At 32.9% G+C, this 576716-nt stretch overlaps 1 protein-coding gene and 2 long non-coding RNA genes across 5 annotated transcripts; 1 reads left to right on the top strand and 2 right to left on the bottom strand.

The window, feature by feature from the left end:
* Positions 1-21812: 21812 nt before the first annotated feature.
* On the bottom strand, positions 21813-33009 carry LOC142324862 (uncharacterized). Its single transcript, XR_012756414.1, has 3 exons — positions 32909-33009; positions 23984-24077; positions 21813-21941 (listed from the first exon to the last, which is right to left on the bottom strand). It is a non-coding gene; the product is annotated as an uncharacterized LOC142324862 (long non-coding RNA).
* Positions 33010-182163: 149154 nt separating this feature from the next.
* On the bottom strand, positions 182164-425895 carry LOC142324595 (uncharacterized). The gene is made up of 3 exons (XR_012756336.1): positions 425737-425895; positions 414598-414812; positions 182164-182278 (listed from the first exon to the last, which is right to left on the bottom strand). It is a non-coding gene; the product is annotated as an uncharacterized LOC142324595 (long non-coding RNA).
* A 42074-nt stretch (positions 425896-467969) lies between these two features.
* LOC142325612 (uncharacterized) lies at positions 467970-536714 on the top strand. Of its 3 annotated transcripts, XM_075367579.1 has the most exons (6): positions 467970-468245; positions 515290-515586; positions 523380-523574; positions 526444-526890; positions 532871-532995; positions 536513-536714. In XM_075367579.1, exons 4-6 carry the CDS (start codon positions 526724-526726, stop codon positions 536599-536601), a joined length of 381 nt encoding a protein of 126 aa, XP_075223694.1. In that variant the 5' UTR covers positions 467970-468245; positions 515290-515586; positions 523380-523574; positions 526444-526723; the 3' UTR covers positions 536602-536714. The 3 variants fall into 3 exon arrangements, with proteins under 3 accessions (XP_075223694.1, XP_075223693.1, XP_075223695.1); XM_075367578.1 differs by lacking the exon at positions 515290-515586 and having other exon boundaries at positions 467978-468245; XM_075367580.1 differs by lacking the exons at positions 467970-468245; positions 515290-515586 and adding an exon at positions 517623-517738.
* Positions 536715-576716: the final 40002 nt, after the last annotated feature.

Here is a 576716-nt window from a genome sequence, read left to right as displayed (position 1 = left end):
ATTGTTGAGATATACGATGAGAATAAATATCATATACCCCACATTAATAAATACCTGCAGAATGTTCGGAATCGGGAGAACAAATGTGAGTGACGAGCTGGTTGATAGGCGTAAATAAATTTTTTTTTTTAATGATGGCCTCCTCTCACCCCTTATAGCCATTCCCAACCTCCATGAATATGTTTAGCATCCACAAGGAGAGTGTTCTTCGTGTTTTAGGATAACACTATCACCTTGAAGTGCTATGAATAAAGTCTTTGCCCACCCTTTCTTGCTTCTATCTAAGGAGCTTATCCGTCCGGATCACTCCCGCTACATTGAAACACGCCGACCTACTTTTCCACAATACCGGCGTGTTAATCTGTTGAAGCTTTAACCTTCCCGGGGACAGCCTATCTGATCCAGACTCGCTTAGCACATGTCCATCCCGCACTCCTCACAGGTTCATCATATGTCGAGGGTCACCATTGATACCATCAGTAAGCCTGAATTCCCCACTGATGCGTGTGGGTGGAGAGATCAAAATAGCCATAGTGTGAACCCCCCACTACTTACGCGGTGCCAACTTTCATCCCAAGCTCACTTTTTTTGGGATCACTTAACTGAAAACACGATGGGTTAATCGGAAACCGTGAATGAAATGATAATGAGTAACCGGCGCCGAAAAATTGTAGAAATTGCCAGTGAAGATAACGTCTGTGAAAGTATTGTGTATGCGATTTAATTCACGATCAGCTTGGTTACCCCAACATGTGTGCTCAAATTGTGCCACATCTGTTGACCGACAACCACAAACATCAACTTTTTGCATCAGCTCTTTTATTTTCATCAACATTATTCCATGGCGGGTGCACATCTTTTGAAAGAAATCCACATAGGGGATGAGAGCTGGGTGCTACATTACACTATTTAAACTGAATGAGCAACACACAAATGGAAACAAAAAAATAAACGCAGTCAAATAACATATATACGTATGTAGGTTTGTCTTATAAATATATAATTGTTTCATAGATCGGGTTCAACTTACTTTATGATCGTCCATCGTATTTTACTCACTGTCAAGCAGTCTTGAAAATATCCGTTTTTTCAAAAGAAGTAGTTAAATGAGTGTTAAATGTTAACAAATACATCTGAAACAAAAAAATAATAATTTTAAAAGTATTTTAATTGTCTTAAACAAAGATTTATGATTGTATTATTAATATCTGTGGCTATTATCTAATAAAATCTAATAATCGTATAATAAGTAAAAACTGTTAGTTAATATGACGCAGCTAACAAAACTGTACATTACCGCTATTTAAATTATATTGAACATGATATATTAATCAGCTAGGAAGTCCTGAAAGTTGCATAATTTTAAAATAAGTACAGTACTTAAATGACAACTCATGCATCTGAAACACAAAAAAAAATATTTTATAAATCTCAAACAATAATCAATTAGAATATTAATTAACTAAATGGATGTTTTCCAATAAAATCTTATAATTGTAAATCAACATGTATAAACCAACAAAAAATATAGAACTAACTTACTGAGAAAAATGGTTACTACCGTTATGGAATTAACACGTAACGTCACTTTTTAGTCACACCGTACAGCCCTTTGAAATAGGATGAATATAATTCTCAGCAAACATTTTTTTATGTAACAGATGTACCTGAAAACAAAAAAAAAAGATTATTTGTCAGAAAAATGATCTTGTTGATATTATTGAAACAGTAGTTATATTATTTAATAATTATCATAAAAAAATTATTACCTTTTAGAAAATATGATGATGATGGTGAATAATTATCACAAACATTTTCTTGAATTTTAGGACCTGCAGTAGAATCAGGCTGTACATTTGAAGACTGATCGTATATTTGTATCCTAGCAACATTCTTTTTAACAACGTACACTTTACTAGGCCCTTCAACTAACCACACACACAATAGAACAAAAGAATTATGTTAAAAAAATATTTGTTGTAATTTTTTTAACCGTTTAATAAAAACAACACATCTGCAGCACCATTCAAAACATAATGGTATAATTAATCACTACAAATTATAAACATGATAAAAAATACAAAACCCTATTTATTAATCAAATAAAAACAAAATTACTATTTGTCAAATATAAATATTTCATATCTATTAAATATAAAAGCAACAATTACACAGTATTGTTTAAAATCTACAAATGCAGAATTCAATTAAAAATATACTATCTAATAGAACTGCAGATTTAAATCATGCACTGATAAAATGAGCTACTTATGAAAGTACTTATACCCCCATAAGAGTAGTATTTACTATTGGTTTTTTTTTGTTATTTAATTGGTTTCCCGCCATTCTACATTCCTTTGTGTGTTTTTACATTTTTTCAAATTAATTTAACATAGGGCTATTATCTAATAAAATCTACCTAGCAATCGTACAACTATAAACTGTTAGAATGTTAGAATACCAGACGATGCTAGAAACCTGTACGTTACGACTATGTAATTAATAATATACATGATACATTACCGGGAGTCCAGACGTTTTGAAAGTGAGATAACTATACAAAAGTAGATGGTATAAATGATAACTCATCCATCTGAAAAAAAATTTTTTAATTGACTAAAACAAAAATTAATAAATTACATTAATTAAATTATATGGGTATCATCCAATAAAATGTAATAATCATATAATAAGTATAATGTGATAGAATATATGATGATGCTGAAAAAACTGTACGTTACCTCATTGTAATCCCTATTGTAAATGATTCAACACGTCCGTCAAAAATTGAGTTACTCCTTACAGTCTTTTATACTGAAAGGAATAAATTAATGTGTTCTGATGCAGCACTAGCTTTGTTGTTGTTTTCACCGTCACCCAGCAGCAGTTCTGTACATCATTCAGTATATATGCATTATCGTGTTTAACACGCCGTGTCCTCTAGAGGTTTTGTCGATTACAGAACTGCGTTCGGTAGTCCGATTTTTGTAAGCAAATAATTACACTTGTGAAATTCCTCAGCAAATTGTTGAGATATACGATGAGAATAAATATCATATACCCCACATTAATAAATACCTGCAGAATGTTCGGAATCGGGAGAACAAATGTGAGTGACGAGCTGGTTGATAGGCGTAAATAAATTTTTTTTTTTAATGATGGCCTCCTCTCACCCCTTATAGCCATTCCCAACCTCCATGAATATGTTTAGCATCCACAAGGAGAGTGTTCTTCGTGTTTTAGGATAACACTATCACCTTGAAGTGCTATGAATAAAGTCTTTGCCCACCCTTTCTTGCTTCTATCTAAGGAGCTTATCCGTCCGGATCACTCCCGCTACATTGAAACACGCCGACCTACTTTTCCACAATACCGGCGTGTTAATCTGTTGAAGCTTTAACCTTCCCGGGGACAGCCTATCTGATCCAGACTCGCTTAGCACATGTCCATCCCGCACTCCTCACAGGTTCATCATATGTCGAGGGTCACCATTGATACCATCAGTAAGCCTGAATTCCCCACTGATGCGTGTGGGTGGAGAGATCAAAATAGCCATAGTGTGAACCCCCCACTACTTACGCGGTGCCAACTTTCATCCCAAGCTCACTTTTTTTGGGATCACTTAACTGAAAACACGATGGGTTAATCGGAAACCGTGAATGAAATGATAATGAGTAACCGGCGCCGAAAAATTGTAGAAATTGCCAGTGAAGATAACGTCTGTGAAAGTATTGTGTATGCGATTTAATTCACGATCAGCTTGGTTACCCCAACATGTGTGCTCAAATTGTGCCACATCTGTTGACCGACAACCACAAACATCAACTTTTTGCATCAGCTCTTTTATTTTCATCAACATTATTCCATGGCGGGTGCACATCTTTTGAAAGAAATCCACATAGGGGATGAGAGCTGGGTGCTACATTACACTATTTAAACTGAATGAGCAACACACAAATGGAAACAAAAAAATAAACGCAGTCAAATAACATATATACGTATGTAGGTTTGTCTTATAAATATATAATTGTTTCATAGATCGGGTTCAACTTACTTTATGATCGTCCATCGTATTTTACTCACTGTCAAGCAGTCTTGAAAATATCCGTTTTTTCAAAAGAAGTAGTTAAATGAGTGTTAAATGTTAACAAATACATCTGAAACAAAAAATAATAATTTTAAAAGTATTTTAATTGTCTTAAACAAAGATTTATGATTGTATTATTAATATCTGTGGCTATTATCTAATAAAATCTAATAATCGTATAATAAGTAAAAACTGTTAGTTAATATGACGCAGCTAACAAAACTGTACATTACCGCTATTTAAATTATATTGAACATGATATATTAATCAGCTAGGAAGTCCTGAAAGTTGCATAATTTTAAAATAAGTACAGTACTTAAATGACAACTCATGCATCTGAAACACAAAAAAAAATATTTTATAAATCTCAAACAATAATCAATTAGAATATTAATTAACTAAATGGATGTTTTCCAATAAAATCTTATAATTGTAAATCAACATGTATAAACCAACAAAAAATATAGAACTAACTTACTGAGAAAAATGGTTACTACCGTTATGGAATTAACACGTAACGTCACTTTTTAGTCACACCGTACAGCCCTTTGAAATAGGATGAATATAATTCTCAGCAAACATTTTTATATGTAACAGATGTACCTGAAAACAAAAAAAAGATTATTTGTCAGAAAAATGATCTTGTTGATATTATTGAAACAGTAGTTATATTATTTAATAATTATCATAAAAAAATTATTACCTTTTAGAAAATATGATGATGATGGTGAATAATTATCACAAACATTTTCTTGAATTTTAGGACCTGCAGTAGAATCAGGCTGTACATTTGAAGACTGATCGTATATTTGTATCCTAGCAACATTCTTTTTAACAACGTACACTTTACTAGGCCCTTCAACTAACCACACACACAATAGAACAAAAGAATTATGTTAAAAAAATATTTGTTGTAATTTTTTTAATCGTTTAATAAAAACAACACATCTGCAGCACCATTCAAAACATAATGGTATAATTAATCACTACAAATTATAAACATGATAAAAAATACAAAACCCTATTTATTAATCAAATAAAAACAAAATTACTATTTGTCAAATATAAATATTTCATATCTATTAAATATAAAAGCAACAATTACACAGTATTGTTTAAAATCTACAAATGCAGAATTCAATTAAAAATATACTATCTAATAGAACTGCAGATTTAAATCATGCACTGATAAAATGAGCTACTTATGAAAGTACTTATACCCCCATAAGAGTAGTATTTACTATTGGTTTTTTTTTGTTATTTAATTGGTTTCCCGCCATTCTACATTCCTTTGTGTGTTTTTACATTTTTTCAAATTAATTTAACATAGGGCTATTATCTAATAAAATCTACCTAGCAATCGTACAACTATAAACTGTTAGAATGTTAGAATACCAGACGATGCTAGAAACCTGTACGTTACGACTATGTAATTAATAATATACATGATACATTACCGGGAGTCCAGACGTTTTGAAAGTGAGATAACTATACAAAAGTAGATGGTATAAATGATAACTCATCCATCTGAAAAAAAATTTTTTAATTGACTAAAACAAAAATTAATAAATTACATTAATTAAATTATATGGGTATCATCCAATAAAATGTAATAATCATATAATAAGTATAATGTGATAGAATATATGATGATGCTGAAAAAACTGTACGTTACCTCATTGTAATCCCTATTGTAAATGATTCCACACGTCCGTCAAAAATTGAGTTACACCTTACAGTCTTTTATACTGAAAGGAATAAATTAATGTGTTCTGATGCAGCACTAGCTTTGTTCTTGTTTTCACCGTCACCCAGCAGCAGTTCTGTACATCATTCAGTATATATGCATTATCGTGTTTAACACGCCGTGTCCTCTAGAGGTTTTGTCGATTACAGAACTGCGTTCGGTAGTCCGATTTTTGTAAGCAAATAATTACACTTGTGAAATTCCTCAGCAAATTGTTGAGATATACGATGAGAATAAATATCATATACCCCACATTAATAAATACCTGCAGAATGTTCGGAATCGGGAGAACAAATGTGAGTGACGAGCTGGTTGATAGGCGTAAATAAATTTTTTTTTTAATGATGGCCTCCTCTCACCCCTTACAGCCATTCCCAACCACCATGAATATGTTTAGCATCCACAAGGAGAGTGTTCTTCGTGTTTTAGGATAACACTATCACCTTGAAGTGCTATGAATAAAGTCTTTGCCCACCCTTTCTTGCTTCTATCTAAGGAGCTTATCCGTCCGGATCACTCCCGCTACATTGAAACACGCCGACCTACTTTTCCACAATACCGGCGTGTTAATCTGTTGAAGCTTTAACCTTCCCGGGGACAGCCTATCTGATCCAGACTCGCTTAGCACATGTCCATCCCGCACTCCTCACAGGTTCATCATATGTCGAGGGTCACCATTGATACCATCAGTATGCCTGAATTCCCCACTGATGCGTGTGGGTGGAGAGATCAAAATAGCCATAGTGTGAACCCCCCACGACTAACGTGGTGCCAACTTACATCCCAAGCTCACTTTTTTTGGGATCTCTTAACTGAAAACACGATGGGTTAATCGGAAACCGTGAACGAAATGATAATGAGTAACCGGCGCAGTAAAATGGGAGAAATTGCCAGTGAAGATAACGTCTGTGAAAGTATTGTGTATGCGATTTCATTCACGATCAGCTTGGTTACCCCAACATGTGTGCTCAAATTGTGCCACATCTGTTGACCGACAACCACAAACGTCAACTTTTTGCATCAGCTCTTTTATTTTCATCAACATTATTCCATGGCGGGTGCACATGTTTTGAAAGAAATCCGCATAGGGGATGAGAGCTGGGTGCTACATTACACTATTTAAACTGAATGAGCAACACATAAATGGAGACACAAAAATAAACGCAGTCAAATAACATATATACGTATGTAGGTTTGTCTTATAAATATATAATTGTTTCATAGATCGGGTGCAACTTACTTTATGATCGTCCCTCGTATTTTACTCACTGTCAAGCAGTCTTTAAAGCATCCATTTTTTCAAAAGAAGTAGTTAAATGAGTGGTTAAATGAGTGTTAAATGTTAACAATTACATCTGAAACAAAAAAAAAAATAATTTTAAAAGTATTTTAATTGTCTTAAACAAAGATTTATGATTGTATTATTAATATCTGTGGCTATTATCTAATAAAATCTAATAATCGTATAATAAGTAAAAACTGTTAGTTAATATGACGCAGCTAACAAAACTGTACATTACCGCTATTTAAATTATATTGAACATGATATATTAATCAGCTAGGAAGCCCTGAAAGTTGCATAATTTTAAAATAAGTACAGTACTTAAATGACAACTCATGCATCTGAAACACAAAAAAACATATTTTATAAATCTCAAACAATAATCAATTAGAATATTAATTAGCTAAATGGATGTTTTCCAATAAAATCTTATAATTGTAAATCAACATGTATAAACCAACAAAAAATATAGAACTAACTTACTGAGAAAAATGGTTACTACCGTTATGGAATTAACACGTAACGTCATTTTTTAGTCACACCGAACAGCTCTTTGAAATAGGATGAATTTAATTCTAAGCAAACATTTTTATATGTAACAGATGTACCTGAAAACAAAAAAAAAGATTATTTGTCAGAAAAATGATCTTGTTGATATTATTTAATAATTATCATAAATAAATTATTACGTTTTAGAAAATATGGTGATGATGGTGAATAATTATCACAAACATTTTCTTGAATTTTAGGACTTGCAGTAGAATCAGACTGTACATTTGAAGGGCTGATCGTATATTTTTATCCTACATTCTATTATTATATCTTATTTGTAACATTCTTTTAAACACCGCACACTTTTCTAGGCACATCAACAGACACAGAACATGCGCAATACACATGAAAAAACCAAACAACTATCTGTTCTAAAGCTAAACGAACAACAAAAAACCAAAGCAATACAGTAAGATTAACATTATATAATGAACAGAGTTCTACAAACAGTTAAAAATAGCAAACATGATATTACAAAAATATCAGAATTAAAGAAAATCCCCTTAAAAATTATTAATTAATTCGAGAAGTAAATTGTATGATTCGGAATTGGAATTTTTCAAATACATGCAAGAAAAATTTTTTTTTCCACTTCTTTTCAAGATGGAGTAATGTTTTACAAACGTTTTGTACAACTAATTCTACAATATAAAAACCAATAAAAAAATTAAAATCCAGTTTCTAATAACTTTTACCAAAGTATACTCGTTGGTATACAAAACGACATAAAACTAAAACATAACCGAAAGAATTAAATGCATATAAAACCTGATAAAACACACATGTATAAAAATATATAAATAAAATATAAACACAACTGACAGAGGGACTTACCTGGGCGAACACCATATTTTCCTTAAATTACCATGCATATATTTATTATCTGAATATTCACATATTTACAAAATAAATATAAACAAGTTTGTTGATGAAACAGTAAAACAATAAGTTTAACATACTGGAAAAAAGAGCACCTGCTATAAAATAAATATTCCTCCTTCCAGTCGTTTGTATTACATTAACAGAGATAAATATTTAAGTAAAGTTAACGCTGTTAAAATAATCCACAGTCTTTAACCTATGAAGTAAATTACTTGTATCGGACCTGTAACAATAGAACAAAAGAATTATGTTAAAAAAATATTTGTTGTAATTTTTTTAATCGTTTAATAAAAACAACACATCTGCAGCACCATTGAAAACATAATGGTATAATTAATCACTACAAATTATAAACATGATAAAAAATACAAAACCCTATTTATTAATCAAATAAAAAGAAAATTACTATTTGTCAAAAATAAATATTTCATATCTATTAAATATAAAAGCAACAATTACACAGTATTGTTCAAAATCTACAAATGCAGAATTCAATTAAAAATATACTATCTAATAGAACTGCAGATTTAAATCATGCACTGATAAAATGAGCTACTTATGACAGTACTTATACCCCCATAAGAGTAGTATTTATTATTGGTTTTTTTTGTTATTTAATTGGTTTTCCGCTATTCTACATTCCTTTGTGCGTTTTTAAATTTTATCAATGTATCAACGTATTGAGTCTGTACGTACAGACTCAAAAACATATACGTACACAACTGAAAAACAATCAGCCATAGAATGTTAAAATTTTCGATTTAGGACTGTTGTAACATCTAGTTGTGAACCAAAAGTGTCCAAAAAAGCCCAAAATCCGAAAAATCTTGATTTCAATTTTTTCTTAACTGTAGTATTAATTTCTCATCGAGAGCTTTTCAACGATATATCATAAGTGTTATTTATTTTTATTGGTTCTGGAGTTATAGCCATATTAAATTTTAATTAATAAAATATTTCAATCTTACAAGGGGAAGGCACATCGGTTCAAATCCGTCTTAATCTCCTTTTTTAACTTTCTTTTTTTTCATTTAAATATATTGATATATTAATAAATTATTAATCTCTTACTGAAATCAAAATTACAATAAATAATAATTCAATAAAAACAATAAAAAAAACATGAAAAATTATGACAAGTTATTAATGAAACAAAATTTGATGTACTTTTCATTTAAAAAACCGTGTGTATGCTATTTAATAGGCTTACAAGGAAGTCACGCAGTGTTCACATCAGATGTTTTATTTGAATTGCAAAACTTTGATAATAAACGCAAAAAAAATCGATTTATTAATCGATCTGTATAGTTTATCGTTACATAACATAACATTTAATTGACACAATCCACCTCGATAAATTTTTCAAGTCGTTCCGTAGAATAACGCCGGCGAGAGTTTGTCCACACCGAAAGACTTATTTACTCTGACAAACTCGCAAATCGACATTTCAAAATGTTTAAAATTGTTTAAAATATAAAAAAAAATAATTTTTATGAAATAAAGCTACATATAAACGCAGAAATAGATGTTCTAATATATATTAGAACGACATTAATATATATTCTCAATATGAGCCAAAACGGACCATAAATACAATTTTTCGAAATAACACGATCCCAGCGCCACCTACCGGATCCATTTTTAAAAAAAAATATTTCGTTTAACTTAACTAATATATATTCTGAATATGAGCTAAAACGGGCCATAAATACAATTTTTCGAAATAACACGATCCCAGCGCCACCTACCGGATCCATTTTTAAAAAAAAATATTTCGTTTAACTTAACTAATATATATTCTGAATATGAGCCAAAACGGGCCATAAATACAATTTTTCGAAATAACACGATCCCAGCGCCACCTACCGGATCCATTTTTTAAAAAAAATATTTCGTTTAACTTAACTAATATATATTCTGAATATGAGCCAAAACGGGCCATAAATAATTTTTTTCGAAATAACACGATCCCAGCGCCACCTACCGGATCCATTTTATAAAAAAATATTTCGTTTAACTTAACTAATATATATTCAGCATATGAGCCAAAACGGGCCATAAATACAATTTTTCGAAATAACACGATCCCAGCGCCACCTACCGGATCCATTTTATAAAAAAATATTTCGTTTAACTTAACTAATATATATTCTGAATATGAGCCAAAACGGGCCATAAATACAATTTTTCGAAATAACACGATCCCAGCGCCACCTACCGGATCCATTTTTTAAAAAAAAATATTTCGTTTAACTTAACTAATATATATTCTGAATATGAGCCAAAACGGGCCATAAATACAATTTTTCGAAATAACACGATCCCAGCGCCACCTACCGGATCCATTTTTTACAAAAATATTTCGTTTAACTTAACTAATATATATTCTGAATATGTGCCAAAACGGGCCATAAATAAAATTTTTCGAAATAACACGATCCCAGCGCCACCTACCGGATCCATTTTTTACAATAATATTTCGCTTAACGTAACTAATATATATTCTGAATATGAGCCAAAACGGGCCATAAATACAATTTTTTCGAAATAACACGATCCCAGCGCCACCTATCGGATCCATTTTTTTGATAACGTAAACTAGAATAAAATGTTCAACATTTTAAATAAATTACGATTCAAATACAGAGATAGAAGAACAATTGCTAACATGTACAGGAACCAAACAGCAACAGTAATAATTGAAGAACACAAGAAAGAAGCCGTAATAAGAAAGTGAGTCCGACAAGGATGTTGCCTATGCCCGTTACATTATAATCTTTACAAGCATTTAATGATATTAAAGAACAATTTAGATCCGGAGTAACAGTACAAGGTGAAAAGATAAAGATGCTACGATTTGCTGATGATATAGTAATTCTAGCCGAGAGTAAAAAGGATTTAGAAGAAACAATGAACGGCATGGATGAAGTCCTACGCAAGAACTATCGCGTGAAAATAAACAAGAACAAAACAAAAGTAATGAAATGTAGTAGAAATAACAAAGATGGACCACTGAATGTGAAGATAGGAGGAGAAAAGATTATGGAAGTAGAAGAATTTTGTTATTTGGCAAGTAGAATTACTAAAGATGTACGAAGCAGGAGCGATATAAAATGCCGAATAGCACAAGCTAAACGAGCCTTCAGTAAGAAATATAATTTGTTTACATCAAAAATTAATTTAAATGTCAGGAAAAGATTTTTGAAAGTATATGTTTGGAGCGTCGTTTTATATGGAAGTGAAACTTGGACGATCGGAGTATCTGAGAAGAAAAGATTAGAAGCTTTTGAAATGCGGTGCTATAAGAGAATGTTAAAAATCAGACGGGTGGATAAAGTGACAAATGAAGAAGTATTGCGGCAAATAGATGAAGAAAGAAGCATTTGGAAAAATATAGTTAAAAGAAGAGACAGATTATAGGCCACATATTAAGACATCCTGGAATAGTCGCTTTAATATTGGAGGGACAGGTAGAAGGAAAAAATTATCAGGCAGGCCACGTTTGGAATATGTAAAACAAATTGTTAGGGATGTAGGATGTCGGGGGTATACCGAAATGAAAAGACTAGCACTAGATAGAGAATCTTGGAGAGCTGCATCAAACCAGTCAAATGGCTGAAGACAAAAAAAAAGTTACGAATATGTTATATTTAAGTATATAATTTCTATAAGTTTTCGAAAAAGTACAAATAGATTAATGAACGATTTGTTTTTATTTAAAATGAAGAAACGGTTACATCTTTTCATTTTTATCTTTGTCTAAAATTACATCTGTCTGTTTAATATAGAATTTTATTAACTCTTACATTATATTTGATAAAATCTTTTATAATGATGATCTGTTCTGAAATTTACATAGTAATCAGGTTTCCATTAATTAAAAGTTATAGAAATTTTGAAAAAAAAAATTAGATAAACGATAGAAAACTTGTAAATAACATTATTATTGCGGTTATAAAGTGCTTTTTTTTAATTATTAAAAAAATACTCATGAAATAAAATTAATAATTACTCATATTAAACAGAAGAAATAACAGAAAACAATGGTTTATGTTATGCCCAAATAAAAAATACTGAAATAACAATAAAAAATATTAATCTATTTTGTTTATTTAAGAATGACAAGTGATCATGTAATCTCAAATAAAGAGATTCAAATTATTGCTTTAAAACAGCATAAATTCTACCAGTCTTCTCAATAATTGGTAAAATAAGTCTCTGATATAAGTAGTAATTTCATACTGCTGTTAAAAGTTTAACAATTCAAACTGTAAATTTAACAAAATGAAACATTCAGTTTCATATCAAATAAGATTGTAGAGAAAATTTCAACTGCCTACAATGAATAATCTTGGATTATTTAAGGTAACACCCAATTTCATTCTGTTGCAACAACTTTAACAATTCTACTGTAAATATGATATGAAACATTCAGTTTCGCATCAAATAAAATTACAGGAAAAATTTCAACAGCTTACAATGAATAATCTTACATTATGTAAGGTCATTAAGGTCATTATGTAAGCCATTTAATTTCATCATCCTTTTTTTAAAATTCAATCAAAATATAGAAAAAAAATGTTATAGAAATAAATAGTAAATATAGCGAAAAAACTGAAAATGTTGATACATAAAAATGTTTAATTACATTACTGTAATAGAAAAAAGAAAGAATGTTTCATCATGAAAGCACATTCTAGAACATTCTAGAAAAAACTATTTTTTATCAAACATATCATATTAATTTAAAATATAATACAAAATATATAATCATATAATTCAATCGATGCATATTTATATTAAAAATAGATAAAATATTAAATGAATTATTATACTTCATTGCATTTTATAATTTTGAACAAAGGCACGTCCACGTTGTTGTTTAATAAAACGCAGTAAACATTTACGTTAGTTTTAATTAAATAATTCAATTTAAAATACTTAAAACTAGCATTTAATACTTATTCCTAGCATTAATATGTTGTATTCAATAAGCTTACCCTAATTTTAACTTAAACTCCTGGTCAGTTTACCATTTTATTTTAAAGTAACGACGGATTTGAAGTTAACTGCTCCGTAACTGCGACAACGAAGAGATACGTTAACCGACTAACGTAGAAAACAAGATCGTTTTTATCTTCCCTTAATTTATTTATTTTTCTTCACTGAATATATAACCTTTAATTTTAATGAGTGAATAATTTTTATTTATTTATGAATTTTTATTATAATTATAAGTGAATTGAATTTTTATTTATAATACTATTTTATTATAATTTATAAAAATAATGTAATCTTTATTTTTATAAAAACAATAAAAATAGTCATCAATAAAAACAACTGATGCAATGCAGCCGTAGTATACGGATGTGATCAATGCAGCCGTAGTATATATGTATCATATTTCGTTTGATCATATGTTCGGTCAAAGATAGGTTAGGAGAAATTAAATCAGTCGTAGTGAGTAAAAAAATTGAGAGAACGTTTAAAAAAACAATGGTTGTAGCAATATTTTAAGAAAATCTTGTTTAATGGTTTTTTGGTTACTAATAATTAAATACTTCTATTATAATTTAACCAAATTTTAAGATTGAAAGGTAAGCCTATGTTCACGTTAGTTTTTAACAGTTTTATTTTCAGTTTTACTGTGTGTTGTTTTAATAGAAAAAGATAATAAAAAAACAGTAATGAATGTAAGTAGTAAATTGTACTAAATGTTAACAAAATATATATATTAGAATTTCTACCCGGCTTCGCACGGGCTCTATTCATTAACTTTGTTATCTTTCTTTTACAGGAAAAATATTATTCTGTTGATGAGTTTTTGGTAATACTAATCAAAAATATGAGTTTTCTGCATCCCGTTCAACGTGTACGTAAATATGTGCTCAAAACAATTTCCAATGTACATATATATATATAATTTATTTTTATATTTGTTACTTATACTAACGTGATCTACATAATATAATGTACTATATTTCAATCAAAATAACGTTTTATTTTTCGTTTACATACACAAGTCTTTATTTATTGTTAAATTTTACTAAATATTCATAAAAAAGAATTTTTACTCGGCTTCTCACGGTTAGTTAATAAATAGAATTAGATACCTTCTTTTAATAGACAAATTTTTTTTTTAATCGTCAGCATTGTATTATTGACTATGTTGAAGTTGATTTATTTAAAATTTTCTTTAAAACCTAGCCGGGAATCAAACCAGAGACTTTCCGGTTTTATAGCCGAGCATGCTTCTATCGAGTCTGTCTTTTAACATTTGTGTTTTTATAAAACAAATTATATGAAATCGATTAATTATAAAATTTTAAATCTTTACTCATTTAAGAAATTAAAAAATCGCTGCAGCAGTAGTCACATTCGTATAAAAGTATATTTTCCATAAAATATACTGTTAATTCTATGGGAACTATTATACATAATCTTAACAAAATACGGCAATCCTGAAATAACTTTTCAACAGTTAAATATAGAAAAGCTAAATTCAGCAATAGGATTATGACACATAATTGTAAAGGGGATTGAAAAACAAAAATGTTTGCTTTACATAAAGCAATCAGGCAACGTGAAGTCTAATAAAAATGGCGGTCATTTAATGCCTTTTTTTAGAGATAATTAAAGAAATAATCTTCAGTACCTCTTACATAACTGTTCAACAATCAAAACTAAAAAATAAATATATGAGTATAAAATAAAATTTAGTAAATGCTCCAATCTCAAAACGATTTAAATTTCGGTATTAGATTACCAAACACCCATGCCCTAAAAAGAAACAAGAATTTTGGGGTAAAAATTTCGGACTACAACCCTGTCAAAATGGTGGCCATTAAATATTTTCACAATTAGTTATAATACATCTACAGTAAATCACTAATAGCGTTCTCAAAAAATATTTAAAAAAAATTAAAAATACGCTTTTGTTTAAAGATGCATGAAAAAAATAAAAATAATTTTACTTTCATATTAAGTCAAGAATAAATCTTTATAATAAACTCTTTGAATAAATTCAAATAACGTTTTTTATTGATAATGATGATCTTTACATCTGTTTTCTACTGACGGTAGTGATTTTACTTTTATGTGAACATTTATTTATAATAATACATATTGAAGGAATTTATTAACAAAATTTCGGGTCTCATGAGTTATACGACCCCCACTATAAATATCCAATAAATAAATATCTGTCCATAAATATTTGTCCAATTACGGTTATAAGATAACCAAATAATATATATATATATATATATATATATATATATATATATAAAACCCACAAAACTTAACCTACCCTTGCTTCTCTCGCTAACCATGACTATCGAGCGAAGCGAGCGTAGGTAAGTTAGGTTAGATTGTATTTATACTTTTAGATTTATTTATTATATATATATATATAGGTCGTATAACCTATGAGATCCAAAATTTCTTTTCCATTTATATCACGAATAATAAAAGGGCGCATGGGGCTCCCTTTATTGTATTAATTATATTTTATAATCATTTCATTCATAATTTTCTATGTAATACAATGAAGGGCGCTCCATGCTTTTAATATTCGTGATAAAAACGTAATTTCTGAGAAAAATTTAAATAAAAATTCAAATTTAAATTTAAAAAAAAATCTGGTTGGTGGGTTATGTAGTTGTGATCTTGAATTTTAGTTAAATTGGTTGCAAAAGAAGTGGTTGAGATGAAAATTACAATGAAAAGCATAATAATACTGGAAAAGAATTACTATCGTTCTAAAAGTGACCCGTTTAGACACATTTATTTTTCTGACTCAACAGAATATCTATTCCGGGAAAATCGTTTACATAAGGCTGTATGTTGGAATTTATTACGCTTAATGGGTGAAGTGAATAAAAAAAATATATTTACTTTTTCTCGTCGGTTTTTTAGTAAAAAAATTCGCTTCTTGTGAAAAAAAATTAAAATTTTTTGGTGTTTACGACGTTCGGAGTACTTATCGGCCTGATGAGAATTTTCTGTAAAATATACATAAATATTCTTTAGTATCTGTAAATATTTAAATGAAGTGAATAAAAAGCTTCTTTTTTCATCTAATAATTACTACAGAAATTTTAATGCTACCTCAGATCAACCTGAAAAGTAAAATCATGTGCGGGGCGTTGTAAAATCGCTGAGTTAATGAATATGCGTAATCACAAAAATTATGTAGGTCTATCAGCGCTACGTATAAAAAACTTAATTTTTTCAACAAATAATCGGTTTCTGCCTGATGTAAATAAAGAAAAGGGTGAAGGATTAAATTCTTATCAGAAGATTAAAATATTTCTTTGACCCGGGGTTTCAAAGCTGCATCAGCGAAGATTGTAGCAGTAGTATAATATGTCCACATGCGGCATCAATTCGACCTTGACCCCGTCATCAGAAAGCTGGAAAATTAAAGGGAGACCACCCCTCCACAATTACTTCCTGTTTTTCGTTAAATTTTCAAGCTGAAAGAGTGCATTCACTGTAAAATACGTATTAAAACACGGGTTTCAAATTTTAGTTCCCCAAAAATTAAGGGGGTCAAAGGTCAAAATGATGTATGTGGACGTATTTTTTTCAGGGATTTTCGATATATTAAATAATAACTTCTCATCAAAAAAATCAGTGGTGTTTTACTATTATATTTTCATTGAATCCACTCTTTCATCGTGAAATTTAACTGCAAACGCAAAAAAATGTGTTAAAATTATCTAACAGCTACTCAGGTTACAGCCTGTGACTCTTCGTTTGTCTCGTATTTTACTACTTTTTCACTGTTAATGGTGAGTAAGAAACTATATTTTCATAAATTAATAAACAATACGCTATTGTATTATGTGTAAAGTTCTCTTTCCGTTTCGGTTTTAATTTTCAAATCGATAACGCCTATTTTAACCGATTCATCTTGTCTCGAACAATCGATCGCGTACAACGGATATTTGTTTTTACAATCTGAAAACGTGTACGGCGAATCGATCTTTTTATAATATGATTTTTGAAAGTCTATAAACATCTTAAACATCATCGTTCGATTCCCTTCTAAATCCTCGTACGGATAACGATTTGAATTTATGAATACTTCAATATTTTTCACATTACACGAATCAAATTCTGACGCGTCCCTTGTAGCTTTATTTATCCTATCGGTTTGAAAACCCACAATAACGTATCGCGGTTTGTCTAATTGTGATGATGTTTTCACGTTCCACGCCACAGATTTTGTTTGAGGAACTGTTGGATTTTCGAGAAAGTTCCCAAATTCTAAACGGCATACGGAACTCTTAGTTTTTCTTTATCGAGCAATTGCAATAGATATTGAGACCCCGCTTTTAAATACGGTATAACCCGTGCGATTTCTGTTATTTCAGTGTAGATTTACGATATGAAACTCTAGCCGGTATCGGTTTCACATCATCTCGACTACGTTTCAAGAATAAAACTCCTGCCTATTGTTTACGATTATTTTTTTACAGGCTTCAGCGAAACCTATCGACATCGATAACGGTATACAAAAACTAAAATTAGTATCGTAGTTCGTATCAATTTTATTTGTATCCTTAACCCATCCGCCTAATTCAGGTAATGGAATTAAAGAATTTGTCATTGAAATTGCGTTTTTCATTTTAGAGGTCACACCTGCATTTCCCGTTCTGGCCACTTCTTTCCCGTTTATTATATTTTGTATCTCGTCAAATAGAAAGGCGCCCGCGAAATTAACCGATTCTGATGTTGTTAAGTTTTTACCGTTTTCGCCTACAAGCTTCCCACAAATACGTAAAAAACTATCACCCGGTTGATTTATTCTTATTCTAACCTTATCAACCGCTTTGTGAAATCGATTATATGTTAACAATTCATCTGAACGCGTGACTTTTTTCAAATCGTCTCCACATTTCTTTCGTATTTTTTCCGCCTAATTAAATCAGCAATTCCCAGATAAATTGATCGATCGAGACGGTACACAACCCTCGCCACACAGATCACCAGATCTTACGCCAATGGATTTTTGAGTATGGGGTTGGATGAAGTGTAATGTTTATAAATTGAAAGTAAATACCCGATAGAAGTTACTTGACCGTATTACTGATGCTTTTGTGACGTTGAAGAACAGCCCCGATGAACTAAAGCAACACGAGCAATCCACAATAATAACATTTTATAACATTTTATCAACTTTTTACGTTAAAAATCATTTTTCCGTTAAATTTAGCTTTGTATTGCTCTAAATAAAAGTTCATTTTATTTAATTGTTACTCGCTTTCGGTTTGCTTTATTTATACTATTCTCTTTAGAATTAAATTTCGTACAAGTTTTATCTGTTTATTGGCAATTTAAAAAAGATGTTAAAAGACTAAGAATGTCCGTTCTTCGACTACCGTTTTTTGCGTTTTTCTAAAAAGAACTACAGAAGTTACGGTTCTCGGACTCATTTTTTTTCAATTTTTCAGATTGAATTTCAAATGAAACCATCAAATAGCTTACATTTTTGCGTCCCAAGAATTAATGTATGGCTTCATTTCACTGGAGGAGATGAAATATGAGCGAAATTTTTCGCTAGCCGTTAACTCGTTAACGCAGCGTTTCCGGACGTATGTTTACATGTACTTTTATTTTCCTGCCTAGCGCTGCAGTAGACATATACTGTAGAGGGAAAGTACCGCAATCTGTCCGATTTGGGCATATGCGGTTTTCTCCGGATTTTTACGTTTTGACACCTAAGGAACCCGAAAAACCGGATAGAAATTTTCCGAATCTTCGAATGTACTTGTACGTGTTTGGTTTACTTCTATATACGGGGCACTGATGCCGTTAAATTTTCAACTTAAAATGTCAAGGGGGTAAGCTTGCAACTAGGTCACACTCAGTATCTCGAGATTTCGCCTGATGAAGGTCTTATTTTTCTTAGGTCCATTTGCTACTTAAAAAATAATATTTCCAAAAAAGTTATCCAAAATCGCACCCCGCTCTAAAATATATTCTAAATAAACTAGCGACTAAGCGGGTTAGTGTGTCATTAGTATCCCTTCTCACCACAAGAACCGCTAGTGTACCGCTGATGTACAACTACTGTAGTCGTACTGAAGTCTTTTTCTGTTTAGCTCTGTCACTAACTATGTTGTAACGTCACAGGTGAGCGATAGAATTAATGATATTTTAAGTGGCTGCTAGTACCGCCACACCCGCGCGAATGAAATCAGGTATGCGCGCGCGTTTTAGTTAGAATCATTTAATTAAATAAAAAATACTATATTTAAATAAATTGATTAATATTTTTAATTAAGTTGTGTATGTTTGTGTAAAGCCGTGTATCAGAAAAAAACCGCGTGACGGGAAAGTCCTACAACCATGTTGTCAGCTTTTATTTTTATTTTTACATGTAATGAATGAGCTGCTAAAATATCTACTTAACGTGATATATCATCCATATTATATGGTTTACGGTTATAATATTATTACACGGTCTATATGGTTTATAAACCGCCAAAATATAGTAGACAAGTTGTACGTACCATATTAATTCCAATAATCAATTATCGTGGGATCCAGCATCTTCAGATTGTATTTAATTTATAATAATATTAAAATATGAAGATGCAGGATCGATTACTGCGAAAGAGAGAAAATCGATTATTGGAATATTTTAAGTGCAACTTTGGTTTTGGCGGTTTATATTTCATAAAATGTTAAGTTTTATAAACACAATTGTCAATATATTAATAAATTATTAGAATTTCCGATAAAAAATATACGTATATTAAATGAAAACCTAACACCCAAAACTCAGTAACAGATAAGCAAAAGCTTAAAAAACTTAACACCAAAATCGATCGCGGGATCCCGCATTATCGATTGGAATAAAATGTTACAATTACATTAATCAAATATTAAAAACCTAAAAATTTAGAAAAAACTTACATTACCAGTATTATAACACTAAAATTTGTTACGATGAAAACATAACTCCAGAACTATTACTGGAACGAGTAATAATTTGAGTATAAATCTAGATTTTTTAAAATTTGTTTACGCAATTATATAATTGTATACCAGTTGATGATGCGGGATCCCGTAAAATCGATTTTGGTTAAGTTTTACTGTGTTTTAGTGATTAGGTTATCAGTTAATATTGAATTTAATTAGCACACTAATCATTAGGTAATTATGTTAATCGATTATTTAAATTTTCAAAAAAAATAGTTATGTATATATATTATAGGGTGTCCAAGGAGGATTTGGTCAAACTTAAGGGACTGTTTCGGGATATGAAACTAAACAAAAACATTCACATGAACAAGTACCTTGATTCACTTCATTTTGTAATTTTTCAATAAAAAATAATCATATACTTTAAGAACAAATTTAGATATTTTAATGAAATTTGATACACATATCCCCAACACAATTTCTATAAAATATTTAAGAGAGGAGTATACCTGAAAAAAAATGTTTTTCCTGTAAATCATATAAAGCTGATATTTTATAATGCGATTCCTGTAGGTAAATGAAATATTTTCATTATACATAATTAGCATTCAACCTCAACCGTTCCTTAAAAAATGTGTTTAAGTGAAAATGCAGGATGGAGATGGTCATAAATTAGAGTTCTCTTGCCCCATTATTAAATTTAGCGTTAAATAAGAGATAAAACCTCATTCTTTGATTCATAAGAGGTTTTTTGTGTTAATATTTTTTTTGTCAAATTATAATTTTTTGGATAAAATTAAACATTTACTGAAACAGTAATTACACCGTTATTTTGAGCAGACTTTAGGCTTTCAGAAAAACAGGAAAAAGTTTGGCGGTTTTTGTAAAATTTCCTTAGATTAATGGGGATACTCCACCCTTAAGTTTTACCTTTGAAAATTCCAAATCGGTGGCCATTTACATTTTTTAATCATTAATAGGTCTGCAAAGAGCTTTATCGAATAAAAGTAATTTATTGTACGTGTTTTATTGAATTAAAATAATCATTATACAAATAGCGTTAGTTTTATCGAATTATGTTTTATTAGATAAAATTTTAAGCATTTTATTATGAACAAAATGATTCCCCATTCGTTTAAATACATCGATAAAAAAGTTTGAGATATGGTTGAAATTGTTAAAGCGAACACAAAATTTATGCAGCCAAACATTTTGCGCCTATTTTTACCCCGAAAAGTGTTGGTGGCAAATATCTCCTTCAACACTCTTATTATATGTTTAATATTTAAACTAGTTTTTATACTACCTGCTAGAATTACGTTTATTATAAAAATATTTTCGATTTTTTCAAATTCAGCTTCAAAATTAATATAACAAAAGAAAAGTGCAGTTGTATATTCAATAGCGGTTGAAGAAAGAACAAAAATAAATGGTAAAACATAATGAAATCCACCCTATAAAAGAATAAAAGAACATCATCATTAATTTATAAAACATAAAATAACAAACATTAAAATTTTTTTTAAATTACAGGCGTGAATGTATGAAGGAATGGAAGTATTTACGGTTAATAAATTACAAATATAAAATGAAAAGTTTTACAAAAGGTTTCAGCGATGGCTATGAGTTCCTAACATGATTGTTAAGTTTTCTAAATACATATCTATCTTGTTTTTATTTTACAGCTGCATGTCAAAGTTAGTATTTCTTTTATTATAGATCTATCTAAAACATTAAATATCTAACACTTAATTCACCGATTAACACAATGAAACATGATAAACTAAAATATTAAAAATTATTACTCGCTTTCAAATTACATCAAAACCGTTCTTCTAAACCATTTTTTAGAGATACTTATATAAATAATTTACTGTAGAAGCTATCAAAGATTATTTTGTCTTGTCTAAATATTATATATAAATATTTATATATATTTTAATGAGAAAATAATATATTTTTTCATTTAGTATCTTTTTTTTTTGTCATGAAACCAGTCATTTGAACTGGTTTGATGCAGCTCTCCAAGATTCCCTATCTAGTGCTAGTCGTTTCATTTCAGAATACCCTCTACATCCTACATCCCTAACAATTTGTTTTACATATTCCAAACGTGGTCTGCCTACACAATTTTTCCCTTCTACCTGTCTTTCCAATATTAAAGCTACTATTCCAGGATGCCTTAGTATGTGGCCTATAAGTCTGTCTCTTCTTTTAACTATATTTTTCCAAATGCTTCTTTCTTCATCTATTTGCCGCAATACTTAATCATATAATATAATAATATTAATATAACAATACATAATCATATCTTTTCTTTATAAATTTCATATTATTTTCATGTGTTTTTCATACTGTATATCTATAATACAATATGAATTGTATTTCATGATTTTATATAATTTGTTTTTAGTTGTAAAATTAGTACAGTAACTGATTTTCCTTAAAATACTGGTAATTTTGCATGCCTGCTGGTTAATTTATGTTATCAAAGTATATTTTAATTTAAACTATTTAATTCAAATCGCTAGTTAAATACAAGAAACTCAGAATTTATAAATACCTTACTTATTTAATGCCAACAACATAACCGTATTTGCGATAAGATCAAGAATCAATAAATTTAAAACCGCACTTTTTAAAACTGATAAAAAGATATGATATAAAAGAAAGTAGTAAACTTAACAAACATTTAAATTAGTAATAAATAAACTGATAGATAATTGTAATAGCTTATCGATTAGATGCCCACATGCAGCTAGTACTTAGTACCTTTTTTCTTTTTCCTGTTTAGCCTCCGGTAACTACCGTTTAGATAATTCTTCAGAGGATGAATGAGGATGATATGTATGAGTGTAAATGAAGTGTAGTCTTGTACGTTCTCAGTTCGACCGTTCCTGAGATGTGTGTAACTAAGTTAATCAAACATTGATAAACACCGGCTTTAAATTTATCGGGTTACATTTTTATGGAAATGTTTCACTAAAAATAATATGAAAATAGATAAATCACATCTAAGAAATGACATCATTACACACTGTAATATTACATTGTGTTATTTTGCATGTAAAAAACCAAATTAAAATTTCAAGTTGTTAAGTAGATAACAGCGGAAGGTTTTTATAAATTCTATTTGTAATTAAACTGTACTGCAGTCAACTAAAAATCTGTTCTACAAATATACTGACTAGTCTTAAAAGATCGATTTAAAATTTCAAAGGTTTATTTTTTTAATTCCCAAGCAGCTAACATATGAAAAATCAGGTACAGTTAAGCAGCTACTGACAGCTGCCTGTTGACATTAGCAATAGTTTTGAGAATACTCATGCGGGTTAACCGTAAAAATTTGATTGTGAAACTATAATAAAAAGTGATCATATACACATCTGGGAGATTTTAAACTAACCCTTGAAACATTTTTACTTATATAAATAACTAGGCGGAATAAAAAAAAAATTAATTTTAACCGCTGAAATCAGAACAAAATAATAATTACATAGTTTTAAATGAATTCCCTGTTTGTGAAAATTATAACAAGTGTAGTCATGACCATCTTTAATCTCAAAAATTAATCTGTACGCAGTAATCATCTGTAACATGAAAAAAAAACAAAATTGTTCATTAAAAACGAACTTAAATATGTTAGATTCTTCATTTTATTTAATCTAATACAAGGCATATGCTAATGGCTTAACACCTACTGCGTAAAATTAAACAAAAAACAAATTGAAACAAAAAACTACTTATAAAAAATACAAAATAGGTAGTTTTAATTATTTTTTTTTGTCTTCAGTCATTTGACTGGTTTGATGCAGCTCTCCAAGATTCCCTATCTAGTGCAAGTCGTTTCATTTCAGTATATTTAATTATTACTTCATTAAAACTAAAATCTCTGAATTACAATGTTAGAGACAAAGACAGCATCTATTTGAAAGTTTTTTTAAGTTTACAAAGAATAATTGGATATAACTTCAGTATTCAACAAAAAATATACAAATATAACTAACTATACTATGAGCAGAATATTTTAAACAGCATAAAGAAAATAAACAAAGTAACAGTGATTACATGGAAGACCATGTTATACAGCAGAATATTTTATAATCCAAAATAACAAAAAAAATTTATTTTTTAATAGAACGAACTGGATGATGACCTTAATGTAAAAATTAACCAATATAATGTATAAAAATGTTAATACACTTTTCTTCTCCTTAATCCCTAATTTAGGTATCAGGTTTTTAAATTTATTATTTGTTTATTATTGTGGTTTTTTATTATTATTACTGTTGTCATTATTATTGTTATTGATTTGTCTTATTTTATTTATGTTCTTAAATTAATAACTTATAATTATAGAATCATTTAAAATTTTTAATCTCTCAATATCTTGATCGCCGAGAACACGCAACAATATGTTTATTACCCCGACGGGCTGGTCTAATGGTTAAATCATTGTCACAGATCAGTTGTTTAATAGTTGATTTTTGAAGTCGAAGGTTCTGAGGTTCTAATCCTTATAATAGTTAATCTCTTTTATATTGATTTGAATGCTAGACAGTGAATATGGTATACTTTCGTGATTGGGGTTCAATTAACCACACGAGTCAGGAAAGGTCAGCCAGATTCTGTACAAGACTACATCTTATTTACATGATGTCATACATATCACCGTTATTTTAATTGGCCATGAGGGGGGGGGGGTTGTTTGTTGAAATCCCATAAATTAGAAGTAAAGACCCTGTTTTTTTATGTGGAATATACAATAACTTTATTAAATGGGTAATAAACATAGAAAACTTTTAAACAAAGCGTGTAGAGAATTTAATTCTATATGAAATAGTGTAAGATAAGTTGAATAAAACAAAAAAAGTTAGAACAATTTGAATTTTATTTAGAAACAGTACACTAGATCAAGTTTACTAGTGCATTATACATACCGATTTGTAATAAATGTTCAAAAATGAGCCCACCATTTTCAACACATTTTTTTGCATGCTTCTTTCTATACTGTATTTGTTGCTCTTTTTGTTCTTCAGTTGTCCTTAAGCGACTCAGCTGCATCCATAATGTGGACAATTTATCCCTCACGAGAATGTATTTTTGTTTCATACAAAATCTTTTTTAATCATCCTCAGACGCAAAATTCTAACTGTATTAGATCTTGGTCACCAGGAATGTGGATCTCCACAACCAATCCATTTTTCAGAGAAATGATGATTTAAGTGAGTTGAAACAGCATTAGAAAAGTGGGGAGGTGCACCATCGTGCTGGAAGTACAATTTGTGTCTCATTGGCAGAGTAACATCTTAGGTACACCTGAGGATGTAAATAGATCTCAGCATTAAGCGGCCAGGTTATATGAACAGTCAAAACAGCTGGTTATGAAAATGGTTGTACCATACACTGATGCTAATTCTGTGTTGAACATTGTTTTTCACCGTTCCATGAAGATTTACTTTTGCCCCTGTAAGCTCATTTCATAAGTTGTTGACACCATCTCAAGTGAAATTTGCTTCGTCAGCAAATAAAACATACTTGTAGAGTTGTCAATTTGTATTCCATCAGTTGTAGAACTGTATGTGAATCAGACCATCTCCTGGCTGTAGATGTTGAAGTGGTTGTTTATTATAAGGATAAAACTTGTTTTTTAAATGTCCTCCAAACCATCAAATGTGAAGCTCCGATCCACTTAGAAAGGTGCCGTACATGATGCCTGGACTGCAATGAATTGCTTCAATAATAATTTTATCAATAACAGCATCGTGTTGGTTAGATCATTTGTAGCTGATACGAATAATAGGTAGTGAACCAGTTTCCTGAAGATTGCGAAAATTCACGTAAATTGTTTTGATACTGCAATCCTGCGATTCAGAAAACGTATTTCATATTCTACAACAGCAGCTGCAGCATTACCATTACATTCACCCCATATCAGCGTATTTCTCTATTGTAAATAAGTATGGCATTACTTCAATGACAGACCGATTACATTCAAAGTGAAATTCACAGAAAGACTTCGATAACGATAGCGCAGTTTGCTGTACCCGATATACTTAATGTATCTCAAGAATGATTTAAAATCCAGTGTTGCATAATGTTGAACAGTTATTTTATTGGCAACTTTGAAATAATCTTTTAAATTTATTTTATTTCTGTCGTTAATAGTTGTGTAATTTTCACTTTTTTTTAAATTTTTTAACAGCAAATTTTATTTTTACAAATTTTTCACATGCCCAAAAAATAATTTTTCTTTTTTGTTTATATTATGTAAAAACTTTTCTAAGAAATATAGTAATTCTATTACTTAGTAATAGTAGTAAGTAATAGTACCTAGTAATAGTAGTAATTCTATTACTTATAAATACCTTCCAAGCAAATGAATGTTCATAAATCCAGGACAATGCTAATATTGAATCTGAATACAAATGTATTTCATGAATATGTTTATTCAGAGCATTTATTACCTTCTCTAATAAATGTGAGAGTAGTAAAGAACCAGATAATTCAAACCTTGGTAGTGTTATTTGCTTTAAAGAAGTAAGTCTTGATTTGGAACAAAGTAAATTACACAAAATTGTTTGATTAGAAAATAAGAGTTTGAATGTACGACCGTAATCCTTTATGGAGGCATCTGAAAATCCATGTATTTAGATTGAATTAACCTCAGCACCATTGATGAATTTAATTGGATGAATCATCTTAATTAAATCAATTAAGTGCAACTGATTGTATAATTTACATCGTTGAGGTAACATCATTGTGAGTAATCTATCATCCCAATTAATTTTAAGTTGCATTAAAGATAGCATAAAACATTTATGATAGAAAACAATAGGACCAATTAGACCTAATGGGTCAAATATTCCTGCAATAATAGTGAGAATAATTCTTTTAGTATCAGTAGATTGAGTAAATGTGTCTGTAGAATTGTTCCATAAAATGCCTAAGATATGTAACTCATGTTCATGGGCTAAAGGAATAGAACAGTTGTGCTCAGGAGTAGCAATATTATGATTTACACTAGATATTATGATTACACTGATAGGCAAAAAAAAAATTTTTTAATGTTTCTCCAAGTGTGATACCATTTCTTGAATTTCATTTTTGCATACATTACAGATCTGTAAATAGAATTTTTCTATCGTCCTTAGTTTTAAGTAAATTACGCTTCAAAAAAAAATGAAGGGAAAATATAGTTAAAATCTGTAAAATTTATCATTTTGCATGGCCATACCTATGTTAGAATGATTTCACTGATGTTTTTCTGTTATAAATAGCCTCAAGCACATCCCAAATTAATATCCAACAGTAATCGACTAGCATGTTAGTATTCCATTTCCCTTTATAGACAGCTTTCCATCACCAAAATGTCTCTAGAAACATTCACTGTGTTCATCACTATCTCCAAGGTTGTTTGGGAAAAATTCCAAACATAGTGGAGGAAATGTATTTTCAGACATATTATATACCATAGCTCTTATGAAGTAAAAGTTGATTAACAATATCATGGTAATTGTTGGATTTTTGTTTGCCGAGAAAAATTTTGCAAACGTCTTTAAATGAAGCCCAAGCTACACGTTCTACATTATTTAACATTGTGTTAAATACATCATCTTTGACCTCTCTCTTATTTGAGGACCAACAAATATTCCTTCTTTAATTTTTCCTTCACTTGCATTCAGAAATTTCTGAATGCAACTATCCTTCTTCATTGCTTTTACAAAATTTTTCATTAGTCCTAGCTTGATTGGGTAGGAGGTACAAATATTTTTTGGGGTTCAACTAAGGGCTCATGAATAATATTTTTCCCTTTTGGAGTTAAGTTGTCTCATTTCTTCTACTCTTTGGTAACTAAATGTTTATCCCTAGCTTGGCTGTCCCAATCGCAAAGAAAACACATGTACTTGGTATAGTCTAACAAAATAGCTATAACTTTCAAATCACCACATATGTTCCAGCTATGTTTTTTATAATTTATTTGTTCAAGGACGTCTTCATCACATCGTATATCTCTTTCAAATTAATATCATAAGTGATTGGTATTGAAGGATATTTGTTACCGTTGTGTAGTAGAACCGCTTTTAAACTATACTTGTTTGACAAATCTATCAAAAGGTGCCAGTCCTCAGGTTTATGAGCTTGTCCTAAGTGCAACATAAGCTCATATATTTTTGCAATAAATCAAATTATTTTCATCAATAAGTACTGAAAATTTCTTTTTGCCGGCTTCAAAAGCCTGAAATTTTGTATTTTTTTGAAGTAAATTCCAACCTTGCAGTCTTAATCCTAACGGTTCAGCTTTTTTTTTTTTTTGATGAATTTAATTCCCTAACTAAGTCATTTAATTACCTATTAATTAAAGGTTTAGTCACCTTGTGATATAAGAGTGGCTTATTTGAAGATAATTCAAAATCAAAATCATTGTTGCCCTTCAGTACTGCCTGGTTCTTCATCGCTGCTTTCAAAACATACATCCACAGGTGGCTCAGGAACTGGAATAATTTCACTGTGAGGTACAGGTCTGATTGCAGATGGCAATGAAGGATATTTTACATATGTTTAGGTTTTTTAGAAATTCCAGACACATTTGTTAAAAAAAGTAACAATCGGTTGCATGATCCTTTGGTTCATGCCAAACCGTAGGTATACAAAATGGCAAAGCCTTCTGTGTACGTTTCAGCCGTCCTCTTAAATATGCAGAACAGTTAATGCATATCATATGAGGAGTCATAATTACTAAATTTATCATTACTTAATTTAGAATCATTAATGTTATCAGTATGAACTAGTGTGTTGTATTTTTGTTGACATAAATCATATAAGTTATTTGAGTAACATTGATTGTTACTATGACCTTTGTGAAAACATATGAGACAACTATTATTATCCTCAAAAGTCTCTTCGTTCATCATTGGATAAATTTAAAGATTCTTTGCATTTTTTTTTTGATTGATGATTGCCATTACAAAATAAACAATGTTTAAAGTTAGATCTAGAATAATAACTAACATTGTTGTTTATGAATCTTGTTAACATTTAAAGTAGGATGTTTGCAATGAGATTTAAATGTATTGTAATATTGTCCTTCAACATTTCCAATACTGAATTGTGAATTTATAGTACTCAAACTAAGATTTTCCAGGTTGTATCATCTGGTTTCAAGAAATTCTAAGAACTCTTGAAAGTTTGGACCACCCTTATTTGATAATCTTTCCTTCCGTAATCCAGCCGTGTTGTTAGAAATTGAATTGCAACGAATTTGAATATGTTAACTGGATGTTGTATTGCTTCAAGTGAGTTTAAAAATGAAGAAATATCATTAATGAATTTAGGCTGAAGAGCTAATGATTCTCTTTTTAAAAAATGTATTTTTAAAATGCAATCTGTATTAAAATATAGTCATAAATTTTTTATCAAATGTTTTATTAATAAATTTAATGTGATTTTATCATTTTCATTGGTTAATGGAAGCATTTTAATAATGTCTAATGCTTCATTTTAGCGGTGAATGTAATTTTAACGGTGAATAATAATTAGCAGTGAATAATGCAATTTTTGAACATTTGTTAAATCTTTTCAAGTGTGGATTGAATCATTAAATGTATTAAAAACTTGAGACTATTCAAGAATGTCACCATTAAACAACGGTAAATTGAAAAGGTGTAATTGTAATTGTTTAGTAGCTGTGTCTACAGAATGTTCTTGATTATTTACTCTATGCTGACTATTTAAAAAATGTTGCAGCTTACATTCTATGTTGCATAATTTTTTCTTGATTTGTTCTTGAGTTAAAGACAAACTATCATTATCAACATCCATTTCTAATTGTATCTGAATGGAATCATATTTGCGGTGCAAATTTTTGTAATTTGAGTACAGTATAGCTCTCATCTGGTGATGCGTCAAATTTATCCGCGAATGTTGCAATTCTTGTAACGAAAGCCTTAATTGATTTTCAATGTCTTAAAAATTGTTCTTTATCCATAATGATTACAATAACTAATATGGCCAAAAAAACTAAATAAAACTAAATTACACTAATAATATTATATAGATATTGGTGTTAACGTAAATTATGAACCTAGATCCAATGTAGTGAACAAAACTCCAAAATAATATTTTCATTCGTTCATAATTTAATTATTATTATTGAATATCACCAATGAAGATTGAATTTGCCAAATTGCAATGTATTTATATGTATTTCGCAATATGAGAACTTCACAAGTAGCTGATATTTCACATAATTATTTAATTATCCAGTCATATCCATATTTCTTAATTATCCGGCCCAGAGGAAAAAAAATAATGTACAACAATTTCAGCCATGGAGCAATTCGTTGGATCTAAACTGTATGTAATAAGTAATGCCAGATAACCAATTATTTATAATCACTTCCTTTATTTGCTTTCAAAATTTACACTTCATTTATTAAACATTGCAATGAGTTATAATAATTTATGTTTTTAGTTAAGTTTTTAGTTTTTTTATATGTCTAGCTAGAACAATAAAAATTTAGTAATGTTGCTTATACATGTTAAAATTAATCAATTTAGCAATTAATCGGGCGTACAGATACTTACATGTTAGGAGCATTCAATAAAAAAGCTTCTTATTACATTTCCAAAAAGGAAAAAAATTACAGAGAAATATTAATGCTACAAGAAAGTGAAATACTAGTGGGTTTAAATTCCCTTACATAACTGGTGTAGTAGATAGCATCTACATTGAAATTAAAACTCAAAATTTTAATAAATTATAATAATAGGCAAGATTACTTGAATGTTAACATCCATGCAGCATCTACTGCTGAAGGATGAGATAATAAATTGCCAGGATGAAGAATTTAGATTTGGACCCAAAATAGTATCAAGCAAGTTATGGTTAAATTTACTGAAGCTTGTTTGCTTGCTGGTATTCAGAAAGGTAGAAATAGCACCATGATTACTAACATTATTTGAAACTCCTAACTCTAGGGAAAAAATATTATATAACAAGCAAACAAAAACACAACATTTAAGAGAAGTTTCAGATAAATGAAAAAATGTTTTCACATATTTATGCGAGTAAAACTAGACAAAGTTTCTACAATTACAATTTCATTAAGTCTATAGTTTCATTAACATTAAGTCTATGCGCAGTATTTATTAAGAAAAAAAATAATACTTCATAATGTGCACAAATACATAAAGGACAACTTCAACACAACAGTTTTCATTTTCTAGTATTAGTAAACGTTTAAAAGTTATTACTTTCACTGAAATATAATTATATTACTCAGTTGTTGTTCCTGCCTACATCAGTTTTAAACCCTGTGTTGGTAGGATATCTTAAGAAGAACCCCTCAATTCTTTCTTCTGATATGTTAAAGCAGCTCTAGTAAGAAACTAAGTGCTCATTGGAAGCTTTTTCAGAGTGAAGTAACAAATCATTAGGGTGGGTATTCCATTTTGATCGATTTACATTTGCAAATGTTTATAAAGAACTGCGTAAAAAAATTATTTGTTTTAACATTTTTAAGCTAATCTAGAGCAGCTTGATTTCCTCTATATTTGCTTTAAAGTAATAGTAACCTTTTATTTAACTTATTTTAGGCGTTACTGATGATACAAGTATTTGATTAGTTTCCGGTAATTACACAATCTAGAAATTGTACAATCTAGAAAATTATATGGCAGTCGGTAAAAAGTAAATTCATATCATTTTTTTGTACATAATTTCTCAGTCTTCTTAAAAATATCTCAGTAAAAATGACTTCATCTCATTTAACGATTAAATAATACATATACTACTCAACCTGTACTCGCTGAGTTGGTCTAGTGTTGAACTTATCATCGCAAATTAGCTGATTTTGATATCGAGAGTTCTAAGGTTCAAATCTTAGTAAAGGCAGAAGGCCTTTACTAAGATTTGAACCTTAGTTACTTTTATATGGATTTGAATATTATATTGTGAGACCAGTGTTCTTGGTGGTTGGGTTTCAATTAATTGCACATCTCAGGAACGGTCATCCTGAGACAGTGCAAGACTACACTTCATTTACACTCGTACAAATCGTCTGAAGTAATGCTGTAACAGTGGTTCCGGAGGCTAAAAACAGAAAAAAAAAAGAAAAACTACGCCTGTAATTCTAATTTTCCAGCCTTATATTGCACCCTCAATGAGATATTTTTAAAAATCTGTTCTTTGCAGTTCGCCTAAGTATGAAAGGAACATTTCGTTTTCAAGTATTTATGTTGACATCACCGATGAATTGGATTTCATTTTTAATTACGATAACAATTATAATTTCATGATCGTACTGCAGAAGATATAATAATTTGAGTATTTGTGATCAGAGCTGTTCTACCAAGATTAACTTAAAGAATATAAGCTGATAAAATTGAAAGCCATACTTACTTCATCATATATACTTACTTATGCTTGGTCGTACTACAACTACTGGTAACCCTTTACTACATCTTCTAACAATGTCTTCTGCTACTGCTTTAGTATATACATATGTATTAGCAATATCATCCAGCAGTCTGAAATAAAATAATTTTCATATTAAGTTCTACATATATATAAACCATAAAGATGTTAATCATATATAAAATCATGCCTCTCATTGTAGAGATGTTATCTTGAGTTAAATGATATAATATTGTATTACCACTTTTTTTTTAAATGTTAGCACTTGAGATGAAACTAGTATGCAGTCTTTCTGCACACTTTTGTATATCTTCATTCGGTTATAAAAGGTTGTAATAATACAGCAAACAGAAATATTAAGAAAAGTTTTAATTACCGTTTGGTAAAACGGGTTTCTAAGAAATTTATCGGAACTAGTTTTGCTAAACTGATTTTTATAAAATGAATAAATAAATCTTTAAGATGGGGGATTGTCTTAAAGACTCTTTATTAACTGATTGTTTCAATTAATTATTTTGCTAGTATGCATTGTACAAAATACCATTTTATAAATTATACTTAAGAGAACATTTTAAGAATCTTCAGCTTTATTAGATATTAATATACTTTAAACGATTCAAGTCTCTATCTTCATTAAAAAATAAAACATGTTGTTCTTTACTTTCAAAACATAGAACTAAAATGATTAAAGCCTATGAAAGTGTTATAGGCTTTAATTTATATATCTGCACCAAGAAAGTTCAGTTTCCCCCCATAATTATATGATATTTTTACAGTGTACTGATCTTGTATGTTCCAGCACATAACAGATTTTAAAATAAGAATGAAAAAATGAGGTTTGAAATGACCTGATGTTTCTTAAAGGGACGATCGACGGTGTCTGAATAAAATATTGAACTTATAAGGGAGTTATTCCTACGTAGTCCTAAAAAACGTCTGTTTGGAAGGCCGGCCGTCGGTGATAATATTGTATAATGTTTCACGCCGTTTGCAGCTGTTACAGGCTCTGAGGCCTATCTATTACGCGTGTCGACTTCGCGTTCGAAATGTTGTAGCATAAAACGATGACTTTCTTGATCGTTACGTGTTTAATAATGCGTCATTTCATCTTAGTGGAAACGTTAACGCTCATAATGTACGTAGGTGTAGGTCAGAAATTCCCCGTCAAGTGTTACAATGCCAAAGGGATTCTCCAAATTAAATGTTTTCCGTGGCATATCCCGATGGCAAGTTCGCCCGGACCGTTCTTTTTCGCTGAGAGAACAGGAGTTGTGTATCTAGATATGCTCCGTACTTACCTTTTTCCTCGACCGCAATATGGACCGAAGAATTTAATTTGGCAACAAGATAGTCGTGATCGGTCGAATGATATTTTCTCCGACCGCTGCATCAGTATACATAGACCCGATGACAAAGACCTCTAAGTTACCCGATCTGACCCCGTGAAATCTATGAAATAATCTCTAATTTATGAAATAGTTGATAATAGTTGTAATTAATCGGCAGAAAATATGTTTTTAAATATTACACTACCTAATTATTTTGTTTTCTATTACAATAACGTACTTAGTCATCGAACTTTATTAATTAATTTCGCATTTTATCGGATAAATTTGGATTTAAAGTAATACGTGTAGTTTATGCTATAGATAAAGTACCTTATTTTAAGATCGTATTTTGATTTTAATATCAACTAAATATATTAATTAACGAATTCATAATAATTATTTCTAAATTACGTATTAACGAGGTGTATTATGAAATAGTTTAATTTTGACGAATGTTAGTTCTGCAGTTTACATTAGCCGTACTACAGGTGTCAGCCAAGCACGATATTTTCGGTTAGGTTGGTAACGACATGGCTGCAGATATTTTGCCTCAATACTATATCACCCACCGGGTTGGTCTAGCGGCATCGCAAATCAGCCGATTTCCAAGTCGAGAGTTCCAACGTTCAAATCCTAGTAAAGGTAGTTACATAATTTTATATGGATTTGAATACTACTAGATCGTGGATACCGGTGTTCTTTGACGGTCGGGTTTCAATTAACCACACATCTCAGGAACGGTTGACCTGAGAGCGTACACGACTACGTTTCATTTATTTTAACACATATACCTTACGGTGGCTCCGGAGACAGAAAAAATCTGATGTGGGAACCGCATGACTTCCTTGTACGCCTATTAAATTTCATATACACATTTTTTTTTTATGAAAATGTACATAAAATTTTATTTTATAAATAACTTGTGATATTTTTTCATCCTTTTTTTTTGTTATTGTTATTATTAAATTATATTTATCGTATCGATTATTTTTTACAATCAGAGGTTAGTAATTATTAATGAATCGATATATTTAAATTAAAAAAAAGAAGAAAAAGTCTGATTTAAACCGCCTTCCCCGTGTAAGATCCAAATATTTCATTAATTAACATTTTACTTGTCTATAACTTTGAACCGATGAAAATAAGTACCGCTTATGATATATCGCTGAAAAGCTCTCTCTCAATGAGGGCTTATTACTGCGGTTAAGAAAAAGTCCAAAATCCAGTTTTTTTTGTAGTTTGAGCTTTTTTGGACACTTTTGGTCCAGTCGATTGCAATCAAAAGAGAGGTGCACAAATAGATGTTACAACAGTCCTAAATCAAACATTTCAATACCCTACGGCTAATCGTTTTTGAGTTATGCGAGATACATACGTACATACATACATACATACATACATACATACGTACTTACATACGTGCGTACAGACATCACGCCGAACTAGTCAAAATGGATTCAGGGATGGTCAAAGTGTATATTTCCGTTGAAATTTGAAAAACGAAATTTTTCGTCATCGCAATACTCCTTTACGTTCCAACGCGATGCAGTCCAAGTGGAAAATTGACTTATTCATTATTTACGGAGATAAAATGGTTATATAAACCGAAAAACGATTCGTAAACTGTTAAAGATGCGACGTGAAGTTTAAGAGGTGATAAATTAATTGTACGGGCTTGTATAAAACTTTGAGCGAGATTCGTAAGAGTAGTTTTTTACGACAAGCGATTGAAATCAAGCTACGCGACAGAAGACTAAAAAACCGGTGCCCTTTTCCATTATGACAGCAAAAATATACATTTAAAAATGAATTTTAAAGTACGTTTAACATCATCAAACGCAGAATGAAATTATGTTAATTTTGATTCGGCTTGTTTTCGAAAATCGGACGGGGAGTTTTGTGTTTTTATAAGGTTTGAAATTCGAATAGTCGAGCGTAGAATGTACTTTCTGATTCCGTCGAATAAAATATTTCCTTTTTGTAAGAGGGTTAAGGTACAACAGTCTACATAGATCACAGGTCTGTGAAGTAATTCTATTTACCAAAAAACCATCAAACCGATATAAAATGTTTTTGGTATTTCATTACTTTTACCCTAGTTACAATTTTAGAGAAATTTAATTTTATAAATAAAAAATGCAAAACGCAAATTAAAATTTCGTTTTTTACGGCTTTAAATTCTGTATGCCTTCACCAACCCGGTAGGGGGAAGACATCCACCTTGTGACGTTACCGGTCGCCGCACCACCCCCTCCGTTTCTAGCCCTGAGATCCTCTAACCGATTACTTCTCTCAGTCATCAGCCAGGCCTCGGTCGGGATCCCACCGATGTAAATGCCTCGGCAGACATTTGCATCGGTAAAATACAAATCAAATTTTGCCTTCACGTAGGCCTCAAACGGGCATCTTCACATCCGACCTAGCATGATTTCCTCAGACTAACTAACCGAAACCGCGAATCCCGCGCCTAGTCTAACTTTGACAACACCGTTCGTGACTGTGCATGCCTCAGAAAACAAACGAGTTGTAAGATAAATCAGTGTTACACTCGTACCGATCAAAACGCCTTCACCAACCGGTTCAAGTTACCTCTTTTACGTCGCATTTATGAATTATAATTTTAAAAAAATTTATATTATCGGTAGATTGAATTGTTCCTATCCTATCAAAAAATGTTTTTATAATGCGATTCGTTTAGATAAATTTGTTGTTGGCGTTCATATACCGCAAATAATTTATTTTTTTTCACAAAAATAACTTAATTTAAAAACTATATCTAATTACCTGACACATCATTCAACGTTTTTCCTTTAGCCAAATACTCTTTTTTATATAAATTTTTTATCGAAGTAAGAATTAAAAGCAAAAATCATATATCTAATAAAATTGTTTCCGAATGCCGATCGGCTGGTCGGTTGGTGACGATAATTTTTTTAAATCTATATTTAAAAATGTACTGTCATTTAGAATTATTTACATAATTATACTGAAACATGGCGAATGATGATTACTTACAAATTAGTGTTGGATTTAAAAATCCTGATTTTGGCATATTTCTTTTAATAAAAAAATTTACCCGTTTCTGCATATTTTTAAGAACTAATTGGTACTACGGCCAACGTATTTATGCGGTACATTAATAAACTGAAATGATAGTTAAGCAAATAACCGATAAGTCACGTACTACACATTACGATTGTTATTTAAATGCCTCTTAAATATTTTTAAACATTACTAATTATTAAACTGAAAACTTTAAATAAAAATGTTATTTTTTTTTACTAAAGTTAAGTTTACTTAAAGCCTTTTACTTTTTTAATACAGGTATACGAGTACGAAACAGTTTTTCCCTTATTCACAGCCTGGGTGGTTAGTACTGATAAGATAGATCTGAATCTCTTAACCGGCTTCGCCAACCGCTCTTCACATTTTCATTATCAGTGGCGGCTCGTAGCTAAAATTACCGGGGATCAGTCCTTTTCAAGGCAACGGTTGAAGTCATGCCGAAACTAGTCAAAATGGATTTAGGGATGGTAAAATGAATATTTCCGTTGAAATCTGAAAATTCGATCACAATACTTCCTATACTTTGAACAAGTAAGTAAAAACCTACTTTTATTGCAAATTATAAAATAATTTTTTTAAATATATGTACTGTATTAATAAAATAAATCATTTTTATTTGTTTTTAACTTGCAAAATCTCACAATATATAATAATTTAGGTGACAAAAATCAGCGATCAAAATTTGCATTATTATATTACATTATTATCTTTACAAAATTAAAAATACATAAATTGGTTTTCCAAGTTTATATTTTTTTATAAATGCGCTCGTTTTGAAACTCTTTCTTTCCGCCATATCACTGAAAAGAGAAAAATATAAATTATAAACCTTTGCTCGCTTCAACCGGTAGACTTGTCTAAAAATCACATAAAAGTATTACATCCCACTATGTAGGTTTGAAAATACAGTTTTAAGATGTTGCGATAGCAGAAGCAATAAATGCGCTGCTATTACAAGTCAATAAATGTTTTATTCTCTTTGTATTTCTATATTTGAGCCGACAGTGCCCGACGATTAACATATTACTAATTAAGGTATGCTTTTTTTCGATAGTTTTATTAAATAAAAAGAAATAATTTTCTTTTACATTTGTTTTACTTATGTAAACAGACAAAAAATTGTTTGTTTTATGATTCGCATAAAATATCTATACGGTTTTTAACTTCCAAATTAAAAAATATCGTTTATTACTACATTGCTTGTTAAAAAATCAAGACCCGTATTGGTAGTAACTATTTACGGGATAGAATTATCATAAACATCGCAAGAAGGTCGACACTGTTCTGAAAAAAATTATAAAGCTACAGGGGTTAACTTGTAATAACAAAAATATCTTTTCTTCTTTTTCTTTGATCCCTAGCTGGCGATTGGAGGGAGAGACTGGCCGCGCAACCGGTATACGATGCTGTGAGTGCCGCACTTTTCCGAACTTTGTTCACAACACTTTTCCGTGCTTTACCGTCTATAGCGATGATCCTGGCCTGGTCGAGATCAACTCGTCGATTCCTCAGGTCATCTGCAATTTGTTTTATCCAGATTTTCTTTGGTGCAGCTCTTTGAATTGTAGCAAGTCGCCTACAGAGGAGTCTGTGCGGCAAGCGATCTGGATCCATCCGGTACGCGGTTGACCAAGCCATCTCAGCCTCCGCAATTGGATCTGCTCTTCGACTGTCGGTTCCTGCCCGCATCTGGTGATCTGATGACTTCATTTCGGATGCGGTCGTAAAGCTAGACCCGTATGATCAGATGCAGGCACCGCATTTGGAAACCCTGTAGCCGGTTCAAGTCTGTTTGGAAGAGGGTCTAAATTTCTGATCCGTAGAGCAGAATTAGGATGATAAGCGTGCAGAAGAGGCGGATTTTTGTCTGCATGGTAATCTTTGCTCGCTTTCGTAGGCACCATTTTAGCGAGACGAAAGCTGTAGCTGCCTGCCCGATCCTGGCGTGGATTTCAGCTGTAGATGCCGCTTTCTTTTACTGGACCGGCGATCCGAGATATGTGAATTATTGTATCTGTTCGATCTCAGCTCCTCCGAGGTAAACGATGGACTGTGAGCCGTCAGTTTTTAGAACCTTCGTTTCGTCAACATTGATCCTCGGTCCAAAGGACTCTGCTACACTGGAGATCTCATACGAAATATCTCGGCATCACTGTCAGCAAATATGGCGCTGCCGACTGCAAACATCAGGTCGGTTAGGTAGTTATCCTTATCGTACTGTACTCCACACCTCTCTGCAAATGCTTTTCTCATTATAGCGTCGATTAAAATGTTTAATAGTAGTGGAGAGATGACATCCCCCTGGCAAACTCCTGTTTGAATGGAAAACGAATTAGATAATTCGTTTCGGATTCGCACACAGCCGGTTGATCCGTTGCATGATGCTTGGAAAAAGCGAACGGTTTCCTGGGGTACGTGTTCGGCTTTCAGTGCATTCCACAGTGCAGACCGGTCGAATGCTGACTTCAAGTCGATGAACGCAACAACTGTTCGTATTCCGCACTTGATTTTTTTCTTCCATCAGCTGGCGGATGGCGAAGAACTCATCACATCAGCCACGATGCGGCCGAAATCCAGTTTCCTCTTCACGGCTCGTCTGTTCACGATTTTTCTGCAGTCGCACTTGAATGACTTTCATAAAGACTTTGCCGATGATTGAAAGGAGACTGATGTCACGGTAGTTTTTGCAATCTTGACTGTCCCGCTTTTTACGGATCGGTATGATGAAGGCTTTCTTCCATGTGGAAGGTACATACTCTATGAGCCGGATCGACTGAAATAGCGTGTGGAGTCGGTAAAACAGAATGTCTCCTCCAGCTTTGATCGCCTCCGCTGTGACGTCATCCACTCCCGGTACTTTTCCATTCTTCAATGTCCTTATTGCTGCTTTAACTTCTTCAATCGTTGGTTGATCACGACCAGTTCAGTCTGGCTATGGGTAGTGACTTGCGCATGGCGCGATGAAGGCGAACATGTATTTTGGGTCGAATTAGGTAGTGTTCAGATCCACAGTCTAGTCCTCGCATGGCACGCATATCCTGAAGCGATTACCGGAATCGAGAACTTTTCAGAACATAGCCCGACGCTGCAGAGTCAATGCCAGATTGATTTTGCCAAGTGATTTGGTGCTTGAGTGGATGTTGGAAGATCCTGTTTCCTACAACCAGATTATTTTATGCTGCGAAGGGCAATAAGCGAAGGCCATTGTTGTCGATAACTTCATGCCTGAAGTTGCCCTTTGTTAGCTTCCATCCAAGCCTATTCGTACCGACGCGGGCATTGAAATCGCCGGCCAGAATGATCATCTCAATTGTTTGGATTAAATCCAGCGTGTGTTGGGGCTGAGTATAGAATTCATCCTTGGCTGGATCGGAGCTTGTTTCAGCAGGGGCACGGATGTGGGTCCTGATAGTGCCATCAATGCTGAGGACTGCTAGCCGACATGATATTGGTTGGAAGGTGACTACGTTTTAGCCGCTCCTAAAATATATTTTTAAAAATATTAAATCAAACATTAAAAAAGTACATTCATCAGGAAATACACGCAATATTTATTTTAATAGTAGTCTAAAGCACGATAATTGCGGCAGTTCAGTTGTGGCACAACGTTGTTTTTTGCCAGCAAGCATATGAAGTCAGTAAATGAACGATTGCCTTATACGTAAATCTGTTGAGGAGGACGGCAGCAAGCGAAGTACTGAGTACGGCCGTGGCGAACGCTCAAGTCTGTCGTCTGTTGAAGCTGACAGTCAGGTATCTGGTGTCTTGTTGCGCCATGGCGATTTTCCTGCCATTCTGCTGTTTCAGTGAAAGTTCTTTTATGTAAAACGTTTACATTAATTTTTTAAAAATGTAACTTGCTTTAGTTAAAATCCTAGGATATTCTAGTGCATTTATTTTGTAAGTACTTAGTTCAGTTAGTATACTTTTGGTCTAAAGTTAAGTTTGGTTATGTTATTTTAACCAAAAAAAAATGGATGGACGCAAAAGGCTTAGCGGTGCAAAATACCGAAAAGTAGCGGACCAGAAGATAATTAATTTTAATGAAATAGTAAGTAAAACCGTAAAATTAGATAATTAGAAAAAATATTAATCCAGGGGAGACTTCTTCCCTACCTGATTCGATTAAAGAGTATCTACGATCATCGATGGAACGCAGCGATGCTATATTGAACGCACCGTTGAACGCAGAGATGCTATATTGAACGCACCGTCGAACGCAGCGATGCTATATTGAACGCACCGTTGAACGCAGCGATGCTATATTGAACGCAGAGATGCTATATTGAACGCACCGTCGAACGCAGCGTTGAACGCAGCGATGCTATATTGAACGCGAATAGATTATTTGTTTCAGTTTTTAATTTTTTTATATATAGAACAATGTATAAGCAGGAGAAACAAATGATGGAAATTGATAGATTGAATAAAGATTTTAAACGTAAACGTGCGGCTTTCATGTTGGGTTTAGCCGAAGAGGAAGCTTTATTCGCTAAACGTTTCAAACCGATAATCGAACCGATCCAAGAAATTAGAGAAAAAATAGATAAACCAAAACCGTCTCCTCTACCTCTGACCGATGGAGAAGGACGCGAATTGGGCGATAGACTGATGAGTAATTTAGACAGACATGAAGAGAGATGTGAACAGAGTTTATTGGAACAAGATTTAGAACTTTCAGATGATGAAGAAGATGTAGCTTCTTCTACAATGTTATCTCAACAAACAACTCTACCATGTGAACAAACTCAAACTGCGTATGAAGGTGACGAAGAGCTTGTTAAATATATACATATTTTGCCAGACACTCCATCTACACAAATTTCTGAGACGCAAGAAACAATTACAGGTGAAGATTATTCAGAAGCTATAAAACCGTACATACAAATGTTGAAGACCGGTCCAAAAGTATCTCTAGATCATGTAAACGGTGTGAAATACGATAAAAATACAGATACGGCTACATTGGGCGATATTAAAATTGAATTTGTCGGTGATAAAATGCATTTGGGAGAGATGATATATTCGGCCACACCGGGCGTTCTCGAGCTGTTGTTGTTTAAAAATCCAGATCTGACAAAAGTTCACACGGCAGATATGCAAACTTACGGTGAAATGTTGAAGCGTACCGGTGCTCACTTGACGGACGCCGGCGCAGTAAAAACGAATAAATCTTTCAAATACAACGAAGTCATCAGAAAACTGTTCCCTTCAAAAAGACCCGTCAAATCAATTTCACCATATAAGACACCATCGTCATCGTTCAGCGGCACCGGGCTGTTGCACGCGCAACTCAATTATAATCCGGTCTATTTATATCGGCACGATCCAAACGATCTGGTAGCTAGATCGCATACTCTTGTAGGCGAATATGACGCTGGAAACAAGGGCGTTTCTAACGAACTGATATCCATAATTAAAGAATTGAAACAAGTTGAATTTGAAGAATAGATTATTTGTTTTTAATTTTAATTTTTGCAAATATAGAAATGTCACGATTAAGATTAGGTCGTAATGGACGTCGAACAGCGAGAAAACGAGGGCCTCCTGGGGAAGGTTTTTCGTCGACTAGTGATGGAAATTATGATATAAATCACCATAGATTGTGCAACGTGTCCGATCCTATCGGTGATTCGGATGCGGTGAATTTGAAACATGCCAAACAAATTTCGTCGGGTTTCCCCATCACAACCGATGGAAATTACGATATAAAAAATCATAGGTTGTGTAACGTGTCCGATCCTGTCGATGATGCGGACGCGTTGAATCTGCGTCGAAGCAAAACTATGTTTGATGAATACACAATCCATCTGTATGAAAAGTTTATAGGTTTAGAAAGATTAAAGGCATACGATGAGGTTATTAGAAAATACATAGAAGATGAAATGGAAAGGCTTGATAACGATACTTTACGATTTATAAATGATGAAAACATCAAGCTTAAAACAAAAGTTGATAGATATATAGATGAAGCGATAGAGACGGCCATTAAGGAAATTTCGGAAGCGATTAACAAAAACAATAATGATGGCATAAAAATAAATTTGGTTCGTCATGATGAATAATTTATTTGAATGAAAAAATAATTTTTTTTTATATAGAGAGATATGAAGGTGAAGAAGAAAAATATTTCCAAGAAAAAAGGCGGACGCGGTATAATCGGGTCAGTAATCAATAAGGCTGTAGATTTATTACCGTTTGAAGCTCATATACCAGGTTACAATTATTGCGGTCCGGGCACGAATTTGGATAAGAGGTTGAAGCGTGGTGATAGAGGCGTAAATAAATTAGATGAGGCGTGTAAACTGCACGATATAGCATATTCGAAATATTCAGATAATAAAACAAGATCACAAGCCGATAAAGCGCTTGCCGAACGGGCTTGGAAACGTGTGGTCGCACCCTACGCAGTAACTAACGCGATGAAACTTAAATCCAAATTTGGCGGTCGATTGAGATTGAAGAAAGGCGGCGGTACGGCTAAGAAAAAAAAAAAAAAATAATCGATTCAATACCAAATCGCGCTTTGTACGATCACGAAATGATTGAATACGTGAAACAATTGAAAATTCCACACTTCCGCGGTGTTTTTATGTTGGACGCTTTACCGAAAAAGATTTGGAAAAATGAATGCTCGATAGTGAATTTAGACACCTCAAAGGGCCGCGGTACGCATTGGGTTTGTTTCCGAAAAAACCGATAAAAATGTAGATTATTTTGATAGCATAGGCGATGCGCATCCGCCTCCAGAACTGATGAATTATTTCAGAAACTCCAACGTAACGTACAATTACAATAGATATCAAACCGACGATGATGTGATTTGCGATCGATTATGTTTAGAATTTTTATCCGAATAAATTATACGTTTTTTTGTTTTTTATTTTTTCTAAATAGATATGTCGTGTCTATTATCGATTGATGGTAACAGTTCGATGATTAAAAAATCATTTTTTCCACCGATCGACCTTTCAAAAGGCCCATACGAATCGGGTCTCAAATGGTAGATGACCGCCAACACACGTCGAGGAAAACAAAAATAATAAATTTTGTTTCGCTTTGGAAAAGGATGTCATAAAAGATGAAAATAATAATTATGTGTTGACAAAAAAGCAATACATAACAATACCAACAGGTAGTTATGAAATTGAAGATATCAGTAACTATATACAGAATAAAATTAATAAAACCATGATATTGCAAGCAAAGCCAAATACGTTACGGTGTGAAATTAAAAGCACCGTATGGATAGACTTTTCGGATACAGATTGCAGTATCGGCAGGCTGTTGGGCTATGGGTCGAGAGTTCTCAAAGCGAATGCGACGCATCTTTCGGATGAAATAATAAATATCGCTCCCGTGAATGTAGTACGTGAGAAATGTAACATTATTTCGGGCAGTTATAGAAATGAAAATCAAGACCGCATTTTATATGAGTTTCCGCTGAGTGTAGATCCGGGCGATATGATTGAAGAATATCCTCCTTATATTGAATTTCTGCCGGTAGATGTGAGAGCAATTTACGATTTAGTTATATCGTTGACCGATGAAAATGATAATTTATTAAATTTGCGCGGCGAACGAGTAAACACGATGTTAGTTTTGAAAGAATCAAGGACCCATCGGAGTTTCTGAATAGAATATTGTAATTTGGATTTTTATTTTGTTGTTTTAGATAGACATGCCGCTAGTTAAAAGTTATTTATAACTTTTGTATGTATTCGGGAATGTTTATCGATGTTCAAACCTCACCAATCTCATTACAGTATTAATAATAAGTTAAAACGATTTCTTCGTTAGTTTTGCGGAAGAAATCGACGTTTTGTTAATTTAATAAGTAAATTTCATATTTTTAATCGTTATTCCACTTGTAATCATAGGAAAGGGAACAACCGCTTGTAGGATTAGGGAATAATGGGTCACGACTTTTGGGTTGAATTAAAAGACTGTAAGCAGATTCTTTGCTAAGAACGTGTGATTTTTTAAAATTAAATTTAAGGAACAAGATAAAATTTCAGTGTGTCATTTTGATAACTAATCGCAAAAGTTGTTAGTTGTAACAAGTGTTTAATTGTAGCGCCTTCTTTGTGGTAAGACAAACGCGGTTTTTTTAAATTATTTGATCATAATGGTTTGGGTTTTAACAATGTGAATGTATTTTTTACATCGTTGTGTTTTCTAGATCATTTTATCGAACTATAAATTTCTACAAGAAGTGTAATCTGACACATTGAAAGTACAAATTATTACATTTTGGATAAGAAATTATTCCTCCCGAAGAAACGAAACCGAACTGGATAATGGTATTCGATGATGTTTGTTAAATTCAAAACAATATTACGAATTATTTCGCTATGGAACGTTCTATACGCGTCAGTCGTAGATCAAAATCCCAAAACAGCTAGTAAAAGATGGTCATGACGGTTAATGCGATCGTGCGTGGAATCACAACAAAAGTAGTTTCTTAGACATCGTTAAGAAAAGGGCAAAGACAAAGGGGTTGCTTACCGCTTTAACTTTGACGTCTACGTTAGACAACTTTTTACGGAGTGAAGGAGCGCAAACGCTGGGCTGTACGCTTTTGGAAAAGCCTGCGCCCTGGCGAACCCGCTTGCCGGTATGATTCCGTTAGCCGATTCGCTTACGGGATCTGCTTACGAATCTGCGCCAGCGGTTACGTTAACGGGTTCGAGGTTCGGGTTCGTACCGGTACGATAAATTTTGACGGTGAAGTTTTCCAAAACGCGTCAACAAATGATAAAGAATGAATCTAAAAAAAGGTAATCGACATACAAATACAAACATGTAAATCATCGTGTTCTTAATTATCTTAATAACAGCAACGAAGGAGGTTAAATATGGAATAATATGTCAGCCAAATTACCACCATGGGTTCGTCGGTTTTTAATAGAATTTTCAAGCACGTATTCATATATCTGTATCATTTTTTTTTTAATTCAGTGGCGCATTTTATTCTTCATCTCTAGGAGCGTCTGTAGGTTACTAGCATACGCGTCACCGTCCGGTAAAAACCATATATCCCCTAACTAAGATTAAAAAAAAAAATTATCGAACATCGCACGATAATAAACAGCATTCACATCAAGAGTAATACCAGCGTCATTCTATAAGTAATAGAATCCGATTACTCCCTCAGCACAAATTGAGCACCGTACCAAAGCGTGTGAACTAGCTTTGTATTTTCACTGGAAAAAATTATTCGACAATTTTGATTATTCACGAAGCCGTTAAATTGGAAATGAGCCTCATCACTTATGATTATTTTCCGTTTAAATTCATCATCCACTTCCTTAATAGGCAGGAGTCCCTTCATAAGCTGTCATAGGGCAAGACTCCTGAAGATTTCCTGATGGCGACTCCAGAATCAGTAACTTACATTAATTTTTAAATCTTTGTTTGCAATTTTTGAGTGTAATTGGTGTTGCGTTTTGGTGCCATACGCTAGTTTTCACAAACAAATTAGATATTTATTTAGAACCTTTAAGTTATAACACCCGAGATCAATTTGCATCTAAAAAATCTGAAGTGGACGCAACGTAACTTGAATAACGGTTAGTTTGTATGGTTTCAAATGCAGTCGTTTACGTAATACGCACCAAATAGTCGTTTGTGGAATGTCAGTCTCACGTCGCACACGCCGAGTTGAATTTTTTCGGGCTACGCGCAAACCTTTCTCTGAGTTGTTCCACAGCAGCTTCAGGGACGCGTGGGTGTCCTGGTGATTTTGTATGTTTAGCAGAACAACCTATCTCGCGTTGAAGCCAATAGTGAAATTGTATGCCTGCTAGGGGCTCCCTACCGTACTCTACGAAATTTGTTGAACAGCAGTTACTAACTGTAAATCGTGAAACCAAAACACAAAGGAACATGATAAGGCATACAGTATATATTAATATATAGGAGCCAGTAATATATAGGAGCCAGCACTGGTGGCCAAATTCGGTACTAATAAACTGCATGAATTAAAACTTACTGTTTTTCTATGAAATGAGACCTTAACTGAATCTGTAAGTTACCTCAATAAATTTTTACATGCTTTTTTAATGACCCGGTAGTTTTCTGTAGAATATATATCAATCTTTTATTTATATCCAATATGTACTTCTATAAATCTAGTATACTGCCCCGTAAGATGTCGTACGAGGTATCATGAAGAAAAATTTTCTGTGCCTTCTCTATATTTGGGAAAAGCATGAATTCCACATTCTCATCTGGTGATGTTTTAATGTGTGTCTTCGATAACCGTGATTGTAAGTCAGATTTTAGTTGATAGTCTAAACTACATTTAATATATATATATATATTTATAAATCAAGAGATAACTGTGAGTTTGTTACTCTTTCACGCAAAAACTACACAACCGATTGAGCTGATTTGCATGAAGTTTTTAAATCTGAAAAGAACATATAACTATGACCGTTATGAAATGTTTCATCTTTTCATGGTAGCCGTTTTAATGGCTTACGGTAACAACCAAATGCTCTTTTTCGGTTTAGCCTCCGGAACTACCGTAAGGTATTACTTCAGAGGAAGATATGTATGAATGTAAATGAAGTGTAGTCTTGTTCAGTCTCAGGCCGACAGTTTCTGAGATCTGTTGTTAATTGAAACCCGACCACCTAAGAACACCGGTATCCACGATCTAGTATTCAAATCCGTATAAAAGTATAACTGCCTTTTTTCGGATTTGAATCTTAGTACTCTCGACTTCAAAATCAGCTGATTTGCGATGACGAGTTAGCCACTAGACCAAACCGGTGGGGTTTACGGTAACAACCGGATTATGTTCCTTATATCGGTAAGGAACAATATCAACATTTCTATGGCCAACCGTTGGTGAAATCAAATTCAGAAAATACTTGTAATATTTAGAAAATTAGCTTTAAAGGTGCGACAGGGTACGGCGTATATTCCTTTAGACTTTCCCCATCACTTTCAAGCGCCTATATTTGGCTGGTCCTCACGCAGAGTCAATGCTTCACGCATAGGCAACTGTATGTTGCTTGCTCCAGAGTTTCCTGTGGGAACAATTTATATATATACATACACATATCCCGAGAGAGAAGCTGTGAATATCGTATACAATTCCATTCTTTAAATTATCTTGTTCACAAATAGAAAAAAAAGTTAAAAACTTAACGTAAAATAAAAAGTAACAAATGAAAAACGAATTATTCGTTTTTTATTTATTTCATTTGTTTCTCATTTTTATTAGCCGATCAGCAAGTTTCGAGTTCTGTGTTAATCCAATTGTTGCGCTTTAGATATTATATACTGTACACTGATAATATACGGTAAATCGATCAAGTGTTATTTATCAGTATTATTCTCAAAAAATGAGGATAAATGAACACTTTGGATACAAGACTGTGCGCTTGAAGTGGGAGCTAAACGGGAAAAGCGAGGGAAGCGATCCCTGACCGGCTAGTTGTAATAGCAGTATTCTACAACTACATTATTATATACTAGATTTCTACTAGTATAAACAATCGGCATTGTTTTGGATGATGATATGGTCGTAATCGGAAACATTTTCAATCAAATTTACTCTGTATAAAACTTAAAACAACTGACCCGCTTACCGTCACATACATATCTACTCACACTTAGCAAAAATTTATTGTTCTATAATATACATTGCATCGTTTAATAGTTAAACTCGTAACGAACTGACAACTGCCCTGAAAAACGTAACACTAGCACTTTCTAATTGCGATACATCTATAATCATAAGCAAAATGTTAAATATAATACCTCTAACAAAAACATAGTTTGGGAAAAAAGTAAATAACGTTAAACAACACAACCTAAAATTATCAAAAAAATCGTTAATCGCGTCGGTTTCAAAATCATAAACAAAAGGAAAAGGTTTATTCAGCAAAATAAATACTCAATTTCAATAATGTAGGCGTAAAGTTATATTGTGGTGATCTAAGTGTTACATAGGGCCGATCAATTGTGTATTCGCACTGATAAAAGACAAATACATTCTAGCTTTATTAAAACAAAAATCAAAATAACTACTACAAGTAATCTCACGAAGCTAAAAAATGCATGAACATATGACTTATTAACATGAGTATTTTTCAGTTGGTACTTAAGAACCCAAAAGACAGCTTGATTTCACCTAAGAGACCAGTGGCGGCTCGCGTATAGGCACTGTGGAACACACAGCAACCTCTATTTCCTCTTATCGGTAACATTTAATAAAATAAGTCCTTTTTTCTTTAATTCTTTCTTTATACTTGTATAATACATAATCCTTAAGCTTAATGTAAGTAGCCATCCCCAGTTTACGAAAAAGACACAAAAATCTTTGAATGAAACAGTGCGCTTTAGAGTTCCAGCAGTGTGGTGTTTGGCTGTTGTGCTCATGCGCACATAGGAAGCTGCACGCGAGACTGCGAGGGAGAACACTGTTCTGTGTTGGTGGAAATTAGTTTTTTTTTTAGTCTCCGAGTGTTTAGAACGTTCCTTGTTCGTTCCCTTAAGTTGTTTTAACAGTAGTGATCAGAAGATGGCGGAAAGCAAGGGTTCTTTGATTGCCAAATCAAGGGCGAAAGGGAAGGTATTTAGTAAAAACTAATTATATATAATAATTTTTTTACATATTAATTATATGTATGAATTGAAGGAGTACAAAAGAATCTCTTCATGACACTGAAAGAGCGCTTTCAATAATTAAAAGTAATCTGACTATAAAAATAAAAAGACAATCTTCGTTTTGTGTGGGACTTAGTAACTTATTATTTATTAAATAATAACTCAAAATAAAAAATTTCACATGTTATTATTATTTGTCCCGGAAGTGTTTACGCGTTACTAGTTCCATAATATTTAATAATATAATAATTTAATATTTAAGTTAAATAACTGTCTGATGAAGTCGATATTAACATAGACGGCGATCGATATAGACAGTAACAATCGATGTATACAACGACATTAAACTTAGTAAAAGAAATTTTAGGTTGTTGATTTATTCGTTCTTTTTTTTACTTCCTTACACGAAGTAAAAGTATTGTGATCGCGAAAAATTCAAACGGAAATGTTTCAACGGAAATGTTCATTTTGACCATCCCTGAATCCAGTGCTGGTTCGTAGCTAAAATTAGTGGTGGTGCTGTTCGGGGACATAAAAAGCCCAGACTTCAATCTGGGCCTTTTCAAGGCCATGATTGAAGTCTTCAGTAAAATAAAAGGACCGAAAAAATGAATCGAATAGAACAGATGGAACCAGGAAAATAATGTAATTCAACAATTTGTATCGCATTCAAGAATTTGGTACACGATTTTTAATCCGGCTCCATGTCCTTGTTTTGATTTAAATAATAACACATCAGATTTTTTCTAGCGATTATTCCTTCCTTTCTACTGCACGTGCTTTGTAAAAAGTCAAGCCGAAGGATGATAATTGTCGACGACAGGAAGCATTATATTAAATTGTACCTTGGAAGATATCGTGAAGTTGTCTTCTGCTACCGACATTTAGAACACGCGTGGATTCCTCACCTTCTAATGATGTTCTAATATGTCTCGTGGATAATTTCCCCGTGACAATTCGTTACATTTTATTTGGTAGTGTAAGTTATGTTGTAATCGTAATAAATTTAAACTAGTACAGTCTTGTTTTGGGTGATCGTATGGGCGAAGTTGGGCGAAAAATTAAAAAAAAAATTTTAATGTCACAAAAAAGAGGTGGCCCCTAATAAAAAGAAAAAAAAATTAACATGCGTACAGTTAAAATTAAAAAATCTGATGTGGACACCGCATGACTTCATTGTACGCCTGTTAAATTATTTATACACTTTTTTTTTTAAATGAAAAGTACATAAAATATTATTTCATTATTAACTTCTGTATTATTATTATTATTATTATTATTATTATTATTATTGAATTATTTATCATAAAATGTTTTACAATCAGCGGTTAATAAATTATTAATAAATTAATATATTTAAGTTTTAAAAAAGTCTGATTCGAACCGATGTGCCTTCTTGTAAGATTCAAATATTTCATTAGTTAAACTTTTATTTGGATATAACTCTGAAACCGATGAAAATAAGTACCACTTATGGTATATTGTTGAAATGCTCTCGATGAAGACATTAATGTAGTTAAGTAAAAGTCCAAAATTCAATTTTTTTTTTGTTTTTGGAACTTTTTGCAGCTGCACAGTAGACCTAAATCCAAAATTTCAAAATCCTACGGCTAATTGTTTTTTAGTTTTGCTCGAGATATGTACATACGTACGTACATACGTCACGCCGAAACTAGTCAAAATGGATATTTCCGTTGAAATCTGAAAACCGAAATTTTTCGCGATCACAATACTTTCCCTACTTTGTAAAAGGAAGTAAAAATTGGTTGAGCGCAAAGGTTTCTTTGATATTACATTAGCTCGTTTATCGTTTGCAATTCTTAACCGATTAAACCATTGATGGAGCTGTGTAATACGAGTTACTGAATAAAGTTTTTACGAAGCATATTTATATGCTTATATGCTTATTATATGCTTTATATGCTTATTTATATCGTAACAAAAACGTTACAATAATTATTATTACTGTTATTTATTTTATTCTTTTTCAGGATGCATTTAAATACTTCTAGGCTATGAAAGTTGATTTACTCAGTGAAAATTCACCGCTGAACAGTTTTTTCATACAGGTAAGTAAAATTACTTTTAATATTTAGCATTGAATAGAACACCCTCCCCCCAAATATTAAAACACCCTAATCTTATTTATATAATACATTAAAATAATATAAAATTATTTATAAAAATTCCGACGACCCGTTTGAATACATATCGTGATAGAGCTCAGTGAGAAATATTTTTATAATTACGATTATCAAACGTACAGATGATGAAAAAAAAAAATATATATATATATATATAGATAAATCAGTGGTGACTCGTAGATAAAATTAGAGGGGGATGATGCTATTCTATTTATCCTGCTTTTATTATCCTGCTTCCAGCTATTCTATTTGATTCATTTTTTTCGGTTCTTTTAGTTTACAAAAAATCTTAACTTTTCTGGAGCATCATCCCCCTCTAATTTTATCTACGAGTCACCACTGATTTATCTATATATATATATTTTTCATCATCTGTACGTTTGATAAATGAATCGAATAGAATAGCTGGAAACAGGATAATAATCTAATTCTACACTTAATCACATTCAAGAATACGGTACACGGTTTTAAGCACAACACAGGCGGACTAAATAAAACTACCTTCCACCAGCAAGTCAGGATCGAAAATGCGGGACTGACAGTGCTCTCTCTCCCACGCAGTCTCGCATGCAGCTTCCTATGTGCACATGCGCACTGCAGCCACTGTAAAGCATACAGTTCCATACAAAGGTTTTTGTATCTTTTTCATAAACAGGAGGATGGCTACTGAATTGTAAAGAATTTAAAAAAAGTACTCGTTATATTAGGGGGTGCTGCAGTTCCACAGATAGATAGAAATATACATAAATATTTATCTGAACTCTATTTGCAAGCCAAATCTATTGAATATCTCATTTAGAACAGTCGAAAATGGGGAAAATTTACGATCATTGTTCAAATATTTTTTACTTTTCAAGGTCGAATTTCAAAGAATCTAGAAATTAGTTTTTAGATATTCAGCGAAGATTACACACACCAAAAATCAAGTTGATGTTTTATCGAGAAATTAAAAAATATTAAATTTCATTTTTACTCCATTTTAACCCCTTTATACTCGTAGTTTCAAACTGTGTTAATGATAAATAGAAATTAAAGCCTGTCCAATTTATACAAAATATCAGTGTATTGTACTTTCTTCAAAGCAACACTTTGGTTGGTACATGATCCGAAACTGAGCGATTTAAGAACGTGTGTTTCTTATACAGTCGGCTTCATCTAGAAGTAATGGCAAAAATGTATTTTTCCCGGTTCTTAGCGTTACCCGATAAACACCATTAGCAAGTGATCGTACGTCGTTTCTCTTATTTTTTTTTTTTTTTAATTACTTTTATGTTTTTTAGTCAAGTAACCGGAAGCAGATGCAGCCAATCGCGTCGTACATACAATAACAGCGGCTGCGTTGGTTGAACCGCTGCGCCGTTGACCGTCGCATCCCTTAAAAAAAAATCAAAAAGATTGTTTTAAGATATTTATCTGAAGAGTAAGTCCCGATCTAGAGAATATCTCGTTTAGTATTGTCGGAAATGAGAGGAAAATTTGCAAGTTTTGTTCAAATTTTTTACCTCTCTTTACCAAATTTAAGGTTGAATTTAAAAAAATATGCAAATCGGTTTTTTAGATATTTACATGGAAATTACACACACCAAACCTAAGCGTATATCTTCATTTTTTACCGAAAAATTAAAAAAATAGAGAGTTTAAAAAAAATTCAAAATTTATTTTAAAACTTTAAACTTGTAATTTCAAAATCAAAAATCTTTTTTACATCGAAAGAAGAACATGTATACAAATTTTCCAGTAAAGACAAATCGCTTTTAAATGTACAGATATATAATATATCCGCATAATGTAGGCTGTATAAGTATGGCAGGCTGTGATATGGGCTGTACTGTTTTTTCTAAATAAACCTATTTGCGAATGCGCATTTAGAATGCCGCGTATCGGGTGTGATCAGAATATACTATTCTACTATTCGTAATGGTAACAGTATAGATGTAGTGTCTAGTTCGAGTTTATTCGTAATTACAGAGTACGTATAGTAGATAAAACATTTCAATCGCCTTTGTACGCCGCTGGCATATAATATTTCTGGTTATATCCAAAATATTGGTATTTAAAATCTATCTTCATATCCATATTCGATTTTAACAATTAAATTTATGTAATTTTAATTAATTTTATTATTAATCATGGCCCGTCGGTATTGATATGAATTTAAATATTAATAATTTCCACTTACCGATTATTTTTATTATGTTCGAGCGCTTTCCGATGTTAATCCATTATCAGGAACATTTATATGTTATGGATTATAATTATTTCCTTCACAAATTAATATATTAGATGAAAAATGTAAAAATAATAATTTTGACGATCAGTTGTTGTATTTATAATATTTGTTTTTAAAAAATTCAAAATTCATCTAATATATTAATTTTTGAAGGAAATAATTATAATCCATAACACATAATTGTTCCTGATGATGGATTAATATCCGAAAGCGCTCGGACATAATAATAAAAATAGTATTCAAAATATAATTGTAACCGAAAATTACAATCGATAACATTTTAAAAGTTTTCTGTAAATTATTGTGTTTTAATCTAATTTGAAGGTAAATCTTTGTTTCATTAAAAAAGAGGTTTTTTTACTTTTAAAATGAAATTATATAAATTCTACTTTTATTGATCCAGAGATTATTTAAATTTCTAACATATCCTTTATTAATTGTAAAAACAGAATGTTCTAGAATATATTATTTCACATTTTGTCATAGTTTGTCTATATACTCGTATGTAGATTTTATTTGAGTTTTATATAATTTTATCTAGGAATTATTTTAAATGAAATCATGCCTAATCTTGATTTAGATTATGTGATGATTAAATTGAAAATTACCATTATTTTCTTGATAATTATTAATTTATTGTTTTGTCATTAAACCGCTAAAGAAAAATAATTCAAAATTTGAAAGTTATATTCATTTCTCTTACTTTTGAAAGTTATATTCATTTCTCTTACTAAATTCGACCGTGGTTTTGAACTGTCAAATAAATGTTGTCTGTATAAAAAACAAAACTTACAACTTTAAGTTGTAATTTTTTATAATTTTATGCTGTTTAAAATTATAAGATGACCATCAAAACCGACCTAAAGCAAGGAGATAGACTTTCTCCACTACTTTTTAACTGTGTTCTTGAAAAGATAGAGAATGGAACAAAGATTTTGACAAAGATAGTGGAATAAGACTGGGCACTAAAGGACCAAATTAATTGTTCAGCTTTCGCAGATGATATGGCGTTATTAGCTAAAAACTGAAAAGAAGCTGAACAACAAATTAATGAATTAGAAAAACAAGCTGCTAAATTGGAATAAAAAATCGCGTTTGAGAAAAGTTAGAGTTAATAAAATGGAATCAGCTTTTCCACCTAACGAAAAATACTCGCGGAACTCAAAATTTCGACACTATAAAACTGTGATAAAGCCGGAAGCACTTTATGCGGCAGAAACTTTAAGAGTGTGTGACAAAAGTCTGCTAGAAATCTAGAAAAAACAAAGGAAAATAAAATGCTCCAAGGAAAATTAGAGGAAAACTTTAGGATTAATTCCAAATAACAAAGTTTATTTTAAAATTGAAAAATTGTCAAGACACGATAGGGAAACGACGAATTGCATTTTACTCCCGTTTATTTAGAATAATAGTAGATAGACTAAACAAATTTCTGATTCCGTCCAAAGTAAAAATAACTAAAGGCAAACGGTCACACTAGTCAAGAAGACCTTTCTTTCTTTTTCCTGTTTACCCTCCGGTAATTACCTTTCAGATAATACTTCAGAGGATGATATTTATGACTGTAAATGAAATATAGTCTTGTACAGTCTCAGTTCGATCATTCCTGAGATGTGTGGTTAATTGAAACCCAACCACCAAAGAACACCGGTATCTACCATCTAGTATTCAAATCCGTTTAATAATAACTGACTTTACTAGGACTTGAACGCTAGAACTCTCGACTTCCAAATCAGTTGATTTAGGAAGAAACGTTAACCACTAGACCAACCCGGAGGAAAAAAACTGATCATAACTGAAGGAATTGTAAGAGAAATAAAAATGTTAAAGATGAAAATAAAATGTTCCAAGAAGCGCCAAAACGCAAGAAAAACAGAGCTGAACTTTCTGAAAAACGAATGAAGAGGTTCTGAGCACATAGAAAAACAGAAAAATAAAGAAACAACCGCAGGTTAATAAATGATCTAACTTGTTCCAAGATGAATTATTCTAGGAATTACATAATTGGGATTTTTATTAATTAAATTGACTACAATTTTAGTGAAACATGCGCTCTATACTTACATCACATTAAAATGTAATAATTATATAATAAGGAAGGAGTTGCAACTCTAACTACTGGGTAATAATCACACATGATTTATCCAGTTTTTGTTCCCATAAAAAAAATGGTATTTAAACAATCGGATACTTTTAACGAGGTTATTCCTGAACTGTTCTCAAGTGGCTCTTGAATTTCTTAAGGAAACAATAGGAAATATTAGTCGTTGATTAGTAGCGCGTGCTGGTGTTGTGGGCTGTATGCATATTTCGCCTTGAAGACTTATATTTCATTCGATTATAAGGGTTTATGTAGAGATTGTACTTTAGTTTTCCCTGCATATTTTACTCATAAACATTTATTACAGTAGATTCGATAAATTTTAAGTAATTAATATCTAAATCCAGAAATCTGATTTTTTAGCAAATGTAGATAATTTCGTCTTTATAATGTAACAAAAAATAATAAAACGCTCCCTAGTTATGCAGAAGGAGAAGTGGTTTCTAATAAAAAAAAGAAAAGTAGTTTTACTGAAACATTGTAAAGTAATTCAATAACTCTCAGTAAAAGATAATTTTACGAAGGAAGCAATTTAGAGATTTTTGAATTAACTAATTATGTTGATTGTTTTATTATCGCATTACTGGTAATGTTATCTTTTAATATTATTTAACGTTATTAAATAATATATACAGTGTTCGTACGTAGCAAACAAAATCCAACAATATTTATTTTGTTTGTAGACGGTAGGGTAGGGTATTTGGTCGGATTCAAACAGATTCAAACGGTCGTATACGATTGGATAGCGTTAATAAAGCTCCGCCTTCATCCAATAGGAATACGTTTCGTTTTACCGGCCCCGTTCGGTCGTTTCCGTACGAACAATAGCCGAGACGAGCCCCAGAACGGCTTACTGGAAATCAGCTGGCTTAGTCCTCCTAAAACCCTAGTCGGTGATACCTCTTGTTCTGTGCGGAAGTGAAACCTCTTATTCTTCAATACTCTTGTGCGTACCTTTTCACATCGGACTGTCATTTTTTTTTAAATTTTTACACGTTTTAATATTTTTTTCTTTTTTATTAAAGTAATTATATTCATCAAAATTGATAACCTTCGGATAAAGAAAATAAACCAGTCGATCTACAGTACGTATTATCTTACAATTCTCTATTATAAAAGAAAAGAACTGTTCTTCTTAATGTATAAAATTGGGTTCTGTAGATTTTTGAAGGATCATTATCTATGATAAAGGTATCTTGCTTTACAGACTTCAACGCAATAGGTATGAAGGTAAGAAGATTTTTTATAATTAAATTTATACACGCGTAATTTTATTTTAATTTAGTTTTACATTAGAATACGTTTGTTTTTTTAAACGGTGTTAAATATCGGTTTAAAAAATTGAAAACAATATATTCCATAAATTAATCAAGTTACTTGATTTTATTTTTGACTTTAGGCTTACATTGGTCGTTAATTCCTTACCAAGATATCATTTTAAGGAAATTTAACATTTTGTATAGAGTCTGATGGAACGTTATACATTGAAGTTTTTATTATTAATTGAATATAATATTTTAAGATATGCTTGAAAACATTCAGAGATGTAAAGTTGTGTTAGTAAGTTATAAAATCCTATATTGTTTTTGTAGATTTATATAAAACAAAAACATTAAGATTAATATCATAGATTGTTTTGTAGGCTAATAGAATTTTAGGCCACTTTTACAAACTGAGATGATAAAATTTATTACGTTTGTTTTAAAAAGTTTAATTAATTATTAATTAACATAATAAATACACAAAATCCCGCGAAAAATAAACCAATAATGATCTAATTATTAACTAAAATCGATAAATTAATATGTATACATTTATCATTAATTTACTACACGGTTTGGCGACATATTTTATTAATAATGTAACGCGTAATATTAGGATACATCCTTTTTTCAGATTCTTTTACAGTTTATTAGACCTACCGAATAATTTTACTCACCCGCGAAATGACAAGAAGGGCTGGGAAATTTTATAGAATTGATATAATCGTTTTTGTCTTTTTAATACTCAAACAGCTCGACATATTTTATCGAGACCATTTAATTCTACTTTTTTCTTTAATAAATAATATATATTTACTCTTTGGAGATCTAAATTATGTAAAATGTATTTAGGATTAACTGTAATTCGGGTTGTGTTAAATGGTAGATGTTTTTATGACATATTTAGGGATGAAATCATAATTGGCTGCTGGTATTTTTTTATTTGTAGAACTAGTTTTCCTTCTTTTATCTTTATCTTTAGCTGGGGCACCGGTTTTAAGAATTAAAAAACCAAATCACTTCTATATCATTCTGAAAATTTATTATTATTAACTTGTTTTTAATTAATCTTTAGTCTATAGTAGCATATAACAGAAGTATAAAAATAAGTGTGCTTAGATATCTTACGATATAAATTTATTTATAATTATTTCTTCTCGTTTAGTATCGAATAAAAAAAAATAAAAGTTCATTATTTCCATTGCAGTAATTAAATCGGTTTGTCTAGATTCAGAATAAGCATTTACCGAGAACTCCAACGACCGGTGTTGGTGACAGTGATATTAAACATTTCTTTTTTACAAAAAATTTACGTTACTCTTCCATCCTGGTAAAAATTGACTTGAAGTTGTTGAAATTTTTATTTCCAATACATATTTTAATTTTGAGGTATAAATTAAAGAATTTTAATATGTTACGCTGTAAATAGCATGTAATCCGAATGTAATTGAAAGATAATTTCACCCGCTTTTAATTTGTTGCCCGCATTAAGATCTTCATAAAATCAACATATATCAAATATTTTCTTGATTATTCTGCACTAGCTTATTTACAACAAGAGAAGTAGGTTTTATAGAAGGTTTTTACTTTTCTAAAATTGGATGCATTTTAAATAAGAAATTCCTTAAATTTTCTAGATTTCTTTTCACAATTATAATAAATCCATTTTTTTTGTTAAATTTTGGTTATAATTGTTACATTCTATACATACATTATTGCTTGTAATTATGTTTTTTCTTTTGTATTAGCCGGTGCTTGCAAAATTCTATTTGCGAATCGTTATGTCTCAATTCATGATCAATTTTTGTGTTTTGATAAATTTTGTTAGTATTCTTTACGTATAAAAAAATTCAGAAATGGTGATTGCAATTTTCCTATTTATTTGGTTATACTATTGAAAACGAAATTAGAATCTAAGCTAAAATTATGTATAGGTTTTTTTTTAATTGTTTCCTCTGTAAAGGTAAATTGTGAACAAATTTTTTTTTAATGCCCTATATAATTAGAAACTTTTATCAAGATTCATAAGTGAAATAATTAAGGGTAAAACAATGTCTTAATCGCTTTTTGTTAGACAAATTGAGAATATTCGGGTGTAATATTCTCATTTAGGTACCGTGCTTATCATCAGCACGCATGACTGCAGTTCATAGGTGTAATTTGTGTAGAATCGTCTGTAGTAATAACCGGATCGTTTTCAAAAAAAAAAAAAATTAATGATATTACATATTAGTATAATGTTGTAGAGACTTACAAATTCAAGTACTAGTAATTTGTTAAAGTAAAAAAATAATATTTCAACTAGTTATAAAAAAGTAAACTAGTTATATAAAATTTGTTATCCCAGTAATAAATAAAAATCTATGTAATAACATTTTTAAAATTGTTAATATTGTACCACAAAATTGTTAATATTGTGTAACCACATAACTATTTAGGTTGCTTTGATTTTAGAATATAAACACATAAACGGATTATGAAGGAGGTGTATTTATTATAACAACAAAAGCATTCCTAAATGACTAGCCAAATTTAACATCAACACATCATCCCCGAAACATAATCTTGTCTTTTTAAAGCACTGCGTAAATAATTTATTGATCAACTGACAGGTAGTGAGATATGATGTTTTACGAATTTTTTTTTTTATATTTTTTATTTTTCGTCAGATTTATATACATTTTTTAAGGTATTTAATGTAGAAGACTCGAAAGCGAAAATCAAAAGACTAATGAGAAGCTTGCTTTTGCCGGGTGTTTATTGTTTATGAGCTCTGTTTTTCTCAGAATTTTTCAATTTTTTTAATAAAAAAAAATTGACGTATAAGGTTAAAAAAATAATTGATTCTGTTGCGTTGATAAAAGCGTAATAGAACTTTGTAAAAAGATTGTTACAAGAGAAAACTTTTTGTGCTGAGATATTTCGGTGTGTTTTTCTCATTAATTACTTGTATTAGCCGATCCATGCAGAATTTTTGGTAAAAAATTTGTTTACTTTTTCAGTAAATATCTAGTTATTGAAATAACTTCAATTTCCCATATTTTTATCCTAAATTACTTTCATCAAATTTACTCGATTAAAAGTATAAAACAAGATTACAACTAAGAAACAAATTTACAGAAAAATTAATTTATAAAATCTATTAAATTATTTTTTTCAACGTATTTTTGTGTACAAGTCTAAAAAAAGATTAATTCTTGATTACTCGTTCTATTTAATTATTAATAAAAATCCTTTTAAACTTTCTTAATTAATAATCGTTCTTAATAAACATTAATAATAATTTTTTACAGAGTTCTATTGCGCTTTTAAAATCAACACTTTTTTACTGCTTTGTTTTACGCCAATTTAAAATAGAATTCAGTCTTTAAAACGGTACTTTAAATTTGATTTCATTCATAATTTTATAAAAAAATTCTCAAATTTAATTCATAATTAAATACGAATATTTTGAAAAAAAGTAACCGGAGTTCAATCCTTTATTAATTAAACAAAATGAAAATAGTTTAGGTAGAGACGTATTTTTTTATTTCACAAAATTTATTTATAGATCTAGAAATTAAGTTTTCAACTTATTGTTTATATCGTGAGAAAAACATAGTGTAACTCAAGTCTACAATGTGTATTAATATAAAATTTTCTCTTAGTTGTTATGTTTACATATATGTATGAATAGTTTAATTTTTACGTATTTCCTTAGTTAAATTGTACAAAAATAATGAAACATCTCGGCTGTTAATTTTATATTAGCCGTAAGACAAGCAAAACAGTAGCAAAACAGCCGTAATAAAAAACAGAGATTTTCAGATAAAATTTTTAACGATTCTTTCAGTACAAGTAATATTAACAAAATATCTTTCAATATTAACTTTTAACTTAAGATATTGAAGTATATTTTTTTCATTTTTCATGATAAACTAATTTTATCGGTAAGCCTTATAAATATTAATTCTTACTGAGGGACTCTGATACTTAAGATTTTGTTCCTTTTAAAATATTCTTTTTTTTATTTTACTAAATGACTTTTGTAAAAACAAAAAACTGCATCCGTAAAACATATAAATATTTAAAATATGTATACGAGTTATTGAAGAAAAGAAAATAAACACAGTAAATCTTATATACTTACTAAAACGAGATGTGTAATAATATATTTATATAAGTTATATTTATGAAAGCGATTCGTTTAGATAATTATATATTTGTATATAGGTTAACCTACAAAACATTAAAAAATCAAGGACATGTAGTTTCACCCCGCTACGGTGATCGGTGGACTGATAACGCCTTAAGTAAGTCATTCATTCGGAAGGTCTCAGGTTTGAATGCCGATTAGGCATGGCATTTTTCATACGCTATAAAATTTACTTCCATTCTATATTCCCTCGTACAAGATTCATCAAACTTACACGACTAAGTTATAAAACAAATTTAAAACGATTTATAAGTCTTCTATCGCCAAAATAAATAAATCTAGAAATAAGTTCATAATGTTTTAGTACAATTCGATGTATATAAGTTAGTCCCTTTTTTTTAACTGTATGTTTTAATACTATAATTTGTTTGGGTGTGAAGATATGTTCGAAATTGTATAATTCTTGAAAATAATTACGAATGTGAAACCATCGAGGGATCTCTCGCTAACGACCCCTGTGGCAAGTATTACAATTTGATAGAGAGGCGGTGACGCTACCTCTAATTTTTCGACACCTTCCGTACCTTTAAATTCATTTTATTAAATAAATAAGAATGATTTTGAATATATGAATTGCGTTTAAGAATCCTGAATGAAACTAATCTTTGCGCAAAACAGTTTTTCTTGGTTTTTTTCATTGGACAAATACGGTCAGTCCCGTAAGTAACGATGCGGGTTACTTGGTCGATTCAGTTTTTTCTATAGAGATCCCATTTTTATACGAAACATAATGTTTTCATCGTACAACGAACATACGAAACACTATTAAAAATACTATTTAAAGATAACTTGTGGTAAATTTTGTTCATCGCATCTCTTTCGTTGAAATCTAGTATATGGTTTGCAAAAAACATTAGCTGTACGTAATTGTGTTTAGGCATAGAGTTGTACGTAGAAAAAAATCTTCTATTGATATATAAAAGGAAAATGATCAATGAAAGCTTGACAGAATGCGTTTTAGTTTCATTTTTCGTACACAGTTTAATCCACACAGTAGTGCGGACCGTAAAGTCCTACTTACTCCTAAATAATCTTTTTTTCATATAAATTTCAGTATTGTAAAAGCGTGTTAATATATATATTAAATATTTTATTCTCTATTTTTACTACAAAGATTCCTTTTCAGTTGTAAAATCTACTTATTTTTTTCAAATCAAACAAAAATGTATTTCAGATATTTTGCGGCTAATCTAGATAAATTGTATTATAGTGAATTATCAGGAAACTAATGTCAACTAATAATCAAAATTAAGTAATTTGATTTTAATATGTATGGGAAATTTTTATGTTTTTTTTTTTGAGTTGATATTGATCTTAAGTATTTTTTAAGTGAAAGTTTTCTTCGTAACCCATCAAAAAAAAAAGGAAAATGTTCATTTAAATGAGTTCATATATATTTTTTTATCTGGACCCACAAATCTCGGCTTCTTCAAAACGGTTTATTATAAGAAATTAAGTTTTTAAATTATATAAATTAAATTTAATATCTTTTCGGTCACTAAAATAGAATGAATTGTTTTAGTACTATTACCATTGTTTTTCTTTGCAAAAGTATTCAATGAAAATATTAATATTTTGTGCCGCTAGGATTTATTTAACTTGTAAAAGAATCTATCAAATTTAAAAAAAGTATATTTAGGTTTTACTATTTACCGATACACCTTACATCATTTTTCTTTTTTTTTATTATGAATCATCCTTCCTTTAATGTAAAATTTCTTATGGAACATTTTATAAATAAAAATTTATGTAATCTGAATAGATTGTTTATTTATCCAAAATATTGTTCAGTACTGATTTGCTGTAATGTTAATGTAATATATTAGGTGATCTAATTGTGATATTCAACATATTTTCAAGTAAAATTTCAAGAAAATTAGTTGAAATTTTCTAAATGCAAAATGTAAATTTAAAAGAGAGTTTTTTTTTGTACAAACGTTTAAGGTTAAAAACGTTATAGAAAGGCTGATCTCGCGCAACATGTATTTATTTATGTAGTTTCTCTAATTCTATCCTCATTTTTATCAATCCCCAAATTTCTCGTTCATTCAGGCAGCGTTTTTGAACTAGTATATAAGAAAGTTAAAAATCATGTAATTTAAACTAAAAAATAATAATACTGCGATTAAAAAATCGCTAAAAATTTAAAACAAAAACTTATTCTGTTCTTTCAAGTTCTTTGAAATCAGCGATAAATTATTAGGAAAAAAAATTCGAAATTTTAAGGCTTATATTTTAAATAATATATGTTACCGTGAAAGACCGATGTCGGGTGAAACTCGATATTCTCCGGTGTATGTCGATACATACCAAATACGTCAGTGAAAGATCGAAATATTTGAGTATTTGGACCTTCGCCGGACAAACACAAAAAAGCTGTGGTCGGTGTCGAAATTATAACTAGAAATTAAAAAAAATACCCGATACCAATCTCTAAGGTAGAGAGATTACGAGAAACGCTCGTAAAAAAAGGAAGTTTGAATCTAAGGCAAACATAACCTCCAGTCGCTAACCTCGTCCGATTAACTTTATAAAAAAATTTTGTAAATTGAAAAATCAGATTTACAGAATATGATAACTGCATGGATGAACGATAACGATACAAATAAACGGTCGCATAATTTGCCCTTTGTTCAATTTTTTTATAAAAATATTGTTCAACTTTCATCATCAGTGCATGCTGAATGCGGTGAATGTGATTATTCGCCTCCAGAGATTTATATAATCCTTACGTTTACGAGAATTACTTGTAATCTACTTACCTTAAGTTATCGTTTCGACCTCCCAAAACTTATCTGTGTGTATCGACATATACCGGGGAAGGTCCGAATAAGCAAATATGTTGGTCTTTCACCCGCGTATTTGGTATGTGTCGACATTCACCGCAGAATATCGACAATCTCTAATTTCAGTCTTTCTCGGTAACATACGCTTTTATTAATATTATTTATTTTATTTATACAACATATCATCTTATCTACCGAGTCCTCAATTACTTTAAAAGAAGAAAAAAGGTAAAATTTTAGCGTAATTCAATTTGAAGTAAATGATACAGAAACATTAGTTTATTTAAAATATTTTTAAAACTGTAAATCAAAACCAATAATACTCGTACAAATCATTCGCAATGTCGTGTTTGAAGAATCCTTTCAATTCCTCCCCGATTTAAGTTATCTTCATGTCAAAGAAAAGTCATTTAAATAAAATCTTTAATCTAACAAAACAAAATGTCGTAATAAAACTTATCTTTAAATCTTTGATCGTATGAGTATTTTAAACCGACAATTTCTGTTTTTGGCCAGGAAAACAAAATTTTGCCATTTTGAACATCAATAGAAATGATAAAACCACGTGGTTTTTTAATCTTAAAAACTACTCACCAGGTAATTATTTTGTATCGTATTGCTACTATAATTTATAACGTTTTAAATTTGCTACTCTACGATGAGAAATCCTACACTACAAAAAAATAAAAAATACTATTCTTAATTGAAAATTAAGTAAACCTTTCTTACAGTGTCAAGACGCACAAATAATTATTACAAATCATTTACACGTGAAACACAAACGGTTAGGTGTGAAGTTAAAATATCAAAGCCACATTATTTATATAAAAACATTCCCGATGTTAAAAAAAGTTTTGATATTCAGTATTACTTTCCTCCTTGTTTTTATTACCTATTTCAATTTAGATTTAATCGTTTCGACGAACTTAATTTCTACCTACTATTTATAACTAATTAAAGAAATAATCCAAAAATTAATTTTAATTAGTAGCCGTTAAATAAACGGTAGAATATGTTTTAAATTTTAAAACATAATGTAACGAATTGATATTGTTATTATTAATGTATGCGTGCTGTTAATTACTGTTTTCAGTCTTATTTTTTTGATTAAATCTTTAATTAAATATAATAATTTAAATTGCATTTCTCCTGATAAAATTGCCAAATTTTAAAGCCCACCGGCCTTGGGTTAACTCGTCGTCACATATAAGTTAACAGTTGATTTCGAAGTCGAAGGTTCTGCGATTCAAATCCTAGTAAAATATAGCTACTTAGATAAAAGAGACAGTGTACACCGGTGTACTTCGATGGTCGGGGTTCAATTAACCACACGTCTTAGGAGTAGTCCACCTGAGCCTGTACAAGACTACACCTTATTTACATGTCGTACATATTATCCTCATCTAATTTGGTCGTGGAGACTGCAACGTGCACATTAGAAATAATAATAAATTTCAAAGAACATAGCCTTCTCATTGAGCAATACCTTTTTATTTCACATATCCTTTATCTTTGACATCTTTGGAAAGGTTATACGAATATTGGTGTTTTCTAGGTTTTGTAATGGAAAGAAAAGGAAAATTTAATTCACTGCATTCTTTCTAACTCGGATAGCAAAATTTTATCGGTGAAAATAATTATCAATATCTTTCTCAATATATGATTAAATAGGTTATTAGTTAGCAAAATTATAAAAAATATCAGTACAATTATAATCAACCAGGCTCTAAGGTTCAAATCCTAGTAAAGGCAGTTACTTTTATACGGATTTGAATACTAGATTGCGGATACCGGTGTTCTTTGGTGGTTGGGTTTCAATTAACCATACATCTCAGAAACTGTCGACTTGAGACTGTGCAAGGCTACACTTCATTCGTATTCATACATATCAAAGAAAGAAAGAAGGTAGGCATACCTACATATTTAGAAAGATATTGATAATTATTTTCACCAATAAAATTTTGCTCTCCGAGTTAGAAAGAATGCAGTGAATTAAATTTTCCTTTTCTTTCCATTACAAAACCTTTCCAAAGATAGAAAGATTCGGAATAATTGGAACGTTAAAGATAAAGGATATGTGAAATAAAAAGGTATTGCTCAATGAGAAGGCTTTAAATTTCTTTGAAATTTATTATTATTTCTAATGTGCACGTTGCAGTCTCCACGACCAAATTAGATGAGGATGATATGTACGACATGTAAATATGGTGTAGTCTTGTACAGACTCAGGTGGACTACTCCTAAGACGTGTGGTTAATTGAACCCCAACTTTTGCTAACTAATAACCTATTTAATCATACCAGGTATTATGTAGCTTGTTGTATATTGTTGAAAACAATATACAAACACCATAAGTAAGCTAATCGTGTAATTAAATTGGTCGATTAAAGATTAAATAAAATAAAAACAACTTATTTTACTAAATTAAAAAAATCTCATGTGGACACTACATGACTTCCTTGTACGCCTATTAATCTTTTTTTTTCATATTCTTTTTTTATTATTGAATTATTATCTATTGTAAAAACATTTTTTTACAATTACAGGTTTAAATAAAAAAAAAAGTTTAAAAGGAAATGAAGTAGAATTCAAAACAATGTGCCTTCCCCTTGTAAGATCAAAATATTTCATTAATTAAAATTTTATTTGAAACTCTTGAACCGATGAAAATAAGTACCACTTATGGTATATCGTTTATTACTGTAGTTAATTACGGTTTTATTTACAGCTATTGCACTCGCGATTTTTCTTTACAATCTAATCTGAGTAGTTTTCCGAAAATATTTTAAAAAATTAAAATATAATATAATATAATATAAATATTATAATAATATTTATTAAAAATATTTTTTAAATATTAATATATTAATATATTAATATTTATATATTAATATTTATTAATATTTATTAAAAATATTATTATAATATTTATATTATATTATATTATATTATAATATTTTATTATATTATATTTTATTAGTATTATTTTTTTAATAAAAAATACAATAATATTTTCCTTTAATTCACATTTTACTAGTGTAAATTAAAGTTGTGCGTCATGTTACGTTCAACCATTTATTACCTATTTTTTTTAACTTCTTGTTACTACCTTGTACGAAGTAAAGGAAGTATTGTGATCGCGAAAAATTTGGTTTTCAGATTTCAATAGAAATATCCATTTTGACCGTTCCTGAATCCATTTTGACTAGCCTAGGCGTGACGTCTGTACGAATGTATATGGGTATCTATCTCGCATAACTCAAAACGATTAGCCGTAGGATTTTGAAATTTTGGATTTATCAGTGTTCAAATATCTAGTTGTGCACCTCCCTTTTTGATTGCAATCGACTTGACCAAAAAATCTGGATTTTGTACTTTTTCTTAATTAAATTATATAATATTTTTAAAAGAAAATGTTCTAATATTTGTAAACGTTAAGATTTAATTTTTTTTTAATATTTTCGGAAAACTACCCAGATTAGATTGTAAAGAAAAATCGCGAGAGCAATAGCTGTAAATAAAACCGTAATAAACATTATTAAAATTTATTACTAATTTATTATATTTAAGCAGAAACATTTAAATAATGCGAATTAAAATTATATACGTATCGGCGTTTATTCATAAACCATTATAAAAATCTAATTTGCTATAATATTAATTTTTTGTATAAATTAATGAATCTGTTTTTCCCTCCACTCCTCAAAGAATCCGAGTCTATTTTTCGTAAATCTGTTGTATATATCGTTTTAAAAAATATTAAAAGGACGTTCAAATTTAACAAAAAGTGAACGAATCATTTAAAAAAACATTTATGTTAAAATACACATTCATCATCTTTTTTTCCGAAAATTTCATTTTGAGAAATACATTTCTGTTTTAGAAACCGATTAGAAAATTTGTTTTCGTATTTTTTTATCGAGATATTTAAACGATAATTGTTACTATTATTGTAATGGAATGTTAAAAATCAACGAAAAATCCACATTATACTGGAATTTAACTAAATTTTGCCATTACATCAACGATTAAATAAAATAATTATAATTTACGAAAAAAGGGAAAAGTGGAAAATATTATGATTGTAGAGGTTTCAAGAATATTGGACAATATTTAAAAGGTTTTTCATTTTTCTTTTATTTCAAATGTTCCAGTATAAATTGTAAACTCATAGGAAAAGATTTTGATACCTTATTTATGAAAATCGAAAGCTTTCAAATGATATATATTTATTTTCAAATCGTACACGTAAAATTGAAATATATATATATTCTTTTAAATTTATTTTCAGTTTATTGACGAAGGCGATAATTTGATTAATTTTTATTTTTTTAAGGAAGTTCTCTGGTAAGTTTTTCACAAAAAATGTTTTTGAACGAATAATGATTAGTATTTCGTATAGTGATTATATAATGATTATATTCTGTATAGTATTTCGAATTGGATCAGTATAGCGTAAAGTAAAAATTACCTGGAAAACATTAGGTGTGTATACGATATAACTTAAAAACTGAAAATATTACACATTATATAATATTTCAGAGAAAAAAATATATTTCAGGGTTCACAAAACATATCAAATTTGGATCCAACTTCAAAAAGTAGTTATTCATAGTAGTTATTTCAGATAGTACTTATTTCAAAGTTATTAAAAATAAGAAACAATCATATATATATAATCAGTTATATTAGTTTCGCTTTACTTTTCTTTATCTTCATCGAAACGATGGGATTATTACTTATTGGGTTTGCAAACTTCTAAATTTTAACTAACGATTCATTTAAAAAACATATTTGCTTGCATTATGTTATTAGTTTAATTTTCGGCGAGAATTAGATAAGATCTATTAACAGCAGTTTGTGTTATATCATCATTAATCCGTGGCATTTAGTTGATCGGCACAAATTGATTTTAAGCCTCATACGCATCGAATAACTTCGGTCACTATGAAAAATTTTACATCGGTTAGCGGTAGATAGAATTTTATCTTACATGTACAGCTGAAAATCTGCTAAATAATTTTTGATAACTTTTCGATAGGTTTTGTACTTCTATTGAAAGTAGTTTATAAATATTTTATGAACATATTAGACGGTAAACGATTATTGTTATCCTTATAAATTACTTTTAGAAAACAATTTTTTTTTTATTGTAAAAACCGATTTATTCTTAAAATCAACGTAACCATTTTTAGTGGAAAAATAAGGATTATTATTTTATCCATTATGTTTGTATTTTATGTATGTCTTAGGCGAATTGAAAAATGAGACATATTGTAAAGAGCCTACGATATTTTGCAGTACACCCGGCAAATTGGAAAATTATCTAGCGATTTCTAATTTGCCCATTTTTTTCCAAATCAGTGGATATTTGAAGAGAAATTATTTTTATAATTTATATTTACAATTATAAACAATAATGTTTATATGGAAATTATCTAGCGATTTCTAATTTGCATATTTTTCCAAATCGGTGGGTATTTGCAGAGAAATTATATTTATAATTTATATTTACAATTATAAACAATAATGCTTATATTGAACTTCTATTTCTCCTTAATGAGCAAATAATTGCACATTTTTCCTTAAAGTTGTAAAGGTTCATTACAATAAGCCTGAAAAATAAAGTCTGCATTTTCAGTCGCTTACGACGTAAAACCTAGATTAACCTGCAATTTATTTACGATATTAATGGAAATACCTTTGTTACCTTTGTTAAAATGAACACACTCTGTTTTTACGAGAAGGAAATCCGAGAAAGCGATAAAATTATTAAGTATATATTACATAGTTCAAACTTTCAACGAAAAATAAAAATAATGTTACTAATTTATACGCTTCATTTTTTCTCAGAATTTTATTTTCGCAGAGTACTCGATTAAATACGTAACTCGAAGTTGAACACAAAATTAACATTTACGCTTGTATTCTATTGCGTAGTAGCATGCGACTGACTGGAAGTTTCCGTTAGAGATGAATTCAAAAACTCACTGAAATTCTTTTCTTTATATAGGTTTTTCCCATCTTGTTAAAAAATAGTTTCACTATGTACATACCATTCTTTCTTTGGACGAATCTTTTTTAAATCGTTTTGTTCAATTAGGATCATCGTACATCTTATTCCTTTAGCAAATATTTATATTTTTAGCTCTAACTTTTCCTTACATATAGAAATAAATTATAAAATATTTAATCATTGGTATTTATGTCAATAACTGATTACGCATGCGCGCACACATGTACCCAACACACGCGCGCGCGCATACACAAATTTATTATTTATTTTTTTTTTAAAAGTAGCTCTTTGGTCCAGTCGGTTTCAAAAGCATGCTAAATGTTATGTTGCTAACTCTAATCGTAAAGTAATTTTTCAGAGTTATTAAAAGAATACTTATAAATTGATCAGATGCTCATTAAAAAATGAGATGATAGATTTAAAAAGAAAATTAAAATATCCGATATTATTCAGATATTTCGAGGTCATTACCTTAACTGTAATTTTTAAATCGATCTAAAATTTGCTGTTTAAAGTATTTAATACGTAAAAAAAAGTATTTTAATCCCGTGAAGTATACTACTTTACGATACGCCTATGTTACTTTCGTAAATTATGGACAATGAAACACAAATATCGTCTCATATTAAAAGTTATCTTAGTAAAGATATTTAAGTTTTAAAAATCGAATCAAAATAAATTGAAAAAAGGAAGTTGATAAATATGATAACAGGTTTTTTAATCTTTTTTTTTTTTGTAAAAAAAGAAATCATCGAATTTGAGGATGGTAAGCAACTAAACTGAGTGAACGAAAAGGGAGGCTGTGGGTAATTTTTCAAAATGAAATGCACATACGAATTTTCTTCTTGTTTGCAACAGTTAGTGTGTAAAATATCATTACGATCGATCGGTAATATAGATAAAACTCTAGATCTGTATTAAATGCAAATGGACACATTATATTACATTTCCTTTCAAAAAGATTTAATAGGTAGAAACAAAATAATTGAAATATTTCTTTCTTTTTTACTATTCGATAAAAAACTGTTAGTATACTTAGCCTAAATTTGTAATTTATTTTTACGCATTGCTTTGAAAAGTCTGTTATCAATTTTCAATTTATTTTTTTTCAATTTTTACAACTTTCGAATATCTTTTTATAACTTTTTTATAAATAAAAAATAAGCGTGATCTCAGATATTCAAAAGTTGTAAAAATTGAAACAAAATAAATTGAATCGTGCTTATTTTTTATTTCACTGTTCATAATTTATGCGATAAATGATACACGCGTATCGTAAACTAGTAAACTTAAAGAAATTAAAAGATTTGTTTTTTTACGAATGAACTACTTTTATATCGTAATAGAACTTGTTCTTTTCTGTGTTATTATTGTTGAATTTGTAATTTTAATTTTTTATTTATCAATTTTTTGAAAAGAACCTATAGGAATTAACGGAATAAAAATATCACATTTCTCTCTCAATTCATCCGAAAATGCAATTTTAACATCCCGTTACTTTATTTTATAGATTATATTTGCATTAAAATTACCAGCAATACAAACCTCCGTTAACAAAAAGTATACATCTGTACTTTGTTAGTATACCGGTGTCACTGTGTAACGACAGTTCACTGAAATTCTTTTCTTTATATAGGTTTTTCCCATCTTGTTAAAAAATAGTTTTACTATGTACATACCATAATAAAAGTGTTAGTAGTAGTAGTAATGTAATAGTAGAAGCGTTAGATTCAAAACATTAATATAGGGAAAACATTTTCCTGTAGATCAGACAAAGTGGAAAAGGTCTCTAAGCATGCTTCAGTTAACAAACTAAAAGTGAAGAGCCTCACTGCCATTCCGACATTTTTTTATAAACAAATTAAAATTTAACAAACATGTCTTTTTCCACTATTTTGGATTTAGAGCGAAATGTTTTACACAAAAAAGTCTATAGACACGTTCCGATCGAATAAAAAATAAACGAGCTAGCGTATAAACAGTAACACTCTATATATACTGCCTTTGCGGAGAGATATGACGTAGCCGGCGGTACCGTTTCGACCGAGCACGATAAACAAATTTTATTTTGCTCGATAACAAACATAATTACAATCGGCTCTCCTGCGGAGCCATAAGTAAGTTTCCTGACAAAAGCACGTGATAAGAAGGTCCTTAAGGAACCCCAAAAATAAATAATACGCGATAAACAGTTCTAAGCAAACTTAGAGTCAAATATGAAATTTCAAGCTCAGTCGTAAATCACAAACCGATAATTTTAGCACCATATAATCCTCAAAACAAACATTAATAACAAATAAAAAGAAAAAGAAAGAGAAGTAACAAGAAATTAGATACGACACCGCTAAACTTGACGGTGTTAGATTCCAAATTGTAACGCAGAACCTAAGTCGAGTACACGGGTTCGTTTCAATCGTTCGACGTCCCTGTTGTTATCGAGTAGATTAATTGCAAAGTGGTTTACATGATTCTCAAGCCTCTGCAGGTATTTGACATTGCGCTGTCGTGCAATCTCACGAACCGATGGAGCTCCAGATAATCCTGAATCTCATCGTTCCGCGTGAACCACGGAGCTTCGGCAATTACCCTCGCTACTTTGTTCTGAAATCGTTGTATAATTTCCACACTACTAGTACTAGCCTTTCCTGACGATTCCACACCGTACGTCCAGAGTGGGCGCAGGATAATCTTGTAAATTAAAATTTTGTTTGAAAACGTGAGGCCTGAGTTCCTCCGTAGCAGCCAATCGTTAACAAATTATTATATTTTTTGATTTACGATAGATAATGCAAAAAATTAAAATTCGATCGATAAACGATACCTAAAGGAATAACTTTTGGTAAATTTAAAAAAATAGGAGCAACATTTTATAGTATAATGTTGTAAGGTCAAAGTATTTTCAAATCTGTTTATCAAAGGCCTGTAAATAAAAATCAAATTAAAAAAATCGAATAACAAGTATGCGAATATATTCTTAAAGTGATTATTTATCAATATAATAAGGTTTTGTAGCAATATTTATTGTTTTTTAAATATTAGTAATTTTAAAAAGATTACATTTAAAAATCTATTTTGGAATATTTCGCAGCAAACTGTGAAAATACGAGTAGCAAAGTAAATAATTTTTTGTAAAAAATTAACAATGTTAGTAATTAAGATAACTTAGTAAAGTTATCTAGAAGTATGAACTTTATTTGAGTAAATAAACCTTCGATTTCATTATTTTTAGAAACTTTTAAAAAAAAGCTTTCCGTTCTACAATTTTGTTTGAAACATTTTTCGATAAAATGGGACTACGATACGTTTACATCGATATAAAATGAGCCATTTTACTAGATCCACCCGGATATCTCAAAAGTTTTTGAAGTAGTAACTCTTAACTTTATGTTGTATATTAATTGAAGGATACTTAGGAAGCTTATCCGCCTGGTATGATCGATAGGAAATCTTTTCCCCTATATTCATTATGTGCTCCTACTCTAAAAAACGCAGCACTTATGCTGAGAGTACGAAATAATAATAATAATAATAATACTAAAGTACGACTTATTGAAACGATATTTGGAAAATCATTAGTAAATGTAAATAGATGAACTTTTTTATGACAAAACCTTTCTGTAATCTTTTAAAATTTGTTAACATATTGATTGCCCAACCGGGGAAAAACTACCCGAAAAATAAGGTACTTTATATGTATTTATTGTAGTTCTAATAGGTTTTTACTGAACCAATAACTCACGACAGTAATGTAGTAAACCACAATTAGGTAGATTGTTGGTTTCATCAGAAAGTTAGTTATTGTAATTGGTACCATGATTCGTCTTCCGAAAAATTTCGGCATATCTTCGCGTTTCACATCCCCCAGACCCCAAAACCACTGTCAGTTCATAAAAGTTTATATATATATATATATATTTCATTTTCTTGTTGACAAGATAACTGCCGTAATTTTGCACCAATCACTTTCAAATTGATACATAAAATATAACGATTCAAAATCTCGGTGGAGTTCATTAATGGATAAAATCGGACCATGGGAGTGGAAATGGGGGGGGGGGGTTCGAAAAAAAATATTGCTATAACTTCCATATTAAGTAAAATATCGAATTCGTTTAAAGTTCCTACTATTCTTTGGATAAGGGCCTTTGGATAATATCAAAAAACTTTAAAGTTTTTTGATATTACCAACCACTGGCCAAGGGGGTAGAAAAAATGGGGTTTTGAAGACAAAAATAATCATACTTGTATCGAATCGGATTAAAATGGTCGTTAGTCCTCTGAACATTACTTAAAACTTTTGTCTGAAAAAATGTTTGATATGACCAACGCCTCCTAGGCAGTTACTTTTATACGTTTGAATACTAGACCGTGGTTGCCGGTGTTCTTTGGTGGTTGGGTTTCAATTAACCACACGTCTCAGGAATGATTGACCTGAGACTGTACAAGACTACACTACATTTACAATTCACCCATATCATGCTCATTCATCCGCGCGTCTTTCTTCAAAAAACAACATGGCGAATTTTTCATAAATTCTTGTTCGTCTGCACCCATATAAAATTCAACTAAGTTAAGAATTAAAGGCCGCGGGACCATTTTTTGCGTCGACTGTTTACCGATTCGACTTTAGAACAAACGAAAGTCGATCAAAATTTTCATCAAAAATCATATTTTCAGATGAGGATCAATTTTAGCTCGATGGTATTGCAAACAAGAATATTTGAGATGATCCCGATCCAGAAATAATTCAACAGCAACCGTAAATCTGAAAAAAACACTGGTGTTGAAACGGGCTAGTGGCGTTATTGGATAATGTTTTTATTCGAAAATGAGCAAGGAGATGCTGTTACAGTAAATGGTAAACGTTATCGAGCTGTGATTCGTGATTTTTTGTTTCCAAATTTGAAAAATTGATTTGAATGATTTGTAAGTTTGAATAGGATGGTAACACATACAACACAACTGCTCAATTCGGTTATTTCGTTAAACGTTTGTCGATTTGATAATTTTACGAAATGGTAATATCAATTGGCCACCAAGATTGTATCGTTATGAATCCCTTAGGCTTTTTTCTCTTTACCCACCGGGTCGGTCTAGCGGTGAACGCGTCTTCCCAAATCAGCTGCTTTGGAAGTCGAGAGTTCCAGCGTTTAAGTCCTAGTAAAGCCAGTTACTTTTATACGGATTTGAATTCTAGATCGTGGATAACGGTGGGTTTCAATTAACCACGCATCGTAGGAACGGTTGAACTGAGACTGTACAAGACTACACTTCATTTAAACTCGTACATATCATCCTCGATCATCCTCTGAAATATTATCTGAAAGGTAATTACCAGAGGCGAAACAGGAAAAAGAAAAAAATACTTTTTCTTTGGGTTTATGTTACGTTACAAGTCTGTAAAAAAAGTCGGTTGATGTTACAGATCATTTCAACTTTACTTTTTGTGCTGAAATGAAAGATCTTATATACAATCATGTACGTGTAGTTTTTTTTTTTTTTTTTTTTTTTTTTGTCTTCAGTCATTCGACTGGTTTGATGCAGCTCTCCAAGATTCCCTATCTAGTGCTAGTCGTTTCATTTCAGTATACCCTCTACATCCTACATCCCCAACAATTTGTTTTACATACTCCAAACGTGGCCTGCCTACACAATTTTTCCCTTCTACCTGTCCTTCCAATATTAAAGCGACTATTCCAGGATGCCTTAGTATGTGGCCTATAAGTCTGTTTCTTCTTTTAACTATATTTTTCCAAATGCTACTTTCTTCATCTATTTGCCGCAATACCTCTTCATTTGTCACTTTATCCACCCATCTGATTTTTAACATTCTCCTATAGCACCACATTTCAAAAGCTTCTAATCTTTTCTTCTCAGATACTCCGATTGTCCAAGTTTCACTTCCATATAAAGCGACACTCCAAACATACACTTTCAAAAATCTTTTCCTGACATTTAAATTCATTTTTGATGTAAACAAATTATATTTCTTACTGAAGGCTCGTTTAGCTTGTGCTATTCGGCATTTTATATCGCTCCTGCTTCGTCCATCTTTAGTAATTTTACTTCCCAAATAACAAAATTCTTCTACCTCCATAATCTTTTCTCCTCCTATTTTCACATTCAGTGGTCCATCATTGTTATTTCTACTACATTTCATTACTTTTGTTTTGTTCTTGTTTATTTTCATGCAATAGTTTTTGCGTAGGACTTCATCTATGCCGTTCATTGTTTCTTCTAAATCCTTTTTACTCTCGGCTAGAATTACTATATCATCAGCAAATCGTAGCATCTTTATCTTTTCACCTTGTACTGTTACTCCGAATGTACGTGTAGTAATTCAAATTAATTACTATAATTATTAAAATAAATTTTACTCGCGTGATACGGTTGTCTTATATTCATGACATTAAAGTTCTTAAATATTAAGCGACTCGAATACGTTTTTTGTTCATTTAATATTGTTTTATAATTAGTTTTTGCCGTATAAATAAGTCCACTAAGTTAGAGCCAAAAGCTCCATCCCGAATAAATTATTTTGATAAAATCAATCGTTCGCATTATAATAATAAAAATTGATAAATAGCTTTAAATAATATGGTTTTCCTTTATTAAAAAAAACAAATTCGGTGAATTCTTTCTTTTAAAAATTAGTTACTATTCACTTTTTAAGGTTAATATATATATATTTTAAAGTTTCGCAGTAAAATTAAATATTTAATTATAATATTACTAATTTTAAAATGTTGACCGTTTCAAACGCGATGTAAGTTTCACTAAATTAAAAATAATCAAATCTTAAAATTCCATAGTTTCTACGGTTTCGTAATTTCTTTTGTAATATTTTTATATCGTTTGATTTTTTTAGGTAAAATATGATACGTTGATGTGAAATGCGGTGAGAAAATTCAGTAGTGTAATATATTATCGATCTAACATGAAAGTTTTACTAATTATAAATTATTATCTACCCCTTTCCTCTTTTTTAATCCTCTCTAAGGTTCTCTGAAATATAATTTGGTGTGCCTACGTATTGCATCGAGCGGTGGTTATTGTTAAAAGGGTTTTTAAGTCTATACCTATATGGTGAAGGGTTTGGTGAGATAAGAGGTTTGAATGTCTTTGTAAAGCGTTTCGTTCTTAACGTATCGAGGAGGTCAGCTATAGTCCACACGCATTTTGATTGAAAACATTTTTAATCTTTATAGCTATAGATATCTTAAATGCAAATTTAGTTTTTATTAATAAATTAGTTCTTAATATTTTAAATTAGTTTTCTACTTCAATATAATCTGAAACGACATTTATTTAACATTTTTATGATTATTTATTTTCATCTTAGATAAATTATAATAACTTGTATAAAATTTTAAAAATTTCATTACGGGTCTTTTGTTTGATGAAAATTATTTCTTGATGCTATTAAATAAGCAGAGTGGAAGGATTATCGATAAAATAATATACTTTCCAACATAAATGCCTATTTTGTCTACTTATTAAATAAATACATTGCAAAAACGTCTTCAACAATTAAATAAGCAAGATATTTGGAAATAAAAACTCGAAATTTCGTCTCGTTCAAAATTAATTTCTTATTAAATCTATGAAAAAATTATAAGATTATAGCTTCTATATCTAAGGATCTGAAAAAATTAAAAGTTCTTTTATACGGTTAATTAAAAAGAAGTATTCTGAAATAATACAGAATATACGTTTATGTACACCGATAATTATACATATAATTTCGATTATCTTTTGATTTTTTTTAACGGGTCCTTCCAGTAAGGATGAAATCCAGGAATTCTGTATCGGTATAAAATCTCTTCCATCTTTTAAATTAAAAAAAATAAAAACAATTTTAATAATTTTCTAAAAATTAAGAGAGAAAAATCGCAGATATATTTTATTCTATATAATAATAAAAATACTGTATATCAAAATCTATAGAAAACTTTAGAAAAAAATATACTACGTAAAATATCGTTAGATAAAAACCCGCTTTTTCGATTCAATTAGGAAGGATTTTTGGGAATCTCTAGTTTCCAGCTCTCTAGTAATATATTTTTATATTTTCTTTTTAAATTTAAGAAATGTAAACCGTGTGGAATGCGTAATGACATTTTTCTTTAGTCAGAATATTTTTGTTACAATTACGTCCATAGGAAAAATAATTATTAAAAAAACAAAAAATACGTTTCAAATAGAAAAATATATAAATAGAATATATATAAATAAATAAAATTTTTATAAATAAAATATAAACAGAGAAATAGAAAAATGCTCTAAAAAGTAAGAAATAATTTCGTTCAAACACTTAATTTTCTAGACATTTTTTTGAATCGGCGACTACAACAAAATTAATTGCTTGATATAATATAAATCGGTTACCTATCCAAAAAAAAAAAATTATAGTGAAATTGTAAACCGTACTGTAACAATTTTACAGATAACATTTCTTCCGCTCAAAAAACAAAAATGTCTGTAATAAAACAATACGATACTGATATCAAAAAAGATAAAACATTACATTTCTATTATCAAAATCTGTTATTAATTTAGAATTTTCTTTAAAAAAAAATACATTTTAATTATATGTAATAGACAATAGATATACAATATATAATAAACAATGTTTAAGCGTTCCATATAATAAGTAAAAATTAGAAAAAATTGTTGCAAAACTGTTACCCGGTCGGATTTCATTTATATGTAATACATATCACATTTACAGAAATAATACAATTCGTATGATTATTCGTCGTTTAATAAATGAAATCGGGCCGGTAAGAGTTTTGTAACAAGTTTTTCTATTTTTGCTTATATGGAACGGCTAAACATTGTTTATTATCTATTATTGTATATCTATTGTCTATTACATATATTTAACATTTATTTTTACCGTACGGTTTACATTTTCATTGTAATTTTTTTTGGATATCACTGCGTTTTTTTAGATTATTCTTTAATTTTCTATGATTAACTGATTGCTATCTTACGGATTTATTATAAGATTTATTACCTTTCTAAAACAAACAAATAGACATTTTTTGAGATCCTCGGCCCGTTTTGTGTTGTTGATAGTCATATCATTCACTTCATACTGTATTTTTCGTTTTCGTTTTTTAATAAAACTAGTATAATAACCCTCACTAATCGAAGATCCGTAAAGTAATATTGCTCTTATTACTTTGTAAGTGTAACCCTCGATTTTTATCGTATCCGTGAACACAATTTTTATATTTCGATTAAATGAATTTTTTTTTGTTTCTCCATCAATTAGTCCAAATAGTAAAAATTTTATCAATAGAATTTAATTCTGTTTTAAGGAACAATTTTTTGTTGCCAAATTTCCAACACTTTCCTATTGCACGTGTTTTATGTGTGTTTATTAGCAATTATAATCTCTTTTAAACAAGTGATGGGAATTAAAAAAAAAATTGTTTCATCTTCAGTACTTTCATTTGCATAACAGCATTTACTATTAAAACAAGCTGTAGTATATTTTCTTTTAAATTGTATTATTTCAAGTACATTATCAAGTTTTTTTACGCTACGTAGTACTATCAAAGCGGCAAGAGATTCGTTAACCCATCTTTTTGAGGAAAAGTTACATATTCCAGTCCCGCGTTTCATTAAATGAAAGAAAATATCGTTTAACAAAATTTGAGATATTTTTTAAAAGTATTCTTTATTACTAATCTAATTAAACATAAATATAATGTTTTCCCATTTTCATTTCACTTTTAGGTTAGGTCATGTGTAGAACTGTAAACATAGTTGGTTGACTTCGCCCGTGCCGTCCAGTTATGCGGACTCTTACCGGCCAATTCATAATAACCAGTACCGATATTACATCAGTGGATTTCTTATTTATGTGTTTTGATCGCTTTTCCATTTGCGATTATTATGTATTTTTATAGACGCCATCTACAGGTCCATTCAAGTAGCACATAAGTGTGATGATGTATTTTGGCGTCGATTCAAATAAGCGTCTAAGGAATTAAGTATTTGAATGAAATTATAGCTTACGTTTTAGCGCATTTCGATGTCGATTACATGTTTTTTTGTTTTTTAAATAATTATTTCATAATTTTCTCTGCGTCTGATTAATAATGATAAATTATTCGGCCGAGTTCTCCTTTACGGTGATATAATGCAGCCGCCTCCAGTCAGACCGTCGGTATTTTCTTTAACCTCCTTGGTGTGGAGCAGAAATAAATTTGTGGCATCGGTTTTCATTTTATCGAGCTAACGATAAACTTGAGAAAAGGAAATGACAAGGAGTTCATCGATTTATTAAATAACTTGCGTTTAGGTGAAGTTAAAACCGGCCGATTGGAAACGCTTCGCAAAAGAAGGAAGGTACCTTTAACAGACGAATTTGCGTGTGAAAATGCTTAAGAATATTTCTAACTACTAAATTAGTTTATGAATATAATCGTAGTATACCGATACGATATAAAAAATAAATAGAGTTTATGTTATTAACGCTATCGATGAATCGCTAGACGCTGCGACATGTTGAATACCTCCCCCCGGAGATGTTATTCCGGTGGCCTGTTGCGTAATGTACAATCGGCAGAGGGTTCAAGAGTTATGTTAAGGCGTAATATATCGACTTCTGATAGTTTATTTAACGCCGCTACGGGAACCGTAAAGAAATTCAAATCGCCTTCCCTAAGAAGGGACCGACCGAAAAGCGGTAACTTACCGAAAGTTGTGTAAATAAAATTCGATAACAAAACAGTAGGTCCAAAAATGATTACTTATTACACCAGTAAGTACGAAGTTTCAAGCTAATAAAGGATATTGAGATGTAAAAAAACGCGCGCTATCTTTAATTTTAAGTTTGGCTGTAACAGGATACAAATTAAGAACGTTACGACAAAAGTATTTGTAAAAGGACAAGTTTACGTCGCTCTAAGTAGAGTCAGAAGCTTAGATGGTTTAGCTTCGACCTTGCGAGAGACCGCAAAATACTATGTAATGTGATGTATGCGTATAGAATTATAAAATTCCCGCTGACCGATGCCGGATATTTTATATAATGTGTATCGGGTCTGAAAGGATTAAGATGAGAATTCTCGATTTTTCATGATTTCATTAACGGTGCTACATTCCTTGTGCAGAAACTCACATTACCTACCCTACAGAAAACGATCTAGCATCGTCTAACGTGACACTTATATATACGATATCAGGAATCTTTACCTACCCTCCGGACGGCGAAAAAATATTTCTGTCGATTTTCAGACCGATTTTTTGTGTGTAAAAATTTGTTTTAACATTACGGTACCGCAGAGAAAAGCAGTTGCGTCGACTACAATAAGATTTATTGCGATCGGATTAATAGGGAAAAAGTTATGCGCGAACAAACATAAAAAGCCGGACGGTGAAAAGTTTTTTGTTTTTGTCAATTTTCAGACCGATTTTTTTTTCAATATCATGGTACCATCGCAGAAAGCAGCTGCGTTGATTACAATATTTATTTTAATCGGATTAATAGGAAAAACGTTATGCGCAAACAAACAAAAATGTGGAAGGCGAAAATCTTTTTTTTTTGTTTTTGTCAATTTTCAAGCTGTTTTTGTGCGTCTAAAAACTTTTATCGACATTATGATACCGTTACGAAAGCAGTTGAGTCGATTGCAGCAAGATTTATTTCGATTAGTTTAATAGAAAAAAAGTTATGCACAGACAAACATAAAAAAAAAAATATACGCGTCGAATACATGACGTCCTTTTTTGAAGTCGGTTAAAAAATCAGTAAAACTGTTAAAATTGTGTTTAGTTTTATAGAGTTCAAGAAGTTTTTAGTTCTAATTTACATTTTTTAGTTAAATCTTTTTTTGTTTTTAGAAAATAATCTTATTTTAGTATTGAACACATTTTTTCTATATAATTCACTAATTTTGGTGCGATATCTATGTATATAAAAATGAATGTTTGTCTGTCTGTATGTCTCTTATGCCTTTCTAAACCGTTCATCCGATAGCGATGAAACTTTGAGGAATGGTTGGACACATGCCAGGGAAGGTTTCTGGATTACTTTGGCGTCGAGATATTTCGAAAAATTTTATTTACGGTCCGATTTGCCTCATATTCAGAATACATGTTACTTACATGGAAAGAATTATCTATCTAAAAAATGAACCCGCTAGATGGCGCTGGGGCTGAGATATTCAAGCCACCGGGTTGGTCTAGTGGTGAACGCGTCTTTCCAAATCAGTTGATTTGGAAGTCGAGAGTTCCAGCGTTCAAGTCCTAGTAAAGTCAGTTATTTTTACACGGATTTGAATACTAGATCGCGGATACCGGTCTTCTTTGGCGGTTGGGTTTCAATTAACCGCACATCTGAGGAACGGTCGAACTGTATAAAACTACACTTCATTTACACTCATATATATATCATTCTCTGAAGTATTATATGAAAGGTAATTACCGGAGCTAAACAGGAGAAAAGAAAAAAAAATTTTTTTTTTACTTAGTAAGTTGTTATGTAAATGAAAAGCTCTGCATATGCTCTCGCTCGCTCTAGCTAATACATCAAAAAATAAATCAATCACTTAAAAACCGCTAATGAATCATCTAACAAAGAGAATGACGCTTCTCTTGCAAAATGACGATTTTAAAAACGTCGGGATATTTCATACGATAAACAAAATAAAAATAAAAAAATAAATACCGATTTTTTTTTATTATTATTATCAGTATAAAAAAGGTTATACGTCATGTAGACAAATAATAAAAAAATAAATCCATTTTCTCAACAAAAAAAAAAATAAATAAAAAAATGATAAAAGTAGAAAGGAGTACAGCCAGATAAAGAAACAAAGAAGAATGAAAAAAGTAAACTGAGAGTTCGTCCTCGTGCGAGTATGTATGTATATATAAACTGAACTTAAGTTGCCAGTCGGCGTTACTGATCTCATATGATAGTAATTAATCCTTCCCCATCTAAACCATTACCACCACTTCCTATATAGTATTTGTTATGTTGGCACCGATGAATTTCTACATAGCAGTTGTCACTAACTCGTTGTATCCCGATGAAATTCGATCCGGACAATATGCGTTGTTTGTTCTAGCAACCGTTATGTATATAACAAAAGAAAAGAAAATACCATATTATGGCGCAAATATTTACAAAAATAAATACCACAGAAGACAGAACAAAATTAAAAATATTTAGCTAATTATAATTTTATTTAAGGAATGTAAAATCTTTCCCTATGTTATAATTTTAAAACCGTGTTTTACTATTTAAGTTCTAAAAACAACTTAAAAATTGTTTTAAATTCGTCGAATAAGGTAATGGGTTTTTTCACAGTAAAATCTAATAAAAATTTGATTCCGTGGCGGAGTGGTAGCGGCTCGGCCTTTCATTCGAATCCCGGTCAGTCACGGCGTTTCTCATTCGCTATAAAGTGCATTTACATACCCGCCGCACAAGCTTCCGGCTTTTGTGGTGGTACTACCAAGCCAAAAAAACATTATCTGGATAATAATGGAACATTTGACTTTATCAAAAAACAATGAAATTTCGTATTTATAATATTAACGCGATAAAACAATAAACTTTAAATTTTTGTGAACGGGTTTAAATACCAAACGTATTTCTTTTCTATTATTCCAATAAATATTCGATCTGATATCAAAAAGTCAAATTACGGGCCGTAACCGATTTTGATGTTTAATTTTTTATTCGCTCTGATCTTATAATCTCTTAAATATTTTACAGAAATTTATCCCCGGCAAATCGTAACGATAAATAACAAATCGCTTGTTTAAAAAAATCACTAAATAAAAGTTTACTAAAAAAAATTAATTAACTTAATTTTTATCTTTGGAAAATTTTGAATTAAAATCCACATCGTGCGAGTAAATAAAAAAATTAAAACAAAAAAATACCGGTTTTATCTAGGAGGCGTGATACAAACTTTAAATGTATTTCCTACATGAAGAAACATATCCTCTCAAGAGATTTAATTGTCAGATTTGACAATTTTTTTCACACTAAACATATCAGTCATACGTATTAAAGAAATCGTATAATTCAATTTCAAGTAATCCACGAATAGGGTTACATAAAGAAAAAAATCACTTTAAAAAGAAATAAACAAGGTAAAAAATTACTTTTCCATTTAATAATTAAATACGTAAAAGAATGAAATTATAAGAATTACAAGGCTGATACGCAAAAGATTTTTAAATAAAAAAAAGCCGGCTGATTGGAAACGCAACACGTTTTATCTAACACCAGAATAAAACAATAAAAACAATAAAGTAGAAAGAGAAAGGAAAAAATCTACTCGTAAATGGATTATGAAATTATGAAAAATTCTTTCGAATGAGTACTTCAAGGCCTACTACGTGAATCGAGGGAACCTTTGTTTTACTCGCAATCCCTCGGGATACTGGAATATCTTTATCCAGGACGAACAAGTTCAATTAGAAAAAATAAAAAATAAATGCGACATTTAACGTATGACGTAACATTTAACAATTTAAAATCGGAAGATTCTCCGCCTGAGTCTAACAACAAGAATAATAATTCAAAGAAAAAAATCAGAGTACTTGGAAATGAAGCGCCACGGCGGGGAAGGGGGTGGTTTGGCTGGCGGACGTTATTGTCGGAGGGGAAGGTGTTTAGGTATAAACATCATAACAACCACAATCCTGTCCTGTCATCGGAAGAAGAAGAAGATGAAGAAGAAGGAAGACCCTCTACTCGTCCCAACATCACGGACTGGAGTCCGGAACAGAGCCCAGCAGAGATGCGTCCCGAAAGGCAGCCGTAACAGAAGTGGATGAAGAGCTTCTACACAACCCTTCCTTTAAAACTTACATAAAAATTAACACAAATCAGCAATTGCGACTCCTCCGGAAAAGGGGGCGCATTGCTCCCTCCATATAGTTAGTGCCCCGTTGTGGCGTATTCCTGCTAGCCTATAAAGCGTTAGCACCGAAAGGACTTCAGTGTACGGTCTGAAGGGGAATTACGTCGGGAGGGCAGGTTGCATAAGCCTAGCCTTCCGCGGTCGGCCCGTAAAATGGGTTCGATAACGCCGGTTTAACAACTGATTGAAATGCAATTAAATCCGTCCTTAAAATACTGAATATTAAATAAAACAAAACTTGAAAAATTAGACCCGTCACTTAAAATAAACCTTTTAAAAACACGCCCGATTAGAATCGTCCAGCAGCAAGGGACTCCGTCCAGGTTCTGCGATCCGTAGGGAGAAATAAACTCCCGGCGACTTTGCATCCCATTCCGTTCCAATCCTGTCCCTAGCGTGGTAGCACGCGACCTCGTAACAACAACCGATCAGAAATTAGACAACATAAATGACGTCATCAACACTACTAGCTTGCACTCTTGTTAAAATAAAAAGGAAAAAATAACGTACACGTTTATAAATTTAAACTAGGTTTCTTACATCGTAACAGGTAAATATAAAATTTGCCACGCTATTGAATAATTCCTGGGCACGAGTCAAAATAAATAGATGTCCCGGACCTTCCGGTTACAACTTGCTCTATCGACAAAACAGTGTTAAGTAAATTGAATAAATAGCAAAATGCGATTAACCGACGGTTCTCAAACCGTTATTATTAATTTTTATTAAATTAAAATTAACGTAATAACGCTGTTATACCATGATGTGTAAACAAAAAAATAAATAAATAAATAATAAAAATCTTTTTTTTATGAGACTGTGGGAATCGACTGCTATGCTCATTTAGCCCGAACGGAAATCGGTAGCGTATTTTAATACAACGTAAAAAAATACAACGTTAAATATTAAACTTAAAAAAAATTACATAAACTATTTTTTTTTTTATTGACTTGTGTGGATTTTATATTTCATCTTATTTAAAAATGAAGGTTTTATTTCATTTTTTTAAATTTATTAAACGGGATATCCACTCACAGACTTTGCCCCTGTAGTTATTATTTACTATTCGATGTATTTTATAAATATTTATGTACCGAAATTAAATGCTTTTTTTTGTTTTTTTAAAACTTAAATATATTCATATTAGCGCGCGCGCGCGCACAGAGAGAGCGAGAGAGACTTCTAGGAATTTAAAACAACAAACAAAAAATATTAACACAAAATAGATGGATCAAAGGAAATTAACTGAAATAAATAATAAAAAATATTATGGAAATGGAGAATAGATTATGTTGTTGTTTGCGCAAAATGTCCTTGAAAAGCCGGCCGGCTTCAACAGCTGACTGGACGGATCGCACGCACGCTCACCAACAATATACATGCAACAAACATAACCCACTAAACAGTACACAGTATACCGAGGCGTTGGTTTTATATTTAACTGTGGAAAAAAAAAAAACAAAACAAAATTTAGTATAATATTTTTTTAATATTTCCATACCGATGGGAAGCGTTAAAATTATCTGTATGAAATACGAAAAAAAACTCAATTTTTTTGTATAATTACTAATAATACAACGATAATGAACAAAAAAAATATTTAAAAAATACGAAATCAAAGTTCATTTATCAAACCGAAGGGATCTAGTTAAGGTTAATTAGTTTTATTTTTAGAAAAAAATGATTTGGCCAAATTAAATTAAAAAAAAAAAATAATTCATAATTCGTCTATGAAACTAGTAGGAAACAATATTTAATTAATTTACGATTTTGATGAAATATTTTATAAATTTTGTACAAATTTTTATTTTATAGATCTAAATTATAAATTACCTCCACGCAAAAAAAAAAAAAAAAATTGGTATTTAGGATATAGGATAAACGCTGGTCGATTCAACTAGAACAAACTTATTATTTCCTTTGTTTCGGTCTGATGAATTAATTCCACAAATAAGCTTAAAGCCTGTCTGTAGGAAAGTGGAAATTGAATTTTTTTGCGTATTAAAACGCGTTGCCTAACCGGGATTCGAACCAGGGACCTCCGGATAAAAGGAAGACGAGACCACTCCACCGCGGAGGTTTCATTTAAATAACATAACTCTTAAATATCGCCGGCCTTCGTGGCAGCATCTCGGCCTTTCATCCGGAGGTCTCAGGTTCAAATCTCAGTCAAGCACGGCATTTTCACACGCTACAAAAATTGTCATTCATCTCATCCTCTGCAGTAATATCTAACGCGGTTCCGGAGGTTACTTAAATATCGAGGGACGTCGCTAGCGCTCTCTCTGGCAAGTATAACAATTTGACAGTGAGGCGGCGACACTGCCTCTATAATCTTATATATGAATAAAAATTTAAAATGTAATCTTACGCGCAAAACGGTTTTTCGATTAGCATTCTTGTTTTTTTATTGGAGCGCATAAAAATCCCAAAGCAACTACTCTAAAAATATTCACACTTTAGAAATGGTCCGAGTGAGATCAGCTGATCATGATCGGTCAGAAACAACTCAACCAATTTTAACATGCATACCTATATTTTAATGAAACTGATGTAGTAGTTAGGAAATTTTTGGACCTATATATATATATATATATATATATATATATATAAAACACATCCCGTAGAGTATTTTTCACGATTTAATATTTATATTGAACACTGTTCACGCTTTTTCAGAACAGATATTTGTCTCCGAATTCATTTATAAAATTAGTGATCATTCTTTTAATATTATTAAAAGTTTAAATAAATAATAAACTTTTAGTAATAATATTAAAATAAAATCTCATAATTTACCCCCACCCAAAAAAGAAATTTTTTAGTAACGTTTTATTGGTTGTATATTTTTTAACGGTATTTTGTTTTAGTTTCTTACATTTAACATAGTAAACGTTGAAAAATCAAAAATATTCTTAGAAAGTGATTTTGGGGCAGAAAAAACTTAATACAGATTTTTTTCAGTTAATGGTTTTGTGTTTGTTTAAATTATAATTATATATTTTTATAATCGTAACTTAACCCCACCACAAAAAATAAATTTTAGATATATTTTTTCATAAATAATTATTTTTCCTCTAAATAACAACGAATAACCAATGCCAGGAAAAAATTCCGACTTTGTTGTCAGCTTTTATTTTCTTCAATTCCGGTATCGTGGTTTTTTATGCGTACAAAGTTTATACACAACAAAAATTACACTACATTTTTACGTTATTACTGTTTACTGAATCAAATCCTTCTATTTTCACTTAAAAAAAAAAACCAGGAGAGATATTTTCCATTGTTCAGATCTACGGCACAGATAATAGAAGAGCCTCATAGACCCTTAAAGAAAACTACTTGCATCTAACCGAAGGTCAAATATTCCCCCCCCCCCCCTACAAAGCCCTGTTATTAAAAACCCTTTCTTTACTGTTTAGCCTCCGGTAACTACCGTTTAGATAATTCTTCAGAGGATGATATGTATGAGTGTAAATGAAGTGTAGTCTTGTATATTCTCAGTTCGATCGTTCCTGAGATGTGTGGTTAATTGAAACCCGACCGCCAAAGAACATCGGTATCCACGATCTAGTATTCAAATCAGTGTAAAAATAACTGGCTTCCAAATCAGCTGATTTGGGAAGACGCGTTAACCACTAGACCAACCCGGCGGGTAATTTTTCATATCGCCTACGTATTAGGGCACCTTTAAGTAAACAAAGGTTTAAATGGCCAGACCCGTTCAAGTTACGCGGGTTTTGAATACTTTTGTTTACTGTTATTCGTTAAAATGTACCTACTATTATTACATTTTTTATTTTTTATTTTATTATCGGTAAGGATGACAAAAAATTTACTCGCTTTCATTTCTTGGTTTTCTTACAGTTTAGTTCCTTATTTGATAAAATTTTCAGATTTACTGGCATTTAGGTCTTTCTAAACTACTAATGAAGAATTATTTTTTCTTAGGGCCTCGAACGTATAGAATTCACAAAATACATGGAATCCTTTATTTCAGAAAGCCAAGCCAAGCCAAATTTTGTTTTTGTGAAGTCTTACTATCCCTCAACGATCTGTAGACTTGATACTGTAGCTTGACAGCTGCTCTTACTCGGTCTTGGACTGATAGTTTTTTAACATTTTCAGTGCTGGGAACCAACTACTAACTCTTTTGATATTCAGAACCGATTAAAAGTAGTTGTTGCACCCGAGTCCTGCGGCATCATAGAACAGGGTTAACAGCTTAAAGGTTATTATTAAACTAGTCTGTTAGATAAGCTAGTCGGTTTGATGACCGTATAGTTAGATTTAGATGTAAACAGGAACCCGATTAGCTCTGTGCCCCTCGCTTTGAAAAGAATGAAACGACGTAAACAAGCATCTCCTTTTCAGATATTAATATAGGTAGATCGGTGGGATTCGCGATGTTCAAAAATTTTAAATTCCTCAATTATACCGAGAACAGATGCAAAGTTCTTCTATCTACACAGATCGAATCTTATAGTCTGAAAAGTCATGCGCAAAAGATCGGCACAAGTTAAACTTTACTGCGTAGAACAAAATAAAAAGAATAAGTTTTGTTGATCTCACCGTCTCAAAAAGTAACTTGAAAAAGACACTTTCAAAATATGAGAAATGATGGTAGGTACCATCATTAACAACTGTAACACTGTGATATATATAAACACAGAGAAACTATGTAAAATTTACAGACATAATTCAAATGCGACATACTTTTCAACCGCATTCTACATTTTTCTGCCTAATTAAAAAAAAAAAAAACAAACTGTTTACAATAACGCTAGCTGACACCGGAGATGAAAAGTTGCAAAGGCAATTGAAAATGTTTTGAAGTAATTCGTACCTGGGGCAGAAATAAAAGACGTGGCGCACATCTTCAGTGGCCCTAACGCTCTGGACAAAGCCTTAATTAAGCAAACCAAATCCGGCTAACCTATCTCAAAAAAAAGCACCACGTCTCAACTATCCGCATACTTCTCGCATCGGTAAAAATTACACGCGTGTAAAGGCCATCGAGCGATTCAGTCCACCCGACCTGCCGTAAATGGAAACCCTGGTCGTCTATTTCTTTCATGTGCCCACAGGCAAGTGCCTGCTTTCTTAGCATCATACCGTAATTGACGCTCAATCGCAAGGATATCGATGGGCTTAATTCTAGAAATAATAAGGACCACCTCTGGAGAGACATTCCTACAGGCGTTAATCACAGATAACAATAGGAGATGCCGGGTTCTCGTCAAAATATTCCTATAACATTTGGACCTCATTCGATGAGCCCAGACAGGTGCAGCATATATCATTATAGCTTCTTATACAACAGCATTATATAGAACGCACACGGTTCTGAATTTAAGCACCCGATAGGGGTTGGTAAACTAATTAACGGCACTTGGTTAAATGATGGTAGCGATTTTAATATTTAATAACATTTAAACTTTAATAAAATGATTTTTATGTTATAAGTGTAAAATACACACATATCTAATCAAAATTTGGATATTTAGAGTTTGTTTCTTTAAGATGATTTGCAAAATTTTACTCTTTGTTATATCGTATGTGTCATACCTGTGAGTAAATAAGCGTCCGATTCTGTCATATTTAGTAGAATCATTTCAGTTGAATCTGTAGACTCGTAGATTATTATGTCAGCGTACGTTTACTTGACAAATAAATATTTTTTACGATCGGTACATAGTAATATATAATATAATTCACGTTAAGAATAGATAGGTACGCTATTCCACGGATAAACGAATTAACTACTGTAGCGCTTACCTAAACGAATTAATTACAATAAAAAAAGAAAACCACTTAAAAGCGTTAAAGATTAGATAAATAATAAATATACGAAATAAAAAAAATACTAAATAAATCATATAATTAGAAAAAAGGTAAACAATAATGAATTTATTAATTATATAATATTTAAGGTTGATTAGACGAAGTTAGCGAACAAAGCGTGCGTTAGATTATCGTACAAAGTTCAGTACACGAAATCAATAGTTACCTAATCTAACCGTAATCTTGACCTAAACCTAACTAAATTCAACTGAATTTTACTTAAACCAAGCTGTTTATTCCGTAAATATTAATATTTTCCAATGTTGAATTATAACATTTTTGGTGAGGGTACTATGTAACTTACAAGGGACGTAACTCGGGTGAAAAATTTCAATCGTAACGAATAACTTGGAATATACGTTGTTTAGGACCTAACTGTAAACAATTACCAAAATTTTAAAATAAATATAAGGTATAGTTATTTATTAGTTTTTTTGTTTATTTATTTTTTGTTATAGCCTACAACATTTACAACTATCATATTTTTATCACAAGATATTGTTACAAAAAAAATTTGTTTTTATTTTTTTTATTAAAAAAAATCTATTTACGCATTAATTTTAATTCGATAACGTAGACTGGAATAAAATGTTCAGAACTTTAAAAAAATTAGGGTTCAAATACAGAGATAGAAGAACAATTGCTAACACGTACAGGAACAAAACAGCAACAGTAACAATTGAAGAACATGAGAAAGAAGCCGTAATAAGAAAGGGAGTCCGACAAGGATGTTCCCTATCGCCGTTACTTTTTAATCTTTACATGGAACTAGCCGTTAATAATGTTAAAGAACAATTTAGATTCGGAGTAACAGTACAAGGTGAAAAGATAAAGATGCTACGATTTGCTGATGATTTAGTAATTCTAGCCGAGAGTTAAAAGGATTTAGAAGAAACAATGAACGGCATAGATGAAGTCCTACGCAAGAACTATCGCGTGAAAACAAACGAGAACAAAACACAAGTAATGAAATGTAGTATAAATAACAAAGATGGACCGCTGAATGTGAAAATAAAAGGAGAAAAGATTATGGAGGTAGAAGAATTTTGTTATTTGGGAAGTAGAATTACTAAAGATGGACGAAGCAAAAGCGATATAAAATGCCGAATAGCACAAGCTAAACGAGCCTTCAGTAAGAAATATAATTTGTTTACATCAAAAATTAATTTAAATGTCAGGAAAAGATTCTTGAAAGTGTATGTTTGGAGTGTCGCTTTATATGGAAGTGAAACTTGGACGATCGGAGTATCTGAGAAGAAAAGATTAGAAGCTTTTGAAATGCGGTGCTATAGGAGAATGTTAAAAATCAGACGGGTGGATTAAGTGGCAAATGAAGAGGTATTGCGGCTAATAGATGAAGAAAGAAGCATTTGGAAAAATATAGTTAATAGAAGAGACAGACTTATAGGCCACATACTAAGTCAACCTGGAATACTCGCTTTAATATTGGAAGGACAGGTAGAAGGGAAAAATTGTGAGGCAGGCCACGTTTGGAATATGTATGAAACAAATTGTTAGGGATGTAGGATGTAGAGGGTATACTGAAATGAAACGACTAGCACTAGATAGGGAATCTTGGAGAGCTGCATCAAACCAGTCAAATGACTGAAGACAAAAAAAAAATGATTTTAATGAATAAAAACAAATTGAAATCCCTTTAATTGTATTTCTGAATCTTGATTATACAAGTATATTCAAATTGATAATTTCTTTACCGGTTACGAAATAGTAAAAATATAGATGATATCAGACAAATGGAACGGTGATTATCTCAACTGATTTGCCCAAAACCAAATTCGAATAATCAAAATTCTGGATAATTGTAAAATTTAAAAAAAGTTTTATCGTAACTGGATAATCGTTGTAATGTTTGATAAGAATTATACTTACTAAAAACACGAAAGAAAAGTAAATGAAATTATAAAGCTAATCGAAAAATACGTACTATATAATAAAAAACACATGCAGTAATAAGTTACAAAAAAAATTCAATCGGTAATAATTTCCTAATAAAAGGATAAGGATTTACAAAAATTATCTAAAAAGGATTGAAGTTTACTGCTTTAATACTTTATTAAAAAAAGTATCGTTTGAAAATCTTACCTTTTCCCATCACAATGATCCGCGGTTGATTAGCGCTCCGCGAAAATATGTTGGTATCTGATTACCTCCCTTCATAGTCTTATGCTACCCTCTTGTGAAAAAAATTTCAAAAAATTACAGTATATTAAAGAGATTTAACAGATTTTGACCAAAAAAAAACCCGTTACGATTGGATATTTTTTATGCCTGTAACAACAAAAAATTGAAACGGTACAACAATTACGATAATTTAATTGCAGAATTTTTTTGCGCATTTCTACCGCATTTTTTATTAGCAAAATTTATTTTCTTTGTGTTTATGAAACATAGTCTGCCGATTTTAAAAATAATACTTTCGAGCAAATCGGTTGAAAATTGGGCAAAATATGATGAAAAACCCGTGTCATAAATCACAGATTAGTAACATACGTTAGTATAAGTAAAAGTAGATTCAGAAAACTACGTTTTATAAAAATTCCCACCACTCAAAAGGCTATTCACATTGACAAAAAACCATTTTTACTGTATACTGTTATTCATTACGAATTGATATGCGTTTCATGTTTACCGAAATCATTTGTCAGAAAAGATATTTATAGATATCGAGTAAAAGTGAGTGACGTTTTATGACCACAAATACCTTCTTTTTTTTTGTATGCCGTATATCATAATTTATTATGTCTTTCATTACATCGATATGTTGCTAGTAAGATAAGCTATTTTTGTCAATAATAAAGAAATTCGTAACCCTCACAGCAATTATAATACACAAGTCTCACACACACCACAAGCACATTTCTGAGAAAAAAAATGGTCATATTCTTTCTAGTCTAAATAAAACATTTTACATCGTTCAAATTGTATAATAAAACTGATTCCTTTGTAAATATAAAAAAAATACCCGACTTAGATCCCATATAAAATGATTTTGTATGATCTGTTATAAAAAAATACAGTTTCTTAAAAAAGTTGAAAAAAATTAAAGTCCGTTTAATATAATAAAAGTTGGTGATAATCAATATTTCTACGCCGTATTCAATTATTAACGATTTTTCCGTTTGTATATTTCTTTAAGATAGATTCAATTTCTCTACTTTTTCGTTGAAAAAACACTCGTTTTTGTGAGACATGACGTTAATGAACTAAGAATGTATAATGGAGGAACGGTTTAGCATACATGCTGCGCGTACGATGCACAAATACACATGCGTACGCGCATAAAGTTGTCTCGTCATTGTCACTTCTTGATCGGTTGTTATATTAACCTGTAAACAAATCTATTAATGTCGATCGAGAAAAATCTTTTAGATAAAACATCGATTTACATTATTAGTTTAAAACGAACGGTTTTTTTATAAACATGATATCTTTTCTACGACCGATTACCCTTTTCAATGCAATCGACTAGACCAAAGTGTCCAAAAAAAGCCCAAATTGGATTTTTTAATTTTTCTTAACTGCAGTAATATACCCTTATTGAGAGATATTCAACGATATATCATATCTATTTTTACTGGTTCCAGAGTTATAGCGAAATAAAATTTTAATTAATGAAATATTTGGATCTTATGAGGGGAAGGCACATCGGCAAATATCAGACTTCGTTTCCTTTTTTTTTAATTCAAATAAATTGATTTAATAATAATTAAACCTGTGATTGTTTTAAAAGTTTTACAATAAATGATAATTCAATGAAAAAAAATGTAATAAAATATATATATATACATATATATAATTTAATATGCTACAAGGAAGTCATGTGGTGTCCACACCACTTTTTTCCGTTCAGCCTCCGGAAACACCGTAAGGTATTACTTCAGAGGATGTTATGTATGAATGTAAATGTAGTATAGTCTTGTATAGTCTCAGGTCGACCATTCCTGAGGTGTGCGGTTAATTTAAATCCAACAACCAAAGAACACCGGTATCCGCGAACAGATTTTTTTTTTTTAATAACTTTTTAGAATCGCTCAATTCACTACCGCATTCTGTATGAGAAAATTAAACGAGATAAGGCGTTTATCCACATGAGGTTTTATATTTATTTTAATGTTCTAAATTAAGGTTTATGTACAACTTCCGGGACACTGGATATGTTTTCCCAGACACTGGGATATCATAAACAGATTGTACAATTAACACTAGTAAACCGACCTTGAAGTTGTTTCAAAAATTGATATTAAAATATTACAAGAAATAAATGCTTTTTATAATACATTTAAAAATGAATTCAATGTGCGAATTGAAAATAATTTATTACATTTTTTTTTACTAATTCATTATTATTGTTATAAAAATTATAATATGAAAAATAGAGGTTGAAGGAAAAAAATAAAATATTTTTGAACAATAAACTATTCGAACAAATAAAACAGGGTAAACCTTTTAAATATATATATATATATATATATATATATATATATATATATATGTGTACACAAAAATATGTATATATCATACCTAACTCCAATTGCAAATGACTCTTCATAGAATTACAAATATTAAACAAAAAAAAAACGATTTGGCTAGGATTTTATAAATACTTCATTCAGCATGGCATAAATCCAACAAATTGAGATAAAACAGAGTCAAAATTTTTGGATGAACCCAAATAATTATTATAAAAACTTTTCTTTATATAAATAATTATATATTTCCTTATTTTTATTTTAAATTTGTATATATATATATTTTTTAATTCCTATACAGAAAAAACATAAATATTAAAAAATAATGATTTAGAATCGTTATTTTAATAATCTGACTAGTTTCAGAGGTGTGCCGTAGACATGTCAACTGCAGCTAGGCCTTCCGGGCGAGTTACCCTGGAGGAAGGCGTCTCGGAATGGGATTATTAGGTGTCCAAAATTGATTCCCTCCAGTGTAGAAATATTTTTTTTTGAATGATGAAAAGTGATACTACGAAAGTTAAATTAGAAATTTATACTAACGAATCGGAATTTTCCGCTAGTGACCGGTACATTCCGGCGCCTAATTTTTGGTTATAGTTCATTATTTGATGAAGTAAAACAATCACATAAATAAATAAAAAATTGACGTGGACACCACGTGACTTTCCTGTACGCCTATTGAATTACATATGCACATTTTTTTTTTTTTAAATGAAAAATACATAAAATATTTTTTTCATTAATAACTTCTAATATTTAAAATTTGCTTTTTTATTGTTATTATTGTATTATTATTTATCATAAAACCATTTTTATAATCGGAGGTTAATAATTCTTAATAACACGATTTATTTAAATTAAAAAAAGTTAATAAAAGGAGGTGAAGTCCGATTTGAACAGATGTGTCTTCTCCTTGTAAGATCAATATATTTCATTAATTAAAATTTTATTTGACCGTTGAAAATAAGTACCGCTTACGATATAAAGTTTAAAAAGCTCTCGATGAGGACTTATTACTTCGGTAAGAAAAAATCGGAAATTCAAATTTTTTGGATTTCGAGATTTTTTGGACACTTTTCGTCCAATCGATTGCAATTAAAAGGGGAGGTGCACAATCAGGTGTTACAACAGTCCTAAATCCAAAATTTCAACATCCTACGGCTAATCGTTTTTTAGTTATGCGAGATACATACATACGTACAAAAATCACCCCGAAAGTAGTCAAAATGGATTCAGAGATGATTAAAATGGATATTTCCATTGAAATCTGAAACCCGAGATTTTTGCGATCTAACTACTTCCCTTACTTAGTACAAGGAATTAATATTATATATTTCGCATGTATAAGCGATACATCGATATATAATTATAGTATAACAAGTATACATCTGACTACCACGAGGTATGTACTAACGAATTGGGATTTTTTGCAACGTATCGGTACACTCCGATGCTAAGCTAAGGGGGAAGAAAACACACACACACACACACACACACACACACACACACACACACACAAATGCCCTTTAGTAGGGTAAGGATGTATATAAATTTAGTGGTCTCATTGAATCTGGTACGCTTTTACGCAAAAACTACTGAATCGATTGTACTGTGAATGTGCACATATATATTTTTTATATCAGGAAAGAACGTAGAATTATTGCCGTTACGAATTATATTTCACCACCGTTTCAAGACGGTGGCAATTTTAATCGTTTGCGATTACAACCGATGTTCAACTTTATTATGGGGAAACCGTTGGTTAAATCGAATTTCGAGTTCACTTGTAGTAATCGAAAGTAAATTTCCTATAAAAAAAAGGTTGGTTTGCCTTTTTCGATACCTCATTTGGTTATCGATAAAAGTAGCTTTAAATATCAACGGTGTACGGCTCAGTAACTTAACCGACACAGGATATACCATTTACGGTATGTGCGACGCGACTGGCTGCACCTGATTTTGGTTTTTTGACTAAAAAATATAATATATATCAAAAGTAAAAAAAATGAGAAATGATATACGGTCACATTTTCGTGATATGTTTCGGGTAACACTTATAATCTTGAAAAATATTGTTTTATCCGCACATCATATAGGTAATTTGCCATAACTACAATTTTTAAAATGGACACCGGATGTTTTGAAACCCAAGTACTTCAGAAAGTTCCAAGTCCGGGCTACCCCTGGATCGCTTTGCCCTTTTAAATAAAAATCCCCATTACAATTCGTCAATCAACTGGTATTTCATTTTAGAAATTTATTTATTAGATGTGGATTTTATGAGAAAATTTATCATTTAAATTTTAAATATACAGATCTAACAGGAGTTATACCAATATCATCGCTTTTAGATAGATTTCATGAGTAATGCGTACCGTGATTCGACTTGCAGAAAATTACGACATATCTTCGCTTTTCACATCCCGTAGACCCCCAAAACCACTGTCAGTTCAAAAGTTTATGTATATACTTTATTTTGGACACGATAACTGCTATAATTTAGCACCGATCACTTTCAAATTTGTACATAAGATATAACGACCCAAAATCTCGATCGTGTTCGTTATCGGGCAAAATCAAACTATAGGGGTGGAAACGGGGGAATTTTTCGAAAAAAAAATCGCTACTTTCCTATTAAGTAAAATATCGAATTCGTTTATAGTTCCTACTATTCTTTGGATAAGGCCCTAAAACTTATATAAGTAAATTTTTTTGATATCACCAACCGTTGGCCCAAGGGTTGGAAAAATGGGGTTTCGAAAACAAAAGAAATCATGCCTCCCTTAATGGGCACAGTATCGAATCGGGTAATTATTTAGTTGAGGTGCCTCATCCCGAAATCACAAAAAAACAATATCAAATTCATTCAGAATTAATATTTATTCATTTAATGATGTATTTTGGATGTCTGAAAATAGAAAATTATTAAAAATTTACATAGCGATACAAATAACACATAACACAATGAGAATCGAAAAAAATACTTGTATCGTAGTGAAACATTCTATTTAAAGATATAAACACGAAAATAAATAATATAATCTAACCAAACAACAACCACCTATGCTCACTTCGCTCGCTAATCTTGAATAATCGACAGTAATGTTTTGATTATTTAAGTAATTAGGTTGGGTTCAGCTATTGAAGATTGTATTGCGTTTTTCTTGCTCCGAATATTCACGGTTATTATTGCGGTTTTCGTTAATAGTTGTGTTACTTTTTCGTTTTTAGTTGTTTAGGGATGTTTTTATTGTTCTGCGTTTTTGTTGGGTTTTCGTTTTTTTTTTATTTGTATCGCTATGTAAATTTTTACTAATTTTCTATTTTCCGACACCCAAATTACATCATTAAATGAATAAATATTAATTTTTAATGAATTTGATAGGTTTTTTAGGAGGCACCTTAGTCCTGTAAACACATTACCTAAAATTTTTGTCTACAACAATGTTTGATATGACCAACCGTTACGGGAAGGGATGACCAAAATGTTGCTGGAATGGTAAGAAGATGGGCCTTGTCGTATATTAAACATATGAAAATTTTTTTCGCATGCACCTATTCGTAAATTTGACGGTTTTCTTAACTTTAAGGTGGAAATCTTTTTTATCTCCTACTTAGCAGCGGTTAAATATATACTTCGCCTTCTGGCGTGCCGAAATGGACTTGTTTTTTTTTTGTTTGCCAAATCTTTATACGAATCTTATTATACAGGTTATCATAAAAGAACGGTGCGGTTTCAGTAATTCATGTTATATTAGTATCCCTGAAAGCCTCCGACCCAAAAGTTTGTTTATCAGCAGTTGTAACCGCAACGTCAGTTCTTGTATTGTTGTTGCGGGGAGTTTAGCGAGTTACTATGTTCTCGGATAAAGACAAAGCAAACTGTGTTTTATTGATGGCCGAATTAAAATCCGTAATTTTAGTTCAACGTGCGTTTCGACGTGAATTCGGAAGAGATCCGCCGCACAAAAATATCATAACACGTTCGATCAAACCATTCGAAGAAACCGGATCGGTTAAGAAATAGAAATCAACCGGCAGACCAAGTGTACCGGACGAAACGGTTAACTAATTAGACGATCGGCAATTAGAAGTCCTGGGAAGTCCATACCCCGTCGAAGCGTCGAATTAGGTATTCCAAAATCAACGGTTCACAAAGTTTTACGTAAAAAACTGAAATTACACGCTTATAAAATCCAGATACTGCAGGAATTGAAACCCGATGATGGTGTAAAACGTTACAATTTCGCTGTTGAAATGTCGGACAGAATAAGTGAAAACGAATCGTTTTTAGACGATATAATTTTTACAGACGAAGCTACATTCCATGTGAACAGACACAATTCACGAATACGGGGCTCTGAAAACCCACACGCAATTATCGAGAAACAACGCGATTCGCCTAAAGTTAATGTTTAGTGTGGTGCGATGACGAATCCTGTAATAGGACGTTTCTTCTTTGCTGAAAAAACAATTAATGGAGTCGCGTATCTTGACATGTTAACAGATTATCGCTTTCCTCAGCCGGATGAACTCGAAAACATTCATCGACTTCATTTCCAACAAGATAGTGCTCCCCCGCACTTCGATGCGTCGGTCGCGGACGCTTTGAACGAAAAATTTGGAGATCGATGGATAGGCCGGCAAGGACCCGTACTTTGGCCTCCAAGAAGTCCTGACACCTTACGATTTTTTCTTGTGGGTGTACATCAGAAGCGTTGTTTATACGCAAAACATTCGCGACCTAAACCGCTTAAAAAACAGGATTAATGAAGCGATGACAACCGTTAACGAAGAAATGTTAACTAATGTTTGGAGAGAAGTCGAGTATCGTTTGGACATTTGTCGAGCGACTAAGGGCGCACATATTGAAATTTATTAATTATGAAAAAAAAATGCTTGAGACGATAAATTTGAAAAATAAAAAACATAAACTGTAAGTAATTCTGTTTTAATTTAAACCGTGTTGAAAACCGCACCATTCTTTTATGATAACCCTGTATTATAAGTCCCCTCCTAATAACCGGTTCAGCAATTAAACATTCGCAATCATGATAGGGTGCCACGAGGACAGGGACCATATATTGTCGTCGTGCTCGACAATATGTGGTCCCTGTCCTCGCATCACAAATGCTGCTGCTACCGTTGACCGACATATATTTGCACGTGTTTGGGAAGAATTCGACTACCGTGTTGATATCTGTCCTGTTACAAACAGTGCTTATTGAAAACAAGCTATCGAAGTGTAAATTTCATTTGTAATCGCTCTGTATATTTAGAATTCCAAATCGTCATATTTCATACAGTCAAATCACTTTATACCGCTGCAGTTTCTACTTTTTTCTATCTTTCGAAGAAACGCGTATTAATGAAATAGCTTCCCGGCGTACTAGGATTTGAACCTTAGAACCGGACTTGGAAATCAGCCGATTTTCGATGACGAGTTCACCACTAGACCGACCCGGTGGGTTACGCCAGGCTTACCGGAAAAAGAGATACATTTTTTGCGAGTTAAATATACTATTCTGCATCAAAATACTAAGCCTAACCCGTTACAGGTTGATAATTTTAATCTATTTATCAAAGGAACTTGTGAACATCGTTCGGCAAAGTAAATCTGACTAGCGTCTCTTGTATCTTAAGTATTTTACACGCGTCACTGACATAAGAAAGATTAAGACAACAGGTGGAATATATTAATAAATTAATTAATCGTTAATAATAAAGCCGTATAAAAGTAACTTCCTTTACTAGGATTTGAATCTTAAAACGCTCGACTTCGAAATCAGATAATTAGTGATGACGAGTTTAACCACTAGACCGATCCGTCGGGTTAGGAGCGGTCGACCTGAGGCTGTGGAAGACTATACTTAGTTTATATTCATACATAATACAAAATGAATCGCAGGTAATATTCAGCCCTAAATATCTTCATTCGTTTCATTACAGAGATCGGTCGTATAATTAACATCGTTACTCTCAGAAAAAAGCAACTCTGCTGCTTTATATGCGTTGTAGTAACAAGAATGATTGCGTAAAAGCACACCGGAAGATAGCGGCAGAAGATCGGGTAGAACTTCATCGGTCGCCGGAAACCTGTATTCTCCGATGCGATTCTCTGTACAGAACTTTTAAGGTCGTGTATAATTTCAACCGACTTACAGTAAACGGCAGGTTAAAGAAAAGTTTAAGAAGAACGTCTCCCGAAAATGGGAGTTAATGAATTCAGTCGGTCAGAATAAGATGAAAAGTAGAAAACCCGGTTTCCTATTCTTTTCCTCCTTAACATACTTAAAAGTGAGTCAACCGCTTCAAAGTTTATACGCAACACTCTCTTCTTAAAGCGAATGAATTATCCTCTCCGTCAAACGAGGACCTCGACTAGTACATCCCTTCTGCCCGAAAGATACTGAAACCGAAAGGCCTCTAGAGGACGGACCTAAGAGGAATTTTGACGGGAGAGAGATGCAATATCTTTTTTCATTTCTCCCGAGGATAATCCCGCTAAAAATTTTCAAAATTAATTACGCCGGCTTTAAAAAAAAAAAATTATTGTAATATAGTTCGATCATTAAAAATAACCTACCCGCTAAGTAATAAGAGAGATCCAGCAGCAAGGGACAAATGTCCAGGCTTTGTAATTATAGGACGGGGATATTTCTTCCCACCCGTGATATATTTTCGTTCTTTTCCGTTCCTTACGATATTAATTTTATATGTACCAAACTTTTCGTCGTGTAAAACATGCGTAGAATATTTGTTGTTCGACGATTGACTTCTACTAAATATATATATAGTGTGTATAATAATAGTTTATCATCTTTTACAAAGTATATTCTTTTACAAAATTACGTTGTAACTTAGTAACAATTCCTGCAAATTTTTATTTCTTTTCTATTTCTTATTTTTCCATATGTGTACGTTGCAATCTGTTTAGTGATGAACAATAAGCAACTAACGCTCCCCCCCCCCCCCCAAAGATCAATGGTATGAGGATGACACATATGATATGTAAATGAGGTGTATTCTCGTACAGACTCAGGTCGATCATTCCTTAGACGTTTGGTTAATTGAATTCTAACCGCCATAATACACCGGAACCAACCGTTTAGTATCTAAATCCGTATAAAACAATTAACTTCAGAATCTTCGACTTCGAAAATCAGCGGTAAATAAACTGATTTATGACAAGACATTTATTAGTTTTTTTTTTTTAAACAGCTGACAACAAAGTTGTAGGATTTTCCCGTCACGCGGTTTTTTTCTGGTGCACAACTTAATTTAAAATATTTATGATTTTATTTAAATACAATTTTTCTTTTATTTAATTCAATTATTTTCACTAAATCGCGCGCTCATCCCGTATTTCATTCGCGCAGATATGGCGGTACTAACGGCCAATTTAAATAAACGGCCTTTGAAATAAAGTATATTATTACTTTATAATATACTTTATTCAATAACTTTTTTGTTTTGAAAAGTTCAAACCAAATCAGTAAAGTTTTTCCTTATTCATTTCATTTCTGATTTTAAAAACCGAACAGTTATTTTAGTTTAAATTAACATTTTTTATATATGCCTGGTAAATATATATATATATATACCATATAGAAAAGGATTAATGTTAAAACTTTATTTCGTTTGTAAAATATTTCAAAACAAAATAATAAGTTTAATTTTAATGTATAATATAAAATTGTTCGTTATATATAAGTTTTTATTTTCCGGGTATCATAGCTATAGATCTATCCTGCTCGAAGGAAAGTATGGTAATCAATCAAAAAATGAGTTATCGTTTTTTTTTTTTATTTCTTTACGATTCATGATCCAGGAATCACGCAAATAAAAAAAAAATGGGGGGGGGGAATAATATTTGTATATATGGACGTACGTTTATTGGCGGAATACCTATTTGACTGAATAAACCGATTTTAATGAAATTTTGTACAGAGACTCATATATATGGGGCAATTTGTTAGTTAAAAATTAGGAGTCAATATTTCCAGAATACGACGGATTTTCTGCCAATTTTTCAAAACTTTACCGATATAACTTCGCTTTATATTAAGCTCGGTATATCCATGCAAGCTTATCTTAACATTTTTAAAAATATTTTGCCCCGAAAGACAGCGTTTTTTAATTCTACGAGAAAGGGGAATCTTACTCAAAAACTGAAAAAAAGCTATGTTTTTGCTTCCTTTTACAAAGTAAAGGAATTATTGTGATAATAACGGTGGACCTCCAGGACCACCGTTAGGTATTGCTATAGAGGATGAACTATTTGTAGCGCGTGTGGAAATGCCATGCCTGATCGGGATTCGAACCCGGGACCTCCGGATGAAAAATTTCGGTTTTCAGATTTCAACGGAAATATCCATTTTTACTATTTTCGGCGTGACTTCTATACGTACTTACGTACGTACGTATGTATTTCGCATAACTCAAAAACGATTAGCCGTAAAATGTTGAAATTTTTTATTTAGGACTGTTATAACATGTAGCTGTGCACCTCCCCTTTTGATTACAATCGACTGTACCAAAAATTTCCAAAAAACCCAAAATCCCCCAAAAATTGGATTTTGAACTTTTTCTTAACTGCAGTAATAAGCCCTCATTGAGCGCTTTTCAACGATATAACACAAGCGGTAATTATTTTCATTAAGTTACAACCAAATAAAATTTTAATTAACGAAATATTTGGATCTTACAGGGGAAGGCACATCGGTTCGAATCAGACTTGATCTCCTTTTTTTTTATTTAAATATATTGATTTATTAATAATTATTAACCTCTGATTGTAAAAAAAATGTATGATAAATAATAATTCAATAATAACAATAAAAAAATATGTATATATAAAAATATCAGAAGTTATTAATGAAATAAAATTATATGTACTTCATTTAAAAAAAAAAAAACATAGGAAGTCATGTGGTGTCCACATCAGATATTTTTCAATTTTAATAGACTTACCCAAAAACTGGAAAAAACTATCTTAATTTTATTACATATTTTTAAACCGAATTTTTTAACACGACTGCCCAAAAATGATCGTAATGTATTTAGTATGTATATATGTATATACATATATACATATATATATATATATGTATATATGTATATATGCTTGTTCCACCGTAGCACCTGAACGGCTGAACCGATTTAGATGTATAATCCCGCGTTTGAATCTTTACTTTACCGGGAGTGTCATAGACTATATATATGTTTGTGTGTGTGTGTGTGTGTGTGCGCGCACATGAATGTGACTGTATGCGTGCGCGCGCGCGTGTATCTTTGTCCTTATCCTTAAACTATCAACTGTAGAGTCACATAAAGCTCAGCAAAATGGTTCCTTTTAGAGTTTAATCAAATAATGTTATTCAAAACGTTCATCTTGTGATGCGTAATATTCGAGGACGAAACGTATGTTTTGGAACTGAAAGGAAAGATTTATTATAATTTTCAGAACGTGCTCTTTTCAAAATACACGTCCGCCAGTCGGTCATAAAAATAAATTGTTTTTCTCAAAGACGGACTAAGTGCATATAAAAAAAGATATTTGCGAAATTGCACTTGAAAGCGTCAATATTTGCCGACAAAGACACATGTATAAGGCCTCCTAAACATTTATTAACCATTTCGGAAATTGTATTGAAGATCTTAGAACTAACCGCTAACACATTGAAGGGTCATATAACTTTCTACCTGCCTGTACTATGTTGAAATTGTACGACGCGTTCGTTTAGTAACAAAATATATTTTTTTCATTTTTGAAAAACCTTCTTTAATCTAAATCTATCCTGAATGTTACCCGTTGAATTTAAAATTTAACTTTTGATAGCACTTTTTAGTATTCCTTTAAAAAAATACCCAAAAATGTTCACCCTTTTTCTAGAAAATAACAATTTTTTTTTTATTTAGAATTACGAATATATCTTTATATTTTTTATTTATTTTTTACATTTACTTTTAACATTTAAAGCTCATTCTATTAAAATTTTATTTTATCCGAATGCTTCCTCTTGAGTACGGGAATCTCCAAAATATAAAAAAATTCTCAATTTTAAATATTTAATTCTCAAAACGTATTTTGTTAAACAATAAAGTAACAAAAAAAATTAAATAAAAAAAAAAACAAAAAACGTTTTTTAGATTTATTTAAAATTAATCTTAGTGAATATTTTAATCGATAGAAAGAAACCTCTGATGAATAAGCCAATATTATAAAGAAGACGAAAACATATATTTCGATATAGAGAGAGCCAATTACATTTAGCTCTATCATTCGTAAAATTATTATTTTTATTGGTGTATAAAAACTATGAAATATAACACATAATTCTAATGAAACAAATGAGTGTTTAAGAAAATGATAAACTCGTATTTGACTCAGAATATAAAAGACAATTGATTTTTCATGAGTATTTAAATATCAAAGAGGCTACTTTGTACAGTTCTTAACATACTCGTAAATACACTCTCATATGATCACACTCTCTCTCTCAATCTCTCTCTCTCTTTCATCGTTCTATGTATTTATTATTTCTCTCTCTAAGTTGGTATGTCTTATGTCATTTTTTATGATCATATGTATATGAAGAATTTTATTTGTTCTATATTAAATTCTTTTATGAGAGATTTTGTTAAATATTTTATTAGAATTATTTTAATAAAGATATTTTTATATATGACTAAGATATTTAAAAGAATACCAAAAGAAATTTTGCTCCGTTGATGATTAATATGATAAATAAAGGGTCAAAAACGCATGTTTTTGACTGTCGAATCATTTCGGTTGTTTTATATATATTAAAAAAAAATTTACATTAAATAATGATATTTTTATTGAGATCAATAGGTTTGAAAAAGAATATCAATAAGATGCTGTTCTTCTTTTCGGACGTAAATTCGTAGCCTCTCCTCAAAGCACTGCACGGCTTACTTTAACATTTCATTTGACACAGTTTCAATTTCTTGAGGAATGGAAATTATCAGATCTTTGATTGTATGTGGCTTGTTCACGTACACTCTTATCGCAATTTTGTAGAGGGGGATTTTAGCTCATGTTCTGCCACGCCCGATTCCATAATAACTTTTGTCTCCATGTAGCACGCTAGTGTGTAAAATTTATCAGCCGAACGTCATATTTTAGTATTTGCAGAATGCCCAACGAAAGCCAAACGACCGTTTGGCTTGGCTATGGGTGAACCGTTGTCTGCAATTTTGGTAGAGATATATTTGCAGTTTTTAGAAGATTCTTATATCAATAAAATTTTGACTCAACATAATATACTATTGCATAAACGTTATGTAGATGACACTATATATATATATATATATATATATAATGAAAAAGTTCAAAATGAATGAAGTATATATTAAATGAATTAAATACATAACATTTACAATGGAAATAGAAAATAATAATCGTTTAAACTTTACGGATATAAAAATACATAATAAAATAGATAACCAAATAAAATTAGAAATATATAGTAGACATATTAAATAACACAATTAATTACCGTTAATTTCATCCATGCTCCCAAAACACGGGTGTTTTTAATTAATTGTTATATAGAGTCGTAAAATACCTCAAACACGATAAAACTTCTTCAAATAAAGAAATAGAAATAATTAAAAACGTTACTGTCGCTAACTGTTATAATGAACAAATTATATATTAAAATAAATAACTAAATTAATATAAATAGCGATACAGAAATTATTTCAAATCTTTCTAGATACGACTTGCTAAATTTAAAATTAATTCTTCCCTTAAATAAGTACCAGAAATCGCCAAATCTAACGGTTTGTACCCTTTGAATCTACTTTATAAAAGATATTTTGGCGGTCGCAATTCCGACTACCAAATGTTTCCACAGTCGGCATTCCGGCAACATATAATAGAATACATCCGATCGTAATAATTTCATGAAAATCTTAGATATTTATAATATTTCTAATTTGGAAAAATATCATATATATTGTAATAATAAAAATTTAATCGACGAACAAATATTTTTTAAAGCCCATATATTATTTAAAAACATAAATATAAAGAAGTAAGTATCTAATCTAATAATTATTTATTTGTTAACACGGTTCCGTTTGATGAAAAAAAAATGAATAATAAAATTTTGTTTATAATAAATAATCTTTATATATTAGATTTCAAACAATTATATTCATATCTCCGCATTTGTATAAAGAAATTTACAGTTCTAACCGGATAATACCTATCGCAGAAGATTTACATAAAGAATTTCTAAACAACAATACAATAAAACCATGACGTATCTAAAAGACAGTTACGAATTTCATCGGGAAGTGTGGGAGGCTCCGACGTCCTATCATCAATGATCGAGCGGAACACCCTTGCAGCACATTTGGGGGGAATGAAAAACCGTAGTCCCGGTGGGGGATCCCTTTAAGGATTACTGATTTGAGGCGAGGCGTCAAGACTGTAGTTCCAGTTGGGAATCCCTTTGAGGGTCCCTCATTAGAGACGATACATAAAGACCGGAGTCCCGGTGGGGGGAGCTCACTGGTGTCCCCTCGTTAGAGGCATGGCATGACAATAAATGACCGAGTCCCGGCTGCCTGGGTAGCGGTTTGTTCCCGCAAAGGTAGTTTGAGGCGATGGCGCCCCTCCGAGCTGAGTTTATGCTTAATTTCGGGTTCGGCTGAGGTGTTGGGCGGGGAAAATAAATATGTAAAAAAAAAGGAAGGCGTGGTGCATTTATTTTTTATTACGTATATATATTTTTACTTTCCCTTCTAGAGCTGTAGCTCTAGAAAGTATTGTAATCGGTCCGATATGAGCATATGCAGTTTTCAGTGGATCTTGAGTTTTGAAATCTAAAGAACCCAAAAAAATCAGTGGAAATTTTCCCGGATGATAAAGTTCGTACATACTTGTGTTCGGTATCGGTCTCTATATCTCTTTATATCTCCAGAATTACTAGACCGATTTTGACCAAACATAGTCGCATTACTTCTATATGCGAGGCATTGATGCCGACTAAATTTTCAACTTAAAAAGTCACGTTGGTGAGGCTGTAGACCAAGGTCACCCTCAGTATCTCGAGATTTCACCTAATTGAGGTGATATTTTTCTTAGGCGAATTTTTTAATTAAAAAATCTGATGCGGACACCACATTATTTCCTTTTACGCCTATTAAATTGATAATGTAAATAAACAAAAAAAAAATACATATATATACTTTCGGGGAATATTGGGATTGCGGGAGCCGATCTAAAGTTTAAAACTATCGATTGTTTGAATTGAATCGAATTTTATTGGAAAATGCCGACAACGATGCCATTACGGTGCACTTTTCTTTTTTGTTTTCTAATTTACTCGTTAGGTTTTGATATCGCTAAATAACAATCCAGACCTAGAAAAGGCTTTCGATAACGTAGACTGGAATAAAATGTTCAGCATTTTAAAAAAATTAGGGATTGCTAACATGTACAGGAACCAAACAGCAACAGTAACAATTGAAGAACATAAGAAAGAAGCCCTAATAAGAAAGGGAGTCCGACAAGGATGTTCCCTATCTCCGTTACTTTTTAATCTTTACATGGAACTAGCAGTTAATGATGTTAAAGAACAATTTAGATTCGGAGTAACAGTACAAGGTGAAAAGATAAAGATGCTACGATTTGCTGATGATATAGTAATTCTAGCCGAGAGTAAAAAGGATTTAGAAGAAACAATGAACGGCATAGATGAAGTCCTACGCAATAACTATCGCATGAAAATAAACAAATACAAAACAAAAGTAATGAAATGTATTAGAAATAACAAAGATGGACCAATGAATGTGAAAATAGGAGGAGAAAAGATTATGGAGGTAGAAGAATTTTGTTATTTGGGAAGTAATATTACTAAAGATGGACGAAGCAGGAGCGATATAAAATGCCGAATAGCACAAGCTAAACGAGCCTTCAGTAAGAAATATAATTTGTTTACATCAAAAATTAATTTAAATGTCAGGAAAAGATTTTTGAAAGTGTATGTTTGGAGTGTCGCTTTACATGGAAGTGAAACTTGGACGATCGGAGTATTTGAGAAGAAAAGATTAGAAGCTTTTGAAATATGGTGCTATAGGAGAATGTTAAAAATCAGATGGGTGGATAAAGTGACAAATGAAGAGGTATTGCGGCAAATAGATTTTTTTACATATCATCCTCATTCATCCTCTGAAGAATTATCTAAACGGTAGTTACCGGAGGCTAAACAGGAAAAAAGAAAAAGAAGGGTAGTGACCAGGGTTTATGGAGAGAACGAGTTAGTTTTAAGCACATTTTACTTCTATTTTCTTTAAATAATAAACAAATTATTTTATTTAAAAAAATGTATTTCTTTTATTTATAATTTCTTTTGTAAATAAAAAAGAAAAGAGAAGGATTGTTATTTAGCTATATCAAAACCTAACGAGTAAATTAGAATACAAAAAAAGAAAAGTGCACCATAATGGCATCGTTGTTGTCAGCTTTTTCCAATAAAATTCGATTCAATTCAATCGATAGTTTTAAACTTTAGATCGGCTCCCGCAATCCCAATATTCCCCAAAAGTATATATATATATATATATATATATATATATATATATATATATATGTATTGTTTTTTTGTCTATTTACATTACTTACTACAGGAAGACTTAAAAAAATTCCGTTAAAAAATGCAATAAATAAAAAAATTGTTTTTTCGATTTTTGAGAAAAGAAAAAAATTAGGAGGCAAAATTTTTTTAAAGAATATAAGCTTGTAAGCATGTATTGAGGTTAATATAATGGAGTTAAGTTAGCAAAATTTTCAGAAAGACGTTTACTAACAAATCGCCCCAAACACACGAGCCTCTGAGTCAAATTTCATCAAAATCAGTTTATCCAGTCAAAAAGTTACTGTTAAGCTTCAAACACGCCAATACACGTACGTATACAAACATTACAACCTCATTTTTTGTTGTTTGGGGTCCCTGGCTCATGAAAATTTGAGAAATATAGGAAAAAAACACATAAGTCATTTTTTGACCGATTACCAACTGTATTTTCCGTTTTCAGCACGGCTATGATGCTAGGAAATTAAAATGACGCTATAATATAATATAATAGTGAGAATATACATGGTTGTTACCGCCATGCTTAATATGAATGCAGAATGACATAAACAGCTGTGATCCTAATCACATGGTAAATGCAATTTTTCCATACGTTATTTTCCCTGGTCCCACGTTATGTCAAACTTTCAACAGAATATTTTAATAATAAAATAGATATTACATGAATGGCGTAAATGTTAAATTAAAAAATCCCTACGTTGAAGGAAAGGAGTTAAGATTTAGTTACTAAAATAAAAAATAATACGCTAGTCACCAGTAATAAATGGATTTTAATGTCTGTATTAGTGATCGGTTCTTAAATAAAAAGAATGTACTTTGTAGATGTTATATTTATGATTCCGTAGATTTTAAATGGAGACTTTAAATCTAACGATCCGAGTGTATACTTATTCGCTTCGTTTCAAAGTCGGTCACGTTCAGAGCTCGTATTTCAGTATTCTTGAAATCTGAATAACTAGGCCAGCTCGTTATGTTTTCTGGTGAAATACGATTTCGGAAAATCAATAAACATTGTATTCATTTTATTTGTATTCCCTTTTACACTCTCATCGTTGTACTCATATTTAATTAGAAAGAAACGATTTCCGATTATGTCATTAGTAGGCGAACTGTTTATACCGATTTTGAGTCTACTATTATATTGTACGGTTTAGATTTAATTTACTAAGCGTTTGGCACCGTTACTATTAATACGATTGTATAAAATAATGTTTCACCGACCGATCATTTTAAAAGTATATATCGGAGTACTTTCGGAGCCGTTACACCGTCATCAGGAATTATCTATTAAATGGACATAATAGTCGCAAACATCTCACGAATGACGTTACGTTCTTATTGACGTACAATTTAATTTTATTTCTTGCCGACCGACTATTGTGAACGTAACAATTTTACTTTAAACAGAGTTATACATTTGAATTTGAACTAACATCTTTTGGGAAATTCCTGATGATGGAGGAACGGCTCCGAAAGTACTCAGATATATACTTTCATAATTGTTGGTAAGTGGAACTTTATCTTATACAGTTGTACAGTTTGTCATCCATAGGTATCGTTTTACCCTGACCTAACATATTCGATGGCCTACAACAAAAAGAAGATAGTTAATCAGCCTACTCGATTCTTGATGAATAGTTTATATATATATATATGTGTGTGTGTGTGTGTGTGTGTGTGTGTGTGTGTGTGTGTGTGTGTGCGCGCGCGTGTGTGGACATATATGTATATATATATATACTTTTTTTATGTCTTCAATCATTTGACTGGTTTGATGCAGCTCTCCAAGATTCCCTAGTGCGAGTCGTTTCATTTCGGTCAACCCCCTACATCCTACATCCCTAAAAATTTGTTTTACATATTCCAAACGTTGCCTGCCTGCACAATTTTTTCCTTCTACCTGACCCTCTAATATTAAAGCGCCTATTCCTATTCCAGAATACCTTAATATGTGGCCTATATGTCTGTCCCTTCTTATATATATATATATATATATATATATATATATATATATATATACTCGTACATACAAATATGCACGAGCATACATTTGTTTAATTTTGTAAATTTCAATTTACTTTTACTGTAGATATCAATTTTGTTTTGAAAATATTCTGATGAACGTTCGGCGTAGTCACAGATCAGTAAAAAAAACATACGGAAAAATTGGAACTTTCACATGACCTACGTATGATGGAAAAAGGTGGATAAAATTGCTGTATGAGGTTAAAAATTTCTGTACTGACAGAGCAGTATGGGATGGAATTATCGTGATGCAGAATCCAATTATCAGCAATGTTGCCACGGACACGAAGAACTCGTTTACGAAGTCTTTCTAAAATTTCTTTGTAGAAATATCGGTTAACTGTTTGTCCAGGAGGCACCCGCTCTTTATGAACAATTCCCTTGGAATCGAAGAAGCACACAAGCATGCGTTTCACTTTTGACTTTGACATGCGAACTTTTTTTGATCTGGATGATCCCTTTGAGCACCATCGCGAACTTTGGCGTTTTGTCTCTGGATCGTATTGAAAAAACCAACCTTCGTCACCAGTGATAACACGGCTCAACAAATGTGGATCGATTTCCGTTTGCTCTAACAGATCGGCTGCCACATTTTTCCGTGTTTCTCGCTGTTGTGTGAGATTTTTGGGGGCCATTTTTGCACTAATCTTTCTCATACCAAGATCTTCAGTTAATATTGGACGAACCGTTTCTCGATAGATGTTGAGTTCTTCTGCGATCATTTTCACGGATAATCTTCGATCGGATCGTACGATTTCACGCACCCCGGTCAAGTTGACATCTGTCCGTGAGGTTGACGGTCGTCCACTGCGGTCTTCATCCTCGACATTCGTTCTGCCTTCACTAAAAATTTTATGCCGCCGAAAAACTTGAGCTCTTGACGTAACCTCCTCTCCAAAAGCCTTCTGAAGCTTACCGTAAGTTGTCGTCGCGTTTTCACCCGATTTAACGCAAAAAGAAATGGCATACCGTCGCGCAATATTTTGCGGTTTCATTTCTGTGCCGAGAGACACAAACACGTGTTCACTTATTACAGCACAACTCACGACCGAGCAGTTGCATCAATGTGCCGCTTGGACTAGAAGTAGCTTATAGACCAAGGTCAAAGATGGTGTGCCTACCCAAGCTGCAGGGTTGCCACATCTTGCAAAATAAATCAGTCTCATTACTTTATTATTGCACCTCGTATATATATTTTTATATAAATTTAAAAAATTTGAAAAAATTATCAGACAAACAGGTTGTTTTTGAATAACTCGCATCTCAACGCTTCGTTCTGAATGATTCGCAAACCTCGTATCTCATACGTATTAAATTGTCTTACTAGTGTTTTTACACGACTGTCCAAAAAGGACTGTAATGTATTTAGGATGTATATACTCCTATGTTTGTATGTATATTTGTTCCACCGAAACAGCTCAATGGCTGAACCGATTTAGATGTGTGACTCTCGTGTCGGAATCCTTACGTTACCAGAAATCTTATAGGCTATATATATATGTATGTTTACGAAAATTTAAAAAAATTTAAAACAAAATTATACTATATACAAAACTGCCCTTTAATTATTCTATATGAACAAACATGTTCGTATAGATATTTTTTTTTGTTTTATTCACTTATCTTACACTAATTTGTTCAGAATTAAATTTTCTACAAGTTTTTTTAAAGGTTTTATGCGTTTATTACCCATTTAACAAAATTATTGTACGTCGAACATAAGAAAAGGCGTTTTTACTCCAATTTACTGAATTTCACGCCAGATGTTTCAGAAACTACTGCATATAAGATTCTGGAACCTATTTTATTCAATTTCTCTGGTAAAAAGCCATAAAAATTCACTAATTTTGTCCCTTAATTAACATACTAAAAATTTCAGTACGATCTCATTTCAACGGGTTAGCTGAAATCCGGGAGAAAACTTTCACTTCAGGTGGGATGTATGTCGCACCACAAATGGAAGCCGCATCAAACCAAAGTGAACGTCGGATGACAAACTTGATGTATTTTTCTATGAAATGAGACTTAAACCGAATCTGTAAGTGTTATCTACATAAATTTCTATACGCTTTTAAAGTTGTGAAGTTCATTTTGAATCATCCTTATACCCTCAATAGGTACAACAGGAGAAGAGATGTAGCTCCTGAACGGTTGTGATTAAGGGAAAATGTAAAAAAATAAAAACATGTTATAATATTATATGTCGTATCTAAAAGTACGATAAAAATTGGGAAAGGATTCCATTAAAAAAAATTAAGTTGTTGGCCGCCTTATTGACAAAATGGTGGAAATTTCAAATATGCCAAGAGGGTATTTTTAACGGAACTCAAAAATCGAAAAAAATTCTCCATTTAAAATTCTTCACAGCTTTTCTTGTGTACGAGATCCCGACAACGGTAGCAAAGGTAAATTTTAAGCTAGGTTTTGTCAGTAACGTTATCAATATTATACGATTTTGCTACAAAAACAATAGTAAGTTAATGATGATGACAAGAAAATGAAAAAAAAATTCTTCAGTTTTTTAATTAATATGGCAAGATTACGGCAGATGTCACAGTAGCAACGTTTGCTGACGATGAAAATTCTTACTTTCTAAGAAAATCCGACTACTGCGTCTCGTTTTATTCAAGATTATATCCTGGCTTACGCGGTGGAAAAAAAAAATAAACGAAACAAAATCAAAGCGCGTCAAGTTCCTCAGTAAGGAACAGTGTGCTACTGTTTCTATCTTCATTATTCCGATTCCGAGATCTCAGGACTGCAAATATTTGGGCGAAACATCAGTTGGATCTCAAGTACTGGCGGATAGGAAATAGAGAAAGTAAATTATCGATTTATAAATGAGTTTTCAAGCCTATTTGGACTTACGGGCTTGAATTGTGGGGTTCAGCGTGTGTAACTCCACTATTGACATACTTGAACGCTACTAGACAAAAACATTGCGAAAAACGCTAAACATACCTCAGTACATAAGAAACAGCCTCATATATTATAATGATCTTAAATTTCGAACCGTTCGGCAGGAAATCTCTCTGATCAGCCTACGGTATCAAAATCGTTTGATCGTCACCCGAATAATTTGGCGGTCAATTTATTGGTTAACACGATCGATGATTTTTCAAGATCGCTAAGGAACAATATTCTTGATCTGCATTATCGTTTCAATTAGGTGACTTTACGGTCTGGCCGTACAGAGTGCTCTTCTATTTCATTATTAAACAAGCCGCTGGGTTTGTGGCTGCTTAATGTTAGTTCAAATAGATCTTATTTACTTATTGTTCAATTATCTTACTAAACAGATTGTAAAGTTGCTATGTCGTTATAATAAAAAAAAATTAAAACACTGTAGGTTCTTATTTTTTTTTTTAAATTATATTTTACGTGAATATGACAACCGCATCTTAACGCTGAATGATCAAAGCTACTTCGTCGATAATATAAAAGCATTTGATGAAGAGTAATGCTTTAACGGATACACACAAAAAATAAATGGACTGAACTTATAGTCTCTTTCTTTCATTGAAGTCTGTTAAAACTTTTATTCCAAAATTATTTCCTGGATAAGATAATACAACAACTATTATGTAGTTTTACCAGATTTGTACAACAATAACTGAAAAATTATAGGTTGTTTCTGATGCACGGCTTATATACGCATACACACAAGTTAATTTAAAATACTTATCGTTATATATAAATATAATATTTTTTCGTTTATTTTAATTCAATTTGATAGATTTTAGAGCGAGTATGGACTGTATTTGATGAGTTTTCATTATCATACCGGACGATTCTTTGCGATGGGAAGTCCTGAGTATCGATGCGAATTTGTCTATACATTTTGGGAATATCTCCTGATAGCACGTAGCTAGGAGTTCTAAAACGAATTACGATTGAAAATAAATCTTGTTGTATTACTGGACCGTAGCGAGAATTGAATCGAGCGATTAGCCGTTCAAAGTTTTCACCCCACCATCAAATACTATTCTAGGTTTAGTAGCGGTGGAAGATTCACGAAATACTCCGTGGTGAAGCAAATAAAAGGTTTCAGATGGAACCTTAGACTGAAATGAATCTACAGGTCGCATGCGATCTAATTCTTGATATTCCTTCGTGAAACGGAAGTAATCTTCTTTAAGTTTAGCGTGTTTCTGAAATCTACGATGTAACAAATTGAAACGACGTCTCGCATTTTCATAAGAATCTCCTAAGTGCAGTTTTCCTTACGAGGAAGAGATACAACAAATCTGTCTTGTTGATCACGAAAGATATTTTGAAGGAAATGTTTTTCCCAAAAGGATTCCTCCACAGTCGGTAAACGATCTTCGATCTCTTCAGATCTCCAAAATGTCTCTAAGAGGAAAGTTGTTCGTTACTAACAAGAAGCGATATTGAATCTGAATTATTTTTCCGTTTACTAGGCTTAGTAGAAAGTTGACCAGAGACTATGAAACCAAGACGAGTTTCTTGAAGTACGGTACGATCGGAATTACGAGTCGATCGAACAGATTTAATATTTAAATCGACACTTAACTTAGATTTAGTAACCTAAATCTAAGCCTGTTTTATGCCGGTGATCAGCATTAAAACAGGTTTGGTTTGAAGATCAAGTTTAGCAGCAAAACGTATGTTAGATCCTTTGCGATGCGGAGGACCGTAAAACCTTTTCGGTTGGTTTTAGAGCGAGTATGGACTGTAGATGATGAAATAAAACAACTCCTTGTCGCCTTTGAATCGTTACGTTTAATATGTCGTTACACTCTTGAAATAATAACTAACACGACAAACTAAATTGAAAATAATAAATGCTAATATAACTAGACTTGAACGTTATCAAAAATACTACTAGTAACAGTAATCGTCCATCCGGACGAAATCGAAAATACGACTGCTCTTTGCAGGATTCGGGCCCCGAATGAATAGAAGTCGCTGCATCGTAATGACCACTCCTTGCGGTATTATGTCGTAGGACATCGTATGAACATAGCTTGTCGGAGAGCTCTAGCACCCGACGGCAAAAGCGGAACGTAACATAATAATTCTAACTAAAGCACGCGCACATACCGTATTTAATTCGCGCGGATGTGGCGGTTCTAGCGGCGATGATCGGCACTAACTAAACAAATTTCGCTTGTACGGTTGTACGGTAGCCGCGAGGCTTAACGCACCAAGAAGCGAGTAAACCGAGCGATCCGGTTCGTCAAGACCCAGCTAGGCCGAGTTATTTTTTTACAATTTAAAAAGTATTCGTTTACTTAATTCTGTGATGTTCATTCATCTGTGACGTTAAAACATAGCAGACGACTACAGTAGTATTTTTTGATCCGGGGTGCGATCTAGCGGAAGGTGATTTATAGACCGACACCGAACACACACACCAAATACGAACATTAACATCCAAAAAACTTCCATCCTTTTTTTTTTGTTTTATGGGTTCCTTACGTGTCAAAACGCCATGCCCAAACCGGACCGATTACAATACTTTCCCTTCTACAGCTATAGATCTGCTGTAACGCCCTCTAGATGGAAAAGTAAAAGGTAAATTAAATGAAAATAAATTAGACTTTTTACGATCGGTACGTTATAATTACAGGTATACAAAAACAAGCAAAGGAAAACTTAAGGAATAAACGAATGAACTTTTCATGTTAATAATACTGAATAATAATAATTTAGTATTTGCCGCTTGGTTTCAAAAAATAACATAAACGTTAATTTCTGTAAAGGAAACCGCACAAAACCATTAACTTTTGGTGAATTCTCGGTCCTTCTGTACAATCTCGTGCAGATTCTCTAGTCCCCATATGCAAACACTTTGAGATTAACTTTACCCTTAAATGAAAAGATCATTCATCACTAAGAATTTACCGCGACAAGAACCTAACTTCTTCCATATCAACTACGAGTATGTCACAGAAATCTTTAACTTTTCGTAATTTCTTCAATATTAAGTCACACTTACGCGCAGAGTGTGTATCATTCGTAATCAGTATGGCCTGAAATATAAAAGTCGGCTTATTACTCGCCAAACAACTCCATGAGGGATAGCGTGACGTTTTAAGTCCCTCGCTGAAAAGCCTCTTAAAATTTGTTGTATATTTTCCTGTGAAGTTCACGGTCGTCCTGGACTCTTCCCCTTACATAAACAACTCTATTCTTCAAATGTTTTTAACAGGATACATATTCCTAGCCGATAGTGTATCGATCCTAAAACGCATCCTGAACCGTTCATCTTGCTAAATTATAAAACACAAACCGCCTTCTGTTGCATGATGCCATGTTTTTTTACGACTGAGGTTAGCATACGTTTGAGCGCTAGTACTGTAATCCGGCGGCTGATAGTTGTAGCTCAAATGCTGCAAACTGTTCAAACGTTCGCAAATGTGCAAACACATGTGGTTGCACGTGGTTTTGAAATCAAATCATCCTTTTTGATACGCACTGTATTTAAAAGAGTTAATGTAATAAACTTACATATACACCGCACCTGGATTTAAAATATTTTAGCTAGCGATCTAAGCCTCATTATGAGGAATGTATTTTAGAAATTTAGCTTGTTCAAAATATCTAATAAAATTATTAATTAAAAAAATAAGTACCGAGCTATTTGAACAAATTTGTTTTTCAAACGCATCACTCTTCACCTCAGTATTTTTTATCGATTCCATTCTGAATTTCAGTAACATGTAAATAATAATCCATAAAACCCAAGTTACATTTATCTAATTATTTGCGGGCCCAAATATCGAAGGTTTTTTTTTAATATTGCAACTTTTGAATACGCATTATTATTTGTCACACTATTTAATAAATTCAGGGCTACAAATTGTAGCAACTGCTGTGTTCGTCATGATTCCATAATAATACTTTACCGTCTAGAGCGCTACAGCAGACCTGTAGTCGGTCTAATTTGGGCGTATGCGGTTTTCACCGGATCGTGAAGTTTTGACACCTAAGGAACACAAATATCCGGATGAAATTTTCCGGATGTTTAGAAAATTCGAAAAAATTCGGGAATTCGGAAACTTTTCAAACGTTCGGTGTTGGCCTCTAAATCACCTTATATGTCAGGAACTACCGCATCGAATTTGACCAACCTCTGTCATATTATTTCTATATATATGGGGCATTGATGCTAATAAATTTTGAACTTAAAAGGTCACGGGGGCGAGGCTGTAGAGCAAGGTCGCACTTAGTATCTTGAGATTTCGCCTAATTACGGTCATATTTTTCTTAGATACGTTTATTAACGGTTAAAAAATACTCTAAACTACTACTATGTTGTGAGGTCACAGGTGAGCGGTAGAATTAAATAAATGAATACTATTCCAGGATGCCTTTATATGTGGCCTATAAGTCTGTCTCTTCTTTTAACTATATTTTTCCAAATGCTTCTTTCTTCATCTATTTGCCGCAATACCTCTTCATTTGTCACTTTATCCACCTATCTGATTTTTAACATTCTCCTATAGCACCGCATTTCAAAAGCTTCTAATCTTTTCTTCTCAGATACTGCGATCGTCCAAGTTTTACTTCCATATAAAGCGACACTCCAAACATACACTTTCAAAAATCTTTTCCTGACATTTAAATTAATTTTTGATGTAAACAAATTATATTTCTCTCCATACTTAAACCACTAGTAACCCACGTTCGTTACCATTAGGCCGCGGTTTCGAATAAAATGGATAGGTGGGAGTATCGTTTGATTACCTAACAGAGAGGTGTTGTTTAAATCCATTTAATACTGTAAAAAAAGTATTGTTTCACAATGCCTTTAAACTTTTAATTTCAAGACAATAATAAATCTACTTGAAAAGAAAAATAACGAAAACGGACATCGAAATACAAGTATAAATATCACTAGCTATTATTAAAAATTGAGCACCTATTTCTGAGAATATAAAGTAGTATCCCATGACAGGTTTACTAGAGAGAGTGAGGAATCAAGCGATTTCTCTTTTTCATCTTTACTGAGCTTATTAAAATTTTTATTAGAAAACTATCAAAAATTACTTCAATTTTTAACGGGTAAAAACAGATGGAAAAAATTATTTGCTAATTTTCGATTAAAATTGAAAACGAAACTACAATGAATCAAAGGTAAACAATATAATTAAAATTACAAAATAAGCGTTTTTTAGGTAGATTTCATAAGGAAGCTATGTATTATAATATGTATCATGATTCGACTTCTGGAAACTTTCGAGATATCTTCGCGTTTCACATCTACCTGACGACAAAACCAACGTCAGTTCAAAAGTTTATTATATATATATATATATATATATATATATATATATATATATATATATATATATATTGTTATTTCACTTTCTTATGGACATGATAACTGTCAGAAGTTTGCGCCAATCCCTTTCAAATTTATACATAAAATATAACGACCCAAAATCTCGTTCGAGTTCGTTAATGGGCAAAATCGGACCATGTTGGCGGAAATGGGGGGGAGCTTTATCGAAAAAACAAAATATATCGCTATTACTTTCTTATTAAGTAAAATATCGAATTCGTTTAAAGTTCCTACTATTTTTTTGTTTAAGGTCCTAAAACTTTTCTAAGTAAAGTTTTTTGATATCACCAACCATTAACCCAGAGAATGGGAAATATGGGGTTTTGAAGACAAAAAAATCATACCTCCCTTAATAGGTACAGTATCGAAGCGGTTTAAAGTGATCGTTAGTCCTCTAAACACTACCTAAAATATTTGATCTGAATCAATTTTTGATATGACCAACCCTTAGGGATGATCAAAATGACCGTAAGGGATGATCAAAATGCATGTGAAACTTCTTTTCATACGGTACCGTTGTTGCATTGAGTAAATTTGAAGTCTTTCTTAACTTTAAGGTGGAAATCGTTTTATCCCCTACTTAGCACCGGTGAAATCTACCTCCGCTTTCCAGCGTGCCGAAAGGGATTTTTTTATATTTTTACTAGCGATATAGCAGAGTTATGTAGCTATAGAATGGGAAGTATAGTAATCGGTCTAATTTGGGAATATCCAGTTTTTACCGGATCTCACCTATGGAACCCATAATACTGAAAAACCGGATGGAATTTTCCGGATGTAAGTATATACGCGCGCGCGCGTGTGTGTGTTTTCGGTGTTTTTGTCGCATCCCAAATCATCTTAAATTTCCAGAACTATTCGACCGATTTTGATTAAACTTGGTCAGATTACATTTATATATGGGGCATTGATGCCATTATATTTTTATTTTTTTGACGCCGCCACAAATGAAATACGGTATATATTGGTTACGTACCGTATGTACAGAATGAAATACAGTTAGTTGGAATCGTTGAATTAAATTAACAAAAAATATTATTTTTAAATAAAATGATAAATATTTTAAATTTAGTCACGCGTGTATGCTGCGGATGAGAAAAAAACCGTGTGGCGGAAAAGTCCTACAACTGTGTTGTCAGCTTTTTTTATTTAACTTTATACTTTCTACGCAAAATAATGAGAGCCTAGATTTCTAGAAGAAATGGAAAAATGCAGCAAACGAATTAAACAACTGATAAAAAAAGTGTAATAAAAAACAAACATTGTACAATTTTAAATTTATTCATACCGACCGTGTACGGGGAATATAAAAATTATGACTTCAAATGTAAATTTTAAAACCGTTTTTACATCTCCCTAAAACCCTATTTACATCTTATTAATGCTTCGCTTGTGAACGTTTTTTAGGTGCTTAGTAAAATACATTCTTTAGTCGACTGTTAATCTGTTGCTATTAATGATGAAAAAAATGAGTTTTTAATGTTTAAAAATTAAGAAACTAAAATTATATCTCTCGACTCACGAATAAAACAGGCTGAAAAAACAGGATTAAAACGTTGAAATCATAAATTTAACATCGGTTGTTCCAGTCTGGTATAATGTGTAACTTGAAAAAGTTAATTTTTAAGTAGATAATATCTTTGTAGCACATATTCAATAACATAGTCGAATCTGACTCGACTTACTGTTGAAAGTTTTTCTTTTTCTTTTTTTCCATAAATGTTACTCAAAACTTTTGAAAGAAAATCAAAATATCGAGGTATACACATGTAAAAAGTTGTACGTTTTTCATTTTTCTCAGTTTGACACAAAATGACGAATGCGTTTTGTACCGCTTGAACCAAATGTAAAAATTAAGTTACACACTTTTTTTTAAATTACGTATTGTTTTTCAACAAAAAAAAAGGGGTACTTAAATCGTTATAAAATTGTTTATATGATCGTTTAGCCCGAGTGGAAATTTGTACCGTATGAAAATACCATGCCTGACCGTGATTCAACCCTGAACCTCCGGGTTCAGGGTTTGAACCCGGATATTATAGCGACCTAAAATCGGAACTCTGGTACTTTTTTTAAACCTGTTGTATGTTACAGGTATTGTTAATACATCAGCTTTGTAGTCTTTCCACAGAATATATGAGTCGTTCTTTTCATATGATAAGCGATTAATGTAAATGTACAGTACATTAGTTCACTGACTTCTCTCAAAATTACTTTTTTTCATACGTCTTAGGCGATAATATTTTCAAAAAAATGTTTATATTCGATGTATAAATATTAAATTATTAAAATACGAGGGATATCTCTAAAGTAAAGACCGCTGGGAAATTTCTCTCATTAAAGTTGGCGAACCTGTGTCGTTCATGGCCACGCTAGTAATGTACACACTCCATTGTTGTCTGTAAGTTGTCGTGTTGTAGAATATTTGATTACGTTATAAAACGAATAGGAAAATCGATGTTGCCGCCGACTGTGAAATACGTGAAGTCATACGTTTTTTAAACCATCAAATCATTAAGCCGGCTGAAATTCATAAACAGTCGGTTGCTGTGTACGGTGATAATATAATGAATGAAAGAAACGTCTGAAAACGGTGTGAAAGGTTTAGAAATAACAGAATCAACGTGCACGATAAAGAACGTTCGGGGATGCCTCGATAATCACCGTGGATTTGTTGAAACGCGTCGATGATGAAATCAGAAAAGATCGTCGCTCAACGTTTTCCGACCTGGTCCTTCTTTTTCCCGATGTTTCAAGAGCTTTTATCGATCGCATTGCTCATGACCGTTTAGGTTTCAGAAACGTTTATGCACGTCGGATGTCGCACGTCTTAACGGAATGTCACAAAGAAATCCGAACGGGATCTGCTTTGAAATTTTTGTGCGCTTCAAAGAAAGAGGTGATAAATTCCTTAATTCGATTGTTACCGGCGATGAAACACGGATTTCGTATTACACACCAGAAAGAAAACGGCAGTCAAGTGAATTGCGTTATCCTTAATCACCGATCAGACCAACAACGGTAAATCCACAGCCATCTGGACGCAAACTGATGGCCACAATCTTTTGGGATCGGTTTCGACATACTGCTGATTGATTTCATTCACCGTAGAACAACTATAAATGACGAAGCCTTCTGAAACAACTCTACGTAAGTTACAGCATGCCATTCGAAATCGGCAACGTGGGCGGCTGACCGACGGCGTCGTCCTGCTTCACGATAATGCACGTCTACTTGTTGCGGGTCCGGTACTTGATTTACAGAGAGCATTTGGATGGGAGATTTACTATCACCCACCATATAGTCCGGACTTAGTTCCTGCTTATTGCCATTTGTTTGCGAAATTGAAAGAATTTTTGAACGGTAAGCAATTCACGGGTGACGAGGAACTTAAAAATGCTGTTAATGGGTGGCTAAATAGACTAGCGGCTGAAGAATACGACGAGGGTATATTGAAACTGGTGTATCGCTACCATAAATGTCTTAATTCCTGTCGCAAATATATAAAGACGTAGTTTAAGAAAAATAGAAAATATTTATAAAGTTTTCAGAATAATATTTTTGCAATGAAACGGTCTTTAGAGACAACCTCTCGTAAGTTATATATTCCCTGTATAGCTTATTTATTTTTATTTTAGGTTTTCTGATAATACCATCAAATCTGTATAACGATAAAATTAAGGATTTACTCGTAAAACTTTTAAAAATATAATAATAATTTCTGTTTTTCAGAATGTCAGCTTTATTAAAAAAAAAAAACTAAAATCTACAAATCTTTGCCCAGATGATGCAAAAGTTTCTATCTACCGTATTTTAAATTAAATAACAATCTAAATATTTTATTTGTCTACAAGTAAAACTAAACAGAATGTCACGGGAAGTTTTACCAGACTTAAGAGATGGATTCAGAACATCAAAATATTCAAAAATATTCATATGGATAAATGCTCTTATTTTACACTACTTTCCTTCTGTCTGCAATTTTTTTCCAATAAAAATAAAATTGATTGATTATGGATAAACATTAGAAAAAAATATTACAGGGAGGAAATCTTAATAAAAATTTCGAAATTTTTTAAATTCTTCATGAATCCTCTAAACTCCTTTCGGTAAAGCATTGTTTTTTGTTTTTTTTTTAATTTTAACAGAAATTCACTCTTCTGATAAGAAAAATTTTTTTTGTAATTTACTCGCATTGGATATATTTTAACAAAAGATTTCATAATAATTTTCATATCCTGTCAAAGTAAAGCAAACTGTTACTTATTTTATTTCACTGTCCAAGAAATATAGACGTAATATGGTTAAATTTTTTTTAAATGGAAAATTGAAATCAAAATAAATTTTATTTCTTGAGGCTTCCTCAAAAAATCAGAATTATAAAGAAACAAATATGGGCTGTTGGATCATTAATTGGGGCCCGTAAATGTATAATTGAAGATTTATATTTAGAAAATTAAAAATATTAATTTATTCTTATGTTTATATTTATAAATGTGCAGTCTATCAAAAAAATAGAAATTTATTCTTAACAAATAACGTACTCATTAGTGCTAAACCAGATAAAGATTCTATTTTTATGCCAATCAAATCAATAATTCTACCTAGTAAAAGGGTCTTATACTGCTTTTAATAAATTTTGGAACCGACTGAAAAAACTTCCACTAATTTATTTAAAATTTAATAAAAAAGGGTTTCTTTTACAAAACCAATATAATCGAAGAATTTTTAAATAATACTAAATAAAGATATCTTTATTAAAAAACCAGAATTTTCTGTATCCTTTTTAAGTTGTATATAAATATGTTCTCAAATAATTTTCATTACTGCCATTTGACGTGTGAATTGTTTTTTTAATGTTTAAAAAAATTTTAATATAATTCCATCTATTTATATGTAAATAATTAATATGGCATCTAATCACATTTATTTATGTTAAATAAATTAAATGTGTTAAATTATAAATTAATATGTTAAATTGTATATTTCGTGCTCTGATCAAAGTTTGACCACGGTTTTCTTTGATTTATCCAGCAAACTGCTGAAGCTATTGTTTATTCGTGGAATAGCATAATATATACCCGTTCCGAACGTAACCTATGAAATAAATTTTTATGAACTTACCACAAAAAAAAAATTATTTATATTTACTACTACTTAAATCTAGTTCAAAAATTGTGACTTTATGAGATAAGACCCTTTATAACGAAAATGAAAAAAAAATTAATCGCCTACTACATACCGATACTCTACATAAGCCACAATTTCATTTACAAATAAACAAGTAAAATAAATAAATATACATTTGATTTTCAAAAAATTATTTAAATATACACAACTGCTGTTTCGGTACACAGTACCTTCCTCAGGTGTTACAAACAAAATACTACAACGAAAGGTAAAAAGAAAACCTAAAAGAGGTAAAAAGCACAAATATAAAGAGTAACAACAAGGAGTGTACATACGTATGGTTTCTGTATTTACTTTTTTCATTGTAATTTTCTTTTTTACCCACGACGGAACGGAGACGTTATATACGTTTGGGGTAAGAGATTGTGTGTGTATGACTGTTACCATTTTCCTCAAAAACCACAGGATCGATTTCGATGCGGTTTCATACATTACATAGGTATCACTTCGGAATAGGTTTTTAGAAATGTTTTACGGTTACAGGCCACCAGTGGAGCCGCAGTAGATGTGTTTGTCTAAAACGGTCGGACCGATTTTGATGCGATTTTATGCATTACACAGGTACTACCTTAGAGCGGTTTAGATTAGTTTACGTTTATAAGGTGCCAGGAGGCACTGCATTAGGTATGATTCTTCACAACGGCTTTTGAATGCTTGCAAGTCTTTCTAACTCTAGCAAGGTTACATTATTGTACGGGTTATTAAATAATTTTCGCCTGTCAAGTATACTAAACTTTCATCATCATCGTCATCAGCCTATAAAAGCCCCACTGTTGGGCACACGCCTACTAATCTTTGAAAAGTAATGAATAAAAAATACAATTAAAAATGTTAAAAACCCACGATGAAAAAACCTTACAAAAGGTGGAATAATTAAATAACAGTATTTTTACATTATAATCCTCTGTGACACTGATAATGTTTTAAAAGACAATAAAATTTAAGATTTTGTTTGATCGTGGAGGTGATCCGTAGACTACACAGATAAGTTTTTTAACCCTGCCTCCCGAAACCGGTCCGCAATTAAGCATTAACATGGTTCCGGGAAGTGCCTTCGCCACCGGTAGCCAGATAAGGGAAACGCCAGGCCCGGCTATGCCGTTCCCGGGCACCATCATCAACCGAGACTCGGTCCTTTGTGTTTCCCCTCTGACGGGGACACCCTTGAAGGGGCGGCCCCGCCGGACTAAGTCTTTTAGCTCAGGGGCTCGAGAGTTCTCGCACTTCATCAACCACCGCCCACCTGTGCAAGCACGGGCGAACGGCAGCTCCGTACGTAGCTGTCTCTCACCCCCTCGCTTCCCGATCGTTTATTTGAAGTATTTTCAACACAAAATCCGCCACAGTGTCCAAGTCGCACCGGACTGCGTAACATCCTTACAACGATAGATAAGCTTAGATAAGCTTTAGTTATCATCATAGTCACACACAACGGTTAATTTTTAGTCTTATATTTTATTGTCTTAAAAAAAATATCAAAATGTCACAGAGGATTGTAAGGTTAAAATGGAATTACTTAATTATTTCACGTTTTTAAGGTTTTTCTCGTGGGTTTTTTTTTAATTTTTAATTTTATTTCATCGATAATTTAACAGATACTCTTTAATAAAATCTTAAAGTTCGATAACCATATTCTTCTCCAAACATACTGTTCAACCGTGTTAGTAACCAATTTTAAAAGAAATTTCCATTAAGAGAAAGGTACATTAAGTATAATAATTTGATCAAACATGGACCTTTGTTATGATTATGTAATTAATAATTAAAAAACCCACTTACCAACAATTCTTTTACGTATACGTTCAAGCGCTTTCAGAATAAAATTACATCATCAGGCGCTTAAAAAATGTATGATATAATCTTAATAAAACAAACTTCTTCGTCGTGTAAATTTGCTTACGAAACGTAATATAATATAACGGTTTCTGGACCGTTATCGATAACAGTGGAGAAATTCATATTGACAGGACGTTAAGTCAACATAATTTTAAACATTTGACGACCGCATATTATATTACGTTTCATAAAAAAATTTACATGACGAAGAAGTTTTAGTTTTATTAAGATTATCTCGTACATTTTTAAGTTCCTGATGATGGAATTTTTTTCTGAAAGAGCTTGAACGTATATATAAAAGAATTGTTGGTATGTGGGATTTTTAATTATTAATTACATTAAGTATGTTAAACACCAGAATGAAACGGATCTCTTTATAAAGGAAAAATATGTAGTAGCTGAACAGTTCTCTTAATAATTTAAATTACTTTTAAACGTGTGATAAATTAAAATTATGAATACGGTCTCAACGGATTTCAGTAATTTAAAATAAATATTTTAATATAATCTAGCAAAAATCGATTTTTATTTTAGTTCAGAATACCGCTTTTCATTTAAACATAATAAAATACAAGAGCCATTTAATCTAGATCTGGCGGTCAGTACCCGTATTTAAATATGTACTATATTCTTCTTATATGATAAAGGTTATAATAAAAAACTGGAAAGAGTTGTATTACTTTCCTGAGTTCACCTATGACAGATTTTTATTTCAAATATGCCATGGAGTTTTTTGACTTGTTTCATCAAATGGCTTTTTACCTTAAATATTTTGTAGTATTAAAAGTATAACTGAAACAAAATTTCCTATTTGAACCCCGATCACGACACTGACTCGTTTAAGATTTTTTAATAACATCTACAACATAAAAAAAGATAAATTATGAGAAAATATAAAAAAAAAGAAAAAGTTTTCGTGACATACGTTAATACAACTGGATTCTCAATCTTGAAAATTAAAGTTTAAAAAATTGAAATTTTAAGTAAGGGTCCTTTGTTGTATGAGTCTGAAAAGTTTATTTATTTATGTAATTATTTACTTCAATAAGTTGGCGCAATTTGATGGAATGCTATTCAACAAGGCTAAAAAAATTATAGTTAAAAAAAATAAATTATGAGCACTCTCTTATCCAATCGGGTAAAAAAAATTAGACCGAAGCTGGGATATATTAAAATAGCTAAACGTTTGTGCTGAATTTAAATCGCTTTGGTCAATCACTTTTCGAGATGAGAGGCCAAAACTGTTCAGAAATAATGTTGAATAGTCTTCCGCATCTAAATCCGATTGACTTTGGAACTTTGGAATTTTTAATAACTTAAGTACTTCCATAACATAAAACTCAAATTTTTATGTCCGCTATACAAAAAGTCAAAAATTAAAAATGACAAAAACTATCTACGTCTTTCTATTAATTTTGCCCAAATTTAGTGTCATCGATACCCCACTATGGACATTTTTTGAACAATTTTTAAAGAAATTATGATGAACCGATTCGACAACATTAATCAAAATGACAGGCAAACACGCGTACGGAAGATGTATCTGCATACATCTCCGGAAAAATTTTGTATCTCTTTCTGTGATTTTTGGACTAAGGGATGTTTCAAAACGTTTACATTAGCATAAATCCCAATTCTCAAAATGTTGGCCGATCACTATAAATTTCTTATATACGAGTATTATATATATATTGCTGCCTTGCTGCCATATACTATGCAAATTATAGGCGAGGGCTACGTTAGCCGATATATCTCGGGGGAACTCAGTTCACCCACACACGCGTTTCTTCCACCAATCCAGTTGACCGCGCAACTCTCCCGCCATAGCGGGGGGATCATTTAAATTCATTGAACACCTTCCTTAGTCTTCTATGGCCCTAATAATATTAAAATAAAGAAAGGTGGTTGTTAAAGTCATATTATCCTATAATAACCCGTGCGTAAGTTTTTATTTGGTTGATCCCAGATCGTTAATGATAACTGGTTAATTAATCTTAACTCGAAGTTGTCTATTCAATAATAAATTTTACCTTGTTTGAGCTAAAATCCAACTGTATTTAGCAAGTTAAAATACCGTCGTTTCTCTTATTTTACTTGGTAATTTTATAAACATTAACATAAACATCCCAACCTTTTATTCTATCTTTGTCTTTATCTAAAATATAAAGTAAATAAAACCGTAGAATATGAATGGAAAATTAATAATCTTGTTGTAAAACAAAATATATAGTGTAATTTAATGAATAATGTAGGCTAAATTTAAGACATTATTTTTAGACCTCTTTACAGTATACAGATGATGTATACCATTATTATAAAATGAAATATTTTAAAGAAAAAGTACATCAAAAGAAAAGGCCGGATTACTTTAAACCCTTATAAATAAAAGATTAATTTCTAACAAAACTTTGAAACATAAGTTATTCATCATTTTCATAATGAAAAACTTTTCAATTTATTTAGCTAATAATAAGTATAGTAAATCAATGCTTACACTATTTCGTCAAGTGTGTGTGTGTGTGTGTGTGTGCACGCGCGGGCAATAATTATATATATAAATAATAAAAACTTCATATTTAGGATTTGAAACACTTCGATTTTGAGTTATGAATAAAAATATTTCACCCGGATATCTCTCTAAAGAATAAATAAAGCTACGAGGGTCATCAAATAATTAAAGAGACAAATGGCCACATCGCAAAAACTACTTAATAAGGGTGTTCACCTTAAAAAAAGTCCCTATCACTTAGTTTAGTCTATAAATAATAGTTTATTGGTAAAACCCTTTATATTAATTTACAGTGTTTAAAATGACGTTCACCGACTTGTCAACACGTTTGATCATGTTCCTGGCAACTCTTCTTAGTTATACCCTATCTATTTCCTGGATTCCTTTGGTAATGTTTATCTTCAATTCCTACAGAGTGTGTGGATTGAAAATAGAAAGAATTTCTTTTAAGTAACCCCCAGAAAGATGTCTAGACTAGTCAGATCAGGGGATCTTGGTGGCTACAATCCTTTAAAAATGATTTTTCCACCGAAAAAATCCTGTAGTATCTCAATTATACAGCGAGCTGTATAGCAAGTGAGCTTTCCTGTTGCAACCAACAGTCATGCTCATCCTCTTGCTGTAAGGCTATGAATTATTGGATAATTTCTTGGTAGACGGCAACATCCACAGTTTTTTCATAAAACAAGGGTACCGTTATTCGTCGCCTTGACATACCATAAGCCTATTTTTTGTGGGTGTAGGGGAAATTCAAAGAAAATGTGTGTGTTTTCAGTACCTAGGACCGCTAGTTCTGACTATTAATATATCCACCAAGGTGAAAGCACGCTTCGTCTGGGAAAAAACACTTGAAATACCATTGTTGCCTCTAATGAAATTCTTGAACCGTTGACAGTAGTGATACCTTTAAGCATAATCAACATTAGTTAGCTCATGGAAAACCTGCATTCGATACGGATAACATTTCAACATTCTCCTCACTGCAGTCTGCGCTGAACTTAGTGTAATGTTCTTTACCCGCCTTAATCTCCACAAAGATTTATGAGGAAGTCATCTAACTGCCGCTTTAATGTCCTGTACGACTGACGTCGTTAAAACTGACCTGTGTGGGGCACGTTTCTGGTCTTATACCGAACCTGTTTCATGAAATTCTTTAATTTCTAAGTATACTTTTCACTGATGCTTCCTTTTCAAATTTCTCTATGAACTTTCTCCGACACACAACATGAGATTTCATCTGTAAATAAGTTTCAATCATAAATACACGTTCTTCACCAGTTAACTGCATCTATCAAACAACAACACATCATTATGCGACCTTGTTCAAAAGCCAATGATTGACACAAATTTACCCAAATGTGCAGGCCAATTTAGGTGTGTATCCAAATACATTTGGGTACAGAAATGTAAATATGGATTTTGGCCTTTTTTGGACACATTTGGTTAAATCGATTGCAGTCAACCACAGCTGCACAACTAGATGTTACAACAGTCCTAAATCCATAATTTCAAAATCCTACGGCTAATCCTACGGCTGAGTTATACGAGATACGTACGAGGTACGTACGTACAAAGGTCTCGCCGAAACTAGTCAAAGTGGATCCAGGGATGGTAAAAATTGATATTTCTGTTGAAACCTGAAAATCGAACTTTTTCGCGATCGCAATACTTCCTTTACTACTTTCAAGGAAGTAAAAACTGCACCGAATTCGGTCCAGTAGTTTTTAAAGAAAATGGTAACAAACATACACACAAACACACACTCCGAACACTATTGCGAAAAGAGAGTGCTAATATGTTCCGATTCATTAAGTGCACTCGTCGCAATTCGGAACAAGAACATTAAGGATGTCCTAATTGCAAACATCCTGTCCATTTTATACGTACTAAAACAACGAGGACAGCGATGCGTATTTGTATGGACTCCGGGGCATGCTGGTATTACAGGTAATGAAATCGCAGACGAAGCTGCCAGAAAGGCAACAGTCTGCGATGTTTTGGATGCATTTCCTGTAAGAGTGGCAGATGTTAAAAACCGTCTAACAAACATAGTAAAAAACAAGTGGAATGGTGAATGGAGGAGATTAAATACAAAATTAAACACAGTAAAATCTTCTCCTTATAAATGGAAAAGCGACTATAAGTTGACTCGCCGTGAACAAGTAGCGGTGACCAGACTTAGAATCGGTCATACGCGATTAACAAATTTATATTTGTTAACCGGCGAAGTGAGACCAATATGCGGTGTTTGTAATAAAACACTGACAATCAAGCATCTTATAGAAGAGTGTACCATATATGAGGACCTCAGAAAGAGGTTCCGTTTTAGAAATAATATTACTGCTGATCTGGATAATGGAAATGAAGAAAATATAGTTGCATTTTTACACGCCAGTGGACTTCTTAAAAGTCTATAAAAATGAAAGTTTAAAGCTGTGACAAAAGAAACTCTAAGCGGTAGCTTATATATATAAAGAAAAAATGGTATTGATAACTTTAATTTTAATTTTAAATGTATGCATATATACATAAGGGAGTCTCGAAACGTGGCACGTATAGTGACGGGAGGTAGCCCTCTTGCCTAGGCCATTTTGGCTCACCTGCATTCAAGAGCAGTGAGTCGGGGTGTGTCCGATGATGGCATGGGGAACCCTCAAGGGTGGATTGAGGGCCCGAGGCTGTGGGTGTACGCTGTGAATGCCTATAGCCTGTTTATAAGAAGGGTTCAACTGCCACGGCACCCTGGCGCGACTGATATACTGCTCAACGGCGGTTCTGGTCGCCCCGAGGGTGCTTAAACAACTATAAATGAGACTCGTAGAAGAAAGAAAGAAAGAAAGATATGGTAGGATAAGTTTTAATTTTAATTTAATGGTCTTTTGGGAACCTATCTCAAATTTTAATATCGGGGCCCTTTACACCCCATAAGTGTTTGTGATTGTCGTTGTCTTTATGTCTTAAATGTTTTGTGTAGTTTTGTGATTTTAAATAAAATGTAAGGGCCCTTTACACCCTTACATATGACGATCCAGATGGTGATAGTAGTTTCTTTTAAAGATTATGACGAGGCTAATGACCTTAGCAGTCGATGCCCATAAAAATTCAGAAAAAAAACACACTCCGTTCTGTTGTGGGTAAAAACAGATTAAAATATTTTAATGTAATTTATTGTACTTATATCCAAAAAATTTACAAAAAAGTAAACATTATAAGTAACTACTGAAGTTTTTTATTTTAGTTAAAGATGGAGTCTAAATAAATAATATATTCACAGTTTGAAAATGGTAATGGCGTATATAAAAATTTTATATTCCTAGTTATTTTTACTTTTATTTATTTATTTATAAAGTGATTTATTAAATATACTCTGTAATTTAAATAGAAAATTTGCTGTAAAAACATACATTGAAAAAAATGTAAAATACTCGTATTATCATATTCCATAAGGTAGTTTTATTAATTAATGTTGTATATACGAGGACTTTATTTTCCCAAGAGTAACAATTTGAGGCTGATCTTGCATATCAAGTAGAAATTACTCCCGCTAAACATCTAAACTGTAATTATTTGGTAGTTAGCAGAAAACATATTCCACACGAAAGTACAAGTATATGTGTTAAATTTCTAGATTATAAATTATCACTACGTTTTGCTTAATTATAAGAAAAAAATAGTGAACACATTTATGCTAGTTTATTGTATTAATGTTCATTAATAATACGACTAATAACACCTAATAGATATTTTTATAAAATACTAGAATTTTTATTTATCAAAGAAGCCGACAAACCATTTCCCAGCAAAGAGATATGAAACGATAAAGTCAACTCATAGAAAGTTAATTTTTACAAAGACCAAAAACTAACGTTAATTCTGGAGGCCAGTATGTCACAATATATCATAAAGTATTCTATTGAATAAAACCTCTTCCCTCGAATTATTGTGGAGTCGGCGACTCCATATTAACAAGTAAAGGTACGAGACAAGTCACCGTCCAATGCGAGTCGTACTGCAATTTATATCGGTTTTTTGCCAATTACCACTTGCTTTCTATCTTTTTGTGTACCCATTTTTAGAAAAGAGGTCAATCATTTTTTTAGGGGAGTCAATAATATTTTAGTTAAATTTCACTGTTTTATGTTCGTAACCTATATTTTTCAATCGATTGTAGTCCTTCCGTTAGTTCGAAATTATACTTGTACCAAGTAGATAAAAATTACCAAACAATAGGTAAGAGTTGTTCAGCAGACCTATTATCAACAGTTACCAAAAACTTATTTCTAGTTTCTCTACAAAAGCCAAAAAGTCCACTATTCAGGAAGTTGATGACCTAATATATTTTTTTCTACGGGAAAATTGTCCCATCAAATTTCTACTTTATATTGAAGAATTATACGGAGGAAATGAATTAGAAATTGGTGTTAGGGAGGAAGAAGAGGAAGTCGAAGAGGATGAAAGGGAAGAAACGATACTGAGATGTGAATTTAAGACAGCATTAAAAGATTTGAATGGAAGAAAGGCTTCTGGAGTAGACGGAATACTTGTATAATTACTGCGCAGTGCAGGTGAGAAAGCGATTGATAGATTACAAACTGGTGTGTTATATTTATGAAAAAGGGGAAGTTCCGTCAAACTTCAAAAAAAGAGTGTTATAGTCATGATACCAAAGAAAGCAAGAGCGGATAAACGTGAAGAATACAGAACAATTAGCTTAACTAGCCGTGCAACAAAAATCTTAACTAAAATTCTGTACAGAAGAATTGAGACGAGAGTGGAATAAGTGTTAGGTGAAGACCAATTTGGTTTCAGGAAAAGTATAGGGACAAGGGAAGCAAGTTTAACGCTCAGATTAATAGTAGAAGAAAGATTAAAGAAAAAAAAACAATGTACTTGGCATGTATAGACTTAGAAAAGGCATTCGATAACGTAGACTGGAATAAAATGTTCAGTATTTAAAAAAAAATTAGGGTTCAAATACAGAGATAGAAGAACGATTGCTAACATTTACAGGAACTAAACAGCAACAGTAATAATTGAAGAACATAAGAAAAAAGCCGTAATAAGAAAGGGAGTCCGACAAGGATGTTCCCTATCCCCGTTACTTTTTAATCTTTACATTGATCTAGCAGTTAATGATATTAAAACACAATTTAGATCCGGAGTAACAGTACAAGGTGAAAAGATAAAGATGGTACGATTTGCTGATGATATAATAATTCTAGCTGAAAGCAAAAAGGATTTAGAAGGAACAATGAACGACATGGATGAAGTCCTACGCAAGAATTACCGCATGAAAATAAACAAGAGCAAAACGAAAGTAATGAAATGTAGTAGAAATAATGATGATGGAGCAGTGAATGTAAAAATAGGAGAAGAGATTATGGAGGTAGAAGAATTTTGTTGTTTTGTAAGTAGAGTTACTATCTGTTACTATCTAAGTAGAGTTAATATGATCTACCGTGCCGGACGTACAGCCGGTGGCTGGGGAGGCCCCCTTAGAGTCACAAGGACACATCCCTGGGCCGTGTATACTTGAGTGGATGTCCGGGCCAGGGATATAGGGGGAAAAAAAAGTAGAGTTACTAAAGATGGGCGAAGCAGGAGCGATGTAAAATGCCGAATAGCACAGGCCAAACGACCTTTCAGTCAGAAATATAATCTGCTTACATCAATGATTAATTTAAACGCCCGGAAAAGATTTTTGAAAGTATATGTTTGGAACGTAGCTTTATATGGAACTGAAACTTGGACGATCAGAGTACCTGAAAAGAAAAGATTAGAAGCTTTTGAAATGCGGTGCTATAGGAGAATGTTAAAAATCAGATGGGTGGATTAAGTGACAAATGAAGAGGTATTGCGGCAAATAGATGAAGAAAGAAGCATTTGGAAAAATATAGTTAAAAGAAAAGACAGACTTATAGGCCACATACTAAGGCATCCTGGAATAGTCGCTTTAATATTGGAAGGACAGGTAGAAGGAAAAATTTGTGTAGGCACGCCACGTTTGGAATATGTAAAACAAATTGTTAGGGATGTAGGATGTAGGGTGTATACCGAAATGAAACGACTGGCACTAGATAGGGAATCTTGGAGAGCTGCATCAAACCAGTCAAATGACTGAACACAAAAAAAAAACAAAAAAATTTATTGAAAATAAGATCTATTTTATAAATGGTAATTTTACTTTCTCTTTTAGCGCTACAGCATAACGATAGCTATGGAAGGGAAAGTATTTTAACTAGTCCAGTTTGAGCATATGCGGTTTTCACCGGATCGCGATGTTTTGACACATAAGGAACACAAAAACCCAAAAACCGGATGGAAGTGTTTGCATGAACGTGTGTGTGTGAGTGTGTCTGTTTTGTGTGTATTCGGTTTTAACCCCTTACACCTCCAGAACTATTCGACCGATTTTGACCAAACTTGGTAAGATTACTTCTATATATGGGCATTAATGCCATTAAATTTTCAATTTAAAAGGTCAAACGGGGTGAGGTTATAGAACATTCACCTTCAGTATCTCGAGATTTTGCCTAATAAACATCTTATTTTACTTAGGCGCATTTGTTAACAATTAAAAAATAATATATAAAAAAAATATTGTGCAGTATTGCACCCCCACACCAAAAAATAGTCTTAATAAACTACTGGCTGAGTGGGGATAGTGTGTCATTAGTACCTCCTCTCATCACAAGGAGCGCTAGTGTAGCCATGGCGTACAGCCCCTGTAGTCGTCTGCTATGTTGTAAAGTCAAAGGTGAGGTTAGAATTAAATAAATGAATAATACTTAAAGTGTAAAAATGTATTTAAAGTAGCCGCTATTACCGCCACACTCGTGCGAATGAAATACGGTATGCGCGCGCGCTTTAATTAGAATCATTGAATTAAATAAACAAAAACTTGTTTATATTTAATAAAATGACAAATATTAAATATTAAGTTGTGTGTTTGTATGTGAAAGCCGTGTAATAGAAAAAATCTGCGTGGCGGAGAAGTCCTAAAACTATATTGTCAGCATTTTTATAATGTAAGTTTGTCTAAAGTACGATTATAAAACGACCAAAATTCATCACTACTTTTACTTCCTTGTACGTAGTAAAGTATTGTGATGAAATTTCGGTTTTCAGATTTCAACGAAAATATTCATTTTGACCGTCCCTGAATCCACTTTGACTAGTTTCGGCGTGAAGTTTGTACGTACTATACATCTCGCGTAACTTAAAAACGATTGAAAGTTGAAATTTTGGATTTAGGACTGTTGTAACATCTGGTTGTGCCCTCCCCTTTTGACTGCAATTGATCGGAACAAAATTGTCCAACAAAGTCGAAAATCAAAAAAGATTTGAATTTTTTACTTTTTCCTAACTGCAGTAATAAGCCCTCATCGAGAGTTTTTAACGATATATCATAAGTAGTTTATATTTTCATCGGTTCCAAAGTTACAGCCAAATAAAATTTTAATTAATGAAATATTTGGCTCTTAGGGGAAGGCACATCGGTTCGAATCAGACTTCATATTCTTTTTTTTAACTTCTATTATTTTTATTTAAATATATTGATTTATTAATAATTATTAGCCTCTGATTATATTAAAAAAATGTACGATGAATAATAATTCAATAATAACAAAAAAAAAAAAATTAAAAAATATCATAAATATTAATGATATAAAATTTTACGCACTTTTAGTAAAAAAAAAAGAAAAATGTACATGTAATTTAATAGCCGTACAAGGAAGTCATGCGGTGTTCAAATCAGATTTTTTATTTTTTCACCTATTCTTTTCAAAGTACCAGAAATCTCGGGAATGAACCCAGCATTTTATCAAAATGAATATTTATTAATATACATTATTTTTATTATTATTTTATATATATATATATATATATATATATATATAAAATTCTAGTATTTATACTATTATATTTATACTTATAAATATTTTATTTGTCTTTAAAATTCTTTTAATTAAAATTTGTTTAATAATTTTTTTATCTGAACAAAGAGGTTTTAATATTATACAATAAATGTTTTAAAAAATACTCAAAATAAGATATCTCTTTAAACATTAATTCATATAATAAAATCGCAGGTTAATACAGAAAACACAGTATAATTTCAATTAAATAACAAAAAACAATCTTCCTCATTATTTACCATTGAAAAAAAAAAATATATATATATATATGAATAAATATAAAACAAACTGTACTGGCTAAATGAGTAACTGAGTCATCAAAGCATCGCACAAACGGCTTAACCAAAATAGGTGAATTTTAGCAGGTAAATTATGTTTAATAACGTTGGCATTCACTAACGAAGGATTTGGAAAACTCTGTTTATAAGCAGAAAAAAGGGGGCAAATTTTTACTAAAATCTCTCTCAGGATACGAAGCTGTTACAGTCATGAAAATTTATATTAAGATATTTCTTTAAAAGCAAACAACTCCTTTCGGCATGCCAGAAGGAGGAGGTAGAAAAAGATTTGCTCCTTAAAGTTACTGAACACGACAATGGTTACATACGAAAAAGTTTTCACATGTTTAGCTTCATCTTCTTACAATTTCAGCAACATTTTGGTCATCACTTGCCGTAAGGGTTGCTGGTCATATCAAAAATTGTTTCAGAAAAACGTTTGAGGTAATTTTTAGAAGACTAACGATCACTTTAAACCGATTAGATATTGTGCCTTTTAAGGGGGGTATATTTTTTGTCTTCTAAATCCCATTTTTTTCACCCCCTGGGCCGATGGTTGGTGATACCAAAAAACTTTACTTGTATAGGTTTTAGGCCTTTATCCACAGAATAGTAGGAATTTCAAACATATTCGATATTTTACTTAATATGAAAGTTATACCGATATTTTGTTTTTTTGAAAAAAATTCCCCTTTTTCCACTCCTAAGGTCCGATTTTGCCCAATAACGAACTCGACCGAGATTTTGGGTCGTTACATTTTATGTACAAATTTGAAAGTGATTGGCGCAAAATTATGGCAGTTATCTTGTCTACAAGTAAGTGAAATATATATATATTTTACTTGGTGGGTGATGAAACACTTCCCGACGAAAACGCTGCAGGAGCTTCTTTGTTACAGCTGGAGTGTGCGGCCGACGATTGTCATGGAGAAAGACAATGCCTGATGAAAACATTCCTCACCGCTTATTCTTATTCACCCATCATACAGCTCGGAATTGGTTCAAACCGATTTTCACCTCTTTGCACACATGAAACGCTGGTTAGGAGGACAACATTTAAGCACAGACATCGACCTGCAGACCAGCGTACAAACATGATTAAAAACACAGGCCGCTCCGTTCTATGATGAGGGTATTGGAAAGTTGGTACCACACTTCGACCAACGTCCAAATAGGAGTGGCGACCATGTAGAGGAATAGCGTAACTATGTAAGTACTTGCTACAAATAAAATTTTTTTTTTTCATTAGTTATAATTACGTGACCGATGGGACCGTGAAAAAACCCTCGTACTCTCACCTTATGATTGGTTAAAAAACAAAGAATACGATCGGTTAGAATTTTGTGCCCGATAATGATAAGAATTACTCTCACCTTATGATTGGTTAAAAAACAAAGAATACGATTGGTTGGAATTTTGTGCCCGATAATGATAAGAATTACTCTCACTTTATGATTGGTTAAAAAACAAAGAATACGATTGGTTGGAATTTTGTGCCCGATAATGATAAGAATTACTCTCACCTTATGATTGGTTAAAAAACAAAGAATACTATTGGTTGGAATTTTGTGCCCGATAATGATAAGAATTACTCTCACCTTATGATTGGTTAAAAAACAAACAATACGATTGGTTGGAATTTTGTGCCCGATAATGAAAAGAATTATGTAACTCGTATTAGACACCAGGAATATCAAGCGTGAACCCAATTGATATATATATACTTTCTTCTTTTTTTACAATCTCCGGGTTCGCAGTTAAGCATTACTGCACAGGATGAGACGAATGATTTGTAGCGTGTGTGAAAAATGCATGCCCTACCGGGATTCGAACAGGGGATCTCCGGGTGAAAGGCCAAAACGCTACCACTCGCGCCACGGAGGCCGGCAATTTATATATATACTGAATGACTGTAACGACATTACCAAAAACCCAGTAGAATTATTATTATTATTAAAATAATTGTTTCTTCGTAATATTTAAGTCAGAACGTAACAAATTAATCCAAGAAATTATTTTTTTTTTAATCGTAAAATAAATATATTTTATTGTAATTACTAATTTTATAATTACTTAGTTTATTAGTATTCGTTATTACGTATACTAAAAAAACAAATTTATGAATTCATTAAACAGGTTGAGCAATTTAAGTCAGCTTACCTCAGCAATATAACTTCAGAAACTTCGTAACATGAATTTTAATTGTTAATATCATAAATTTCTGTTTCTATAATTTTCTATTTATGAAGGAAACAAAAAGAGCAAGGAAATATCCAAGTAAATATTCAAGTAATATCAACACCGATATTCATCTTTACAGTAAAAGCAAAAACCCTGAAAACAAAAGAAAAAAAGAAATAATAAACAGTTCAACATATAAAGTTTACCAAAACAAATTTTGTAACTAGAAAATATCTCTTATTTTCTAAGTTTTCAAAATAAAATTTTGACGACTTACAAAAGACTTAGACTTAGGAAAGACTTTTTGAGTTATATCGATCGATTTCTCAAGTTTTCGAATTCAATTTAAAACATTTTTTTTTTACGTTATATTATTCAGGATAATAAAAAATATGGTAAAATTTAATTACACTCAAAAAAATTCAGGAATACAAAGATTAGCTAACAAATTTTCCTTATTTCGAATAATAATAAGCGTGCAGCAAAAGTCAACGGAAAAGATAAGATCGATGAAAAACTATGGTCGGTGATAAAGTAACATCTACCGACGAAGGAACAGTGAAACGAGTAAAACAACTACATAATCTTGGATTTCTCTGAGAAAAAAACACTGGCCTCACAGAATTCCTCTAGAAATTGAGGTATCTTTACTCAAGATGGAAGCAAGATATTACTGATCGACCATTTTTGGGAGACCGGCTTTCAAATATCTTGCAACCAACCGAATCTACTTTTAATCAGATATTAAAACAACAGCTAAGGAAAGCTTTAGGCTTTCTAAAGGAATACTCTCAGGATTCCTCAGAAATTTGTGCAATTATCTGACTGAACGACATCGGTCGCGGTTTCGGTATTGAAGGGCACGGTTAAACACAACTAGGACTTGGATTCAGTAAAAATGATCGTAATGTATCCTAATAATTATATATCGACATACCATCTTAATATGTCTGATATGATAGAAATTAGTTAAAAATTTAGTATTACAACACATTTTTTTTTTATACAATTTAAAACAATTTTCATAATTTTAGATATACTAAAATTATTTTTTTTCTTGAGTTTACACAACACACCGAAATACAATGTTTTAAAATAATTACAATAACAGTCAAAATCATCAATCAATATATAGCTGTGCTATCTTTTCATTTTATGAACGTTATTTGATCATTTACAAATGTAGCAAAGATTAATATTTGTCAGTGCGATTACGTTTACATTTAATAAACGAACGTTTGTGAGATAACATTAATTACAGCTAACGTTGTAACCTTTATTAATTCAATGTAATGAACTATTAGATCGATTCGTTTCGTTAGGCTTCATTTCTGCCGATGAAAACTATCAGCAGTGCATTTTATATTTTGATGAGATAACATTCCACGTTCGTGGAGTCGTGAATCGGCATAATTGTCGAGCATGAGGTTCAGAAAATCTACACAAATTGATAGAATTCCTCCCCAACAATCCGAAAGTGAATTTTTATCGGGTATCATACAAAATCGAATTTTTTGGTCTTTATTTTCGACGAACCAACTATATCGGGCATAGTTTAAAAGACAACTTTGTGTTTCCGCAGGTTAAAAATATGGAAGGCCTAATTTTGTAACATATAAAATAACACCTCATCACGAAGAAGTCGTCCGGAGTTCGCTTGTCATCCGGTTCTCAGAATGCTGGAAACGCAGAAAAGTTTCAATCGCTTGGCCACTGCGAACTCCCGATTTGACGCGGATGAATTTTTTCTTCCGCTTGAAAAAGACGTCATAATCAAGAAAAAATCCAGTCATTTTACCGCATGCGTCGATGGATAAGTGAAGTAGTGGAAGCGATTCTTGTAAATATACTCGCCGGTTTGGTGAGTATAGGTGGATTATCGGTTCGACCTCAGCAGGACATTTAACGGTGCTCATGTTGAGTCCCATTGAGTTATTAAAAACTTTAAACTATTTCCTTTCACATATGAAATGTGTGTGCGCGTGCGTGTATGTGGAAAACAAACGTTTGTAACTATAAATGAAATAAAATAGATTTAACTTAAAACCGCGTTTTTTTTCGGACAACCGATTTAAATATATATATATATATATACAAAGTTTTTCTAAAATGATTGATTGGCTATGCTTTTTCGGATTCTACTTATAAAACTAAATAAAAAATATCCTTTTGAAAAATGTCAATTTCTCCTTAGTTCTTTCCGTGTCCGCCATTTTGTTATTTTTATATAAAAATATATCTCACGTTCGAATAGACGAATCGCATTAATATTTGGTAAAGCGTCTTGGTAATAAAGTTTTACAATCATAAAAAAATCAGGAATTAAATAACTTCGCAAATTACAAAATGGCTACAATGTTTATTTGTTTCAATCCGTTATATCTCCTTTAATTATAGCTTTCTCAAAATTTATGTTTTGTTAAAATATTAAGCCTTTTATTTTAGACAAAATTAAACGTTTTATTTTTGAAAATTGGTTAACAAATAGCTGAGTTATGGCAGAAAATTGATGTATTAATTAAGTGTCTGTTTTCACGTCCTCCACTTTACGTTCATTTAGATGAAATATTTTTTTTTTTTTATTTATTGTTAATTATAGTATTGTAAATTAGTATCAAATTAAGTAATAATTTTCTCACAATAATAGACTTAAAAATTATGACACAAAATTACATCTGTTTTCTCCCATAACTCGACTATTTGTTAACGGATATAAAAAATAAAAATTTATTTTGTAAAAATAAAAGGCTTAATATTTTAGCATATAATATAAATTTTGATAAAACTAATGTTTATGATTTACGGAGATATAACGGATTGTAAAATAAGTACGGTCACCGTTTTGTAATTTGCGAAGGTATTTAATTCCTGATGTTTTGCTAATTTTAAAACTTTATTTCCAAGACGCTAACCAAATATTTATGCGATTCGTCTATCCCATCTTGAAATATAAATTTTTATATAAAAATTACAAAATGGTGGACAGGAGAGAACTAAGGAGAAATTGCCATTTTTCAAAAGGATATTTTTTATTTGGTTTATAAGTAGAATCCGAAAAAGTATAGCCAGCACACCATTTTAAAAACAACCTTTATAAATATATATAACCGGGAGTCCTAGACCACCCGTCCACCCATTCTAAAATTAAAGGAAGTATTTTTTCTGGAAAATGCAATAAAATTTGATCACCAAGTCGAGGACGCTCTACCTTCTGATCATATTGCCAACTTCCGGTTTCGACCAAAAGTGGACTAACTAGACCGGTAATTCATTTTTAAATGGGACACATAATTTCCCCGCGAATTTAGATTCTAGAGAGAAAGATACGTAAGTCTTATCCGAAACATTCTTCCATCTTTAAGTACCATATTTAACCTCTAAATGACCTTCGAATTTTAACTAATCCTGGATTCCTTTTAAAAACTGTTTTGACCACCGTAAACTTGATTTTTACTAAACAAACAAAAATTTACAATAGTATAGCTTCCGGTTTTGTTTTAATAAGTAGTACGTTCTATGGAAAAAAAAATAGAGATCCAGTCAAAATAATCTAGTTCTGGTCGAGACTGGAAATTCATGAGCTCAGCGTTCGATAGGATGGACTTGTTTTACAATAAAACTGTTTTCTTTTCTTTTTATCATTACCGAGGAATTGAAAAAATTGTGAAAGAGTTTAGGATCAGTTGGAGCTTAAAGGTCATTTTAAGTATATAGAAGGCACTCTTGTACTCTAATGCAAATTCAAAGCAATAGGTCCCGTTTAGAAAAATGAAGATCCGGTCTCGTTAACCCCACTTCCGGTCAGAAATGGAAACTGATTATATCACTATAAAAAATACACGTACGCTGTTTATTACTTAATTTTTTTTGTTGTTGTAAAAATCATGTTTTTGGTGCTTAAAAGGCATTCAGGACTAGGTAAAGTTCGAAGATCATTTAGAGGTTAATGATGGCACTTTATTGAAAAATGGGATGGACATGATTTACGTATCTTTGTCCCTAGGATCCAAATTCGCGATGAAAATATGTGTCGCATTTAAAAAAATGAACCTCCGGTTAAGTCGGTCCACTTCCGGATGAAACCGGAAGTTGGAAAAAACCAAAAAAAGATAAAAAGGAAAAGAGACTAAGGACTAAGAGACATAAAAATTAATGGGAGTAAAGGAAAGAGAGCGACATGAATAAAAATGTTAAACGTGGAAATCAGCTGTTCGAACGAAAAAAATAGCCTACGTTTCAAAATAGAATATTATTTATAATTATTGTTAAATAAAATTACACGCGCTATAAAAATGATTATTTATATACACTTTTCTTTCAAGTAAATATTATCTTCAACTCCCATTGTGATAGTATTGGACATCGGATATTTATTTTGTGAACCTTCATTAATCAACAATTACAGAAAGAAGAAAACAAAGATAACAACAAGACAGAATGAGAAATGGTTTCCTTAAATCCTAGCCGACATACTCAATAACAGTGGGATAATGTTAAGTTAAAAAAAAAGGTAGAAAAAAGATTGCGGTTACCGAGTATTGTTTTTTTGTTTTTTTAAATAATATACCCTATTTTCTTTAAAGGTGTATTATTTTCCAGTAAAAATAGTAATAAATTATGGTTTTTTTTTGCGTCAGATCTTGTTGTGATCGTATCTGCATCTGGATTAATTTTTCTGGACTCTATTATAGTCGAGAAACGGACGAGTATCCCACTATTCAAACATTAGGTCTCCGAGATAAGTCGTCCTTAGTTTGTACATTATAATCGATCGTCGTACGTAGTGGTGCGGTGAGGTTGAAGATGCAGGTTGCCAGGCAGGTGGCGGTTAGTGGCAGTCATTGGTGTGTGTCGGTAAAGCCGCGGAGTTGGTGGAGAGCGTTCGGTAGTAGTCGTGGGTAGAGGTAGAATCGAACGGTGGTGTGAGGAAGAAATATAAGTACAAGAGGGGTAGTAGGGGTCACGTGGTGTTCTGTTAGTTGAATGGTGGGGATGATAGATAGGATGTGATGCTGGGGTGCTTCTGGTAAGACGCGGTAGTGGGGATCGCAACGAACAACCCGGCTGCCTAATCACCTCTCACGTTCGCCGTTCAGTCCCGGCCTGGGGTATTCCGTGTCAGTGCGAATAATAGTTGTTGATGTAATATATTATTAAAATAATAAATAAATAAAAAAATTATATTCGTAATAATAAACTTTTCGATTAATATAACGTTATATTATACATATAAATTTATTTAAAAAATATTTGTAGAAAATTTTTTTTTAATTGTAACTGTGCACCGTATTGTAAACTATACTGGATTACAATCGTACAATTATTGTAAATACAATTCAACCAAAATATTACTACCTCTCGGTAAGTAATATGTCTTTTGTATTATTTTATTTGGACCTACCTCGATAATAATTAATCGTATCTGTTCGGTTTTTACGAATGTAAATTGTAAATATAAAATGAATTAACTACTAATATCACCGTGCAATACCCATATGCTCTTTTTTGTAATACTAAAATCATTTAATTTAACAGTATATAAAATTTTGTTTATATACTCTTTTTTTGTTATCCAAAATCCACTTATCCGGTCACCTTGATTAACCAATTTATTTCTCCTTTTTTTCTTCAACGCATATATTTTAAATATCTTCCAAAAAATTTTTTATATAATATTGAAAGTATTTTTTTCTATTAATTTTATTTTTCTAACAACTTCTCATTTTTTTACATTTTCTTCTTCAGTTTAACTGTTAATTATTGTTAGTTTACGGATATAAAATTTAAAGAATTAGTTTAGTTATAATAATCTGTTCCCTTTATTTTAAACAAAACATAATTTTTTTTCTATTTTTATCTTCTATTCAATCTGAATAAAATAAAATAAAATTTAAATAAAAAATTACAAATTATAATTGTATTTATTATACGCGTAAAACTTATTGTAATTTTTCTTTTTTTTAAATTTATATAATTATTTAATTATAATCGTTTAAATAATAAACATAAATCTAATTAGGAAGAAAAAATAATTTCAAATAAAAACAGTAAAAAATAATTGTTTTAAATTTTTAAAACAAGAATAAAACTGTACAAATATTTCAATTTAGTAATTATATTATCTTTTCCAAAAATATATATATTTTTTTAAATAAATTTTTATAAAATATAATTTTGAATACGATATATTTTCTTCAATCATCGAAAACAATTTTTTTAAATTTAATAAAACACAGTCTTAAAATTTTTAAAGAAGAAATTAATCATTTTAAAATTGAGAAAACTGAAGTAAATTAAAATTAATAAAAAAAAAAATTAATATGTACTGTGATAGGCTCCATGATTCTTTAAGAATGAAAAGTAACTAAGAGGGATCACAGATATTTTTTCATTTAGAGACATATCGCTAAAGATTAAATAAATAGAAACAGTATATATATATATATATATATGATTTAATGTAATTTTTATAAAAATGATTAAAAATTAAAATGAGATAAAGTATTTTTTTAGCAATAATATAATACTTTTTTAATAAATTTTTATATTATTTATATTAATCAAATCGCTATTAAAAGGTTACGATATTTTTAAAAATTAAAAAAAAACAAGGGTAAAAATGTATTATAAATTATTATTTTTATGTTTAATATTAAACATAATTTAAACGATTCGAATTTGTTTATAAATAAGTATTATTTATTATTTTACAATTCAATTTAAATTACATTAGGAAAAGTAAGGTTTATTTTTATAAACATAATAAAACGAAATTCCTTTAGCATTTGCATTAAAAGATGAAAGAAAACTTTGATTTAATCCAGCTTATGAAATACAAAATTTATAATTACGTAAATATATTAATATAAATAACAGTTTTCATCTACTTTACATATGAATATATTAAAATAATCTTACATAAAATAATAGTGATTCATTTATGTAAAATTATTACTTATAAAAGGAATTAAGAACGAATCAAAATAGAATGAAGAAAAATCAAATTTATTTAATTAATATTACTTACAACTTAACAGAGCTATATTGTTTTTACTTTTTTTTATTATAACGACACAGCAACGTTACAATCTGTTCACAGAGCAATGAGTAAATAAGATGTATTTGAATTAACATTAAGTTGCCACAGACCCGGCGGCCGGTGACTTAACGATAACAACGAAAAGAAATAGAAGAGCACTCCGTACAGCCAAACCGTAAAGTCACCTAACTGAAACGATAAGGCAAACCAAGAATATTGTTCCTTAGAGATCTTGAAAAATCACTGATCGTGTTATCCAATAAATTGACCGCCAAATAATTCGGGTGCCGATCAAACGATTTTGATAATGTACGCTGACCAAAGAAATTTTCTACAGAACGATTCGCAACTTAAGATCATTATATATGAGGCTGTTGCTTATGTATCAGTGTACGTTTAGCATTTTTCGCAATGTTTTTGTTTGGTAGCGTTCAAGTATGTCAATCCTGGAGTTGCACACTGTTCCCCGCAATTCAAGCCCGTAAGTCTAAATAGGCTTCAAAACTAATTTATAAATCGATAATTTACTATTAAAAAAATGTTTTTACTGAAATAAAAATCTTTTTAATTTTTTTTAAAAAATAAATTATTCTGAAGATATTTCTTTTAAGCCTAAGTAACATGAAAAAAAATTACGTCGTAGGATTTAATAAAATTGAATATTATTTTTATTAAAAAAATGAGTACATTTTTTTAAAAAGAAAAATAGCGTGTATATTAACTTAAATGAATGGAGAGTCGAATTTTAAAGCGTTAGTAAAATGTATTATTCATATTTCCTTACAAATGAGTTAATTAAAAATAAACAGAAAATAATAATTTATGTACAACCGATTCTTGTTTTTTCTTTCACAATTTGTTTATTTACAATCGATTCCAATTAAAGAACCATAAGTAAATCGTATTACAAAAAACATATGATGAGGGGGTTTCCAATGACCAATTTCAATAAAAGGTTTTCTTTTTTATATATTAAAATATAACTAAGTACACACATACGTATACAAAGATCATATACGTAAACACACTCGTACTGAATACGACCATATAAGTATAAGAATTCACAAACGTCTAAAGAAAAACAAAAAAAAAATTATAACATCAATAAGCGATAGACAAAACAAAAAGTAATATAGCAAGCTCATAGAGATAAATAGGCTGATCATCAAGGTATAGAAAAATGGTCATCAAATATGTGATATTGAACCGGTTTAAGAATCACACAGATTCCCCAAGTCCAGCAATTTAGTCGTTTCAGTCGCCGGACATTCTTGCTGTTATCTAGGAGATTAACTTACAGAAAGTTTGCACGATTATCTAACCACTTCTAGTGAATTTTTTTTGTTTCGTGCAAGCCAAGGTGCTCTGCAGTGGATCTAGACTACTTATTCTGATACAGTTAAACAATCTCAACTCTTGCCGGCCTCCATGGCGCCAGTGGTAGCGTCTCGGCCTTTCATCCGGAGGTCCCGTGTTCGAATCCCGGTCAGGCATGGCATTTTCACACACGCTACAAATCATTCATCTCATCCTCTGAAGCATGCCTAACGGTGGTGGACCGGACGTTAAAAACAAAAAAAAAAACCCAAAAAATCAGTTACTCTTGCTCGTCGTACCCTATATCTCTATGCCATACGACCAAATTGGTTTTAGAATCGCCTTGTATATTAAAAGTTTGTTGAAGAATTTACGCTTAAAAAAAGATGTAGGGAAAAAAATAAATTCGTATCGGTTCGTAATTTATATAAATAAAATTAATTAAATATAGATTTTTAATTATGTATTTGATTCGTACAATTATATATCGACTTTTATCTGAACGATCTATCCAATGTGTAATCTTAAAATTAAAAAAATAAAATATATATATATTTTTTGTCACTTAGACATACACGGATTAAATATATCCGCGCTTGATTAAAAATGCCATGCTTGACCGGGATTCGAACCCAGGACCTCCGGGACTCATTGGATTGTACTGTAACTATCCGACTTTAAATATAGATATAATTGTTACAATATCCTTCTTAGGTACTTGCGTAACATTGTTAATCGGATGGATAGAATTCCCGTTAATGAAACGATAGTATTTTTTTTTTATCTATAAAGAAAGGTTTTTGACTTTTTTTTAGATAACAAATTTTCCTGAGATGAACAAATTGATTTAGTTTAAAATAAAATCAAGCCGTGTTGTTTTGTTATACTGCGCCTAAATAAAACTCTTCAGTTCATCATTATTAAACATCTATTACGCATAAATATTATATATGTATTAAATTTTTATATATAAGTCATTTTTTGGGGCTGCCTCAAAAAGTTAGAAGAGTTTTAAAGATACAAAAATGGGATGTCACATCATTATCTAGCGCCTGTAAATGTGAATTATTTAAATCTATATTTAGAAAATTAAATATTTTAACTTATCTTTGCGTTTATATTTATGAATGTACAATCTTTCCTGAAAAAAATGATCATTTATTCTCACGAAATAACATTATCCACCTCTACGGCATTAGATAACGAACTGTTTTTGTATAACTCAACACAGCATTTCAGCATATAAAAAAGAGCCTTATAATACTTCGGTTACATTTAAATAAATTACCAAACCGTTTGAAAATATTTCCCTTCATTTTATTTAAAATACAATTTCCTTTTACGGAAACAATATTACTCTCCTAACCGATGTCGATGAGTAGTTACGTCTCGGCATTTCGTGCTCAGGTTCCGGGTTCGAATCCCGGTCAGGCATCGTATTTTTTCATACGCTACTAATTTCCACAGAGTTAATGACTATACCTGTTGATGTCCGCTCTTTCATAACGAAAAATAAATTACTCTATCGATGAATTTTTAATAGTTGCGATTAAAAAAAAGAAAAGCTTCCGTATTTGCTCAAAATAATTGTCAATAGCAACAACTGAATTGAAGATTATAAATTGCGTTAAAAATTAGTAATTTTTTTACTTTAGTATTGTTTTATATGTTTGTATTCGAATAATAAATACCTAGTTTAAACGCATCTGTATTTTATTTCGTAATTTATTTTTATATTTATAATTTTATATTGATTTCAACGGTAGACTGTGGATACTGAGGGTTCTTTGGTGGTCGGGTTTCAATTAACCATACATCTCAGGAGCGGTCGACCTGAGTTTGTTCAAGACAATACATTTATCGGTATGTGAATTTATACATGCACTTACACTGCAGCTAGGTCAGTCCCGGAAAGCCGGTAGGAGTAATTACAGTTGCCTATCGACATACACCAAGATCCGGCAGTAGCTGAAATTTCTGAGAAATATAATATATATATATATATATATTAAAATATTTTATCTAATTTTTACGTAATCTATCTAATGTATTTTTATGCGCCCCATCAGATTGAAATTTTATATATTTATCTACAATGTCGATTTTTGGACGGTAATCTTAACTCATGTTGATTTTCTTACCGTTTGTAATAATTTATATTTTGAGAAATTTAAATTAAGACCGATCTTTCTGCCTGTCATTTCTAAAATCAATATCAAGTGGTCAGCTGAGGTAGCTGTTAAAACTTTATCATTTTTCTTTTCCTGTTTACTCTCCCCGGAACCACCGGTAAGTCGGTTCAGGATATTACTTCAGAGGATGATGTGTGTAAATGAAAATGAAATGTAGTCTTGTACAGTCTCAGGCCCACCGTTCTTGAAATGTGTGATAAATTAAACCCCGACCATCAAAGATCACCGGGTTGGTCTATCGGTGAACGCGTCTTCACAAATCAGCTGATTTTAAAATCGAGAGTTTTAAGGTTCAAATCCTAGTAAAGGCAGTTATTTTTATACGAATTTGGATACTAGATCGTGGATACCGGTGTTCTTTTGTAGTCGGGTTTCAATTAACCACACATCTCAGAAGCGGTCGATATGAGACCGTACAAGACTACACTTCATTTACACTCTTACACATCATCCTCATTCATCCTCTGAAGTAATCTTGACGGTGGTTCCGGAGCATAAACAGAAAAAAACCACTAAAGAACACCGGTATCCACGATGTAGTATTCAAATCTATGTAAAAGTTCCTTTACAAGGATTATAAAATTGGAAATCTCGACTTCGAAATCAGTTGATTTGCGATGACGCGTTAACTACTAGACCAGTCAGGCGGGTTACGTTATCATCTGCAAACTTCAAATTATTTGCATATTTTCCATTTATCTTAACTGTTATATCATCACTGTTTTAAAAACAATTTCCAAAACCAGAATAAAAGGTGTTGTGGAAATCGGGTCTCATCGGCTTCTGTTCTTTGTGTTGGGAAATTGATTATTTATAACATTCAATAAAAACTGAGTTTTCATTTTAATTTATATAAAAATAAAATATTTAATCGCCCAAGTCCTACCATATCTCCGTAAGAAAATTGTTAGTAATAAATAGTTTTTCAATAGTTCCAAAAAAAAATTGTTAAAAATTTATTTAAATAATGTTAAAACAAAACCGTATAATCTAATTAAAAAAAGTAGAGACATATGATTTAACAAATAACTGTTACATTAACGGTTAATATTTTAGTAAATAATTGATCAATTTAAAAAAAAGAAGTTATTAAGATGCATTTTTGGAAAGATTTATTCTATTTTAAATATCATAAAATTGCATAATTATTTATACAGAAATATAGAAGCAATAAACTACCGTGAAGATAATTTAACTCCCTTAACAAAGAATAAATATCAATTAGAACTAGAAAATTAAAGCGTTTATGAAAAATAAACATCGGGTATTTTGTACCGGAAAGAATTATCGATTAATTAAATAATTTTCATAAATAAAGTAAAATTTATATTCATTTCCCATTTTATAAAAACTTTTTACTCGAAACGTTTTGTATTTAAAACCATCCGTTATTAGAAGAAGATTAAATTAAACAAAACCGGCACAGATTGGCTACCCACGATTTTGCCCTCGGCAAACTACTGTTTACGAAGAAAATTACTATTAATAAATTCTATTAACTTAGTGGATTCGCTTTCGACTAATTATTTTATTACGTATTCTTGCTTACGGGTTAGTAATCTCTTTTTATATGCTAATTTATATATCTCATTAAAGAAATTAAATATAAAATTATTTGACGGTTAAAATACAGGTACACAAATAAATGACCTTTATTTTTCTTTTTCTGTTTAGCCTCCGGTAATTAGCATTCAGATAATACTTCCGAGGATGAGTGAGAATGATATGTATGAATATAAAAGATGTGTAGCCTTGTACAGTCTCAGGTAAACCGTTCGTGAGATGTGAAACCCGACCGCTAAAGAACACCGGTATCTACGATCTAGTATTCAAATCCGTATAAAAGTACCTTTACTAGGATTTGAAACTTACACAAATAGACCTTTTTTTCTTGTTTAACCTCCGGGACCGCTGTTTGCTTCAGCGGATGAGATCAATGATTTTAAGCGTGTGTGAAAAATGCCATGCCTAACCGAGATTCGAACCCGGGACACCAGATGAAAGGCTGAAACGCTACCACGTGTCACGGAGACTGACACACAAATAGACCTTTTTTTAACCTCCGGATCTACCATTAGTCATTCATCAGAGGATGAAGATGAATGATTTGTAGCGTGTGTGAAAATGCCATGCCTGACCGGGATTCGAACCCGGGACCAATTTTAATTCTCCTCTGAAGAATTATCTAAACGGTAGTTACCGGAGGCTAAACAGGAAAAAAAGAAGACTAAAAAAACATTACGATTATTACATTCCTTACACCTAATTCGGTGTGAAGAATTTTAAAATTGTATGGCAAACGTTAGTGATACATTTAATTATTCTTTTATATAGACTGCTATAAGTCAATTTAACCGATTGAGTACAATATGAAACCATTTATTTTTATTTTTTCATACATATGACCTAGATTAGCTGGAAAGCTTATTTGTTAGCTTTTCGTGTGTCGGAAAGATGTCCTATAGAAAAAGAAAAGATTTTTGTTTTAATTTTTTACTAAATAAATGTATATAAGCTTTCTACGAGAAATTGAAATAAATAAAAATTAATTCCATTCTTAGAGTAAAAACTTTAGATACGGTACTCATAATGAAAGTATTCCCTTGAGAAATTGTAACCGATAAGAATAAATATCATCTGCGACTCATATTTAGAAGGCACGGTACAATATTGTATAAAAATTGGAGAATCCACTATATAGATGTCAAAGAAAACTGTTAAAAAAAACTGATGTGGACGCTACATGACTTCCTTGTACGCCTATTAAATTACATATTCACATTTCTTGCTGCACTTATTTAAACTTATTTCATTTGAAAGTGAGATACGATCCTCCAATTATTTAGCAAAGTAGACAGTTACACAGAAAAATGGCCCTAAAAATTTCCTTAGCATTTTATATTAGTTTATATATTAATGTTGTTAAAAGATGTATGTGGTGTAGGTGAGAACGTGTCACAACCGTAATTTTGTGCACATCGGTTCGAATCCGACTTTATATAAACATTTTTTTTTTTAATTTAAATATATTGATTTTTTAATATTATTAATCTGCGATTGTAAAAATTGTCGAATTAAAATGAAAAGTACATAAAATTTTATATCACTGATAACTTCTGATTTTTTTTTTTTTGTATTGCTATTAATGAATAATTATTTATTGTTAAAGACTTTTTTACAATCGGAGGTTAATAATTATTAATAAGTCGATATATTTAAATGAAAAAAACAAGTTAAAAGAATAATACATGTATACGAAATCGGCATCGAACAGATGTGTCTTCCCCATGTAAGAGTCGATTTAATTACTTAAAATTTTATTCGGCTATAACTCTGGAACCGATGAAAATAATTACCGCTTTTGATATATCATTAAAAAGCTCTCGATGAGGGTTTATTACTGCAGTTAAGAAGAAGTCCAAAATCCAAACGTTTCAAAATTCAAACTGCACTTTATTTAGAGGTATGACTGTATACATTTTTGGCCCGGTCGATTAAAATCAAAAGGGGAGGTGCACAAATAGATGTTACAACAGTCCTAAAAAATTAATTTCAAAATTTTACGGCTAATCGTTTTTGAGTTAAACGAGATACATACGTACGCACGTACAGACGTCACGCCGAAACTAGTCAAAATGGATTCAGGGATGGTCAAAATGGATATTTCCGTTAAAATTTGAAAACCGTAATTTTTTGCGATTACAATACTTCCTTTACTTCTTACAAGGAAGTAATTAAATGAAATTTTGTCTCCGTGGCAACAGAAATAACTTGTTAAGTTTTCCTCGTCAAAGGTGTGAAAAAGCAAATAAAAAATGAAACACATTTAGGCTTATTATTGTTCCTAACTTCTGTATTAAGTCGCCCGATACATAAGGAAATTGACATGTTCATATAATAAAATCATTTAATTAGTGCAATAATATGAACTTTTGAATCCAAAAACTGCAAAAAATAAAAAATGTCATTAGGCTCACTATTATCCCGCATTCCTGAATTAAATTGCCTTAATACATAACTAAAGTGATATACGAGCATAAAGATATCATTTAATTAATGCGCTAACATGAAATCTTCATTTTGTTAGTTTTATATAAAAAATTATATCTCAAGTTCGGATAGACGAATCACATTAATATTTGGAAAGCGTCTTGGTAATAAAGTTTTAAAATTATTGAAAAATCAGGACTTAAATATCTTTGCAAATTACAAAATGACGGCCGAACATTTTTAAACTGTTAAGCCTTTTATGTTGAACAAAATGCCATTTTATTTTTTTTAAATCGGTTAATAAATAATCGAGCTATGGCAGAAAATTGATTAATTTTGTGTCTGTTTTCATGTCCACTACTTTACGTTTAATTCGATTAAATACTAATTATTTTTTTTTTATTGTTAATTCTAGCATTGTAAATAAGTATCAAATTAAGTAATAATTTTTTCACAATAAGATTTAATATTAAATAATAATAAAGCGATTGATATTAATTTTTCATTTTTGAATAATTTTACACAGCAATTATTACTGTTGAACATACTAACGATGTAAAAATGAAGCTTCTTTCAACAGGAGTTGTTCAAAACTATCACAACCAGCGTATCTGGAGCGACAAGAATCCTCATAGTACCTTTCAAAGTAGCCATCAACGAAGATTTTCCCTGAACAATGGGCAGGTAATTTTAACGACTATATTTTGGTTCCTGTCATTCTACCAGATCATTTAAATTGAGAAAATTATCTTGCTCATTTAACCGAAAATCTTCCACATTTTTTGGAAAACCTACCTCTACAATCAAGAGGAAATATGTGGTTTCACCACTATGGAGCCAGCACATATCTGTCAGTCGGTATCAGATTTCCTGGATGAAACTTTCGATGAAAAATGGTAGGCCGCGGAGGGCCAGTGCCCTCGCCTGCCCGATCAGCTGACTTAAACCCTCTTGACTTCTACCTGTCACATTTGAACATCTTCAAACATCGTCAATTTGAAACATATTGTTTATTCAACTAAACGTTGATCATCATCAACGAAAGATGCAAAATGAATTTCAAGAAATTACGAATACTCCCGGAATTTTTGAACAATTAAAACAATCTCTCAGAAAAAGACTCGATACTTGTGTAATTTCTAACGGTGGACACTTTGAACATCTGATAACTTTTAACAATTGTTAAGTGTTTAAGTACACCTAACGTTCTACAATAATTAACGCAAGATTATCACAGGTAGTTACTTCAGTTTTTTTTTATTATTAGGTCTATTATTGTGAAAAAATTATTACTTAATTTGATACTAATTTACATTACTAGAATTAACTATATATAAAAACAATTAATATTTCATCAAGTTGAACGTAAAGTGGAGGACATGAAAACAGACACAAAATGACAACAACAATTTTCTGCCATTACTCGGTAATTTGCTAACCGATTTTCAAAAATAAAATGTCATTTTGTTCACCATAAAAGGCTTCATATTTTAGCACGAACATAAATTTTGATAAAAATAATATTTACGGAGGTATAAAGAATTGAAAAAAAAAAATAATGGCCGCCATTTTGTGTTACCAAGTCGCTTACCAATTATTAACGTGAATCGTCAATTCGGTCTTGAGATATAAATTTCTATATAAAAATAACAAAATGGCTGACAGGATAGAATGAAGGATAAATCCCCATTCTTCCTAAGGATACTTTTTTTAATTTTACAAAAAAAATTTTTTTTAAAAGTAGAATACGAAAAAGTACAGCCATCCCACCATTTTAGAAACACTCTGTATATACGCCAGAAGATCCTCGCCCACTGGACCCCCGCAGAGCTTGATTTATTTGCTATTCCGCAGGGCTCGCTTCACTTGCTATTCCCATCTAGCCAGGAGATTCCCCTTTTGGTTCCTCGCAAAGATCGCTTCGCTCATCATTTCCGCCTAGTCAGGACTTGCGCAGTGTTCATTATCCTCAAAATTGTGAGAATAATAGTAATAATTAACATTTAAGGTATTCAAGATTATTCAAGATAGAAAACTGAAAAGGACACTTAATTACAAAAGACAGAATAGTAGTAAATACGGTAATTAAAGTGCACACACCTTTGACGAGGAAAATTTAACAAGTTATTTCTGTTGCCACGGAGACAAAATTTAATTTAATTACTTCCTTGTAAGAAGTAAAGGAAGTATTGTGATGGCGAAAAATTTCGGTTTTTTTTCAACTGAAATATCCATTTTGACCATCCCTGAATTCATTTTGACTAGTTTCGGGATTCGGGATGACGTACGTACGGACGTATATATGTACGTATCTCGCAAAACTCAAAAACGATTAGCCGTAGGATGTTGAAATTTTGGATTTAGGACTGTTGTAACATCTAGTTGTACACCTCCCTTTTTGATTGCGATCGACTGAACTAAAAGTGTCTAAAAAAGCCCTTTCATAAGTGCAGTAATAAGCCCTCATTGAGAGCTTTTCAACGATATATCAAAGCGGTAGTTATTTTCATCGGTTCAAAAGTTATAGCCAAATAAAGTTTTAATTAATGAATTATTTGGATCTTACAAGGGTACATCGGTTCACATCCGACTTCATTTACATATATATTTTTTTAATCTTAATATATTTATTTATTAATAATTATTAACCTTTGATTGTAAATAAATCTTTAACAATAATAATTCAATAATAACAATTAAAAAATCAGAAGTTATTAGTGAAATAACATTTTATATAGTTTTAATTTTAATTCAAACATTTTTACAAGGTTGATAATTAATTATTAAAAAATTAATATAATTAAATTTAAAAAAAAAGTCGAATTCGAACCGATGTATGCATGGTTACGGATCCGACACGTTCTCACTTACACCATATTATTTGAGCGACGTAGAACAGAATTAATAGATAAAGTAATATATATATATATATAAATGCTGTAAGGGCTGTTAGATCAGAAACTACTTATAATCCTTACAGTTTACTTTTGAATTAAAAAGACATTTCTTGCCTTTGAATTATTCCAACCGCAAGACTTTAATTCGTCTGCCAATATAGAATGAAATAAGATAAAAAAACCATTTTTGTCGACTGATCGGTCATATTTACGTTTCCATAACAAACAAAGAAAACCGGGTTACTTTTTGCCAAGTTTTCTGTTTGGCTATACCATGTCGATTTAATATATTCATAAATCTGTAAAATACAGATTAGAAATTAACTACTATCTATCTAAGAATAAAATTTAATATTTTATATCTTGCTTCCATTTAGAAGAATGTCGTTACTTAAATAACACATCCAGCCGGCCTCCATGGTAGCGTCTCGGCCTTTCATCCGGAGGTCCCAGGTTCGAATCCCTCGGTCAGGCATGGCATGTCTCGGAGATTGAAAAAAAAACACATCCAAGCATTTTGTAGCGAACGGGTAAACTCCATGGATAACAAGTTTCAATCGGATAAAATGACGATTAAAGTTGTGTCGTGTACTTAAACTATGTATTTAGATAATAAATTGTATTCTATTTCTTAATTAATGCGCACGCTTGTATTTGAATATATGTTTTTTAATATTAAAACGAAATTGATTTTTGGTAAAAAATGGATTAGAATTTTTTTTTGAATTTATATTGAATCGATCCGAAGATATTAATAAAAAAGAATAAATGAAAATTATTATGTAAAATCTGACAGCTTTAATTAACTAAAATTGTTTATTTTGTCAATTTTCTGATAATTTCATGTAAAATTCTAACTTTTTATAGATAATTTAATAAAAATAGTTTACCGGCTTTGTTTTTAATATGGATTTTATAAAAACTATTTCTACTTCATAGATGTACAAAAAAAGTCCAAGAAAAAATTTTTTATAAATAATTTTTTTTTTCAAATTAGTATCTACCTCTAAAAAGTACTATAAAATACAGCTTTAAAATATACCAAAAATTTACATACGAAAATAATATTATTAAGTGAAAAAGATACTACAATTCAAAAAATCAATAGGACACAGATGTCAAGCTGGGAAAAACTTTACCAAACTTTTTGATGGTAACGAGTTATATGTAATGCCTTATGTCAGTTTGGATGAACTTTAAAAGTAATATTACGGATACCCATTTGTTGAAGAGAGTGGCAGTTAAAAGTGGGAAGTAGCATTACTAGTTATTGCAATACTCGAATTATTTATTAAAATGTTAAAGAATAAGTTTATATTTATTATTCGTGAAAAATGTTTATATTTGGTTACTTAACTTATAACGATAGAAAATTTATTAAATTATTAAGCATACAGCAAAATATACAAACATTTATAAATTTTCCTGTAAAGATTTAAAATATTAATTCCCGAGTTATTAATTCTATTTGTCATAAGTATCGATCAATTTATTTTTAAATGACCCTTTCCGAAGTCTACATAAATATTGTTTGTTCACAGAAGGCGAATGAGTAATGAAAGCAATAAAAACTGAAAATTAAAACGACACCTTCCATATATCAATCGATTAACAAAACATTTTAATTTTGTTTGCCTTAAAATCTGATATCCCTTTAATTTATAAATAAATATATATATATATATATATATATATATATATATATATATATTCGATTACATGTACATATACATCATATTTGTATATATATATATATCGTATAAATCATGTATTACACGTTTTTATTTGATTATGTAGTTGATTTTATGTTTACTTCCTTGTACGAGTAAAGGAAGTATTGTAATCGCGAAAAATTTCGGTTTCCAAATTTCAATATCCATTTTCACCATCCCTGAATCCATTTTGACTAGTTTCGGCGTGACGTCTCTACGACCTACATCTCGCATAACTAAAAAACGATTAGCATAGAATGTTAACATTTTTGATTTAGGACTATTGTAACATCTAGTTGTCCACCTCCCCTTTTGATTGCAATCGAGTGGGCCGAAAATGGGTATACAGTCAGACCTCTTAAATAAATTTGGATATTGGATTTTTTCTTAACTGCAGTAATAAGCGTTCGTTAAGAGGTTTTCAACGATATAAGTGGTATTTTTTTGTCGGTTCCAAAGTTATAGCCAAATAAAATTTTAATTAATGAAATATTTAGCTCTTACAAGGGGAAGGCACGTCGGTACGAATCCGACTTCATATACAATTATTTTTTTTTAACTTTTTTTATAATTTAAGTACATCGAGTTATTAATAATTATTAACCTCCGATTGTAAAAAAAAGTTAACGATAAATAATAATTCCATAATAACAATACAAAAATATATGAAAAAATCATAAGTCACGAATTAAATAATATTTTATGTACTTTTCGTTTTAATTGTAAAATTTTTACAATTGGAGGTTAATAATACTAATAAATCAATATATTTAAATTTAAAAAAAACTTTATAAAAATATATATATGTATATGAAGTCGGATTCGAACCGATGTGTGCGTGGTTATAGATCCGACATATTTCTCACTTATACCACGTATTTACTTGAGCACCGTGAAACAAAACTAACGTATAAACATAAACCTAAATAAAATGCTAACGGGCCATTTTTCTTGAGTATAACTGAATATTGCACGTTAGTATTTTGTGATGAATACGTAAACAGTGTCCTATTTACACACACAATACGGTTGATACCGGTATCCCGAAGCCCAGGAAGGTCGGGCTTGTTAGCTGCAGTAATATGGATCCAAGGTACCGTATACCGATTTAAATTTTGTGTAACTCTCCACTTTATTAAATAATTAGAGGATCGTATCTCACTTTCCAATGAAATATGTTTAAATGAAGCGCAGCAAAAAATGTATATGTAATTTAATAGACGTATAAGGAAGTTGTAAGATGTCCACACGGTATTTTTATTTAGTATTTGTGAGTAGAATGTTCCGACCGAATTAGGGTAATCCTAATGATAATACTGATATCTTACTACACAATTATATTTCGTAGTTTACACTGCTAGGCTTTTCCTCCCTCTCTGATAGTAGAAATTTCAAACAAATATTGATAGTAAAAATAGATTCTTACAAGTAATTAATTAATTACGAGCACATTGATATTTTAGTAAAAATTTTGTTACGAAATATAATTTAAGAAACTTAAACTTCCTTGTACGAGTAAAGAGAGTATTGTGATCGCGAAAAATTCCGGTTTTCATATTTCGACGGAAATATCCATTTTCACCATCCCTGAATCCATTTTGACTAGTTTCGGCGTGACGTCCCTACGAATTACATCTCGCATAGCTAAAAAACGATTAGCATAGAATATTGACATTTTTGATTTAGGACTGTTGTAACATCTAATTGTGCACCTCCCTTTTTGAGTGCTATCGATTGAACCAAAAGCGCCAAAAAACACAAAATCCAAAAACATTTGGATTTTTTACTTTTTTTTAGTTGTAGTAATAAGCCATCATGGAGAGCTATTCAACGATACGTGATAAGTGGTATTTATTTTCACTGGTTCCACAGTTAAAGCCAAATTAAATTTTAATTAATGAAATATTTGGATCTTACAAGGGGAACATCGGTTCGAATCAGATTGCATTACCTTTTTTTAATTTTTTTTAAATTTAAATTTATTGATTTCTTCATAATTAGTAACCTCTGATTGTAAAAAAGAAAGTTTTACGATTAATAATTCAATAATAATAATAATAATTATTATTATATATATATATATATATATATATATATATATATATATATATATATATATATATGTCGGAGGGGCGAGGAGATTTGTCAGGGATTCAACGTTTTGTGCTTCACTCATCTTTACTATTACAAGTGGAGAATATATAAGATTATAATAAAGTTCAATTAATAAAAATGAGCAGACAACTCGCACAATGAAACAATTACAAATGATAACCATCACTCATCAATAACTCAGTAGTACACGAACCATAATATTAAGACTAATTCAATTTAGAATTCAAATAATATTAAAACAACTTGCGATAGACCGAGGCTCAGGGAAATAACGAATTCGCGATCACCAGGACGTCTGTTCGATCTGGGTTCCAAAGCAAGACTACCCTTTCTCCATATTCCCAAATAATATACCTACTGCATATTTCCTTTTCCTTATTAATTTTATGATACCCCTATCGTCCTGGGATCCCGACTACGTTGACAACCATGTGCCTACCTAGGCCTAAGCCTACCGCAATAAAACAATTTAAACCTTATTTTACAAAATATTACAAGTAATAGTACATTTCTTAAAACTACTAAAAATACCGATATTCTAAAGAATATTCTCATCGTTTTGTCGGAAGATACTCCACTGTACTTTATTCTCCGACACGGCCATTCTGACAATCACACGCCCTCGGGTGTATCTAAAACATTGAGTTACAGTGGTATTTTAATTTTTGTTTTCAACTGACCTCGGTCATTATAAAGCATTTTACAATAGTTAAAGTACAAAAGATAGATTCAGAAGTCCTCTCGAGTAACAGAAATCCATTAATTATTCATTATCCTAAATAGTCATCGTACAGTACTCAAGAGATCGAAAAGCCATCGATCATTATTCCTTATCATTTAACTGTCAAATAAGATTTTATTTCCTCCACCGATAGACCTCTGCACTATCTCTAGGCTACCCTGTATGCCACATACAGTATCATACATATTCTGTAGTTGCCACAACTACCTGCCCGACACATCATCAGGTGCCCATCGCGCCCTGATCAAACTAACATTAGCCACTAATTTAGTTTGCAGTTACGACTACACACTGATGCATGTGCGAAAAATAAAAATGCCAGGTCCACGACCTGCTGCCAGCCATTAGTGCATTGCGTCATTGGTGGTCTCTTTTTAAACCATAGTCCCTGTTTCAGGACCAACATCAACAGTCTCCTCGGCACAACTTTCATTGTCCGAGGAAACATCCAACTCATTAGGAATATAATTCTCAGGCATTTCTCTCAACTTATCATGACTATACTTATAACTTCTACTACTACTTAAAGATTTTAGTGTGTACCTGTCGGTATCAAGTAATTCTGTTACTACGAATGGACCTCTAAATTTCCTATCGAGTTTCGTTTGATTACGTTCTTCGTTCTTAATCAAAACGTGATCTATTTTAAACTTATTAACCTTCGCTTTATTTTTATCAAATCTAATCTTCTCATAATTAGCATTTTCCTCTATACTTTCAATCGCTCGTTGTCTTACATTAGAGATATCAATTTCATTTTCGTTGTCATCAACTAACAACCCGTAGTAAGGTCTTGCCTTCTTACCAATTAATAATTCTAACGCACTAGATTTGGTAATACGATTCGCGGTTGAGTTTAAAGCTAGCTGAACTTCACCAATGGCGTCTTGCCATGGACGATTATTAGACTCAACAGCAGTGAACATATTTTTTAACGTACTCATTACACGCTCTACTTGACCATTTGCCCTACTAGTACCTGTAGCTATTAAATGTAAATTAATATTTAAAGATTTACAAAAGTCTTTAAAATCTTTCCCAGTAAAACATCTACCTTGATCGGCAATCACACGAGCGGGAACTCCCAATATAAATATTGAAGCCTTTAAAGCTTTAATAACACTATTACAGTCAATTTTTCTGGTGTGATGTAAATAAACATATTTGGTAAAACCATCTATAATAACAATAATGTATTCTTAGTATTATTTTTACCGCTCAATTTACCTGTAATATCTATATGCACAGTATGCCCAGGTATGCGGGTCTTAGGGATGGGATGTAATTCAGCTTGAATTTTACCTGACTGAGCTTTAGAGAGTTTACAAGTAATACAATTGTCAACAAATTTACGTACGTATTTAGACATACCTTCAAACCAGTAATACTCATAAACCTTATCGAGTTCGTGAGAATGATACCTGGACTCGGCTGGGCTTGTCCTTTTCTAAAGTATTCAATAACTTTATTTTTACCGTCTACTTTATGCATGAGTATTGCTCCGTACCCATCGGAGCTAGCATCGGTATGCAGTTCTATAGGATAATCCGGGTCAAAGATAATTAAGACGGGTTCGTTGGTCAAAGTATGAATTACTTTTTGTCGGGCGTTTTCATGTGTCTCAGTCCACTCAATATATTTTTTACCTGAGGTAAGAGCATATAATGGTTTCATGACTTGTGAAAACTTAGGGACAAACCGTCGGAAATAAGATGCAAGGCCAATAAACTGTCTAAGCTGAGTAACGGTCCTTGGAGCGGGTAACATTGTTAAATAGTTTATTTTACGAGGGTTTGGACGAACTTGTCCTTCTTGAATCCCATACCCAAGGTATGAAACAGATGTTTGAGAAAAGAACATTTTGAAAAATTAAATGAGAATCCCGCATCTATAAGAATTTTTAATACCACTCGAAGTCTTTCAAACGCTTCTTCTATCGTATCTGCAATTATCAAAATTTATAATTTCGAATTTACTACATTCATTTACTACTTTAGATTTACAGATTTTAAAATTATTTTGAGAAATATTTACTTCAAAACCCAAGCTCAAAATTTCCTTTAAAGCTTTAAAGCCTTTAGTAGGCCTTTAGTAGAAGCCTTTAAAGCTTTAATAACACTATTACAGTCAATTTTTCTGGTGTGATGTAAATAAACATATTTAGTAAAACCATCTATAATAACAATAATGTATTCTTTAGTATTATTTTTACCGCTCAATTTACCTGTAATATCTATATATAACTCTATAGATAAAATATATAAATATTTTAAATAGTATCAAAATATACAAAACTTAGATAACTGTAATTAAAACAACATATTGATTAATCGACCGTCGATAATGGGATCGAAATATTCTAGGCTAAAATAAACTGTACTATAGAGAACTATAAACTGTACTAATTACACAAAACAATGTTGTTATTGAAATAAGTAAAATTTACAACCGTAAGTAAAATACGCTAAAGGTTAAATAAAAGATTAAACAAAAATATTTATTCTAAATTAAAAAAAAATTTTAACGTTGTCACGTTGTCGTTAAAGTTTCTATTACTTTATAGCTTAAAAATAATTCTTTCCCGGTAAGAGTTATTAAAATAACTTGTAGGGCTAACCCTAAAGAAAATGATACAAAGAAGAAATCTCGCAGCCGTTCAGCATTCAGGCAGACGTAAGACAAGGAGATGGTCTATTTCCGTTTCTTGTCGATGTGATCTTGAAAAAGGTCATTAGGGAATGGGAAAAATCTGTGAAAAAAAGAAAATTAGGAAAGTTAGATTAGGATACACTAAAGAAAATCTGAATATAGATTGTATCGCTTTTGTAAAAAACCTTGCGATCCTAACAGCGGACATAAAATCGGCGGAGGAACTATTTAGCATCTTGATGAAAACGGCTCAAAAAACAGGTCTAAGAATATCAATCGATAAAACTAAGAACATGACCGACATTAGGTATTCACCAAATTATTTGATAACAAACTTTGGAAGAATTAGAAAGAAGGGAAAATTAAAATATCTTGGCGATATAATACAATCAAATGAGTTAGACAGAGAGGCAAATAAGGCTAGAATAAATAAACTACAAAAGGCAAACGCCTTATAATAAAAAGAAGATACCAAGGACGGGAAAGATTCGACACTACGCCTTAGTAGTTAGGTCTGCAATGTTGTAAACTACAAAGTGTGTAACTCTAAACCAAAGAAAAATTGATTTAAAAATTTGCAGTTGGATGAAAGGAAAATTCTAAGAAAGATAGTCGGACCACGGAAAACCGATGAGAGTTGGAGGTTACGGAAAAACAAAGATCTCTATCTCCGTATAGGCAGATTCACAAATGCCATTCGAAAGAGATTAGCCTTCAACGCGCGATTGGCTACAATGGAGAGAAACAGATTGACGGAGAGGATTTTCGAGAAGAGCGAAGCAATCAAAACAAACATTAATCGATTCGTTCAGGTGGAAAAAGATCTGGCGACTGCAGGATAAATCCGACAGATATAACGGACAGATATAAACTTAGGAAGATGATTGAAGTTTGTGTCGGTCTTCAGAAAGAAACCAGGGAGTGTAACAGTAAAAAAATGATTCAGGAAATGAAGAAACAATATATTTTTAAAACGAAGGAGAGTTGGAGAAAAGGAAAGGGATTTAACTATTAAATGTGGTCCTATAGTGACCGATAACGAGAGAAAAAATCTTTCTTGGTGAAAAAATTAAAAATAACTAATATTTCTCACGAAAATTTCTACAAATATCTAGAACAAGGTACTAATAATTTTCGGGTAAAAAATAAATTACGATTTTTATCATCTGATAAAAATTAATTATATAAAATATAGCCCGTTTTAATTTATTAAATAAATACAACATGTATTAAAATACTAAGGAATAAATTACTGAAATGTTTTACAATTTTATCTATTCACATACACTATATTATTATATGCAGAATGATTCAGGAGGAAAGGAAAATAATTTGGACAAACATTCTAGAGTTTAACACGAGAAAAAAATTTCATACAAAGTATTTCCAAAAATGCCTTGTTATCGAGTTACGGTTAGCAAAACATTTCACTCGGATTTCAGTTACCCCGGTGAAATGAGGTCATACTGAAATTTCTAATATGTTTTATAAGGGGTAAACTTGATTTCCTATGTTTTTTGACTGAAAATCGAATGAAACAGGTTCAAGAACTGTATCCGCCGCAGTTTTCACGATGTAAAACGTAAAGCAGAAAAATTCGTTGAAGAATAACATTTTGCTTTTAGATTTGTGGTCCAATAACATCTTTAAAAAACGATTAATAATACGAAAATTTTATTATCAAAACATTTAGAGAATTTAATTTTGGTTTAACTAAAGTAGTACAGAAATGTTACTGAATTAATAGCCAATCCCGTTACAGGATTTTGATCAAATGACGTCAGTCATCCTGGACCGAGAAATTTTAAATTCCCAGTGTTGCCAACCTAGATATTGTTTATAAATGAAATATAATTATTTATTTTATTTAATACTTCAAAGGTCGGTGCTACTGACGTACAGCTGTTGTATTCGTCTGCTAGATTAAGACTTCACACATCAACGAAAGAATTAAATAGATGATATTTATTATTGTAAAAAAACTAACTGCATGTTTCGAACTTGGTCATCTGGTCATGGCGTTACGGTCATTGGCTTGTGCAGCCACATCAAACACCTTGATTACAATTGTGAAATTTCTTCTATATAAGTCGCAATATTACATTAATTTAGTTAATACCATCCCCCACCACTAGAGAGTGCCACATGCATATAGGTTAATTAAATTATTATATATTAAAACAAATTAAGCGTTAATTTAAATATTTAAAAAATGAAATAAACCTTAAAAATTATATTTTTTAAATTATAATTAAAATAAATAAATATATATATTGTGTGTGTGTGTGTTCGAAAATAATATTAAAAAATAACAACCTAAAATACAAGAAAATAATAAAAAATAAAGAATATGTAAAATAAATACTAACAGAATGTTTGTACACTTATGTACCTCATTCACTCTTAAGTTGCTAACACACCTCAAAAATGAAGAAAATTATAAACACTTGAAGGTCAAATTATTCGTTGAAAAAGCTCTGATATAAATTTTAGATAAATAGAAAAACGTTTTATTCATTAAATTAAAATTTATATTTATTTTTAATATTTTTATTATAAATTACAACAGAAAGTTGCAGATAATATTATTACATACAACTAAACAGTTCACAAGATTTTTGTAGGAGTTAAAGTTTTCAAGATAAACGAAAAACTCATTAAACCCTTATTTTCGAGACTGCGGCCGAATGGGAGTGCCTCTCATCCCGAAAACTCAAATTTAAATTTACCCTTTTACATGATAGAAAAAAACGCATCTACTCAAAATGCACGGTTGGCTTTTTTTTAACGCCGGATTTACTGTATTAATAGAGCTGATCAGGTATTTATGTGTTATTAATAGGAATAACAGTATCGATGACGTATTAAAAGTAAAATCGTGTATTACTTTTATTTATGCGCGTTTATTAAATTATGATGAATTGCTTCACATATAACTGAGTTTAGCATGACCGGTTAATACTTTTTTATAGATTGTAAATTATTTAATATAATGATTTATGTAGATTATGATGAAGTATAATGAAATTTACTCTATCATTAGTGGGTAAATTGATAACGTAGAAAAACAGCACCGATCTAAGAATATCAACATGAAAAAGAAAAATTGGCGGATAACGTATGCTGCTGGTAAATAAATAAATAAAATGTTCGAATGCACGCGCACGCGCTAACATAGACACAGATATATATACGAATATATATATATACACACACACTTTCATATACAATAAATCTTCAACAAGTAAATCAGTGTTAAGGCTTCGTAAACCATCGATAAAGATGACTGTTACCAGTCATAGTTATAGTTTGTTTATAGTTTTTCATAGTTATAGTCAAGTAATAGTTTTTTCGGAAACGTAGGAAGGACTCTTCTTGATTTATGGATAGATAAATAAGTTCATTACATTATGAATAAGTTTTCTACTTAAACGAACAACAATCTCTATAACAGTACAGATATTTCGTCTTTTTTTGTCTAAATATATCTATGGTTGAAGGGACAGTTATAGTTTTATAATAGCTCTATAAATTTTTAACGAATGTACAGGTATACACATTAAAAAAATCTTAATAAGTGGAGTTTCTCTTGTTACTTTGGTATAATAAGATGGACAAATGCGGATTTCGAAGAGCTAAATCGTATCATGAACGTGATGTTTACGAAGTTCCAGGTTCACCATCCGGAAGTTACTTTTATCCGGAATATAAGCAATTACTTTTATGCGGATTTGAATGCTAGATCGTGGATACCGGTGTTCTTGATGGTTGGGTTTCAATTAACACACATCTCAAGAACGGTCCACCAGAGACTGAACAAGTCTACATTTCATTTACATTCATACATTTCATTCTCTGAAGAAATACCTTACGGTGGTTCCAGAGGCTAAACACAAAAAGAAACAAAGGGTTCACCATCCAAGGAACTTGGTTGAACGATTCCGTTTATCGAGGAAAAAGTAAAAGGTTATGTTGATTTCTTGAGCCACATGCAAAACCTCAGGGATTTCTTTAGAATCAGAAGTATTATTAATTTACTTAACAAAGAGGTAATATTCGTTACTATCTCAGCTAAATAAGGACAATTTCCAACACTTTGTTGTGGTCCCACACGATTGGTAAGAGATCAATGTATGGAGAGGAAAAGAGCGCCCCGTTGCAGATTGAAGACTACGATACAATGGAGGAGGTCTGTGATTTTAGCCTGTACTTGCTAAACAAATTAGAGTCGTCGGTATCCATAGTTACAGGAAATATGTAGTGAAATGTCTGATGGTTGCTTCACATCTCTGTCTTCTGTGTATCAAAACCAATGATCCACTGAAACACTTAATTAACAGTTTTCAGATTTCGCTCCTGAGAAACTATACAAATATTTACAACAACGTGTTCAAAATACTGCATCAGGGTATAGCTATGAATCTGAAAATACCAGAAGATTCCGTCCGTACTTCCGGTATACTAATCTATCTTTGTTTGATAGATAATAAACGCTAGGTATTTATTATTACCACGTGATTCTCACGTATAAATCAGTGGAGTACAACCGATCAAACATTATAGTGCATGAGAAGTAGGAAAAGATTATCTAGTTTATAGATGTTGCTATTCCACTGACAAACAACTTGAGAAGGATAATATTGTGAAACAGTGGCGAAGTATAGAAATTTGGCCGATAAAGTGTGAGAAATCTGAGACTTGAAAGAGGTACGGCTTGTTCCTGTTCTGGTGGGTGCAAGCGGTGAGATTCCGCACCTGCATAAAACATTCAAATCCCTGGCTATTCCACCTAGTTTATTTCTGCCGATTTTTAAAACAATCTCCTCTTGGACAACTGTAGATTAGTAAGGACGTATAACATCTGATTCTTGCATTTCAGCAGTTGATGACGCGATACAGTATACACAAAGCCGAATAATTTTTAACTCTCATCATAATACCACACCACTATAGATACAATAGAATCATATCTATCTCGGTAAGCCTTGCCTCGATGGCCGGCCGAAGTGCTAAAATCTGGATGTAAACCATTAGATAATAATAATAATAATAATAATAATTATGCAAAAATTTGGTAAATTAAGATAATAAAGTAATTTGAAACGGCAAGTATAGAAAGAATTTTACTAACTCCACGAATCCTCTTTTTAAATATCGAATAGAAAGGTTAACTTTTCTCGTTTTTACTTACGTCATACCGGTAAATTTCCTTGAAATAATTCTTTATTTTATTAAAAACATGAGATTTAATTTTAGTCAACTAAAACAATTATTGAATAAAAGAAAAAAAATCCAGAAAAATTTAATGTTTTTTTTTTTTTTTTTAATAAAAAACATATTAACAATGTGAACAATACTACAAAAATGTATTATTAAATAAAGCAGAAATTGTTAACTGTGTTTTATTCCGTTATTAAATCACTGAAATAATAAAAACGAGAGAATAAAAGTGCTTGGATAACATTTTTTTGTAAAAAAAAAAACAAAACAAAATTGTTACGCTTGCACTAACCTAAATTTCCTAAAAAAAAAAAAAAAAAAAAAAAAAAAAAAAAACGGTAAAGTTTTAGACGGAAAGGAACATTTTTTTCCTCACCTCCAAATTACGCAACTTTATAAAAAAAATTTAATAATTCGTTCATTTAAAACAGTCAAATATAAAAGAAAAACATATACAAGAGGGTGTCAATGCTCACGTATCGGTGTGTACATACACAGAGTCCTTGTTTATAATATATTTAATAATATTAAAATTGGCAGTATATTAAAATATGTTACTTAGATTTATCATTTGTGGCTATTTTTTAGCAAAGAAACATTAATACAGAGAAAACTGTGATAACACAATCTCAAAAATCGTTCCATCGTATATCGTAGTAGGATAAAATTATAAAACCAAATCGTTTTAAAATTGAAATCATATAACTCTTAAGATACATTAAAAAATAATTATCTAAAACTATATGCGTATTTCAACTGTCAATAATCATCATCAGTAAATAAAGGAGAGATAATAAAAATAAAATCAAATAAAAAAAGGATATTTAATTTTAAAAGAAATATTAATAGTATAAACAAAATAAACAACAAATACGAAAAACCATAAAAAGAGAATTTCAACCTGTGCTTATAAAATAATAATAAAAACTATCATTTTTTAAATATGACACAATTTTTTTCTGGGCAGTCTAAGTCGAAAGTGAAAACTAAACTAAGTACAATCTAAACCGCATAACAGAAGGTAAAAAAAAAACCGCTTAAACAATTTGCTAGTGCTACCAAAGTAAATTCACGGTTAGATTCTTCTTCATCGATTGCAAAATACTATAATATTTAGTAATCCATTACCATCGTTAAATGTAACATCTGATAAGATGTCATGACCAACCGCCTTGTATGAATATGGATACACAATATTAAATGTAATGAATAATACAAAAATATTATAAATACTTGTAAATAAATAGCATTAATAACATTTTTATACGTTATATTCAAAAATATAATTATGTACGTATATCTATGAATGAACAGATAAATTGTGAATAGGATGAACTATTTAAATTATTTTACCTACCTTAATAGCTAGTTTAAATTTAACCGATATTAAAATCACTTAGTTATTAAAAACTCTGAAATTTTACACGTAATGATAGAAGTGCGTTACCTGATGTTATAATATGTTTCTGCCATAACTCGACTATTTATTAACCGATTTTATGCCATTTCGTTCAAAATAAAGGCTTAATATTGTAGCAAATAACATAAATTTTAATAAGAGTAACATTTACGGAAATATAACGTTCATTGAAAAATAAAAATGGCCGCCATTTTGTAATTTTCGAAGGTATTTAATAGCTGATTTGTTGCTAATTTTAAAACTTTATTACCAAGACGCTGACCAAATATTATTGTGATTTGTTTATCCCAACTTGAGATATAAATAATTATATAAAAATAACAAAATGGTGAACAGGTGGAGAACGAAGGAGAAATCGCCATTTTTCCTAAGGATATTTTTTGCTTAGTTTTATATGTAGATTCCGAAAAAGTATAGCCAGCCCACCATTTTAGAAACACTCTGTATATGCAATATATATATATATATATATATATATATATATAGAGAGAGAGAGAGAGAGCGAGATAGTTAGTTGTTAACAGAAACCCTAAAATTACTTTTCTACAGTTACACTTAAAAAATTAAATTTACAAAATGCTTCTATTTAAGACAGTATAATTTATTTTTACGTTATGGGACGCCGAGCTCCAAAGGGGACCCTCCATGGAGGCCAATAAGAGCAACTGAAATTTTAAATCGAAAAGGAAACTTTGTGACACTTAATTGAGGTGGTAAGCAAAATTATAAAGGGAATTGCAAAATAAAAATATTAACTAAATGAATATAAAATATTTAATAAAATAAATAAAAAAAAAAATTTAATTAAATATTGTCAATCGTAAATGAAATGGGGGAATTTATTTTTTTTACAGTTAGTTTTAAATTTCATTTACAATACATGATTGCTGCTCAATCGATAAACACTAAAAAGTTAGAAGTTAGATGATCTATACTGCTTAGTATAAGATACTTGGGATGTATTGAAGTCACTTTTTAAAATAAATGTTAAGAAATGATAGCCATTTTGCTCAGAATTATCATTTCAGGAAATACGGTTACGTCAAACTTTTTGTTTTTGAGTGTTTTTTTAAGTCGTAGATGAGATTAGAATTTACATTTTAAAATATTTGTATCCATGCGCTGGGTACATAAAACTTGGTGATCGGATAGTTAGATGCGTTTGCTTAGTTTTAAATTTTTGTATGATTAATCGTTGAAAAATTATTTAAGGATTGTTAACAACCTGTATGTTTAAAGAGAAAGATAGAATCGCAGTGTTTCATAACTACGATTCATTTTTTCCAGACTGGTTGTCTGAGAATCACGGGAAGCAGCACTTTGGTGCAAATTTTCGCAACATTTTATATATTTCCGCTATGATTATCATAACCGATTTGGGTTTTATTTTCTGCCCTTCCTAGTAACGTTAGAGTGACGAGTGACAATGCTTGGAAGGGCAGAAAATAACATTCAAATCACAATTTTTGTTCAATCATCTTCTTTTGGCCGTTTTCATTTGCGGTCTTTTAATAGTTTATTCTTTCGCTTTGTTTTGCCTTCTAACCAGAAGATGTTTTCTTTTTGTCCTTCTCTTGGAAACCCTTAATATATTTTATCAGTTTGAATCTTACACTATTTCTTCAGATATTTTCATTTCTTTCTTTAATGAAGCATTGAAGAGGTCCGTTGATTTCCCTTCTATTTTTTTGTAAAAAAATCTTTTTGCTGCAGTTCATTGTTTTTAATGAAATCTCTGAAAGAATTATGTATACGTATTATATATTTATACGATAAACTTAAATAAGTACATACGGAAATAAGTCCAAAAAACAATGATAAATTTCAGAACGTAAAAAGCAAAGAAAATACGAAAAAAAAATGTCTTATCAATTTCACAAAAAATAAATGATCAAACAAAGAAATAGTGAAACAAATCAAAAGAACCAACAAAAATAAGTCGAAAAACGAAATGAAAAATTTTGATAATACACAATACCATAGGGTATCTGATTCACCTCAAATCACGTAGAACTTACAAATCTAACACAAATGCAGTCGCTTTAGGCGCTTAACGTCCTCACTGTTACCCAGGAGGTTAACCGCGAGCTAGTTCATATGTCTCATTTTGTATCTTGTACCGAATCGCCGAATTGGTACTGAGTTATACTACCTATTTGGGGGGGGGGGGGTACTGGTTTGAACTGTTAATTAAAAAAAAATAAGAAAATTTTTTCTGAGTTCAAATACCTGGCAGGCTTAATATTTTTTTTTTTTAAATACTATAAATTTTATTTATTATAATAAAAAAATTAGGGTAGAAAAGTAAATAAATAAATTCTAAATAGCAGAACTTCAACAATAAAAGTAGGAAATATATTTTTTCGTTTTTTTCTAATGTCTGTCATAAAACTGTGGTAATAAAATAAGATGTGGTAATTTTTTTTTGATTATTTATGCAACAAATAAGTGACAAATATCCTTTAAGAAAGTTTTCTCTAAAATACCACTGAATAAAATTGAAACTGGCTTTTTCACAATATTCCCCTTATCCCCTTAACTAATATTGAAAAAAAATTAATATGATCCATGTCCCAAATATAGATTTGAGCTAAATTTGAAGAAAATCGGTTTGGTCAAAAGCAGTAAGACACACATACATACATGCATAATATGATTTTTGTCTATTTTTTAGTCTAAATGAACTAGTTAGAACACAATGCGTAGAGATTTTTAAAAAACCTATAACCATTTTTAACATAATCAAAACTATCCCCTTTAATATTAGTCATAATCGCCAGGAACGTAAAAATATTTTCAAAATTACGATTATTGGTAATGGTGTTATCATAATTTTAAATTATTTCTTACCGTGAAATAATTACCAAAATGACCTGAAATTTTCTAAGGTAAAAAAAATTCTCTTCTTTGATACAAGTTAATTACATATTCTAAAATACACTTTTTTCGATTTTATAGAGCTTGAAATCTACGCGTAAATTAATAAGGATACACTTAATAATATAAATTACTGTCTTTAATATAAACTCGTATGACGATTTGAGGTACACAATTCAAGAATCAATTTTGATTCAATTCAAAACCGTATTCATTAATAGTTGATAATTTTGTGTAGTATTTAAATTTATCGGTTATAAATTAACCCATATGCTGTTTACTTCAGGATAAGATTCTTGCATTTATCATCTCTTGATGATATATTTTGTTAAAATATAAAATATTAAAGCAATTAATACTTAAAATGAGCAATACTAAACAAATAGTATTAGAAAAAGTAAATAATACGTAATAAAAAGAAAGAAAAAATCTAAATATTAATTCTAAAAAACAACTATAGTAAATCGTACGTATATTTCAGGCTCATTTATATTATTAAGCTACCATTTTATTAGTCTTCTTGTTTAAATACGTGTGGTTCTGTAGAAAAATTAAATTTATTATGAAAGTAGAGGAAAAAGAAACGTATTTGTGATATCTAGATTCACCATGCCGGCAATTAGTTTTGGGTTTCACAATGATTTTTTAATATTTTAAAGCATTTGTAGATCTGTTTTTATTCGGTCATATCTTTTCCCCGAAAATTGTTTGTGTTTAACGTAAGATACAGATTAAAAGTTTGATACCTTATTCGTGAAAATTATTTAAATTTTATAAAAGGCTAATTTATTCAGTTAATTTTTAATATGCGAAAAAATTTTTATATCGTTTTTTAAAATTATTTCTTTAAAGAATTTTCTACGGTTTAATTTAAGTTTATTTTATATTACCTATTTAATTTGTATATACTCGGTATATATGGATTAAATATTCTAAGTTATCCCTTTGTATTTCTAAAAATTTAAATAACTTTTTAAGGAATTCTTATAATAGTGTATAATATTCTTTGATATATATTATGATTAGATTTAACTGATGTTAAAAAATTTCAATAGCCCAAAAACTTTGGTATAATCTTTCTTTATTCAGAATGAAGTTCATTCATTATTAATTAAATTATTATTAACAAATAGTCTAGAAATTACAGCCCAGCAGCAGAATATAATATTTTATAAAAACAAATTCTTACTGACTCGATGTTTATTATTATTTTTTTCCTCTGCTTTAAAAAAGTTCTTAGAAATTTATTTTTTGTCAGAACACACTTTTATATAAATTTTTAATTAAAAAACATAGGTATAAATAAAAATATAGAAAGGTGTGTTTAAAATCTCAATCGCTGAAATAAAATTAGTTATTCTGTTGCTGCTGGCCTTCGTGGCGCGAGTGGTAGCGTCTCCACCTTTCACCCGGAAGTCCCGGGTTCGAATCCCGGTCAGGCATGGCGTTTTACACACGTGCTACAAATCATTCATCTCATCCTCTCCAGTAATGCTTAACTGCGGACCCGGAGGTTAAAGAAAAAAAAGAAGTTATTCTGTTGCTACTATGTAGTTACAACCTACGGCAGATAATAGGATTAATGTCTATCGACATTCTAATTTAAATATATTTTAAATATAAATCTGAATAATTTAAATAAACTGTGCTATTTCCCTAGTCCGGTTAACATGTTCAACTACTAGCTCATCGCTTATAATGTAAAGACATATACAGCGTGAATATATAGGTCCCAGATGTTACAGGCGGGTTTTATTTAGGTTTATAAGATTTTTAAAAAAATCATATTTTACTTGTATATAATTTTATACGAGACATTACAACACTATTATCAGGCCAGAAGGATTATACGTCGTAGAATTTTTATCCGTGAGCAGAAAAGGGGATATCAAGGAGATCGAAAAACCAGACCGAAAAATACTACAGAAAATTTTACGACCCCGGAAAAATAAAGGAGAGTGGTGATTACGAAGCGACGAGGAACTCTACAAGAAAATGGAAACTTTCACAACAACGGTAAAATAAACGAAAAACTAAATTTGATAGATACCTAAAGAGAACGGACAGAAACAGACTGAAAAAATTGATTTTCGATCATCTTACAAAACTCAGAAACACAACAAATCGGGTTAAGGAAATCAGAAGTAATCTGGTGGAAATGGGCATCCTGGATGAAGAGATAGCTGACAAGAACATTTTTCAGGAAATAGATAGATAATTGGAAGCAATTTAAGGAACAAAAACAGGTACGCGGGACGGATTTAAAGTGGACTGACGAACAGAAGAAGGCTAGTTGTGAGCGAATGAAGAAAATCTGGGAAGCAAGAAAAATGAAACTCATCAAGACAATGTTCATCTCGGTCCAAAGAAGACCTTACGGCTTCAAAATATATTTTATAATTTTATTTACTTATTTAAGAATTAAAATATTTAAAAATATTCACAGATAATCGTTCTTGATTTCACGGAAAGGATACGTGTCGCTGCCTCGTAGCAAAAACAGAAGTGATGTTTATTTCAATCTAGAAGCAATGAATGTTCAAGGTGGAGGGTTTTGATTAGTTCATAGAAACAAAATCGTATGCGATGCTAAAGTAAGTTTAGAACGCGATAAAACAGATCATCATTGTCACACTGTAATATTTGTGCTAGGCACACTAAGGTATGTTCAGTTCACGATAAGTGTTGAACACAAGAAAAGATGCAGTCGGCCAAGAGTATCTTAACGAAAATAACGAACAAGTTCAATAGGTATTCATTCGCAGTTCACTGAAGTCAACACTAAAATTAACACTTGAATTGGGTCGTTCATAATATTTAGCTATTTAAAATTTTGTCCTCACAAAATTTAATTACTACTATATAAGATTATTCCTAATAATTTTGCGGTTACCATGTTTAATCTTTCTGAAAATGATTAAAATGATCCGATTATCGTAATAAGATTTCTACTTCCAATTAGGATAGTTTCCATTTATCAGAAAAGGTAAATAAACTAAACGTCAATATCTGAAGAAGAAAAAACGAAATTTATTATCAATTTCGTTTCAGATAATCCGAAATATAATATTTAGTGTTGTGTAAAAAGCGAAAGAGACCCGATTCTCTTTCATGAATAAACAGTTATCGGCAGCGGTAACAAATTTACCTTGATTTGTTGGAAAATATTGTCTAGCTTTATCTACAACTGAACGTAATCTTCCATTAGATGGTATCCCACCAGGATGGATTATTTCCGTTCATTCATTTCTAAATAATAAGATTCTTTATCGATGAATTAGTCGCAATAGTTCAAAAGCCTAGCCACTGAGTTCAACAGTCTTAACTCCTTGCGATTTCTTCACATGAGGTTTCATGAAAAACGGTCTCTATAACTCTTGGATTGCTGACATATAAGGCACGAATCATCACTGGATTCAGTAATAGGATAATGCTGATATGCTTCATCTTACGTAATAGTGGGATTACTCCCTACAAATTGTAGATATTGTTGGCGCTACCAATAAAGTGCATATAATATGCTTGTAAATGTTATACAAGAACAATCCTTAAAGTACGATATATCTAACTGTGAAAGAGTAATAGTTCCAGGTGGTAAAATAACCTTTTTATTGTGAGGATATTTTATGGATACTTTATAAATATGACGAAACAGACTCCGCTTAATCATAAAAAAATGTTAAATGTTTTTAAATTAAATAAACTTAAAATTTCATTCAGTTACTTTTTTAAATATTTTCATAATAATTTTGAATTAAAAATTAGTTTTCTTGGATAATATTAAAGATAGTAATCTAATTTATATTTATTAATATATCAAGAATTTGATTGGATAACCCAAATGATTGCATGACTTATAAGGAGTGAAACCAACATAATAAAAACCAACATCAATTACGTTGGTTTCTTGTTTTTAAAAAACAAATAACGTTTGCCACCCGCTATAAATAAATCTTATAAAATAAATAATAAAAATAAAATATAATAAAATATTTTTTACTGTACGTCAAATTTTAAAAAGTTCACTTGATCGCATAGATTGGGGACTGGTTTTTTCTACTCATGAAGACCGTTTTATTTACAATTAATGATAAAAATTAAAATTTCTCTCCAAAAAATTATTCGATTGATCTATAATGGAAATATTATCGTCATAAAAATATGAACATTTTTTCATAAAATTTTAAATACTATCAATTTTTGATAATACAGGACGGTGTGGATTTTATTAAAATTTGCACGAAATTATTAACAGACCGGAATAAAACATGTATTATAGAAAAATCCTGACAATAAAATCGTTATACTTTCCTAGCATCGGTTATTTATTTTTAAATAATAGAAAACTAATGACACATAATAAATGTTACCTGTAGTTTCTTTTTTGCAACGGGGGTAATTTATGTTGAATTTGTATTGTAAAATTATTATTATTATATGTTTAAATAAACCAAAAAGAGTTTTAAAAATCAAAAAGTATAAATTTTGCTGCTTCCCTATTTCCAGAATCGCTTATCGAGAAACGTGTTTTTGATTATTCTAGTTTAGTATCTTAAATGGAAGAAACTGAAAAAAAAAAATTCCACTGAAAAATGTGCAACTAATAAAAAGTTATCTATGATTTCTTTTTTGAGGATAGGGATGAATTACGATGAAATTTATTTTAATATTATAATTAAAAGTTTATTTAAACTTTTAATAACGTTAAAAATTTAAATAAATTAAAATAATTATTTTTAAAGCCTTACAAAGTGTGCAAATGATAAGACGTCTAGTTCATTAAATTCCCATAATTCCTGATAATAAGATTCTTGTAATTAATCACATTATTTAATCGTGTACTATTTTTCTTATTACAAAATATTATTATTGAAAGAACTTACCTTGTTTACATCTAAATTATTTTCTATATAGTTGTTTAGATTATTCATATATAATATTACAAAATTTTTAAAGACTTGCTTTATACTTTTTAGTTACACTTTAAAGTTAATAAAAAACATTGCTTGAGTTTAATTAATAGGTTAATTTGGATTTCAAAAGATAACATCATATATTGAAATTTATAAAATATCAAACAAATTTTCAATCAAACATTTACTGTACAAAGTAATGAAATAGTGAAGTTTTTGATTATTGAAATACAACTGTAAATTAACAAAACGTTTTTTGTCGCTTATATACATTTGACAAATTTACCCCCGTATAGGGGGGATGTTTGTAAAAGTAATAGTGGAATATTTTATTGTCACCCGACCATAGTAACTGTAAAATTTAATCAACAGGCAATGTCAGGAAGCGAGTTAAATTATTACACCCGCACCCTTAATTTCCAACCTTCACTTACTCCCGTACGGAGGATGTTTGCAAAGATAATGGTGGAATATTGTATTGTCACCCGACTTTAGTAACAGTGCTAAATTTCATCGATAGGAAATGTCAGGAAGTATGTTAATTTAAAGATGCAAAATTTGAGGACAAACATGAAAAAAAATACTTTGAGTTAAAAAAAGGCAAGAAAAAATTTTTTTTTAATTAAAAAAATCGATATTTTTAAACTTGATCGGCTGTTTCTACCTCCAATATTGCCTAGAAATTGTATTTTTGGAGTCACTTCCACTATTACTATGCCTGTTTTTTTTTTCAACCTGCGGGACCACTGTTAGGTATTCTATCAGAGGATGAGTTGAATAATTTTTAGCGTATGTGAAAGTGCCATACTTGACCGGAATTCAAACCCGAGACCTCCGGATGAAAGGCCGAGACGTTACCACTTCCGCCACGGAGGCCGGCAATATTACTACGCCTAGGGAGACAAAAAAATTCTGTTAAAAAATATGCGATAAATAAAAAGATAGCTTTTTCGAGTTTTGGGAAACGGGGTAAAATTTTTGGGAAAAGTTTTTTAAAAATACGGTAATATAAGCATGAAAGTATGTAATGAGCTTAATATAAAGTGGGGTTATATTTGCAAAATTTTGAGAAAATTTATCCTAAAAACTACCTATCACCTGGTAGGTATTGACCCTAAAATTTTAATAACAAATTGGCTTATATACACACACACAAACCTCTCAACAGTTTCATCAAAATCTGTTTTACCAGTCAAGTATTATTAAGCTTCAAACACGCTAATACACGTACATACGTACGTACAAATATTATCCCCTCACTTTTTTTAGGGTCCCTAGGTAATGAAACGTCAAGAAATAAAAAAAAATATTGTTTGACTGATAACCGTACTTTTTCCTTCTTGCAGCATACCTTTAGAACTGTGTTGCCACGAAAGTAAAACGATCATATTTTGTTAAAATTTAAAAATTTCTTTAAAAAACACAGAAATATATTAATTTTTATTCATTCAAATTAAATAAAGGATTATTAAATTAATTAAGCCGACTAAATTTTATTTTGGTAAATCCTTTTTTGTTTTTTTTCTTTGTTTACAAAATGTTTGAACCGTGTTCAAAATGTTTAATTCAGAGAGAATATATTTTACTTACATGATAGAATTAATTTGATCATACTTGTTAACATTAAAGAGACAAATTGTGCTAAATAAAACTGAATTAATATTCATATAGCGATGAATAAGTATCACATTATTTTCAACGGTTCAGTTTAAATAACATACCTCTTTCATAACCCCCTCTCCGAGTAGGTTCTCAGGAGACTACATGATAAGAATACTGTTAGTTCACGTAAAATAAAATTGCGCTCACGTTTCTATAAACCTTATAGTTCTCCAGTTAATTATTCTGAGAAGGGTAGTGGCCGCTAAATCTTAAAATAATAATATTAATATGTCATAATTTTCATTTTATTTTATTATCCTATGTTCCTACAGGTAATTTGCATAATCACATATCGGATTGAAAACATGAAAACATATGCTTTCAAGTATTGCACTAAAATTCTTGGACAAATTTCAGATAATATTTTCCGATATAAATTGCTTCAATGTTTATCAAGAAGTTCTTTCAAACTTTGCCGGTAAGAACCCGCAGAAAACTGGAGGGCACGGCGAAGTCAACAAACTATGTTCACAGTTCTAAACATGACCTAACCTAAAATTGAAATGAAAATGGAAAAAAAATTAAAGAATAAACATGGAAACTTTAGATTTCACTTCAGTTAGTTTTGTAATAAAGAATAGTTTTTAAAAATACCTGGAATTTTGTTAGACAATGTTTTTTTTTCTTCCATTTGATGAACCGTGGGACTCGAATATCTCACTTTTTCCTCAAAAAGGTCGGTTTCCGAATCGCGCCGCTAAATAGCAGTACTTGATAGTACTAGATAGGGTACAATAAAACTTGATTGATAATGTACCTGAAATAATAAAATTCAAAATAAAATATACTACATCTTATTTTAATAGTATATGCTCTTATGTAAATGAAACTACTGAAGATGAAACAATTTTTTTAATTCCCATATTTCATTAAAAAATAAAGTAAAAGGTTAGTTTACAACAGATTATAGCTGGTAATAAAACACTAAAATCACGAACGGTAGGAACGTGTGACAAATGTGGCAACAAAAATTTGTTACATAAAATAGAAATAAATTCCATCGGTTAAATTTTTATTCTACAATTAGAACTATTTGAATTAATCGATTTAGAAATAAAACAAAGTTCATTTAATAATAATATAAAAAGTGTGTCCACGGATACGATAAAAATCGAGCGTTAATAAGTGCAATATTACATCACGAATATTAGATTCGTAAAGGTCATTATATTAGTTTTATTAAAAAAGGAAAAATATGGTATGAAGTAAATGATATGACTATCAACAAAAAAAGGCCGAAAAATTCAAAAAAATGTATATTTAGTTGTTCTAGAAAGGCAATAATTTTTAATAATAAATCCATAAGGTAACAATCAGTAATTTAAAAAAAAATAAAATAAAAGAATAATCTAACAAAATTCAGTAATATTCAAAAAAATTATAATGAAATTGTAAACTGTACGATAAGTCTCGCAGTAATTATATAATTAGCAGGGGTAGTAAAGTCATTACCACAATTTCGGTTAAATTTGACAATTGTAAATTTGCAATCACCATTTTATCATCTATTATCGTATTTGTTGTTTAATAAATGAAATGTGGCCGGTAACAGTATTGTAATAATTTTTTTCTATTTTTTGCTTATTATATGAAACACTTAAACGTGTTTTATTATTTCTTATAGTTTATCTATTGTCTATTAAGTATATTTACCGTGTATTTTTTTTAAACAAAATACTAAATCAAAAACAAATTTGACAATAGAAATGTAGTTTCTTAACCTTTTTTGATATCAGTAAAATTTTGTTAAATTTTTGGGGGGAAGAAATGATATCTGCGAGACTCTTACCGTACGGTTTACAATTTCATTATAAGTTTTTTTAGATTTAATTAATGTCGCTCTAAAATATTTCAGTGAAATTTATTACAAACAAATCATGAAAAACCGTTTTTTACCTGAAGGTTATCAAATTGAAATCGCATTTCAATTTGATATTGAAATCGCATTTCAATTTGATATTGAAATCGCAAAATAATTGTTTGATGGAAATTGTAAAAAAAAAAAAAATTAACTTTATTTTTATCCTAGTATCAAGAGGAAGACAATGAATTTAAGTCAAACGTGTTAAGTCTAATTGGTATTATTAAAAGTATTAAATATTAAGCACACCCCAAAAACTATCTATCCTTGTTAGATATTGACCCAAAATTTCACCAACAAATTGCCTTATATACAGAAGCTGTAGGAGGCTTCATAAGAAAAAAAAAAAAAATTTAATGAAAAAACAATTTTTATATTTGGTAAATATTATAATTATTATTAAAATATTTTAATGAAATGGCTCATTTTTAAAAGGGCAGCATTTCCTCTCATATTTTTCTTATCTCATATTTTAAATAGAAATAAAGTGAAAAATATTCTAAACATTTTAAAAAATACAATAAAATCTACTTAAACTAACATTTCCGCTTTTTGAGGAAAATTAAGTTATGAAATTTTGTTAATGAAAAAAAATTTCGTTTTGTTTAAATCTTTCTACTTGACCAGTTTTACAAAGCACACATATTTATACTGTACTGTATAGTAATTATCGGTTTCATGCGATCACCAGATACGTTAGAAATTAAAATAACAAAAATTTTTTTTTTTTTTTTTTTGTATGGAAAATAACAAAATGGTTACTTTTACAAAAGAATCAGAGGACGTAGTCATGAATGAGAAATCCTATATGGGATAAATTATACTTGCATGTATAAAGTGGATCTGCACACACGCACATATATATATACATTGATAGAAAGAGAAAGCATATTGTTTTTAGGTTGGAGAGGTTGGCAGCCCTGTTAGTTGGTTACATAGTATTAATCCTTTATGTTTTTGTAAGGCTACCCTATATAGTGAGGAGAGAATGGTAGTCAGCCATCATTGTTATGCCCTTAATGACCTCTGGGCAAGTATAAAAAAAAAAGTAAAACCTCTGGCAGAGACCAGATTACAGATCAATCAATTATGATTCTATCATATCGGCCTGCCCGTTCAGTTTGATTGTAAACTAACCTCCGTGGCTAAAATAACATTGTAGAATACAAAACAATAGGCTTAATCTTTTACATTGACCACGATCTTTTTCTTTATGATTTTTTTTCTAAACGATATTAAACGAATTAGCTACGTTAAAATATCCTTTCTCCGATTTTAGTTCCAATCGAATTTCTGTATTACTATTTTGTTAACGTGGAGTTTTTTTTAACCTTATAATTCACAAAATTAATTGATGATTGATTAAAATATAACCATATATTGTTTATAATTAACTAAATTTAAGAAACAGAATTAATATATAAAAGACTTTAAAGAAACCGCATAAAAATGATGTATTTTAAGAAGTTTTATCATAGAATATTTTATTTACTATTTTAGTTATTATAACTACAAAAAAAAAGCTGGTAAAGTACTCCATGTTCCCGGCTACGTTAGTCGCCCCCCCCCCCCCGACAGAACTTCGGGGCTCCAATTTAAAGAGACTATTTTAATGACTCTTATGCACTTTAAAATTAGCATTAAATAAATTAAAATCGAAATCCTCAAAAAATATTTTGTTTATTTTTAACAATCAAAAGCCCGGCTTTAAAAGATTCTTATTTTATCACTGATTTTGTTTTAAAAATAAATCTTTGCATTTAATGTTTTAAAAATAATTCGGAATCGCAAAAAAAATTACTTTGGGAATTATTACTCCAATGGAGTAACCGAGTAAAATTAATATTAAAAAAATAGCCCCTAAGTAGCAATAATAATGGTTTTTAAAAATCGCTTCAAAAATATTGAAAAAATTAAAAGAATCAGCCACAATTTTAAATTAAATTCAAATTAGATGTTTTAGAAAGGAGTTGAAAATGTTATGCATATTTATTTTTTATTTTTTGTAAATAAACGAGGCTTTGAGGATATTGAAATATCAGTCTTTCACACTTTAAACATAATGTTTATTATATAATGAGCCATTAAATATTTCAAAAATTCCAAAAAACGAGTTTTTGTTGTCCCAGATTATAGAGCTGTAATGAGGGAAAGATTATTATAATCATTTAATGGTCCATTGATGTAGAAAATATTCTTGTAAAAATTTTCCATTAACTACTTTCTTGCAACAAGAAATGGCTAAAACCGAAAAAAAATCAATTACAAGTCAAATTTGAAGGTGGGAATGAATATTAAACAAGATTTGGGCAATTTGTTATCCTGATAAAAAGGGTTTCAACCTTTATAAGAAAAACGTTTCGATAGAATGCTCCAGTAAAAAATCTAAATTTTATTTTTGCCAAAACACCCCTACCACATTATATATAATAATTCAGTTATCTTATCTGTATTAAAAAAAAACTAATTAATTAAGACAAAAAAAAAATTAAGATGTTTTATAATCACCTTTTTTTATACAATAAAACAACAATTCTGATCGAATTTTAAACCGCGATTAAAAACCCCGTTTTTATTACACATTATACAAAATGATTCACGAAGTACGAACAAATTTTCGGGACATGTTCTTCTTCAGCCCGGCGATCTAGTCTAATGGTTAACTCGTCATCACGATTCGGTTGATTTCGAAGTTGAGAGTTCTACTAAGATTCAAATCCTAGTAAAGGCAGTTATTTTTATACGGATTTGAATACTAAAATGTGGATACGGTCTTATTTAGCGGTCGGGTTTCAATTAACCACACATTTCAGGAACGGTCGATCTAAAACCGTACAAGACTACACTTTATTTATATTCATACATATCATCCTCATTCGTGCTCTGAAATAATACCTTACGGTAGTTCCGGAGGCTAAGCGGAAAAATTAAGGACATGCTCTGATAAAAATGAAGAAAAATATTCATATAAACTTAGGTTCGGAAATTCTTTGTTAACATGTGTCGGCCGGTTAAAAATTTCTCTCTTGATTTATGCGCATTAGGTAAAATTAAGCCAGACAAATTCTTGGGACACAAATTACGGAAAAAATGTAGTTCGTTTTATATAAAATACGATCGGAAAAAAAGGATAAAGTAATTCCCAGAATTGGATTTTTAGTAATTTTTAAGAAATCTGAAGTAAAACACAAAAGATTGATGTCGAAAAACACACTCTTTTACGTTTGGCATAAAATAACTTTGTTAAATAGGTGATAACACAAAAGATTTAAACAAAACTTGTAGAGAATTTGATTATGAATAAAACGGCACGAAAAAGTCACGAGAAACGAAATATAAATATAAGAATTTCGAATTTTTTTTTAAAACGAAACATATCAAAATAAGACAGATGTTAATTTGATATTAAACGAAACAAAATTTTCATTATTACAAAAGAATTAAATATATTATAGAATTAACAAATACAAGCACAAACAATAAAATAAACTGTTGAAAATGACCTTCTCCACAGTGAATACGTCTGCCCGACGAACAATGTTTTTGGTAACTTTCCTTCATTATTTCAATAAAGTTGTTTTTTGCAGTAGTTGTACAACCACTGAAAAATTTCATTATTAATTCTTCTCATGTATTTCACTTTTGTTCTTATACTAATAATTTCAAGTGTTCCCACAGACTTTAATTTAAAGGTATTAAATCAGGTAACCTTGAAGGTCGGTTAATATGTCCACCACGTCATTTGCCTTCACTTTTATTTTTTATTATTATTTTTTTTTTTAACCTCCGGGACCACCGTGAAGTATTGCTTTAGAGGATGAGATGAATGATTTGTAGCGTGTGTGAAAATGCCATGCCTAACCGGGATTTGAACCCGGGACCTCTGGATGAGAGGGCGAGACGCTACCACTCGCGCCACGGAGGCCGGCTAATACGTACTATTAGTACGTACAGACGTCGCGCCGAAACTAGTCGAAGTGGATTCAGAGAAGGTCGAAATGGTTATTGAAATCTGAAAACCGAATTTTTTTTTTACTTCGTACAAAGAAGTAATAAACACCACTATGCGTAGATATTTAAATATATTTATTTAAAACAAAATATTTTATTTTATTTTTAATAAGAAATACTAGTAAATTTTGAAACATAAAAGCGATAACACAAATCTAAAATTTATTTTTTTAAAAGGGCGAAATATAAATTTTTTCTTTTAAATACCCGTACAACGGCTTCATTTTAACGTAATGATTAGAAAAATAATGACTATATAAACGTTATGTAACTTCATTCAACATTATTTATTAGACGTGTATGTACTAGTGTACAAATTTATGTATATAAAGAACGTGAACGATTATAACCATATAGCGATATATATACAAATACATATACACACGCTTTAAAATAGCACAATGTTTGTATAGTTAGCTAAGTTTAAGTTTGTTTAGCTTAAGCTGAAGTTAAATTATCAATGGGACTAATTCTCTCTCACTCTCTCTCTCTCTCTCTCTCTCTCTGGTGTGTGCGACCGGGACCGGATTAAAAGGAAAATGTAAATGCTAACTTATCCTATAGCAATATCTGCAAAATACCCTTACCCTTAAGTTATCCTATTGTAGCAGAGACAGAATAATTAGAGAACGATTAAATTTAATTTATTGTAAAATAAAACTGTTATTATTTTAATTTAAATCTATTTCGTTGTCGATTAAAAAAAAACAATTAATAGGATCATCTTTTTTGTAATACTATATTTTACCGATCTTTATATTCATCAAATTAATATATCTGTTAAACAAAACATAAATAAATAATAATATAATTAAGCCACCGGGTTGGTCTAGTGCTAAATTCGTCATTGTAAATCAGATGATTTCAAAGTCCAAGTTCTCAGGTTCAAATCCTAATAAAGGTAGTTAATTTTAATCGGATTTGAATATTAGATGGTGGATACCGGTGTTATTTGGTGGTCGGGTTTCAATTAACCACACGTCTCACGAGTAGTCTACTTGAGTTTGTTCAAGACTGAAAATTTACCGGTACAGTTACATTACACTGATAAGTCGCTAATTACATTAATTGTTTATGCGACTATAAATAAAAGCGTTAAAAAAAATAATAATATTTTTATTATTATTAAAAACACAATGAAGTTAAAAAATGGATATTATTAATATTATTTGAATTTTTAATTTACTTTTAATCACGTTCTTAGGAACTAGCAAATATGGAAGTTTTCTTTTATAAATATGAAACTCCATAACCTAATATTACTAGGTTTGTAGGTCTCAAAAAATGCAAACTAATTATTTATTTATTTTCCCGGCTATTGAACTAAGATATTTAATAAAAGGAAAGTAAGTACTGCTTTCGTCCAAAATATAAGTTTTTGTATCGTTTTCTATTGTGATCATCACTGTACTAATATTAAATTCAAATTTTAAAATTTACGCACACGCGCGACATTAGTACAAAAAAATTAAAGGGACACTGCATTTTATGATAAAAACTAGTTTACCATTGCAGCCAAGAAGCTTAGAAAGACGAATAAAAAAATATAAAGCTTGAATACTCTTTTTACTGACAGTATACATCAGATTTGAAAAATCATCAAATTTAAATAAAAAAAATTAGCGAGAAATTGTTCTCATTTAAAATGTAAGTTTCAACTCAGAAACAGGATTTGCCTGAAAAATAATAACTGCAATTGCTTTTTTTAACAGCGAATTTTAAAAACGGCAATTGCAATTATTATTTTTAACAGATGGTAAGTTTAAATATTTTGGGAGCGATAGAAAATTATTGATTCTCGATGTGGGCGGTGGACGAAAAAGTTTGAGAATCAATGCAATAGATGATCGAGTACATGGATTGGCGTTAACCAAGCTAAATCTAACCGTGTGATATTCACAATAAAGAAAGGTGACCTGCCCGTGGGTGCATCTTTATGATGTCGTAATTCTGCAATGTGTGAGGTACTTAAGTATAAACCTCGACCATCGACTAACGTAGAAATTTCATATAAAAATGAAGAGACTTAAGATAAAGTTCAAGGAAATGTTCTGGGGTTGTTGAGCGACGTTCTCGTTTGGCCTTGTCTAATAAGCTGCTGGTATAATCAACAATTCTAAAACCTATCTGGACCTGTGGTGTCAACTACGAGGCACCGCGAGCAGAAGTAATGCTGATATCTTACAGTGGCTTCAGAATAAGCTAGCGAGGTGTAAAACAGAGGTACCTTGGTTTATAAGGAACAATGAAATCCAGGATTATTTAGAAGTACGGTCCATGCGGAAGAAGATACAACGTTTCAGTTCAAAGTACGAACAACAATTAACTACCTGACAGATCACTTGTCTGTGAAACTACTAAACAATGGGGATACACGTTCTCGACCTAAGAGTCTTATATGTCTATAGTAACCTCGGATCTGAGTAGTGTGCATTATCTATTCGATTCTTAATTTGAAATTTGTTGCGTGTAATTCCTTTTTTTCTTTACATTGGTTCATCGTTTTTTTTACTTCCAATCGTATTTTGCTTTCTATTTTTCAAGCGGTATTGAGCGTCATTCACAATTGCTAATTGTATGAGCTTCGTGGTATTTTGGTGCCCGCAGTGGGATGAATACCACCTAGCTTGCTCGGTGATTACCTGATCGCTCAGGGCGGAGAACATCATCGACACCATGTTGCGGGCTCCAAGAATTTTGATACTATCGCAGGATTCGTACCGAGGGTTCTTCAGAAGCAGGATCGGGGAACTCGGGGATGAGGAACAGCCCTTTGTGGAGTTGCCGTTCGCTCGTGCTTGCATAATTGGGCGGTAGCAATGAGGCACGGAGATTCTCGAACCCCCAAGCGAAAACGACCGAGTCCCGGCGGGGATGTCCCACTCGGGGTGTCTTCGTTAGCAGCGTTGGCTTAAAGACCGAGTCCCGGCTCCTGAAATGGGAACCCTGGGACGGCATAGCCGAGCCTGATGGATCCTACTCTGGATGGTTGAGGCGGGCGCAAAGTAAGATCCGGTCGACGGGTCAAGACGCGGAGGCCCGTTAGAGTTAGGACACTCCCCTGGGCTGTGTTATACTTAACTGCAGGATCCGGCTCAGGAGAGCAAGTGAAAAAAAACGAAAAAAATGGTATGTGCTTGGCACAAATGTTTTTACTGTACTAATGTGTAGTTTTGAAAAATTTCGCTGAGAACTTATCGTGTGATTTGGGATGCGATCCGATTTACTAAAGGTTGTAAATAATAAAAACAAACAGAATTTATGTTTTCGATTTTCCAGATTAATTAATTAATAATAATCTGGAATTCTTTAACTTAATAATAAATGCTTATTAATGTCACTCGGTCGGTTCAAGAGAAGTATTTAAAACCAATTTTATTAAAATTGATAAGATATAAAAATGAATTATCCCTTCTATGATTTGTTAACTATACTCTCTTTAGATTACTTTACGTAACCCGCCAGCTTGGTCTAGCCGTGAACGCGTCTTCCCAAATCAGCTGATTTGGAAGACGAAAGTTCCAGCTTTCACGTCCTACTAAAGGCAGTTAGTTACTTTTATACATATTTGAATACTAGATTGAGGATACCAGTGTTCTTTGCCGGTCGGGTTTCAATTAACCACACATCTCAGGAGCGGTCGAACTGAGACTGTACAAGACTACACTTAATTTACAATCATACATATCATCCTCATTCATCCTCTGAAGTAATACCTGAACGGTAATTCCGAAGGCTAAACAGGAAAAAGAAAAGATTAACTTTACGTATGAATCGAATATCCAGTTTTAACAAATTTGCCAGAAAAATAATCATATTATTGTCTCTTTAACTTCCAACTCAATTTCATCAGAAAAAAATTACAAATTTTGTTCCTTATTTATGAATAAGACAATTTAAAACAATTAATTGAATTAAATAGAATTAAGAAATTATTAAATTTTTAAGCGAATAATCAATTTATCGGTGAAAACCTAATGAGTGATTGAAATTATAAATATTCCGATAAATTATTTACACAGAAATCGCTCTTTGAAATTATCAAGTGATTCGTAGAAAACTATAAGAAATTGTTTCATTTGTTAAAAATATTGTACATATTTTATTTCAATATGAATAAAACTATAATTTTATTTTAGTGTCAAAAATCGGTTTTTAATTACTGCTTTTGTTTCAAAATATTTTCCAACACAAAAATGATTCGTATTTTAGATAAAATTATAACACAACATTAATTTGTCAAGTTTCTACCTGTTTTTGTTAATAAAGGTTTAATTTTTTAATAATTTCTTCGTTTTCCGTTAATATTGTATACTTATATTCTTAGATATAAAATTTCTAAAACAAACTTTTAAAAAAGTTAACAAAGTTATTGAACAACAGATCTAAAAATAATGTACGTTTTGTAATACCAGTTATTTTGTGTTTTATAACTTTCTCAAAACTTATCAGACGTACAGTTCTAGTACGTCTTTTAATTACTTTTTATGAAAGTAACTGTATCAGACTATGTAGTTTATCCTTTAAGTTCAATACGGATTTTTTTAACATTTGATCAGAAATCAGGGCGAAATTTTTCGCATGCTATAAACTGATAACAAGGCGTTTCTGATCCTATATTTATAAAAATTATTTTCTTTATTTTCACTTCTAAAATACTTCCTAAAACGGTTTTTGTTTCTTTATGAGATACCTGTATAAGTTTATATTACGTGTAGGGCGTAAATTTTTAGTACCGACTCTGCTTTCCATTTATTATATAAATCAGTTTAAAATATTGTTATAAATTAGTTTTGTCCGTGGGTAGCGTTATAAACAACATCGTTTAAACCTTTTTGTATTACAGAACGTTTACTTTTGTACTGTTGCACAAAATGTCTACCGATAACATCTTCTAAAGAAATGATTTAAGGGAAAGAAATCGGCTTAATAAATCAATGACATATTCATTCGTTTACTCTGTCTAATGTATATAGTTTATATGTGTCGCTTGTAAGGATAGGTAGTTTCTCAACGGTTAGTAAAAATCACGACGAGACAAACTGTATTATTTTAATTTTAAGTAGGCTATATTATTTTAACTATATCGATTAATAATTGATATTTATTAATTCCCTTTCTTACGATTTTCAAGCATTTTAATAGAATATTTACTGTAGCGAAGTGGCATCACTCTGTATTTATTTGTATTTATCTGTATTTTTAAATCGTATAAACAATTTGCAAGCCTGGTCAAACTTTATATTTTTTGTATAACATTTGTCTTATATAAATAATTACATTGAGTCTATTAGCAATCAGTTTATAAATATCAATGAGAGGTAAAAAATAATTTATCGAGTTCATTTTTTTAACTTTTACAATACAAAAAAAATCTATATACACTTTTTTTTTGAAAAGAAAACAATAATATTTTAATTGTTATTATTTAAAATACAAAGTTTTGACGACGGATTTTTTTTTAAAGCATCTTTATTTTCCCCGCCAACTGGAGCCGGACTTGCATAAAACATACACTAAGTTCTGAGGGGTGCCACCGCCTCAAACTACCTCGGCGGGAACAACGCCCAACCCAGGGAGCCTCAAATGAGGGGTCACCCACCGGGACTCGAGTTTTTATGCCTCCGCCTCTAATGAGGAAACACCGAAGGGATCCCCCAGCGGGACTACGGTCTTACATTCCCCCCCCCCCGGCCAAAGGTGCTGCTAAGAGAGTCCCCGGCCGATCATTGATGGTGGGACGCCGGAGTCTCCCACCCCTCTCGGACGAGGCTGTACCCTACCGACACAACGCCAGGACAGGCACTGCCGTCTCATGACACGGCTGAAGCCTTACAACAACCTCAACTCCCGGGTGTATGCCCAGGCAACTTGCAAGAGGGACAGCGAGCTTCCCGCTTGCAGTCCTTCCGCAAGTGGCCGGCCTCTCCACAGATAAATCAGTGGCTACTCCTGTCCGGGCCGCAACAAAACTGAGCCCTACGGCCTGGACTTTAGCACGGAAACATAGGACTAAGGTGCACCGTGAATCTACGCCCATCGACCGTAGGTTAAATTTGGTTAAATTATATTTATAAAATAAATAAATATAAATAACCATTTAGTAAAATTAATAAAGAGACTGTTTTGAATCTATGATAAACTCTATATCGGCCCATTTTCCACCGAAATCCGATCGACTACTTTGTTTCTAAATAAAGCTGTAGCTGCGGTGGCGTTAATACGTAAGTACCAAAATTAATTAAACGAACACCAATAATGCCTTAATCGAGAAACTCATGAGATAGAAGTCAAAAGGTAAGTACTGCCACCTAATCAAAAAGATTCGACGGTTGCTTTGCTAACTAAATAAACCTTAGTTACTGCAGACCAAACACAAAAGGTAAATATACTCGTATAACACTATATTTAATTTAGATAAAATGAAAAAACAAAAATTAAACACTGTAAACGTTAATTAATGTAATATTAAAAAAAACTAGACGCGATTAAAAATCACGGAAAAAAATTACGTACAACCAAATAAAGGTTAATGTAAACAAAACAAAGTGTAACGAAACACAAAAACTCAACAAAAATAAACGGATCAAAACAACTAAAAAGAAACCCAAAACAACGAATAACAAAACGAAAATTTCAAAATTATACAGAAAAAATGCAATAATAACAGCAAATACACTGATCAAGAAAAACCAGACCGTGTCCATCAAAAACTCAACAGCTGACCTGACAATGGGTTTAAAGTTTGTTGGACACATATTTAAAAGGCTTCCATTAGTTTTCGTTCCTTTATCCAGTGGATAATAAATGAAAAATTAACTATATTCATTCTTATTCTTAAAAGAAAAAGAAAAAATTCTCATTATACTACTTATGTTTACGAATTTTTATTCAACAGGGAAAAAAGGATTATTATTTATTTATCAAAGTAAAATTTTATGAAATTTTTTCACAAGATTTCCATTTAATAGACTAGTAAAAGTAGACTTTCTGTCGTCAGTTTATCTTCATCATATATATATATATATATATATATATATATATATGTGTGTGTGTGTGTGTGTGTGTGTGTGTGTGTGTGTGGGTGTATATACTTTATAGGAATTCCTAATTTATATGCATAAAAGGCTGGAACGATGAGATATTATATGTATATGTATATATATATAAATAATACGAAAAGTTATCAACGGCCTTCCATTTGATGTTGGAGTTTTTATTTAATCTCTTTCTCATCTTTTTGATGCGTTTGAAAATAAGTACTACTTCCTCTCTCTCTCACACACCATCTATCCATCTATCTTTGTAGGTTATATAGGCTTACTCGTATAATAAATACTTCACTAACTCAGCCTTAAATATCTTTATCCTAATAAAGTCGTCTTATAGAATATTGAAAAAGAATGATTTTGTTCCATTTAAGGGATTTGAAAAGATTGTGAATTTCATTTCAAATAATAATTTTTGTTCAAATTCAACAATAATTATATTGTCTTGTAATGAAACATTACACTTTGCAAAATAACTCTTTATAAAATACATTGAATAAAAATTGTATAAACGTTATTGAAAAACCAAATGAATGTGTATTAACTATAAAAAAAAGAAGATTATCATACCGAAAACGTTTGATTCTGTATTGTGTGTGTGTGTGTGTGTGTGTGTGTGTGTGTGTGTGTGTGTGTGTGTGTGTGTGTGTGTGTGTGTGTGTGTGTGTGTGTGTGTGTGTGTGTGTGTGTGTGTGTGTGTGTGTGTGTGTGTGTGTGTGTGTGTGTGTGTGTGTGTGTGTGTGTGTGTGTGTGTGTGTGTGTGCGCATGTGTGTGTTTTAAATCGTAACAACGGAAAAGTTGGTCTCTTCCCTAAGATAAAGTCTCTTTCAATTTATCACAGGATTGACTGAACAAATTACGTAGCAAATTGAATGAAAAAAAAATCAACTCAAACATTCTTAACCTATTTACGAACACCTTTTTTTAATGATACTAAAAGATATCAGTATAACAATACAAAAAGTAAATGATATAATCACATGGTTTAACTTCATTTTCACCAATAGAAAATCAATCGGCTTTTAAATAAATAAATTTATTACAGAACCGTATATCGCTAACTTTAGTGAAACTAAAATGCTATTGTCTATTGAAAGGCGATAACATTTTAAATGCTCCGATGTAAAACTCCCACAATGTAGACAAATTGAAATGTATCTGACATATGAAACAATTTTTTATTTCGCTTCTTGTCTAACCTTAAAATGATATGTTATTTTACAGTTATTATCTCGCAATATTTGATATTTATAGAAAATAGACTAATTAAAAATAATTTATAAAGAGATATTTGTTATATACTAAAATAAGATAAAAAAGCTTCCATTTATTAGAAGAATAAAGTTAGCAATCTACCTATAAATTTCACGTAACACTCTCATTGACTAATACAGCAGTTTTCACAATAGCGTCAACTGATTGTACGGATGACAGTTCTTTTTTTAGATTAGGCGGGCACATATTACCAATGTGTGAATGCGAATGAGTGATCGAGCGAGAAGGTGAGTGAGTGTGTGTATGCACGCGCGCGGGCTTGTGATTTTTGATTATGCCTGTAAATCATTACTATAGCTCATTTAATATATCATTGTTGTACGTTTATATACTGATAATGTTTAATCGTGAATCAGGTTAAGGCACGGAGCATTTCTGCACATAAGTTAAAATCAATGTGGATTTGTGTCTATGAAGAGGTTAGCAAACCTACTCGTAAATTGTTTAGCGAATTATTCTAAAGAAAAATTTTGAGTTATGAAATGAAACTGTACAAAAGACTAGAAAATAAAAGCGAAATAAAAGAAATAAATAAAACTAGATTTTATCGTCATTAATATTTTTCTTATTATTATAACTATATTGCTTATCACCAGATTTTTATCGTTTTAGCTGGCCTTCGTGACAGAGTTTAAATGATTCTATCGATCGCTAATGATAATGTATTATGAAGACATGAGTCGATAACTATGTGTGTGCGAAAAGAGTTTTTGTATTAGTTTTAGAATGTATGTTTCCAATTTTGTATCGTCTACGAGTGAGCTGCCAATATTAAATGTTATATACTTCCTTCATACACTTGCCCAAAAGGACAACTGCATCGGCAGGAATAAACAAACTGGAACCTAAGAGTCTTAATGGTTTTTGCAACCGGTAAAGAATCTCACACCCCAGTAGAACAGAAACAACTTAAACCTCTTTCTAATCTCAAATCTCCCTCACTTGATCCGTCAAATCTCTGTTCCTCACCATTTTTTTTATAATGTTGCTTCTTCAAAATGTTTATCAATGGAATCAGGTTTATCATCTACACGTCAGGTGATCTTTTCCTGTTCATCTGTTACAACGATATCAGGTCAGTTATGTTCCACCGGCTTACTTGTGAGAAACATACGGTCGAAATAAACAGGATTCCTAAGAATTTTAAGCACAAACAGAAGAGTATACCGGTAATACGGGCAAGAATCTTCAAGTATCTTTCGATCCTGAGTTATGAGTTATTTAAGTAGCTTCTCAGGTTTAAAACTTGTTAACCACTAATTACGTGTTCAATAGATTCTTGATTTTGCCACACACACGGCACAGATCTGAGGTAACTATAAGATCTTTCAGTGAATACTTCCTGTAATTTAGAGTGTTGATAATCTTACCTCGTATCGGTATTATTATTATTATTATTAAATGTGAATTGCGTTATTATACTAAGCTTTAAACGCATCAGCAAATATCCACAGTTATTAGTACATATAAATAAAATTGTTTTTTTTTTTTCTATAATACATTAAGATAATGTATCAAAATTAATTTTAGCGTTGACGCATCACTAGATAATTTCTATAGTGTTTTTTTTATACATTTATGTATCAAAAACATGTACTGAATAACAAACGTGTAGTTGTATTATATAAATATATGTATATACGTATTATTTGAGTGCTTTGCCGCTCTATGCATTAGCAGAAAAAGCCTATGTAGCAGTAATAGCGTGTAATTATTAATATTTTTTTTTTTTTTTTTATGTTAATTCACTTCATAAAAACAAATTACAGCTCGTAGCATTTTGTAGCACAAAATGTTATATGACAACTAAAATTTTTGTCATTTGTCAGCTCATGTTCTTTTGATATGTTTATAAGAAATGTTTCGTTTTGATGTATAAATACAAAATTAATTAAAGAATACATCTAGTAATAAATATTTTAGTAAAAAAACAAATTCGAAAAAAAAAAAATTTCAGAAGTAATTTTCATTAGTGTCTTAAGTTTAAATGAATTTTTAATTTTATTTGTACGGTATATTAAATTTTAAATTATTACAACATATTCACGTGATGATTTTCCTGTAACAGACAGTAAATATTTTAAATACGTAAAGTTGATTTTGGAATAGTAATGATTTACGTCCTTTTATGCAGAAGTAAAAATATTTAATTCCCAGGTAAACTTATTTATTTTAAATGTATATATATATCCTTATATAGCATTAGTTTAAAAGTACAGGAAAACCACAAACTGTAATATTTAAATACAATAAATTTTATTCTCTTGTTTGTTTGCTCGATAGTGGAAACCCCACAACGGAAACCGAACTGATGGTCAGGAATTACATGGCCATGCTCAAAAATACGTTACATTCTCCGAAGGAACAACCTTTTGAATACCTTCAACAGAATAGATAACAACAGGCTTATTAGCTTGTATGAGTGAAGCCTCATCGTGTAGGTATATACCTGATTTCGGGATCGTGACTATTTGCAAAGCTTTCCGGTTATTGGGAAATATGTTTTCCGGAGAATAGTATTAAACAGTTGTATTATATACACGATGGGTTTAGAAAATAACATAAAGAGAATTTTGTTTTTTAGTTGAAATAAAAGCCATAAAACCTTCTTGAACAAATAAATAACTTCAGCTACAGAGAAAGGATAATAGGAGGAAGCCTATATAGGAATCGGTCTATCTAAGAAATCAAAACATTTCTTCCTCACGAGAACTTCGTACTTCATGCGGTTAAAGTATATCGCTCAAGTAAGTGGTAAATAAATTTTCTCCTTCTCCTAAATTTAAATTTAAATTGAAAATCTCCATTTAAAAAAAATATTCAGTTAAGTAGGAAGTTAAATAAAGGTGTTAGAAAAGAGGATTTTGAATATGTAAATTATAGAGTTCTATTATTAAACATTAATCGTTATAAAATACAAATTTGCGTATAAATAGTTTATACCATTTAATTGAAAAATTTTGAAAATATTAACATCGTAAATAGATAACACTCAAAAACTATTTAAAAAATCAATCGTTGTTAATTTCAGAAAAATGTTAAACTATAAAAGAATTTCGTTTGTGAATCTGAAGCGCTATTTTAAATTGAAGATTCAGTAACATAGTCGATAAGTCCGTATAAGAACATTTATAAATTTAAAAAAAACTTAAAATATTAGTAATATAAAAGAAATGTAAAGAAACTTGAACCCCAGATTGAAAAAAAATTAGGCCAAAACCAAGGAGCATTCAGGAAGGGCAGATCGATCATCCCCTCAGGATCAGGAAGGGCAGATCGAGCAAATCCTGTACCTGGAATACATTAAAAACAGGAACAGAATACTATTTGTTATATTTGTGGACTTCAGCAAAGCATTCTACTCCGTAAACTGAGAAACATTGCTGCAAACGGTGAAAGAATATTTTTTTCTTTTTTCTCTTTTGGACGAAAAAAACTTTCGTGTTATCATCGCCTGGAATTTACAGAGCTACCCCTCACAAACACAATATCAAATTTTAATTCAGAAGACATCTAAGTAAGTGCTCCTTTCCAAATTAAATTAAAAGCGGATTAAGATAGCGGACTATCTCCCTTGTTTTCGACCTCATCCTGGACAAAATATTAAAGGCTTTCTGGGAAAAGAATGGGAAAGGGATAGGAGCAAAAAATAGCGTTACCCGAGTCAGATTCTGGCCTTTGCGTATGATCTGGGCTTGCTAACAGAAACCAAGGAAAAAGCGATTCAGCAGGTAAAGGATCTAAAAGATGATGATTTTACAAATATCCTTTAACAAATAAGAAATAACGATCGGCATCAAAAATCACCCCAAAAAGTAAATCAGTAAAGAATCTGAAAATCTTAAACCGGTTCTAGTTTCAAATATCTAAGGGAAAGAATAAAATACAACAGTACGGATAGAGCGGTAATAAAGAAAGAAAAAACAATTTGGATAAATTACGTTTCCTGACGAAAGACATTTTCAGTAAAAAGAGCCTTTAAAAAGGATCAAACTCCGACATTACGCCAAAGCGATAAGATCATTGTTCCCACCGATGGTCTTCCAGTGGACCAACTGGACTTCCAAGACGGAAGTGAATCGTTAAATTCTACCGGCCTAGAACCGTTAAATAAAATAGAGAGAAGAACACCGAGAACAATCCTAGACCCCAAGAAAACAACAAAAGGATAAAATCCAACTAAGAACTGTGTGAAGAAATAGAGGATATCTAAAAAGTAATAAGAGGACTGACACTGAGATTCCTGGGCCAAGTTTACAAAATTCATGAACAGAGATTAAATTAACAAATGTTCTTTAAACTCCGGATACAAAAGAGGAACCGCAGTTTACTTCAACAAGTGAAGAAAGAATTGCAGAACCTATAGAAATAAGAACAGGAAATGAAGGATAAAAAGCACTTAAGACAAAAAATACACAAAGACAAAAATCGGTCGACTAAATCGTCCGATGGTCGACACACACACGGTATTTTTCCTGATGTGAAAAGTATGCAGGTCGTTAGGTGGATTTCCCCCGATCGGCATTTTACACAGTTTCTTTCTAGACATAGTGTTTTTAAGATAGGTCGGCCAGTTTTGGTTTTAATTATTCAGGCTTGTGTTTGGAGTGTAGGGTTATGAAGATGAGCTACATATCTTATATGTCTTCCCCAAGTACGAAGCTGAACGTAACAAAATAGTTAATAGAGCTTGCGAGGGTCAATTCTGGTTTTAAACTACAAGTTAATTAGAAAACAGAAAGGTAAAGGAACATAAGTGCCGGCTTTCTGAGGTTGTTATTCCTGCAGGGGACGGGTGAGAGAGTCTGTTGTGTTAAAATTCTAATTCTTCCAGTTTTCGTAATATTATTCCAGAGATATTACGGTTAATCGAACCAAAATTATCAATCGACTAAAACGCTTAGATATAAATATAAGCATTTTATTAAAAAAAGTATTAAAAATAAATATTTCTTTAAACGGACTTGAACCAAAATCCTGAAACATTTTAGAACAATTTTAATAACAGACGATCAGTTATCGAATAGAGGAATAGCAACCCGGGTGGCCGGTGACCCGCCTGGGTGTTTACTTCGCCACGGTAGGCGTTTTAGCATCTAGCCCAGGTTAGCTGAGATATTCGCTGTTAGGATGAAAACGGATGTCTGTAGAACTCTCTCTGCGATGGAGATGCGGTGCGGGAGAAGATAGGCATTAACTTCGCTCCCGAAAGCGGACTAGAACAGAGATAAATAGGGAATGTTTCCACGGGTATGTTTTCATTAGAGGCTTATTAAATTTACGAATTTGTTTCTTGATTTTTGAATAAATCAAGTGGACTTAGCGTAAGTCGAATCGTAAGACAAAATTGTCGTCTGTCAGAGGCCAAACTAACGACCGTGTTGTATTATCAAGTTTAGAGAAGAACTCCGGTAAAGCCCATCAGGGCTAGAAACGGATAGGACGGTGTGGCGACCGGGATCGTCACAAGGCAGGTAGGTGTCTTCCTCCTTTGGCGTCAGGATGATTCTATTAACTACTTCTAATAAATAATGAATCAGTGAGGGTCGTAAAAATTATGTGAAATCGCTCTCCGTAGAGCTAAAAAGATACTTGGGAAAATGCGCATAAAAATATACGGTAATAATAATAATAATGACACGATAAAAAATACGAATTAGAGTATAAAAAAGCCCTCAACGTATTATAAAATTTTATTATTCTCCTCTTATAGAATAATAAAATAAAATGAAACTGAAATAATCGTAAAAAGCGACAGTATTAATATATTTAAAAGTAAAATTATTTATTTTTTATAGTAGTATTTCAAGATATCTTACAAATTTACAGGAAATATAACTATTCTAAAGCACTCGAGTAGTAAATCTGAAAAAAACAATTAACGGGTGTCGTTTACAACATAATTTACGCTACATCATTCTGTCGAAATAGTTTAGAATACTGATATTATGCAGGGATTAAAACAAAAATATTTCATTATGACATTTTTTGATCCTGTAAAAGAGCGACCTTAAAATTTTCATGTCTTATCTCTGTTCTCTTTTAAATAAAACGCTATTTTATACTACAATAAAATGTATACGTAATAAAATTTTAAATCCTACGAAATGAACCGATTTTTTATTTTTCCTTAGAAAATTGTATAATTTTCTAGAATGAATATATATTTAGATTACGTGACTTAATGTGGAAAACTTGTTATTATTAATAAAGACAGAGAAGTATTTTTTACAATTTTTTTTTTGTGAATTATAAATGTTATTGAAACTTTGGTCAAACAATATAAACAGATCGATTAAGTAAACATCTTACTTAGAAAATCAACAGATGTAACAAGTGTTTTCTTAGAAAACGAGGTCGGATCACGTTCTGGTGTTACACTACAATTTAGCTCTTCATTTTTTTTTTAATTCCCCATCTTTCAATCTTTCACCTCTCATAAATTTGAATGTCCATTGTCCATATCTATCGATTATTCATCCTGTATTAAAGTTCAGCTGACAAAATAATACAATTACATGTAACATAATCGGTTTAGTTAAATTTTTAAATTTATGAAAAAAGAATCTAGAATCGGTGATCAAAAATGTTTGCACATCTAATTTCCTAATAAATAGTGTATTTACTTTTTTTTATTTATATGTTGTCATAATCATAATGTTTTTTTGTACCGGTTTCTTGTATGTTGTCTGAAATTTTAAATTCAGTTTAGTTACTAGTCGTTCAGTATTTTACAAAAATTAAATATTTTTCATATTTATTTTTAACTAAACCGACTGAAGTGAGAAAATGGTAGAAACCGTTTCTTTCATTTAAAGTCAAATAATCTTGTCGAGTTATACAGTAACAGAGAAACCGGTGTAGGTAAAGTTTCTGAAAAAAATAAAAAATATGTATATGGAGCAACCTGTGAAAGTATGACATACTGTTGTATGATATTCGATAAAATACATCCGCAAACAATCGAAAGCGTAGGGTTTAGAAAATGCGATAAAAGTTGTTCAAAAGGAAGAGTAGTTGTGTTACAATTCATCCTTCCTATTTTCCTGTTCAGGCATTTTATGTTTCAGAAAAAATTCCTAACGTATACATTACCGCACTACACGCATCATAAGTCTCTAAAAAAAAATTCAAAAAGATATGATAAATTTACCAAGAACCAGTTAAAATGGATTATATTAAAATATATAATGAATTATTCTGAAAATAGTCTTACAAATATTTTAACCCGCAAAATAACTAAAAATTATGTTAGGTTTAGACCCATTTTTCCCCCTAAAATTGGATAAATTAATTAATTTATTTATCGGGTGAAACGGTAAGTATAATAACTGATCATCTGTTATTAAAATTGTTCTACGATGTTGCAGGATTTTGGTTCAAGTCCATTTAAAGAAATATTTATTTTTAATACTTTTTTTAATAAAATGCTTATATTTATATCTAAGCATTTTAGTTAACTGATAATTTTGGTTCCATTAACCGTAATATCTCAGGACTAATATTACGAAAACTGGACGAATCAGAATTTTAACACTATTAAAGATTACAGCCTAAATATAAAAATAAAATAAAATAATTATTTTAGTTAAATTATTTAAATTTTCTTAGGAGACGAATGAAGGAGATAATTTGCCTTATTTGCTTTAATTTTGCACGAAGTAGATAGTTAACGAAAATATTTATGATGAGCTATACAAAGATAAATCGTATTTTCAAAAAATAAGTTTTTGTTTATATTCGTCTAAAAAGGAAAAAATTTATCTTGGAAGACATATATTTTACAAACCATTTGGTAGAAAAACATTGAGTTTTATACCGTATTAAACTTTCTGTGCTATCTTTGCGAATTTCTATTTATTTAAAGAAGAGTTAAAGGAGTTTCGGAAATTTACTCGTAAAAACTATTCCGATTTTTCCTTATTCTTCTTTTTTATTTTAACGTTTCGTTAAATAATTTTATTAAACAGAAATTGTCTGTACTAAAAAATTACATGATTTTTTATTTAAGAGGAAATTTTAACTTTTAAAAATTTTCGGAGGTGGGTTTTAGTAACGAGGCGATTAAAAATTAAAAATTACTACTTCGGTTCTCAGTTAAATAAGAGTTAACTACATTTCAAAATTATAATTATATTTTTGCATAATTTCAATAAATGGAATTTCTTATTTTGCCTTCCAAATCGTTTATTCATTTTTTAATTAATAGTATGAATCTTTTCCTATTGCATAGAGTAAAGGAAAATAAATTGTACACGATACGCAGATGTTATGAGTTTTAATTTTAGAAGAAAAAGAATCATCGTATAATTAATAAATGATTTCAAAAGAAGATTATATTACGATAAAAAATGGAATGAATAAGAAAGATTGTATGAGGTAATAAGTATAGGACTTACTAATTTCATAAAATTCTTCATAAGAAGGAAGGAGGGATTGAAAAATTAAAACAATGTAACTATTTAGTTGGATTTATCAAAAAATTGTAAACGTGAAATGCATTGAAAATTAAAATATCAACGATTAAGAAAGATTTTAAAAGAAAGAAGCAGTTATTACATAGAAAGATGGAGTTACACTTTAAAAAACGTATGAAATGTTACGATGAAAATGTTTAAGGATGTGAATTGATTAAAACTATACTAGAAGAAACGATCGGTAGAAGATTTAAAAGATAAACCAGATATTATACGTAATCTAAAACGAGATGTATGTTATTAAGAACTTGAAAATCTATAATAAAATGAAAACGGACATGATGTATGAGACCTAAATCCCTAGGAAGAAGACACCCACCTTGTGAAGATTCCGATCACTAGACTATCGCTCATCTAACATCTAGGGATGTTACTGGATAAACACCTCTAATACTTCAGTCATGTGGCCATGATCTGCGACAGAGTGAAAACAATAATCCGTGCCTTGCGAGGTCTCTTTGCGGGACAAGGAATTCCACGTGCGTCGAGCAGGCGACTTATCACCTCGGTGATAACGTCGTCTCTGTTGTACTCCGCCCCGGTATGGGCCGATGAGGTTAATGTCCAGCGCAACAGAAGAAAATTAACTAGCACTCATAGGAAGTCCCTTCTGGGCATAGTTTTGGGGTACCGAACCTTATCGTATGATGCACTGTGCGTGCTTTCTTCGGTGCCCCCGATAGAATTGCAGATTAAAGGACGAAAACTAAGGGCATCCGGTGTAGCCAAAGATGAGGCCAGTTCTATTATACGAGAACAATGGAAGGTCACTAGACCTGGGTGGGTTCAGCAGTGGCCGCATGGACAAGAAGAATTATCCCGGACCTGGATGCTTGGCTAGATCGCACTCATGGCGAATTAGATTACCACACAACGCAACTCATGTCGGGACATGGTGCATTTGAACAATACCTGCATAGGTTTGGTAGGAGAGAGTCGCCGATCTGTTGTTACTGCGATGCGGTAGACGATGCCGAACACACTATTTTTGTGTGCAGACGATGGGAGGAACATCGTATAAATGCGGGACTGATGCATACCCAGCCAGAGCAGCTCTCGGAGTGGCTCTTGGCTATATCCGGAAACTGGCATAATTTTGCAATATTTGCAAGAGCAGTTCTCAGAATAAAAGAAGATGAGGCAAGACGACTGGAATACTGAGGGTTGTAGTTTATAGCAGGGCTGGGCGGATAGCCCCGTTCCTGAAGGCTCACATGCCTTGGTGTGTGGGTTCCCGTGATGGAGCGGGGACTCCTGGGGTCCGTTAGGTGTGAATGAATGAAAAGACTGAGACCCGGCTGGTGGTGTGGGTTCCAGGATACGCTTTGGCGGCTTCGGCTCCTGCGCCGTCGGTTTGAGGCTGGCAAAAGGAAAGACCGAGACCCGGTCTCCGGCGGGGGGGGGGGGGGGCTTGGAACGGCATAGCCGGGCCTGGTTCTTCCGTTGGAGATTAGAGGCAGGCAATTAAAAAATCCGGAAAGGACACGTCCCCGAGTCGTGTATACTTAATTGGATTTCCGGCTCGGGAATGTAGGAAAAAAACAAGACTACCGCTCACGCTCCCGCTCCTAACCCTGATGGCATTTACCGGAGGTTCTCTTATTGATCCTCAGACAGTAATTACATATCAGAGTCATCAGCTAGGCCTCTGTCAGGATGCCACCGATGAACATGCCCCGGTAGATATTTCCATCAGTGATTTTAGCTCGGCTTTTGTCTTTGCTTTACGCTACTTCGGAAATCTTCTCTCTTCTATCCTACTTCGTAACCTTCACAACTATTTCACCGAGATCGCCGTAGCGCGATACCCGCACCTCACTCCGAAAAAGACTAATCACAATTAAACAAATTTTAATTAGGTAGACTGTGATAAACAACCTATAATTAATTTGAGTCTATAATATCAAAGGATTTAAAGGAAACATTTGATCACAACAACGATCGTTTTGACCTGCAACCCCCAGAAGCGTTTTAAGCAAACACAGAAATAAATAAAGAGGAGAATCCTTTCCACGGTATCTATCTCCGGGTAGATGTGATGATGAACCTAAAGAGGGGTCATGGTGATAAGGGTATGAGGAACGCCTACCATAGGAAATTACTTCAGCCGTCCCAAACCACCCTTACCGTATCTAACTTACCGGCCATTACGTTAAACGTTGTTCTTCCGGAAAACATACTTTTTCCTTGAAATGTTAATAGGTAGACGACCTCTCTACTTCTAAACAGATAAACATCTTAAATTAATTATCATAAAGTAGGAAGAACAGGTTCGGATCCAGTAAGGACTGTAGCGGTCCTTATGTAATAATCTAGACTTTTACACAAAATTTAATTAAATTACGGAACATTAAAATTACATTACCTGCAAAACAAATGAAAACTTCTGACGGGGACACCGCATGACTTACTTGTGCACCTATTTCTTTCTTTTTCCTGTTTAGCCTCCGGTAATTACCTTTCAGATAATACTTCAGAGGATGAATGAGGATGATATGTATGAGTGCAAATGAAGTGTAGTTCTTTTACGGTCTCAGTTCGGCCATTCCTGAGATGTGTGGTTATTTGAAATCCAACTACCAAAGAACACCGGTATCCACGATCTAGTAATCAAATCCGTGTAAAAATAAGTGACTTTACTAGGACTTGAACGCTGAAACTCTCGACTTTCAAATCAGCTGATTTGGGAAGACGCGTTCACCACCTGACCAACCCGGTGGGTTACTTGTACACCTATTAAATTACATATAGACATTTTTTAAAAATGAAAAGTACGTAAAATTTTATTTCATTTATACCTTCTACTATTTTTTTATATTTTTTTTTTTATTATTGTTATTATTAAATTATTTATTGTAATTTTTTGTTACGATCCGAGGATAATAATTATTAATAAATCGATAAATTTAAATTAAAAAAAGTCAAAAATAAGAAGTCGAATTTGAACTGAAGCGCCTTTCCCTTTGTAAGATCCAAATATTTCATTAATTTAACTTTTCCTATAGTTTGTACAAGAAAGTAAAAAGGATTATTTTTCATAATTTCTTTAAACAAATTCATTTTTCTAAAATTTATAATGTTCACCATCTTAAAATATAATAATGTTTTTAATAGCGTGCAGAAAAATCCGTCTCTTTACAGGGAGCCAAAATGGCAATTATATTTTTAAATGATCGCATTATTAAAAAATTTTTATTTTTATAATATTTAAACGCCAAATAAAATGCTATACTTAAATATGTAAGACTAACTAATATTACACGTAATCTAGTTACAAAATTATTAAACATTAAATGAGAAACAAATTTTAAGGGTACTTTTCATGTATAATTTTACATAACTTCTCTGAATATGATCAATTTTTTAAAAATATATTACAACCTCGCATCAAAAACTGAAAAAATTATAACTTTTATTATAATATAATATCGATAAGTTTTTTTATAGCAATGGATAGTAAGATAAAAATATTCAAAGAAAATTTTTTTCATTTATGAAGAATACTCTAATTTTATAGCCTAAAAATATATAGTATATATAAAATAAATTGAAGTTATATAACAGTACGGTTAATATACAATAAATAAAAAAAGCGAGCTGTTAAATAAATATTATTAAATCATATACATATATATATAATATAAATAATATAAAATGTTATGCATCTTTCAACGCATGCAGAAAAATTACTTTTGCATGAACTTCGGCATAACGGTGTCATTTATCTTCATTTTTGAAGACGGAAAAATACTACACATTTATACTAGAAATCCAAGCCCATCCTATTTTACTGCTATACTTTTCAAGAGAGTTTCTATAGATCTTTACTGCGAAGATATTAGTGAAAAAAATATTAGGTAGAGTATTCAGTAGCTCTGCTAAAGATATATTAGATTTAATATTAAATAGTATTAACACCAAAATCTCCAAAATCTTTGTACATCTAAAATCTATACCTGTATGAAAATTAAAAAAATTAAATATTTACTTCCTTGTACGAAGTAAAGGAAGTATTTGATCGCGAAAAATTTCGGTTTTCAGATTTCAACGCAAATATCCATTTTGACCATTCCTAAATCCATTTTGACTAGTTTCAGCGTACGTACGTAGGTACGTATGTTCGTTTGTATCTCGCGTAACTCAAAAACGATTAACCGTAGAACTTTAAAATTTTGGATTTAGGACTGTTGTAACATCTAAAACGATTGGATTTTGGAATCGTTCTTAACTGCACTAATAAGCACTCATCGAGAACTTTTCAACAACATACCGTAAGTGTATTATTAATTTTCATCGGTTCCAGAGTTATAGCCAAATAAAATTTTAATTAATGAAGTACTAGGATCTTACAACGGGAAGACACATCGATTCGAATCAGACTTCAACTCCCTTTTTTTAACTTTTTTTTTTTTTTAATATATTTATTTATTAATAATCCCTTAAATATTAACCTTTGATTGTAAAATATTTTACAATAAATAATAATTCAACAATAACCACGATAAAAAAATATATGAAAAAATATCAGAATTTATTAATGAAATAAAATTTTATATACTTATCATTTTCAAAAAATGTGTATATATATAGTTTAATAGGCGTACTAGGAAATCATGTGGTATCCACATCAGCTTTTTTTTAATTTCAATATTATAAATGGTTTTCTTTTTAATTGTTTACTATTTTTAATTGTAAACGTATGTACATATTTTTTATATTTGATCGCTTGCACGTAAAGTAAGATTGTAAATTAGTTTGTACTTTCAAAACAAAAACGGTAATTAAAAATTAAAAAAAATAAATGACAAACAAATTTGTGATGAACTAGGAATTTTTATGGTTTATCTTTAATTAACACTTTTTTAAAATTTAAATACCTTGTGACTTCTTTATTATGCTAGTTTGTATTCCCATTTAAAGTATAATACAATATCGGAAGTTATAATTTAAAAAAACTGGCAAAGTATTATATGAAATTTCCGGATTTTGATAATAATTAAAAGTATTTTAGCTAAAAATAAGAAAAGAATATGTACTTTTTAGATACGAGGAATAAATTTTAGGAATTTTTTTCTAAAAATATTTATGTGTGTAGGTTAAGCTTAATAGAGTTCCTTCCAAGTTTAACTTGGTCTTCAATAAAGATAAGATATTATGATGAATAAAATGTTATTTTAGGTTTGTATATATATTCGTACAGCTATACATAAAATATGTAATTTATTGATTAAATGGTGACATAAGTAAATAGTTTTGAATTTTTTTTCCTTTTAATATAAAAGTTGGTACAGAATTTGTTAAAACAATGAAGAGAAAGAATTGTTAAAGTACCCTTGTTTCATAATATGAGTGTAGAAAATTTACGCTTATTTTATAGTGGTAACTATGGTTACTTATTGTAAATTTTCATTAGAAATGAAAAATATAGGGGTTTTAATTATTTATCTTCTTAGAAGGAGAATGAATAAAAAATCCAAGAGCGTATAAACCACACCTTGTTCCATCATCTCCAACTCATATTATCGCACATTTATTATTTATTTGACCGTAACTATAAAATTATCTTCTTTTAAAAGATGTGAAGAGATCTGTTTATATATTCCCTAGATGGCAAGTTTATTATTATAATAATGATTTATCGTAGATTGATAAATTGTTGAATTTCATTTTAGCCTATTATTTTCTTTGTAGAAAACGTGTTACATTTTTAAGATTAATGGTCCCCTTCGACACATAGTCACAAATTTTGTATATTATAGATTCCTTTATTTAATTTTTCAAAAATGAATTTAGCTAATAAAATTTTTTATTCGATTTAATGTATAAAGATTGCCCCGTATAAATTTGTCATTGCTTTTTATCTGTATATACTATGTACTGGATTCAATACGTGCCAATTCTTCAAATCAGTACATAAAATTTAAAAAGCTTTTCTATAAGTATAAGAATACGTTTAGCATTTTATACGACTTTTCTAATACAGTATAAATTATTATTTTTGTTTATTAGTTTATAAATAGATTACTTCATAAAATCCCACACTGGGATTTGAATCCAGGGCCTCTAGATGAAAGCTTGAGACGCTACCACTCCGCCACAGAGATCGGCAGAGTGTATATGTATTAAAAAAATATTTATTTTATATTCTTGTTATCGCGCGCGCGCCCCCACACACACAAATATAAAAGAAGGATTAAAGGTATTTTAAGGAAGTTTTACATACGTAAATAATTTTTTTGAAAAATGTAATTTTAAAATGTTTTCTAAAAAAATTCAGATAAGACTAAATATTTCACTACAAAAAAGGAAAATTATAACTTCTTGTGAGCTTAAGGTTTATTAATTTAATTAATTTTAAATGTCTTAATGTCTTAATAATAGGTAGTAGTAGACGATCGTCATTTTGTACGAATTAAACTTCTTCAAATTTTTAATCAGCTAATGTATAATACAATATTTTTAAAATTGTTTCTAAATACTTGTTTATCCAGTAGAAAATTATCGAAAAACATTAAAGTGCATATATATATATATATATATATCACTTCCGTATATAAGCATTCAAATTCCGAAATCATGAATTAAGCATTATTCTGAGGTACACCGGCTACTAATGGGAAATGCTTTCTCTGAAAGTAATGATTCAGTATTGTAGAACAAGTCCAAGATCAGATTGAATTTATAAATGCAAATGGTTTGTGAAGTCATAATAAGTTTTTCAATTACTGATTTTAATCGGCAAATCAAAACTACAGCAGTTATATTTTAACTTTCCGTTACTTCATTTCTATAATAAATCACCTCTTTATATATCTCAAGAAAAATGCGCATAACTTAAAAAGGATACAATATTTTTGGTGAATATCAGCTTTTATGTTATTTTATAAACGTATAAAGAAACATATTAAAACCAGCCAAAAAATTGTTTCTTTTACATTTTTTTTTGGTTTAACTCCTTTTCATTTTTCGAAAATGAAAAATCCAAGACAATTTTTATCGGTTCTACGTTTTACAGCGAACGTTTTTTTTAGTTTTTTCATTTAACAATAGTTTAGTGTATTTTATTTTTTATTTTTTTTATGTAGACTAATCAGTAAGTTTTCTTGGGAGGTGATTTTGAAAAAAGGGTTGCAAAAAAGTAAAGAATATTGATTTTTTAATTTTTTTATATTTTTTTCACGTATAAGATAAATAAGCAATGCCAGGAAAGTATAAGAACACAATTGTCGGACTTCTGTTATAACAATTTATTATGCTCCTGATTTATTTGAAATGGAGTTGGTGTGGTTTATTTTAGCATGTTGTGCTCTCTTTCTTTCATTATGAAATTAGGTTTTACAGCGATATAGCATTCCCTAAATACAGAAAAATCCTATTCATCTGTTAACGGAAAAACGTAGATATTTTAAAGAAAAACTTGAAATAGTAAACTCGGTCAACGAAAAATATTTTAGATAAAAATTCAAATATGTTTAAGTTCAATTTTTATTAAAAACAGAAATTATGTTTTAAAATGGCGGCGCCAACACTTGCATGCTGCATGTCAAATCAGCGGACAACCTTACATTTCCTCTACAGACGAGGTTGTTCATTACGCCTTCATTATAGTGTGTGTGTGTGTGTGTGCGTGTATATATATATATATATATATATATATATATATATATATATATATATATATATATATATATATATATATATATATATATGTGTGTGTGTGTGTGTGTGTGTGTGTGTGTGTGTGTGTGTGTGTGTGTGTATGTGTGTGTGTGTGTGTGTGTATGTGTGTATATATGTGTGTGTGTGTGTGTATGTGTGTGTGTGTGTGTGTGTGTGTGTGTGTGTGTGTGTGTGTGTGTGTGTGTGTGTGTGTGTGTGTGATGCTTTCAGCACAGCCTGAGGGCAAACAGGCATGACGGCTGTTAGATCGAAGCTGCTACCTCACTCCCCTTACTTAATCTTGGACACCACATTAGCCCTTTGCATCTGGCAGTCTTGCTCAGCAATCAGCCTTTCTTGATTTGCAGTGGCCGTGAGGGAATAGCAACCCGGATCATTTTTCTAACCTTGGATGAAGTCATGCGTTATTACATAGATTATAAGCTGATGACTTCTAATAATCTGTTGCCAGAGTAATGGCAATATAACATTTTCCCAGTTACCTAGAGAACGTTAGAAGTCTATTGGCGTAATTTGCCCTCAATAATGGTTCTGGATTCTAGGAATTAGCCCTCTTAGGATGTCTGTTAGTGGAGATCCTCAGAAACTTAACTTTGAGTTCGAATCAAAACTACAGGAACAAAGTGGGAGAAGACCGTTTAAATAATTATGGTAAAGTAGATTTAAATAAATTATTATGCATCTTGACAACCTTCCATAAATTTGAATCGGCACACAAAAAAATTTAATTATTTTCATGAAAACGTTAAATCAATTTAGGCAAAATTTTATCTTCCTACGCTATCAAGTTTTATGATATAGAATAGTTTGACATGCTCAATTCATAAACCACCACTGTACAATGCAATGATGAAATATTATGTAGGTGAATATCACGTTGTAAACTGTTGCTTATGTTTAATATTACTTTTGATATCAACAGTTGGTAGTGTTATTATTTTTTATTTGAAAAGTCAAAATTATAGTGAAATTTGTTGATTTTAAACCATTTTTTATTTAATTAATTATTTAATGTTAAAATATTTATAAAATAAAAAAACTATTTTAAAATTTACAAAAATACGAAAAATTTATTAAGCGTATTTTTATGACTTTGTATACATTAATCGTTATAACAGTTTTAATATAATATCGTACAAGGAATTACAGAAATAATAGTCGCTTGTAATCAACATTAACTGTTACATTTTGAATGATAGTTTACTTTATAAATATTTACGTCACAAAAGTGATAGTTCAACCGTTATTTTCTTCGTAACATAAAAGCATTTAATTCAACGCCTTTCGTCCCGGCCTCGTAATAGGTAGCAATTAATACACTTTTACACCGTATTAATAATTTATAAAAACAAGATGAATCAATTTTTTTCCAAATTAGATGGATAAAAATTCCTTTCTTCTTTCTTCTTATAATAAATATTACATATAGTCAATAAATATGTCATATTATAAATTAAAACATGCCATATATCGGTCAACTTTATAAAGTCTGAATTATAACCGAAGCGATTCGTTTTATCCTTCATCCTAATATCTTCAAAACTAACAAAAAATTGAGATGGGGGCCCACCACCCCACCTCACTTAATCCCACCCCTCCATTATTGTTATGGTTCAACCATGTTTACTCTTATTATTTTTTTAAGTTATCTAACTTTTATATAAATACCTTTTATTATTATTCCTTATTCTATTTCTTTGTTGTTATCTTTAATGATTCTAGTTTTTCTTGAGTTTATTTAATTTCGATTATGATTTTTTTTTGTTGATGGTATTCCTTTATACTTGAAATTGCAGTGTTTTTATTGGTGTTATTTCAATTCTTTCTTTATCTGTGTTTTTTTCTTCTATATATTTCTTTTGATGTAGCTTTAATATGATCTCAAGCGAGCAGCAGAGATTCAATACGTCTAATTCTATCAGAAATTCTAATAGAACTGAATTAAAAAATAAATAACAGTTGCTTAGAAACTGTCTAAACAATGCATAAATATAAATTATCTATATAAATAAAAATGTAAATGTTCGTTTGTTCACACACACACACACACACACACACACACACACACACACACATATATATATATATATATATATATATATATATATATAAATACACACACATACATACACACAAAAGAAGCGTTGAAAATCTTTTAAGGAAATTTTAGATACGCATACAGTTTTTGCGAAATGGAGAATGAGTAGTTTTCGAAACTTAATTGTTTCTCAAAACATTAAGACAAGGCTAAATATTTTACTGCAGAAAAGGAAAATTACAATTTCTTGTGAGCTTAATAATTCATTAATTTGGTTAGTTTTAAAAGTGAATACACACATGGGCACTGAAATTATTAATTTACAGTCTTAATAATAAGGTAGAAGTAGTAGTAGTAGTAGTAGTAGAAGACAGTTGTCATTTCGTATGTACTAAACTTTTTCAAATCTTTAATCATCTAATGAATGTATTTTACAATATTTTTTTAATTGTTTCTAAATACTTGTTTATCCAGTAGAAAATTATCGAAAAACTTTAAAGAATATATATATAAATATATATTTGAATATATAAGCATTCAAATTCCGTATGTAGGAATTAATCATTCATTCTGAGGTACTTGGGATACTAATGAGAATGGCTTTTTCTGAAAGTAATGATTCATTATTTTATAAAAAGTACCCGTAATGATCACATTGAATTTATAGATGTAAATGATTTGTGAAATACTAATAAGTTCTTCAACTGCTGATTTTAATCGGCAGTTAATCAACTTCACTTCATTTCTATAAGGATTCAGTTCTTTACACGTCTCATAAAAAAAGCATATAATTTAAAAACGATAAAATGTTTGTGGTGAATATCAGCTTTCATGTCTTTGTAAACTTATGTGAAGTTTTAAATACAACCAAAAGACTTTTATTTCTTTTTTTTGGTTTAAATAATCTTATTCATTTTTTTGAAAATGAAAAATCTTACACAAGTTTTTATTGGATTTCTTACAGTAAAATTTAAAAAAATGATTTTTCCAACAAACAAATTTAACATAGACAAACCAACAACTTTTATTGGGAGTAATTTAAAAGGTGGGGGAGGAAATATATACAAATTTAGATCCCTTGAATTTTTTACATTTTTTTCATGTATCATTACTTTTACACTATATAAGAATAAATAAGCAGTGCAATGAAAGTATAATAACTCTTTCCTAAAATTTTTTCTAAACAGTTTAATGTGACTTCTTTGCAATGGTGGTGATGTGTGTGCGCGCGCATAATTGTTCTGTGGTTTATTGGTTTATTTTAAAATTATTAATACACACTTCTATTTATTTTTTTTTAATATTTTAAATCTCTGTTATGAATTTAGGTCTTAGGGTGCTATAACATTCATGAAATACAAAATTTTAAATCGTGTTTATCTGTAACGGAAAAACGTAGGTATTTTTACGGAAAAATTGAAATAATAAAGCGATCGACGAAAAATACTTTATAAAATAAATTCAAATATGTTTGTTCAACTTTTATTAAAAAGTGAAAATGTAAAATAAAATAGCGGCGCCAATTCTTCCATACTGCATGCTCAAATCAAAGGATTATCTTCCATTTCCTCTACTATTCCGTTAGAAGACAGACCTGGTTGTTCATTACGACTTCACAAAAATGCTTTCACCAGAACCCGAGTGCAAACAGGCATGACGGAGTCAACATCGAAGCTGCTATCTCATTCTCCTTAAGCTTGGACACCGCATTAGTATCTGGCGGTCGTACTCAGCAATCAGCCTTTCTTGATCTGCAATGGCCATGAGGGATAGCAATCCGGTTTATAAACCGATGATGAATACATGTGCTATTTCATGGATTATAAGCTGATGATTTCTACGGTAGCCTCGGGTCAGACGTTCCAGTTAGAGGTCTTTTCCCAGTTTCGTGGAGAAAGTTAGCGGCCGATCGTCATAACTAGCTCACAATAAAGGCTTCTAGGAATTAGCCCTGTTGTGAGAGTCAGAGAGTTGACTTTGAATTCGAATCAAAACTACAGAAAGAAAGTGTGAGAATAAAGTTTGATACGTAGAAGACTAGAATCAAATTATGGTAAAATAGATTTAAATAAATTTTTAATGCACCTTGGATAACCTTAAAACAATAAATTTGGATCAGCACCCAAATGTCAACAAAAAAATGCTATGAAATTTTATGATTTTAAAGAATAGTTTGACATGCTCAGTTTTTGAACCATCATTCTCTACAGTAGAATGATCAAATATTATGTAGGCGAATATCACGTTGCAGACTGTTGTAATTTTTTTTTATATTTAATTATATATATTATATACTTTATATATAATATAAAAAAAAGGTTAATCTAAAAAAAAAAAAGGTTAATATTAATCTAGGTTAATCTAAAAAATCTAAAAGGTTAATATTATTATTATATTAGATTAATATAATATATTTATAATCTATTAGATTATAATATATTATATATAAAATATAATATATAATATATATATATATATATATATATATATATATATATATATATATATATATATATATATATATATATATTATATATTTAATTATATTTAATTTATTATATTATTTTATATCAGCACTTGGCTACGTTTTTTTTTTTTTAATTTGATGGCAACTCTGAAGTCAAAATTATGGTGAAATTTGATTGTTGATTTTAAATATAACTGTATTAAATTTGACATTTAATATTAAAAAATTAATAAAATAACTATTTTAAAACTTGCAAAAATAAAAATTTATTAGGTTATATTTTAATAATGATTTTGTAAACACTAATATCATTATAGTTTTAATATAATTTCGTACAAAAAATTACAGAAAATTATAAAATTTGTTTATAATCAACATTATCTGTTTTTTTTTTATGTTAATACCCTTTGAATGATAGTTTATAAATATTTATATCAAAAAAGTGATAGTCCAACCATGATTTTCTTCGTAACATAAAAACATTTAATTCAACGAATTTCGTCCCGGCCTCTTAATAGGTAGCATGAATATCTTTTTACATCGTATTCATAATTTATGAAAAGGAGATGAATCAATTTTTTTTTCCAAAATAGATAGGTAAGAATTCCTGTCTTCTTTCTTCTTATAATATATATTATGTATATATAAATATGCCATATGTCATTCAACTTCCTAATTCAGACTTCATGCAATTGACCGCTACATGGCATGTTCTTCAAAACTAACAAAAAATTGAGATGGGGGCCCACCACCCCACCTCACTTAATCCCACCCCACCATTATTGTTATGGTTCAACCATGTTTACTCTTATTATTTTTTTGAAGTTATCTAACTTTTATATAAATACCTTCGAAAACCACACATAACTTATCAATAACTCATCAACTGACAAATTTTAATAATTATCAACTGGTCTCTAAGATAATCTAACTTAACACCCCTCTGGACTACTCTGGATTGTGGGCCACTTGAATTCATCAATGTATCAGCTTTTGAAGTGTTAGATTCAAAATGCGGTGTAACTAACAAAAAACAAACCGAAATACGGAAAGCTACAAAAAATATTGTTCGTCGGATAGAGTGCAAAAAAAGCAAAAAAAAAAACAATTCACATTCACATAAACAAGTCAGAGAACGGTTGGTTAGCGAGTTTCGACTCACGAAACATTTAGCTCCCTCTGTGAACTTAAACTGTATTAAAATTCTAGGGGTATAAATCGAGGGGTAAGTTGAGTGCTCGCTTAGGGGTTTTTTTTTTTAAAAATGAACGCAAGTGGTCCCAGACCTCTATTTCACTTTGGTTTTAAGAAAAACGGAATAAACAAAGAAAACTTTTTCTCGGAAAATATACTTTTAAGGTTTGAAATAAATTTGTTAATTTCCAAATAAACAAGAATTTTTAATTAACTAATAGAGAATTTAAATTTGAGATAATTTAAATAGATTTTCACTTTTGAAATGTGGTGCTATAGGAGAATGTTAAAAATCAGATGGATGGATAAAGTGACAAATGAAGAGGTATTGCGGCAAATAGATGAAGAAAGAAGCATTTGGAAAAAATATAGTTAAAAGAAGAGACAGACTTATAGGCCACATATTAAGGCATCCTGGAATAGTCGCTTTAATATTGGAAGGACAGGTAGAAGGAAAAAATTGTGTAGGCAGGCCTACACAATATATATATATATATATATATATATATATATATATTATAACTAATTATATACCGGGATAGAATAAACATCCCGGTTATTATTTTAACTAATATATAAAGAGTTATTCACGAAAAATGTAACAAATATTTTACGACGTGTTATAAAACGTTTATATCATATAAACATAGGTTTGGGAATTCTTTTGTTAACGAGTGTCGGCTGGCGAATGATTTCTTCGGGAATTCTGCGTATTGGGTAAAATTAATCCAGTTTCATTCCCATTATTTTTTTTTATTTTGTTCACAATAATTTTTCTTTTTATAAACAGAGATAGATTAGATATAAATAGCAAGGATATTTTTCAAATAAAGTACAAATTTAGTATTTTTTTTTTTTGTAGAATTTTAGTTTTTAAATAATTAATCAAGGGTGTAGCACATTTTGGATCGCAGTACCACAATCTACATAGGTTACTGTGTAACTAAATTTTTTTCATAATTTTATCGTGTATATTGTTATTTCTGTGGCATTTCTACCAAACATCTACTTTTTCTGAAAAACGTGCTTCTAGTATTTACGAAATAGGCTTGAAGCCGTCAGGGTTAAGTATAACTTTGTATTTAATTAGTTACTTAATATTAAAATATTTATACAATAACTATTTTAAAATTTGCAAAAATAAAAACTGATTAGGTATATTTTAATGATTTTGAAAACTCTAATATCATCATCATAGTTTTAATATAATTTTGTACAAGAAATTACAGAAATAGTTAGTAGTCTGTTTTTATTTAATACACTGTTTTTTTTATTTTAATACACTTTGAATGATAGTTTATAAATATATCAAAAAAGTGATAGTCCAACCATGATTTTCTTCGTAACCTCTTAATAGGAACAATGAATATCTTTTTACATGGTATTCACAATTTATAAAAACGAGATGAATGAATCTTTTTCCAAAATAGATGGGTACATTTCCTTTCTTCTTTCTTCTTATAATGTATATTATATATAGTTTATTTTTTTTCAGACTATGAAATTGGCCGATATCAGTTAATAATAACCGAAGCAGCTACGTTTTATCCTTCATCATAATATCTTCAAAACTAACAAAAAATTGAGATGGGGGCCCACCACCCCACCTCACTTAATCCCACCCCTCCATTATTGTTATGGTTCAACCATGTTTACTGTTATTATTTTTTTAAGTTATCTAACTTTTATATAAATACCTTTTATTATTATTCCTTATTCTATTTCTTTGTTGTTATCTTTAATGATTCTTTTTTTCTTGAGTTTATTTAATTTCGATTAGGATTTCTTTTTGTTGATTGTATTCCCCTTTAGTTCAAATTGCAGTGGATGTTTTGGTGTTATTTCAGTTCTCTCTTTATCTGTGAACTTTTTCTTCTGGAATTCTTTTTTTTCTTCTATATATTTCTTTTGATGTAGTTTTTAATAGATTTGAATCGGGTAGCAGAGATCAGGAGATCAGGTGTAATTCTATCAATAACTCTAATAGAACTGAATTAAAAATTAAATAACAGTTGCTTAGAAACTGACTGAACAATGCTTAAATATATTATTATTATTAATATAATTTGGAAAATAAAATTACTCTAACCACATGGAAGAGCGGATGGTAAAATTATCTCTTGATATTTTTTGTGCTTGACTGAAAGGATAATACTTGAAGATATTTTACAGATAGTTTTATGTTCCTCTATCCAGATGAGTAATTATTGGTTTGATGATTAGTACTGTCCACGTATGTTTGTATTTTTTGGCCATGTGAATGATATTTATTTTTCAGGATTAACATAGCTATTGGTTATCTGATGCAGTTAAAAAAATTACCTTCTAAAATCGTTTATAAATATTTAACTTAAATTCTAAAATAAATGCTCGTTTTCATTAATGAACAACATTAATCTTCAGTAAACACCCAGCAAAACATATGTAAAAATAAATATACAGATGAAAAAAGAAATAATGATAAATATTAGTTGATCTATAAACAGTAAAATAATTATAAGTACTATCACGGGTGTTTTTAGAAAAAAAAATATATATATACACAAATAACTGTTTTTCTAAGTAATCCAATAGAAATTGAAGTAAATTTAGCTTAAAAACATCTAAAACACTGACCATTTTCAACTGAAATTACTCACCACAACCTAACGGACGACACTTATTTAGGTTTGATAAAATAAAAATCTAAATATTAAGAGACAAAGATAAGATAAACCTTAACCAGTTAAATAGATATCACCACCCACGAATAGAATTTAAATGTAGAGGAAAACAGTATCATTTTACTTTAGTTTGTGCTAATTATGTTAAATTGAGGTAATCTTTACAAATCGTTTATAAAACCCCGTTCTTCCGACGGATTTAGCTTTATTTTTATTGTTTTTACGGATAGAAGTAAATTTTCTAGACTTTGCTGCATTAAAAGTATTATGTATATGTAAATAGTTATATTTTTATGTTTTACTATTACGTTCATGTTAAAAAAAAAATGGAATATACGACGACTAAAATGAAGGAAGAAAAAATACTAAATTAGACTGTTGCCAGGACCTGAAGAAGACTAGATGATCTTTACACATCCATCTCCTCCATTGCGATTGGCTGTACAGCGAGTAGCATTATTTTCAGAGAGACCAACTTTTAACTAGTACCACTTGTATTTAAAGTGTTACTAACATAAAGTATACAAAATTTAATTAACGGTATTCTTTAATTAAAAACAGTGTATCAAGTACAATGTTTCTACTTATTAGGGGACTCATTTTTAATCGGGTTTCTCTTTTTCTTCTTCTTTTTTTAATTATTTTTGATTTCCGTAGTAAGAAAGTTATTTACAAATATGAATATTTATTATTAGAACATATTTATACGAAATCGGAAGGTCTGTTAAGTTCTTTTATTCGCACTACTTGAAAATATTTTCACGTTAGTTGATATCTGATATTTAATGCGTTCATAAAATCATGCGACGAATTGTAATTCAGCTCTTTCCATTTTATCCAAAATTAGGTACAATCAAACTTGCACTTTTTAGGTGGAGCGACGTGGCAGTTAGAGTTTCGAGCGGCAATAAGTTTACTGCTAAACAAGCGCACGAAAAAACACTTGTCGCTCCACCAGCGACAAGTTTTTTTAACATTTTCAATGACATATTGAAAATATATCATTGAAAGTGATATATTATCATACGCACCATGTGACGTAAACATTGTTACGTTTAGTTAATATTAAAGTCAACCCACCGGGTAGGTCAAGTGGTGAACGCGTCTTCCCAAATCAACTGATGGTGGCTGAGTTTCAATTAACCACACATCTCAGAAATGTTCGAACTGAAACCGCACAAGACTACACTTCATATACCACCATACATATCATCCTCATTCATCCTCTGAAGTAATACCTGAACGGTAATTCCCGGAGGCTAAACAGAGAGAAAATTAATATTAAAGCCAATGTTCACACTGCTGTTTTGATAGGAAATCATCTTTGTTCCTGCGCTTTGTCTTTCATCCGCCTGATACTGAGTTTTTACTCGAAAACTGAGGATGTACTCTCTAAGTCTAACGTACCTCAGACAATATTCCATATCTTAAAGGTTGAACAAAATACTGCCGTCAACTTGGGGTTGGTAGTTGAAATACTGCACTACTTCATCTGTAAAGACAAGGAATGCTCGTCTGTTTCCTCAAGTATCCTCGTTTTCAGTTTTTCTGATCTTATACTTATTAAGGCGAATATGTTCGCAGAAATGGTTTTGTATGAAAATTTATCCTCATAAGTTTAGCCAAATAGATTCACACATAAACGCGCGCGCACACACACACACACGCGCACGCATACATATATACGAATATATGCACACATTGTGCGAGCGCACTCACACACTCACTATCTCCGGGACCTCCGATACATTTAGCCTGTACGGCTCGGTCATTCGGACTGAAGCTGGATCTTTCCTCGGAACAAGTGACCGGTTCGTTATAGCGGTGAGGGTAATGGTAGAGAAAGCGGTGATCAAGACGGGAACGTGTAAAGTCGGAGACAGGAATAAATGTAACACTCCGTATATGTTGCATCTTTATTCTGCTCTCTTAACTCCTCTCCGGCTGTTCAAACGTCATCGACTCGGTATAAATAAACGTTCGTCGGCGCGAGGCGTGTACACTGCAGATAATATCGCTTATGAAACAGTTATATACCGCCGTACGTGCTAGCAGTTAAAAATTATTTTAACTGAAACCGCAATATATAAAATAAGAATCGGGGAAGATATATTCAACAAGCGTTCGGAAAATCAGAAGAAATCGACCGCATCTAAAAGAAAAAGGGTTACGTTCAACGAATCCGGCGAACGCGACCAGGTCGACTATCTGACCGACCTGGGCGAACGAGAAAACATAATCTCCGAACAGAACGACGAAGAGGCTACCCAGGTGCCGTGCTCCCGACCGTTATAATACTACAAGATACGACAAGATCTGAGCGACTCCAATCCGGACCGATTGACGGAGATAGCCTGACTGAAGGCCCTGCAACCGCCGATGGAGCCCGTCGGCAAGAAGGGAAAAAGGTTCGACGACGACGAAAGCGAAGACCTCTTCCAAATCTTCCAAGCGATCCACGGCCGCTCATCACACGACAGCCGCCGAAGCCAAACGAAGGAAGACCGAACCGGTTTCGGTCGTCCAGCTGTTGGATCTGGTGAGTATTATAACCTTACTGCTCCAAATTGCGTTCGATTAATCGAGAACAATCAAGAACACATACGCGGTTCGAATGAAAAACGTGTCGTTCGATACCAGTCAGATAATTTACAAAATGTCATGTCAGTCGCTCAGACCGGTACCCCTTGGTACAACGTTATTGAGCGACTTACTCGTGGATCATCCAAGCCATTTTTGTTGTATTGTCGTTCAGCGATATGAAGCGATGGTGAATGTACGCGGATTCTTTCGGGAATTCGAACCAGCTCACCCTTGTCAGAAAGTACAGGCCAGGCGACGACATATTTGTGCTCGTCAGCAATCCAGACTGGGACCACCTCCATGTGTTGCACACCTGCAGCTACCAGAGATCAAGCTGCAGATGTAGCATACGAAAACATTACGAACAGGCGATTAGACATAGACACACTGTTCGGTGCAGCCAGCTCCAAACACGAAACTGGATCCGTTTCGTCCAGTATCTATCTTCAGAGAGCCGGTCAATCGGACTCCTGGTACTCGGAGACGATCACTGGCTCTCACCTCCTAAAATTCGATTTGTATCCGATGGACTAGATACAACCGACTTTGCTACCGCAAAGGGAAAGATATTCCTGACGGAGGACAGTCCGATGAAATCATTCTTTCTGAACGCGGTGATGTCAGCAATAGAAATGTTAAAAAACAAAAACGCCAAAAGTTAAATCCAGAGAAGCCGGTTAATTTCTTTGTAAACGATAGTATCTCCCCGCCGGAACGTCTGCTGACCGCTTCTTATCGGTTGGATTCGACCGTTACAGAGGAGCTGGACGATTCCGATAAAATTGTCAAATTGGCGTTAAGAAAAGTAAAAAAATCATACAAGTCGTTTTCTATTCTAGATTTTATGTATTTGTATAAAGAAAATCAACTGCTGTTCAACGCTCGATCGAATCAGAATTCGAAAACGTATATTACGATGCGGTGGACAGCGTGTACGCCCTTGTCGGCCTGTTAATGTTCCAATTCGACAGTAATGTAATGAAATTGAAATTATTTTTAAACACCTTGGATAAGATAAGCGACAAGCAGTATAATAAGTGCAATACATTGTACGTACACGCCCCCCCCCCCTGCAAATTCTGGCAGAAATTATTTCTTTCATTCGCACGCTTCGTTTTTCCTAAACCTTGCTTTATTATCAGTCCCAGTCGAAACGAACGTTTTCCGTTTACGGGCGATCTGGCCCGTCGTATAAATATTTGGAACGAGGCCCGGCTCGATCCGTATTATACGGAAGACATAAATCAAATTATGGCCGGAGACCGATCAGAAGTGCAGGTTAAAAACCATCCTCCTAGAATATTGGAAAAAACACCGCTTATTGTACTAAGCGACCGGGAGGTGTTCCCCGAAAAGCGAGCGTTTAAAATCCACTACAAGAAATACGCCTGGCGTCCGTGTCAGTTTTTTGCCCGTTGTCGCCGTAAACCTAATCCGGTCAGAGTAGGAATATTAATGTGTTGAGACAGTAAGGTTAAAGGCTTGAAAAACGGCGTACCGTTGAAATATAATTTTATTAATAATTGAATCGATCTCTTTTTGAAGCATCCTGAAAAAATTAATGTAAAATGAATTTGGTATAATAAATAAAAAAACACAATTATATATTTACTTGTGCACCATCGATAAATACGATTGAAAATTATTTTTTATATCGTCTATATTATCGGTGGACTTTAATACTGTTTTAAAATTATTTTTGTCTTTGTTAAACAAGTCTTATATTTGTGATTTCACCTTTACCGATAGAGCGAACTTATGTTCGATAAATAATTTAGTCTATATTTTGCGTTGTCTTTATCAGTAAAGTCGGACAATGTAACAGACTGTGTAACAATATTTGACCCGCATCATGTTGTCAGCTAGATAATTTAAATAAATCATCTGTAATTAAATTATCTCCGTCATACTTAGCCCGATAACCAAACGCGTTTGTAATATCACAAGAGGTTTTAATAAAGGATTTATTACCAAGGCATTGTTCTGAGGTGTACCGTAAGTACGAGTATTATTGTTGTAAAGTAAATCGAAACTGTATTCGATTTCGACTTCAGCATCGATTTTAAAAATACAGGTACGATTGAACGTGACTGTCGTTCATTTCGTTTATGTATGAATTAATTGGCACGATGCCAACATGTATTGTAGGCAGCAAAAGACCGCCGTTGTACGTGCGACATAAAGCCGCCCTGTTCTACGTACGATTTGTACGAAACGTCTATGTGGCCGGCGTTTCTTGGATACACCTCTAATAATTTAATACGAGTTTTTTTACGCCGGCATCAATAGTCGATTCTGCAATACAAATATTTTTAATACCGTACCCCAACCTGGTGTTGTAGGACTTAAGCGGGAGGTACAGTTTCAACAGTTTCAGAACACATACTTGCGGCCGGTACTCGTACAGCGTAGGCGAGGCCGGCTGGCTGTTAATTATCGTAAACATTTGTATATCTTTCTAATTATATAGCTTTTTACTGGTCTGGGTTCCCACTTGGCGCCCATCAGTCTAATAATAGCGTTGACGATCCGGTCCGCTTTACTGTATACTTCACCGAGGTGTCGGTTGTGTAACCCGCTTTGATCAAACCGTACTCCAAGATATTTCGCAAAGAACATTTTTCTAGTCTAACCCCATCGACTGTAACTCGAATTCTTCTAATCTTACGTCGGGCTGCCACAACTACGAGCTACCTTTTTTTGTGGAGCTAGTCGTACTCCCCTTGTCGCCAACCACATGCTTATCTGTCTTATGGCCCTAATCGCCTTTTCCTCCGCTTCATCTTCTGTGAAGCCATCGACGAGCATCGCCAAATCGTCGGCGTACGTTACCCCAACCTCAAGACTGCGTCAATAACTAGGTTCCACAAGAGGTGGCTTAGCACAAATCCTTGGAGGACCTCGCATACATTCAGAAACTTATTTCTCCTCCTTCTACTGCTGTTAGTAGCTCTCTACTCTGTAGGTAATTACTTATCGAGGCTCTCAGGTATGAACTTCTACTCCTCCTACGCATTTCTTCCAGGACGTGTCTCCACGAAAAGCTATTGAAAGTATTGCGGTCATCCAGGAGGACCATCTATTGTATTTTTCTGGTCCTCCGGGTGCCGCTTGCTCTACTTGTCTCTATTTACCTCACTACCTTGGTGAGAGCATCCATCGTGGATTTACAACTCAAATTTTTTTCAACTTAACTTACAAGAATAACGAAAGAATAACGAAAAAATAATACGGTTTAATATGACTGAAACTTCAATGTTTTCCCATCTAGTGATTCATGAAAATATATTCTTTAAAGATAAATATTTTTTTCATGACGCGTAATAAACACATTATTAAAAAATAATGTATTGCAGTCGTGTACGGTTATATATTTTTCAGTTAATAATGGGTAGTTATTACAGATTATTAAAAAAAACAGTTCACTCCAACATAATAAAATACCTTTTTACTTCCGTTTAGCCTCCGGAACTACCGTAAGGTATTACTTCAGAGGATGATATGTATGAATGCAAATGAAGTGCGGCCTTGTACAATCTCAGGACGACCATTCCTGAGATATGCGGTTAATTGAAACCCAACCACCAAAGAATACCAGTATTCCCGATCTATTATTCAAATCCGTATTAAAGTAACAGCCTTTACTAGGATTTGAACCTTCGAATTCTCAACTTCGAAATCAGCTGATTTGCGACGACGAGTTCAGCACTAGACCAGCCCAGTGGGTTATAGTAAACTATCTGGTTAAAAATTATGTACATGTATGTGTGGACACTAATATAGTATACAAATGTACTACGTTACTACAAATGTAACATAAGAAAGGGTTATTAATTCTTAGCAGGTCATCATATCAGTATTGGAAAAAATAAATAAAAAATGACGTACATATTATAGAAATAGCCTACCGGGCGTCTAGTGGTTAACCCGTCCCAAATCAGTTGTTTAACAGCTGCTGATTTTCAAAGTCGAAGGTTATAAGGTTCAAATCCTAGTAAAACTTAGTTGCTTTTATACGAATTTGAAAACTAAACTGTGGATACCGGTGTACTTTGGTGGCCGGAGTTCAATTAACCACACGTCTCAGGAATGTCGGCTTGAGTCTCTACAAGACTACAGTTTATTTAAATCGATACATATCATCTTCATCTCATTAGGACACGGGGAGGTTGCTTATTGTTCATTAGTCGAACAGATTACAACGTACACGTTAGGAAAATGAAATAGAATAAAAATATTATAAAAATAAATTAAGTTTAATTATTAGAATAAAAAAATAAAATCAATTAAAACAACCTATTTATGATTTTGTTAAAAATTTTCATAAATTATTCTCTAGTAAAAAAAAAATTAATTATGGTTTTAGCGGATGAAAAAATTAATTAAATAAATTATTTTTCTTGCGGTTCTTACGTAATCCATCTACGAAAAATACCTAGAAAAAAGTAGAATAAATTAAAAATAGATGAATCTTTCTTTTTTTTTATTACTATAAATTAGCTTGCCAGTCTTCGATTATATTCATTAAAATAAATTTTTTCAATTATTTATTTATGAATATAGTAACAGTTTTAAAAATAAATAGGCTAAATACGAGTTTATTATAAATTGTACGTTCGGAATAATCGTTTAAATACAGATTAAATTAAAGTACATGGTTATGCAATTGTCGCTAACAAATGAAATTGATACAATTTAATTAATTGTCGGAACGGTTTATATGTGTATGAGATATCTAAACCGTGTAATGCAATTTGATTAATACGATTTATTAACGTAATTATGTTTGTTTTATCGATATAAAAATGTTTATTATTATTAAATGTAATATCGATATATTAAAAAAAAAATTATACGATCTAACAAACATATTTCAATTAATGATTAATTTTTAAATTGAAACAAGGCATGAAAATTGCGTTTTAATCTTCGACCAGTAGTTAACATCTCATTTGTAAATCTTTTAGATACGAAATAGTCGTGATATCGCCAAACGGGAACTGTTGCAAGGAAGCTACATTTAAAGAGTACGTGACTGAATGGCCTATTTTGACTTCTTTTATCCTATTTTAGCGTTCATATTAAAGATTTCGGCAATTCAACTTAATTCAAAAGAAAGCTGTAAGAATTATCAGTGGTGCCTGCATTAATCCATTTATAAACCTTGGTTTAAGTTTAATAGAATTATGAGCCTTTATTTTCTCTCTCTCTCTATACATACATATATATATATATATATACATATATATATATATATATGTCGGAGAATAAAGTACAGTGGAGTATCTTCCGACAAAACGATGAGAATATTCTTTAGAATGTCTGTATTTTTAGTAGTTTTAAGAAATGTATTATTACTAGTAATATTTTGTAAAATAAGGTTTAAATTGTTTTATTGCGGTAGGCTTAGGCTAGGTAGGCACATGGTTGTCAACGTAGTCGGGATCCCAGGACGATAGGGGTATCATAAAATTAATAAGGAAAAGGAAATATGCAGTAGGTATATTATTTGAGAATATGGAGAAAGGGTAGTCATGCTTTGGAACCCAGATCGAACAGACGTCCTGGTGATCGCGAATTCGTTATTTCCCTGAGCCTCGGTCTATCGCAAGTTGTTTTAATATTATTTGAATTCTAAATTGAATTAATCTTATATTGTAATTCGTGTGCTACTGAGTTATTGATAAGTGATAATTATCATTTGTAATTATTTCATTGTACGAGTTATCTACTCATTTTTATTAATTGAACTTTATTGTAATCTGATATATTCTCCACTTGTAATGGTGGGAATGAGTGAAGCACAAAACGTTGAATCCCTGACAAATCTCCTCGCCTCTCCGACATATATATATATAAAATATATATATATATTTTCATAAATTATGGCTGTAAATGATAATTTAAGTTAAATATAATATAGAAAGTCTAAAATGTAATTCGGATGTTCATGGCCACACCTAACATAAATTAAATCTTTTAACGCCCTATTCTAGATTAAAAATGTACACGTATAATAGGGTGTAAATATTTTAATAAACTATTTGAAGGAAACGAGATCAATTCAAACAATTTATATCCCGGGAATCAATATCTAAATCGTGATATGCCCTTACCTGATTAAAATGATTCAAACATGTGGCGCAACCAGTCCTTATGTTGGTGCCACGGTAGGGTCAGCTACACTCCGAGAATCATTCCACTATCCTTTTATCGTAACATTTACTTCGTTATCTAACACCGAATGGCTCTTCTTAAGATATATTGGGGTGTCATACTGGATCGCAGAACACAATTTTTTTGAGATTTTATCACCTCAATGTATAGTTATATTTGAAACATTATTACACTTTTAAATTTAATTTGATTTAATTATTTATTTATATATAAATTATGTCAAATTTAAATGTTTTACTAAACTAAGGAATTTTCGGCTAATTTTTCTAACCGCTTTTTTTTTCATTCTTTGAACTTGGAAGAGCGAGTAGCGACACTCAACTGCTGTTGTTTATTCACATTTTTTAATGCGAATAGGTGTTAAAACTTCAAGATTCATCGCGGCATTCTGCAACTGTACTATTCAGTAACTGTCTGAACATAGTAATGTAATAAGTTCAAATAATACTTATATATAATTTGCTTGTAGTCACTATATAGCCTGTTATGTACGTGTATAGCCCGTAGATACTATGTATCTGTTTTTTTAAAACATTTTATACTTTCTTAGCGCAAGCGATTTCTGAGAGAGTAACATAACAAAACCTGAAGAGTATAAGGTAACTCATCCCGAGGGAAAAACGAAATTGATGTCAAACTGTCGATAAACTTCTTACAAATTTCAATTATTATTGTAGTAATCCTAAAAAAAAAGAGTTTCCGTATGACCTCTTTATTTAAAAACTTCCACTAATACTTATGAGATTATAATATACACGTATATAAAAGGAATATTATTTTATATATCTACAAATATGAAGTCCAGCTTACAGGTCTACTGTTTAATAAGATGCTTCAACTTATCACAAATTTTTAGAATCGGTGAGTGTGTTTATTTCCCGAAACTGTTCTTGAATTGCTCTTTGATTTTCGGAGAATGAAAACATTCAGGCAGGACAAAGAAAAAAAGAAGAACACAGAAGAAAAAGAAGAAGAAAGAGAACGAAGAACCAGAACGCGACCCGTCGCCACGGATTGGAGTTGGGCAGACCGAGGCCCAGCAGAGCAGCAGCACGAAGGGCAGCCAAGAAGAAGTTCCCTAGTTTCTCCTTACCAACTACCTTTCCTAACTTACAATTTTATTTCAGCCAACATATGCTACTCCCTCCGGAGAAGGAAGCGCATTGCTTCCTCTAAAAACTAGAGCCCCTGTAGGCGTATTCCTGTTAGCCAGAAAGGGGTGCTAGCACTTTCGGTGCTAGCCGAAAGTGCAGTCCGTCCAGCGGACGGACTGAAGGGAAATTACGCCGGGAGTACAAGGCTCATATACGCCTAGTCTTCCACGATCAGGACCGAAACAGTAAAAACCAAATCCGTTTATAAATGAAACATGAGAATCTATAACCGCCATTAATAACCCGACCGATAAAAAGAAAGACACAGAAGCAAGGGACTTTGTCCAGGTTCTGCGATTAGTTGGGAAGTAATAAACTCACTCTTCCTTTGCGTTCCGTACAATAAACGGTGTATGATAATCAAAAAAAGTTCAACAATGTGCGCGGTTTGCGCACTAACTAAAGATATCACGATATTTTACATCATGTGGGTGAAATGGAGACATTCTTCTTTAAGAGGACTTTAATGTGCCTGTTTCTTTGGATCTGCTTATCTTTCTTATCTCATCTCACAATCAACATTCATTAGATTATCATTTCTTTATAATATTTTTTTCTTATCCTTATTCTTTCTTCGCATTACTTATTAATCGTACATCATATAATGTGTTTTGTCAAGACACACATCGAACCCGTACTGTATAATTAACGGCAGAAAATCGATAATTATGATTTACGTAAAATTAATTTTTTTTCTAAATAAATTATAACGATTTAAAAGTACGCAAGTTTTCCTTTAATATATATAAAATCATTTATTCCTATAAAAAAAAACTTTTTCAAGGTAGATAACAAAACTACTTTTGAATTATAGAATGTTGTGTACTTTAACGAGAATAAACCTCATGTTTCTATTGTTTTTTTTTTTTTTAATAAATTATTTTAAACCTATCTACGGACCAGTTTATTAAAACGTTTCACTTTTTTAATTAATACTTTTCTCTTGAATAGTTTATAAACAATTTTAAAATAATAGATATACCTGAATATTTAACGTAATACTTCGATATACCCTTCAAAGTTTTTTTTAAATATTTTTTTTTTATTTATTTCTTTTTTTTTAATATCTTTAAATATTTTCGTCAATATTAATTCATAAAATTATTACTCATATGTATTAATATGGATTATAACCACTACTCTGTTTTAATCAATAATTTTGTACTCGGCAAATGCTGCATTCACAAATTGTTTTCCTTGATCATTCCACGCAAAGATAAAACAGTTCCTTTTTAGTTATTCATGTAACAATACATCTAAAAATCTGAGTGATTTATACAACCTAAATTATTTTTTGATCTGAATAAAAAACTTATCTAATTATAAATGTACGTAAAATTTGGATATACAATCCTTATTGTTTGTATGATTAAAACAGGAGTGACATTGGTTAAGAAAAAAATATGGAGACTATTTTCTATTTGGTAAATATAAAGAAAAGTAATCCACGAAGGATAACGTCCTGTTTTCCTCAACATTAACTAATTATTATCTGTGCCATATTAATTACGAGTCGATTCAGAATTTCATTATTTAAAATATACGATTCTACTAATTCTGAGAGTATTCCTTGTACTCTGAACCAAAAAGAAAACTTTCATACATTCGTACAAGGAAGTACTGTAATCGTGAAAAATTTCGGTTCTCAGATTTTAATGAAAATATCCATTTTGACCATCCCTGAATCTATTTTGTCTAGTTTCGGCGTGAAGTCTGTACGTACGTATGTATCTCGCATAACAAAAAATATTAGCCGTAGAATGTTGAAATTTTGGATTTAGAACTGTTGTAACATCTAATTATGAACCTCCTCTTTCGATTTTGCCTGGACCAAAAGTGTTCAGAAAAGCCCAAAATTCAAAAAAATTGGATTTTGGATTATTTTAACTGCAGTAATAAGCCCTCATCGAGAGCTTTTCAACGATATAACATAAGCGGTACTTATTTACATCGGTTCTAGAGTTATAGCCAAATAAAATTTTAATTAATGAAATATTTGAATCTTACAACGGGAAGGTACATCGGTTCGAATTTGACTTCATTTCCTTTTTATTAACTTTTTTTTAATTTTAAATATATTGATTAATTAATAATTATTAACTTCTTATTGTAAAACAAAAAAAAAAAACATTTTTACCATAAATTCACAATAAAAAAAAAAAATATGAAAAATTATCAGAAGTTATTAAGAAAATAAAATTTTAAGTACTTATCATTAAAAAAAAAAAAAAATATTGTATATATAATTTAATAGGCGTCAAGTAAGTCATCTAGTGCCCAAATCAAATTTGTTTTTTTGAAAATAAATATTTATAATTTTGAAATATTAAACGTTTTTTAAATTAAACAGATTCCAGGAGGAAAGAAGGATACAGCTATATTACTATTGAGTTTAATGCTGGACTCCAAACGTAGAACACTCTTTGTAATCTAACGGTTTAATCATAATAGGAATAATACTGAAATTTTTTGCTTTGTTAATGGAGTGAATCCCGGAGGAGATTATAGAGACCCGTACTATCAGACTAAGTACTAATACTCTTTAGATATGAAAATTAGTTCTGGAGTTTAGTTAACCAGTAATAAAGGGTTTTCTTGTAAACTTTGTGGTCACATGAACTGACAAATGTAATTTAGGATAATTTTTATGGATACGCGTAAAATTATAATGCTACTTTATCTCTATTATAATTAATTTAGTTAAATTACTTTATTAATTAATATAAGTAAAAGTTTTTTACTTAAAAAAGTTAATTAAATTTAAATGTTTATAAAAATATAAATTTCCTATTTATTTCAAAATAGATTTTAGAAATTTATTTTTATTCCACTACACTCTCTTTTTCTCTCCCTCATTCTCACATACGCTCGCGAATGCGCGCCTACACGCACTATAAATTTATGAAATATTACTGAAACTTAAACAAAGATTAATAGGTAGCATTTTTTTTTGTCTTCAGTCATTTGACTGGTTTGATGCAGCTCTCCAAGATTGCCTATCTAGTGCCAGTCGTTTCATTTCGGTATACTTCCTACATCCTACGTCCCTAAAAATTTGTTTTACATATTCCAAACGCTGCCAGCCTGGACAATTTTTCCCTTTTACCTGTCCCTCCAATATCAAAGCGACTATTCCAGGATGCCTTAATATGTGACCGTTAGTCTGTCTCTTCTTTTAACTATATTTTTCCAAACGCTTCTTTCTTCATCAATTTTTCGCAACACCTCTTAATTTGTCACTTTATCTACCTATCTGATTTTTAACATTCTCCTATAGCGCCGCATTTCAAAAGCTTCTAATCTTTTCTTCTCAGGTACTCTGACCGTCCAAGTTTCACTTCCATACAAAGCTACTTCCAAAAATGTTTTCCTAACGTTTAAATTAATTTTTTATGTAAACAAATTACATTCCTAACTGAAGATCGTTTCGCCTGTGCTTCTCGGCATTTTATATCGTCTGCTTCGTCCATCTTTAGTAATTCTACTTCTCAAATAACAAAATTCTACTACCTCCGTAATCTTTTCTCTTCCTATTTTTATATTCAATGGTCCATCTACATTATTTCTACAATATTTCATTACTTTGGTTTTGTTCTTGTTTATTTTCACGTGGTAGTTCTTGTATAGGAGTTCATCCATGCCGTTCATTGTTTCTTCTAAGTCTTTTTTACTCTCGGCTAGAATTACTACATCATCAGCAAATCGTGTCATCTTTATATTTTCATCTTGCACTGTTAATGCGGATCTAAATGGTTCTAACATTATTAACCGCTAGTTCTATGTAAAGATTAAAACGTTACGGGGATAGGGAACATCCTTGTCGGACTCCCTTTTTTATTACGGCTTCTTTCTTATGTTCGATTATTACTGTTGCAGTTTGGTTCCTGTAAATGTTAGCGATTGTTCTTCTATCTCTATTCTTGAGCCTTAATTTTTTTTAAAATGCTGAACCTTTTACTCCAGTCAACGATATCAAATGCCTTTTCTAAGCCTATAAATGCCAAATATGTCGGTTTGTTTTTCTTTAGCCTTCTACTATTAATCTGAGCGCTAAAATTGCTTCCCTTGTTCCAATACTTTTCCTAAAACCGAATCGGTCTTCTCCTAACACTTGTTCTACTCTCCTCTCAATTCTTCTGTACAGAGATCTAATTAAGATTTTTTATGCGTGGGTAGTTAAGCTAATTGTTCTGTATTCTTCACATTTATCTGGTCCTGCTTTCTTAAATTAAATTTTTCATAAATATTACACACCAGTTTGTATAATTTATCTATCGCTTCCTCGCCTGCACTGTCCCAGTCTATTAAATTCAGAACTCAGTATAGGTAGAATAAGCTACCAATCCGAGAGCTGTAAATATATGGACAAGCAAATTTAGGTTTTAATCTATACTTTGACAGATTTTCAAGTAGTTTGTTTATTAAACATTATTTTTTATTCCTGGCAGCACGTGAGCTATTTTTCTAGATATTCTATTTCAACCTACCAGGATAGTAAAACGTAAGCGAGCGGCATATAAGCATGCCGATCACTTATATTTATCTGTTACTTTCTGCTATTCTGTTGGATTTTCAACTAACCTAAAATACAACCTTTGGATATTCAATTTTCTCAATCCAGCATAAACATTAAAATTCTCTACTTAAATTTATAATTATAGAAGAAAATGAGTATTAGAGAAAGTAAATTTGCTTATAACCCGCTAGCTACCTCTAGTTTTCTACTAATTATAATCAACCGCCTTAAAAATCTAACCTCTGATTAACCAAAATTTCTAAGGAGAGGTAAAAACTGTCGAAATACCTACTCGAGATCTAGAACAAAATGTACGATAATAAAATAAAAACGTTTTAATTTTTTTAGGTTAATAAGATTATATGAATAGTTTTGAGAGATTGGTCGTGCATTTTATAGGCAAATCCTTTATTTTTAATTTTCTGGATATTTAGCGATTTATAATTCTATAGAAAGAATACATATTTTGGAATTAAATGTACCAATACGTTCAAAGCCGGTAACTATAATTTAAATTTTCTTAAACTATATTAAATCCTAATAAAAAAAAGAAAATAATAAATAAAATACAGTTTTTAAAGAAAAAAAGTAACAAAAAATTTACTGAAAATATTAATTTATTCCCATAGAAATAAGTCTATTGTAGAATAACAAAATTAAGTATTGTTAGATACGAAAGTAAAATGAACACAATATTTCCATTTAAAAAATGCGTGTTATTTACCTCAAAGCGGTTTTTTCTCTCTTTTTTTATTATTATAAAAACTATTGTTTTAAAAACAAAACAAGGGAAATTATTCTTCAAAGAAAACTTCTCTCTTAGCATTTTATATTCAAACATAAAAATGTAGAATGATAGCACAGTGTGTCACAAAAAAGAATTCTAGTAAAATCATTAAAAAAGAAAACAAATCTTTTAAATTTTAAGAATAGAAATCTTTTTATAAATAAAATAAATATATACAGCGTAAAAGAATATTAGATAGAAATTCCTCAATTTAAAAATGTATAAATTTGTTAAAATTAAAGTTCCAGTTTCATATGCGCATATGATATTGGAATTTAATTTGTATGTAATTTAATTAAAATAAATACCTGTTAATATATATTATAGTAGTGACTTTTCCCGGTTGAAAAATCAAAAGATAAAAGCCGCAATTAAAAAAAAAAATAAGCGGTTTAAATTGTTATGAGTTCCTAACAGTACAGAAAAAAAAGTGAAAACAGAAAGGAACTCAAACAAAGCTTTTTGCCGAGTCAAACAAAAACAAGTCTTTACATTTAACATTTTTATTTTTAATAAAAAGTAAACCGTTTTTTACAATTAAATCCAAATAATGCTAGTAATATATTTTTTTAAATGCAATAAAACAGTATTTTATTCAGAATATTTAAATTAAAAAGAAAAACAGCAAAAAATAGCAGTAAAATAAAAAAGTGGTATAAAAACGAAAGTTTTGTTTATTTAATAAGAGCTAATTTATTTTTAAACATTTTTTTGCCTCGTACATACATTTCCTAATATGTTGCAATTTGTTCAATTACTGAACAATAAGTAACTCCTTCCCACCCAAACGAGATGAGGATGATATGTATATTAAGTTTAGTTTTGTTCAGACTCAGGCATACCACTTCTGAAATGTCCCGGTATCACCACAGTCTAGTAGTCAAATCTACATAAAAAGCAACCGACTTTTACTAGGAATTGAACCTAGTAAAACCTAGTAAATCTTCGATTTGGTTTGCACAATCTTTCTTCTCCTTCTGGATTCCTTTGAATTCTAAGATTTTTCTAAATAATCTTCTGTCTTTTAAAACCGTCACGTTTATGTTTGCTACCCTTAGATTCCCTTTAACTAGTATGAACCGTTTAACGTTTGTCTTATCACCGTTACATTTCTCAAGGATTCTGTTCGTAAGATTGTTTGAATTCATTCTTGTCAGATGTCCGTAGCATGCCAGTCTTTGCTTACGTATTACTTCCTCAATTCTTTCTAATTCCCGGTAAATTACCGAAAATTAGCTGTTAAATAAATGATTTGTGACGTTGAATTTACCACTAGACCGACCCGGTGGGCTAATATAAATACCTCATTTCCTACAATTCTAGTATGTTTTTAATAAAATAGGATGCTTTATAAGTCAGACAAAATCTGCTTAAAATGTTGTAATAAAACGGAATTTAAAATGGCAAAAAATCTATTTTTTTCAGGTCTCTAAATTTCGATTCTTCAAGTCAGTCCAAAATTAATAATTAGCATATTTAAATAATACTTAATTTTTAATTTAGCACAGATTTTAAAAAACAAAAATTAAAAGAACTAAAATAACGTTTACTTGTTATTGCGTTTTTCTCTTTAAAAGTATTTGTACCTTTTACTTTTAGTATGATTGTTGAAATCGATTTTGTTTTTTATTCGTTCCAATTTAAGTTATTTTTTTTACTTTTACTTGTATTTAAGAAATCCATACGCTTACAAAAACCGTAAATCCAAAAGTTCCATTTGCAAGAAACATATAAGTGAAAGAGCTGTAACAGCGGTGTAAATACTAAAAAGAAATTACTAAATGACAGCGAAAAACGTAGGTTTTTTAACTAATTCTTGAAATTTAACATGGAAATACTGTAAATGTCACAATGTCATCCGACTTTATATATACAGAGTGTTAATAAAATACTGTAACCCTTGAATAAGTTTTCAACCGTTAAACGATAAACAAATGAAAGATTATACCACGAATATTAAGAACGCGCCAAAATTGTTGCGGACAGAGATCAGAAGAATTAAGAAGACGAGCCAATTTAGGCACTCGGATGAAATTATTCAACAAGATGGAATGCACAAGGAAACAAACACGATCGATAAGATTATTCCTAAGGTCCTATGGCCTTAGGAAAGATGTGCAGAATAAGAAACTGATTTCAAGGATGAGTAACATCGGGCACTATTGTAACTCGACCAGGATACGCGGTAGAATGCGAGTGTCTTTCCGCGTTAGAAAATCTAACAACGGTTGGAAATTAAGAAAGAATGAGGAATTACCGGGGTATAGGAAGAACCGAGCAAGTAATATGTAAGCAAAGGCTGACATGCTACGGATGTCTGACAAGAATCGATTCAAACAATCTTATGAATAGAATCCTTGAGAAATGTAATGGTTATAAGATAAACATTAAGTCGTTCAAACTATTTAACGGTGATCTAAGGGTAGCAAACATAAATGTGACAGACTTAAAAGACAGAAGAGCTTAGGAAGATCTTAGAATTCAAAGAAGTTCAGAAGGAGAAGAAAGAATATGCTAACCTAAAGCGGTCGGAAGAAAGAAGGAAGCAGTACAATGAAAGAATGAAAAAGTAATGAAGGACTAAAAGACTACCCAGAATTTAAATATTTTCTGTGCTCCTACAATGGCCGGTGTCGAAAAAAAGTTAAGATTTACAAAACACTAATAACTTGAAAAGTTATACTTTTCGGTATGATACAGCCTCACTCCCTAGTGTGAAGGGAAGTAACTAAAATATATTAAATGGAAGAAGTACGGCTGTGATAGGTTACTTCAAAGGACAGTGAAAAACATAATTTTTAACAAAGAAACTTTGGGCTACAACAATCCAAATCAAAATTGCGGTCATTTAACATTTTTCATAGCTACTTTCAAAAGTGACCTATAATACACCCCAAGTAGTGATCACAAACCGCTAAACTTAGCCTTTAGAGGTAAGAGAAGAGGTTTCACTATTAAACAGAAGTTTATAGGTGTGTGGCTGTAGACCGTTATTGAAACTAGCTTTGAAAGACATTAAATGGCGGTCATATTGGTTCGGGTGGTAATCCAAAAATTCTTATGACAATTCTTTTTTATTATCAACGCACTTTAAAATTATACAGAGTGTCCTTTAAAGGTGAGGCCAAAGTTAGGAAATTATTCTACTTAACATACTGAAGAAAAATTCCAGTGAACATCGGTATGTGAAAACGCATATTTTTCTGTCTGTCCGCCGTTTCGTGTTTTTTAAGAAAATAATTATTTTTTAAGAACGATTGGAGATAAAGCAATAAGATGTAATTTATTTTAAACTCTAATTTTTTAATAGGAAAAAAACTATACTCTTTGTGGACAAATTTCAAAATGGCGGTGGTTTTAATTTTTCAATTTTAAATATCGTACAAATTATTTGATTTATCAAATTATATTATATTATAAAAATTATGAATAATCTTTTTGTGAACAAAATGACACCTTAGTCGTAAAAATCCGACGACAAACAACTGATTTATTGCAAAAAGTAGGCCTAAACCGATATGGCGGCCATCTTGTTTTTTTTATTAGCATGGTCTCTGATTAAAATTGTTAATTTAAGCGATTTTAATCAGAAAATTTGATTATCAAATGAGTCACCGACTTATCTTATATTTAAGATTGAAAAATTGAAACGACCGCCGTACTGAAATTTTTCAATGAAGAGTACCGTTATTTTTTCCCCTATTAAAAAATGTTAGTTTAAAAAAAGTAAAAAATTTTATTCCGTTACCTCTAACCGTTTTTGAAATTTTTTTCATAAAAAACAAAATGGCAAATAGACAGAAAAATATGCGTTTTCGGACCTATGTTTACTGGACATTTTTTCTTTAGTACGTTAAGTAAAATCACTTTCTAGAGTTTGGCCTCACCTTTAAAGAACATTCTGCATATCATATTTTTCCTTTTCCATTTAAATTTTCCCCCGATGGCGAATATCTGTGTGCTTGAAAAGTAGCGGTCTCATATAAAAAATATTTTTACGAGTATTATTACTGGAAGTAATAAAAAGGCGGTTCAAAAAACGATGAGTTCTAACGATAAGTTCCGAAATGATTCGAAGCAGGGTCATTTTTTTAATTTTAGGGTTAAAACGTTACGTAAAAGTTGCCGTACTATTTGAACACCCGGCATACTCAACTCGATGTATTTCGCCATAAAAATGTAATTCGATTACTAACCGATCAGGATGATAGATAAATATAATCAATATTTTTAATCGGTGTATGTAAAAATTTAATTTTCTTTTTAAAATATATTTTACTTTAGTTATCTGAAATAAATATTTACAGAAAAATTAGAAGAATTCTATCGATAAAAAATAATAATTACAACTAAAAAAAAAGATTCATGTCGGTCGAATCGGTGTCTCCCTCATTTTTCTTTTTGAACTGTATTAAAAATATATTCCTCCAGTAGAATCGTATTCTTTTTAAACACGAAATAAACTAAATTTATAGTATGTAGAATGTTTAAAAAATTTTTTTATTTAGAAAAATCTATATTATTTTTTGCTGTTGCACTCATACGGATCGAAAAGGACATGTTCGTAGAATTAAAATTTTTATTACATCGGGAAGAACTCCATTTAATAAATGGATTATAATCGGACGATTAACTTTTAATGTAGGTAAACATTCACCGGTATAATAAAAAGCTAGAAGAGTAGATAAGTTAGATTAAAGCCTAATTTCTCTTCGTGAATTACAATTCGCTATTCTGGTAGTTCAAACAGAAAATATTAAAGCCGTAAATAGAGTCTCCTCAGAAAAAAAATAATTTTTTGTTATACTACTCAAAAAAAATCTAGTAATACAGAAAGTAAGGTGAATATAATAACATATTGCAATAAGGTAGCAGAAATAGAAAAATAAAAATACGGAAGTAGATGATAATGTCATTCGTTTATGTCTTGTTTCATGTAATTTGAATACAAGTAATCAGTTCAGACAAAATAGATCATGATAAAAACACGAATAAAAACATTTTAATCATGAAATCTACCAGGATTATAATTTAATTTGTTTACACTTCTTATTGTCTACTTTTTTCCTGTTTAGCCTCCGGTAATTACCGTTCAGATAATACTTCAGTGGATGAATGGGGATGATATGTATGAGTGTAAATGAAGAATTGTCTTGTACAATCTCAGTTAAACCATTCCTGAGATTTGTGGTTAAATGAAACCCAACCATCAAAGAACACCGGCATCCACGATCTAGTATCCAAATCCGTATAAAAGTAACTGCCTTTAGTAGGACTTGAACGCTAGAACTCTCGACTTCTAAATCAGCTGATTTAGGAAGACGCGTTCACCACTAGACCAACCCGGTGGGTTTCTTACTGTTTACTTAACAATTAAAATATTCATGGTGGTTGAGAAATCGCACATTATCCACCACTTTGTATGTTATTTCAGCATCAATAACAAAGGTTTTTGAAATATATGTATATATACAAAGTTATTCCAAATTGCACGGCAATCTCTCTCCTGTGAAATTGTCGTGAGAAATTTGCCAAAAATAAGAATAATAAGAATATCTCTTCATGAGAGATTTGCCAAAAATAAGGAAAAAAAGGTGATATAAACATAGATCAGAAAACGGTCGTTAGCGAGATTCGGCACGCAAAACATTTAGGGCAAAACTTTCGGCTCCCTCTGTGTAATTAAACCGTCCTAAAATTCTAAGAGTAAATTTGGTGCTTCCTTATGGATTTCGATCTAAAAACTTAAATAAAAGTAGTCCCAGACGTGTATGTCATTTAGGTTTTAAGAAAAACGGGGTAAAACACGAAAAGGTTTTGTCAAAAAATACACTTTTTTATATTTGAATAAAATAACTTAGTTAAAATATCAGTCTTACATATATACACAAAAATGAATGTTTGTTTTCGTTTGTTTGTTTGATTGTCCCGTATGCGTTCCTATACTTTCATCTGATTGCTATAAAACTTTGGTGAACTGTTGTGCGCACGCCCGAGAAGGTTTCTGAATTAGTTTGGATCCGCTAGATGGCGCTGAGGTCAAGATATTTAGAAAAATTGTATTTATGGACCGATTTGGCTCGTTATGTATTAGTTACGTGAAAAGAAACATTTTTGCAAAAACTATACCCGCTAGGTGGCGCCGGTGTCAAGATATTTACGAAACAAATAAATGAATTTACAAATTCAGACTTTTTTCTTATATATAAGGCAATGTTCGTATGTGTGTCCGCTACAGACTAAAAAACTAGTAGACCGATCGGCGCGAGGGTAAAAGAGAGAAAGGGAACAAATAAAAAAGTAAAAATAGGGGAAAAAGAGAAAATGGAAAAAAGAAAAAGGGAAACAGGGAAAAATTGAAATAAAAATGGAATTAGGGAAACAGGGATAAGGGGAAAATTGGAAAAAAGAGGAAAGGAAAAAAAGGTAAAAAATTGAAAAGGGGAACAAGATAGAATGAAATCGGAGGGGGAAAGTGAAATGGGAAAACGTGGGGAAATGGAAATGGAGGAAAGAGGAAACGAGTGAAAAGGCATAAAGTGAAAGGTTAAATTTTGTGAATCGCGTAATGTTCAGTTTTTTAATGTTTTATATATATACTCAAATCTAGCGATAGCGAAGTATTGCCGGGTCGGCTAATAAACAAACATTTCTAATTAACTTACTCAGAAAACTGATGTAAGTAACTTCTAATAAAAATAAACACAAAGTTCAACTTTAATTAGATACAAAAGACATAAACTGAATTCGAAAAGCGATACGATTTTAAATAAAATAATTTATGCGTACAAATGCTAAAAATTATAAAAATAAATCCAAAAAAACATCCTTCTATAACAAATTAAAAAATTTTATTTTTTCTTAGGTCGGCAATAACTGCAGATCAACAATTACGTTTATGTCTTATCATTTGAATAGGTACTTGCGCTGTTATTGTTTGGTCGGTCATTTCAAACGGGTAATAATCCAATTTCTGCCGTCAGTTAGATTTTCCACTAATTAAAAATATAATTTTTGGATATCCAATGGGGGCAATGAATATAATATAGCATCGAAGTCTTCTATATAAATCTACAAGAATAGTCGAATTAGTAAATTACGTTACAATTAATTACTTGTTCTTCCTAGTTTTCTACTACGGGCAACGTTAAAATTTACGTTTTGATCGACGACATTCTCTAGAAAGCGGCAACACCATTTGCAGATTCAAATTATTCTGGATACATAATAAAAAGCGGAATAGTCGAATTAGGAGATTTACGTGTTATCTACTTTCAAATTTGTTATACCCGTGTAGATTTGTGATCATCTCAAAATCATGGATTTCATTAATCATTTTTCTAGGGGTAGAGGCGACACAATATTCAGATTTAAATTTATTTTTCTCAAATTTACAAGGATAATAGAACGTGCGGTAATAGAGTTAAAGAATTCGATTTTATAACTTATTCTTCCGGCTTTTATATCTAGGTTGATTTTTTACTACTTTAAAACAGATATTTTATAGCAGAGATATGATTTGTCGGTATCATCATACAATTTGTTAAGTTAGTCGACGAAAGTTTCAGAAGGAAATATTTACCTCGATCGAATGAATTTTATTCGATGTAATAACTATACTTTAAGAAAGCTATACTATATTTATATATAAAGCGCATTACTTAGGATGTAGATTATAGAAAATATATTAAGATAAGAATTACGATATAATTTATACTTATCAATAAATAACAAGAAAAATAAAATCATAAAATAGTTTGCTTATAAAGGTACTGATTTTCATGTAGTGCATCTCTATAAATTTACAATATAATACAAAGATAATTTATTTATTAAAACACGGGGAGAATGAATAACGTTCTAAAATTTTACAAGTGAGGATTTTCGGTATAAATTTTATACTTCACTTAACAGAAGTTAATTTACATAAAAGTACCGATAAAACCGCTTGTAGTAATCACTATATATATGTCACTTGCTTGGCGCTTTATAAAAATTTTTAGATATTGTGGAATATTCAATGCAAAGTGGATTTCACCGCTCGGTAAAGATTTGAGACACAACGTAATAAGATTCCATTGCGTACACCTTCCAGCAACATTCTTTCAAATCTTTCTCTACGGGCACATCGAGTACTATACGACATGTTATATAGCAATTTCTTTCATCGTCTCTTTCTTTCTCTTGATTCTTTTAATAAAATCTTAGTTATTGTTGCTTTTGGCCAAGTTAAAAATGATGCGAAAAAGATTTCCATTCAATTTTTCCTGAGGTCACAAAATTTCAACTTTATTCCTACGCGACATTAATGTACGTTCTAACTAAATTCGTTTTTAAAAAACGCTTATTACCAATTATTTAAATTTTCCCGATGTACATTCCTTTATATTTAACTAAGTTAAACCGTTAAACTTTTAATGTAATAGACAAAGCCGTCAATAGTGCTAGTGAACTTTCTTGACATTTAGCTTAAAATTTACGCTTAAGACTATGCTAAAAGTTAAATATTAATTGCGACCTTATGATCTTATTTATTAAAAGTGATTTTGTTTCGTTTTTTTACTGTTCAAAAAAAAAATTCAGCAGAATAAAATTTATCGATCGATTTATTACTTCGTTTAAAATTATAATTATTTATGATATAATTTTTTAAAAATACAAAAATATATTTGATTACATATTTATTTTTTAAAAAACCTTTTATGTATCTAATATTAATATTAACATTAATAAAAAAAAAGAAACAAATTAGAAAACCCCTCTAAAAAGTAAAAAAATAAATTATATAAATATCTAATAAATAACCGATACATAAATGTAATAATTGTTACATTTTTAATTTTAAAGTAATGAAAATACTTAGTTAAATAAAAGCGTAAACAAAATTTAGAGAGACTGGTTCTGTTAATAACAAGGCATACAAAAGATCCGCGTCAGTGTTGAATACAGCTACAGTCACTAAAATCAAAGGCCGATTACTCGCCTCGCCTAATAAATCGATCAAACGTTTGTCTGCTGAAATTAATTTGTGTAAATCGACTGTTCATCGGGCGACCAAACGATTACAATTACGACCTTATCGCATTCAAACGGTTCATCGACTTCTTGAGCCCGACAAAGAAAAACGACTACAATATTACAATATTGTCAACGGTTCCGTCGATTTTTGCGTGAGGGAATTAACGTTATGGATTCGTTATTTTTTTCACAGATGAAGCACGGTTTCATTTGGACGGCTACGTAAACAGCCAAAACAGTAGAATTTGGAGCGCTGAAAATCCCCGCGTTTATCACGAAAAACAATTACACCCGCAGAAGTCGGGCGTGTGGTGCGCGATTTCGCGGAAGAAAATAATCGGTCCTATTTTTTTCGAGTACACCGTTAATGCAGAACGACATCAAGATATTTTATTTCAGTTCATCGCACTCTTGGAAGAGGAAGACAGACACTGCTGCCTACAACATGACGGTGCGACATCGCACTACGCAGGTTCAACTTCTGATTTCGTCGAGGAATTCTTTGGTAATCGTGTTATCGGTCGAGGCTTGTGGCCACCAAGATCTCCAGATTTGACTGGGGCGGATTTTTTTCTACGGGGTTACCTCAAAGAAAAAGCCTACAGCGACAAACCACGAACACTTGAACGATTGAAAGTCAATATTGAACAAGCCGTATTAAATATTCAGCCGTAAACTTTGAAAAAAGTTGCAAGAAATGCTGTAAAAATAATTGAAGCTTGTATTCAAGAAGATAGCGGCCGCTTCCAACATTTACTCTAAATGTAAGGTAATGGATAGTAATAATAAAAATTACATTTACATTTACACATGCCTTTTTATTATTTCAATACCTTCCGATATAAGGTTGGGTTGCGTTTTATATGGGACACCTGTATTTTGCTAAACTGCGAAAAAGAGCTTGAAAAAGATATAACTAAAAAAACTGATGTATCAAACAGTGGACGCACTGGGCTATTTAAGTAAGGAATGGACAGAACATAGTCACACCCAAATAAAAATTTAGAGTTATCTTTCTACTCCAGTACGATAAACAGAACTCTTTTAACAGAAATTGGCCATATTAGTTATTGTAGAGAACTTATACTAAATAATAGACTAAATACAACATCCGATATTTTCTGCGGCAATATTCTTTTCTGCAAAGTTTTCCCATTAACTATGTGCCAGAGCAAAACTCTTAATAAAATTACTGTAAATAATTAAATCTATGCAAGCTTTAATTTTTGTACAAGCGGTTACTTGGCAAAATTAAAAAAAATAAATTTTTAAATTTGCTTTTCACAACTGCGTAATTTTGGATAACTATTGGAAATCCTTACTCGATTACTTATCCTAAGCGCTTTCATATGCAGTGACTGTATCATCAAAAAAGCAGTTTATTGAACCGTTAAAGAAAGACGAATACACGTTTACACTACATTGAAAACAAAAGCGGATCCAGAACCGTACCTTGGGGGACACCATAATGTATTTCTTTAAGTTCACTTCTGACATCATTTATCGTAACAAACTGTTCTACAGCTCTTTTATACTCGCTGTCATCAATAGTTTTTTTTTATTTTTATTAAACACTCATGAGTAAACCGTGAGTTTAATCAAACTCAAAAGTTTAACGTTAAATTTAATACCAAAAAAAATGTATAATGAAATAATTTCATAAGAAAAATAAATAAATGTAACGTGACTATTTGTTGACCTATTTTCAAAAATAAAATATCATTTTGTTCAAAATAAAGGCTTAATATTTTAGTAAATAACATAAATTTTGATAAAACTAATATTTATGGAGATACAACGGATTGAAAAATAAACATGGCCGCAATTTTGTAATTTGCGAAGATATTTAATTCCTGATTTTTTGTTAATTTTAAAACTTTTTACCAAGTCGCTTACCAAATATTAATGTAACTACTCTTTTTCGAACTCGAGATATACATTTTTATACAAAAATAAAAAACGGCAGACGGGGGAAGAACAAAGGTGAAATATAACTTAGGAAAATGGTTTTTCCTAAGGAAAAGTAATTTTTCCTAAATTTTACAAGTAGAATCCGAAAAAGTATAACCAGCTCACCATTTTAGAAACGCTCTGTATAGGTATTTGCAACCGATAATAAATTTTTAATTTTTTCAGCTGTTCTTATTTTTTAACCGATGGTCCTTACTTTTGAACCGCATCTCATTCGTATGATGATAAAAATATTAAAAACTTTATTTCAATTTTATCAATAAAATTTGTTTTTCTCGTAGTTTAATACATTTAAAACAGTTGTAACATTAATAAATTATAATATTGAAATTTAATCATTATTAAAATAGGTTAAAATAAGCGTCTTGAAAATAAATAGTAAAAAAAAAAACTAAATTTTAATCTTCTGCCATTGCTTTATTATAACTTTTTTTTTCTTTATGAAAGGTTGTTGAATTGCGTTAGATCATTAATTATACTTAGTAATTAATAATGGGAAAGTTATGCAAGATAAGAAATGAATGAAGTTACGTCGCTACTTTTACCACCTCCATTTACTTTGTAGGCGACGATGATGATGATTGCGGTGGTGTTGTAGGAGATAAGGGAGAGTAGAAAAGAGGGAAGGTAGTGATTAGCGCCCTTCTATGCAGGTAGAGGACAATCATTTATTAGCGCTTGAGTCTGTCTCATCGTGAGCCATCCTTGTTTTTAAGTAGAGACAGGAGAGACAATACAGCTAAACGAAATGATGGATAACTTTGTCTTTTCATGCGTTCTCCGTTTACAAAGGGATGGACCGACTCACTTCTCGACTATAATCCCCCTCAGGGTAATAAGCTCAAGTCCCACAGAAGTTTCTTTGTCGTTTACCTCTCTCATTCCCGTAGTAAAATATTTAGATTACTCAGATTACTCCCCGAGTCGTTGGCGCTGGAATTATAACATAACCCGTCTATATCCGTTTATTAATTTTTAATCCGGTATTACAGTTGCAAAATGATTCTCTATATTTGACATTCATTACACTACCGCCTAACTGCGGATAGAATAATTAAGTACGTATAATTTTAATACATTTCTTTTTGTAAAGAAGCCTACGTAAAGTCAAACTACGTACACAAAGATTAATATTTTTTACTCTCCCAGCTGTAGCGATATATTTTGCTGTAGCTATAACTGTAAAGTACATAGATCGTTTAAAAAAAAATTAGTCTTTTAAATGGTATGCCTTAAGCAGCCATTTAATAACAAAAAAATCTGATGCGGGGTCCAAATGACTTTCTTGTACCCCGATTAAATTACGATGAACATTATTTTTAAAATGAAAAGTACATTAAATTTTATTTCACGAGTAACTTCTGATAATTTTTTCATTTATTTTTTTATTGTTATTATTGAATTGTTATTTATCGTATTTTTTTTTTTACGATCGGAAAAATCAATATATTTAAATAAAAAAAAAAAAAAGGAGATGAAGTTTGATTCAAACCGACGTGCCTTTGCCCTTCTAAGATCCAAATATTTCATTAATTAAAATTTTATTTGGCTATAACTCTGAGACCGATGAAAATAAGTACCGTTTACGACGTATTGTTGAATAGCACTCGATGAGAACTTATTACTTATTAATCCAATTTTTTTTTTGATTTGGGGCTTTTTTGAGCCCTTTCGGTTCAGTTGATTGCAATAAAAAGGGGAGATGCATAACTAGAAGAACAACAACCCTAAATCCAAAATGTCAAGATCCTACGGCTAATCGTTTTTGAGTTATGCGAAATACATACGTACGTACAGACATCACGCCGAAACTAGTCAAAATGGATATTTCCGTTGAAATCTGAAAACCATAATTTTCCCTATCACGATACTTACTTTACTTTGTACAAGGAAGTAAAAATAGATTTAAATAAATTTTAAATAATTTGAGAAAAATGTTCATTCCAATGTTGCCAAGTCCAAATAATCTATTTTTGTCAGACGGGCGTTTGTGCGATGTACAAACGTCTGTTGTGAACATATAGATCGGAACGGAAGAATGGCGGATTTTCAATATTTCTCCGTACAGATCGCAGAGCCTGGACGATGTCCCTTGCTGCTGTATCTTTCTATTTTCGGGCGGGTTTCATGGATTATTTAATGGCGGTTAAATTTTAAGTTTTATTTACGAACGGATCTGGTAATTTGGGTTCCTATCCGTATGGAACATCGTGAAATTTATTTACCGGTCTGACCGTGGGAGATTAAGCTTTTGAGCCTAGTACTCCCGGCGTGATTTCCCTTCAGTCCATCCGCTGAAGTCCTTTCGGTACTAGCACTTTATGGGTTAGCAGGAATACGCCTACCGGGGCCCTAGTAATTTGAAGGGAGCAATGCGCCCACTACTCCGGAGGGAGTCGCATATTCCGACTGAATTAAATTGCGGTCTCTTTGTGGGACGGTGTGGGGGTGTTGTTTACGTTTTTATAGTTTTAACAAAATTTAATTGTGAAAACGGTCACTTTCGCGGCCGGAATTTTCGCGCGGTTTCCATTTATAGGTAACGCTATATAGAAGCTCCTAAAAGCCTGGTTTGTCATTTTATGACTCTCGTACAAACTCTTCACGGTGTTTCGTCTAATGCGGCACGAGGATGTGTTTTTTTATACCCTATGGAGTAGGGTCCTCCCGGCAGATGTCCCGAAGATGGCCGTCTTCGAACACGGCCGCTCTTCCAAACAGTCTGCAATCTTGCGCCATTACCACCTCAGATACAGTCCCGCATCGTGGCGAAGAGTGGAGTGGAGTTTCTAACGAACCACGGTGCTCAAAATATCGTCCGCAACGCTATGTTTTGGATGGTTTCTAATTTCTTTTGAAGTGTGGAGTTCGACAAATCTCCCCAAGCCGGGTAAGCATATGTTAGAATCGGCGGGAGGTATAGTCGAAAATTGATCAGTTTGGTCGCCAGTGGATATGTGCTGGCACTGTTCAGTTCTAGGTACAGTGAGGCCCTGACGGCCTTTGCTCTTTGGGTCACATATTTAACATTTTCTCCTAAGGTAAGCCGATTATTCAGACCTACACCCAGGTACTTGACTATTTTCCCAAAGGGGATTTTGTCTCTTGAGATTTCCAGCTGCCTGGCTGGAGCACGTGTCTTGTATGTGAACATCACTGCCACCGATTTTTCACCGTCGACCTTGATTCTCCACACATCGAGCCACGGCTCTACTAGATCCAGTAGCCTTTGGAGTCTCTCGATCGCGTAATCTACACTTCTGGATTCATAATAATGCGTGTAAGCATTAAAGTCTGCGTGTAAAGCTGTTTTGACAGCTTTATATATCGTTGACAGCGACAGACCTTTGACGTAGGCCGTGTACAAGAACGGCGAAAGCACTGGTCCTTGGGAGACTTCAGCGGCTATGTCTCTGGTGGAGGAGATTGTTCCCCCTACGCGTACAACAAATTGTCGGTCTACTAAGTAAGACCGTAACGTATTTGACATAGCGATTCAATTTACCACTAACCACGGCTCTTATTTTAAGCGCCGTGGTTCGCGAGGAATACTGTGATCCATGACTACATAGGAATTCCATACGTTTGAGCAGAAGTTGAAGGCCTAGTTTCGAGGTATGTGTCCAGGTTAGAAAAGTATGTTATCATCTAGCTTTGAATTTAACTGACAACAGTGAGAACGTTAGGAGGCTGAAAAGACTACATGTCCTTGATCCGGTTGATGGATCGATACTTTTTATAATTATTTTAGGTTATTCAAATTTATGGATGCTTACGTTTTTTATTTATCTCTGGTTATCTTCAAGTTAGCGCTTTCTGTTCTATTTACATACCCGACTTTATTAACGGTGTAAGTTATTTAACTATATTCTCAGAATTTATCAAGTATTATTAAGTTATTTCATAGTTACTATTTATCTTGTATTTATTCATATTAAATGTTTTTATACTCGTTGAGAATTACGATTGGATAATCCTATTTCAAGTGATAGTTTGTCATACGTCTTAGACTTTCATTACAGAAGCTGACGAATTCAGAAAAAAAAGAATTAATTTAAATCCATCTTGCAAATTACCCGTTTTATTTTAAACGTGAAAATTTAATTTTTTGAAAGCCCTTTTCTTTAAAATCTTTTGAAAAAAAAATTAGCCAAAAATATCCCCCGTTCCTAAAAAATTACAATTTTGTTTATTTGGAATTACGGTTGTATCTTTCTATTTTATTTTTAATAAATTTTAAAAACTTCTTTTTTTTAATTCATCGCCACCACTTTGGGGTTATTTTCTTAGAAATTAATTTTATCTCGATGATTCCCCTTGACTATGGGAGCCCCCAAAATGAAAAAAATCTATTTTCCAATTTCAAATTTTAATGTTCAAAGCATATGTTTTTTTAACTTCCGAACCGTCGTTAGGTATCGCTTCAGAGAATGAGATGAATGATTTGTAACGTGGGAAATGCCATGCTTGACCGGGATTCGAACCCAGGACCGCCGGATGAATGTCCGGGACGCTACCACTCGCACCACGGAAGCCGGCTTAAAGCATATATTATTAAAAAATAAAATAACTAAATACACCTTCCCTGATGGGAGAGCCCCAAATTTATTTTAAAAAAATTATTTCAACTTAATTTACATAAAATCTATGTTAGTGTATATTTTAATAATTAAAAAGGCCTTCTGATGAATAAGCCCCCAAATTTTCAAGAAGTAGAAGCGATATTTTTGATACTAATATAATAATATTAAAAATGTTGGTTATCGATTTATTTTTTGGAGCATCTTCACTTCAAAAATTAAAATTAAAAGATAAAAATATAATCAAAATGTATTTATATGTAAATTCAATACATTGAATTGAAAAAATGCCGAATCTTTAATAAATTGTTTATACTTTAAATAAACATCTATCATTCAAAAAAAATGGATTCAAATCGGCGGGAGGATTATTTAATAGTTTTATTATTTTTCAAAGAATAAAAAAAATTGTATCAGATTATATTACCTTTATCTCATGCGAAGTATAAAAGTATCTTTACAAGTTTTTCCTTTTTACTTTTGGGACTAGAACTTAAAATAAAAGTTATGAGAACTGAAGCTGGTACTGCCAAATTCAAATTTTAGTGAAAAAAAAAGAAACAACAATTTATCCCTGTGAATTCTACGCATCTCTAAGTACCCAAGAGAATAAGACAATCTAAAAGAAACAGAAGACGTAAAAAATATAAACAATTACATCGGTTTTATAACATAAAAGAAATTTGTATTACTTGTTGTTAAACATACTAAAAATACTTACAAATTATTTCAAAATTTATTTTTACGTTTAAAATTATTTTATAATTCTTTTATATTTAATCATATTAAAGCCTATTTTTATAATACTTAAAACTATTAATAACATCATTTAATACTGTGTAATATTTCTTTACGAAAAAATTTAAATTATCATGCGAAATAAAGTGAAATAAGTATAAATAAATTTTATTAAACGGAATGAAATGAAATTATCTAATTTTACAGCAAAAAATCCGCAAAGCAGTGGTATAGCGAAGCGTACAAAAAATTGCATATTTAATATTATTCAATATACAAACATTAGTATAAACTAAAACCGGTGAGAAATTTTTCATTACGTTAAAAAATACATAGTTGTTCTAAAACGGAAATGAACCTGTAACATTATAATTAAAATGTAAGCGTTATTTATCAACTGTAGTTTCTTCCTTAAAATAAATTATTTAAAGAAATTTTAAGTTATAAAATATTTTTATTAAAAATTTTTTTTATATATTTCACATATTAGAAAGAAAATTAAGTTTTATAAGTTACTCGTATGCGTCATAATTACTGTGATGTCAGAGGATCATAGATAAGTGATGATTGGAAATAGCATAGTATTGCTTAAAGATAACAAATATTAAAAAGCTGACAACCAAGGTTCTGTGCTTTTCTGGCATCGATTATCTATTTTAGTAGAAAAATTTCATTTATAAAAAATTTATATATGTTGACTTAAAAGAAAAGCAAAAGAAAACCGGAGAGTGTCTGCGAGTAAGAATTCAGAAGGATTTATGAAGGAGCAGCTTGGTTTTAGAAAAAACAAAGTAAGAAAGAAGAAAAAGATTTGCAACGGCATCAATCGCTGTATGTCTGTACATACAGCGATTGATTACACCGATTCCTTCTGTTTACCTCTCTTTTGTTCTGTTTGTGACCACGAATGTTCCGGTCTAAAGTAATAAAAAATATTATTACATTTGTTATTTAAAAATTAAAGAGATAAAACATTTCATTTAATAAAACGTAATAATATTAAAAATACCTACCTTATAAAAAAAAAATACGAATAATACACGTGTAATGACATGCTTACAATAAATTATAATATGAAAACAAATTTAAATTTAATATTATATTATTATACAATACCAACGGGATAGAGCAGCTTACACTTTAATATCAACGCATCACTTTATGTTTAAATGACTTGAAAATAATAACGTGATATTTAATAATTAAAGGTCCGATGTTTACTCTAATATAAACAGGGGTTATGGTTTTAAATGGACTTATAAGCAAAATCAGTAAAAGATCTTTAATAATTAAAAATAAATTATCGTTTTTATTTTTAAGTAAATTGTCTATTTTTCAATCCGAATGAATTATCCAAATTTAAGGGTTTGTAAATCGGTAAAACCCTCCAAATTAGAAAATAATTATATTTATGGGCCATTATATTTTTGGATAACCTAATGTTTTAGATAGCTTTCATAAGAAAGCTACCTATTATAATAGTACCATGATTCGACATCAGGAAAATTTTGACATATCTTCGCGTTTCACATCCCCTCGACCCAAAAACCACCGTCAGCTCAAAAGTTTATATATATATAAATATATATATATATATATATATATATATATATATATATATATATATACACACACATTCACTTTCATGTGAACAGGATAACTGCCGTAATTTTACGCCATTCACATTCAAATTGTTCCTTAAAAATAACTCCTCCGAAAATCTTGGTCGAGTTCGTTAACGTCCAAAGTCGGATTATGAGAATGGAAATGGGGGGCTTTATCGAAAAAAAATATCGCTATAACTTTCTTATTAAGGGAAATATCAAATTCGTTTAAAGTTCCTACTATTTTTGTGGGATAAGGGCCTAAAACGTATCTAAGTAAAGTTTTTTAATATCACCAACCGTGGGGGTGATATTGGCCCAGGGGGGGAAAAAATGGGGTTTCGATGACAAAAAATCATACCTCCCTTCATAGGCACAGTATCTAATCGGTTTAAAGCGGTCGTTAGTTCTCTAAACATTACCTGAAACTTTTGTCAGAAAACGTTTGATATGACTAACCCTAACGCCAAGGGATGACCAAAAGTTTACTGTAATTGTAAGAAGAGCTTGTCGTATGCTAAACATATGAAAATTTTCTTCAAATGCAACCGTTGTCGTATTGAATAGAATTAAATTTTTTCTTAATTTTACGGTGGAAATATTTTTTATCCCCTTCTTAGCACCGGTGAAATCTACCTCCGCCTTCCGGCGTGTCGAAACGGACGTTTAGTTATTTACATTCTTGTGTTTTTTTTTTTTTTGTTTTCGTTACTTTGTTGTTAGTAACTTTTCTTCACGGTTTAATTAGTGATCTGTATCGTTTGGTTGGTCTGTTGTTTCATATTGACCCTCGGTTTGGAGTTATTTGCCGTTTCGTGATTTAATTATGTGTTTTTTTTTTAAACCTCCAGGTCTACCGTAAGGTATTGCTTCAGAGGATGAGGTGAATAACTAAGGCTTGTCGATTAGTTACGTCAGCTGGTTATATTTTTTTTTCGATTTGTTTACAATCGAATTGGAAGTTACCTTACTCGAAATAATTAATTATTCTATCGGCTGTTCCATGTAGGGAAATTCCCTTATTACAGTGTTGTTTTATTGATGTTTTAAACTTCAGATTTTCTTTATACTTATAGACTTCTTCTTTTGTGTTTTCCGGATATTCTTTTTAATCGGACACTTGGTTGACCGAATTAACTTGTAACATTGACCGATTTAAATTAATTAACTGATTTCGTTTATTTATATATATATTTTTTTTGGACTATAGCTGAACAAGATCAGCCCGGGGATGTCCCCCCTTCTCTAGGTGAAGTTTACACTCCGGTTGGGGGAGGAGATCCGGTAGGGAAAGGTCCTCTCGGGTTATCGTCCATGAGGATTATTCAGAGAGTTGTGAAAGTGACAGTCTTGTGGAAACGGCGGTTGAGGAGATCAGGCATGCGGAGCCGCTACTGAGTAAACCTCGAGGAATGAAGAAGGGAGAGGCATCGATCTGGCGGCAGCAGTGAGTTGCGGGAGTTCCGGTTTTAATGTTGGTGCACAAGCCGCTTGAGGGGGATGTTCAGCCTCCTGGAGAGGGCTGTCGTGCTGCGGTAGGTGTTGAACCGAAATTTTTGAAGCCGACCGGGAAACGACGACTGGAGCAGGCATTAGGAGTTCCTTCTCCTCACGGGGGGAGGCCTCGGATCTGGATCGGAAGTATACCTCCCCGATGGAAGAAGGAGAGCTCAAGGAGGAGCGGATGACGAGTAATGTGAGTTCTGATCCTGGCAGGTGGAGATGGTGTCTAGCTAATAATACGGCTATTCTTCTCCGTTATGTTAGGCAGCTTAGTTATGTAGTTAGCCGACGTAGATACGAATGCAGAGATTAGGAAGTGTTCCCGTAAAATGGATGGTATTGCTTGGACGGTGGAACTGTTCCGAGACGTAATGGAGAATACTTCTGAGGAGCCAAAGAAGGTACGGTCGACTCAGACCTAGTGGATGAAGCTACGTAAACCTATTTTATTGTTTCTAATGCGGCCACTCAAACGGATGGAGGTACTCCTGGGATAGATATGCAGAAGGCACTAGAAAGTGGGGTAGTTGACATCGAATTGCCGCAGCTGATCCTTCAGAGGAGGCCCAAGGAAGTATTTACGTTCGCTATGGTACTGGAGAATGTCAGTGGAGCTGATGGTCTTGCGTCGGTGGTCGACCTGGCACGGGAGACAGACTATTAGGTCACCTCTGCGTTGTTGGAAGAGATGCCCTGTGCGGGCCCGCTGCTTTGATCGGGCTACTGCGGACCGGTCAGGTTGTTGCTGGCAATACCTGTGCGATGAATTTGGCCGGTGGGTCAGTGGACTTAGGCGGACTGAATTATTTTAATTATTATACTTATACCACAGAGGGTAGGGTCTCGGTGAAGCAACCAGCAGGGCCCCAACTGCGACTGTGTTGGTGAAGGCGGTAGACCGCTCATATGCGGATCTCCTTCGCACAGTAAAATACTCCGTGTCGCCGGGTGAAGCAGGCATACTGTCGGCGCATCGAGGTCAGGGAGAGAATCTTCACTTCAGAGTTACGGACACTGGAGATGTTTCTGAGCAGCTACACCGGAAAATTTTGTAGAAGGTAGAGGGCACGACAGTTACGGCCGGTAGGGGCATTCATATGCTCATAAAGGACGTAGATGCTCTTACCTCTGAGGTGGATTTAGTGCGTGATGTCCGCAAGACGGCTGGAGACTCAATGACGATAGATGTCCTCTCCATGTGGCCCTTATCTTAGGATATAAAAGTAACGACGGTGGCGGTTCCGCCTCTGCTCGCTGATAAATTGCTGAAGGACGGCCGCATCTATATTGGATAGGTGTCTAGCCGGGTTTCAACGACGTCAGCTGAGGAGTGTAGATTTTGGGGGATTGGGTACGGAGCTAGGTCCTGCGAGGGTCCCGATAAGCGAAGATTGTGGGATTGCGGGACATCTACGTAAGGCTTGCCCAACGGAGACCAAATGTATCCTTTATAATTCTCGGGGGATGCGGCTGCAGGACCAAGACCAAATAATGAGGTGCTTTTTCTGTGTTTTGGGGAAGACTTGGGTCGGGACAACCCTGTCCATGAGAGGTGTGCCGCTTAGGTGTCCCGCTGCCGGTTATTGGACAGGGACTCCCTTAGTGTTCCGATCAAACTTCGATGAGGGGGGCAAAGTAAGACTGTTGTCCCGTTGGGGATCCCTTTGGGGTTCCTCACTTGAAACGTGGTGTCAAGACCGGAGTCCCGGTGGGGGATCTGTACGAAGTCCTCCTCATTTGAGGCGTGGCGATTAATTAAAGACCGAGTCCCGGCAGTGTAGGAGAACAACAGTTCTCGACTAGGCAGTTTGAGGCGAGAGCACCCCCTGGAGCTGTGTTCATGCTTGGTTTCGTGCTCCGATTGGGGGGGGGGGATAAAAACTGATCTCAAAAAAAAACGTGTATTTATTGTGCTTTAATTAAAGAGTTTAACTGTTAATATTAAACACCTTATATATTCATTAGTAACTGTGGAATATAAATTGAAATTTAATGAAATCGATGTAATAAGAGAGGACAAAATTATTATCATTATTTTTATTTTTACTCTGTTCAAGAGGAGTAAAATACTTTTTTAAAAATTAAGTGGTATTATATTGCAGTTATTAAGCGAAATTTTCCAGATTCATATTACGAGTTAATTAAAAATAATTACAACATCCAACATAACACACTCTTTGTTAAATTTCCAGTAAACTGCCATTTAGCATTATAATTGAAAAATCAGAGATATTTGCTGTAATAGTAGTTCTCAGTCGTTTAACGATAATGATAGTAGATCGTACAGTAGCCAATACTAATAATGCTGAAAATGCATTGTTTTTAATGACAAAGCGGAATAGTCACCCTCTCTTCACCAGTTGCTTTCTTTCTCACCTTTTCTCTCTCTCTCTTTCTCTCACACCAACCCATTTCATTAGTAAAGGTGCCAATTATGGTACAAACAAAAATGATGTGTAATGTAGCCTGTACACTGATTTTAAATAACGCTGTGAATGAGTTGGAAAAACAAAGATAATGTCGGAAACAGTAAAGAAAAAAGGCAAGGAATGGTAAAAGAAAAGATGTGAAGCTACAGGAATACAACAACAGAAAAAAAAATAATACACACGCACATAAACACATACAAAGCAATGTACACAGAAACGTAGTGGTATGAGCTTGCATTACCAAATTGTTCAATTCATCTTTGTTTTTTTCTTTCCCTTTTTTACTCAACACATCTTCCTTTTTTTCATACTTGTCAATAAGTTTTTTATTAAATTAAATTCGATTTTTTTCAATTAAAACTGTTTACGCATGAGTAATGAGAAAATAATAAATAAAACATTTTGACATTTTATTTTTATATATGACAATAAATTGTAATACGAGTCCATTTAACTTTTAAATGAAATTCTGATTTTTTTTTTCTACGGCTGTATTATAATGTTTGAGTTTACGTACTTGAAACCTCTATCATAAAAAGGGTCATTATGAAACAAATTTTCATTACGAGACAGGTTTTCAACTAATAAAAATCCTACTCTTTTACCGCTGATAATATCCGGATATTTTTTAATATATCAGCAGTTTTGTTTAATTTTATTTTAATCTGATTTAATAGTTAGCAAGCAGAAATTAAACTGAAAGTTCACCGATTAGTAACTCTGTTTCTTTATTACATTGTTTATCCTTTTGCTAATTATGTCAGATTAAGAAGCAATGTCTTACACCAATAAATATTAAAGAAAAGGCAGAACTTATGACTAATAAACCTAGTGCCGCAGAACTGTATTGTATAATGAAGTTTTTGAAAAATGAAAAAATTATATATTCTGTAAATAACGTATTCTAACATATTCTAAATTTATTTAAATCAATAATGCCTATATTTTCTCAGCCATAGAAAAAATGAGGTGTATAACTTTCTATAATGTTTACTAACGCACTCTTGTGAAGTGTATCTTTGCAGAAAAAACTATGTCAGAAACCCGACATTCGCCGAGGCTCGTGTCTTAACTTACTTTCTGCTAGAGAATTAATGGCTATCATTATATGCTCGTTGCATAATGTTCCATTACATTAATGTACCGTGTGTGAATAATTAACCATTCCGAAATTTTGCAATGAAAAATCCTTGAATTTTTTTTTTGCTGAATTTCTTTACTTACAATCAGCTTCAACAATAAAGTTATAAGTAATCACTATCGCCTGAAAAAGGACCACCCGATGATAATCCTAAAGCGATACAAAAAGATAATTTTTGTTTAGTATAACGTAAGAAAAAAGAATACTATAACATAAATCGTGTAACATTTGATAGTGATTTCGAATGTCCGATCGACATTAACCTTAAAATAACAATATTCAATAGATGAGTAAATGAAACGGTAATTTTGAAACGGCCAAGAAACAATAAACGTGAGCACCAAGTCATCAAATTGGATTATAACGGGCCACGAACAAGATCAAGCACGTGGATCCTTTTTAGCTGTTGTCAAGGAGATTCAAAGGGAAATAATTAATATGTTTATCCAACCTGGACACATACCACGAATTAGACGTCTAACTTTCTCTCGAACGTATGGAATGCCTACATAATCGTGGATTTCAGCATTTCTCGCTAAACACAGCACGTGAGTTACATTCCTTAAAAGTTTGTTCTGAAACTGTTAAATGACCTCCACGTTGCTGTTACTGGCCGTTCCCCAGAGTTCAATCCCATACGTCCATATCGGTTTTTATAAATCCTTGTAGAACAGAACCTTGTTGGACAAAGAAAGTAAGACAAATCTATCGATTACATTTTTTTTTTTTTTTAATAATTGTTAACATATTTTAACATTTTAACCAGCCTTTTTTAACGACATTTTTGAGTGATAAGAGAACATTATTCTTGGTTGTCATTTTTCAAAATGATGACCAAAATAGCTTGCACCTCAACCGGTTTTTGTATATTTCATAACATTAATTATAAATTACATGCTGTAATTATAATAACTTACAATATGATGTATAATATTTTGATTCAACAGAACGCATTTTAATAATAAGTAAATTTATTTTTAATTGTATAAAAACAAAATGGACTACGAAATCCAGATATTTAAGATAAACGAAAATATAAAAACGGGGACAAAATCTAAAGTTTAAAATGTAAACGTTTTAGCATTTGTTCACGATCTGATATAAATAAATTATAAAGGTGAAATTCAAAATTAACCTATAGGCTAAATAACCCGTGGAATCCCTTTCTACGCCTAAAACAGGTTGAAGATGGCAGTGAGGTTGAAATCGTTGTCCTGGTGGAACATCCAAGTGTTTAAAATGTCCAGTCTGACACGAAGCACTCTTTTCCTGAGCTTTTCAAGGACTTCTTTATAAAAAACTTTGTTGAGAGTTTGTCCTTACGGCAAAAATTCTGTGTGAAAAATCCCTACTGCCAAAAAAAAAACAAATCAGGATGGACTTGATTTTTGATTTCCTCATTCGAGCTTTCTCTGATCGAGGAAAAGTATCAGCGCGCCACTCTTGACTTTGACTTTTGTTTCTGGATCGTACTCAAAAATCCACGATTCATCACCGGTGATCACAAGACTGATGAAACCCGGGTCATTTTTAATTGTGTCGAGAAGGTCAAAGCACGCATTCTTTTGATCGTCTTTCTGATCGATGGAAAACTTTTTTGACACTAGCTTGGCACACACGTTTCTCATGCCCGTATCTTGATTGAAAACATGATGAAAAGTAAAATGAATAAAATTTAACACGCTGTTCATCAGTCTCGATGTTAATCGACGGTCTGACCTCACAATAGCGCTCATTCTTTTCACGTTTTTCTCGCTTTTCGATGTTAATGGTCTCCCTAAGCAAGGTTCATCTTTCACTGCCTCCCGGCCCTTCAAAAATGCTTTGTGCCTCCAAAAACTGTGCTCTTGATAATAAATATTCTTCGAAGCCTTGTTGCAACTTTTCGTAGATCAACTCGCGGATTTCGTGCGGTCTCAGCATTTCGTGTGGAAGTCTCGGTTTTGACTCCCGTTCAGGCAGGTATCTTTTCAAACGCTATCGATTTCCAACGGGCTAATGACCACATCTGTTGATGCCCGCTGTTTCATAGCATAGGAATGTTTAACAAAACATTTGATGGCACACCGTCCAAATTTCACCGTTCCATTTTCGTAACGCACTACCAAAACACAACTTCACTTATTACGGGCTCTCTAGGCGTAGTTGCCGCACGAGGTTGAAACTTTTTCGTTTAACGCCTGGAAATGGCTGACGCACAACTTATGTGAAGGGGAATTCTGCATCGTTGGCAGGCTACTCCCAGTATTACAAGTCTCAATATTTCTGTCGTATCTTGTATTTGCAATAAAAAAATGTAGCTAAAAACATGAAATTATCATTCTATAAAACCGTAATTTTACTAGAAACATTATATAATAAGAAAGGTGTACACAAAGGTATACGTTGGAATAAACCTAGTAAAAATTAAAAAAAGACTTTTAAGAAAAATCCACCCACAAACATTCCACGATAATATTTATTAATTAACAAAATCGGAAGAAATTTACCAAAATTTAGACCGTAAAATGAGAGAATAAGATTCAAATTTTGAGGTCAGTTATGAAAAATGGATGAAAGTATTTACAAAACAAATGTTTACTTTTTTGAAAAAGGAAAACCAAACTAAGCTGGTTCAGGGATTAAAAAGTCTGAAATTGTTAAATATTTCCAGGGTAGTCAATCTCTCAGAAAACTAATGGATAAAATCTATAACTCCAGAGAAATAGAAAAGGAAACACAGTTGATCGACCCAAGAAAGGAGGGAAAAGTTAATGGTAACAACAAAATAACTTTGTAAAAGAAAGAAGTCAGAACTATGAATGAGTAATCCTTAGGATGTCCAATAGTTAAAGAAAAAAAAAATTCATATTTAATATTAAATTATTTATTTTTATTTATTCTTTAATTAAATGTTGTAAGGAAAAAACTGAAATTGTTACTCTATTAAATAAGTTGGTTGTTAGCCAACATAGGTTTAAATAATATATTGCCGGCAATTATTCACTTACACACATTAATACGCTACATAAAGCAAATTTAGTCCCTCAAGAAAACAACTCTGTAATTTTGTTATAAATGAACAAACACACGAGGAAAATTGCCTTCTAAAGTAATATATTACTAATTTAAGTTTCTTTAAAAATTAAAAATTTTTAATAAATTACATTTAATTCATCACTTTAGGATGGATTCATCACCATTATTAATATAAGTTAAGATATATTTAAATTAGTTGAAAAAACACTAACAATCAAGTTTTTTATTCAGTCCTATGATCTAAAAAGAAATTCTAAGTCAAAATTTTTTAAATACTTTCGTGTATTGATTTAACTTTTCTTATCTGAAACTGTAATCGATAGGAAAATATATCCTCAGACAAATAAATAAGAAAACCCTTTTCCAAGAAAATGAGGACGGACAACTGACGATTAAAATTTAATAAAAAAACCGTTCATCCTTGAAAAAATTATTTAAAATTCTACAAACTTAGTTTAACTTTATCTCTAGACATTTTTTATTAAAATTCACTTGGCCAATTAACCAAAAAATAATCGTTCTGCTAGAAGGAAATTTGTGCTTAACGAAATTTGAGTTTAAATTAAAAAAAAAAATCCCTTTCGGCACGCCGGAAGGCGGAGGTAGATTTCATCGATGCTAAGTAGGGATAAAAATATATCCACTTTAAAGTTAAGAAAAACTTCAAATTTAGTCGATACGACAACGGTTACATGGGAAAAGTTCACTTGTTCAGCATACAACAAGCCTCATCTTCTTACAATTCCAGCAATATTTTGGTGATCCCTTGCCTTAAGGGTTGGTCATATTAAACATTATTTCAGATAAAGGTAATGTTTACAGGACTAACGACCACTTTAAACCGATTCGATAGTCTTGTCTATAAGGGAGGTATGATTTTTTTGTCTTCAAAACCCCATTTTTTCCACCCCCTGAGGCAATGGTTGGAAATATCAAAAAACTTTACTGATATAAGTTTTAGGCCCCTATCCAAAAAAAAATAGTACGAAAATTAAACGAATTCGATATTTCACTTAATAAGAAAGTTATAGCGATATTTTATTTTTTCGATAAAGCCCCCTTTTCCACCCACATGGATCGATTTCCGCCGTTAACGAACTCGACCGAGATTTTGGAACGAGTTGTTTTTAAGGAACAATTTAAAAGTGATTGGCGCAAAATTACGGCAGTTATCGTGTCCCCGAGAAGTGAAATTGGAGTTTGGGAGATATGAAACACGAAGATACGTTGAAATTTTCCGGAAGTCAAATCATGGTACCCATTATAGTAGATAGCTTTCTTATGAAATATACCTAAAACATAAGAAGGAAAACTATATATATATATATATATATATTGCATAAATTTTAGGAAGTCAATTTTTGTGTGTACTTTTTTGAACAGTTAAAAATCTGTAATTATTATTAATAATTACTTTTATTATTATTTTTTTATAAAAAAGAATATATATATTTTTTAAGTTAGAATATAGTATTTAGTAAATGTTGCCATTATTACTGGACTGTATTCCTGGTAATGCTGTATAATTCTAAGAAATGTTATTATGTTGAAGCCTTTGTCTTTTGTATAATAATTTAGTCCTGTACTTGTATTGTTTGAACACCTAATGTAAGTCTTGCACTTACTTCGTTGGAATGAACATTCGACAATGTTTTAGTTTCGATCTCGAACTCACTCTGTTAGCATGTACGCCTAACATTGTATTCATAAAAAATCTCATATTTGGAATGTATATGCGATATAATATTATAGAAAGAATATCTTTATGTGTAAATTTTATAAGTATAATAAAATAACGTTTTTTTTGTAATATTCATCGTTAAGAAATAATTTACATATATATATATATTTTTTTTTTTAATGAAGAGATACAGTAGCCATGGTGATCGTATTTTCCCAACCCCTCCATCAGTTGCAACCAAAATTAAATCACATCAAATAAAATTTCATAAAAATCAGCTAATACAGTTTGAAGAAACTAAGAAAGACTGTAGCTGATAAAAAAAAAGCTTATTACCCGCCGCCCCAGAATTAAATTGGCCAAATGAAAGTGGAAGTGCTACATGAGAGAATGAAGAAAACAATAAAACATGAGGAAGTTTATTGGTTTTGTTAGGCAGGAAATCACACTTTAAGTCGCTCACCAACAAAAATTTAATATACAAAGTGATTCCAAAGCCGATTTCAACTTATGGCGTAGAGCTTTTTTTTCTTTCTTTTTTTTCTTTGGGGGCGAAAAACGCCTGTGCGTTATCAAGACAAGATTAACATTGAGATTATACAAAGTTTCCAGAATAGGCTGGCAAGATCCATTGTAGAAGCAACGTAGTTCGTATGGAACGAAGAATACACGACCATCTTGAATCACCTAATGTTCGTGAAGAGGTCAAACGGTTCGGTTTCCATTATAAACTGCGGTTGGATAATCATGTGAACTTTCTAGCAGTTAATTTCCTAGACAACAGCGAGGATGTCCGGCGACTGAAACACCTACATATTCTGAACTTGAGTGAATCTGAGTGACTCTAAGCTGGTTTAATATCACATATGTGGTAAGCATCTTATTATACCTTAATGAGGAGCGTATCCTATTTCCATTTATCACCATGAGTTTATTATGATACTATTTGTTTGTCTTTGTTCATAGTTTAATGATTTTTTTTTTTTTCTTTGGCATTCGAACTTTGTGAACTTTTGTACTATGTGATCTTATTCAGTACGATTGTATTTTTATATATGAATTTATGTACTGTTATATTTTTTTGCATAAATGTGGTTTTTGAGGATGTTTGTTGGAAACCGCTCATCATTTGCTTTTTGTAATACGATTTACTAGTGGTTCCTTACATGGAACCGATTGTAAATAAAGAAATTGTGAGGCAAAAAAATTCAAATGACATATAGTGCAATGGAATAATGTACAAGACATTTAGTCCAATCGGGAAACAAGAAAAAAAAGGTTACACACCACCAGCAAAGTATTTATTTTTTTTAATTAATAATAACTTGGTATTTTTAATTAATATTAAAAATAGTAATTAAATTATTATTTTTTTTACCTACCTAGTCAAAATGTTTAATTCAAGACGGGACATAAGGTCCCGTCTTCTGTCACCTAGACCGACGGTGAACAATAATGAATGGTTTTATACCTTCTTTTTACCTTTTAACCCCCGGAACCACCGTTAGGTATCGCTTCAGAGGATGGGATTAATAATTTGTAGTGTGTGCGAAAATGCCATGCCTGACCGGGATTCGAACCCGGGACTTCCGGATGAATGGCCGAGACGTTACCACTCGCGCCACGGAGACCGGCGGTTTCAATACCTTATATGCAAAAATCACTGTGGAAAAATTCATCCGTCAGAATTTTCTGAATTTTTCAGTGATAAAATTACACTAGGACCACGATAATTCGTCACATTTGTGACTGAGAGGGTGATGAATTAATGAAAATGACGAATTACCGAATAGTGTAACAAAAGTCGGGTTACATTAAAAAATAACATTGTATTGGGCTAGCCGTTATCACCTTCATTCCGTTACTAAACGCGTCAATAAAAGACTGTAAACTGATGAAATTTAACTACAGTACTCTATTGAACATTTATTATTTTCTTATACAGCAACATGTAAGTATACTTACATAAGTAAACCATTAGCTAACACTTTTTTTAATAAAACTTATGTATATACTGTACTTAAAAAAAATCACTATAATATGTAAGTCAAAGGCTAACACACAATTAACATTGTTGGCCTATGTTTTGTTATTTAAGCACTTCTAAAATAATATAATAATATAAAATCGATAACTAAAAGGTACTGTATTTAAATTTTTGTTTACATATTTACACTTCATCTTACTTTCTAAAGAAGTCTGTAATTTTTCTTTGCTCTTTAACTCCTTTCTTTCTCTAATACGAATTGACGAACTTGTCGCATAGCAATTAACTTCGCCACCTGTGCTTCTTTTTGATTGGAATATCATTTGATGCATTTCGTCAGCTTCTCCGCGACTTTTTTACAGCTTATTTTACTCACTGAATTATCATCAAATTCTTCATCTTCAGCACCTTCCTTTAAATTTTCTTTATTTTTAATATGATTAACAATTTCTTCATTATTTAATATTTCGTAGCCTAAATTTGTATCGTCTAATTTTACCTATCGTTCTATCTCCTCATCTGTTACATCATTTAAACCAGGAATGTCAAAAATTTCTTTCAATTTCAAATTTTTGTCTGCATTTTCTTCTTCTGTTTCTGGTTCTGGTAGTTGGTCAGGCCACAGTTTATTCCAGCTCAACTTCAATGTCTTTTCTGAGATGTCTTTCCAAGCGTTAGTAATATTATATTACATTCTTTATGGTGTATTGTTTCCAAAAATCTTCCAACTGTAATTCATTTTCGCAGAAAATTAAATTTTGCATTAATAATTTTCTATAACGTCGCTTCATACTTATGACTCCCATGGTCCATAGGCTGGAATAAACAGCTTGTGTTTTCTGGAAGAAATATGGTGATTATATTGCCATCTAGTGCTTTCAGTTTGTCGACCGTATGACAAGGAGCGTTATCCATCACAATTAATGCCTTTTCTGGTAAATTATTTTCGTTAAGATGTCGCTAGACTTCAGGGCACAAAACGGTCGTAAAACCACAGGCTAAAAATTTCTTGCGTCATCAAAGCACTCCGTTGCGAAAAGTATTTCATCGGTAATACGTCACGATTTATCTGCTTAAAAACTCTCAGTTTTTTGACTTGCTAATAACAGCTAGAGGAAGTCGATTGTCATCGACTTCCTTTAACTGTTATTGGCAAGTCAAAAAACTGAGTCTTTAAGCATATAAATCGCTTGCGTTAGAACATACAAGAATAGAAATGCGTTCTTTCCTTACTTTATATCCATTCGCAGAGCTCTCGGAAGACGATTGATTCTAAGGTGTTCTTAGGAAACGCCTTTCAGGACAATCCCGTTTCGTCGCAGTTATACACCTGCGCACGACAAATATTAAGGCTTTTAATTTTTTAACTACATTTATCACACGAGTCAAATGCAACCTGACTGTCAGCGCTTAATTTTTCGCCCTGAATTACAAGCTGACGAATTCCATGCTTTGCTTTATATCTATTTAGCCAACCCTGGCTGGTTTTAAATCTGAATTGCCATTTAATCGTTCATTCCTTTAAAGAACTGTCTCCATAATTAATGAGTCACTTAAAGGTAGGCCTTGACTACGACGCTGTGCGAACCAAATGTACACTGCCTCGTCAAGTTCAGCATTTTCTACTGTTTCCATTCTCTTCCTGGTCGTTACATTAACGTCAGTAACCTCCACTTTACTCATAAATACCTCTATTTTATCAGCATTCTTTTTAATATCTTTTACTGACGTATGAGGGATTCCGAACCCCTGTAATAGTTTAACGGCATTTTCATTCTTACGCAGGCGTTGAAGAATCTCAGATGTTTTTGTCGATTCTAAACTTTTGTAACTTCCACGTGTGCTATATATTTTTGCTCCGTAAGTACAGTATATAGTAATAGGTAAGACACTAGTACAAACAACTCACACGACGCAAAGTTCACTGCTGTAATGAATTTCAGAAACGGAAAGGAAATGACGTACACAGTATTTTTTATAAAGTACGTACTATATTGTGTAAGAAATATGTAAACTCCGATTAGATATAGTGGCCAAATGTAAATGTTTATATGAATTAAAACTATGTAAATAATTTTATCAGTTCTTTTCTCACGCGATTACTGTAATTTATACATAACATACAGCAGGCGCATATAAAAACATCGGTCGCAATTAAGTGAATTTTTATTCTGTAGGCCTAAACAGATAGAGTACTTTTTATTAGTAATTAAAAATTTAATTTACTTTCGTGTATCAGTGTTGTACCTCTAAAATAAAAATCACAAATTTTCCAGAGGGGGTGACAAATTATCGGGGTCCTACTGTATGGGTTTTTTTTTGGCGAGAGACGCCAAATGTTATTTTTTTGACATGACGCCATTACTATCAGAAGACGGCATCCCAACTCACTAACGCCTAGAAGTCCGAGATTTTCTAGATACTTGATTCCTAGGTCGGTGAATCAGTAGTGAAGGCCCAATTGTAGGGCCACTTCGCTCACACATTTGACCCCCACTACAGTTTTACCTGTGGGGCTTCATTAAAGATGGAATTTTTATACCTTTATCTATATACACCTTTATCTACTGATCTTGTTAAGCTAAGACTTCGAGGTAACATATGACTTGCCGGCTACAGTCTGGAATGAAATCGACTTGAGGTGGGATGTATGTCGTATTATAAATGAAAACCATACCGAACCAAAGTGAATGTCGGGTGACAAAAGCGATGTGTTTTTCTATGAAATGAGATCTCAACCGAATCTGTAAGGTATCTCAATATATTTTTATATGGTTTTAAAGTTGCGAAGTCCTTTTTGATCACCCTTTACATTAGTATACTGTATAAATGTACAGTACAACTACGAATAAAGCTGGGAAAGTAAAAAAAATAGCTGAAAAATAAACATAAATTATCTTAACGTAAATTATAATAATTTTAAAAAATTAACTTTATGTAATTTTTTTTAAAAATTAGTCAAATCATCTAAATAAAAATGAAATATAGGAGTTAAAATATTCTTTTTGTAATAAATGCTGCAAGGCAAACAATGCTTTTATACGAACATGAAAAGAGAAAAAATTAAATATTGAATGTGTACTTATTCATTTTGAAAAAAATATATACTTTAATGAATGAAAAATAATTAACATTTAATCAAAAATTATTATTTCCTTTGTAATGTTATATAAATATATTTTATAAAAAAAAATTGATTTAAGACAAAGTACGTTATATTAAAAAATATTTCGAATTATTATATATATAGATTCAATCTACCTATTCGTTGTTAATATTTTTTACAGGAATAGATTTTAAATCATCAAAAAATAGTTTATAGAGCAATGAAATAATATACCCGTACAATTTTATCAAGATTAAACGAATAATATATCAGTTTAATAATAAATTTAATTTTTATTTTATTTTTTATAATTGTAAACGATCAAATTTGTCAAATTTAAGTTAAACAGAACGTTCGGAAAGTCGGTATGCAGTATGCTTTCGAATAATGTGGTACATTGTGTTCTTTCGGCGTTAGGTTGGTTGCCCTATGGGTTCACTGGGCGTTACTCAATAATAATCCAAGGTGAAAGTTGTTTTGTGCTTCGTTTCGTGTTGTTTCATCTATCGTAATCATTTTTTTTTGTTTTGTGTTTAACCTCCCGTCCACCGTTAGGTATTGCTTCAGAGGATGAGGTGAATGATTTGTAGCGCGTGTGAAATTGCCATGTGTAACCGGAATTCGAAACCGGGACCTCCGGATGAAAGGCCGAGACGCTACCGTTCGCGCCACGGAGGCCGGCATCGATCGTAATCATTAATTACAAGAAACGTAACGGTTCTTCCGGTAGAGAAACGCAATTTCTCGATGACCATGTCTTTTGTGAAGGTGATATGTATACCGATTTAATGAAGGACAAGTTATCTTAAAATTCTCCAAATATTCCTGTTCCTCATCGCTTGTAGGTCAAACTCTTATCGGAAGATTTCGGGCGACAGGCTCTGTTGAAGACGCTGATATAAGTGGAAGGCCACCTAAACCAAACGAACAGTAGAATCTGCTTGATATTTCGGGTACTAAGACCGAAAATCCATCCGTAAGTTAATGCGTAAGTTAGCGCAGCAGCAAGATATTGGACTTCCTAACGCACATAAAGCTAGAAAAAAGAACTGAACTTCCCCTACAAAGTGATTACTTTTCTCCTACAAAGTAATCTATATTCAAGAACTGAAACCTACAGATCATACGAAAAGACTAATTGTCATTGGTTTAAACGTTTTATTGGCCGAAATTCTCTAGGTATTCTCAACATTACGCTTTTTACAGATAAAGCGTGGTTTCAGCTGGGAGGATATATTAATTCACTAAATACACAACTAACCTCCATGAATTACACGAAAAAGTTTTACACGAAGCGAAAATTGGAGTATGGGCCGGTGTGAGTAGAACGCGCATTGTAGATCCATCTTTTTTGAAAATACAGTTAGTTAATAGTGATCGTTAATGTGCTGTTTTAACAAACTTATTTAGTAGTGTTAACAGAAGTGGAAATCAATCACGATTGATCCACGGTTCCAAAAATATGGCGCCACAGCTTACAGGTCAATGACTTTTTTAAGAAATGTTTTTAGTGATCGAATCATATCGAGGGGTTTGTTGCTTGCACGATCTGACTCCTCTAGATTACTTACTATGTAGAGCAGGAAAAAAGTCAGTGTACAGCAACAGACCACGCACGATTGACCAACTAATAACCGCAATAACGGCATACGTACGAGATATTGTAATACATCAGCTGCTTAAAGTGTTTGAAAACAAATTGAAACGAGTGCAGCGTATTGATGTTGAAGAAGATCATTTTCAACACATTTTATAAATTATTTTAGATATTTTAATATCCTTTTTTTATATAATAATAAGAAATAAAAATACAAAGTAATAATTAAGAAAGTTTTGTCATTATTCTTCCACAATTCCCGTGCACTACAACTTTCTGAACGCACTGTTCGGTTTAATTTATTAAGTTTAACTATATTAAACTGGGAAAAACAAATAAATTAACTCTATTATATAACATCTAGAATGTGCTAAGGTTAAAAGAAATAAAAATAAATCACACAAAGGAAAAAAATTGTTAATTTTTATAATTAAACATACAGGTGATATTAAAATACAAAAACGGTTACATATATCAAAACTGAGGGATGCTAGGAAGTAGAAACAAGTGCGGATCTAGATAGCTATAAAATATACATACGTAGTTACAAAATTTATGATTTTAATGTAAGTTTTACGAGAAAAACGATGGTGAAACCGTTTCACGATGAATGCAGTCATTTTTTAGTTGAAAACAATCAAAATTACAAAAACGAAAATCGCGGTAGTAATAAAACCGAGGTAAAACGCTCCATAGTAACTTTTTATTTCGTATCACCTTCAGAGTTACATCCAATAACATAATTTAAACAGTTAATGTTGGAATTAATGGCCCAAAAACTACGAATAACAACCTTCACAATAATAAATAACAGTAATACAATAATACACCATCTTATATATATATATATATATATATATATATATATATATATTTGTTAGTCCCGTTTGTGTTCCTATACCATTCATCCGATTGCGATGAAACTGGTGAATTGTTGTGCGCACGCCCGCTACGTAGCGCTGAGGTTGAAATATTTAGAAAAATTGTATTTATTGGACCGATTTGGTTCATATTCAGAATATATATTAATTACGTGAAAAGAAAAACTTTGCAAAAAGTATACCCGCTAGGTGGCGCCAGTGTCGAGATATTTACGAAACAAACAAATATACAAACAGATTTTCTTCTATGTATATATATTGTGTGCAATATTCATATGTGTGTCCGCTATAGACTAAAAAAATACTGGACAGATTTACGTGCGGAAAAAAAGGAAAAAAGAAAAAAGGGAAATAGGAAAAAAGGGGAAATTGGGAAAAGGGGAAAAGGAAACTGGGGAAAGGGGAAAATAAGATAAAAGGGAAATCGGGAAATGAAGAAAAGGTTGTAAAAGAAAAAAGGGATAAAGTAAAAGGTTAAATATTGTGAATTCCGTAATGTTCAGTTTTTTAATGTTTTATCTAACTTCCGATTGTGTTCATTTAATCTATATACGACGGCGGTCCAGAAAGTAACTTACATTTGTGCCTAGCGTGTAGATGGGAGGGAATAGAGCCGCCATCTTGGCGTCAAAACGTTTCTACACTCAGTATGGATCAAGCTGTCGTAACATGTGGACTGTGATTTTTTTCTACTTTGTTCGTTGTGAATTATTGAAATGTGTGCTTCAATAAAAAATCCCGCGAGTTGTGAGGCGGGTTCAACGATTAGATTTTTACCGGCAAAAAACCTCAAACGAATTTAAATTCATCGGCAACTTTGTGACGTGTACGGAGATGGAATAATGAGTGATGGTGGAGCGAGGCAGTGGTGCATTCAGTTTAAAAATAGCCGCACCAATGTTCACGATGAGGACCGCAGTGGTGGACCTAGTCTTGTGACTGATTAACTGACGATGAAAACAACGATAAAATTCCTGAAAATCCCCGCATTACGATTACGGAACTCTCGCTTCACGTCACGAAGTTTACTGCTTGAAACTGTATCGGGGGAGCTTGGTATCGCAAGATACCAAAACTCTAAGGCGGCAGATTTCTACAGAGAAGGAATTGAAAAGCTTACGATAAGCGCCTCAATTTAAATGGCAAATATGTAGAAAAATAGTTTACGATTGTCCGTTTCAAATGTATACAATAAAATGTATTTTTTTTTTTTTTGGTTTTGGTCATGAGGTCTTCTATCGTGGCTATTATTAACCGCAACACAATACAACATAAATCATATGTTGTAAGTGGTTGGCGGTATAAAGAGTGCATTAAAATGGACCTAATATAGTCCCTTGAGGAACACCATAGTTCATACTAAAAGTAATTAATTTTATTTTGTTCTTTTAAATTAATTTATTTGTTTTAAAATATTTCCAAGATTGCAAAAGTAATACCGATTCAATGCGGGGATAAAAAGTGTACCCGATGACTGAATAAAGAAAATAATATTGAAGATAATTTACACAACAGAAAAGAAAGAAGTCTAAGGATAACGATAGAAGAAGAAAGAATGAAAGGACTTATTTACGGGTGGCTTTATTCATAGGCAGAAACTACGCGCTATAATATAATATAAGCTAATACAATCGATACCAAGAAAGGAAGCTCAGAAAAATATAAAGGGATTCAAGGTGTGAAGGGAAAACTGAAATACATGTAAGGTGCTGGAAGGCTTAAATAATAAATTTATATATCCTACAAGGGTGTAAAAATAACCTGAATGTAGGATAAACATAAACTTTCCTCACTCATATCTACTGATACGACGAAAACATAAACAATAATACCAAAAATAAGCTACAGCAATTACCGAAATATATTTTCGGTGATATTATTCCTGTTTTATAAAAAAAAAATTGTAGATTTAAACCAAAATCGAATAAATACTATCTTTAACTTACCTTAATGAGCCATTTATTTAGTTTCCTAATATTTTCGCTGCAAATTGTTCAATTAGTGAACAATAAGCAACTTCCCAACGGCCCAATGAGATGAGGATGATACACAATATATATGACATGTAAAAGGAGGTGTAGTCTTGTGCATTTCTGAGACGTGAGGTTAATTTAACAGTAACCACCGAAGTTAAAAGGTGAAAACTTTTACTTGGATTTGAGCTGTTAAATAACTGATTTGCGAAGACGAGTTAACCACTAGACCAGCCTGGTGGACCAAATATTAATTGAAATAAAAAAAGACTCATTAGATGATTGTTTTTTTAATAATCATTGCTTGAAAACTTATCTTCACGTATGGACAAAATTAAAAAAAATGTATAACTTTATACAGGGATGTTAAGGGGAAATCCCAATTTACAATATTTTATAAACTAATAGTTTTATTTTACACGTAAAATATGATTATGAAAGTAATATTATCTTTTTGTTTATACCCTAATGCGGTATAAAGAGAACAAAAACAAATACGATTCATCAGTATTAATCTAAATCGGTCGTACAGATTTTACTTTCCCTATATAACAAAGGAAAAAATTTGTTACCGTCAAAAAATTAAATGTTCTGAAGAATTTCATGATTTATCAATACTTCTTGGTCCCGTAAATACGAAACGATTAAAATAATTTTTAAGAAATTTTGTACGAATGCACGTACACTACTATGAATTTGTCTTTCTCTTTGCCTTTCTATTGCTGGAAAAGTTCAATACACAATCGTGAATTACCGTTTGATTATTAAGGAGATTAGTTCTAGTAAATCATAAAGACAAATGTCGGGGAGATACTGAAGCGATTCCATACCTTAAAAGAAATTAAAATTTGTGAAAATTTTACTGTTACGTAACTTGTAGTTTAACAAAAAATAATTATAAGAAGTAAATTTGGAAGTAACAGATTTAGTTTTATTTTTAAATTATAATCAATTTTATAAAATCCCATACCGTTAAAAAAATTTTATCATTTTACCTGCATCACCGGAAGGTGGCAGTATGTATTCTGTATAGAAGCCCTGAAAACCGCCGTTTAAGTTATCAGCAATAGTAGTCGAATATTCGCCTTAAAAGATTAATTCTGAACAACACATCTGTAAACTACAAAGTTGATAATACTGACAGTCGGGCCAACCTCGGAGTAGTTTTAAAAAGAACAGTTTCGCCTCGCCTTCTGGTAAGCGGCAAGATCGGCTCAGGTTAAAAAATCGATGGCAAAACTAACACCCCTAGATCTCTTCGTGTGGGAAAGGTAGATGTACAGGGTAGTAGGTAAGGCGAAGGATGAGGCATCGCTTGTCCGCATATGACAGAGGAGATGAGATCAGTCGTCGAAGGGAAGATCAACCCGCAAACTGATCCCGGACCTCCAGAGATGGCTGGCTCACAAACACGGGAAACAGGCACGAGATGACCCAGTTCCTTACCGGTCACCGGTATTTTAAGACATTGTCCGCGGATACTGAGACCCTTCTCGGATTCTAATTGTTGAAGGGAGGCGTATACCGTAGAATACACTACACGGTGTTCTTTTGCGATATGTTCCCGCAGCAAAGGAGAGATTCCCGCAGCGTGCCGTAGAGATTTTAGAGTGCGTAACTTAGAGAATACAACGGAACTATGCTCCGAAATCGACTGATCGTTGTCCACGGTATTGGTTAGGAATATCCATTCAAAGTAATTGAAGAAGTGGAAAAGTGAGGAATTCAAGATGTGAACCAGTGTAAGAGAAGTAAATTGTTGAAAGCCTTTCTCTCTCTTCAAGGCAATTATTAGTCATTAAACACTTCTATTCATTGTTCTAAGAAAATATATTATAAGATTATTTAATTTTTTTTTCAAACAATTATTTAGATAATAATTTTTATCAAACAATTTTTATTATTGTTACCTCTTAATTAATTTTTCTGTTTTTATATCTTTTAAAACCGCAGTTTACCATAAGTAAATTTCTAATAAAATTCAGTTTTAACTTTTTTTTTTTTTTGTCTTCAGTCATTTGACTTGTTTGATGCAGCTCTCCAAGAAAACCTATCTAGTGCTAGTCGTTTCATTTCAGTATATCCCCTACATCCTACATCCCTAACGATTTGAGTTTTTGTTTTAACTTAAAAATCACAAAATTTGTATATTTTACTTTCTCGGCTTTTGTGATACGTGCTGTGATTTGTGATTTTATGATTTGTGCCAAGGAAACTTAAAAAAAAAAAATAGATCTAAATAATTATAATAATTTCCAAAAAACGTTTTTATTCCAAAACTCCCATTTTTAAAAAAATAATTTTTGTCAGACGGACGTTTGTACGACTGTACCTTTGTACATTGGCTTGTATTCGGTCTTATTACTTTGAACCCCTCCCGATTTTATTCAAACTTGCTAGACAGGTACTACTTTCGGGAGGAAAGAATGTATTAATTTCTTCCAAAAATTGAAAAAGGAGGGAACGTCTTTTGAGCGAAATAAAATGTTGAATCTTTACTGCGGTACTTTGGAAAAAAGATCTTCTTAAAAAAGTCGAAACGTTTTTTATCAAGATCACAAACTGCCAACATGTTTTGTTTAATATTATCCCTTCCCCAAGAAATGGCTTTACATATTTTATTTTTATACCGACATCTTGCTTCAGAAAAGGAGTAATGAGCACCTACATTTCTACATCGATAGGCCTTCAAACCGCTACAAACATTTTTACCCGTCTTACGCCAATAGTCTATAATAATAAATGTTTTTTTTTAAATTAAAAAATAATAATTAGTTTATTTTAAATATAAATCCAATTCGCAAGTTAGCTGTTGCATTTAAAATGTAAAAATCTTAATTTTTTTACAGTCCTTACTCCTGAACGATTCTTGAAAAAAAATAATTAGCCAAAAATGTTTATCCCCTTCCAGGAAAATTACAACTTTGATTATTTAGATTTACGGCTCGTCCCGGATTCGAATCCCGGTCAGGCATGGCATTTTCACTCGCTACTTGTCATTCATCTCAACCTCTGAAGCAATACCTAACTATGGTCACGGAGGTTAAAAAAAAGAACAAGAAGAAGGTTTATGACTTTATATTTGTATTTTTTAAATAATTTTATGAAGTTTTCTTTTATTATTACCCTTCAATTTTACCCGAATGTTTCTCCTTGAGGCCCCAAAATGGAAAAAAATTTACTCATTTCAAATCTGTAATACTTAAACATATTTTGTTAAACAATAAAGTTCTAAAATAACTTAATACACCTCTGAGGGGGAGTTCCGAAATTAAAAAAAAGGGGTATAGAAAAAACTTTTTTAAGTTCATTTTGATTTATTTAAAATCATTTTTAGTAATTGATTTTTTAAAAAAACTCAAAGCATGAGCCCCAAATTTTCAAAAACTTGAAACAAATTTTTCAAAATGTGATCTTAATATGCTAATATAAAACATTTTCGTTATTTTTTTATTTTGTTTAGCATCTTAAAAATTCAAATTAAAAGACTTTTTAGCAATCTGTTATTTTCGTGAATCTTGTTACTATTTTTTTTCTTTCTGGTGTGGGGAGGTATGCCATTATTACATACTGAGTATCGGACTCGCTAACATGTTCCGCTAGATGTAGTGAAAGTGCATATATATATATATACCTGTGCCCTACCGACTAAACCTTCACCTTACCAACTACCGAGGCCGGACCCGTAGTTAAGCATTACACAGCCCCGGGAGATGCTTTCGAGTGCGGGGAACCAGGGTCCCCGAGCTTCATCACCATCGCCCATCCACGCAACGCAGACGAACGACTGCCCGCCACCATCTCCCTCTCCGGTCCGTTTTCTTCACCTCAGACATTGGAGTTCTTCCTTTTCGATCTAACTTCATATGAGTCTTCTTGTCTGCCTGCCGTTCCTTGTATTCCTCCTGCTTTACCTTCAGAATGTCCGATGCCAATTTGGATACTGCCTCCCATTCTTTCATGTATACTCTATACTCCTGAGCGTATAATCTACTGTGTTCTCGGAGTGAGCCGATCTAGGCTCCGATTTCTTCTTGTTACAACCCATCTGCGGCAGACATAAAATGTGTGTTCAGGCGTATCAACCGACCTACTGAACATTCACCGAGGTGATTCTCTTTGTTTGAATCGGTATAAGTACTCCGAGAATTCCTCATGACCAGATAGGAGCCGGGTGAGATGGAAATTCACCTCACCATGCCCCCTCCAAATCCGTGGATCTAAATTAGGGATCGGCCTCCTTATCCACGGCCTCTTTGTTTAGTCATCCCGTGACACCTGCCATTCTTGGAACAGCTGCTGTTGGCCGCATCTTTCGGCATTCCATCATAAATTCTTGACGGTTGTTTCACCTTGAAAATTATGGCGGGGATACTAGCGATAATCTCGTTTTGAGACGTTTTGACGTCTATTTAAATGAATAATATTTAAGTGGCCGCTAGTAATGTCACACCCGCGCGAATGAAATACGATATGCGCGCGCGCGCTTTAGTTAAAATCATTGAATTAAATAAACAAAAAATATTATATTTAAATAAAATGATAAATATTTTAAATTAAGTTGTGTGTATGAGTGTGTAAGCCGTGCATCAGAAAAAAACCGCGTGGCGGAAAATTCCTAACTAAGTTGTCAGCTTTTTATTTTTTAAAGTTAACCGACTTTTTTCAAAGAAAATTCAATTTTTCGTTGATAATACTAATATAAAGTAAATAAACTAAATTTATTTAAATTTTTAACCCTTGATTTATTGTTAATTTCCACTTACATACGGGTATAAAAAGTTGACGTAAATATTAAAGACTATTTTCTCCAAAAGGTACAGAATGGTGATTACCTTCTTATTGTATATCTAGGTCAAATTAGTATCAAATCGGGAATAATATCAGCCCTAATATGGTGCGGCAGTCCATAAAAAACCACCGGGATGAATGTATTTTGATTGAAAGTCGCTACTTTTAACAGGTAATGTAGTTTCTTTTATTTGTTTGATATCTGATACGATAATTACAAATTCACATAGTCGATATTACATATTATAAAATATTTTCATATTTCAGTGATATTTTATAGTATTATAACATCTCCAATATTATGAAATTATTATAATTTATTACACAATAACATTAATTTTTATACACAAACAAAAATATGTTAAAAAACTTCTCTACAGCCTTCCTGACAATAACACACACACACACACACACACACACACACACACACACACACACACACACACACACACACACACACACACACACACACACACACACACACACACACACACACACACACACACACACACACACACACACACACACCACACACACAGAGAGAGAGAGAGAGAGAGAGAGAGAGAGAGAGAGAGAGAGAGAGAGAGAGAGAGAGAGAGAGAGAGAGAGAGAGAGAGAGAGAGAGAGAGAGAGAGTGAGAGAGAAGATAAAAAATAAATAAATTTTTAGTTTATTTTTATTTTTTGACAAGAAATTTCGGTTGTATTTTTTACTGATGATATAAATTACCAGGGTAATTTCCATAATTTAAGGAGTTACTCAAAAGCCATCAGTTATTGTTATTTTAGAATACAAGGAAACTGCAAACCAAATTTCACAAATTTCAGTTATTTATAGAAATCGTTTTGTTTAAGAATTATGAAGTAGATTGTTGAATATGAAGATTCTTGAACGATTTTTCTTCAAATTGTACATTTTATCTGCAGTGTTTGTAGATTAAATGATGAATTCTTCAAAAATGTAGATTATATATATATCCGGTCCGGAGGACCAAAAAATATATCGACATAATATCCGTCTTGGTGTAGTAATTACTCGGTGTTAGTAATCGGTGTAGTAATTTGGTTAGGGTAATTACTCTATGTATTCACCACCGGTTCAAATAATAAATAAATATAGACATTTATAACTTCGTAATTAGATATTATCCTTTAATATTTTAATGTATAATACAAGATTATATTTAAGCGTATACGATTGCTTTTAACGATTCAATAAATTACACGTTATTAAAGAATGTACGTCGAGTCTATGAAGATTGATAGAAGAAGGCTGGAAGAAGACTGCCTGAAAGTAGTGCGGAGCCGGCTTATATAATGTGTACAGAGCCGATGAATCGTCAGGAGCCGAGTGCATCCAAAAGGAGCTGTGTGAACTGTACGAAGCCGAGTGTAGCGGACAGGAGCCGAGTGTGAACCGATAGGAAGACCTTTAAATTTTAAACTCCTTCTTAAATAAATTTTTAATAACGTGTAATAAATCTGAATGGTTTTCACTACTTTGGTTTCGTTTCCCAGGTATAGCTCGTGGAAACATTTTAGTCACCTGATGTCATCGCTGTTATCCAATAGATTTACTGCCAGATAATTTAAATGTTTTTCTAACTTCTGCTGGTACCGCGAGCTACATTTTTGGAGATACAATTCTTGGTGAACAGAAGGTAATCCTAGATAGTCGTGAATTTATCCTAAAAAAGCACGGCATCTATATTATGATCCTCATCGACTTATTTTAGAATATTTGAATTATTTCAATATTGCTGTTATTTGTCGTCCAGGGGCTGGATTGCAACGTCCAGATAGGTTTAAGGATAACTCTATAGATCGACAGTTAATTAGTTAACGACTATCAACTTCTGCCCGGCAACCACCTTAGTCCCTTATACTTGCTATTAAACTGTTTTCTCTTTTCTACCGCGTGGCGCTTGCAAGTCAGGCGACGAAGTGTAGGTCAAGATACCGTACCCGATCCCTGTGAGAGATGTAAACGCTATTCTAGTGGATCCACGGACAATCAACTTAATTACCGGCGGAAGGGTTCATTTTTAAATATGAAAAATTTGTTACTTCGTTTTCCGATTTTTTCTTATTTTTAAGAAAAACATATTTCATTCTTGTAAATCAAAGAATAACATTTAGATGGAAAGATTAATTTATGAAAAAATTTAAATAACTAGTTTCCCAGAAATAATTCAAAACATCAGTTATTTTAACCTGAACGTTTACATAATAAACTATAATGTACCTAAATAAATTAAATCTTACATACGCTGATAATTTTAATGTTTTTTTATATTTTATTATAATATTGTATTTAATTTGTTTCAGGCTGTGTCGTCCTCGGTTTAAAGAATGTACGACTCAATGTACCAGTAGCTGTACCGCGAGGAGATAATGCACGGCTATTTTGTTATTTCGATCTAGAAGGGGATGCATTATATTCTGTGAAATGGTATTTTGGCGCTCGTGAATTCTATAGATATACACCAAGAGAATCGCCAGCTATTAAAATATTTCAATTAAATGTGCAAAAGGATCCTTTATTGAACGTTGACGTAAGTAAATTTAATTCATTTATCTAATCATTTTTTAGACTAGTTAAAAGGCACATCTTAATTAACAATAAGTGATTTTCATTTTAATTTTTCTTTCTTTTACTTTTATAAATTAAATAACAATTTAAGCTAGTTATTTACAACACTGTTAAAGTTTATCGATTTTTTAATGCGACTATTAACGGAGGTATGATTTTTATTGTCTTCGAAACCCCATTTTTTCCACCCCCCTGGGCCGATGATTGGTGATATCAAAAATTTTACTTTAGATGAGTTTTAGGCCCTTATCTAAGAAATAGAAGAAACTTTGAACGAATTCAATATTTTACTTAATAGAAAAGTTATAGCAATATTTTAAAGCTCTTCTATTTTCACCCCCATAGACCAATTTTTCTCAATAACGAAATCGACCGAGATTTTGGAACGTGTTATTTTTATAAAATAACGGCAGTTATCGTGTCCACAAGAAAGTTAAAAAAATAAAATATATATATTTTAATGTATATATAAATTTTTGAACCGACAGTGGTTTTGGAGTCTGGGGGATGTGAAACGTGCAGATATGTCGAGATTTTTCGCAAGTCGAATCACGGTTCCCATTACAATAGTAGGTATCTTACTTATGAAATCTACACGGTATAAGAACTATATAAAATGTGTAAGTAAATAAAATAATATACAGACTGATTCATGAAGAATGTAACTAACTTTTAAGACATGTTTTAACGGTTAAAAAAAAGAGAAAGTTCATATAAACCTGGATACGAAAACGCTTCTTTAGTGAGCGTCGGCTGGCTAAAGATTTCACCCTCATTTCTGCGACTTTGATAAGAATAAGGAAGATATAATTCTTGGGACTCAAATTAAGGGGTAAATATATTGGTTTTGTATGAAAACACCTGTTAAACCTTAAAAAATAACTTCCACAGCTGTATTTTGAGTAGTTTTTGAGAAATCCAGCGTAAGAGACAAAAGACTGGTTCGAAAAAACACGCTAATTTATGTTTAGAGTAAAATAGCTTAGTTAAATGGAAAATACACGCGTAAAAGTTTTTAAAAACACTGTAGAGAATTTTATTTTGAGTAGTACACAAAAACTAAATATTAACGTAAGATTTTCGTTGTTTATTAAAAATAAAAGGATAATACAAGAGAAGAGTTTGTTATTAGAATTCTCAATGCGTTACAACTTTCCTAACATCGTAATTTTTTTATATAATAATGGTACATGAGAACCGTGCTGTAAAAATGACGTGAAACCAACCTTAATAATTTCTCTCGTTGATTTATTCACAGCGAATAAAGAAAAAGCTTATTCAGATTGAATTAGATTGCATTTTCATCGATTTTAAAAAGCTATCCTCTGAAATTCAAGTCATTGACATGTTTTATAAAAATTCAGTAAAAAAACTCTGTTGGAATAAGGAAAAGCATCAAAAACATTGTTCGAAGGACATAATGCTGTATCTACTGTGTTAGAGAACATTTTAAATAGTTACTTTAATATTTGTAAGTGAATTTTATTGTTATCGACTATATATGTTAGTTATCTTAAATATTTATTGAAAATTTTGTTTCGTTTAACATCTATGAGTAGTTAAAATCTGCTACACTTTAATGTTTTACGACCCAATTTTTTTTAATCTTTTACCCAAATTTCTCAAAAACTACTAATAACATAGTTCTTAGACCTGATTCTCGTAATTAACAGGTTTTATATTTCATATAAACCTGTGAAGTTAAGTTTACCGCTTAATTTTGGTCCCGACAGTCTGTCTTATTTTTACCGTAGGTGCAAAAATCAGGACGAAATCTTTCACCGCTCGATACTCGCTAATGAAGTGTTTCCGAACCTGTGATTATATGATCTTTCTTGTTTATTTTTACCGGTTGAATATGTCTTGAAAGTTTTCTACGTTCTTCGTGAATCACTCTGTACGTAAAACTTAGAACGAGAATGAAGAATGTAGTTATATTTAATTTATTTTTATTACTAAGCCCGCTGAAATGTTTTAAATGTATTTTAACGAGGAATGTGACGTAAATTAAACAAACAGGTTAAAAAATTTAAATCTAACCCCGAGAGCAGTTGTTCTAAAAGTTATTAACTAACACCGATCGAGCGACAACTGTTTTATATAAACATTATAAAAGAAGAACGATAAATTTAAAACTAGTTTTTAATTAAAATTAATAACAAGAACATTTTTAATTTTGTTTTCTACTCGGGGCTCTAGTTTTTATATTTATCCAGCTTACCGTCATCGTCAGTGCACCGACCAGCTCCTGTACATTTTTTCTAAAGCTTATTATTATATTTACTTAAAAAGCGAACAAATGGAAATTAAAACAGATTCTAATTATTAGTACAAATAAAAAATAAATAATTTTAATTTATAAAATGATTCTTCTTTTATTTTTAAGTAAACATAAATAAATATATATAGCTAAGCTAATAAATAATTAATATAAAGTAATATAACTAATAAATAATATAAAGCTAAGCTAATGAAAAGCTAATTAAAATAGTAAAATTCCTGAAAGTATTAATAAATTCTAAAATACGAATCGCTTACATGTTATAAAATTACAATTCTAAATGCATGTTACTTAGATAAAAAATAATACGATGGACGATTGAGACTTGATGTTTCTCCGAATTATTAAATAATTAAATTCACTGAACCACTGTAATTGTTACATTATATAATAAATAATTTATTTCTGCCACTCTTAACGAATTCATAATTTATTTATTTTTTAATAAGTAATTAAATTAAATTTTTAATATTTTACAAACATTGTGTGATTCAATTAAAAAGTAACTGTTGAAAATAGAAATGGTTTTATTGAATGCATTTTGATAAACAATAAACCTAAACGTAAAACTTCCGTTACATATAAAATAAAACTTTCTGTAATCTCTGAAATATTTTCATCGTAATTTTTTTTTATATAATAATGGTACATGAGAGCCATCCTGTAAAAATGACGTGAAACCAACCTTAATAATTTCTCTCGTTGATTTATTCACAGCGAATAAAGAAAAAGCTTACTCAGGCTGAATTACACTGCATTTTCGTCGATTTTAAAAAAGCTATCCTCTGATATTTAAGCATTGACATGTTTTATAAAAATTCAGTAAAAAAAAATTATATGAGTGAGAAAAAAGGTTGCGCAATAGTTGGTTAAATCATTTTAAATAAAAATGTACGGTAGGGTTTTAATTAATTTTATTATGTTCATAACAATTGAGACCATCATACTAGCACGACCGATTACGTTTACATTATTTTACCTTTTGACGATCAATTGTTATAGTTATAATTTTTACTTTTAAAATTCAAGTTAATATAATTAATGATATATGAAGTAAATAATTATTACACATCAATGTTTCTGAGGATGGATTACTAACCCGAAAGCGCTCGAACATACTACTAAAGATTACTTGTAAGTGGAAACTATTATATAAATAAATTAGGGTTTTAATTGTCATCTCTGTTATTAAAACTCTTTTTAAACTTGAGTACAATGAACCTAACAGAAAATTCTGTAGTATGAATATGCAGTAAAAATACAAATGGGGGTCAGATATTAATACTAACAAAATTTAACTTAGAAAACGGACGTGGTTTTATCCCTTATCGATTAAAAGGGATCACAACATATCTTTAATGAAATCGGAAAGGAAGTGCCGTAAAGCGGATGTTCTTTAAACAAGAAAACAACTTTAAAGATGAAATTTGATTGTTTGATACATACGTTCGTTGAGAGTAGTACCAAGTACAGCAAAGAATTCTGTATTTTCTCATCTAAAATTACTAAAAGAATTTGCGTAATGAATTACAGCTAGTAAACCGTTGCAGCAAGTAATCCATTACGAGGATTATTAGCAAGTGCTGATAACCCATGTAAGAGAAAAGAAAAAGCAAATGAGTATAAAACTGAGGAAATGTACTGGTTGCTGAGCCGCTATCTGCTGATTTCACTATCTAACAAGTTGTTGCACACGAAAATGTTAAAATCAATTATGACGGATGGGATCCAGATACGGGTACTATAAGCAGAAGCGACTTTTAGATTAAACAACAATTCCAAAACAAATTACTGAGGACCATAAAAAAGGCGCCTTGCATCGTAAGAAACTGTGAGGTTCACGTGTTTAGGGTATTACGAGCCCCATCTTCTTGCAATTTCAGCAACATTTTGGTCATCCCTTGCCGTAAGGGTTGGTCATATCAAACGTTGTTTCAGATAAAGGTTTTATGTAATGTTTAAAGGACTAACGACCACTTTAAACAGATTCGATACAGTGCCTATTAAGGGAGGTATGATTTTTTTATCTTCAAAATTCCATTTTTTCTACCCCCCTGGGCCAATGGTTGATGATATCAAAAACCTTTACATATGAGTTTTAGGCCCTTATACAAAAGAATAGTAGGAACATTCAATATTTTACGTAATAAGAAGGTTATAGCGATATTTTGTTTTTTTTTTTCGATAAAGCCCCCCTCCATTTACACCCCACGGTCCGATTTTGGCCGTTAACAAACTCGAACGAGATTTTGGGACGAGTGATTGGTGCAAAATTATGGCAGTCATCGTGTCCAAAAGAAAGTGAAATATATATATAATCTTTTGAGCTGTTTTGGGGTGTGCGGGATGTGAAACGCGAAGCTATGTCGAAATTTTCCGGAATTCGAATCACGGCACCCATTATAATTTCATAATAATGGCACCCATTTTTTAGGTAACTTTCTTATGAAATCTACCTCAAAAACTATAAATTGTAATATTGTTGTTCCAATATAAATAATGCGTATTGAAAATCTAATTTCTTAAATAATTTTAAAACCGCAAATTTAGAATAAAAGGCTTAAATTGCACTCCAGCAGATTTGTTGTCGATCAATTTTGGTAAGAAATAGCCAAAAATATGAGTGTTGAAGATAAGTAATAAAAAAAAACTCAATCATTTTTAAATACGACAGTAGCTGCAGTAATATTTCTGCAATCCTAAGTGTAATTATTTGTTAAGTAATAAAAGAGTATCAATTACTGTCGAATAAATTGCTGTCTTGGTTTAATACTGCGGTTGGATTTAAATTATTCTAAGTATTATTTTATTCGTAGGTTCATTGAAATAAATAAACGTGTTTGTTTTGATTATATCCCAAATTATTTTTATTATAATATTCAAGCTAATGCTTCATATATGTAACACTTTGTTATAGATTAATAGCACATGACTGTTAAATATATGTTGAGTCTCTGATGGCTGATACTACGTTCACCAACAAGAGCGTTAGACCGTAGTTAAAAATTCATTTAAAAGGGAGTAACAAAAAAGTGAGAAACCTTCGTTTAAAAATTAAATAACTCAAATAACCTCAATTAATAACTCGATTAAATACCTGAGTTTTAACAGTTACTTACAGTAAATATTATATTAATAGCCGTTCAGTATTACTTTAAAAAATACAGTATCTTCTGTTCGTTTTTAGTAATCGTATAAGGGAAATGACATCAGTGACAAGGGAAATTTTTCCATGTAACAACTAAAAATGTTTCTTATACCTTTGACCTCGGTTGAAAGTCTTCCACGTCTCTCTCAAGTTACTGATTCACCATGAACAGTAACCTAAGGTTTCCTTAACTTTATAACCGTTTGTAAATTTTATTTCGAGACAAAAAAATTTACGGAGAGGGATTTTGGAGGAGAGTATGTCGACTATCATAACGGTTCGTGTACGAAATGATGATATTCGAAATAGAATTGGTATCACGAAATCATTATTAAATCTAATTTAAAAACGACAGTTATTCTTGTATTGTCATTTACAAAGAATATCTATGAAATAATTCCTAATTTATATTAGATATGTATCGTAATTCGGCGTTGCCTGTGAAATCCTTCTTTATCTGTAATGGTAATATGTAAAACACAAACGCATTTGACAATTTTTTTAGCTAAATCGATTTTTGTTTCGATGGCTTTGGAGAGAATACGTCATTTTCAATTCGAAATTCCAAAAGCAAACTCTACAGATTTCTTGTCCTAGACAAGCGTTTGTTAAAGTTGGCCTTTTTTTGTCAAATATTTGCTTTTATATGGTTTCGTAAAGTAAGGAAGCAAATATTAAGCCTGATCTGCTAAGATAACGTAGGAAGCTTTCGCATTACTGTGACAGAGAAAGTCAGGTTCTGAAAAAGTTATTTGTTTTCCATTGTTAAATTAAAGTTATTTGTTTTCCATCGTTAAAATTAAAATAAGTTTGAAACCAAAAACTTACACCCGTCGCTTTTTTTCCATATCACCATCCCAACCCCGTAGGGGGAAGATACCCACCTTGTGACGATACCGGTCGTCACACCACCCCCTCCATTCCAACCCCTGAATTTATTCCATAATCACCAACGTCAATAGCGATAAACTTGTTTTTGCACCCGCAAGCCCTTGAAGAATCAGAGAAAAAAATGTTTAATTATTGAACATAGAACCGGTATTATCTGGACAAATAACAAGGAGTGTTTCCAATATAAACAACCAACAACGTGAGGGAAATTCCAAACTTCTTCAAATTCTGCTGCATTGTTTTTAAGCGATTCCGCAGTTAGTACCGGCACGTGTAGAACGTGTAATTTTATCGCGATGACGATCTTGTAAATTTGACTTTTACTATGTACACCCGCATCGAACCCCGCACGCTGACTGTCGGCGCCGGTAATCTGAATATCTGACTACCCTAAGGTTTTCTTAACTTTATAACCGATTGTAAATCTTATTTTGAGACAAGAAAAAGCTATGGCGATGGGATTTTGGAGGAGAGTATGTCGACTATAATAACGGTTCGTGTACGAAATGATAATATTCGAAATAGAATTGATATCACGAAATCATTATTAAATCGAATTTAAGAACGACGGTTATTCTAGTATTGTCATTTGCAAAGAATATTTATGAAATAATCCCTAACCTATGTTAGATATGTATCCTAATTCGGCGTAGAAAGCGTGAAAAACCTAGAAAGAAATGGGTGGAAAGTATAAATTTAGCGGGAAATGGAAATTAGAGTTACTTAAATAATAGCGCTATAATAATAATAATATACTTCTAAACAAGAAGCATATGTGTTCTAGGAAACAAGAATATTTACGGTAATGCTAGGCTTATTAGAAAAAGAGCCAAGTAATTTTTTGTTACCTTCAGATTTAAAGTAATATTATTGAACAAATCATCATATTTCAGTACACTGTTGTACAGATCATCCGCACTCTGCACAACGCAAGACTGACTGCATAATAAAAATCATGACACGCAAAGTAACAGTTCTAAATGATACTTCTTGTACTTCAGATACTTTACATTCATTTTCTTTATAAGAAAGATTGGGAAAAATAGCATAAACGAAAAAATTAATGATTTTTTTTTTATGTTAAAAAATGAATTCCATATATATATATAAATTAGAATATAGTATTTAGTACATGTAAGCATTATTACTTGAATGTATTTCTGGAAATGTAGTGATTCTAATAAATGTTATTATGTTGAAGCCATTGTCTTGCATCGTTAGAATGAACCTCTAATGTAAATCTTGCCCTCACTTTGTTACAATGAAGATTAATATAAAGTCGTTCTTTAAAACTCACACTGAAAGCATGTACGCATAACATTGTTAATTAAATTTGTATTTTGAAGGTACATCCAAGATAATGTGCAAATTTTATACGTAAATGAGATGAAAGTTTGCTTTTTAAAAAACAAAATTCGTTAAGAAAAAACTTAACTTATTCGTATTTGTATAAGTTATATAGACAGAGAGAGTGATTTTACTTCACAGACATCGTACCGACTTTTTATCTGTAACATTTTTCTTGTTTAAAGAGAACGTTAAAATTACGTATCACACAAAAGGTGTTACCATTTAATATATTTGAGTTACAACCCCTGGGCCACCCGCTCAAGAAGGGGTTGAAATTTTTTTTCTCGTCAAAAAGTAAAGTAGTTGACCGATACCTTATTATGAAAGTTAAAATATTCTACCTGGAACAATTTTAAAATTCTTGAGGAGTTTCCCGACTCTTTTTGACTCACCCTGTACATATAGTACAACATGAAAACACGAGAGGGTGGAGCCATTAAATGCAGTTATGAACATATGAAGAGTAAAATATCTAGTTTAGGTTATTATTAGATTATTTAGAATTTAATAAATTTAATGAATTTATATTAAGAATGTGCATAAAATATGGTAATCCATAAATAACTTTACAACAAATTAAAATAGATAAATTGAATTTATCCAATCCTCCAATTTAAAAGCAATCTGTTTTTCGAAATATGATAACTATTTGGGGTGTACTGCAGCCCATTTTTAAAATTAGCTGTTAAATATATTAAATAACCGCCATTTTGGTAAGGTAGTAGTACTCTTTTGTTCTTTACTAAAATTTTTCTTTAATATCCATTAAAATTATTTGTGACGACCGTATTCTATTTATAATTTTTTTAGTTACCCTATATGGGGACTTATACTTATGAGATGAGATGGCCTTATACTGTAAAAATAGTTCATTTCAAGATAAAAACAGTCGCTGAATTTCATTTTTCAATGTTTAATGATTAAAAAGTTATTTAAGAATTACAATACTTCATGAATACCCGGTATAAATAAAGGTTAATAAATAGATATCTGTTTATTATGAAGCACACCAGAGAATATAATCTCTTTAGGAGGAAAAATAACAGTTTGTTCGCTCAATAGACTACAACTTAGTAGTACTTCATATTAAAAACCTGTAATTTTATTTATATATTTTTTTTATTATTCTTTAGTAAATAATGTCATATCATATGCAGAAGTCGTAACGCTATACAAATGTTTGTTGATATTTATATTTTTTATAAAACAAAAATTGTCACATCTTTCAGTGTATTTGACAGTTATTCAATATATTTAAATTAAAATTTCTATCGATTAATTAAAATATTGTAAACGCATTCAAATTTTACAATTTTTTTTTGTGTTTGTGTCTGGATTAAAATCCGAAAATCTATGTTATGAATTCCCATATTTATGAATCAATATTTTTTATTAGAATGCTAAATAATTGTCACAGTTTTTATCAGTATAATACATTTCAATCTACTACTTTTACCCCATGTTCAGTCAGAATTAAGATATATAAGCATAGTTAAAGAAATTTAAAAAAAATAAAAATTAGTAACTTTCAGGCAACATACATAAAAACATATTTTATTTGAAAGTTAGAATTATAAATAGTTTTACGTAAACCGAAATGGGTTTCGATAAACTTAAGATCATTAGTACATAATGTTAGATTGTTGAATAAAGAACGCTACAATAGAGAGCATAATATAAAGCCTCAAAAATATCAAACGTGCTATGATTACACCATCGTAGGAGAAATGTGGAAATATGCCAATCAGAATACAATCGGCTCGCTGCTCAGAGTGCTTACAGAGATTTGGGAAAAATAACAACTCCCAGAGATTAAATTAAATTTTGCAAAAAAATTGCAAAAAAATTAATCGCATTGCAAAAGCACTAATTCATCCGCTTCACAAAAAATAGGAAAAAAAAGAGGTCAACAATTATCGAGGAATATCTCTTCTGCTAATTACGTATAAAATTCTTTCTAAAATTTTCTTTGACAAATTAGAAGATGAAATTGATCCAAAAATTGGAGAGTATCAAGATGGATTCAAGAAAGGGATATCTAGCGCAGAACAGATTTTTAACCTGAAAAGAGACATCAGGAAATATAACTTGCACACAAGAGAATAGTGATCACCTTTGTAGATTTTAGAAAGGCCTATAATATAGTTGAAAACATTTTTTAACGTTCTTAAAGAATCTGGAATAGACCCAAAACTAATAAACCTCATCAAGCCGACTCTCAACAGAACAAAATCTACAAAATCCAACATTAAATTTAAAGGGGAAATATTTCATCCTTTTGGAATCAAGACAAGAGTCAGGCAGGGGGATGGACTTTTTCCTCTTCTCTTTAATGTAGTCTTGGAAAAGATCATAAGAAAATGGAGGAAAACTTACCAAGATAAAGGCCGAAACAAGTCAAACTGGAATATGCGAGGAAGAATCTGAACATTGATTCTCTAGCTTTTGCAGATGTCTCACCGTCTTGACAGAAGATATAGATACGACAGAACAATGACTAAATATTCTACGTAGAATGGCCAAAAGGCAGGTTTACAAATTTCCATAGAAAAAACAGAGTATACGACAAATATTAAGAACGCACCAAAATTGTTGCGGACAGAACTCGGAAGAATTTAGAAGACGAACAAATTTAGCTAATTGGGTGAAGTTATCCGACCAAATGAAATACACAAGGAAGTTAATATCAGGATTAATAAGATTTTAAAATCGTACAGTCTAACAAAGGACGTACACAATAAGATACAGATCTCAAGGATTAGCAAGATAGGCGCTATACAACAACGGTAATCCGACTAGGAGTTTTATATACATCAGAATGCGTAGCTTTGTAGCAAGGGGAATTAGATAATATGGAACATGTTGAAAGACGAATACTAGGGCCATGAAAAACTAACAATTATTAGAAATTAAGGAAGAACGAGGAAATTTACTGGGAGTTAGATAGAATCAAGGAAGCAATATGTAAGCGAAGACTGGCATTCTACGGACATCTGATAAGAATGGATTCAAACAGGCTTATGAAAAAAAGTCTTCACGAATGACGAAAATTCACAAATTCTCAAGACGAATGTCTTGTTCCCGTTAAAGGGAACCTAAAGTAGCAAACATAAACGTGACGGATTAAAAAGACAAAAGGCTGCTTATGAAAAAACACAGAATTGAAAGGGATCCAGAAGGAGAAGAAAGAATGTGCTAACCTAAAGCGATAGGGAGAAAGGAGGATGAGGAATCGGCAGTGACAGAATGAAGGAGTGTTTGAGAGCTAAACAATTAGCCAGAAGTTAACTGTGCTTTATGGCCAGCCTCCGTGGCACTAGTCTCGGCCTTTCATCCGGGGGTCCCGGGTTTGAATCCCGGTCAGGCATGGCATTTTCACACACGCTACAAATCACCCATCTCATCCTCTGAAGCAATACATAACGGTAGTCCCGAAGGTTAAAAAAAAAAATTCTTTAAATAACGATGCTTTATGGCCCTATAGTCAGTCACCAGTGTCAAAAAACAATGATGTATAGTATTCATAATATGTATCGCCAAGATTTTCATTAATTTGTAAGTAAAAGTAATAAAAATGGAAAATTGTTACCGAAATAAATATAGTTTTACTAAACAAAAACTATCATTTTTAGCACAATACTGATATTGTAAATTTTTCAACAAATAAGACAAATATTACTATTCTATCGTCATTTAAACGCATAAAATGGTTCTGTTATTTGAAAAAAGACATTAAGATATATAATATGTAAATTTTTTCAAAGTTCAGTAGACCTTTTCGGAAATTTTACATTTAAAATAAAAATTATGAGGAATGTTATTTTCTGATCCTTAATTTAAAAAAGTTGAAAAATTAACAACACGGGAGTAGTTTGCCGAAAGAAAAGGAATTCACTATCGGCAACTTCCTAACGGTAGTAAGATAAGGAAAATTTTCATTTAACTCTACACTACAAAAACACGCCGTACGAACCGGTGTTTAAACGGTAAATTACAACTAAACCGTTTAGTTTTTGTCGATGAAATTTACTGGAAACAGTTTACATAAATTAATTATTTTATCTTCATTTGAAAAAGTAAACAAAAAAGCAGGTAACGACTTTGTTCACATCCCAAAATAAGTATTTTATTCTAATCTGTATATAACAATACATTATACAGGTTATGTCAGAAGAGAGTAGATGTGCTACGCTACAGATGAAAAAAGGGAACTTTCGTAACATTTAATCAGATAGATTAAAAGAAATCATGGTAAAATCATGATCAGTAAATTCCTAACGGTGTTGTTAAAATATATATATAAAATAATACTTGTAAATACAAATTATACGGTAATAAAGCAATTATATAGCGATGCATAATGTCATAATGAGATTTAGTCGAGCCCATTTTTATAAAAAATAAATTTCTTACCTATTTAGTTAATATTATTTGAAAATCCCTGACAGAATAATACAGTTTCTGTAAAAAAAACAACTTAAAATCCCTCCTCAACAGTCCACTCATGTTCCTACGCAAATCACAAAGACACAAGTAAGGTTTATATTTGATTCATTTTTTATTTAAAATGTATTAATTTTATAAATATTCCAAATTACTCTTTTTTTAGATACGTTTTATCGCTGGCTTATTTTAAGACAGTATATTTTTTCACAGATTGAATTTGTACTAATTAAACTTAATAATTTACCAGAAATTTTTGATTAATTTTTTTTATTTAATAAAAAAATAAATAAGGTAAGTTTGGGTATTTATAATTTTCAACGTTGGTTTTTGTTCAGCCAAACTGAAGTCTGCTTTTTAAATATTTTGTAGTAGATTAATATTACAAATTGTCGAGTCTAAGTTTGTACAGGTCTATAACACTAGGTTTATATTTAACTAATATACAATTTAAGATATTTACGGAGAAATTAATACTATATAAAACTATATTTTTTCGTCTCAGAAAATCAGAGGTTAGTATAGTTGTGGTTCCAGGTTCAATTATTTACTTCTTTTGTATCAGTAGTCTAATTTATTATCATTTATCCACTATCAAAAGCTTATGATATGGTAGCAATCAGAGAATATAATAGTATAAGTATATGAAATTTTCTTATATCTTATATAAAAAGCCGAAAGTTTGTTTGTTTGTGTGTTCTCGCATCGCACAAGAACCAACCGACCGACTGCTATCAAATTTGCAGGGCACATTCGTGTTATCTCAGGGAAGGTTTTAAACCATAGTCCGAGGCTCTAGCCTCGGACTATGGCTAATTCATTAAAGAAGAAAAGAATTAATAATTAAACATTAAATTAATCTCTGTCACCATGACAGCAGAAATTAGTTGCGAAGTTTTCCTCATCAAAAGTCTGTATTCCATCTTCAGTGTTCCTATTCCGAGATCTCAGGACTGTAAATATTTGGGTTTTCATTTTGAGCCGCGAATTACTTGGACGAAAAATATCAAATCTAAGCGGAAACAGTTGGATCTCAAGTTTAAAAAAATGTATCGGCTGATAGGACATAGATCTCGGCTTTCAGTAGAAAATAAATTATTGTTTATAAATCAGTTTTGAAGCTTGTTTGGACTTACAAGCTTGAATTGTGGGGAACAGCATGCAATTCCAGTATTGACTTACTTGAACACTACCAGATAAAAACACTGCGAAAAATGCTAAACAAACCCCGGTACATAAGCGATAGACTTATGTATAATGATGTTAAGTTGCGAACCGTTCGGCAGGAAATTTCTGTAGTCAGCCTAGGGTATCAAAATCGTTTGGATCGGCACCTGAATTATTTGGCGGTCAATTTATTGGATAACGCGATCAGTGATTTTTCAAGATTGCTGAGAAACAATATTCTTGGTTTGCCTGATTGTTTAAATTAGGTGACTTGATGGTTTGGCTCTTCTATTTCATCTCTTACATTTCATTGTTATCGTTAAGTCACCTGCCGCTGGGTCTGTGACTACTTAATATTAGTTCAAATAGATCTTATTTACTTATTGTTCGATTATCTTTCTGAACAGATTGTAAAGTTACTGTGTCGTTACAATAAAAAAAAGTCTCTGTACTTTAGTTACCGCTGTTACTACTTACTATTCTGTCTTGTAATTTAGTTTTTTTTCAGGTTTCTATAAAGCCTGAACACTTCGCTATTTAACAGTATTATTCTCACAACCATGAAGGTAACAAACATTGCGAGGGTCCTGGCTGGGTTCTGACCGGTTGGGTGAGCGAAGCGAGCCCCGATCAGCTAGTTCTTTATATTTTACAATTTATTAGCTTTTACTTGTATGAAATAAATTATTTTTTTTTAAATTTCGTATATGCTTTGTTTTAATACACACCCTACTATATATATATATTTATTATATATATATATATATATATATATATATATATATATATATAATAAATACGGAGCAATTCAAACAGAATTTCACAACTTTACATGAATATAAAAATCTATTGAGATAACTTACAGATTCGGTTGAGGTCTCATTTTATAGAAGAACACATCACATCATAGAAGAACACAGGAATGGTTGCCCTGCAACTGGACTTTCACGACCGATCCACCGACCTGGGAATCGAATATCAAGAAGGTCTCGACTTCAAGGCGGTATGCCCCATGATGCTGACAGTAACAGCGTCCATCTTGGTCATCATCGTCCATCTGAGGAATAAGAGAATTTTGAAGCACGTCCAGATAGACGATAGCATTTACGGTTGTATCCTGGAAGAAGAACAAGCTATTTCAACGAAGGTTTGGTGCCAAGAGTAAATCGTATGCCTATTAAAAGGCACGCTACCATACTTGCTACGAAAATCACGTTGAACTGCAATTGCCGACTGCAAATCGTGAAACCAAAACGCACAGCGAACAGTTCGGCACCAGTAAACGTATCCATTTTTAACAACACTGATGACAGCAATGGTGGCCAAATACGGTACTAATCAACTCCGTGAGTCAAAACATTTTAATATGAAACGATAACCAAATCTGTAAGTTAATAAATATTACACGCTTTTAAAGTTGTAAATCTCTTTTTGAATCGCCCGGTATTTTAACCTACTACAAAGGGTAGACTAATTTATCAGCGTATTATACAGTAGGCTTTCTTTTGTTAAACTATTCTCTCCAAAATCTCAGTCGCAATAAATTCTATGAAAAGGGTTTCTTAACTTATCCACTGGTTTTTTAATAAAGTACAACAAGTACTTTCTCGAATAAAGTACAGCTATCTTCTCGAACGTAAATAGGAAAACAAATATTAAAAATATAATTTGTTTTTGTTATTTTTATTTCTGTAAAATTATTTTTTTTCTCTAGATACAATACAAAATCGTCTCCCGTAAAGAAAAATAGTTGTCTATTGTTGATTTTCTTAAACGACGAGGAAATTGCGCATTAAAATTGGTTACAAGTATATCGGTTTTGATGTATTACTGACGTCAACATGAAATCGGTTAAACAAGTTAGATGCCATTTTTCAACAAAAATAAAAATGCTCCTTCTTTGATAGATTCACTACAAAAAAAATCCTTATCAGAATAATGTCTGTACCACAGTTGTCATAGTAAAAGTCTTCCGATCTTATCTTTACTTTATTTTCGAACTTTAAAAATTGTAATGAACGATCTCGCCTGAAGACCGTTAACACGTTGTGGTATATTTTAGAGCGAGGTTGGACTGAATTTCATAGGTGATCGACTGAAACAACGCCTTGTTGCTTATTAAATTGTTCTTTAATTTCTTGTCGTTTTGACATTTCGATAATGTTTAATCGACTATTTATTTAACATATAACGTAACACATATAATTAAAATTAATAACATATAAGTATAGTAATAAACTAAGCGTTCATCCGAACATGTCCACCCGGACGGAATGTGGATCACGACCGCTCATAATGAAAGTCGCTACCTCATAATGTCCACTCCCTGCAGCATTATGAGGTAGGACGTGGCGAGATCAGATCGCCTGACCAAGCTTGCCGTGGGACCCCTAGCCCCCGCTAGATAGCAGCTCCTACGGCACAAGTGGAACAGAACAAAAATATAATTTGACAATCAAATACTAATACATTAGGTTGCCATTTAAAACAATACAGATGGCCACGATATTTGATTTTACAATTGTTAGCCCGTAGCCCCGTAAAGGTTTTAAAAAATACCCAAGAATAAAAAAGTCTTAAGATATTACTTTCTACCCAAAATTACAATAAAAACATGAGGTGTCCGTTTGAAATAATGAAGTTCATCACCATATTGGATAAAAGAGCGAAGATTTAAAAACGGTTAATACTGTATTTTTAATGTAGGGAAAATCTAGGAAAGGTTCCCTATTTAAAGTTTCTCATAAAACTTATAGTTGGTGAGATGTCATTCATGGCCGTCTTGAGTTGATCGCTCTGTATAACCGGGTAAGTAAAACTGTAGTTAAAAGTATACTTAGTTAAATGTTTTAAGGGTGATCTATTCTCAATTAATTAATCGTTTACCACTTTTGATGAAAACTGAAAATTTTCATCGTACGGATATATAAATTAAACCCTGCTAAATCGTCACTACCACAAAAAAAAACATAAAGAAAACAAGATGAACCTTACCTTAAAAAGAGTTTATACGTTTCGCAAGTATATATATTCATCGATAATAATTATTTTATTTTTAAACGGAACCGATATCGAGACTATGTAGTGCGATCAGATATATATAAATAAGATTCCCACTGTCCCTACTGATGATTTATATCGTATATAACCTATGTTGGGTCTGAAAAGTTTAAGACGAGATATCTCGATTTTTTATGATTTTATTAACGATGCTACATATCTTGTGCAGAAACTCATATTATCTGTCCTACAGAAGACCATATAACATCATCTAACTTTAAGGATATAAAAAGAATATCAGGATTCCCACCGTCCCTTCTTCCTTTTTTAAAGTCGGTTAAAAATAATTAACACTCAATAACAATGAAGCAGTAAATAATTAAAATCGGTTTCAGGAATCTTATATTTCGTATATATTTCTTATATACTTCGTAAATTTCTTTTTTTCGGAAACAAACTTCCTTGTTCGGCCACTAAATAAAATAAAATTATATATATACACGTTTTTTTCTGTACTTCATTTAAATCTGTTTCGTTTGAAAATGAGATACGATCCTCAAATTCTTTAGCGGAAAGTTAAACGATTGCTGAAACCGGACAAAGTGTACGCAAACTGAGAACAGAAGAATTATATAAAACCAAACAGCGATTAAATGATCGGCAACAAAAAACAATAAACGAAATGATGATCGACTCCGACTTAGGGAGTATATTGTCCAACAATATCAGAGGAATAATGAACTACAAAATAAGAATTATTTGCAATTTATTAAAGATCGGGCATGTACGCCTCAGTGTATATGTTGTTCTTGTGAGGGTGTATTTATCAGTCACTCTGTAGTTAATATTAATGTAGATAAAATTAAAGGGAAATTCCAGAATAATTAAATAAAATTAAACCGGAATTAAACTAGAAAATCCAAAAATAGTACGATTCGAAATTATAATTTTCAATTAATATTAAATAATTAGATGTTTTACTAAATCACACACATATGTAATAATGCCTATTAAATTTCATGTAAACATTTTTAAAAGTATATAAAATTTTATATCGCTAATAACTTCTGATTTTTTCACATTTTTTATTGTTTTTATTGAATCATTAGTTATTATAATTTTTTTTTTTACAAACATAATAATTATAAATAAATCGATATATTTAAATTTAAAAAATAAGTTTAATAAAGGAGGTTCGTATCAAGTGCCTTCTCTTGTAAGATCCAAAAATTGCATTAATTAAAATTTTATTTGGCTATAACTCTGGAACCAGTGACAATAAGTACCGCTTATGATATACGGTTGAAAAGCTCTCCACGGGGGCTTATTGCATTTAAAAAAGTCGAAAATCAATTTTTTGGGGGATTTTTAGCTTTTTTGAACTTTTGTCTTTCTTCAAAAGGGGAGGTACACAATTAGATGTTACAACATTCCTAAATCCAAACTTTTTACATCCTACGGCTAATCGTTTTTGAGTTATGCGAGATACATACATACGTACCTACAGACGTTACCCTGAAACTCGTCAAAATGAATTCAGGGATGGTCAAAATGGATATTTCTGTTGAAATTTGAAAACCGAGATTTTTGCGATTACAATACTTCCTTTACTTCGTACAAGGAAGTAAAAAGTTAATATTAATATAAATTTGAAACAAAGTCCATTTATTACTTTCAATTATTATTTTTTTAATCTACCTACAGAATTTTATCGAAAGGATTTGAAAAAATTTGACCGAATTATTTGTTTCTGTCTTATACAGTTATTTACTGTATTTTTCAACATAAATCCATCAATTCAACTCAATACATTTACAAATTTTCCATTAAAATTCAAGGGGAAATTAAAGAATTTGCAACACAAAGGTAAGTAGAATAAAAGTGTATAGATAGCTAATTAAATATGAATTATTGTAAACATACGCGTGCATACTGGATAAACTCAAAATAATGGCCACTGAAATCTCTAAAACTACAATAACAAAAATTTACTCGGAGATTTCCACTATTTTTATGAAATTTAAAAATATGCCAAAAACATAGGGAAAATTAAATTAAATTTTACACACATCAGCCAACTTAATTATTTTCAACCATAACCTTTCGTAATACTCTTCGAATGAAAAAATAGACTTATTTGGCCGTAGAAATTTTTTTCTTCACTTAATTATTTGTTTTTTTTTGGGGGGGGGATTTGTCATTTACTAAATAATTATTGAAAATTTTTTTATATTTTAATTTGTTTTAAATGACATTATTTTTTATTAATTATGGAATATATAAATCATTAAAAGCACACAGTGTAAGAACTTAAATTTATTTTACTTTTTTTAAGGCTTACCTTAATAAAACTGCGTTGAACTGCATCAAGTAGCTTTAATACCCGAAAAATTACCGCACACAAAAACTCCCAAAAGAAAGCGACTAAAAATATTTAAATGGAAAGAGTAGAATAGCGCAATATCGCTTGGCAATATATTTGAAATATCACTAGGGCATTGAAAAAGAAAACGGCGACTATTTTACATTTTTTTATAGCTGGTTTCAAACGTTTCCTTTTGGTAATCTCATAAAATATATTGTTTTTTGGTAGGATTGTTTTGATTGTTTTTTAATCTAATAATTTCACTATTGTGCAGTTCCTCCGTGGCGCTAATGGTATCGTCTCAGCCTTTTACTCGGAAATCCTGGGTTCGAATCCCAGTCGGGCACGGCATACACTACAAATTTCCATTCGGGTTAAATGACCACAACAGTCGATGCCCAAACATCTCGTTAAAAAAAAACTACAAAAAAAGATAGTGTAAACCACTTTTCAAACTAGCTTTGAAAAAAATTAAACGGTCATCAATTTGGTTGCGATTTTCATAGTCCGAAGTTGTTTACGTCATTTTATCAGTGTTCTTTAAAATGGTCTGTCACAATCTTATTTTCCACTCGTGATTTCTTTTGTTGCCTCTTCTGTAAGCTCCCTGGGAATGTGGGGTTTGTTGGTCTCATACCAAAAAGTAGACCGTTTTGACGTAGGAGCTACTGTAAAATTTAATTATTCTATATAGAGCTGTTGAAAATTAAATACTGTCCTAAATTTTCTAAGAAATATGTATTCAAACATATAGCAATGACAATTTAAATATGTTTTCGATTAATTTTAGTATGCTGGTGCATATCGTGATGAAAATATAAAACCCAAAATAACTCAAATTTTATTTTGATTTTTGTGAGTAATAATATTTTTATTATTATTAGAATTGTTATTTTTATTAGAGCGACTGATTATAGCTAAATTTGTTGAAATGTACAAACTTATGTTTCAAATAAACAACAAAATAATAAAAAATCTATACCGATGAAAAATTTCATTGCGATAAATTATGACAGTACTAAATAAACTGGATGTGCTCTTACTTAAAATTTTTCACTCACAATATTATCGGATACATTTAACACATCACCCGTAATTAAACGTCATAGCCTAAGTAGAATGTGTACGGTTTAGTAACGGGTCAGAAGAAATGGTCATAAGGTCAGAAACATAACTTTTGTTAATTAGTACAGAGTGATTCTAAAGTACGGAAACTACTTAACAACTTTAAAACCGTTCCAGATGGAATACTGTAACTTTCAGGTTAAGATACTGTCAACTACTTTACCTTTTGACGATAGATAAAATTTCAACCTCTTCTTGGGAAGTGGCTAAGAGGTTGTAACTCAAATATTTTAAATAAATTTATAAATATTTGATTAAATTGATACCGTCATATAAATTTATGGAAAAAAACAAATTATTAAGCATAACGTTTGCTTATTTGATTTTAATAAATTTTCAAAATGTCCTCATTCTATTTTGACAGCGTGCCAGTTGTAAAAGGATAATATTGCACTATTCAATGGTTCCCTAATGATATTTTTTGCTGATTATACTTTGTAAATCATCGATATCTTGGGGCTTATACTTTTTAAATGGTCCCATAAAAAGTAATACGATGTTGACATATATAGTTTACTTACAAATTACGCCGCCTTATATATATATATATATATATTTGCCAGCCAAATATTAAATTTAAGAACTTAATAAAATTACAAAAGTTAATATGGCTATTTAACCTCACTTATAACCAACATACTACTTAAGAAAGTACAAAATCAGAAAAAAAATTTAATCGCAGATAAACCAATTATCATACAAAACTGCAAACATCTTCAGGAAAAATATTTTCTTTGTCGCTTTCAAACCGCAACCAAAAATCACAAAATCATCATGACAAACTAGCAAAATAATACCGTTGATGTACCCAGAAATATATAAATTAAATTTCATTATTTGTTTTAAATTAATACTACAAGGATAGACTGAACTATATTCACTTACAGATATAAAGATTTATAAAGTTTTTCCAATAATTGCCTAATAACAGAATGTAATACATTCCTTTAATGAGGATGTTTTGACGAACAATTTTTATGTTATTTGAAAAAACCATTTAAAAATATTTTTTGATTTTTATCATCGGCTTATTAAACAAAAAATATTGTTATGAACTAATATTGCTATTGTTCACGAACTAAGTTCTTTCATAATTTGTGAATCATCTAGATCATGTATCATTAAATCATACAAAGACATTAAATACAAAGAGAAAAACTGTTTTTTTAAGCTTCATACTTCCCAAAGAAGCGTTGAGGCCCTTATCAAAATTAAAAAATAAAAATTATTCCCACGAAAGGTTGTATAAAAAAGATTTCTAGTGACCAATATTTTCCAATTATAGTCCAGTCAATGCAAATTTTTTTCTCTAAAACATTAGTAGAGTTTAGCAAATTACATGGGATTGCAGATTAGGGTAAGTATAACTTTTTTATATGCGACTGGACAAAATTTTCACTAACTGGAGAAAATAGCGGTCACTCAAAGGTGGGGAAAATCGGTTTTTCAATTTTGTAGGCCAAGGTAAACTTCCTATGAGAAAAGGTTGTGAGCATTTGGTTTTTTTGTCGGTTTGTTTTGTTGTAATTGCGTGTTGAACTCGTTCTTTTCCCTTCAGGTAGATACTAGATTTCAGTTCTTTCCCATATTTTGTTTACTCAGTCTTGTTTGAAACTAACGTGAGATATGTTTTGTTTTTCGAACAAATTATTATCGTAATTTTTTTTTCAATTTTTTTACTTCCTTGTACGAAGCAAAGGAAGTATTGTAACCGCGAAAAATTTCGGTATTTAGATTTCAACGAAAATATCCATTTTGACCATCCCCGAATCCATTTTCACAAGTTTCAGAGTGACGTCCGTACGTACGTATGTGCCTCGCATAACTCAAAAAAGATGACGCATAGAATTTTGAATTTTTTTATTTAGGACTGTTGAAACATTTAGTTATACCCCTTTTGATTTCAATCGACTGGATCAAAAGCGTCCAGAAAAGCCCAAAATCAAAAAAAAATTTGATTTTGGACTTTTTCTTAACTGCAGTAACAAGCTTTCATCGAGGGCTTTTCAACTTATCATAAGCGGTACTTATTTTCATCGGTTATAACCAAATAAAATTTTAATTAATGAGATATTTGGATCTTATAAGGGAAAGGGAACATCGGTTTGAATCCGACTTCATTTTTTTTAACTTTTTTCTTTAATTTAAATATTTTGATCGATTTGATTAACCTCCGAGTGAAAAAAAATATGAAAAATTCAGAATTTAGTAAAATAAAATTTTATGTACTGTAATTTTATGTCATTTTAATTCAAAAATTTTTACAGAGTTTAATAATTATTAATAAATCAATATATTTAAATTTATAAAAATTTTAGAAAAAATATATGTATATGAAGTCGTATTCGAATCAACGTGTGCACGGTTACGAATACGACACGTTCTCGCTTACATCGCATAACTACTTTAGCGTGAAACAAAATTAATATACAAACTAATATAGAATGCTGAAATGGACACCGCAAAAAAATGTGATGCAATGTGGTGTCTACCGCAGTGCGATTGTGTAAATGTCGACTTTATTAAAGAATTGGAGGATCGTATCTCACTGTCATATGAAATAAGTTTAATATAAGTGCAGAAAAAAATATGTATATGTAATTTAATAGGCGTACAAGGAATTCATCTGATGTCCACATCAGATTTTTTCTTTAATAAAAATAGTCCGCATGACATTTTGAATAACATTCTCAAAATTTAAAGATAAAAACTGTTTGTACAATCGTCTAAAATAGTTTAATAATAAATATAGTTTACAAGCTAATAAATTCATCTCTTAATTAACATCGGCAATTACGAGGTAATTAAATATACCTATTATCTATTAAATATATCTGTTATATATATCTATATATGTATATATCTATTATATATATCTATTAAATATAGAGGTATTAAATAGGTAATTAAGAGAAATAAATAAAATTATTTGATAATAGTTGTTTTAGAAAACTCAAAAGTGTTTAAAACATACTCTGTAAATACGATTAAATAAATCGTTTACAGGCGCACAACCAAGTAAAAAGTAATAACAATAAAAAAGAAAAATCAGTCGAATTGATTTTCGCTCTTTACTTTGTTGAATTGGGAAATACAACAGCTGATTAAAGCTGTTAGCTTTAGCTGGTTAGATTAAAGCTGGTTAGCTGATAAAAATCACAGTACAGTTACGTCATCATCAAAGTGACTACAGTTGTGTTTTTTTTTTTTTTTTTTTACCAGACCGGAAAGGGATGTTGCCTTCGAGGTACATTCTCCCAGGTGACACAACTATTGTCATTGTCTACTGCCTAGGGGAATTCGGTCAGAACCGCCATCGACAGTACAATTAAGCCCTTTCAACGCAGTGAAATTTCTGACAGAGAAAGTTACTACAATTTTTATAAAGAAAATAAAAAAGACATCCCGTTTACTCACCTGTAAATGTTAGAAAAATTAAAGAAAGAAAGTTTGTTTCTTTTTTAAACACAATGAATTGTAATAGTAATTTAATAATAAATTATTTAATTTTAATTTTAAATTTTTATAAAAGTAATTTCCATTGGGATATGAAATTTCAGGACAAAAGTGAATTTAAAAAATTACGAGTAAATAAAATTCTGTAACAATAGGAAGGTAAATGTATGCAAGATAAATGTATATAGAAATAAGTTGTAACTACTTCATTTATAAGAAATAGCTCTTATATATTAACACAAATATTATTTAATTACTTTTAAACATATAAATTTAGAGCTTTGCTGAAATAAAACAAAATTATGAAAATTATAATTATTGATAAACATAATTACGATCCAAACTCCTTACCTAGTGGTTCTGTTAAAGGAATTTTTATGAGTTTAAAGAATATTTTAATATCTTTAATTTATAAACGACCACTTTATGCAGTGAAATATTGTATGATTATTAAGTATTATGTATACAAATACTATATGACAAATTGTTGTAAATTTTAATTAATAATTAAAGAGTTGACAATTGTTATTTTTAATTTGGCGTCAACTCTTAAAAGTCAAAATTTTAGATTTTTTTACTACATAATGGGATGTGGAATTTCTTCAATGGTTTTTTTAAGATTTAACCTTATATATATACCATAATAAAAACATAAGAAAACTATTATAAAATAAATTTTCTTTAATCTAATTCTGAAAACATACTTTTCTTAATATTTATATATATATATAATAATAATAACAAAGACAAACAATTTGTATTAAAAAATAAAACTAATTTTGTTTTCAAGAAAATTATTTTTTTTAATTTACTTTCTAGAAAATTAACTTTAAAAAAAAATTTCTATTTATTCAGAGATTAAAAAGAAAATTATGGAGCGCACTCTCACATACAACCACTTCATAATTTGAGCGCACCCCACGCTTTCATTTTAGTCACGTACAAATAGAAATTTTTTTTAAAAGCAAGTTTCTTGAAAACAAAATTATTTTTATTTTTTAGTACGAATTGTTTGGTTGTTTTTTTTTAAAGAAAAGCATGTTTTTTTTAAATTTTTAAATACTTTTTTCTACATTTTAATCATAATTAAATGAAATTGTTATCAAACTTTACATTAGTTTGATATATATATATATATATATATATATATATATATATATATATATATATATATATATACTATTATACACAGAGGAAGAGGTTTTGGTTTGTTCGGGATTGGTGAGATATCCTACCAACTCTTGGGAGGCTGCCGGCCTCCTTGGTGCGAGTGGTAACGTCTCAGCCTTTCATCCGGAGGTCCCGGGTTCGAATCCTGGTCAGAATTTTCACGCACGCTACAAGTCATTCATCTCATCCTCTGAAGCAATACATAACGGTGGTCCCAGAAATTAAACAAAAAAAAAATCTCGTGGGAGGCTAGACGTAATATCCATATATAAAGTTCGTCTATCTGTTACCGCATCACGCGAAAACCAACCGACCGATCGCTTGCAAATTTGCAGGATACATTTGTGCTACCCCTGAGAAGGTTTTAAGCCGTTGACAGAAGCCCTTTCCCCTGAAGATTAAGATATTAAAGATATTCATTATTTCTTTACCCCCGAGAAGGTGAAATTGTGAATTAATGTTTTTTATTAAGGAAAGAATAGATTAATTCTTTCATTCATTATTATATTTCTGCCTCCATTGCAAAGAAATATTCTTAAGTTATGAATTTTTCATCGTCAAAAAGGTGTGTACTTCAATTACCATAATTATTATTACCCAAACCCACCGGGTTGGTTTAGTGGTGAACGCGTCTTTCAAATCAGCTGATTTGGTATTAGAGAGTTCCAGCGTTCAAGTCCTAGTAAAGGCAGTTTAAATGCGTTTATAAGCATTTGAATACTAGATCATGGATACCGGTGTTTTTTGGTGGTTGGGCTTCGATTAACCACACATCTCAGAAATGATCGACCTAAGACTATAATAGAATACACTTCATTTACACTCATATATATCATCCTCATTCATTCTCTGAAGTAATACCTGAACGGTAATTCCCAGAGGGTAAACAGGAAAAACAAAAACTTATTATTACCCGATCTTTTGCAATGTAGTTTATTTTTTAGGTTTCTATAAAGCCTGAATACCATAACTGTTATTTATCAGTATTATTTTCACAACCCTGAGGGTAAAACACAGTGCAGGGGTCAACGAGGTGGAGCTCTCTCTGGATAGACGAGAATGGTGACTGAAGCGAGTTCTACGAGTGTCCAGGGCGTCAGTCCCCCTGGCAACACGGAAATGGTGAACGAAGCGAGCTCTGTGGCCCTAGCGTAGACCCCGGGCCTCGGGAGGCCCAGAGGATCCAGTGAGTTGGTTGCGGGGTTTGCCTGGGCCGACCTGGGTTCTGAGGGTCCACGTACTAGCTAGACAAGCCGGCTATAAAATTTCTTCGAATAGTTCATCTTAACGCTATTTTTTTTTTTTAATTGTATTTCTATTTAAACAAAACTTAAAGTAAGGTTTTACTCGTTGTTGTAAGGTTTTAGTTTAAGCTAAGTTTAGCTTTAAAAAAGCTAGTTTAGCTTTAATTCTTTAGCAAACGAAAAAAAATTTTAATGCAATTCTATTCTATATTATAACCTGGAGAATTAGTTTTCATTATTATAATTATACCGGTTAAACGATATAATTAAATAAAATGAATATCGTATATAAATTTTCGAAGGTAAATTTGAACTATTTATGTTAAAATCCGCTTCAACAATCACCTTATTTATACTCAATCGAAAGTCAAAATCAATTGGATCATGAGCTACAACGTACACATTAAGAAAGAAAAATATAATATTTTTTATAATTACGTATTATTATTAGGAATTATGATCAGAATAATAAGACGAACAACAATATAGTTCGTATTTGGTTAAAATTAAAAAAAAAAAACAAAAAACAGATTATTTTGTAATATTTCTACTACTTACATTTTTCTAATATTACTACATCTACATCATAATTTATTAATTTAATGTTTCATAAAAACATTTTTAAATTTGTTTTATTAATATATATAAATATATATATTAATAAAACAAATTTAAAATTATTATTATTATTATTATTATGAAGTTATATTTTTTTAATTAAATACATATATAAATTTATTTAATTAAAAAAATATAACTTCATATTTATACTGGTAACTACAAAGAAAACTTAATAGTTTCATAATTCTGTACCATGGAACGGAAAACAGATTTATCTTATAAAAATTGGAAACTGAAGAGCAAGACAAGTAAAAGTACAGAAGACAAAGATTCTAGTACAACTATTCTAGTTGTACTAGAATAATAAGACAAGGTAGTGAAATCTGTATTATGTACCGTAAATTGTATTATTTCAAACGTCTTATGTTAGCAAATAATTACTTTTATTCAACAATGTGATTTGGTAGATAGAAATAACAGTCGTTTCGTTCACATATAAAACTATATTTACCACCCTATAGCTTTTTCTTTTCCTTGATCCTTCCTTTCTCAGTTTGGGTTCGGTAGGTGTAATACAGGCTACCCGGTAGGTGCACACTGAGAATGTAGAGACTATATCATTCGTGCTATCAGGCAGGGAATGGTTAACGGTGGAACAGTCTCCTGTAAACTATTTTCTTGTCCAGCTGTTAATCGTTAAAGACATATAAGGTAAAACCAGAGTTCCTAATTCCTTTAAAAAGCTAATAAAATAGTATGTAATAGATTTTCAGAGGTTTGAAAAATCCTAGATATATTTAAAATCCTCCATTATCCTGGTCGGATGGTGGATCAAGACGGCTATCTTTTTCTGTCTGTTGTTCACAATGCTACCGTAAATTTGTTTACTTTCACATCCCTAATCCAAACTACAATTTATCTAGCCGCTTTTTTTTTTTATTATTCTTGCTACTGACCGTTTTTCACTTACCTCCCGATTCAACATTTCCAAGATTGTAATTTTTTCCCTAATTCTCTTCTGAAATCCAAACCGTTTTAGTCTTACAAGAGATTATTCTGTATAACAGACACTGTATTTGTGAGATCGGTTACATCTACATTTCTTACATCATCATACCTTGTTTTACCGATTTGCATCTAAGAATTTTTTTTAATATCTTGCAATTTTCTTTGTTCCTATATTTTTTTTAACTAAAAACGATTACGTTATTAAGTCAAATTTGGTGAAAAGTGCATCTTGTTCAACTCTTCCTCACATCTTCTTAATCCACTTCTCTCCTTTAAATTATTATAAAAATTTCTTGAACACCGTTCTCTTTTATTTATTATTATTTTAGGCTATGTTCTAATAGATTTTCCTCATAACTCATTCTCTTTGAAGTTAGAAGAAAAAAATATACCGTATCATATCTCTTTATATATTTTAATTTAAAAAATGAAGAAACGAATGAAAAAAGTATTTCGTACAGAAAAGAAAATATCAGTTTACTTTAAAGAGATACCAGTATTCAATAGGATAAAACTTGACCGCATGTTAAAAATATCTGCGTTTTTCTTTTCATAGAAAAATGTATTATTCATAAACCGAGGGGAAAATATGTTTTTGCTTTGAGGAATGTTTTAGGAAAATTATTTCTTTATATATATATATATATATCCTACCTCCTGCAGTGTAACTACTGTGATAAATTTTTATTAAATAATTATTTTATTTAATAATTAAAAAATATTAAACTCTAATTTATTTAAAAAGTTCTATTCAAATAAATTAGCAAAACACTGAATTCGTTAGCATTTATATTATATACATATTAATATAATAGAGTAGCTCACAAACAAATGGAAAATATTTCAGAGCAATTCTACAGATGAAAATTAATAAAAGGTTTATGTAAACTTGTATCCAGAAACTCTTCGTTTTACAAGTTACAGCTTGTGAAAAATTTCACTGTTTTCTGCTTCAAGAGTAAAATTAAGTATTACTGAAATTCTTGGAATTAAAATTATAGGGTAAATTTAATGAATTCATATGGCTTTTGACCGGAAAAAATTGAATATAAATTAAATTTTTAAAACCTATAAACACATTCCTAAAATTCTTGATTTGCGAGTTACAGCTAGTGAAAGATTTTGCTAGTAAAAGATTTCAGATAGTTCGATAAAATCAGATTGTACTGAAATTTTTAGGAACACAATTAGTGATTTCTTATGGTGATTGATTTGAAAAATTGAAAAAATTTGGTTCCAGAACGTATCTGCCGTAGTTTTTGAGAAATATGAGGTGAAATCCAATAAATTGGTGTAAAAACTCCTGTTTTTTATGTTTGACGTACAATAACTTTGTTAAACGGGTGATAAACATATTTTAAACAAAATTTGTAGAAAATTTAATTCTGAACAAAATCCTGTAAGATAAGTTGAATAAAATAAAGAAAAGTTAGAAAAATTCATATTTTATTTAGAAACAGTATTTTTTTTTGTTATCTTAAAATTTAAATAGATCTGCTTCCTTTATTTCAATACCTCGTTTTTTAATTTATCGTAAATATTGTATCTAAATATATCGTTCAAATTAATGCGGCTGAGGTCGCATCGTGGCTTATGCCGATGATGGATTCTTCCCGGTCGAAGGAAGGTTGAGCTCCGAGCCACTCAGTCTTGCAGGATACTTGAGCTGTGTTATCAACATAAAATAATGTTCAACCCTTCGGAGAAGACCACAATGATGCTCCTCAAAGGCAGTTTGGCAGTGAGTCAGCGAGTCCGTTTCGAGACAGGCTAAAGTACGTTTAGGTTCAAAAGTATCTCGGGGTGTTTTTTGATGAGAAATTACAATTTAAGAAGCACCTTCAATACGTCGCGGGGAAGGCCTGTAATGCCTTCTTTGGTACTCGACGTGTGATCAATTCTGATAGGGGGTCTTAATTTCAAGGCTATGAGTATCCTATACGAGGTCGTGTGCGAGGCTATTATGCTATATGTGGCGCCTGTTTGGGCGGAGAGTCTAAAATTTAAAAGTTATCGGGATATTTTATCGAGGGCTCAACTCCTTATATCGTTAACGGTAACGGGCGGTTACTGTACAATTTCACGGAAGGCGATCTTGGTGATTGCAGGCGTGAAACCGATAGATTTGATTCCTTCAGAGAAGCAAAAGCGTTATGTTGCAAAAAAGTCCGGTGAGCTGACTTCAGAGAAAGTTCAAGAAATTGAATAACATGGCGATGCCGTGCGGCAAGCCAGATGCGATGAGGCAGATGAGCGTTATATGCATGATCTCTTCCCAAATGTTGTTAGTTTGCGGGACGCCTCTTGGGTACACCCTAATAAATACGTAATGCAATCTCTTTCTGGACATGGCGCTTTTCGGGACAGACTGCTGAAATTCGGCCTAGTAGACTCCGGAATGTGTCCGCAATGTGGACAATTAGATGACGCTTACCATATGTTATATCAATGTGTGAAATGCAAGCTGATGCGCTGCTGATATTATCGGGTCGGCGCTAGATCCCCGCGCTAATCGGGGGAACCGGGCCGAATCGGTTTTTGTGGAGAATTTCATAACTTATCTTGCAAAGGAAAGAATTGCTGAGGGGATTTAGGGTTCTGCTTGGGTTTTCCCGCTTTAAGTTTTGTTGTATTATAATATTTATGTTTTGCTCATATTTTTGTTCTGTATTTAGTGTTAGTTTTGTTACTGTTATTGCGATTTAGTGTTCTTGTTTTACGCTTTATGTTTTACGTTTCGTGTTTTTGCCTATTTCCAGTAGGTAGATCAGTTCCTTCATTACCGTGTAGTCCATTCAGTCTTATTTAAGACTTGTCATGATGTATTTTTCTTTATGAAATTATGTTAGTAGTACACCGACGGGAATGTCAGTTGTGGCAAACGCATCGGTACCGAGGTAATGAAGATGACCACCGGAAAAGCCCATAAGGGTACGGTGGGAGTGGCGTGGCGACCGAAACCGTCATATGGAGTCAGGATGCTCACAATTATCACCTGTAGGGAAAACTGTAAGATTTATTATTTCATTTTATTTGTAATTCATTACTGTAAGTCAAATGTAAGAGTAATAAAATAGCCTTAAAATCCCGATATTCATTTTTTACACTCTGTATTTGTCTTAACAATAGATTCAAACTTTACATTAAAAGATGCGTTATTGGATACACCTTCTTTTATATAAGCAGTTTTATACTATAACTACTAAATTTTTATTACTGTATGAAATAATAAAAATGAAGTTTTAAAAGGCTGTGTTCATTTCAAATTATTATTTTAAATTTAATTAAAGAATAAGTATTTTATTAAATAACGTAGCCAACATGACGTTATTAACCTTTCATCGATCAAGTAAACGAAAAACCCTTCTTGTTAATCTATCTATGAATTCATTAATTTTTATTTTTTTAAATTTGTCTAATTAATATTATTATTTACATATAAAATTTCCATTTTTAAAAAAATATATAATTTATGATTTTTTTTTTTTTTATGAGTTGCTAAGATATTTTAAAAGGTTTTATATATACGACTTATATATTTTTATTTCATTTTCTTCTAAAAGTCTTTTATTAAATGACGTATTGGTTTTACTTATGTAAATGTATTCACATTGGTTCCACTTAATATCATAAACTGGGGTCAAATATTTTAATAATAATAACAGCTTTATTGTCATCCACTTTATGGAGAAATAGTGACAGAAATGTTGTCAAAAACTTCGCTAAAACTATTGAATTTTATATACAAATGTAACAAAAATTTATAAAATTTATTCGAATAAAAATCATATCTAACTTTATTACGGGTTAAAAATGTTCATAAACTGTTTCATTCCATTTATCACTTCACAAAGTCTTTCACATAAGTTTAGACGATACCACTTCAACCAAAAGCCTGTTTTATTACTCTCTTGCGCATCATTCTATCTCTAGAGACCAAGCACCACCACTCGTCCTCATCATTTTCACCATTTCATCCCGTCATCTAGTCACCGGTCTTCCCATCCTCCGTTTCATATCTCTTGAGATGCATTCTATCAACAACTTAGCCTATCTGTCATCATCTAAACTTTCAAGACTACCCGCCCGTTTCCATTTATTTACATGAGCTTCTTTTTACTGACTTCGCACTCTTTATATCTACGTTTCCCTTATATCGGTTTTTCTAATCCCTAAGTACTAAACAGCTAAATTTTGATAACTAAAGAACTGTAATTTATTTTCTTTGCGGTTGTCCACATCTGCGACTCGTACAATATTCCTGAATAATACACACTGTTAAAACGTTAGCCTTCAACGTTAAATTCATCAGATCTTTAAATATTTTCTTAAATTTTTTTCCTTATTATTTTCTAAATTTCTTCTACCCTATGCTAATCCTTCCTTGTAACTTTCAATTTCAAACGATTTTTGAAAATAAACTATTATATCTAAATTTTAATTACTTTTTTATTATTTACATAAAATGGCCCCTTGTTTTTATAAATTTTTTTTTACATATTTCCTATCGATAAAATTGAAAAATTCTACGTTTTTATAATATTTTATTTGTTTTTACATATTAAAAATAACACTAAATTTAAATTTATTTCATTACGGTTGTTTATATATGTATATTATTATTATATATATATTTGTGCTCTATAAAATATTTTGTGAAACATTTCTGCTTTTTATGACCGTAGAGTGCACCTTTATATTACAAATCAAAAAGTAAGATTACACTAAAAAAAACACGGTTAAAATAAAGTTACTTTATTATTAAAACACATAGAAACATTTTTATAAACAGTTTTTAATGCGATTCTGTTTTCTCATTTATTTTGATGATTGATTTAGTTCTTTAATCGTACGTAATGTTGTTATTGTTTGGTTGATTACCTGTAATTTAACATCAATATTAACTTTGTTTCATTATTATTTTCCAGTTAACTGGTAATATTTATTTTGGCGACAAACATTTTTAATTTTTATAACATAAATTGTTCGTTTTGTACAAAGTATTTGGAAAATATTTAAACACTATTTATATGTCTAACCTCTAATACTACGCATTCTTTTAATGCAATAAATTATTATTATTTTTTTTTTTCATGTATATAATATACATTATGAATGAAATCAGTCAACATATGGTTAACATCTCAGGTTTGTATACTATTTATTGCTAAAATAAAAATAATTTTCATTAAATAACTTAATCTATAAAGAATACTAAATAATGTACCTTATAATTAATTAATTACTTTTATAAAACCCTACAATTTTATTTAATAAAATATTACAAGCACATGTTTATATGTTACAGGTGAATATTTTTACGCACTTAAAGAAACGGTTTTTCACTGAAAGTGTCATTTTAAATTAATAATAAGATTTTCTTTTTTTTTAAATTGTCAATAACTTTATTTCAATACAAAGTACGAAATGTTTACAATTAAATGTGGAACACACATTTATATATCATAAACTACCGGCTCAAGTTCTGCTAAAAATGATAATCCTGTGAAGTAAGTTCTGTATAACTTTTTCATATAATTGTGGTAATATTTATCGAATAATAATAATAATAGTTTGACATTCTATTTAAGCGGTTTAGCTATTTATGGATTAATGGCGTAGAAATTGCTCTCCACAAAACCCCAAAACAAAAAGTAAAGAACTGTTAGATTGAAGGATCTTCTGATGTCCCCGATTCGTAAGAACACCCTTTCTGGGAATTTCTAACGTAATAATGCAATCATTTGACGGCTCGTGTTGCTCGAAGCGCTATCTTGTTGGAAATAAGAGCAACCACGTCCAGTTCTTCCAATTTAAGACACATGAAGTCAGTTAGCTTAGTGCAAACGTAACTGCAACCGCAGCAACTTCATCTTTTCGATAAAATACGGCCCGATCATACTTCCGGCTCAAAAGTAGCACTAATAAATCATATCTGTGTATAGAAACAATCGGTAAGAATAATTCTAGGGCTTTCGAGGCCCCACACACGGTAGTTTTGTTTATTCTTATCTACCTTCTTTTCCGTTACCCGATCGACGAAAGCCAAGTCATTGAGTAAAATTTCACGGTTGTAATTGTTGCATCAAACGCCCTTAGTAAGTACGTACTCCAGAATCTTTATACAGAATGTGATGTATTTAGCCATATCTTTGAAACGGCTAATTGTTGTGAAATGATTTGAATTGATTAACTTGGGTTTTTACCGACACTTTTAGCTACGACCAGTAATGTTTTCTGATAACCTGGGATTATAATGACAGATTTGGGTTTTCGTATCAGTAACTTGGTCAGTTTTCTCAAATCTAGAAATTATTTTTTCAATAAGATGTGCTTGATTACGACTAAAATCATCAAGAACTCTCCGTGAAATGTTCATAACTTTTTTACTAAATTTTCATAATTTCTTTGTACTGTTGGAGAGTATATCAATGCATTTACAATTTGTATTGTTTTTGATAGCTGTTAATAAATAATATCTACGTGTGATTTTTAAACATAACGTCTTAAATTCAAAATGACATCTTTTAATGAATAACCCGTTATGGAAAACTTAATTTTTCGATGTTGCCTGAACATTAGCTGTGAAAAAGAACATTAGCTGTTCCCCAAACTGAAGAGTATCGAAGGGTATTTTATTCCCTTATTCATCGCAGAGCCTGGATATAAGTTCCTTGCTGCTGAATCTTTCTAATTATCTGACGGTTATTTATTTATTTTTAGTTTAAGATGGAAGGAGTTTGGGATTCCGGTTCTTTGTAGATCGGGTTTCCAAGTATTTTACTCGAGTTATTCATTGGGATATTAACAGAATGTTTCGGTCCTTCTCTCTACGCAATCCCCCGACAATCCGTCCACTTTCCGTACTAGCGCCTTTCCGTCTTGTAGGAATGTAACCGATTTGGCCCTAGTTTTTGGGGAGACCAATGCACTCCCTTCGCGGAGGAAATTGCATGTGGTATCTGTAGAACCCATTACATGCTATTCTTAAAGTATGTAAAAAAAAAATCTGATCTGGACACCACATGACTTCCTTGTACACCTATTAAATTACATATATACATTTTTGCTGCACTTCATTTAAACTTATACCGGTTAAACTTTATTTAACCGGTATACAGGAAGTTAACTAAATATAATTGTTTAATTATCATTAACTATCATTTATACGACACACCAGAGATCTGACTCTTATTAATCAGCAACTCACGAAGATAGGACTAGTGCTGATCTAGAATAGTGTATATATTATGTACCAAGAGTTGTAAGAAGAATATTACTCACAATCGATAAAGTTACGTATTTTCACGAGTGCGTAATATGTATTACAAATCGAGTTATGTACTATACTTTTTCTACGACCAGAATCACAAAAAACCCATAACAAAAAAATGTCATTGAAATATACATTTTAATTAAATAGAAATAGAAATTTGAAAGATAGAATAAGTATTTTGAAATTAATAATTTATAAATCATTCTTACTATAAATTAAGATAATTTTTCTAGTAAGTAAATACAAATATTAAAAAAAAAAAAAAATATTATTTGAATTCAAATATTAAGGGTAATTAATAAAGTAATTTTCAACAATCATTTTAAATTGAATACAATTGAAAAGCGTACAGTTAATACTAGCATAACATTGTATTTTATTGTTCTGTCAAATAATTAAATAAAATGATTTTTTAAATAAATATACAATTTTTAGAAGATTTTTCTAAGAAAATCCAAAAGTAATACGATTCTAAATTATAATTTTCAATTAATAATAAATAATCAGATTTAATATACACGGTTATTACCAACAAAAAGACTCGATTATTCTAAATGTCGATTGAAATCAAAAAGGGAGGTGTACAACCAGATGTTACAACAGTCCTAAATACAAAATTTCAAATTTTTCACTTGAGAATGTGTATAAGGTAATACATGACAGGCTTTGGAAATAAAATTATTCTAATATACTAAGATAATGTTAAATGTTTAAAAAAAAATTGTTTTACGTAAGAAAATTATTTCTAATTCTGAAAGAAAATAACTACAGTGACCTTTTTCTTAAAAAGTTAAATCAGTAAAAATCACCTAAGATCAATATTACTGTAGCGCTATGAAGGGGAAGGCACGGGCTTCGGGACACCGATTTGAAACATATTGCGTGCGTGAATAGTTGTCTTCACTTGTTTACGTGTCTTCATCACAAAATACTAACACGCAGTATTCAATTTCACTCAAGAAAAATGACCCTAAAAATTTCGTTAGCAATTTATATTAATTTATATATTAATTTTGTTTCACGTCAATAAGTAATTATGTGGTGTAACTGAGAACATGTCGGATCCGTAACCATGCACACATCGGCACGAATCTGACTTTTCATATACATATATTTTTTAACGTTTTTTTTTTTTTTTTTTAATTTAAATGTATTGATTTATTAATAATTATTAATTTATGATTGTAACATTTTTGAATTAAAATGAAAAGTACATAAAATTTTATTTCACTAATAACTTCTGACTTTTTTTAGATTTTTTTAGTGTTATTATTGAATTATTTATTATTAAATTTGTTTTTACAATCAGAGGTTAATAATTATTAATAAATCAATATACGAGTATTTAAATTTTAAAAAAATACACATATATATATATATATATAAAATAAACGTATATGAAGTCGAATTCGAACCGATGTGCCTCCTGTAAGATCCAAATATTTCATTAATTGAATTTTATTTGGTTATAACTCTGTATATCGTTGAAAATCTCTCAACGAAGGCTTATTACTGCAGTTATAAGAAAAAGTAAAAAATCCTAATGTTTTGGATTTTGGTCATTTTTGGCCCATTCGATTGCAATCAAAAGGGGAGGTGCACAACTAGATGTTACAACACCACTAAATACAAAATTTAAACATTCTACGGCTAATTGTTTTTGAGTTAAGCGAGATATAAACATATGTACATAATTACGTCACGCCAAAACTAGTCAAAATGGATTCAGGGATGATCAAAATGTATATTTTCGTTGAAATCTGAACTCTGAAATTTTTCGCCATTACAATACTTCCGTCACTTCATACAAATAGCTATATTTTGATCCGGTTAAATTTATCTTCTAAAATGTTTTATTGATAAATATTGCTGTTTTTTTCCTGTTTAACCTCCGAAATCACCGTTAGGTATTGCTTCAGAGGATGAGATGAACGATTTTGTAGCGTATGTGAAAATGCCATGCCTGACCGGGATTCGAACCTGATTAGTAGCAAATATTGCTGCTAACCGTCAAGAAAAATAACGTAATCGCTGAAATTTTTTATTGTAGATATAACTTCCACGATTACAAAAAATCAAAATTTTACATTTTCTTTTATATCTAAACTGTTTGATCTAAAATAAAAACATTAATTTTTGTCCAGATTCCCTAAATATTTTATTGTATTAGAGATTTTTAGCTGTTAATTTAAATAGTGCTACACATTGAAGAAAGTTGAATAATGGAAATCTTTAACGTATCGATTTTAACTTAATAAAAAATACTGTTGAAAAAAATGTTCTTTTTTTTTAAATAAATCCTCGTTCATAAACATTTGGTTATAATAAGCATTTCTATAACCGTTTCATTCTATCAACTTGAAATTTATCTTTCTTTTTTTTTAATGATAGGTTATCAAAGTCGCTAAAAACGACGTTGTAAAAAAAATACGATATTTTTATATTTAAATATTGTTATTTCTGTTACTTTTAATGATACATTTTTATACCCTAGGGAAAGTTATTTTCTGACTCGTTAAAATTTGTGCGTGAATTTTTATAACTTTTTACCGATTTAATAATCTAAAACTTTCTTTTTTAATAATTATTTTTCATTAAATAAAACATCGTAAGAATAAAAATAAGTTCAACTCTGTGATAAAAATTAAAGGGTGGAATAAATTTAGAACTCTATGCAAATAATGGAAAATTTCAGTAGCACTGATGAAAGTTTTTTTTTTAATCGGTAATTAAATTTATCGATTTTATAAGCTTACACAAAATAATGAAAAGACGTATAATGTTATTTTGTAAAACAACAAACATAAATACAAAGAAAAACAGAAAATTCACAATTTTCTATTAATCAAACCTTAAATTTATATAGAAAACAAAATTAACAAAATTTATACTAATCTCGTTACATCTTTGTCGATAAATTTAATAACTTAATTCATAATAAAATTAAAAATTTGAAAACGATTTTGTTTTTATTCAAAAACTATTCGTTATAAATACTCAATTCTATTTTACTTTCTAAACATTTCTTTAAAAAACTGAAATAAACGTTAGGCCGATTACTATATTTTGTCAACTCATTTAAATAGCTTGTTTTTATGCCCTTGTGGAACGGTCAAAACCAGGGCAGCTCGCATACAGACATTGTGGAAATGGAACATTTCCTATTTCCACTTGATTTTATCGATAATATTTAATATAATGAGTCCTTTTTTCATTAAATCTTTCTTTTATACCGGTTACATTATATAATCCTTAAGCTTAATATCAGTAGCCATCCCCCAGTTTATGAAAAATATACAAAAATTTTGCATGGAACTGTGCGCTTCACAGGTCCAGCGGCGTGGTGTTTGGCTGTTGTGCGCATGCACCCGTAGAAAGTTGCACGCGAGGCTGTGAGGGAGAGAGAGCACTGTCGCTCTCGCAGTACCGACTATGGCGTGCTGGTGGAAGGTAGTGTTTTTGTACTCCGCAGGTGTATGAAACGTTCCGTATTCGTTACCTTTTCTATTTCAGTCGGTGGAAGAAATATGAAAGTGGTTTAGTTATTTTTTCAGTAGTGACCAGAAGATGACGGAAAGCAAGGGCTCTTTGATTGCCAAATCTGTCCAAAAGCACTCTAGAAGGGCGAAAGAGAAGGTAATCAGTGAAACCTAATTATGAATTTGTTTCTGTGTACATAGAAATTTACTGTGTTCAATATAATATAATTTTCTGTGTTCAGAAATGAGAAAAATTTTTTGTACAATAATTAATAGTGCATAATTTCAAACACTATTTGAAATTTATATTTCAAGTACATAACAACAAAGTGTTTTTAAAAGTTTTATATTCATACAGGTAAATATGCATTCAATAAAATTAATTTGCAAAAATCCAATGTAGATGACCGGTGATAATAATAATAATAATAATATTATATATATTATTAAATAGATTGATAAGCATACAAACTCTTTTACATACTATTTGCTCAAATGATAAAATTTATAAGGTAATAGGTTACATATTTCGTTCGTTGTCGGGTAAATCCGTAATACATGACTAATTTCCGGTTAAAACCAACGTTCAGTACATTTACTATAACTTATGTAACATTTACCATGTCAGAACATTTTATCGTTTAAAATCGTTTAGTATTGCACTTTTGAAACGAAATATATTTTCTCTACTAATATTTTTGCTATTTATACTATTTTTTACTAGCAAATTTATTACTATAATACACCGTTGACATAATATATATATATATATATATATATATATATATATATATATATATATATATATATATATATATATATATATATCAAATAATGTATACAAACATATTATTTTAAATTTCGTACCTTATAAAAATGTTTGAAAAATTTTGTTTTATTAGCTGATCCGGCAATGCTTCGCTATTGCTAGATTTGATTATACGAGTAAATAAAGATTAAATGAACATAAATGAAAGTTTGATAAAACATTTAAAAACTGAACATTACGGAACATCACAAAATTTACCTTTCCCTCTTCACTACTTTCCCCCTCTTTCCCTTTTTCCCTTCTTCCTTTTTTCGAAAATATATATCTTTTCACGTTACTAATGTATGTTCTGAATATGAGCCAAATCAGACCATAAAAATAATTTTTCGAAATATCTCGACTCCAGCGCCATCTATCGGGTCCAAAGTAATTCACAAACTTTCGCGAGCATAAGGGAACGCATAAGGGACAAACAAACATTTATTGTTGTTTATATACTTGCAGATCCGGCAGTGCAACGCTATTGTTAGATTTGAGTATATCAATAGATATAATATAGTATTAAAAACACAACTGAAAGTTTCACAAAACTGAAAATTACGGAATTCACAAAATTTAACCTTTCAGTTTATCCCTTTTTCTCTTTTCACCCTTTTCCCTTTCACGTTCACCATCATTTCCCTATTTCCCTTTCCCGTTCCCGTATTCCCTGTCCCTTTCCCCTAATACCTAAGTCCTTTCTCCTTTTTTTCTGTTTTTTCCATTTTTCCTTACTTCCATTTTTTCTTTTTTCTCTTTCTTGTTTTAGTTGTTTAGTCTTTTGCGGAAACACATACGAATATTGCCTTTTATGTATATAGAAGACAAAAATAGTTAATTTAAAACTTTTTTTACAATCACTGGTTTATAATTATTAATAAATGAATATATTTAAATAAAAAAACAATAAAAAAAAAGAATGAGATGAAATCTGATTCGAACCGATTGTGCCTTCCCTTGCAAGATTCAAATATTTCATTAATTAAAATTTTATTTGACTATAACTCTGGAACCAATGAAAATAAGTACCACTTATGATATAGCGTTGAAAAGCTCTCGATGAGGACTTATTAGCGCAATTAAGAAAAAGTCCAAACTCCAAGCCTTTTTTTGGATTTTCGGATTTTTTAGATACTTTTGGTTCAGTCGATTACAATCAAAAGCGGAGGTGCAAAACTAGATGTTACAGCAGTCCTAAATCCAAAATATCAACATACTACGGCTAATCATTTTTGAGTTATGCGAGATACATACGTACGTACAACCGTTACGCCGGAAGTAGTCAAAATGGATTCAGGGATGGTCAAAATGGATATTTCGTTGAAATTTGAAAACCGACATTTTTCGCAATCACAATACTTCCTTTACTTCGTACAAGGAAATAACAAACAAAGAAATAAACCCACGCACCATCCTTTTTTTATTGGAAAGACAATAAGGAATATTAATTAGCAGATAAAATAAATAGAATTTTTATACAGATCTAGAATAAATTTCTACTGTGTTTAAATATTGAAAATTAAACAACCGCTGAATTTAAAGCTAACTTTACCTTTTAGACCAGAATTTTCTAAAACAATTGTTCTTACTTTGATGCCCAACATTTTTTATATTTTTTACTCTTATTCTGTAAACGCATATAAAAATGTTTATAAATATTTTTTTTAACATGAATTCTCAGTAACTGATGTCGGTGATTGTTTAACAATCGAAATGGCCATCTTTTTTTAGACTTTTTATCTTTTTATTGTGAAGATCTTTTGATGTTTTAATTTCTTCAATGAAAATGAAAAACAATGAACCAGTATTTGGCGAAAAGGAATAATTTTAATACAATAAAATATATAAATCCTTCCATTTACTCAGTAAATTCTGAACGGTATATGTAATAAGGAGTAACCTATTGATTTTAATCTGGGCTTAATGTCTAGCGGTTATTCCAGTGGACTCCAATCAGATATAAACCGTAAGCTATTAAACTTGATCTGAATTCAACAAGAGGCAATTAATTTTTCAACGGGTATAGAATTACTACCGGTGAATATCTTCCATTCGAATCTAATTGACATATCCTACATATTGAGAAATTTATTAGCGAAATTTAACCGTATGATTTCTTAGCGATCTAATACCTGCAATTAGTGTACAATTGTATCTAACTATTTATAAAAATCTGATGTGGACACCTTATGACTTCCTTGTACGCCTATTAAATTACATATACACATTTTTAAAAGTATATAAAATTTTATTTCGTTAAAAACTTCTGATGTTTTTCGTATTTTCTTCTTTTTTTATTGTTATTATTGAATTATTATTATTTAATGTAAACATATTTTTTGTTGCAATCAAGAGTTAATAATTATTAATAAATTAATATATTTAAATTAAAAAAAGTTAAAAAAAAGAAAGGAAATGAAATATTTCATTAATTAAAATTTTATTCGGCTATAACTCTGGAACCGATGAAAATAAGTACCACTTATGATATATCGTTGAAAAGCTCGCAATGAGGGCTTATTACTATAGTTAAGAAAAGGTCCAAAATGTTTGGACACTTTTGGTTCAGTCGATTGCAATCAAAGGGGAGGTGCAAAATTAGATATTACAACAAAATATATTAATTATTACATCTAAAATTAGATATTAATTGGAAATTAAATCCAAAATTTCAACATCCTACGGCAAATCGTTTTTGAATTATGCGCGATATATACGTACGTACAGACCGTCACCCGAAACTAGTCAAAATGGATTCAGGGATGGTCAAAATGGATATTTTCGTTGAAATCTAAACACCGAAAGTTTTCGCGATTACAATACTTCCTTTACTTCCTACAAGGAAGTAAAAAGTTGTAAGTACGTGTACTGGCGTGTTTGAAGCTTAATATATTTTGAAAGGAGAAACCGATTTTGATGTAATTTTGTACAGACTCGTGTGTATGGAGCAAAGGTTTGGGTTCAACATCCCCAGGGGGTGGGGGACCGTTTTTGGGGTTCATTTTCTAGAAATTTCCAAACCTAACCCCACTTTATATTAAGTTCAGTACATGCGTGCATGTTTACCTTACCATTTTTAATATGATACTCTCGGTATTGCTACACCGTGTAATAATTATAATTATAATTATAATTATAATAATAAATGTGATACAGGTTGAGTAATGTTGTTGAAAATATTAACTTATATTATTACGTTTACGTTCAGCTTTCTTTAATAAAATACCGCACTAATTTTGCGATATTAAAACAAAAACGAACAATAGAAATAAGCAACCGACTTATGAAAAGTTGCTAACCATGATGCAAAATTAATATACAGAAAAAATTACATTATATATTAGCGATAAGTCAGAAACCTATGAAAATACATCGTAATAAATACTTTAAAATTAAAACCCTTTTGATCGGTATAATTGGTACCGACACACCTAAACAATGCTGTTCGGTGAGAAGAGTTACCGGACCAGGTTAGGAATTTCATGGGAATATGTGAGGGCGGACTATCATTTTCACGCTTCGAGTTGGGTCCGGTCCGGCATGTAAAGAGGGTAGGAGTATAAATACTCCGAGGAAGACCATTTGACATCAGTCTAAGCGAGATGTTATGATGTCAGTGGAATAGGTTATTAAAGTCTAGGGAGAATACTCTATATATAGTGCATATATATATATATATATATATATATAGTTTTAAAATAAGGAATAAAGCGGAAATGGAGAAGTATAAATACTATTTGTTTAGTTTCCTACGGGATACAAATAGTTTTATTTACGGCTAATTTCTAGAGCAAAATGTGGTATGTGAACACAGTTTAAAATTTTAATGAGCGAAAGAGGATTTAAAGTATTATCTTTATTTACTATTCTAATTACGATTTGTCATTCGTAGATATACCATGCGCAACCCAATGAGATTCTTAATTTTCCTAATACGTTGTTATAAACTCATTCTCATAATATATTACAAAATTAAAATTTTCGGTACTTACGTATTAACGCCACCGCAGTTACAGCTTTATTTTTAAAAAAGTAGACAATCGGATTTCGGTGGAAAATGAACAGTCTCTTTATTCATTTTAATAAACTGTTATTTATATTTATTTATTTTATAAATATAATTTAACCAAACTTAACCTACGCTCGCTTCGCTCGCTAACCTTGGTGACTAATTAACACCGTAATTTTTTTAGTATTTATTTAATAAATTCAATAATTATTACTATTATTTATTTAAATATGATTATTTAAATAATCAAAACACTCCTGTTAATGAGTCAAGTTTAGCGATCGAAGCAAGCGTAGGTTAAGTTTGGTTCAATTATATTTATAAAATAAATAAATATAAATAACCGTTTATTAAAATTAATAAACAGACTGTTTTGAATTTATATTAAACTCTATATCGGCCCATTTTCCACCGAAATCCGATCGACTACTTTGTTTTTAAATAAAGCTGTAGCTGCGGTGGCGTTAATACGTAAGCACCAAATTTTCTAAACGATCCGATAAAATACAATATAATTTCAGTTTTTAAAAAGTACGGTAAAATTTACTTCTAGCAGCAGAATGTAATTATTTTCTTAAAACGATTAATACGTCGTACTTTCTGCTTATTGTTTAATCTTTTTCCCCGTCAATCGCTTTCTCAGATAAATCTGTTTCATAGGTACATATAAAAATATATATAGATATGTTATATAGTATACAAGTACGTTTAATTCGATTAATGTACTTTAGAGTGGTTGAACATTAATAAATTCTCTTAATTTGATACTATTAATAATGCCTTAATTTTAATCCTATGAAAAAGATCTCAAGAACATAGATTTTAAAATAATATTTCTTCATCTAAACGAACCACCGTGGTTACCGAATCGTTTTGGTTATTGCGGACAATTACCATATTCTGTTGGTAAAAGTTGACAATTTTGTAACGAAATCACTTCTAAATAGATAAGACCGTGAATTTAAAAATGCTCTTCTCAATTTCGGGATTTCAGTTCAAAAATTGAATTAAAATTAATCATTTTCAAACGTGAGAATAATCAATTAATAGTTAACTCTTAAATACATAGTCTGGGTCTAACACCCGAATTGTTATTTAACCCAATTTATTTTCAATTTTTGTTGCGGGAAAAAATTTTTGAATCCCAACTGAACGTTTTTCATTAAATACAGTCATTTTGTTCGTTCAAACCATTCTAAATTCATACTTTTGAGCGATTTCATTACAGAATTGTCAACTTTAACCAACAGCCTATGGTAAAAGTAAATCCGAATTAAATGTGTTTTCAAGATTTTTTCGGACTTTTACCAAGTGACTTGGTAAATGTTACAATTTACCGGTAAAACTTAAGATTTACCGGTATTCGGGGTTTTACCGTAACATATATATGTATGTTTGTTCCATCGTAACAGATCATCGGTGAACCGATTTAGATCGATGACCCCGCGTTGGAATTCTTACGTTACCGAGAATGTTAGGCTATATAAATATTTATATATGTATATGTTATCAGTAGTGCAGATTTGCCGGTTGGAGCACAAACTTTATGAATTGAATTAATTAACTGTGAGTCTCTATCGCTGTAAGAGCTGGGTTTGAACTGAATGATCCAAATCAAACTGATGAATAATATTACAAAAATAATAGAATTAAATTTACATTAAATAAAATAATATTAAATAAATTTGAAAATTAATAAAAATTTCTGTTTAATAATTAAGAACTTCCCGTGTAGACTGCGTGTGAGGCTAGAGCGGTGAGGTGATGCGAACACGAGGCTAGATTAATCATCACCATCGCCATAAAAAATTACTTTTTTTATTACAAGATAAAAACAATAACATTAAAATAAAAAAATCATATTTTCTGAATTTTTATGTGATTTTCAAAGAAATTTCTCCTGTAATATTATTTTCTTTTTGACTTAATATTCATATTTATACTTATCCGTAGAAATATAATTAAATAAAAAAAATTTGTAATGATCTATTCGATTAAGGAAAATTATAAAAATTAACTAAAATTTAATCCTGAATTAACGGGTACTGTTCGTTAAACGATAGAAAAACGTACTTAAAAATACCTTTATTTCGTGTTATTTATTTTTTGTAAAATTTTTAATTATTTTATAAAAAATAAAAATAATAATTTATTTTTTACCGGTGTAGAGAAAGGATGTAAGAAAATAAAAAAATAACAGAAAAAAAGTTTGAGAGTGCTTAAGATCGAACGGCCAAAATGAAATGCTTCTATGTCGATCGTAATCATTTTGAAGTAATAGATATACAATATATATTATATTAATGATCTTAATATTACGAATGGTATTACTTGGACGAAATAGAGAGCAAGACATGAATTAATATTAATAAAAAATATATTACATAACAATATATAAGTAAATATAGTGTATAGTGTACCTGCAAGGAACCGACGATTTTAGCTTTTAAATAATATTTAATATTTTAATAATATTTTAATAGTGGTACTAATATATTAATATATTTATATTGTTAATAGTGTATATTATATATTATTAATAGTATATTTATATTATTAATATATTATATTATTAATAATATATTAATATATTAATAGTGGTACATAATAATATTTTAGCTTAGTGGTACTACTTTAATACCCATCTAAACGGGTATTGTAGTACAGTAATAACCATTAAAAATAATAATAATAATTTATTTCCGCAACAAAATATTATTAAAAAACACGCAAAAATAACACAAATATGGTAGAGTAAAAAAAATTGAGAAAAATTGTAAAAATTACTTTTTGTGCAAAAGGTTGGTTATTTTGTTGTTTCGAACATTTCGTGTTGTAATATAATTTTTGAAGGTCCTTTCTAAATCAAAACAACACTCTTTGTTTCTTCATTGACAAGTTCTGTAAAACTGAGAAACTGGCAAACGGTTTTCATTGCAGCTCTGAAGACGCATTGTCATTATTACATTCGTCATTGTCGTTATTTTCGTAGCCGCTAGAAAATGTGCGCTTTTTCCTCTATCGTGAATGTTTTTTGCAGTCATAATAAAATTTCTATTGAATGAATTACGATAAGTAAAATGAAATACTGTACCCGTACGATATGACACGCTCACAGTTGAAAGATTAATAACAATTGAATATGGCTGGTTCAGTTTACAAGAATCTAGTACGGGAAGAAGATAAGAAAAATAAGAACTATAGCACAGATGCAGGAATAAAGGAAAAAAGTGACTCATTTTAACCGTCAAAATATTTCTGAAGCTACACTATAAAATGTTGCATTACAGTAGAAAAAATAAGTCATAATAACTGATATATCATTATAAACAATGTGCATACTGTATTTATGTATTAACAGCATACCAAACTAACCATGAGATAAGTTTGTGGTCACTATATCCGATGTCACTATAAACGATATTACTGTATATATATATATATATATATATATATAGTTTATTTTCATTCGTATAATCATTAGATCTACAGTATGTGTCGTTTTTTTTAAATAATAGTTAATGTAGGAATGGAAGTTAGTTTTGTGTGTATAATAATACGTAATATATAAATTGAATAAAAGAAATATATAAATTTACTTACATACACAATGACTGAATGACTCTTCAATAATAATTTTCAGTATTAGAACGATGATGCATTAAACGTATACGCTGAAAGATAGTTATACTAGTTACACTTACACCGAATAACATATACAAATGTATTAAATGTAAAACGAAGAACAGAAACCGCACACAACTACTTCTCTCTCGCTCGGACAATCTCGGCTTCCCCGATAATAACCGAATGATCGTTTTACCTCAGAGCCTGGACAGACCAGACTTATTCACTACGCAGCAGACTCTCTTGCGGTCGGGTCTTTTCGGTTCACCCGAGTCTAAACGAATTTGCGTTTCTCTTTAAATCAGACTTTTTCAATGCCATCCAAAAGAGCGGGGTGCGCGTAAAGAAATTTTTACTTTAAAAATTCTGGTGTATTAATTGGATTAGTAAAATTAATTGTTATTATGGAACTAGGGTTTTTAAATGTGGAGGTATAAATTACTTCCTAATCGTATTACAGAGTATATATATGTATAAAAAAATCATATATCTTACTTATGATTATATATAATTATGTGATATATAATAATAATAATTATGATTATTATATATATATATATATATATATATATATATATATATATGGTATGTACATATATCTTTGTTACAAAAAAAGTTTTTAAATTGAAAGTATATAAATTTAAAAAAAATACTTATTAATATAATTTATAATTTTCAGGAGGTTGGCAATTTGAATTAAATATTTTCAACGTGTTATTATGAATGATTATACTATTATAAATTAAAATAACCCGTCTAGTGGTTAAAATCATCATCTCAAAATCAGCTGATTTTCGAAGTCGAGAGTTCTAAAACTCCTTGTAAAACCAATTTCTTTAATATGGATTTGAATACTAAACAGTGGACACTGGTGTTCTTTGGTAGTTCTTTCTTTTTCTGTTTAGCCTCCGAAACCACCGTAAGGTATTACTTCAGAGGATGAATGAGGATGACTCTATGAATGTAAATGAAGTATAGTTTTGTACAATCTCGGATCGACCGTCCCTGAGATGTGTGGTTAATTGAATCCCAACCACCAATGAACACCGGTATCCACCATCTAGTACTCAAATCCGCGTAAAAGTAACCATTACTAGGATTTGAACCTTAGAACTTTCGACTTCGAAATCAACTGATTTGTGATAACGAGTTAACCACTAGACCAGCCCAGTGAGCTATTTGGTAGTTCGGTTTTACCCAATTAACCGTACGATTCAGGAGTGGTCGACCAGAGTCTGTTCAGGACTACACTTTTAACGGTACATTTACACTTACATTTGCAGCTACAGGTCTGGCAAGCCGGTAGCAGTAGTTGCATTTGCTTTTACACACACACACACACACACACACACACACACTCACCCGAATTTGGCAGCAAGCTGGAAATACTGGTTGAAATATATATATATATAAAATTTAAAATACATTCAAAATAAAGTTTTTTTTTTTTAAGTTGAAATCCTCTTGTTAACGTTTTTAATTTTCCGTACTTTTGTTCCATTGTTTCTGCAATATAAAGGAAAAATATAGTGATCGGCCAACATTTTGGGTTTCGGGGTTTTTACAAATGTCGACGTTTCAAGACCCATTATCTCCAGAAATCTCAAAAAAAGTTATAGAAATTTCCGGTAGCCGTACATAGTTGGCCTGTTTTGTTGTTTTATTGGTTTTTTTTTATCAATAAGTCCAGACTGGCTCAACATAAGTTCTTCAAAAATAGCTCAAAAAGAATTCTTTAAATGTGCATTGATGGGAATAAAATATTTAACAAAATTAAAAATAGAGAACGGGTAGTTTTCACCATTTTAAATTTTTGACTATACCTCGTACATAACTGAGCTTTAGCGCGATGAAAGTGCTTATTAAGTTGTTTAAAATTCCTAACTTTTATGTAATCAGAATTTGGGTTGGAGGATATTTAACAATATCTCTAAATAGTTTATACCTTGTTTATCTTGAAACCCGTCAACCAAAATAATTAAAATTTGACAGAAAGTTACGACACCATGCCAAGGTGGCATCAAGTAACATTTTTTTTTTTTTTAGCCTTGTTGAATAACACTGGTCCGAATCGAGGCAGGTTTATTTAAACAAGTAATTACTCCAATAAATAGATTTTAAACCCAAAAAACAAGGGGGCTGATTTTTTTCAGTTTTATTGAATTTTCATAATTTCTAATACTTTATTCCTTTTTTGGAAGTTGTGGCTGTTGTTAATTTTTTTTTTTGTAGCAATTATACGATAAATATATGATAATTTTGATGAGCAAGAACTGGGCCCCAACAATTTTTAATAAGAATTTTGTTCATTTTTGCAATCAGTGTTACATGTACTATCTCATATAACATTAATTAATAAACGTAAGTTCGTATTAATATATACTTCTATGTTCATATAAGATAGAAATTTGTTGAGCCATTTTCGGAGATATTAATAAAAATACAAGCCAGCATATGTACGAAAATGCATCTTCCAAAATTTTTATAACATTTTTTGTACATTTTTGACAAAAAACATTCCGAGACGCCGACATTTGCATAAACAAAGACACATAAAATTTTGGCCAACCGCTACACTGTCTCTGCTGTCTTCTGGAGGGAAAGTATAGCTCCTTTCCTAGCTGCTACTGCTGTAGAAAATAGAGGTTTTGGCAGGAATGTAAAAATAATAATAAAATTTCGCTAAAAGCAGTCCAAGTAGAAAGCAAAGAGGTACCTAACAGTATATGCTTATTTTAAGTTATCTTTTTTGTTAATCTCCGAGACCACCGTTAGATATTACTTCAGGCGAAGAGATGAGTGACAATTTTAGTAGCGTGTGAAAATGCCACGCCTGATCGGGATTCGAAACCTGGATCTCCGGATAATTTTAAGTTATCTTTTTTTCTTTTCTTTTCCCTCCCCTGAGTCGGTCCCACAGCTAAGTATAGCTCAGCCCAGGGAAGTGTCCTTTAATTCTAACAGGCCTTCCCGTCCACCAGCTGTACGTCCGGCAAGGCAGGTCGGCCCGCCGGTTGGATCTTTTTTATTGTGCCAGCCTCTAACCCTTAGCAAGGACACTCCGGATCCTGCTAAGCTGCAACCTTTATGACCACGCCGAAGGTCGGGTATCGTCTTGTCTGTGCCTTATGCCTCAAACGAGTAGTTCCCAAGACGATCCCCCACCGGAACTCTGGGCTGAAACCCCTTTGATATGATGTCAGATCTTTTTTATCGTTCCTGCCTCTAACCCTCAGCAAGAAGACTCCGAATCCAGCTAAGCTGCAACCTTTATCTCCACACCGAAGGCCAGGTCACTAATCTCGTCTGTACCTTATGCCTCAAATGAGGGGTCTCAAGAGGATTCCCTACCGGGACTCGGGGTTGACTTTTCTCAGTTGAGGTTTTACACGACCGCCCAAAAAGAAGTTAATGTATTTAGGCACTAAATACATGTATGTACGTGTCACTAAATGGTATGAATGTAAGTGGCACTAAATGCACGTATGTATGTTTGTTCTACCGTAGCGGCTCAACGGCCGAACCGATTTAGACGTATGACACCGCGTTAGAATCCTTACGTTACCGGGAGGCGTTGTAGGCTATATATATGTTAAAATAAATTTATAAAACGATAAAAAACTATATGCTATATATAACTAATGCGACAAAATCAATACGTTAAACGAAATTAATAATTTTATTTCCAAGATATAGGCAACAGAAAGTTTATAGTTCTTGGGCACTTTAACCGAGTTAAATATTTTAAACAAATCATATTGACAAAAACCTTTACGGATCTTATGTCAATGGTTCTTAAATTTAGGGACTCCGCACTGGCTGGATATCCTTTTTTTTTTTGCAATCGTGTTTTTAACTGATTTAAAATGTCTCCCTAAGGCACAAAACAAAAGAATTGATGTTTTTTTTGATGATCTATATACTTTTCCCTTATAACTATAGCTGGTCTAACAGCATGTACAGTTTAACCGGGAAAGTAAAAACTGATTTATTTAGTATGCGGACCAATATCAAGTAGAATTTTTAATATTAAATTTTTTTTAATAGTAATTCATAAAATTTAATTAAATTTAGCCCAGCTGGATTTTGAAATGTTATATTTTATCCTTAAATTTTACAAAAAAAAAAAAAAATATTATATTATAATAAATAAATGGACTGGAAAAAATTATTCCAATAATCCATTATCATATTCTAAATATAGCTTGTATAATAAAATGTAATATATTAAGCGATAATCAGATTGAATAAACAGAATTAATATCGATAAAATAATTTGAGCATTAGATGAATATAATCGAACAAAGATTAACAAATAGTATTAAAACAAAAAGTAAGAACCTATTAAAGAAACACCTCTTTCTATTTTATTATCGTAATAATTTAATGACAACAGACTTGTATAAGGCGTACATCATAAAAGGTATTAATTTTCCATGAAAAGCACGACAACTGTTCTAATTTACCCTAACTTAGTATTTTATGGTTACAGTAAATTTAAAAAAAAAAAACGCTAACTAAACTTTTCCATTATCAATAAAAAAATATTTTCTTAGGTGTGATTTTTGTTTTACGTTATATATCTCACTCTTACTTATCGCTGTAATGCATCTAAAATACCTTAGTTACAATTTGCACATATAAGAGTGTCTTCTATGAAAGTAATGATGTTATTAATAATAATAAATATACGGTATATTATAAACCCGTTCCCTGTGATGGATAGAATAAAGGATTCACTTACGTCTGTATATCATTCACATCTTGAAAGGCTTGGCACGTAATAAAATATTCAGCCTGATAAAGATATTTGGAAAAGCTTCACTTCTTATTTTCTCAAACAAGTTTAACAGGATACATTGTTAATTATTTTACGAATGGCTATTCCATTTTCATTACTGATTTAAATCGATCGTCATGTTACCTAAAAGAGTTACATCGTACATATTATCGATTGAAAATAATTATTAATTATAATGTATCGGTACGACTGAATAGATTATTGTTTGCAACCGTGCATACATACATTACAAACGTCCCGGTAAAGATGTTCCTGTAGAAAACCAGACCTATTCTCACGGATAATCCTTTGAATTCTAAAGGAAAATCAATATTTTTTACTGTATCATATGTTTGATTTTTTCAATACAAAATTGTGTATTAATAATGTTTGCTACCTTCCTGGAAAAAAGTTACAAGCTATGGAAGGGGTTTGGTAGATTAGGCGATCTAAAACCTGGAGGGGACTTTAAGGTACCCTTTGAGTGAAGTTTTTTATCTCATGTTGCGGTTGATAGATCGTTTTTACTCCATTCATGTTCCTTTTTTATCATTTTAGCTTCTCCCTGGATGTTATTTAAATCCCATAGGATACTTTTGAAAAAACCGGGATTTATATAACCGGTGTATTCTTTATTATGTTTATTTGAAGAATCTTGTTCTGTCCAGATATTAAACCGTAATCCTGAAATAACTATGGAATAAAGCCAAATCCTTCTTAAATTACAATATTATTACTATTCAAAATAACTTGCGAGTGTTAAAAGAATATGATTTTCAAAACAAATGTTGATTTTAAAAAGATTTGTGTTTAAAATTACGATTTTAAAAGCTGATTTCAAAACTTCAATTTTTGGTAAACAGTTAAAATGATTCTTTTATTACTCAGTTATTTAATTCAATATATATTTTTAACAATTCTCGTGTTACAGTTGCTCTTTAACTTTATTTCAAAACTACTGAAAACATATATATATATATAATTTATATAATTATATATATAATTATATAAATTATATATAATTTTATATATATATAAAATTAGTGTAAAAGGTGTTTTTAAAGTTCTAGGCCAAATATTAATAAATTGTTCACCCATTTACAAGATATTTCACTAAATTATGCAAAATAAAATTACACAATTTTCTTTTAAATAAGCAAAATGATTATTAGTGAGTTTTTAGATAATAGTGATAAAATACTATTTTTTCATGGTATTCATTTAATATAACCAGCGTACTCGGATAATTTTCATTGACAAATTGTAAGTTCAATTTATTTCGTAATTAATTTTATTTAGTTAATATCTTTAATATTTATTTACCGTTATCAGATCTATTTTTTATTGATATGGACAATTTCTGTAACTTTTTTTTATACGCTTTAATGCTGCTTTGATCAAAGTTTTATTACGGTTTCCTCTGATTCTTCCAAGCAAATAATAGGACGGTTAAATTGATTTATTCCTGAACTAGTACACCCCTCTTTTTACTTCCTTGTTCGAAGTAAAAGAAGTATTGTGATCGTAAAAAATTTCGGTTTTCAGAATTCAATGGAAATATCCATTTTGACCATCCCTGAATCTATTTTGACCGGTTTTGGCGTAATGTCTGTACGCACGTAAGACAACGTTACTCGCGTAACTCAAAAACGATTAGCCGTAGGATGTTGAAATTTTGGATTTAGGTCTGTTGGAACATTTAGTTGTGCACTTCCTCTTTTAGTGGAACATGCGATAAAGTATCTTACAGTAAAAAACAGAACTAATGAAATTTATTTTTTAAGTAAATAATTGTTTCTTTCCTAAATCGATATTAACTTTGTATTAATTTTTATTCTATTTACTTCCTTGTACGAAGTAAAGGAAGTATTGTGATCGCATAAAATTTCTCTTTTCATATTTTAACGGAAATATCCATTTTCATTATCCCTAAATCATTTTGACTAGTTTTGGCGTGACATCTGTACGTACGTACGTATCTTGCATAACTCAAAAACGATTAGCCCTAGAATGTTGAAATTTTGGATTTAGGATAACATCTAGTTGTGCACCTCCCCTTTTGATTGCAATTGACAGAACCAAAAGTGTCCAAATTTTAATTAATGAAATATTTGGATCTTAAAGGGGAAGGCACATCGGTTTGAATCAGACTTCATCTCCTTTTTTTTAACTTTTTTTTTTAAATTTAAATATATTGATTTATTAATAATTATTAACCTGTGAACGTAAAAAAATCGTTATGATAAATAATAATTCAATAATAATAATAATAAAAGGAAATATGAAAATATATCAAATGTTATATCAGAATTTTATGTACTTTTCATTTTTTTTAAAATGTGTATATGTAATTTAATAGGCGCCCAAGGAAATCAAGTGGTGTCTACATCAGATTTTTTCATTTAATTTACTACCCCTTAGGTAGCTCTTTCATGATGTTTGCTATTATCCATAAAATCCAGAAACCTTATCCGTCACTATTTTATTAAACTACAAACCTCTATAAAACGATCAGATCAAAAAAAAAAATACTTTTTTCGTAGTTTGTGGAATCAGTCATTTACTAATTAGATGATTCCATTATATTACAATTTCACATCGATTAATATCTATTTGAGTAACTTCATTAAGAGTTTAAGAGTTAATAAGTCTATTATTTTTTGTCAGTCATAGTTTTTCTGGATTAATCGATTTTTTAAGAAAGTTTTTAGGATGACTTCTGCAAGCGGGTCATGGATGCTATTTATTTTTGGTCATGCGGGGATATAGTTTTCAAGGGTTCCGCATCTCAAAACTTTACTCAGAATCGAATAACTTTTCTATATACGTTTTAGTATCTCTTAGGAAGCTTTACAATTTTAATTCGTATTGTATCCATTAAACTCTAAATTACAAAGATAAGGATTAGATAACATTTTTTTTTTTCATATATCGTAAATATGTTTTGTAATTTTCGGTTAAAATATGTCACATATTTAAAAAATGGGACTAGGAAAATTTATTTTTTATCTAAGGAATAGCACATCTAATCGTTCCTGACGCGATCTTAGATTTGAATGATAATATTAAATATTAAATATTTGTTTTGATAGTAATATGAAATATAGGACACATATAAAATCATTGAATAGAATTATACGAGTCGCTTTATTTAAATGAAAAAGAATACGTTCTTATTTTCCAGTGTATTTAAAAAGAATGATATATTTCCCACTAATTCAGATCTGTTTTACGATGAGATTTCTTTGTACTTTTTGGCTCCAGATTATATAATAAGGTTTTTAGAAAATACTGTAGATAGGATATTTAAAGTTTTATTTAATTCCATACCGAAAAATATTTTAGGCATAATTACTTTGAAATCTTTAGCAAAATTTATTGATTTATGATGAAATTATTTTAAGCGTGAATTAAAATCTATACAGAATATAAATTATAATCTAAGAAATATACATACACTTCATTGTACAAAGACACTCAAATTATTATGGCAAGTTAGTCAGTGAAAATAAAATCCCTGAGTTATTAAATTCACTACGGGAAAGTTGCAATCGCTCCAAAATAAGAATCAAGTTAGAAAAAGGAATTTTTATACGGGTATCGACTTATCTAAACTCTGTATATTTGGAAACATAAGAAATGTACTTGTTATAATTGCTTTGAGAACACTTAGACACTCAGACACACACAGCTTTAGAAAGGAAAGTATTGTAATCGGTCCAGTTTGGGCATATACTGTTTTCACCGAATCTTGACACCTAAGCAACCCAAAAAACCGTATGGAAATTTTCTGGTAGTTAATTTTTTTTAGGCGATATTTGTTAATTTAAAAATAGTATTTCCAAAAAAAGTATGAAAAATCGCAACCCCATTACAAAGATGCTCTTAATAAACTAGTTACTAAGTAGGTATAATGCGTCAATAGTACCCTCTCAAACCATAAGGAGCACTAGTGTAGCATTGACGTACAGTTGCTTTAGTCGTCTGCTATTTTGTGACGTCAGAGGTGAGTGACCGAATTAAATAAATGAATAATATTTAAAGTGTTATAAAAGTATTTAGAGTACCTGCTAGTACCTACCACCACACCCGTCCGAATGAAATACGGTATGCGTGCGCAATTTAGTAAATATCATCGAATTAAATAAACAAAAAATATATATATTTATATAAATAAAATGATAAATGATCGTGTATATGTTAGAACCCGAGTATCAGAAAAATAACGCGCGACGGTTAAGTCCTACAACTGTGTTTTCAGCTTTGTTTTTACTGAAACCGGCAAATGGAAAATGCAGAACGGTTATGAAATGAATTATTTGGTGTGGTATATAGATTCTTTACAGATATTGTTTATGAATATTCTAATATACTATAGAAGAGATAATGCCGATCAGTCGAAAGCCATTACAATACTGTACTATAGTCGATGTTTTACGACCCATCTATTTAGATAAGTTTCGAATTTGTATTCTTTTAATTTTTTTTTCATATCGGGTATAATTTTAATAATAATATTAATATGATTTGATACTTTAAAATTTGATTTTAATATTACTTTTCATAGCAGATTTTTGTTTGTCGAACGAAATTATTTTATAACATCGATTTAAACATTTTATAAAAATACGATAAGGTTAAAGGAAAAAGGAAAGAAAACGTATCGTTTCTCATACTAAATATGATTTATTTTATCTGTTTATTATATAAGATTATTAGATTATCATTGTGAAAATGAAAAGTAAGGATAAATTCAAAATTTATTCATCCGGAAGTCCTTGGTTCGAATCCCTAGTCAGGTATGGCATTTTCACGCCGCTTGTCATTCATCTCATCCTCTAAAACAATACCTAACGGTGGTTTGGGAGGTTAAAAAAAAAATTCCGAATTTATCGGAATATAATGATTATAGCAGTAAAAAGAATTAAATATACTGTATAGATTATTTTAATTTTTGATATTATTAAACATATGTCAGCTAATTTGTTTTTTTTCTCAAATAGCTTTTAAGCTAGAGAGATAAGAATATAGTAATGCAAAAAAATCAATTAATTAAAAAAAAGATTGTTATTTATTATTATTAAAAATTTCTTTCACAAATATATCAGAATGACTACAATGATTTTTTCCCAAGAATTTTGATGTGCAGTTAAGCATATAGGTTAATGTAGCAACTTGTTTGTTTACTTTGTATAATTTACCAAACTCCGTCAACCAATCCTAATGAATTCTCTTTAACTACTTCACTCTTAAAACAACTAAAACAAAAATGTATTTTTCTTTCAATGCTCTTTTTATGTATCTTTGTTTTCCAGGTATTTTTATTAAATATGTTACGCTATGTTTTTTCAAGATTTATAACAAAATCCTTTGCAACTTTGTATGTCTGCATGTGTACACACTTCCCCCTTTAACTTTGTTTTTTTTTTATAGGATTTTGTTGTAAGGTAAAAAAAGGCAAATGATGAAAGTCGCTGCACTATAAACGAAAAGAAGATTTTTAGTAAAGCTTGCAAGGATATTTGCTGGGTTTTTAAGTTATTTATTTCCGTTGTGTTTGTTTTTTTATTATTATTTTGCTCATATATAGTTTTTCTTATATGAACTAAAAAAAAGCTGTACAATTAAGTGTAAAAAAAATTAAACGAACAAAATGTAGAAGGAAATTACACTTCGCTCGTACTTCGAATGTTTCCATTTCGTTGGTGGTTAGTAAAGAGCACTAAAATTACATTTCATATTTAAATGAACCGATGAGCTTCTGATTATGCGAAAAATTTCTAAAAAACTTTAAAGGTTGGCTTTTAAGTTTAAGGTTGACTTGAAAAAACTATAAGGTTGGCTGATTAATTTTCCCTTCCTTTACCGCATTTGATATTTGGTATTGTTATACATCTCGTATTAGTTTATAAAAATAATATAAAAACTTATTATAAATAAATAAATTTCAGCGATAAATTTATTGCTGATATTTGTTATTATAAAAAATCTGATGTGGACACCACAGGACGTTACACCTATTAAATTACATATATTTACAATATATATATTACAATATATCATTTTTAATGAAAAGAACATGAAATTTTATTTCATTAATAACTGCTGATATTTTTTTATTTATTTATTATTTTTTTTATTGAATTTATTATTTATGATCAAAGTTTTCTTTACAATCAGAGGTAAATAATTATTAATAAATCAACATATTTAAATTAAAAAAAAAAGGTAAAAAAAAGAAAGAAGATGATGTCTGATTCGAACCGATGTTCCCTCTCCCTTCAAAGATCCAAATATTTCTTAATTAATCATATATTTGGCTATAACTCTAGATCCGATGAAAATAAGTACCGCTTATGAATTTGTCGTTGAAAAGCCCTCGATGAGAGCTCATTACAGCAGTTAAGAAAAAGTCCAAAATCCAATTTGTTTTGGATTTTGGGCTTTTTTAGGCACTTTTGGTCCAGTCGACTGCAATCAAAAGGAGAGGTGCACAACTAAAAATCACAATAGTCCTTAATCCAAAATTTCAACATCCTATTGTTAATCGTTTTTGAGTTATGGGAAATACATACGTACATACAGACGTCACGCCGAAACTAGTCAAAATGGATTGAGGGATGGTCAAAATGGATATTTCCGTTGAAATCTGAAAACCGGAATTTTTTGAGATTACAAAACTTCCTTTTACTTAATAACACTGTATTTATAATCTATTTTTTGAACTCTGAAATTCTGAAAGTATAAATTATTTAATATTATATAGGATAAATAAAATAAGTCTATTAAACAATCATTTTCAAATAAGACGTCATGTAACGAAATTTGTAACAGACTTAGTTTGACGTTAGAGTTGGATATGTTGGGAAGTACATGATTACAAATAAGGTAGCTGAAGTGTTAAATCAGAATAATATAAGCAACATCTCTCCAGAAATATATATATATATATTAACTATACGATTTATATTATGTATAACATATAAATTAATTAGCAAATGAATAATTATGTGATATTAAATTAATGCAGATTTAATATTAATTGTCTGTCTATATGTACAGAACGAGAGAGAATATTTAAATATTACAATTTAATAAACACTAATGGAGGAAGCTTTAAATATACTCTATGTTAATTAATACTTTTCAATATTTATAAAGATATTACGAAAATCAAATTATTATATTTGTAACTTAGTTCATATAAATTGTTTCCTATTTTATAAAAAATATAAACTATTTGCAATTTATATTTTTTGTTAATTTTTTTTTCTTATCGTTCTCAGGACTGATCTCACAGACTTCATTTTTTAAACTTCCTACTTTTTCACTACTAATTTATAATTTGTAAAAATCTAAATCCTGATGTAATTTTTGAATGTTAAGCAATCATTATTAATAAGTATAAGTGCAAAGTAAAAATAAACACAAAAAACTTAATATAAAATAAGTATATAAGGATACTACTAGTAACTGAAACGTTATACCATATCGATGTAAAACTGTTAAAGAAAATAAAAGAATACTGAGAATACTCCTAGGCCCCCAAGAAAACAAAAGTAGCAACAGACTGCAATACAACCAAGAACTGTATGAAGAAATAGAGGGTAACGAAAAAGTAATAAGAAGAAGGCTACTGAGAATCCTGGACAATGTGTACAGAATTGATGAAAAGAGATTCAATAAATAAATATTTATTAAAATCTGGTAAAAAAATAACAGCCATGGGTACCTACAACAAATGAAGAAAAAATTAAAGAATGTAGGAATCTAAGAAACATAAAATGAAAAATAACAAGTTATTCAGACAAAAATGCACGAAATTAAGTTTAAAATGGTGAGAAGAGAAAAGAAAAGAATCACACCAAAGTAAAAGGGTCGGAAGAGGGAAACATCAAACACGCGGAAGAAATGAAAGAATATTGAGAAAAAAGAAAACGAAACCAAAAAAAAAGGTGTTTGCGTGATACACAGTCAGCCTAACCAAAAAAAAAATACTCATTAATACAGTAACAACAATAAAAGTAATAATTTTTTTTTTTAAATGCTTAATATTCTGTGTATGTACGAGTATTATATACGTACACAGAAACTGCGGTAATTGTAACAGTTATATAGATATCTGATATCATGGATTTCTCCTCAAAATTATGGATGTTATAGAATGAGAAAACTACTGTTCTTCGCATATATTTTACATAATTCGTTACATAATTTCAAATTTATATTAACTAAACGTCTCCATCATTCAGTCGAATCCGTCTCGTACGGTCGATTCCATTGATAAAAAAATTATCACAATACCCCCTTCAGATTCTAGAAGGCAATTCTTTTGCAAAAAAAAAACAAAAAAAAAACAACGTTATAGTTGTTTAAAAACAGTATAATCCAATCGATATTGTGTAGATTAGGGTTAAATGAATAAAATGCTAGAATGTAAAATTGTTATCGACGTCATTTTTATTTTCTTGTACGAAGTAAAGGAAGTATTGTGATCACGAAAAATTTCGGTTTTCAGATTTCACTGGAAATATCCATTTTGACCATTCCTGAATCCATTTTGACTAGTTTCGGCGTGACGTCTGTATGTACGTATGTATTTCCCATAACTCAAAAACGATTACCTTGAAGGATGTAGAAATTTTGGATTTAGAACTATTGAAACATCTAGTTGTGCACCTCCCTTTTTGATTGCAATCAAGCCAAAAGTGTCAAAAAAAGCCCAAAATCAAAACAAATACTGGATTTTGGTACTTTTAAGCCCTTATTGAGAGCTTTTCAAAGATATATCATAAGTGGTACTTATTTTCATTGGTTCCAGAGTTACAGACAAATGAAATTTTAATTATTGAAATATTTGGATCTTAGAAGGGTAAGGCACATCGGTTCTTCTCCTTTGTTTTTTAATATAAATATATTGATTTATTAATGATTAACCTCTGATTGTAAAAAGAAATTTACGATAAATAATAATTCATTAATTAATAATAATAAAAAAAAATATGAAAAAATATCAGAAGTTATTAGTGAAAAAAATTTTACGTACTTTTCAATTAAAAAATTTTTTTTTTTTTTGGTCTTCAGTCATTTGACTGGTTTGATGCAGCTCTCCAAGATTCCCTATCTAGTGCTAGTCGTTTCATTTCAGTATACCCTCTACATCCTACATCCCCAACAATTTATTTTACATACTCCAAACGTGGCCTGCCTACACAATTTTTCCCTTCTACCTGTCCTTCCAATATTAAAGCGACTATTCCAGGATGCCTTAGTATGTGGCCTATAAGTCTGTCTCTTCTTTTAACTATATTTTTCCAAATGCTTCTTTCTTCATCTATTTGCCGCAATACCTCTTCATTTGTCACTTTATCCACCCATCTGATTTTTAACATTCTCCTATAGCACCACATTTCAAAAGCTTCTAATCTTTTCTTCTCAGATACTCCGATCGTCCAAGTTTCACTTCCATATAAAGCGACACTCCAAACATACACTTTCAAAAATCTTTTCCTGACATTTAAATTAATTTTTGATGTAAACAAATTATATTTCTTACTGAAGGCTCGTTTAGCTTGTGCTATTCGGCATTTTATATCGCTCCTGCTTCGTCCATCTTTAGTAATTTTACTTCCCAAATAACAAAATTCTTCTACCTCCATAATCTTTTCTCCTCCTATTTTCACATTCAGCGGTCCATCTTTGTTATTTCTACTACATTTCATTACTTTTGTTTTGTTCTTGTTTATTTTCATGCGATAGTTCTTGCGTAGCACTTCATCTATGCCATTCATTGTTTCTTCTAAATCCTTTTTACTCTCGGCTAGAATTACTATATCATCAGCAAATCGTAGCATCTTTATCTTTTCACCTTGTACTGTTACTCCGAATCGAAATTGTTCTTTAACATCATTAACTGCTAGTTCCATGTAAAGATTAAAAAGTAACGGAGATAGGGAACATCCTTGTCGGACTCCCTTTCTTATTAGGGCTTCTTTCTTATGTTCTTCAATTGTTATTGTTGCTGTTTGGTTCCTGTACATGTTAGCAATTGTTCTTCTATCTCTGTATTTGAACCCTAATTTTTTTTAAATGCTGAACATTTTATTCCAGTCTACGTTATCGAAAGCCTTTTCTAGGTCTATAAACGCCAAGTATGTTGGTTTTTTTTTCTTTAATCTTCCTTCTACTATTAATCTGAGGCCTAAAATTGCTTCCCTTGTCCCTATACTTTTCCTGAAACCAAATTGGTCTTCTCCTAACACTTCTTCCACTCTCCTCTCAATTCTTCTGTATAAAATTCTAGTTAAGATTTTTGATGCATGACTAGTTAAACTAATTGTTCTGTATTCTTCACATTTATCTGCCCCTGCTTTCTTTGGTATCATAACTATAACACTTTTTTTGAAGTCTGATGGAAATTCCCCATTTTCATAAATAATTCACACCAGTTTGTATAATCTATCAATCGCTTCCTCACCTGCACTGCGCAGTAATTCTACAGGTATTCCGTCTATTCCAGGAGCCTTTCTGCAATTTAAATCTTTTAATGCTCTCTTAAATTCAGATCTCAGTATTGTTTCTCCCATTTCATCCTCCTCAACTTCCTCTTCTTCCTCTATAACACCATTTTCTAATTCATTTCCTCCGTATAACTCTTCAATATATTCCACCCATCTATCGACTTTACCTTTCGTATTATATATTGGTGTACCATCTTTGTTTAACACATTATTAGATTTTAATTTATGTACCCCAAAATTTTCCTTAACTTTCCTGTATGCTCCGTCTATTTTACCAATGTTCATTTCTCTTTCCACTTCTGAACACTTTTCTTTAATCCACTCTTCTTTCACCAGTTTGCACTTCCTGTTTATAGCATTTCTTAATTTCCGATAGTTCCTTTTACTTTCTTCATCACTAGCATTCTTATATTTTCTACGTTCATCCATCAGCTGCAATATATCGTCTGAAACCCAAGGTTTTCTACCGGTTCTCTTTATTCCGCCTAAGTTTGCTTCTGCTGATTTAAGAATTTCCTTTTTAACATTCTCCCATTCTTCTTCTACATTTTCTACCTTATCTTTTTTACTCAGACCTCTTGCGATGTCCTCCTCAAAAATCTTTTTTACCTCCTCTTCCTCAAGCTTCTCTAAATTCCACCGATTCATCTGACACCTTTTCTTCAGGTTTTTAAACCCCAATCTACATTTCATTATCACCAAATTATGGTCGCTATCAATGTCTGCTCCAGGGTAAGTTTTGCAGTCAACGAGTTGATTTCTAAATCTTTGCTTAACCATGATATAATCTATCTGATACCTTCCAGTATCGCCTGGCTTTTTCCAAGTGTATATTCTTCTATTATGATTTTTAAATTGGGTGTTGGCAATTACTAAATTATACTTCGTGCAAAATTCTATAAGTCGGTCCCCTCTTTCATTCCTTTTGCCCAGCCCGTATTCACCCACTATATTTCCTTCCTTGCCTTTTCCAATGCTTGCATTCCAATCTCCAACTATTATTAAATTTTCATCTCCTTTTACGTGTTTAATTGCTTCATCAATCTCTTCGTATACACACTCTACCTCATCATCATCATGGGCGCTTGTAGGCATATAGACGTTAACAATCGTTGTCGGTTTAGGTTTTGATTTTATCCTTATTACAATGATTCTATCGCTATGCGTTTTGAAATACTCCACTCTCCTCCCTATCCTCTTGTTCATCACGAAACCTACTCCTGCCTGCCCATTATTTGACGCTGAGTTAATTACTCTAAAATCACCTGACCAAAAGTCGCCTTCCTCTTCCCACCGAACCTCACTAATTCCTACTATATCCACATTTGTCCTACCCATTTCCCTTTTTAAATTTTCTAGCCTACCAACCTTTTTCAAGCTTCTAACATTCCACGCTCCGACTCGTAGAATGTTATTTTTTAATTTTCTGGTGACCCCTTCCTTAGTAGTCCCCACCCGGAGATCCGAACGGGGGACTATTTTACCTCCGGAATATTTTACCAAGGAAGGCGCCTCCATTATTTCTAAGTGAAAATGCAGAGAGCCACATTTTCTTGGAAAAAAAGCAGCTGTAGTTTTCCATTGCTTTCAGCTGCGCAGTCCTCTGAGTAGGACTGAGTGATGTTGATACGGCCGTTTAAGTCGTCCTGACTCACGCCCCTAACAACTACTGAAAGAGCTGCTGCCCTCTTTCAGGATCATTCCTTAGTCTGGCTCTCAACAGATACCTCTCCGACATGGTTGCACCTTCGGTCCAGCTACTCTGTATCCCTGAGCACTCAAGCCCCCTCAACAACGGCAAGGTCTCATGATTCATAGAGGAGGTACATATTTAAAAATATGTACATGTAATTTAATAGGCGGACAAGGAAGTCATGTGGTTCCCACATCAGTATTTTTATACATTTTCAAAATTTCACAGGTAAAAGTTTTCATAACTTTTTTCAAGAATTCTTAAGCATATTACTTATCAAGTAAAATTCGGTTGGAAAAATGCATTTTATCCCCTTTCCCTCAAAAATGGTAGATAGAAACAGTCGAAATGTAGATCATTTTCTAGTTTTTCCCAGGAATCAGTGTATTTTTACGTGGAATTCAGATAGAAAACTCTGTACTTTACAAACTAATTTACAATTATTTTACCAGGTTAAGAGCTGTTGGATAAATTTGATCATTTTTTTGTAGAGGTTACAGTTGTAGTAGTATTAGTAATGGAACCGCACTTTCTTTCTTCGCTTCTTAGCAATATTAATAGTACTAAAAAAACTGTTGAGTTTTTACAAAAAAAGAATATACTTGACACAACAAAAGTATGTAAAAAAAATTAAATGACTTTAAATTTCCATTTAAACAAAATTCGTTGGATGTGTCATCAGCAAAGTTTTTGCGAGGAAATCTCTTTGAAAAACAATTCTTAGGTAGAAAGTAGTAATTTGACTCTTGCAGAAATAATATTGTCGGGTTAATGAATACACTACTACCAGATTCTGTTTAAAAGAATTTGTCATGCAAACTGATAGTATAACCATATGAAAAACTAGAAGGTGCCGGCATCACTGTAAAAATTATTGATTAATTCTGTTTTTCCAAATGAAAATATAATAAAGGAAGAGTTTTACCGAATCAGTGGATAGACAAGAGATTATTTTATGTAAGCTGTTTCAGATCGGATAAAAGATCCTTTGCTTGATATCATTAAAGCTTATGTTGAAAAAGGTTCGTTGATTATCCTGATAAATGGAAATCTTATGATGATATTTTCAAATTAGAAAGCTAAACAACTTTCAACATCTGACGGTGAATCATTCGGAAAACTTTGTGAATCCCGAGACTAGAGTACATTGAAAATTTGTGGATGTGTCTCAAACAATGCAATAAAAAAGAAAAGAGGACGTCAAAAGAAGTAATGGATTTCTACATCAATGAATTCATATGGCAATAGAGACACGAAAATGAGGAAGAGCTGTTCAAGTGTTAATGCTTCAACACATTAGTGAGTTTTTCGGGTCGAATGATCCTAATTTTGCCTACATGGTATATTTTGCGTGTTATGTAATAATCCTAGTTTTGCTTGGATGATATATTTTGTAACCGATAGGAAGTTTTTATTCTGTCATCATTTCTCCAGCTTAATATTAGTTAATTTTGTGTTTCGTTTTGTAGCGAGTGCGTGTTTGTTTGGGTGATTCCTGTTTTGCTTGCAGTGACCGTTGTGTGTGTGGGTATTTCCCCCTTCCTGAATTAATACCACATAAGCCGTTTCCAGGAAGGGTAGCTAAGCCAGTAGTGGAGGTTTAGTCGGTAGTGCGCAGGAACACATACGCACTTAATAACATTTCGCGGAACCTCTTGGCGAACCCGATACTAACTTGGCGCTCATAAATTGGGTTCCTCCACCTCTTAAAAAAAAATTATTACCTAATTATTCAAATACATCTTATTTTACGTTAATTAAAAAATTTATTTAGCTTTTGGCTGTGAAATTTCAAAAAGTACCTTTTTTATAACTATCTCAATTATATTTTTCCAAAAATCTCATAAAATAACTGCTTTTTTATATTTTCACGAAAAGTTTTGTTTTGTATATTTTGCACAGAAAATGATAATTCTAAGAGTATATGATTTTTTTTTTTTTTTTTTTGACGACGCAACCATATTTTTTGATATTTTATTATTAAATAATTAGTAATTTGGTTATTTGATATATTATCACATTGTAACAAGTACAGAAGCTTCCAGAAAGAAGAAACAGAGAGAAAATGAAGAAAGAAGAATCTAGAAGAAACTACAAATAGATTCTTTCTCCATAACGACTAGATAGAAAAGTGTAGAAGATGTAGATAATGGAAATTACTACGCTAGAACAATCAGGACGGGTTGAATTGGATACTAGTACTGCAGATTCAGAGGTATATCGCAAATCAGCTGATTTCGAAATGGAGAGTTCTAAGGTTCAAAACCTATTAAAGGCAGTTACGTTTATTCGAGTTAAATACTAGATCGTGGATATCGGTGTTCTTTGATGGTTGGGTTTCAGTTAATCACATATCTCAGGAGTGGTCGATCTGAGACTGTATAAGACTACATTTCAACTCATTCATACATATCACCCTCACTCATTTTCTGAAGTAATACCTTACGGTGGTTTCGTAGGCTAAACAGAAAAAAACGTTATTGTCTCATATCTCGAAAATCTGTATATCAAATAATTTGAAATGCGGCACAAATATTTGGCTATATATACATAGTGTATCACAAAGTTATCTGGTACTGCTATATTTTATTCTTCTCGTAAAAATAACGGAAAAAGTTCACATAAACATATGTTCTAAAGTGCTTCGTTTGCGAGTTACGGCTAGTGAAAGATTTCGCTCGGATTTCACCTATCCCGGTGAAATGAGATCGTACTGAAATTTGTAAGATGTTAATTAAGAGACAGAATAAGTGAATTCTTATGGTTTTTGACCTGAAATATCGAATAAAGTAGGTCCTAAAATGTACCTGTAGTAATTTTTCAGAAATCTTGGATGAAAACCAATAAATTTGGATAAAGACCCTTGTTTTTTATGTATGACGTACAATAATTTTGTAATAAACACATAAAACTTTTAAAAAAAACTTATAGAGAATTTAACTCTGAACAAAATCATATAAAATAAGTTGAATAAAACAAAAAAGAGATAGGCTGAATGTAACCCTTACCTAATTTTTTTTTTTAATTTAATTTTTAAGATTGAAAATCCTATGGTAACTAATGTTAATTTAGACGTCAGTGCAATTTTATTTTATAAAATGGAGGCCCCATGGGACTCGAGTAAATACTTTATTTTTTTATAATTTCTGATACTTCATCTGTTTTTAAAATTGAGTTTATTATTAAGAATGCTACCTAAGGTATGAAGTGAGCTACCAAGCAAAGGGATCAAATGAACCCAAATTTTTTATCAATTTAAAATGCAATATAATTTTGATGGCTAAAACAATATTGGGCCCAGAAGGTCGACAAGAACCCGAACTTATTATTTTAAGTTTTGATTTTTTCTCAGATATATTTTTTATACTACATAATTTTAAGGTTAAGATCATCAAATCCGACCCAAATTTTTTACTGAAAATCTTGATTTCTTTTGAAATTTTACTTTAAATAAATAATAAATAATGTCATAAATAATAATAAAACGCCCTACGGCGTATTTAAAATAAAAATTTGTGTGGACATCAGATGACTTCCTTGTACGCCTATTAAATTACATATACACATTTTTTTAAATGAAAAGTACATATAATTTTATTTCATTAATAACTTCTGATATTTTTTTATTTATTTTTTTTTTGTTATTTTTAAATTATTATTTATCCTAATTTTTTTTATAATTAGATGTTAACAATTATTAATAAATCAATATATTTAAATTAAAAAAAGAAGTTAAAAAAGGGGATAAACTGATTGGAACCGATGTGCCTTCCCCTTGTAGGATCCAAATATTTCACTAATTAAAATTTTATTTGGCTATAACTCTGTAACCAATGAAAATAAGTACCACTTATGATAAATCATTGAATAATTCTCAACGAGGGCTTATTACCGCAGTTAAAAAAAGCCCAAAATCCCTATTTTATGGATTTTGGACTTTTCTCGACATTTTTGGTTCAGTCTATTGCAAGCAAAAGGAGAGATGATAGCTGTTACAACAGTCCTAAATCCAAAATTTCAACAACCTACGGCTAATCATTTTTGAGTTATGCGAGACACACACGTACAAACGTCACGCTAAAACTAGTAAAAATGGATATTTCCGTTGAAATCTGAAAACCGAAATTTTTCGCGATCGCAACACTACCTTTAGTTCGTGCAAGGAAGTAATAATAGTATATAAAAAAATTGTATTATTTTTAATCTTTATAAAAAAAATGTTTGAACATTCATAAAAAAATGTTATATCTTTTAAAATAAAATTATGTCTAACTTAATACCTTATTTAGGATCTATATATTTTAGCACTAATATGACGTCTGACTTCCAACAAATCGCTGTACAACAGCAGGTAATATGAGTTTACATACATATTTCATGAGATTGATGTCGCGTTCAATACATCTTGTAGACTGTACGGTAATTTCCCTACGAGCATCGACAGATTCAGTTCAATATTGAATTTGTTCTCCTAATCACAACTTAGTAAGCAAACATTAGCCGTGTAGTTTCTAACATTATAACATGTACTTCAACCGTTTAACTGTATTCACAGTTCGATTCATATTTGAATTAACGTTATCATTACTACTGTAATTAATAATTATTGTTTAGACTGCTTTTTTTTACACAGGATTGGCAGTTATCAATTCCTATAAATAACATGTTAAATCGTTTGAAATAATCCTCGTTTTGTAAATATTAATAGAAATATATTTTTTAGAAGATTTAATTTTTTTCCTTTTGCTTCCTCCTGTCCAAAATACTTTTCACGGATCTTTTCCATAAAAATGTTAAATAGTTTTGTTTCTACGAATATAATTAAAAATATAAAATAATGTTATTACGACCTGACTTATTACGTCGTTTGTCCTAACCGAGAATCTTTTTATCTTCCGCGCGCTAACTTCAAGAACAAAATTAATATATATTTAAATATCGATAATACTTTGAGAACAAAAATAAAATATTTTCGCTTCTATAAAAATGATTTCGCTTCTATAACAATAGAAGCGAAATGTGCAGAAAGATACTGTCCATTAGAAAAGAGTACGGTACAAAAGTTCGATGAAAGAAATCTGATGGGGACACCAAATTACTTCCTTGTACACCTATTAAATTACATATTAATATTTTTTTTAAATGAAAAGTACATAAAATTTTATTTCATTAACAACTTCTGATATTTTTTCATATTTTTTTTTATTATATTAATTATTAATAAATCAATATATTTAAATTACAACAAAAAAAAATTAAAGAACAGCAGATGAAGTCGGATTTGAACGGATGTGCCTTCCTCTTGTAAGATCCAACTATATCATTAATTAAAATTATATTTGGCTATAACGCTAGAACCGATGATAATAAGTACCACTTACGATATATCGTTGAAAAGTTCTCAATTAGGGCTTATTACTGTTAGGAAAAAGTCCAAAATCCAAATTTGTTTGGATTGGAAAAAATTTGGATTTTTTGAATCAAAAGGGGAGGTGCACAAGTAGATATTACAACAATCGGTTTGCTTGGCACTTCTTCCGCCACCACCCCATTCGGTCGCCCTAAAGCATTCGACCAAATGTCTATGCCACAAACTACTACTGACCCTCGAACAGTTAAGCGACCAGTATCCTAAATAGCTTCTAGAGCTTACCTAACAGCGTGAGCGGACTAAGCGCGGTACCATACACCAGCGGCTTACGTGTCACCGCCTCTCACTTTTCATATCTTTGCAAAATTAGGGAAGCGCATCCCGTCAACTACTAAAAATATATGTGACATCCAAAATAAAATTTACTTGGTCTAGATAGCAATTCGCTGCCACGCCTAGGTCGCTGAATGCCAGCAAGTGCCTGTCCACCATGTTAAAGCGCTTGAAACCTTAATTAGCTAGTGGTCAGCCATATATATCTGTAGGTTAGCTTCCCACAACAGTCAGGCAGGGTCTTTTCCCTTAGGTAAACTACTGACGTCGGTTGAACTTCCACACGGTCCGACAATGCGAGACTCGCCACATTGACTCGCCGATTGTGAACGGCCAATTTTCCCCTTGACCTCTCAGTTTCAGGGTGGTAGATGTTACAGCAGTTCTAAATCAAAAATTTTAACATTCTACAGATAATCGTTTTTCAGTTATGCGAGATACATACGTACGTACGTACAGACGTCATGCCGAAATGGATTCGTCAAAATGCTATAAGGGATAATCAAAATGCATGTTTCCTTTAAAATTTGAAAACCAATATTTTTCGCGATCACAATACTTTACTTCGTAAACAAGGAAGTAAAAAAGTGCCAGCAGTTTTCGAGATAAAATTAGAGAAAACTTTCAACCGATTTTTTCCGTCGGCAAAGGTTAATTTAAAAAGCGGTTTTAAAGAATCTTTAAAATTTTCGCCAACCGGGATGTCTAGTGATTAACTCTTCAAAAATCAATCGTTTAGTAGCTGATTTTCGAAGTCGAAGGTTCTGAGGATTTGAACCTAAGTAATAAAATTCGGTTGCTTTTATTCGGATTTGAATATTAGATAGTAGACACCGGTATACTTTGAAAGTTGGAGTTCAATTAATCACATGTCTCAGGGTGAATCTGTACAAGACTATCCCTCCTCATTTACATGCGATTCATATCATCCTCATCTCAATCGGTCGTAGCGGTGGGGTTGCTTATTGTTTACTAGTTGAACAGATTGGAACTTACACATTAGGAAAATAAAATAAAAAGTTTTTAAACAATGTAATTATATTTTAATTTTTAATTTATCAGCCTATACACAGTTTACTTTTAATATTAAATATATATATTAAAAATCAGCTTCAAAATTAAATAAAAACCTAAAAAGTAAATCAGGTATTTTTAACCTTTTTAACCCTCTTGTTTGACAGTTATCACATTTAACATTTTTAATAACAGCTACAATTGAAAATATAGATGTTTTAGAAATTATAAACGTTTTTAAATTAATTTCGGCGATATGAGATTCCTTTTTTAAAAGATACAATCGGGTTTTCAATGAAAAAAATTCGGTTTAAAAAAATTGACATATTAAGGGGTTCCATTCAACCCCTTTTTTAGGGAGCAACAAATTTATTTATCGGAGTATTTATTTATTTACTTCAATAAATTGACCCGATTCGGTTCAATTTAATTCAATAAGGCTAAAAAAAAAATACTAGTTTATTATACACAAAATATTGAACTGTGCTGCAAACTGTCCGATGATTCGAAAATCAGGCAAAAGGGTATAGTATATACTCATATATAGCAAAATATTTATGCAAAATTTCAATATTTTTGACCAACGGATTTTCGAGACATAAGGAAAAATTTATACAAATGTTAAATATCCCCTAAACACACCTAAATCCGATAAGTTAAAACTTTTGAATTTTGAAAAACTTAATTGCTTTCATAGTTCTAAAGCTCAATTTCTAAGACCACTATAAAAATATAAAAAATATTAAAGGCAAAAACTATTCCTTTCGTTTTTTAATTTTGTCCAAAATTTAATGCCATCAACGCCTCATATACATTAACTTTTTTAGCCATTTTCAAAGAATTTATACCGAGCACGTCCCGAGATAATAATCGAAAAAACTACAAGCCGACGCATGTTCCGGGAAATTTATACATCTTTCGGAAATTTATATTAATTTTTTTTGTGTTTTTGGACTCCAGCAAAGGAAGACTCCGACCTTGTGACGATACCGGTCGCCACACCGTTTGCACCGATGGGCTTTACCGAAAAAGCCTATCGTCACAGTCATCAGTTTGGCCTCTATCAGGATGCCACCGATGCAAATCTCTCAGCGATCATTTCCATAAATGTATTTATACAACTTACTAATAACTACTTATGGCTTCTTCAAACTACAACCGTCTAACAAAACTGAAAACGCTCAACTTTCAAATAACCGATTCAAGGAAGCGCGATCCCAACACCTTCCTCTAACATCAAGGGTTTCAAACCAAATCTTTTTCCACATCTAACTTTAATTAGACTATGCTCTCAGGTAATTACTTAACTGAGTTTTTAAACACCAAAAATACTGTTCTCATACCAACAAAACAAGTGTGCATCACAACGTCCTCTTGATTTATTCAAAAAAACAAGAAACAAATTCACAAATTTAATAAGCTTTTAATGAAAACATACCCTATCTCTCTCTCTGTCCTAGTCCATTTTGGGGAACGAGATCGATGCCTACACCCTCTCATACCGGAGCTCCATCAGAGAAATCTCAACATATCCTAACAGTAAATACCTCAGCTAATCGAAACTCGATGCCAAAACGCGCCTATCTTGGCGAAGTAAGCACCCAGGCAGGCCATGATGCTGCAGTAGCGATTTAGCTACACCCAGAAATGTGAAACGTATTTTTAAATACAGATATATTTAAAAATATATATCGTATTTTTAATATATATTTTTTGAGCTTTCCTTTCTCAACATATGCCCGATCAATGATATCTTCCTTCTTATGACATCTGAACAGACATCTTTGTTTCCCCGTTCATCATTTCTTACTGTATCGATCCGGTTTATTTTCTCTTTGATTTTTCCCTTTAAACATATTTTGAACCGATAATCGCCGTTATTAATTCTTCCAAATATTATTCCTCCGTTTTATGTTTTGTTTGATATCTGTTAAATAAAGCTTCTATTCGAGAAAATTATACTTTCAACGTATTTAAATAATTTTCCTAGCTCGAGTTTCTTTCCCGCCACCATATATTCAAATTTTAACTCTTCTTCAACAATACAGATAATTTTTGTTATATTAATATTTAATTTTCATTTGACATTTTTTCAGTCGTTATTCGGAATTCTTCTGTCTTTGTAATCACGATCGTATTTAATAATTTTACTCTTTACTCCACAACTTTCATTCATTCACCCCAAATTTTTTCTGTTACATGTAATAAGAGCAGAAAATGTAATAGTGTTGCAGAATAAAAAAATATTGTTTTCTTTATGCGATTAAACATAATTGAATTTATTTATTAAAAAAATAAGATTTTATCAGTTAAACGGTATAGTCGACTAAATATTAATAGAAAGTACTTCTACCTTCCCGGCTAAAGACATATATTTATTAATTTTAATTAAATAGATATACTGAATATCCAATTTTTTGTTAATTTATTACATGTTCCTAGTAAAATTCCTTAAACGCTTAGTAAGATTAAACAAAATATTTACGATCAAATATTTACGTATAATAAAGCAATCGACTAATCTATACGTTGTCTCATTATTTTGAAGACGAGAATGTTAACAATTCATGAAGACTTGGCAGTGATATCGATTTGCCTCAGGTGCAGTTACGAGTTGAAGTTTTGTCATTACTAAAGTAATTATACACATGACATAATTATATCTACTTGTAAATAGATTAGGTTAGATCTAACCTATATATATCAAGTTGAAATTGTGATGAGAATTAGATGAGATTTTACTTTAAATGAGTCAGTTTGACTGACGATTCGGAAACTAACTTATGACTATATCCACTTAATAACTTGCAAACTTACTACAAGATGTTTAGTAATAAATTTTATCTAAGATTACATGTATTTAAGTATACGATTAACTCTAGTGCATTTTTATTAGGAGATTAGTGAAAACTGATCGTGTTAAAATCGTGTGAAATATTGTTGTAATTTTTTTGTTAAACAGTCAGGTTAGATTTTAAATTAAATAAAAATTTAGGTTATTAAATTTTAATTTTAATTGTTGTCTTAAAAATATTTTTGAAATATTTAAGGTAAATTTTTAACACCTATTAAAGCTTTAACTAAGATTACGTTTTCACTTATACGTTTTCAATTTTTTTTTTCTTTTTTCATTATTATATCTTATTTATTTATTTACTTTTCCGTTTAGATAGCTATAGCATAGCTATAGCTCTAGAAGGGAAAGTATTGTAATCGGTTCAATTTGGGCATTAGCGGTTTTCACCGGATCTTGACATTTTGACACTTAAAAACTGGATGAAAATTTTCCAAATGTTAATGTTCGTATGTACATCTGTTTGCTCGGTGGTGGCCTGTAAATCACCTCATACCTCCAAAACTATGATTTTGACCAAACTTTCATCAGATTACTTCTACATGTGAGGGATTGAAGCCATTAAATTTTGAAATTAATGGGTCAAGGGGGAAAGGCTGAAGAGCAAGGTCACTCTCAGTATCTCGAGATTTCGCCTAATTAAGATCATATACGAGTATTTCTTTGGTACACTTGTTAACGATTAAAAAAATGATAAAACTTGCAAAAAAAAAATTGTAAAATCGTACTTCCACCCCAGAAAATGCTTTTACAATCGGTCTACAATCTTTTGACGTCACAGGCGAACTGTATAATTAAATAAATAAATATTTAAAGTGTAAAAGAGTTAATTCAGTCTGGCTGGGTCTCGAAATCGATCACCCGGTTGACTCTGTGTCTGGTGTGTTAAGGCTCGCGGCTACACTACTTTACTGACCGTACGAGCGAAATTTGTTGTATGTAAGTTGTGAAATTACATTAGTTTATTTAATGCCGACCGTTGCCGCGCGAATTAAAAATGGTGTGCGCGCGCGCGCTTTAGTTACAATCATTTAATTAAATAAACGAAAAAATATAATATAAAAAAAATAATGATAAATACTTAATATTAAATTAAGTTGTGTGTGTACGTGTATGTAAGCCGTGCATCAGAAACCACCCGTCACGCGCCTAAAGCCCCGTTCCGGGAAAATCCTACAAATCTGTTGTCAGCTTTTGTTTTTAATAAACCGGCGATCATTATTCTAATTAGTTTCACAACCTGCATATGTTTTAATGAGTAGCGCTACAAGTCATTTGGTTGTTGTTCTCTTTGATTCCTAATTTTAATATCCTAATTTATTAATTCCACTGGCTATGAATATATATATTTTTTTGCCGTTTTGTTATCTATCGTTACACCGTATCACCGTTCTATAACGGTGGAGATATTCATTATGACAGGACGTTAAGTGGATGCAATTTTAACACATGACGACCAGTGTTATATATTTTTCATACTTTTCATAAAAATTCTACTCGTGAAGACAAAATTTTAGTTAATAAAAAAAAACTAAGTTCCTGAAGATAGAATTCGTTTCCAAAATCGCTAGGATGCATTAAAAGATTGTTGATAAGTTGGTTTTATATTTTAATTATTTAATGTATAATATATATGTACAAGCCCGATAGGTTAAGATGGCATCACAGTTTCATCGGTTTGACGTTGCGATCGATACCTGAATATAGTAACTAAATTATCAGTTTAATACTATTAGAATATGGTATTTATGCAAAACTCTTCCTATCAAGCATTACTTTACTCCCGTCTTGCTATTCCTTTTACTACAATTAAAATATTTTTTATTAAGATTTTCAAAACAGACGTATCAATTTTCGTAATTTTTAAAAATAATCCTTACCTACTGAGATATATCTCTAGAAAAAATAACCTACAACTGAGAAATTGTTCAAATTGCGCAAGAAAATGAAAAAAGCTTAATTATTAGGAATGTAGCACAAATATTTTGACTTTTTGCGCGATTCTTGTTTGTGTAAAGTTCTTTGGTTATAAAGCAAGGATAAAAGAGTGCAACTGTTTAATTTTTATGATATTTCAAGATAAATGTTAGTAATAAAACCGAATGTGTAAATAAACACAAATGGGGAAATAACTAGGACAACCGGCTTATTTTTAACGGTATTTTAAAGCGACTAACAAGCCTTCAAACTTATCGGCAAGGATATAGAACATTAAGTATAAGTTAAAACAAGTTGAGTTGACGAATATCCGTTTAAAATACTAACAGTAATAAATGTAATTGATATTTTTAGCGTTTTATAATTTGCACCTTAATCTGGCAGCATGAACTGTAAAATATCCCTTAATATCTCTTGGAATTCATCCAAGTCACGACTTTTAACTTTGAAAATCTTTTTAAATTCACATAAATAACTATAGAGTATTTCCCGGTAAACGTGATACATTTCCTGGTTTTTGATCTACTTCAAATGCCACATTCATTCCACGTTCTAAGTATGCGCTTGCGTTTCCAGGTCGATAAATTTCAGTTAAGGATAACAATTAAGTTAGTACAGTAAGTATTCCGTCGTTCTTCATTGCTAACTGTATTATTTTCCTTCCATGTCTGAGATGACAGTGGATCTTGGTTTCACATACCGTTCTAAAAACGGAAATAAAATTTAGATGAAAGGTTTATTATAAATAGGAAAATATCCTTTGTCTCTCAAAAAATCCAGATAAATACCTGTTGTTACGAGATAACACGTCCTTGATTAATTTTCCTCCTGCTAAACAAACTTTCATCAATTCCCACTGTCATTCTGGGTCCCACGATCGCATGGGATTTTCTTACTAGCTGGCACAAACTTCCCGAAGGTAAGAATACCGCTAGATGCCTACATCTACATGAATACATGCATTAAATTTACGATGCAGATTCATAATTTTTAATCCATCGATAAATGAATTTCGCAATTTTCCAATTTCACATAATCGATTGTTAAAGAACCATTTATTCGATCGAGCATCGAGAATTATTTCATACTTACTGCATCGTCATAAGATTGCATTATTATATGACAACTTTATATCATCTCCATCCCCACACTTCTTTACAATATGAATGAACAACTTCTTTTGCAAAAGTTAAACAGTATTTTTCTTACTAAAATTCACACCGATTGTAATTATACTCAACCGTAGTAATTCAATCGACCGACAAACAGACACGAATGAACAATACTCTAGCCAATCTTGTCGCCTTGACAAATTTTTGATAATCGACGAATATTTGTTCAAATACAGATCACTATTTGTATATACATGCGCTTGTTTAGCCGAATATTTTTTATTGATAACTAAGGCAAATATTCCTTCATTGGTGTGTGTATGTATGTATGTATGTATGTATGTATGTATGTATGTGTGTGTGTGTGTGTGTGTGTGTGTGAGAGAGTTAATTTAGTGAACACAGACTGAAAATATTTGTATTAAGCTAAGAATACCGAATAATTGTTAAGAACAAATTAAAAATCTACGCGAATATTCCGAATATTCCTACATACATGTGAACAGCAGTGGTTTTTTTTTTAAACCAGACCCCCAATTAAGGATGAACACGGTTCTTGGAGGTGCCTTTGCCAATAGCCACCACATAAAGGAAAGGCCCTCGCTTCCCGATATTTTATTTGAAGTATTCCCGACACAAAACCCGTCATAGTGTCGAAGTCCACTGGATTGCGTAACATCGTTCTAACGATGATCCCTACCTCGAACGGTGCAGTTTCGGCAACACAGTCGCGGCGTTCCTCGTACCATCACGGGCACTGTAATATGACATGCTCCGGCTTGTCTAAGTCCCGACAGTAAGGACAGCCGTGGCTGGAAATTTAAAAAATAACAGCCTCTTTTATTTCCTTGCACAATTTTATAAAATTAAATTTTTATTTTTTTAATAGAATTGATATATTCTATTAAAAAAATAAAAATTAGTATCTAAGCGTGCTACGAGAGATAGTTCAAAATTTTCCTGTTTGTGATGTCAAATTATCAACTTTATGTTATATTACATAATTACAAACAGATATTGATGCCTTTCAATTATTAAAGATGTTTTAGTAATCTAAATTTCAACGTTGTTCAAGCGAGTAAATAGATAAAGATTGTTGTACACATCAACTATAATTATTATTATTATATTGTGATAGTTTGAGTGCAAGTACCATTACTATACTCATTTGTGCATTATAATAGTAACAATAGGGAAATAATAATATTCCGAGTGAATGCAGCAATATTACATTTATACGTAGTGCGAGTTTGTGCAAGCTATGTATTGCAGAATTGTGTTAGCTTGTTTAATTGTTAAATGAAGACTATTCAAGTAAACCAGGCAGAGTTCAACAAGCGGAATTCTAAGCTCAGTGAAGCGGGATCAATTTGCATATATTTGACATAAATCACTCTACAATGGACCATCGTAGCTCGTAATGTATTTCAAAGGCGTCCATTGTACAACTTAAGTGACTTATAAGGTTATTATTAATCCTATAATTTCACAATTACACTGCTAAAAAAAAATTCGAATCGCATTATATATATCCAGAATTATAATTAACGGTTGAAGGAAATAGTTTGCAAAATTTAACAAATATTATAATATGTAAAATACGTGTGTATATCTTCAAAAAGGAAAATAGAATTTTTTTGGTCGGGTTTAACGAATACAAAATACTCATTAACTGCGAGAATACCTAAAAAGTTTTCAATAAAAATAAATAAATACAAAAAGAAAAAAATCGTTCCCTAAAAGTAAAAGATAATTTTGTTTTCAAGAAAATTATTTTTTTATTTTTTTTTATTTATCTATGACTTAAAATAAAAACAACTTGGTGCGCTCTCTATCTTTGTATATGAGAGCGCACTCCACGCTTTTTTTTAGTCATATAAATTGGAAATCTTTTTAAAAGTATTTTCTTGAAAACAAAATTTTTTTTTATTTTTACGGTACCGATTGTTTTTTTATTTTTAAAAGAAAAGCTTGTTTTAATAAAATATTTTTTTCTACTATCAAATTTTAAATTAGTTATGTATATATACAAGACAGTTGTTTGAGATCATATTTGAACAAATTAAATTTTCTTAAGTTATAAAATTTCTTCGTGAAGTGTTAATTTTACACTACATTTTTCTTTTTTTTATTAGTTTTAATTCATTAGCAAACAAACGGATATTTATATGCGGTTTTATTCTACAATAATAGTTGAAGAATTAGTTTCCATTATTGTAAATATTTATAACTAAACCAAATGATTAGCGTAAAAAAAAAAAATATAGAAGGTAAATTTACACTATTTATATTAAAATCCACTTCTACAGCCACTCTCGTACTGAATCGACAGTTAAAATCAGTCGGATCGATAAATACATCTTATCGACTCGGCTCCCTTCTTCAAGATATTCTCCTTATATTATATGTACATCATTATATACCCTAGACAATCTGTCCAGACCAGATCGTGAATCTCCAGCTAATAATGGATTACAATGGGAAAAGAAACAGAGACGTGGTGATAACATTTGTAGATTTCAAAAAGCTTATGACTGCATCAACACAGAATCCTATAAAACATACTAAGACACCTCGGACAACATACCAAATTAATAAACATGATAAAACTGACCCTCACAAACACCAAGTCAAAGGTAAAATTCAGGTAGAGCTCTCGAAACCATTTGAGATCAAAACAGGTCTGCGCCAAGGCGATGGGCTCTTACCGCTATTATTTAACTGCGCTCTAGAAATGGTAATGAAGGAATTGCTCAAACAAAACCCCCAAAAGTAAGAAAAGCCAAAAAAAAAAACCAACTGTCTTGGTTTCGTCGGCGACTTGGCAGTGCTAGCAAACGATATCCATGAAGCTAAATCGCATGTGTTATAACTTCAAAATATTGCAAATAAAATTTGCTTCAAAATTTCATTCGAAAAGACAGAGATTATGCCCCAAAATCCATTACGATTAAAAGAAGTAAACATAAACGGTAATTAAATCAAAACAGTTCCCCAATTTAAACAGTCGGAGAAATAATAATAAAAAACTTAAACGATAAAACCTCGATCCAAATAAGAAGAAACAAATTAACTAAACCTCAAAAATTAACCTAGTACAATTTCAATAAAAAATGCCTATCAATATACGCATAAATAAGATACTATTAATAAGAACGTATGAAAAAGTACTAAGGATTGCAATGCCCAAACAGTCTAATCAGCTAGATTTGGAGAATGAACCGAATAAAGTGATCCTATGCGGTCGTAAAAGATAATAATAATATGTACATATTCATATATATATATATAAAATATATGAAATTAACAATGGAGCATTGTATTTTCACCTGACATAGTAGCTGTGTAAAATTTCATAAATATTGTGACGTCGGAAATTAGATTTGAGGACACGGTTGAACCATTGTAAGTAAAAAAGCATGTAAAAATCGCTCCGTGTCTTACGATGAATCGGTAAAAACCATTAAAGACTAATTATAAAAATCATAAATTTAACAAATCAATTTTAACTAATAATTCTGTATAATCCTGTTAAATTTGTAGTAAAATAGAAATTTCAAAAATACGGAAAAAAAATAAAGAAGAAAATCTAAATTTTACTTAGGATTAAACAGAATCCATGGCAAATATCAAATCGGCCAAAAAAATTAAAAAATTTTTATGGAAAAATTAACAGAACCGAAAAATTCAAATACTTAGGGGTGAATAATTGAAGTTAATGCTCCTAAAAAAGCATATTAACAGATCAAGAATAAATAAAATGGTACTAGCCTGTCAATTAACTATGAACTCCTACAATAAGCAGTCATATCAGAAGAAGAAGAAGAAGGCCAGATAAGTAATGATGTCAAATATAGGGAAGGATGATGACTAAACGCAATAGAAAGATTAACAGAAATTTAAAAGTATTAGTACAATAAATTTTGACAATGGAGTGGTTCCAAAACGCGTCAACAAGTGATAAAACAATAAAGCTAAGAAAGGTAGCGCCTATAGTGATCTTAGCAGAAAAGATAATAGTAACTATCATCTTTATAAAAACAATTTTAAGTCAATACCAACCAATTAATGCTGAAAGACTCTACGCTAGTCGTTCGTCCAGAACCTCTAAATGCAGCTGAATGTTCAGAAATTCAAACTTTTCTTTTATTTTCAAGTTTTTAATCGATGAATTACAAGCAAAAAAAAAACGAAGAATACTCACAAAGGTCTTAGAGCTTAACAATGATGGAGAACACTGTAGAAGAAAGGCACAATAAAGAAGTGTAAATGAACAAAGAAAATACTAGATGTAATCAGTAAAAAGAATCGCTTATTATTGTCGCCTACAAAATAATGAACCCCAAACAGTCTGGAAAAAATACTATTTTACACTTATTATGAAAAAATCATTAACAAGGGGATAAGAGAAACTGAAAGAGACATGGAAGAACTGAAAATAATACAACAAGACATCAAAGAACGTTTACCGCTGAGAAAGAAATTACAAAATATCTCAGGTTTCCTAGAAAAACCAAAAACAACGGAAGACGTATACTGGACAGAAGATAAAAAAGAGGAAACCTGGACAGAGAAACACCGGAAACCTATGGGGATGTAAAGAAACAAACTGAAAAAGTTAATCGGTTGGAAAAGTATTCCGCATACGAATATATATGATTATATTCTGCAACTATATTTAGTTTTATACAGTTAGAATAACGGTTAAATTTCTATCAAATTAATGTTTCGTTAAAAAGAAGATAACATGATTAAATTCACTCTGATTGCAGTAATCGTTTACTAATTTTTAGTCAAACAACAATGTTAGATATTAAATTGTTTGAATCCTTTCTTTTAGATGTTTAGGAATTTTAAATCAATTTTTACTTCCTTGTACGAAGTAAAGGAAATATTGCGATCGTGAAAAATGTTTGTTTTCAGATGTCAACGGAAGCATCCATTTTCCATTTTGACTAGTTTTAGCGTGACGTTTGTACGCGTGTATCTCGCATAACTAAAAAACGATTAGCCGTAGGATGTTGAAATTTTTTATTTAGGACTGTTGTAATATCTAGTTGTGCACCTCCACTTTTGATTGAAATCGGTTGGACAAAAAGCGTTCAAAAAAGCCCAAAATCCAAAAATAATTTGGATTTTGGATTTTTTCTGCAGTAATAAGCCCTCATTGAGAGCTTTAAACGATATACACAAGTGGTATATATTTTCATTGGTTTCAGAGATATAGCCAAATAAAGGTTTAATTAATTAAATATTTGGATCTTACAAGAGGAAGTACATCGGTTTGAATCAGTCTTCATCTCCTTTTTTTAACTTTTTTTTTTTTAATTTAAATATATTGATTTATTAATAATTATTAACCTTTGATTGTAAAAAATCTTTACATTTAATAATAATAATTAAAAAATATCAGATTAATGAAATAAAAGTTATGTACTTTTTATTTTAAAAAAGATGTGTATTGTAGTTTAATGAGTACAAGAAAGTTATGTGGTGTCCATATCAGATTTTTTTTCATTTATACAATCTGAATAATAGTAATAATAATAATATTTATTAAAAAATTGGATAAATTTTACTTAATTTAATTTTATTGTATTATTTCTTTAATTTAAAAAAAAAAATAAATAGCCTTCATAATAATTAAAATTAAAATTACATTACATTACAGTATGCATATTATATATGCGTGTGCATGTGTATATATAATATATATATATATATATACATATATATATATATATATATATACATATATATGCGTGTCTGAAAATAACTCCCTGGTTTTAAAATAAACTTACTTTATTGCATTTATTTACAAATGTGTGTGTTCTATTACATGAAAGTACAAAGTCTAAATATTTTTACTTCTTAATTTAACTGAACATGTTTACCATTTAGCCTACAGCCCTCCAGTCGTTAAAACTACAATCCTCCACATTCCACACTCTGCCGAGCATGTCTGCAGAAATCGCTTCTACAACTTTTGTTATTCTTTGGAGCAGGTTTAAGTGGTTAAACGTTTTCTTGGTAAAAGATGTCTTTTATGTAGCCCCAAAAGAAGAAATTCATCGGCGTCAAGTCGGGAATCACGATCGCCAAGCGATGGGAGCTTCTCTAACTATCCGGCCTTCTGGGAACCTATTCGTTGAGTCCGCACAACTTAAGCGTGAAGTGGGCGGCTTCAACTTATTGAAAATTAGACCTTCCATATTTCCTATTCACAGAAACACAAAGTTTTCTAATATATCCCATATATTATGCCCGAAATAGTCTGCTAGTAAAAAAAGTGGCCTAAAAATACAATTACGCATGATACCACACAGATATTCACTATCGGACAGTTACGGATGAATTCCACCAATTCGTGGGGATTATATGAACCCCATACGCAAGAATTATAGCAATTCACTCGATGAACGTGATTCGTTTCATAATCAAAAAATCAAATGATCTGCAGGTAATTTTCATCAACAGAAATAGAATCTAACATGGTAGTTACAAATTGAACGGTCTGTGGCCTATTGTTAGCTTTAATTTCATGGGATAACTGCAGTTTATAAGTTCGAAGTTTTAACTGCTTTCGAACAACATAAGAAAAATGCTTTTTACGACTGTTTAGTTGACGACTAACATTACGAACTGAACGTTTTTGGCTTCGTTGGAAAAACTTCTTTCCGCGTTTTCGGCACTTGTTTTAGGCCTATCTGGTAAATGCCCTTTCAAAACGCCTTCGGTTTCCAAAAACTACTCGCACCACTTACGTATGCTTTTATCTTCGATAGATTCATATAATTTCTTTGTATGCCATTCATTGATTTTCTATCTGAAAACCAGTATTCGTATTGTGCTTTCTATTGTGGCAAAGCCCGTGGTACTGAAGCCGGGCTCATAACAGTTTGGCCTATGCAACAGTTTAACACAGCTGCTATCTAATGGAGAATGTATAAGTTAATCGCTTTAATATTAAGCATAAACCGTTATTGAATAATGCCAAATATAAACTACATTCGTTCTTGAAACCCGAGAGTTCTTTTGAGACACCCATATATATAAAAGAACATGTCCTAAGTGATTCGTAATCAAAGCCCAGCAAAATCTACTGAAGATAAACTGATAAAAATTGTTATAAACGTTTTTCTTTCGTGTAAGTACACAAAAAGAAAAGAAATTTTAAAATTCCAAGTTTAAAAAGTTAAAATGGAACAACAATGAAATTACTATTCTTTTAATTTCTCGGTAACAAATGAAAATATCAGTTTTTTTTTGGTGTGTATAATCTTCATGTTAATATCAAAATTAATTATTAGATTTTTTTTTAGATTCGATCTTGAAAGGATGAAAAAAAATTAAAAAATTTCGAACAATGATTTAAAGTTTTCCTCATTTCCGACTATACTAAACGAGATATTCAGTAGATTTCGGCTTGCAAATATACTTCAGATAAATATTTGATACAATTTTTGGATTTTTGAATTTTAATATTTTAATTGAAAAAATTTTTTTTTTTTAATTTTTACCATTTTATGCTACCGCTAATGTATCAATCTTTATGATATTTTGTAATACTGTGATAATTTATTATTGTAATTCTGATTATGTATTCGCGAGTAGTCGCGACGGGAAATCTAAAAACCAATTAGTGAGTCCTGTACTGATTAAACTGTTACTCTGAAAAAATTACAATACACTGATAGTTTTTATAAATTGAACAGGGTTTAATTATTATTTATCATTAATATTCTCACAAACACGAGTTTAATAAACACAGGGGGTACAAATACAGTTGACCGGCTAAACATCCCCTGACCGCGACTGGAAACGCAAGTAACCACATAGCACGGGTGAAGCCGCGACGGGGATACTAGTATATGTACGTGCACGCGCGCGCACATACAATACAATTATAACTCAATTGTAAATAAATTAAATACAAAACACAATATTATAACAAAATATAATAAGAAATAAAATATTTGATAAAATTTCTATATTACTTATGTTTAAAATTAACATACGAGTATGTATAATGTTAGAGTTAACCTTTAGAAAAATATTTTTCTTTCAGAAAATCACTTTTAAATTTTTACAGCTGTCAAAAAAATACATCAGAACTTTACAAAATAACTTTTTCTTTACTCAATGTATTAAAAGTTAAATTAAAATTTTCTCAATTCATGAAATGTGGTTCCTCAAAGGAAACCGTGTTTTGTGGTGGTCACAATCACTGGAATATACTACAAGAATTTCCTTAAGCTTTCCGTAATGGAGGCAATTAAAATGACATAATATTTTATTCTATATGCGCTTTCAAATTATTAAAATAAATAAAGAAAGAAAAGCAGTAATATCCTTTAAAAATTAACTTCTTGAACTTTTATAATTCTCGATATTTTATATTCTTGAGGCAAATAAATAATAATATTAAAATCTTAATTATAAATCCTTTACATTTGGTATATATGTATCACAAATTAGACATTTCCATAAATTCTTATTTCCTTGAGACTTAGTTCCCATTATTATATTCTATGATTTTGGTGGTGATTATTATCTTCGTATGTTTTTAACATTTAAACCGTTAGAATCGATCCCCCTTTTGGCTACAAATGACCGTTCCCTCATCTACGTAATTTTATGGTTAATTACTACATTCCTAGAGAAATATTAAACCAAAAAGATGCCAAATTTGAATGCACCATTTTAATATTTTTGAATAGAGCATCTCAAAAATCGAGAAATAAAAAAACGGGAGTCAAACGTTCCATATTAACTTACCACACATATTTCCATATCGACTTAACCGACCTCTATTCTTTAATACATAGACAACATAAATTTCACGACTAATTTTTAATATTAATTAGAGATATCAGAATACTTATTTTCTAAATATTTCTTCTTAAATTCTACAAATATATTTATACTTTATTATCTTTAATTCTTATCTTCTTATCGACTGTTTTCTTTAATCGACTTCTTATCTTTAATATAGTTCGGCATATTAAAAGAAAAAAAAACTGAAAAAAGATTGCAAAACTTTCCCGGCGCTGTATACTTCGGCTGTTCGATTTTGGCAACTCAATTTTAGACAGACACCCGGCGCATGGCTACGGACAGTTTGCTTTAAGGCGTTCATTAGAGGTTAGCAATAGTAGCGCGTGCGAATTTCATTCCGTAACTGGGTTCGTGCTGTCAACATCAGTACGTGTACAATCAGCAGAAGGGGTATGCGAATTACCATGAATCATAAGTATTTATATTGCGTTACTACTGTGCGTCTTATAACATAAATGTATTCTATTTACATGAAATTGTAAATATGCTCCTAAAAACTCATGCAACTGGGAAGCTCTTTTTAATAATTCTGACTACGACTACCGTCTCTGTAGCTGACTGAATTTTTGTTTTTTTGTGAAAACGCATGCGTACTTTATGAAGGAGGTAATTTTACGATTTACTGTTCAGTTGCCAATAATAAACGGCCGAAGTATACCTTATATTCAACAAAATTTATAATGGAAATAATACAATAAAATTAAGTTGTACGAATGCAACAACAAACAAATATTTAGTATAATGAGGGGGGTAATAGTTTTTTTTTTAATTAAATAATTTATTAACATGTTATTTCCGAAAAATATGTTTTTGAGTTTTTGAAAATTTGAGAGCTCATGCACTAGGGGTTTTTTAATGATTAAAACTGATTTTAAATAAATTAAAATCGAAATTTAAAAAAAATATTTTTTTTAATTTTTGTAAAATTTGGAGCTCCGTGTCAGATGAAGATATAAGTTATTTTAGTGATTTTATTGTTTAGCAAAATACGTTTCAACATTAAAAGTTTGAAATTGCAAAAAAAAAAATTTTTTTCATTTTGGAGTCTTTCATAAAAAAGTATTCGGGTGAAATCAGTTTAAAAAAATAATAATCTCTAAGTGGTGATAATAAATTTAAAAGGTAAAAACCAGCAAAAGGTTGCACTATTCGCCGTTTTCCTGTTGAAAAATGTTTATTTCAAATAGGGTTTTTTAATACTAATGACGAAAATATGTAATATTTAGAATATAATTGCGAAAAAATAAAAAATTTTCAGTAAGAAATTTTCGGCCAATTTTACCCCATGAACGGCATATTTTTTACATTCAAAATTATACAATGTTAAAGTGTAATTTAGAAAAAGATAAATTTTTTTAGTGAAAAATGTCCGACTCCAGTTCAAATCCAACTTATCATCCAAATTACGCTGTATTTAGTGTATAATTGTTTAAAAAAATCGTAAGTTTTAGTAAAAACATTTAGGCACTATTTGAACCTATTTCCCGACTGTTATCACGCATAAGCTTTGTAGTAGCAGTTATAACCTGAAAAACAGACAAAGTATTAGAAATTACAAAATACTTTTGTAACTATCGTTACATTTCCTTATGCGAGCGAAAAATTTCCCCACTCAAAGAAGTATCCCACCAAGTATTTTTCATGCAGCTGACATTCATCCTATCCATCATTATTTGGGAGTATTTTCATCCAAGTTAGATAGAATCAGCACATTAATGATTTTTCATTATCACAGAGCTTGTTACAACTTCGTCGGTAAGAGGCAACGAAGTGAACAAACTACGTTTACAGTTCTAAACATGACCTAACTTAACAGTGAAATGAAAATAGGGAAAAAATTAAATAAGCGTGAAAACATTACATTTCCATTCAATTAGATTTGCAATAAAGATTACTTACAAAAGAGAGCTCGAATTTTGTTAGACAACGTTATTGCTTCCATTTGATGAACCGTGAGATTCGAATATGTCACTTTTCCTCAAAAAGGTGAATTTACAAATCGCGTCGCTAGGTAGCAGTACTTAATAATACTAGGTAGCGTACAAAAACTTGAAATAATAAAATTTAAAAGAAAATATACTACAGCTTGTTTTAATAGTAACTGCTATTAAGTAAATGAAATACTGAAGATGAAACATTTTTTTTTTAACTTCCATCACTTCTTTAAAAAAAAATAAAAGTGTTAGTTTACAAAATATTATACTAGTTTTATTAAAAAGGGATAAATAAAACAAAAATAAATTCGATTGATAAAATCAAATTTAACGATAGAAGTTAAGAGTTACATTTACAAATTTATAAGTGCAATATTATATCACGGATTTTCGATTCGTAAAGGTCATTACACTAATTTTATTAAAAAAGGAAAAATATGACATGAAGTGAATGATATGAATATCAACAAACCAAAATTGGCCGTGTAATTCAATTTGTTTGTTGTAAGGCAGTAAATTTTAATAATAAATCCATAAGATAACAATCAGTAATTCATTAAAAATAAAAGAATAATCTAACAAAACGCAGTGGTATCCAAAAAAATTACAATGAAATTGTGAACCCTACGGTAAGAGTCTCGCAGATATCATTTCTTCGGTTCAAAAAACAAAAATTTCTGTAATATAAATAAAACTATTTTTAACAAAACGATACTGATATCAAAAAAGGTAAGATACTTCATATCTATTATCAAAATCTGTTATTAATTTAGAATTTTCTTTAAAAAAAATACATGTTAAATATATGTAACAGGCTTTATATACAATAATAGATAATCAACAATGTTTTTATATGGAACAATGCGTTCCATATAATAAGAAAAAAAAAAGAAAAAGTTGGTACAAAACTCTTACCGGCCCGATTTCATTTATATGTAATATACATAGATTTACATAAATAGTACAATTTTTATGATTATTAGATGTTTAATAAATGAAATCGGGGCCGGTAAGGGTTTTGTAGCAAATTATTATTTTTTTTATTATATTTTTTTTTTGTCTTCAGTCATTTGACTGGTTTGATGCAGCTCTCCAAGATTCCCTATCTAGTGCTAGTCGTTTCATTTCAGTATACCCTCTACATCCTACATCCCTAACAATTTGTTTTACATATTCCAAACGTGGCCTGCCTACACAATTTTTTCCTTCTACCTGTCCTTCCAATATTAAAGCGACTATTCCAGGATGCCTTAGTATGTGGCCTATAAGTCTGTCTCTTCTTTTAACTATATTTTTCCAAATGCTTCTTTCTTCATCTATTTGCCGCAATATCTCTTCATTTGTCACTTCTCAACATTCTCTTATAGCACCACATTTCAAAAGCTTCTAATCTTTTCTTCTCAGATACTCCGATCGTCGAAGTTTCACTTCCATATAAAGCGACACTCCAAACATATACTTTCAAAAATCTTTTCCTGACATTTAAATTAATTTTTGATGTAAACAAATTATATTTGACTTTTCTTATATATGGAACGCTTAAACATTGTTTATTGTCTATTACGTATGTTTGACATGTATTTCTTTTTTAAACAAAATTCTAAATTAATAACAGGTTTTGATAATAGATGTGTAGTATCTTACCTTTTTTGATATCAGTATCGTTTTATTAAAAACAGTTTTGTTTATATTACAGAAAACTTTGTTTTTTGAGCGGAAGAAATGATATCTACGAGACTCTTACCGTACGGTTTACAATTTCATTGTGATTTTTTTGGATAGAAGTTTTACAGTACAAAAATAGACTGTAATTGAATACAGATATATCATTTCTAGTTTAATAAATATTTGTAGTCTTACTGGATCTAGCATATAATTAGGAGAAAATGAATAATAAATTCAGTACTTGAAGACTCTGTTGAAGATGAGAAAATAAGAAGGAAGAGACTAAATAAATTGGAAAGTTAATAAATGACTTAAATGGTAGTAAAGATTATGATGAGACAAACAGAAAAGCAAGGGAGAGAAACAGATGGAGACAACAAAGGTACCAGGGACCTGCCAATAGACAGAACACCACATCATGATGAAAGAAATATCAATATAATATTTGTTCAATGACTCTTCATTATCACTCTTATCAATTTCTATTAAATTTGTTGATGAATACATATCATATCTCACTTTTTCGAAACTTGTTGAAGCGGTTTTAGTTGAAACTGGCTTATTTCATTAAAAAAAATGACTAAAAAGCATACCATTTCAGAAAACCCGTGCAAAGCATGATTTTATTGGTAGTTAAAAATTAAATTTAAGTTAAAAAAAAATTAATAATCCTTAATAGAAAGGAATAATCATTAGAATAAAATACGCTTTATAAATTATTTTAGTAAATGCTAATTAATAAAAATACGACATATGTAAAAAAACATATTTATTTTCAATTTTGAATTTATCTTTCTGTTATGAAATTGGAGGTAAAAATTTACTGGAATTGACAGCTAAAACAAAATAAACTGAATTTTTAAAAAAAATTATTTCATTTTGTGTACTGTACCGGTATGATGTTTCAAGTTTATTTTCTATTAAGAGATTTTTTCTATAAATTTTAGCATAACTCGACCGAATGAGATTTTGACAACAAAAAAATATAGTTAAAATTGATAGCTGTCTTTCAGCAGAATCCAATGAAATAAAATGATTTGTTTTTTGTTATTATTTTGTCCATCCAACAGCTCGTCGAAAACCTTTGGGAATTTAATTAATGGTAATTTCTGTGATCGATCAAAAGTTATTCAAAATAATTTTTCATACAGAACCCTCACGTGGATTATATAATATTCCTTTATATAGACAACAGATTTTATAATAAGCTGTTTTTTATAATTGTAACTGCCAAGTAATCAAGGGAAAACTTGTCAAATAAATTGAAAATGATGTTCAATATTTATAAAAAATAATAAATTTTGTAATCGATATTCTATCCTCTGATAGTTTATGAATACAAAAACGATATTTCCAATCAAACATTACATTCAACAGCATACGTACGTATCAAATATGATTTAAATTAAATGAAGAAAAGTTTACTTAAAAAAATTAAGTTATAAAAAATAATACATTTTTAGTTGTTTTATTTCTTTCTTTGGCGCCATACTATAAGAAGAGTTAGTGATCTTAACCCTGTCAAAAGCCGCTTGGAACAATCAAGTAACACCTGCCCACGTAATGGTTAATTGATTTTCCTAAAATCAATTTACCAATACGTCCTTAATACATGACTGCGTAAAAAGTAGTGTAATATATTTAGAGTGTATGTATGTTTGTTCCACCGTAGCAGCTCAACGGCCAAACCGACTTAGATGTATGACCCCGCGTTGGAATCCTTACGTTACCGAAGTGTCATAGACTATATATATATATATATATATATATATATATATATATATATATATATATAATATATATAAATAAATATATTTAAATAAATTTTAAAAAGATGAAAAAATATACTATATGTAGCAAAATATTATATGTCTGACTTTTAGAAAGAAATTTCTAATCGATAAATTACAAACAAATTAAAGAATACTCACAAAGTCCTACGGCTCAATAATTAGGACTTAATTATTATATAAGATAAGATTATATATATCTTATATAAAAGAGAATGTCCTGATTGATTCACTGACCCATAATCAACGTACAACCAAAACTATTATAGAGGCTTGAAATTTTCAGGGTACCTTCGTATCTTTAAGTAGGCGTGCACTAAGAATGGATTTTGCTAAATTTTGATTTTAAGAGGTTCAAATCGATAAAAAATTAAATTACGCATATTTAAAAAAAAATTTTTTTTTTTTAATAACGTCATGTGTTGGACGTAAAAGCAACATACGCTATACTAAATATTTTACGATTCCATTACAATGTTTCCGATATGTGTTTCCGCTAAAAAACTACTGGACCGATTTACGCGCGGGGAAGAAGGGAGAAAGGGAAAAATCAAAAAAGGGAAGAAGGGGAAAATTTTAAAAAGGAAAAAGGGAAAAAGAAAATGGAAACAGAAAAGAGAAAAAAGAAAATAGGAAAGAGGTAGGGGAAAAGGGAAATTGGGGAAGATGAAGGGGAAAGGGAAAGAGAAACGGGAGAAAATGGGAAGGGAAAGCGAAGCGAGCCATCACCCTCTTATCGTGACGGGAAGCGCAAATAACCACAGAGCACGGGCTAAGCCGTGATGGGGATGCTAGATTTGGGATTGTAATAATTTTTTTGTTTATCTTCATTGTACTTTTATATTGAACTATTTTAATTCATTCATAAAATGGATCGGTTTAACAAATATAGTTCAATTTTCTTATCTTCATTTTTTTGTTTTCCTTTATTTAAGTTTTGGGCAACAATTCATTGTTTATCTTATATTCCTTTAGTATTTTTCATAAAAATATTTATTTCCCGTTTTATCAGGATTTAATGAAAATCTAAGTATAATATTGTCGATTAAATATTTTTTATTTATAAAAAATAAGTTTGCTATTAAAAAAGCATTGCGAGTAAAGCTACATTTATATTGTGGGCGAAGTCGCGACGGAGTACGCTGGTATGTATACATATATATATATATTAAATTATGCATCGTGAAATTCTGATAAGATAAAAGTTTTATTAGCGTTTCCCTTGACATATTCAGGCAAATTTTGAGGCAGATATTTCCCCTAGAGTGAAATGCCAATCCACTCATAACGTACGTGATCTTTATTATATTTGGCTGAAAATTATGTTTATTTTATTAAGAAAAAATATTTATTAAATCTTAAGTTAATATATTATAACTCTATATCCTAGAAAATTTTTAATTTTAAATACCATTAAAGTTCAACAAACCTTTTTTCACATTATTTAAATAATTTTGATACAAATATTTTTATATTTCGATAATACAACAGTATATCAGATATATTTCTAACAGTGGAAATATTGATTGTAAAGGATTTGGAAACTAACAGCTGGAATGGATAATGTTTAACAAAAGGATAGGTGGTAAACTTAAAGATGTTTGGCTTTCCCTTACGTTCGGATGACCACTCTACCTCTGTTAACACGAGTACACATAGATACGTGGGAAATATAAACGAACGCAAGGTACACAAAACGGACACACTAAAGCAGGATTAAGTCAATTCTCTTCTCTCTAATACCAGCTTCGGTTAAACTCAACCGGTAAACTCAGTACCCCTTCGGTTCTCCTGATTCAATGTAATCCAGGTGTTAAGTTCTGAATGTTTCCAATATTTGCTTTACAACTTAACACATTGTAAATCTACTGTACTTCTGGGTAATACACAAAATAAATTCTAAACATTATCCCAATTTTATAAATATTATATTATATACGAAGTCTTTGATCTGTATTTTTAATAGATATATTAAATTCTGGGTTTTATTTAAAGCATAGAAGTTACAAATATTAAAAGTACGATATCTTATACGTATCGAATTTATCGATAAAATAAGTACATTTATTTTTTGATACTGTTAAGCTGAAATTTAGGACATGTGTTAGAAAAAATATTTGTTGAAATTATCGACTCCTTATAAGAATATAACTTCAGTTTAAAAAAAATATATTATTATTTTTTTATTATTATGAAAAATAAAATAATCGGTTAAAAATAAATTTCAATTCGACTAAACTCATGAATTTTGAGGAATAAACAAACATATTAAGAAGCCATAATTAAAATATGAAAACAACGAAATGTTATTAGAGGTTTGCTTTAAAAATAGTGTCGATTTGTGAGCGACTTGGGATATCGTAATTCAGAAAAGTTACAAATAATTATAAATGGAAAACTTTTCAATAATTTTTTTAGGGAATTAAAAATACCCTAATGATCTGTTTTAAATTCCGCCGATTAGAAATAATTTAAAATGAAAATTGTAAATATTGTTATTAATGTAATTATTATTCAGCTTCTGCAAATGCAGAAATGAAACAACTTCGTGGCAGAGTGGTAGCATCTCGGCTTTTTATCTGGAGGTCCTGGGATCGAATCCCATTTTTCATACGCTATAAAATTTGCATTTCATATTGCCATGTACAAGCTTTGAAGCTTATATGGTGAAATAATCATGAAAAAAACAATATTTAGTGGCAAGAAGATAATATTTTTTTTTTTTTTAATTAAATAAAACTTTTGAATATTATCATTATATGTAAGATTTTTAATAATTTTAATAACTATTATTATTATTATTATTATTATTAAAGTGTCTCGGAGATGTTTCACATCCGGAATTTCATATGAGGGGTCATTGGGGCATACCTCATTCAGTGCTGTGGTGCGTTAAACACAGTTCGTACAATCCTGCACGTCTCCAGAATTACTGATTTTTGGGCTTTTGAAATTATGATTTTAGGATCCAAGCCAACCAACCTTTTTTATGTATCGCTTTAAATTTCTGGTAATTTATTCATTTGCTGTAATCACGATGGGAATAACTTCTATTGAATTCAGTCTGTAAATTTTTTTATTTTCTATTGCCAGAGGGTTGTCTTGGTTATTTTATCTGTTTCAGCCTTATTAATATTGCGAGCAGATGAGCGAGTTATACCGGTGTTTTCTCTAAGGTTGTGTTGAACAATGTCTGGCTTATTTGCAGCAATAAATTTGTCAGTAAGTAAAGGGAGATCATAATACAGTCCATAATGCTCATTTTTGAATGTAGGTTTGGCATTATATTCATAACAAGGACGATGCTCCCTGTCATCTACAAGTCCTAATTTTAATGCCGATGCCTGATGATCAACATTTTCTGTAAGATTGTGGCGATGCAGATATTCCGTGTTAGCCAAATTGGAGCATCCAGTTATCAAATGATCAATTGTTTCTGATGATCGGTGGCATATTCTGTACTCATCATTGATTTCCTGATTTTCTATCAACTTTTTGTAATTTTATTACTATTATAATAATTATTATTATTTTATATTATGTTATATCGTTTGTTATTATTATTATTATTAATAGTGAAATAGTGTAATTATTGGTTTGGCTGGCCGGATATAGGAAGCATATTGACGCATAATTACAAAAATATCAAAATGTTCAGTGACAAAATTTGGGTCCGATTTGACCAACATGATAAAATAACAGTTTAATTTAAAAATTAAATAGTATTAAAAATAAAATTGTAACAAAGGTATAAAAATTCTTACTGTATAACCTTGAGTCTACGTTTTCCCTCAACCGAATGACATTTTTATCATAAAAATTGTACCGCATTTAGAGTGTAATAGTCAAGAACAATCAAAATTTTTAGTATAAAATTTTGGGTCCCGTTTCACTTACTGCTTGACAGCTACCCGATTAAATATTTTTAATAGTAGCCACAACTTGAAAAAGAGATAAAGATCAAAGATTATAAAATTTCAATAGCAAATATTCTTGGATGAAGTCGGTGCTGAATGTTGGGAGCTTAATAAGCCTTATCTCATTCCTGCTTATGACTGCAGTACCACCATGCGCTCTGCTATCCGGACGGTCGGTTGCATATACTTAATAGTCCCCAACACGTAAATATTTCCGCTTAGTAAAATGAGTCTCAGACACAAAGACAGCATCCAGTTGTTCAGTTAAGATCAATGCCTCGAGTTCCTCTCGTCGGTGTATAATGCCATTTACGTTCCACATCGCATTCTCACATTTCTGTCGATCAGAAGAGCTTAATAACCGCTTTCGTTAGAAGATTTATAAGGTCCCTGATTTGTTACAACAAAACTTTTCAACGTTTAACGTTAACTTCTGGAACTTATTTTCAAAACTATAATTATCACCGTTGGAACCCACCACTGCGTTGGCGAATAATCGGGAACGATTGCCTAGATTATTATTGAAAAGACCGTGAAATTTTGGACCGGCTTGGAATCCTAAGACTTTCAGCAGTTTATTGTCCCCCTCGTCATGAAATCACCGGTGACATGTTCTGAGTACTTCAATACACTAGGCTGCTGCTTTATTAGCGGGGGTGACTGAAATGCAATACGTTTTAATTTTCAGCCGGGGTTCCAGGCTAGTAACCGTCGGTGGAAGAATCTTGAAGACGTGTATCACGAGTCTACGACTCAAAGTTATCTCTGGATTGGAAATAAGTTATCGGCCTACAGATGCAACTAAGGTTCCTGACTTATTTGATTTCTATGTATCGATGGGAGTTTCCTCCTACACTGACGTGAGAAATAATTTTTACTCTGCACCCGACCTGTAGGGTCAACCTGCAGTTAACTACAGTCAACCTGTAGCATCGACTGTAAGCAAAATGGTCGTAAAGAAAAGGAATTCCCCGATCGTTCACAATAATAGAACCGATTAGAATTCTTACAGGATCTGGGTTAAGGAAAGAATACGTGCGAAATTGATGCAAATGATGCGACTGAACGTTTGAATTCAATCTGCATGATCGACTTCAGGTGGCAAGGCAGTCAACACCCGAGAATAGATTTGAGAAGATGGAAGGCAAAGACTACGCTACGAAGGTTGTGGAGCTTACTGCCGATAAAAGAATTCGAAGAAGATGGCAAGACTACAGAAGTATCTCGTTTTTAATTTTGTTCAAAATTTAATGCGATTAATGCTTCACGTTCAACAATATTTTTGAGCCATTTTCATAGATTTTCATGTTGATCCAGTCGGGAGGTAATAATGATAACGGTATCAATATATGTAAGAAGTATCAAGATATCAGTATCATACGTTATCAAGATATTAGTGGTATAAAGATATAAGCAATAACATTACATAAATATATTCTTTCAGAAATTTGTACAACTTTTTTGTGTTTTTTAGACTGAGGAGGCCTCGAATCGTTGGTTGACATTTGCAAAATCCCCCGATAACAAAAAGTTTGGACCGAAAGTATATATATATATATATATATATCTTTATACTGCTACTAATAGAGTTACAGTCGGGGAAGTAAAAGAGGTGGACAAATTCATTTTTTAAATAGAAACTCCAAATTTTTATAACATTTTCAGATACAATATATAATTCAATACAACATATAAGATATTTTTATGCTTTAACAATTTCTCCTAAACGCAACCGTTCAGCAGCTACAGCTCATCTAAGTTGTATCGATCGACAATATGTACCCTATAATTTCAGTTGTCCATAATGTTTTAATTTTACTTTTGTTTTATCTCGATAAAGTTGTACTTCCCTAATATTTTATTATTTTGATTGACTTTGAAAAAATGTACCCTTTTTACAACCTTGTACGAAGTATACACAAGTATTGTAATCACGAAAAATTTTGGTTTTCAGATTTCAACGGAAATATCACTGAATCCATTTTGACATGTTTCGGTGTGACTTCTGTACGTACGTATGCATGTGCGTACGTATATATCTCGCATAACTCAGAAACGATTAGCAGTAGAATGCTGAAATTTTGGATTTAGCACTATTGTGCACCTCCCCTTTTGATTGTAATTGACTTAACCAAAAAAGCTGAACTTTTGAACTTTTTCTTAACTGCAGTAATAAGTTCTCATCGAGAGCTTTTTAACGATATATTATAAGCGGTACTTATTTTCATCGGTTCCAGAGTTATAACCAAATAAAATTTTAATTAATTAAATATTTTATACTTACAAGGGAAAGGCACATCGGTTCGAATCCGAATTCATTACCTGTTATTTAACTTTTTTTAATATAAATATATTGATTTATTAACAATTATTAACCACCGAATGTAAAAAAAAAACTGTACAATAAATAATAATTCAATAATAACAATAAAAAAAATCAGAACGTTTTGGTGAAATAAAATTTTATGTACTTTTGAAAATGCGCATATGTAATCTAATAGGTGTACAAGAAAGTTGTCGGTGTCCACATCTAATGTTTTATTGTTTCAATGAAATTGTATTTTCCTAATATTTTATTATTTTGGTTAACTTAAGAAAATAAATAAAATTGACAAAATAATTATCGTTTCATTTCAATTAAGAAAATTAATTATTAATTTAATAAAACTGACAAATTATTTTTCATTACAATTCACGAAAACAAAACAAACATTTTTAGACACCAAAAACTTTATTTATTGCCGATAATGTTTTATAATTATTTAGGAATAGTAAATAATATCGTTTAAAAAATCAATTTAGAATAGAAAAAAAATTAATTATTACTCGATTAAAATTTATGAAGATAAATTCACAGCAGTCTTTTCCTGAAAATCTAGACAAGCCTCACTTTTCAAATATTATGTTACACAACATAACACTTTGTTGATAGCTACGCCTGGAAATATGGTGTAAATTTCTGGACAGTTACATTTAGAGAAAGATAAATAAAAATAAAAATTTCTAAAAATAAATCGATAAAAATTCATAAATAAAAATTTCTAACAATTTGTGTCGGATCTAAAAATGTTACAAAATACGTAGGGTTTCTATTTTAATAAAATATTAAGTTTGAAATCAAATTATAAAAATGGTTCGATAACGTACTTTAAATGCACTCAGCAATCGAGGAAAAGTTCCCAGTTTCTACACTTTATATTACTTTATTTATACTATACTGTACTACTTACACTACTTTTCAAGTATACTAGCTCTGTATGATGGCACATTTAAAATGAACACTGTTTATATAGGTAATTAAATAGTTCATTATCATTTAAAGTTTAAATCTTTTGTAACGACAAAATGAAACAAACTGTATAAAAATATTTTCAATTAATATTACTTATGACGGTGATTATTTTTTTATTTTGAAATACAAGAATTAATAATTTTGTGCGTGTGTGTGTTGATTTAGTATAATGTTGTTGAATGCTTATGTGTTCCAGCATACATTAAAGTGTCTCATTAATTCATTAGTAAGGCTTTCTTGAAAGTAATTCTTAATATTAAACGTGCCGTACTATCTCTTTTGTTGGAAACAGGAGAGACGGTGTATTTGGTGGTGGGGATATTTCTCATGTTACGCCATAAGTTCGTATATCTCCCACCGAAAACCATTGGCTAATTTACATACTATATTATAGCCCAACTGTTATGAATATCGTTTATTTTTTTCTAGGCTACGTAAATTAAATTACTATGATCTTTCAAAGATGTATTTGTAAAGGTGTACATTAATCATTAAGATATCAAGATCCAGATATCTGGCATTTCATCTAGTATCGTCTACATCCTCCAGTATTTTCAGTTAAATTTTTAAATTTTTATAAATTTAATTCCCTTTCTTCCACTTTTCCAGGATCTGTATTTTACTCCCTCTACTGATCCTTGTAGCGTTGTTTTAATCCATATTTCTCCATTCATATTAATACGTCTAACCGGTTAACTTTCCTATTCTAAATTATTCAGAGTTTTTGTTTTTAACTCGCTTCATAACTTGTCAATTTTTTCTGTCCATTTAAACATTTCAAATGTCTTCAACCATTAGTATTTCTTTTTCTTAGCGCTAGTGTTTAAATCTGCATCGGATTACACTGCGAACATAATACCTTAATTCTTCAATTCTCAACTACAGCTTATTTCATAAAAAAACTATTTCTTTCTATTAAAGGCTTCCTTAGCTGTTGTTATTTTGTTTTTTATTTCCTTTTCACTTTCGAAATTTTCTGTTACATTTAGTAACAGAAAATTACGAAAGACCGGATGGTATCTCAGTCATTTATAATTCATTCCTTATTTTAACAGTTATTCATTAGAATAGTATCTCCTATTCTCCTTATTTTAGTTTTCCTTCTTTCTGCATATTCTGTTATAGAATTTTCTAATTTTGAATTTATCTCCTGCTTCCTCTCTTAAAAAAACCATATCGTTTGCAAAACTTATACAACCGATTCTCCATCCTCCTACCTGATTCCTTTATTTTTTATAGAGAATTTTGATCCCATCTTTAACATATGGTGGGTAATAGGCAGCACTCTTGGATTAATACTCTTCCTCAGTCAAGCCATTCAGTTTTCATTTCTATTTTCATTTTGATTCGAGTACAATTCTTTCAATTATTCTTTCAATTTATTATTTTCTCCTTAATATTTCAATTAGTTTATCTTATTATTTAATACGGTTGAATGCCTGTTCAGATTAACATTTATTTATATTTTATTTATCAAGTAAAGGTTTTTTTTTACAAAAAACATAACAAAAAATATAATAATAAAAAAATGGTTTATTAAATTTTTTAATAAACCTTAGGTGTAAATTAAAACTGAAAACAGTTGTATCGAATCATTTAATTAATTATAAAGATACATGAATATTTATTAGGATTATGACATAACATAAACAAATACAATATATATATATATATATGTATATATACTCGTATATATATGTATATTCACACGCACACGAATATTTGAACGATTAAAACCGTTGTAATAAATTAAATTATAAATGAATGGTGGTTATGAGCACATGTGAACTCAATTACTTTGTCTTTAACATTTTAATTAAATTTAAATTAAATTTACATGACGATTATACGATCAATATATCTAAAATTAGCTGGATTCAACTGAAACTAATTATTAATGAAAGTTTTATTAAGGTTTATAAATAGTACATTTAAAAAAATGTATTTAAAAATATGAAAATTGCCTTAGACTATTAAGGAAAATATTTTTATAATTTTTAATCGATAATGATTAATGAGCATAAAATTTCAAAATATGTAATTTTTTAATTTCATGTATTAGCATAAATAATTCGATAGTTTTTTTTTACAAATTCAAAGAATTAGAAGATTCTTGGATGTAACATCTTCGTTAATGTCTTGCGCTTCGGTCTTTGAACAAAGTCAATGATAATACTATATTATATAATTTTATTATATTGTATTATTATTTTAAATTATTATATTTATATTTATTTATTATGTATTTTTATATTATATTTAGATTTTATTATATTATTATTATTTAATTATATAAATTTTAATTTTAATTTTATATTTTTTTAAATTAAAAATTATTTTTATCCGTCAGGTATTATAATATTAATTTCAAACCATTTATACTTCTTCCGTTACAATTTGTAACATTCTCCTACCAAGGTAGAAATACTACGAGTAGGACTCATAACCATTACAAAATGACAACGTCATCTTCATCAACGTAAATGATATATTTAGGGAAGTTACATATAAATTTACTTCAAACTAACTTCAGAATCATTTCAGTAAAAATTAAAATTACTATAAAATATGAAAAACGGTTTGTTTTTTTACATAGAAAGAAAGATGAAAAAGATGTGATTTTCCCTAGATGGATTTTTATTTTAAATAAGCACCATAAGATTTTTAAATATTAATTACTTAATTATTCAACATTAAGAATAAAATTACGAAAAAAGATCAAAATGTTTAATAATAAAATTTGTCTCATTCGACCTTCTTTTAAGTTTATTATATAAAATCCTTAAATTCTAATTTATTATCAGATATCTAATAATAAAACAATGTTTATGACCACCGTTATATCAAACAACGGTTTTATCTTAAAAATGATGCAGCATTAAAAGTATAGTTGATAAAAAAAACGAAATTCTTAGCAATAAATCCTGGTTGTTCCCTTAACGAAATGATGTTTTTATCATCAAAATTTTACTGTATTTAGAATATAATTGTTAAAAAAATAACAATAATAATAAAGACAGCTAACTCATTAAATATTTTTAATAACGGTCACAATATGAAAAAGATAAATACCAGAAATGATAAAAAAATTAACAGAAAATATGCTTAATTCCTTTCTTAATTTTTTAATTATTTTAATACATTGTAATCTTAGGTCCCATTTCACTCCCTTGCTCAAATGTACCTCGTATAACATTTTTAATAATACCTATATTTTTTAAAATATGTACAGCATCAAAAATAAAAAAACAATTTAAACTTTTAATTCATAACCGGGTAATATGGAATCCACTTTTTTTATTAAAAAAGTTCATATGTTGTCATTAATATTAGATACAGTTGGATTTTCTGTTTTAGAAATTTAAGTTTAATACTGATATTTTAATTATGGACCCCATTCAGCCCCATTGTTTTTGGAGGTTTAAAAGTGTATTATAGTTTACTAAAAAATATATATATATATATATATTTACCATGATGCTCCATTGTCAGAGTTGAAAGTCAGACTCAACCTAGGATATATACGTATATATCCTAGTTTCGAGATATGAAACAAAAACTGTTTAGAAATAAAGTTAAATATCCCCATGGTTAAAATCGGACGACCTAAATCTTTTAAATTTTAAATAACTTAAGTACTTTCGTCGTATCGTATTTAAGCTCAATTTTCTACGACCACTAAACAAAAAATAAAAAATTCAAAACGAAAAACTACTTCTCCATCTCTTTTAATTTTTTCTAAAATTTAATGCCATCAATATTTCATATACATAAATCTTTAGAGCCGTTTTCGAAGAACTTATATTGAGCCAGTCCAGAGATATTAATCAAAACACACGTACGAACATGTGGGATATACATCTCCCGGAAATTTCTATAACTTTTTTTGTGGTTTTTCGACTAAGAGATTGTTGAAACGTTGAATTTTCAAAAAATCCGATACTTAAATTTTGTTCGATCGCTGTACTTTCCCTTTATACCTGTGCGCCTATTTCCTGCATAAATGGGGTAAAACACCGACGCCCCTTTGTGAGTGTGGTGAAAACCAAACTGTCAGACACATCACAGAAGTTTGTCCTAGGACAGCTTATGAAGGGAATCCTGAAGATTTCCTGATGGCGACTTCAGAATCAGTAGCATATATTAGTTTGTTAAATCTTTGTTTGTAATTTTGACTGTAATCGGTGTTATTTTTTGTTGTCATACGCTAAATAAATAAATACCTGTGCTACTGTATATCTATTGTACTATAGCCGGAAATTAAAAATATCAAATCAACCGGTTAAAATAATAATAAAAAACGAGTAGAATTTATAAATTTATTTAAATGTATAAGAAGTTACCAATCTCCAGGGTGGAGTAGTAACGTTCCAGCCTTTTATTGGGTTTTATCGGGTTCGAACCCCTGTCAGCCATGGCATTTTTCATACGCTACAAAAATTTCATTTCCATATCCCACTGACAAGCTTCGAGCTTACGTGGCGAAATCATCAAGCCAAAAAGAAATCTATTATTTTACAAACGATTGATTTGTTTCAAAACTAACAAAATTATCATTATTCCGATAGTTATAAGGAAGTTGAAAAAAACCTAGACGAAAAAGTAAACGACTACACCGGTTTCGAACACGTGCCCAATTCACAAAATTTTCACAAGCTACAGCTCCAAAACGGTAAGTCGTACAAGAAAATTGTATAATAAAAGTTGTATGTTTTTTTTAGATTAACAACTTTTTCAAATGCAATACAGACGAAAAACAATTTTTCCGGTGAAAAACCGAAAAAACACGTTTTTTTACAAATTCAGCGCCACCTAGTATTTCAATTTCAAATTATACGGCATAACTTCAAAGAAATTAATTCCTTGCTTAGGAAAGAAATTAAAACCTTTCTTTAAAATGCATAGATTCAGAGAAAAACGCATTTCAAAAACTTTTTGATTTTTCAAAAATCTATTGGAGGGGGATGTTAAAAATGTGGGTTATGCTTCCCTCATCACCCCTAACATATGGAAAAACATCAATCGGTAAGTAAGGATTTTCAAATAAAAATACAAATTGACTGTACTAAAAAGTTCATTATCGTTATCAGAAACTTTATTTATTGAAAATATTGCTTCTTCAATATTTATTTATTGAAGAAGCTAACTTTTCCTCCAAAATCAGATATCTCCATATTTCTCGAAAAACAGGTATCAACGATTTGGAAAAGATTTCTTTCAAGGCCATTAGAATCTCAAACATACTTAAGTATAATGTATTTTTCAATCTTAGATTAAATGCAAATTCTTACTTATGACATCTCCTCGAAGTTAAACTTTTATCGACACTGGAACATTTCCTTTGTTGTTAAAAAAAAAAATTTGATAAAAAATATAAATTTTGAAAAAAGTTTTAAGAAATTAATGAACATACTATTTTTTATTTTTTTTTTATTTTAATATTAATGGTTGTGGTATTTGTCCTCTAAAGACTCTGGTAAAGAAAGAAGTCCAGGGTTTTTTTTAATTATAGAATAACTAAATACTAATTATGAAAATTAGTATTTATTTTTGTAATTATTAATCTTGTTTGATCTTCTTCAGATTAATTTATGGTACTTCTGCCAGTTATTAATGTGCCCATTATAGCCCCGCTTAAAAATTAAATTTGAGTTTATACCACAAATAGGCTAAGTCCTACTACTCCTGACTTTTGTGAGCGCATTAGCTCTTTTATTATTTTCAATTTTTAGGTGTCCTTCTGTTCAATTTTATTATTGCGAACAGAAATCAAATTAGATTTGGTAGCATTTCTCAAAACCGATTAAAAATTTAAATAGCGTGGATTGAATACTTCAGATATACTGCCTGAGTATCGGTATGAATTTTTCACCTTGCAAAATTAATGCATTGTATATGATTTTTCATATAATTCGTATCCAGTTGTTCAAAAATTAATGTAATTTCCTCAAAAAACGGTGTACGACTTTCTAAAGGGATTTTGTATTACTTTCAAAAGTATTACAGAGAAGGCAATCTTTTTAAATAGATTCTTTTTACTTTTTTTTTTGTAATATTATTTACTTAAGCAGAATCTTTACTTTCTAATTAAACTTAATGAACGCAAAAATCAATAATGTTCACTTTTATAAATTTTATAGCTTTTATAAATTTACTGAACAAAAACTCTTACAGAATATTTAAAAGATACGTTATAAAGACCACTTTTACGTATTTTATAAGCAATATTCTTTATAATAAAAAAAATCCCGTTAAAAGATAATTAATACCCTTTAAAATACACAAACTATATATATATTTAAAAACATGTTAATCTTTTGCGCTATTTTACGAAATAAAATACCGGATAAGTAAAATAAAAAGAATACAAAAAAAGTCCGATCTTTTTATTTTTATAGTGTGACTGCTGCAGTTTCACACACTATTGATGCTGCAGCAGTAAGAAAAAATAATAGTGACCGGAAATGTAATGAACGGAAGTAACAGAAAAAACTTCTGAGTACCGCGATTTTTTCAAATATCGACGTTTCAAGAGCTCTCCTAATCCAAAAAACACAAAAGATTAGAAATTTCCGGTAGATGTTTATTCTTACGTGTGTATGTCTGTTGTATTTTTATTAACATCTTTGGACTTGCTCACTATAAGAACTTCAACAAATTTCTGTATATGGTATAAAGTGATGGCATTAAATTTTGAAACGAGTTAAAAATTCTGAAGTGACTTCCTTGTACGCCTATTAAATTAATTACAGATTTTTTAATAGGAAAAGTTCATAAAACTTCATTAAAAACTTTTGATATTTATTTCTTTTTTTGTTAATATTGAATTATTATTCATCGTACAACCTTTATTTAGAATGAGAGATTAATAATTCTTATTAAATCAATATATTTAAATTAAAAAAAGTTAAAAAAAAAAGGAGATGAAGTCTGATTCGAACCTATGTGTCTTCCCCTAAGATCCAAATATTTCATTAATTAAAATTTTATTTGGCTATAACTCTGGAACCAACGAAAATAAATACCACTTATGTATATCGTTGAAAGGCTCTCAATGAGGACATATTACTACAGTTAAGAAAAAGTACAAAATCCAGTTTTTTGGGGATTTTGGGCATTTTTTGGACACGTTTGGTTCAGTCGATTGTAATAAAAATGGGAGGTGCACAATTAGATGTTACTACAGTCATAAATCCAAAAATTCCAACATCCTACAGCTAATCGTTTTTGAGTTGTGCGAGATACATACGTACGTACCACATGTCACGTCGAAACTAGTCAAAATGGATTCAGGGATGGTCAAAATAGATATTTCCTTTGAAATCTGAAAATCGAAATTTTTCGCGATCGCAACACTTCCTTTACTTCAAACACGAAAGTAAAAAAGAAACTGATAGTTTTCCCTTTTCTTTATTTTTTTATTTTTATAGTAGTCGTAGAAAACTGATCTTTGTTACAATGAAATTGTTTGAAATTCCAAACTTTAAGTTAATCGGACTTAGAAGTGAGTGGGATATTCAAGATTATTTCGAAATAGATTTTGAAAAAAAAAGAGTTAAAATTTGGCAAATAGTATTTTGCTATATATATTTCAGTTTTTACCTGATTTAACCCCACCCCCTCGATGAAGAGATCATCACATTCCTTACATTCAGAATGATTCATGTACTTTTACCGGTGCTTTCTGATCTCATTATACTTTCCTTTCTTTCTCTCTCTCTTTCTTTTTCCTGTTTAGCCTCCGGTAATTACCGTTTAGATAATTCTTTAGAGGATGAATGAGGATGATATGTATGAGTGTGAATGAAGTGTAGTCTTGTACATTCTCAGTTCGACCATTCTTAAGATGTGTGGTTAATTGAAAAACCCAACCGCTAAAGAACCCCCGTATCCACGATCTAGTATTCAAATCCGTGTAAAAATAACTGGCTTTACTAGGATTTGAACGCTGGAACTCTCGACTTCCAAATCATTTGGGAAGACGCGTTCACCACTAGACCAACCCGGTGGGTTGAGCTCATACTAGTTATACTAGTGAGTGGTTATACTAGTGAGAATAATTAAAAAAAGTTCATATAAACATGGGTAATGAAACGCTCTGTTAACGAGTTACGGCTAGCGAAAAATCTCGCCCTGATTCGTGGACAAAGAGCGAAATAAAACCTAAGAAATTCTAAGAAACTCAAATTAAGGAAAAAACTTTATGGCTTTTGACCTGACAAATTGAAAAAATAGATTCCAGAACCATATCTTCAGTAGTTTTTATAATATCCGAAGTAAAACGAAAATGTTTGACATTTAAAAACATGTTTTAAACGTGTTTCGGGGATCAAAACGACAACTAAATTTAAAAAAAATCGCCTAACACCAATTTCTAAGGTAAATAGATTACTTGAACTCTCGTAAAAAAATTAAATTTAAATTTTAGCCAAGGATAACTTATACGCTTACTTCGGTGGCTAACCTCGTCTAATTAAGGTTAAATATACAAATTATGTATGTTATTCTCCAACACTTGAGGTGATTTATCAAATTCACAGCATTCAGCATGCACAGATGGTGAAAGCTGAATAAAAATATTTTTAATGACGATAGGGATAAACCACCTGAGCATTTATTTGTATAGTTCATCCACGCAGTTAACGTATTCTATATATCCTAATTGGCTCTTTCAATTTATGAAATGTCAAAAATTTGATTAAACTGTTTTATAAATGCGGTGAATTTGATTAATCGCTTCCAACGTTGGAGAATTACATATATAATTTGTATATTTAACCTTAATTAGACGAGGCTAGCGAGCGAACCAAGCGTAGGTTATGTGTGACTTAAATTTATACTTCCCGTTTTACTTCCTTGTACCAAGTAAAAGAAGTATTGTGTGATCGCGAAAAATTTCGATTTCCAGATTTCAACGAAAATAACCATTTTTACCAACCCTGAATCCATTTTGACTAGTTTGGTGTGACGTCTGTACGTACGTAAGTATCTCCCATAAGTGAAAAATGATTAGCCGTAGAATGTTGAAATTTTGGATTTAGAACTGTTGTAACAACTAGTTGGCATCACCTCTTTTGATTGCAATCGACTAGACAAAGAGTGTTCAAAGAAGCCCAAAATTCAGAACAGTTTGGATATTGGACTTTTTCTTAACTGCAGTAATAAGCCCTCATCAAGAGCTTTTCAACGATATATCATAAGTGACACTTATTTTCATTGGTTCGGGAGTTATATAGCTAAAGATAATTTTAATTAATGAAATACTAATAATCTTAGGGGAAGGCACATCGGTTCGAATCAGACTTCATCTCCTTTTTTTTAATTTAAATATATTGATTTATTAATAATTAATAAATTGTTAATAAAATAATAATTAACTAGCAGTTAATGATGTTAAAGAACAATTTAGATTCGGAGTAACAGTACAAGGTGAAAAGATAAAGATGCTACGATTTGCTGATGATATACTAATTCTAGCCGAGAATAAAAAGGATTTAGAAGAAACAATGAACGGCATAGATGAAGTCCTACGCAAGAACTATCGCATGAAAATAAACAAGAACAAAACAAAAGTAATTAAATGTAGTAGAAATAACAAAGATGGACCACTGAATGTGAAAAGGAGGAGAAAAGATTATGGAGGTAGAAGAATTTTGTTATTTGGAAAGTAGAATTACTAAAGATGGACGAAGCAGGAGCGATATAAAATGCCGAATAGCACAAGCTAAACGAGCCTTCAGTATGAAATATAATTTGTTTACATCAAAAATTAATTTAAATTTCAGTAAAAGATTTTTGAAAGTGTATGTTTGGAGTGTCGCTTTATATGGAAGTGAAACTTGGACAATCGGAGTATCTGAGAAGAAAAGATTAGAAGCTTTTGAAATGTGGTGCTATAGGAGAATGTTAAAAATCAGATTGGTGGATAAAATGACAAATCAAGAGGTATTGCGACAAGAAAGAAGCATTTCTTGTCAGGGTTAAGTATAACTTTGTATTTAATTATTCATTTAATATTAAAATATTTATAAAATAACTATTTTAAAATTTGCAAAAATAAAAATTTATTAGGTATATTTTAATGATTTTGAAAACACTAATATCATCATAATAGTTTTAATATAATTTTGTACAAGAAATTACAAAAATAGTTAGCAGTTGTTCATAATCAACATTAATTGTTTTTCTATTTTAATACACCTTGAATGATATTTTATAAATATATCAAAAAAGTGATAGTCCAACAATGATTTTCTTCGTAACCTCTTAATAGGTAGCATGAACATCTTTTTACATCGTTTTAATAATTTATAAAAACGAGATGAATCAATCTTTTTCCAAAATAGATGGATAACATTTCCTTTCTTCTTTCTTCTTATAATGTATATTATATATAATTTATAGATAGGTCATTTTGTAAATTTTTATTCAGACTTTATGAAATTGGCCGATATATGGCATGTTTTAATTTGTCGTTGGTAATCATTAACGAATTATCAGTTAATAATAACCGAAGCAATTCGTTTTATCCTTCATCTTAATATCTTCAAAACTAACAAAAAATTGAGATGGGGGCCCACCACCCCACCTCACTTAATCCCACCCCACCATTATTGTTATGGTTCAACCATGTTTACTCTTATTATTTTTTTAAGTTATCTAACTTTTATATAAATACCTTTTATTATTATTCCTTATTCTATTTCTTTGTTGTTATCTTTAATGGTTCTTTTTTTCTTGAGTTTATTTAATTTCGATTAGGATTTCTTATTGTTGATGGTATTCCCCTTTACTTCAAATTGCAGTGGTTTTTTTGGTGTTATTTCAATTCTTTCTTTATCGGTGGACTTTTTCTTTTGGAATTCTTTTTTTTCTTCTATATATTTCTTTTGATGTAGCGATTATATGATCTCAATCGAGCAGCAGAGATTCAATACGTGTAATTATATCAGAAATTCTAATAGAACTGAATTAAAAATTAAATAGCAGTTGCTTAGAAACTGTCTAAACAATGCATAAATATAAATTATCTATATAAATAAAAATGTAAATGTTCGTTTGTTCACACACACACACACACACACACACACACACACACACACACACACACACACACACACACACACACACACACACACACACACACACACACACACACACACACACACACACACACACACACACACACACTATCTCTCACATACATACATACACACACTCACACACATACATAAACACACACACACACACACACACACACACACACACACACACACACACAATAACATTCTCCTATAGCACTGTGGTGCTATAGGAGAATGTTAAAAATCAGATGGGTGGATAAAGTGAGTTATGAATTGGTATTGCGGCAAATAGATGAAGAAAGAAGCATTTGGAAAAATATAGTTAAAAGAAGAGACAGACTTATAGGCCACATACTAAGGCATCCTGGAATAGTCGCTTTAATATTGGAAGGACAGGTAGAAGGGAAAAATTGTGGGATGTAGGATGTAGAGGGCATACTGAAATGAAACGACTAGCACTAGATAGGGAATCTTTGAGTCCTGCATCAAACCAGTCAAATGACTGAAGACAAAAAAAAAATAATAATAATAATAATTAATCTCCGATTGTACAAACATTTTAACGGTAAATAATAATTCAAAATAACAATAAAAATAAAATATGAAAACATTTCAGAAGCTATTAATAAAATAATATTTTATACTTTTAAAATGTGTATATGTAATTTAATAGGCGTACACGGAAGTCATGTGGAGTCCACATCAGAATTTTTTTACGAGACTTTCTAGTAATCTATTTACTTTAGAAATTGGAATCGGGTGATTTTGTTTTAATTTCTAGTTATCGTTTCGACCCCTATCAGAGCTTATCTGTGTTTGTCAAAATATACCGGCGAAGGTCCAAGTAAGCAAATATTTGGGTCTTTTCACGACGTATTTGGTATGTGTCGACTTTCACCAGAGAATATTGATATTAGCCAGATATCGGTCTTTCGCGGAGATATATATACATAATTATATATATAAATCTACATATACACATTTTTTAAATCATCTTCATAATATGGGAATATAATTAAAAAAATATTGTAAATAGGATTATGCTAATTCGTTAATCCTTAAAGGATTCAAACAAATCAATAAAATTTTACCATGATATTCAGTTACTAAGACATATCTCGCTACACAAAGGGGTTTAAGTAGCCGCGCGTTGTACCAACCTTTTCAGATCAGAGCCAGTAAAGTGGCTCTGTGCGGAGATAAGTTTTAAAACGCTGTTACAAAATCATTTTATATGGGATCTAAGTCGGTTATATTTTTTATATTCACAAAGAAATCAGTTTTATTATACAATTTGAACTATGGTTATACGAATTAAAATGCTTTATTTGGACAAGAAAGAATATGACCATTTTTTTCTCAGAAATGTGCTTGTGTGTGTGTGTGTGTGTGTGTGTGTGTGTGTGTGTGTGTGTGTGTGTGTGTGTGTGTGTGTGTGTGTGTGTGTGTGTGTGTGTGTGTGTGTGTGTGTGTGTGTGTGTGTGTGTGTGTGTGTGTGTGTGTGTGTGTGTGTGTGTGTGTGTGTGTGTGTGTGTGTGTGTGTGTGTGTGTGTGTGTGTGTGTGTGTGTGTGTGTGTGTGTGTGTGTGTGCGTGCGTGTGTGTGTGTGTGTGTGTGTGTGTGTGTGTGTGTGTGTGTGTGTGTGTGTGTGTGTGTGTGTGACTGGTGTATTATAATTGCTATGAGGGTTACGGATTTATTTATTATTTACAAAACTAGCTTATTATATTAGCAACATAACGATGTATTGAAACACATAATAAGTTATGTTATACGGCACACACAAAAAAAAAAGAAGGAATTTGTGGTCATAAATGTGTCACTTTTATTTGAGACCTAATCAATCTTTTCTGACAAAAGATATCGGGATCAATGAAACACATACCGATTCGTAATGAATAACAGTATACAGTAAAAATAGTTTTTTGTCAATCCGAACAGCCTTTTAAGTGAGGGGATTTTTATAAAACGTAGTTTTTACTGAATCTCTTTCATTTATACTAACATATGTTACTTTATTGTGCGAGTGAGTACGAGTGAACTGCAGTAACTTACTATCGCAAACCGGCGTTCCGTTGGTAATATATTATTTCATTATTTTTTTCAAAATACATCGGTTTTTTTCACATATTGGGCGTTTTTTTTTAAATTTGTGATTTTTTTTTATTTGCCGTAATTTTTTTTTTATGAGACAATGAATGACGAACACATTAGGTTTGCTCTTGACGAAGGACTTTCAGATTATGACGAAAATGACAGTGACGACCTTGAGGGCTTGGACGACATCAAAAATACTGAAATTAGGAGTAACGATTTTTGATGATCCAGGTCATTCGATTAGTGATACTGACACGGAACAGAAAATAAATGTAGCCGGTTCAGTTCTACATCCACATGCTGAAGGAAACGGTAATATATTTCATGAAATCCATTATCGTTCTCCAGTGCAGTTGGATGTTGAAATGCAACCAGCTGTTGATTTTCCTCTCCAAGATGAGGAACTTGACACGGCGGAGTTACAAGAAAATCCAACTGACCGGGCCCAAAATGACGAAACAGTTACAGATGACGAAGGTTACGAGTTGGAAGGTCGTCTGCCGGTTCTTGGAAATCCCTGGTTAGTTTGTACCGATAGGTGTAAATATGACACACTAAACAGTTTGCCTTTTACGGGTCCGGAACCAGGTGCATTTGTAAAGAATCCCGACCTTTTGGCTAAATCCGCTCCTCATAAGAGAGGTCGGCCTAAGAAGCGTCGTAGGAATTTACAGAATGTGCCTGAATATATTCCTGATCCCCGTATTCATGGGCAGACGCCGTTTGCCGTATCTATGTTGTTTTTTGGGGCTATCCTTGAAAAAGTAACATTACAAACTAATTTGTATTTTCAAAGCCGTAGACCTGATAGACCATTACCTAAGGACAGAATTCAAGGTGACGTTAGTCTTGACCAGACGAAACGTTTCTTTGCAATCATCCTGGAAATGGGTCATACTGTAAGACACACTTTACAAGAATACCGGTCGACTGACGAGGTTTCCCATTTCGCTTGGTTTGGGAATACATTACCGAGAACTGTCTTTCTTCATATTTTGAAGTATTTACACTTCGCTAACCAGGATCCACCGATAGAATCAGAAATGCAAACTGGTAACTATGACCGTCTCTGGAGAGTACGCGAAATATTTGAAATTGCTCGTCAGAAATCTCGTGAACTCTGAAATCCACGACAAAAAACTGTAGTTGATGAGGTTTTATGCGCCTACAAGGGTAGAGTCTTGTTTCGGCAGTATATACCTAGTAAACGAAAGCGCTTTGGGATAAAGGTTTACAGACTTTGCGATAATTCTGGGTACACATTCGATATGAATGTATATCTCGGGAGATAACGAGAGGAACAAAATGTAAACGAAACGATTACTGAACGTACAGTTATCGATCTAATTGCAGGTTATGAAAATTGTGGATATCATTTGTATATGGAAAATTTTTTTTCATCCCTGCAATTATATCGACGACTGAAAGATGCGGGAATTCTAGCTTGTGGAACAGCTCGATCCAATCGTGCTGGAATGCCAGCTGAATTCACACGAAACAGACGTAAACAATTAGGTTTGACCAGACACCGGTTAGCCTGTCGTACGACACTGGATGGAATATCTTGTATTCTATTCAATGACAAGCGAATGGTAACACTTCTGTCTTCTATTCATGGGCCTGCTGAAGAGGGTAAATACAGTGTAACAATTCGCGGTACAGAAAATGTCGTGAGACCTGTAATGATTGTAGATTACAATAATTATATGGGGGCTGTTGATCTATCTGATCGTCTGTCTTCAAGCTATTACTTACATGACGCATGACAAAATGGACGAAAAACTTTTTTTCCACATTTTTGATATGCTCCTTGTCAATGCTTATACGGCTTACAAGTCAGTCAATAAGATTAAGAAGAACCAATCCTTCAGATGGTTTCGAAATGAGGTTTTGAAAAGGCTTGTTTCATCATCTCCTACGAGATTTTCTGCACGAGGATCTTATGTAAGAAATCGTGAATTTTTACGTCTTGAAAGTTGTGAAGCAAGACATTTTCCTAAACGTGAGGGAACAAACAGTTTTAGACAATGCGTTGTGTGCTCGGCAAACGGAATTCGCGTAAGATCAGCCTGGAGGTGTGTGGCTTGTGAGGTACCACTCTCTATAGACGGATGCTTTCTCGTGTATCACACATGCCAAAATATCACCAACTAGGGGTAAGAGCTTTTTATTTATGAATTTACTATTTCATTTTATTTGTTTAGGTTATTTATTATTTGTCTTCTATTTCATTCTTTTGTTTTTTTGGGGAATCTCCCATATTGCGATTTATATGTTGGTGTAAAAACTAGTGCGCGCTCGTAATTTCTAATTTTATATATTATATATATATAATATATATTACGATTTTATATACATAGTAACATAAAAAATACCTGTTGTTTGTACCGAATAGCTTGTAATTACTGGGGTAATTATTATGCGTTTCATGAACTCTATTGCCCCCCCCTCCGTGGCGTGTAACAGCAATACTCTGTTGTAAAAAAAGTTTTTTTACGTTATAAATGCTCTAAGGAAGTCTTATAATTTTTAAAATAAATTTTACATTATATGTAACGCTAAGAAAAAATAAATAACTATAAAAATTTCTCGAAACTGATATGCTAATTAATCTGTAATTTATGACACGGGTTTTTCATCATATTTTGCCCAACTTTCAACCGATTTGCTTGAAAGTATTTTTTTTATAATCAGCAAACTATGTTTCATAAACACAAATAAAAAAAAAAAATTTTCGCTAATAAAAAACGCGGTAGAAATGCGCAAAAAAAATTCTGCAATTAAATTATCGTAATTTTTGTACGGTTTCAATTTTTTTGTTGTTACAGGCATAAAAAATATCCAATCGTAAGGTTTTTTTTTGTCAGAATCTGTTAAATCTCGTTAATATACTGTAATTTTTGAAAATTTTTTCACAAGAGGGTAGCATAAGACTATGAAGAGAGGCAATCAGATACCAACATATTTTTGCGGAGCGCTAAGAAGCGCGGAGCATTGTGATGGGAAAAGGTTAACTAAGGATTAGCTAAGTTTTTAATCCGTCTTATAAATTCATCATCTAAAGAACCGATAAAGCCGGTATTACTTTTTAACATTTAACTGTACGTTTTGACATCGGTTACATTTACATTTATTACTTTCCTATTTTTACGTACAACTATTTCATTCAAAATATTAAAACGAATGCGATGACAAGATAACGTGAAATGAGATCAGGAAAACAACATTTTCATCAGTACGACTCCCGTGAGATATAAAACATATATAATATATTGACACGCACGGTAGGAAACGTGTGTTTACGTTGATGTATTGATTAGTCGAGATGGTTTCTACTCTATTTCCTTCTTGACCGTCTGCGAGGAGTCATTTTAGAAGATAATGTGCCCTGTCTAAATCATGAATTAGGTGGTTATCATTCACCATGGTCCTTATCAAGAGCTTCACCGGTTATAATACGTAAGCATTTTGATCGAAAGTTTAACGGATTAGAAAATATAAAAAGGTTGATCTGAATGGATAAGTTGTTATTAAAACATACAGATCAAATGGATAATTGTTTTTTTACGGAAAATTACAATTTTAACGCAACGGATACCGTTTACTAAACAGAAAGAAAAAGTTATTCTCATTTATTCACTAGAAAGTTACATTTTATACAATTTTTTGAAATAATTAAAAGATAAGAATATAAAATAAAAGGTTTACAAAAAGAATAATAATAATAACTACACAGATACAAATAATACTGAATGGTAATTGAAATAAACTGCAGAAAAAGATCTTTCATAAAAATAAAACTACATAGTCATTTCGATTATAAACGATCATCATCAGTAAACACTAAGAAAAAGTATACATAAGATAATAAGTAAAATAATTAAGCGAAAAGAGAAGAAATAATAAAAACGAAAAAACCCACTATCAAAAGAGTTTTTTAACAATGGCTTAAAAAAAAAGTAAAATTATTCAAACAAATAATACATTTTAAGCAATAACCAATAGAAAGTGAACTTTTTTCCTAAAAGTATCTGAACTACTGAAACTTCCTCCGCCTTCCGGACGGCCGAAACGGATTTTTTTTTTCTTATTTTGTGCTTTATATTACTGAAGTGGATGTTATATCTAAACAAAATTTTCTATAAATAAATCGGTTAAGTTTAACCTCTGTTTTCTTAAAATTTAAATTTATTTCCCTCCTTTAAAATTTTTTTCTTGGATACACATTTTTTACTTTTATTATTAAATATTTCTTTAGTATTTTTCTTCAGCGCTAAAAAGAGCTGTTAAAAATTAAATTAGCTTATATTAAAATTAAAGTAACTTTGGCATTTATTTTAAATTCCAGATCCAAAATGAGAAGCAATTTTTTTCGTTACTCGCATAAAAGTTATACTTTATTTCCTCAATATTTTTAAACAATTTTCTTTTAAATTAATTTTTTTATTAGGGATAACTTTATAGATAAATTTTTCCTAAATTTTTCTCACGGATTAAGGAAGATCCTAAATACAAAATATTTTTTTTATTCGAAATTTGTGAATGATGTGGGATGATTTTTTTTGTCTTCAAAACCCTTTTTTTTCACCCCCTGGGCCAACGGTTAGTAATACCAAAAAAAAATTTACTTATATAAGTTTTAGGGCCTTATCCAAAGAATAATAAAAACTTTAAACGAATTCGATATTTTTCTTAGTTATAGCGATATTTTGTTTTTTCGAAAAAGTCCCCCGTTTCCACCCCCACGGTCCGATTTTGGCCATTAACGAAGTCGACCGAGATTTTGGGACTCGTTATTTTTAAAGAACAATTTGAAAGTGATCGGCGCAAAATTAGGGCGGTTATCGTGTCGACGAGAAAGCGAAATATATATACGTTTTGAGCTAACGACGGTTTTGGGGTCTGGGGATATGAAACGCAAAGATATGTCGAAATTTTCCGCAAATCTAATTACGATACCCGTTACAATAGGTAGCTTTCTTATGAAATTTACCTAATACTGTAAGAATTATAGGAAAATCATACGTGAAATGTATTTCTCTGTTCAGATTTTCAATAACTAATATCCTAATTTTTCATTGTTCTGTCAGCAGATTACAAATATAAAAAAAATAATAATAAATTTGTTAAGTAACAAATTAAGTGTTTTAAGTATATCTAAGAACAGATATTTATCTTTTCTTTATAATTCTTTATCTTTACAAAAATTTCACCAAGTTGCCGGTATTAATACTATATCGCTTAAAAAATATGTCGATTCTCAGAAATTATTTGTCCGTTACAGTTTCAGCTGTAACGGAGGACTAGGTATTAACATTAACCCGTTTATCGTTACTTTTGATGGTAGAATGCGATAAATATACATATCGTAGTTTTCTATACGGCTATGTGAAATTAATTGTTACGCTACAATACAGTTTCCTAACAGACGGTCGAGATTACTACTACGTTTTACGGGTTTTCATTCTTTCACAGCCCTTTTTTTATTCTTTGTCACCCGAAATAGTCGAACTATGTATTTATCGTAATTTATCATTAATGAATTTCCCTTACAATCTCAAAGAAAAAGGGTTGGTATCGGTTATAAGAAAAGTATGAAAAATCGAATCGTTTAATTTTCCTTCGCGACCTGTTCGCTTTCCTCTTTGCAGATAATATAATCGTAACGTCTGGAAGTGAAAGTGACGATGAATTGCAGATGGATTTAAACAAATTTTATAAACCGGCTTTAAAATATAACTTAAGCTACTCTTTTTTGTCTAAAATCAAAATCCTATTCTTACAAGGTTATAAATTTATAAGGTCTAAAAATTTTATACAGTATTTTAATTATTAAATCTGCAATATCAGAAACTTGACTTCATTCGTTTTAGGCCCTTATCCAAAGAATAGTAGGTGCTTTAAAGGAATTCGATATTTTACTATAGAAAGTTATAGCGATATGTTGTTTTTTTCTAAAAAGCCCTCCTTCCCGTCTCCATTTTCCCGGTTCGATTGGCCGTTAACGAACTCGACCGAAATTTTCCGACAAGTTATTTTTACGAAACAATTTGAAAGTGATTGGCCCAAAGTTACGTCAGTTATCATGTCCACAAGAAAGTGAAATATATATATATAACTTTTGAGCTGACGGTGGTTTTGGGGTCTGGAGATGTGAAACGCGAAGATGTCGAAATTTTCCGAATATGTTGAATCACGGTACCGATTACAATAGGTAGCTTTCTTATGAAATCTTCCTAATAGATTGTGTAAAATACAAATGAACATTTTATATTATCTCTATTTATTTATAAGAAGATAAAAAATGATCATAAATAACAGTTAACGTTTACAAAATTACAGATCGTTATGTCGCGTTGAACTTTGAATTTTGTATTAGGATAAATCGAAACGGATAAAAAAGTTAATAAGACATTTTAAGAAAGTTATAACGATATTTTGTTTTTTTTTCGAAAAAGCCCCCCACGGTCCGATTTTGGCCGTTAACGAACTCGACCGAGATTTTTCGTCGTGCTATTTTTAGGGAACAATCTGAAAGTGAATGGCGCAAAATTACGGCAGTTATCGTGTCCACAAGAAAGCTCAAAACCACCATCAGCTCAAAATACTTTTGAGCTGACGGTGGTTTTGAGGTCTGCGGGAACGCGAAGATGTGTCGAAATTTTCCGGAAGTCGAATCGTGGTACCCGATAAAACAACTAGCCTTCTTATGAAATCAACTTAAAAACAGTAGCCCGTTTAAAGAATTTTCAATTAAATTTTTCAATCGTGGAACCGTCGGTACATGAAATTAGTTATAAAAATAAAACAAAAATCAACCTTACAAACAATTTATATTTTGTACTTTCGGTCGATCATGTTGGTTGTCGTTGCATAAAAGTATGTACGCCCGTAACGTAAGAGTGTCTGTTGTCTCGGTTCACCGATTTTTATGATTTTAATATTTTATAATCTACGTTTTTAATTTTAATGTTTTAAATCAGAAAAATTCTCTCCAAAGGATGGTCGAACGACCGAAAGTACTAGACATAATATAAATTATCGGTAATGTTGATTTTTATTTTATTATTATATTATAATTAAAGAATTTTATCAACGATGTATAAAAATTAAGATTAATTTTAACTAAAAAAAAAAAAAAACGATTCTTCCTTCTACTTTATAAGCTAGTAAATGCATAGAGTAAAAATTGAAACGATTGTAATCCAAAAAAATTATACTTCTGAAAGGGAAAAATAATATTAAATTACTTACGAAAAGGTAAGAGACGAATAGAACGAACGAGTAAAAGATGGAATGCCGGAAATACGTCATTATGTATATTATAAAGAAAAAAAAACAAGCACAATTCAAAATAATACTTAAAATGTCAAACGATATTTAATAATTTATTAGTTAAATCTGTATACGGATTAAAACAGATAAATTCATCCACGGTTGGGTGTACAGGAATTGGGAATCAAAATCCAAAATATTTTTTTATCTTTTTTAAAATATTCTGCTGATTTAGATCACTATTAATATCAATGAAATACTAACAGAATTGCTGGTAAAGCATTGTGGTCGTCGCGCTGGGAAATCACAAACATTTAATTTAAAAAAAATAAATAATAATAATAAAGCAATATATCATATCATATTATAATAAAAAAAATTCAAAATCGGTCGGGTAAGTTTAATAATAAAATAGAGTCACTAAATATGTTTCCTTTTTTCCCCCAAATATTGGGAAAAAAAATTTTGAAGAACAAAAAAATAGTGAAAAATAAAACCTGATTATTTTCAATCGCTATGCGTAATATAGTTCCTGCTTTGTATGTAGTATAACATACGAGTAAATCTTATCTTTAGCTAAGGGAGACAAATTATCTATAAAATAAAAAAAAATCACGACTGCCAAAAAAAAAATACACTGCACTTTAATATAATCAAAAAGCGTACGGGTGACAATTTTGTATTAAGTATTTTTGTATATAGCATAATTTTTTTAAAAACTTTTTATACTTATTTAAACATCATATATAGCCTATGACACTCCCAGTAACATAAGGATTCCAACGCGGAGTCATACATCTAAATCGGTTCAGCCGTTGGGCGACTACGGTGGAACAAGCATACATACATCTTAAATACATTACGTTCTTCTATGTGTAATCGTATATGTAGTATTTGTATACGGTATAAGATGAAGAAGAAACACGTGCTTGCATGTCGAACAAAATTAATATGATTTTTTTCTTAAACGTATATAAACATAAATTAACAATTAATATAATCCACCTTACCAGCACGCTGATATGTACTCTAGAACTTTCGGCTTACTTGGAAGCCGGCATCAGAAGGTAAAATTAATGCGTTAAACTCAAAATTTAAAAACAGTTAAAGTATACTATTAGGATCGGGACAGTCACGAGCGTTTTAAATTTTAACTGTGATTTTTAAACTTTGACTAATGCATTAATTTTAACTCCTGATGGTGGCTTCCAAATAAGCCGAAAGATCTAGAGAACGGCAAGCTGGATTATATTAATTATTAATTAATTTATTTAATATATCAGCGGTACCGTGTTTCAGAAATTAATATATATACATATATATATTTATATAGCCTATGACACTCCCGGTAACGTAAGGATTCCAACGCGAGGTCATACATGTAAATCCGTTCAGCCGTTGAGCTGCTACTATGGAACAAACATACATATATACACCGTAAATATATACTCATTTTTGGGCAGTCGTGTAAAAAAAAAGGAAACAATAAAATTGTTTTAATCGGCAGATTATTTTGAAACGAATGTAAAATAATAGAAGTTTCTTCATTTTTATTAATTTTTATTGTTTTAAAGCAAAATCATTGGATTATTTTTATTAATTTATTTTTTATAATAAAATATTTAATAATCTTTAAATAGATGAAGATATAACGGTAACAATAAAAATTGTTAACTAAAAATCTGAGGAATCGAATATTAATACTGAAAAAATTAATATTTTTTCATAAATTGTAGAATACATGTTAGTAATTCTATTTGTAACATGAATTCATTAAATTTACGGGTATTTTGTAACGCGCTTAATTTATAAGAAACTAGCGAAAAATTCTTATCATTAGCTGAATGCAGTTACACTATTTGATAAGGGGTTATTATCGTAATGCAGTAAAATATTTTTATCTGTATTTATATATTTATAACTTTGAATAACTTTATTTTTTTATTTTTTAGACTCGAAACCCATGTCACTAACCCTATTCATACGTATACACAATATTAATTAGTTCGTTACATCGTTAAAATATTTTTGGGTTATTAAAGAAATGTTTTCATTAAAAATATTAATTGAAATCAATAATTAATTAGACGTAATTAAAAGCAAATGTTAGTCTTTTCTTACCTTACAATGAAAACAATATTAGCGAAGATATCAGTTAAGTATCAACATTTACGTACAAAACATTTATATAAACTAGTTAAAAAAAAAAAAGAAATTACAACTGAAAACAACCGCTAGATAATTTATTTTAATGTAGCAAACTTGCACATCACTAAAAAAAAATAAAAGCAAATACATACCAACTCACAGACAAAATAACCGGTAAACAAATAAATACACAGATATGCGTTTGAGTTTCGAATGTTGATTCCTGTTGATTCCTGTCGCAGCCGGCAATTGGGTGACGTGATTCTAATAAAGACAGCAGAGCGGCAACGTTGTAGTCCGATCAGCAGAGTATATAACTTTTCGAGAGTAAATTCATAAAAGTTTATTAGCACATCGGGCCCCTACCGACAAACCCTCCATCGGATCGGAACGCAATCCAAACTTCAGTCTACTATTACGTTCTTAACAAAAAAGATATTAACGTCAAAAAAGAAACCTTACTTTTCGGTATGTCTTTTGTAAATACTTAACAAAAGGTTACATTTCATGACTCGAATTTTCTGTAATTTCAACTAATATTTTAGGCGACTACTACGAGTTAATAATTAATTTAAAATAATATAAATAAATAAAATATTTGTATAATTTGAATATGCTCTTTCTTTTATTATAATTTTCAAAATGAAAAGAATTCTGAAATATTTACTTCTGCAAATAGATTTCTACGATTAGATTTATTCATTTATTTTTTTAAATTATATATAATTATAAAATTAACTCAAAAGTAGAGAATTATTAATTCTAATATTTTTATAAATTCCATATATTAATTTTGAAAATTAGTCGACATTTTAATATTTATAATTTTTTTTTTTAACTATAAAATTTCTCTATTAAATATAAACTCTCTACAAAAACAGAAGATATTTAATATATTAATGAAAATTTTAAAGAAAAATAAATGTAAGTTCAGTTTCTATAAATCGAATTTATTACGTTTGGAACTTTCAAATCCTTCATCATCTGTATTATGTAATCGCATAAATCCAATTATCTTTTAATACCACCGTGACTTTTTGTAAACAAGATTAAATTCGAATAAACCTTTTTTATTAGGTCGTTAGGATTAAATTCACATTTCCGAACTGTAGACTTGAATATAAATAAGAACAGACGGCAAAATGAAATTGATTTTACAATCTGTCATAAGAAAGAGAATTCTCTAAATAAATGTATGTATGTAATAATAATATGTATGTATTAGAGGTAAATATTTTAATATTTAATCGTGACGTATGAGATAACTTATTTACTTTTTTTTTCACTTTACTGATGCAGTTAAACCAACTTATATATAATTTTTTAAAGCAGTTAATTGTAAATAAAATGACAACCTCCCCACAACCCGCTTTGTTAAATCGGTTAGTAAACTACTTATAACTGTTAAAATGGATTACAAAAATTCCGATCACCGTGATGGAGTAGTAATATCTCCGTCTTTCATTCGTTGGACTCCGATTCAAATCCGGTCAGACGTTTTAAATATTTCCGTTTCATATACTCACCGCACAATCTTCCGGTTTATGCGGTAAATTATAATAACTAAAAAAATGTAATAAAAATGAATTACGCAGTTTGACAATTTTATGCCTGATTTCATTTTTACCAGAGAGATCGGGCAACACGGGAATATATAAATATATATATAAAATCATTATTCATAAATTTTTCTTTTATAGTTACATAGTTACAAGGAACTTATTTCGTGCTAAAAAAAAAAAAAAAAATCGCATAAAGTCAAACTTCTTTAACCCTGAAATGCAAATTTTATTGAATATGCAATTAAGATCTCAGTGCCGGTAAAAAAAAGTATGAATACACAGACTTACGCAGAAAATTTCCACCAAATGCAAATATTCGACTACGTAAACAAGTACTTTTATCGTGTTCTAAAGGTATATCTCTCGTTAAAATTATATTTTTGTTTAAAATGTAAACAAATTCATTATTCATTCTGAAGAAAAATAATAAAATTATTGTTTATATTGAATAAAATAATGTTTATTAATAGAAAATTTATAATTGTAAAATGTATAACGATTTAAATGTTTAAATTAAATTTCAAAAAATAAATTTTCATCCTTTACGTAACGATATGAAACAATAATACGTTTTGTGCAAGAGTTTCATCGACGTAATTGCGGTCCGTTCTCATATCGATGGGAATAAGTCAATTTACGCAAGTTAGGGCGTTTTACAAATCTCGGAGTTGCGGTCACGTTCTAAAAAACATGTCGTCATGTTTAAGAGAACGCCAATCCGCAAATTAGCGTCAGCTAACTACACGGGATCCTTGTAGACTATTTATACTGCCCACCGGATCGGTCTAGTGGTGACGCGTATTCCCGAATCAGCAGATTTGGAAGTCGAGAGTTCCAGCGTTCAAGTCCTAATAAAGACGGTTATTTTTTACGGATTTGATTATTAGATCGTGAATACCGGTGATCTTTGTCGGTCGGGTTTCAATTAACTACACATCTCAGGAACGGTCGAACTGAGACTGTACGTGACTACGCTTCATTTACATTCATACATATCGTCCTCAATCATCCTCTGAACAGTAATTCCCGACGGGTAAATAGAAAAAAGAAAGAAAACTATTTATACTGCCGGTTCGATTGTATGCGTCTGGCTCTTCAAGTATAACCCACCGGGTCGGTCTAGCGGTAAACGCGTCTTCCCAAATCAGCTGATTTGGAAGTCGACAGTTCCAGCGTTCAAGTCCTAGTAAAGCCGATTATTTTTACACGGATTTGAATACTAGATCGTGGATACCGGTGTTGTTTGGTGGTTGGGTTTCAATTAACCGCACATCTCAGAAATAGTCGAACTGAGAATGTACAAGACTACACTTCATTTACACTCATACATATCATCCTCTGAAGAATTATATATACGGTAGTTACCGGAGGCTAAACAGGAAAAAGAAAGTAAAAGGCTTTTAGGTATGCAGTGTAACCGAAACGGTTCTTGAAACGATTAACTCTTACAAGAAATGGAGACTCTGGCGAGTAACTAATTCATCTGTTTTATCATCATCTCATAGAACGATCCGACTGACATCCTAAAATAATTTAAAATTTTGATATTATCTTCCGATAATTTTCTACATAGAATTCAAAATGCGCTGTCAGTGATTATCTGAAACTATTTATGAGATGAACATTGCAGGTAGCGGTACAGAACGTACATAACAGATATCTTGTTATACACTGTTTCCGGTAAAAAAACAAATCTATCGTAGATCGGACAGTTTCGGCATGTCTCACGTAATGGGAAAAAACCGTGAGTAAAACCAGCTTACTGAATTTGCGTTTGCGATCCGTGAAATGACAACAATAGATATCTTTTTTTCTTTTTTTTAACTTAGGGTCCGCAGTTAAGCATTTTTTCCGCAGAGGATGAGATGAATGTTTTCGCAGCGTGTGTGAAAAATACCATGCCCGACCGGGATTCGAACCCAGGACCTCCGAGTGAAAGGCCGAGACGCTACCACTCGCGCCACGGAAGCCGGCGACAACAATCTGCATAAAAAAATGTCTAGCCCGCTGTGTAAAGAGTACTTTTTTCAACGAGATCGTAAAGTAAACAACCTAAATTCAGTTAGAGGTCTCAAATACAAACAGCTACTTTGACCAAAGCGTTTTTATTCGGTTATTTTTTTAATAGAAATGACACGATTATAGTTTATAAGATTACGTTTTACACGTCAGGTTACAATGCGAAAATGATTTTGGAAGGAAAGGAAGCGTGTTGAAAAATGAGAAACTTCAATTTTCATTACTTTATTATCGTCGGAAAAAGGACAAAATAACTTAATTATGGATTCTTAATTGTGAAGACAGACCAGACAAAATTCATTTCAATAATTTATTCTTAGAAATAGAAAAATACAAAGAAGAATTTTATAATTTTACTCGTAGATGAACGGTTACTTCCTACTAATTAATAATGATTAGAACGCTTTTCAACTTTACCAGTTAATTACTTCAAGGCAAATTTTTCCTTTCGACCGATCATTTTAATTATTGAAAATTATTAAATAAAATACTTTCAAATAAAAGTTAAAAAAAAACATAAATAAAAGATATAAAATGTATTATCAAAAGAAATAAACGAAAGTAATAAAATCCTTAACTCTGACATCATTTTCTTCACCTAGAAACTCAGTTTGAAACTCGAACACCGTTGCTAACAGCTTGTGTGTATCGCAACAGTTTCGTTGTATTACAAAAACGTAATGATTTGTCGACTCGTAACAATAAGGTCAAAACAGCTGTCTGTGTCATTACCCTAACAAGCATATTTATAAAAAAATTAAAGATAAAATTTGTGTACGATTTCAAAATACAAGATAATATTAGCGGTACTCATAATTAGCAGTTTCTTTTAGTATTTATTTTTATTTTTGCGATTCAAACAATTTACGAGTAACAATTAACTACGGACCGCGTAAACACGGTTTCTTCTACTTCCTTTTTTCCCAACATTCTTTCATCTTTTTCGCGTGTTTGCTATTTATTTTTTCCAATCTGTTCACTGTGGTGTGATACTTTCCTTCCTCGTCGTTTGTCTGAATCATTTTTTTGTCTGAATCGCTTTCTATCTATCGTTTCCTGTTTTTGGATCCCGTTCTATAATTCTTTCTTTATTTTTTTTTATGTATGTGTTTTGTTATTTCCCCTACATGTTTGAAAATAGACACGATTTTAAAATTTCCGTATTCGGTGCTAATTTTCTTTTTAATGGTAGTTTTGATGCTGGTCATTATTTCTCATTTTTCAAAGAAAATCTATCTAAAGATCTGCTTTTTCAGCAACCTGTTTTTGATTCTCTACCTATTGAAATACTTCATTTTATTGAAGCCTAGCAAAGCCAGGTCATCCGCACAGGTCAGACATCTGCTGTTTTTTGTTCTATCCTTTTGAATTATTTATTATATATATATATATATATATATATATATATATATACATATATCTTTTTTTGTTGCATGTCCATGTTTAAAATGAATAATGCTACCAAATCAGTTGTTATTCTGATTCAACACCACAAACATTTCTAGAGTCAGCCAGCCTAATCCATTTAACAAGATCTTTGATGAGTATTTACTTTTTTTTTCTACAATTTTTACGGGTATCGACTACTAAGCCCTCGTCACGTTCTTAGAAAGAAATTAGTATCACCATCAGGATCGTCATATGTAAGCGTGTAAAGGGCCCTTACATTTTATTTAAAAGCAAAAACTACACAGAACATTAAAACACAAATAACAAAGACAAGCGCAACACTTACGGGGTGTAAAGGGCCCCGATATTAAAATTGAGATAAGGTTCTCAAAAAACCATGAAATTAAAAATACAAGTTATCAATACCGTTATCTTCTTCTACCTGTCTCGATTATTTGTTAATTTTAGCACCCTCGGGGCCGTTAAGCAGAATATCAGTCGCGCCAGGATGCCGTGGCAGTCGACTCTCCATATAAACAGGCTACAGGCATGCATTGCGCCCACCCATAGCCTCGCGCCCTCAGTCTACCCTTGAGGGTCCCCCATGCCATCATTGGGCGCACCCCGACTCACCGCTCTTGAATGCAGACAAGCCAGGGTGGCCTAGGCAAGCGGGCTACCTCCCGTCACTATACGTGCCACGCTTCGAGACTCCCATATATGGATGAAACTACCTCTTACAGACTCTTTAACACGGCTTTAAAATTTCCATTTTTATAGACTTTTAAGAAGTCCACTGGCGTGTAAATATGCAACTATTTTTCTTTCATTTTCATTAGCTAAATCACCAGTAATATCATTTCTTAGACGGAACCTCTTTCTGAGGTCCTCATATATTGTACACACTTCTATTAGATGCTTAATTGTAAGAGTTTTATTGCAAACACCGCACATCGGTCTCTCATCGCCGGTTAACAAATATGAATTTGTTAATCGCGTGTGACCGATTCTAAGTCTGGTCACAGCTACTTGTTCTCGGCGAGTCAACTTCACGTCGCTTTTCCATTTATATGGAGAAGTTTTCACCGAGTTTAATTTTGTATTTAAACTCCTCCACTCAGTATTCCACTTGTTCTTTTACTACGTTAGTTAGACAATTTTTTAACATCTGCCACTCTTACAGGAAATGCATCCAAATCATCGCAGACTGTTGCCTTTCTGGCTGCTTCGTCTGCGCTCTCATTACCTGTAACACCAGCATGCCCTGGAGTCCATACAAATATGCATCGCTGTCCTCGTTGATTTAAAACGTATAAAATGGACAGGATGTTTGAAATTAAGACATCCTTAATGTTTTTGTTCCGAATTGCAACAAGTGCAGTTAGAGAATCGGAACAAATTAGCACTCTCTCTTCTAATTAAATAATTTATTTAATTATTTACTATTTTTGAACTTGAACGGGAGTTTTTTTTTTATTATTTCAGCTGATTACTTTAATTTTTTTTTCATTTCTTGATTCAATTGCATTCATTAATATAATATTAGCTTTGATTAATTACTTTTTTTACTTTTTTTTCATTTGTATAATTTCTGAATTGCTACTTTTTGAATTTGTAAGTCGCTGTCACTGCTTGTTAGCAATTTTAATTATTACTTTTATTATTTGTCGATTTTATAATTAATTTTAATTTTATTGTAATACGTATTAGTAATTTTTTTTTGTTATTCTTCGCCCGTCCATAAAAAAAAAGATTCTATGAACTTAAATGTAAATTATCGTAAATCTAATAATTAAAAAGCTAACTTAAGTTATGTTACATGTATATTGTTGAAATTGGGATGAAAAAATTAAATATTAATTAATAATTTCGAAAAATAATTATATCATCGGTGTACAGTAATGAATTACAATAAAATATATTACTTGTTTACGATGCTTTCGTTTACTAAATAGTAGTTATTTCATATGTTTATTCTTTTTTAGGTAGATTTCAATAGAAAACTACCTACTGTAACGGGTACAATGATTCGACATCCGAAAAATTTCTGTATATCTTCGCGTTTCACATCCCGCAGACTCCAAAACCACCGTCAGCTCAAAAGTTTAAAATACATTTATACATGTTATATTTCAGTTTCTTGTGGACAGGATAACTGCCGCAATCACTTTCAAATTGTTTATTAAAAATAACTCGTCCCAAAATCTCAGTCGCATGGCCAAAATCGGACCGTGCGGGTGAAAGTAGGAGGACCTTTTTCGGGAAAGTTATATCGCTACAACTTTCTTATTAAGTAAAATATCGAATTCGTTTAAAGATCCTACTATTCTTTGGATAAGGGCTTAAAACTTATATAAATTTGATGTCAGCAACCGTCGGCCTAGGGGGCGGAAAAAATGGGGGTTCGAAGACAAAAAAGAATCATACCTCCCTTAATAGGCTGTGTCGAATCGGTTTAAAGTGGTCGTTAGTCCTCTAAACATTACCTAAAACTTTATCTGAAATAATTTTTGATATGACCAACCCTTACGGCAAGGCAGACCAAAATCTTGCTGCAATTGTAAAAAAAGGGGCTGTCGTATGCTAAACATGTGAAACTTTTTTTCACATGCATCCGTTGTCGTATCGAGTAAATTTGAAGTTTTTCTTAACTTTAAGGTAGAAGGAAATCTTTTTTTCTTTTTACTTAGCACCGGTGAAATCTACCTCCGCCTTCCGGCGTGCCGAAAGGGATTTTTTTTTTAATTTCTGGATTTAAATAAAGTTAAGGCAGTACGACTAGCAATATTAACTTGCACTGCTGCGGGATAATATTTTTCAAAGTTTACCTATATCTGAAAGGATAAACAGCGATTCTCAATAAGCCTGATTTTAAACAAAAATTTATTCACCTTAGCGGCAACATAGTAAGAGGAATTTTTATAAGGTTATACTTTTTGATTTTATTTACATTTCACATCCTAAGGAAGTCTCACGTTAAAGTTTAGTAATCGCAATAGTAAAATAATATTCTGATCCCGTGTAACTGACCACCGATCGTGATTTAATATAAAATTTCTAATGAAATTTATCAGTAATTTAAGCTATAAATGGAGCGTTGAAAATCCCCCTCCGTCTACTTTATAATTACTAACAGCCAGTTACTTCTCGTGAGGGGTGTGAGGCTCTCAAATAGAAAAATGAGATATAACAATCGATCACTCCATTTCAGTTATATTATTTCGACTTTTATAATTCCAGTTCGATCGGTACATTATACTTCATATACTAACTGAAATAAACAGCGACCTTTAAAGAACTTATTTAATTTCCAACCGGAAAGAAAACATTCATTTAAATAAAAAAAAATCTATATTATTATTATCGTGTGAAATCTGTGACGCCAACTAGTGGATTACAAAAACACAACGTTCTACCAAAAAGAGACGTTTTTGAAATATCAGAAATATTCCTATTAAAGATATTAATGCATATTTAGATGAAAAATAATGCGAGTATTACCAAACATCTTTATTGACGAGTAGTTAATTTAATTATGCAAATATTTTTCGATAACAAAGTTGACTGTAACACAAAAAACTCCAGTAAAACCAAGGATCCACCATTCTTCATCGGTCATTAGACCGGTGTTCAACTCAAAGCTATATTAACAAAACAAACATTCGTAAATAAAAACCGTCTCGCAATCACGCGTAATACTCATATCCACATAAAGATTGTTTTTTTTAATTCTACTTGGTTCAATTTTTATTCCTATGTTTTTTTTTGTTTTTTTATTTGTCTATTACTTAGCGATTTGTTCGAAATGAAAATTTTCGTGAAAATCAATCTGTAGAATCCGTGTTTGAAACATTTCCTGTTTTATTTACTGAAATTTTATTTTAACAAACTTCACCCTTAGCGGTTAAATAAAAAATAAAAAAATTACTCTTGAAAAGTTGTAAAAATTTTCTTTAAAGTTTTCCTACGATTATTCTCGGTGAATAGATCACGAATAAAAGCTTTCCGTTGGTACCGATTAAAAATCCCGTTAAAAATTATTTACTGTTATTTACGTATGTACATAAATATAAATACATGTGTTTTTAACCGATATTATATGCGAGGACTAACACCGAAAATACGCACACACAATATTACCGATAAACAGAAAACTGTTTTCTGATGCGCGGCTTACACAAACAGATACACATTCACAGGAGAGAAACAGAGAGACAGACACAGATAGATAGATAAATAGAGAGAGAGAGAGAGAGAGAGAGAGAGAAGAGAAATTTTTTTTTAATATTTCTCAGTTTATTTAATTTTTTTTTTTTTTTTGTCATGCTGACAATATTATACGTGGTTGGACGCCCTATAAATATTTTAATAATATAGCTGAAAGCATGTATGTAATCTTTACAAGTTTCATTAAAATCTGTATTATTTCCCGGGCAAATACGGAGACGCATGACGAGAAAATAAGTTAATTTAATTTGGGATTATATGAAATGTAAACATCTGATAAGCAGCTGCTAGAGTTAACTTTATTAAACATTCAATAAAGTAGCTACGCAAGCACTGTTATTCAAATTACACTTCAGGTTTATATCTAAAGATTATAAAATCGTTTCGTTATCTTCTATTTGTTAATAAGTCCACTGTAAAAGGGAAAATGAAATAAGAGTCCTGCTTTTCGCTACAAGCTGTAGCAAAAACAAAGCATGTGATCGTTAAGTAACCTTTAATTATTATTAATAAAGTTATATCGTAACATGGAACGATGGTTTTAGTCGATGAAATAACAGTTAAGGCTAGCGGTGAAGACCGTTATTCCTTATATTCTATACAATTATTTATTTTTTTTTTGTCTTCAGTCATTTGACTGGTTTGATGCAGCTCTCCAAGATTCCCTATCTAGTGCTAGTCGTTTCATTTCAGTATACCCTCTACATCCTACATCCCCAACAATTTGTTTTACATACTCCAAACGTGGCCTGCCTACACAATTTTTCCCTTCTACCTGTCCTTCCAATATTAAAGCGACTATTCCAGGATGCCTTAGTATGTGGCCTATAAGTCTGTCTCTTCTTTTAACTATATTTTTCCAAATGCTTCTTTCTTCATCTATTTGCCGCAATACCTCTTCATTTGTCACTTTATCCACCCGTCTGATTTTTAACATTCTCCTATAGCACCACATTTCAAAAGCTTCTAATCTTTTCTTCTCAGATACTCCGATCGTCCAAGTTTCACTTCCATATAAAGCGACACTCCAAACATACACTTTCAAAAATCTTTTCCTGACATTTAAATTAATTTTTGATGTAAACAAATTATATTTCTTACTGAAGGCTCGTTTAGCTTGTGCTATTCGGCATTTTATATCGCTCCTGCTTCGTCCATCTTTAGTAATTTTACTTCCCAAATAACAAAATTCTTCTACCTCCGTAATCTTTTCTCCTCCTATTTTCACATTCAGCGGTCCATCTTTGTTATTTCTACTACATTTCATTACTTTTGTTTTGTTCTTGTTTATTTTCACGCGATAGTTCTTGCGTAGGACTTCATCTATGCCGTTCATTGTTTCTTCTAAATCCTTTTTACTCTCGGCTAGAATTACTATATCGTCAGCAAATCGTAGCATCTTTATCTTTTCACCTTGTACTGTTACTCCGAATCTAAATTGTTCTTTAACATCATTAACTGCTAGTTCCATGTAAAGATTAAAAAGTAACGGAGATAGGGAACATCCTTGTCAGACTCCCTTTCTTATTAGGGCTTCTTTCTTATGTTCTTCAATTGTTATTGTTGCTGTTTGGTTCCTGTACATGTTAGCAATTGTTCTTCTATCTCTGTATTTGAACCGTAATTCTTTATAAAATGCTGAACATTTTATTCCAGTCTACGTTATCGAAAGCCTTTTATAGGTCTATAAACGCCAAGTATGTTGGTTTGTTTTTCTTTAATCTTCCTTCTACTATTAATCTGAGGCCTAAAATTGCTACCCTTGTCCCTATACTTTTCCTGAAACCAAATTGGTCTTCTCCTAACACTTCTTCCACTCTCCTCTCAATTCTTCTGTATAAAATTCTAGTTAAGATTTTATTATACAATTATTTATTATAATCTTACTTCGCTCTCTATAATCTTGAATAATAGACAAACATATTTAGAAAAACGCTCTACATTAAAAATTAAATCGTATTTGGAACAATTAGGTTTGGCGTCCAAGAGGTGATGTGGGCGCAGTGTGGAAGTAACGTGGTCATGGTGGTGTACGTCGAGTAGGTGGGTAAAAGAATTTACAAGCTTTCAGTCGTAGTGATATTGTCTTCTGATAACGAATATGTTTTATCTCTTGCGCAATTGAACAGCAAATAACAAAATTATAAACATTTTTACAAGAAATATCTGTTGCACGAAATAAATAAAAGAAGTATTTATAATAGAGATTTCTTTAAATCTGTTTATATGATCGGTGCATCAGTTTTTGGCAAGAGAAAAACATTTCGGTTTATTAAATGCGTTTAAACTGATACGAAAGGTTTTAATTATTCCACTTTCTGAAAATATAAATATTTACTATTACTTTCCCGCCTTGCGCTTATAACAGAGCTATAACTACAGAAGGGAAAGTATAGTAATCGGCCCAGTTTTGGGGTATGCGGTTTTCACCGGAAAAAAACAAAAATCCGGATGGAAATTTTCCGGTTGTTGGTATGTACGTGTGTGTGTGTTCGGTGTTAGGTCTCACACCCTTGCCGGCCTCCGTGGCGCGAGTGGTAGCAACTCGGCCTTTCACTCGGAGGTCCTGGGTTCGAATCCCGGTCAGGCATGGCATTTTTCACACACGATACAAAACATTCATCTCATCTCTGCGGATTGAATTGCTTAACTGCGGACCCGGAGGTAAAACAAACCAAAAAAAAAAGTCTCACACCCTAAATCACTTCGTATTTCCAGAACTACTCCACCGAATTTGACCAAACTTTGGCATATTATATCTACGACGGTTATTTTTTTCAAGGTCCGATCGGTCGCGAAATAAAAACCCTCGCAAAAATCGGATGAACCTTTGCGCATATGTGTTACGCAGCGTTTCTAGTAAGGCCTTCAATCACGCCGCGTCACTTCGTTTTGTTCTGAACACACAGCTAGCCCGTAAACATGTCTACAACAATAGCATCTCCCGCCGAGTGTGAGGTGCGTGCGTTAATTCGATTTCTTCAGGCTGAGGGGTGTAATGCGGCTTAAATTCATCGACGAATAAGTAACGTGTACGGTGAAACTTTAATGAGCGACAGCAAAGTGCGACAACGGTGCAGTAACATTAAAACAGGACGTACAGATGTTCATGATGCAGGTGGTCTGGGAAGGAAGCTAGTGTCAACCGATGATCTCGTTGAGCGAGTGGATGAGGCGATTCGAGAAAATCGTCGGTTCACAATTTCTATATTGAGCGATTCGCTTCCTGAAATTTCAAGGTCAGCTCTCTACACCGTTGCGAGTGAGAGACTTCAGTACCGTAAACTGTGTGCGAGATGGGTTCTTGAGATGGTCGCTGTCCGACCATCACAAAACAATGAGAACGGACGCCTCCCTAACGTTTCTCCAGGGTTACCACAATGAAAAAGTTTTTTGAACAAAATTGTCACAATGGACGAGACACGGGTCCATTTCGAAACTGAAGAAACAAAAGAACAATCCAAACAGCGGATGCATTCTCATTCTCCCGGTAAATCAAAGAAGTTCTAGCGAACCTTCTCCAACAGAAAGCGTACGGCTACTGTGTTCTGGGACCCGAATGGAATTCTCTTGGTGGAATTCATGGAACGCGGCACGACCATCACTGCAGCCTCATACTGCGTTACTCTTCAACGTCTACGAAGGGCGATTCAGAATAAGCGGAGAGGAATGTAGTCATCAGGCGTTGTCTTTCTCCACGACAATGCTCGGCCGCACACTGAGCTGTGTAACAAAGAAGCTCCTGCAGCGTTTTCGTCGGGAAGTGTTTGATCACCTACCGTACAGCCCGGACTTGGCTCCGTCCGATTTTCACCTCTTTGCTCACATGAAACGCCGGCTAGGAGGACAAAATTTTGGCACAGACATCGAGCTGCAGACCGGCGTAGAAACACGGCTGATAACACAGGCGGCTCCGTTCTATGACGAGTGTATTGGAAAGTTTGTACCGCGCTACGACAAATGTCTAAATCGGAGTGGCGACTATGTAAAGAAATAGCGTAACTATGTAAGTACTTGTTACAAATAAAAATTTTTTTATTATCACCGTGGTTTTAATTTCGTGACCGATCGACCTTGAAAAAAAAATAACCCTCGTATAATAATGAATTTCTTTTTCTTAAAACAGACAAAATTTTGGCTTTGTACATAAGATTTATCGTTAACATTACTTAATACTGGAATGTTATAATATAATAACATGCTAACGTACATTTTGTTGTCATTTTCTGTCGGATATATTTTCAAACAAAATTCAAGAAAATTAGTACAACAGAAAAATAATATAGATTTCTACATACCAGAACCATACGTCAAACTCAGAAGGTAGCAGTTTCTTGGCTTCTTTTGATTTTTTCTGACAAATTTTTGTAGATATATTTTTATTTTAAATAAAAATAAAATTATAAAAACGTTAAAATAAAATAATTAAAACTTTTCTAATACGTTAAAATTGAAAGATTTAAGAAAGCGCAATTTTTCATCTCTAGTGTGGTTCTTTTGAAATCGGTTTCATTATTATTTTTATTAAGTTTGTTTTATTTTGTTTTCGGCCACTCGACCGATCTATTAACAGTAAATAATACGTTACTTTGACATTCTGATCTGACCTTCTAATTTCACCATTTTTATAGATTAACAACACAAAATTTGGCTTTGACTTTATAAACAAATCAAATTTATAAAATCCAGGACTTCCCTGCAGTCGAACTGTCCCGGAAATCAACACATTATATCACGTTGGCTACAGTATTTTTGTAATGAAAATTATTTTTGTATAAATTAATTTCTACTAACCAACAATTTAAAAAGTGTAAATCCTAGTACTTTCGGAGCTGTAACTCCATCTTCAGGTATGTTAATTTAAATTCAAATAATCCATAATCAAAATTATTATAGTCGGTCGTCAAGAATAAAATTAATTCGTGCGTCAATATGATAGTAACATCATGTTTGTAAGATGTTTCTGATTGATTATTATATATTAAAGCTATCAAATAGGATACAAAATTATAGACCAAGATATATATATATATATATATATATATATATATATGAGAACAATTTAAGAAAAATGATAGAAAAGTATCATAACGAAGAGAAGTACTAAAGAATGACAAAGATAATCATAGGCTGTTAACAGTATAAAAAAATTAAAATATCTTTTTCAGGGTCTTTTACAGAAAATATAATATAATTAAACAGGAAATTCTAATATTTACGTAAAAATTAAGAAAAAACGTAGTAAATAATATAAAAAACAAATATATTACTGACCTTATAATAGCTAGTGGATGTTGATATACAGGCATCATAACATTTCTAATATAATTTCTAAAGAAATGTCCGAGGTCCCCCTCGGACCTCGGTGGTCCCCCTCGGTGTGTAAATATATCAATTCCATACCAGACTGCAATATCCTCATCTGAATTATTACATTGTAATAAAGCAATCGTTAAGATGAGTTAAATTACATTCTTTAAAAAACATATCTGAAAAAAAAAGATTATAATTCAGTTTGTTTGTAATATATTGTGAATTATAAGATTTAACACGCGCATTGTAATTATGCAATATTAAGGAGGTTTTTTTGTAGAAATTTTGTTAAAAAGACAGAATAATCCTCTGTTGAACTGAAGCATAAATAAATAAAATTTTTATCCTGATCGATTCATAACAACACATTATATAGATGATTTCATAAACGGTACTCGTATACTATTCCGTGTAAAAAGAAAAGGAACTGTGTCAGCCTTTGCCGGATGAATCGTAGAAAGCCAAGGTAAAACCATCCAGATTAGCGTCACAAAATAACCGTTTACATGTATTTATATTTTAAGTTTATTAATAAGAAAGTGGAGATTGAAATTCCTGGGTCGTGTGTACAGAATGGACGAACAGCGACTAAATAAACAGATTTTCATTAAAATCTGTGAACAAAAGAGCGACATTGGGACCTACAACGATGAAAAAAGAATTACAGAACTTAGGGATCCGTGAACAGGAAACGAAAGATAGAAAGCTAATCTGACAAAAAATACGTAAAATTGAGTTAAAAATGTGCGATGAAGGAAAAGACATACGAAAGTGAAACGGTCAAAAAAAATAAATGCCAAACATATATAAAGAACAAAAGAATGTTGAAGGAAATGAAAAAGAAAGCGGAAGAAATGACATTTGTGTGGTTTGTAGTCGGCCTAAATGCAAAAAATAAAAACATGAAATAATGTTATGGTATTTTAATGGAGATACAAAGTATAAAAAATAACTAACAATTTAGAAGGCATAACGAAAATTATTTTACTCCATATTTACGTACATATTAATAATAAGCTGAATAAGGTGCAGAAAATTTAGAGTTTTTTAAACATTTTCAATTATAATTTAGAAATTTATTTTCAGAATTAATATTATGTTTTTGTAAAACAGAATATTTTAATTCTATTTAAAATAAATTGTCGGGAGAAGTTTTTAAACGATTTGGTAATCTATTTAAAATTGCAACAGAAGCATAAGGCCCTTTGTCGTAAGCCAAAGTATTGCGCTGAGTTAAATGAAACCGGTTCTAATATCGGCTACAGATCTGATTACGAGATCATGGATACCGTCGTTCTTTGGTGGTTGGGTTTCAATTAACAACGATCTCAGGAGCGGCTGACCAGAGACTTTAAAGAGTTTAGTTCATTTACATTTATACACGTCATCCTCATTCATCCTCTGAAGTAATATTTTACGGTGGTTCTGGAAGCTAAACAGAAAAAGAAAGAAGTTCTTTATCGGCATTAACCGGTCGGGGTCTAGTGGTGAACTTATCATAGTGAATCATTTGATTTCGAAGTCAAGAGTTCTAAGATTCAAACCCTAGTAAAGGCAGTTAGTTACTTTTATACGGATTTGAATACTAGATTGTGGATACCGTGTTCTTTGATGGTTGGGTTTCATTTAAACACACATCTCAGGAATAGTTGATGTGAGACTGTACAAGACTACACTTCATTTACATTCATACATATCATCCTCTGAAGTAATACCTTACAGTAGTTCCAGAAGCTAAACAGAAAAAGAGAGTTCTATTATCAGATTTGATAGCATGGATATTGTTATTTTTTTAAAAAGGGACTATTTTTGGAAAAGAATGCACATTCATAAATATAAACTCAAGGATAACTAAAAATATTTCATTTTCTAAATATCAATCTACACGATTCATATTTATTGTCGCCAAACAATTTTCTAACACCCTATTTATGCATTTTGAAAATTTGTTTTAACTTTTTAGGGAAACCGTAAAGAGGTTTACTATACTTTAAAATTCAATATACATAAGTATAGTACATATTTAATAATTCTCAAGCGTAAAGTTTTATAAAATACTTCATACGTGTTTACTTTACCGTTTTTAATAAATTATCAAACGATTTAAAAAATCTTAGCGCCGATTTATTTAAAATACAGACGGTTCAAAGAGCGACACAATCTCACGGAAGAATGTTTTCTTCTTTTTTTGCAAGTTTAATCGAGGTAAAACGGGTTACAAAATGCAGCAGAATATATTCGTCGCCTCCCGATACATTAGATGTGCCAGTTACGCCCAGACCCAGAACGCCTTCACAGAAAAGTAGTTCTCCATCAAGCGGCAGAATCAAGAGACAGGGAATGCGATAGACGCAGCCAAAAGGCCTCGACCGAAAACGGAAGCATCAGAAAAGTCGATCGACGTGCAAGCTTTATATTCTGTTAGTGCCAAGAAATCTGTGCTACGTCTATCTAACCGTTTTGATCTTTTTTGGTAACGCCCGCACGGCATGGAACAAGCGTTTAAAGATGCGTTCACGCAGAATTGCTGTCGTTCACGAGTTGTTACCTGAAGACACTGGTAAAGGTGTAGCTTTCTGTCAGCGGTTCACGTCATAACTCGGACGGGGATGAATTGGACGATCGGTTTCGATCCGACGAGGCACGGTTCCAGCAATACGGAACTACCATGAACGCACAGAATTCACGCATCTCGCGTACGGAAATCCACATCGGTGCACTAGTCTCCTCTCCGCGGACAAAAAATGGGAGTTTCGCGTGCAATATCAGCAGTCGAAACTTCATACATTCTTTCCGGCACTGTGAACTATGAGCGCTACATACAGACGGTGCAACAATTTGTAAACACTATACCTCCAGACCGGATAGATTACACGTGGTTTTAATAGGACAATGCTACGGCTCATATAGCCGACTTTCTTGTATCGGTGTTTTCGTGGACAATAGATTTCGAAGGGATTGTGGCCCCCTCGGTCTCCTGATTTATCCTTTCCTGACTTTTTCTTGTGGGGGGATACCTTAAGGATGCCGCTTACAAAACTCATCCTCACACCGTTCCTGAATAGCAGAGCGAAATTAAACGATGTGTCGCGAAACACATCTTTTAAAACGATGTTTTAAACGAAAAATATCTATTTTTCGAAGCGAATGAATTATCAACCCCTCGAATTACAAAACGGTTTATTTCAGTATATTTTTCTTCAATCTAATGTTTTAAGTAGATTTCAAAAGATAGCTACGTATTGTAATGGATACAATGATTTGATTTCAGGAAAATTTCGACATATCTTGGCGTTTCACAGCCTCAGACCCCAAAACCAGCGTCAACTCAAAAGTTTATAATTTTTTTTTTTTTTGTCTTCAGTCATTTGACTGGTTTGATGCAGCTCTCCAAGATTCTCTATCTAGTGCTAGTCGTTTCATTTCAGTATACCCTCTACATCCTACATCCCTCACAATTTGTTTTACATATTCCAAACGTGGCCTGCCTACACAATTTTTTCCTTCTACCTGTCCTTCCAATATTAAAGCGACTATTCCAGGATGCCTTAGTATGTGGCCTATAAGTCTGTCTCTTCTTTTAATATATATATATATATATTAATTTCTTGGGAACACGATAACTGCCGTAATTTTTCAAATTGTTCCTTAAAACTAACCCGTTAGAAAATCTCGGTCTAGTTCGTTAACGGCCAAAATCGGATCATAGGACTGGAAATGGGGGGAGGGCCTTTCGAAAAAACAAAATATCGCTGTAACTGTCTTATTAAGTAAAATATCGAAAGGTTTTTACTATTCTTTGGATAAGGATTTTTTTTAAACTTATCTAAGTAAAGCTTTATGATATTATTTAATTTTATATTATTTTAATTTTTTTTCTGATGCCTTTCCCTCAAAAATTATTGCATACCAGCACGAAGCCGACTAAACTATAGCTGATATTCAGCCCTGAAATTAGTCTTTTTACTCTGTTCATCGCATCAAACGGTTATATCGTGTCATAATAAACGTAAAGAAATCAACTTTATATGTTATCACTTATATATCTTGCACGACTTGTATAACACAGAAGTCACAGATCAGGAATTTATAATGTAATAACTTGTTCAAACGCTTCTTCATTCTGTTTAGCGCTGGTAAAGAAGCAATCGATGAAAGACACGATGATATCGTCGTTTCCAACTTGTAATTCTGTGTTTTGTAATTCATTTTTTGTGAGCAAGCGAACAGTGAAACTAAAATCGGTAGATGATAATCTCATGTTCATACTAATATTATGAGCGCGACATGACGCCAGAAAATCAGAGAGAAGTGAGCCATACAGATTCAGATGATATTATTGAACTGAAAAACGATTGTCGCAACATTTCGGGAACAAAAGAATCTACTAACAGAATTGATGGAGCTTGGGACTGCAGCGGTATCAGAATCTTATTATGAATTGAAGGATGTTAGACAAATCAAACGGTGCAGGCTGCTCTCGATGGCTGTTATTCGTCTGAATGAAAATGCATAATCTTACCCTGTAGGCCACTTAAAGACGTTAGTTGTGGGTTGAAGTTGGAGATTTTTATTGTCCGGACATGCTTGAATACCTTCTCTTTATTAAGATAAAGATTTGTCTGTTAATCGGTATAATGAACTAACAAGGTGCTCAGAAATGGACGGGTGGTGGATTTCAAAATTCATTTCTACAAAAGTCGGTGTTGCGGTGCAACAAGTACCCGAGAGTGGAAGCGACTAGACGAAAGTCTAGTACAGATATGTTTGTAAGATATAGCGATCCAAATAACAAAATATTTAGACCCTGTTTTTTTTTTGTTTTTTTATTACCAGAAATCATGAACATGCTATATTTGTCTATACATTGAGGAGAAAGGACTTTTCACGATAGCTTTAGATTTTTACTAAAGTAAAACTTGCCGGTTTTTATCCGTTTGTCCTAACATCGCATAAGAAGAGCCGAACAATTTTTTGTAATTAAGAATTACATTAAACCCGATTGAAGTTTAGATATTTATTTTAAAACACGATAGAGGAACCGCAGCCGATACGATAATTTTTTTTTATTTCTAATTGCTTAGGAAGAAATTGTAGTATGAAAAAATGTCAATAAAATAATTATAGACATTTATATATGTCATTTGCTCATTTGCCGTAAACAAAGGATCGAATGCGACAAGATACGAGATACAAGTCCCACAAAACGGCATTGCCGTTCTCAAGAAAAAAGCATTTCACGCCGGGCATAATAAGGAAAGCGAGGGCTGAAGCGATTACCCGTTGTCTTCTACCCAGAGTTGGCCACCCCACTAAAGCGCAGGAAATCTTTCACCTGTACAAGCGACACCTTCGCTCTGTTCAACACTGGGACCGGTCGCGTATGTAAATCAATATTCTTAATGAAAGCGAAAGCAATTTTATCTCTTGCATCTGTTGTGCTTTATATGCATCACCGCATTGTGATTGCGACAGATTATGTAATTAAACAACTTCTGCTAGGTCACAGATAATGAATCGCAAAACGTACCTCACAGTCGCGAACAGTAACATCATGCGATGCATCGACTCTATGTACGAAATTTAAACCATCACTTGACCTAAACATTCTCCCATCTAACAGCCAATCGTCAGTCACCAGATGCGTAACAACAGAAGAGTTTTTGTTAAGTTTTCATATATAGCCCTATCCTTTTTCACAAATAAGTCACACTGATATCTATGACTAGATGTCTAACAGAAATTAGATTTTAAATAATCTCAAAACTGTAACCGATTTGTATAACAAAAACAGTTTACCTCATTTTGTTCTAAGTTAGTAACCCACCGTGTTGGTCTAGTGGTGAACGAGTCTTCCCAAATCAGCTTATTTCGAAGTCAAGAGTTCCAGCGTTCAATTCTTAGTAAAGTCAGTTACTTTTATACGGATTTAAATACTAGATCGTGGATACCGGTGTTCTTTGGCGGTTGGGTTTTTTCAATTACCCAAACATCTCGGAAATAGCCGAATTGAGACTGTACAAGAATGCACTTCATTGAAACTCATAAGCAGCATCCTCATTCATCCTCCGAAGTATTATCTAAACGGTAATTACCGGATGCTAAACGGGAAAAAGAAAGTTAAAATGTTCTAAATAAGTAATCGTTTTCTCTATGTCTGTCCAAATACGAATCTGAACTAGAATAGTTAAGAGAACTTCCGAGAATTAATTATAATTTAGATTTGTCAAATGAAAACCCCAAAGGGTGTAGAATAAAGTTGCTCGCTTCCTTAGGTTTCTGGCCTCGCAGAGGATGGCTAAAGGAGTTTGTTGCTGTAATAGACAGAGTGAAATTCGGATGGCTAGGGGCCGGTTTGGGCGTTTACTTCACCAAGGTAGGCGTTTTGGCATCGAGCCACCGTTAGTTTAGTTATTCGTCTTCAATACAGAAGTAGAATAAGTTAGAAATTCGGTGATGGAGCTAAACTGCGGGAGGGTGAAGGTTTCCTCGTTCCCAAAAACGAATCAGAACAGAGTAAGTTAGTGTTTGTTTCTTGTTAAGATTTCATAATTGTCTTTGACAGACTGAGATGGATTTGGATGTTGAACAAAACTGTCGTTGTTGCAATAATCATTTATTAAAGAAGTATAAGAATAAAAATTTAGATGTTTCTAGTAAAGTCGAATAAAACTTTATATATTAGATAACGATGTCTAGTTTGAACCTGAGTTATGGAAACGGTTATTTTGTTACCTTCGGTCACAAAATAACCATTTTCCTGTTATATAATCAAAATTTCCCATAACTCAGTTAGGCGCGTGGATCACGCTTCCGCGAAACGGTTATTTAATTAGTTGAGAGCTACAAATAAGAGTAGATGAGCAAAAATTTGGAAAAGCCAGTAACGAAAGGGATAGTAAAGTTGAATTAAAACACTGGAAATGTCTGCCCAGGAATTCGCATCGATGGTATCCCGACAGAGGCCAAACTAATACTGTGATACGTAATCAAAGTCAGAGGGTCTATAAGACGATCTCCGGTAAAGCCCATCAGGACTAGGAACGTAAGGGGTGTTATGGCGTCCGGGATCTTCCTCTACGAGGGTCAGGATGTACGTGAATGTATTTATGTATTTTCAACTTTTTCGAATGATAATAATTTTCGTCCATAATCCCTAATAAGAAAGTCGAGGAAATGGACTTTTACATTACGGTTTTACGTTACGGGTTTTTATCTTACTGAAAAATAAAACTTTTGTTTTATATGAATAAATATATTTGAGTCGACTACAAAAACCGTCTCACTGGCCTGTTACTTATGAAGATAGAAATAATTAATTTTGTATTATATTTTCAGAACGGATAGCTTTTTTTTGAAGTAACAATGCAAAAAGGAAAAGCTTAAGATTGTATTGTAAATATTAATTATGACAGTCGTGTAATCATTGACTTTTTTCTTAGAGAAAGTAATTTACTCGGGGTTTTAAAATATCACTGCACGAATAATAAACGTTTAAAACTTGTGATTATCTCGATTTAAGTTACTACTTAAAAAATTATGAAGTTATCCAAATAAATTTAAAATTAAGCAGTTTAGGTCGTAAAAAATACGTACTTACAGAACCATTTAGATCGTTTCAAATCATATAATTCACAACAAATATCGGTACAAACACACAGACATGTTTACATGTATATTAGGTACGACACAAAAATTTGATTGTAACTAGTTTTCTGTGAAAATATGAATTATTCTACTGTTATTTTTTACCCCTCTTATATTAACTCGCTCTTCGACTATACGTGAAATTCACGGTACGGAACCTTCCGATCGAATTTTGAAGCCCTTCCGCTTAACCATTCGCTCTGTAATTTTTCATACAGGTTTGCTCCTGATAATGACATATTTTAACAATATTTACAAGTCTCTAAGACGCCCCTAAGTTGCTAACTGAAAAAAAAATGCCTCTCGAACTTACGCAACCTCGTTTACATGCATATTTTCTTAGTGAAAGAATTATCCGTGTTTAATTTATCCATTAAACATGAATAATTCGTAACATGATATTGTCGTTTCAATCGATTAGATTGAATGAACGTATTTTTTCTACCGCCGAGAAAAAAATTCAAATTTCATATTATCGCTCAAACCTGTGCGCTAGTGCAGCTGCAAAGTATCAACTTTTGAAGACTAAGAAGTAGAAATGAAAAAATAAATAAAAACAACTTTTTTAAAAAACAGTGTTATATTAAATGAACTAAAACATAGAAATTAAAAAAAAAAATTAAACACATTACTCTTAAATTAAACGTGCTAAAAGGTAAAAAATCATTTTAGGACGATATCTCAGAATGGATTTGACAACAAGCTTTGATGATGATATGTAAGATTATGTGAAAGTCATAGCTTCAAGTTAAAAATTTGATGTTTTTGTCAATTTTTTCATACGCGTGATGAATGGCCCAAAGAGTGGGGTGCCCATGTTAAAGTACAAATCTTTGCATTATTAAGTAGTATACTAATTATTATAGTTTTTTTTTTTTTTTTAATTAATATTGGTACCAATTTTAGGCAATTTTAAAAATGCTCAATACAAAAATCTATTTCAGTTAGATTTTATTTATCCTAGCTTTAAATTATTTACATTTTGTTACTAATAATAATATTTTACGTTCAATAAAATTTTAAACTAAAAAAAATTTATTCAGGATTATTATATATATATTTTTGTTTTAATTTAAAAATTTCAGAGTATATGCATCCAGTTTAAACAGATCGAACCTCAAGTCCCATGCAAATACAATACAAGGAGAGAACGGCGTATAATAGGTATGTGAAATCAATAAAACCAGGCGTAAATGGAAATTCTTTGGAAATAACTAAAACCAACAATATATAATGAATAAAGAATAAAAATTTAATAACAATAATACTTGCCCGGTACTTGTACTTGTATTGTACAGTTTTACTTTATTCTAATTTACTTGTTAAGTTTGATATCGCTAAATAATAATCCTTCAATTCAATAGCAAACAATATATGGAACACTGAGTAAGTTATTTAAAGTGCAGTGTTTTAAATCTGTTTATTTACACCGATCACAACGAATGTGGACAGTTTTAAATTTGTTAATCGTATTTGATGCGTAACAACACATCTACTGTTCATTAATTATTTAAGAAAAATACTTAAAAATTGGCTTAATTTACAAACAGCAAATTTTGATCCTGACGAGCCATCTTGAAAACTTGTTTAGAATTGCAGATTCAATGACAAATATTGATAATTTTCTCAAATTTATTTTGATTAGGGTTTTGAAAAAGAATTTTTATTTTTATTATTAGAAACGAGTTGTTTTTAAAATCACTGAAACTTCGAGGTTTATGTAAGCTTCCGAAAAACAACGACAAATATTTAAATATATATACTTTTTCTTTTTAAGAAAGAACGAGTATAAACAGCTACGGTCATTAGCCCGGTGAAAATCGATAGCGTATGAAAAGTTACCGTAGCTGACCGGGATTCGAACCCAGAACCATCTCGCTATTTAAATATTGTTCTATTAAATTACGTGAAAAAAAAAGATTAATATGGCTCAATCTTTTAGTTAATTTTAATGAAAATATATTTGCAAATATACCGAACTAGATATTACATTTTATTATAAATTTAGATTTTTTTAGATATAATTAACATAGCACAGTTCAAGAGAATTAATCTAAGTTATTTCAATTATGTCCATTTTATACACATCTTTTAATGGACTTCAGAAACCTATCGTACATACATTGCATTTTTTTTCTTTCACCTCTGGGACCACCGCTAGGTATTGCTTCAGAAGATGAGATGAATAATTTGTAGCGTGTGAAAATGCCATGTCTGACCGAGATTCGAACCCGGGACCTCCGGATGAAAGGCCGAGGACTACCTCTCGCGATACGGAGGCCGGCAAAAATTGAACTATTTAGATATCTCTATATGTTCTGCGAATATCTCGTCTGAAGCGTAGTAAAATAATCCTAAAATAAGATAGAGGCTGCCGATGCAGCTTTTAGTATCTTTCGTAATTTTTTTAGGTTCAGTTCAAAATCATATTAAACTGCTATTCAAAAAATGAATTTTTCGATTATAAGCAGGCATTTTCAACAAAGTAAAAAATAAAAATGTACGTTTTTATTATTTATATACATAACGTTTTACATCCTCTGTATGTCCCGAAAGAGAAGTAATATTACATCGTATAAGTTAAACGAAATTTTAAGTTATCTCATTATATTAAACTACTAAATTTACTACGGGGTTTAACATTTAGGTCACATAAATGTTAGATACGACGTTAAACTGATATGATTTTAAATGAAGGTATCGCAAGTTAAAAAAGGATGGAGTACGAAATTTTCCTATAGTTGTCGGGATGATGAGAGAGAAGAGAATGATGTAACGTGTGCGAAACAGAAAGATCGAGTGAGTGAGGAACAGCCATGAGACACGACTAAAATTAATGGAAGTAATGTTGCAGAATACTATAAAGTTATTGTAACTTGGTCTAGCCGAATAGCCGGACATGTCTTCCTGCCAACGATTCCCCATTACATCCAGCTAACTCAGCGATATACACGTGTTAATCTGTATATGTACCGACTACATATGAATACACAAGTGGTATTGCGGTTGAATGTGCGTTTGTTCACACAATTATCTACAAGATAAAATTAAACGAAAGAAAGAACGAAATAGTAAAAACTTATAGGCGTAAAATATTATAATATATTACTACGTTAATAATGAATCAAAATATTTGCATATATGTACAGTATAATAGAAGTTACAGAAACAATTAAGTTGCTATACTTAACGGCAATCGGATAAAGCTTACAAATTAGCATCTGAATAGTAAAGTTTTAAATAATACCAAAATTTTAACTGATTTGTTAAGTAGTAAAATATTAGACTTATTCAACCGTACAAAGTACCAAGTTACCATAAATACAACCAAATTAATCTTAAAATTTATAGTTTTTTTTTTTTTTTTTGTTTTATTCTTAACTGATTATTTTTTAAAATTTTTTATTCAATTTAATTTTGATTAGTGAAATGAGTTAAATTAAAATACATTACCTGAAGAGTTAAACTGTTGAATTAATGCCAGGTAGTAGTTGATTACATTCAGCCTTACAATTTGTGTCTATAGAAAATTACATTATTTCCAACGTTTATAAAACTTAATATTTTATATATTAAATTTTAAAAAAATAAACGAAACTAAACAATTTTCGACATCAACAACACACGTAAAACGAGAAAATACATTAAACTCTATTACATATTAAACATTACAAAAATTAAATCAGAAACACGTAACACAACACGCACGTCTCATTGTTTAATTCAACAGTATAATAAGAATCCGTCAGACAGCGCGCTTTCAGTCATTCCCCACCCCGTCGATGTTCAGTCTAATGTTCCGTTTTGTTCATAGACAACACATGATACCTACCTAACTTTTGTAACAAGTAACTAATTAACTGTTCTTTGTAGTTGTATAACCGCACGTCAAGCAAATAAAATACGAATTACTTTGTTTTAACATTACTCCATCAGTTTGATGTTCATCTTTATATTTGTAAAAAAAAATAAAATAAATGCCATAAATGTAATCGTAAAATAAATATAGTACATTAAATAATACTAGTGACATGTGCAAACATGTTAAGTTTAAGTGAGAGTTGAAATAAAGCTTTAATTTCTCTTTTTATATATATGTATATATCTACATAAAAGCGCAGGATGTAATCTTAAAGAAATAGAAAAATATATTAACTGCGTTCATGGCTTATTTGTTACCGTAGGAATACAAATGAAGGTTTATATAGTGTAATCACCCCTTAGTAAGACAATAACCGAAACATATAGTTACTATATTAAACGACTTAAGAATAATAAATTCTATATTTTTATTTATAACAATCGGTTCATACGATAATGAAAAAAATTTAATTTGTCTTTCACTACTCCTCAAAATCGTAATTAATGGCCCAAGTTTTTAATACGTGACCTGCAGATGAATTTCACAAAACTCTAACACCAAAACCTTTTCGTTAATTTTTTATTTGAAGTACTGTCCATCGTCAGCTGTTTTATAATTATTGAATACTTCATGTAGAATTTGAATTTGTAGTTTCTACAAATTACAATTTCTACATGAAATATTTTTATATCAGGTGACATAATTAAATGAAACTTGTACTATTTTGGTCGGATAATATATAAACGAAATACAATTCCCAAAAATAGAATAGTTTTTTCTTGCGATACCCATAGGGTTGGTCTAGTGGTGAATGCGTCTTCCCAAGTCAGCTGATTTAATAACTATTGAATTTAATAATAATTAATTTTTTTCGGATAAATAATTATTTTTATTATATAATTTTTATAGGTATATAAAAAATTTAAAGCTTTTATAAAGAGATGATTCAATTGAAATCAAAAGGAGTTATTTTTAGTCGCCTACAGAAATATATGACTTTTAATTAACTTTTAAAAAAAGAAAGTTTGCCGTAAAAAAAAATGTAACGTTTAACACAACTGTTATAATTATTATAGGCTTATATATATATATAGGGAATTTCCCACTGGGATTTCCTATTAAATTGCATATATAGATTTTTAAAAGTACATAAAATTTTATTTCATTATTAACTTTTTTTAAATTTTATTATTGACTTATTATTTATTGTTATTTTTTTTACAATCAGAGGTTAATAATTATTAAAAAATCAATATATTTAAATTGAAAGTAAAAGGAGATGAAGTCTGATTCGAACCGATATGCCTTCCTCTTGTAAGATCCAAATATTTCATTAATTAAAATTTTATTAAGCTATAACTCTGGAACCGATAAAAATAAGTACCGCTTATGATACATCGTTGAAAAGCTCTCGACGAAGGCTTACTTCGATTAAGAAAAAGTGAAAAATACTTATTTTTGATCGGTTCCAGAGTTATAGCCAAATAAAATTTTAATTAATGAAATATTTGGCGAGGGGGCGGAAAATCGCAATTTTTTTCGTTTTTAGGCCACATCTCTTGAACGGAGGGTCAAAACCTATGAAAAAAATCACATCGGCTAAAAAAGCTTAGATCGCCTTTAAACGCGTATATCCGGAGTCTGGCGAAATTTTCGTTTGCGCGATCGACCGCAGACTCGGTGTGGTGAAAGTAGAGATCGGAAATTGGACTTAGCCCGTATCGGGAATACGAGTGCTGTTATCCCTTCCCTATCGGGGCTCGCTTGTCTGTATCGAGTTTGGTCCGAATCGGTTTGTCCGATCGCGAGTAAATGGGTTTTTTAATTTTTTTGAAATTGTATAACCTCTTTTTCGGACGAACCCTAAGGTTTACGCAATAATGTTACGGACAAATGTTTTTGGGCTTGCAAAAAGAAAATTTTTGGTTTTTTGTTTGATCGCGATCGGACGAGCGGTTGTCTAGATACGCGTTTCCGACCGTATTCGGGCAGGGGCCCGATTGTGGGGGGGATAATTTTGTTACCGATCGGAAGCCGAGACGAATCGGAACGGCAGATTTTTTCACGTGTCGATAGGCCTAACGGTTGCCGAGTTATTGGCGGTGAATAATCGGCAAAAAAGCTCCCTTAGCCTAGAAAAACGCCCTTACCGCGTCGAAGCGATTTTTCCAAAATCGTTGTCGTCACAGTTAAAAAGTCGAAAAAAACCCAAAAAATACTAGATTTTCTGCTGAAGTTTTTGACGGCAGGCACGTTTTTGTCGCGCGACGAGGGTTCGAGCAGTTAAGTTTTGAAAAACGGCCTTAAGGGCTGATTTATAAAAAAAATCGTAAACGAACGAACCGAGCGTCAGAGTAAGAAAAGGAAGCTACCCAGTAGGTAAAGTCGACTCGGAAATCCGATTTTTCAACTATAAATAGATTATCTCTAACCGTTATCGGTATAGAACAGTGCCGTTAACTGAACCGAAACCGATAGTAGGATCGAGTTGAAAATACGGTAGACTGTTGAAAGCGATCGGTCGGCCGGTTTTTCGGAAATTAAAGTACGAAATCCGATTTCACGTTGTCTCAGGCGAAATGCAAACTTACAGCGTTTCCGTATACCCGACATATGCATTATGACGGAGAGAAACCGTTCACGACTAAAAACGAGATTCGCCCAAGATAGGGTCAGGAATGATGAACTAAAAAAGAATTCTCAGCCGGCAAGACAGAATGCCTCGCTCTGTCCCTGTCTCTCGCTCTCTCAGAGAGAGAGAGAGCAAGTGTGTGTATGTGGTGTGTGTGTGTGTGTGTGTGTGTGTGTGTGTGTGTGTGTGTGTTGTGTTGTGTTGTGTGTGTACTTTAAATAATCAATTGTCAATGTCTCTCTCTCACACTTTCTCGCTCTCTCTCTCTATCTGTGTCTATGCGTGCGCGTGTATGTGTATGTGTTAATGTGTATGTACACTATATATATATAGTGTACATATGTACTCTGTTGTCATATTCACTCTCTCTCTCTCTCTGTGTTTGTGTGCGCGCGTATTTCTATTGTAAATATGCTTACTGTAAACTAAGTAATCGGGAGTGCATGCGTTGGTGTGAGGTTGATGGATGTTGCCGGGCTAGACGCACATTTTTACTCTGTTATTATTGGCGTGGAGGGGATAACGTGATGCGCATTGCTGCTCTGCGCACCTCGCTGCAGACCGCTTAGCAACCGCAGCCGCTAACAACGCCTCTCCTTGTAATCTCCAGCTGTTCCATTGAAACGGCTTTTCTATAATTACCACCCTTTTCTGTTAATGTAATAAGATTAAATAATATTTAAATTAAATTATCATAATTCCCTATACGTAATCTACAGTATCTTATTATAATAAATAAATAAAAATATACATATAATCCTCATTCATTCTCTGAAGTATTATCTGAACGGTAATTACCGGAGGCTAAAACACGAAAAAGAAAGTATACATAATAACATATGTTTTGCATCAAAAATTACAGTTTATTATATATATATACTAGGACATCATTAGTCGTAATAAAATAAATATGTAAAAATAATAAATAAATAAAAACAGCATTATTTTATGTGAAATTGCAAAACCGGCAACGAGTTAAGTGTAATCTAAGATACTGAAGAGCGAATCTCTGTTATCATCGGCTTAATTTTTTATCGAATTTCCTATTCTGATTAGAAAGGTACTGAAGGAATTTGTGAGGGCGGTGTATAGTAACGCTTTACCGGACTATGACGGATGATAATTAGAGAAAACAAATTTAATTGACACACACACACACACACACGCACGCACAGTGTTAAGATTGTCGAATTATACTAATAAATTTCATTTTTCTCCCGCGCAACTTATATACAACATTTTTCACCATAATCAGTGTGTAGTTGCTGTAGCCGAATGGTCTAAGGCGTCAGTCAACCTGTCTCACCGTAACATAACTCGATTCTTGGGGAACTTTTTTTTTTTTTTTCACTTTAAAATCATTTATTTTTTTAATTCAAACCAGCAGCTGCTCATCAGCGGTAACAAACTTTGAATTAATTATTATAAATAATATTTAAAACGAAAATATTACCCAAGTTGACGCCCCTGCGCAATTACAAACTCCCGCCAAGGGAATAGGGAATTTCCAACTGGTGATTTCCTAATAAATTACATATTTACATTTTTACGTTTTTAAAAGTACATAAAATTTTTTTCATTAATTTTTTTTTTAATTTTATTATTGACTTATTATTTATTGTTATTTTTTTTACAATCAGAGGTTAATAATTATTAATAAATCAATATATTTAAATTGAAAAAAAAGGAGATGACGTCTGATTCGAACCGATATGCCTTCCTCTTGTAAGATCCAAATATTTTATTGAGTTATAACTCTGGAACCGATAAAAATAAGTACCGCTTATTATATATCGTCGAAAAGCTCTACTGCGATTAAGAAAAAGTCAAAAATACTTATTTTTGATCGGTTCCAATGTTATAGCCAAATAAAATATTAATTAATGAAATATTTGGATCTTACAAGGGGAAGGCACCTAGGTTCGAATCAGACTCCAAAAAAAAATTATTAATAAAATAAAATTTGATGTACTTTTCAATTAAAAAAAAAGGATATATGTAATTTAATAGGCGTACAAGGAAGTCATGTGGTGTCCACATCAGATTTCTTAATTAAGTATTTCCAGCTGATTTGTTTCCTTTTCCAAATATCAGCCGATATTTGGAAAAGGATTTATTTATTATAATAAATAAATAAAAATATACATATAATTCTCATTCATCCTCTGAAGTATTATCTGAACATCAGCTGAGGTATTCTCACGACACTTACTGGACATTGGAAACGGACAGCTGCCAGTCGATGAGACGTCTAGACGAATATCATTTCCTGATAATTTTTTTTGTAATTTAGTAACTTTGAAAGAAGAACCGATCGAAAAAGTATTTCCTGATATTCAAATTAATCATTATTTTTTTTACTTTATTAACATTAAATTAATAATAATAAATGTATTTGTTCAATTAATTATGAAGCTTTTACAATACTTCGCGGCGCCCCTGTGAAGAGGCCGCGGCGCACAGTTTGGGAATCGCTGCTAAATTATATAAGTAAGCTCATCGGGTCAAATTTTTCACGTACGGATAATTTTATAGACGCTCATATTTCAAAAGAAACTAATCGAAAAATAAAATTTTAAGATAGAAAAATCCAACAGAATGTACATACATCCTTCTGGAATCGTTTTATAATACCCTGTTTATTTTTTAGATTTTTATCGATATCTTCAGACCGGTTCGAGTAGAAATTTGCAACATTATCGTAAATGGAACGGAAATATTTAATGTGTCTGTAATCGGTCGAAAGGGCAGGAAGAACATGTTTTATTTTCTTACGTAACTATAAGCGAAGATATTTTTTGATGGTGTTTGGCATTATTCAAATCAATATAAAGGGCTGGGGGCAAAAATACATTTTTTTCTTTTTTGTTATTTTCAGATTCAAAGTTACATTCTTGTAGTATTCAGATGATACCGTTATATTAGTATTGTATTTCATTTTTATATTTTGGCTATTTCAAATTTATACGATTATAAATTATAAGCCTATTTTTTTCTTTTTTACTTTTTCGCCAGTTACTGCATTAATTATTGTAGTATTAGTAATTGTAATCAAATTAATATACAAAAAAAATCGTCAAAGAACTGAAAAAACTTTCCCGATGCTGTACTTTATGTTCCACAAAATTTTAAGACGTTTTCAGTTCATTGACGATTTTTTTTTTATATATTAATTTAATTGCAATTACGTTAAATAATATTAATGCGTTAACGCAATTACATTTAAAAATTTTAAATCGTCAAAAGTAAAATCTTATCTCGTTTTTAATTATTATTATTATTATTATTACTATTATCTACTCGAAATAGAATTTGTATAATTAATAAATAATAATTTAATAATTAATAAAAATCTGTATAATTAACGAATAACATTCGACTTAAAACGAAAATAAATGTATAATAATAACCTATTTATTTAAATACGGCAAATATGATGGGGGCATATAAGGGGGTACTTCATTAAATGTCTTTCACCATTTTTTATCTGTTGATAGCAATCTCTCCCGCAGATTTTACATCGCTCTTTGCCCCTTGATATCTAGTACGATGCGAATTCTTCTTGTGTGGAGGCCTTTAGTCCGTTAACATTCATATAATATCGCCGATACGGGATCAGGCTTGAGATAATCTCAGAGATAATACTCGCGTACAAACAGGGCCTCCTCCTATGGAGCGACCGGAAAGAACCTCTCGATTCGAGGTAGTTCAAGGGTTTTCATCGGTAGCCGATGGATGCTCTGATAAATCGGGCACTTGGAAATCCGGCTCCGTCCGCTTGGAACAATACCGCCTTTGATTCGAATATACAGCGATGTAGTTCAAGGGCAAATAAAAAAAAGGGCAGATGATTCAAAAACTTGCGTTTACGGGATGAAGTTACTAGGCGATTCGAATCGGACCGGTAACAAACATTTTGTTTGGTAATTAAAAATTCCCTTCGTCACCGATCAGCAGATAATCTTCACAAAATATCATCCGATTATTGTCATGTTCGTTGGACCTCTGTAGTTTTATACAGATGAGAGTTCAAGAAGAAAGGGAGCCCGACAAGGATGTTCCCTATCTCCGTTACCTTTTAATCTTTACATGGAACTAGCAGTTAATGATGTTAAAGAACAATTTAGATTCGGAGTAACAGTACAAGGTGAAAAGATAAAGATGCTACGATTTGCCGATGATATAGTAATTCTAGCCGAGAGTAAAAAGGATTTAAAAGAAACAATGAACGGCATAGATGAAGTCCTACGCAAGAACTATCGCGTGAAAATAAGCAAGAACAAAACGAAAGTAATGAAATGTAGCAGAAATAACGAAGATGGACAACTGAATGTGAAAATAGGAGGAGAAAAGACTACGGAGGTAGAAGAATTTTGTTATTTGGGAAGTAGAATTACTAAAGATGGACGAAGCAGGAGCGACATAAAATGCCGAGTAGCACAGGCGAAACGAGCCTTCAGTCAGAAATATAATTTGTTTATATTAAAAGTCAGGAAAGGACTTTTGAAAGTAACTGTTTGGAGTGTCGCTTTATATGGAAGTGAAACTTGGACGATCGGAGTATCTGAGAAGAAAAGATTAGCAGCTTTTGAAATGCGGTGCTATAGGAGAATGTTAAAAATCAGACGGGTGGATAAAGTGACAAATGAAGAGGTATTGCGGGAAATAGATGAAGAAAGAAGCGTTTGGAAAAATATAGTTAAAAGAAGAGATAGACTTATAGGCCACATACTAAGGCATCCTGGAATAGTCGCTTTAATATTGGAAGGACAGGTAGAACGGAAAAATTGTGTAGGCAGGCCACGTTTGGAATATGTAAAACAAATTGTTAGGGATGTAGGATGTAGAGGGTATACTGAAATGAAACGACTAGCACTAGATAGGGAATCTTGAAGAGCTGCATCAAACCAGTCAAATGACTGAAGACAAAAAAAAGAGAGTTCAAGTCGTTGTGCCGAATTCTTTTTACGCTACTTTGGAATAAATGAAGGGAGGCAGAACGCAAACATTATTTTTCTTTAAAAATCGTCAGGATTCCGCGGCTTAATCGTAATATATAAATAATTCTATCGATTAAATAACAAAGATAATAGATTCGCACCTACTAATACTTATTATAATTTTAACGATAAAATCAAACGTTTTCATATTTTATTTTAAAATTCAATATCCCAAATTAAATACGATAATTTTTACTTAAAAATTAAATATCTAATATTTTACTTCAAAATCTGATACAATTTGTTACACCACCCGCAAATAAAATTCTATTTGTCACGTTATTAATCGCTTTCAAATCTTTAAAACTTCTTTCGTTCAATCATCCTGCGAGTACGTAACCCACAAATTTAATTTTCAACTTTAAACGTACATTTTCCTATTTACGTTTCCAAAATTATTACCGTTAAGTAACGACGCTCAGATATATATACATATATAAAATAAATAAATAATAAATATATCTCTGAAATATACGTAAGACCTAATGGCTCTTTCAGTCATAACCTTTATGAATTATGTATTAATCGGCCAACAATTTTCTGAAACTTGAAATTATACGGTCAAAAATCATTTTTTCTTCTTTTTTATAATTATCTGTTTTGTAAATCTCTCCGTTCTCAAACAAAGAAAGATCTGTAAGTGTCGTAGGTGACTACGTTTTGAGAATCTTAATACATTGAGAATGCAATTGTATAGTTTAGTTACAATTAAAGGGAATAAGAACGATGGCGTATATCATCATATCTATCATATCTACTCACAAATATTTGTAAAGTAACTTTTAAGTAACTCTTTAAATAAACAGTTTTGATTTAAAAACGAAATATCTCTAATTTAAACAAAAAATGGAATACCCGATATAATTTATTTAAAAATTAAATTCCCCGAATATTGTTTTTTATATTCGTATAAAGAATTTTATATGAAACCTCATTAATATTATCCGATTTTATTATACATTTAGAATATTATTAAAACGTTTACTGATATAAATTTAATATATAAATCGTTGTCTTTTTTTTTATCGTTTTCAGGCAAAGTAAGTTTTTTTAATATTCAAATATGAGTAAATGTAATACAGCGGCTGACATTTTTACTACAGTATTAGCAATGGGTAACAGATTATTGATAAATGAGAAAACACCATTAAGGGGAAAAATTCTGTTAATATCGGCAATTATTTCATTATTTTGACGGAAGTTCCGTCAGCCTTCAAAAAAAGGGTTATAGTCATGATACCAAAGAAATCAGGAGCAGATAAATGTGAAGAATACCGAACAATTAGTTTAACTAATCGTGCATCAAAATTCTTAACTATAATTCTGTACAGAAGAATTGAGAGGAGAGTGGAAGAAGTGTTAGCATAAGACCGATTTGGTTTCACGAAAAGTACAGGGACAAAGGAAGATATTTGAGACCTCAGATTAATAGTAGAAGGAAGATTAAAGAAAAAAAACAGACATACTTGGCATTTATAGACCTAGAAAAGGCATTCGATAACGTAGACTGGAATAAAATGTTGAGCGTTTTAAAAAAATTACGGTTCAAATACAGAGATAGAAGAACAATTGCTAACATTTACAGGAACCAAACAGCAACAGTAATAATCGAAGAACATAAGAAAGAAGTCGTAATAAGAAAGGGAATTCGACAAGGATGTTCCCTATCTCCGTTACTTTTTAATCTTTACATAGAACTAACAGTTAATGATGTTAAAGAACAATTTAGATCCGGAGTAACAGTACAAGGTGAAAAGATAAAGATGCTACTATTTGCCGATGATATAGTAATTCTAACCGAGAGAAAAAGGATTTAGAAGAAACAATGAACGGCACGGATGAAGTCCTACGCATGAACTATCGCGTGAAAATATACAAGAACAAAACGAAAGTAATGAAATGTAGCAGAAATAACGAAGATGGACAACTGAATGTGAAAATAGGAGGAGAAAAGACTACGGAGGTAGAAGAATTTTGTTATTTGGGAAGTAGAATTACTAAAGATGGACGAAGCAGGAGCGACATAAAATGCCGAGTAGCACAGGCGAAATGAGCCTTCAGTCAGAAATATAATTTGTTTATATTAAAAGTCAGGAAAGGACTTTTGAAAGTAACTGTTTGGAGTGTCGCTTTATATGGAAGTGAAACTTGGACGATCGGAGTATCTGAGAAGAAAATATTAGAAGCTTATGAAATGCGGTACTATAGGAGAATGTTAAAAATCAGGTGAGTGGATAAAGTGACAAATGAAGAGGTGTTGCGACAAATCGAAGAAGAAAGAAGCATTTGGAAAAATATAGCTAAAATAAGAGACAGACTTATAGGCCACATATTAAGGCGTCCTGGAATAGTCGCCATAATATTGGAGGGACAGGTAGAACGAAAAAATTGTGCAGGCAGGCAACGTTTGGAGTATGTAAAACAAATTGTTAGGGATTTCGGATGTAGGGGGTATACCGAAATGAAACAACTAGTTCTAGATACGGAATGTCGGACAGCTGCATCAAACCAGTTAAATGACTGAAGACAAAAAAAAATGCATTATTTTGTAGTATTATCAGTATTTATGTATATCGGAACGATTCAAAATACAGGCAAGCAATATTTGAAGATACTGTAACACTTTCCATAAATTCATTATTGTCGCACGATTACATTTTTATGACAAATAAATGTAAAACAATAATCGGTTTAACGAAACGTTCTGCGTTTAAAAAATATAAATATATGACTGCGGCATAAGTAAGTCTTTACATTGAGTCACCGATTTCAGAAAATATTTCACGCAACGGTGAACCGGTTTTCTCATTCTGCAGCGAAGAATTCTGGCAATCTTGCTTAGATCCGCAATTTCGCTGCAGCTTTCAGTTCGTCACTCGTGATGGTGTTAACGTTTTGAATGTTATGTAATTAAGAAAATAAACTGTAAACTTAGTATTAGTACTTATACTTAAACAAATGTATTTTAAACGTAACCTAAACGGATTGTAATTAAACTTAACACGTGTATTTTAAACTGTAATTAAACGTTTTACGTTATCTCAAGCTTTTTGTTATATTAATAACGAACGTAAACTGCGGATCTTATTCCATATTGCCAATTTACTAACATTTTTTGGTGACCCCGACGTGATACTTTTAAACGTTCAGTTTGATTATCAGTGACAATTAAATGTGACTATTGTAAAAAAAGGTCTTTTAAACTTAATTAATCCTGATAAGTGAATTAATTAAACAATATTTTAAGCGTTAAACAAATCGAGTGAATTAGCGATTACTAAACGAAAGCTTCATCGTATGCAGCGAAACCTTATATTATGGAGCGATTTACAAATATTTTGTGACAAACTTATGACTGTGAGTATTGTACATTATTTTATTAAACATTTTAACACCGTAAACTTTAACGATCTACCAATTTAAACTAGCAATTATGCATATGAGATCGGCTGAAACCATCTGTATCGACTTTTAATACGCACGCATGAGATGGTCGTTTCAACATTTTACACCAGTGTCTTCCTGATTCGTCTGTGTCTTTTAGCGTCAACAACAGTTTCCTCGTTGGGATTCAGCTATCATCTTTCCACAACGTATCCTTTATACTTTAGCTTTTAGTATTGTTAATAAACAGTTACACATTACCTTGTGGATCGAGCATTAATAAAAATAAACTTTTTATATAACAATATTTACAACTAATTAAACATATTTTCAGTAAATGTTCAGTTCGATTTCATTCTTATGTTTTGATTTTGTTAGAATTTTAATTCAAGGTTATGATCGAATCTTGTTATTTCAGGCTATAGTAAATTTATTTTGCACTGTCGTAGAGCGAGCTTATCATATGTGTATTTTTAAAATAAGTTGTTTGGGTTTGTTTTCGATAACATTTTCTCTCGGCGCCAGCTTGTCTGACTGTTGCGTCATTTTTAATAGTCTCAGCGTATTTCTATCACGCATTAATTATTGTTGTTTAATCTATGAAATTTGAGTTCTTGTATTTTTTTCTTTATAACGATAACGAATATTATTTATTATTTTATATTCCACTATTTAAAGTTAATTTGCTTATGTGTCTGAATTTTATCAAATTATTGATTAATTATTTGACTACTTTAAATTAGGACGATCCGCACGGACGCTGAATACGAAATTGAAGAAAACGATTTGGCATCTTTCGAAGATAATTACTATGAAATCTAATCTAAAATTAACAACATCCTTGCAAATCAATCCTCACCCTCTCTTCCCCAACCCATCTCCTTCTACTACTGAACAATCGAACACGGCTAACATTAAATTCCCTGAAATTTCCTTGCCTTCATTTTCTGGAAAATATGAAGACCGGATTGACTTTCACGACGTTTTCGAGTCTACGATTCATAATTCCTCCAATTTAACAGATATTCAAAAATTTTATTATCTACGCTCTTGCTTAAAAGCCGAAGCTTTAAACACTATTAAGGAAATAAAGGTTTCTGCCGGTAATTATGAATCAGCGTGGACACTTCTTAAGCAGCGATTTAAAAATACTAGATTAATAATAAAAGCTCATATACAAGGGATATTAACTTTCAAACGACTTGACAAACCTCAATCTACCGCGCTAAAAAACTTATACAATACTATTAATAACCATTTGACTGCCTTAAAAAACTTAGTTGATCCAACTATCCATCAATGGAGTATGCTTTTAGTATTTTTAATTACAAATAAATTAGACCCCGAAACTAGAGATCGCTGGGAGGCGTATCACGCTAAGAATATACTAAGCTATAATGATGACGAAGATAAGTCTTCTGACTGCGAATCCAAACCGTATTCTTTTGAAAATTTAATGCGATTCTTATACAAACAAACAACGATCCAAGAAGTCCGGGAAGAAAATCGAACGATAAACACCAAAGGCCCGTCCTATAAAAATTTCCAGTCTAAACCGCATATTAATCGAAATGTAAATAATATTTCATGTCGTGTTAGCAATATCAAAATTTCCAAATCTAAATGTGCAATCTGTAATGACAATCATACAACTTTTACCTGTAAACAGCTCACTAATCTTAACTCGTCTCAAAGATACTTAAAGGTTCGCGAACTCAAGCTACGTATAAATTGTCTAAGGTCAGGACACAAGACTCTGCGATGTAAGTCCCCGTTGTTGCAAACTTTGCGATAAGCGTCATCACAGTATTCTTCACGTTGAAAACACTTCTCAAGCTTCAACAAATGAGTTACCTAAGTCTGATGTTAAAGAGTCTTCCACTCCGCAACAGTCTGTATCCGCCTTTTCCAATAGCGGTGATGAAGTTATTCTAGCTACCGCCATTATCCTTATTAAGGACTCTCAGGGCGTTGCTTACCCTTGTCGCGCACTTTTAGACAGCGGTAGTCGATCAAATTTTATTAGTCGATCACTAGTATCAGCTTTAGGTCTCAAACAATGTAAAACCCTGGCATCAGTCACCGAAATCGGAAATACGGGAACGTCAACAAATGCCTTTGTAAACGCTACAATTAAATCAAGATTAAACGATTACGAGGAAGATATATCTCTGTCGGTTTTAAGGAAAATTGTTAACGATTTGCCGACTTCCTCCTTCAACTTAAACTTAAACGTAACTGATGACATTCAGTTAGCCGATGACGGGTTCTTTCAATCTAAACGAATCGACGTACTTCTGGGTGCAAGCATGTTTTTCGATATTCTGAGAGACGGCCGATTTAAACTAGGAAAGGATTTACCTACATTACAAAATTCAGTTTTTGGCTTGATCGCGAGTGGCAAGATCGCATCCAACCACGCATTACAGAAAACGTCTCTGGCTCTTACCACGACTAGTAATACTTGAGATGATAATTTGCACGATCTTCTTTCTTCATTCTGGAAAACCGAAGAGATTTCAAATAACGATGACAAATCCCTTGCCGAACAAGCATGCGAGCAACACTATATATCAAACGTAAAACGCCAGTCAGACGGCAAATTCGTTGTAAAATTACCTTTTTCGGATGATCCCACGAAATCATTAGGAATATGCCGTTAAACGTTTTTTTTATATCTTCGGTGGTCGGATTTAAATTAACCGCACATCTCGGGAACGGTCGAACTGAGACTGTTCGACACTACACTTCATTTACACGTTCATACATGTCATCCTCATTACCTTACGGTGGTTCCGAAGGCTAAACAGTAAAAGAGAGAGAGGTCGACCGTTCCTGAGATATGTGATTAATTGAAACCCAACCGCCAAAGGAAACTAGAATCCACGATCTATATAGTATTTAAAACTATATAAAAGTAACCTTTACTGTGATTTGAAACTTAGAATTTTTGACTTAGATATCAGAGCTGATTTGCCGTGACGAGTTCACCGCTACACCGATCCGGTGGGTCGATTCAAAGACGACATGCTAATATATAACAGTGTATTTGGTTAAATGAAGAAGACATAGGGAAATCGCTTCATTCGTTATCTTTATTAAGCCTGGCACGGGATGCTTATTATTTAAGAACGGTCATTTCATTTTTGTAGTATGCTTACGATTATTACAGTTACGACTTCTAACATATGTGCAAGTAAAGCTTTTCCTTCGACTTCAGACTGTCTATCTGTATTCTATTTGTTCAAAACCAGAATATATACTTGTAAGTTGCAAAGAAAAAACGCAGTAATAATATTTATTATATAATAATAATTATTATGCGTGTACATGATTTCTGTTTTTCAATATTTGTTTAATTTGTGAATGGAAATCGTCAGCTCATTTGTTTGTAATTTTTATTTTATTATGTTTTTGAATTTGTATATATTTATTTTGTATTAATTTCATTATATCTACCGATGATAATAGTTTAATAATCTGTTAAAAATCGATAATCCCTCCGACTATAAATATTATTTGATTACGTTTACCGTTCCCTGAGGTACAAATAGAGCTTAAAATGATTGCACTGCAAAATTTTCTAGCGATGCCGACTATTCGCCGGCTTTTTTATTACTTCCTTGTATGAAGTAAAGGACGTATTGTAATCGCGAAAAATGCGGTTTTCAGATTTCAACGGAAATATCCATTTTGGTCAACCGTGAAACCATTTTGAGTAGATTCTGCGTGACGTCTCTACGTACGAATGTATGTACGTATGTAAGTACAAACATACCTCGTGTAACTTAAAAACGATTAGCCTTAGCGTGTTAAAATTTTCGATTTAGGACTGTTGTAACATGCAGTTGTGCTCCAATCCTTTTGATTGCAATCGACTTGACCCAAAAAAGCGCAAAACGCAAGCAATTTGGATTTTGGACTTTTTCTTAACTGCAGTAATAAGCGCTCATCGGGAGCTTTTCAAGGATATGTCATAATTGGTACTTATGATATTTTTTAGCAAAATATTTCATTTTAGTTAATGAAATATTTTGATCTTACAAGGGTAATACACATCGGTTCGAATTTGACTTCATTCCTTTTTTAACTTTTCTTTTTTAATTCAGATATATTCTTTTATTAATAATTATTAACAAAAGATTATTAGGAAAAAGATGTTTACAATAAATAATAATTCATTGTATAACAAAAAGCAATGTTCACAACACACGACAGAGAATACCACGCCCAACGCACACAGACAGCAGACTGGCGACCGCTGATGACGACATTCGTACACAGCGCAGAACAATAATAATAAACAACTTGGATTGATAAGCCCAGTCCTAATGCGAAATCAGCAACACTGTGGTTTCTCTTAATAGTAATATTTTTAACTATTTCTCATACATTTATATAAAACAAAAAAAATAGAATGCTTAAAAAAGCCTTTTTTTTACTTCAGTGCTGTAATATTGTAAAGAAATATTTTTTATTACGAGTATATTGTAATATACTCACGGGAAAATAATTTTATACAAAAATGTTTTACGTATTTTTTTGTTTGTTTTAAAAATTTAATAAAGTTTCTTACATTTCCAAATGTACACAAGGGGTTGTTTTTATTTATGTTGTAAAAAATAAGGTGACTTTACCAGCCATATGGTGACTCAACCGTAATTTTCCATCGGATTGTCTTTGATTAGAGGGATATTACTTCAAATTACATTCAACGTAACGTCACCATTTCTTATCTGTTAAATACACACACACAAATATATATATATATATAGTACAGTATGTGGTTTTATTTATTTGTAACTGCTAATATAAAAAAAATGTTCAATACTACAAAAAAGGTAAAATATATTTTATAGGTATCCCGCTTTAACTTCTGTTTGCTATATTTTAAAAAAGGGCGTTATACATTATTTATATTTATTTTTTAGCTTGAGCGTGTAGTTTTCATTCCTTCTTTTTTTTTTAAATTACGTGCTTCTGGCATAAATTAGTACATAGATAACAGGAAAGTCAGCCGGTAATAAAAGATCCCGCTAAATCTCTCTCGGCTAATCCAAGAAAATGAAAAAAAAAAAAATATAAAAAAAGACAATATATCGAGTAATATAAAACGTTTTATATTACCCGACCGGGGGAAAAATATCACACAGACAAATCCCAAATATACGTGTGTTCATCGCATTATAAATTTTTGCGCAGTTTTTACTAATACGATAGTAAAATATGTGCCTGAATCTTAAAGATGTTACTAGGTAAACGTAAATTTGAAGATAAAAAATTACGAACCAATAATTCAGTTTATTTTCAAATTAAAAAAATCCGAATCGACGTTGTATAACTTTCTCGGCATCTTCATCGACAGCGTTTTATTTCAAATACGCTATTGCGTATTTACATATTAATGGCTGTTATTTATTCTTAAACTCGGTCTTTCTACCGTTTAAAAATGTTAGAAAGATTAGAAAAGACCGAATGACAAATTTTGAAGCAGGAGAAAACCTACGATGTAAAACGGAACTGGAAAAATGGAACTTGGCAAAGCAAGCAAACTTGAGTTTTTACAGACTACGTCGATGAAAAAGTAGCAAAAGAAATCTTTCATTTTAAATGTCGGATGAGCAACATAAAAAACGAATCGATCCGGATCGAAATACAGTCGTTCGTGTTAACTTTAACACCGCTACTGTTAGCGTCACTATTGGCGGGTACGTTACCGCTCTCGTCTATTATCTTCAGTGGTAAACTGTTAAAACGGCTTATTCGATCGAGGAAAGCGTTGCTATAGTGAAAATTTATGTGCGTTTTAGATCCTAAGCGGTCCCATGATCAAAATCTAAATTTTTAAAGTACAAAAAAATGTTATTTCAGTAATAACTTCTGATTTTTTTCATATATACATTTTTTAAATTTAACTGTTGTGTTGACCATTTATCCTTTTTTGCTCTCTATTCAATACTTGTTGATTTATGTATATCTTGTAAAGGACTTTGCGTGAATTTTTAGCAAGCGTGCTTTCTAGAAATGCTTTTTTATAAATGAAACAGTATAACAAAAAAAATAATAAATATATATATATATATATAATAAAATATGACTTAGAAAATTACAATTTTTCAACTTTATTTCATAATTTAATTTTTATTAAATATTTGTTAATACCAAATCCTCGCCCGGAAGACCACAAACGCATGTAAAGTCATTAGAGCTAGGATGGACTGTATGAAATGAAATGAAATGAAAACAACCGTATTCCGCGCCAGACGGGATTCTTCACTCTAATGAATGTGTAAAAAAACTGAATCGCAGGCCCAGCGCTAATAGAAACTAGGGCGTGGCACTAGCTGGCTCAACTAGGAACGGAATAATATTAAAAACATAATCTTTAATTTAAAAAAAAAAAATATGTTTTTCTTAACACACACACACACACACACATATATATATATATATATATATAAAGGTTCCAAATTTAAATTACACACACACATGTGTGTGTGTGTGTGTGTGTGTGTGTGTGTGTGTGTGTGTGTGTGTGTGTGTGTGTGTGTGTGTGTGTGTGTGTGTGTGTGTGTGTGTGTGTGTGTGTGTGTGTGTGTGTGTGTGTGTGTGTGTGTGTGTGTGTGTGTGTGTGTGTGTGTGTGTGTGTAGAAAGATAACTGAGCTTCCATTATAAATTATCTTTGCAGTAAACGAGGCAGTAAAATGAACCGTGACTTTGTGCACATATAGTTTTAAAAGAGGTTACGTATAACATCGTTGCCAATGTCCTCTTAATACAGAAAAAAGTATCCTTCTTCTACCTTTTAACTTTTCCTAAAATATATTTTTTTTTACCTAACTTTAGGTACTGTTCAAACCGTCTATCTCTCCCTAAAAGTATTCTTAATGTAAAGGTATATGATAATATTGCATAGGCAAATAAATGTAACCAAAAATTAATTTTGAATTTACAATTTTTACCATCACGTTTAGATAATTACATGTTACTTACGATTTGTAAAGTAAATCTTAATGCGACTTCCGGTTTATAGATAAGTTACTTAGTATGGAATATCAAGATTTAAGAATATTTATATGAAAGTTTAACGCGTTTATTTTTTATTAAAAATAATAACAGATACTTTATGTGGAAAACCAGAAACAATATTTGAAGAAATCTGGGTTACTGAGAAAATACCAGACGCCTGGAAAAATGCTCTGAGACATCGGCTTCATAAAAACGGCGATAAGGCAGATGTGAATAACTACACAGGGATTTCTCTTCTTTCAATACCGTTCAAAATTCTAAGCAAAGTTCTATTAAGCGGAATTAAAGCGATCCGTGAAAATTAATTAGTAGAATATCAGAACTGTTTTCGATCAGGAAGAAGTTGTCCCGAACAAATTTTCAGTCTTAAAACAAATCTGCAGGGCAATAAATTTGAAATAAAAAATTTACGAGCAATTTTTGTCGACTTTAAAAAAAGTTTACGATTTAATTCACAGAGAATCGCTTTTCAAAATTCTCTAAGAATTTAAATTCGATCAAAAAAACCGTAAACGTTATTAAAGAAACGTTTAGAAGAACCTTTTTTCAAATAAAATTTCTAGGAGCGGTTTCTGATCCTTTTGAAATTACAACTGGTGTACGTTAGGGAAATGGTCTCTCCCCGATATTGTTTAATTGTACTTTGGAAAAGGTTATAAGAGAATGGATTAAGAATTAAGAAGCTCAAACAGTTAAACATCTATGATTCTGTAAAATTTGGTACTAAAAATAAATTTCTGTCGACCGATCATTTCGCTTTTGAGGATGATTTAGTAATCTTTGAAAACAACTCAAAAGAATGAAAAAATAAAGTATTAGAATTATAAAAATGTGAAAGTAAAATAGGATAACTAATATCACATGAAAAAATGGAGTGGATTTCCAACAACAAAAGCTCAATCGGTATAATTAAATTATCTTCTAATAAAAATATTAAAACGTCTAAATTTAAATACCGTAGTGAAGTTTTTTTTTTGTGTTCAGTCATTTGACTGGTTTGATGCAGCTCTCCGAGATTCCCTATCTAGCGCTAGTCGTTTCATTTCAGTATACCCTCTACATCCTACATCCCCAACAATTTGTTTTACATCGTAGTGAAGTAATCGCTCTTAATTTTCTGGAAATAGAAAGCGTGTAAACAAGATTACAAAAAACGTAAAAATCAAATCATGTAACGGCACAAATTTATAATAAAAAAAAATATCAAGTATTAGAATTAGGCTATATAAGACAGTAATTTTACCCGCATACCCTTCATATGCACACGAATGCTTGAATTTCTTTACAACCAACAAAAAAATTGGAAAAGTGGAAAGCAAAGATACTACGAAAAATTCAAGGTCCGATTCTAGAGAAAGAAATCCAGAATATATTTGACTTGGAAATCGATACTCTTTTTTCGTAAGATATTAGTAACTCTGTATTACTTTCACGATTTTCAAATTCTACTAATTTAAATTCTAGAGGAAAAAGGGGAAAATCTTTGCAAAAACTAGGAGAGAATTGATCATCTTTTGAGGAAAAAAAGATTAAAATTATACATTCATCTTTATAGAATGGGAAAAAGTAAATTAACGACACAAATATTTAACTTTTTTGAAAACAGGAAAAATAAACCCTTACGGCAATGAATGACCAAAATGTTACTGGTATTGTAAAAGATGAGGCTTGTCGTACGCTAAACATGTGAAACTTTTTTCTCATGCAACCATTGTCGTATTGACTAAACTGAAGTTTTTCTTAACCTTAGGTTGAAATCTTTTTTATCCCTTACTTAACACCTGTGAAATCTACCTCCGCCTTCCGGCGTGCCGAAAGGGATCTTTTTTAATTAACAAAGCCGTTAGGTTATAGAAACGATGGGGCATTACGTGATCATCTGGTTTCAGTTCCAGAATGATCCGAGATCTGTACGGATGGTAAATTAAGTCCTACGTCAGTATTCTTCAAAAGTTTTAACCGTGCAACTTTAAAGACGGTGAACTTCTTACGACAGCAACTCACACAGTTTCATTACTGTCTGAGTGGAGGGTTTTTAAATCGATTTCCTCAAAATCGCTTATCCATACGTGTTAATTGCACGTACTGAAGGTACAAGATAGCGGTGTCGTAAATTAAACTGTCGTCAAAATTCTCTAGGAGTGCCTTCAAACCATTATTTTTACAAAAAGCTTTGATGGAATAATCACGTCCCACACCGCTACAAGTATCCATGATACGTAAATAGCAAGATAGTTTAAGCCGGCTTATACATAAGTTATTCGGTGCTGACACTTTCCCAGGCATACAAACACAAATTTCAAAATTTCCCGTTTCCCTGAATCATTCTGTATTTCATATTCATAATAAATAAAGACAACTCCAAAAACGGGTTATTTAAAAATATATATATGTACAAAACTGAACATGCATTTCAATTTTCAAATAATAATTATTATAGCTAACAAAAATAAATGTAAATTTCCAAAACAAAAAAATAATAACCTTACAAAAACATTACGATAATTTGTATTTTTAAAATAAAAAAAATAAAACGAAAACTACGAAAATAATACAGTAAGCTGTGATCAGTTCAAGCTGAACGCAATTTGTAAATTTATAATATAGTTTATACTACCAAACATTACATACATACTACCATACAGAGTTTAGACTGTTTAGTTAGAAGATAGTACAGACTGTATTATACAGAGTGATTTTTTAGTCCTGTTACCAAATTGTTAATGGCTGGAAATTTGTTTCTAAGAAAGGGAAACTTTGTTTTGCGACACGAAGTTGGTACCGATATAGATACGGCAGTGTGAGTTGATTCTCCTTGAGCTGTGTAAACTTTTGTACCGTTTCCGATCGTGTTACGAACAGAATGTCTTTTACCACAGAACAACGAGTTTTCATTCTCGAACGATATTTTGTTACGAAATCGTACGCGAGTGTAAAAGAATCATTTCAAATTAAATTTGTCGGTGTTCCTCCGCCAGAAAAAATGTCAATTTCTAGGCTAGCAAACCGATTTCGAGAGACAGGTAGTGTTTGCGACAGAAAACGTAGCGGTCGACCGACTCGCTTGACAGATGACGTTTTAGAGAAAGTGAAAACAAGATCGCTCAATTATCCACGGAAAAGTTTACGAAAACTTTCCACGCAAGTCGGTTTGTCATATTTGAGTGTTCAGAAAGCCGCTAAAAAATTGAAATTGTATCCGTATCGCGTACGATTAGTCCAAGACTTTCAGCCTCCAGATTTTAAGCGATTGCAATATTGCCGTCGGTTTAGGTCTCTCGTAAACGATAACGGAATCGAATTTTTAAACGCAGTGTTCTTTAGCGATGAAGCTTGGATCCACCATCATGATGAAATTAAAAGGAACTATCGACAATTAACAAATACTATAAACAGGAAGTGCAAACTAGCAAAAGAAGAGTGAATTAAAGAAAAGTGTTCAAAAGTGGAAAGAAAAATGAAAATTCATAAAATAGACAGAGCATACAGGAAAGTTTTGGGGTACATCAATTAAAATCTAATAATGTGTTAAACAAAGATGGTACACCGATATATAATACGAAAGGCATAGTCGATAGGTGGGTGGAATATATTGAAGAGTTATATGGAGGAAATGAATTATATAGGGAGAAGAAGAAGTCGGGAGAAACAATACTGAGATCTGAATTTAAGAGAGCATTAAAAGATTTGAATGACAGAAAGACTCCTAAAACAGATGGAATTGTGAATTACTGCGCAGTGCAGGCGAGGAAGCGATAGATAGATTATAAAAACTGGTGTGTAATATTATCGAAAAAAGGGAAATTCCGTCAGACTTCAAAAAGAGTGTTATAGTTATGATACCAAAGAAAGCAGGAGCAGATAAATTTTAAGAATACAGAACAATTAGTTTAACTAGTCACGCATCAAAAATCTTAACTAGAAATCTGTACAGAATTGAGTGGAGAGTGGAAGAAGTGTTAGGAGAAGAGCAATTTGGTTTCAGGAAAAGTACAGGGACAAGGGAAGCAATTTTAGCGCTCAGATTAATAGTGGAAGGAAGATTAAAGAAAAAAATCCAAAATACTTGGCATTTATAGACAAGAAAATGCATTCGATAACGTAGACTAGAATAAAATCTTCAGCATTTTAAAAAAATTAGGGTTCAAATACAGAGATAGAAGAATGATTGCAAACACTTACAGGAACCAAACAGCAACAGTAATAATGGACAGAAGAAAGAAGCCGTAGTAAGAAAGGGAGTCCGACAAAGATGTTCGCTATCCCCGTTACTTTGTAATCTTTACGTGGGACTAGCAGTTAATGATGTTAAAGAACAATTTAGATCCGGAGTAACAGTATAAGGTGAAAAGATAAAGATGCTACAATCTGCTGATGATATACTAATTCTAGCCGAGAGTAAAAAGAATTTAGAAGGAACGATGAACGGCATGGATGAAGTCCTACGCAAAAGTCCTGACGATTTAGATGTGATAGCGCGGTGATTCGTGTGTCTGCGTTTAGAGTTTTTCGAGATAGATCGATTTATGTAATATAAGTGTATTTTGGACAATATTAACGTGTAAAAAAGTACAAAAATTCAATATGTCAGCCTCAGCCCGCGCAAAAGCCAGTCGGAAATATAAATTACGCATATCGTCGGAAAGGTACCGCGCACAGGTACCCCAGTGTCCGGTACTGAGAAAGCTAAACTGTTTCGGGAACGTCGCAAAGCCGACACGGCGCGCTCAGTGAACGACGCCGACGGCGCGAGCAACTCTACCGCTGCTTATTATACGTTATGCTTCTTACTTCTCATATCACACACCGATGTTGAACAAAATTGTCGTCGAATATTAATCGAAATAAATATCGTGTAACATTTAGCGTCTGTTTCATGTTAAAATTAAATTTAGTACGCTATCGATGTCTCCTCGTTTTTGTTTCGCTCCGATACACTAGAAACGACTCGCTGACACACAGACCGACTAATTTATCTGTAGAGTCGGCCAAACGAAGGGACTAAAATTTTCCATCCGAGTCTTTCAGTTTTATTCAAAAGATACGACGGTGGCTCTCCTATCGGTCGGTCTGTAGCTCGGAGGAACTTCATCCAAGGTCTGTAATGTTTCACATTAAACCAAAAGCCGTACGCCCCGACTCAGCTCCACCCGATTTTTTTTAAAGACTTTATATCTAGGGGTGAGTTTATCCCCTTCCTAAAAACAAATTTAAAAAATTAGATTTTTTTTTCAAAATTTTTCTTTGAATATTTGACGTACATTACGATGATGATAAAATCTGGCATAACTGACGTAACCGGTGAAATTCGTCGCGTCTCACCGCACTTTTTTCACGATTTTCAGCTTAGGAATACATCTTATAAGATATTTTTTATAATAATAATTAAATTACATTATAAATATAACTTTAATTTTTGTACTTTTTTACGCGGTACCGTTACGAGAAAATTAAAATGTAAAAAAGAGAAAAAGTATTTAATAAATAAATAATTTACATTTTACGCCAAAGTATAAACTCGGCGTTTGGCAAAGTACAAACTTGTTGCAAACTTTCTCGCGACATTTTTATCGGAATAAAAAACATCATATCGCATATATATATCAGGGAAATTACGAGGGAGCTGGGGAGAAAAAAGTGAATCTGTTAAAATAACGTAGTCCATTATGTCCAAAACAAAAACAAAGAGGTACAATGAAATGTAACAATTGATATTCACATTAATAAATATCATATACATCTTACAATCTTGTTTAATCGGCTGTTATTTAATCCCTCTCAGCTTTCTTGTAAGAATACACTTTTATTACAGCATATTAAAATGATTATACGGCTGTTATAAAAATACTAATAAAAAGAAATTAACTATGAATAATCGTATTAAAAAATTTCTAAAATATTAATCTAAATAAAAAAATTGTTTAATGGAAAACCGAATAGTTAAATCGATTTTTAACGTTTATAACTTATTTTAAGATTATTTCTTATTACAGGTAAGAAAAAAGTACCCACCGGGTCGGTCTAGTGGTTAACGCGTCTTCCCAAATCAGCTGATTTGGAAGTCGAGAGTTCCAGCGTTCAAGTCCTAGTAAAGCCAGTTATTTTTACACGGATTTGAATACTAGATCGTGGATACCGGTGTTCTTTGGCGGTCGGGTTTCAAAATTAACCACACATCTCAGGAATAGTCGAACTGAGAATGTACAAGACTTACACTTCCTTTACACTCGTACATATCATCCTCATTCATCCTCTGAAGAATTATCTAAACGGTAGTTACCGGAGGCTAAACAGGAAAAAGAAAGAAAGGTAAGAAAAAAGTACGTAAGACCGGTTTAAAACTTATATATTACAGGTAATAAGTTTTCTTATTATGGTTTTTAACATTCGTAATTTATTTTAGTTTTATCGTATAATTACTACAAAATTTAGTTTCATTTTCTCTCTTTTTATAGATCGATCGCTACTAAAATATTGTTACAGTACTAAAATTTTGGTCAACGAAGCAAAGAAGTCGGCTTTAAATGTATCATCAGATGTTATGCGACAAGTATACCGTAATTTCTGACTCGTCAGACACAAAATGTACAGAAAACGTTTTACAACTTTAATCGGCGTGATTATACATTTACGCCGATTAAATGTACTTTGCCGCGATTATTAATTACTACTTCTTTGGTTATTATACAGTAATATTTTACAATAAAATTAAAATAAATTACAAACGTTAAAAAGTCTTAACAACTGTAAAAATTAATTTTCTAATTTTTTTTAATTTTATTTAATTTACTCGACCGGTTGTTTACGAAGCAATTTTTTATTAATTATTTTTATTTAAATCAAATTTTCTTTTTTACTTTTACCGATATTACTTAAAATTCAGAGAATATAGGATAGAACAGTTTTTGTATACGCTATACGATTCTGTCAAAGTATTAATTAAATAGTTCAAACCGGTACTCATCTCTTTAACGCTGTCTCCTCGTGAAACCGTTACTTTAAATGTATAATGTACTAAATTCTGTTTTCCAATTTAAAAATATCCCCAGAAGTTTAAACTTTATAGTACGCGCGAAGAATGTAGTTCCTGAACGCTAGAAGTTTAATTTATTTTTCGCATATATGCGAGCGTGCCTATGAATCTTAGTTTTCGTACTTCTCTTATTCAGTACTAAATTCAGGTAGTATACAGAGCGTAAATAAAAAAACGAAAATAAATGAAATGAAGAAAGAAACTTTATACTTGCACATGTCAAAACACGTTTAGTTTACAGGCTATCCTTTTTGTATTTTTAACTTAAAATTTTTTTCACGTACGGGTAGTCATATCGCGACGTTGTTTTTTGTACTGCTGGGGTACTTAGAGTTTGCAGCTCTCCAAGATTCCCTATCTAGTGCTAGTCGTTTCATTTCAGTATACCCTCTACATCCTACATCCCTAACAATTTGTTTTACATATTCCAAACGTGGCCTGCCTACACAATTTTTCCCTTTAACCTGTCCTTCCAAAATTAAAGCGACTATTCCAGGATGCCTTAGTATGTGGCCTGTAAGTCTGTCTCTTCTTTTAACTATATTTTTCCAAACGCTTCTTTCTTCATCTATTTGCCGCAACTCCTCTTCATTTGTCACTTTATCCACCCATCTGATTTTTAACATTCTCCTATAGCACCGCATTTCAAAAGCTTCTAACCTTTTCTTCTCAGATACTCCGATCGTCCAAGTTTCACTTCCATATAAAGTGGCACTCCAAACATACACTTTCAAAAATCTATTCCTGACATTTAAATTAATTTTTGATGTAAACAACTTATATTTCTTACTGAAGGCTCGTTTAGCTTGTGCTATTAGGCATTTTATATCGCTCCTGCTTCGTCCATCTTTAGTAATTCTACTTCCCAAATAACAAAATTCTTCTACCTCCATAATCTTTTCTCCTCCTATTTTCACATTCATCTTTGTTATTTCTACTACATTTCATTACTTTTGTTTTGTTCTTGTTTATTTTCATGCGATAGTTCTTGCGTAGGACTTCATCTATGCCGTTCATTGTTTCTTCTAAATCCTTTTTATTCTCGGCTAGAATTACTATATCATCAGCAAATCGTAGCATCTTTATCTTTTCACCTTGTACTGTTACTCCGAATCTAAATTGTTCTTTAACATCATTAACTGCTAGTTCCATGTAAAGATTAAAAAGTAACGGAGATAGAGAACATCCTTGTCGGACTCCCTTTCTTATTATGGCTTCTTTCTTATGTTCTTCGATTGCTACTGTTGCTGTTTGGTTCCTGTACATGTTAGCAATTGTTCTTCTATCTCTGTATTTGAACCCTAATTTTTTTTAAATGCTGAACATTTTATTCCAGTCTACGTTATCGAATGCCTTTTCTAGGTCTATAAACGCCAAGTATGTTGGTTTGTTTTTCTTTAATCTTCCTTCTACTATTAATCTGAGGCCTAAAATTGCTTCCCTTGTCCCTATACTTTTCCTGAAACCAAATTGGTCTTCTCCTAACACTTCCTCCACTCTCCTCTCAATTCTTCTGTATAGAATTCTAGTTAAGATTTTTGATGCACGACTAGTTAAACTAATTGTTCTGTATTCTTCACATTTATCTGCCCCTGATTTCTTTGGTATCATTACTATAACACTTTTTTTGAAGTCTGACGGAAATTCCCCTTTTTCATAAATATTACACACCACTTTGTATAATCTATCAATCGCTTCCTCCCCTGCACTGCGCAGTAATTCTACAGGTATTCCGTCTATTCCAGGAGCCTTTCTGCCATTTAAATCTTTTAATGCTCTCTTAAATTCAGATCTCAATATTGTTTCTCCCATTTCATCCTCCTCAACTTCCTCTTCTTCCTCTATAAAACCATTTTCTAATAGAGGTTCTTAGAGGTTTAAATTTACAAAAATAAAAACGTAATCTCTCAATCCATCGCAAAATGGTGGTATTGTATTTATTTTTATCGTTAATATCTTTGTGACGGCTGTTTTATTTAAACGTTGTAACAAAGAAAGTTAAGGGTATTGCGAAGAAAATGACATCTTATTTATTCAAATCCATTTTACGATGACAAAGTTACGGCAAAAATTCTTGAAGTAACTCGCACTACAAATAAAAAACGGTTTTCATTTTCTCCCAAAGAAAATAAAATAACTTGACGTGATCCCAACCGGAATAATTTTATTAATGTTACTTTGTAATAGATTAATAATTATGAATATTAATACTTAATATTAATATTAATACTTAATATTTATCGTGTAGTAGATCGGATTTGTTAAACATATCAGATTGTTATAGCACATCTAAAAGTTATTCAAAAGGCGTATAATGTAACGCGGCTTTTTATAAACTACTTTTCAAGTTTCTTCTGATAATCGGTTTTATTTATTATTATATCACGACCGTATAGCATCGTTTTAAAATAATTTAACGCTGTAAAATTCTCATAATTCATCCGATTCAACACCTACCGACGACATAATTAGGAAAAAGACAAAACCGCAACACTTATTACGATTTCCCTATCGAATATACATAATGTATTTTTCACAGCGACAAAAAGAATTTCATTAATTTATTAATATATTGCATCTGTCTCGGTCTTTCTTATGTCAGCGACACGTGTAAAATACTTGACGTACAAAAGGTACCGGTCAGATTTACTTTTCTGAACGCAAGTTCCCGAGTTTCTTTGATAAACAGATTAAAATTATCAACCTGTAACGGAATAGGATCGGTATTCTGATGGAGAATAGTACATTTGACTTGGAACATAATGTATCGCTTCTCTTTTTCTAGTAAGCCTGGCATAACCCACCGGGTCGGTCAAGTAGTGAACTCGTCATCCCAAATCAGATTTCGAAGTCGAGAGTTCTAAAGTTCAAATCCTAGTAAAGACACTTATTTTACACGGATTTGAATACTATACTAATCGTACATCGATACCGGTGTTCTTTGGCGATCGGATTTCAATTAACTATACGTCTCAGAAACGGTCGACCTGGACTGTACGACACGACATTTCATTTACATTCATACATATCGTCCTCATTCGTTCTCGGAAGTAATACCTGACTCTGGTGGTTCCAGAGGCTAAACAAAAAAAAAGAAAAAAGCAGATCCCAAAGTAAGTACTGTTATCGTGAAAAATTTCGGTTTTCAGATTTCAACAGAAATATCCATTTTGACCATCCCTGAATCCATTTTGATTAGTTTCGGCACGACACCTGCACGTACATATGTACTTATCTCGCATAACTCAAAAACGATTAGTCGTTTGTGTTGAAATTTTTGATTTAGGACTGTTGAAACAAAAGCGTCAAAAAAAGCCAATAATCCAAAAAAATTGGATTTTGGTTCTTTTTTTTAACTGTAGTAATAAGCCCTCATCGAGAGCTTTTCAACTATATATGTAGTTATTATCATTTTCAGCGGTACTTATTTTCATCGGTTCCAGAGTTATAGCCAAATAAAATTTTTATTAACGAAATACTTGGATCTTACAAGAGGAAGGCACATCGGTTCGAATCAGACTTCATCTGGTTTTTTTAACTTTTTTTTTAAATTTAAATATATCGATTTATTAATAATTATTAATCCCTAATTGTAAAAAAATGTTTACGATAAATAATAATTCAAAAATAATAAAAAAAGAATATAAAAAATTATTAGTAAAATAAATAATGTAATAAATAATAAAATAACATAATGGAGTAAGGCAGTGTATAAACGCATACAGTAATAACTATTCGGCCATTGCATATGGAAAAATGAAATTTTTATAAATGCTACAATTCATAACAATCTATTTTTTTATATGAGGCCACCATACTCAAACCCCCGTGGTCGGGACACTAAAAAGTTTAAATGGAAAGGGTAAGATTACACGTCATTTTTAAAAAACATAGTAAAACATTTCAAAATACAAAAGATACTGATAAATCGTATTTTATCTTTTATAAAACAGACAGACTGAAAATATTTGCAGGCGCTTACAAATAATCTATATTTAACTTATTTTGAATTTTCAGAACCGTTAAAATCAAACATAAGGTAATGAGGCTTTTGACACTTTTAATCGTATAAAGAATACAATTAAAAGATGGTAATCGTAAAAGCACGGAGGAAAACATTGATACCTGGATAAGTTTCTAATTAAAATCATTCTCTCAAATTTTAATTAAAATATTGGTAAAAGAATTGTTCAGATCACGTCAGTGGTTGTTGAGTTAGGATAATCTGCACACGCGCGTGCCCACACACACATGTATATATATATATATATATATATATATATATATATATATATGGTTTGTTACCGATTTAACAAAGTTATTAGGAAGAAATATGGCCGGTTTATGTACATTAGCAAAGAATGATATATGAAGCAACTAAAAAAAAAAAAAAAACTGTAACCGGAAGTGAGACATTAAAGCAATGTATCTATCTCTTTTTATAGTAGACAAAACACTGGACAGCTGTCCAGTGTAATATTAAAAAAAGTCAAGGTTAAAAGTTTCGTATATCACGTACATGTGTCATACGTTTTAATAAATATATCTGTAGAGAGAAAGAGAGAGGAGTGAGAGCGTTGTTTCTCGACATAAAGGATTTATTACATTTAACTAAGAAATCTGTTCTCTATTTTATTCTTCCCTTTCGGTTTTGTCTATGCGATCTAATTGTGTGTCATTCTGCTTCAATACAAACACACGCACGCGCGTAAGCAAAGCAAATAAAATGTTTAGACAGCAGAGTTTAAAGGAAAGGACTATTATAATAATTTTAATACTATACGAATATAATTTTATAAATGTGTCTTGATTAAATCTTTTTAAAAATTTCGCATTTCCAAGCGTACAACGTAGAAGGGATAAAATATTAAAAACCGCTAATTTTAATTAATTTAGTCTTATTATTATTTATTAACAATATTTATTACGTTTAATTGAGGAAACAAAAACAAGCAAAAGTTATCACCTTGCATTACGGTGCAAATGTGTACGTATATCGGGTTACTTGTTTGCAATAACTCGATTGTTTGTCAACGGAGTTTTAAAAATGGGGTATCATTTTGTTCAAAATAAAATCCTTAATAAATCTTTTAATAATTAAACATTTTATCAAAGAAATAATTACAGACATTGAAGAATAAATAATTAAAATAGCCTCCGTTTTGGAATTTTTGACGTGACGTTTTCAGAATAATTTATTTTTTAGAATAAAAAATTAAGTTTTCTAAATTTAATTAATGCAGGTTTACCGCTCCTGAAAAATGGTGAAAATCACAGAATGGCGTCCAGAAGGCAAACAAGGCAATATAGGACTTGCGTCGACATGAACGTTTTTGCTCCTTTTAGCGCCACTGAATCGGTTCTGGAGTTCGGCGAATACGTCCCGCAGCACCGTACGTATGATCTAATTATAAATATAATAGAGAGCTGTATATTTGTTATTTCAGTGGCCGATAAAAAATGAACTGACCTGTGCTCATAATTAATTTACGAATTTTTATATTCCACTGAATATTTTACATTCAATTTATACCGACGTGAATACATTTTTGAAATAAAATACATTTAACTAATTATAAAATCGATTTTAAAACTAAAAAAAAAAATAATAATAATAATAATTAAAAAACCGGTAAAATAATTAATAATGAATCTTAATTCTAATATATATTTAAATTAAACGTAATGTTTATAAAATATAATTTGAAGACAAAAATTATAAAAAAAAAAACGATATAACAAATAAACCGTTTTTAGAATCATTTACAGAATTGTTGAAAATGAAATAATATAAATATATATATATATATATTCCGACACATTAGGAAAAAAAATAATTACCTACTTTGAAGTAAAATATCAAGGAAACTTTTAAATAAATAGCAAAAAATTAAGTTTCTTTACTGTTGAAAAATATAAATAAAAGAAAAAAAAATTAACCACAATTCTATTATATTGACGGCATTTTTTTCGTTAGTTCCCGATAACCGCAAAATTACTGAACCGGAATAAAAAAATTTTACCTTAACTTTCTTATGACACCTGGAAAGTTAACCGCAGTTAAAATCTCATCTATCTCACTACTATGTAAATCGTAAAATAAAAAAGCTTATAAATAAAAATGTCGTTGTCTATGTTAATATCGACTTCGTCAGAAAACAATTATGTTTTTAACTAAATTTAATTCATCGTCTATAAAATATTATTTTATATCGATATCATAATATAGGTAAAAATAAATTAATTTAAAATAAAATTATAGGAAATGACGACTGTGACCGTTTACAAATTTACGACTGTACAGAGTAAGACTGAATGTTTTTAGTTCCTGAACTAAAAATATATATCTGGGTAAGCCATTTGGTTAGCTGGCATTTCTGCCGCCACCACCCCATTCGGTCGCCCTAGAGCATAGACCAAATGTACTGTGCCAATAAACGGCTACTGAGCCTCGAAACAGATTTGCGACCTCGTTATCCTAATTGCTCCTAATGAGCTCCTATCTTGCGTGAGCGGTTAAGCTGGGCGCCGTACAGCACCCGCCTATGTGTCCCTACCGCTCACTTGTCACATTAAAACTAAATCGGGGAGGCGCACCCCTTGTTACAATTAAAACAATAAAAGTTACAAATTAAAAGACGGCAATTTAAACCGCCACGCCTCGGTCGCTGTTTGCCAGCTAGTGCCTGTCCACCATTAAAGCGCTTGGAGCTTATTGGCTGATGGCAGCCATTATTTCCAGGAAGGTTTTCCACCGACACGCCACAGGAATCAATAAATCCCCATTAAAATTAAACTTAAACTACCGATGACGGTTGAACATCCCAACCTCCGACAATGCGGCTCACGCCACATTGACTCGCCGTTTATGAGCGGCCAGTTTTCCCCCTGACCTCTAAGTTCCAGGGTGGCCCGGTCTCTGGCCCCCCCAAGAGCAGGGCAGTCGAACATTAGGTGTTCGTTCGACTGGACTTCCCCACAGACGCACAACTCATCAGCCGCTAGGCGAAACCTGAACAGATATTGCATCAAATTCACGTGGTTGGTGAGCACTTGGGCACCCGCCGCCCTTAAAAATGAACTTGAGGCATACCATCCCCCCAGATCCTGTATAAATCTATACAGAGATCTTCCCTTAGACGTGGTGTGCCATTCATGCTGCCATGCCTCCATCGCGAGGCCCCAAAGCCTCTTCCGCAGGCGGGAAATGGGCAACTGTTCGAAATTTAGACCCGGTGCATTGTGATCACCGTTCCGTTCCGGTTCTAGCCCGGCCCGAAACCGTATCCCAAATACCTCGGTTTCCCGACCTCTTCGCAACTTCCACATGGCTGCTCGAACTTTCACCACTAAATCGATTGGGAGAGCCTTTCCCAATACGGTGGTAGCCTCATAGGAGGTTGTTTTAAAAACACCAGTGCATACAATTAAAGCTCTGCGCTGGGCACTCCTTAAATTTAGAAGCAGTGCTCTATTTCTGTCCAACCTATGCGCCCAAACTGGCGCCGCGTATGCGATCATACTCTCGAAGACACCTCGGTACACTAAGTACATTTGGCGACCAGAAAGCCCGTAGTCTTTCCGAGCAATCCGTCTAAGTTTGTGCATCACAGAGACAGCGTCCGCCGCAACTTGTTTAATGTGGTTGCTAAAAAGCAACTTATCATCAAACAAAACACCTAGGTACTTATGAACCCTTACTCGGCTGATTACACAGCCTTTATACTTAATGTGGGGGTTTCGACTGCATGATAATTTGTCTGCGCCCTTTAGAAGCATAAACTTCGTCTTGGGCACAGAAATCTTTAAATTTTGCATGTCCATCCAGCCTTCGGCGGTTGACAAAGCCGCCTGCGCTCAGGGTAAGCCATACCCGTAATCGGCATAGATTCGACTTTCAATAACGCCTACGTCACAAATAGAAAAAAACTTGTAGGGCTACTAAAATTTAAAATCGCAGGCAACGTAAAATCTACGCAAGAACGTTCTCAAAGACTTGAAATGCAACGCATACGCTCGGCTCAAAATCAAATGCAAGCTTTGAGAAATATATTAAGTTTAAATCGGTTTTTGAGTTCTTGAATCAGTTCAACGTCGTTCTGAACGCATTAAAAATTTGAATTCGGGAATCTGAATCTTACCTAACATTTTACTTTATCAGGAAATTTGAACGGCGATAAATCTTGAGATCAACAGCCCACACATAATTACTAAGAAACTATTCCAAATTTTTCAAGTTCTCTACGCATACAAATAAAATTTGAACATGATGAATCTTTTAAGGAAACAGTAATACTTATAAAATATTCTGACGAAGCAGATACGTCCGTGAAAATACTAACATCGAAGAAAAAAAAGTAAATTTGAATACTTTTAACTTCGGAGTCAAGAAATACGAGAAAAAAGTACGGGATGGTGGCTAGCTACTAAAATAATATTACATTTCAGATATATATTTGAATATTTGAGTCGAGCCAATATTTTTCTTTAATATATATATCTCAGTTCAGTTAAACGTATCGTTAATTTTAAAGTTATTTTTGCTGTTGATTAGCAAAAAGGGAATTCAGTAACTTTTACAAGCACTTAAATTATGAATTTCTTTTTTTCTTTTTTCCTGTTTAGCCTCCGGTAACTACCGTTTAGATAATTCTTCAGAGGATGAATGAGGATGATATATATGTATGAGTGTAAATGAAATGTAGTCTTGTACAATCTCAGTTCGACCGTTCCTGAGATGTGTGGTTAATTGAAACCCAACCGTCAAAGAACACCGGTATCCACGATCTAGTATTCAAATCCGTATATAAGTAACCGCCTTTACCAAGACTTGAACGCTGGAACTCTCGACTTCCACGCCGGTAAGAGTCCGCAGACGACGAAGTCGACGAACTACGTTTACGGTTCTAAACGTGACCTGACCTAAAAGCGAAGTAAAAACGTGGGGGGGGGGAAATTAAAAAATAAGCACGAAAACATTATATTTCAGTTCGATTAGATTTATAACAAAGAATACTTTCAAAATATACCTCGAATTTTGTCAGACAATTTATTTTTTCATTTCACAACCGCTGCGGGACTCGATATGTCATTTTTTTCATTTTTTAAGGTGACTTTACAATCGCGCCGTTATATAGCAGTACTTGATAGTACTAGATAGCGTACAAAAACTTGACAATGTACTGGAAAAAATAAAATTTAAAAGAAAATATACTACAGCTTGTTTTAATAGTAAATGCTGTTACTTTAATGAAAGTACTGAAGGTGAAACAATTTTTATAATTCCAATCGCTTCTTTAAAAAAAAAGTATAAGTTTACGAGAGATTATACAAATTTTATTAAAAAAGGAAAAATACGGTATGAAGTGTCAAAAAAAAAAATTGGCCGAGAAAATCAATAAATGTATATTGTTCTAGAAAGGCGATCAATTTTAATAATGAACCCGTTAGATAATAATAGTAATTCGTAAAAATAATAAAAGAATAATCTTAACAAAACGCAGTGATATCCAAAAAAAATTACAATTTTATTGTAAACCGTACGGTAAGAGTCTCGCAGATACCATTTCTTCCGCTCAAAAAAGAAAAATTTCTGTAATATAAATAAAACTGTTTTTAACAAAACGATACCGATATCAGAAAAGGTAAGACGCTACATTTCTATTATCAAAATCTGTTATTAATTTAAAATTTTGTTTTAAAAAAAGTTAAATATTTGTAATAGACGACAGATATACACAATAGATAACAAACAATGTTTAAGCGTTCTATATAATAAGCAAAAAATAGAACAATTTGTTACAAAACTCTTACCGGCCCGATTTTATTTATTAAACAACGAATAATACATATCACATTTAGAGAAATTATACAATCAATATCGGTATCGTTTTGTTAAAAACAATTTTATTTATATTTCAGAAATTTTTGTTTTTTTCGGCGGAAGAAATGGTATCTGGGAGACTCTTACCGTACGGTTTATAATTTAATTGTTTTTTTTTTTCGTATTTTGCTTTTACTCAGCTTTCATTAAAGCTATTTATTTTTGTATTTTGTTGTACAATTTAATATTTTTATTTTGTACTTTTGTAGGCCTACAAAGCTCAAAAGAATATTAGGTTTTTGGAATAGGAAATTAAAAAAAAAACACTTAACCTATATAAACGAGAAAAAAAAATCGTACACACCTCTAATATGAACAGAAATAAACATTTCGTCATAAAAATATTTACTTTAAAACAACAGAAATTTCATTGTCATATGACATTAAAACTCTTACGTAAAATTAATTACGATTAAAATCCTTTAATTCAAGGATTAAAATCCTTAAAATCACGAGAACTATGGCTGTCACTTTCATCTACATTCGGTATAAAAGGTTGTACGTCACTCAGTAACGACATATTCGTCAAGTGCTGCTCGTGGAGTTTTTCGGCACGATTAATATACTTTTTCCAGCCTCAAACGGTAATATTTTTTTAACGCGTTTAATACCGATTCTTTTACGTCTTTAACCGTAAACCTTTTTACGTTTGATGCCACCTTATCTCTTTCTTTCTTTTTCCTGTTTAGCCTCCGGTAACTACCGTTTAGATAATACTTCAGAGGGTGATATGTATCAGTGTGAATGAAGTGTAGTCTTGTACATTCTCAGTTCGACTGTTCCTGAGATGTGTGGTTAATTGAAACCCGACCGCCAAAGAACACCGGTATCTACGATCTACTGTTCAAATCCGTATAAAAATAACTGGCTTTACTAGGACTTGAACGCTGGAACTATCGACTTCGAATTTTGTAATCTTGCCGGTTTTTTCCTAGGTCGATAATAAAAACTAGAAAGCTTGTTTGTAAATCTGAATAAAAAACGGAAAACTCTATAGCATGTGAAATATACTGTATTTAATCAGGATTTGAATCAGGGACGTCCCAGGGTCCTGCCGTGAATATCATCGGTTTGGTATTTGCTTCATGTATTCTGGTCGTGCGATCGTCTAAGGTTTTTACCTTCGATATTTACTTACAATATAAATTACCGATTCTGGGAACCTTAAACGGAAAGTCGACCGTTTTTGCTCAAAAATTACTATCGGCTTCTTTCATCTTCGATTTATTTTATATCGCTTTCTTTCGCATTTAGTCGAACCGGTTAATTTTCAATTCATTTTCTAACACAATTTAAAAACGATATTTTTGGCTTACTTGCTTTCTTATTGTCAATGTTTGTGCCCACGCCACCTTACAACCTTTCACCGGTTGAAATTTTACTGTCCAAATAATATATATATATATAAAATGAGTGTTTTATTATTTTTTTTATAAAAGTACTGGAGATGGACACTGCATTCTCGTCTCGCTTCTTAACTGTTTTGCAGATTTTCTTTTCGGTCTTTTATTTTAAACCCAAGCTACCTGAGTTTTGTTCAGATTATAAATAATTTTAAATTCTCTATATTTTAACTTTATATTCTTTACAAGTTTTTCAGTCTTCTTCCAAGGGATATTTCCAAATACCTACTTAACAAATTCCATGTACGTTGCTTTACTTATATTTATCCTTCTTTACTAGATAGATTTCAATAATTAAAATCGTCTTTCTCTTTTTTCAAACTAAATAAATTTTCATCAAACATCGCATCGATTGTAAATATTTGACGTCTGCTTTAAGTAAATATAAAGTATAAAATAATAAATATTATCAGAAATGTATACGCGATTTTACGTGAAATAAAAATCATCGCTGAAACAATCATTATCAAGATAATAAGGTGTGAAGTAGTTTCCGGTTGCTTTATCGAATAGAAAAAAAAGCCTTTACCTGCAGTCCTCAGACTCAGACTTTTCGTGTTGTGGCACTTACCACGCTACATGTTCCCCCTTCCGTTATAACTTATCCGAATCGACCTCTAGTAGAGGGAAAAGTCGGTTTTCAAGCGTATCGAGACACGTTGTTCCCACAAAAGTGTTCTCTAAGAAAAAAATATTGACCGTACACCTTTTCCCCCGAAACCGCACAAAAAATATAACTTTGGAAGAGTCTCTCTCATGCTGTCCAAATTCACGCGGCATCTTTCCGTACCCCGTCATTCTAATATCGATCGTAGCGGTTCACCTTCCCGCTTAAATGAAAAGTAGCATCGTCATTAAACACTAAGCGCGTTACAAAATAGTCATCTTCTTCCTCCGCCTTATTAAGGACGAATTCACAAAATTCGGTGTTTTTGGTGTCACCTTCATAAAGAGATTGCGCTAACCGAATCCTGTACGGTTTCGTAAGCAAACGACACACAAAACAAACCGGATAGACTTTCTGAGAACGTTTACTTTTCTACCGGCACGGCGAGTTTATTTTCGGGGGCTGCTGCCGTACTCGCTATGGAAATCACACCGAACAGTAAATACGAACTCACGCTGTGCGAGAACAAGCGTGATTTCTGTCGTGAAGTCGCCATTTTTTCTAACGTTGAAGCGAACGAAGTTCTGGAGCTACCCGGCGGCAACCTCGTGAAATTCGAGAGTTCCCGCTTTTTGTAACGGTACTTTGCTCGATCAAAACGGACTAAAAGCTAAATAGTTATGAAATTTCAAAATCGGATGATCTTTTAGAAACACGCATATTATTTAACAGAAACTGTACTTACGTAAGAAGATATTACAGTTATAGAAGCATCTTATGTAAAGTTATATTTGGAGTATGCGTAAGTACGGATGAAACACCGAGACTAAGAAAAAAAAAGAGGCTTAGGAGATTTCAAATGTGAAATTGAAGAAAAAAACAAATTAACAACGAATCTGAAATCTTTAGATCTGCTGTCTGATGAAATAAGATAACAAAATGCGTCTCAAACTTGACTTCCGTAACAGAAAGATAATGAATATCTCAGCTTTTCGTTTGGAAAGTACTGAATTCAAATTCCGGTCAGGATCGATTTTTTTTTTCGTATAAAATTTCAATCGTTTATTTTCACGCTTATATAGCTAATTAATTTATCGACTAAAAAAATAATAAAATCTTGAAAGTAGAATCGAGAGTAGTATCGACGTGGTAAATTCACCAGAATAATAAGTACAAAACAAATAGCGCAATAATCTTCTTATCGACATAGGTAACAAATTTTTCAAAATTTGGGAGATATAGGAGACGGGTCTTTTAGTTTAATGAAATATAATCGAAAAAATAATCGGTCACGATTTATTTAATGTAGAAATGAATTTACAAATAATCTACATAGATAATCTATATTATTTAATCTATAGTATTTAATTTCCGATGAAATATAGCATCTTTCATCAGAAATTCCAGTACCTCTGTTTTGACGCGCTTCATTTCATACAGAAGAAATTTATAAATTGAAATCGCTAGAAATTAACTTGAAGTTTGCAATTAGTTATCATTTTTTATTTTAGCTAGTATTTAACGAAGAATTCGCTAATTAACTAAATTACATTAAAGCGGTTGTTTTTGAGAAAAAAATTACAGCATATATTTAGCATAACACCGATTATGTAAAATCAAAGAGTGCGCCTAAGAAGTTCTGTTCCTATCCCGATGTAATTAAGTATAAAGTTGTTTTCGTCTAGACGGTAAAATTATTTCAGACGGTGACAGGACAACAGACCTGTATTAAATCTACAAATATTTTGCACTGATAATGCATTATACAATTAATATCAAGAAAGGTTAAGGATGGAAATACATCGATAAAAAAATAACTCTTATAATACCGGATAAATCAAAGAAAATAGAGGTAAAACTTTAATTAGAGCGACAAATAAAATAAAATCAGATGCGGTGAGTCTATATTAGTTCTTAGAAATATTAAATATCTGCATCGATGATCGGTAGATTAAATAAAATTCAAAAAAATAAACAGCTAAAAGGCATTGAGCGCATATTACACAGCGATGAAAAAAACGAATTAAAAAATCATTGAAAACGGAATATTATTTTTTTCTGTAAAAGAGAATATTTTAATTAAATTAACGGGGAAAAAGATTTAACTAGATCTTATTAAGAACAACAGCAGAAAAATAATTAACTCCTTTCTTGTACTCCAAAGAACAAGTAAACTGTTCTATAGCCCGATTCGATAAAATACAGGTAATTTTGTTTTTTTTTTCTTTAGAATAAGTGACTACCGAATAGTGTGATGTTAAATAAAAATACAAGGATAAATTAGAATTGATCGTACAACGGTAAAGATGTTTGCTACTTACGAGCGCAAAATAAAGAGCACACGGGATACATTTGTTTCTTGAAAGCCTTTCATTTTGATGAAAAAGGAATGAAATAAATTTTAATCGATACATTTAGGTGATTTTTCTTACTCGTCAGATTATTTTTTTTTTTACAGAAAATTCTGCGAAGAGGGTTAAAATTAACGATAACATTTTGAGGCAGATTATTAATAGGCGGTTAAGAAAAGCAAAAGAACTAAGGGGGTTTCCTACGTTCTATAATTTGGAGTAGGGACTACATTTCTATGGATGTTATAACAGAGAAATAAAGAATATCTGATGTCAGTAATGTGTGACCGTAATCGGTTTTAAGTAATTCCTTTATTATCGTAATAGCTATGACGATTTAACAATAAGTCATAAATCTGCGGTAGAGGGATGGCCGAGAAGGTTAATCTTAACACAAATTTTGAGTTAGGAGTTTACCTCCTTTATAACTAATTACCTAAAAGGAGGAGAAAATACACCTCGTATTGTTTGCTTTCATAAGACTATATTTACATTAAATATATTTCCTAGATAGGCTTGACGTTAAGATTAATTATAATTTTTACGTTCGAAGAACCAGACATGGACACTAACATCACAACGCAGTGATGTTTACTAACCCACCGAATCGATCTAGTGGTGAACGCGTCTTCCTAAATCAGCCGATTTGGAAGTCGAGAGTTCCAGCGTTCAAGTCCTAGTAAAATCAGTTACTTTTATACGGATTTGAATACTAGATCGTGGATACCGGTGTTCTTTGGCGGTTGAATTTCAATTAACCACGCATCTCAGGAACGGTCGAATTGAGACTGTACAAATACCTCATTTACAGATACATATCTCTCTGAAGTAATACCTGGACGGTAATTCCCGGAGGCTAAACAGGAAAAAGAAAGAAAAAGATGGGTTACCCGAAAATGTTCGGTATTTATAACGAATCCTACGATTAGCCGTAGGATATTGAAATTTTAGATTAGGGCTGTTGTAACATTAATTGTGGACCACACTTTTCGATTGCGATCGAAATTAAAATAATATTTTAATTTATGAAATGTTTGGATCTTAAAGGGAAGGCTCATCGATTCCAATCACACTTCATAACGTTTTTTTATTTTAATTTTTTATTTATTTTTTTAACATTCATTTTTTTAGTTTAAATATATTGCTTTAATATATTAACCCATTATTTAAAAAAAAAATTACAATAATAAATACAATAAATTACTATTCAATAATAATAATATATATGAAAAAAAAATCAGAAGTTATTAGTGAAATAAAATTTTATGGAATTTTAAAAATGTGTATATCTAATAGATTTGGTGAAGTGTCTGATTATTTAATATTAATTGAAAATTATAATATATAATCGTATTATTTTTGGATTTTCTACTTTAATTTCTGTTTAATTTTATTTACATTAATTAAAGTTAATTACAGACTGACTGAAAAATAGACCCTCATAAGAACAACAACATATACACTGAGACATGCATGCCCGATCTTTAATAAGGTGCAAAAAATTTGTATCTTTTAGTTCATTACTCTTCTGATATTGTCGCACAATATTCTTGCCAAGTCGGAGCTGATCGTCATTTCGTTTATTTGTTTTTTGTTGGCGATCGTTTAATCGCTCTTTGATTTCATATAATTCGTTATATTATACTTAAAAATTTACGGGCGATGTACTGTATATAGATATTTTGAAATAAAATTAATAGAAAAATGAAGAACGGCAAAGTTAAGATCGTCCAAGGTGAAACGATAATCGACAGAAAAATATCATTATCGGCCATAATGATGTACCGCAACGAAAACTTAACAGAAAATTTTGAAGAAATGAAGCTTCAGTACATCGGTAATAAACACGCGGATGAAAAATCGCTCGATCAGGAGAGAGAGTTAATAGATACTAGGTCGATAAGGGGAAAAGCACAGATCGGGAATATTCTAACATCAGGGTATGGAGTAGGGAAAATTAGTAATCTCAGTTAATTTTTAAAATTTCAAAATACGATTTTGAGTTCTAAAAATTCAAAAAATAAACGATATATGGGATGTATCTTATTTAGAAAAAGGAGGGCTAAGAGAGTAGGATAATCGACTGTATGAATAATATGTAACTGATATTTTATGCGACTGGAATAGTATCGACAAAAATTAGAATAAGGAAAAACAAGTTTTTTTTGTCTTCAGTCATTTGACGGGTTTGATGCAGCTCTCCAAAATTCCCTATCTAGTCTAGTGCTAACAAAAAGTAATGGAAATATTTATGCTCATTTGAAATAATATCGATCGAGAAATAAATTGTGAAGATTTTATTATTTAATCTAGCGATACAAATAAGAATTGTAAATATGTTTCTTTAGATGTTAATGAAAATTTAATTAAACAGATATAACAGAGATGCAGTATTTTTTGTCAAGTGTGCCGCAAAAGGAAAAAATAAAAATTATTAAGTATGTGGTCAAGGTCGCAGACAGCAACGTCGCCAGTAGTTTTGTCGATTTCGCAATACCGGCTAGAATTTGTCAACAAATGTGAACTTACCAACGAATTACACACGCAAGACTATTATTAATAGTAATAATTGGTGGGGAAGACGATGTTACCAATCTATCGAACATTTCTGTTCGTGAGGCGAGTACATAAACATCGGTTGTGGAGTGTAAATCTTTTGTTATCGATAAATCATCGCGCTAAGCTCTTTACAAGATTTACGTTATATAAATATTTTATTTAATTCTTACTTACGGTTCGCGGCTGTTTCTGGATTGCCGGAATATAATAAAAAAAAGGTAAAATTAGATTTTATTATTTTTGTATTTGCGAATGTAATGTGTATTCGCGATGTAACTCTTCTTGCGATTCTGGTATATAATTATAAATTTAACAAACTTTAAATAGCGTTTATGCGATTTATTATGTTGTTCTTTTATCTTACGTAACCGCTACCCGATCAGACCATCAGGAAACGATAACGAAAAGACTTTAAGGAATAGGAACGTATCTCATCGATCCCAATAATAGTAAAATTTTATATAGAAATAACCCACTACTGTACGCAAGAAAGAGTTGCAGGAATCCAGATTTTTAGACGTTAGCGAATTAAATTTTTATAAGGCTCGTATTTATGTATTGTATTGTAATCAGCAGCTCCCGGGTATTTTTGGGTGAAGGAGGAGTTAGTATTTAGCATATGCAAGCGTATTCCTGGAATAGTAGTAATTCTAACAGATATTACGTTAAAGTCTAGGTTTTTTATTTTTATATAATTCTTGCACTAACTACATAGCAGTGACTGAGATGCGCAGAGCAGCATGGCGCATCACGTGTCCCCTCTGCACCAATAGCAACAGAGTAGGGAAGCGCAGCTGGCCTGGCAGCACACACACACACACACACTTAACGAGAAAGATGGCGTCATCGAAGTAGCTATACGTCATTTATTATAAACATTTAAATGGCTATTAAAAATTAATATTAAAATTAAAAACCGTAAAATTCTACAATAAATCACAGAATCGTCCTAAAATTGATCAAATCACTTGAAAATGTTCACAGAAATATACTCTATGTCCTAATACTAATCGAGTAAATATTTAATTAATAAATATTTAATAAAAACAGAAAACTGAGGGACGCGAAAACACGTGGTTTTAATACGGCCCTCTTACCTAAAATATATCCTTCTTTACACGTGAAAAAGATATTGTTTTAAACGGTTAATTACTTAAGAGTTAAAAACTACATGAAGTCAATAAACGAACCCGTAATTTAACTGCTAATGTTAATCGGAAAAACAAATAAAATAAATTCGTGTGATGTAAAGATTATTAAATATATAATCAACTTTTTAATGTAATCCTTAACTGGGCCCGCAAAGGGTAATCTTATCCACGAGTGCGTGGGGTCGCTTTCTTTCATTAATTAAAATTTTATTGGGGGCTATAACTCTGGAACCGATGAAAACAAGTACCGCTTACGATAGATATATCGTAGAAAACCTCTCGATCAGAGCTTATTACTGCAGTTAAGAAAAAGTTCAAAATCTAATTTTTTTAAATTTTGGCTTTTTTTGGACGCTTTTGGTTCATCCGATTGTAATGAAAAGGGGAGGTGCACAACTAGATCTGTTACAACTGTTTTAAATCCAAAATTCCAACATTCTACGGCTAATCGTTTTTGAGCTACGCGAGGTAATTACGTACGCACATACATATGTACAGACGTCACGCAAAAACAAGTGAAAATGGATATTTCCGTTGAAATCTGAAAACCGAAATTATTCGCGATTACAATACTTCCTTTTACGTAAAAATAAAAGTTGTAAATTATAAGTAAAAAATAACTAAAACACTTTAAGGAATATATCTTATCGATCCTAATAACGGTAAAATTATATAAATAAATAACCCACAGTATGCGATAAAAGTCGCGGGCATCCAAAATTATATAATGAACTAAGTTGTGATTAGTCTCGACGCACAGAATTTTATATAAGTTTAAAAACATTAGATTTAGATAAAATTAATTTGTCACCTGTTAAAAAGAAAAAAAAATTATTACTAGTGAAATATCTATTAGAATTTTGTTATCGCTTGTAATTTTAGTAATCGTTAATTGTGTAATGTAATGTAGAATATTTAAATAAAGATCACTCGCTACCAGAAGAACGTTTATTATTATTTTAAAAAAAATGTATTTTCAACGGAAAATGTTAACACACTTAAAAAGCGCGTAACATTTTTTAATAATAAATCCGTATTTATAATTTTTCAGATTTTTCTTTCAGCGGTAAATCTATTGGTTCTCTGATGTGTGTAATTTTCACGCGAATAAATAACAACAGACTTCGATTTTTCAAAAGGGGTGAAGGAAGGTAAAAAAAAAAAAAAAATTGCCCCTGCCTCCGGTTAATTTACTAAAAAAACATAAATAAAAATAATAAATTTAACGAGATACGATGTACTGCCACCTCCAAGATTAAAAGAACCGAGCAAGGTTGAAACATAAAGTTCGATTGTTTTATAAATATTTCCGTTTGATATGCAGATTTCTTTAATTTCTAAGGCGCTATAAACATTTTATAAAAACTCGGAATTCGCAAGCAAAGAAATCTACTTTTTTGCACCACTCAAATTTATTCATTATTACGGGCAATTTTTCTTGAAATAGATAAAAACAAATTACGGCTTCCAAAAATTTACTAAGCATTTTTCAAAAAATAACATTTCAATGGATATAAAATTTATTTTATTACGCAAAAATAACAAAAAAACTTAAAATATGAATCCGATTTACCTATCTTAAAATAATAATCGCAATCTTGACGGGTAATTTACAAATAATATCTAATTTTTCATCTAAACTATTACTTACAACCAGCTCGAACAATATTTATCGTTAAAATTACGGCTTGTAAACATTACAATTACTTTCTATTTTAACTTTAACTTCATTGTAATTACGGCAGCTATCATATTAATTTTGTCCGTAATTCAAACCTAATTTTTTTTTCCGAATTTAGAAATAATTGCAAATAAAATTACTCTTTACTCGCAGACGATAATAAACCGATGAAAACGTTACTAATATGACAGGATGGTGGATAAATTGAGAAAATGAAGACGGAAATGATCATAATTTTATAAGGAATACGTTACCGTTCGTAATTTCAAAGAAAAATCTGTTGTTTAATTGAAATCCATCCAAATCGTTTTCGGTAAACGGACCGGGTGTTGCGTGCTGAACGGATTTTGATGTCGGTTTTGCTTGCATTGTTTTATAAAGGTGTGATATTTGTTTGATACGTTTACGACCGTCGCCTATCAGTTTTACGTACCTGTAGATTACAGAAATAAAAACGCCACTAACTCAAAGATGGAAATCTTCTTTTAATTTACGGTTATTATCAAAACGATATCCACCTTTCCTTTTCCTGATTGGAATGAGTTAATCGATCTATGGATGTATTATGGATTTATTCTACCGAATGTTTTTTAAATCCCGTTAAAAAACGTAATAAATCTTTTAAAATGTTTAAAATTTCTACATCCGTTTATTGAATATAACGGAATAAGTAACGAAACGTTAATTATGTTTTAAGCACGATCTGAAGCAGAGTTCCAAAAATTTTAAGAAACTACGTTAACTGAATAAATTATCGTAAAATACGGTAAAAAATAAGAAATTATGTATTACTCGTATTTTAAAAGTTATGCATATAATTTCTTAAAAATATTGTTGCCTTTCTAGTATTATTATGGGGATTAAAAATTCCACAGTAGGAATAAATGTAGATTTTTAACGTGGATAACCTATATATATATATATATATGTCTGATACGAGATAGTAATAGCGTATATAAGTAATTTAAGTGTTTATTGTGGCGATTTTGAAACCGGGATAAAGTTGTACATATTTATTATGCAGCATTTGTATGCTTTTTATATTTAACAAATGTAAAAAAATATTGTGTTCTTGTGAAATAGTTTTCTCATTTTCGAGGTTTATTTATTAAATCGCTCGCTAATTTACGTAACTTATATTGGATTTTACTATAAGTTTCATTAATTTTTTATACTGTATTCACTTCTCTGTACAGCGTTTAAAAACAGCTGTCAAAAATGGGAAAATAGAATACGGGTAGAGTTGAAATTTAATAAAAATAAAATGTTGATACCAGTATTTTTAATAATATTCATTTTTTTTTCTCTTTCCGTAGGGGGAGGAAAAATCTCTGCCAGCCGCCGTCAGGCCAGCACTGACGGCAGTGCGGGGTTCTCCCCCGCTAAAAAAACCTGCCCCCCTATCCTGCAGGGCCCGGATCTAAGCCATATGATATGTACAGTCCCTGCAAGATCACACAGGCACTCTACTATCCGAATCCGTATGACCGGAAGGCGTCCCCAGGGGGTGATCGAGGAGCGACGACTCCCGAAAACATCTATGTCCAGACAGGAGCCGGGTAAATTCGTAGCCTGTGTTCCCGTGCTTTCGCTCCGCCCAGTTCCTGACGTCGCTTAATAATATTCTCAGTATGTACTGTTTTGATACGGCGTAAACAGTTTAACAAATATGTAACGTTAGAATTATAAGTAAATATGAAAAATTAAGTAATTTCAGCGATTAACATTTCTAGACCGATAACGGAAAAGTCTATTTCGTCGAAATAAAGTTCAAATATAATTTAGGCAGACCAACAGGTCCTTTCGCCAACCGCGCGAGAAACCGAAAAAAGGATATTTTTATCCCTTTATAGGGGATTGAATAATACCGGAAAATATGTTCGCTGGGAAACATTTCTGCCCTTTGAATAAAATTTTGAGATACAGGACCCTTAAGATCCATATCTCCTTGCCTGCTACATCTATCGTGACAAATTAATCGCCGTCACGTACAAAAAATCATCGTGCCGATTTCATCCAAATCGGTCCATCCGATCGAGAGATACCCGGTTTCTGGAATTCTTCATCGCTGAAATCGTGTCGTTTGGTTAGAAACAGACACGAACGGTAGCGGTTCGTAGCTAAATTTAACGAGGTTGATTTTCTTAGCCTTTTCAAGGCCGCGGTTAAAGTTTTCTGTAAAATAAAAGAACCGAAAACAAGAATGAATCGATAGCAAAAAGCAGGATAATAATCTAATTCTACACTTTATTAGATTCAAGAATACGGCACACCGTTTCTAAGCACATTACGCTTAAAAGGCCTATTCGGTTTAATCGAATAAATAATAAAATGACAACAGATAATATTTTTTAGTAATATTAGGCGATAAAATGTCCGCTTAAAAACACTATACTCCAACGGCGGTTAATTTCAATTTCTATGTACGCAGAAACAAATACGTTATTAGTTTTTACTAATTACCTTCTCTTTAGCCCTTCTGATTTGGCGATCAAAGAGTCCTTCCTTTCAGCAGTCATCTGATCGCTACTGAAAAAACAAATAAACACTTTCGTATTCCTTCCGCAGATGATCGAATTAGAGAAGCGAACGAAAAAGGAAGTTTCCGTAAACACGTGGCGTAAAAGAAAACTATTTTCCGCCGGCACGCCAGGGTGGGCTCTGCTTTCTCTTCCTGGCAGTTTCCTATGTGCGCATGCGCACAACAGCTAAACACAACGCCGCTGGAACTGTGAAGCGCACAATTCCGTACAAAGATTTTCGTATCTTTTTCATAAACTGGGGGATGGCTACTGACATTAAGCTTAAGGATTAATAAAAATAACCGATTATTGGGGATTTTTCTTAAGCCAGAAATGCAACACTTGCTTATCGCATTCCAATCACACGGGTAGGCAGCTAGACGGCGTTCCAAGAATCTTCAAAAGGTTTTCAAGCTCTTTTGCCAGGGTAGTTCTAGAAAAGCGGATGAACTAAAAAGAAAAGCGCTACGTCGTTTTTAGTAATAAAAAATTACGCGTATAGAATTTTATTTCGAAAATACAAGTACATCGTTAAATTGTTAATTACATTTTTTTTTAATTTCAGTGCTCCTTTGATCAGCCAAAGAAACATAGTTTTTTGTAATTTTTTTATTTCGCGTCGTTTATTATTGTATGTAATGAATGAAATGAAATGGTAATCGCAGAAAAATACCGAACCCAAGTTCAGAATCGAACACAGGACCTTTAGTACATCGGACGATTGTTATAGAACCCGACTACTAATGTGATTTATTTTTTCTCTTAGATTCATTTAAAAAATCGTAACGAAAAATTTCAGTCTACATATTAATTGTTGGATTTACATTTAATTTACACCATTATGTAAGTTATTTGAAGACACAATTAGTTTATCCTGGATAATCTCAAGATTTTTTTTTTTAACCTCAGATTTTTATTCCTTCTTAAACACATAATTAACTAGATGAATCACGGCTGATAAGAATCGCTAAATTCGTGCCTGGAATCAAACCAGAACCTTCGACATGTTAGCAGGTTGTTTGATCCAGTCGACCTACTAAACCGATTTTTTTATGCCTTATAATACACTTTAAAAGGAAAATTCAATTAAAAGATTATCGGTAAATATTTTTTAAATGTTACGAATAGAATTTAAAATATTTTAACGCTCGTTCCGAATATTTTCAAGTAAAAATTAATCTTCGTGTAATAAACGGTAAGCTATTTAGGAGTCGATAATTTATTTTGTAAAAATAAACGAGTGTAAACTGATTTCTAACATTTTTAATCTAATAAATATTTAAAAAATGGAATATTTGAGTAGACACTAATTTAGTAATTACAATGACATGTAGTTTTTTTATCGTGTTTATGTGGGTGTAATATCGCACTTAATAAAATCTTCGGTGTCTGAAATTTTATTTAACTTAGCTGTTCATTTACAGTACGTGTCTTTTCAATAATTCTAACCTTTTTACGAAAGAATTTCTGTTAAAAAGATCGTTTAATTTAGTCATATTTTATTTGAATAATACAAACAAAGGATACAAATTATCGTTTCAAAAATTGTAATTATATTAAAAATATATATAAACTCACCTTAATCAGTTATAATAAATATCTCGATAAAAAATATGTAAATTGGATGGTTACGAATGGATTAGGTTAGCAACACTTCCCTGGAAGCATTGCGTAATATACCATGACTTCCCGACAACAGTGTTGTCGGATTTCATCAATTTTTTCTCTATATTCACTTTTCTCTCCTTCATCTGAGTACGGCAACGATCTTCACCGATAACATCTTCCAACTACCCTACTTTTAAACAAAAAAAAATATAATGAAAAATTATTCCATCTAAAATTTAGTTTACAGACCATCAATTTAGTTTCATTCACAATCAATTTTTTTTTACATTATACGTTGTCTAATATTAAATTATTTTTTCTAATATTTTCTATTATTATTATTATTTTCTAATATTTTAATTGTGATTGCGATACGTTTCGGTTTCCAGATTTAAATGAAAATATACATTTTGACCATCCCTGAATCCATTTTGACTAGTTTCGGCGTGACGTAAAAATATAAAATATTTTGATCTTTAAAGGGAAGACACCTCGGTTTGAATCGGACTTCATCTCCTTTTATTATTTTTTTTCAACTATTTTTTTAAAATTTAAATATACTGATTTAATAATTATTAACCAGTGATTCTAAAACAAAATTACAATACATAATAATTCAATGATAATAAAAAAAAAAATGAAAAAATTATTAGCGAAATAAAATTCTACATACTTTTTAAAATGTGTAAATTTAATTTAATAGGTATTACATACGTGTATATGTAATAGATGTTCCTGAAACATCTGATTATTTAATATTAATTGAAAATTATAATTTAAAATCGTATTATTTTTGGATTTTCTAGTTTACTTACGTAACAAACATCTGTAAATAAGGAATATTTGAGTAGACACTAATTTAGTAAATACAATGATAGATAGTTAAGTTATCCTTTGTGAACCAACGGAATAAAGACGGTTTTCGAGTGTTACATCGCACTCATTAATCTCAAAGGGGAGGGTTAAAATCTTTTGTGTATGTATTATGTGGGTTTACGTGAAATTTTATTTAAGGTACCTTGAAGTGCATTTACATCATACTGAAGTACGTTCCTCTCTAAGTTAGTTTAAGTAAGTTTAATCTTTACACGAAAGGATTTTTAGTTAAAAAGATTGTTTAATTTACTCTTATTTTATTTGAATAATACAAACAAAGAATAAAACCACTGCAAATTATCGTTTCAAAAATTGTATTAATATTAAAAAAGTAAATAAAACTAATTATTTAATCAGTAATAAGTAATAAAAATATTTACATTGGATGCGTTACAAGTGAATTAGGTTAAGTTAAACTGTTGGCTCGAGGCTTTAATTATTTTTTATAAACATTACCCCAGACGCAGATGAAATTACTCAAATAATGGGGTTCTATGTTATCTAATAGTAACCCTAAAAAAGTAAATAAAATTTACGCGTCATAATGTTTCAAACAAATACATAAAATTAAACGAAGTAATAATAATAATAATAATATTTTAATTATTTATATAATTTAAAAATATATATTTACCCGTCGATTTCCGTGGTGGAGTGGTAGCATCTCGGTTTTTTATCCGGAGATCCCGGGTTCGAATTCCCGTCAGGCATGGCATTTTTTATACGCTACTAAATTCCATTTCCATATTCCTATACATAAGCTTCTCTATAAATCGTCGTAGTAAATTAATTCATGAAATAAAAAAATAAGTAATTTAAATAAATAAAAATAAAAAAGAAAGAAATTTTATCTGTGATAGTAATGCATAAATCTTAAAAAAATCCGTTTTATAATGTTATTTTATAAAAAGGTAGTCAGTCGGTAAATATATCTCGAGTAACCGACCCAGAGTTAAACACATGATGTAAAAACAGATGTATGTAGACAGCTTCGGGCTTGAACGAATGTACGCGGAAATTAACGAACGCCGGTTTGAAGAATTTAACCTTCCTAAACGCTTGTTGGTCTGTCAAAACATTACTGTACGTTTTATTAAATCTTGCTTTCGTTTGAAACATTATAAATTGGTATTATTATATTTATTATAATGTGAAATATTATTCAGGTATTCAGGAATATGTTTAAGAGTAGTATTACTATTAATTTGTGATTAAAACTAATAATTAAAACCAAACTTGTATGTAAGGTAAGTACAAAATCAATTGGATTTTGACAAAAGTTCAATGCAGCAAATTACCTAGTTTATATATATATATATATATATATATATATATATATATATATATATATAGTGTGTGTGTGTGTGTGTGTGTGGGTGTGTGTGTGTTTTATATATAAATAACCTTTATTTATCCACATGTTGATTACAATTAGTAATACTAGATGAAATGTTTCTTACAAATAAATATTAGTACATAAAATAACTTTTTCTATACTGTCATCCACATATCATTTTAGTTATATTTGTAAATCTTGTAAAATATTTTAGTGTAACTGTTCATTTTAAAAAAATCTTGTACTAAGCTTTTAATATTTTCTTAACTTACACTTTAAGTATAAATATAGTCTATGTAACGTACATTTCCTATTATAATGTAACTCTTAATTATATTCTAATGTATAATTTACTCTTTTCTCTTACAGTGTACATTACAATATGTTCAACGAGTAAATAATAAGCAACCCTCCATGACCCAATGATACGTATGATATGTAAATGAGGTGACTTAGGCTGACAATTCCCGAGACCTGTGGTTAATTGAATTTCAACCGTAAAGTATTCTGGCATATACTGTCTAGTACTCAATTTCATATAAAAGTAGCTAACTTTTACTAGGCTTTGAATCTCATAACCTTTGACTTTGAGAATCAGCTAGTAAACAACTGATTTGTGGTGAGTTAATCAGATCTGTGTGCTATCCAATATGAGTTTTTATACAGTAATTTAAAAAATAAGTTTACACAAATTATATACTTGTAAGTACACAGTATTCAAAATAATTTGTTTACAAATTCTCTTAACAGATTTTTAATCACGTGTAAAATATTCTAATGTGCATATACTTTGGATTTAAATTTCTTTCATTCTAACAAATCGTTTAAATGGAGAAAATTATCATATTTTTTTTTAAACTCCAATTAAGAGGAATATGTGGTTTCACCACGATGGAGCCCCAGCACATTTCAGTCAGTCGGTATCAGATTTCAATAATACTTGTTATATATATATATATATAATATATATACACATACACACACACATATAAAAACATGATGTAAGTCATTCATAATGAACGCCCATTAAAAACTACTGAAGATCGTGACGGGAAACACAAGTAAACCAAACAGTTTGTTTGGTTTTATATATATATATGTGTGTGTGTGTGTGTGTGTGTGTGTGTGTGTGTGTGTGTGTGTGTGCGTGCGCGTGTGTTATGTTACCATTCGTTCCTGATGCGTTCATACTGTTATATGTTTTATAAGTCCGATTCTTTGAGAGAATAAACACGTATAAAATTCACTGGAGCGAATATTTGTCAGATAAATGTATTTCTCTTATTTCATATATATATATTACATACACACAAACACGCACTTATACTCACAGTGAAAAAAAGATAATCCTTGTTCCATGAAATTAAAAGGAAATTTTAAATAATAATGCTCTTTAAACATTAATAACCAATTTTTTTATTTGGGCTGAACATAAACCACAAGATAAAATTAATCTTGTTTTAATGAATGAGTATAAAAATTGTAATAAATTTACAATTTAATACCATTAAATGATTAAAAAAAAAAAAAAATTAATTTATGATTAATGTAAAAATATTATTAATTTTTAATTACATAGAATCTGATGTTGACAACACATGATTTTTTGTACGCCTATTAAATTACACTTACACTTTTTTTAAATGTAAATACGTAAAATTTTATCTGATTAATAATTGTAGACATTTTTTCTTTTTTTTTGTTTGTTATTGAATTATTATTCATCGTATTTTTTTTATATTAAAAGGTTAATAATTATTAATAAATCAATATATTTAAATTAAAAAAAGAATAAAAAAATGTAGATGAAAAAGGGGATTTGAACGGATATGCTTTCCCCTTTCAAATATTTCATTAATTAAAATTTTATTTGGCTATAACTGGAACAAATGAAAATAAATACCATTTACGATATATCGTTGAAATCCTTTCAATGTGGGCTTATTACTGCAGTTAGAAACTAGATTTTGGTCTTTTTTGGACACTTTTGGTACAGTGGATTGCAATCAAAAGGGGAGGTGCACAACGAGATGTTATAACAGTCCTAAACACAAAATTTTAACGTCCTACGGCTAATCTTTTTTGACTTATGCCAAATACTTAAGTACATACATACGTACGTACAGACGTCACGCCGAAAGTAGTCAAATTGGATTCACGGCTGGTAAAAATGGATATTTCAGTTGAAATCTGAATATCGAAATTTTTCGCGATCACCGTACTTTCTTACTTTGTACAAGAAAGTAAAAATGAACTAAAATTAAAACGTGAATTAAGAAACTATTTTTTTATGAATTTTGAATTATTTATTTATTAACAAAATGGATCACTTTTTACGTTTTTTTTTTATTTTTTAAGATAAATTCTCTCTAATGATCATCTTATAAGTTTTTTCGGAAATTGTTATTGTTGTATCTGGCCGGGATTAGAACTCGGTACTCTGAACGAAAGGCCGAGACGCTACCGCTCAGCTACGGAAATAGAGTAATAATTAATTTTATTTTTCACTTTTAAGTCGGTTCAGCTATAATTACGTTTTGATTGTTTTGTTATACATTTACCATAACTAGGCGGGAATTCAACCCACGACTTTCAGTGTAACAGGGGGAGAAGTTATTTTCCCGTTGTTGCATTTTTCATTCGTTTTACTTATTTAATTTTAAATATTTAGTGATATGCGATATCAAATTTCTATTCGCGCGCGTGCGATTGTTTTAACGTGCACTTTTGTATTAATAAAAAGTCACATGATTTGAGGTTTGTCCGAAATGGAACATTAAATAAACGGTAACTATCAGTTCTATTTTATTTATCGTAAATACAGGGTGATTTAGGAGGAAAGGGAAATAATTTGGGAACCGATTCTAGATCTTGAAATAAAGGAAAAAGTTCACCTACAAACATATGTCCGAAAACGCTTGTTTGTAAAGTTACGGCTAGCGAAGATTTCGCTCGGATTTCAGTTCCCCTGTGAAATAAGTCATACTGAAATTTTTAAGGCGTTATATAAGGGGTAAAATTGATTGTTTCTTATGTTTTTTGTTTGTTATGTTGTGTTTTCACCCCACCTAGCGGGTGGGTTCGGTGTCGACATATTTACGAAACAAACAAACAAATATACAAATAAACTTTTTTATTCTATATATATATATATATATATATATATATATATATATAAATGGCTTGTTCGTATGTGTGTCCGCTAAAGACCAAAAAACTAATGGACCGATTTACGCGCGGGAAAAGGGGAAAATGAAAAACGGGGAAAAGGTGGAAAGAGAACAGGGGAAAATGGGAAAGGCTAAAAAGGAAACTGGGTGAGCGATGAGGGAGAAGAGCGAAAGGGAGAAGTTGGAAAGGGAAAAGGGGAAGGAGAATAAGTGAAAGGTAAAATTTGTGAAGTTCAGATTTTTAATTTTTTATGAAATTTTCAATTGTGTTCATTTAAACTCTCTCTCTCTCTCTCTCTCTATATATATATATATATATATATATATATATAGCAATAGCGAAGCATTGCCGGGTCTGCTGGTATTTTAATAAAAATTAAAAAGGAAAAATTGTAATTATGGAGTAACAGATTTCATTTGCGCGCCGCGTGTGTGTGCGTGCGAAATCTTGCAATGATAAATAAATGTAATAAAATAAATTTCTTATAGTAACAAAAAAAAAAAATAGTCAATGATCAATGATAAAATAATAAGATAATTTATAAAATTGTTTAGTTTATACGCCGACAGAGGACTTTAGCTAAGACGAATATTAGAGGTAATTCTTTTTTTATTTAATTTTTTTGGGATGACGTAACAAGTAAAGACAACTGACAACTATCACTGTGACAATGCGTCGATGGTGAGACGGGTAAGGGGGGGGGGGAATGAACAAAACACAGGTGGCTTCCTTCGTTCTGATTGGCTACCGTCGGACAGTAATGATCACGCGATACAATTCAAATACAACTGTAAACTTGAGTATATGGTGTATATGTGTGTGTGTTGCTGTCCAGCAATATATTAATAATCTCTATTTCTTATATAGACGTTCGATATAATTAAATTAAATCAAGATTTGTCGATTATTTTATATTTACTACATTTTATTTAAAATAATAATTAATCTCCCGTAATATTTATAATTTTTTTTTTAGAATTAAAAAAAAAAGATTCTAATATTACATAATAACAGATAAAATTTTTCCAGTTTTATTTACAATTCGACCTTGTAATACCTACGGTAGATGACATTGACATATTAAACAAAAGCAAATTTTTGCCCAGAATCAAACCCTAGACCGGTAGATTTAGAAAGCCAACATGCTACCAACTATATCGACGTGTTTTTTATACGATAAAATGTTACAAACTTATTTTTAAAATGAAATAGTACATTAAAGGGTAAAAAAATGAATATGTAAAACTTGTAATTAACTCGATTATATCTAAGGTCACACTAAATTAAACTAATATTTATAATCTGTTCTTTTTTTTATTAATTTATTTCACTCGTATTGACAACATACAAAGGTATCTACAATTTTTTTCTTTTCCTCAGGGCCAACTGTTATGTATTGCATCACAGGATGAGATGAAACGGCAATTTTGTAGCGCGTGAAAATGCCACGCTGACCGGAATTCGAACCCGGGACCTCCGGATAAAAGGCCGAGACGCTACCTCTCGCGCCACGGAGACCGGCAAATGTCCCTTACTATTCACGCATTTTTTTTTTGTATTATGTTTTTTTCTTTTTTCACGTTATGAATTTTGATAATAATTTAAGATATGCCAAGCCTAACCGGAAATCGAAAACAGAATTATTTATTGTACAAAAAGAACGGAATTCAGGTGAAACGTCACCCTCACTGTTTTAACAATATATACGAGGAAGAGTTAAATAAAAATATTGTGTGTGTGTGCGCGCGCGCGCGCCCTCAATTCTTTAATTACGCGACAGACTTAAAAATTAACAAAATATTTTCTGTACATCACGGATCCATTCTTTTGATTTTATTGACCCAAAAAATGTACGGGAACAGTATTTTTTATAGAAAATTTACCGCATCAGAACTGTCAGGTCAATTGATATGCTTAACAAACAGTCAACACATAATACGCGTTACAACGGCAACAGGACATATTTTTTTACTACTACCGTTCTGGTCGGCGAAAAAAAAACAATTCATTTTAATTTATCAGACTAAATGTATCACATAACCGACTTAGATCCGAAAGATTCTGGATGCGGATTCCGTTAATTTTTTACGTACAAATTATTTATCTACCTCGCTGTCATTAAAAAAAAAAAAAAAAAAAAAAAAAAAAAATTTTAAGTTTGAGCAATGAGCCTGTAAATTAAAACAAAAATACTAAATAACAATCGAAGTCGCCTGAATCTCAATCCGGTCGGCTCCATTCATATTTAAAAAAGGAAATATTAAATATTCAAACCGTTTATATTTAACCCGACCTCTTCTAAGAGATCGAGTAAGATAACAAATGTCGAGGCTTACACAACCGCATTTCTCTTCAATAAAAACGGTCTGAAATACTCCTAACCTGCGCGTGCGTTCCCACGCTCGGTATGGGGAAAAAGAGACAGCAATATTATTTTTCACTTAAGATGCAGTTAGTACAATTAATTACCGTACCTAACTTCACACGGGCACTGCCCAATTTTCAACCTTACCGCACATTTACGCCTAATCATATCTCGAATAAGTATAACAGTAAAAAAATAATACAATTTAAGTACAATTTGTATTTAAATTCAAAATAATAAGAATAATAAAAAGCGTATAAAACATAATTTTATAAGATGCCAAAAAAATTATACGCACAAGGCCCCATAAAATTGTGGAGACGATCATTAATTTTGAAACTTTAATACATTTTTAGTAAAATGCATAAAAATTTTACGACTTCCAAATTACTTTCCTATAATCTTTATTTTTTCGAAGGAACTGCCCGAGGATGTAAATTCAGAAAAAATGGAACAGTCGAGGAATCGATTACTATTTAATTTAACGGGTTGGTTAATTAGCTTTATTTGTTACGATTTAATAACTAGTAGATGACTAAAAGATGATGAAAAATGTGAATCTTTACCTAGCGAAAATATAAAACGGAATAATAATATTTCCTGAATGAAGCTGAGGAAACTCGCACGACGGAAAGAGTAGTAGCGTCAATGGAAAGTTCTGGTAAAAGTAATAAAGTGAAATGCTAGCGCATTACATAACGAATACCTTTGTTATAAATACACACTTGCTTAAATTTGAATCTTGGTTCAACAAACGATATTTTTTTCGGTATTTAAAAAACTATTTTTCTCTTAGATTTGTCATCGCTTTTAAGTCGCAAAATGTTTGAGATATCGAGGTCCGAATAATCGACGTTTTAATAAACATTTATTTCAGATTATATTTAATTAGAATCAAAATTATTTTCCCAATTTTTTGCAAGAAAATATCTCTAATAATTCAAGTACTTGAAACAAGCAATAATTTATGTAAATTTTACGGATAAATAAAATATGTGAGGTCGGATGTATAAAATCAGTCATTATTTTACTAACTGTATTATAACAACATAAAAAAAAATAAAATAAACAAAAAAGTTATTAAGTATGATTTTTTTAGTTTTTAACACTAGTAATTAAAACGAAAAATATCATAAGTTCATTAATAGAACAAAACTGTATTGTCAAATGGAGAATATAACATCGATTTCAAATATTTTAGGAATTTTTTTTATATATATATATATAAATAAAATATAAAATAAAAAGTAAAATTATAATATATTGATTCGTTAATAAATTTAAAAAAATAAATAAAAAAATTTTACCTTAAAAATTAAAAATTGTTTTTTTTTTTCTATCTTCTTACCGGTTAGTTGGAACCGATTTATTCTATGCAAGTAAATAAGTCAAACGCAATGCAGCGGACGATGCCAAATTTGGCGGGTAACAGGGCAAGGGAGAAGAAAAAGTCAGGTTAAATGGCAACAGCGTCTGTCGGTCATTAAATGTTAGAATACAAAAGCTCCCTATTGAGTCTCTGTACATAACCGAAGCGAACGATTCTTAAATAATTTTTAGGTAATTTTCAGTTTCAGTAAATATTATTCTCTCTTATAAATAATATAATATATTACATTATTTATTTATTTGTATACTCACACACGCGCGCACAATTTTTAATTTTAATTGTATATAAATATTGAAATATACTTTTCTATATAAATATAATTTTTTTTCTCACTCAAAATCTGTTATATGAAAACCTTTGCTATAACAAATTTTACTAGATAATAAAAATATATTTTTATGTTTTTATTCTCTCTCTCTCTCCCCCCTTCACACACTCTCTCCGTTTTCTCTCTCTCTCTCTCTCTCTCTCCCTCCCCCCCGTCAATCACTCTCACATAGTTTTTTGTAATTTCTTTATTTCGCGTCGTTTATTATTGTACGTAATGAATTAGATGAAGTATAACCGATAAGGAATGCCGAACGATGCCGAGATTCGATCCCAGGATTATCGGTATAAGTCGGTTAATTTACCAACCGATCGATCTAAGGAAGGTCGTTAATCTTTTTTAAAAATAGTTTTCCTCTAAAAGAACGATCGACTAAACATTTTCAACAATTTTGTGATGTTTTTTCAATTTATCTTAAAAAAATGTAAATTAAACCACGGGAAATGTTAAATATAAAAATTTGTAATGAACTATTTGTCGTATATATGTCGTTGTACTGTTTACGAATAATTTCTGCTTAAAATATTATGTAGGCATAATTATTAAGATATATGATTATACCGAGTCCTTACCGGGTGTCGAATTCATATTATAAAATATTGGTTGCCTTCTACAAACCCACGACCGATGTTTTTTTCCTTTCTTACTTATATTATTAAATATATATGTTAAATAAAAACTACGCCGATAAATTTCTATAGATATTTTTACAAATTTATTAAAGCAAAAATATATGCGTGCTCAAACTTAATATATCTAATATAACACTCACGAAATACCCATTCCTTATATCAGTTTAGTTAAATACGATATAGAATGTATTTTACTCCGTTGTTAACTAATGGCCAAATAACCTAACATATAACTTGTGTTTAGTTTTTCGATATTGTTTAATCGCTATTTAGAACTATAAATTATTAAGAGATAAATGCAACAAATTTATTTATTTATTATTATTAAATTTATTAATTTATTTTGTAAAAATAGACGAGAGTGAATTGGTTTCTAACATTTTTAATCTAATAAATAATTTGAATAATATATACACAGAATAAAACCACTGCCAATTATTGTTTCAAAAATTGTAATAATATTAAAAAAAATAAATACAACTCACCTTAATCAGTAATAAGAAATATCTCAGTAAAAAGGTGTAAATTGGATGACGTAGATTAGCTTAGGTAACAGCGGTCACTCTAGGCACTAATTGTACTGCGTATTCAGTCATCTCTCTACCGATAATTCCCGCCAAAAACTAACTACAAGACAAAACATCTCGATGAATTTCTTTAGTTACACAACACATAATGCTTCTCATCGTCTCCCCACTCCGGAATGACGTCATCGATAGACTATTTTAAACGACAAAATTTATAATTTTGAAAAATTATTACATCTAAAATTCGGTTCGCAAACTGTTTCTTTCACGTCGTCTAATATTTAATTGTTTTTCAAATTTACTATCGATCTTGACCGATTTATAATTAGATAAATTATTAAAGAGAATAAATTTTCCCTTAAACTGTAAATGGACATACATTGTATTACTACAACAGCCAACCGTACACAAAGGGGTTATAACGAGATTTTTACTTATTATTTAATTACATATAATAATTATTTTATATACGAAATCAAGCTCAAGATATAGTACATGTAAATACGGACCCGCACGCGCGCGCACATACAATTTTGTTATTAAGTGTTACTATATTTTTTAAATATCAAATCAGGAATTAAAAAAAAAAATATTAAGTTTGTAGCGCGTACATACACCCGTAGATATATTTATTAATTCACTTTATTATACATGTAAATCCTAATTTTATTTTATTTAGATATTTAAAAATATATTTCGTCGTTTTAATTAATACTTGGCTCTCAATGAATAAAACAATTTAATCCAAAAATGTTTGACTTTATTTAATTGTTTTATAAGATAACATTCAATCCTGCTATTTCGTAAGAGATTTATAAAAGCACTAGACTCTGTCAAGGTCTAGACTGTGTCAACTAGACTCTGTCTGTAGTCGGTGGAGTGAGGAATGTTTACAAAACAACGAACGCCAGCAAAGAACAGTTTTTTTTCTTCATCTCACGCATTATTAAAACAAATATTCTTTATCTATTTTAAATAATTTATTAATTTTAACTAGCAGACGCGGCAATTTCTTCACTACGCTAGATTTCAGTATAAATATATATATATATATCCTTTCTCACTTTAACTTTTCCCTTCCCAATTTTAATTATACCACGTTCCATTTTCCTTTTCCTTGTTTTTCTTTCCATTATCTCTCTCCCTCTTCCTATTTCCCCTTTCCCGTTTTCCCCTTCTTCCCTATTTTGATTGTATTACTTTTCCGATTTTTCCCTGTATCGTAGCATCTTTATCTTTTCACCTTGTACTGTTACTCCGAATCTAAATTGTTCTTTAACATCATTAACTGCTAGTTCCAATAAAAAGAAACGGGGATAGGGAACATCCTTGTCGGACTCCCTTTCTTATTAGGGCTTCTTTCTTATGTTCTTCAATTGTTATTGTTGCTGTTTGGTTCCTGTACATGTTAGCAATTATTCTTCTATCTCTGTATTTGAACCCTATTTTTTTTAAAATGCTGAACATTTTATTCCAGTCTACGTTATCGAATGCCAAGTATGTCGATTTGTTTTTTTAAAATCTTCCTTCTACTATTAATCTGAGCCCTAAAATCGCTTCCCTTGTCCCTATACTTTTCTTGAAACCAAATCGGTCTTCTCCTAACACTTCTTTCCACTCTCCTCTCAATTCTTCTGTGTAGAATTCTAGTTAAGATTTTTTTTAATTAAAGCGAACCAAATCGAACTGTCAGTTACAAATCCTTTTGTTTTTTTTTGTGAAAAAATTATTAATTATACATTTAAAAAATACATTTTTAAATATATTATATCGATAATAGTTTAAAAGTATTTTAATATAAAAACTATTAACTCGAACATTAAAACTAATTAATGCAGATTAATAAGGAAATAATAGTAAAAAAAAAATATCTAACAGTATAAAATAAAAACGTGACAACGTTTTATTATCACGTGACAACGTGATATCGTTCTGAAACAACGATATAGTGGGAAAAAATTAAAATTGTCGTAACTTTGTGTAGTTGTGATTTTATATAGAGAATGGATAACGTAACTGCTAAAGTGTATTCCCTCGTTCGCGCCACAATCGTCAAAACAACTTGGCAACAGTGTCAAAATATGTGTTACATCGATGAAAAATTATACCGCTTTATATTATTAGCTGCTTCCAATGTATAAAGCTATGTAGTGAAATTAACAAAACTGACAGTAATATTTTCTTTCTGATAACTCATTAATCTAATATAATTTGACAACGTTAATATAATTAATGTTGTCATATCATACAGTAAATAATATTTATTTACCGTTATTTTTAATATTAAGTAAATAATATTCCTTTCTTTGCGATCTGTAGTGGCGTTTTTAAAACAGTATCAAATTTCGTTTATATGATTATTTGTAATCAGCGTATTCAGTATATTATTTAAATACATATAATAATCGGTTAATATACGTAATCAAGCTCAATATATAGTACATGTAAATACGGACCCTACGCGCGCGCACATACAATTTTGTTATTAAGTGTTACTATATTTTTTAAATATCAAATTAGGAATTAAAAAAAAAAAAAATAGTATTAATCTTTTTTAGATGTAACATGCATGACCTCCATGCTGTTAGAGAGGTCATTTTACCTGCTAGACTAAAAGTTCCAGATTCGATAGTCGGTTAGGATCTAGGAAATTTATAATAGTCATCTTCTCAAAAAGAAAAATAACAGAACCGCATCTTTTATGATGCAGATTATAGAAACCACGAACGGTATGCAAGGGGGTAATGAATGATTAGTATTATTTCTAAATTTCAAAGTTATAACATCTAGCCGACCTCCATATTTCACGGTTCGGACCGTCTACAATACCCAAATCGAATGAATGTGTAAGCGCGTATATACACCCGTAGATTTATTTATTAATTCACTTTATTATACATGAAAAACCTAATTTTATTTTATTTAGTACTTTTAAAATACATTTCGTCGTTTTTAACTAATTTTTGGCTGTCAATGAATGAAACAATTTAATCCACAAATTATATTGAAAGTTATTTAAGCGACATGTAATTAAATTTTATTTTAAAATTTAACAATCGTATTAGTTAAAATGGAATATTTGAGTAGACAATGATTTATTAAATACAGTGATACGTAGTTTGTTTATTTTGTATAAATAAGGAAAGGAAAAAAGACGATTTTCGAGTTTAATATCGCACTCAATAGTCTCTTAGGGGAGGTTAATAAAATCTTGTGTGTGTGTGTGTGTTTTAAACGATGGCAGATTGTCATATGTACGTAATCTTTTTACTACAGAATAAATGAAATATAAATAAGTTTTGTTCGTTGAAAAATTTAACGTTTTATTTTTGAAATAAATATTAAAGAAGTTTCAGAACCGTCTAATTTAGCTCCCGATTCATCGAGGATATTTACTAATGATATGATACTATATATATTTTTAAATACGGTTATAAAGAGTTCCTAGACTATAAAATAATTAAAAGTTAATTAATTCCGATCACAGATGGTAGTTAACAGGTTGGAAAGTAACATAGTTAAATAAACCCGATTACTTTTTTACAATCGTAATTTCTTTTTCTCGGAAAACCATTGAAATTCACTTAGATAATGCGATTCTAATTGAAAATAAGAATTAAATCAAACCAAATCGAATGTCTGTTTGAAATCAATCCTTTTGTTTTTTTTGTGAAAAAATTATTAATTACATTTAAAAAATACATTTTTAAATATATCAAAAAAAGTTATTTTTATCACCAAATTATGGTCGCTATCAATGTCTGCTCCAGGGTAAGTTTTGCAGTCAACGAGTTGATTTCTAAATCTTTGCTTAATCATGATATAATCTATCTGATACCTTGCAGTATCGCCTGGCTTTTTCCAAGTGTATATTCTTCTATTATGATTTTTAAATCGGGTGTTGGCAATTACTAAATTATACTTCGTGCAAAACTCTATAAGTCGGTCCCCTCTTTCATTCCTTCTGCCCAGCCCGTATTCACCCACTATATTTCCTTCCTTGCCTTTTCCAATGCTTGCATTCCAATCTCCAACTATTATTAAATTTTCATCTCCTTTTACGTGTTTAATTGCTTCATCAATCTCTTCGTATACACATTCTACGTCATCATCATCATGGGTGCTTGTAGGCATATAGACGTTAACAATCGTTGTCGGTTTAGGTTTTGATTTTATCCTTATTACAATGATTCTATCGCTATGCGTTTTGAAATACTCCACTCTCCTCCCTATCATATTGTTCATCACAAAACCTACTCCTGCCTGCCCATTATTTGACGCTGAGTTAATTACTCTAAAATCACCTGACCAAAAGTCGCCTTCCTCTTCCCACCGAACCTCACTAATTCCTACTATATCCACATTTGTCCTACCCATTTCCCTTTTTAAATTTTCTAGCCTACCAACCTTTTTCAAGCTTCTAACATTCCACGCTCCGACTCGTAGAATGTTATTTTTTAATTTTCTGGTGACCCCTTCCTTAGTAGTCCCCACCCGGAGATCCGAACGGGGGACTATTTTACCTCCGGAATATTATACCAAGGAGGCGCCTCCATTATTGCTATGTGAAAATGCAGAGAGCCACATTTTCTTGGAAAAAAAGCAGCTGTAGTTTTCCATTGCTTTCAGCTGCGCAGTACTCAGAGGACTGAGTGATGTTGATACGGCCGTTTAAGTCATTGTGACTCCCGCCCCTAACAACTACTGAAAGAGCTGCTGCCCTCTTTCAGGAATCATTCCTTAGTCTGGCTCTCAACAGATACCTCTCCGATATGGTTGCACCTTCGGTCCAGCTACTCTGTATCCCTGAGCACTCAAGCCCCCTCACCAACGGCAAGGTCTCATGATTCATATTGGAGGTTTATTTTTTTAAGAGACAAAAAAAAATAGGCGGTTACGAAACTTAAAGATTTGCCGATTTAAAAACAAAATGTTAAATTTATCTCTGAACAAAACCTATTAGTATTCAATATTCGTTAACACTTTGGAAATTGAGTTAGTTAAAGACATCCGATTGCTTTATTGTATTCATAACCTCATTTTCTCGAGAAATCATTGAAATTATTTCACGGTGCGATTCTGATCGATTAAAGCGTTAGACATTCCTCTTTTTGTTGTAAAACTTATTTATTAAATAAAAAATACATGCAGCAAAACATATTGTGTTATTTCGATGAAAAATGCATTACTTTCCAGTTATTTGTAGTTAATTTATCTTGCGTTTTACGAATATTTTGTATAAATACAAAAACTTAGCTACTTTGAAAGTGTGTTTAATTGATTCTACATGATCTCAAGAAATTAACTGTTGCGTAAGGAAATATTCAAAATTAAAATATTTTATCAGAATTGCTCTTTAAAATATTAAAAAATTACAATTTTTATTTAAATTTTGACTAAATTTAACTGCAGTCGCGTAGATTTTAAGTTGAATCGACGCGATAATTTCGATAGTAGGGATCTTTATTGAAATCTATTTTTTGCTCTCGACTTTAATATTATTTTTCATCTATTTATTCAAATTTATTAAATATTTCAACATTTGTTCAGCACCTTTTATAATTTTCGAATTTCTAAATTTTTGTTATTAATCGCAACGCATTAATAAAATGACCGGCCAATTAATAAAGGGACTGAGCGAGTGAGTGTTAGGGGTGTCATGTAGAAACGGAAAGAATTGAAGGACATGATCTAAAATATTCATAGAAACTCGTGTCCGCAACACATTTTTTTAAAGCCTGTGAAAAATGTATTTATTTATTTAAATTCGCTTGAACAGATACAGTACAGTGGTACATACGTTTTAATCTAAAAATGTAGACGCGATAAATAATTTCTATTAATACGCATCAAGTCTGATCTCAAAAGTAAAATACTTGAGCCGAAAGCAAAAGTAACGATAAACACAGAGTAATCGAACAAAAAATCTTATCAAAATCATTATTTATATCTAAAATACCACTTATCATATACAATAGATACCGTGTAATAAAATATCTTATAACCCGTGACCGGTATACGTTACCGGTACCTATTCGTAATTTATACGACAGTAGGTATTTAGGTAAAATAAAAACAAAAAGCTTTTCGTTTATTTTTGACTTATAGAGTGGCAAAACGTGTAATAGTCGTTTAAAATTAATTCAAAATATTCTGCAAAAAACAATTGTTATATCAATTTTTTAAAATAATATTATTTATATTTAAATAAAATGAAATTACCCTTACCAGCAATTTGTCCGAGCTCTCTGTTTTTAGCACTTTCGGTCGTTCGACCATCCTCAGGAATTTCAATTTGAGATCATGTAGAATGTAAATTTATAAAATGTTATAATCACAACGGGTGGTCATAGTATAAAGTCAGTTATGTCTGTTGCGCAAGAAAGTCGCAGTTTTTATGCAGATGACGTCTTAACATGACTAACTTTATACTATGATGTCCGGTTGTGATATTAACATTTTATAAATTTACATTCTACATGATCTCAAATTGAAGAAAAACTTTTCCTGAGGATGGTCGAATGGCTGAAAGTACTAGAAAAGAGAAAGCGGACGAATCGTTGGTAAAGTTGAATTTCATTTTTTCTTTTTTTTGTAAAATTTTCTTTTAAGTTTTCGTCGGTTTTGTTGTTCATAGAGTCGATATGTTTAAAATTTTATTTGTTTTTTTTTGACATTATTTACATCGATCTTCTTATAATTAAATTCTCTACAATTTACGTTTAAAAAACGTACGATTTATCGCCAATTTAACAACGTTATTGTACGTCAAACGTAGAAAAATATGTTTTTTGACCCTATTTTTGGCGTTTTACACGGGATATATTAGAAACTAAGAGAGATACAGTTCTGGGACCTATTTTTTTTTCGATTTCCCAGCTCAAAAACCGTAAGAAGCAATTGAATTTGCCCCCTTAATTGACCTTCCCAGAATTTCAGAAAGCCTTAATTTACCCGCAGGAATTGAAACTCGGGTGAAATCTTTCATCCTGTACAACTCGCTAACGAAGCGTTTTCGGACCTATATTTATATGTACTTTTTTCTTATTTTTAGCCTCTAGAATGAGCTGTCAAAGTATCGCCCTATCCTCCTGAATCACTCTGTATATAAATTATTTTACAGATTTCGATAGCGTTTGGTACCGTCTGTATTAATAGCATTGTTTAAATTAAATTTCCACTTACCGACAATTTAAAAAGTGTAAATCCTAGTACTTTCGGAGCTGTTACTCCATCTTCAGGGATTTTCTAAAAGATGTTAATTTAGATTCAAATCGATAATCGTTTTTAAATTAAACCGTTATGTTCATAATAGTCGGTCGACAAGAATAAAATTAATTCGTACGTCATTAAGACAGTAACTTCATGTTTGTAAGATGTTTGCGACTACTATGAACATAAGCGTTTAATTAAAAACGATTATAGATTTGAGTTTAAATTTTAACATCTTTTAGAAAATCTCTGAAGGTGGAGTAGCAGCTCCAAAAGTACTAGGATTTACACTTTTTAAATCGTCGGTAAGTGGAAATTTAATTCACGCGATGGTGATGTCAAAAAAATGGGGTATGGTTTTTTTTTTATTTCTCGATGCGTCATGACCTAGGGTCCCCAAAAAATAAAAGAGGCAAGGGGTAATGTTTATACGTACGTGTGTATTTTTCACACGTATCTATATTCCCCTACGTGTGTCGGCGTGTTTTAAGCTTAATAATTTTGAACCGGATATACCGATTTTGATGATATTTAGAATAGAAACACAAAAGGCAATTTGTCGGTAAAGGTTTGGGCATCTCCAGAGGATGAAAATGATTGTTTCTTTGAGGGAAATTTTCTCAAAATTTGCAAACGTAATCCCGCCTAAATCAGTATATGCGGTACGTGCTTATCTTAAAGAAATTTGTTCCTATATTCTTCCCTTCCCGATAACAAAAAAAACGTATCTTTTTATTTATCGCATATTTTAACGATTTTTTAATCTCTTCCTAAGCGTAGATATATTGCAAGTAGAAAAAAAAATACCTCGGGGACGATATTGGAGCGATCAAATTTTAAAAACTTTTTTTTTAATAAAAGGAAAGAATGTGTTTATCAGATTTTAATTTTACCAGGACGCGTCTTTTTGGTATGACAGAGAACAAAGGAAAAATAATTAAATTCTACGAATATACTACGATAAATGAAAAATTAAATTTTTATCCTGTTTCTTATTTACGAGGCTCGGTCGATAAATTTTTCACACCGGTGTGTTACACGGAGACAAAAGGTATTATCAAGTATTGCCAGGCGGCACACGATAGCTAAAATCTCCCTTACAAATTTGCGATAATGCGTTGAAATCCTTTAACCGTTTGTTTTCAGTAGCAGTTAAAACGGATCGAGTACGGCGAACATCAATAACCTCTGTTTAAAACAGCGCGTATCGATGGAATTTTTAACAACAGAACGTGTGAATCCGACGAATATTTTTCATCGTTTAAAAGAGATTTACGGTAGCGAAACTGTCGACAGGAGTAATGGGAATAGGTGGGCGTTGTAATTTCGCGAATGGAAAGCTGGCAAAATCGAAATTTGAGGACGTAACTTGCAGCGGACCACCGATTTCTGTGACCGACGAGAAACATCGAAAGCGGGTGAACGATTTGCTTCAAAGCGACCGGCGAATCGCCCGGCAACGCATCGCTATTCAGTTAAGCGTATCTAAAGAACGAGTAGGTCATATTATCGAGCGACTGGGTTACCGTAAAATCTGTGCACGACGGCTCTGATGGCTCTCCGCAAGCTGAAGTTTGAGCCCGTTCCGCATCCGCCATACTCGCCGGATTTGTCTCGGTGAGATTTTCACTTCTTCCCTCATCTCAAGAGGGATCTCAGAGGTAATCATTTCACCACCGACGAACAGTTGAAGGAGGCTGTAGCCGCTTGGATCCGAGAAAGACCGCCAGCATTTTTCAGTTCCATTACCGTTATCGAAGATAGAAATCATTCGTGTCATCGGATTTTTACTAAGAAAGTTGAGAAACGAAGCGGTTTCCTATTATCTCCTGTACTCGGAAGAAGATACTTATAACATCGGTTATCGATTCGATACACTGAATTACAGCTGTTAATGAACCCTACTGACCAGTACGGTTCATCGCTATCACTCTATTCCCCGCAAATGTTACCCGAATATTAACAATCATTACATTCAGAGAAAACAGTTCTGATTGTTGTCTTTCGTACTATAAATGTTTTATACTGTTTATAATCGTATAATAATAATAACGATTAAGACAGATTATAGTTATAATCTGATATACTATAGAAATAATATTATCTATTAATAATACAGGTCGACAAAAAAAAAAAAAACAATAATTTGGAACCGAGATAAAAGTATGTGAATGAGAAGGTATTGTTATGCTGAATATTAAAATGAAACCGGTTTTTCATTCAGAAAAACCGATGTTTAGTTATGACCCTTTAAAATATTGAGAATTTTCTTAAATAATAGAATAAAAAAAATAATAATTACAATTAATACCTTTATTTCCAGATGTTTACGCTTATCTTAATTTCTTTTTTCTTATTTTTTTGTGTTCGGTGTAGTCTTCTCTTTTTATCATCCGGCAGCATTCACTCGTCGTAGATTCATCTCATCTGCCTTGAATAGTTGTTCCATTTGCAATACCTATATCTGGCGGGACATTTCTGCTTATTATTATATATATAATCGAATTTCTTTTAATCCTTAACTGGGCGCGCAAGAATATATATTATAGGTATTATATATAACGTATAGGTTACTTATGTTAAAAGTCGTCAAAATCGGTAACAGATTCTATATCCGATGATTCGCCGCTGTAAACATAACCTATAGCGCGAAGCGTATGATGTACGCGTTCTTTTTAGACCGAATACTACCGCTTAAACATAAACTCCGCCAACTGTCCAATCAGGTGGTGTTTCGTGTTTCCAAATCTAGGTATCTCCCCCTTAACTTCACGCCAGAACCGTTCAATGTGTCGCGTGCGCGCGTCTGTATCGACTAAATTATAACCGATTAACAGTCGCACGATTAAAACCTTCAAACTGAAGACAGTTGTACGTCTGTCAGCAGTCCCTTATGTCGGTTGTACCTGGCAAAATGCATTTCTTTATTGTAGGCGACAAAGTCTCGCGGCCTCGAATCTGGACAGGAACTAAAAAACTTTTTTTGGCGTCACGTTTTATTCCACCGAACACCCGGCTTCCTTTAATAATACGACCTCAATTGTACTTCCTTTTCCCTACTTTCGCTTCGTAAATCTCCACCGCTTTACTAATTGTTCCGATCGTTTGCGACCGTTCACAAATTACAACCGAACATACTTCCCTCAAATAACTGCGTGGTGGGAGAAGTCATTAAGTAGCGGATTACCTCTAGGAGGTAAGCATCGATAAGCCGTCTAGCGAGAAATAGTTTTTTTTGTTACATTGGGGTTTTCAAAGAAAGTGAATTTATCTTGCGATACAAATTTAACGTACTTAATTTTTCTTCCTCCTCATTCTGTCGGTTTTTCCTACCCGATTGTAACATCGAAAGCCGCCTTTATATTTGTCATAATGGAAAGTATTAAAACAGCCTCATACCGTTCACAAGCCACAACCGATAAATTTAAATCCATTCTCAAGAACAACAAACAAAACATACCGGGTTTATCTAGGAAACGTCAGGAATGAACGATTCCTTCGTTAAGCTGAATACAGTGCTGTATATCTGCGTTGAACTAAAACGCAGGTGATATTCAGCTCTACTAATCGGATATTCTCTCCGTTCTCACTACGATCGCGGATGTAGTGAACATCATTACTATCAGAAAAAGTGATTCTGAATGATGCTTCTTTTGCCTCGTATGTTTTAAATGTGTTCATTGTCACAAGAAATACTGTTAGATTATAAAACTATTTAAAAATCTAAAATATTCTGTAATTTACTGTAATCGCAATTGAAAATAATCAAATGCAATAAAAACCGTGGTGACTGTAAAGATCTCTTCTCGGTTATAAAATTATATATCCTTTTTCAGTATATATTTGATTTAAATATGTATTCGGATGATACAACAAAAAATACAAAGTAGTTTGTATAAAACTATTCAACGTTTATTAATTTCTTCCGCGATTTCTTTTGTCCTTACAGCTTTACAAAGGGAGAAAAATTTAATTATTATTCATAAATTTAACAAAGATTCATTCCAGCGTAATATAATTTTAAGTTATTATTCAAAAGGGATACCGGCAAGAAGTTATTACGCGTCTAATCTTTGTGTCGATTAATAAAAATTAAATTAGGCCGACAAAAAATTCATCGTAAGTAAATAAAAAACTATTGATATACATCAATAATAACCGCTGTAACCGTTTTATTCATCAGAAACTTTACAAACGCTGTAGAAAAACCCACTTAATCACCAATAAATATTATTTTCTGAATTACTTCAAAAACATTTTCTCCCCGTTCGTGCACCTTTAAATAACTGCTTTACAAGTAACACCTTTAATTTACTTAAGAATCTTTTGATTTTTTTTTTAATGAAATTTGGCAATTAATTAAATAATTTGGGGCTAGGTAACAGCAAAACCTTCTCTAAAAGATTCCGTTGTCGATTACAACAAGAAGTTATCGGTTGTTCTTAAATTTTGCCTATGTACATTTATATTTCCGTTGTTTCCATTCCGCTCATAAAAAAATATTTCAAAACATTATTTACGAGTAAATACGATCGGTGTAAAACATTATATTTAACAAGTGAAGGAAACATTTGTTCCAAAAATTTCTTCTTCGCTGTTAAACGTATAAATTTCTAGTACTTTTTCGTTTCTCCTCCCCAAGACGGGGGGTTGAAATATATAAATAGGGATATTTCTCCGACCTGGTTAGTCAATATTTCGTGATATTCTCAGTTTCTTCCGGCTGAAAAACTTGCAAACTTTTACGAGGTGAAGAAACGAAGAAATACCAAATTTCTTGTGTAACGATAACGGTAATGTAATATCGGCAAAATAAATACCGCTCAGACAATTAACACTGCACGTATTGATGCCTGGAATTAATGAAACCTGACCTGCTATAAAATTACGGGTGGACAAATTATAATAAAATTTCTTATATTATAATTCAATTTTTGCACGCTTTTTCCCAGGATAATGCGTTAATCATTACCCGATAGGGTACACTTGCGTTGAGAAAAATTAGGCCAAACAAAGCCAGTCCGACTAACAATTTTATGACCCGGTACAACACTTACCGGGTCATAGGCAGCACTGATGTGTTATCAGTGCTGCCTAGGCTTTTCTTTTAAGCTACAAAACGTTCAAATTATCTGTCAAATTTAACCGATTATTAATAGCGATAAATTGTACGCTATTTTATAATCTTACATCGTGCCACTAGTCGATAGCAAATTTCATTCAAATCGCACATTTTATGCAGTCAGAATTTTATGAAAAATAAATGAAAAAATGTACAACATGTAGGTAGATTGAATAAGATTGAACATGTAATACGTTAAATGACGCGTTACAAAAATTTAATTAAAACAAATATGTCGCCGGGAAAGCACGGCTTCATCCAAGAATATATTATTTTGTAAGCGGCAAATAGAATTAAATCACAAGAAAATTACATCGTTACATAAAATAACCAAGCCTAGTTATTTTAAAGAATACATTTTTAAATAAGTTTCAGAATTAGTACGGTATTTTTAATTTAGAATAAACATTGCAAACTGCTGACAACCACGTGCTGGTGTTTTTATACGTTAATTTTACCTTAATTCCTAGTAATGTTTACGTTATATCTACAACGACGATGTCATCCCGTAGAAAGTTCGACGAAAAACAGAGGAGACGTTAATACGTCGTGTGAAAAATCAAGTAAATTGTCACCGCCGACCGTTAGCTAACTAACTTTTGTGTAAAAACCGTTAAAAAGAAATGAAATGAAATGTAATAGAATCCTTAAATAAAATTTGGTCAAAACAACATATTAATATATATTTTTTTAATTTTAGCGGTACACAATGATGAAAATTCGAGAATTAACTCTGCTATGAAGTTAGAATGATCGTATGTTTCGCACTAATTCGGTTTTTCCAGTTTGTCTTAATTAGAAGATAGCGAAAAGGTTATTAATATAAAAACAAAATTGATAGTTTCAGCGCTAGAATTAGATTGAAATTTATTCTTACCGAAATATCAGTGTGGATGATTTTAATAGGCGTTTATATGACTGAGAAATATCAAAGTGAAATAATATCTCGTTAAGTAATTTTTGTAACGATAACTACAAACTATCACCCGGCTCAGGTCAATGCTACTTGTTTATTTTCTGAAATAAAAGGTAATAATAAAAATAATATTCAAGATTTAACGAATCGGTAGTAAAAATGTTCAAAATTGAGTAGTTTCAACCGTGACTTAAGGTAACATAAGATGTAGTTAAAATTACAATATTTTGGTCTATCTAAAAGAAAATTTATTTACGCCCCTTCAATATTTTCTCACCGCAATAAAAATATAACAAAAACAGTCGTAAACTACTAAACAAAATCTTAAGACTTGCTGTCATACAGACACCTACACATACAATACACATAGAATTATGTAATATTATAAATAAACACAAAACATAAAAAAGTATAACGATACAAGAGACGAGATCATTTTGTTTCTGTTTGCGGTTCACTATCTGTTATAACAGTTTGAAAAGTTAAAGATAAAAAAACTACGATCTATAAATTAAGTAGAATGATCTGCGGGGTCAATTTTTCATTTGTTTAATTTGAGACAACTTTTGAAATAAACCATAAAAAATGGATTTACAATTATTCTGAAAGAAAACATACCTTTTATTTTCTGCATTTTAGGAAAACTCAACAGACAATCTAGGAAAAAAATAGAATTTTCATCTAGTAAACTATAATTTCTTAACTTCCGGGACCTCAGTTAACCATTTTTTATTCTACTCTGTATACAGTCGTAAATTTGTAACGGTCGTCATTTCCTATAATTTTATTATCAAATTAATTTACTTTTACGTATATTATGATACTAATACAAATTGATATTTTATAGATAACGAATTAAATTTAGTAAATCACATAATTACTGTCTGAAGAAGTCGATATTAATATAAACAACGCATTAAATTTTGTTAAAGGAAGTTATCAATTTTTATTTATAAGCTATTTGTTTTATGATTTACATAGTAGTGAGATTGATTATTTAAACTGCGGTTGGTAACCTTCCAGGTTTCATAACAAAACTACAGATAAAATTTCGTAATGACTGGTTCAGTAGTTTTTGCCGTTATCGGGAACAAACGAAAAGATGTCAATATATGTAGAACCGAGGTTAATTATTTTGTTTTCCTTCTGGACGCTACTTTGTGATTTTCAACAAAAAAAATTATTTCTCAGAAACGGGTAAACTTACATTAATTAAATTTGGAAAATCTAAATTTTTATTTTACAAAATAAAAAAAATTAAACATCTTTACCTATTAAAAAATTTATTAAGCTTTTTATTTTGAATAAAATGACAAACGATCGAGTACACAATGAACCCGGCAGTACGCGTTTTTATCCGTTTCTATTTCCTCCATCAAATGTAATAAAAATTATTAATTACAAATAATAATAGTAAATTAATAAAAATTACCCGCTTTTAATATTTTAAAAACCATCGTGTCCCTTCGACGTTGTACGCTTGGAAATACAAAAAATTTGTAAATATTTAATCTAGAACATTTATAACACAATATTCGTATAGATAATCTAGTATTAAAATAGGTCTTTCCTTTAGTTCTACAGTCTTAACATTTTTTGCTTTGCCTCTGCGCGTACGTGTGTATGTATTGAGACATAATGGCGCACAATTAGATCACATATACAAAAAACCAAGAGGGTTAAAGAAGTGAACAGATTTGTTAGTAACTCATAATAAATCGTTTCTACTCGCTCAATCACTGTTCCTTTCTCTCTACACAGATATATATGTATGTATATTAATATACATACATACATACATACATACATACATACATACATACATATATATTAAAACGTATTACACAAGAGATACGGAATTTCAATCCGTCTTTTTTTTAAAAGATAATTTTTTTGGACAGCTGTCATTTTGCTACAAATAAGAGATGATTTATTATTGCATTTATGTCGAATGCTTTGTCTTAGATCAGTTCGGTTTCACTTCTTTTTTTAACGGTTTTTTTGTATTACACTAGTTTGCAGCTGTTTTATATCTTTGCTAATGTACTTTACTATGTACAGGTCATATTCTTTGTAATAAATATTATTTATACCATTTCTATCTAAAATTTTCCTTCAAAGATATTTCCACTCCCATTTGAATTATTAAAAAAAAACTACGTAATCATTTCTTTATTTTTTTTCTCTAAAATATATATATTTTTTCATTTTATATATTGATTTAGCTATTTGTCAATGCGAGCATTAATTACCGGACGATTTACAATCGCTGTAAAAATATGTTTTATATTAAAATTAATTAAGTATATTAGTTCTTTCCTCGTCAAGAACATTTGCACAGATATATACCTTATCAAAAAAGTTTTTTAATACTTGTACGACAGATTAATAACAGAAAGTAAATGTTAAAAATTTTATGGTATTTGTTTTTTAGTCCTTTAAATAAATATCCGCTCTCCTAATATTATAACTAAACTATTATTGTTGTACTATATTTTTTAAATGCAGATTATGGATGCCGGTTGCAAACCGGTAAATAAGTACTTATGTTTTATTTTTTATGTTTTAGTATTTTTATGTATTTTAGATTATATATTACGATACAAAAATCTTGTATTTTTATTTAGATAATTATTGTTTTTAACCTTTTCTGATCACGCAGCCATTAAACTGGATATGTACGGTGTCAGTTTTAAAACGCTGTTACAAAATCATTTTATATATCTTTGTCGGTTATTCTGTTTTATATTCACAAAGGAATCGGTTTTATTACACACAATTTGAACGATGTAAAATGTTTTATTTAGACTAGAACGAATATGACCATTTTTCTCTCAGAAATCTGCTTGTGTGTGTGTGTGTATGTGTGTGTGTGACTTGTGCATTATAATTACTATGAGGGTTAGGGATTTATTAAATAGCTCTTACTAGCAACATACCGAAAAACATCCTGCACACACAACAAAAAAGAAGGAATTTGTGATCATAAATACGTCATTTTTACTTGATGTCTATAAATATATTTTCCGACAAACGATATCGGTAAACATGTAACGCATGTTTTTTTTGTCAATATGAATAGCCTTTTGGGTGGCGGGAATATTTATAAAACGTAGTTTTCTGAATCTTCTTTCATTTATACTGATTTATGACACGAGTTTCTCATCATATTTTGCCCAATTTCCAACGGATTTGCTTGAAGTATTATTTTTAAAATCGGCAAACTATGTTTCAGAAACACAAAGCAAAAAAAAAAAAAATTAGCGCTCAAGGTTTCTTTCGCTACCTGCGTCAAGGATAAATATGTTGAATAAAGTTGTATATGTAATTTTCAATCGATAATATAGATAAATATGAAAGCGAATAATGTAAAAATTCTTAGCGATTTGCAGTTGTGAGGAGTAATTTAAAATGACAGCGTAATAAAATTTAAACTAGTTTAATAAACAGTATTTATATTTTTCCAAATTTTTTTGTGGCTTTCAAAGTTAAGATGCGATTACTTTACTTCCAAACGGATTTAATTCACAATGAACAAGCAGACGTTTAAATGCCGAGGGGTTGTAATCGTGATAAAGTTTGAAGTTGCATAGTCGACATATTATATGGACATCATACATCATGTAAATTATTAGCGGCTTGAATGTCGATTTGAAAACAGACAGGAGACAACGTTTCAATCGGTATCGGTTTGTAATTGTGATTACTGTAAAATATTAGTGCGGTGTTATCAGCAGTCACGTGAAGACCTTGTGTAACATTATTTACGAGTTTACAAACAAATAATTGAAAAATGTTCTATCTTAAATGAATTTACCTTTTGCTTCTTTTTGTGTCGATAAATGCAATTATTAACCGTTTTATTTATTCAAGTTATTTATTTTTGCATTAATTTTTATTTACTTTAAAGATGTTTATGCGTTTTTAATTTATTTCGCTCGTGGTAAAACCCTTAAATATTTACATTGTGTTGTCATACAAACCTTCTAAATTCTCGTCTTCCAAGTAAAAGTTTACCTTCTGTGTACTTTTACAAAACCGTTTGGCGAAATAAGTACATTTTCTGCTAAACATCTACTATCCCAGAAACAATTCGTGGATTTCGTTAGTTCAACTACATTATTGCTAATTATTATCGGAAAGATACGATTCTCATTTCTTTATCCCCTTCCCCTTCTAAATTTAACGCATCAAGATTTTGTTATATTTAACAAACTGCATTATACGCTTTTTAAATTTCAGGTTTATCTCGTTCTCGATTATTATAATACACAAGAAAGAGTGTAATATATTTAGGGTGTATGTTTGTATGAATGTATGTTCCACTGTTGCGGCTCAACGACCGAACCGATTTAGATGTATGACCCCGCGTTGGAATCCTTTCGTTACCGGGAGTTACATTTTGTAGACGATATATATAATGAATTATTGTGCTCCGATCGGAATGAAGGTTTATTTATAATTAGTTTTGTAATATGAGAGTTGCCAGTTCAAATTCTACCTGCTGCGAGAGGTTAAAATTTGTAAACCGATCGATACCTATCCGACCGACTCATAACGGGGGTACATCGATGGTAATAGTTTAAGGAAATCGGGCATGTTGCTAATGAAAATAGTCCCTTGTGTACCGTCGACTATCAAATTAGGCTAATTTTACCGTGATGGCTTTCTGGTTTTTATTTTTTCTCGAGAACAACCGTTCAGTGTTTTTGTGCCATCAAATCTTTATTTATTAATAAAATGTTACTTTTTAAAAGACTCGCTTGAAAAGTTTCAATAATATTTTGGGCATTTTTGCCAGGGTATCTTAAAATCCAAGAACGTTTAGTCTGTTATGTTCTATAATCAAACGGTAGAAGGTGACACGATTTAAAAAATTTTACTTGAAGAAAAACTTAAGTATTCTCTAAAATAATATTTAATACCGCGGTTTCCAGAAGAGTAACACGTGATTTTCTAGTTCCCTACTCGTTTGCCGAATACAGAATCAAACCCCAATACACCGAGAGTTACGATACGTAATTGGCCGCAAGTAATCTTTTATAACGCACATCGTTACCGTTTAAGAAAGTCGCTGTCATTTTTTTATTTAGATCAAATGATTTACACGCGTTATAGTTATAAAAAAAAATAGAAGACCGAACAGTATAAAGCTTTCTTTTACGGTTAAATCAAAATTCCATCGATCGGTGGTGAAGAAATATGATAACGCTAAAAGCTTTAGTAAAACTCGGATACAAAATTGATACAAAATGATTCGGATACAAAATGAATCGTGGATTTTATATTTAGAAAATTAAATTTGTTAACTTATCCTTGTGTTTATATTTATGAATATGCAATCTTTGCTAATAAAAATAATTGCTTATTCGTAAAAAAATAACAATATCCATCTTTACTAAACCAGATTGATTTACAAAAAAGAGAAGCTTATAAAGCTTCCGTTGTAATCTTTAATAATTTGCCAAACTATCTGAAAAATCTTTCCTTCAAAAGATTTCTTTACAAACTAATTTTACAAAAAGATTGTTCAAAAGAATTCCGATATATTTTGAAAGTATGAGATTTATTATTGTTTTTATTTTAAATAATTTTTATGTTTGTCTTCTTTTTTTAACTCTTATTACTTTACAAAACATGTGCAAATATTTTTAATTATTTCTTTCTAATGTTGCTGTATTTATTATATAATAAATACATAGATAATCACAAAAATAAATTCATAGCTAATCACAATGCCAAATTTTGTTTTGTATATTACATCTTAATTCAGTTTTTATTATTTCCGTTCTACTACATTTATTATACTTTTTTCTCTATTTCTTTCTTTCTTATTTATTATTATTAAAATTTAAATAGCATAAACTTGAAATAAAATGCTAATAGCGTGGAGCAGAACTGCACTTTTACGCTACTTATGTTATCTTTGTAAAACAATTCTAAAACTTTTATTCTTATTTCCAATATTGTTCATTTTTTAGGGTGCTATTTCTGATAATTTTATGTATACATGAACGGATCAGGTTATAAGGGATATTTTCAGTTTGTTGAGGTATTTATAATTAAATATATATATATTTTTTTATGAGTTTTCCAGTTGATATAAAACAACAAATGTAAAAATCTCAATTCAGATATATGTGTATTTTAAAAATAAAACAGGTACTAAGTATATAATTCATAATAAAAATTTTGTGGCAAAAATATCAAAAATAACCTAATAATTAAAATAAATAAATAAAAACAGTATTTTTCACTACCTCCATTTTGGATTAACAGGTTAAATATTAATAAAAAGGAACAGTGAGTAATTAACTCATGGTCAAATAATGGGCAGGCAGGAGTAGGTTTCGTAATGAACAAGAAGATAGGGAGGAGAGTGCAGTATTTCAAGACGCATAGCGATAGAATCGTACAACGATTGTTAACGTCTATATGCCTACAAGCGCCCATGATGATGATGAGGAGGTAGAGTGTGTATACGAAGAGATTGATGAAGCAATTAAACACGTAAAAGTAGATGAAAATTTAATAATAGTTGGAGATTGGAATGCAAGCATTGGAAAAGGCAAGGAAGGAAATATAGTGGGTGAATACGGGCTGGGCAAAAGGAATGAAAAAGGGGACCGACTTATAGAGTTTTGCACAAAGTATAATTTGGTAATTGCCAACACCCGATTTAAAAATCATAATAGAAGAATATACACTTGGAAAAAGCCAGGCGATACTGCAAGGCATCAGATAGATTATATCATGGTTAAGCAAAGATTTAGAAATCAACTCGTTGACTGCAAAACTTACCCTGGAGCAGACATTGATAGCGACCATAATTTGGTGATAATGAAATGTAGATTGGGGTTTAAAAACCTGAAGAAAAGGTGTCAGATGAATCGGTGGAATTTAGAGAAGCTTGAGGAAGAGGAAGTAAAGAAGATTTTTGAGGAGGACATCGCAAGAGATGTGAGTAAAAAAGGTAAGGTAGAAAATGTAGAAGAAGAATAGGAGAGTGTTAAAAAGGAAATTCTTAAATCAGCAGAAGCAAACTTAGGCGGAATAAAGAGAACTAGTAGAAAACCTTGGGTTTCAGACGATATATTGCAGCTGATGGATGAACGTAGAAAATATACAAATGCTAGTGATGAAAAAAGTAAAAGGAACTATCGGCAATTAAGAAATGCTATAAACAGGAAGTACAAACTGGCGAAAGAAGAGTGGATTAAAGAAAAGTGTTCAGAAGTGGAAAGAGAAATGAACATTGGTAAAATAGACGGAGCATACAGGAAAGTTAAGGAAAATTTTGGGGTACATAAATTAAAATCTAATAATGTGTTAAACAAAGATGGTACACCAATATATAATACAAAAGGTAAAGTCGATAGATGGGTGGAATATATTGAAGAGTTATACGGAGGAAATGAATTAGAAAATGGTGTTATAGAGGAAGAAGAGGAAGTTGAGGAGGATGAAATGGGAGAAACAATACTGAGATCTGAATTTAAGAGAGCATTAAAAGATTTAAATGGCAGAAAGGCTCCTGGAATAGACGGAATACCTGTAGAATTACTGCGCAGTGCAGTTGAGGAAGCGATTGATAGATTATACAAACTGGTGTGTAATATTTCTGAAAAAGGAGAATTTCCGTCAGACTTCAAAAAAAGTGTTATAGTCATGATACCAAAGAAAGCAGGGACAGATAAATGTGAAGAATACAGAACAATTAGTTTAACTAGTCATGCATCAAAAATCTTAACTAGAATTCTATACAGAAGAATTGAGAGGAGTGGAGGAAGTGTTAGGAGAAGACCAATTTGGTTTCAGGAAAAGTATAGGGACAAGGGAAGCAATTTTAGGACTCAGATTAATAGTAGAAGGAAGATTAAAGAAAAACAAACCGACATACTTGGCGATTATAGACGTAGAAAAGGCATTCGATAACGTAGACTGGAATAAAATGTTCAGCAGTTTAAAAAAATTAGGGTTCAAATACAGAGATAGAAGAACAATTGCTAACATGTACAGGAACCAAACAGCAATAGTAACAATTGAAGAACATAAGAAAGAAGCCGTAAGAAGAAAGGGAGTCCGACAAGGATGTTCCCTATCTCCGTTACTTTTTAATCTTTACATGGAACTAGCAGTTAATGATGTTAAAGAACAGTTTAGATTCGGAGTAACAGTACAAGGGGTGAAAAGATAAAGATGCTACGATTTGCTGATGATATAGTAATTCTAGCCGAGAGTAAAAAGGATTTAGAAGAAACAATGAACGGCATAGATGAAGTCCTACGCAAGAACTATCGCATGATAATAAACAAGAACAAAACAAAAGTAATGAAATGTACGAAAAATAACAAAGATGGACCACTGAATGTGAAAATAGGAGGAGAAAAGATTATGGAGGTAGTAGAATTTTGTTATTTGAGAAGTAGAATTACTAAAGATGGACGAAGCAGGAGCGATATAAATTGCTGAATAGCACAAGCTAAACGAACCTTCAGTAAGAAATATAATTTGTTTACATCAAAAATTATATTAAATGTCAGGAAAAGATTTTTGAAAGTGTATGTTTGGAGTGTCACTTTATATGGAAGTGAAACTTGGACGATCGGAGTATCTGAGAAGAAAAGATTAGAAGCTTTTCAAATGCGGTGCTATAGGAGAATGTTAAAAATCAGACGGGTGGATAAAGTGACAAATGAAGAGGTATTGCGGCAAATAGATGAAGAAAGAAGCATTTGGAAAAATATAGTTAAAAGAAGAGACAGACTTATAGGCCACATACTAAGGCATCCTGGAATAGTCGCTTTAATATTGGAAGGACAGGTAGAAGGGGAAAATTGTGTAGGCAGGCCACGTTTGGAGTATGTAAAACAAATTGTTAGGGATGTAGGATGTAGAGGGTATACTGAAATGAAAAGACTAGCACTAGATAGGGAATCTTGGAGAGCTGCATCAGACCAGTCAAATGACTGAAGACAAAAAAAAAAATAAAAGGAACAGTGTTCAATTATATTTGTATTTCTGATTTAATAAAGAGTAGAGAAGCTGAAATCCTTACTTATTATCACTTTTTAAAATTTTTTATGATTATGTGTTAAAAGACATTTTTTTACAATGTATGTTATTTTATTTTTATTTTTTTATTTTAACAACGGTAAATAGGGTTCTGATCCTTTAATTTCTAATTTTCAAATTTAATAGCTTCTGCCAGTCAAACCATATAACTTAATATATAGTAAATAAGATGGTAAACTGCACTCTTACAATCCTGTAGTTCTGCAATGCCTTGAACGTCTCTTGAAATCAAATTCATTAAGATGGAAAGCGAAACATTAAACCAAGTTCAGTGAACTTGTTGCCTAGAGATAACTGAAGATGTAAATAATGCTTATTACACTTCACTCCATAACATTGATCATTTTTGTAGATAATAATGTAGTACAGGATGCCAAGGCTAGAAGGAAGATTAAAGAAAAACAAACCAACATACTTGGTGTTTATAGACCTAGATGTTCAGCATTTTAAAAAAATTAGGGTTCAAATACAGAGAAAGAACAATTGCTAACATGCACAGGAACCAAACAGCAACAGTAACAATTGAAGAACATAAGAAAGAAGCCGTATAAGAAAGGGAGTCCGACAAGGATGTTCCCTATCTCTGTTACTTTTTAATCTTTACATGGAACTAGCAGTTAATGATGTTAAAGAACAATTTAGATTCGGAGTAACAGTACAAGGTGAAAAGATAAAGATGCTACGATTTGCTGATGATATAGTAATTCTAGCCGAGAGTAAAAAGGATTTAGGAGAAACAATGAACGGCATAGATGAAGTCCTACGCAAGAACTATCGCATGAAAATAAACAAGAAGAAATCAAGTAATGAAAGTAGTAGAAATAACAAAGATGGACCACTGAATGTGAAAATAGGAGGAGAAAAGATTATGGAGGTAGTAGAATTTTGTTATTTGGGAAGTAGAATTACTAAAGATGGATGAAGCAGGAGCGAGATATAAAATGCCGAATAGCACAAGCGAAATGAGCCTTAAAATTAATTTAAATGTCAAGAAAAGATTTTTGAAAGTATGTTTGGCGTGTCGCTTTATATGGAAGTGAAACTTGGACAATCGAAGTATCTGAGAAGAAAAGATTAGAAGCTTTTGAAATGCAGTGCTATAGGAGAATGTTAACCTTTATCCACCCATCTGATTAGATGATTTGTTTATCCACCCATCTGATTAGATGGGTGGATAAAGTGACAAATGAAGAGGTATTGCGGCAAATAGATAAAGAAAGAAGCATTTGGAAAAATATAGTTAAAAGAAGACACTTATAGGCCACATACTAAGGCATCCTCGAATAGTTGCTTTAATATTGGAAGGACAGGTAGAAGGAAAAAATTGTGTAGGCAGGCCACGTTTGGAATATGTAAAACAAATTGTTAGGGATGTAGGATGTAGAGGGTATACTGAAATGAAACGACTAGCACAAGATAGGGAATCTTGGAGAGCTGCATCAAACCAGTCAAATGACTGAAGACAAAAAAAAAAATATAATATATTAAAATTTTGTTTTTTAATTATGTTCAATAACATTCACCTTTCACAAGTACAAAATTTAAACAGGATTTTTTTTAAACGATCAAAAATGCCCATGATACAGGGACGTTTCATTTTATATTTAGCCTCTGGAACCACTGTAAATGTAGTCTTGTACAGTCTCAGATTAACCGTTCCTGAGATGTGTGGTTAATTGAAACCCAACCACCAAAGAACACCAGTATCCACAATCTAGGATTTGAACCTTAGAACACTCGACTTTGAAATCAGCTGATTTGCAATGATTTTAACCTTTAGACCAACCTGGTGGGTTAGGATACAGAGACCACCTGCCTTGTGATGATTCTGGTCACTACTTACTCAAAAACTCAGCTTTTGCCTTCACTGCAGACCTCATCTTGAGCTCATGTTTTTGGACCAGATTATGCCAAAACTTTGCAGCATAAACATTTCTTTTTCAAGTTCTCCTGTTTAAATTTGGGTCCTTTATATTGAACCTTGCTTATTAGACATTTTTACTACAAAAGTTTAAAAAGTGACCGCTAAAATTTTATATCAAATCTAATTTATCCACATAATATACATCTACATAAGAATAAACTACAGTAAACATTTCAATATTTGATTCTGAGTAAAGTTATGAATTTTCAAAATACGCACAAATCATGTGAATTTATGCCATTATTAACCGCTGTAAAATTTAAGAAATGTATTAAGCATTCGATTTAGTGTGAATTCCCTTTCCCTTTTTACCTTTCATTACAAATAAGTGCTTTAAACTATTAGTTAAGTAAACAAAAATCATTCTAAAAAACAAACCATTGCTAAACTCAATTTAAACAATTGTAAACTATTATAACCATTATTATATAAGCTATAAACTAGTATAAATGTGTTCTTATTATTAAAAACAATTATTATTAAACGATGAAAATGAATCTTATTTTCTTACCACATTGTTTAATATCTTACAAAATGTGCATATTTTATGAAAGAACACTTTGTTCTGTAATGTGATATTTTGTGTTTAGTATCAAGTTAATTTTTAAATTAAAATATAATTGACCAAATAAAAATTAAAAGTTAAATAAAAGGACAGCTTGAAAACTATTTTTAGAAAAGTACAGCAGCTAATAAAGGGTTAAGTTCATATGGTTTGTGTAGAAACAGTAGGCTACTGGTTGGGGCTTTGGGTCACAGAAATAGTCAGTGTTGTAGTCATACAGTGTGGATGTATTACTTTTTCCTGCGACATACAGCCCTCTGATATAATTAAATTATGTGTATAATTTATTAATTATAGGTCTTTTTGTATCAAAGACCTGTTTTGAGCTGCCATTGTACATGGAAACAAATAAATATAAATAAATAATATATAAACAAATAAAAATGAAGCAACCAAAAATATTTCGGTTGGATCACTTCGTACAGAATTGACTCTGTTATGAATAATGTAGTTTTTAGTTATCATAACATTTCGGACTATACTTCCATTGATTGCACTCAAGGTCCCACCCCCACTCCCACAGCCTGTTTGGTGGTCAGTTTGCCAAATACTGTTACATTGAATGCTGTGTTCAGTCAGTATCGAATGATTTTATAATTTTGTTAGTTTGGTACTAGTCATGAAGACTTATAAATTTGAACAATGCTGTGTCAAATTTCATGTGTGTATGAAATTGACACACACTTGAAAAAGCTTGTTCATATTTTTTTAAATTATTCTTTTGGTTGAATGAAGTACTTTGAAATGTCATTATTGTTTGAAGACTGGTAGATTATCAGTTTTTTTTTAGAAAGTAAGATTAATTAGTTACCAAAATTATAGGTACCTTTACAAAAGTTAACCTAGCAGTTGTGTTATTTTTAGTTACTTAATTTTAATGTTACTTTATGCTCAGGTTACCAGTTGACTACAAAGGTGTTTATAGATATCCAGTTTACAAACTGGGAGTATGCCTTTCAGTCAAATTTTAAACAATATATAGAAAATTATTTGATTTTAAAGCATTTGCAAGATACTGCACAGGTAATGTTATCGTAAATTTGGTCAGAGTAAATTTAGATGGAGTTAGATGAAATGACTGTTACAAATACATATCTCTATTCATTTCAAGTTTTTTAGCTTGATATTTCCTAACAGTTTAGAAAATATTTTCAAATGACAAATGTATTATACAACAAATGTATAAATACATCAAATTGTGAATTTTTTATTCTTTGAAAGTCTTAAAATATTTTAATGAGAATTGATTCTGATTGCCTGTGATGTTCTGATGTGTGAACACATTCTTAATAATATTGTAATTAAATGGATAAATCTCAGAGATGATGCCAGCATTTGTAAATTGCAGTTGGGGCTTGTATAATTACATTCCCTACTTCAGTTTTGTCCTGTTTCCTTTAAACATTGACCTCAATTCCTTTCGCACTCTTCAACATATTTTTCTCTCCTTGCCTCTTCAACCTGCCCTCCCATTTACTGCTCTCTCATCTTATCCAAAATATTTTGTCTTCATTTTAGCTTAACTCAACAAAATAACAGCAGTACCCTCAAAGACTGCCTTTACATTACATCCAAATCTCCATTACATGTGCCATTCTTTCCTCACCCTTGCACTCTGGTACACACATTTTATATACTGCTTTTGAATTCTTTGCAACAAATTCTTGTTCTTCAAAGAAATGTTGTTTTACTAGTAATTTGGTGTTTATTCAACATCTGATATCCTTTGTAAATGTCTTGTTATTCACTCTCCAATAAGAGAGCAGTGTTATTTACACAAAGTAAAAATACTTGTTTTGGGCACCATTATTTTTGTTAAATAGTAACTGTATGTAAATAGTCTGTATTATTTCCTCTGTATTTTCTCAAGTTCTAAAATTATGCTAAATGAAATGAAGATCTTTAAAGTTTTCCTGCAATGATTTCATAAATGATTGTTTTTCTGCTTTTCATGAACCTTGATGATTTTGTCAATTGTTTGCCGTCTTAACCATTTTGAATTAACTTATTTTTATTTGCTGGCGAGAGACCAAGTAAGCATATTCTGTATGATTGTAAGTTTTACATATTACTTATTAGTTATGATGGTGATAACAATTTTAGTAGCTTACCATTGTGTATTGGTTATTTTAGACACTTGTTATTGAACAGGCTGAAACGTTTAAAAAGATGAAAAAAGCATTTCTTGACTGTTGGTGTGAAAATATGCAAGTTTACTGACTGACTAAAATCCACTTTGATTTTATTCACTTGTGTAATAAGAACTTCAGGGTACATACCCTCAGAAATGACAGATGATAAAGAAATGCAAAAATTACAAATAAAGAGATGCTATTCTACAAAAATCTAGTTAATATACATTAAAATTTGGAATTCTATTTGTTTGAGGAAATGGGTGTGTTCTGTGATTGAATTAATTATATGAAACCCTCAACTGTCTACAGCAAATTAGGTAGTTATCAAGTAATAGTATTAACAAAAGTTAAATTTACTGACAGCTGTTTATTACATGGCAATTTGCTTTTGTTAATGTTGATGTTAATTCTCATGAGACATCCCATGTAACAAAATATAAATGTTTTTACAATTATTTAATATGTTTATATAGCAATGTTTGTGGTCTATTGTAATGTTATATTCTTTCAGAAAATAAAAATTTTGTATACAGCCAAAATTATTTGATTAAAAGTATTTTCTTTGCTGTTTTTCATCAAACTAAATTATAAAAGTGCAACAATAAATCTATTTGTCTATATAATGATTAAATTTCTGTATTGAAATTGTGCTAAATAAATCAAGTAAAGACACATTCCATATATAATAGTGTATGTATTTGTACAGAGCAAGTCAAAATTATTTATTTACAATGCCATTACTATCTGTAAGCAAACAGGTTACCCCAAAATTTCACTGTTTATTATAGCTCAGGTGGAATTTGGTGAGGTAGCTTTACGATGGCATTTGGATGTAGTTTTGTTGCAGCATTCTTATGTTGTCTCTGGGTGTGTGCCAGCTTTTGCTAGATGGAAATGCTTCTATAATGGTTCAGATAACATGTCCGCTGTTATGTGCAGAAGGGTGCTTGATTGTGTCTTTTTGTGACAGCTCTTGTATAATCATGATGTTGTTCATGTGGATGTTCAGAGTTTGCATCTTTATGGTGTAAGTTCATATTTTCGTCTTGATGTGTGTGATAAAATTCTACAATTCTCTGTCCCAGTGGTATAATTATTGGTATGGACGTGAATGTCAAGTTCTTATTGTGGCATAGTTGTCACACGGACGACAGTGAAGTAAAGGAGCGGTTTAGTGCCCAGTATGGTTTGGATGGTCATATCTGTTGTTTGGAGGAACAAACATCGATGTTACAGTTGGCAGGTTTATTCCTGCCAATTTGTGCGATTGGATGGTCATCGGTTGACCATCCAGTGATCATCTTGATTGTGTTTGAGGTTGTTGGTGGCTTGAGTGATCGCTACCAATGTAATATTCCAGTTCAGCAGGGTCGTTTTCGGCACAGGCTGGAAAAAATGGACTGGAAGAAATTTGTGGATTCTCTCGCAGTTCTGTAGTTTTGGGCAGGAGTGTCAATGATTTGGAATTGGAGAATCTGGCAGAAAGATTTCCAGCGTCATTTATTGACATTGCTGAGTGCTCTACACCCTGTAGCTCCAGTCAAGAGGCAAGCACCAGTGGAGTAGGGTAATTGGTTATTGACTAATTTGAAACAATCTTGTTTGCTGTTTAGAGGGCATCTCAACAAGATTATGATCCTGAATTGTAGGCGGTACTTGTTGCTAATTGCAGAGAATGTAGGACTTTCACAAGGTACTTACTGCCGAAAACAGTAAGTACAGGGAAATAAAGTTCCACGGGAACTTTATTTGGGACACAAATGTAGAAGGGATGTTCTTTTGTACGCTCTCTCAACTTGGCATGGAATTATTTCAGACAAAACTGAAATACTACAATAACTGCTTGATGATTTACTGCCTGATTATAATGCAGATGGTGAATCTGCATTATATATCATTTCCAGGTGCATCGTGAGGTTAGGCAGCCGTGAGGTTAGTAAGACCCAGTCTAAGAGTTGCCCCCAGGGCAGTGTGTTGGGTGCTCTATTGTAGATTGTACAGTTTGACTCGATTCTGCAGTTGAGGTTGTCTAGTGGGTGTTGTATGGTGTCTTATTCTGACAATGAGATCCTGCTGGTCGAAGGACGCTCACAGAGGGAAATTGACTTCAGAGCCACTCGGACTTGTAGGATATTTAAGCTGTGGGGTTGTCAACATAAGATGACATTCAGCCTGGAGAAAACCATAATGATGTTCCTTTGGGCCACTTGGCTGCAAGGCGGCAAGCCCATCAAAAAAATGTTCAAGTTCAAAAGGAGTATCTTGAGGTGTTTTTTGACGAGATGATTCAAGTAGTACTTACAATGCATCGCAAAGGCCTGTAGTGCCTTTTCTGGTATTCGATGTGTGGTCAATACTGATTGTGGGGGGGGGTTAGTTTTAAGATCATAAGTATCCTGTATAAGAGTATAATTGTGAGGCGATGTATTTATTGGGATATGTTACTTAGGGCCCAACGCCTCTTGTTGTTAACAATGATGTGTGGCTATTGTACGATTTCAGGTGAGGCAATCTTGGTGATTGCCGGAGTGAAGCTGATTGATCTATTTGCATCAGAGAGCAATGATATGTTGCTAAGAAGGTTAGCAACTCAATATCCCAAACCTTCAGAAAAGGTTTGAGATATTGAGTAATAGGGCTATGCTTTATGGCAGGCAAGATGGGATGAGACATTTAATGGGTGTTTTACACTTGATCTGTTTTCTGATGTTGCTGGTTTATTACAGGATGCTTCTTGGGTACGACCAAACAAATATGTGATGCAGTTTCTTTAGGGGCAGATTGGCTCAATTCGGCTTAGTTGATTCCACGTTACGGCCGCAATGTTGCATGCTGGATGATGTCTTTCATGTTTTATACAAATGTTTGCTGTGTAATATGAAGAATACAGAGATGATTTGTCAGTTTGATATCGGGTCGACATTGGACTCTGTGAAAATTGGTAAAACCAGGGCAAAGAATACCATCATTGAAGAATATATGGTATTTCTTGTAAAAGAAAGGATTGCTGAATGTGTGTAAAGGTAGGGTACTGCTTGTTGTTTTGTTATGTCCTTGTTGTAGTATTAAGTGTTCCTGTTTTATATTCTTGTAATGGTATAATTGTTTTTGTAGCTCTTATTTTATTCATACTGGTGTTGTGTATCGTGTATTGAACTCAATCTTGACATAAACAACTGCATCCCAGGGTGTAGTTAATTATCAGCTCAATTAGTCCAGTCTTGTTAAAGACTGTTTGATACGTTTTTTCTTTGTATGGATAACATCAAATGATTAGTAGTACACCAATGTAAATTGGTGGCATCCTGACTGAGACAAGAGCAAGGCTGAGGTTTTAAATGTGACATGAGGTAAAGCCCATCAGGGTTAGATACAGAGGGGTTGCAACTGAAATCATCACATGGCAAGTGTCTTCTCCTATGGAGTCAGGATGTTACTAACTAGTGATTTGGGACAGCAAATTTGGGAATTTAGACAGAATTTGTAGAACCTAGAATCATTAATAATATCAGAAGTTTATATTAAAATGCTGAAGAAGGTACGAAGCTATATTAAAAATAAACAATGAAGGATTCTCATTAAGGGTGTTCTATGAATGACAAAGCACGGACCCAAGTCATGGTGAAAATTGCTAAGAAAATGAGAGATTTTCATTCATTCCTTGCATAACAAAAAAATTTATAAAATAAATAAACCTAATGGATAATTACCAAAAACACTTGATAGAACACATTTAGATTTTTGCATCTAGAGACAGATGAGAAATGCCATATATAAAACAAAAATACATTCTCATGAATTATTGTTTGCATTATGGATGCTGCTGAGAAACTTAGGATAGCCCTGAAGTACTATAAAGAGCTACAAAAGCACTACAGAAGGGTTTTGAATATTTGTTATAAACTGGTAGGTACGATTTACTGTATCGTTTCTAAACTGAATTCTAATTTTTCTAAACTTTGTTTGTTTTATTCTACTTATCTTGCACCTTTATGTTCAGAATTACATTCTCTACAAGTTTTACATGTTTATTACCCATTTAACAAAGTTATTGTAGATCAAACATAATAACGGGTTTTTTACTCTAAATTATTGATTTTCATCCCAGATTTCTTAAAACCTATTGCAGATGTTTTGATGGCTATTTTATTAAATTTTTAAGGTAAAAAACCAATAGAAATCACTAATTCTGCACCTTAATTATTGTCCTATAAATTTTCAGTACGACCTCTTGCACAGGGTTTGCTGAAATCCGAGCGAAATCATTCATTAACCGTTACTTACAAACGAAGCATTTTAGCCTTGTTTGATAAAATATTTTATTTTTTTAATTTCACAAGCAGGATAGGTTATGAAAATCACGGGAAAAGCTTTGATATACACAATCTATATAACGTGATCTCAATTTCTAATTTTTTTCTGTAGTATCCGTGAATCACCGAGGGTATTATTTCTGAAATAATGAGTATTACAAATCATATTGCTACGATTTGAACTTGTACTCGCGACTACGAAATCAGCTGATTTGCAAAGAACGCGTTCACAACTACCAACCCGGTTGGTATAATCTCAATTTAAAGAAAAAATATATGTAACGATGTATTTAAAATTCTATTACTTTTTAAGTTAACTTTTTAAAACATCAATTTTATACACAATAGCGATTCTACTAAAATAAGGAAATAAATATCTTAGACAAGATTGGTATAGTTTAAAACGTGAAAACTACCGTCAACAATATACTGTAATGACCAACCGTTCTTTTTCTATTAGAGCTAAATAACATATTAATAGTATAAAGAAAGGCTGTTTCGATAAATCCAATTATGCTAAACACATTTTATAAAATGAACATAATTACAGCCCGGATAATTTTATTTATATATTAGATTTTCCAACAATTTTGATAACACCAGCAACCTCAAAAAAATTATGTATATTTTTACAACAATAAATTAATAAAGGGACATATAAAATTTGAAGATGATTTTCTATTTAAATTAATAATTATCAAGTTGCCTAACTTGATTATCTAGTTGCTAGACTATAGAGTTACAAGATGGCTTGTTTTGTTAATAATAGTTTGTTTACGTTTTTAATTTTAATTACAAAAAAATCTATCTCCTGATGATGGTCAAATGACCCAAAACTCTAGTGATATAATATAAACTGTCGGTAAGGTTGATTCTTATAACCAATTATTTAACCTAACTTGCTACTTTATATATAAATATTTTTTCCGGATCCGAACAAATTATAAAATTTGTAAAACGAAATTGTGTTTAAAGTTCATATTAATTATTTAATCAAACACATGAAATGACGGTAAGGTAAATAAATTAATTATGAAATATTACTTCAAAATATTAACAGTAAAGAAATCGCTACTGAAAATCATTTTGAACATATACTAATATCTGTACATGTAAAGTGGACGCAGATAAATCATATAATTGTATTTGCATCAACAGAACAATATTGTTTCTGTAAAACTAAATCTTTTAATTGTAATATAAGCTGACGGGTAACTGATTATACAGTTTACTTTTTCATAAAGTATGCCTTAATAATGATCTGAAAGCACTTTTTTTATCCTAAAAGGTTATGTTTTTAAAAAGCCCACAAATTGGACTTTACACATTATACGAGAAAATATTTAGGCGTAAAAGTAATCGATAATGATTACAAGCTTAGTGTTTTATAAACATGCTTCAGAGTAAAACTGTTTGCTCAATTTTCGTAAACAAAATCAATTTTATCATCCGACAATAATTTTTCAAATAAAAAACCTAAAGGTTTTGCTTTATGGACAACAAAATTACCATCAATATAATGGGAATTCTGGCCACACAATCTGCAATGTTATGTTTAACCAAGAAGCACAGTGTGACAGTTTTATCCATATTTTAAGTTACATTGTTACAATCCAGCTGTTTGGTTCCTGTATATGTTAGCAGTTGTTCTTCTATCTCTGTATTTGAACCCTAATTTTTTTTAAATGCTGAACATTTTATTCCAGTCTACGTTATCGAATGCCTTTTCTAGATCTATAAACGCCAAGTATGTCGGTTTGTTTTTCTTTAATCTTCCTTCTACTATTAATCTGAGGCCTAAAATCGCTTCCCTTCTCCCTATACTTTTCCTGAAACCAAATTGGTCTTCTCCTAACACTTCCTCCACTCTCCTCTCAATTCTTCTGTATAGAATTCTAGTTAAGATTTTTGATGCATGACTAGTTAAACTAATTGTTCTGTATTCTTCACATTTATATCCTATAAAATTATAGGAACGTAAAATAGAACTAAAAAAGGAAAACGTTTATTAAGTTTGTCAATCTCTCAGTCATTTGTATCGTTAGAGAAACAATTTAATCACAGCCAGTTTTGCTTCTCATTCTACAATGTTACCTGGCTTTGCAAACATGGCAAATCTATTTCATAAGCTTTCTTAATTTTTTACTTATGTAAAGCAAACAGAAGTCTCTTTTGGCTAGTATTAAAGCAAGTAGCAGGTTCCATTTCCACGTACCGCTTCAAGCCACTAGGAAAAAACGTTTTGGGTCATATTTCAGCTGGTGGTTAGAGACCAAAGCAATTGATAAATTATGTGAAAAAAACACCAGCTTTTAATCTTACTTTTATTATCTGCGTGAATAATTTGACTGTTTACTCCAGCAGCGTTTAGAACAATGAAATAAATTACAGTGCTTAACGGCTCTGGGTACATCATAGCAGGCATACATTTGATCTAAGTGTCCATTCCAACTTAGTATCATTACATTCCATTTAGTTTTGCTATAAAACAACAATAGCTGTTGTTTTTTCTTCTAGCCCTATTTTTTAACATGTCATCATTATTAGACTGGAGAGTAGATAAACACTTTCCCTTCTGTTATTCTAATTTTAATTGTTATTATATTATTTATAACATAAAATCAAAATTATTTATTTTTCTGAAATAATTATAAAAATCATATATTAAAATTCAAGTAAATATTAAGTTAAAAAACCTATGATTTAAATAGCGGGAGTCGACCAGATCCAGAAGAGTCTTGCTAAGTACAATGAACATAACAAGAGTGTGACTAAAGAGCACATGGTTCAAGGCCAACCAATAGTAGAGTTCAGAGCTGTCACCCACATAAATTTAAAAAAAATATAAAATCTCTTAAGATCTCAGATTGTCCACAACTAACAAAGGATAAAAAAGTAAACATACGTATCGGATCGCAGACTAACTTCTTTTGATAGAGGTCTTTTTTATTCAAGAATATAATTTTTTAATACTTTCCAAATGGCACTTTAAGTATCAGTAGTATTAATTTAAAGCTGTCCTAAAAAATTATTTACATTCAAAAAGTGTGTACTCTGTAGATAATTATTTAATGGCAGAATTGCATATTTGTTTTTCTTGTTTTTGCCATTGTAACTTACATATATGATAAAGCTGCCTATTCATTGAATTTTTGCTGAAAATTATGAAAACCACACGGTGCTAAAAAAAATAATTTTTTTTGAGGATGTGTATGTGGGTTGCTTTTCTTAGGTCTTTAAAAAAAACTACATTTTTTCTTATATATTTATATCAATATAGCTTGCTTAGGACTTCTATTATAAGTAGATTAATTAATTCTTATTTAAATAATGATGTGTATGTGTTATGTTGTAGTGTATTGAAAATATATGTTATAAATTTTTATTGTAAATACTAGCTTTATTTTAGAATTGGTTTTGTTTGGGTGAAATGCTGTGACACCTTCAAGTTGTACTGCACATGCAATTTATTTTTATGTTAACAGTAATGCATCGTTATTTGGATTCCTGTCTTTTTTATTATTTGTTAAGATTACATGTGACTGATATAACCTACTTTAACAAAATTTAGAGAATAAACCTATTTTAGTTTTCCTTGCTCATACGCTTTACAAAAATTAGTAATAGGACAACAAATTAAATAAACCTGTTTCTCTTGTTGTAAAAGCACATTTTTTAATTAACACTATATTTTAGCAAAAAATTCAAACGATGAAATTTGAAACTAATAGAATTTTATATAACTTTCACAGAATACTTTTTGCACTTTTGAACTGGGTTCATTCCTTCGTTTTTCAGGAACAGTTATTTGTAATTTTTGTTTTTCATAGAGGATTTTAGCGGATAAAAATGTAAGCGTGTAAACTTTAAAACAATTATCTTATAAAACTTGGAAAAACTGTGCTTTTGAAGACAAAAAAAAATACCTCCCTTAATAGGCACAGTATTGAATCGGTTTAAAGTGGTTGTTAGTCCTCTAAATATTACTTAAAATTTTTATCTTAAACAATTTTTGATATGACCAATCCTTACAGCAAAGGATAATCAAAATGTTGCTTCAGCATGCTGAAAGGGATTTTTTTCTACACTATTTTACATTATTTGACAGTTCTTTATTAAGCTAGTCTTTATGGATGGTCAGATCTTTGGAAATAATTTAATATTATATTTTTTGATGTCAATATTTCTTTCTCTCTTTCCTTGTATGATAATCTTGGACAACTTAATTTCGATTTTTAGGCTAAATAATGTTTGTATATAAACAGTTGCACGTATGTACAAACATAAAACTCAATAAATTATATGTTGATACAAACATCTTCTTACATGACAATTTTTTCATGTTTAAAAGATCTTTAATGGCATTTTTAGGAATTTTATAAAGTCTTGTAAATTATTTATACTTTTTGAGATTTCATTAAGAACTCATGTTGAAAATAAGGAAAATTGTGCAAATTCAAAAAAAATTTGGTAAATGCTGTTTTTAAATCCTGTTTTTTGATTATACAATTTTTTAACACTAATTTCAACTTAACAATTTATTATATGTAATGCTTTAATACAATGTATATGTGGCTATGTCCTCATTGAATATTACGTAACCAGAACCACATAAAAGGAGGCGTTGGCATATTTGTAAGTCAAGAGCTGTTGAACATAATAGAGAGTCACAACTCAAAAACCCTTGGTATTGAGCATACCTGTGAGGTTGTACCGTAAAACTAATCATTAATAAGAGTGGCATTTTCATAGTTGAAATTTACAAATCACAAGGTAACTGAAGGAATCCAAGATGTGATCACAGAAGTTCTTGAAAGCTTGCCTGTATGGAAGAAAAAAATTATTGTGATGGGGATATCAACATGGACTGCCTTGAGCCCAGCTCAAACATCACCAGGCTTGACTTACCACCCACACAAATCACTCTACATAACAGAACTTCTATAGATATGAACTGCACCGATCATTCTATAGCTGAACAGTTAAGTAATTTTTACTTACATCTCAGATTTGCAGGACAAATCCACTCCATAGATATTGGAAGGAATAATATCACCAGGATTACAATCAAGCAAAGAAAATACAATGATAACATAAGATTGCTTAAATATCTCAAAATCAGGGTTCTAGGGATTGTAGAATTAACATAAAACAACATATTACAGATAAAAATAACGTAGTGAACTTACATTCTAATTACCAAGATTTATGGTTTCTGTGGGGAAAAGTAAGTGATAATTAAAAACTACTAATTTCTTGTTAGTTTAGAGTCAATTACATCGTATTGCAGCAAGAGTTTTGAGACTTGTTGCCAGGTGAATTGTGCTACTTACATTATATGTTACGTGTGATCTGTTGGATATCACATTGATATTGTTGGATATATCACATTGTTGCAGGGGATTTATCATGTAAGTTATTTGTATGTCTGTTATGTTAAGTGATATATCCATAATGGTTGTAGGTGACTTGACTTGAATTTTAAGTTATTCTTGAAATTGATGTAGCCATTTTCAAGTATAACTAGGGAAAGTGAGGAGTGTAGTTGTTTCCCAATGATTTTTCTGAACCAAATGTGTGATTGCTTAAAAGCATGCCAGGTCTATTAAAATGCAGGCAGTAAGTATTAAGCCATACAAATGACACTTTCATTCTGTTCATTAAGGAACTGACTACAGTGAATATTGTACTCTCAGAGTACAAAATATTGCTAATGGTGCATCTTTTACATCAGGTCGTTTATATATGTCTCGCTTAAAAGAAAAACTGGGATAGATAATATAAAGAAACTAATTAATTACTCCTTTTTATAGCTATTATACTTACTCCTCGCTATATTATATTACTCCTTTTAAGCTGGAAGCTTAAATATAAATTAATCAATGTATTATTTATATATTATATTCAATTTATGAAATAAATTATTGTAATACAAAACTAACTTCCTTGACACAATAACAAAAGAGAAGTTAGCTTCAAAATCAATAAATAGCTAAGGAGGATTTATAGAATTCAAAATTCTTCTAATTTTTATTATTGTTTACCACTTGATTTGACCCATGTGTTTTGCCTATATGTTTGTTTAATTATAACTACAAGGCCAAAAATAAATCGTATATATGATCCTAAGTGGATAAACAGTATTTTCAGTATCGATTTATTTTTATCAAAAATAGTTGTGTTTTAAGATCTGCTACGAAATTGAATGAATGAATTATAGTAGTAAAATTTATTTTATAATTATTGTTACTGTTCTTATATATTGTTTATTAATATTTAAGAAAAAAATTTACGATTTCTTTACGGGCAGTATGTTCGATCAAGTATGTCCCCCTCAAGTTCTCAGCTGAGGGGGACAGACACACATACAAATGCCCTTCAGTAGGGTAGAATTAATGGAGAAGAAAGATATTAATCCAAGTAACTTAAATGTTAATTTCATTCAATGTATAATGATATAAATTCAATAATTTGTGTGATTCTATGTAATTATTTATTGACAGGTTCATGCAGTTGATCCTAGTAATCAAAGAGGTATCGATATATTAGCTGCTTTACTAGCAAATTTCAGAAATGGAAAGACTAATACCTGTTTCTTGGACTCATGAGGAACATGGTCTCCAGGCATGGACTGCTCTATCATATTTATTATATGTAAATAATAATTTATCACGCGCTGCATATTTAGCACAAAAAAGGTAATGGAAACAAATCAACAGTTTATTCATTATTAGCATTTATTTGATATATATGTTTATTTATATATGTTTATTCATTTTAAATATATATGTTTTTTTTATAGATTTATAGATTAGCTTAACCCTATCACTGGTAATGTACTACTTTTGACTGGCAAGCAGTTTTTAAGCAAAAAATAACCTATTGAAACAGTAATAAAATTAGTTTTAATGAACCAGTCAGTTTTAACTCATTTTATGTCATTTCAATCACAAAAATATAGGCTGTAATTAAACATAAAAATCAATTTACTTAGCTTTTGCAACAAAATCAGTAGTAAAGTCACACTCAAATTTCCTTTTTTTTATAACTACAGAAAAAATTCATTTTTATAATCCATAAAAAAGTTTAAATAACTTATAATTATATTATAATTTCCAGGCTATACAAAACACCTTATATCCACATGCGTTAATATAGAAACTTGAAGGAAAAAAAACATAATTAGCATATTTACATAACTATATTTATGTTTGGCCTAATTTATGCTTCATTCCCTATTTATCACGGTCTGTTTCAATGCATCTGTTCTTTTATCATATGTTTTATTTAAAATTATTGTGATGGGGATATCAACATGGACTGCCTTGAGTCCAGCTCAAACATCACCAGGCTTGACTTACCACCCACACAAATCACTCTACATAACAGAACTTCTATAGATATGAACTGCACCGATCATTCTATAGCTGAACAGTTAAGTTGCCATAATAAAAAAGGGAATCCGATAAGGATGTTTCCTACTACTGTTACTTTTTAATCTTTACATAGAACTAGCAGTTAATGATGTTAAAAAACAATTTAGATCCGGAATAACAGTGAAGAGATAAAGATGCTACAATTTGCTGATATAGTAATTCTAGCTGAGAGTAAAAAAAGATTTAGAAGAAACAATGAACGGCATGGATGAAGTCCCACACAAGAACTATCGCATGAAAATAAACAAGAGCAAAATAAAAGTAATGAAATGTAGTAGAAATAATGTAGATGGACCACTGAATATAAAAATAGGAAGAGAAAAGATTATGAAGGTAGAAGAATTTTGTTATTTGGGAAGTAGAATTACTAAAGATGGACAAAGCAGGAGCGATATAAAATCCGAATAGCACAGGTGAAACGAGCCTTCAGTCAGAAATATAATTTGTTTATATCAAAAATTAATTTAAATGTCAGGAAAAGATTTTTGAAAGTATATGTTCCGAGCGTAACTTTATATGGAAGTGAAACTTGGACAATCGGAGTACCTGAGAAGAAAAGATTAGCTTTTGAAATGTGTTGCTATAGGAGAATGTTAAAAATCAGATGGGTGGATAAAATGACAAATGAATAGGTGTTGTGGCAAACTGATGAAGAAAGAATCACTGGGAAAAACATAGTTATAAGAAGAGACAGACTTATAGGCCACATAATAAGGCATCCTGGAATAGTCGCTTTAATATTTGAGGGACAGATAGAAGGGAAAATTTGTACAGGCAGGCAATGTTTGGAATATGTAAAACAAATTGTTAGGGTTGTAGGATGTAGAGGGTATACCGAAATGAAACGACTAGCACTAGATAGGGAATCTTGTAGAGCTGCATCAAACCAGTCAAATGAAGACAAAAAAAAAATTTTCTTCAATATTTGATATCATAGTTTCTTTCCCAAACGGACTGATTTCAATCCATTTTACATCAGAATAATATATAATTTTATTTAGAAATAAGATAATATAATTACATAAAAATATGTTTAAAAACAATATATGATAATGCCGTATTAAATAAATTATGTTTTAATTTTCTTGGTATTATAACATTCTGAAAATTCTGCAGATTCATAATAAAATTGCTGTATTTATTCCTAATTGAACAGGAAGGTACAAACAGTTCAGTATTATTACAGTTTGCAATAGCACAAAAAAATGAATATTAAAATTGTATAAAACATAAAATATTTAAATTTAAGTGTTCAACACAAATAGTAAAATAGTAAATGTTTTCATAATTAAGTCATTCATATATTAAATTAAAGTCAAGAAGAGTTCCAAGAGACCAACAAAGCCAGAAACCAAAGAAATTAATAATATAAACTACATAAGAAAGAAATTGGCTTTTGATGCTACTTAATTGTGTAATGCATTTATATATCAAGTTACTCATTTGAGTTCAGAGAAATTAAAACCCCATGCTTGACTTAGGATTCAAACCCAAGACCTTCAGGTGAAAGGCCAAGATGCTATCACTCCACCATGAAATCAGCAGAATAATAATCAGTTTTAATATTTGTCATTTTAAAAAAAAAATTAGCAATGCATAATGGAAAAAAATTCATTCTATTAAGAACCCAAATGTAATTTTTTGTCTTTCTTTTAGCTATGTAGTGAAGAAAATTTTGATTGCTTAGGTTGTGAAAAGGAAAATAAAAATGAGGGAGCCGTACTTAATAATGGAAACATGGAATGGTATATTAAGACTAGATGTCCATGGCAGGTGACTGCATGCTTAGAGAGAAAATGATTAGAAACTCATAACATCTATACATTAAATGATCAAGAAGTAGACTCATACGCTTTTATATCTTCCTACCCAAGAAATTACCAGCAATAACTTTATTTAAAAAATTACATTGTAAAACAGCAGCATGGTTTACAAAAAATGATTGAAAATACCTAGGTGTCAATAAAAATTTAAAGAAAGCTTTATGCATTTTGTTGTACAAAATTACTTGAATGGATTTGTATTGATTGTTTACTGTAATTTTTTTACAAGCAAAAATGAATATTACTTTCTTAAAAATTTTAAAAACTTTTTCAGCGAGTTATAATTTGTTTTATTTTATTTGTTGTAGATCCAAAAGATGCTGCTTCTAATTTTTCACTTTTGTTAGATTCATATATTAGAAATAATTATCTGAACAAAACTAAACAAATTTCTTCAACCGTCTCAGAAACTGCAAAAACACCATCTCCAGTGCTGGGAAGAGAAAATTCATTTAGTCGAGGGATATTTGCCACTGAAGATAATTACCCTTTAAGTGAATTAGTGAAAATATTACAGAAAAGAAAAGAAAACGTACAAATAGATCAGTGTTGAATAAAAATGAAATAGATATTCTACATAAATCAGTTATGAGCAATACCTTGAATTTAAGTAAACGTAAACCAAAATTGTCTGTCAGCTTATCATCATTAAATCATTCTTACTTAGATAAACTGAATTCATGTAGGGAGTTAACAAATTGGACAATCCGGATGCAGAATAGTAATAAACTGGAAATACTTGGCCAAATTTTGTTGTAAGTATTAATTTTTCAAATTTTATATGGTGAAGGGTCACAAATTACTTGCTGCACACTATCTCATTATGTCTTTCTTATGGTTCTGGTGTTATAAACCTCTTGAGGCACAAGAGGTGCCAGTCGATATTTCTCTTATATGCTGTTTATTATACAGCATATACCAAATCCCTAGTGAACAGAGTAAAGGTGGCACCTTCTGTTGCTGAAATATCACCATTACTTCATCTGGGCTTTATATACCATATTGCAGCAGTAAGTCGGCTCAGTGTAGTAGACAACTGAAAATCACTTCACTCCTCACAATTCATAGTAACATGCATGACTTTTTAATTTTTGGGTGTTATTTCTAATAATAGGCGACATTTTGTTTCATTGAAGATGTGAGTGACCCATTTACTGGAATTCCTAGAATTATATTTATACAAGATAATGAAATAAGTCAGCTGTAGTTGCTAATCTACTTTTCTTGATATTTTCTTTTTACAACATTACTTTTTTTAAACTTATTTTAACCATCTTAAACTTTGAATTTCAATTTTCTGTTATTTAATTGAGTATTTATTTATTCTGGAATTTATAAATTGAATGAGAAAACATTTTTTCCTGGGCACACAACGAAGTATCATCATCAGTGCCAGATAAAATATTTACATAGTCAATGTATATATTTAGAAGACACAATTAAAATTAATTAGAGACCTAAACAACAGTAATATAAAAACACAGATAAATGTATGTATATATAGATTAGTAAGATGGTTTATTTGGCATTTCTCCCACCACCACCCATTTGGTTGCCCTAAAGCATAAAATCTAATAATAGTGCCACTAACGGCTACTGAACCTTGAAACAGTTTAGCGGCTTGTGTCCTAACTAGCCTGCAGAGCTAACCTAAAAGCATGAGCATAATAAGCATGGAACCATACACCACTTGCTTACATTTCCCACTGCCCACTTGACATATATCACTAAAATCTTATCATATATAAAAATTAATCTCGCCGAAGACAGCAATTTGCTGCCATGCCTAGGCCGCTGAATGCCAGCAAGTACCTGTCCACGATTAAAGCTCTTGGAGCATTAATCTGGCTGGTAGCCAGCCATATCTCTCAGTTAGCTTCCTACAGCAGCGCAATAGGAGTCTTTTCTCTTAGGTACTGATGTTGGTTGAATGGTTGAACAAAGCAACTGCATCAAAAATCCCACATGGTCCAACAATGCAGCTTTCGCTGCTTGTGAGTGGTCAATTTTCTCCTTGACCTCTACGTTCCAGGGTGGCCTGATTTCTGGCCTCCCCAAGAGCTGGGCAGTCGAACATCATGTGTTTATTCCACTGAACCATTCCGCAGATGTACAGCTCATCAGCTGCCAGGCAGAACAGACACAATTATTGGTTTAAATTTACATGGTTGGAGAGCACTTGGGCTCCCATTGCCCTTAAAAATGAAGGAGAAGCATACCATCTCCCCCAGATTCTGTATAAATCTATACAAAGATCATCCCGTAATCATGGCATGCCATTCTTAATGCTACACTTCCATCATGAGGCTGTAAAGCCTCCTCTGCAGGCGGGAGATGGGCAACTGTTTGAAATTTAGAACCGGTACATTGAAATCACCATTCCGGTTTGGTACAGGCCAGGCTTGTAACTGCATCCCACCAAATGCCTCGGCCTCCCTGCCCCTTCGCAATTAACACATGGCTGCTCAAACTTTTACCATTAAATCGATTGGAAGGGCCTTTCCCAATACAGTGGTAGCCTCACAGGAGGTTGTTTTAAAAACATCAGTGCATACAATTAAGGCTCTGCGCTGGGCACTACTTAAATTTTGAAAAAGTGTTTAATTTCTTTCCAACCTATGTGCCCAAACAGACACTGCATAAGAGGTCGTACTTTCGAAGACATTTTGGTACATCATTTACAAATAACAGCTTGACAGTCTGTAATCCTTTCGAGCAATCTTCCTTGGCTTGTGCATCACAGGGACAGCGTCTGCTGCTACTTGCCAGTGTGGTTGCTAAACAGTAACTTCTTGTCAAACAAAACACCTAGGTACTTATGAATTCGAACTTGGCTGATTACAGAGCTTTTATACTCAATATGGGGATTACAACTATCATAATTTGTGTGCATCCTTGAGAAGCATAAACTTCATGAGCACAGAAATGTTTAAATTTGTAATGTCCATCCAGCCCTCTGTGGTTGACATTGCTGCCTGCGCTCGGTCTTCTAGATGCGGTCATGAGTTACCACGAACTAACAGAAGAAAGTCATTGGCGAAAGCCTGGGCCATGACCCCTCCAGGGAATGTCAGTCCCAAAAACCCATCAAATACTAGGTTCCACAGCAAAGGACCGAGAATGGAGCCCTGATGGCTTCCCCTGATGATGGACTTTTCCACAAGTAGGTGAGCATCCTTAAACAGAGCTGTGCGATCAGACAGGCAGGCCATACTATGCTCTGCAGGGCTATGGGAATATTGTGGCGTTCTAATTCGTAGAAGACATAACATAAGGAATGAAATTCTGCCTCTATGTCAATAAAAATTGCCAAAATATATTTACAGCTGGCACCTTCCACCTCGGCAAGAGCATTTAAGATATAATCCTCAGTGCTAACCCTTTCATGAAGTACTGACCTTGATTTAAAAGTGAGTTCATATCAATGTTTTTCCAGTCGTTCCACAACCAGCCTTTCAAGCAACTTGCTGATTGCCGGCAAGAGGCTGATGGTTCAATAACTGCTGATCTCACTCATCCTTTCGTGATTTTAAGAGCACCCTCACCAAAGCCACGTTCCAACAAGTTAAAAAGCAACCCCAGCTTAGGCATCCCAAGAACAGCCTGCCAAGCACCTCTCTTCTGACAGGCAGTAGATGATAGAAAATATCCGGGTCAAGTTGATCAGTCCCCGGTGCCTTTCTCCAAGAAACCATTTGATCTATATCTACAAATTCCACAGCCTGTATGCCAGGGAATGGTGTCTCACTTGCCCTAATGCTGACTTCTGCTTCATCCTCCGGAGCTCCTGGAAACAGTATCCAGGAACGCCTGGTAAGTTGTCACAGGTGTTAAGTGTGGTCACGACCACCAAACATACATCGAACACAGCACGTGCAATGGCTTTGGCTGGTAACATGACTTCGTGAGTTACCAGGGGTCGCGTTGCAAGGGCTCGCACATGGAGTCTTGCCAAAACTTGAGTTTTGGCAAGACTCCAAGGCTTCCTTGATGGCATGAACATAGTAATTGTGGGTGCACCGGTAGATCTGCAGACTGTCAGCACACACATCATTAACGGTATCCCCATTTTGGGTCAACGCTGGTATCTTCTAGCAGACCTAACTCTTGCATGCAGCACACTGGAGTCAGAGTACCATCACTTTTTCCTGGGTTTTTGCCTGCATTTAATAGACGGCTTTTTGGAAGCAGCATTCATGACAGCTTTAGGCACTCCGATCAGCGGACTGGCCACTACCTAAGGGTCTGTCTGTTGGCCGAGGCCACTGTAGAACCGCATCGCAGCCAGTCTTGATGACCCAGCCGAATTGTTCATCCATCAATTCCACCTCCTCCCAGTGCTACATGCACCATTCCAATCCCTGAAAGGCAGCCTCACACTTGCGCTGCAGCCTGTCCTGATCCAGGCCCCTTAGGTTATAGCGACCTGAATCTGGAGCTCTTGGACCACCTCCGTAAGTGATCTTATAGATTATAAGCCTTTGATCACTCACACTGGCCTCAGGCCAAACAGTCCAATTACTTGAACACATAAGCAGATCGTCCGTCACCAATGTGATGCTGATGTAACTTTTCCCCAGATCGGAAGAGAAATTTAGCAGTTGTTCTGCCTCATTAAGCAAGTAGAGGTTTCTGGCTTCAACGAACTGTGTGAGACCAGCGCCTTGGGTGTCAGTGAGTGGTGAACCCCAGGCAGAAGACTTGGTGTTAGCGTCCAGAGAAACCAGCATTCTGGTGCCCAGGAGACCGTCCAGAATCCGTCTTGACTTCGCCAACAAGTCATCAATACTCCATCCAAGCTGGAAGTATCCCGATACCAGTACAACATTGAGCTTATCCTTTGTGACTCACACAACAGTGAGTTACTCATCAGAAAACTGAGGCATCCAGAAGACACCCAATGAGGCTGAGCCAACCACAATCGCAGAGCAGCCATTCCCCACGAGAATGAATGACATTAACCCCATGGAAGCTGACCTGACCACCCTATCCCTGACTGTACAGCTCCTGGAACAAGAGAACCTTGAGGTCCTACTCCTCAAGGATTCTCATGGTTGCATTGGTGGCCACTCAGGAATGGTGCAGGTTTAACTGCCCCAGGCGCAAGCGATGAATATGGTGACGACCGTCCTCAAAAGCTTCCCCCAATTCAGATGTCGCCATATGCTGTATTATGCACAATCTTTGCCCAAGCTATGTTGTGCAACCTGCATTGTTTGATCCAACCTGGTGTCTGGCATCAAAGCCTTTCACTAAGACACAAGGAACGCACTTTGCAGGTGCAGTCTTACTAGGTCAATTAACTGCCCTGGACCCTGCAAGGGTGCAATGACCACACATCTCTGACTGTGCTGCACAGTGAAGAGAGGTGTGACCAGACCCTGACATTTGAAGCACCAGGGTACCTCTGTATGGTCAACGACCCTGCAGGAGTCCCACCCATATACATAGCATGGATAGATGTAATTTAAAAGAGTAATTTAAAAGTAATTTAAAAAAAGTAATTTAAAAGAACAAAGTTAACATCCACCATATGCCATTTGATGGTGCAAAAATGACTGACATTTGTCAAGTATGATTGTTTAGATGGCATCTTGAGAAGTTTTAGATTCATAAATGTAGTTACTTGTTTTTAGTGATTGAGTAAAGCAAAAACATTTTAGAATTTTCTGAACAGTGGATAAAATTGAAGTTTGAGCTGTTATAAAGTATTTTGATTAAAAAGTTTAACGGACATATAGAAAGAGTTAGATCCACTTTAAGGAATTATTTTCCTTCTATTTTCAGTGGTAAAAAAGTGGGCTGCCTAATTTAAGTGTGGTCATACATCCATTCATGATGCCCAAAAATACTATCTTGGACAAATCATTACAAAAATTCACAATACCATATTAAATGATTACCAATTAAAGTTTTACTAAGTTGCTGGCATTGCAAACATCTTGATAGACAGTGTCCAATACATTTTAGATAACAGTTTTGATATGAAAAAGTTTTCTGCTTGATGAATGCCGTATTTGTTAATAGTCAACCAAAAACTCATTTGACTGAAGACTTCTCAAGAGTATGTAGATATGCAATTCAACTGAGTTTCTTTTAACATTTTATAACAGATGAAACATGTATTCACCATTACATACTAGAAACCAAAGTGGGTGGGAGCAGGTGAATGTGTGCCAATGAAAGCAAAAATGGTTCCATCTGTAGTTAGTCATGGCTATGGTTTTTTGGGATTCTCATGTGCCTGTATACACATCTCAGATGTTGCTACAAATCACATTGTACTGAGAATATTAAATACATAGAACATTACTGGTCTATTGAATTTCAAGGTGACTAATATTAAAAAATAAATCCAAAATATCTTTCTTTTTTATCAGACTAATAACTTTGTCTAGACCTTTCAGGACGTTTGTATGCTTTACTCAGATTCATAATTATGAGATGCTAGTGTAATATATTACGAAAAAAAAATTAAAATATTTTAAAAATATATGTATTTGTATAAAATAAATTAAAAAAAAAGATTTATATTTACATGATGTAGTTTATAATTTTTTATCACATGTAGTCATTAAGTATAGTTCTTTTAAATTTTAAATTTTTTAAATTAATTCATTATCAAACTAAATTTTATTACGTCTTTGCTTATCAGAATTTTTACTTTATAAAATATGTTTCATCTGTTATTCTGTTAAATTGATGTCAATTTTAGTTGTTTGTTTGATTATTTAGACCTACTGGAAGATTAGCCAAAAAAGCCTCAGCAGGTGTAGTTGAGGCAAGAATTAATTCATCTATGGTTAAAACAAACAGAGGTACATTTATTCTTGTTGGACCAATGAAAAACCATGATGATGGTATGTAGAGCTGAATTAGTAATGTACGCTTTTAACACTTTATTTAAAAAGCCTTAGGATAATGTTAGCCATTTGCAGAAATGGATATTATTTTGTCTAAAAATGTGATGTCTTTCTATTAATTTAACATTCCAAACAGTAAATTGTATGGTAAACTCTTTTCTTCAGGAGTCTTTCTATTAAATATAACCCCTCAGGTTATTTGTAATGTTCTAAAAGTATTAGTCATTGGCTGGTGGCAATAATGTTTTAAAAGTGAAGAGGTATTTGAAAAGAATTTGGAGAATATTGTAGAAGTAAGGTAAATTTAAATTTACTACTAATTAGAGGATGTCTGGAAGTTTTGTATTTGAAATTTCATACTATCCGTGGTATCTAGCAGGGGGCAGCCTGCAGAAATGAAAAAACAAAATCACTTGCAGAAATATATGTATAAATAAGCCAATCATCTCATTATTCAGTGTTTTTGCTGATTACCAATATCATAATTAATAAATGAACTATGTAGAGTAATAAATTAACAGGTTCCCTCCCTGTGTGTATAGTAAACTTCATCTCTTTAAACCAGATTTTATAATACCTGATGTTTCTCAGGGAGTAGCGTCATGAATGAATTGATAAGTGTGAGGTAAGGTAAGATGCCAGTGGTCAAGGTCAATTTGAGTGGTTCTTGTAGAATACTAAAATTCAGAATGCTGGATGTGTTTCTCTTCATTTAGTTGGCAATATTTTGGTGGTTAATACTTAAAAAAAATTTAATGTAGTTGTAAACTGGATGTGATGATTCCATATAATCTGGAATGAATTAAGGTAATAGTATCCTAGAAAATAAGAGTATAAAGGAAATTATGAAATGCCTTTGATTTAACCCTCGAAGCGGTAAGTATCTATGAAATCGACAGGTATAAATTGCAACTGTTGATTTTGTCGACAGATGATCCCGCTCATGTTTATAATTAACAGGTTAGCCAATCCTCTTAACTGTACTGTCCTCATTTTAAACAAAATTCCCTTTTTTCTCATAGTATACCATATTTCTGCTGGGAGCACTTCAGCTATTTTCTGCAGCAAAGAAAATTGAGGTAGCATTTGCATGTTAGCTATCATTGTTTACATTTCCGTGTTGTGTTTGCAGTTCATTCTTGTGTTTATGTTTAAAATATCTTGTTTATTGCTAGTTATAGGTAAGAATTTCTGCTAAAAGAAGTCTCATAAAAGTATATTATGTGATCCAAGTATTATATACAAAACATACGTAAACTCTGGAGCGGTCATTCATAACCTGTAATATTGTGTTGTCTGAACTTCATTTATTTTAGTTGTCCTCTGTACCATTTTTAGTGTTAATAATTTTTTTTGCCTCGTTTAGGTGTATAACAACACTGTTTATATTATAAAAACATTGCAGGTAAAGTGTTACATGATAGTGAAATAGACAATTATATTTTAAATAGTGAAAATGAATCTGACATTGATATTGAAGACCCTGATTTTGTATCGGAGTCTGACATTAATTCTTCTGACTCAGATCCAGAAGATAATGCTTTCATGCATTTAGCCTCATGCATTTAGCCACTGATTAACGTCATTTTTAAGTTCATCATCACCCACGAATTGCTTACCACTCAAAAAATTCTTTCTATTTCCCAAACAAATGGTAATCAGAAGGAGCTAAGTCCAGACTATACAGTGGGTGATCGTAAATTTCCCATCCAAATGTTCTCAGTAAATCACATGTCGGACCCGCAACATGTGGATGTGCATTATGATGTAGCAGGACGATGCCGTTGATCAGCCGCCCACATTGCTGATTTTGAATGGCACACACCGTAACTTATGTAGTTTCACAGTAGGCTTCTTCATTTATAGTCGCTCTATGTGGCATAAAATCAGTCAGCAGTATATGCCAAACCAATTCCAAAAGACTGTAGCCATCAGTTTGCATCCAAATGACTGTGGCTTGACCTTTGTTGGTCTGGTTGGAAATTGAGGATGATGCCATTCACTTGACTGCTGTTTTCTCAGTGGCGTTTAATATGAAATCCATGTTTCATCGCCGGTAACAATAGAATAAAGGAACTCATCCCCTTTGTTGCGTAGCGCATCAAAAATTCCAAAGCAGATTCCATTCGGATTTTTTTGTGATGTTCCGTTAAGATGTGCGGTACTCAACATGCACAAGCTTTTCTGGAGCCTAAATGGTCGTGAACAATGCAACCAATAACAGCTTTTGAAACATCGGGAAAAAGAACGGCCAGGTCAGAAATTGTTGAGTGACGATCTTTTCTGATTTCATCATACACATTAATTCTGTTATTTTTAAATTTTTCACACCATTTTTGGATGTTTATTTCATTCATTACATTATCACTGTACACAGCAACCATCTGCCTATGAATTCGGCTTAATGTTTCACTGGTCTAAAAAACTTATGAACTCCAAGTATTGCAGATTTGGCGGCAACATCGATCTTCCTATTCATTTTATAACAATAACTCACATGTAATCAAAAGATACTACAGTGCGACAAATTACAGACAACAATACAGTCTGTATATTGCTAGCACGGCCATGAACTACACAGGTTCACCAACCTTAAGGAGAGAAATTTCCCAACTGTCTTTACTTTAGAGATATCCCTTGTAAATATATAAGTATTTAAAACCATTAATAAATTTTTCATTTTTTTTCAACTGTTCTTCTTTTTTTACTGATTGGCCCTTACCTTTGAAATGTGCCTCATTACTTCTCTCTTTAGCTGTTTTGCTGTACTGTACTGTACTGCATTATTCTCTAGACAGCCAATGTTCCATTGATTTTAATCGGAATTATTTCCTTTTCAATTCTTTTACCACAATGTGATCACTTGAAACATAAAACTGTATTAACATTATCGGTGCTGTTAAAATACAATTCAGTTCAAAAATTATTTCTTACTTTTACATAGATTTAAAGTAGGATTTAAATAAAAACAATTAAATTTTTGTCAGGAAAGTTGATAAAGTACTTATATAACAAGTAAAACTTATTCTTATCTTTTAGAAAAGTTATGCAGTAATGAAGAAATGGATGAGAACAATCTGTACTCTTTATTTATAATTTTCTACTCCTATAAGTCTTCTTAAAATAAATTGAAACTTTCTGCACTTAAGCAGAAAATTACAATTTTATTATATACCCCCCCTCAGTTTTATCTGACAAGATTTATATAGTCAACCAATTTTTCTATTCATTGACCAGTCCTTTCTTCTTTGAATGATCATATTCTTGTTTTTAGTTTAGAATAAATATATTATTGGAAGCACAACATCCTGAAAATTTCAGTTTTTAAAATATATTTAACTTTATTAATATGGAAATTTGTAATTATTTTTCATAAAGCGAATTGTTTTCGCCGATAGTACAGTCTTCAAACCTTATTTAAAAGTGAAGAGGTTAGTTATAATTCTGTAACTATTACAATAATTCAATAACTATTTATCTAATCACTAATAGTTTAATCACTTTTTTCTTTTAGGCACACCTAATGAAGTAATGATGCAATTTACCAATGGATTTCCAAAACACTGGAGGAAAGTCATTAGAGAAAGCAGATTATTTGGATAGATTATTTCTTTATTTTATATAGATTTTATGTATATTATATTATTTATTTTTTCCGTGTTTGTATTATATTATTAAATTTTGCTTGAAGAAAATAATATCGTATTTTAAAAATAATGAGGATAAATTTTGTATAGTTTTTGTAATTTTATTAATTCTGAAAAATTAATTGGATTAATTAAAAAAAAAAAAATATATATATATAAAATACATACACAGATTAACAAATTAAGAAAGTTACAACTGCAGAAAGCGAGTAAAAAATTTGTCATTGTAATTGAACAAAAATATCTGAAAAAATAACAAAAACTACAGAATTTGTCGTCATATTTTTTTGAAATATGATATTCTACGCCGTTTGCGTAAAGTTGTTCTATTTTCAATAATGTTTTTGTCATTATTTTTTATCTGCTGTGGTCGCAAGGTTTCATAAAAGCAATTTCTATTTAACCACATTAGCTTTAGCTGTTCTAATTTTAATCTCTAATTTTAATGTTGTCAAGTTCCTAGAAATATACATTTCTTTGCGACCACGTCATTTCCTCTGCTCGTTCGCATTCAACAATTTTTATCTGTCTTACGTAACTCTTTTAATGGTCTGTTTGCTTATAATATTAATTTTCGATATGTTTTTTCTTACCCAAACTTCCCGTCTATGCTAATCTCTTTGTCTTACCAATACCAGCACACTAGCTCTTGTTGTCAACACACACACACACTCTTCGGTCTATTGCCTTCTTTGTTATCCCCCTCTTCTCATCACGCCATTATTTCTTCAGTCCAGAATAGACTTTTGTAGTGTGCGGACCCAGAACTCGGTCTTCACTTCACAGTTATTAATACCAACTATTGTTATTATCAAATCGACTTGTAATTAAACACTACCTCAGAATTATAGAAAACATGTGTGTGACACAAACAATCATGGATATGAATGTGTTGGTTGATAATATCTTATATACAATTTTTAGCAACTTCCAAGAATGTTTTCTATTGTACTCCATTGACTCTTGTAACTGCACAACCTTTTGATTTCATTTGGAAAATAACAATTATAATGAGACAGTTTTAGTCTTTTGACAATAATTATTTATAATTTTGTTTCTTTGTTTATTTTAAGTACTAAAATTTGTTATTCAAACTTCTTATATTTCACATAATTTCAATGTTTTAGATTCTTGCTGTTGTTAATAATTTTAATCAATGTTAAATATTGTTTTACTCAATCAAGTATTATATTATTTTTACAAATTAGAAAAAAGAAGTCGTTAACATGAGAATGGCTAAGAAACTTAATATTTTCAAGAAAGCTTGCTTACTAAAATGAACTCTATTTATATGATTACTACTTATATTACAATTTTTTTATATTGTAATTAACTCTCTTTTTTACTGGAATATTATCGTGGCCTTTTTTCTACAACTAACTAGAAATATAAGTTTTAATTATTTAATGATAAGTATGAAGATGTTCATAAATCACAAAAGGCCAGTGCCAATGATAAGTTAATGACATTTCTTCATTGCTAATTTTTCAATATTACAGCATTATGTCAGTAATGTAATAGGTTTCTAGTCATACTATGTTTATTGATGTTTTGTTTTCCTAAGTATATAGTTGAAAGTAAGATGTTTTGTTCTCTTGCTTTCAGGCTTTGTTACATTGTGTATTTAAAAAATATATATTCATGTACTTAATATATTCATGTACTTTCTCATTTAATATCATTGTTCATATGTTGATTCAGCTAATATTTATTAAGTATCATTAAGTTATGTTAATTTCATTTAATTTTTTAAGGTTATGATTTAAGAAAAAGTTTAGTTGTTTTCTATTTAATTAAGGTCCAATTTCTTTTGGCAAATACGAGCTGTGTGTCTTTTTTTTTTGTTAATTTTACGTAACATAGCTCGTTGTTTTTGGTCCTCCGAGGGCCGGATGTTTAATTCCGGATCTAAAGTTCATGCTATATTTCTTAAAGTAAATATTTGTCATAATATCTCTTTCAAATATTATTTTGATCTAAACTTATTCTATTAAGTTAAATTGTTCTGTCAAATTTAGAATATCTTTATATTGTATTGTTTTTAAGCATGTTGTTACTGAAAGTAGTGATGTTTTGAAAGTTATAATTGATAACTACCAGTTATACAGTAATCATATAATTACTTATTGTTTCTGATAATTGAATATAACAATTATCGTATATTAATTTTCTGATAAAATTTTTTTAGATTATTGTTGTATAAACTAAGTAGTTATTTAAGAGTGGCACTTGAAAATCATATTGTATCTAATCATATACTTTTTAAATATTTATTGTAATTCTAATGCACAATATGACTCATGCTCAGGCTACCATTATTTTAGCTAACGCTGCGCTGTTAGCCATTAATAACTTATTAATAACTCAGAAATAAAAAACCAGTCCGAAATTTGTGATATAAGTCCTATCACTTCCGAATGGGATTCATTGTTTTGTCCAAACAAACATGTAGAATCAGAAACTCCCGATTTCAAACAGAATATCAAACCAGTTTTTCAATCTTTATTAGAGACCCTGAAATTCAAAATTCCCATTTTCTCTGGCAATTTCCACGACTGGATAAATTTCCAAAGGTTCTGTCCATTTCACAATTATCTTCTGAACAAAAACTGTAAATTCTAAGGACACATTTATCCGCTCTTATTAATTGAATCTCTTCCCATTTCTGCGGAAAATTATCAAGTTGCTTATGACATTTTGATTTCTAGTTATGACAATAAACGCTCTCTTCTAAATAGCTTTTACAGTCGTATAAAATGTTTTCAGTCTGATGATCGTAGAAATTATCTCTCTAATTTTAAGGCAACGTACATTTCTTCTATCAATGCGTTGAATAGACTCAACATAAAATTAGAAAATTTTCTTCTTCTGCAGCTTGGTTTAGAAAAACTCCCCGCCAATGTTCGAATGCGTTTCGAAAATCGTATCGCATCGTCAAGCATACCCACATACGAAGAATTGATTGAATTCCTCACGGTTGAAGAAAAAATTTCCGAAAGCCTTGATGCTGATGCCACATTTTCTGAAAAATTTCCCTCGTGTTCACCTAAAAATCCTCCGTACTTTAATAACCCTAACCCTCAAAAATCAAAATTCTCCCGACTGACAAAATCCTTTTTTGTTCAAATTCAAACTCCTTCCGGCAGCTGTCCAGTATGTGCGGATTCTCATCTAATTTATGGCTGTAAACAATTTCAAATACAAGTTTTAATTATTTAATGATAAGTATGAAGATGTTCATAAATCACAAAAGGCCAGTGCCAATGATAAGAATTATTGTAGTTTATTTTTCTAAGTTAATGACACATTTGTTCATTGCTAACATTATTACACAATATGTCAGTACTTCAACAGCTTTCCAGTTACACTATGTTTATTGATGTTATGTTTTAAGTATATAATTGTAAAAAAAGGTGTTTTAATTTCTTTTGTTTTGAGGCTTTGTTACATTGTAGATTCTCAAAATATTTATTTGAAAAATGTATATTTATGTTTAATATATATAATTCATATGTTGATTCAGCTGATATTTCTTGTATAAGTTCTGTTTAGGATTAAGTTAAGTTTATTTTGTAATTTCATTTAATTTTTTAAGGTTATGATTAAAGAAAAAGTTTAGTTGTTTTCTTTTTAATTAAAGTCCAATTTCTTTTGGCAAATACGAGCTGTGTGTCTTTTTTTTTTTGTTAATTTTACCCAACATATAGAATATTTCATCTACTCCATCTTCTAAACATTTAACCGGATAATTATTGTAAAATAGTCAAGAAGTATATATGCATAATACATTGTGTATAACAAGTATTTATTATGGCTATAAATGTTATTTATTGTAATGTTGGCCGTCTCCGTTCTCACCATGAGGATATTGAGATCCTATTAAGGGAAGAAAATCCTTTAATACTGTATCAGTAGGAGGCTCGGCTCCATCCCCAGGATGATATGTCCCTTCACGAATACATCTGTAAATGATGTGATCATTAAACTGAGAGCAGAAGATGTGAAGGTGTGGTGTTTTTCATGAAAAGAGCCTATAAAAGATTCCTTTCAGGAAAACAACCACCAGTATTCTGCTAGTGACAAATATCCCTGCAGTTTCAGTGAAGATATTGGCGCTATTCAAGATTAATATCTACAACTTATATCTTTTTACAAATTCTGATATCAGTGAAGATGATATATCCAGTCTGTTTTCCAGATTTGTATACCCTCCCTAATAATTCGCGATTCCAATGCCAATCGTTATTCTTGGGGTATACCATTGTGTTCTTCCCAAGGCAGTATAGTTGATAGACTGAAGCAGAACTTAGATCTCTGCTTATTGAACGATGGAGCGTACACGTTTGTATCATCTTCATGCATCAATCTATCGTGTTCAACATCCCTACTTCCACATACTATCTGACGCGTTTCACTGTTCATATCGGTAATAGTGATTACCGATCACTATATTGTGTTATCTTGGTCGGTAATAGTGATTTACCTCAGAGTCAACAACAAAAACAACGGTGGTTGGGAAAACACTGGATTGGATATAAGGATTCCTTTGGCCAGTATGACAAGAGCAGTAGCGCGATTCACACTTTCCAAATTTACACACCAAATTCTCAGTAGCACAAATTAATTCATCCCTTTAACATTTGTAAAGCCAAAGCAGCCTGCTGCTCTTCCTTGGTGGGATGAAGACTGCAGGCATACATTAAGAGATTGGCGCAGGGCTTTACGTAATTTCAATTGAAGACCTACAACTGAATTGCTCTGCGCCTTCCACAATGCGAGGACCATTTGCTGTTGAGTGTTTCGGTGTGCTAAACAAAAATCTTGGCTGAATTATATAGATTCCATATTTCAGACAACACAATCTTCTATTATATGGAGAATGGTTCAGCCCATGTGTGTATCAGTACAGTCACCACAGCCAATTGGACTGGAAAGCAGTGGTTCCTTGTTATCGCGACGATTGATTTAATAAATATATTTGAAAGGTCGTTTAGGGCAGTTTTTCTCTTACATTATCTTACTGTCCTGAGTTTGTGAAATATAAGTTGCAGGTTGAAAATACTCCATTTGTGACTGGAGACACATTAAATGGATTAAACATGCCCTTTTCTTATAATGAGCTAAGGTATGCCTTGAATAATTCTCGTGACGTTTCACCCAGAAATGGTAATATCAGGCTCAGAATGTTATCACACCTTCCAGATACCGCACTATGACATGTTTTGTATAACTATAATAGAATATTCTCTGACCAGCCAGAATCTAGTCAGAAATACTGGTGATTCCCGTACTGAAACCTGGTAAAGATAAATCATGCCCAACAAGTTACCATCCTACCTCCTTGACTAGTACCCTGTGCACGGTAATGAAAGGAATGGTAAACTGTCATCTAGTGTGGTACCTTGAGACAAACGCTTTAATTGCCCTAGAACAATGCTGTTTCCGCCAAGGTAAATGGTCTATTGATCACATAATTACCCTGGAAGCAATTATTCAAAACTTTTTTACTTCGCCAATGCCTGGTTGCTGTATTTTTCGATTTTCAAAAGGCATACGACACGGCGTGTATGAAAGGAATCCTTAATACACTTCATGAATGTTGTATACAAGGAGATTTCCTTGCATTTATCAGCAATTAACTCAGTAGTCGGTCCTTTCAAGTCGGAACGACAATATCCTAAACTTTCACACTAGAAAACTGATTATCACAGGGAGTGTACTAAGTGTTACTACTTCCTTACCGTAGCCATAAATAGTATAATAGTAGCGAGCGTAAATTATGGTTGATTAGGTTTTGACCAACATTTCTTTTTCTGTTTCACATCCGGGAATCACCTTCAGGTATTACTTCAGAGGATGATATGTATGAGTCTAAGTGAATTGTATTCTTGTACAGTCTAGGTTGACAATTACTGATATGTGTGGTTTAATTGAAACCCAATCACCAAAGAACATGGTATCCACCTGAAATCTAGTATTCAAATCCGTATAAAAGTAACCTTTACTAAAATTTGAAGGTTGGAACACTTGACTTTGAAATAAACTGATTTGCAAAGATGCTTTCACTATTAGACCAACTCAATGGGTCAGGTTATGATCCAACATAATCTAAACAAATATAATGAATCATATGTATATCAAATACATACAATTTGTCAGTACACAGAGTCATCATAAGCTAAACAAACAATCTATGCTCACCAACAGAGATACTTTTTGTTTAATACATTGTTTTTTTGACAAAGAAGTTGCATAAAAAAAAGTGTGCAATAACAAACAAGTACCAAAAAAGAAACACAAATTAATTAACTACTACAGTTAATCATATTCAATACCAGTAATAATTGCACAGATTGTTTAAAAAAAAGTTGATTAATTCAAAAGAGATAATTTATTGTATAACAAAACATGGCAAATGCCACAGAAAAAAGGTATAACAGTGCCACATAAAACAACGCAAATAAACAGTTGTAACTGATGCTTGGAACTCATGTTACAAACTGACATGTATCGTTTCAGATTATACTAAAACATAATTTATATTATTATTATTTGTTTTACAGATATAAACACAATGATATAATTAATATTAAACATACCCTCCTGTTTATACATACTGTTGTTTTAAACTTTCTCATTATAATATAAATAAATAAACATTTGTAATAACTTAAAAAAAAAAAAACAATTATTTTCTTCAATGTCACTTTAAACATCTATTTTTTCACTTATTTGACAATGTTTTTCAAATATTGGTCATGGTAAGGGCTTGGTCAATATGTCAGCAATACTGTTGCTGACAGTATATATTGGTCAGTATCTCAATATGTGATATTGAGATATTAAAATGCAGGTCTATTAGTAATTGATGTATCCAAACAATTTCTTTGACAGTTTCACTTGCTGCAGTATATTCAGCATCTGATATAGGGAAACTGTAGAGTGACGCTGATAACGCCATGTAAGCACATTTGATACTAGTTTTAACAAATATCCAGATGTTGATTTTCTAGTTTCAGCTTCAACAGGAAAATCAGCATTGTTAAATGCTCTTAAGCTTGAATTGTTAACTCTTTTTGAATTTTAAACTGTAATTCACAGTACCTTCAATGTACTTGAGTATTTTTTTTTACAGTGTTCCAATGTATTTTGGTGGGATTTTCCATATAACGACTTGCTTTGTTGATGGCAAAAGTTATGTCTGGATGTGTACCAATTGATAGGTAAAGCCAAAAACCCCAAGTGCTTCTCTATGTGGCATGTACTTTACTTTTTCTTGATTTAAATATACCTTAGCATTCATTTCATGATGTGATTTCGCAGGTATATACTGAATTGATATTATGCACTTTAAATTTATCCAGAACTTTATTACCATACATTGCTTGATGGAGCGAGATAGTACCATCCTTTTCTTTTTGAATTTGTAATCACAGATGTGTGCATGAATAGTCTTCAGTTACTTCAAATTCTTGGCATAATCTGTGTAAAAGTCTATCAGCATCCCTTTGGTTTTTGGCCTGTCTGTTCGACAATACAGGCTGTTAGTAAGGTAGTGAACTGGGCCTCATCTTAGAGGAGTGGGAGATGGAGAACATGTCTGACAGTATTCTTTTAGATGTGAGGAATGGCTTCAGGACATTGCTATGGAACATGATAATGGCTTTGCTCAGTAACAATGGTATTAGCCCATATTTAAGAAGGCAGGTGAGAGAATATTTTAGTGAAAGGTGGGCGACTACAGACATGGAGAGAGGTCTACTCTGCTTTCAAATATATGGTGGTGTGCCGCAGGACTAGGTCCTGGGCCTTTATTGTGGCTCATCGTTTACGATGATGTGCTGAGATTGAGGGTACTGAAACAATAGCTTTACAAACGATCTTGCAGTATGGTAGGAGGCTGAAATGAAGTGGAAGTTTCAGACCGAGAAACGAGGCGCTTGCACTGACTGGAGCGTGGATGGCTGAACATGGTTTACAACTATTGCCACATAAATGCGAATACATTGCCCTCACAGGAAAGAGAAGGTTCAGCCCCATCTCTGCTGCTTCAAGTAAGATACATTGTGAAGTTCTTGGATGTAAAACTTAACAAAGGGGGTAGATTCAGCGAACATGTGCTGGAACGTTGTGAGAGGGCGGAAAAAGCAAGTCATTAAACACTATACTGATGTCACGTACTGCATGCAGATTATCTAAGAAGAAATTAATAGCATCTGCGATAACATGAGCTTTACTTTATGCAGCCCCAGTTTGGTGCACAGCAAAAAGAAACGTCTTAAGACTGCAATGCCGCCTACAGACTTATTGGTGCAAGAACGGGCCAGTAGGTCAACGGCCTGAGTAAGCAAGAGCCTATACAAGTTACTCTAGCAGCCTGGAATATTAGATGGAGGTCAGGTGAAGTGTCAGAGTGGACCAGGAAACTGATCCCAGACTTAGAACCTTGATGTGAACTTTTGGCTTTGCAAATTTTTACTGACCATGGAAATTTTCTTTTCAGAATTGGAAGACAGGAGACTCAGACATGTATGTTCTGCACGTTAGTGGATACAGTCGAACGTATGCTTTTACACTGTCCAGAATGGGCATCTGAGACAGTCAAGTTGGTATTGAGGGCCCCAGGCCTAAGGACATAATTGCATATATGTTGGAATCGAACTTCAACTGGATAAGTTTGTATTATTGATGGGAAGGACATTAAGGGTAGAATAAGAGGTTATTAGATTAGGGTTTGGTGGACAGTCTCACCCGTGAAGGCCGGCATACTCAGGTATGCCGATTTCAATGATCAGGTGGGGACTCTGAGGAAAAGTAGGAGAGGGAAATGAAAAGACCGAGATCCGGCCGTCTGGTGGAAGTTTGGGCACAACGTGGTCGGGCCTAGACCACTTCCCTGGCGGTTAGAGACTGGCAATGCAAAAGATCGAGACCCAATTCCTGGAGGGAGTCCCAGGAATGACGTAATCGGGCCCGGTTATCCTTTCTGGAGATTTGAGGCAGGCACAAAAGATGCAAGCGGGGTGGCCAGACTTACAGCTGGTGGGTGGAGAGCCTCCCTTTGAGTTTAAGGACACTCTCCTGCACCGAGTTTTACGTAGTTGTACATGCAGCCCAAGGGAGTAGGAGGAAAAAAATTTCAAAAGCTCACCTTCTTTATCCATAACTGTTATTGGCAGAGAGATCAACTTTTAATATTTATTTGCACTAAGGTCTGGTTAATATGTAACCTCTTCACACTTAACAATTTTTACAAACTTTTGAGTAAACAACTTTTTATTCTTTTATTTTTCATAATAACAAAAAATATTGTTATCAACACAATAATGGGTCCATAACCTATTAATAATTGCACAGATTGTTTAAAAAGAGTTGATTAATTCAAAAAGAAAATTTATTGTATAAGAAGATGTGCCAAAAGCCATAGGAAAATTCTGTTGTGGATACCACATGACTTCGTTATACGCCTATTAAATTACATATACATGTTTTTTTTTTTAATGAAAAGTACATAATAGTTTTATTTCATTAATAACTTTTGTTATTTTTTCATAATCTTTTTTACAATCGGAGGTTAATAATTATTAATAAATCAATATATTTAAAATAAAAAAAAGATGAAGTCTGATTTGAACCGATATGCCTTCCCCTTATACGATCCAAATATTTCATTAATTAAAATTTTATTTGGCTATAACTCTGGAACCAATGAAAATAAGTACCACTTATGATATGTTGTTGAAAAGCTCTCAATGAGGGCTTATTAGTGCAGTTAAGATTAATATTAAAATCCAAATTGTTTTGGATTTTGGGCTTATTTGGACACTTCTGATTCTGTTGATTGCAATCAAAAGGGGAGGTGCAGAACTAGATGTTAGAACAGTCCAAAATCCAAAATTTCAACATTCTATGGCTTATCATTTTTTAGTTATGCAAGATACATTTGTACGTACAGATGTCACGCAGAAACTTGTCAAAATGGATATTTCCATGAAATTTGAAAACCGAAATTTTTAGTGATCACAATACTTCCTTTACTTCGGACTAGGAGTAAAAAGATATATAACTATGCCACATAAAAAAAACAGCTATAACAGATGGTTGCAACACATACTTATAGTTAACTGACATTTATAGTTTCAGATTGTACTAAAACATAATTTTTATTATTTGTTTTTCGTATATAATATTATTATAAACACTGATATAATTAATATTCAGCAGTAATAATATCAAGATTGAAACAAATGATGGTTCAAACAATAAATATCTGCAATTCAAACAGTTAAATTTTAATGTTGACATTACCATTACCCGAATATATAATTTCAATATTTTTTTAATTTAAACTTACCTTCTGTTGTTCAAATTAAGTTATCTCATTTTTACATTTTAAAATCAAATTACCAATTTATATTAGTCATGTAAAATTTTAGCAGTTTGTCACAGAATTTTTTTCGGAATGATGATCATTTATTTTACTTTTCTCTTGTTTAAGATAAACTTACAAAATACTACTGATTATCCTTTTACAGTCGTAACCAAAATTAGTTGCATTTAATTCACTTCGCCTATTTTTCAGATAACAGAATACTTAATCATGAACTCTTGAGGGTAAAATATAACCATATCTTTAAAAATGAATTTTTAAGTTTATTGAATGCTAAAATTTGCCTGATTCAATGAGAAAACAAACTGATAGATTCCCAATATTTTTAGAACAGTACAATCTAAATGTATGCAGTATTTCATTAATGTAAACAAACGCAACCAAAAAAACATATTTCATTAATACTTTTGTTTAAATTTTGATTAAAATTTATGATTCTATAATGTACAATGTATACAATCATTCTGTGTATCTCTAAATCTTTAACTCTGTTCATTAAAGTGGAACAGATTTGCAACATAATTTATCATATAGTACATATAATGACAATTCAAAACATAGACTATAATAAAATTCAAATTAATGGAAAAGATATCAAACATTACACTTTACAACATGATGAACAGATTCCAGTCTATCAGTGAAGTAAAATAAATATACAATTTACGATATATTGTAAATTAAATATATATTTTATATATATATATATATATATATAGAAAGAGATTAGCTTTTCCTTATTTATTCCTTAAAGTATAACATATTTTGGTCAGTTAAATGTAAATTGTATTTACATTTAACTGAGCAAAATATTTTTGGTACAAAAATTTTTTTATTAGTACAATACATAAGAAACTTTTTTTATTTTCCATAAACATATACAAAAACACTGTACATTGTGGCAAATTTAAGATTATCACCAACCCCATCAGAGTTATTTGAAGCTAAAATCTGAATTTTTAAAAAAAATTATTTTTCAAAAATTCACAAATTTAGGGATAAGTATATCACCATTAATATTAATTATGGTAAAACTACTAACATATACCTTCATACAAAATCATAATTAAACTGTGTATGCTATCCCTGCTTCTTGAAAAAAATTAACAAAGTGAAATTTCAACTTTTTCATGTTCAACTTTATTGGTAATTTTCTCATAGAAAGAAGAGAGATAGGTAAATAAACCATTGAACCAATCTTTTACTTTGAGAAAATATGATTAGATTGTTTTTGTTTTAAACTTCCAGGATCAATACTTTTTAGTTATGATTTTTTCTGTACACCATTAGAATCACAAAAATAGGTGTGCACACAGTAACAAAAATGGCCGCCACAGGTAAACTGCTTAAATAAAAAATTTAAACAAAATACTTTTAAGGTCCTGAAACATGTAGGAAACAAGTGGGTAAGTTTCAGTTTTTTTTGAATTGGTAAAGCATCCAGCTTATGTTTTTTAAGACACTTCAAATGGATTGACCGAAATTTAACATTACTGTCCATTGAAAATTAAATATGTGAAAGATTAGGCACTGATTTAATAAAAGATTTTGCCAAAATATAAGCCCAAAAAATACAATTTCATTAAATATTGTTTTTGATTTTGGTGAAAATTGTTGTTTGATACATTCATACTGATACAAAACCAGAATATATATATATATATACATTGGAAATTGTTTTGAGCACATATTTACGTACACGTTGAACGGGATGCAAAAAACTCATATTTTTGATTAGTATTACCAAAAATTCATCAACAGAATAATATTTTTCCTGTAAAAGAAAGATAACAAAGTTAATGAATAGAGCCCGTGCGAAGCCGGGTAGAAATTCTAATATATATTTTTTGTTAACATTTAGTACAATCTACTACTTACATTTCATTACTGTTTTTATATTATCTATTTCTATTAAAACAACACACAGTAAAACTGAAAATAAAACTGTTAAAAACGAACGTGAACGTAGGCTAACCTTTCAATCTTAAAATTCAATAATAATTTGGTTAAATTATAATAGACGTATTTAATTATTAGTAACCAAAAAACCATTAACAAGATTTTCTTAAAATTGCTACAATCATTGCTTTTTAAACGTTCTCTCAATTTTTTTACTCACTAGGACTGATTTAATTTCACCTAACCTATCTTTGCCCGAACATATGATCAAATCAAATGTGCTACATATATACATACGGTTGCATTAATCACAGCAGTTTTTATTGATGACTATTTTTATTGTTTTTAAAAAAAATAAAGATTGTTTTTAAAAAATATTGTTTTTAAAAAAAATAAAGATTACATTATTTTTATAAATTATAATAAAATAGTATTATAATTAAAAATTCAATTCACTCATAATTATAATAAAAATTCATAATTAAATAAAAATTATTCACATTAAAATTAAAAGTTATAAATTCAGTGAAGAAAAAGAAGTAAATTAAGGGAAGATAACGAAAATCTTGTTTTCGACGTCAGTCGGTTAACGTATCTCTTTGTCGTCGCAATTACGGAGTAGTTAATTTCAAATCCGTCGTTACTTTAAAATAAAATGTAAAACTGACCAGGATTTTAAGTTAAAATTAGGGTAAGCTTATTGAATACAACATATTAATGCTAGGAATATTGTTATTTCATAGTTTTAAGTATTTTAAATTGAATTATTTAATTAAAACTTTAACGTAAATGTTTACTGCGTTTTAGTAGACGTGGCACATGCCTTTGTTCAAAATTATAAAATGCAATGAAGCATAATAATTCATTTAATATTTTATCTATTTTTAATATAAATATACATCGATTGAATTATATGATGATATATTTTGTATTATATTTTAAATTAATATGATATGTTTGATAAAAAATAGTTTTTTCTAGAATGTTCCATGCTTTCATGATGACACATTCTTTCTTTTTTCTATTACAGTAATGTAATTAAACATTTTTATGTACCAACATTTTCAGATTTTTCGCTATATTTACTATTTATTTCTATAACATTTTTTTTTTTGTTTTGATTGAATTTTAAAAAAAGATGATGAAATTAAATGGCTGCTACCGTACATAATGTAAGATTATTCATTGTAAGCTGTTGAAATTTTTCCTGTAATTTTATTTGATGCGAAACTGAATGTTTCATATCATATTTACTTTAATTGTTAAAGTTGTTGCAACAGAATGAAATTGGGTGTTACCTTAAATAATCCAAGATTATTTAAGGTAACATTGTAGGCAGTTGAAATTTTCTCTACAATCTTCTTTGATATGAAACTGAATGTTTCATTTTCTTATATTTACAGTTGAATTGTTAAACTAGTAACAGCAGTATGAAATTACTACTTATATCAGAGACTTATTTTACAAATTATTGAGAGACTGGTAGAATTTATGCTGTTTTAAAGCAACAATTTGAATCTCTTTACTTGAGATTACATGATCACTTGTCATTCTTAAATAAACAAAATAGACTAATATTATTTATTGTTATTTCAGTATTTTTTATTTGGGCATAACATAAACCATTGTTTTCTGTTATTTCTTCTGTTAAATATGAGTAATTATTAATTTTATTTCATGAGTACTTTATTAATAATTAAAAAAAAACCTTTATAAACACAATAATAATGTTATTTACAAGTTTTCTATAGTTTATATAATTTTTTTTTTCAAAATTTCTATAACTTTTAATTAATGGTAACCTGATTACTATGTAAATTTCAGAACAGATAATCGTCTAAGAAGATTTTATCAAATATAATGTAAGAGTTATCAAAATTCTATATTAAACAAACAGATGTAATTTTAAACTGGATTTTAATTTTTTTATTGTTTATTATATTGTAGAACTAGCTGTAAAAAAGGTATGTAAAACATGACTATATATTGAAAAGAAGTGGAAAAAAAATTTCATTGATGTTTTTTGAAAAATTCCAATACCGGATCATACAATTTACTTCTCGCATTAAATAATTTTTAGGGGGATATTCTTTAAATCTGATATTTTTGTAACGATCATATTTGCTATTATTAACTGATTGTACAACTCTATTCATTAATAAATGTTTATCTTACTGTATAGCATTGGTTTTGTTATTCGGTTAGCTTTAGAAGAGCGAGTAGTGGAGTTTTTTGGTTTTTACATATGTATTGCGCATGTTCTGTGTGTATTTAGTTGAAGTGCCTAGAAAAGTGGTCGTTTGTAAGAAGAATGTTGTTAGGATACAATTATACGGTTAACCCTTCAAAAGTACAGCCTGATTCTAATGATAATGATTCAAGACTGCTTGACTGTGAGTAAAATATTAGGGACGATTAGAAAGTAAGTTACACCCGGTCTATGAAAGAAAAACATATTCATAAGACATTTATATCATTTTTACATCTGTATTGCGCTTGTTCTGTGTGTGTTTAGTTGAAGTGCGTATTTACTTGCTCGTTTGTAAAAAAGAATAAAGTTAGGATGCAAATATACGGTCAGCTGTTCAAAAGTCTAGCCTGATTCTAATGCAGATCCTAAATTTTAAGAAATTGTTTGTGATAATTATTCACAATCATCACCATATTTTCTAACAAGTAATAATAATTTTTTATGATAAATATAATATAATATAACTATTGCTTCAATAATATCATCAACATAATTTTTCTGATAAATCAATTTTTTTTTCACGTACATGTGTAACATATAAAAATTTTTTCTTCATATTAAATTCAGCCTGTTTCAAAGAGTTGTTCGGTGTGATTAATAAATACACGATGTTCAGTATTAATTCCACAACGTAGTAAACATTTTTGTCAGTAACTTAGTGCTATATATATTGTTGGTTTACACATGTTGATTTATAATTATAAGATTTTATTGGAAATCATAAATCTAGTTAATTAATATTATAATTGATTATTGTTTGAGATTTATAAAATATGTTTTTTTTTGTGTTTCAGATGCAGGAGGTTTCATTTAACTACTGTACTTATTTTTAAGTTATGCCATTTTCAAGCCTCTTGACCTGATTACTATATCCTGTTCAGTATAAATTAAATAGCGGTAATGTAAAATTTTATTAGCATCGTCATATTACCTAACAGTATTTTTAGATACGAATATTAGATTTTATTCGGTAATAGGCACATAGATTAATAATAAAATCATACATTTTTGTTTAAGATTTTAAAATACTTTTAAAATTATTTTTATTTTTTTTTGTTTCAGATGTAATTGTTATCATTTAACACTCTAATCATTTCAAAAATTGATGTGCTCAAGACTGCTTGACTGTGAGTAAAATACGAGGGCCGATCATAAAGTAAGTTACACCTGGTCTATGAAACAAAGACATTTACATCGTTTTTACAACTGTATTGCGCTTGTTTTGTGTGTGTTTACTTGAAGTGCCTAGAGAAGTGTTCATTTGTAAAAAAGAATGTAGTTAGGATGTACGCCGCACACGCCCGCTCGTTGCACACGCCCGCTCGTTGCACACGCCGTGCGTTATCCAGCTCGCCTCGCTGCGTCGGCCAGCTCGCCTCGCTGCGTCGGCCAGCTCGCCTCGCTGCGTCGGCCAGCTCGCCTCGCTGCGTCGGCCAGCTCGCCTCGCTGCGTCGGCCAGCTCGCCTCGCTTCGTCGGCCAGCTCGCCTCGCTTCGTCGGCCAGCTCGCCTCGCTTCGTCGGCCAGCTCGCCTCGCTTCGTCGGCCAGCTCGCCTCGCTTCGTCGGCCAGCTCGCCTCGCTTCGTCGGCCAGCTCGCCTCGTTGCGTCGGCCAGCTCGCCTCGTTGCGTCGGCCAGCTCGCCTCGTTGCGTTGGCCAGCTCGCCTCGTTGCGTTGGCCAGCTCGCCTCGTTGCGTTGGCCAGCTCGCCTCGTTGCGTTGGCCAGCTCGCCTCGCTTCGTTGGCCAGCTCGCCTCGCTTCGTTGGCCAGCTCGCCTCGCTTCGTTGGCCAGCTCGCCTCGTTGCGTTGGCCAGCTCGCCTCGTTGCGTTGGCCAGCTCGCCTCGTTGCGTTGGCCAGCTCGCCTCGTTGCGTTGGCCAGCTCGCCTCGTTGCGTTGGCCAGCTCGCCTCGTTGCGTTGGCCAGCTCGCCGCTCTGCGCTGCACTGCACCCGTTGCACAAGCCCGCTCGTTGCACACGCCCGCTCGTTGCACACGCCCGCTCGCTGCACACGCCCGCTCGCTCGCCGTTCCGCTCACTGCACACGCCGTGCGTTGGCCAGCTCGCCTCGCTTCGTTGGCCAGCTCGCCTCGCTTCGTTGGCCAGCTCGCCTCGCTTCGTTGGCCAGCTCGCCTCGCTTCGTTGGCCAGCTCGCCTCGTTGCGTTGGCCAGCTCGCCTCGTTGCGTTGGCCAGCTCGCCTCGTTGCGTTGGCCAGCTCGCCTCGTTGCGTTGGCCAGCTCGCCTCGTTGCGTTGGCCAGCTCGCCTCGTTGCGTTGGCCAGCTCGCCTCGTTGCGTTGGCCAGCTCGCCTCGTTGCGTTGGCCAGCTCGCCTCGTTGCGTTGGCCAGCTCGCCTCGTTGCGTTGGCCAGCTCGCCTCGTTGCGTTGGCCAGCTCGCCTCGTTGCGTTGGCCAGCTCGCCTCGTTGCGTTGGCCAGCTCGCCTCGTTGCGTTGGCCAGCTCGCCTCGTTGCGTTGGCCAGCTCGCCTCGTTGCGTTGGCCAGCTCGCCTCGTTGCGTTGGCCAGCTCGCCTCGTTGCGTTGGCCAGCTCGCCTCGTTGCGTTGGCCAGCTCGCCTCGTTGCGTTGGCCAGCTCGCCTCGTTGCGTTGGCCAGCTCGCCTCGTTGCGTTGGCCAGCTCGCCTCGTTGCGTTGGCCAGCTCGCCTCGTTGCGTTGGCCAGCTCGCCTCGTTGCGTTGGCCAGCTCGCCTCGTTGCGTTGGCCAGCTCGCCTCGTTGCGTTGGCCAGCTCGCCTCGTTGCGTTGGCCAGCTCGCCTCGTTGCGTTGGCCAGCTCGCCTCGCTGCGTTGGCCAGCTCGCCTCGCTGCGTTGGCCAGCTCGCCTCGCTGCGTTGGCCAGCTCGCCTCGCTGCGTTGGCCAGCTCGCCTCGCTGCGTTGGCCAGCTCGCCTCGCTGCGTTGGCCAGCTCGCCTCGCTGCGTTGGCCAGCTCGCCTCGCTGCGTTGGCCAGCTCGCCTCGCTTCGTTGGCCAGCTCGCCTCGCTTCGTTGGCCAGCTCGCCTCGCTTCGTTGGCCAGCTCGCCTCGCTTCGTTGGCCAGCTCGCCTCGCTTCGTTGGCCAGCTCGCCTCGCTTCGTTGGCCAGCTCGCCTCGTTGCGTTGGCCAGCTCGCCTCGTTGCGTTGGCCAGCTCGCCTCGTTGCGTTGGCCAGCTCGCCTCGTTGCGTTGGCCAGCTCGCCTCGTTGCGTTGGCCAGCTCGCCTCGCTTCGTTGGCCAGCTCGCCTCGTTGCGTTGGCCAGCTCGCCTCGTTGCGTTGGCCAGCTCGCCTCGTTGCGTTGGCCAGCTCGCCTCGTTGCGTTGGCCAGCTCGCCTCGTTGCGTTGGCCAGCTCGCCTCGTTGCGTTGGCCAGCTCGCCTCGTTGCGTTGGCCAGCTCGCCTCGCTTCGTTGGCCAGCTCGCCTCGCTTCGTTGGCCAGCTCGCCTCGCTTCGTTGGCCAGCTCGCCTCGCTTCGTTGGCCATCTCGCCTCGTTGCGTTGGCCAGCTCGCCTCGTTGCGTTGGCCAGCTCGCCTCGTTGCGTTGGCCAGCTCGCCTCGTTGCGTTGGCCAGCTCGCCTCGTTGCGTTGGCCAGCTCGCCTCGTTGCGTTGGCCAGCTCGCCTCGTTGCGTTGGCCAGCTCGCCTCGTTGCGTTGGCCAGCTCGCCTCGTTGCGTTGGCCAGCTCGCCTCGTTGCGTTGGCCAGCTCGCCTCGTTGCGTTGGCCAGCTCGCCTCGCTTCGTTGGCCAGCTCGCCTCGCTTCGTTGGCCAGCTCGCCTCGCTTCGTTGGCCAGCTCGCCTCGCTTCGTTGGCCAGCTCGCCTCGCTTCGTTGGCCAGCTCGCCTCGCTTCGTTGGCCAGCTCGCCGCTCTGCGCTGCACTGCACCCGTTGCACAAGCCCGCTCGTTGCACACGCCCGCTCGCTGCACACGCCCGCTCGCTGCACACGCCCGCTCGCTCGCCGTTCCGCTCACTGCACACGCCGTGCGTTGGCCAGCTCGCCTCGCTGCGTTGGCCAGCTCGCCTCGCTGCGTTGGCCAGCTCGCCTCGCTTCGTTGGCCAGCTCGCCTCGCTGCGTTGGCCAGCTCGCCTCGCTTCGTTGGCCAGCTCGCCTCGCTTCGTTGGCCAGCTCGCCTCGCTTCGTTGGCCAGCTCGCCTCGCTTCGTTGGCCAGCTCGCCTCGTTGCGTTGGCCAGCTCGCCGCTCTGCGCTGCACTGCACCCGTTGCACAAGCCCGCTCGTTGCACTGCACCCGTTGCACAAGCCCGCTCGTTGCACAAGCCCGCATGTTGCACACGCCCGCTCGTTGCACACGCCCGCTCGTTGCACACGCCCGCTCGCTGCACACGCCCGCTCGCTGCACACGCCCGCTCGCTGCACACGCCCGCTCGCTGCACACGCCCGCTCGCTCGCCGTTCCGCTCACTGCACACGCCGTGCGTTGGCCAGCTCGCCTCGCTTCGTTGGCCAGCTCGCCTCGTTGCGTTGGCCAGCTCGCCTCGTTGCGTTGGCCAGCTCGCCTCGTTGCGTTGGCCAGCTCGCCTCGTTGCGTTGGCCAGCTCGCCTCGTTGCGTTGGCCAGCTCGCCTCGTTGCGTTGGCCAGCTCGCCTCGTTGCGTTGGCCAGCTCGCCTCGTTGCGTTGGCCAGCTCGCCTCGTTGCGTTGGCCAGCTCGCCTCGTTGCGTTGGCCAGCTCGCCTCGTTGCGTTGGCCAGCTCGCCTCGCTTCGTTGGCCAGCTCGCCTCGCTTCGTTGGCCAGCTCGCCGCTCTGCGCTGCACTGCACCCGTTGCACAAGCCCGCTCGTTGCACACGCCCGCTCGCTGCACACGCCCGCTCGCTCGCCGTTCCGCTCACTGCACACGCCGTGCGTTGGCCAGCTCGCCTCGCTGCGTTGGCCAGCTCGCCTCGCTGCGTTGGCCAGCTCGCCTCGCTTCGTTGGCCAGCTCGCCTCGCTTCGTTGGCCAGCTCGCCTCGCTTCGTTGGCCAGCTCGCCTCGCTTCGTTGGCCAGCTCGCCTCGCTTCGTTGGCCAGCTCGCCTCGCTTCGTTGGCCAGCTCGCTTCGCTTCGTTGGCCAGCTCGCCTCGCTTCGTTGGCCAGCTCGCCTCGTTGCGTTGGCCAGCTCGCCTCGTTGCGTTGGCCAGCTCGCCTCGTTGCGTTGGCCAGCTCCCCTCGTTGCGTTGGCCAGCTCGCCTCGTTGCGTTGGCCAGCTCGCCTCGTTGCGTTGGCCAGCTCGCCGCTCTGCGCTGCACTGCACCCGTTGCACAAGCCCGCTCGTTGCACTGCACCCGTTGCACAAGCCCGCATGTTGCACACGCCCGCTCGTTGCACACGCCCGCTCGTTGCACACGCCCGCTCGCTGCACACGCCCGCTCGCTGCACACGCCCGCTCGCTGCACACGCCCGCTCGCTCGCCGTTCCGCTCACTGCACACGCCGTGCGTTGGCCAGCTCGCCTCGCTGCGTTGGCCAGCTCGCCTCGCTGCGTTGGCCAGCTCGCCTCGCTTCGTTGGCCAGCTCGCCTCGCTTCGTTGGCCAGCTCGCCTCGCTTCGTTGGCCATCTCGCCTCGTTGCGTTGGCCAGCTCGCCTCGTTGCGTTGGCCAGCTCGCCTCGTTGCGTTGGCCAGCTCGCCTCGTTGCGTTGGCCAGCTCGCCTCGTTGCGTTGGCCAGCTCGCCTCGTTGCGTTGGCCAGCTCGCCTCGTTGCGGTGGCCAGCTCGCCTCGTTGCGTTGGCCAGCTCGCCTCGTTGCGTTGGCCAGCTCGCCTCGTTGCGTTGGCCAGCTCGCCTCGTTGCGTTGGCCAGCTCGCCTCGTTGCGTTGGCCAGCTCGCCTCGTTGCGTTGGCCAGCTCGCCTCGTTGCGTTGGCCAGCTCGCCTCGCTTCGTTGGCCAGCTCGCCTCGTTGCGTTGGCCAGCTCGCCTCGTTGCGTTGGCCAGCTCGCCTCGTTGCGTTGGCCAGCTCGCCTCGTTGCGTTGGCCAGCTCGCCTCGTTGCGTTGGCCAGCTCGCCTCGTTGCGTTGGCCAGCTCGCCTCGCTGCGTTGGCCAGCTCGCCTCGCTGCGTTGGCCAGCTCGCCTCGCTGCGTTGGCCAGCTCGCCTCGCTTCGTTGGCCAGCTCGCCTCGCTTCGTTGGCCAGCTCGCCTCGCTTCGTTGGCCAGCTCGCCTCGCTTCGTTGGCCATCTCGCCTCGCTTCGTTGGCCATCTCGCCTCGTTGCGTTGGCCATCTCGCCTCGTTGCGTTGGCCAGCTCGCCTCGTTGCGTTGGCCAGCTCGCCTCGTTGCGTTGGCCAGCTCGCCTCGTTGCGTTGGCCAGCTCGCCTCGTTGCGTTGGCCAGCTCGCCTCGTTGCGTTGGCCAGCTCGCCTCGTTGCGTTGGCCAGCTCGCCTCGTTGCGTTGGCCAGCTCGCCTCGTTGCGTTGGCCAGCTCGCCTCGTTGCGTTGGCCAGCTCGCCTCGCTTCGTTGGCCAGCTCGCCGCTCTGCGCTGCACTGCACCCGTTGCACAAGCCCGCTCGTTGCACACGCCCGCTCGCTGCACACGCCCGCTCGCTCGCCGTTCCGCTCACTGCACACGCCGTGCGTTGGCCAGCTCGCCTCGCTGCGTTGGCCAGCTCGCCTCGATGCGTTGGCCAGCTCGCCTCGCTTCGTTGGCCAGCTCGCCTCGCTGCGTTGGCCAGCTCGCCTCGCTGCGTTGGCCAGCTCGCCTCGCTGCGTTGGCCAGCTCGCCTCGCTTCGTTGGCCAGCTCGCCTCGCTTCGTTGGCCAGCTCGCCTCGCTTCGTTGGCCAGCTCGCCTCGCTTCGTTGGCCAGCTCGCCTCGCTTCGTTGGCCAGCTCGCCTCGTTGCGTTGGCCAGCTCGCCGCTCTGCGCTGCACTGCACCCGTTGCACAAGCCCGCTCGTTGCACTGCACCCGTTGCACAAGCCCGCTCGTTGCACAAGCCCGCATGTTGCACACGCCCGCTCGTTGCACACGCCCGCTCGTTGCACACGCCCGCTCGCTGCACACGCCCGCTCGCTGCACACGCCCGCTCGCTGCACACGCCCGCTCGCTCGCCGTTCCGCTCACTGCACACGCCGTGCGTTGGCCAGCTCGCCTCGCTTCGTTGGCCAGCTCGCCTCGTTGCGTTGGCCAGCTCGCCTCGTTGCGTTGGCCAGCTCGCCTCGTTGCGTTGGCCAGCTCGCCTCGTTGCGTTGGCCAGCTCGCCTCGTTGCGTTGGCCAGCTCGCCTCGTTGCGTTGGCCAGCTCGCCTCGTTGCGTTGGCCAGCTCGCCTCGTTGCGTTGGCCAGCTCGCCTCGTTGCGTTGGCCAGCTCGCCTCGCTTCGTTGGCCAGCTCGCCGCTCTGCGCTGCACTGCACCCGTTGCACAAGCCCGCTCGTTGCACACGCCCGCTCGCTGCACACGCCCGCTCGCTCGCCGTTCCGCTCACTGCACACGCCGTGCGTTGGCCAGCTCGCCTCGCTGGGTTGGCCAGCTCGCCTCGCTTCGTTGGCCAGCTCGCCTCGCTTCGTTGGCCAGCTCGCCTCGCTTCGTTGGCCAGCTCGCCTCGCTTCGTTGGCCAGCTCGCCTCGCTTCGTTGGCCAGCTCGCCTCGCTTCGTTGGCCAGCTCGCTTCGCTTCGTTGGCCAGCTCGCCTCGCTTCGTTGGCCAGCTCGCCTCGTTGCGTTGGCCAGCTCGCCTCGTTGCGTTGGCCAGCTCGCCTCGTTGCGTTGGCCAGCTCGCCTCGTTGCGTTGGCCAGCTCGCCTCGTTGCGTTGGCCAGCTCGCCGCTCTGCGCTGCACTGCACCCGTTGCACAAGCCCGCTCGTTGCACTGCACCCGTTGCACAAGCCCGCTCGTTGCACAAGCCCGCATGTTGCACACGCCCGCTCGTTGCACACGCCCGCTCGTTGCACACGCCCGCTCGTTGCACACGCCCGCTCGCTGCACACGCCCGCTCGCTGCACACGCCCGCTCGCTGCACACGCCCGCTCGCTCGCCGTTCCGCTCACTGCACACGCCGTGCGTTGGCCAGCTCGCCTAGCTTCGTTGGCCAGCTCGCCTCGTTGCGTTGGCCAGCTCGCCTCGTTGCGTTGGCCAGCTCGCCTCGCTTCGGTGGCCAGCTCGCCTCGCTTCGGTGGCCAGCTCGCCTCGCTTCGGTGGCCAGCTCGCCTCGCTTCGTTGGCCAGCTCGCCTCGCTTCGTTGGCCAGCTCGCCTCGCTTCGTTGGCCAGCTCGCCTCGCTTCGTTGGCCAGCTCGCCTCGCTTCGTTGGCCAGCTCGCCTCGCTTCGTTGGCCAGCTCGCCTCGCTTCGTTGGCCAGCTCGCCTCGCTTCGTTGGCCAGCTCGCCTCGCTTCGTTGGCCAGCTCGCGTCGTTGCGTTGGCCAGCTCGCCTCGTTGCGTTGGCCAGCTCGCCTCGTTGCGTTGGCCAGCTCGCCTCGTTGCGTTGGCCAGCTCGCCTCGTTGCGTTGGCCAGCTCGCCTCGTTGCGTTGGCCAGCTCGCCTCGTTGCGTTGGCCAGCTCGCCTCGTTGCGTTGGCCAGCTCGCCTCGCTTCGTTGGCCAGCTCGCCTCGCTTCGTTGGCCAGCTCGCCTCGCTTCGTTGGCCAGCTCGCCTCGCTTCGTTGGCCAGCTCGCCTCGTTGCGTTGGCCAGCTCGCCGCTCTGCGCTGCACTGCACCCGTTGCACAAGCCCGCTCGTTGCACACGCCCGCTCGTTGCACACGCCCGCTCGTTGCACACGCCCGCTCGCTGCACACGCCCGCTCGCTGCACTGCACCCGTTGCACAAGCCCGCTCGTTGCACACGCCCGCTCGTTGCACACGCCCGCTCGCTGCACACGCCCGCTCGCTGCACACGCCCGCTCGCTCGCCGTTCCGCTTACTGCACACGCCGTGCGTTGGCCAGCTCGCCTCGTTGGGTTGGCCAGCTCGCCTCGCTTCGTTGGCCAGCTCGCCTCGCTTCGTTGGCTAGCTCGCCTCGCTTCGTTGGCCAGCTCGCCGCTCTGCGCTGCACTGCACCCGTTGCTTAAGCCCGCCCGCTGCACACGCCCGCTCGCTCGCCGTTCTGCTCACTGCACACGCCGTGCGTTGGCCAGCTCGCCTCGTTGCGTTGGCCAGCTCGCCTCGCTTCGTTGGCCAGCTCGCCTCGCTTCGTTGGCTAGCTCGCCTCGCTTCGTTGGCCAGCTCGCCGCTCTGCGCTGCACTGCACCCGTTGCTTAATCCCGCTCGTTGCACAAGCCCGCTCGTTGCACACGCCCGCCCGCTGCACACGCCCGCTCGCTCGCCGTTCTGCTCACTGCACACGCCGTGCGTTGGCCAGCTCGCCTCGTTGCGTTGGCCAGCTCGCCTCGTTGCGTTGGCCAGCTCGCCTCGCTTCGTTGGCCAGCTCGCCTCGCTTCATTGGCCAGCTCGCCTCGCTTCGTTGGCCAGCTCGCCGCTCTGCGCTGCACTGCACCCGTTCTGCACGCGCTCGCTGCACTCACTGCACGCGCTTGCTGCACTCACTGCACGCGCTTGCTGCACTCACTGCACTCACTGCACGCGCTTGCTGCACTCACTGCACTCACTGCACGCGCTCGCTGCACGCACTCACTGCACGCGCTCGCTGCACGCGCTCTCTGCACGCACTCACTGCACGCTCTCACTGCACGCACTCAATGCACTCACTGCATGCGCTCGCTGCACGCGCTCGCTGCACGCATTCACTGCACGCACTCACTGCACGCGCTCGCTGCACTCACTGCACGCACTCACTGCACGCGCTCGCTGCACTCACTGCACTCACTGCACTCACTACACTCACTGCGTCGCTCGGTGCACACCGTCGCTCGCTGCACTCCCTCGCTCGCTGCACTCCCTCGCTCGCTGCACTCCCTCGCTCGCTGCACTCCCTCGCTCGCTGCCTTCCCTTGCTCGCTCGCTGCACTCCCTCGCTCGCTCGCTGCACTCCCTCGCTCGCTCGCTGCACTCCCTCGCTCGCTCGCTGTTCCGCTCACTGCACTCCCTCGCTCGCTCGCTGTTCCGCTCACTGCACACGCCGTGCGTTGGCCAGCTCGCCTCGCTTCGTTGGCCAGCTCGCCTCGCTTCGTTGGCCAGCTCGCCTCGCTTCGTTGGCCAGCTCGCCTCGCTTCGTTGGCCAGCTCGCCTCGTTGCGTTGGCCAGCTCGCCTCGCTGCGTTGGCCAGCTCGCCTCGCTGCGTTGGCCAGCTCGCCTCGCTGCGTTGGCCAGCTCGCCGCTCTGCGCTGCACTGCACCCGTTGCACAAGCCCGCTCGTTGCACACGCCCGCTCGCTGCACACGCCCGCTCGCTGCACACGCCCGCTCGCTCGCCGTTCCGCTCACTGAACACGCTGTGCGTTGGCCAGCTCGCCTCGCTGCGTTGGCCAGCTCGCCTGGCTGCGTTGGCCAGCTCGCCTCGCTTCGTTGGCCAGCTCGCCTCGCTTCGTTGGCCAGCTCGCCTCGCTTCGTTGGCCATCTCGCCTCGTTGCGTTGGCCATCTCGCCTCGTTGCGTTGGCCAGCTCGCCTCGTTGCGTTGGCCAGCTCGCCTCGTTGCGTTGGCCAGCTCGCCTCGTTGCGTTGGCCAGCTCGCCTCGTTGCGTTGGCCAGCTCGCCTCGTTGCGTTGGCCAGCTCGCCTCGTTGCGTTGGCCAGCTCGCCTCGTTGCGTTGGCCAGCTCGCCTCGCTTCGTTGGCCAGCTCGCCTCGCTTCGTTGGCCAGCTCGCCTCGCTTCGTTGGCCAGCTCGCCGCTCTGCGCTGCACTGCACCCGTTGCACAAGCCCGCTCGTTGCACACGCCCGCTCGCTGCACACGCCCGCTCGCTCGCCGTTCCGCTCACTGCACACGCCGTGCGTTGGCCAGCTCGCCTCGCTGCGTTGGCCAGCTCGCCTCGCTGCGTTGGCCAGCTCGCCTCGCTTCGTTGGCCAGCTCGCCTCGCTTCGTTGGCCAGCTCGCCTCGCATCGTTGGCCAGCACGCCTAGCTTCGTTGGCCAGCTCGCCTCGCTTCGTTGGCCAGCTCGCCTCGCTTCGTTGGCCAGCTCGCTTCGCTTCGTTGGCCAGCTCGCCTCGCTTCGTTGGCCAGCTCGCCTCGTTGCGTTGGCCAGCTCGCCTCGTTGCGTTGGCCAGCTCGCCTCGTTGCGTTGGCCAGCTCCCCTCGTTGCGTTGGCCAGCTCGCCTCGTTGCGTTGGCCAGCTCGCCTCGTTGCGTTGGCCAGCTCGCCGCTCTGCGCTGCACTGCACCCGTTGCACAAGCCCGCTCGTTGCACTGCACCCGTTGCACAAGCCCGCTCGTTGCACAAGCCCGCATGTTGCACACGCCCGCTCGTTGCACACGCCCGCTCGTTGCACACGCCCGCTCGCTGCACACGCCCGCTCGCTGCACACGCCCGCTCGCTCGCCGTTCCGCTCACTGCACACGCCGTGCGTTGGCCAGCTCGCCTCGCTGCGTTGGCCAGCTCGCCTCGCTTCGTTGGCCAGCTCGCCTCGCTTCGTTGGCCAGCTCGCCTCGCTTCGTTGGCCAGCTCGCCTCGCTTCGTTGGCCAGCTCGCCTCGCTTCGTTGGCCAGCTCGCCTCGCTTCGTTGGCCAGCTCGCCTCGCTTCGTTGGCCAGCTCGCCTCGCTTCGTTGGCCAGCTCGCCTCGTTGCGTTGGCCAGCTCGCCTCGTTGCGTTGGCCAGCTCGCCTCGTTGCGTTGGCCAGCTCGCCTCGTTGCGGTGGCCAGCTCGCCTCGTTGCGTTGGCCAGCTCGCCTCGTTGCGTTGGCCAGCTCGCCTCGTTGCGTTGGCCAGCTCGCCTCGTTGCGTTGGCCAGCTCGCCTCGTTGCGTTGGCCAGCTCGCCTCGTTGCGTTGGCCAGCTCGCCTCGTTGCGTTGGCCAGCTCGCCTCGTTGCGTTGGCCAGCTCGCCTCGTTGCGTTGGCCAGCTCGCCTCGTTGCGTTGGCCAGCTCGCCTCGTTGCGTTGGCCAGCTCGCCTCGTTGCGTTGGCCAGCTCGCCTCGTTGCGTTGGCCAGCTCGCCTCGTTGCGTTGGCCAGCTCGCCTCGCTGCGTTGGCCAGCTCGCCTCGCTGCGTTGGCCAGCTCGCCTCGCTGCGTTGGCCAGCTCGCCTCGCTTCGTTGGCCAGCTCGCCTCGCTTCGTTGGCCAGCTCGCCTCGCTTCGTTGGCCATCTCGCCTCGCTTCGTTGGCCATCTCGCCTCGTTGCGTTGGCCAGCTCGCCTCGTTGCGTTGGCCAGCTCGCCTCGTTGCGTTGGCCAGCTCGCCTCGTTGCGTTGGCCAGCTCGCCTCGTTGCGTTGGCCAGCTCGCCTCGTTGCGTTGGCCAGCTCGCCTCGTTGCGTTGGCCAGCTCGCCTCGTTGCGTTGGCCAGCTCGCCTCGTTGCGTTGGCCAGCTCGCCTCGTTGCGTTGGCCAGCTCGCCTCGTTGCGTTGGCCAGCTCGCCTCGCTTCGTTGGCCAGCTCGCCGCTCTGCGCTGCACTGCACCCGTTGCACAAGCCCGCTCGTTGCACACGCCCGCTCGCTGCACACGCCCGCTCGCTCGCCGTTCCGCTCACTGCACACGCCGTGCGTTGGCCAGCTCGCCTCGCTGCGTTGGCCAGCTCGCCTCGATGCGTTGGCCAGCTCGCCTCGCTTCGTTGGCCAGCTCGCCTCGCTGCGTTGGCCAGCTCGCCTCGCTGCGTTGGCCAGCTCGCCTCGCTGCGTTGGCCAGCTCGCCTCGCTTCGTTGGCCAGCTCGCCTCGCTTCGTTGGCCAGCTCGCCTCGCTTCGTTGGCCAGCTCGCCTCGCTTCGTTGGCCAGCTCGCCTCGCTTCGTTGGCCAGCTCGCCTCGTTGCGTTGGCCAGCTCGCCGCTCTGCGCTGCACTGCACCCGTTGCACAAGCCCGCTCGTTGCACTGCACCCGTTGCACAAGCCCGCTCGTTGCACAAGCCCGCATGTTGCACACGCCCGCTCGTTGCACACGCCCGCTCGTTGCACACGCCCGCTCGCTGCACACGCCCGCTCGCTGCACACGCCCGCTCGCTGCACACGCCCGCTCGCTGCACACGCCCGCTCGCTCGCCGTTCCGCTCAGTGCACACGCCGTGCGTTGGCCAGCTCGCCTCGCTTCGTTGGCCAGCTCGCCTCGTTGCGTTGGCCAGCTCGCCTCGTTGCGTTGGCCAGCTCGCCTCGTTGCGTTGGCCAGCTCGCCTCGTTGCGTTGGCCAGCTCGCCTCGTTGCGTTGGCCAGCTCGCCTCGTTGCGTTGGCCAGCTCGCCTCGTTGCGTTGGCCAGCTCGCCTCGTTGCGTTGGCCAGCTCGCCTCGCTTCGTTGGCCAGCTCGCCTCGCTTCGTTGGCCAGCTCGCCGCTCTGCGCTGCACTGCACCCGTTGCACAAGCCCGCTCGTTGCACACGCCCGCTCGCTGCACACGCCCGCTCGCTCGCCGTTCCGCTCACTGCACACGCCGTGCGTTGGCCAGCTCGCCTCGCTGGGTTGGCCAGCTCGCCTCGCTTCGTTGGCCAGCTCGCCTCGCTTCGTTGGCCAGCTCGCCTCGCTTCGTTGGCCAGCTCGCCTCGCTTCGTTGGCCAGCTCGCCTCGCTTCGTTGGCCAGCTCGCCTCGCTTCGTTGGCCAGCTCGCCTCGCTTCGTTGGCCAGCTCGCCTCGCTTCGTTGGCCAGCTCGCCTCGCTTCGTTGGCCAGCTCGCCTCGTTGCGTTGGCCAGCTCGCCTCGTTGCGTTGGCCAGCTCGCCTCGTTGCGTTGGCCAGCTCGCCTCGTTGCGTTGGCCAGCTCGCCTCGTTGCGTTGGCCAGCTCGCCGCTCTGCGCTGCACTGCACCCGTTGCACAAGCCCGCTCGTTGCACTGCACCCGTTGCACAAGCCCGCTCGTTGCACAAGCCCGCATGTTGCACACGCCCGCTCGTTGCACACGCCCGCTCGCTGCACACGCCCGCTCGCTGCACACGCCCGCTCGCTGCACACGCCCGCTCGCTCGCCGTTCCGCTCACTGCACACGCCGTGCGTTGGCCAGCTCGCCTAGCTTCGTTGGCCAGCTCGCCTCGTTGCGTTGGCCAGCTCGCCTCGTTGCGTTGGCCAGCTCGCCTCGCTTCGGTGGCCAGCTCGCCTCGCTTCGGTGGCCAGCTCGCCTCGCTTCGGTGGCCAGCTCGCCTCGCTTCGTTGGCCAGCTCGCCTCGCTTCGTTGGCCAGCTCGCCTCGCTTCGTTGGCCAGCTCGCCTCGCTTCGTTGGCCAGCTCGCCTCGCTTCGTTGGCCAGCTCGCCTCGCTTCGTTGGCCAGCTCGCCTCGCTTCGTTGGCCAGCTCGCCTCGCTTCGTTGGCCAGCTCGCCTCGCTTCGTTGGCCAGCTCGCCTCGCTTCGTTGGCCAGCTCGCCTCGCTTCGTTGGCCAGCTCGCGTCGTTGCGTTGGCCAGCTCGCCTCGTTGCGTTGGCCAGCTCGCCTCGTTGCGTTGGCCAGCTCGCCTCGTTGCGTTGGCCAGCTCGCCTCGTTGCGTTGGCCAGCTCGCCTCGTTGCGTTGGCCAGCTCGCCTCGTTGCGTTGGCCAGCTCGCCTCGTTGCGTTGGCCAGCTCGCCTCGTTGCGTTGGCCAGCTCGCCTCGTTGCGTTGGCCAGCTCGCCTCGTTGCGTTGGCCAGCTCGCCTCGTTGCGTTGGCCAGCTCGCCTCGTTGCGTTGGCCAGCTCGCCTCGCTTCGTTGGCCAGCTCGCCTCGCTTCGTTGGCCAGCTCGCCTCGCTTCGTTGGCCAGCTCGCCTCGTTGCGTTGGCCAGCTCGCCGCTCTGCGCTGCACTGCACCCGTTGCACAAGCCCGCTCGTTGCACACGCCCGCTCGTTGTACACGCCCGCTCGTTGCACACGCCCGCTCGCTGCACACGCCCGCTCGCTGCACTGCACCCGTTGCACAAGCCCGCTCGTTGCACACGCCCGCTCGTTGCACACGCCCGCTCGCTGCACACGCCCGCTCGCTGCACACGCCCGCTCGCTCGCCGTTCCGCTTACTGCACACGCCGTGCGTTGGCCAGCTCGCCTCGTTGGGTTGGCCAGCTCGCCTCGCTTCGTTGGCCAGCTCGCCTCGCTTCGTTGGCTAGCTCGCCTCGCTTCGTTGGCCAGCTCGCCGCTCTGCGCTGCACTGCACCCGTTGCTTAATCCCGCTCGTTGCACAAGCCCGCTCGTTGCACACGCCCGCCCGCTGCACACGCCCGCTCGCTCGCCGTTCTGCTCACTGCACACGCCGTGCGTTGGCCAGCTCGCCTCGTTGCGTTGGCCAGCTCGCCTCGTTGCGTTGGCCAGCTCGCCTCGCTTCGTTGGCCAGCTCGCCTCGCTTCATTGGCCAGCTCGCCTCGCTTCGTTGGCCAGCTCGCCGCTCTGCGCTGCACTGCACCCGTTCTGCACGCGCTCGCTGCACTCACTGCACGCGCTTGCTGCACTCACTGCACTCACTGCACGCGCTTGCTGCACTCACTGCACTCACTGCACGCGCTCGCTGCACGCACTCACTGCACGCGCTCGCTGCACGCGCTCTCTGCACGCACTCACTGCACGCTCTCACTGCACGCACTCAATGCACTCACTGCATGCGCTCGCTGCACGCGCTCGCTGCACGCATTCACTGCACGCACTCACTGCACGCGCTCGCTGCACTCACTGCACGCACTCACTGCACGCGCTCGCTGCACTCACTGCACTCACTGCACTCACTACACTCACTGCGTCGCTCGGTGCACACCGTCGCTCGCTGCACTCCCTCGCTCGCTGCACTCCCTCGCTCGCTGCACTCCCTCGCTCGCTGCCTTCCCTTGCTCGCTGCACTCCCTCGCTCGCTGCACTCCCTCGCTCGCTGCACTCCCTCGCTCGCTCGCTGCACTCCCTCGCTCGCTCGCTGCACTCCCTCGCTCGCTCGCTGTTCCGCTCACTGCACTCCCTCGCTCGCTCGCTGTTCCGCTCACTGCACACGCCGTGCGTTGGCCAGCTCGCCTCGCTTCGTTGGCCAGCTCGCCTCGCTTCGTTGGCCAGCTCGCCTCGCTTCGTTGGCCAGCTCGCCTCGTTGCGTTGGCCAGCTCGCCTCGCTGCGTTGGCCAGCTCGCCTCGCTGCGTTGGCCAGCTCGCCTCGCTGCGTTGGCCAGCTCGCCTCGCTGCGTTGGCCAGCTCGCCGCTCTGCGCTGCACTGCACCCGTTGCACAAGCCCGCTCGTTGCACACGCCCGCTCGCTGCACACGCCCGCTCGCTGCACACGCCCGCTCGCTGCACACGCCCGCTCGCTCGCCGTTCCGCTCACTGAACACGCTGTGCGTTGGCCAGCTCGCCTCGCTGCGTTGGCCAGCTCGCCTCGCTGCGTTGGCCAGCTCGCCTCGCTGCGTTGGCCAGCTCGCCTCGCTGCGTTGGCCAGCTCGCCTCGCTGCGTTGGCCAGCTCGCCTCGCTGCGTTGGCCAGCTCGCCGCTCTGCGCTGCACTGCACCCGTTGCACAAGCCCGCTCGTTGCACACGCCCGCTCGCTGCACACGCCCGCTCGCTGCACACGCCCGCTCGCTCGCCGTTCCGCTCACTGCACACGCCGTGCGTTGGCCAGCTCGCCTCGCTGCGTTGGCCAGCTCGCCTCGCTTCGTTGGCCAGCTCGCCTCGCTTCGTTGGCCAGCTCGCCTCGCTTCGTTGGCCAGCTCGCCTCGCTTCGTTGGCCAGCTCGCCTCGCTTCGTTGGCCAGCTCGCCTCGCTTCGTTGGCCAGCTCGCTTCGCTTCGTTGGCCAGCTCGCTTCGCTTCGTTGGCCAGCTCGCCTCGCTTCGTTGGCCAGCTCGCCTCGTTGCGTTGGCCAGCTCGCCTCGTTGCGTTGGCCAGCTCGCCTCGTTGCGTTGGCCAGCTCCCCTCGTTGCGTTGGCCAGCTCGCCTCGTTGCGTTGGCCAGCTCGCCTCGTTGCGTTGGCCAGCTCGCCGCTCTGCGCTGCACTGCACCCGTTGCACAAGCCCGCTCGTTGCACTGCACCCGTTGCACAAGCCCGCTCGTTGCACAAGCCCGCATGTTGCACACGCCCGCTCGTTGCACACGCCCGCTCGTTGCACACGCCCGCTCGTTGCACACGCCCGCTCGCTGCACACGCCCGCTCGCTGCACACGCCCGCTCGCTGCACACGCCCGCTCGCTCGCCGTTCCGCTCACTGCACACGCCGTGCGTTGGCCAGCTCGCCTCGCTGCGTTGGCCAGCTCGCCTCGCTGCGTTGGCCAGCTCGCCTCGCTTCGTTGGCCAGCTCGCCTCGCTTCGTTGGCCAGCTCGCCTCGCTTCGTTGGCCATCTCGCCTCGCTTCGTTGGCCATCTCGCCTCGTTGCGTTGGCCAGCTCGCCTCGTTGCGTTGGCCAGCTCGCCTCGTTGCGTTGGCCAGCTCGCCTCGTTGCGTTGGCCAGCTCGCCTCGTTGCGTTGGCCAGCTCGCCTCGTTGCGTTGGCCAGCTCGCCTCGTTGCGGTGGCCAGCTCGCCTCGTTGCGTTGGCCAGCTCGCCTCGTTGCGTTGGCCAGCTCGCCTCGTTGCGTTGGCCAGCTCGCCTCGTTGCGTTGGCCAGCTCGCCTCGTTGCGTTGGCCAGCTCGCCTCGTTGCGTTGGCCAGCTCGCCTCGTTGCGTTGGCCAGCTCGCCTCGCTTCGTTGGCCAGCTCGCCTCGTTGCGTTGGCCAGCTCGCCTCGTTGCGTTGGCCAGCTCGCCTCGCTTCGTTGGCCAGCTCGCCTCGTTGCGTTGGCCAGCTCGCCTCGTTGCGTTGGCCAGCTCGCCTCGTTGCGTTGGCCAGCTCCCCTCGTTGCGTTGGCCAGCTCGCCTCGTTGCGTTGGCCAGCTCGCCTCGTTGCGTTGGCCAGCTCGCCGCTCTGCGCTGCACTGCACCCGTTGCACAAGCCCGCTCGTTGCACTGCACCCGTTGCACAAGCCCGCTCGTTGCACAAGCCCGCATGTTGCACACGCCCGCTCGTTGCACACGCCCGCTCGTTGCACACGCCCGCTCGTTGCACACGCCCGCTCGCTGCACACGCCCGCTCGCTGCACACGCCCGCTCGCTGCACACGCCCGCTCGCTCGCCGTTCCGCTCACTGCACACGCCGTGCGTTGGCCAGCTCGCCTCGCTGCGTTGGCCAGCTCGCCTCGCTGCGTTGGCCAGCTCGCCTCGCTTCGTTGGCCAGCTCGCCTCGCTTCGTTGGCCAGCTCGCCTCGCTTCGTTGGCCATCTCGCCTCGCTTCGTTGGCCATCTCGCCTCGTTGCGTTGGCCAGCTCGCCTCGTTGCGTTGGCCAGCTCGCCTCGTTGCGTTGGCCAGCTCGCCTCGTTGCGTTGGCCAGCTCGCCTCGTTGCGTTGGCCAGCTCGCCTCGTTGCGTTGGCCAGCTCGCCTCGTTGCGGTGGCCAGCTCGCCTCGTTGCGTTGGCCAGCTCGCCTCGTTGCGTTGGCCAGCTCGCCTCGTTGCGTTGGCCAGCTCGCCTCGTTGCGTTGGCCAGCTCGCCTCGCTTCGTTGGCCAGCTCGCCTCGTTGCGTTGGCCAGCTCGCCTCGTTGCGTTGGCCAGCTCGCCTCGTTGCGTTGGCCAGCTCGCCTCGTTGCGTTGGCCAGCTCGCCTCGTTGCGTTGGCCAGCTCGCCTCGTTGCGTTGGCCAGCTCGCCTCGTTGCGTTGGCCAGCTCGCCTCGTTGCGTTGGCCAGCTCGCCTCGTTGCGTTGGCCAGCTCGCCTCGCTGCGTTGGCCAGCTCGCCTCGCTGCGTTGGCCAGCTCGCCTCGCTTCGTTGGCCAGCTCGCCTCGCTTCGTTGGCCAGCTCGCCTCGCTTCGTTGGCCATCTCGCCTCGCTTCGTTGGCCATCTCGCCTCGTTGCGTTGGCCAGCTCGCCTCGTTGCGTTGGCCAGCTCGCCTCGTTGCGTTGGCCAGCTCGCCTCGTTGCGTTGGCCAGCTCGCCTCGTTGCGTTGGCCAGCTCGCCTCGTTGCGTTGGCCAGCTCGCCTCGTTGCGTTGGCCAGCTCGCCTCGTTGCGTTGGCCAGCTCGCCTCGTTGCGTTGGCCAGCTCGCCTCGTTGCGTTGGCCAGCTCGCCTCGTTGCGTTGGCCAGCTCGCCTCGCTTCGTTGGCCAGCTCGCCGCTCTGCGCTGCACTGCACCCGTTGCACAAGCCCGCTCGTTGCACACGCCCGCTCGCTGCACACGCCCGCTCGCTCGCCGTTCCGCTCACTGCACACGCCGTGCGTTGGCCAGCTCGCCTCGCTGCGTTGGCCAGCTCGCCTCGATGCGTTGGCCAGCTCGCCTCGCTTCGTTGGCCAGCTCGCCTCGCTGCGTTGGCCAGCTCGCCTCGTTGCGTTGGCCAGCTCGCCTCGCTGCGTTGGCCAGCTCGCCTCGCTTCGTTGGCCAGCTCGCCTCGCTTCGTTGGCCAGCTCGCCTCGCTTCGTTGGCCAGCACGCCTCGCTTCGTTGGCCAGCTCGCCTCGCTTCGTTGGCCAGCTCGCCTCGTTGCGTTGGCCAGCTCGCCGCTCTGCGCTGCACTGCACCCGTTGCACAAGCCCGCTCGTTGCACTGCACCCGTTGCACAAGCCCGCTCGTTGCACAAGCCCGCATGTTGCACACGCCCGCTCGTTGCACACGCCCGCTCGTTGCACACGCCCGCTCGCTGCACACGCCCGCTCGCTGCACACGCCCGCTCGCTCGCCGTTCCGCTCACTGCACACGCCGTGCGTTGGCCAGCTCGCCTCGCTTCGTTGGCCAGCTCGCCTCGTTGCGTTGGCCAGCTCGCCTCGTTGCGTTGGCCAGCTCGCCTCGTTGCGTTGGCCAGCTCGCCTCGTTGCGTTGGCCAGCTCGCCTCGTTGCGTTGGCCAGCTCGCCTCGTTGCGTTGGCCAGCTCGCCTCGTTGCGTTGGCCAGCTCGCCTCGTTGCGTTGGCCAGCTCGCCTCGCTTCGTTGGCCAGCTCGCCTCGCTTCGTTGGCCAGCTCGCCTCGCTTCGTTGGCCAGCTCGCCGCTCTGCGCTGCACTGCACCCGTTGCACAAGCCCGCTCGTTGCACACGCCCGCTCGCTGCACACGCCCGCTCGCTCGCCGTTCCGCTCACTGCACACGCCGTGCGTTGGCCAGCTCGCCTCGCTGGGTTGGCCAGCTCGCCTCGCTTCGTTGGCCAGCTCGCCTCGCTTCGTTGGCCAGCTCGCCTCGCTTCGTTGGCCAGCTCGCCTCGCTTCGTTGGCCAGCTCGCCTCGCTTCGTTGGCCAGCTCGCCTCGCTTCGTTGGCCAGCTCGCCTCGCTTCGTTGGCCAGCTCGCCTCGTTGCGTTGGCCAGCTCGCCTCGTTGCGTTGGCCAGCTCGCCTCGTTGCGTTGGCCAGCTCGCCTCGTTGCGTTGGCCAGCTCGCCTCGTTGCGTTGGCCAGCTCGCCGCTCTGCGCTGCACTGCACCCGTTGCACAAGCCCGCTCGTTGCACTGCACCCGTTGCACAAGCCCGCTCGTTGCACAAGCCCGCATGTTGCACACGCCCGCTCGTTGCACACGCCCGCTCGTTGCACACGCCCGCTCGTTGCACACGCCCGCTCGCTGCACACGCCCGCTCGCGGCACACGCCCGCTCGCTGCACACGCCCGCTCGCTCGCCGTTCCGCTCACTGCACACGCCGTGCGTTGGCCAGCTCGCCTAGCTTCGTTGGCCAGCTCGCCTCGTTGCGTTGGCCAGCTCGCCTCGTTGCGTTGGCCAGCTCGCCTCGCTTCGGTGGCCAGCTCGCCTCGCTTCGGTGGCCAGCTCGCCTCGCTTCGGTGGCCAGCTCGCCTCGCTTCGTTGGCCAGCTCGCCTCGCTTCGTTGGCCAGCTCGCCTCGCTTCGTTGGCCAGCTCGCCTCGCTTCGTTGGCCAGCTCGCCTCGCTTCGTTGGCCAGCTCGCCTCGCTTCGTTGGCCAGCTCGCCTCGCTTCGTTGGCCAGCTCGCCTCGCTTCGTTGGCCAGCTCGCCTCGCTTCGTTGGCCAGCTCGCGTCGTTGCGTTGGCCAGCTCGCCTCGTTGCGTTGGCCAGCTCGCCTCGTTGCGTTGGCCAGCTCGCCTCGTTGCGTTGGCCAGCTCGCCTCGTTGCGTTGGCCAGCTCGCCTCGTTGCGTTGGCCAGCTCGCCTCGTTGCGTTGGCCAGCTCGCCTCGTTGCGTTGGCCAGCTCGCCTCGCTTCGTTGGCCAGCTCGCCTCGCTTCGTTGGCCAGCTCGCCTCGCTTCGTTGGCCAGCTCGCCTCGTTGCGTTGGCCAGCTCGCCGCTCTGCGCTGCACTGCACCCGTTGCACAAGCCCGCTCGTTGCACACGCCCGCCCGCTGCACACGCCCGCTCGCTCGCCGTTCTGCTCACTGCACACGCCGTGCGTTGGCCAGCTCGCCTCGTTGCGTTGGCCAGCTCGCCTCGCTTCGTTGGCCAGCTCGCCTCGCTTCGTTGGCTAGCTCGCCTCGCTTCGTTGGCCAGCTCGCCGCTCTGCGCTGCACTGCACCCGTTGCTTAATCCCGCTCGTTGCACAAGCCCGCTCGTTGCACACGCCCGCCCGCTGCACACGCCCGCTCGCTCGCCGTTCTGCTCACTGCACACGCCGTGCGTTGGCCAGCTCGCCTCGTTGCGTTGGCCAGCTCGCCTCGTTGCGTTGGCCAGCTCGCCTCGCTTCGTTGGCCAGCTCGCCTCGCTTCATTGGCCAGCTCGCCTCGCTTCGTTGGCCAGCTCGCCGCTCTGCGCTGCACTGCACCCGTTCTGCACGCGCTCGCTGCACTCACTGCACGCGCTTGCTGCACTCACTGCACTCACTGCACGCGCTTGCTGCACTCACTGCACTCACTGCACGCGCTCGCTGCACGCACTCACTGCACGCGCTCGCTGCACGCGCTCTCTGCACGCACTCACTGCACGCTCTCACTGCACGCACTCAATGCACTCACTGCATGCGCTCGCTGCACGCGCTCGCTGCACGCATTCACTGCACGCACTCACTGCACGCGCTCGCTGCACTCACTGCACGCACTCACTGCACGCGCTCGCTGCACTCACTGCACTCACTGCACTCACTACACTCACTGCGTCGCTCGGTGCACACCGTCGCTCGCTGCACTCCCTCGCTCGCTGCACTCCCTCGCTCGCTGCACTCCCTCGCTCGCTGCCTTCCCTTGCTCGCTGCACTCCCTCGCTCGCTGCACTCCCTCGCTCGCTGCACTCCCTCGCTCGCTGCCTTCCCTTGCTCGCTCGCTGCACTCCCTCGCTCGCTCGCTGCACTCCCTCGCTCGCTCGCTGCACTCCCTCGCTCGCTCGCTGTTCCGCTCACTGCACTCCCTCGCTCGCTCGCTGTTCCGCTCACTGCACACGCCGTGCGTTGGCCAGCTCGCCTCGCTTCGTTGGCCAGCTCGCCTCGCTTCGTTGGCCAGCTCGCCTCGCTTCGTTGGCCAGCTCGCCTCGCTGCGTTGGCCAGCTCGCCTCGCTGCGTTGGCCAGCTCGCCTCGCTGCGTTGGCCAGCTCGCCTCGCTGCGTTGGCCAGCTCGCCTCGCTGCGTTGGCCAGCTCGCCTCGCTTCGTTGGCCAGCTCGCCTCGCTTCGTTGGCCATCTCGCCTCGCTTCGTTGGCCATCTCGCCTCGTTGCGTTGGCCAGCTCGCCTCGTTGCGTTGGCCAGCTCGCCTCGTTGCGTTGGCCAGCTCGCCTCGTTGCGTTGGCCAGCTCGCCTCGTTGCGTTGGCCAGCTCGCCTCGTTGCGTTGGCCAGCTCGCCTCGTTGCGTTGGCCAGCTCGCCTCGTTGCGTTGGCCAGCTCGCCTCGTTGCGTTGGCCAGCTCGCCTCGCTTTGTTGGCCAGCTCGCCTCGCTTTGTTGGCCAGCTCGCCTCGCTTCGTTGGCCAGCTCGCCTCGCTTCGTTGGCCAGCTCGCCGCTCTGCGCTGCACTGCACCCGTTGCACAAGCCCGCTCGTTGCACACGCCCGCTCGCTGCACACGCCCGCTCGCTCGCCGTTCCGCTCACTGCACACGCCGTGCGTTGGCCAGCTCGCCTCGCTGCGTTGGCCAGCTCGCCTCGCTGCGTTGGCCAGCTCGCCTCGCTGCGTTGGCCAGCTCGCCTCGCTGCGTTGGCCAGCTCGCCTCGCTGCGTTGGCCAGCTCGCCTCGCTGCGTTGGCCAGCTCGCCTCGCTGCGTTGGCCAGCTCGCCTCGCTTCGTTGGCCAGCTCGCCTCGCTTCGTTGGCCAGCTCGCCTCGCTTCGTTGGCCAGCTCGCCTCGCTTCGTTGGCCAGCTCGCCTCGCTTCGTTGGCCAGCTCGCCTCGCTTCGTTGGCCAGCTCGCCTCGTTGCGTTGGCCAGCTCGCCGCTCTGCGCTGCACTGCACCCGTTGCACAAGCCCGCTCGTTGCACTGCACCCGTTGCACAAGCCCGCTCGTTGCACACGCCCGCTCGTTGCACACGCCCGCTCGTTGCACACGCCCGCTCGCTGCACACGCCCGCTCGCTGCACACGCCCGCTCGCTGCACACGCCCGCTCGCTCGCCGTTCCGCTCACTGCACACGCCGTGCGTTGGCCAGCTCGCCTCGCTTCGTTGGCCAGCTCGCCTCGTTGCGTTGGCCAGCTCGCCGCTCTGCGCTGCACTGCACCCGTTGCACAAGCCCGCTCGTTGCACTGCACCCGTTGCACAAGCCCGCTCGTTGCACACGCCCGCTCGTTGCACACGCCCGCTCGTTGCACACGCCCGCTCGCTGCACACGCCCGCTCGCTCGCCGTTCCGCTCACTGCACACGCCGTGCGTTGGCCAGCTCGCCTCGCTTCGTTGGCCAGCTCGCCTCGTTGCGTTGGCCAGCTCGCCTCGTTGCGTTGGCCAGCTCGCCTCGTTGCGTTGGCCAGCTCGCCTCGTTGCGTTGGCCAGCTCGCCTCGCTTCGGTGGCCAGCTCGCCTCGCTTCGGTGGCCAGCTCGCCTCGCTTCGGTGGCCAGCTCGCCTCGCTTCGGTGGCCAGCTCGCCTCGCTTCGTTGGCCAGCTCGCCTCGCTTCGTTGGCCAGCTCGCCTCGCTTCGTTGGCCAGCTCGCCTCGCTTCGTTGGCCAGCTCGCCTCGCTTCGTTGGCCAGCTCGCCTCGCTTCGTTGGCCAGCTCGCCTCGTTGCGTTGGCCAGCTCGCCTCGTTGCGTTGGCCAGCTCGCCTCGTTGCGTTGGCCAGCTCGCCTCGTTGCGTTGGCCAGCTCGCCTCGCTTCGTTGGCCAGCTCGCCTCGCTTCGTTGGCCAGCTCGCCGCTCTGCGCTGCACTGCACCCGTTGCACAAGCCCGCTCGTTGCACACGCCCGCTCGCTGCACACGCCCGCTCGCTCGCCGTTCCGCTCACTGCACACGCCGTGCGTTGGCCAGCTCGCCTCGCTTCGTTGGCCAGCTCGCCTCGCTTCGTTGGCCAGCTCGCCTCGCTTCGTTGGCCAGCTCGCCTCGTTGCGTTGGCCAGCTCGCCTCGTTGCGTTGGCCAGCTCGCCTCGTTGCGTTGGCCAGCTCGCCTCGCTTCGGTGGCCAGCTCGCCTCGCTTCGTTGGCCAGCTCGCCTCGCTTCGTTGGCCAGCTCGCCTCGCTTCGTTGGCCAGCTCGCCTCGCTTCGTTGGCCAGCTCGCCTCGTTGCGTTGGCCAGCTCGCCTCGTTGCGTTGGCCAGCTCGCCTCGTTGCGTTGGCCAGCTCGCCTCGTTGCGTTGGCCAGCTCGCCTCGTTGCGTTGGCCAGCTCGCCTCGTTGCGTTGGCCAGCTCGCCTCGTTGCGTTGGCCAGCTCGCCTCGCTTCGTTGGCCAGCTCGCCTCGCTTCGTTGGCCAGCTCGCCGCTCTGCGCTGCACTGCACCCGTTGCACAAGCCCGCTCGTTGCACACGCCCGCTCGCTGCACACGCCCGCTCGCTCGCCGTTCCGCTCACTGCACACGCCGTGCGTTGGCCAGCTCGCCTCGCTGCGTTGGCCAGCTCGCCTCGCTGCGTTGGCCAGCTCGCCTCGCTGCGTTGGCCAGCTCGCCTCGCTGCGTTGGCCAGCTCGCCTCGTTGCGTTGGCCAGCTCGCCTCGTTGCGTTGGCCAGCTCGCCTCGCTTCGTTGGCCAGCTCGCCTCGCTTCGTTGGCCAGCTCGCCTCGTTGCGTTGGCCAGCTCGCCTCGTTGCGTTGGCCAGCTGGCCTCGCTTCGGTGGCCAGCTCGCCTCGCTTCGGTGGCCAGCTCGCCTCGCTTCGTTGGCCAGCTCGCCTCGCTTCGTTGGCCAGCTCGCCTCGCTTCGTTGGCCAGCTCGCCTCGCTGCGTTGGCCAGCTCGCCTCGTTGCGTTGGCCAGCTCGCCTCGTTGCGTTGGCCAGCTCGCCTCGTTGCGTTGGCCAGCTCGCCTCGCTTCGTTGGCCAGCTCGCCTCGCTTCGTTGGCCAGCTCGCCGCTCTGCGCTGCACTGCACCCGTTGCACAAGCCCGCTCGTTGCACACGCCCGCTCGCTGCACACGCCCGCTCGCTCGCCGTTCCGCTCACTGCACACGCCGTGCGTTGGCCAGCTCGCCTCGCTGCGTTGGCCAGCTCGCCTCGCTGCGTTGGCCAGCTCGCCTCGCTGCGTTGGCCAGCTCGCCTCGCTGCGTTGGCCAGCTCGCCTCGCTGCGTTGGCCAGCTCGCCTCGCTGCGTTGGCCAGCTCGCCTCGTTGCGTTGGCCAGCTCGCCTCGCTTCGTTGGCCAGCTCGCCTCGCTTCGTTGGCCAGCTCGCCTCGTTGCGTTGGCCAGC

The sequence above is a fragment of the Lycorma delicatula genome, chromosome 5, assembly GCF_047948215.1.
Source record: "Lycorma delicatula isolate Av1 chromosome 5, ASM4794821v1, whole genome shotgun sequence".
NCBI classification, from domain to species: Eukaryota; Metazoa; Arthropoda; class Insecta; order Hemiptera; family Fulgoridae; genus Lycorma; species Lycorma delicatula.
Note: the sequence above shows the minus strand (reverse complement) of the source record. Positions and strands in the feature narration are given on the sequence as shown.

Coding starts and splice junctions, on each gene's coding strand:
- LOC142325612 (XM_075367579.1), top strand. CDS start 526,724: ATGAGCAATACCTTGAATTTAAGTAAACGTAAACCAAAATTGTCTGTC. Junction 526,891..532,870: donor ATACTTGGCCAAATTTTGTT/GTAAGTATTAAT, acceptor TTGATTATTTAG/ACCTACTGGAAGATTAGCCA. Junction 532,996..536,512: donor AATGAAAAACCATGATGATG/GTATGTAGAGCT, acceptor TTTTTCTTTTAG/GCACACCTAATGAAGTAATG.